The sequence below is a fragment of the Aulonocara stuartgranti genome (assembly GCF_965226115.1).
Source record: "Aulonocara stuartgranti genome assembly, chromosome: 14".
NCBI classification, from domain to species: Eukaryota; Metazoa; Chordata; class Actinopteri; order Cichliformes; family Cichlidae; genus Aulonocara; species Aulonocara stuartgranti.
Genome location: NC_138950.1, coordinates 24,969,450 through 25,546,165, shown reverse-complemented (window position 1 = coordinate 25,546,165; position 576,716 = coordinate 24,969,450). Strand labels below are relative to the sequence as shown.

Genomic DNA, 576,716 nt, shown 5'->3' with positions numbered 1-576,716 from the left:
AGGAAGCGAAAGAAGACAAAGATGAGGGATGACTTTCTAGATCTGTGCCGTCTAGGTGGATTTGTTGCGATCACGTCGGGGTACGGAAAAGAAAAAGCAAGGGGAGAAAGAGTGACAGAGACGGAAGCACGAGACAGCCAGAGAGAAAGCCAAAGAAAATTTCTGGAGAAACGTCTTCCTGACTCACAGACAAAGCAGTGTGGTCTGCAGCAGTGAGATAACAGAGAGAGAGAAAGAGAGAGGTAGAGGAGAGGAAGGCAAGGCCGAGCAGGTGGACATGAGCCAACTTGTCGCTTGGGGCACAAACTGTGGCTTCGGAGAGGAGAAGTGAGGAGAGGAGGAATTTTAATGACCCAGAAACCAGCCCAGCAGGTCTGGAGGGGTTGAATGCCACAGATAGTTCCCTTGTCTTCCTCTTCGACTTCTTCCTCGCACAGGAGAGAAGGACCCCTGCCTCTTCTTAAGTTAAATATCAGACACATTATTTGCAGCAACAGCATGTTTTTCAGAACGTGCGGTTACCCTTTATGATGGTGCTTGTCTTTTTTGTGGCTCTGCATGTTTTGAAACCCAGAGATGGGTAATGATTACTCTGAGTTTCTGTTTACGAGAGCTCGTGTTACCTTTCCCTTTTCACAGTTCAGTAAATATCCCAATCTTACCTTTAACCCCGTGTGTGATGTGTGAGTCACACCGTGGCAGAATGGTGTGACTCCCGTTTTCCTTTCTCTGCTAGACCCCACCTTCAGTTTCACAAGCCGAAGCCTCTGGACGCCGTCTCCCTCTAATCAGTCCCTGGGCCTGCTGTAGCGTTACTGGCTCTTGTGCACGTGACTGTTTCAGCGTGGGGCGGAGGGTTAGTTTTGCTTTTCATTCTCGGCCTCTGCTTTAGTCCTAAGCTTATCTGTAGTTTGTTTTGTATATTACTCACTGCCATACCACTTGAGTTGCGAATAGCGAATGATATCTGATCACCTTCGAGGCAGAATTATTCAAATTTATCACTTTATTTACTCAATTCTCAAATGCTTGTGCACAACTTCTTTCCTTCATTAAGCCTTTCCCCTATGTCTTTGTATATATTATCATTGCCAGCTCACAGGATCGCTATTAGCATTTGATTTTTCTACTTCCCTTAAATGTGATCATCGCCTGCACAGACTCATCTGCAGACTGGGTCAAACGCAGCTTAAGATAACAGCTTTGGACATTAATACCAACCTCTCTCTGAATCTGTCCTGATGTCTGCCTCACTGTCAGTAGTCTCCGCCATGTCTGTGCCTGAAACACTGCTGCACCTGTTAAACAAGGACTGTGCAGTGCCATTTTTTTGACACAGTGACCGCCTGGTGCCACCCCCGGCATATAGGATTCAAGCACTGAAACCCGAGGCTTCAGTCAACAGTCAGAAAATGAGAACATACACATCAAATTCTTTTTAGGAAGTGGCTACAACTGCTTTTCTTGCATTTTTTTCAACACTATGGTCGTAGTTGTTTTAACTGCGGTATTCGCCACATTCTACTTGTAGTAGTAACCACTAACTGTAAAATGAATATATTTGCTTATCTATATGACATGAAATCAGTTAGAAAAGAGGAAGCTTTTGGTCTTTTTTTCTCCCTCAGACATGTTTATGTTCCTCAGAATCTCAATGTTTATTTATGTGACCGTTAGACTCAGGGTTTCAGTATTAATCATTTGGTCCATCTGTCTATCCCTGCGCTCCCGAGAAATGTTGTTCCTGAGAAAGAAATGAAAAGCCTACTGCACAAACACCCCAAAGAGTCATTCCCAGTGATTTTCCTGACCTACTCATCTTCCTGCTCATGGTCTCATCTAAGAAATCTTCTACTTTGGACTCTTTTAGGTAATGCCATAACATCGGCTTTTCACAACAACATATCCCATAATCTATGATTAAATTACAGCGAACATGACTGGACACATTTGAGCTCCCAAGGTGGATCTATAAATCGATCCAAAGAGCCGATTGCGCATTCGCTTATGATGATATCATTATATAAGATGGGATAAGCATTGCAGGCTCTGAAATTTTTAGCATCCTTGATCTTTGTTCTACAACATCCCATTTAAATTCCCACTCACTGCCCAGTTACAGAGATTTTTTTTTTAAAAAAGAGAAGGATTTCTTTTCTCAGTTCTAACCTTTCTCCTGTTTCCTCACTCTCTTACTAATCTGCACTCCTACCTTCTGCTTTTACTGTCATATTATGTTTCCTTTTCCTCCTCCCTCACCGGCTCTTCATTACCCCAATGACAGCTACACAAAGACATCAGAGGAATAAAAAGAGAAGCAGTAGGGGGAAAACACATGAATAAGAGAGGTAGATAGCTCTCAGCTTGTGTTAAAATTCACCGGAGGGGTGGTGGAGGATGATAGAGGAATGACACTCCACCATTTCCTGAATGGAAAAACAGTTTGGCAGAATGGTCAGTTAGACGCTCATACACTGATGCACAGATACAGCAGTGTTGACAGGAAAACAGCTGTTGCCAAGGAGGGAGTATTCAGTTATTGCTTCCCCTCTGTCCCCGAGCGAGCTCCACAGCGTGCACACACACACACACAAACACGCATGCGCTATGTTCTGTACATTGTGTGTGTTCGAGCTTGCACGTTAACCACAGTTAACAGTTGTGCAACAAGTACCAGCAATAAGTGTAAGAGATGAGCTGTGGGTAATTGAGTAAAAGGTGAAAGGTTGGTGTGTGTCGTACGTGCATGTGTGTACATGTTTGGGTTGTTTGGGGGGGGGGGGGGGGCTTATTTTAAGGGAGCACTGTAATTGAAAGTCCACTGGTGGATGTGGGTGTTCGCTGGAGGACAACTGAGTCATACAGGGCCTGAACTTTATCCCCTGTGCATTTTACACAGGAAGCATATGTGCAGCAGTTGCCTTTGTTTTGCGGCAGGTTTTGAAACTGAATCAATCACCTCATTTCCTGGCAAGAGGGCAGTGTGGCACGAGAGGAGAGGAGAGGAGTAGTGAGAGGATGAGTTGAAAAGTACACAGGAAAAACACAGAAACAATTTTTTGTGTGAAAAAGTCCAGGAGGTGTTTGCAACAGGTGGTGTAATGAACAACAAGTTGTCCTCTGTCCACAGTTCATGACTTTCTGAGGATAAGCACACTCCCTGCTGAAGTGTCCTTGAGCAACAAGCTCAATCCCTACCAGGTCTCTAGAGGACGTGCTCTATGTCTAACCCTTTCCTTTAAAGGAAGCAGACCTTGTAACAGTCTCTTCACAGGGCGTCACTAACTACCAAATCCACTTTGTGAATAATATGACAAAACTAATTTGTCTCCTAATAAAAAAAACAAAACAAATAATAAAATATGAAGACTTTAGCTCCACCTCCTGGACTGCTGTTTTCATACACACACTGCATGCCAGGGCAGGAAGAAGGAAAATGAAAAAAACAAACAAACCTGATTTAGGTGACTCAGTTACTGTTAAGGAAGGATCAGCTTTTAAAAATGCCTTACAAACGTTTAGCTGAAACGTGGCTATGAGGCCGCTCAGTCCTCCCAGCCTGAAGGCCTCAGGGGTTGGCCCCATCTTCTACTTTTTTTTCCACACTGCCTGTTCAAAGTTTTCTGTGAAAGGTAGAGACAAAATGGGAGTGCATTTTCAGTCCAGATTTAAGGTAGCACATTTTTACGGAGCAAAATCACGGTCCCTGCGAGAACTAAAGCCAACATGGTGGAACAGGCGATAGACACAGATTCTTCTGTTTTAAACATTATGCCTTACACTGAAAAAGCAAAGAGGGCTTAAGAAAGGAGTCTTCTTAGTGACATTATGACTCGATCTCTGTGTGAACAATGTCTGTCGTAACAGGAAATCAAAGGTTGGAGTCTGTGCAAGCTGTTAACATTTTTAAAATGGACTAGATGGATTTTGCACATTGCTGTGATATAATTCTTCCTAGTCAGGTATCATCAGTCAAATGTTACCTGTTCACAGTTGAAATTATAGATATTCATAATGATATTCTGTCTGGAACAAATCCCATTTCCTATAACATTCATGTGCATGGGGTTTCTCATTACAGATATCTCACACTCATTTGCTGCAGCAGACTAAACACGAGCAAAACATTACACAGATGGCTCTTCTAATGTCTGATCTAAGAACACTATCCCATATCTGACACTTTCAAGATCAATACTACATATGCATGTTTATGCAATCTAATAACTTTATTAGATTTATTTTACATGTAAAATGTCCAAATACCAGACAAAAATCATATCAATGTCCAGACTTTTGCATCTAAACCCAGCTTTGCCATCAACAGTGCACATATCTGTGCAGGTATTGTGATGGCCTCTTTAATTCTCTTTGTTCACATAGAGACACATACACCTGTGCAGATGGTGTATGTGTCTTGTTTTGGAAACAAGTTTTGGAAAAAATGCCTATTCACTTTCTTTACACGAGTATGATAAAATCAAGGCAAGCTGATTTCTTACGCAATGCCCATTGAGTTTACATGTAATGAAATGTAGTATATAAACAAATGTGCAACAGTTTCTATACAGAATATCCTCCCAAGGCTAGAAGAATGATTCATTTAAATTACCTGGTTGATAAAGTAATTTTCTGTTGGATCACCAATGGGAATACTTCATACAGCTGGAAAATCCCGGTGGACATCAAGAACTGGTGGAATTTTGGTTTAAACATAGCTCACACAAAAGATGACACATCAGCGGCTGGCTGGAAAAGCAAAACTTTAAAGAAATCAAAACAAAAACGAGAAACAACAACAAAATGAGCATATAGAAAATTTCTACTAGGCAGTGTAAATATATATGGCAGAGCCTGACAGATACAGAGTTTTTAAAACCAGTACAGATTATTGTATGTATTACAAACATGCTGCTAACCATTTTATCAACTGCTATAAATGCCAATGCAAACAGCTAACATCGGCCAATAACTGGTCTCAAGTATGTAAGTTAACCTTGGTGTACTGTGTTACTGTTGTTGCCAGTCACTGCTATACTTCATTGAAAATTCAGATGATAAGGTCCAGATCCCTTCATAACTCCAGGGAGTTTACAACGGACATTGTAGCTTCTGTCTGTATATCACCAGATGCTACCCAACAGATGAACATCCTACCTGGAAGATGCTTTGTATTGGCGCTGGCAGACTTTGACCACTACAATATGAGGACTGTCTTTCTCAGTTGAGGAGAACATGTTGTGGCCTACAGAAGCTTCATTTTCCTGAGGGTAATAGACGATTTCTCATTCCATCAGCTCATGGAGGGTCATCAAGAAAGAACAAAAGGGCCTGTACTTTCTAAGAACACTAAGATCACAATCTGAGCACAAAAAGCTCATCTGTGCTCAGATTTTGGGACGACTAGGTTCTCCTTAAAAATGTCTTTTTGCAGATATTGAAAATTGCTCAGCTGTCCCGCATGAGATCTACTGAAAGAATGCTTGAGAGGGTTAAGGACATTTCCTGATCCGTCATGTAAAACAACAACCTTTGCATGCAAATAGGAATTAATGTGCTTATTACTGTTTCAAAAAAGTTACATTTAAACACACTAATACGTGCATTTTCTTCCCTTTTTGCACTAACAGGGTATATGTTTACTGATGCTCCCACACCTTGGCTCCAACTTCAGACAAGAGAAGGGGATTACAGTAAATGAAAATTGTCTTAACATCAGTGAGGGGGGAAAAGGACAAATTAGAAATAAAGTACCCAAAAGTTTTGGCTGTTGAAGTAAAAGGATGACACATCACTGGAAAGATAAACACAGCGCACAGTGGGATAGAAAAAAAACACTGAGGAGACTAATAGAAACCAGAGAAAGATAGGGAGGAAGACAAAGAAAGTATTAAACAGTCAGGCAGATAGAGGGGAGCAAACATTAGAGAGCAAAACTAAAACACAGATAGTGGTGGGAAGGAAAGAAGCAAAGGGGAGGAGGTGGTAATATGGAAAATGTGCTCCTTACTACTGTCTTTGTGCAATGGTTAAGTCATAGAGGTTGTATGATTCACTAGAGGAGTGCTGACCCATCTGGAACACAGATGCACGTATACTGCATATGTGTGTGCGTGTGTGTGTTTGTGTACACGTGCCTGCGCACATGTGAGCGTCTGTGCAGCTACGTGTGGAAAAAAAAGCCACCACATGCAAAAGGTTTTAAGCTTTCTTGAGAAAAAGGATTTATCTCAGACAACCATCTCACACCAGTCATCTACAGTAAATACACTAGATCAGTTCACAGGAAACCAACCTGACTAATATTTAAAGGCCTGACAGGAAATATAAATTATTATTACTGGGCTGCTGATTTTTCTAATATTCACGAACCAGCATTTGTGTTGTAAACTGAGAGATGACAAATCCGCACTCAGTTACTTGAATGGTTCACCAGGCTTTCTCTACTTGCACAGTATTGATATGCCTGAAGTTCTTAATAATTTCCAAGAACAAATTTCTTGCTAATGGCTATCGCTTTTGTCAGATAAAATTCAAACACTGCGTGTTGCAGCAGCAGGGTAAAGAATAAAAATACTAAAATCAATAATAAAAGCAACAATGTAAAAGTAAAGGTACGACAGGCCCATAACAAAAGACTTGTAATGTGAGACAATGGAGAAAAAACTAAACGCAACAGTGATAAAAACAAAGAAAATTATGTCAAGTTAAGCTAGCTAACTGAGCTAAAACATTAGCTAAAAATAACAGCAGTTGGCCTCCTCCAAGTTTCTGACTCAGGCAACTGTTGTGTCATCTGAGAGTCTTAGCATGATAGCTACTTACATAATATCGTGTTTAAAGGCTGTGACTAAAACTGGGTATTTTAAGAGAGATGGTCACACATGCTGCCACTTAGCATTACCCATCCATTTGCTAGCGCTTGTGTAATTGCAATGCTATCCCAGACTAATCCTGTTTACCTGCTCAGCATGCTAACTTTGACGAGAAAGGCACATTTTATTCATGCTTTATTACTGTAATTTAAAGTAGCATGTTCATACACAGCAGGGATGTCAGACATAAGGCCTGGGGCCCAGAATTGGCCTGGCAAAGACTGCAGTCCAGCCCACTGGAAGGCTTTGGAAAATGTATAGGGAGGCATAGATTTTGAACTTTTAAACATATTTTCATATGTTTTAAAGCTTTTCCTTCTGATCAAGACGTCCCCCATTCCCATTCATATAAAATCAAACTAGTTAAGTAATATATAAACAATTAATGACAGAGCAGTTCCTGTTTTTCAATATCTAATATAGAAATTTCTAGTTTTTATAGAGGGTTCACAGTGTTGGAAAGAAAGATAATCAATTAATCAAAATTATGTTTTATACATACACTCTGGTGAGTCTGGGTGATCAGCTGCCAGAACCATTTCTGTAAAGTTTGAAATAGAAAATATTGTTAATATTGCACTTCTTACTAAACATCTCACTAATCGTTGCTGTTGCCACTAGTCGGTATCAGACTTACTAGTCATCTAATCTAATTGTTAAAATGTTATTTCATGCCCAGTGCTGGTAAATTATTGTGTCCTAAATGTTATGCAGCCATCTGCCACCAGATGGCGCATCATTGTTGAGAAACGTCAAATTTGTTAATCTTGGTCTAATCATTATGTTAATACTATGAGAACGACTTAGCGATACAAGTGGCGGAAATCAGGTTTCTCTTAAAGGTTGATGGACTCTCCTTTAGCGATAGGGTGAGGAGTTCAGTCATGTGGGAAAAGAGACAGCTAAGGCTCCTTGGTAAAATGTTCTGGCAGGCCAGACTGGAGAGATTAAATCTATCGGCCGGCCTGGAAAAGACTTGATGTTTCCTGAGAAAAGCTGGAGGAGGTGGTGAGAGGGAGGTTTGGGCTTCCTTGCTGCTCTCCCTGCCTGACCTGACTTCAGAAATTTCAAACAGCGTGAATCATTTATAATGATGCATTTAGTCACATTTTTTTACACAGTGAATCGACTAAAAAATTAGTCATCAGGAACATCCATAGTTTAGATACACGTCTGTACACTGACAGAAAAATAAAAAATTGGTTGGTCCACAATTTAAAATGAATTGAAAATTTGGCATCCCTGATGTAAAGCATTAGAGTTGGACATATCTTCCATGTCTGAAACATGAAACCAACATGGCTACCAAAGACACTTATGATCCTATTAAAAAATGTCCCTCTGGTTTTAGCTCTGTAAACACTTGTCCTATGAGTTTATGGACTCAGTTGCTTTCAGTTCATACTAAACGAAACAGTAATTTGTTTTTTGTCAATTTTGCTCATTGGTGAGCCAAGGAAGTGTGGTTTCACATTCAGCTCTGCCACTAGCCTCCCACGTTCGTTTGAAAACACCAAGATGGTGAGAACATTCATCTGGACCAGATTATCCATCCATCCATCCATCCTCATCCGCTTTGTCCGGGGCCGGGTCGCGGGGGCAGCAGCCTAAGCAAAGAGGCCCAGACCTCCCTCTCCCCAGCCACCTCCTCCAGCTTATCCGGGGGAATACCAAGGCGTTCCCAGGCCAGCCGAGAGATATAATCTCTCCAGCGTGTCCTGGGTCTGCCCCGGGGCCTCCTCCCGGTGGGACATGCCTGGAACACCTCACCCAGGAGGCGCCCAGGGGGCACCCTTGTCAGATGCCCGAACCACCTCAGCTGGCTCCTTTCGATGTGGAGCAGCAGCTGCTCTACTCTGAGCCCCTCCCGGATGGCCGAGCTTCTCACCCTATCTCTAAGGGAGAGGCCAGCCACCCTTCGGAGGAAGCTCATTTCTGCCGCTTGTATCCGCGATCTCGTTCTTTCGGTCACTACCCACAGCTTGTGGCCATAGGTGAGGGTAGGGACGTAGACCGACCGGTAAATTGAGAGCTTCGCTTTTACACTCAGCTCCCTCTTCACCACGACGGACCGGTGCAGCGTCCGCATTACTGCAGCTGCAGCCCCAATCCGTCTGTCGATCTCCGGCTCCCTTCTCCCATCACTCGCGAACAAGACCCCGAGATACTTGAACTCCTCCACTTGGGGCAGGAACTCATCCCCGACCCGGAGTGGGCACTCCACCCTTTTCCGGCTGAGAACCATGGCCTCAGATTTGGAGGTGCTGATCCTCATTCCCGCTGCTTCACACTCGGCTGCGAACCGTTCCAGTGCGAGCTGGAGGCCCTCACCCGATGAAGCCAACAGAACCACATCATCTGCAAAAATCAGAGATGAGATTCTGAGGCCACCAAAGCGAAAGCCCTCCGCCACTTGGCTGCGCCTAGAAATCCTGTCCATAAAAATTATGAACAGAACCGGTGACAAAGGGCAGCCCTGGCGGAGCCCATCACCCACCGGGAACGAGTCCGACTTATTGCCGGCAATGCGAACCAAGCTCTTGCAATGGTTGTATAGGGATCGAATGGCCCGTAGCAATGGGCCAGACACCCCATATTCCCGCAACACCTCCCACAGGACACCCCGAGGGACACGGTCGAATGCCTTCTCCAAGTCCACAAAACACATGTAGACTGGTTGGGCAAACTCCCATGCACCCTCAAGTATCCTGGAGAGGATAAAGAGCTGGTCCAGTGTTCCGCGACCAGGACGGAAACCGCATTGTTCCTCCTGTATCCGAGGTTCGACTAACGGACGAACTCTCCTTTCCAGCACCCTGGCATAGACTTTCCCAGGGAGGCTGAGGAGTGTGATCCCCCTGTAGTTGGAACACACCCTCCGGTCCCCTTTCTTAAAGATGGGGACCACCACCCCGGTCTGCCAGTCCACAGGTACTGCCCCTGATCTCCACGCAACATTGCAGAGGCGTGTCAACCAGGACAGCCCTACAACGTCCAGAGCCTTCAGGAACTCGGGGCGGACCTCATCAACACCAGGGGCTCTGCCACCAAGGAGTTGTTTAACTGCCTCAGTGACCTCGCCCCTGGAAATTGGCGGGTCATTCCCCTCATCCCCAGACTCTGCTTCCTCCTCGGAAGACGTGTCAGTGGGATTAAGGAGGTCCTCGAAGTATTCCTTCCACCGCCTGACAATTTTCTCAGTCGACGTCAGCAGCGCTCCGCCAGCACTATACACAGTGCAGGTAGAGCACCGCTTTCCCCTCCTGAGACGTCTGACGGTTTGCCAGATTATTATATCATTTATTATATTATAGGTTTTCATTTATGTTTCACTTTTATCTTAATTTTCAGTTTTGTTTTTACATCTGAAAATGTTCAGTTTTAGTTAAATTTTTATTAGTTTTCAGACTTATTTTTAGTCTTTGTAATTATTATGTTACGGAAGGCAAATGTCAGATTGAGGAAAATCAAGTATAAAAACTGAGATATGTTTGAAAGCAGTTGACACAGAGGCAAGCTGTAATAACATTCTGACCACACTAGCAAATTTATATACCAATTTCTGTACAGAAATGAATAAATTATAATAACATATTCCATGTTCACAAAATTGTTTCAGTGAGTTTTGATTAATTCATTTAATTCTTAAGGTTTTTATTTTTACTTTAGTTACTGAAATGTTTTTCCACATGTAGTTTTTTGTTTAGTTTTAGCTAATAATAACCTTTGGATGCTTCCACATGGGACAAAGGAGTGAGTAATAGTATCAGTCTGCTAATTATAGCGTTACTCATGTTAGCCTAATAAGTGATGCCTTGCCATCCAGTGGTTGTATGTACTCATGTTCTGGGTATTTTTAGCATAATTTGTAGACCCACAAAATAATGTGTCTGCTCTCTTGGTCTCGATAGCCATATGAGCTAACAATGAAACTTGCTCTAGAACAGATTGCTTACAGTTTCTACCTTACTTTTTCACTCCAGTGTTTTTATTTTGATGAGAAAAATAAAATAGAGACTGTAGCTGTCACTGCTGCCCAATACTGCTGTGTTAACGTGAGCAATAATCTGCGGGTATACAGCTATGTCAAGCCTACGAGACAATTTCTCGGGATAGATTTGGCTAATGACCAATTATTAAAAAAATATACCTTCACATATGCACACTCTGGAACATGATACTGTCATATTATAGTGCCTAAACCTATCCACACAGACACTAATAGTAAAACAAGCCATTGTTATCCTGACAATGGTTCCCAGTGCATGTCAGCAAGGCTCCCTGCTTTTCTAATATCAGACGCTGGTGTCTGTCCTTCACGCCATCAGCTTCATGGCCTCCTGCTTAGCGTGCCTTTGTCTGCATGCATGCATGAATGCATGTGTGTGTCTGTATTTGTGTGTGCTTGGAGGCTCCCTGACTGCCAGCTGTATTATCAACATGCCCAGGGAGAGCCATTGCGTCACAGGATGGAGAAAACAAAAAGGAGACGTGACCGACCTCTTTCCACACTAACAGTCCCGTGTTAACACGGGACTGCAAGCATGTCTGTTAATGTGTGCGAAAGAGAGAGAGATGGGGCGGACTGGATTCAGTGCAGGAGGAGGAGGACAGAGGTGACTTGGAGGGATTTCAGATTTCATTAGCACTGCGGTTCACACACGTAAACACACGCTCACAAGTCCTCACACAACGTTCACCTCTTCCACTCCTCACTGAGCCTCTGATTCACTAGCTTGTTTATACGCTCTTCCTACACATCCACATGCACAGCGCTTTTCCTCACGAGACCTGGGCGCTGCCTCAAGTAGTCGCACACAAATACTCACGCATTTGTACGATCCTGTGCAAATATGTCAATGCTGAACATGTGATTACACCAGAAAAGTGCTTCCATATTTTTGCATGATAGATACACACATGCCGTATCATGCAAATGTGTTTTTTATTACCACGCCATTAGTAGCCTCGGCACACTCTTCCTTTTCGACACGGACGTTAGCTACCAGTGGTGTTTAATATGCAGACCTCACAAATGTGAATGCAAACGGTGCACGGCAGTTGCATGTAACAGGACCTGGATTTCATTTGGAGGGAATGTCTTTGATCTCGCGTGGACAGAAACGCAGACAGGCTGGATGGACAAACAGGCGGATGCGGAGCTAGCTGTGCAACCCTGGCAAAAGGTTTGAACCTGAGGGAAGAAGAAACAAATTACAAACATTTTAATGGGTTTATTTTACAAAATGCTTTAAAACAATTATGCTCAGATCCTTCATGTTATAGTCTAGCAAGTTTAACAAAGTGTCATGATCTAAAATATTATATAAAAAACAAGGTACGCCATTTTTTATGCTCCATGTACACTGGGAGTTTAAAAAAAACACCCCATGTTTCAATAGCTTGTAGAAACATTTTCAGCAGGAATAACTTGAAGTAATCATTTTCTGCATGACTTTATCAGCCTCTCACATTGTTGTGGAGGAGTTTTGTCCCACTCTTCTTTACAATGCTGCTTCAGTTCTTTGAGGTTTGCAGGCATTCGTTTATTCACAGCTCTCTTATGGTTCTGCATTTCAATTAGGTTGAGGTCTGGACTTTGGATCATTGTAAAACCTTAATTCTTTTCTTTTTCAGCGTTTCTGTTGTAGAGTTGCTGTGCTTGGCATCATTGCCAGTCATACAACCTCACATCTGACCCTAAAATACTTTGGTGTTTTGAGGAGTTCATGATTGACTCAGAGACTGCAGGGGTTGCAAAACAAACCCAAGTCATCACCCCTCCACCACCGTGCTTGACAGTTGGCATGAAGTGTTTGTGCTGATGAGTTGTTTGGTTTTCTCCAAACTTGGTGCTGTGCATTATGGTTAAATTCTGTACAATCCTGCAACACGTAATCTAAAGTTTTAAGACAAGAAATAAGATGGAAAATAAAAATGAAAAGACATAAAATTCCACTTTGGTCTCCTATGTCAAAAGGATTATTCAAGTCTTGTGGTTTGCTCAGATGCAACTTTGAAAACCTGAGCATGATAAGCTTTTCTTTTTATTAAGAAGCTGTCAGTCTGCCCCAGGGCAGCTGTGGCTACAACTGTGCTTTGCCTGCACCAATGTGAGAGTGTGTGAATGTGAGAGTGAATGAATAGTGGAATTGTAAAGCACTTTGGGTGCCTAGAAAAGCGCTATATAAATGCAATCCATTATTAAGCCGCTCCTTTATAAAAAGAAGATGCCATAAATTTTCAGTCTTTTTCGATTGTAGCTTTACGCACTTTAACATGGTAACTGAGTTCTGTAGCGTATGACATGCAGCTCTTGGCGTTTCTTGCAGTTTCTCTAAGCAACCATTTGGATGAATCTGCGGGAAAATTCACTCCTTGGAAGATCGTGACAGCATGTTTACATACACCTTATCGCTCTAGACAAGCACACTGCCAAGACCTGTGCTTTCATAGAGGTGCTCACACTTTCTGATGACCAGCTAATCAAATACAATTGATTAGTAGCACATCCTTGCTACTTACCCGGGATGCACTTAGTTGTTTTTTTTACAGGACTGCTGCCTGCTGCATAAACACAAAGCCAATATAGCCCAGTATAGAAAGCATGACAACTCTTTAAAGTCTGTCAGGCCAAAAAACATACAGCTTCCTATGTGCTAAAAACAATGTGGAGGCTTAGGTCAGATAAAAATGTCCACAAATTAGTGCTACTAAGGAATATTTGTTGTGTGAGACTGAAGCATTTACAAGTATGATGCTAAAAAATGCTTTTCTACTCTATGTTGAGCAGCGCTTTACACAACATGCCTTGTTCACCCATTCACTTTTTTTCTAAATGATTTCTATCGAACAGTGAGACTCCGATGAATGTACTGGGAACAGCCCAGGGTTCAATATATTGTACTTGTTCAAGGATATTGTGGCAGGCAGGCTGGAGGAGCCAGGGATTTAACCACCAGGCTTCTAGATTAGTAGATGGCCTGCTCTACCTCTTGAGCTACACCCACCTCAATAATTCATAATAGACATAAAACATACATAAAACAAGGGACAGGAAACCAAAAAATATTTACAAACAATTTCTAAGAAGTGACGGGCCGGGACACAAACTCGAGGTAAAAAATTGGGCCTTTAACAGATTTCGAAATGGTCGGTAACTGTAGTTGAATCAGACAGCCAGTCTGCAGCAGCGATCCTGCAGCTTTGATCCTGGCTTTTATATGAAGTCGTTTAGACACACAGTGTATCCAAGAAGAATTCCTGTTATCTCACATATGTTCTCCAGCCACGTCTGATCACTCGACATATGGTGCTTGTGCACACCATAGCCTGCAGTACACACACAAGTTAAATAAATCAAGGTTTACCCATTCCTGATTTAAGCCTTGATTCAAACATTTCTCATGTCTTTGGAAGTAGACAAGACCAACCAGCCGTCACTTAGTCGTAAGCTGATTTTAGTGATGAACTCAGGACCATATCAAGAGACTCTAGTCTGGGCCTTGTCTGAGGTTGCCCCTTTTTAATATGTTGCCCACAAAGGTGAACTCTCTGCTTGGTTAAAGTGTACAGTTCACCTTTTACAGGTCTAAACAGTTTTACAGGCCTTTTTTACTGTAGCCACCACTCCTTTGCTTTGGTTCCACACTCCAAACCTGATCGGGAACTTTGGAGACGAACCAATCGCTCCAGCTTATTTCACAGTCTTATGAGAATCATCTGCAAACAACAGACATACCGCTGTAATGACACCACGCTGCATACTTTCCACACTTTTCTGACATCTTGATATCTATTTCATGAGCATCGTAAACAACACATCTGACACCCGACTTGAAAGAGACTTAAAGCCAAGAGCACCAAGTGTGAGGCTTTTCACCCTCCACACACGCGTCTCTCGAGATATATTTTCTGTTTATGGATCTTAAAACTTGGCGCTAGCAGCTTTATTCACGTACTATCTCTAAGACTGCGAAAAGCCCTTTTGTTGTTAAATGATCAAGATGGAATCTGTGTTCGGTATAAATATGAAACTGCTTTCGGTGAAGTACTGCAGGCTGCAAAGTTATGAGCTGACTACATACCAGATCAGATTTTGGCCATCGCTCGTCGCAGCTGCTTTCACAGCAGTGCACTGACTGTCCAAACTTCTTGTCAGGTGACAGTTGAAATACTTTATTTCCAACATGGGCCTGAAGCATCCTTTATGCTTATAAGCCCCAACCCCTCTGGTCATTTGATACAGCTCCCCACCAGTTGCCCTCACAACTGTGTTACTTTTCCACAGACAGCACAAATGTCTTCAAGTGCGGAGAGCTAGGTTCTCTGGTCATTGTCAGCAGCTGTCCAAACGTGCTTCACATAGTTAGATGGCATCTATGTGTGGCAAATGACAAATTAAGAATATAATAGCTCAGGAAAACAAAATAATACCAGGTTAAAAATTGTAAAAATGGTTGTTGAGCGGCCTTTATAGAGTGCTTTAGGATCTTTAAGCACATTGTTTTGGTACAGCAGCATGCAGAGTTCATCCTCCCCGATCTCTTAAGTGTACTTAAACACAGAGTACACAATCTGCCCGTCACCAGAGGGCAGACAGGCAAATTAGCAGTTAGCTTTCAGGTGGTGAACATATTGAAACTTTTAAAAGCCAAAGACTGTCATTAATTACAAGAAGAATGAAAGAATCAATGAAAGGGAGCAGGTTTCAGCACATCTACGACTTGACTATAAATAATTTTATTTTATTCTTAGATTTCTGTTGTGCATTTACATGTGGAGGCATGTTTCGGCTGAACTTGAAGGGGCAGTTTAACCAAAATCAAATGTAAGATTTAAAAAACTCAAAAACGCAGCTCCTTCCACAAATCATGACAATCATGTGCCAAAGTCTCGAACCACCTCGAACCAGACTCGAATGGTCTTCCTGAGTTTTTCTTTGGACATTGGCTCCTTTCCCCTGCATTTGCACTCCGACCCTTATGTGTAACCACATGCAGAAAATGTTTCTTTTCCCTTTTTGTTTGTCTCTTTGTTAAGTCACCTAACACAGACCTATGAATCATTCAAGCATGAAAACATATCTAACTGGGATGAACCAGTGTTGTGTCTACACATAACAGACAGTGTATCAGAGAATCAAAAGTCCCTACAATTTTAAATTGTATCTTTAGGCACTTTGTTAAAAAAAATCATTTGTTCTGATTGCTTTTGTTAAATCTATAATAGGAATAAAATAGTATTTTTGCACCAACAAGGGTATTTACAAAGCTGTTAGCTGGAAACTTGGGATATCTCAGCATGGTGTGTTGTCTATCCTTTGAAACCAGATAAATGGAGGACAAAAGAAGAAGTGACATGATCTACAGCAGATGAGTAGTACCTAAAAGTCGTGTCCTTTAAACACAGGGAAAAATCCAGCCTGACAACCTGACAGGACCTGAGATGCCCATCTGAAGGCGAAAAAATACCATCAGCTTTTGATCTACCATGCAATCCCATCTGGAAAGCATCCCATAACAAGGTGTGTGGATCTCTTTAAAGTACAGCTTCTTGGCAAGGCAAGTCCCAATTAATTCCATTATTCTAGAAAAGGCAGACAGCTCTAGAGCCACGATCTAACCATACCGGATAAGCAGCGCCACAGTCCAGAGGAACTGTCTCTTTTACTCAGTTGTAAGAGAGTCTTTCTTTTTTTTTTTTTTACTGTAAAATGTCTAATTTTTGCTGCCAGCCTGTTCCCACATACTTCCTATAAACATCTTCAGAGCACGGGTGTGTGTGTGTGTGTGTGTGTGTGTGTGTGTGTGTGTGTGTGTGTGTGTGTGTGTGTGTGTGTGTCAGAGAGGTAGGGGGTTGGATTCCTACTATTCTGTTTGTACTATGCCCAACACTTCCAGCATCTTTGTTTATAGCTCTCCTCTGCTCTTTCACACAGAATTGATGAGAAAGACACACACATTAAACACATTGCTTTTGGCAGGCACACTGGCGCACACACACACGTGCACGCATCCACACACAAATCCTGCTCTAAAACCCACCGCAGTGACCTTTCAGATGCAGATGGAACAGCAGCTCCCCTCCACTGCCAGAATGTCAACATCTTCTGCTCTCTCTTTGCTTCTAAGAAAAACTGAGTTGGCAGCAGGTTAGCCTCCTTATCTCTGCACATTGGCAAAGTACTAACACGCACACACATACACACGCATGATGCACACAATGCCCTGTGCAAAGCGTCCTCTTTTGATTTGTTTAAGGATATAAATTCCCACGTAGTTCATTAACAGCAAACACTGCAAACAGACGACTGCCGGGCCACGCCGTTCTTTCTCTGTAGGCATCCACACATTGCAACACATCAATCTTATCTATCTGCTTTCTCTGTGAGTACGCTGTGAAATCTGGGGTTTGCTGGAGTGAAGGTTTGGAACTGTGCAAGCGTTTGTTTTGCGACTGAGCTCTACCTGGAGGGTCACCGTAACTCTGCCAGGGGAAGCTAAGCCTGTGTCATCGCAATCTGAATAGTTATGAATCGCAGCGCCTGGGTCTAGCTGACCTGATAAATAATGTCTGTCTGACCGAAGCTGCACTTCCACACCTACAACATGATTCACACAGCATCGCTGTCGTTATCATCTCGTAAACTTATAAACATAACGCAAGAAAAAGGATTTTGAAAAAATGGATACACCAATCAGCCTCAAGTTTCAATGGATTTCCCAGAACTGGGCCTCAGTAATGACAAATGGTACTTTATGCAGAAATGATTTTTAAAACAGGCCATAACTGTGTGGAAACAAATGAAAATCCTCACATAATTGGCAGATATCAAGAGATTTTTGAAGAAACTTATGTCATTTTTCCAGAGCGAGTGCTCGTTAATGTATAATCAACGGCATAAGAGACTCATTTTGAGAACCACCAATCAAAATCATGCAAGAAACAACAGATGCACACACGCACACACACACACACACACACACACACACACACATAAACACAGAGTCGTGCAGATTCACATGTGAGAGTGCAACCCTGAGTGTGAGGAAACTATTTATGGTGAAAGTGGGCAGAAAGTGTAAACACATGTCTGGCATCCTTTGAAAAGACAAGTATTTCACTCCTTTTCCTCCCTTAATCTCTCTCTGAGGAATCCCCACCCCACACCCGCAGCCTTTCCCCTTCACCTTCCCTACACCACCATATCACATTTTCCTCCGTGCCTTTGAGCCGAAGGGGAAACATAAATCACAGGACACGAAGGAGGGAGGAGAGGAGCAACACACGCAACCATCTGAGTAAATCTCTGTGAATGGGAGAGACATTACGGGTGGGGGAGTTGGGGTGAAAGGGCTGCTGGGTGTATCTGGGAGGAAGGGAGGGTGGGTGGATGCTGATGTTGCTGCCACTGTCTCCGTGCCTTAAGAAACAACTTAAAACCTCACCATTAAGGGCCTGTCACAGCGACGTGGCATGTTGAAGGAAATGCGGTGCCAGAGGCTTGGCGACGTCTCCACAACCTGCAGCTGGGGGACAACTGTGGGGATGGGGTGATGGGGGAGGGACAGCTGCCCCTGTTGTCTAACAGATGAAGCACATGCGTAGAGATCTTTGATAACTCTGTATTTCCAGTTCAGCTTGATCTAAATGGCACTTTGAGAAACCCAGTGATTCCTTTTGAGCCAGAAATTTCAACAAACGTCTCTACCCGAACTTAAATAAAGGAAAAAGTTCTAGTCATGGCAGCGTTTTGGAAGTTTTTTCTTGTATGTCTGCTCCTTTGAAATTTCATTGTCAGGGCTGCAAATAATTTTACTCAATAAAGATCCTGCCCAAGCAGCAACGTAGCCTGGAGGTTAAAAGACAAATAAAAGCAATGATGAAGCGCCCAAAACTGAGTTTTTCAGCTGGGTCGAGGCTGTCAGTCCCCCATAGACTCTGATGTTAAATTACCAACTTATCCCAGAAACAAACATGTTTACAGGCTGAGGAGGTCTACTGTGGGATTATTGGGTTAATGAGCTATGTCCAGCTTAAAGTCAGGGTTTTCTGTGGCTCTCTGTTTTTTTTACTGGGCTAAATCACCATGGTACATTACGTTGGGCAGCTTGGATTAAAATCAGCATGGATTGCGGTGTTTACACAAAGTCTTTTATTTACAGCAGGTTTTTAAGTGTATAACAGATTCTTTGCTGGTGGAATAATTTGTGTGCACAACTTGTTAAGCTGGGCCTTATTAACATCTAGCATGTAAAGTGACAGCAGCTCAAACAGTGCATCACATTGTCACTGGAATTTGCGTGCAATTCTCTGGTGGTGCAGAAAATGTGCACATGGTTTTAATGCTTGATTCTAATCTGCTCTTTTTAGTGTCTTTTACACTGCTGGAACTGCAGCTACTAGAGCACAGGGCACACAACGAGAATACGTATTTAATCAATAAAAGTAATTCACCTTACTCTGCTGACAAACTAAAGCGATTTCCACATTTTTTAATTAGGGAATGGGACAGTAAGCTGTAATGTTTAAATTTATCCAGCCTAAAGTTGTCAGAGCTCCAATAATCAGCTGTATTTAAGAAGTAACAGTTGCTGTTATGTTTTTGTGTTCTTTATAGATTTCTCTAATCGCAGTCGGTGTCACTCACGGGGATCATTTTGAGAAGAATAAAAGTGATGGATGTGTGAAATGCCCTCTTTTATGTGGATGCACAAAGCACCTGGAGCAGAAAGCCAGATCTTTCAAGCCAGCTAAGGCTAAGAGAGCATGGCTTTGTTGACCTTCCTTGGTAGTATAGAAGTTTTTTTGTCTGATGCCTCTCCTAGGGCGAATTGCCCAAGGTCCACCCTTGGGCAATTCCACTGTTTACAGCTATACCCTATGGACTGAGTTTGCTTTTTAATTCCATTGTTGGAAAACGCTTGTGGCCTTTTCCATTTGACTTTCAACTGGATTTCTTGTTTGTTTTTTGGCTTTTTCAATTCAGTATTTTCAGTTTATTGTTTGGCAAAGCACATTTGCTCAAATGTGGTAAATGACAGCGAATTAAAACTAAAATATATACTCACAAATTTCTGAGACACCGTAGAAGTAATGATGTACATAGAAACAGCTCCTTTTCAGCTGTAATCCACAGAATAAAAATGCTCTGTCGAGTTCTCTCTTTCTTTATTTAGAAACCAAACAGTTTGAGGGAAAGGAAAACAAAACCTAAAAGCCGCATCTCTCTAACTCCATCACTTCAGAGCCACATGTCTGTGATGAAACATTAATAAATGCTGGTCCTCTTTCATCCATTTGAAGTTATGTCGTCTGACAACACGGCAGCTCACTCACACTTTATACCATTTGGGCGATATTTCTTGCGGTGGCTGGGGACTTCCATAATGTGCAAAGCTGTGGAAAGCGACATAGTTCTGTGACCACTTTTGTTTTAAAATCCATTATTCATGTTCAGTGAGTATAGACTGTATTTTTGTGAAACTAACTGCATTCATGTCTGATAATCAAAAAGATATATGAAACCTGGTTTCATGGATAAAGTACACACTTAGACTATAATGCTGATCTAATTTCTTTGGAAAGCTGGTGACACAACGCTGGTATTTCCACACGGTATCATCACCTCATGCTTACATAAAGATTTTAGAAATGTAGATGCTCCTAGAGCTATAAGCTTCAGGCGAGTGAGAAAAGATAACTCAAGAAGAATTTGTCACTGCTGATAGCTGAGCTGTCATAAACTCTCCTTAAGGAAGAACAAGAAAGGAGCTACAACTGCAGCACTGCCAGGCCAGCTGCCTTGGAGGAGTCCTGCATGTGCCACTGTGCTGTAGCGGTTATGTCTATGGTGTCACCAAAGCCAGGGTAATCTAGCAGAAACATGTGCACTTACACAGGACAGGCAGAGAGAAAGAGAGAGAGATCAACAGCCTTGTCTGGCATTGTGTTGGCAGGGCTTTTGGCATCACTGCCTGCCTCCCGCTCCTCCTCTGTGCCTCTTTCCTGCACCCCTGAAGTGCACGGTTAATCTCTAAGCTCTATCCCCATTTAAAGACAGGGACATCACGCAAACCTGCCTGTCTGCATTGCGTCCAAGCACACACACACACGCAACAACCCCCGCTCAATGCACGCACTCAGTAAAGATGCGTGCTGTTTCCTCTGTCCAAACACATAGAAAGAAAGAAAATAGCTCAGCGGGGGGTTAAGCACTGTGCTGGCTGGAGCAGCAGACTATCTGTCCGGTTTTTTTCTGCAGTCCTAAAATGTCTGCAGGGGCTGGGAAGTGACAGGCTTGGATGATGAGATAAAGAGGAGAAGGGTTAAAGGCTCATGGTGTACTAATGTGCCGTGCATCTGTGACTGTATGGTCACACTCAAGTGAACAGCATGGACTATGGCCTCCTTGTCAGAAATATGTGTAGAGGATGAGTTGTAAATATGTCCAAGAGGTGAAGTAATGTGCCTGTAGAGTAAAGAGAAGGCCTATTTTACTAACCTATACATGGAAACTGAGAATTTATGTGATGTGGTGCTTTTAAAGGCATTATAATCCACTTATCCTCATTGCCTTCAGAAAGTGTCAGCTCCTACTTTTCCATAAAGTCTGAAATATCTGATTTTTAGCCAACTTTTAAGGGTGAGAAATACTCTGGTAACGCAGCGACTGTGAGCCACGGTCTTACTCTCTGTGGGTGTTTATAAAAACCCCAGTAATCTGAGACCTGCAGATCAACTGTTACACCAACGACTGGAGATTTGGCCACCTTAAATGACGCACACGGAGTATACAGCAATAGATATCGCCCTCTAGTGGGGAAATTTAGAAATATTCCAAGCAGCTGAACTCTTGACTGGAGCTTTAGAATGACATTGCTCAAGAATTATCTTTCATGTCATCACAAATAAGATTGGCGATGTGATAGCATCTCTTTCTAAATGACAGATGCTGCAAATGAGAAGTAGGACAAGCAGTTAAAGCAGCGGGTTGTTGACCTGTTTACTGTTAGAAAACAAACTGTTACTATATTAAAGTGTGCTGCACGGCATGCTGATGTGACTGCGCTGTGATGCGGTGTAACAGGGTAGAGAGCTTAATTCTTTTATTTTGTAATCAGCTATTTGCTGACTGATGATGCCTGTCATAGAATTGACACACATACCAAAAAATTCACAATCAGAATTACGTTTATTCGAAGTATAAACACAAAAAATTACAAATTTGTCTCGGTGTCATGAGGCAAAAAAAAAAAACAGTGGTACCGAAATGGATGTTTTGTTTATATATGTACACAAAACAAGAATTATATACTAACTGCTTACATCCAGATAGAAACAATAATTTCTTTTACTAGTGTCCGTTCGCCTCCAGGTAGCTGCCAGACCTCATGATAAATAGTCACTCAATCCTCAATCCACCCCTGGGTGTTGGGCCCATAGGAGGAGGGACCCATGTAGCTGCTTTGGGCTAAGCATCTGGCCACCAGCCACCAGACTCACACCCTCCACATCAGCGCTGGGCTCTGTTGTGGGCAAGATAAACTGGTCCCTTGATCTTTTGGTCATCATAGGAGTTTTCTTTATCTGGCCTCTCACCCACAACAATATAGCTGCTTGGAGCCCTGAAGCACACACACTTCCACCACAATATGGTAATGACTCTCAGAGGTCAGGAAATATCAGTATAGTAATACACTGTTATATTACTATGCTGTTATATATATAATGCTATGAAAAAGGTTTGTAACAGGACTTCATATACATTCAAATAAGGTAGAGACAGTCTCACTGTGTTCACTTTAGTATGACGTGAAATGTGTGCTAATCATTAGTTAATCATGAGCATACACTGCTCACTGCAACAGCAGATTAGGAAAACAAGAAAGAAGTACCTCTTGATCATGACAATTTGCATATTATTGATCAAGAAACTGACCTCACAGTCCATTGTTCATTCAGTGGGCTAAGGTACTGTTTATAAGGTTGGGGAAACGTACAGTCAGCTGAGAATGAAGAAGACACTTGGATGAGTGACAAAACGTTTCTCCCACTGAAAACGCTACGTCCAGATGAACAGAATCGGCTTTTGGGGATTTCATATATCCCTTTTCACCGTTTCACTCCGAGTCAGAGACTAAGTGAAGTGTTTGCAGACAAGTTGGCGTCTTCCATGCAGCTACTGGTGACCACAGCAACCCGCCAGTGACCAAAGCAATCACAGGGTGTCTATTGCAGCACTACATATCACTGTAGGTCTCTTTTTGACCTATTTCATGCTAGCAACTGCCAGCAGCCTACAGTAACAACTTACCAACTAGTAATAAAATACACACTTTTCCCATGAACCAATGGTTACCAGGGGCCTACTGACTGATCTCTAAGGATTTATCAAACAATTTTACAGCTATTTCTAAGCCACTTTCAGTTGCTCCCTTGTCAGAGGGTCACCGCAGCTGATAGCTCTATAACCCTGTTACCAGTCACTTTAGTTAGGCTTGTGGTCCTACATGAAACAGCCCTCATTAATGTGATCAGAAACAGACGTGTTTACCTAATTCTTCATGTCAAAATGCCCATTATATTAAGGTGCACAAAAATATCGTTAAAGTAGGCTATTGTGCAACGGCACAAGTGCTGTGTCCTTATCGTCCTGTGGAGGGCAGCAAAAAGCCACAGCGTCTCCGTCGTCATCCAAACAAAGAAGAAGAAGCCGGAGTGCTGACGCGTCTCTCTTCTCCTCTTCTTCTCCATTCACCGACGTGTCAGTCTTCTTCTACCCGGAGCTCAGCAGCAGGCAGAAGGTTCAGTGAGCACTCATGGCTCCCAAAAGCAGCAACAAGCAGCAGTCAGAAGAAGATCTTCTCCTTCAGGATTTCAGCAGAAACTTGTCGGCAAAGTCCACAGCTCTGTTTTACGGAAATGCACTCATCGTTTCTGCCATCCCCATCTGTGAGTACAGCATAGGCTGAGGAAGCTAGCTGGTGCTAACCGCTAATTTAGCTAACACTGAGTGAGTGGAGGATTAAAATTGAGAAACTGTCAATAAAAACGAGGTTTTCAGAGCCGCTACTTTACATATATAAGCTCACGTAATGTTCAGAGATATAACACATAAGCACAGTTAATAATATTGATCGGGAATGCTAACGTGACCTCGTAATAACGCTGTGATACGAAGTGCAGCAACAAATGAATCAAAACACAAAAAGCTTTGGGAGATTTTACTTGAAAAACTCCAGTTTCAGATAATTAGTTTGAGCAGCGTTTTGTGCTTGTTTTTCCTCTCTTTAGGGCTGTTTTGGAGGATCTGGCATATGGACCTGGTCCAGTCTGCAGTTCTGTATGCTGTGATGACTCTGGTCAGCACCTACTTGGTTGCTTTTGCCTACAAGAACGTCAAGTTTGTGCTCAAACACAAGTAAGAGGGACAAATCCACTAAACACCCGTTGCTGCTTGGTTAAATGGGCCTCATATTATACTTTATTCATACCTTTTAACTTCAGTTACATGGGGACAAGAACACAAACATACAAACATATAATCATCAGTCGTTTGAACACAAATAGGGAATCAAACTGTCTCTGTAGAGTTAGAGCTTTTTTAATTCGATCAACTTGATTGACAGATGTGATGTTATTCATTGGGGAAACTTTGAAACGGATTAAGAATCAACAGACTGAGTTCAGAAATGATTTTGTTACTTCTTATTGGAAACTGAATCTACTGGGAGTTGCTGTTGTGTTTTGAATTTGATTAAAGTCTTAATGCTTGTGATCTTCCGCTCATCACACTCCAGGGTCGCACAGAAACGTGAGGATGCTGTTTCAAAGGAGGTAACCAGGAAGTTGTCTGAGGCTGACAACCGCAAGATGTCCCGCAAGGAGAAAGACGAGAGGTAAAACGTAGTGCACACGTAAGCCCAATTCAAATTCAGCAACTACACGCTCTCTACACACTTGCGTTTGCTTATCTGTGTGGAGGGGCCACCAATTTAGGTGGTGTTTCAAACCAAGTGGAAGTAGGTTATATAGAAATCCGACTCTGAGCCTGTACTGATACAGTTTTACGTACCTCATTCAGTGGTGCGACACAGTTTTTTGTCTCTGGGAAAGCTGCAGACTGATGTGAGTATTTCTGGTTTGTGTCAGTAATCTTAAAAGTGAAATTATAAATTATAAACTTTACCAACTTTATCTTTAACTTTTATTTTTTCTGGCAAATGAATTACACAGGCAGAAAGTCTTTATAACTGTAATGAATGTGTGAAAGCAGCAGTCAGCCTTTGTGGTGAGAATGGGACAGATCACTAATACGTGAGCTTACAGGTTTACAGTATTTTAGTCTGTATTATATTCATAATAGTTACACCATAATCTCATGTCAACATACCACAGCAACACCCTCTTCTGCCAGCGTTAGGTGCTAAACTCAGGTGCAGTTTCTTCTGGTCGCGTTAATGACCCATTTATCTTCACTGGTCTCGCCCTTGTGAACGTCACCGTACATCAAAAGTCAAAAGTATGATGATAAATCAGTACTGAGGATCAGAGAGTCCGAGATTATATAGAGGGAGATGTTCCAACATTGTGAAAAGAAGACACTTTCTGGGAAAAGGTTTTGTCTGAGTGGCGACTCTTCAGGAGAATACAGCAGGGCGTTCTCACACCCTCAGCGCTGGTATAAATGCTGATGGAGCTGTGGCATTGTCGCTGTTTGCATTTAAGTGGACCAACCCAGTGAGCACAAATTGAGTATAAATCTATGTTTGACATCAACCACCTTGTTTCTGTTCACACACCGTCTCTAACAAAGTCTGCGTTAACCTGGTACACGTAGACAACAAGGACGACATTTGGTTTTTATCTCCTGTCCAGAATTCTGTGGAAGAAGAACGAGGTCGCCGACTACGAGGCCACCACCTTCTCCATCTTCTACAACAACACACTCTTCCTGGTTCTCGTCATCGTCGCCTCTTTCTTCCTGCTCAAGAACTTCAACCCCACCGTGTATCCTTTCACGTCTGTATGTGGCGGTATTTAGTTCACAAGTATATTTAAGTTGAAAATGTATGACAGGTTTTGTTGTAGCAGATTTATCCTTTTAACACATCTTAACAGATTAATAGAAAACCGATTATTTCAGGCTATGATAATCTTACAATATTTAGTTGACTAAAAGAAATTTGATGTTTAAATTATGACTAAAACTAAAGAAAACTCCCTGTCAAAAGTAACACTGTATGCTTCATATCTGCAAACTTTTCTTACCAGTGTTTACCTTAACCCACCTTTTCCCAGCAACTATATTCTGTCCATCAGTGCCTCTTCAGGACTCATTGCTTTGCTTTCCACTGGCTCAAAGTAAAGGAAGAAAGGGTGGGGGTTGGGTTGGAGGGTAGGAAATGGGCTAAAGAAGTGTACACTCATGTTAGGAACAGGGTTTACAAGCGGAATATGACATTTCATCTTCATGAAAGTCGTGATCAAATTATCTCCAGAGTTGTTTCTACAGATCTGTCTTCTGTTGTTTTTGTAACAAATAAAGCAAGTCTGTTTACTTGTCATCTGTGTCATTTGATTTGTGTGTTGTTCAGTCTGCTTTTTTTACAGCTTAGACACCATTTCCATTGGCAATGCTTTTATTTCTAATCACACTTTCACATAGAGTATTTACAGAGAAACTACTGATCAGGAGGGGAAACAATACAATGACACAACAAGAACCGAAGTCAATGTCTCTCAAGTGTTTTTCATCCACCCAACAACACGTAGAATCAGTGACCTCTGAGTTTTCAGATCTGATTATCAGATAGGACTCAAACCAAAACCAGAAACCTTGGGTAGCAGTTGATGTGGCACATTACAGTTTTTCAACAAGCTGAAAAACAGCCACAGATGACTTGCTTGTTGCATTTTAGAGTTGTTTCTAAGTCTGTAAGAAATTGAGAAAACCACGAAGACAAGTCACTGTTCTCTCGGACAACAAGAAGGTTAATGTCCTTCTTGCATTACTTTTCCTAATATCTGTAGGACCGTTGCACTGCTTGTTCCCGAAATTTGTGGAGCTGATAATATGTAGGTTTTGCATTCCTCTGAAAGCGAGTCCCATTTACAGAGAAGCTACCAGTTTAAAGAATCAGCTCCACTGTTCGGTGATATAACGCTCCCGGGAAATTAAGGAGCACGATGGAGCTCAGTAAGCGCATCATTCAATAGAGAATAATAACAATTTAAAGACAACATTTTCCTTTTTTGTAGCTACGCTGTCGGTGTGTGCTTGATGCTTACAACTTTCTATTAAAGTGACACAGGAGACAAATAATATCATCTGCATACATTTGTTTTAAAATCTTACATATCTTGTAGGCCAGAAGCCAAACGCCATTTACCAACTTGTAGTGAAAGACATCCCTGAATTTATTCCTGTCGAAGGAATTCAAGGCACTCTGCCAGGTGGCCACAGTCCAACAGTGACTGACTCAAACTGATGGGAAAGCTGTTGACTTGCACACAAACTTAAACGTTTACCTTTGTGTCTCAGTGGCACGTGTTTGCCACCAAAAGCTACAAATAAGTGAACAAAGAAAATATAGATTCTGCGTAGGAAAAGACGGTGCTGTGTCCACATAGAGAATAAGAAATAAGCAAAATATGATGTTTTTTCTTGATTTCATTTTGGATCCAACTCTAGTTTTCCTCCAAGGCCAGACTTCTTAAATAAGCTGTGAGCCAAAGAGATTTTAGTGTTTCATCCCAAAACAGGTAACAGCGTGCTCTGGATAACTGTAGGCGCTTGTAATCTAATGAGATTTCCCTTGATTGATCCATACATAGGTGGTATTTGTGGTGCAAGTCAACAGATGCACACCAAGGACAAGAAAGTGACTCAGTCGGAACCTGGCCAACATTTCTGCTGATCTCAGAGATGGCTTGTTTTCCACATGAAAGAGAACAAAAATAATGCGTCAAGGTGACAGCCATGAAATCCGAAGGGTCGATCCACGTTCAAGTCCTTTAAGAAACCTTTAATCACATTTGTCACGTCTCATTAGAGAAGCTCACTTTTAGAACGATTCTCTTATTGACGCAGAATCCAAAAGAGAAATACAAATTTAAACCTTAATCCTTATAAATAGTTCTGACTTTCTTTGTCTTTGAGGAGACAAAAGTACATTTTTGTCTGGTTGGAAGGAGCAGGACGGGCTGGAGAGCGGCCTAAACGTTGCAACTGATGCAGCGATACTGCAGAGGAGCAGAAAAGTGACTCTATTTACAGGTCTGCTATGTGTGAGCCATACACTGCGGTGAAGTCCTCGTCTGCACGAGAGGCTCCTCGATGTGTTTCTCCTTATGTTACACTGTATTTCTTAACATCGTATGTACATTTAGCATCGTCAAACAAAAGCAGTATTTCAAAATGTCAAAATAAAGTTCATATATATTAACTACTCTAGAATAAATACTGTAATCTTTGCCACATCCCAAACACCTTGAGTCTGTGCCCCATTGTGCCATTTAAACAAGCAGTCGCTCTAAACATGACAAGACCAGAGGCGAGTTTATCTTTTATTTCATAGATTCATCGTAAGCTTAAGTCCAAAATCCTCAAGGTTTGCTGGAGCGATCTAGCGATGCAGGTTCAGTTCACAGGCAGAAAAGCAGTCCGCTTTATTTCTCTTCTGTGGGATTCTTCAGCAGTTCCTCAGAGGGAACACACGGGGGCGACATGCTTCACTCTCTCCTCAAACAGAGTCCAATATGTACTAGTACTCAAAGTCCTGCAGTACTCTGTCACACCTGGGGGGCTGGGGGGACAAGCTTGCAGGATTTTTTGATCAAATCCTCTTCTAGTCTTTAATTATGTGCTTTGTCGAAAAGAAGAAAGAGGCACACTATAGCAGGGAAACATGCATCTGGTGGTAAATACGCTCACGATTTGCAGCCTTTATAATCCACTGAATACTTAACTATTCTAAATACGGGACAGAATATACTTGGTAGGTATTTGAAAGCTAATTCGGGCTAATAGGGATCGGGTCTGTTGAGGCTTCATTCATGTTAATAAAACTGTATTATGCGCAAGTCACCTGGTTGCTGCTTACCTCCAACACAGGAGGTTGGAGTTTTACACTCTTATGGTAATTCTGTGTGTTGCTCTGCATAGCGATTTAATGAAAGCACTGAGTGGGGTGGGGGCGGGTGGGGTTCAGAATACAACTGTCCACTTTCCTGAGATACCTCTGATTTCTTGCATTCATGTATTCAGCTGTGGTACAGTGGTACTCATAAATAAAATATGGGCTCAATATGAATTTTGTGCTCAAATTATGTTACTTGTGAGTGGAGGTCTTGGCTTTCAATGGGTGGGCTCGAGACCTGAAGGCCTGAGCCCAATAAATAAGTAACACAGGCGTCTCATTTAGCAGCTACTGTCAAGGTGCCCTTCGGGAAGGCACTTTAAATACGCCCGCTTTGCTTCTTTTGGTTTATCTGCTAACTGGATGTGAGTGTAAAGTTGAATATATTTTCAAAACGAGGCGCTGCAGTCGTAGTTTCATGCAATTTTAATCCAAATATCAGGTCAGTTGTATATCTATCCCTGGATGGAGCTGAGCTGGGATGTGGTGGGATCTCAAATATAAGCCTGAATCTAAACTTTTACATGTTCTACTCTAAGATCTGCATAGTTCTACCTGCACGTGGCAACACTTTGATTTGGGAGGAGCACAAAGTTTAGAACTACTGAAGTGGATCGTGTTTTGTGTTTCAGGCTGCAAAAAGCTGAGTTTCTCAAGCATGACGTGGCTGAGCTGGGCACCTGAGATGAGCCTGGTAGAGCTGATCTGATCAGGACAAGGCTCAAACAGACAAAGGTACAGTATGCAACGCTGGACTTAGCAAGGCCGTCTGTTCCAGGCTGAGGCGGGCTGGAGCTGAGTGGGGCCCGAGGAGAGAACCATGGACATGAACACTGAATGGAGGGTCCAAGGTAGCAGTATGGTTAGGTAGGTAGGTACAGCTGACCTCTTGGAAGTCCAACTGCCTGGTCTAAGAGCGGTAGTCCTTCTTACTGTACGGTCTGTTGCCTAGGATGTGGTCGATCTCTGACACCACATGGGAGGTCATCTTGGGAAGGACCTAAGAAAGAAAGAGATGTGCTGAGTAAGCCTGAGAGGAGCGAAGGAAGGAAGACATGCAGAATAATGTGAAGAAAGTCTGAAGTCATTATAGGTACAGACTTGGGACAACTTGATCTAGAAATCATTATAAGTGGAAGACAGCAGAGGATGCAGGTGAAGAAACAGAGGTAACAGCAATGTGTGTCTGCTTTTTCTGACCTGTATGGCCCCGAGGTTTTCAGTGAGCTGCTCAGGATTGGATGTTCCCAGAAGGACCGAACTCACCCCTTCATTTCTTAGACACCAAGCTGCAGAAAAGCAGAAGATACTCAGTCAGTGACTATTCAACGGCACACATCTTATTATGACTTTCTGATTATTGTCTTTAAACAAACCAGAGGTTCCAGCACTCTTGCATATAACCTGGACATCTACTTATCAAATGGGGAGTGCACAACACACCCAGCTATTTGAACATCCACAGGGATGCAGTGCAAGCACAAGTGCATCAGAAAAGTTTTGCGTTGGTGTGTAGACTGGAAGCTGGAGGAAATATCAAACACGAAAGACAACAAATACCCAACGAAGGTGATGAAAAATGTGCCCGTCTTACATAAACCAGCTCCTGTCTGACAGGTCTGTGCATTTATGGTTTAAAAGCTTTGCTTTAAGCTGCTTCTGCTGTATTTGCTATAAGACAGGGAAGTCTTACCCACAGCCAGCTGAGGCAGGGTACATCCCAGCTTCTCTGCGATGTGGTTGAGCTCCTTCAGCTTGGCTTGTTGCTTCCTTCCATCCTCACTTATTATTTTCTCCTTCAACCACTGATAGGACTGACAGCACAGAGAAGACACAGACTGAATGAGTGAAGAGATGCAGGGTGTAGCCGGAGAGCCTGGAGACTCCAGAGCTGATGTATTATTAATAATTTATTGACACACAGAGATGTAGTCACAGTGCTACAGACATGCCTTAATTTCATCATTTATTTAATTAATCAAAGTCAACTGGTATTGATCTGTTTGTTCAACTCAAGTCAGGGACACAGACACACTCAAAGATGCAAAACATGAGCTTGGAAAAATAAAGCATGACTATATTTAACTTTAGGGTGAAGATGCAAGCGGAAACAACTTTGTCTGGTTACATCTAAACCGAAAACATCACACATGCACGTCCTTAAGTTTCAGCATGTCCAAATCAAACCTCCATAAACCCTCCCCAGATCTCATCTCTCTCACGTCTTAGATATCGACACCACCTGAAGTGCGCAAGTCATGAATCACTGCTTTGAATCTGATTCTCACTGTCGCCTTGTTTTGACGAACCCTCACGCTTACCTTCATGGAGGCCCTGGATGACTCAGGAATGCCATTTTCATATTTTCCTGTGATGATGCCGCATGCCAGCGGTGACCACGTCATCGCGCCGACTCCTGTAACCATGGACACAGCAGGAGAGTTGAAGAGGAGTTTTAGTGAGATGAAATGTGTGAGAAGAGCGTCAGAAAAAGTGAAAATGTGAGAGGGTGATTAAAGCGCAGTGGAAATGAGCAACAGAGAAGGAGAGCAACTTGGTCAGAAAGGTTGTTGGATGGAGTGGATAGGGAAGTGACACAAGGATGCATGTGACTGATCAAGCTGTTGTCATACACTTGCCTATCTTATGGTAGAGTTCGGGCAGTTGCACTTCTACTTTCTCCCTCTGGAAAAGATGATACTCAGCCTGCTCGCACACTGGCGGGATCAGATTAAACTGTCTCGCCACAGAGTAAGCCTCCTAGAGATAAAGACAGAGAAAAGATGCTCATCACGATGTTTCATGTGGATTTACTTTTATATATTGTTCAAAAGATTGTTATTTTATAGCTATATAGTAGGGGTGCAACGATATTCGTATCGATATTGAACCGTTCGATACAGTGCTTTCGGTTCGGTACGCATATGTATCGAACAATACAACATTTGTAATTTATTTTATCAATTTTCCTTCTGACGATGCTGTCTGTGTTGAGCGCTCAGTGAATCTGCGTTCGACTACTCCGCCTAGGCTGCACTGTCGAGCGCAGATCCACTGAGCGCTCAACACAGACAGCATAGTCAGAAGGAAGAGCGCAGGGCACCTCCCCCACCCTCATTCAGTTCTGGCGTTTGGAATTATTTTGGTTTTCATGTGAAGTATGACCCTGAAGGTAAGCGAGTCATGGACTAAAGTAAAACAGTATGTTGGATGTGCCATGCAATGCTCAATTACATTGGTGTGAACTAGTGTGCTAGCGCAGTTAGCTCGTTAACGTGTTGGCCGTCTAGCCCCATGCACGGAGCAATCGGCGGTAGCTCGTTAACGGAGATTTGCCGTGTTGTGGCGTTAAGGTCATTTCAACGAGATTAACCTGAAAGCACTAGTGGGAACACAACGAATATGACTGCACATTTACGCCGACATCATCCTAGTGCAAAGACAAGTGGAAGCAGACAAAAAAAAGCAAGCATGCTACTAACTTTAGCCGAGTCATTTAGACAGCTGTTAGCACATGATTCTCCTTATGCTGCTGAGAATATAGCCCAGAAGAAGCGGATAGTATAGCTTTTATTTTGGAAAGAGACATTTCTCTGTAATAAACTCTCTTTTCCAAAGATGAGTGATTCCTCAATCAGATACAGGGCTCGCAATATCGCTAGCCCGACGTCCCGGAGCTAGCGATTTTTTCAGTCCGGCTACCAAAATCTATCTCTGCCCTGCCCGTCGGGCTATTGTAGGAAAAATATATGTCAATGCTTTTGCATTCTTTCAGAAATGTAGCTGGGTAATTATGTCATTGGCATCGGTGAGCCACTGTCAATATGTGACATATTGAAGTCGCGTTTGAATTTGCGCTTGTTTTTTTGCTTTCACTTTGCAATCGTGCGAACTGTGTATAGAGAGCGACAGCACTGATCTGTGAGTGATGATAATTTGTGCACCAATTCCTCTGACATCGTCTTATTAATCGTTAGCTTACTATGCAAACATGACAAGTGAAATCTCCCGCAGCTTACACATGTGAGAGGTTGATCGCGCAGAGAATCGCTGAGCTTATGTGAGTGCGTGTGTAAAAGCAGCAGGATTTATATTTGACTACGATGACCTGGATGACTGAGAACCTTCACAGACAGATATATATTTTAGTTCTGCTGAGCCAAATAAGACAGGTCAGGGTGAAGAAGTGACAGCCAAAGAAAAGCTTACCACAAAACGGAGAAGTTATGACAAATCAGACTATAAGGCAAAAAGAAAGTGCAGCTTTATGGTTTCATGGACAAAAGAATTTCTGTGGCTGCAATATGACGAGCTAAATAACCAGGGCTGCACATAAGTGGTCCGCAGGTGCGCATTCGCTGTCAAAATAAAAAACACGCACAAGGGTTAGGGTTAAATTTAAAAACTGTACTTTTGAGTTAAAATATATATTTATAATTTTAATAAATGACAAATTAAAAATGCATGAACATTTTTTTGTATCGAAAAAATATCGAACCGTGACACCAAAGTATCGAACCGAACCGAACCGTGAATTTTGTGTATCGTTGCACCCCTACTATATAGCTATTTGGTATGTAAGCACAGAGGTTTGGGATAAACTCGGGGAAGAAATGAGAGAGGGAGGGGTTGTTAATCAGCTTGTGGGAGCGTGGCACAAATTCAAATGCATGCCTCTCAGTAAGTCAGCAAATCAATATTTCATATCACAACTCGGAGGCACCATGTTCAAATTTCCTTATCTATTTTCTCCACGGATCCTTTAAAGGCAAATGCCAGAGGAGTCACACACACACACACACCTACTCGGAGAAAAACAGCGCCATTGTTGCTTCTTTAAATCTTTAAATACCCTTTAATTTAGTGGGTTTCCTGCTGTGCAACACATGTCAGGATGAGAGCACAGTCGAAGTGGGAGTGTATTCTGTGTGATGCACGGATAATATCACTGCCATCACTCAACTTACAAATTACCAGTTGCCCTTCTGCGCTGCAACCCATGACATGTGCCTCCAGACTGTGTGCGCGTCCATGCATGTAACTGCGTGCGCATGCTGTACTGCTGAGAATCAAAGCCACCTTCATTAGCGATGCTATCTAAATTACACAGTGTTCATCTGGGCCCGTTGTTCTGCTTCTTTTTCACAGCCAGAGAGGGAGAATGTCAACACATTGCAGTGTGCTTAGAGGGAGGAGGAGGGTGATAAAGAGACCAAGAGAGATAAGAGGGGATGGATGCTACGTCCTTGAGTGTCACTTCAGGCATGTGTTCACTTCATAACTCTCTGCCTCATGTATATATTCATTAATGCACCAGTGGTTGAAACAGGAAGTGGATTATCTCTGACAGGAAAACAAAACAAAAGCCAGAAGAAGCCGCTGTGCCTGTGCCACTTACTGAAAAAGCCTCTTTTCACTCTCAGTCTTTTACAGTCACTACTTTCTCCCCCCGACTTCCCTCCAATTATCAGCTCTGTAATTACTCATTCATTTTCAATACTGTGAATATGCTGGTCACTGGAAAGGCACATCTGCATTGGCTTGACTGTTCACGCCAGATACTATATCCACCATTTATATACAATCTGTAGTCGGTTACCAAATGTGTAAAGGAAACATTTATTTGGACGTTTTCATTCTTCTTCATTTCTTATACTCAAAGCTGTTTGCTGCTTACCATGATCTCCATGGCCGTCCACCGAGACGTCCCCCAGTACATGGCCATGCCTTGGTTTATCACATAGGTCATGGCTCGAACAATCTCTGCGGATAAATGCAGTTATGACAGGTATCAGTCAGCTGGATCGACAGTGAACAAATTGTGCGTGTTTACGTCACCGTTTGCATTTTGGTGTTGCTCGCTGAGAAGCATCATCAGTAATATTTATAGATGCTTGTGATTTCTAGTGAGAGACGAGTGCAAGAGTACAAAGACACTATTTTGTAATTTTGCCACTTTATTGCACTGCTAGTGGATTTTAAATAAAACAATCCAAGACTGCACTTCATAATTCATCCTGCTGCTTCTATCAGCAGTCATATCACCAGTAAATACTAAATAAATAAATAAATAAATAAATAAATAAATAAATAAATAAATAAATAAATAAATAAATAATCACCCGGTTCTACTGTAAGTCACACACGCCCTAGTTATAACATTTCCTCTACCATGTTTGACAGATGATGTGGTTTTCTTCAGTTTATTAACTTTTTCTTTTTCTTCCCATCCTTCTGGAAAAAGTTCATCTTGGTTTCATCTGCCCAAATACTTTTGTTATTTCCGGAGCTGTTCAGACTCTTTTAGATGTTTGCTGGCAAAGTCTAAACTGGCCTTCTTTTAAGTGATTGCATCCTCATGAAGGCCTATTGTGATTGTAGAATTGGAGACTAGCAAGTGATATCAAGCTACCAACACTTGCAAACAACTCCAGATCTTTACTCTACCTGATTTGTCATGAAATAAGAAGAGAACGGGCCACATCCGGCCATGTCCAATTACTTTTGAGCCTCTGGAAATGAAGGACAATGTATAAAAATGGCTGTAATTCCGAAAAGGTTAATTGGGATACTTTTGTCAAATCAGTTGATTTAAAGCTTAAAGTCTGCACTGGTTTAAACCCACTGTGGTGGTTTACATTACAAAAATCATTGTTCAGTTACATTAAGCCCTCGCTGCATATAGGTTGGAGATAATGTTGCAGATGAAAAGAGAGGAGGCGGAGCTGGAGGCAGATGGAAAGATGGATTATTAGGACTCAACGCATCACAGAGACGCAACTTGGATCAGAGAGTTCAGGGAAAAAGTAGAGAGGTGAGACTGTGCTGGCTTGGACTTATGCAGAGAAGAGGTTTGGTAAATATTAAAACAAGGACTAACACAGAGCTGCAGAACAAGCGGATCAAAGTAAAGACAAAGAAAACTATGATGTGGTCGTGGCTCGCAGGTGGGTGGTGTAAATGAGGAAGAAGCAGAGGACAGATCTAAACTATGGTGACCCCTAAGATTCAGCCACATACAGTGCAGTAAAACCAGAATAACACAGCAGATGGACAGGGACATGTCAAACATTTTCTCAACAGAATATGACGATAACATAGTCAGAACATTATCAGAGGATTGATGCGAAACACCTAGAGCTTGGCAAAAATATTTTTAGCCAGCAATAGCCGAGCTACATGAAAAGACAATGCCAGAAAAGTTGATGAATAAAAGATTGAAGACTAAAACCAGTCAAAAACTAAAAGACTAAGAAAATAAAAAGGCAACATTTGAGAGAAACGGCCTTGAAAGAAGCTTCTTCTTCACGTTGTTCCAGTTTCTGTCATGACCTAATCGAAAATAAATAAATAAATATATTAAACCCTCACAAGGCCGCCCGCCTCCTCAAGTCTTTCTTACCTGTTGACGGCTCATCACCCCTCCTTGACGACTCCGGGGACAAACTAACAAGCTCACATACTAAAGCCCTTCTGATCACATTCAAGCTACTGCATTTTTAATGGTGCAATTAGCTCCAACGCTGCTGACTGTGAGAGCCAACGGCAGTCGGGGCCAACAAAAACTGAGATTAGGACTGTCATTAAGGTTGTTCATCATCGCCCTGTGCTCACTCCAATTATAGTGCAATCGTTCACTGTGGCAGGACTCTTGTTTTTCACTCTGCACAACCGATACTTGGCAAGATAACTGATTATGCGGGGCGAGAAAGTTTAAGAACTCCCAGAGAGAAAAGAAAAAACGAGGCTAGTAAAGATGGCGCGTTAGTAGAAGTCAACATGCACCAAAAGTATATAAGCAAGACAAACCAAGAAGACTTGTAATGAAGGTTTTTGTTTTTCCCTGCACCGAGTAATAATTAACCTGAAGCACAGACGTCTTACTCAATAGTATGCTGCCAGGGGAAATAACACAGGATTAAGACAAGACAACAATTCGCTTTCTTTCCTTTCGTTTGTTATTGTTGTCTTCCTCTCTTCGCCCTTCCCTCCTGTCGTCCTTGCTCTGTATTTACGTAGCATCATGCTGCGTTCATATTTAAATGCAACCTGCATCTATTTCGGGGCGGCATAGCACAACAGAGAGCAAAACAAGTCTGGGGAAGCATGAAAAACAAGAAAGCGTGCATCAACAAGCATGAAAAACATCTAAAAGCTGAAGGAATTAAATAAGAAGAGAACAGTGAGGGCACCAGGCAAAAGAAAATAAATGTGTACAGGAGCAGATCCTAAACAGCTACAAGATAAAGGAATAGACAAGCTTAAGCACAAAAGAACCGTGTGTGTGTGTGTGTGTGTGTGTGCGTGTGTGTGTGTGTGTGTGTGTGTGTGTGTGTGCGTGTGTGTGCGTGTGTGTGCGTGTGTGTGTGTGTGTGTGTGTGTTCTAAAAGAAGAAGCCGAGCACAGTGAAGAAACATGCGCAGTGAAACAGAGAGCAGAGGAGAGAGGCAGACACCGCAACACAGAAATTAAATCAGATTAATTCAATATATATTTGATAATTACCTGAATAAAATACTTTGTTTTTTTAAGTGTGCAATGTCTTTTTTTTTTTCAAATTCATCTTTACACTTACTTCTACATAAATTCATTTATAGCCACTTATTAGCATTCACTGAGATATTTAGCGGGGCAGCTTGGGTTACTGCCTGCATAGGGATCGTTAATTTTGTGAGAAAGATGCCCTATAAGTTACTTTTGACCACTCCCCTTTCATAACAGGTTACCACACCGGGTAGCTCTGCATGTTTGATTTTGCAGTTCTTGAGCTGGACGTCCCTCCTGATCCAACCCCAAAGGGGATTTGTGTCTCCAGCAGGACCTGACTAGTGTAAACCACACTATTGCTATTACAAGCTCACTTATGCAATGTTTAAAGAGCATTTTGCTTTAATACTGTTAAATGAACTGTCATTCATGTCAGTGTCACACAGATTTGTACTGGAATATTAAAATGTAATATTAACCAGAGCACAGTTCATATAAAAGAAAGCAGCTCTACCGACTGCTTAGAAGCACTAATTAAAAAGCTACTGAAAGAAACCACTGTTAAGAGGCTCTACCTCAGTAAGCAATAGTACCCAATCAATTTATAATGATTAATGAGGAACCACTGGACTACTAATATGTATGTTAATAAGAAACTTCTTGATAATGAATTATGCAGAACTGCCTGCCTCACTTTAGCGATACTAAAGAACAGATTTTCCAAGAGTAAAACTAGTCTTACATTTCTAGTTCAATATAATAGAAATAATAAGTAGCTCTAACACCACTAGGTAAATATGTTCTTTATCAGAGACACTGTACAAACACTCGTGATAAATGAATACAGTGTTTCAGATTAGACAAGATATTCTGAGGTTTTCCTGAATTTGTCTTGCAAACAGAAAATAGCTTTCTGCACACTGGATTTCATCGACAGCTTCTCTATAGTCAAAAATCACAATTATTTTTGAAAAGACATAATTACTCACAAATACTTGATTATTTTTATATACAGTTCTCAGCTGTGATACTGGTAAGCTAACACATTTTTCTGCAAGTGTAAATACATGATTCTGTGGAGCAACTACGCAACTATTTCATGAATCTTACAAACGATCACAATAACAGCAAAAGTTCCATTTGCTGAAAGTCAGACACTGTGAACCAGCTGATTTGATTAGTTTCATAACTGGATGTTGTTGGAAATCTTGATACACTGACTCACCCTCCATGGGAGTATTGCTATCTGGGCGATTAGCAAAAACTACGTCCACATACTCCAGCTGCATCCTTTGTAGAGAGCCTTTCAGACCTGACACACACACACGAGGGCAAAGGACACTCAAAGGTTAATGAACTGAAAGACTTTTACCTTATAACATGTTACTGTGATGTCATTTTAAACAATTTCACTCTTTAAGAAAAAAGTTTGTCATCTTTGGAGATGTTAAATTTGCATGTCTCACCTTCAATAATGTGTTTCCTTGACAACCCTCTCTCTGTCTCTGCTCTGATCGAATAAAACACATACATATCACATCAATCATAAACTGCACTTAATTAAATTAACTTAATTAAAAAACAGCTTCACTTCTTTTTTATCTTAAAAAACTGAATAAGATATTTTTTCTAAAAGTTCCAGAAATTGTGGGAATTCAAACTGGTTTTACTTTGCAGACTTAAAGTCAATTTAAGTTACTTTTGAACCCCGCTGGGCGACCAAAAAACACGAGCTCCAAATGTACATTTCAGGCTCTTTAAAGTAAATAGGTCAGCGCACGCTCAGCTGTTCAGCATCATTATGCATCCAGACTCTGCAGGAGAGAGACGTAGCACAGACTCTGCATTTGGAGGAAATTCTTGAAAACTAGAGAATAACCTCTTCCTTATCACAAGACCCAGTTGGGCAGCCTCTGGCTTGGAGCTTGACAGACTTTCTCTTTCTTTTCTGTGTGTGTGTGTGTGTTTTGGATGTGTGTGCTATAAAGTAGATTTCTTTATCGCCTCTCCTCTCTCTCTCTGCAGTCTCAGAAGAAGGTTCTCCCATTGGTTGTTACTTTACGTGACATGTTGCCATTCAGGTTGTTAACGGAGATTAATGGACACACGAAAACACGAGGAAACTTTCTTTGGTGCAGAGAGGCAAAAGTTTGAATGCTTTGAAAGACATTAAGGATATAAAATGATAAATGTAGCAGAGACAAAAGGAGAAAATATTGTCTTTTGTATGATATTGAGTGACTTAACTAAAATACATGCTTTATTGTTATTTATCTGAACAAAGTTAGGTGGTTAGGTGGGTTTTTTGTATGAGTTTTGTGAATATTTTATTTCTGTGACCCAGAAAAAAATCGTTTCACGTTTGCAAATTTACCCCAAGATCCTCGAGGTATCTTCAAATACTGCTATCTTTCTGTCAGATGGTCCCTGTTTTGCTTGTATTGCAAGCGCAGATGCACAAGGACATATTTTTATTTTATTTGTATTTTATTTCTGTTGTAACACGGGAAAAGGAAGAAGAAGAAGACGGATACCAACCTTCGTGTAAACAATGCAGGATTTAAAAAGAGCTTTGCAAATGTTTCACATGAAAGAAGTGCAATGCAAGGGGTTTTTTTGCAAACAGATAATACATTACTGAGAATTTGTGAGCAACACAACCTAAAAAAATATTACAGTTCATATCATGGAAGTGAAGAGTTTGCAGGGTTTCTTACTTACTTTCCTCCCCAGTACAGTTTAGTTGTAATGACCAAGCTGGATCTCCTAGAAAGCAAAGACAAAGCGGGATAAGGCAAATTTAGTGCAATGTGCTGTATTGTAATAATGTGACGTTTCTTCCTGTTAAAAGGGAGTTTTTCCTTCCCATGTGACCAGTGCTTGTTCATAGGGGTCATCTGATTGTTGGGGTTTTCTCTGTATTATAAAAAAGACTAATTACATTGCAGCTTTCCTCATTACTATGTCTGTTACAGCTATTTTCCGATTTTTAATTCATCCCTCCTTGCTAAGTTGTTTATTCAAAAGCACAGTCTTGTTGTTCCTCAATGTTTAGTCACACTGTCGGACTAATGAGCTATCCACGCAACAGGTGGGAAAATGCTACGCCCGTCTTGCTTAAGAGTTTTGATGACATCCTTGTCATTTCACATCTGGCGCTGTGTGAAATCATTAAACTCTACAGCATCTCACATGGCAGCAAAAGCAAACACGATTTCTGGTTTCACTGCATTAGAGTTGCAAATTAAATGCAGGAGCTGTGAGAGTGTTTGCAGACTTTAGTCACATGGGACAAATCAATAAATGCCCTGCAGCTCTTTATAATTATTATTCAGTGCTACCGGCACTGAATTCTCAACATATGACCAAGAAGTGTAAAGTAGAGCGCTTGTTCTTTCCATTTGTCATGACAGCACTCACAGACTGGTGTAGGCAGCTCAGTGCATGACACTGATCTGCCTAATCCACCTAATGATTAGCAAATACATGTTTCCATAGCTTCATTTAATAGAGTGGCAAGCGTTATTGTTGCATGGAGACTCCATCACTTATCACATGCTGTTGTTCTAAAACAAATTCAGTTAAGGTTATGGCTTCATATCAAACACGTCAGGCGGTGATCCCACAGTATCGCATCACTATGATCTGAAAATGCGACTTTTTGTGCAGCTTCTTTTGCACTCAGACATATAAATGTGCAATATTTGAGCTTCCTTTGATGTTACTGTAACTCCTCTTCTCCCCGTCTCCTACAGAGCCGATCAATAATAAAAAAATGAGCATGTTTAAATAAGTCCATAAAAAGAATATTTAAATTTGTGGAAAAAATGCCTGCAGGCAGACTTTCATGTGGAAGCTATTTCGCGCTGCTGTATTGTGTCTGTATTGTCCATGAACTAGACATTTAACTTCATTTAATAAAAGAAAAACAAAACTATGATGATAAGGCAGGAATTAATACTAATAAAAGTTATTTTTTCCTTTTTTTCCTTTGAGACAAAACACAATTCCTCACTGTAAAAGAAAAAAGAAAAAACAAAACACAGTTTCATGCATCTTTCATCTGCAACACACACACACACACACACACACACACACACACACACACACAGATCATCCTTCTCCATGTTTCTCTCTCAGGCAGAAGTATTGGAGCAATCATACGTTTTAATGTCACCATTACCTCCAGCATTTCTTCTTGATGATGTTTCCTAGAATGATTTCGGCCCTGCGAGGCAATATAAACGAAGCGTTGTTATTAAATCGCACTTTGAAATCATAAACATTCCTTCCACAGTATCGGCCCACAGTACAGTGAGGAACAAAAGAGGCCCGCATGCAAACCGGTTGTTTATGAACCAGGCAGTTGGACGGCGTAATAAAAGGGTCTTCAAAAACTTATTATACTACTTCCTGCAAGTAGAAGTCTTTTTATTGGAACTGCAGTGCTTGCTGTTGCATTACGAGGTCTCTGACATACACTTTCATCTGTGAGGTCACAAATAAAAAGACCTCACAGATGAGACGGTAGCAGTGGTTGAGAAAAGCAAAGAACAGACACATGCAAGAAATTTCAAAACATTGCTACAATCCTGAACAGAAACCTACAATTTTGAATGAATAATGTCTGGACTTCTTTTAAGCTCATGAATAATCACACTAAACGTGACATAGTTTCTAACAGTTTAGAGAATATTATAGTAAGAGCACTTTGGTGACAGCGAGGCCGGACATCTGCAGCCCATTACACAAAAACACTGGTCTGCGTATCACCCACCTGCCGCCCGCGTACACCTCAGCTGTGTCAAACAAGTTGACTCCACTCTCGTAGGCAATCGTCATTAGCTGCTCTGCAACCTGGCAAGCGGTCAGATCGAGCACACACATGAAAAAAAAAGAGAGGATACAGAAAGGTTAGTTTGCAGTTTTTATTTTACCAAAAAGAAACAATTTTTTCCCTCTTCAGGCGCCTACTGATGAATCGGCCGCGAGGGAGCCGCATTATGTCTGCATATCAACATCTTCCTTTTAAATATTCATGTGTTTCCACGGATACAGTGTCCAAGATTTACCCAAATCTCTTTCATAGTAGGAAAACATGACACACATCATCAGCCCGTGCAGCTTCGCATTTCATCTAGGAATCACTGCTGAGGAATTACAGCCAGAGGGCTTCCTCGGAGTATTATTTAACTGCAAATGAGTTTTACGCAGCACGTTACAGGCAATGGCGTATTTCAATATATCAAATATAAAAGACCACGCCATCTCGAGAGCGATTTAATAACACATAATCTGGTTTAGAGAGCATACAAAATGGCTAGTATGATATTAACAAAAGAAAAGCTGAGCTGAAGTGAGGCACAGAGAGCGTCCAGAGGAGCAGAAATGGCAGTCAAATACCTTCAGAAGCCAGACTGCCTCTTGGCTGGTCAGTAAGCTTGGTGTTATCAGATTTACGTGAACCTCATGTGACAGTGAACCACCTCAGTGACGCTCACCTTTATATTCATGCTTCACCTGTTGGTTCAGAACGACTGTGAACGTTTCCATTTTGATCAAGCAGAACTGTACTCGTGTGTAGCTACGCTGGAAGTTTGTTCATATTCAGATTTTATTGAGTAAGTAGGGCCGCAGTGTAATTAGCTGTGAAAAATCATTCGACTTCACGGCCGTATCAGCTCTTTTCTCTTTAGTTAATTCATGCTTTGTGCCAGTGTGTGTGTGTTTGTGTGTGGCATTTTTTTTTTAAATTTGCAGGCATGGTGACCATAAATCATCTAACTGAGATCCAATTTCCCTGAGGTGACTTTTATTACATGGAGGACTTTAAGTGAATTTACTGTCATTTCCCTGTGGAGTTCTGTAGTGACACAAGGGTGTGCTGTGTTGTGTTTGTGTTCAGGTGTCTGCGTGAAGTGCGTGAGTTTGTGCGAATGCATGTACAGTATGTGTGGGTTTTTGTGTGTGTGTGATGGCAGACAGTGGAGGCGTTGCTTCTAGAAGAATGAGATAACGTCTCCTCTGAGAAATGTTTTCAGCCTTCCTCAACCATCACTTTGCAACTAGCATGAAGCGGGATAGCATTCCTAGCCTCTGTGTGATACAGTGATAGTAAATTTGATTTTATTAGTATCTATTAGTAACTAACATTCCTTTGATGAACATGCTGAAGGCACATCCCCTGTGTAACGTAATGCAATATAGAACGGCAATAAAATGAAGGACAACACACACAAAAAGAAACAAAAGTCGTAAAAAATGGAAAAGGACCAAAAGGAAGCAAAATAAAAGTCAATAAAAAGTGCGTTTGTAAACTGATTTAAGATGTTGTAGCTACAGCAGCTCCCACATGGGCTTTTTGCTCGGAGGCAAAGCTGAAAACAGTCATTTATACTTTAAAATCCATTTTTAAAGTTAACCGCAAGCCCCAGAAAGGATTCTTGGTGCGATAATGTAGCATCACCTGTTGAAACAGCAGCACCTGTTCTCAATGGAGAAATTGCCAGCTGTGGAAAGTCTTAAAATGGCATTTTTACTTGTAGCAGCAAAGCAGGAATCCAAGTGGTGTTCCTCTACAGCAGGAAAAGAGAGAGGCATCCTCCATCTCCTGCCAACATAATACTGAGTAGTTTTAGCTGCTAAAACTACAATGAATCAGAAGAATTGTGCAGCTGCTGCCTCTTTATTCTAGTCTTGCAGTGGCAAACACTTTCAGAACCACCTGGGCGAGTCATCTTTGGCCTTTATACCAGCAGAGAGGAAATCAAATCCTGTAATCTTTTCTCTCAGTTATCTGTCCAGTTATCCATACATGAATGATGTTATGCCATGACTGAAAAAAACGAATCCAGTGTTTCAGATTGGTGCACCCTACAGACTGTATTTAAAAGACACATGTACTACCATGACAACAGTCATTTAGTTTATTGATTCAAGATCAGCATTTTGGACGTCACCAGCTTTAGAGTGACAAGTGGACCTGACAGAGAAATCAAAAAAATTCAGGAGGCACTGAAGGCGCCCCGATCTACCTGCCGAGGTCTGAGACTGACTGATTGTTAATCGGCCCAGTTCACACTCACGGCTATATGCTAATATGTTGTTAGCACAAAAGCGCTTCACTCTGAGTTGAGATAAAAAAGTGTTAGCGTGAAAATGTTTATAATGACAAACCTAACCAGACACCTAATCCCCCCATCTCCGTAAATAGAGACATTTTAAAGACGCTAAAAGGGGAAAAAGTAGCTAAAGCTAAACCCAACAAGAGTTCAGAGACAACCAAAAGCCAGGAGCCTTGGTGTGAGCCTCGGTATAAGCACTGACAGGATCAAAGCATTTTTAGAAAACAAAGAAGGTCGTTGTCTCATTACTGGTCAAAACGAGTCTGAAATTTGTTCTGTTACATAAATGTGTTGCATTTGCTTCTGTTTGTTTAGGTAAAATATTCAGAACCACCATCGGGTAAAATTTATTTCCATTTATTTCTTATTTGCACCTCTTTCTAGTAGCAGAGCACTTTATTTTGAAAAATCCTGTGTAGCATTTTAAAGTTCAATTAATTTTTTTTTAATAAAATAATATTTTAAGAATATTAAGTTAAGAAAATCATCTCAGAAAGAGGAAAAGTTGGAATAACCACAACTGGAGCCATGCCCATCTTTTATATCCAGTCTTTAATGATTCTTTACAGCAAACAGCATTTTGTTCTGTTCCCTATCTGAAAAGTAATTTTATAAGTGTTTTTTTTCTCAGCCTAGTATAACCAACATCAATACAATATATTCATATATTTAATTTTTTTCTTGTTTTTGTTTTTCTTCTTTTATAGAAATGCATCAGATGCAAATCCAGTGCTTTCAGATAAGGTTCAGTGAACAGCTAGGAAAGGAAATAAAGGAAGGACATAACAGTGTCCACATTTCAAAATGGCTCATTCAGTCTCCGAGCCCTGGACTGCCATCAGACAAACAGAGCAGAATAAAAAGATGGAGCTGGATAATGGAGAGGTTAGAGAAAGGAGATGTCACTTAAGGAGAGAAAGATTTGGGGAAGAGGGATTACAAAGAATATGAAAAGCATGTTCTTTCCCTTATTGGTCTCTGCTGAGTGCAAACAGGGAAGCAACCTCATGCCAGAACTGTTGGCCACACCGGAGAGTCATTTTCAATAAAGTGAATGAATGGAGGTCTTAGGTAAGATAACAGCTACAGGATGAAGGATGAGGTAAGTAAGAAGCTAATAGATGGACTGCATAACTTAAAAGTGATGACAACTTAAAGCTGACATTTATTTGCTGGTAGAGTTTGAAACATGCAGAAGAGAGCGTTACAAGGACAGACTGAATTAAACCAGAACATGAGCGATAGTTTCAGGGTGACTGCTTATTCATGACGAGTCTCACAACATGCTAACAGGCCAGTCGCTGCCAAAGAGCTGAAAGTGACATTTGTGAAGTCAGAAAGTTTGCAGTGGTGTTGAAGCATCACTGCTTACTCACTTCTGCTTTGACTTCTGGGCATTTCAGATGAACTGAATATGAGTGAGGGCCTTCAAATGATGGGATGCTTTAAAAAAACAAACAGGCAGAAACTGCAGAAGCAGCACGTCTATAAAATAAAAACCTCCTCCTGTAGTCAAACACTGAGTCACTGTGAAGTTGCAGGAACACATGGGTGGCTTCAGGCTTCTCTCCTCCTTTTTACCCCTTTTTTTTTCTTCAGGCGCACAAAAGGTGGAAGACAATTGGATTTCCACAGACGGAGGGAATATAATAAGAAAAAAAATTGACTTATTTTTTTATTTCCACACAACCTCAGAATCAAGGCCGCAGCAGCTTCCCACATACAACCCACACAACCTTGAGCGAGGATTTTATGACTGCGCTGCCTCCTCCCCTTTCAAACTCACTGCATCGACGTTGACACGAACAAGAGACGTCGTCTTCAAATTCACTTTATGATTTATGGATCCACTTTTGCCCTTTTTGAATGAGTAAGCAATATCAGCGCCACGAACTTCCTGCCTGTCTGGGAATGTGTTATCGTTAAGACGAGGATGAGGCGCTTTGATAAGACGCGCTCTCCAAAAATTGCCCAGCGTTAGAAAATCTATACTAATATTTATGTCTTCCAATATCAATAATGTTATTACACGATTATTCTGAATACAAATAAAGGGAAAATATTAGTGTTTTATGCATTTTTATCTCCGTTTGTGTGCTACAGTTGTTGTGCATTTCTTAATGAGGACAGGGACGCTGAACCCTGCTGAGGACGTTTTAGCAATTTAGGGCAGACTTGATGACAATGACATTGAACAGGGCACTGGAGGACTGGTTAACCTACCAGCACTGCATGTAATGATAGTTCTCTTGCTTTTGCATGTCCATCGAGACCCTCTGTCTGCCCTACCAGCTTCTTTTTCTGGTTGTTCCTACCATAGATCACTTTACAGAGAAGATTTAAAAATTTAAAACCACGTTCACACGAGCCAGCCAGAATTTATCATAACGCTCCCAGCTGTCACAGCCTGAAGAGTCTGAGTGATGCTACTGACACTGAACTGCGGACGTTCAGGATAATGGAAGGGGGAAAGGGTGCTAAGCTTTGAGTGAGGGTACCAAGTAAGTCAACGCCAGCAACCCTAAGGAAAGAAAAATAATACTCTTACATAAGCTTGGTGCTTCTGCGTACCCCTGGGTGAGCACTGTTCTCTTCTGTGTCAATTTAAGTGTGTGCATATGTGCGTATGTGCGGTGACCAAGACCGGGACCCCAGGGGCAACATCAGAGCACGTTAGAGTTCATCAGCATAAGTGCAAAGGAGAATTCGGTGTGCACACGTAGCCATCATGCTGACCTTTTCTGTCCTGTGTGGACCAAAGTGTTGCGTTCCAAACAACGCGACTCATCGAACCTGAGGTATCGGTGAAGGCTGTGACTTTAAAGGAATAAAGCAATACAAAGTGAAACTGTGGAGTAATTGAGCCTGTGGGTGTTAGAGGGCTCTGTCAGTATGGTGTGCTGAAGGTTAACTGTGACACCACTCAGTCAGAAAAAAGCAGTCCTGACAGATGTCCCACAGTAACAGTTCTTTGGTGAACTTATGACTCTAACTGTTGTACAGAATGGAAAATCCCTTCACCAGATTATGTTTTTGCTCCTTTGTATTTTGTTTGATGGATTGTAGTTAGAAGAATTAACCTTCCTGGAGGACTACACAGCTGCACCTGCTTCAGGATCCTACAGACTTTCAAATAAATACGACACAGGAAAAAGAATAACTGGAAGTGTCAGTGGCGGGGCGTGGTCTGCAGGGGAGGCGGACGCACCTGAGCGGCATCCGCAATCACGCCTCGCCAACTTTAAGTCTGTACTGGGTCCTGCTGTAATGGTTGTTGTTAGTATGTGTCGGGTTGTGAGCTGCGGAGCTGCAGCCGACTGCGTTTGTACAGCAACCGTGTGTTAATAAAGTACGCTGCAAAACATGGACATGTCGTTTCCTCTGCCGTGGATCATTTACAGTGTCAATCTGTATTTACTCTGATTCAAACCCCCCCAAAAAAGATTGCATCTTTTTCTTTTTTAAACAAGAAATAAAACAGCGGAGAACAGAAATGGCTACGGATGACCACTCTACCTCGAATGCTGCCAACTTGTCTTGGCCTGCAGCCTTTTTTGACTTTGTTGGTAATTTTCAAAGGGAATTCAGTTTTGAATTCATTCCTTTTTTATGGCAAGTGGGCAGTGATGTGAGTGTAATTTTAAGCTACATTGTCTATTATGGCTCATCAGTTTCCTATATCAGTGCACTTGGACCCGTTTTTGCTGTTTCATCCATAAGTAAGGCAGCTTTCTCTATATAGCATATTTAATTGCATTTAAACATTTGACAGGCAAAAAAGTTGTGTCATTATTTAATAGGTAAAAAAAGAAGCCACACCAACCAGTCTAATGTGCCATACACTGTACATCAGTGTAATCAATGCGCAGACTGCACTGACATCAAGTAGACATGTAAAATAAAGGAAAGTGTTTCATACCTCGTCTGTTATCTGTCCTCCAAATGTCACCCATGTACCTGGAGGGAAGAGAGGCAGAGACATTTCATCGTTAGGGAACATTTCTTTACTGTCAGCCCTCTCTGTCTGTGTCAGTGTGTGTGTGTTTGTTTGATATCGTGAAGTAAACAGAACTAATCCCGGGGCTGTGACACCATTCGAGGGAGGCTGTCAAGTTCCCAAGAGAAAAATCTGTCCTGCTGCTCAGTACTGAAGTATCACCTAGTGTGAGCCCCTGTTAGCCCTCTCTGTCTTTACTGATGACTGTTCGTTTGCTACGGCCGTGCATATTTGGAAGACCTTGCATCCCCTGTCCTCATGTGCTTGTGAATGTGAGAATAATGACGCCACAGTCCCGATTGTCCCGCAGACAATACCGATAAGCCAGACAAAAGGCTGAGCCGCCACAACCAGAGGAGACACTAAATCCTCAGCACATTCCCTCAGGGAATTATGCACATAGCTTTCTATTCAGATTGAGTGAAAACAGTATTAGCTATCTGAAAGGGTCCCACTCTGCCAGACAGACAGAGAGACAGGAACACCTTTTTATATCAGTAAAGTGTCTGCTGCTCACCTGTTAATGCAGAAAGGCTTATGTGTATTTTGGTAGTTGCAAGAAAATCTGGGCTGCCTGACAAGATATGAGGCAGTTCACCTGTGAAGTTTGGCAGCAGGTCCATGGAAACTGTCATCACATATTTTTTCCTAAATTGAGCTAAAGGAAACTTCCAAAAATGGACCGTGTCGGATAAAATGGTGATTAGGCATTGCACAACTTTGCCAGTCTTCTGTTGCTTTTTCAAAATGTGTTGAATTCCATGCATGAATAAACATTGCAATTTCAGCCTAAACACCAGAAAACCCTGGTGGAACATTTCATAACTAATTATGTTTTTTCGTGGTCACCAAATCGTAAATTGACAGGTTCATAAATAGCACTTTTCTAGTCTACCTTAGCACTCAACGCACTATTAACAACCTGTCTCATTCACACATTCATACACTTTTTACTGCATCAGTGAGCTTTCTGTCTAGCTCTACTCCTGCGCCACAATCACCCTACAAGCAGAAATTCAAGAGAAATAATAATCCTGAACCCCATCCCCCACTCCCCAAACTTTTCCACTGGTAATACTTTTATTCATACACTATTTGAGTAAAAGTATGACAAATCCATGCCACGAAGCTCCTTGTGTACAGTTTTTGTACTGATGTTAATGCCAGAGGAGATTTAGAGCTCTGCAGTTCCTGAGCCAGCAGAACATTGGTCACTTTCATTCACTGTGCACCTCTCCACAACCTCACTCTCTACCTTTACAGGGTCTAGCACTCCATGGCTAAGTTACTGTAGTTCCTAAAGTTATTTATCCAACCAACCAACCAACCAACCATCCATCCATCCATCGGGCAGCAGCAGTCTAAGGAGAGAAACCCAGACCACTCTATCCCTAGCCACCTCATCCAGCTTCTCTGAAGGAGACCGAGACATTTCGTAAACTGATTTGCTGCAACAGTGGCATCCGATTACATCTCCACGCTTGAATTCAGTGAGATCTTTAGGAGGACTGATTCTTTCACAAAGCCTTGACTGCATGGCTACACGCTTGTCTTTATACACCTGTGACAATGGGACTGAAAACACCTGGACCTACACAGTCCAACTATGTACTTCAGTTTTACAATGGGCTTCACAGAGGACGATTTCAGTGCCAATACTGATCCAGAACATAACACATTTCACAAGCATCAGTTAGATTTTATTAATCTATTCATACTCACTGATCTCTTTTTGTAACACATATAAACATTTTATTTGGATCACGTGAATTTCATGTACTGACCTATACATTTTGATCATTTTTAGTACAAACATTGCTTTCAGTAAGTCACAGAGAACATGGTGTGTCCTTCTATCTTTCTCTCAGTATTCATTTCCAATAGTGATGAGGCTAATAAAGCAACCCCTCCAACCAACTAGCCAACCGATCACTCTCTTTCTTAGGATATTTGTTAATTACCTCCGGGCCATGCTAGTCTCCACCTATTTCTGCTCTCTTTTTTATTAAATGTATTATATCGTCATTCTCTTGCCCACTCCGTGCTCTAGTGGTCCCAATTTCACACCAAGTGAACACGCAGTCTTTCTTCTTCAGGCCTTGTTGACCTCAGCAGCTCGGCTGTCATGAAACAATTTATAAACCTCAGAGAAAGCGTCGGGAAATGAGAAGAAACTCTTCATTCCCAACAGGCAGGATGCTTTTGATATCCTACAGCTCATTATTTCATACATTGCAGCAGCATCAACTCCACTGAGGTTTAACTTACAGATGACCCCCGGAGGATGTATTGGATCTTTTTGGTGCATAATGAAACTGATTTAATAAGGAGCTAAAAAAAAGATGGGGTTTAAACATACATCATCATCAAAAGTTTTTTAAGCAGAGGTGGAGCCTGGGTGAAGTGACGCCAGCGGCGGGTGGGAAAAAGCTGCCTTTAGACTTCCTTAACACATGTTACCATGGCAGCTTCCGTACGCCTCGAGTGTACCTGCGGTGCAGTCATGAGGGCTAATCCTTATTATACAGTGTATGTACAGCGCGGGTCATTTCTTATCAACACGTGCGCATAAAGTTCGCCGCTGTGTGTTGTAATATCCGTGTCGACATTTGGACGTTGTGTGTGTCTGTGTGTGTGTGGGCTCAATCATCCCTTAAAGCTGTCTCCAGCATGGTGGAAATGTAATCACAGCTGACGATGTCCAGTGGCTGCTCTGGGCTCTGTGTCTGAGGCTCAGCGTGGGATGAAAACCCTGCGGAGCTCTAGTGTCAAGGCCACTGCTCTCCGAGATCCAGCTGACGTTTCTGTTTGATGGAAATTAAAGCCCTGAAAAAAGACAAGCTTTCTTTTTTTTTTCCTCTTTTTTTTTCCTTGCAGCTGCCAGTGGAAAGTGCTGGAAGAGTCACTTGATGTTGCTATGCAACAATAATAAACCTGATAACCTTGCAGAGCCTTTTTCTAAACCTAAAAACTGTTCACATCAAGAAACAAATCGGTAACATTTATAATAATGGAACAGACATAAGTCTAAATGCCTTTCTCATTTCGGCTTCCTCGACCTTTTCTATCAGATTAGAATTTGTTTTCAAAAAGCAGGTGAAGTAAAACCAAAATAAACCAATACGATCGCAAGAAGAAGTTAAAGGGGAGGAATATGATGAGAATATAAGCAGCTTTGTGGAAAGAGCTTTGTGTGAGTCCTTTTAACCTAAATTTCTCAGAAGTGGACCCAAGTCCGGTGCCTGGCAGTGTGATGGATGGCACAAATTTAGATGAAGCATTTCTCTGTCTCACTTAAACCGACCTCTTCACTCTTCTTTTCAGTATTTTGAACCTTTCTGGCTGCAAATGGAAAGGCTGAATCAGCAAAGGTACTGAAAGTTTGAAGTGAGTATATTAAACTAACAAAAATCCCCTGGTCCTTCCAACAACACACTGTGGGGCTATTTAAATGTCTAAAATCAGTTAATAACCATATTTATGTATGGATATGAACCTCCATACTGAGGCATATGCATATTTATGCATAGCTAGATATGCATGTTTTTTGGTATTTTGACCTGTATTTTATACCTTGTATGGTGCCTTTTATTTTTATAATACATACACACAAACACAAAGAAAAACTCATTCTCTCTCTCTCTCACACACACGCACACGCACACACACACACACACACACACACACACACACACACACACACACACACGCACATGCACACACACAGACTCCTTTGGACCTATTTTCATTCCAGTTTTATGCCTTTGTCTCCTGCACAAGTTTTATTGATTTTCATCCTTCGTCTCCTGTTAAATCCATATCTATTTCTACCTTGTCTACTCTTTTGGCTACAGTGTGGCTCACAGGTAGTGAACAAGCCAACAACATAAGAAAGTATATATATATAAATTCTAGAAATACAGGAACTTAAAAAAAGGCATTTGTCATAAACTGCCTCATCTCTTGTTCCTAAGATGATCAGCAAGAGCCAGCTCAGATCATCAGATGCAGTTTGTTGGCAGTGGTTATATCACTACCTGAAGACCAAGGTTACAGCCACAGAGGACTTGAGTGAAAAGTAGGAGGAAACTTTAAGTGTTGCATGGCGAAGTATGACTGATTACTGAGGCTGAACTAATAAAGGTGATCATTTTCATTGAATTGCATGAAAGTACGAGTCAAAGTTAATCTGTTAATCTCGGCGACACGGCGACACGCACACAGAGGTCCGACCTCTTCCTGTCTTAAACACTGCAGGATTTTCCAGGAGAGCCATTTTAAGAATTCATCAATCAATTGTGCCGCATCAGTGCAGCAGGCTTTAAAGGGGAAAAAAAGGTCCTGGATTGTGTGCTATGAGCGAGATGACAGATTACAAAGTTTTTGGGTTCACACAGAAGTGCTGAAGACTCAAATAATGCTGATCATGAATTCTGCATCGACTTTATTTTTGGTTTTGTCAGCAACTAAAAATAGGTTTCCACAAACACTCTGTTTTCCATGTTCCACAACCAATCAGCACTGCTGGAGCCAGTGTGTGTTGACAGCATAGTGAGGCCACTGCAGACCCCTATAGGCACTCTGTTAGCTTTCTCACTGACTGAAGAGATAATGGTTTATCTGCAGCAGCAGACAGCCAACACTGAGAGGACGCGATGAATTCACTAATCACCTATCAGTTAATCCACCCTCCAGGTCTCTCACTTGTGATAATCACCTTTTTAAAAAAATCTATTCATTTTCCATTAACTGGTGAGAGGTTTTTACATTTGCAGACAGTCGTTACACGGTCTGTGACTTTTTCAGTTTCATATGAAAATAAATTGAGCTAACATGACATTAGGCTTTGACTGAATGTGGAAGAGGTTGATTAATTGTTAGTGGGATGGAAATAACTGATTAAACTGAGCTTCAGATACTAATAAACAGATTATATTTAACTGTCAGCTTCAGTGAGAGTGTGTAAACAGTTTCTTATTGTGGAAGGCTGCCAGGAAAAATAGGAGGCAGAACTCGCTGAGTAGTGTTGGATTAATAAACAGTTTTTTCCCCACTTGTTTGCACGTCGTTAAAAGACAGATTAATCTGAAAACACTGCAAAGTGAGCTTTGTTTGGTGGTGTGATCATTGCACTGCCTGCTGTAACTGCACAGGCACAGAGCTTCTGCATACTCGTGCTGTGAAGGAGTTTCAATTCAGTTCTTTAGAACTTGAATAGGACTGCAACAGAAATGTCCCTGCACACTAGTGTGTGTCAGCTAGACTGAGCAAACTTAAACTGAGGACTGCAGAACAATTTCTAAATAACTGGAGTTTCCCGTCTTCATGAAAATCCAAATCATGAACCTTTATGCCTTTTATGAGTGTTCTGAGAGAATAATTATTTTTAATGATTAAGTATATCTAAGATCCAAATATATTTTATGATGACCAATACCGTGGAGTACTTTTAAGGCACTTTTAAATCTTGCACTTATCAGTAAAGTGCTGTGAAACAAACTTGTTCAAATCTTTGCACTTGCCAAAACAGCCCTGACCCGTCGAGTCGTGGACTCCATTCCTCTGAAGGTGTGCTGTGGTATCAGGATGATGTCAGCAGCAGGTCCTTTAAGCTGCGAGGTGGGGCCTCCATGGATTGGACTGAGCTCTGGGAAGAGGTAACACTCACCCAGCTATTCAAGTGATGTGAAAGAAAACATGGTTCATCAAACCAGGCCAACTTCTTCCACTGTTTCATGATCCAGTGCTGAACAGATGTCAGCATGGGCACTCTGAATGCTCTGTGGCTATGCAGCCGCATGCACAACAAACAGCGACAGACTGTGCATTCTGACACCTTTCCATCAGAATTAGCATAAACCTTTTTGGCAATGTGAGCTACAGCAGCTCGTCTGTTGGATCTGACCACACGGGCCAGCCTTTGCTCACCATGCAGATCAATTAACCTTGGCCACCCGTGACCCTGTTGCTGGTTCACCACGGTTCTTCCTTTGACCGCTTTTGATAGATGCTGACCACTGCAGACCAGTAATCCCCCACAAGAGCTGCAGTTTGGAGATGCGCTGACCCAGTCGACCCAGTCATCTAGCCATCACAATATGGCCTTTTGTCAAACTCGCTCAAATCCGTGCGCTCGTCCATTTTTACTGCTTCCAACACAACTTTGAGGACAAGATGTTCCCTTGCTCCATAATATAGCCCAGCCACTAACAGGTGCTATGATGGAGATACAATCAGTGTCATTCCCTTCACCTGTCTGTGGTCATAATGTTATAATGTTATGTAGTTATTTCTTGACAACTGTAGACAGAAATGTGGACACCTTACCATGCTCATTAGCTCATTGTCCGGATGAGCTAACATTTCATTTGTCACATTTTGGATTAAAAAGTGCCTAAAAGATTTGCACAGAAACATACGCACATGTCATTAAACGCTCTCACTGCACACTCCAGATTTCATCCTTCTACATCCTTCTAGTGTTAAAATAGAGTTTGGATGGAGAAAGGATTGGAGATGAGGAGGGAAGAAGCGCGGTCCACAGAGATAAAGACAGTGAGCGATGGAGACTGGCAGAGCAAGGGCAAAACTGCTAAACAAAGACAGTTAGCAGTTATGTTGTTTGTTTTCCTCTTTTTTTCTTGACTTTCCTCGTTCTTGTCTTCTCAGCTCTCCCTCCAAACTGCACTGTGTCCCTGGGAATTGGACTTGTTGGGAATGCTAATTCATCTGTGGTGCAGGTTATCTTTTACATTTTGAGTAAGCACAAGGAAACAGCTTGGAAACAAGCTATGCTAAGTGTTCTTAATCGAATCCCTCAGTTACAAAAAAAATCATGTTCTTAATCAAATATCTGCATTAAACGTTAACACAACCTGATTTTGGTGACAATGACACTTTTTCCAAATATTTGAATTAATTGTAAAGTTTATCTGAAAAAAATAACCTCAGCAAATTGAATATAATAGTGATCTATCCTAGTAATGGAAACTGAAATTGTTCTACTTTATTATTTATGTTTTATTTGCAGTACTGCAATTACACCTTAAATATATCGAAAATGTTGCTTTTCTCCTCTTTTGTTTAAGTGCACCTCAGCAGTGTTGCTCTGAATCTTAAACACAGCAGCAGTCATTATTTTTGCAGTAGCTGCAGTGTGAAGTCAGCCACTCCGTGTCAAGGTCAATTTGCTCCTTTATTGTTACATAACTCTTGGACGCTTTATCTAAAACACACTTCTTTTTGGCCAAGTTGAGCAGTTTCTAACTTTTAAAAGCAGCCCTGGGTCCTTGGTTAGAGTGCAGCAAAGATAAAATCACTGAATCACTGAAACTGACGTGATTAACTCATCTGTATGGATCTAATGTCTCAGTGTGAAAACCAGGATTATTTACAGTTTAAAACTGATGAGATCTCAGGATTTGCCAGTAAACAGGTGGGAAAACATTTTCAACTGCTTAAACCACATGTTTAAAAAGTCTGTGTATCCCCCATGGCATCGTCATAACTTTGCAAACTGACAGCCATGATTTAACATGACTGACTGAGTGTGTCATCATATTTTGTTCTGATGAACTTTGGTCTGACAGTACAGTAGAGCTATGAGAATAGCTACAGACAAGTCTCTCACAGCGTACACCCATTACATCCTCATCTATTTTCTCTACCATCAAGTGTGACAATGAAACACAATTTAGCATCCTGCCCTTTGCCGTCTCTCTTCCCCCCCCTCCCCTGCCAGCATCATGTCTGGCCTGCGCGCAGCGTGTGGCAGGTAGCTAGCATTATGCTGACCTTTTCTGCACTGTGGATTTCAGCCAGTTTGAATCAGACATCTCAATCTTCCATGAACCACCTGAGGCAGCAGCCCTCAGCATCGTCCTGAGGAGGAGCCAAACCTTACAGCCACACAAGTAAAAGTTCTGCATTGCACGCAAAGGCGTCCCTGGAAAATAATTTTGTGTCAGCTGCATATTTATTAAGAAATCCATTCAGCAAGCTGTGTCACCTTAAAATTAAAGGTGGTGCATGTTTGTATAGTATATACATAGTATACTACACATAAACACCTCTTAATATACAGTATGAATGGCATGAGATACTTTTTAATGATGCTTCAAAAACTTACACATCTGATTTAGCCTTTGCAGTAATTTTTGTCGCTCAACAAAAGGTTTGAGGTTTTGCAGAAACGTGACCACTAGCCACGTTAACTCAGCTGCCATTTTGAATGTACGACAACCATGGCGACAATGTAGGATCAAGTGAATGAGGCTCCAGTTCCACAAGCCTAGAGAGTCGTCTGTGACCATCTGGAAACCACTTGACACCAGGGGAAAAAAAGAGTATTCCCCAGCCGGCTGACAAAATCCTCCACGTGATTGCATTGGTAGCTAGCATGTCGCAGCCACCAAATTAATCACCCTCCAGCTACTTTGGGAGCTGTAGCAAAACTGTGAAACAGACAATGCAAAGTAGAAAAAGCAAAAAAATGTAACAGCTGTGCCTAAGCGCCGCATCCAACATGTTTCAAACGTGCAACTTTTACTCTGAAGGTGAACCTATCCCACTTCCACTTTGCAATGAACTTTCTCAAATTTTACTACCGCTGGGCTAAAAATTAGTGGGTATTTACAGATACATGAGAAACTACAGACAACTATGACAATTTCCTGCAACCAAAGCAAGATCTAAGAGGTTTTTGATGCAGCAACCTTCTTTGCAACAGATTTTATCCAGTGACAGACAAAAACCACCATATTGGCCACATTCTTGACTAATGGGCACGTGGCATCACATGATAAACCTCAGCAGCTAAACCTACAACAGTTGAATACCTAATGCTTGTTTTAAACATCAGATTCTGACTGATGAATTCTGCTTTGATGAATTTCTGCTATTGCATTAACTGTAATTCTTAAACAGTTAATGCAACACTTTTGTTAAAGCCCTTGAATTAAAACAGAAAGTCTTCAATTACATCTTGATTGCTTTAGTTAAAATCTAATGATCCCTTTAAGAAAGTGTTTGGGGGAAAAAAATGTAATAAGCAGAGACCTCACACTCTGGGTGGGTGGCAGTCTGCCTCAACCAGCTCGGGTGAAAGGAGAGAAAAAAGTCCATGAGAAAAATTAATGCCTTATGGATCTATATTAACCCGAGACACGAGCACAGAGAAACTTTCCTCCTGCGATCTCTATCGGGAAATATCCAAGTGAAGTAAAAATACCCACAGTACATTTTGAGTGGAATCGTCTCAAATAACCTAGAAACTGTTTCATTCAGTGTTGTTTCATGTCAATCAAGCATCACAAGTGGTGCATGTATCGTAAGGCTAAAATTAGCCAGTGTCTTGAACCAGACGTGCAGTTTAGGCTGTGAAGGTACAGCTGGAAAATGGAATCAAGAAAGCAAATTGGGTCGACTTGACGTCTCTGAGATCGGCAGCACTTTTTATGAACATGAGAAGTCGGGACAACTGACAAATAGTTAAGGAACAACATCAGTGTGTCAAAAACATAACGAACGCAGGTAAAGAAAACTCTCTACAAAGTGTGTTTAAAATGCTAAAAAAGCTGCTCACTCACAGATGAAGATGCAGCCTTCATCACCAGACATGAATGTCCAAGAGTAATTCAGGCCAGGTGTTTGCTCTCTGCTGAAGCTTTGAGTGCACAGCGGTGGTCAGAATGGGACAGGAAGCAATCTAACCGGAACATTAATGATGTAGGAGCTCATCTGGCCCTGAATCCACCACAATTCACAAATTATTGACTGCAAAATGAAAAATGTGACCTTGATCTGAGCACAGTTTAGATGAAAAACCATTAGAAGAACATTGTGTGCAAGTTTCAATAAAATCTGACCGGGACTAAAGGAGTAGCAACCCTTGAGGTCATCACTCCTTCAGCCAGATGAGCTGAAAATAGCAGCCCTGCTGAAAGCTAGGCTTGCTCGTGATTTACTGGGAGATCGGCCAAACTTAAATCAGGTACAGATCGATTTTGATGCACCTGATCCCAGAACTTTTCGATCACACCTTGTATCTACTACTACTCTAGAAAACACACTGTAAGTTTTGATATGATTTTGTTGATGATCGCTGCTTGACCACCTTAAGAGTAAGAGCCACCAGTACTCCTTAACTATTGTCAAACTGTTACAAACTATTTTCCTGTTGCACATGCCATCAATTTATATTCACCTCTGCAAAAATGTTTCTGATAGGTACACTAAAGACGATTAAGGCATTTCATCATTATATGTAGTTTTATTTGCACGGCCCTTAGCTTTAAACAAACCCAAGTTTCCCTTTCTAGGATGTTAGTGGTGGAGAAGGACTCATGAGAATATACATGACTTATTTATAAATGATGGTGCAGCGACTACGATTGGATCAGTGTGTGCAATATCAGAGGACTTCCACAAAAAAATTGGACAGGAAAAAATAATAAATATTTTAGCTTCTGTGAATCTGAGTTGGTAATGATCTCTAGTTTCTCTATAACTTCAAAAGCTGGACTGAAATTAAATATATTATGTGTTTAAATACGTGGGTTGGCATTCAAGCTGGACAAATGTTTAGCAAATAAACTAGAGTATATATTTTTCTTGTAAGAAATGAAAAAAAAACTCCACATTAACACTAATATTATATTAGATGATAGTTGAGTTGCTCTCTTCTTTTCCACAGCGAGCAGCTCCATGTGTGTGATCTGGAAGACCTTTACGCTGGATGCCTTTCCTCACATAACCCCCAAATGGATTTGTGTCTCTTCCCAGGATTGAACTGGAAATCTTCATTAGTTGAATGTGTAAACCACTACAGTATTTATCAAAGCATCAAAAATAAATTGGAAGAGTGGGCCACGAATCAAAATCCTTCCAATCAATGGAAGTCAAGCCATAAATCAAAGCAGCAAACTCACCGTTTTCTTACCAAGAGTTCAATTTTTAGGTTAATTCAGCTTCTGTATTTGTTCTCTTTTACAGTTATGCTTATGTCACTGTTGTGTCCATTTATCTTGCAGGCCTACATACAGTTTCTCTTCACTGGTAAAACTATAGCTATACTGTTTGTCTTATGATTTATGGGTTATATACTCCAGGCTGCTGTTGCTTTTTATTTAGCCAACTCTGTGTTTCAGCAACAGGAGTCCTCCTCGGAGTTCAACCGATACAAGATGTAGAAAACATTTTGTTATATTTTTGTGTATACCTAAAAAAAAAGGTTCTTCTGTTGTTTTAAGAGCTCTACATGGTGACAGAAATAGGAATGCAGGCCACTGGTTTTGTGTGGGACTACATTGAACCTAAGAGCAAAGTAAGGAAATTTTACCATCAGCCTACACAGAACAGCATCTCTATGACCTGATTAGACACTCAGTGATTTGGTCTAGTATGTGCATAGTTGCAACAGTAGTGTTTGTTAGTTTATGAGAAAAAAGGTCAAACCTAATCGCTCAATTCACTGATCATTCTGAGTTTGGGACGATGTGGAGAAGCGGGGCAGTGAAGCAGAGTGAAGTCTACTCACCCAGTCCTAAGCAAGATACTCTGAGTCCGGACTTTCCAAGGTTCCTGCATAAATAGGAAAAAAAAAATGTGTCAGGTCTCGATAAAATACAAACACCTCGGCGGAATGAACACATCACCAAACATGATCTGCATCATGTTTGGTGATGTGGATAATATTTTAAAGACGAGACTAAGTTGTTAATCTGACCGATTACAAACTTTACCTTCAACAGTGTCTGCTTACAGGCATTTTCACCTGTAGTTGATATTAACCTGTGTATGCAGCAAAACGTCAAGCAGACTGACAGTCTGGAGACTAACAAGCTGGTCTTTTTTTTTACAAGACTCTGAATTTGGCTTTGCTTGACATAATCACATGACAGTTTGACAGTACGCTTCTCTTCCTGATTTCTCTGTGAAAAGTTAAAATGAATTTCACTCATCCAGGTCTCCAGGTAATCCTCCTATACAACCTGCATGGATGTATAGGAGGTGGAGATGATGATGAAGCTGATTAAAATGGTTAGCTGCCCTTTGATATTATGTTTCCATCCGCAGGGAGGAGAAAATCACACGGTTATTAATAACAGTGTGATGAAGAGAGAGACACGGGTTAAAGCAGGTTGGCAGAGTAATAGAAAACTACACCGGTGCAAACAAGATGCATCTAGCAGTGAGGATTATTTGCACACATGAAAGGTTAAAGAAAGATCGTAAAGGTGTCAAAACTGTGTGTGTGTGTTTACTATTGATGAGCTCTAATAGCCTCATTAGTGATGTCATTAACATACATCTTGCAGAGTATGTTTTGCATCCCTTTAGTATAAAAGTAATAAGACCGTCCTCTTATGGCACAAATCAGCATGCTGCCTGCAACCTTATTAACCCACCAAATCAAAGACACGCTGATAACAGTGTGCAGAGTATCTCAAGACATTTGCTCTGTTTAGCATTAAAAAAACCACTGGACTGAATAAATACACATAAAAACTAAATATTAATAACAATAATCTCTGCATTAATTATTCTTTTAGGGACAGCACAAAGATGAGTAAATGTAAAAGTTGCACATTTCTAGGGCTGATATGGGAACTAATGATTCCACCCTAAACATCTAGTGGGCACCTACCAACATTATCTAAATTTTTTGAAGCTGTGTTTGTGCCCAGCTGACAAATCTGATTGGTAAAATATGTGAAGAAGATTAAAGTAAATTAGTTGCAGTGATGGTAGTCATGAACATAAGCTGCCCTCTGTTAAATTCCTTAATCAACCAAACTGTTGTCCTCCATATCCAGATATACAAGTTGAATATTCACCGGGGACCTAGATTTCTCACCCCACGGTGTCCCCATGGATTAGTGTGTGATCAAGATAAAGTCACCATTGGACATAATAATGCAAATGCACACCAACCAACACACATACTCATAGCACACTTTTAATACTGACTTCTGGGGTTTAAGCAGGTGCAGGGATAAAACAGCCGCTCCAATTCATCAGCCTGTAGGCAACACACACGTGAATGATTTTCCTGGGGGAAGCTGTTACAATATGTTGTGCTTGCACTTTTGTACTTGCTACAACACTGTAGTTTTAGAGGATAGTATATAATTGACCTGGAATTGTAATCTACGTCATCATTTTTATATAAAAACTTCTTATCGTTCGTTCTGCAGCCTGAAAAGTTGAAAGCCCAAAAAAGGAACCACTGTTCATCATGCTGCTGTACGCTCTGTATAAAAGTTGTGATGAAAGCATGCACAACTCTTTAAACCCCTAAAGCAGGACACACACACACACAGGACAATGAAAATATCGAAAACTTCCTTAATCCCTTTTATCTTTCCTACTGAAGTCTCTGACCACCTGTACTGCAAGTCCATACAGACAACATACAAGAACTTAAAAGTGCTGATAAAGTGGATTTTATCTAAATGTAACATTTTATCTATTTATTCATTGAAAGTTTATGTAAAAAAAAATAAAAACAAAAAATTTAATCCAACCAAGTTTACATTAAAACACATCATGGCCTCACTACAGCATCAGGTTTGCAGATTTTTATGGATTGGACAGTGCATTATTCACAGCTGTCAGCATCTTTCATTTTGGCCCACCTGTCAAAACTACTTAAGTTTTTCATTACCGATGAGACCTTTGTATCAGAATACTAAATCAGGCATAAAAATCTGTTTTAGATGATGCATCAAATCCTCTGACACCTGTAAAATATCCAGAAAGGACATTAAGAACAAGGTGCTCTTGAACAACACGTAACAGGAGCTACTTTTACTCTGTAAACAGCAACAAAAAGTTATTATAAATTATGTTTTTATTGTATTACTACACTTTTATTATCCTTTAATAGTGAAATATGGTTAGAATCTGCTTCTTCGCCTTTTACCTGTTTATGATTTCCATACAAAGCCAAAGTTCATCCACTGAAGTTTCTTAATACTATGGTCAGAAAACCGTATTTAAGTACGCGTCTGTACTGTAAATATGACCAGAACTTTTTCTGTAAATGACTGGAAGCTGCATTTTGCAGTCTTTCACCTGATCTTCACAGACTCAGGCTTTAGCCCTCCCAGTGACCCAGAACAGGAAAGCAATTTAGAAAATGTATAGAAATGTGTAGCTTCCAGTTATAGAAAAAATGAGGATATTTATAAAAAGCCCAAAGTTAAGGCCTTTATTCAGGGCAATATTTGAATTTAGATCATAGAAACTAGAGGTGCTGAGTCAGTCAGTGGATGCCCCTGCTGACGATTAATGATGATGCCTCTGTTTCCTGGCCACGACCATGAGCGATGATAATGCAGGTGCACTCTATTTAAGGTCTAAAGAGAAAAGCTTTGTTTGAGCCAAAACAGAGCATACATCTACCAACAAAGAACTAGCAAAGCAAAAAACTGCCCTCCATGATGACTAATAAAGAAGCCACCAATTCATTTAGACAGAGCATTTGTGCAGCAAATGTAATGATGATGGGCTATGTTTGTAATATGGAGCCATCCTAAAACACTGCAGTATATAATGTCTGATAGTCTGACCTGAAAAACTCTAAAGAAAACTCAAAACTACAAAACTCTGAACTACAAAACAAACCATATAAGTCACGCAATGACCGACAGCCAGACAGCCTTGTTTCCAGTTTTAATTGTGGAACAGTTGGGGTGACAGTCAACACCTCCAAGTCTGAGGCCATTGTTCTCGGTGAAATACTTCTGGATTCAAGAGCAGAGGCTGTCACAACAAGATTAACGGGAAGGTGTAGTGTGGGGTGGACCAGTTGGTGCAGTGTCAGCAGTATTGCGGGCAGTGTACCAGACTGTTGTGGTTAAGAGACAACTGAACTGAAGGGAAAGCTTCCGATGTACCAGTTCATCTATGTCCGAACGTTAATCTGGGCAATGACCAAAAGAATAAAGTCTACAGGATCCTGCAGGAGGATCTAGAAAATGTGGCTGAGGGAAAGGACATGTGGCTGCCACTGTGACTCGACTTGGGATAAGTGGAAAATAATGAATGGATAGATGATCCGTTTCTACTTGACTCTTAACAAATCTCTACTGTAACATTTACCATTATACCTGTGACAAAACTCCTGCCTCCAGTACATCCTATAGGTTGGTTCTGAGATATGAGATAAACACCCTACTGCATGTACACTAGCTATTGTGCAAAATGATTTGAACGTCCTAAAACAAAGAGTAGGTTTCCAGAATAAAACTTTGACTTTCCTAAATAACAGCAAAGCTGCAAACTTACTTGAATTTACCTCAGGGAATATAAAATAAGCACAAAAAAAATAATCTGCATGTTTTGTAGAATTTTTGTATTTCTCCAGTAAAACACATAACTTCTCAGATCAGGTCAGGCGGCCTGGTGAGCTGACACAATATGTCCTCTCATTCAGCTTTCTGAGGCTTTAATTACATGATGGATAAAGGAATGACGGTGATGATGATATCAGATGAGACAGAGAGGAGGTTTGAAAGAGGAAGAAAATACGATTGCTCTCTATGCTCCATAGATGAAGTAAGAAAGTGATTTCCCCCACGTCAAAAGCTTCTTTCAAATGGTTCTTCATAGTTATGAAACCATTTACAGCCAGACGTAAATAACCAAGCCACCACCACCAAACACGCACATGCTAATGCAAACCAATACAGCCATCCTTTCCCATCAAATATTTATTGCAATATGAAACCTGCCCCCCCCCCCCCCCCCCCCCCCCCCCCCACAGTCACTTTTCCCAACAGATCTATCAAGCCTTCCCAACAATGAGCCTATTCATCTCCGCTTAAACATGTCTTCATTTGCCTGATGATGGACAGTAATGACTTTCTCTAATACCCCCGGCACTATAGGCAATATTATCCTCTCTCTTCTTCTGCCAAAAACAGCCTCTCTCTGTTTCTCTCCTGCAAGCCAGCAGTCCTCATCACAGATCTGTCACTGATTACCTCTCCCAGTATAGTAGTGAAAGGATCTGCAATCGGGAAAAAAGAAAGAAAAAATAGGTTGTATTTCAACTCTGCATTTTTAACATTAGTTTGTTTTTACTAGACAGCGGAGTGTAATTGGCCCGGAAGCATTGGGAATGATCTAAATGTGACAAAAGACTTTAGTGTCAGTGTTGCTTGTGCTTTAATCCCGTCATGATAATAATGACAAAGATGTCTGTTGACTGAGGCAGTGTCTAAGTTTGTCACCAGTCAGTTGTATTTATTACTACGACTGGACTCATTTATTTTAGACGAAATAGCAGATAAAAGCTGGCAGACAGGAAATTTCCCTGAATTTGAAAGTAAACGACCGATAAATATGCCCTGCTGCAGCGGGTGGAGTAGGCAGTTATCATTTGTCATAATGACAAACAGAAAGCTGCCCAGATGATGTAGGAGACGTCTATGAGAAGAGGCGCATATAAAATCTCTATGCCAGTTAACTTCGCTTCCTAAACCTAACCAACTAGTTTTGGTGTTGAAATACACGGTGTGAAAATAACTGTGAACATCTGGCTCTTCAGTTCAACATATGCCTGCATATATGTGGACTTTTATTTACAGTGAAAACACCGATATCCTTCAGCAAAGGTGCAACTACTGCCTTTCTGAGCCGCTGGTACTTACAGGAAGATGCCCACTGGTGAAAAATATTGAAAACAGGTGGAAAGCACTTTAAAACGAATTCATACTTTCCTATCAAAACTTTACGAATTCATATTAGTTGAAATGTTTGCACCTTTTTCTCTTTATTTATTCATGTGCATGAAACACTTTTAAAACCCAAATCAATAAACACTGTACACTTTATTTTGAGGTACAACTGATTTTAAAAAGTGCATCACGAGGCAGCCTATCTGCTCTTGTTATTAGATGATGTCTAACAAAATAATTTCAGGTCTACCATTGGTTTGATGATATTGTGGATGGATCTTTTAAATAGATTAGTTTCACATTTGCAACCCTATTGCAAATTAAAATCAAATTGCTTCTCGTGATATGCAGAAACAGTAATGAGCCACAAGAGACTGGCTGACACACTTCTCCATCGAGTGTAAAACAGTCTGTGAGAAAGAGAGACAGAAAGAGAGTGTCAGAGAGAGAGGGGGGACGACGACGAGGCACTGGATGCATGCCTAAAGGCCACCTGAGCTCCGGATAAAGTAGGTTACAATGTTACAGTAATCACACTAATTCTGGCAGCATACGTTGTTTGTCTGTGGCATCGCTTAATGGAGACATCCCTGTTTAAGTGCTTTAGTTTCTTGTACTTGTATCTGTAGATATTGCAGCACTCAGATCAACTCCTTTGCATGTCATTTTTCCACATATTCTCACATATGCCCTGACCTTCACATTCATCTCCATTTGTACATTTTTTTTTACAGCTTGTCCAGTTCAGGGTTACGGAAAAAAGCTAGGCTATACCCTGGTCAAGACACCAGTCTCTCACAGGGATAAACACAGTGAGAGACAAACCAACTCACACCTACAGTATTGTGCAAATGTCTTGAGTCACTCTTCCTTATATATTTTTAGAAAAATGGGGGGAAAGGTGCAGTGATTTACTAAAATGTGAGAAACATATATGAAAATACAGTGTAATATTTGATATGACCACCTTTATTCTTTATTTATTCCATTATTCTTGTCTTCAGGAGTAGTTCTCCAAGCATTTGAAGGACATTCAAAGCTCGTCTTTGGTTGTTGGCTGCCTTTTGTTCCGCCCTCAGTCAAGATGATCCCACTCTGCTTCAATGACACTGAGGTCTGGACTCTGGGGAGGCCAATCCATGACTGATAGGGTTCCACTGTGTGTTTTTCTATCCAGGTATGCTTTCACATCATTAGCGGTGTGTTTGCGATAATTGTCATAGTGAAGAATGAAGCTGTTTCCAATCAGATGCTTTTTAGACAGTATGGGATGTGGATATCATACTGGTTTTCTGTGTCCAAATTACACAAAATTTGAAAAGATCTCCAACACCACTGGCTGATTAGCAGCCCCAGTCGATGACAGAGCCTCCACCAGGCTGTAGATGGCTCCTTCATACATACTTTCATTAATTTGAACAAAAATCTTCTGTAATTTGGTGTACATCAACTTTTTCTCCCTGTTTCCCTGATTAAGAATAGTTTCTTGGCAGCCACTGAGACCATTTCTGATGAGGCTTCAGTGAACAGTAGGTGGAGATCTTGAGGGCCTAATGTATTTCTCAGGTCCTGTGTCACGTCTTTGCCTGATTTTTTTCAAATTTCCATGGGAGACTAGGGTTGGGCGATATGTAAAAACTTTCCAACCAACAAACTTAAGTCCAATAAATGATGGGCAGAGCAATGTAATCATGCACGGACTGATCCAGATATGGATGAACTAATTGCCCCCAAAAAAATAATGTTGTCAATTTGGGATTTCTTTGGCTTTAAACTGGATGAAAGATGTAAACCCAAGGATGCAACCGAAGCGGTGTGCCACTTGTGCTCAAACATGACTACCTTGCATGGGCATGTATGTGTCCACTATCCGAACACTTTCTGAACATAGGCTACTTCCTTTCTTTCTTTCTGTTATGAGTTTGAGTAAATTAATCGCTGCATTTGGGCACACTCTGAGGAGGGTGCATTTGCTCGCAGATGGAAGAGGGTGCTGTTAAAACAGCGCCATAATTTTTTTTTCCTGTTGACTGCTTCTATTAGCTCCATCATTATTAGCAAACTTTCTCATGGGCAAATAAATAAATAGCCCTTGTAAAAAGAATCGATAGTCAATATATCCGCCAGACTATGGGAGAAATTGCATACTGTGCTGAGATATGCCAAGTTGTGTGCAAGTTGATTTGCTAAGTGTTAGGAAATCAAACTCTTAAACTGTGTTATCTTTGGCATTTGCTGTAAATTCAACAAAATGGAAATACATTGTGTTTTTGTCATAGAGCAAGTGCCTCAAGATGCAAGAATTATAATAGTTTATTTGCAAAGTTGGTTGTTTTGTGTAGACTGGTTCATCTCTCAGATCTCTCAGAGATCATCGAGAAGTGTCTTAACAAACAAAACAATAAACCTCTGAAAATGTCAGGTATAAAGAATGGACTGAAAATGAATGAAAAAGCAGCCAACGCCAAAAGGAAAAAACTATTGCTCAATACCACTTTTGAAAAGTCTTAAAACCCTGGAAAGAAAATATAATGAAACAAGGGGTACCTCAAGACTTTGTGCAGTACTGTAAAGTCAAGTTACAATCACCAGTTAACCTAAAATGCCTGTCTCTGAAGTCTGAGTACCAGAGAGAACACACCCCCATACAGACATACAGGGGTGCGGTGACACCGCTGTGTCCCATGTAGTAAATTGATCAGACCTTGTTTCCACCTCTCTGTTACTCAGTTATTTAATTCTAGATTAAATTAGAACAAAAAATAAGACATTTTATTTAAAACACATTTAGATGAAGCAAAGTAATTACAGAAACATGCATATATATAAATAAAGTGTTTTGCCAGTAGAGAAAAAGATCGGTTTGAACTATGTAAACTAAAAATATGCAGCGTTGTGAGTCATTTAAAAGCATACTGTATAATCACATTGTTGCCATGAGTCCTCCTCCTCTGACACAAACCAACATCGTTGCTGTCCTCTCACTTTCCTTTCACCTCCCACTTACGTGCCACCATCTTTTAAACATTAACTCGCTACACGTTTCTTCTGACTGCATGCGTCACTATCGATCACATGTTCAACGGTGAAGCCAAAGTAGAAAATGTAAAAAACAGAACATAGGGATAGATACTGTACTGTATGTGCTCCTTTGTTTTGTTTTTGTCACAGCTGGAACTGAATCGTTTTTTTCTTGCGTTCTCGCCATCTGTCCAACTCCTCGATTCATCTTTGCCGACTTAGCTTCACCATGAAGAGTAACTGGGCCAAGTCCTGTTAGTTATTTTTTTCTACACTGAAATATGAATAAATAAATACAAGTAGGAAGAGTAAATGAAAATGTATGATACTATATAAGCTTTGTGTGTGACATGCACATTTACAAGCAAGCAAAGTACTAATATGCGCTAATTATGTCAGTGGAGATTAAATAGAAACCGCTTTAAATAATTACCACGCAGTGTGGACTTACTGTGTTGCCTATTTTAACTGGTTCCTTGTCACAAAGAGAGCAATGATATATTAAAAGACTTCATTTTAAAGATGAAACTTTCCTGAACCAAATCAATAAATGAAGGAAAAAGTCACACTTTTATGGGACTAACTGAACACAAGTTTGTTCAGCTGTGTGCAGAAATCTTGAGCCAATCTCATTTCTTTAGATTAGAAAAATGGGACATTGAAACATGTGCAAACATACAGTACATATACAGTATAACAAGCTTAAAAGTCTTCATTTATCACCAGAGCTTGAGCTCTCTTACACAACCTCTCTTGTCTTAAACAGTCTTCAGGAATAGTTCTCCAGGCCTCTTGCAGGACATTCAAAGCTCGTCTTTGGATTTTTCTGCCTTTTTTTCTGATCTCTGACCAGATGACCCCACACTGGTTCAATATTGCTGAGGTTCTGAGGAGGTCAACCCATGACCGATCGTAATCCTTTGTGTGTTTTTCTATCCAAGTATGCTTTCACTGCAGGGCAGCGTGTTTGGGATCAATGTGCCTTCCAGGTGATACTTTTCTGCACTGTAAGTCCATCAATTTTGACAAGATCCCCAACACCACTGGCTGAAATGCAGCCCCAAACCACAGATGGTTCACCCCAAGAATTAGGTTCCCTTTTTATAGGTCAGTGTCGTGTTGTTTAACATTAAAAAAAAGGAAAATGGTCAGGTAGGAGGACGAGACTGAAAATGAGTGAAAAACTACTCCACTGGAGAACTAATATCTTAAACCACAGCCTTATTAAACCCTTTATGAAATAAACAGTAATATTTGTAACTTCTACTACTTTTGTCCCAGAAAAGGAACAAACCAACCAACATGTGTGACCACAGATCTCCATGTTACTGTTATGTAGTGTCCTTAAGGCTGCAGCTCTAACACAAATTAATAATTCATTTTTTCTTTCTAATATTGTCTACTACTGTGGAGCTCAATTGGAAAACGTACCGATGCCCGTTATTGCAGAAAAAAGAGGCTAATTCTGTTTTTATGTGGAAATATGCTCACGTGTGCCCTATACATACATGTGCGTGTGTCTATACATCCATTTGCATCAGCTCACATGTTGTGCCTGCTAGTGGGTCCATCTGAGCGAAAATGTTTCCGTGCACTATAGATCAGTGTCGTGTTGTTGGCATATGTTGGTGCATACACCAAGGAGCAGTCTCAGCAGTGGGGTTATTCAATGTCAGTTAAAGCTTGAGCATTGAGTGGGTGGGGTAAAAAGGTAATGGGAGGAGCTCTTAAAGCCTGCACACAGACAGAGTAATGCAGCAGCCTGTGTATGGGAGCAATATAAAAGCTTTCACCTAGCAATACGACTAATAGGAGCAGCAGGAGGTGAACGTTCAGCCAATCAGTCTTTGGACAACTTTACAGTTGTGTGAGTGTGAAGAAATTTAAGGTTTCACCTGTGTGTACATAAGTGCATGTCTGTGCATTATAATAACACTCCTTAAGTTCCAACTGTCCATCCAGTTAAGGGTTGCGGGGTGGGGGAGGGGCCTATCCCAGCTCCCCTTTTGGCCCATACATATATACCTACAGAGATGTATACAAATAGGATCCTGGATCGGGTGCCAGCCTGTCCCCAACACATTCACACCTATGCGAAGTTTAGATTGAGCAGTTAACCAAACCCCACTAACTGCATGTCTTTGGATTGTGGGAGAAAGTCAGAGTACCTACACAGTCACGGGGAGAACATGCCAACGACACACAGAAAAGCCCCAGGCAAATGGTGGATTCAAACCTCGGACCTTCTTGCTGTGAGTCAACAGCGCTAACATCCAGACCTCCATGCTTTCCACTCTTTAAGTTTACAAATACAAACTCTTTTTCTGGCATGATTTAATGGACGTCCTGACCCAGAAACATAAGATATCATGGTCCTGGGTCTGACCCTGCGTTTTTGACTTTGGACTATCAATTGTTTCTTTTATCATCTGTAGGACTCCTCCTCAAATATCTCCCAGTTTCCCTGGTTTGGCTTTATAAACATTGTTCCTATGTTCGCTGGTTATTGGAGAGTTGTTTTCTGTTAATCACTTCCATCATCTGAGTCTACTTTTGGGGTCCACTCTCTCCACTACAATATGACTTGAGGATATGATAAGCTCTTGGTATGCTGCATGCTCTGTAAGCTACTTCAAGGGGAAACTGATTGAGAACTGGAAGAAAATTTGACACAAGCGAAACATGGACACGAGGAATGAGTTCAGCTCGCTGTACAAGGAAATAATAAAAGGACCTACAGTGTACTGTAATTCAGCCCCCACAATAGGGGAATACCACCAGGAGCTATAATGGATCAGACACTCCCATCTATTCAGCTCTGTTGGAAAAGGATTGCAGTTGTAGTGATCCCCTTGTTATGAAAAAATACATACATGCTTAATTTTTCTCTTGAGGCAAATCTGCATTAAGTTAGATATTTAAAATGCAAATTACCAACAATTAGCTTCACGCTTACAGAAATGAGCCGGGAATATATATGCACAGATGTAATGGTGTTATTGTTGTACGTTTGCTCACGAGGGGCGAGAGAAATGAAAAGACGTGAAAATCAGTAGGCACCGTTAACTGTGCGTACACGTTACTGGCACAGCAGAACAGTTGCAGAAGGACACAACCGGGCACAGCGCTGTGTGTGTCTGCAGTGACTCAGACTGGCTGCGTAGGCAAGGATACTCATCACTCAGGCCTGAATCATTCTGCCAAAGTCTCTGATCTAGTTGTTGTCAAGTGGCCTTCTTGTTCAGCGTTAGTGGTTTCCAAAGTATCTCGGGGAAAGAAAGGCAATTTCCACAAAACATGATCCATACCGCTACAGAGCCTCTGTTGGTGAGTCAGGTAATTCTCTCATCTGTTGTTCTATAATTTTTCCCTTTGCCATATTGAACCAAGCTGATATCCATCATCCCAAAACAGCACCCCACTCATGCAGGCGCAAATCAATTTCCCTTCAATTTTCAGAGGTGCTGACTGCAGATATTTCACGCTACTATTCTTGAGGGGCTTTTTGCAGTAGATTATGATATTGTGGGGGGGGGGGGGATCTGCAGCAGCTTCAAGTAAAAACTAAGGACAGACTGTTGATGAAATCCTGAACTGAAATATATTTTCTTGTTAGTTTGCAATATTTTGATTTCTGGCAGCGCAGAAACAGAAATATTGTACAATTTTATGACAGACTGTATATAAAAACGTCATTTTGAAGCCTTGGATTTGGCATTTTAGATGTTCCCATCATTTTGAAACCAGACTTGACAAGCAAGAGTGGGCTCTAATGGAAAAACCAGGGACAAGGCAGGCTAACACCTTATGACTTATCAATTACAAGGCAGCCCTCCATCATAGCTTGCTTTATTGTCTATTTCCTGTAACAGGAACTGAAACTCCCAACTGAGACCATAAACTCGTGAGGGAAGTGTTCACTGAGGTCATAAACCAAGTTAGAAGGGGATGTTTTCCCTTCTTCTATACATTTCTATAAATCTGGACTTCTTTTTCAAAGCCAGGTGATTCACCCTCTCCTGGCCAATAGAGAAAGTGGATTTGCTTCACTTTTCAGGCATTCAGACAAGCAGATCAATATACACGTACTTACACATGTCCACTGTTTCAGAAAACTGCAAATTTGTTTGGATTTGTTATTTGAGAAGAACAAAATGAATCCATTTTTTTTTCAAAGTGTCTAACAACAGATCTTTCTGGTTTAATTTCCCCGAACCTCAACTGTGGTCCTACATGACTCAGAGCCTGGGGGCAAAACAAAGCAAACACTAAATGAGATTTTTCAGTGATCCCACATTTTCCTTCAGCAAACACTGTACCCACACAGAGAGGCACACATGCATACACACAGGCGTGCACAGACACAAACACACACACCTTAAAGGCTGTTTCGTTGTGATGCTTTTGTTAACTGTTCTGAGATTCTGCACTACGATCGTGACTATATTAAAAAGGTCTCTTTCCTGTTGTTGAACACGGATTTCCACACAGAGGGAGAGAAAATGAAGATGTGGATAATAAGAGCAGACAAAAAGAGTGACCGACCAACTGACCCAGAATTAGTAGCAGTGTATTTACTAGAGAAATTATGTCAGCAAGCTTCTTGTCTCGTTGTAATGTGCCACATTAATCAAATAACATTTTACTAAGTTTAAAAAATTTTTTTTTAAAAATCACAGATTTCAGCATCAGCCAGAAGACAGACAGACACACACACACACACACACACACACACACACACACACACACACACGTTTTGATTATGAGCTTTCAAACGTGGTAGTCTTTTCTTTTTTAATTTAGTTTCCAAATCACAACAAATTACACACAAACCTCTGAAGTATTGACAAAACAATGAAAAAGAAAGCGATTATTTAAAATCTGTAAACATGAGGTGGATGATCAGTGCAGCGCTGTGCCAGGTGAGGCTGATGCTTCATTGTGAGCATGGGGATAGAGGGGTACACTGCTGTAAGCGTCTGAAATTTATGTTTTAGTGTTTCAGACGACTTTTCTTTCACTTCTATAAACTTAACAACTTAAATCGAATCTCTGCGTACATGTCGCTCTGCTTTTGCTGCTATAAAATATCCATCTCACCGACTCGGAGTAACAACAAAATTGTGATCACACCACCGTTATGTATTTGCAGACCTTGTAATTTACTGATGATTTCTATCACTATGTGCTTGGAATAATGTTGTGAAAGGGTCTCTGATGTTTTTGGGGTTTTTTCCATATTAACTCCAAGAGAATCTGTTGCACAGGTTCAAGCTCCCGGCTTTGCACAGGAGTTTGTGCTTTAACATGAACAGCTGGTCCAGCATTATCTGCTGGATGATAAAAACATAATGCAAGATTAACATGTCAGACTAAATTATCATATATATTAAACATTATTTGTTGGCTAAACTCAAATAGGTTGTTGTGAATTTTGCATTTCACAGGCTTTTAAAAATGACAGCCACTGCAGATTCCCATTGGATCCAAATTAAGGATGCCACTTGCAACATTCCCATTATCAGACTTGGAGAAACACTAATCCTGTTTAAACAGGGATTAGCATGTATTTCTGCCTGAAGTTCTCTGCAACTAAATGAGGAATTAACAAGCTTCATACAAAATAACACATTTTCACACTGTAACAAATAACATTTGGGACATCTGGGGCACTAAAGTCCATTTTTACACCGAAATCTTGATTCAAACAGTCTGTCAGACACACCAGAGTGCACACATACAGATGAGCCTAAAAGCTGTAACGACTGCTGGCAGAGAGTCAAGACCTAGTTTTAACAGTTCACCCCCAAACCAAATTACCATTATTATTTTTATTTTATTTTTATGTTTCTCTGGCCTGCAGTGCTATTTATGCACTCCCATATGGAAAAGATATATATAAATCTTTGTTTTGTTTTTATCTGTCTTGTATGAAACTTGTATGAAAAGCATACAAGAGTGAAAACACATATAAGATCCCTTGAAAAATTATACAATGAAACTTGTATGTTTTGTATACTTAGTAAAAAAATACATGAAAGTAATGAGAAAGTGGCCACTTTCATGAGTAAATCATATATGTTTTTACTATTTCTTTTCCATATGGGCTGTCCAGGCACGAGTTGCCAAGTTTTGTGGTTATCAGCTGTAGAGATGTCTGCTTTCACTTGGATATAATGGAACCAGATGGCACTTGCCTTGTGGCAAGCATCAAAAAAATCATTTGAAAGCCTCGGCAGAATGTCTCTTTTCAGAAATCATAGATGGAATTTTTCTTCTGCAGAGTGATACAGTTTCTGTGAGCACCACAGCCCGGGGATTATTTGAATTATGTGGCGAACCCTTTAATACAGAGGAACAGTAATGAGTTTGCAGTGTGCATTATTAAGATGTACAAATTAGGAGAAGTGTACCACATCAGCAGCTGTTAAATAAAACTCAGCATATCTGTCTGATGTCTAGAAATATGGCAGCTATTGCCACCTGTACAGCATGTCTGTTGCTGTGACAAGGACCACAAGGCTGATCTGTTTCTCTGTATTGAGAATCATCCCCGAGCAGCAGAGGATCAGCCAGCGACATAAGGACAGGACAAACAGAGCCACCTCAGATATACTGTATCTAAGTGGTGTTGTCACTAGATGATTTGTAGATCGAGTCCCTGAAGCAATTTGGAAAACACAAGCGAAGAAGTGAAATGAGCATACACGATCACTGCCAGCTGTGCACATATGAAGTGGGTGCACGAGTAAAATTAAAAATTAAATATGTTTTCCTTCCAACTGTAGACACCCTATCTAAAATGTACAAATAACAAAAACTCACCATTTAGCAATAACAAGAGGCTCTTTGTTGTGTTTTCTTTTAAGCTGTTTGTTCAACTAATCCTTATTGGCTGCTTTATACATTAATTAGGACTTCAATCAATAAAGGAGATTAATACATGGGCACACACTCACACACTTTCAGACAAGCCAGAGAGTCTGAAACAAAACAATAATAGTAATAAATCAAGAAATTTTACAAACTTTACTTTACAACAAAATTAGGAGCCCAAATGGAAACATACATCCTTTATGAGATCTTTTAATCTATAAAGACAAAGAGGCAACATTGCTGTCAAGCAAAAAAAGTTGATGTAATCTCCTATTCAGGCAGTCTAATTCATGCAGCCTATAGCAGGGAAACAATGGTCGTCCGATGAATGCCAAACAATTAGTCTAGACCTTTATTAATTATTTAAACATAAGGATTTCTTTCATCTACTGGGTCACGGTCGGTACGTTAGAGATGCATGATATCAAATTGCTATGCTACAAGGGAGAAACCTCAATATGTCTTTAAAAAGCACGAAGAAAATTACAGTAAATGATAAGCTGCTAAGCGACCAAGAGAAACGCTATGGAGGCATATCACGCAAAATAGACTACTTAGGTGTCCTGATGACTCTGTGTTGCTGAAGTCCCAGTTATTACTTATCATTCCAGTTAAAAACCATTGCAATATAAATAGATGGTTTTTTTTAATTATTATTATTAGTTTTTATTATTGGTCTTAACTAGGAAACACAAGGACGTTGCTAAAGACATTGTCACTACTAATGGACCATATAGAATAACCAACTGCATGTATGCCTGTATTACTGTAACATCACTAATCAGGGTGGCACTGTGGTGTAGAGCTAAGCACTAACATGCATGTGTCTTTGTCTGATTCTAAAGTAGCTGTAGATGTCTGTCTGTTTGTGTTACGCCTGTGATGGACTGGCGACCTGCCAGGGTGTACCCCGCCTCTCACCCAACGACAACTGGGAGAGGCTCCAGCTACCCGACTACCCTGTGAGGAGTAAATCTGGTAAAGCTAAAGGTACGGTTTTCTGTGGTACTCCCAGCATAACTTAAAGAACACTTGACTCTTTGTAATAAAGACTACAGTCTGCAGTGCTTCGAGCACTTCTGCTACTTTTAGATCGCTCCCTGGAAGTCACATTTTCACTTGCGTTTCTGCATCTCTGATGTATGCTGGATCTTCTCCACTGTGTTTAAAATGTGACCTGAATTTCCGTCCGGGACGAAATTGCAAAAAGCCAAATCTGGCAAATCACACTAAACTTTTCAATGCACTTTGAACGAGTGCAATGGCATGCAACAACAGTTCTGCAGATTCTTCTCACTGAGGAGTTTTCAGTTGAAATTAGCACTGACAGTCCAACCCCAGGGAACTGAGGACCACCTGGCCCTGCACCTGACCTGATGTGCTGCTGGGGCCTGGCTCTTATTATCACTGATGATCCTAAACATGAAAGTTGGGTCAGCTTGACATGAACGTTCACTGCAATAGTCCAGATGTGCTTCTGCAAGTGGTTAGTATACAAGGAAGAACTCTAAAGACAACAGCAGGGCTGAAAAGTGGTTCAGAGGTGCACAAGGAAATGAGTTCAAAGAGAATAGAAGCAAAATTCAAACCAGGGGTGCTTTTTGCTTTTGATCTCATGAAGAAATCAGCTGAAGATCTCCAAATGATGTCTGATGCCAAAACAAAGTATCTAGTTGTTTATTTGCCTGACCCAGAACAGAGAGACCCATGAGAAAGAAAACAAAAAGCTTTATCTTGGGGTAAACACACATTGTAGATAATCAGTTCACCCACCCTCTACTTGGTAAAAAAAAAAAAAAAAGGAAAATAGAAGTAATAATTGTCTATAACCCTGTTTAAAACTCTCCCCAAAGAGACTGTCGCTGCTGAGTGGAACACATGCAAGCAAGGTTTCACTTCACCATGATTAAAGGAGGAGAATATATTCACTTTAATAGGCTGCGATGACCCTCGGGGGTTTCCATCATGGGTAAAGCTGTAAACTAAAGTGGAACAACTTACACAATGAAACACCATCAAAAATCACTGACGGCCAAAAAACTCGCATCTGCAAGACACAAAAGTAGACATGCAAACAATCTGCAAGCTGTTGAATAAACACACACAATCGCATATGCAAGCAATAACGAGACAAATTGCAGCGTGTCAAAAATCTCTTTCAAAACATCCACAACATAGTACTGACACAAGTTCAGAAACTGAATTGAATTTTACTCATGTGGAGAAAAGTCAAAGCCAGCACATTTTCTAGCGATCACAGTGCTTGTTGGGGGAACTGAAGTGTGTGGGCCACAATCAGTAAATCCTTCAGAACAGCCGACCAGAAATGCTCTGATGGGATTTTCTTTAAGTTATCGCTTTATAGACTTGATTGAACACATGTGCACACAGACTCTCACACCACTAACACGAGTACAGGCGCAGAGCCACATACAGACATACCATAAATTGGTGGACACAGGCGCATGCACTCCCACATACAACTGCATGCGCGCGCACACACACACACACACACACACACACACACACACACACACACACACACACACACACACACAGATAGTACTGCGAGTGCACACACTGTTAGAAGAGCATCTTAATAAATGTCATAAAGCTGCTGTGGAGCGTAAAAGTCATAATATACCAGCACAGGCTTTTCTAAGAAACAGTCAAGCCTGGCCGGTTCTACGTACAGCACATTATTATTACTCACTGCTGTTTCCACGCCGTTATCACTGCATATTTATAGTTCTAATAAAAAAGAAAACCGAAATGAGCTATGATTCTTAATCATACTTTTTCATAGATATAAAAAAGGTGGAAATGTCTTTTCACACAACAAAACTGAGGCTCTGTAAACTGACACTGCTCAGGGGGGAAACCCAATCAAATTGTATCAGATTATGGTTTTTGTTATTGTTCTAAATCTCTCTGATAACCTTTATACTGAACACACTTAGAGCTGCATAATGTTTCTTTTATTTATCTGTAATATATCTTTCGCTAGGTTGTCTAATTAATTGATAAGACCCTATACTGTATACTGTGCAGTGTACAAGGAGACCGGCTGACATTCAGACTGCTTCACTATTTAAATTCAGCCTCTGTGTCCCTTTGAAGGATCAACAATTGTCTTCAGCGCTTTGATTCAGTTCTTCACAAACTAAGTTAACCTTTGCTAAACTAAGGTTGACTTTACAAAAGGTTTACAGCTTAAACACCGTGAGAAAAGTCGAGCATTCACTAAACTGACATAGAAAACAAGATGCATCCAGTACCGTGTAACTGAAGCTGAAATCTGCACACCAGAATTATTCAATATATAGGAAAACTTGTGTTCCAGCACTTATGTCTCCTTGTAATACTTTCTAAACACTTCATGATTGATTTGGGCACAATAGAGTTTCTCAAATCTGCTAAAATAAATGTCAGTTAGTCGATATGTCGGTGAGTCTAGCATGGAAGTGAATTAGTTTATGTAAGTCCGGCAGCATAGTCACCAGAATAAAAAGGCTTGTGGTGCTTCCTTACCATGGGATCAAGCTTTCTTAACAAGCCTGCACCACTTGTACCTCACTTCATTAAGTACACCTTACTAGCACTGGATTAGTCCCTCTGTTGCCTTCAGAGGTCCTTGTATTCTTCATGACATAGATTCAACGAGGAGCTGGAAACATTCTTCAGATGACAGCATCACACAGTTTTGTCAGCTGCACATCCATGATGTGAATCTCCTGTTCCACCACATCCCAAAGGTGCTCTACTGGACTGAGATCTGGTGACCGTGGAGGCCATTTGAGTACAGTGAACGCATTGCCATGTTCAAGAAACCAGTTTGAGATGATTTGAGTTTTGTGACATGGTGTGTTATCCTGCTGAAAGCAGCCATCAGAAGATGGGTAGACTGTGGTTACAAAGGGATAGATATGGTGGGCAACAACACTCAGGTAGGCTGTGATCAAAGCTCAGCTGTTACTAAGTGGCGCAAAATGTGCAAAGTGAAAAAGCACCAGCCTTAAGCATTGATACAAGGAAGGAAGGATCCATGTTGTTTCTGACCCTACCATCTGAATGTTGCTGCAAACGGAGAGACTTATCCAACCTGGCAACCTTCACACAAAGCCTATGCTTCGTCAGTTTCATGTTCTTAGCTAACAGGAGTTAGCTACAGCAGCCCATCTGCTTCTAGGTCTGACGTGTTGCATGTTCAGAGATGCTCTTCTGCATACCTTGGTTGGAACAAGTGGTTATTTGAGTGACTGTTGCCTTCCTATCAGCTCAAAGCAGCCTGACCATTCTCCTCTGACCTCTAACAACAGCTTTCTGGATATTTTCTCTTTTTCAGATCATTCTCTGTAAACAATAGAGTTGGTTGTGCAGGGAAAATCCCAGTAGATCAGCAGTTTCTGAAATACTCTGGCCACCTGGCACCAACAACCATTCAAAGTCGCTTAAAAAAAAATCACCTTTCTTCTGATGCTCAGTTTCTTATCCTGCATAAAAAATAACTTTACTCCAACAAGCCTTTCTTTAAAATTATTTTGCATGTGTGTCTTGCTTGGCAACCACAATATGCCTGACAGTCAAGAACTTTTCATTATCCTTTATTCATCCAGGTACACGTCTCATTGAGATTAAAATCTCTTTTCCAAGAGAGACCTGGCCAAGAGGGCAGGTTTTTACACATCACAAACTCTTTATTTGATTACCTCCCTGCTTATTTCATAGAGGTATAAAACATCGGGGGAAAAAATGTGAAATTTTCACTTTTTATCCTTACAAATGGGTTGCCAGATTCGGTAATAAAATCTTGCATCCATCCACATTATTCATTGCTTCCTGAGCCAGCAGCACACTGCAGCAGACCTACTCTCAGGTTATACTACGCCTTTCCGTTCTAGTTTGTTTTCTGTTTTATTTGAGATTCGCAAGTTTAATTTGATGATATTTGTTAATGATCTTTGTTTTTACTCTTTAGCTCACTTAACTACAGCATGTGGAATAAAGAACATAAGGAATTAAGGAGATGACCTTTGGTGAGTTCATAAAAAGTACAGAACATGGTTTAAATTCTGTTTTGCCTCCAGTGCTATCCTTTAAACCAGTCGCCAAACAGAACAAAAAACAGAAGCTCCACAGCGTCCTGCCACATTATTCTGACACCTGCCTTTTGCAACACCACCCTACTTCCCACAGCTTTGGGCCAACTTCTGCACAAACCTGCTAACTACTAGCCAAACGGCAGGAAAATTTGAAAAATTGTGACACAAACCTTCAATTTCAGAATAAAAGCTGTGCCTCACTACTACAGCCATCATGTTTCAATTGCTGCAACTTTTACCTTGAGGCACAATGGTCCTCATTTCTGGTTTGTGTCATACTTACTAGTGTTTAGCTAGTAGTTAGCGAGCCACTCTGCTAGCAGTTGTGCAGCACTGCAAGCAATTTGACAGAGTGACTCCCAGTAACCATTCACCAATTATTTGGGGAAAACACGTTTTTCCCGAGCAACCTGTTGTTGCCAGATGGTCATTGACCATCTCTATACCTGCTTGAATGGGATTTAGCAATCAGTTTGATACTGATGGCTATCAACCTCAACCAACTATTTGCAAGAAGTCAAGGGATTGTGGAGCAGGGAAATTGTTTTACTGCTATTGTTAAATAATCATCATCATCACCATTGCATTAATAATATAATTTACAGTATTGATATTGTATTCAGAGGTTTAAACAGTGTGTGTGTCTTTCAGAAAGACTAAGTTGCAGTTGACAGGAAGTTGCAGGCTTTGCAGAACTGAAACCGAAAGTTATTCTGAGGAGCAGGTTAGACGAGGCTATTTGAATTACTAGGTTATTCAAATTGTCTGTTATACTTTTATATTCTTTTATTAAGCTTTTAGTAGAGGTTCTTGATTAAAACATTTATTCAACATAGTACATGTAGTTTCAGTTAGGTTATTACACATAAGGATGAGCCTCTGGTCTGGTAAAAGGTCAGAAGTACAACGGGTGAGATGAGAGAGCATTTGAGGACGACATAGACACACACACACTCAGTTAGAGAGAATCATTTATAGGTGGAAGTTTAATCATGTTTTGCTTGGGGTTGCAAAAGAGCAGTTTGTCGCAGAACTGCTGCTGATGTGTCAAGATGACAAGAGAGCATCCGGCAGTGACAGGATGTACCTGCCATGAAGACGAAGACAACGTTCTTTTAAACTGTGTTAAAAGTCATTGTGGTTTTGATTTGACGTATGTATATATTCTGTCTGTGACGTATGAAGGGGCGTCATTAATTCAAACCCTGATGCTATAAAAATCTGTGTATGCTTTGATTAAGTCGAAGATCAATCCCTGTCTGCATGCAGACTGGTCTTCCCATGCCTGTATTCATTAAAATCAATTGTTTGACCAAGATATTCTGGACCAATAGTTGTTTGTACTCTCCTTCCTCAATTATGTGAACCTTAACAGGATGCATATTTTTCCTTCACAACTGTTCGCTAGCTGGCCTGTATGACTTGGGCCTTAGCTGAACACCTAAAAAAAGGATTAATATTCAGATGTACCTTGTTATTATGCGTTGTATCCAAATATATTCTATTTTTTCATGTTTTTTGCTCATTGCAGCACAGTTATTCACCACCTCATGGTGGAAGTTCATTGTTTCAAGTTTTCCCACTGCATCAGTCTGCACCTGCTGATATCCAGTGAAGGGTATGGGGTTGATTACAGTCTCTTCAGATATATAAGGTATTAAGGTTCCCATCGTAAGGTTTGCCAGGTGTTCATACCACATCTTTATCTGAAGAAGTAAATGTGATAAATTAGGTTTCAGATAAAAAGTGCTTGCTAAGTGATATGAAAAGAATAATGCTGTGCTGGGTGATTAAACACTAATGAACCCTATAATCCATTTTTCACAAACAAAATTACATCATTAAAAATGCAATATCTGCTGGGATTCTGTTGACCTATTTGTAAGCAATTTAAAAAATTCTAATCTGGCTCAAAAACAGTGCAACATTTTTATTAAAGAAAGCTTATGGTGTATATCATACCATACCTTAAAGCACACACTCACTTATACAACATCAACCCTTTCCGACACCAGCAAACTATGGGAGAAATGGGGATAATTATAGAGGAATTATAGAACCAGGACAAAGGAAGGGGGTCATTTAGTAAAGCCACAATTAGTGTGCACAAATGTATCTCCATGCAGATGTCTGCAGAACTAATCACATGTTTCTTTAAAGGGAAACAAGCTGTGCTCACTGAATACTGTGGATTTGCACTAACATGTGGAACTGGAGCATGATAGAGAGGTGGACAGATGCAGGAAGAGATAAGGGAAAAGAGAAAACACACACACACTTCATCATTGCTCCTGTTAGTGGGTGGGATATATTAGGGAGCAACTGAACATTTTGTCCTGTATTGGAAGCAGAAGAATGCTATCTCTAAAGTATCTCCAAAGTATCTCCAAAGCTGAAGGTCATGTTGTGTATTCCTGATCTAAGGAAGAAACAGCTGTGATCCAACCACAGGGTCATTGGCAGACAAGGCTCATTGATACATGTAGGGAACAAAGGCTTTGATGCAACAGATGAGCAGTTCAAATTGTAGAAAAAGTTCTGATATAAAGGTGACAGAATACACAGTTCATTGCTGTTTGATATGCGGCTGAGTAGCCACAGACCGGTCAGGTTACCCAAGCTGACCCCTGTTCACTGCAGAAACTGCCAATAATAGACACTAACTGAAGTATGGAGTAATGGAAGAAGATTGCCTAGCCTGATGAATCATTTGTTTTGTTTCTTTTTTCTTTTTTTTTTACATTGGGCTCACGTGTGTCACTTACCTGGGGAACACCTGGCACCAGGATGCACTATAAGCAGCAGCAAGTGGAGCCAGTTGGATGCTTTGGGTGATGTTCTGCTCGAAAACTTTGGGTCCTGCCTACCCAAGCATTATTGCAGACCATCTACTCCCTTTCATAGAAACAGTATCCTCTGATGGGGGATAATGCCCCGTCACTCAGCAGAAATAGTTTGAGGGGCACAACACAACCTCAGATTTCCCCAGATCTCAATCGTGCATCTCTGGGATGTGTTGGACAAACAAGACCAGTCCATGGGGGCCTGGTCTGGAACTTACAGGAGGATGTGTTGCTAACAGCTTGTTGCCAGATACCACAGCTCACTTTCAGTGGAGTCCATGTCTCAAAAGGTTACGGCCGTTTTGACAGCAAAGGGGGGATTAAGAGTTTGCACGTGTAATCCACCAGCAGGCAATAAAGCCATGCCAAGAAATGTGACATGTGAGCAGTACTGATTCTTTTAATTTCAGTAATGAGTTTCTGAGTTCTTATCAGTCCAGTTTTTAATGTCAGTCTCAAATCCAAAGATGCAGTTTCCAGGTGTAAGTTTTCAAGGAGAAGAAGACTTTCTCTACATGAAGAGATAAATGTTAAAGCCTTCAGATGCTAAGAAGGGCTTTACAATGATGCTGTGGGTTTTAAACTACAGCTGCCTTTTGTGCATTGCTTGAGGATGAGTGCAGCGAACATAAGAGGTCAAGCCTCTCCACAGGAAGATCTTATTCTGTCAGCTTTGATGTCGACACATTAAAAACTGGATGTGAAACGAGAGACGGAAGAAACAAATCCATCTTCTTCGTATTAAAGAATTAACCGAGGGAGTTTTTCACTCAGTCTGTGATTGAATACCTGTCTTTATACCTTCCTCCGCTGCTCACTCATCACACCCACTCACACTGTCGGGTGGTCTTTTAACACCTTCCACCCCACTCGCACTTTCAGTCTCCCTTTAATTCATCCGTGCTCTCCTCAAGAATCACTGTTATTATTCTGGATGTTTGCTGTTGTCACAGTGCATGTGTTCTCACATGTTGTATGCGGTTTCCAGCGTGTGCAGTTGTAATGGGGAGATCCATGCTAACCCAGAAATTCAAATTTACACTTAGTGCCACATCTGTTCAAGCTGCAATCACTAAGTTTGTGATACGATCATGTGGGCTAATTCTCTGAGTATTAGGACCAGATTTTTCTTTAAGGTGAAAACAATACCATCTATGCTATTGCAGCTAAAAATCACAATACAGCATCCACACACACAATATGCATTATTGAATTCACACTCTGCAACTCAGCTTGCACAAACCAGTTGCCTCTTTCAAATACAGCCACAAAACATCCACCAAGTAAAAATCTTGCATGCATTAGACAAACCCACACAACAGAGGTTCCTGCAGTTATCCACATCTCCATGGAGACGGAAGTCAATTACTGTATATGGCCTTCATATAGAAACACACACACCCTCATACACACACAGTTCATCTCCCCCAACACTACATATGCAGATATGATCGGGAACATTTCTTACTCATTCATCAGCATGCATAAAGGACATTATTGTTTCTTGATTATTTCCTTGTACTATTTCTAGTTTCAAAGCTTCAGCTTGTAGATTACAATAGTCCTCATCCAAAACACATTGCAGGTTCACACTTTTCTCTTTTCTGGATGGACAGCAGGATTTGATAATGTGATAATCAGGACATGATCACTTTTTAATCTTCCTCTTACACAAACATTGGCGGCTGGATTGATTGGCTTGCTGAGCAGTAAACACTGCTGCCGGGAACTGAACCCAAATCTCTCAAATGTTTATGCCTCTGCTGAATTGCATGATACAGTCAGATAAAGATTTTACATCTGTATACCACCTTAATATTTTTTTAGATAAAAGTATCAATATATGATTGAAGTGCAGACTGACAGCATGGGCTTCACAGAGCAAAAGAAGAATAATCCAAACCTTCCTACAAAAGCAAAGAGTTTCTCAAAGCAAAGTAACGGGATGTTCTTTAAAGGTTAACACAGCTTGTGTTCCACATGGGCACACAGCCAATCAATCAATCAATTAACATCTCTTGATATCAAGTCATTATGTGTGTAGGGTAAGACCAAGGAGCTGCCAAATGGCACCAGGACAAGACCTGCTAGAAAGAGTCCTTCAGGAAGAAGCATGGTGAGAAGGTGAAAATTGCTGGTGCAATTATTCAGAAATGGAAGACATACAGAATGGCCATCAATCACCCTCGGTCTGGAGCAAGGACGATCATGAGAAAGGTGGTATATCAACCCAAAATTGCACAGGAGGAGCGTGTCAATAACCTGTAGGCATCTGGGAGAACAGTCACATAGAACACAATCGGTAACACATTACACTGTAATGGATTGAAATCTCGCAGCACCCTGCTCCAGCACCTGCTCAAAAAGGCACATGGACAGACCTGTCTTCAGTTTACCAGTGGACATCTAAATGAACAAAGGCTTGAGAGAAAGTGCTGTGGTCAGATGAAACCAACTGACCACCACCTAAAAGATTTAGAGAGTTTCTGCAAAGAAGAGTGGGACAAAATCCTTCCCAAGACGTGCAACTGCAAGAAGCATCTTAGCACTGTGTTTGCCAACAAGGGATTCTTCACCATGTCACGGTTTCCTTGAGGATAAAACACTTTCACTCAGTGACGTACAAATCCACTACCAACTTGGAGTTCTGAAAGTTGACACAGTACGCGGATTACATGCTTATGCTGCAGGGACTTGCCGATCACATTTTCGGCCCACTCTAAAGCATACCGTTCTTTTTGACTCCTATAGGAACCACGATTTATAAAATGAACATTCTGTTGTATTCATTAAGAGTTCAAAGCCCACAACTTATTAGGAAAGTGTTTGAGGTTGTTATGAAACGGCTGTGTGCAGGCAGGAGAAGGACCCAAAGTGCAGACTCTGGAGACAGAAAGTAACTCAAAACACAGGTTTAATGCTGAACTCAAAAGGGTAACAAAACTAGGAATACAAAATACACTTACACAGACAGAACACACAGCTAGATACGGGTAACAAAACTAAGCCTCCAAGGTAAACTTACGCAAACAGAACACACAGCAAGATAAGGGAAACACAAGGCTTAAGTACATAGAGGAGCAATCAGGGAATGGGCAACAGGAGGGAGACACAGCTGGGGCAAATCAGGCCTAATGAGACAAGGGGAAGAAAAACCAGACACATTAACATGAGACATGGACTTTCAAAGTAAAACAGGAAACATAACACAGACTCACAGGCAAGCACTAAAACAAAGGGAACAGAGACGTGGGACCAGGGCAGACACAGACACTGACTGGACGTGGGGATACTGCAGACAGGGGAGACAGCAACTAATGAACACAGACAGAAAAACAGAACACTAAAACTCTAACCAAACCCCACCCAGAGAACCTAAACTAAGAAAAATCCTAAAACCCATAAAGCAAAGCTAGAATATAATGAAATAACAAAATCAAAGAACCAAAAACACAAAACACTGGGTCGACGACCCAGGGACCCTAACAGAGGTCATATATCACAGAGCCCGAAGAGTTGCTTTCTAATAGAGATCTAAACATTAGACTTCTTTTGAATCCTCTGCTGCAGTAAAAATAAATAAATAAAATTGTAGTTTTAAAGCCTTTCCACATTGGCTTCATCTTTTAGACCCTGAAGCAACATCCATCTTTTATATGGAGTCTTTGGTGAGCTGACCTCTTCAATGCCCTTCTAGTTTTTACTCTAGTTTTTACTCTAGTTCTGAACTGTTCCCTTCACCAGCACAAAGCTATGCTAGAGGTGTGCTGTCAGTGCTGCTTGTTTGTCTGTTAAAAGATTATGCAACACCTTTCTGTCTGAAATCCATGAAATCTGGTGAAGAGGTGGAGCAATGACCAGGCAAGAAAACAACATCACCTTCTTTAAAACTGGAAAAACTGAGATTTTGCCTTGGCGGCAGTGTGCTTTTTTTAAAGTGGGGCATTTGTTGAGTTAAAGTTAAACACATTAATTCACTCGGTGTTTCACAGACAGTGTTCTAGGAACAGAGTTTGCTTATATTATAAATAATCTGTAATTATTAATTTTTAATACTGAACAACTGATAAAGTATTATAAACTGCCAAAGGAAAAATAATTTTAAAAAATGCACATCATGGTTTTCTCGCCTCCATTCATATTGTTCGTTTTGTCTGAATAATACTCTAAAATCTGACCACATTCAATTTACTACAGTGGTTCTGGAAGGTCAAATGTACACAACATAAGTTGAATAAAACACAGTAGAAACAGAAACAAATGCTGCAAAAGCTCAACAAAAAAACAAAAACAAAATCCCCTGAAACACAAAGGAAGTGTTTTTGGGGAGACAACAATGGGACGGAACAGCTGCAGAAGTGACAAGCTAACATCAAACGGCTAACGCTAAACATGTACCTGAAGTATTATATGAATCACGCAATTAAAAACACATTAGCTTGCATCTTTTTCCACTCACAACAATCAACACACATGAATCCTCTGATTCTTTTAAGTCTCACAGTTCAGTCCTTCACGTGTTTTAGTTTCTGTCACTTCCACAGCTGGTCCATCACATTATTGTCTCCCCAAAAACACTTCAGATGTGTTCTGCAAAATTTTGTTTAAACTGGAAAAAGGGCGACATAAATGGGTTAAATTTAAACTGTAAATGACCAAAAATCATGCAGATGTTTTAGGCTACAGCGACACATCAAAGTGAGATTTCTCCATGTAGAAAAGTATGTTAGTGTGTTCGTGCATAGAGACGATCCGAGAGCCTTTCCTGCTCAGTCATCAGCAAAATGTGTAAAGCACAAGTGTACTGAAGTTAACATGTCTGCATTTCACGAGTGACTTAATATCATACTGGGCATGTGGATTTGAGTCCACCATGCAGATAACATGACATCATTCACAGGCTACAGCAGAATTGAGTAGCATCCATTCACCGTGGTAATAAGTAACGCCACTGTTCTCTGTACAGGAAGTGAAACGAAAAGACAAAGTGAGAGAAAGGTAGAGCTGGGCGATAGAACGATAACGATATGTATCGCGATATAACTTTTACTCGATAGAGAAATTAAGCTATCGCGATAGACCTCGCCGCTCTTGTCCTCTTAAAATAAAAAAAAATAAAAAAAATAAAAGTTTAGCCAATCCAAACTAGCAGAGCCGAACCAATCACAGCCGCAGCGTCACGTCGCGTGACTTGTTACGTACAGCACAAGTGCCAAGCCGCACGTGTGTTTGTTTGGGAAGCAGCCAGCGGGTAATGGAGGAAATGAGTGCACCGACTAGAAAAATCAACCGAGCGTGACCTTAAGAGAAAACAGATGATGGTTTCAATGCCGGAGAGATTGTCGAACGGAAGAGCCAAAGAAGTTCCGTAGTGTGAAGGTATTTCGGCTATTTCAAGTCTGACAAAAAACAGAGTAGCGTGCACTGTAAATTGTGCCGAAAGCAAGTCTGGAAATACAATAAACTGGTGCATGCGTCACCAGTTTATTGTGACTGGTGAAATGAATTTCTACAACACTGTTACTGTTAATTCTACTCTCTGCAGTGTTTAAATGCTTACATATACACACAGTTACTGTCCCTCCACACATACGACTCGGTTCTGCTTCTATGCCCCAGCTTTGTTTACTTTTTCCCACCGAGGCTTCTAGACTTCTGATTGGCCAACATTTCGGTACGGTTAGGAATCTAGCGCCACCTGCTGCTTTGGCATGTTCATAACAGCGTTTTCCTTCATTTCTGCCTTTATGTGTGGACGGGATTATTTTTTAAAACGAAAACGGAAAATCTCCGTTTTCAAAAATACCCGTGTACGTGTGGACGTAGCCTCAGTCTCTGACTGGAAGCGCTAATTCGTCATTCGGCTTTTGTCAGACTAAAGTAACTGTTAAAACTGTTTGAAAAGCTAAGCTATACAACAAGGAGAGATTGAGAATTTCCTTTTAGTTCTCAGTTTATTTGATATTGACAAAAGTTAGTCAGTTTTGTCTGTTCTTCTGTAACACAAACTAAGATTTATTTTTACAATTAATATTTTGTTTCTAAGTGGAATTGACAATTTAGTCTGTTTCGTTTGTTCTATTTTGAAACTTAAACGCTTTAGCGGCTGCCTTTTGTGTAGTTTGCAATATTTGCCTTTATTTTTTTATTTCACATTTTACTTGTGAGCAACGGCACATTTAAATCTTACAAATATAGTTATTTGGCTTATATCGTGATAGATATCGTTATCGCCTGAAATGAAAAAAACATATCGTGATATGAAAAAATCTCATATCGCCCAGCTCTAGAGAAAGGTGATCAAAACAGAAAGATAGAGAACAGGAAACTCATCTGAAGTCAGGATAAAAAGAACATCTGCAAAGAAAATACTGCGAATGAATTAGTGTGCCCCACCTCTAATTCAAAAAGGAATCCATCCATCATTTGTGTAGTATTTCATACAGGAAAAAGAACAAGCGCCCTGACGCACGCTGCAAAATCAGGCGGGCTTACACATAGTAATGTGCGAGACATCATTGAAGCTGAGGATTTGCTCAGGCTCAGTAATAATCAGTGTAACACCTTCCCTCACTTTCGATCTCTCAGTCATGTTTTTACGTCTCTCTGCAATCACGATCTGATGGTAATTCGGCGCAGTTCCATTGTCATGTCAGCAAAATGTCGAACCTGATGTACGGGAGACAAAAAGAAGCCAACACTGTTTTCAAAAAGCTGAATGTTAATGTTGTCATTACAATACGCCAGAGATCAAAGCATGGCAGGCAGCAGTTGGTTGCAGAGTGATGTGCTCAGAGGTTTTTATCGCCTTTGATTTTTAAACTTCCACACTTATTTGAGCGCAAAGCTCTAAATCATTAACATTTTCCCAGGATCTGTGATTTGCAATAGAGAGAAAAAGAGGGGAAGTCATGCTGGAGAAATTACTAGAGCCCACAAAGAACTGCTTCTGACTGTTGTGTGAAATAAAGGTGCAGTTCAGCTCACATACCAATGATAGAAACATATTGCAATGCTGGGCTTAGCTGTACTCACAGCCAGCAGCAGTAAAAACACCAGCTATTCTTGTTATGTTTAAGGCAATAAAAGTAACAAATGTTTTGTAGAGTAAATACGGTTTTGCTTGCACTCCCTAAAGCTGTTAAAAGCACAATTACTTTGAAATAGCACACTTATAAGCTTACACCAGCTATTTAAGCAGTTGCCACATGCTTTTAGCAGTTAAATACTAACAAAAATTCTCTCTGTACTCACATAATGTCAAGTAAATTGTTTCAAAGCCAACACTGTAATATATCTAAAACCAAGCACATTGCAGATCATCTCAGTATGACCGCCTCCCATTTCATGCACTTTTCTTTTCTTGTTATTGTGGGATTATAATATTATTTTATGACACAATAACTCTTACAGACAGATCGGGGGGACAGTGCGATGCAGCCAGGAAGAGGCTTCGACAGCAGGCTTCTCACCCTGCATACTATCCTGGTTAATGCTCAACAGGAATGAACAATTCACAGCTGTTTTAAAGCAACCTTTAAATTAAAGATGTTTTTATTTAATATTTAATATGGCAGGTGGAACAAAGGTTAGGGTAGAGTAGTCTCAAGTTGTTGCAGATGGATGAGTGGGATTTTAAAGTTCAATTCGGGATCAAAATGCAAAGAATACTGCTGCATTAGGGAGCAATTAAGTGTTCGCATACCTGCATTTTGCACACATTTTTGTAAGTGTGCAGTTGTGAGAATACTTGAAATATGTCTTGTCATAAGACAAGATCAAGCTTATTTAAAAGTTAACTGGTGGCATAGTGGTCCAAGTTCTTACTGGGGTTGATCACAATTTCCACCATCATTGCTGTTTATTATTAAATCACATATTTTGTCTTTTTACACCTGGAACCATAATTTGAGCAAATCTGAGCTATTAGCCCATAAAATGGGCTAATAGCTTTACCTGTTCACCTGTTTAAGTCCACATTAAACAGGTAACCAGTAAATGCATGTTGAAAGTTAAAGCGCAAACAACAGAGGCTGCATATACAGTATTTTTTTAAGAACCCGTTTTTTATGGTGCCTTATAAAATACTGTTTTTCATCTCTCAAATACTGAATTATCAGAATCAGAATCAGAATACTTTATTGATCCCTGGGGGAAATTATTTTTTGTTACAGTGCTCCATTTTAAACCAACATTAAGACAAGACAGACAATACGCTAACTGAGAATAGTACAATATATACATATATATACATACATACATACATAAGTCACTTATAAATAAATAGTTGGAAAAGAAACGTGTGTAGCTGTAGCAGCAAACAGTGTGTTAAGTGGATGCGTTGTACAGGGAGATGGCCACAGGCAGGAATGATTTCCTGTGTCGTTCAGTGGTGCTTTTTGGTAATCTCAGTCTCTCACTGAACGAGCTCCTGTGACTGACCAACATGTCATGGAGTGGGTGGGAGGTGTTATCCAACATTGTCTTTATCTTGGACAGCATCCGCCTCTCCGACACCACCTTGAGGGAGTCCAGCTCCATCCCCACAACATTGCTGGCCTTACGGATCAGTTTATTAAGTCTGTTGGCATCTGCGACCCTCAGCCTGCTCCCCCAGCATGCAACAGCATAGAGGATCGCACTGGCCACAACAGACTCATAGAAAATCCTCAGCATTTTCTGGCAGATGTTGAAGGACCTCAGTCGCCTCAAAAAATAGAGACGACTCTGGCCCTTCCTGTAAAGTGCTGTGGTGTTTTTAGCCCAGTCCAGTTTATTGTCAATGTGTACTCCAAGGTATTTATAGTCCTCCACAATGTCAACACTGACCCCCTGGATTGAAACAGGGGTCAAGTGTTTCCTGGTCTTCCTGAAGTCCACGATCAGTTCCTTGGTCTTTGCCACGTTGAGCTGCAGATGATTCTGCTCACACCACGTGACAAAGGAGTCGACCACAGCCCGGTACTCTGTCTCATCATCCCTGCTGATGCATCCAACCACCGCAGAGTCATCAGAAAACTTCTGAAGATGGCAGGTCTCTGTGCAGTGGCTGAAGTCTGTGGTGTAGAGGGTGAAGAGGAAGGGGGAGAGGACAGTCCCCTGTGGTGCCCCTGTGTTGCTAATCACTTTGTCAGACACACACTGTGGGAGACGTACATATTGTGGTCTTCCTGTCAGGTAATCAACAATCCAGGACACCAGAGAAGCATCGATTTGACAAAGATCAAAGTGAACTATTTCATACTCCTGTTTTGTTGGTCAATATTTATGCTCCAAATTTTGACAACCCTGATTTTACAAACAATCTATTTAGCACTCTTCCTTTTCTTGACACCCATTGTTTAATTCTCGCTGGGGACTTGAACTGTGTAATGAACCCGACACTAGACCGCTCCTAACCTCGTGTCTTTACTCAGTCCTCTATGTCCAAATCAATCTCTGACTTCAGGTCTCAGACTGGGTTTGTAGATCCTTGGAGGACGCGAACAACACCAATCTTATTCCCGTATAGATTGTTTTTTTGTTGATGGTTCTCTGATGCATAAAGTCACATCTTCTGAATACCACCCAATCGTTATATCAGACCATGCTCCACTAAGCCTTGATATAAACTTCACTGGTAGACCTCGCTCCTGCCCCTCTTGGAGGTTCAACACTCTCCTACTATCAGCTGATTCATTCAACCAGTTCATTCTATCAGCAATCGATGACTTTCTTGCCTTTAATAAAAGCGATTCAGTCTCCTCCTTTTTATTATGGGAAACACTGAAAGCATATCTGCATGGCCAGATTATTTCTTATTCAGCTAATCTTAACAAAAACTCCAAGGTAGCAGAAATTTCAGCAAAAATTCAGGACGTTGACAACCAAAATGCCATTAATCCATCACAGATGTTATTGAAGCAACGACAGGATTTGCAGACTGAACTTGATCTTCTCACAACAGCTGACGCGGAACGTCTTTTGATTCGATCGTGTGCTACCTACTACGAGCATGGTGAAAAGCCGAGTAGACTTCTGGCACACCAACTGAAACGCAGAGCCAGCTCTCGCACAATTTCACAAGTTAAAGACCAGTCTGGCAATCTGGTTTCTGACCCTGTCTCTATCAGTGGGATTTTTAAGAGATTTTACTGCAATCTCTACAGCTCTGAATCACAGTCAGTTTCAGATGAGATGCCTTCCTCCAGAATTCTGACCTTTCCACAGTAAATAAATCAGTTTCTGATAAGCTCGATGCTCCTATTAAAATAGAGGAAAGTACAATTTTTTCTGCTCATTGTCCCTCGTCTCCTGAGGTGATCATTTCTCTAGATGCAGAGAAGGCCTTTGATCGGGTTGAATGGGATTATCTTTTTGCTGTACTGACTAGGTTTGGGTTTGGAGAAAGGTTTGTGTCTTGGATCAAACTTCTTTATACATCCCCTCAGGCTTGTGTCATCACCAACTCCAACTCAGCTCCATCTGATTATTTCCCACTATGCCGTGGCACTCGACAGGGGTGTCCTCTTTCTCCCCTACTCTTTGCTTTAGCCATAGAACCTCTTTCTGTTGCTCTGAAATCCCTCCCTTCCTTTCATGGAATTATCTGAACTTAAGGTATCCCTGTATGCAGATGACCTTCTTTTGTATGTAGCTGACCCCATATGTAGTCTTCCTCCAATTGTATCTGTCTTGGAAAAATCCAGCTCTTTTTCTGGCTATAAAACTAATTTGCTCAAGAGTGAATGTTACCCTGTAAACTCTTTGGCGTTAACACTTGAGCAGTCTGACATTCCTTTTAAGCTCAGCCCCTCGGGGTTTAGGTACTTGGGAATTAATATTACACGAACTTTGCCTTTACCGGTTTCTGAGAATTTTGCCCCCCTGGTCTCACAATTTGCATTAGATTTCCAGAGGTGGAACTCCCTCCCACTGTCACTAATTGGCAGGATTAATATTATCAAAATTAATGTGCTACCCAGATTTCTCTTTCTATAGCAGTGTATCCCCCTATTTCTGCCCAAACAGTTTTTTAAGTCCCTGGACCAAATGGTTTCTTCTTTTTGTGGAAAGGAAGAGCCCCTAGACTGAGGCTCTCTTTATTACAACAGTTTACCTCTAATGGGGGTCTTTCCCTACCAAATTTTTTAATGTACTACTGGTCTTCGCATATTCATAATCTGACCTACTGGCTAAATTCACCTAACCTGATTTGGTGTAAACTTGAAATTCAGTCAATTTTTCCATATTTTTCACTTGCCTCCCTCATCTATTCATCACTGCCTGTTAAAACATCTTCTGTTGCTTCAAATCCCGTAGTGCTCTCTACACTTAAGATATGGTTTCAGTTCAGGTCGCATTTTAAATTCATATCCCCCTCTACCAGATTACCATTGTGAAGGAATCATGCATTTTCCCCTGCCACTACCAACGCCGCCTATTTGATGTGGCACGAAAGAGGCATAAAAACCATGAGAGCCCTTTACAAAGATGATGTCTTTCTTAGTTTCTCAGAGCTATCCTCAAAATTTAACCTACCTCCTTCTCACTTGTTTCTCTATTTGCAAATTAGACACTGTGTCTCATCACTGTTTCCAAATTTCCCTATTCTCCCTGCTGATCCTCCATTGGGTTGACCTTCTGCTTTTTAGGCCTAATCAAAAATCACCTCTATCAAATATATATTGTATGCTTATGGCGACCGAATCTGACTCATCAGGTAAAATCAGAACCGCATGGGAGCGTGAATTAGGTGTTGAACTGTTTGAATCATGGTGGGATAAGGTGAATCTTATCATGTACATTGTGTGTTAGGCTACAGCTTATACAGTTTAAAGTAATAAACAGAGTCCATTTCTCAAAATCCCGTTTATCTAAAATTTTCCTTCAATTATAGACCAATGTGACAGATGTCACACCTCCCCTTGCAATCTAAGCCATATGTTTTTTTTTTCTGTTCGAGTTTGAACAAATTTTGGAGTGATTTCTTTTCTGTACTTTCGGAGGGTTTTGGAATTCAGATCTGAGAAGACCCTCTAATTGCTATTTTTGGAGTTCCAAAGACCCCTCTTAATTTAACTCCCCAGCAAAATGAGATCTCGCCCTTTTGTTCCCTTATTGCTAGATGCTGTATTTTACTTCTTTGGAAATCTCCCACGCCTCCATCTGCATTGCAATGGCCTAATACTGTCCGGACATTCTTGGAGAAGGGTGGAGAAGATCTCACTCACAGTGAAAGGTAGTTCTGCAAAATTTATCCACAAGTTGACACCCTTTGTGGAATATCTCAGATCTTTTCCTTAGTACAATGCAATTTACCCACCCTACGATTAGATTGAAAAGAATTTGAAATTTACTCCTTTTTTTAAGGTAGGCATAGGATTTAAGCACCCCCCTCCCCTTTTATTATTTTATTTTTATTTTATTATATTTTTAATTCTGTTTATATAGTGTTAAATTTTTATTTTTTATTTTTTTTTACTTTATTTTATTTATTTATTTAATATTTTTTTCTTTTCTCCTTTTTTTTCTTTCCTCAATTTTCTGTTCTTCTGTTGGTATGATGTTTTTTTGTATTTTAATTTCTCTTTTGTTTAACAAGAAAAAGTTAAAATGATTGGGAAAGAAATGTTTGAGAAAATATGTCATGTAAGATGCATACAATACAATGTATATAAGTTTCTATAATCTCTTGATTAAAAAAAAAAAAAGATCAAGGTGAAGTATTCACAGTTTGATTTATGGCTGCTGCTAGCAGGGACAAATGGTGCGATGCACAAATGTATATAACTTCACGTTTCCTGACCAGCGGGACCACAATCACAGTTAATCCTGGAAAATGCAGCAAAAGAGCTGTCAGGAGATGTAGTGTGAAAGAGACAGGCATCCTGAGGGGATCAGCTGTTACACATACACACACACATAGAGCATTTTGGCTGATGGACATGTGGTTTCAACACTGGCATGGCTGTCAGGACGCAGAGAGTTTTAGCTGGAGGCGAGAGAGAGAGCTGTGCAGCTTTGTTCTGCTTTTTGGCACAATTTTCAACTTGTGTGGTTTGAAACAATGTCAAAGGAAGCGTAGTAATTTTTGCTTTTTGTCATACATCCCACTACAGCTTACACAGTGACAGTGTGTGTCTCCTCTGAAACTTACAGCACTTTCCACACCTGTATCTTCTATAATTAAGAGGAGAAGAGGGTCAAGAAGAGTACCAGCATATAACTCAATCGATTATTGATCAATGACCCTTTGATTATTCATGGTTTATATTTAACAGGCAAACATTTGATCCATTATGCAGTACTCTTCAAAAGTCTCACGCTAGTCTTGATTTTTTTTATATTTTGCTGGGAAAATGTGAAATATGTGCAGCGATTTATTGAAACATGCACAAACATAGATGGGTGATTTTTTTTTTAAGAAGCAGCAATTCTAAAAAGTTTAAAAGTCAATATTTAGTATGAGCACCTTTATACCTTAATACTTTCTTAGGCATGCTAGCTGTAAGTAGTTTCTCCAGAGTGGAAAGTCTCTGAAAGTCTTCAGACTTCAGAAAGTTGGAGAACTATTGCTTAAGTCCATTTTAAAAGATTACAAAAGACTCTGGCTCCCTGGAAGCATGTCTGACTCAAAACCTTTGCACACAACTGTATCTCTTCCTGGTTTATGTGAACTTGATGCACGAACCTTTAAGAAATCAAGCAAACGTCCTGCTGCTGTTAGGATGGCAGAAACATCAAAATTAACTAAATGTTGCACTTTAACTTGAGAAACCAAAAACAGATTTAACAACTCGAAAGAGAACAACTTTGTGGTAATTGCTAAGAAGCTTGTTTCTGGGATGAAGGATTAATTACCAGCTTGTAGAGGGACTAATGAATCCTTGGAGGATCAACACGCTGATAACCACGAGCACTAATAACACGGGTAGTGCGAATAAAGTCTTTTTTTTTTGCTTACATGAGCTAAAACAGTTGGACACTAAACAGAATAAGAACCTTAGCAATCCAAAAACATCTGCAATACTGGGCTACTTTACTTACACCAAAACAATACACCAAAAACAATGACAAACCATCCGGGAACATCCCTTTTCTGAGTGGTTTCTGTCGTGTATCAGAACTGCTTACAGAACAAAATGACTTTGTATCCATCAGATGTTAGTGACAATGGTATCTGCCTGTGCAGCTTCCCTTTAAAAACATCTGGAAACTATTCTAATAATAGTCAAAAGATCTTTATCGATATATACCAAGGTGTCAAAACTTTTCATTAAATCTACAAGAGATGTCTCCAAATGTCATCTTTATGGGGGAAAAAGTTGACCATGCTATTCTCAACTCTGGTACATCTTGTTCTCTCTCCAAAGGTGTCAAATAGTGCTGCTTTATCACAGCAGTATGAAACACATACAAAAGTCGTCCTTTAGTCTGTCTGTGTCAGCACTGGATGCACAGACACTCCTATTTAACAGAACAACAGAATCTACCTATGGTTAGGTTTAGGTGGTTTGGTTTAAAATTCAACTTTTCATTGTTTTTTTACAAAAACAAAGAAAAAAGAAAAGGAAAAAAAGCCAAATTGTCAAATGCCCCGAACCAAATGCCCAAAAGTGACGAGCTGAGACTGGGCTCAGTATCTAGCATGCTACTGGGATCTAATTAAAGAACAACAATGAATGACAAAGTCAGCTGCCACTGACTGTGTGATATATTTTGCACGGCTACCCACAACGAGCTGTTATTCTTATCAATTTTTGTCACATATGAGATAAAAGGTTTGAAGTCAGCGCCAGTTTCAGCTGCGGACCTGTCGCTATAATTAATATTAGCTCCTATCAGCGCCTCACAGGACGCTCAAGGACAGAGAAACAGTTCACAGACAATCACACTTTGTTATTCCTCCCACAGTTCAATATGATAAGCACTCATAGGGATTTACTTGTATAATTTGTACATTTGACACACCTCTTTCTTCTCTTTTTCATTTTTGCCTCCCTTTTTGCTTTTCTATGCTCCTCTAATCATCCCAGCATCACTTGAGTGATTTAAATAGCGGCTTTTGCTACCTTTGAAAAGACCCACCCGTCAAACCCCCATGAAGGCTCCTTAGAAGAGATTTATTTTATTATTTAAATTATGCCATTTAGCAGTGATCTAGGGGAATATGAAAGTACAGTAGTTGTGAGGCTTGTTTAGCTTTTTTAGGAGACATGTAACAAAAAAAATAATAAATTATGAACCTCAGTTTTCTTTTAGATCACCAGTTATGCTGAAATCAGTACCAATTAGTACAACATCTTCACCACCTACTCTTACATCAGCAACTTTTTAAGTAATTACGACACCGAGCGCGCTTCCAGCCACATACTTTTAAGGAGCGCTGTCAGCATGTGCATAACACTGACTGATATGGACAATGCAAAGAGCAGCAACAAAAACAGCAACCACAAAACGCAGCCCACGTCTCCATAATTGGAGGTCTGACTGTGCTTCCTTAACTATGTCAAGTTTTCAAGCTGTATCCTTCTTCCTTTGCTTAATAGCACCCGACTGGAGATTTAGTGCCACCAGCTGTTTATCTCAGTCAGCTATTACTGATATTTGCATAATGGTTGTAAATGAGAACAGACATTAAACTGCATTGTTTTGGCAGTTTTGGGGAATTTGCTCAAACTTTGCACAATATTTGAATGGAAAACTCGCTGTTTATTCTGCTTTTATCGCATCACATCATATCCCCCTCCATGTTTCCACCCAGTTATGTCTGTTAGTCCTCAGCTGGCTTCAGTTGACTTTTACCCTCAGCTTGAAGTACTCGTTGTGTATCTGCGGGTTTTTTGGCGATCTTCTGGAGACAAGTAACTAGTCTGTTCGGACAGTTTACGGGCTGTGTTAGTTAAAGTCAGCTGTGACTGTGTTTCAGGTTAGAGTGAGTCTCAGGAAATGAGCGTTAGTCATGGCGACGTCCTCTAAAATGATGTTAAACAGGAGTGAGTGTGTGTGTGTGGATGTCTTTTAAAGTGTTCCAAATTGAATGATGGCACTATAGAGTCGAGGACACGATTACCATAGCAACAAGCATAGATAATGCATTGGTTAGGGCTGTTGAGTGTTTGTTGTTTGGTGGTTTTGGAGCGGGACCAGCAGGCAAAGAATTCCTTCCTTTATTCATTATCATCTTTCTCGTTTCACAGCTCCTCCGTAGAACGCCACAACACATGGGCACTCTTTTTTTCCTTTTACAGAAGTTGCTAATCCGGCCTTTCACAACACTGTGCAAGCTCTCAGCAGGCAATGTACAGTAACTGAGCTGACACCAACCCTCTTCTGCCAAATTAGCAGTGTGTGAATTAGCTCATGCAAAAGCTTGCCCAGTTTTCACAAAGCCTTCATGTCTTTTTCATTGCAACACATGTTGAAAGGTCATCGGGAATTAGCTTTTTTTCCTGCCAAGTTTTTCAAATTATTTTTCTTGTGCCACATATGGCCCAATCACATTTAAACCAGTGGCAGTTTTTTAGACGAACAGTCTCTTCTTCTTTCTACCAACATAAATGTGAATGTCGAACCCTTTTACTTCATACTATTAAGCAGAAACACTGATAAATAAGCAGCTTTCTGTGAGCGTGTAATTTTTCTTGTTACGAATATTTGCCAGTTTATCTGAATTTCCTGTTTCCACTCCACTGGTTTGCTGCGTGTCAGTTACTCATCCCTGGCATTGGCTATAACCCATTAAACTCCTTGTATGATGGACACATTAGACATTCAAACCCACACATTCATAGCAAAATAAAAAATACAATGAACAGTGAGCTAGGACAATTTGGTATTGTGACTGTCATACAGTCATGTGAAAAATTAAGCACACCTCGTGATTCAGTAACTCTAAGAACCGAATATAAACAGTAATAAGGTGAAGTAATTGTTTTCTGTGTGACTTAATCATACTCACATTGTTATGGAGGGATTTTGTCCCACTCTTCTTTACAGAGTTGAGGTTCACTGAGATATTCATGTATGCACAGCATTTCAGTCAGGCTGAGGTCGGAACTTTGAACTTTAGGCCGTTGCAATGCTGCGATTAGTTTTTCTGTTTTAGATTTGCTGCTGTGCTTGTTGCATGAAGCATTCTGGGCCTCACTCACATTTGACTCTAGAATACATTTGTATACAGTAGTAGTTGCAAAACAATCCTCAGACATGTGCTGTGCATTACTGCTAAAGATCTCCAGCCTGGTCTCATCCGTCCGAAGGACTTCGTTCTAGAAGTTGTGCAACCCTATTCGATTTTGGAGGGAAGTAGATTTTTCAGTGTACAGAGTATTTGTAGTTCCTCTGACCTTGGAGTGAATTTGCTGGGCCGTCCACTCCTGGGAAGATCGTAGCTCTGTTAACACACACCAAAATGCTCTAGACCAGCAAACTGCCATAACTTCTGCTTTTATAGAGGTGCTCACACTTGATGATGATCAGTTAATCAAGTGCATTTTATTAGCACTGCTAATAAAATATTAGCAGTTGCTGTGGAGGTTGTAAAGATGTACTCAGTTTTCACAGGACTGCAAAGAGTCCTGAGATAACTCTTTTTCACATGACTGTATGTGTGTGTGTGTGTGTGTGTGTGTGTGTGTGTGTGTGTGTGTGTGTGTGTGTGTGTGTGTGTGTGTGTGTGTGTGTGTGTCCTCAAATACATCTGTCAAAGCACAGGGTGGACATTGGTTCAGCACAGTGTTAACATGAAGCCCGGGCAACTCCTTCGACATCCTGAGAGCGATTGGTGCATTGAGGTGGTAGCACGCTTGGTAAAACACAGTGTAAAGTGGCATCCTGTTCCCTGTGTGTACTCAGTGACCTGAGAACGCAGGGACAGCTGCTGTTGAAAGACCACATAGAGCTAGAGTCACTTCAGGTAAATACTACCTCGCTTTTCATGATCCCACCTCTGTTACACGTGTTCTTTTAGGAGAATACAGAATACTCTTCAAAAAGTGAGGCCTAAGGACAGATAAGTCATAGAGATTCAAAGTGAATCCAAGGCTTCCAGGCTCTCTGTCAGAAGGAGGAAAACCTTGGAACTCAGCCTTTATCAACAGCATGTTGCTTTGATCACGTCACAAATTTAGATCTGTGCGGCATTTCCAAAAGAAAACAATCTAACACTGTTGTTTGTTCAGTATCTCTGTCCTCCCGCCACGCTGCCGCTCGTCAGAAGAGCTTCTCTGAGCAAAAGGCGGTAGCTTGTTTAGATTCTGCATTTCTGCAATAACAGCAGGGCAGAGAAGACTCAGCAGTGCAGAAGCTTTTTCAAAAGACAGGCAGATTACTTCACGATATCAGTTCTCTTCGGGAGAGGTGCTGATGTTCCATGCTCGTGATGTGACCATTCAACTTAGGGTGTTAAAGTCATGAATGTTTCTAATAGCAGCTTCTGCAGTGGAGGCTTATTTGCCAGATAGTGTTGACTTTGCCTCTCTATGCTCCTCTGAGCCAATCCGTAGCCCCACGGTAGCTTCACAAGTAAAAGTCACATATGTCTCTGAAATGACTGCACAAAGGAATAGGAGGGTGCCCAACAGATGCCGTGCACTGTGACAAAAGTAAAACTCAAAGCTGGTCCTCGCCTCCCTGGAGCCCTAAGCCAAATTCTGCTGAGGGAGCCTCCTACTAGACCCGTGAGTCCTGTAAACCATTTGCCATTACCTCACAGTCACACCTGACACCCCTGCTGTTCCCACAACAACGCCACCCCCCTCCTTTAAAACAGTTTTCTCCATCTGTTGGTGTAGAACAAAGTCGACCTAAACAGAATGAGATTTATATAAACAAACATTTAGAATCCTAAGATGATTGAATATCAGCATTAGCATGCAGTAATGGGAAATTAAAGCTTTGGCTGAGCTGCATGGCAATTGGCAAATACAAGTTAATCTGCTAGAGCTGAAGCTGTAATGGGTCTGTGTTAGTACTGATGCTGAAGCTGGATCTGTGCTTGTAATACAGAATTTCCTGTACTAATAAACTTAAGTATATACACAGCTAATTATTATTAATTTTAGCCAAATCAACCTGCCTCTTTTTTAACATCAAATTCATCTTATATGATTGCTTATCATACACTAATTAGGCATTACACTTTGACCCATCAAGGCATGGACTCCACTAGACTCCTGAAGGTGTGCTGTGATCTGGTACCAAGATGTTAGCTACAGATCCTTTAAGTCCTGTAAGTTGTGAGGTGGGGACTCCATGGATCAGCACATCCCACAGATGCCTGATTGGATGGAGATCTGGGAAATTGCCTCAAACTCATTGCTGTTCTCTTAAACCATTCCTGAACTATTTTTATGCATTCAGGTACCAGGTGTTCCCCAGGTAGGTGATGCACATTCACCCAGCTATCCACGTAAAAGAAAGCAGGATCAAACCAAGCCACCTCCTTCCATTGCTCTGTGGCTCAGTCCTGAAGCTCACATGCCCATTGTTGGTAATTCTGAATTGGACTGCACGGGCACCCCAACAGGTCTGAGGCTATGCAGCTCCTTATCTGCTCTCTGACAACTTTAAATGAGAACCAGCATCAACCATGCGAGCTACAGTAATTTGTCTGTTAGATCGGAGCACACGGGCCAGCCTTCACTCACCACATGCATCGATGAACCTTGGCTTCCTCTTACCCTGTTGCTGATTCACCTCTGTTTCTTCCTTGGACCACTTTTGATACTGACCATTGCAGATTGACCCAGTCTAACCATCATAATTTGGTCCTTGTCAAACTCAATCAAATCCTCACACTCACCCATTTTCACTGCTTTTAACACATCAACTTTGAGGATGAAATGTTCACCTGCACCCACCCACTAACAGGTGCCACGAAGAAGAGATATTCAGTGTTAGTCACGTCACCTGCCAGTGGACATAATGCTATACCTGACATTTCACAATATGTTTTAAACAAAAGCGTACCTTTCTTTTCACAACCACATACACATTTATTTCTTTTAAATCAAAAGTTACAAATCTCTCCTACTTTTTTATATTTATATTTATATGGTCCTGGGTCTGTGACTCTGTGTTTATGTATTTAGACTCTTTAGATTCTGATTTATTTTATATTTATTTTATATTCCTGGTTCTGGTTCTTTTAGTTGTGTTTCTGCTTTGTGTAATATTGTGTTTTCTCGTCTTCATTTTGTCATCTAATCATCTAATGTCATCCATGCCTGTGTCCCACATTTAGTCAGCCTTGTCTTTATGTTTATCTCTTGTCTCCATGTTTAGAGTTCCTTTTCTGTCTCCAAAGTCAGTCATGTTCCCGTGTCTGAAATCATTCAAAAATGATTCCAATGATTTCTACTCAGTCAGACTTGCATACGGCACGACGACAACATATTCCATCAGCTAATGAATTAATAAGGCAAGTATTGATGCACTTCTGTACAAGTCCTAACTGAATATGACAACAATTAAATTACTGCTATCACTACAAACCCTCTCTAAATTTTCACCTGTCCAAGATTCAACTTCAACCTTAAAAACAATGAGCCAAAAACTGAAGTTCCCCAAATACCAGCTTGAGGATAGCTATGAAAGCAAGTAAATCCCAACAGAATAGAAATAATTCTGTTCACAGTCTTGTAGGGGCAAAAAAAGTTTTGATCTCTATGACTAGTAATGACATATTTATTGGTGTACTTCCCTCAGTTCTTGTAATAAAAGTCAAACATTTTGCTTTTTGCAGTAAATTACTTCTAACAGTAAATTACAACCTTCCCATCACATCTTGGTTTAGCATCAGCGGATCACTCCCGAGCTCGAGCCTCTCATCCAAATATCATCGTATTTAGCTTCAAAATGAGCACAAAAGGCAGCGGCTTCAAAACAGTTGACATCACAGTGGTTACGTCGATCTTTTACAAAGGCGGACATGCCCAGTGGGTGCGCTGTACAAAACAAACAGAAGCCGCATTGTGCTAGTTTGATCGTTTTTTGACTTTTTTTTTTCACCACAATTCACAAAGACGTTTATGATTATTTATTTTGTGGTTCGAGGCACAAAACAAATAACTTTGTATTTAAAGGGAATAAACACTGCAGGCCTGTGCTGCAGCGGCAGCAGAGTGTGTGTGTATTATTGTGCTGTGAGGAGCACATACACACACGCACAGGTGCACGCAGAGAATGAAACACCTCTCCTGTTGTCATGCTTTCACCTACACTGCAGTGCCAGAGCAGATGGTGTGCGCAACCCCGGGTTCACTTCCTGAAACGAAAAGAAGCAGAGAGAGAGATGGGAAAGAGTGGTAGAGATGGACAGTGTGGGACTATCTCCTCCCATACTGTCCATCAGCATTACTGTCAGGAGAAGACAATGCTGCGTGGAACGATTAGCACTCGCGCTGGTATCGTCTCTCCGTCTCTTTTCGTTTCCATCTCTCTCCTCTTTTCTCTCCATCTTTCTGCTCATTGTTTCTGTGCAGCAGTGAGAAGAAACTCTAGCCTGTCCTCGTCTATTGTCACAAGTCATGTTTTCACCACCGTCTGTCAACTGAAAGCTTGAAGACAAACTGACAGGATGACTGTGCTGGCATATGGCTCACTCTCCTGTACAGGGAGCCATGTTTAAGGGAGTGTGTGCAGATGTGTACAGAGCTCCATTTAAAGTTGAACTGGAAAAACTAAATTGTTAAGCTGTTATATATATTATATATACACAGACACACTCTGCCTGAACTGTGGGCATATTTGTGCTGACATAAGCACGACTAAAGCTGTAACATCCTGGCACACACACAACACTACTCTCATGGCATCACTGTAGCCAACTGTCTGCTTGTTGCTTGTTTTCTTCCCACATCAGCAGCAGAAGAACGTTAACAGTAAACCCACAACAGTAAGCTCTCCACATCACCTCAACATGTTGGGATTTTCTTTTTTAGTTTACTTCATTTGATGATCAGTAAGGAATGACTGCAATTCATTTGCAGTGCTTGTAATTACTGACATCACAGTAATGTCAGCGCTATTGCCAACCACGTCTGTTTTCAAGGCGGCTCAATCAATACTCGTTTGACCCCCACTGTGAGGTGAATCGCTGATCTTCCCAAAGCTTACTGCGAGCGTCTAAATTCACATCATCAAAGCGCTGACGCGGCACTATGGTAAACAACGCTGGGATGATCTCTGTGGCGGTTTATGACTGTAAAGTTTAAGTGGGATAATGTTTTTAGACTCCTTTGGCTCTTCATGTTAATAACACAGTTTCCTTGCCAAGTGTAGCTCTGCAAATTTGACTTCAGGTGCGTCACAGGTGTTCATCACAGGGTGACGTATCACCTGTCTCTAGTTACTGGTCATGCAGTATCACGACCCACTTACATAACCCGGCGTCTAGACAAGTTCATATTCCAGTGAGTATGTAATGAAGCTCTTAGCCTGAAAAGTTTTACAATTTTCCAAGCCAACATATCCAGGATAAAGAATGACGATTAATAGACTAGAGGATAAATCATCACATCGTTATTCCGAACATCATTAAGCATTAGAGAATATTTAGTACAGCCACTATGTTTTGTTGATAATCAGTTTGTGTGTTCTCTGCAGCTCTGGCCAATAAAAAAGGAGTGAGGAAGACTTCAGTTACCTTTCAATGTGCAAAGCAAATGCACCCATGTCACAAGTAATCAACAAGGCATCCAGACGCCCTCACAGTAAACTGTAACTCTGAGCTGTCAACTGATGTTTGCTGAAGTTGAATAAAATCACTCATACTAACAATGGTTCAATACCTTCACACTTTCCATCCGAAAAAATGAAAAGAAATAAATGAAGAAGAAAAAAAAACTTGCACTTTTGCTCAAAGTTGGAAGTGGAAAAATGTTTTTCTCCATCGATTACCATTTTCATCACCATCAGAGCATGAAAAGTAGCCACATTTGCAGATTTTTGATTTGGCTTCAGCTGCCACACACTTACCAGCTGCAGCAAAATCGCTGCCAGATCGAGTTTCTGCTTTGGCACAGTGTTGACTTTTATAAAAACAGCTTTATTTAATAGAACGCAGTGCATCACCGTCTCATCGCTACGCGCACAGAAACCAGCAGTCATTTCAGACCCTCTGACACGTGCTTTTCAGCTCGATTTCGCCGTCATCCGCAGAGATTCGGAAATGAAGCGATGCCACCATATTTTACATAAGATTCGAAGCTCCGGGCGATGAGAGTCAAACACACAAGTCAGCTGAGCAGCAATACTGCTGAGGTCAAATCCAACTCAGACGCTCTGCCCACACTGCAGAGCTGTCTCTGCACACCACAGAGAGGCCGAGAGAAGAGGAGACAGAAAAGTGTTTAGGTGTGTGGGAGAGAGGCAGGAGCAAGAAGACTCTGCTTCCATTCATGGCTTTCTGAGACATGAGAATTTCAGCATTTGAGAGGAAGACGGAGAGGTTTAAAGATGTGTGCGTGACGATGTGTGAGACATAAAGAAAGTGTAAATGAACTGTAAGGAGCGAGGCAGTCAGAGCAACGGACAGAACAGGCAATGAACCCGAGGGAGCTGTCGGTAATCTCCCGGCACGTAGACGACGGCGTTTATATTTACGAGTCCCGTCAGGCTGAGCAGCTTCTGCACGACTTAATGATCAGTCTGGAGTCTGCAGATCACAATTTTTAAAAGTGTAGCGCAAGCTCACAGCAAATATAACACAGGTTTGGCAGAAGGTGCTTCCGATTAAAGGCAGAGAAAGTCACTACAGATATAGATAACAATCATTTTTGTTGTTGTTGTTTTTTAAATAAGAGCTGATGCATCTAAAGAGTCTTTATCTGAAAACTTTGGGTCCCTATTTTGGAGAAAAAAAACATTTGCTAAAAACACATGATCAAATGTCACGTCAACACTGAAACTGATTAAAGAATATAGACACATCTCCACTGATATGAGGGCATTTTTGTAGGTAAGTATAACAGAAAAATATTGGGATACAGTAAATGAGATGGACACACAAGAAAACAAAGTATTGGTGCCCCTCGCTTTAGTGCACTGCACATTATTCACACATACTCTAACACACCTGTACTTCATGCCAGTGTGTTTTCCCGTCGACTCCTTGAGTGAGATGTGGCGTGGCGTGAAGGAGCCGAAGCTTCGCGCGATGATGGCCACGGTACGGAACTTGGCCCTGGCCTGGTTGACCACATTGGGGCTGGTGGCGCTCTGCTTGCTGTGGTCCCCATTGCCCCTCTTCAGGTTGTGGTCCGTACAGGCGATGGACACCTGCATGGCTGGGCTTCAGTCGGGGGAGCGAAGAGGAAAACTACAGACGGGACAAGGAGTGAGGAGGGGAAAGGAGCCTCTGTTTGACTCTTCAGCTCAGTCTCTGTTCGGGTTCTCCTCGTCTCTCGCTTTTATTTTCCTCGTAAATGGACTTCAGTCTTCAGTCGCTCTCTCGCAAATGCTCCCTCTCCATGTGCACCACTTTGTTCTGTGAAGCAAGATAAACCGGCAAGAAGAAAAAAGGAAGAAAGAAAAGCTTTTCCTCTTTTTTTTTTCCTTCTGTGCTCAAATCAAGTGTCCCATTTTAAGTATTTCCTTTCAGAGGAGAGTCAGCAGAACAGGTCAGTCATCAAAAGCTAGAGAAGAACAAAGACTCCTCAGTTCTGTGAGGGATCCCCAATCTATTTCCCCCGCTGGTTTTTCCTTCTCCTGTGTCTTGCCTCTGATGCAGAGCCGGGGGATTTTTGTTTTTCCTAACAGGGTTTCAGCTGCAGAATGACAATAAGTGGAGGTGGAGAGGGTGCAGCAGGATGGCAGAGGAGCGAAAGAGAAACAAGAGAGATGGAGATGCGACCCAGGCGCTGCGCTCTCCCTGGTCTGACTGTGGGAAGAGAGAGCGAGCGATAGCATGTGCGAGAGAGCGCGAGGGAGGAGGAGGAGGAGGAGGGGACAGGGTCAGGAAAGGGATAAGGAGACAGGGCAGCAAGGACAGACAAAACAAAGCAGAGGAGTCACTCTCAGGTGCTGTCACTGTGCCCCATCGCACTTTTTTGCCATCAGCACCCCCCACCCCCCTGCGTCTCCTCACTTCTTCTCCTCGGTGGTCCTTTGTTAATGCGTGTTACTAATGTGCCCGTGCCCCAGTTTCCCCCTCTCTTTTCTCCCCCCACTCTTCCGACTCCCTCGTTAACTGATGTTTGTTCTCAGTTTTTGGACGCTCTGCTCGTTTTGAGCTCCTCCGGCTTCTCTTTATTTTTATTTTTTTGTTGTTTTTTCTCAGCAGGGAAGCCACATTTACCAAAAGCGCACCTTCAGGGGAACTGAAAGAGATGTGGTGCAGCAGACAGCCTCTCTCTCTCACTCACTCGCTCTCGATTGCGCTCTCTCTCTAGCTCCCACTCTACCTGTCTCACTCACCGTCTCTCACTGCTGCTCACCTGTCACACACTTCTAAGGTTCCTTCCTGCACCTTTAATGTCAGTGCAGCAAAGCTAAGCCACGATCCTCTCTGAGCCATTTCATTTTTTTTCTTTTCCTCTCTTTTTTGTCTTTTACTACATCCGTTTTTTTTAACTTATTTGTCTCAAAGGCTTTCAGTGTTGGGTACAACTAGCACTAGTTGTACCCAACACTGGGTAAAAGGGTGAGATATCCTATCACCAAGCCACATCCTGAAACCAGAATGAATGAGAAATTTTGGCTTATAAAGCTTGTAACTAGAAAATTAAATGGATGTTGCAGCATACATAAAAAATGTGCAAGTCAGGATTATACAGTATTTGCTGACATAAAGTAACAGTTTTCCGAAATCCCCTAGCACATGATCCATCGAACTGAAAAGGCAGCTACAAATCAAAGAGAATGAGAAGAGGATGGATGAATGAAATGAGGGAGGTGTGGAGAAACTGGGATCAGGAGAAAGAAAATGACCGCAAAGGAGCAGGCTGAGGCTAAACAAAGCTGAGAAGAGACAGAATTTATAAATCTTTGTGTGTTTGATCGCAGCACATCCAATTGTGTGTGTGTGACTGTGTGTGTGTGTGTGTGTGTGTGTGTGTGTTGTAAGGTGTTATTGTTGTGTGCTTGTCAGTAATTCGATGAGGGGTATCAAACAGAGGTAAATGGAGCATTCTGCTCCAGACTGTCTTTTGTGTGTGTGTGTGTGTGTGTGTGTGTGTGTGTGTGTGTGTGTGTGTGTGTGTGTGTGTGTGTGTGTGTGTAAATATCACATTGTTGTTTTTTACAAATACATACAGTGCATAAGTACATACATTTCAAATTTCAAGTATTTATTAGATTTTGCATTTTATAACAACAAATACAAAAATACAACAACCAAAAGCAAGAAGCAAACAAACAAAAAAGAACAAGAAAAACAAAACGAAACAAAAACAGTGAGGTTTCAACATCTGTTGCATTAAGTCAGGTAGACATGTTGGTTCAAAAACTGTCCCATTGTTTCACCGAAGCTTCTGTCAGATGATTTAACTTTCCCAACATCTAAGTACATACATTTTATACTGAAACCTGAATCCTGTTGTGTCATAAAACACCCAGCTCAAACAAATTGGCAGTTCACTTCGCAGAAAAATCAGAAAATACATTAAGTTTCGCATCCACACATCCACGCAAACAACACTGTCAGGATTTGAACATCAATTACAATTACAACACTCTGGGTTTGATTTAATGGTGAGTAATGACGGGTATTTTAAAACTTCAGGGGTAGTTAAACGACGTATCACTTCTGGCTCTCTCTTTGGGTCAAGGTAAACTGAAAATGCTCTAGCAGTCAGCCCACAGGAGTTTTTGCAGCTGTGTCCCATGAAGGCACATACATTACTGATCTATGTGAAATATTTAGGGCCGTCCAACTAACTTAAGAACTGCCAGATTACAATATCAGGACTGTGGACTAAAATATCTTGTGAGCTTAAAATGTGGCCCTGTTTCTATGATCCATTAATTAGTTTGCACATTTTTCTCTGTTTATTGTCTCTGCTTTGTTTTTGTTTTCCCTGCAGCTGCCCCATAAGCAGCAAGTGATGACACATCCATAACTCTGAGCGCAAGACGGTGTCCTACTTTTGCACGTGTGTGTGTGTGTGTGTGTGTGTGTGTGTGTGTGTGTGTGTGTGTGTGTGTGTGGGTGGGAGGGTGCACGCATGTTGTATTTATGCTGGGTCATAAGCTTTGTCAGCAAAAGCCCACTCATGAGATACCTCAAGCTACGAATGAGTGTTTATGTAGATTAGAAGTGGGAATCACTGGCAATCTCTCAGTTTTGTTATGTTGTATCTGTGGAGAACAGCATCCCTGCTATATTGTCTGTACTCTGGAAATTTGTCATTTCTCAAAATTGCGCAAATCTTTAGAAATTATACACCCGAGTTAGTTGAAGGTTTAGAAACTGCTACACTTTTTGTCTTTGCTAAAGATGGATTTCAGTGTTTTGCTCGGCAAAGACTGATGTGTTAGTAATGGCTGATGTTAGTAATCCAAACCACAAATCAACTTCTATCAATTCAAATTTATTGGTCAGTTTAGAGGAATTTTATATTCACTAACTCGTTTTAACCCGCACAAGTCAATTCTACTTTTCAAAAAATGATACATTTTTAGAATTTATCAAATGTAAATGAAAATGTATACAGCTAAGGACTCTCAGCATTTAGGGCTGGACTATGACAAAAAATCGGCACGGGCATTTTGACTAGAGACCGGCCCACCAAGTATTACAGGAAAAGCCATAAAGACGCTGTTGTGACAGTGATGTACAGTCTTGTTGGTATATGTATGATTTCTATAGATTTTACATCAGATAAAAACTTTGGTTATAAGATTCAGATAATTATTTATTAAAAGCTAGACATTTGAAATGAGAATAAGAAAGAAAAGTATTTCTTTGTGCCCCCGTTTCCCTGTTAATGCCCCACCTGGCCCCCCTGGCAAAACTTTGCTAGACCCGCCTCTGCACAGTTATCAGCTGTCAGCTACTTAGAAAAGCATCCTGGTGTTATTTGTCTCTCAGAAACAGTTTATAAATTCAACTCATTCATGTCACCTAAAAGGTGAACCTGTTTCTCCATCACCTGTCCAGCTCTGATGATTCAGTAAGGACATCTCCTCCTGTCACCAGATAACCAAACCGATATCATGACCAGCAGCTTTTACAGCTGTCTCAGGTCTCTCCTCCCCCTGCCTCCCCTTCCCTCATCCACCTGCTGGCCTCTGTGGAAGCTCTGCCATAGCCACCACCAGCATCTGGCCAATTCACCACCTTTCATTGTTTATACCATCACAAAAAATAAAAATCATCGGCCCATAAAAGCGAAAAATCACCATCGGCCCACCGGGCAAATTAAGAAATGTCCAAGTTGTTTTTACCGATGTGTCTTGTGTGCAAAATTATGCGGTGATGTGGAAAAATTGATTATTCATTAATATGATGCAGCATGTGTTTGGGTTATTTTGAAGCGCAGTATTACACACCGCTGTCACAGCCAACAATTCTGCGTGATGTATTTTCTACCTAGAGCATCTATTCATGTGATTTTTGGTTAAAAGTCGCTCACATATAATTTCTAATAGTAGATTACGAACAAATTATACTTCCAAAAAATCAGACTTGGCTTTTAATTTCTCGCAGCGTCAGCAGAAAATGTTTGATTTGCTTATTTCATTCTTTGTTGTGCATTAAATATGTTGTGTATAAAATCTTAGTATGACAAAATCAATTTCTTTCTCAGAAACAAGTAAAAAATGTTAGAGAGCTGTTAAAATTAATGAACTACAGCACATCGTTCTCTGTTTGTGTTGTACATACTGCATAATTACAGCTTTGTTTGCCGTTTTGCTCTGAGAGCGATGATGTAAGTCAACAGCATCAGGGACGTTTGTCCTTACGACAATAAAAGCTACTCGTTTCCTGTCAATCTGACGAGCTGCACTGATAAAAGCTATTTTGGAGAAAGGTATATATAATCTATGCAAATCATATAAAATTTACTCTATTATTGCACTCAGCCAAGGAATTATAAAGTAATGGGTTTATTATACCCTTTTCTTAAGAGTAACAACATTACATTAAAAAATGCAGTAAAATATACCCCCAAACCGTGAGTCTTATGTTGCGCATGTGCCAGACCGCGCTTTTTGACTGAGTGGGACTGCAAGAAAATTCTGGGTCTTTTTTTCGGCTTCCATCGAACCCGATCGAACCACAGAAGTGAAGGTAAGCTATTTACACAGGGTGAATAATATATAATAGCGCATGCAAATGGTAATTTTTGAAGTGATGAGCTATTACACTTTACTTGTATTGCTTAGGTCTGTGTAATGCACCATTACTTGAAATGAAACTTTGAATCTGTTGCTGTCTGTTAACCGTCTAGACAACTGCCGGTAAGTTGCAATGAAATGTGTTCGTGGTGCGCTTTTTATCAGTCAGCATGCATGACCAGTCCCGGACTGGTAATCGGAACACTGAGGTCGTGTCCAAATTCATGGGCTGAATCCTCCTGAGGACCCGGCCTTCGCGAGCTATGTGGGCCGGGTCCTCAGAAGGTCGGGTAGGCCGGATATAAACCTACGTTTAACCTGAGTAGCGAAAGACAGCGGTGATCTGAAAATGATGTGCCGGGAGTTGTGCCGTTCTCGAGCTCCCGGCTAGCTATCGAGCTGTTGGGTAACAGACGTCTCCGAAAACGTCGAAGCACTTTTGCGAATATGTGATATCTTGATAAACCGAGCAGATATTTGAAGTTTACACACCCACATTCTCGCCTGAAAATATGTTAAAAGTTTATTATATGACCCAGAAAGAATAATAAGAGTAATTTTAAAACTTAGTAGTGGCTGCCATTGCCGGAAACTGGAGTTTGGCTGGGCCGCGCTATGAATTCTGGGATATGGTGGGCCATGAAGGACACACCCGACCCATCCTTCAAATCCTTCGGGGAAAAGGAGGACGCATTGGTCAGCCTTCGGCGCGTCGCTGTGACGTAATCGGTCTACAAATGCGTCCCCGGGAGGATGCAGCCCATGAATTTGGACACCCCCAATAATTACAATCGCGGTCTTTGCAAACTACTTTCCTGCCTTGATGGAAAAGAAAATGGACGTCAGACGATTTTTAATTATTCTTTTTTTTGAGAAATGAGAGCGGCAATCCTTAAGTTGTGGTGGCTCTGTTTCTGGGTCAACACATAAAGCAGGTAAACAAACTTAAATCCGGTAGCCTATGTCTTTGAGATTCTATGAACACTGGTAAATGGACTGATTCTTATGTAGCGCTTTTCTACTCTCCCGGAGTACTCAAAGCGCTCTATACAACATGCCTCATTGCCATCAAACACGACTGTTGGGCAGATTATTCCCAACAGTCGTGTTTTAAAACTCTTAAAAAACAGCTGTTGCATCCGTCTGCTTCTCCCCATTGATCTTCACTTTAGCTCATCATCCCGGAGAGCTCACTGAAAGCTTTCTCCCAGCTGTAACTGGCGGCTTTGTTTTAGCAGCACCAGAACTTTCTGAAAAAGCTCTGAAGCATGTTTGCTTGAATTTAAAAATGTGCGCGGCAGTAGTCGCTTGTTCTGTCATGCAGATACCGCTTTGCTCCCGTATCTGCTTCATAATCCGCTCAGCTGTTCGCACTGCGGGGAAACACTGGGACACAGCAGCATCATGAACTCCAGCTGTAGGGAGATTTTTCAGCAGCAAAACAAATAAAGCCAACGCGAAACGTTCAGTAAAAAACAAAGACTGCTCTGAGAGTTTGAATTATTAACTGTATTTATTGATGTGTGCTTAAAGAGTATCTTACTCATCAGTAAGTAGGGGCAGGTCCCGCCTTCCTCACCTCTGATTGGATAGAAAGTCTCTCCTACTTACTGATGATTAAGATACTCGCTCACGGGGCGGGGCAAGTGTGTCTGAGAGAGGGAGGGTGTCTCATGAAACCATCAGTGTTGCCAACGGTCTCTGACAGAAAGTAGCTGAAGTTCCCCAGGGTGTCACACCAAAATAAAAGCCTGAAATGTTGTCCCAGTCCAGGCCTGTGCATGATTGTCTGACTGCTTGTTTTAAGTTTAAAAATTAGTCAATGCTAGCTTTTTCTAAAATATTGAAATGGCAGATGTTAAAAAATAAAACAAAGTACTGCTGTATCCCACTAGTATGTGTGAAAATACCCACTGTTGCTGCACCTAAGTTTTGGGGGTTTTTGGGGGGGTTTTTAATTGTGGGATCAAGTAAAATATTTTTGAATTGATTTAATATTGTATTGGGTAGTGTTAGAACATCAGTGCTTAATAATTGTTTTCATAATCATACGTCCCCAATTATTCAGCGGGCCACATATAGCAACCTGGTTCTTTTAAACACCTGGGGTCCAAATTAATTTTGAATATTATATGTCTGGGCTATAATTTGGAGAAATACGGCATGTTCTGTGAAGCATATTACATCTATGAATATGATCTATGAAGCTAATTCCATGAAGCATGAATATTAATCTATGCAATTGCAAATGCCTTTATTTTAGTGAGGTAAGTACACAATCTGTTATTTCTGCATAACAGACCCTTGTTAAAATCCAGTGGCACCAAGGTATCATACAATAAAATAATGTGATTAATGCATAAGTAAAAGAAATTCCTATACATGCCCCTTCCCGATTTCTTATGTTTTAACATGTTTGTTACACTTACATGTTTCCAATTTCAAATGTTAACACAGATGTTCAGAGTAAATACAGATTGTAGTTTTTCAAATGATGATTTCATTTAGTTTGGGGAAACAGCTCTCCAACTTTACCTCATGTAGAAAAAGTCATTTCCTTCTAAACCTAATAAGTGGTTTTGTCATCTAGCAAGAACTGCAGTCAAGCATTTGCAATAACTAATAAAAAAAAGCACTTGGGACAATTGTGTTGGTGACAGCTTTTGTTATAATATCAATAATATTTCTATGAATATGGGATACTGTTACATGTTTGCATAGACTTTTGTGGAATATGGAGACACTCCTGGCATTATATGAGCAAAGTGAGACTCATTTTTTAGGGTTTGTGGACATGAGTGTGAAGATCCAAACAATCCCTGTCAGTGATGGAGAAGCTTTGATGAAAATATTTGGTAAAAAGTTCACCAGCATGAAGGAAATGAAGTTTCAAGCTTTCCTTAGGAGGACCCCAGCACGCCTGCTTAAAGAATAGTAAGTGTGGCGATGTGGATGCTTGCAGCGACTGCTGTATAGAGGCCATCCTGCTACACATGAAACACATCAGAGTCATAATTGTTATTTTAGTCACGTGTTTGTTTATTATCCTTATTGTTTTATCTGGGACAGTTTGCAGACATCTCAGAGAGAGGAGACACCAGCATCTGAACAGAGACTCAAACCAGCAACCTGCAGCTCCCTGCTTGGCTGCTCCAGTTTTCTCCTCACTCATGTTGCCCACCAGTGATTTCTAGCTGCCCACCCACACAGCAGGCTAGAATATGCGCTGAGCCTCAGCACCCAATACTTGGACATGTTTTCTTTATTAAATAATGAACCAGACCCCAAAAAGTAAACAGCTGTTATTGCTAGGCAACGGGAGCAGCATTTGGAGATGCAGCACCTGACATTCCTGACCATGTGGGCGGAGCATGCATGAAATGGAATGTTTAGTAGAACTGTGCAACACAAGCACTTAGTTCCAGCATGTTTCATTGTATCCAGACACAGCTAGAGACACATCTACAGCAGCATCTCTGTGCAGGACAAACGACAGTTGACGAAGAAACATCGAAAACTTCACTTCACTCCTCTACAAAACGTTGGTTCCTTTGTTTAAAAGGCCAAAATGAATCAAGGGAGATCGAGAAGAGGATCGGCGAGTGCTTCACCTCACAATACAGTACAGCTGATTCATTTTAAATTTCAAATGATACAGGCTGAAAATGTCAAATTAAAAGAAGAGGCAGAAAAATCAAGAGGAGAAGCTAAAAATTCAAAGTTTGAAACTGAAGTAGTATTGCAGGAATTACTGGATGTGGGTCTCAAACTTAAAGGAGAGAAGATAAGAAAACAACAGGCAGAAAACGAGAATGAAAACATGAAGAAAGAACTGTTGCAAGCTCAAAAAGCATTGGAGGAAGAGAAAAGCACAGCACAAGAAGCCAAAAATAAATATCAAACTGCAAAGAAGGAGGCAGGAAATGTGATGCAGGAATTACAGGAGGTGCAGGAAGCTTTTGAAGAGGAAAAAAGCAAAATGCAGTTGGCAACACAAGACGCTGCAAATGTAATGGCTGAAGCTGAAACACTAAGGAAGGAATTACTGCATGTGAAGCAACAACTTGAAGAGGAGAAAAAATGTAAACATGAGACAGAAAATGAGATTGAAAATATGAAGAAAGAATTGTTGGAAGCTCAAAAAGTGTTGGAGGAAGAGAAAATTAAAATACAGGAAGCAAAGAAAGAAATGGAAGATACAAAGAGTTACACTCAAAACATGAAGGAGGAACTGATGAAAGTGCAAGAGGAACTTGCAGAAGGGAAAATTGAGTTGAAGGTATTCAAGAAAGAAACGACGGTGACCAAGAAAGGCTGCAAAGATGAACTTAAAGAAATACAAAAGCACAAAAAGGAAGCTAAAGAGCTCCTCAAACACAAAGGGAAACTGGCCAAACAGCAGCTGAAAGAAACATTTAAAGATGCCGAGGAGCAGCTCAACAAAACCTTAAAAGAGCTGAAGGCAAAAGAAAAGCAAGCCGAGGACAGGAGGGGATTCTGGAGCAGACTGCTGAGAAAGAACTGACCCAGCAGCATCTTCCTCCTTCCCCCTCTCTCAACCTTTCTTTCACAAAAATCCCCCCAAACTTTACTTGGGACGTTTGTTTGTTTTTTAAAAACTCTATTCTGAATGCATGTACTGACATACAAAAATAAAATTGCCATAACTTGACCTCATGTTGCCTGCTTCTTTTCTTGTGTGTCTGTGGATGTAAAACAGTAACACACTTTCTGCTCTGTGTGTTTTTCATTGCAAATAAATGCAATATGTTTTCATTTTAAAATGCAGTGCAAAAAACTTCTGCTTTAAATCTTCTTTTTTTTTTTAGCAAAAAGCTTTTTTTTTGCCTGTTGTGGAAGTTTTCCATTTAAATAAAGCCTGCAGACGAGCGGTGAGCGGTAGCTAACATTCTTTAATCAAAACACACAAAGAACAGACAAGCAAGCTTGATGAAGTCCCTGCATGACCGCGGGACAGACGGTCAGCAGAGTCTCCCTGAGCCTAGCATGGCTCTCAGTTAAATACCTTCTCCAGGAACAAAAGGCAGTACACAGCTGTTTCACACCTTAAGGTTCACACTCCCTTGCTTCCTACCAGAGTCCTCAAAGACACAAAAGACTCTTCCTGTGGAGTTGTCTGCTTCCCCCAACTTCCTTACTAGACCCCCAGCATTTGTCTTACTGTATGAGTGTGAGACATGTTAAAATCCAGTGGCACCAAGGTATCATACAATAAAATAATGTGATTAATGCATAAGTAAAAGAAATTCCTATACATGCCCCTTCCTGATTTCTTATGTTTTAACATGTTTGTTACACTTACATGTTTCCAATTTCAAATGTTAACACAGATGTTCAGAGTAAATACAGATTGTAGTTTTTCAAATGATGATTTCATTTAGTTTGGGGAAACAGCTCTCCAACTTTACCTCATGTAGAAAAAGTCATTTCCTTCTAAACCTAATAAGTGGTTTTGTCATCTAGCAAGAACTGCAGTCAAGCATTTGCAATAACTAATAAAAAAAGCACTTGGGACAATTGTGTTGGTGACAGCTTTTGTTATAATATCAATAATATTTCTATGAATATGGGATACTGTTACATGTTTGCATAGACTTTTGTGGAATATGGAGACACTCCTGCATTATATGAGCAAAGTGAGACTCATTTTTTAGGGTTGGTGGAGATGAGTGTGAAGATCCAAACAATCCCTGTCAGTGATGGAGAAGCTTTGATGAAAATATTTGGTAAAAAGTTCACCAGCATGAAGGAAATGAAGTTTCAAACTTTCCTTAGGAGGAGCCCAGCACGCCTGCTTAAAGAATAGTAAGTGTGGCGATGTGGATGCTTGCAGCGACTGCTGTATAGAGGCCATCCTGCTACACATGAAACACATCAGAGTCATAATTGTTATTTTAGTCACGTGTTTGTTTATTATCCTTATTGTTTTATCTGGGACAGTTTGCAGACATCTCAGAGAGAGGAGACACCAGCATCTGAACAGAGACTCAAACCAGCAACCTGCAGCTCCCTGCTTGGCTGCTCCAGTTTTCTCCTCACTCATGTTGCCCACCAGTGATTTCTAGCTGCCCACCCACACAGCAGGCTAGAATATGCGCTGAGCCTCAGCACCCAATACTTGGACATGTTTTCTTTATTAAACAATGAACCAGACCCCAAAAAGTAAACAGCTGTTATTGCTAGGCAACGGGAGCAGCATTTGGAGATGCAGCACCTGACATTCCTGACCATGTGGGCGGAGCATGCATGAAATGGAATGTTTAGTAGAACTGTGCAACACAAGCACTTAGTTCCAGCATGTTTCATTGTATCCAGACACAGCTAGAGACACATCTACAGCAGCATCTCTGTGCAGGACAAACGACAGTTGACGAAGAAACATCAAACACTTCACTTCACTCCTCTACAAAACGTTGGCTCCTTTGTTTAAAAGGCCAAAATGAATCAAGGGAGATCGAGAAGAGGATCGGCGAGTGCTTCACCTCACAATACAGTACAGCTGATTCATTTTAAATTTCAAATGATACAGGCTGAAAATGTCAAATTAAAAGAAGAGGCAGAAAAATCAAGAGGAGAAGCTAAAAATTCAAAGTTTGAAACTGAAGTAGTATTGCAGGAATTACAGGATGTGGGTCTCAAACTTAAAGGAGAGAAGATGAGAAAACAACAGGCAGAAAACGAGAATGAAAACATGAAGAAAGAACTGTTGCAAGCTCAAAAAGCATTGGAGGAAGAGAAAAGCACAGCACAAGAAGCCAAAAATAAATATCAAACTGCAAAGAAGGAGGCAGGAAATGTGATGCAGGAATTACAGGAGGTGCAGGAAGCTTTTGAAGAGGAAAAAAGCAAAATGCAGTTGGCAACACAAGACGCTGCAAATGTAATGGCTGAAGCTGAAACACTAAGGAAGGAATTACTGCATGTGAAGCAACAACTTGAAGAGGAGAAAAAATGTAAACACGAGACAGAAAATGAGATTGAAAATATGAAGAAAGAATTGTTGGAAGCTCAAAAAGTGTTGGAGGAAGAGAAAATTAAAATACAGGAAGCAAAGAAAGAAATGGAAGATACAAAGAGTTACACTCAAAACATGAAGGAGGAACTGATGAAAGTGCAAGAGGAACTTGCAGAAGGGAAAATTGAGTTGAAGGTATTCAAGAAAGAAACGACGGTGACCAAGAAAGGCTGCAAAGATGAACTTAAAGAAATACAAAAGCACAAAAAGGAAGCTAAAGAGCTCCTCAAACACAAAGGGAAACTGGCCAAACAGCAGCTGAAAGAAACATTTAAAGATGCCGAGGAGCAGCTCAACAAAACCTTAAAAGAGCTGAAGGCAAAAGAAAAGCAAGCCGAGGACAGGAGGGGATTCTGGAGCAGACTGCTGAGAAAGAACTGACCCAGCAGCATCTTCCTCCTTCCCCCTCTCTCAACCTTTCTTTCAAAAAAATCCCCCCAAACTTTACTTGGGACGTTTGTTTGTTTTTTAAAAACTCTATTCTGAATGCATGTACTGACATACAAAAATAAAATTGCCATAACTTGACCTCATGTTGCCTGCTTCTTTTCTTGTGTGTCTGTGGATGTAAAACAGTAACACACTTTCTGCTCTGTGTGTTTTTAATTGCAAATAAATGCAATATGTTTTCATTTTAAAATGCAGTGCAAAAAACTTCTGCTTTAAATCTTTTTTTTTTTTTTTAGCAAAAAGCTTTTTTTTTGCCTGTTGTGGAAGTTTTCCATTTAAATAAAGCCTGCAGACGAGCGGTGAGCGGTAGCTAACATTCTTTAATCAAAACACACAAAGAACAGACAAGCAAGCTTGATGAAGTCCCTGCATGACCGCGGGACAGACGGTCAGCAGAGTCTCCCTGAGCCTAGCATGGCTCTCAGTTAAATACCTTCTCCAGGAACAAAAGGCAGTACACAGCTGTTTCACACCTTAAGGTTCACACTCCCTTGCTTCCTACCAGAGTCCTCAAAGACACAAAAGACTCTTCCTGTGGAGTTGTCTGCTTCCCCCAACTTCCTTACTAGACCCCCAGCATTTGTCTTACTGTATGAGTGTGAGACATGTTAAAATCCAGTGGCACCAAGGTATCATACAATAAAATAATGTGATTAATGCATAAGTAAAAGAAATTCCTATACATGCCCCTTCCTGATTTCTTATGTTTTAACATGTTTGTTACACTTACATGTTTCCAATTTCAAATGTTAACACAGATGTTCAGAGTAAATACAGATTGTAGTTTTTCAAATGATGATTTCATTTAGTTTGGGGAAACAGCTCTCCAACTTTACCTCATGTAGAAAAAGTCATTTCCTTCTAAACCTAATAAGTGGTTTTGTCATCTAGCAAGAACTGCAGTCAAGCATTTGCAATAACTAATAAAAAAAGCACTTGGGACAATTGTGTTGGTGACAGCTTTTGTTATAATATCAATAATATTTCTATGAATATGGGATACTGTTACATGTTTGCATAGACTTTTGTGGAATATGGAGACACTCCTGCATTATATGAGCAAAGTGAGACTCATTTTTAGGGTTGGTGGAGATGAGTGTGAAGATCCAAACAATCCCTGTCAGTGATGGAGAAGCTTTGATGAAAATATTTGGTAAAAAGTTCACCAGCATGAAGGAAATGAAGTTTCAAACTTTCCTTAGGAGGACCCCAGCACGCCTGCTTAAAGAATAGTAAGTGTGGCGATGTGGATGCTTGCAGCGACTGCTGTATAGAGGCCATCCTGCTACACATGAAACACATCAGAGTCATAATTGTTATTTTAGTCACGTGTTTGTTTATTATCCTTATTGTTTTATCTGGGACAGTTTGCAGACATCTCAGAGAGAGGAGACACCAGCATCTGAACAGAGACTCAAACCAGCAACCTGCAGCTCCCTGCTTGGCTGCTCCAGTTTTCTCCTCACTCATGTTGCCCACCAGTGATTTCTAGCTGCCCACCCACACAGCAGGCTAGAATATGCGCTGAGCCTCAGCACCCAATACTTGGACATGTTTTCTTTATTAAACAATGAACCAGACCCCAAAAAGTAAACAGCTGTTATTGCTAGGCAACGGGAGCAGCATTTGGAGATGCAGCACCTGACATTCCTGACCATGTGGGCGGAGCATGCATGAAATGGAATGTTTAGTAGAACTGTGCAACACAAGCACTTAGTTCCAGCATGTTTCATTGTATCCAGACACAGCTAGAGACACATCTACAGCAGCATCTCTGTGCAGGACAAACGACAGTTGACGAAGAAACATCGAACACTTCACTTCACTCCTCTACAAAACGTTGGTTCCTTTGTTTAAAAGGCCAAAATGAATCAAGGGAGATCGAGAAGAGGATCGGCGAGTGCTTCACCTCACAATACAGTACAGCTGATTCATTTTAAATTTCAAATGATACAGGCTGAAAATGTCAAATTAAAAGAAGAGGCAGAAAAATCAAGAGGAGAAGCTAAAAATTCAAAGTTTGAAACTGAAGTAGTATTGCAGGAATTACTGGATGTGGGTCTCAAACTTAAAGGAGAGAAGATGAGAAAACAACAGGCAGAAAACGAGAATGAAAACATGAAGAAAGAACTGTTGCAAGCTCAAAAAGCATTGGAGGAAGAGAAAAGCACAGCACAAGAAGCCAAAAATAAATATCAAACTGCAAAGAAGGAGGCAGGAAATGTGATGCAGGAATTACAGGAGGTGCAGGAAGCTTTTGAAGAGGAAAAAAGCAAAATGCAGTTGGCAACACAAGACGCTGCAAATGTAATGGCTGAAGCTGAAACACTAAGGAAGGAATTACTGCATGTGAAGCAACAACTTGAAGAGGAGAAAAAATGTAAACACGAGACAGAAAATGAGATTGAAAATATGAAGAAAGAATTGTTGGAAGCTCAAAAAGTGTTGGAGGAAGAGAAAATTAAAATACAGGAAGCAAAGAAAGAAATGGAAGATACAAAGAGTTACACTCAAAACATGAAGGAGGAACTGATGAAAGTGCAAGAGGAACTTGCAGAAGGGAAAATTGAGTTGAAGGTATTCAAGAAAGAAACGACGGTGACCAAGAAAGGCTGCAAAGATGAACTTAAAGAAATACAAAAGCACAAAAAGGAAGCTAAAGAGCTCCTCAAACACAAAGGGAAACTGGCCAAACAGCAGCTGAAAGAAACATTTAAAGATGCCGAGGAGCAGCTCAACAAAACCTTAAAAGAGCTGAAGGCAAAAGAAAAGCAAGCCGAGGACAGGAGGGGATTCTGGAGCAGACTGCTGAGAAAGAACTGACCCAGCAGCATCTTCCTCCTTCCCCCTCTCTCAACCTTTCTTTCACAAAAATCCCCCCAAACTTTACTTGGGACGTTTGTTTGTTTTTTAAAAACTCTATTCTGAATGCATGTACTGACATACAAAAATAAAATTGCCATAACTTGACCTCATGTTGCCTGCTTCTTTTCTTGTGTGTCTGTGGATGTAAAACAGTAACACACTTTCTGCTCTGTGTGTTTTTCATTGCAAATAAATGCAATATGTTTTCATTTTAAAATGCAGTGCAAAAAACTTCTGCTTTAAATCTTTTTTTTTTTTTTTTAGCAAAAAGCTTTTTTTTTTTGCCTGTTGTGGAAGTTTTCCATTTAAATAAAGCCTGCAGACGAGCGGTGAGCGGTAGCTAACATTTTTTAATCAAACCACACAAAGAACAGACAAGCAAGCTTGATGAAGTCCCTGCATGATCGCAGGACAGACGGTCAGCAGAGTCTCCCTGAGCCTAGCATGGCTCTCAGTTAAATACCTTCTCCAGGAACAAAAGGCAGTACACAGCTGTTTCACACCTTAAGGTTCACACTCCCTTGCTTCCTACCAGAGTCCTCGAAGACACAAAAGACTCTTCCTGTGGAGTTGTCTGCTTCCCCCAACTTCCTTACAAGACCCCCACCATTTGTCTTACTGTATGAGTGTGAGACATGTTAAGTATAACAGACAGACAGACTTCTCAGATAAGAGGAGCAAAGAAAAACTGAAGAACAATATTCACCTTGTGTTTAATTTCTACCTTCATTAAAGAGACTCAGAGAAATTTTGAGGTTAGATAAATAACTTGTAAATCAAATCAAATCACTTTTTATTGTCACATCACATGTGCAGGCACACTGGCACAGCACATGCGAGTGAAATTCTTGTGTGCGAGCCCCACAAGCAACAGAGATGTGCAAACACAACAACACAAACGAGCAAAATACAAGAATGGCCAACCTGAAACTAATAAATATATGTACAATATATAATAGTGTATGCATTTCTGGATGTGTATACTAAATATTTTCCTACGTGTGTGTGTGTGTGTGTGTGTGTGTGTGTGTGTGTGTGTATACACATTTTTACAAATTAAATAGTAAAAAAATAAAATAAAATAATAATAATAATAATAATAATAATAAAATATATAAAATATACAGAGTTGAATATGTGCAAAACAAGTGGCATTTATATACAGTATGGAGTGCATAATGTTGAAGTTCCAGTAGTGAAGCTGAGGTGTCTATGAAGTGTTCAGCAGTCTGATGGCCTGATGGAAAAAGCTGTCTCTCAGTCTGCTGGTACGGGACCGGATGCTGCAGAACCTCCTTCCTGATGGAAGCAGTCTGAACAGTTTATGGCTGGGGTGACTGGAGTCCTTGATGATCCTCCCCGCTTTCCTCAGGCACCGCTTCCTGTAGATGTCTTGGAGGGAGGGAAGCTCACCTCCAATTATCCGTTCAGAGCACCGCACTACTCGCTGGAGAGCTTTGCAGTTGTAGGCGGTGCTGTTGCCATACCAGGTGGTGATGCATCCAGTGAGGATGCTCTCAATGGCACAGTGATAGAAGGTCCTGAGGATGCGGGGGCTCATGCCGAATCTTTTCAGTCTCCTGAGAAAGAAGAGGCGCTGCTGCGCCTTCTTCACTGTTTTGTTTGTGTGTACTGACCACGTAAGATCCTCAGCCAGATGTACTCCAAGGAACCGGAAGCTGCTCACTCTCTCCACAGCAGCGCCGTTGATGGTGATGGGGGTGTGTACTTCTCTGCACCTCCGGAAGTCCACTATCAACTCCTTTGTCTTTGCGACGTTGAGGGTGAGATGGTTGTCTTGACACCAGTGGGTCAGGGCGCTGACCTCCTCCCTGTAAGCCGTCTCATCACCGTTGGTGACAAGACCCACCACTGTAGTGTCGTCCGCAAACTTCACAATGATGTTGGAGCTGTTAGTGGCTGTGCAGTCGTAGGTGTAGAGTGAGTACAGGAGAGGGCTCAGTACACACCCCTGTGGAGCACCAGTGTTCAGTGTGATGGGGGATGAGGTGATGCTGCCCAGTCTGACCACCTGGCGTCTGTCAGACAGGAAGCTAAGGATCCAGCTGCAGAGGGAGCTGCTCAGTCCTAGATCCTGCAGTTTCCTGTCCAGCTTCGAGGGAACGATGGTATTGAATGCTGAGCTGTAATCTACAAACAGCATCCTCACATACGTGTCTCTCTTCTCCAGGTGTGACAGGGCAGTGTGTAGTGTCAGGGCTATGGCATCATCAGTGGACCTGTTGTGGCGGTATGCAAACTGTAGAGGGTCCAGTGAGTCGGGTAGTGCAGAGCAGATGAAGTCCCTGACCAGCTTCTCGAAGCATTTGCTTACGATGAGGGTCAGGGCTACAGGTCGCCAGTCGTTCAATGAGGAGATGGTGGAGGATTTGGGTACAGGGACGATGGTGGCCATTTTGAAGCAGGCTGGGACTACAGACAGAGAGAGGGAAAGGTTGAAGATGTGCGTGAACACTCCAGCCAGCTGAGCCGCGCATGACCTGAGGACGCGGCCGGGAATCCCGTCCGGACCAGTAGCTTTGCGTGCGTTCACCTTCCTGAAGCACTTCCGCACATCCTCCTCAGACACAGTGTGCGCACTGACGTCATCCGCGGTGCGCACACTGTCCGGTCTCATGGTGTTCGCTGTGTCGAATCTAGCGTAGAATACGTTTAGATCCTCACACAGAGAGGCCGTGGTCTGCGGTGTGCTGGTTTTCCCTCTAAAGTCTGTGATCGTGTTTAGTCCCTGCCACATACTCCGAGGGTTGTCAAACTGTTGCTCCACCCTGTCCCTGTACTCACGTTTGGCTGCTTTGATCGTCTTCCGGAGTTGGTAATGTGCGTGTTTGTAGTCCGATGTGTTCGCGGAGGCAAAGGCGGTGTTCCGTGCCGCCAGTGCCGCGCGAACATCTCCGTTAATCCAGGGTTTTTGATTTGGGAAGGATTTGACTGTTCTGGATGGGACGACATCTTCCACGCATTTCCTGATAAATCCACAGACTGAGTCTGTGTATTCATCAATGTCTCTGGCGGCCACGTGAAACATTTCCCAGTCCGCGTGATCAAAACAGTCCCGCAGCGCAGACTCCGATTGGTCCGTCCAACAGTGCACCGCCCTCCGGGTTGGAGCTTCCTGTTTCAGCTTCTGCCTGTAGGCGGGCAGGAGCAGGATGGAGCAGTGATCAGCAGGATGGAGCAGTGTAACCAGGTACATATCTGAAAATTTCCTTTGTGTAATGTATTTTCTTATTTTTGTTGCATGAAGAATCTGTGTATGTGGACACTCACTATTTGCCCTCTTTTTCAGGTCCTCACATGTGTCCTTTACAAGCAGAGACTCACTGATAGACGACTCTGTTACCAGTTCTAGGGCTGAAGCACCCACTCACATCCCCACCCCCGGTGTATCCTTTAAAGGTATGCAAGTTTCTAAATGAAATAAATCACATTGACCTTAAAAATGTGGTTAATCTTAACCAAAGTCCTCAGTTATGGGAAAATGAACTGGAAATGCAAGTTGTGCAACTTCACAACCACAAAAAGATTAGACCTGCTGAAACACGTCAGGCTAATACATGGGCATTTTGGTCGAGTCCACTCCATACCCTGCCTTCATGCAGATTGCCCTTGCACTGTCAAGACATGGGGTGCATTAAGGACACATTTGTCAACCCACCCACAGTCATCCCAGCCAGGCAACATCCTTTCATTCACGTGCATTGTCTGTAATTCATGCTCTTTTGACAGTGAGAGGCAGTTGTTTGAACATCTTGGTGGCCATCTAAAAAAGTTTGAAACTGTGCCATGTGTTTTTGAGGATTGTGATTATAAGGGGGTGGCTGTAGCTCAGGTGGCAGAGCAGGTCAGCCACTAATCGGTGGTTCGATCCCAGGCTGCCTCCTGGCTGCATGCCAAATATCCTTGGGCAAGATACTAACCCCATGTTTGCCTACTGGTGGTGGTCAGAGGGCCCGGTGGCGCCTGTGTCCGGCAGCCTCGCCTCTGTCAGTGCGCCCCAGGGCAGCTGTGGCTACAATGTAGCTTGCCATCGCCAGTGTGTGAATGTGTGTGTGAATGGGTGAATGACTGAATGTAGTGTAAAGCGCTATGGACTAGAAAAGCGCTATACAAATGCAGGCCATTTACCATAAGGTTAACAAACACACAACATTCCACAGCCACAAGAGTAGAAAACACAACCCACATTCCTTGGAAGATTTCAGGACTAATGTTCTTCATCAATACCAAAGATGCCCTCAACCTCGAATATCCGAAGGAGCTGAGGAACACATTTGACACTTTTCAAAAACTGTTTTTGGATCTTGACGGGGCCAAACTACTGAACAAGGTCCACGACCTCAAAAATAAGCTTATGCAATGCACACACATTTCCCCTCTTGTTCCCAGAGGACATAGCTTGATGGAGCTATAATTTTTCTTCTGACAGCAAGCACAGAAACTATTGCATGTTGGTGTTAGTGTTCTGTTCTATCTATCCATATGTTTGATAACATACATGCACAGAAACAACCTTGTAGAGTTTCTGTGCTTTTGGCTTTTAAAATGGACTGAGTGGCCTTTGAAAGTGTTGTCTGCATTAGCCGTTGTGTTGCACTTTATTCTGTGTTTTTATGGAATAAAACATTGAGATGAGGAATCATTTGAATATCTTTTTTGGGGGGGTACATTTTACCTTATATGAATAGGTAATGTTTATCAACTGATAATAATTAAATTTTATTACTAATTATCAGGTATTACCAACTAGCAAACAAGAGATAATTTTACCTAATTTCAATAAGTAAGTAGCTGTTGAATGTATACATAAATATGGGGTAAATTTTACCCAATTTAATTAAGTATTTCATAGCTTTTTATTGAAGTTATTTTATACACAATATATTGAACTAAATCTACCCCAAAAAAGTCAATGCAAATTGTTACCTCAGATTTATTGGGTAAATTCTATAGATGACTTCTTACAGTGTGTCCCCACCACGGACTGAACCATGGAGGGAGCTGGGGGGGAATCCGTTCGTGTCCTCATTTTTGTTCCTGAACTGCACGCTAAGCAAAACTTGAGGAGAACAAACTTTGTTATAGTCCGAAAGAAAAACAAGAAGAAGAAGAGTGATACTGCGGTTTAGGGTTCTTATGATGTCGTATTTTTAACACACCACAGTGTCACCTCTTGTAGACTGTTGTACTTTAAAGGGGTCCAGGTGTGCTGGTGGTATCTTCATATTAAATATAGCTTGTTCAAGAAGATGCAATTAATTAATTGATCTATTTGGCGATTAGACTCCATGATCCATCATGAGTTATTTTGTTACATACCAAGTGTTTAAACATTGCAGCAAATCTTCACAGCAGCTGTTTTTCTCTGATGGCAGGTGTCTCTTTGGCAGGATAATCACTCTTACTCCATTACAAAATTGTTGAGGAATGATTTGAGGAACACGGCAAAGAGCTCAAGTTGTTGACTCTGCCCTCGAATGATCCAGACATCAAATGTCTGTGGGCTGTGTTTGAAAACTAACTCCAATCCCAAGATCAGCCTTCCTCACAACTAACAGGACTTAAAGTCCATGCTGCTAAAGTTTTACCACTCGATATCACAGGACAATGCCCAAAGGTCTTGTGAAATCCATGTTGTGGCTTAGCATTTCAACCTTTTTACAGTACGGCCCACCACAAATATCATAAAATGAAACTTCTCCTTCTTTTTGTGCGTGTTATGTTACGAGAGATGAAGCATCAAGATATGAAAGCCATCCCAATCGCAACAGCTGCTTTCTTCGCTCACATTCAGAGCCCTTCTCTGCAAGCTACTTACATTTTCTGTATCGTTAGAATCTACATCACAAAAGCAAAACTGGTAAAATGTATTTTACAAATGCAAAGGTGGACGGACGGGCCTAGTTTGCCCCTCTGCCGTAACAAATGAGCCGAACATCCCCACTCAGCTTTGCATAAAAGGCAGAGGTTCCACTCTCCGGTGGCCGAGCACTGAGGTGTGTCACAGTGAAAAGAAGCCAGACCCTTTGCAGCTGCCACCTCCACTCACAGTATAAAGATTACCGCTGAAAATAAAACCACATCTACTCTACAACAGGAGGCTACTGTATGTGACAAAGTGCCAGTTAAGTAGTGTGGCAAGCTCTACTATTTAACGCTAAATTTAAAAGAAAAAAATAGAACAATACCTTTGAAAAATTTGTACTGGGAGAGCAGAACCCTCGTATTTAGGCAGAAACAATTACACTCTTTCCATATCATATCAAAAACTCATTACAGTAGCTGATAATAGGCAGCAGTATATATGAGTATTGCTTGTATTTCTTGTGTGTATTTGGTTCTCTTAGGAATCCAATATGTACTGAAAAAATACAATAAACACACGTTAGTATATTAATAAAACACTTAAAATAAAAGGATTCATTTCTCCTTTTTCTGTAATCTCTGGCTCATAACCCAGACACCAACACAGACAGGTCATTACTGGGTCATAATCCTGAGAGTATCCAGTCAGTGACTCATTGTTCTTGGGGGAGCATTCGATTACAACTAGTTATTTAGACGTCAAACTCTCCTGATCTTATATGCACCACACCAGCTTCTCAGTATTAGTGACAGTCAGTTCATATGTTTTGATTATTAATGGAAAAACTGTTCTCGTAAAAGACGGGCTGAAAATGGTGAACATGTTGTAACATGGGGACTCGGTATCCAGCGCTATGCATCTTCAGACATAATTACTCTTCATGCTATAATTAATGGATTTTTTTGTAATTAAACATTTCAGCAGGCCCAGCTCAAGAGTAAAATTACTGCAATTAGTGTGAGTGCACTGCGATTTGTTAAAGAGCTGATTGTCTAACTTGCGAAGCAACGGCATGCCCGTCAAATCAAAAATATTGTTATCTTCAAATTACTGTAGATTATGTATTGACAGCTAATCCCAATCACAAATAAATTGGTGTAAAGGAAACCGAGACAGATTTAAGTTGCTCTGTTAATTTGGCCCCCATAAGTTTACCTCTAAAAAGGTTTTAGCTTATCTCCATTCAGCCTGGTCTCTGGTTGTATCCCATCAACTATTATTCGATGGCATCTGTGAAAACAACCTGATTTTCATTGGTAGCGAAGAGCCGAGACTTCAGTAGGACAAAAATGCTTTTAAAAGGTAATAAAAGCAACAAAAGTAAACAGAAGATGTTTTGAGATTAAAGTCAAATCAATATTTTCCTCTTCTGCTCTACGAATGGATGGTTTACCTGCAATTATATTTATATAGCAAATTTCATTACATGGAAACTCAATGTGCTTAACACAGAAGATAAAATAATTGCTGTAATAAACAGACAAAATGTAATAAAAGGCTTTGAGTCTGTTTTTAAATGTATCGGCTGATCAGTATGTAACTGATCTCAGGTCAGTGGGCAGCTTGTTCCAAAGAACAGGACCACAGTAACTGAAAGCACCCTCAACACACTCAGATCCATTTCTGAGAACAGTAAAAAGATCTGAACCTGAAGACATGAGAGCTCTGACTGGCTTATAGACACTGAGCAACTTAGAGATGTACTGGCAGGGAGAGAGGGTATAAACATAAGGCCCATTTGCCAGAATCGGCCAGGCACAGAATCCAATCTGGCCCACTGGATAGCTTTTAAAAAATGACAGCGGGCGTCGATTTCTGACTTTTTACTGTGGCTTTCACAGTTTCTCCCAAATGATCAAGACCTCCCAGTCACACTCCACCAAAGTAATTAATTATTAGATAAACAATGCACTTTTCTTTCATTTACTGCAGCTGCAAATCTTCTTTTTCTTGTAGAAAAACTGAGACGTACTATTAAAAACGCATTTCTTTTTCTTATAATTGAAATTGGGACTAAATGTGGTGTTAAACATATTTACACTGAGTCTTAAGGGTTCGACACACTGGAGATAAACGTGGGCTATATACGGTAAAGTGAGTTGGACGTCCCTGATTTGGATCATCTGGCAAATAGAGTGTTACAATTACTCCAAACTGCTTGATTTAAATGCCTGGACCAAGTTCTCAGAGACAGTTTGAGACAGGAATTTTTTAACTGTTGAGGTTGTTGATGTGAATATAAAAACTAAGATCACTGGAATTTAGAAATAGTAGCTACAGCGGAAGCTGCAGCATGTGTGCAGTCGAATTTCACGTGTTCTGCCATCTGAGCTTTAAGTCTTTATTGGATGCCTTTATGCTAATACTAATCACTAAGTTGGTCACCATGGGAACATGAGATGTCTGGAGGGAAACACTGTGTACGCACAAATGGCAGAGGAGCTTATTATAAAGTGCCTGTGAGCAAGGCACTGGGCTCTCGTACTTCTGCAGGACTGCAACAGCAGTATAATTTTTGTACCGTCCTGCTGTGTGTGTGTGTGTGTGTGTGTGTGTGTGTGTGTGTGTGTGTGTGTGTGTGTGTGTGTGTTAACGCTTCCTTCCTACAGCACAACTCATAGCCAGAGTGTTTACTGCTGCAGTTTAACAGCTTGGTGAAGAAACACAGAAATAAAATTCTCATTTCACCAAGTTAAGAACTGAACAATAAGAATTCCTGGCACCAAACTTGCAAAGCACAACTTTTCTTTTGTAAAAGTTTTGTACCTTCATGCGTGACGTAACAGGGTTGTCCTCCAACTTGCACTTCATAATAAGCCTCTACGCCTACACCACCTGCATCACAATTAGCTATTTGTTGCAGGGAGCAGCATTCCTGACTGCTAGAGAGTCTCCAGATATGGACACTTGATAGTCAAGAGCTGTAACAACAAGAGATAACCGTCATCTCAGCAATAGCATTGCTATGGAAACAGTATGGAGGCGTTATATGTGTGGGAAAAAAGCAGCAATAAAATAACACCAGGCAAGAATAAAGATGCCAGATGGCAACCAGGAAGCATCTGTAGGAATGCAGGATACACTCTGGTTTCCTTGGAGATGAAACAATACGGCACTCATTGACACAGCACGTTGGAGATGCTTTGATCCATCTGAAGCGAGTCTTTAGTGGTGCAACAGAGAAAATAAATGAATGCTTTAAAAGTAAGAATTACTCTCATCAAGCAAATTCGGGCAAAAACTCCAGCAAGTTTTCTTTTCTCCACCCCAGCTCTATACTGCAATGATGACACCCACAGGAAGAGAAGATGACACCACCCTCCAGACACCATTACAACGAATATTATGCGTATGATGGGCCCAAGATCAGGTATCAGGAAGGCAAGAACCCGAAAAAAACAGTTGGATAAAAATAAAACATATAAACAGAACACGAGTCTTGATTGCTCTGTGTTTTGATGTTCTTTCAGCCCCTAAATTAAAGTTGGTGTATGCTGGAGTTGCACTGGAAAAAGACTGGCACCTTTAGCTGAACAGGTACATGCTCTGAGTACTGTAACATGGAGCCCAACAGTGAGGAGTATTTAAATCAATAAACAACCTTTAAATATAAACCTGGTGTGAAGCAGAAAATGCTTAGCTCATCTGTATGGAAATTATTCCTCACATAGCTTACTCACCGCCCCGCACTGCCCCGACTCTGGTGTTTGCATACCTTCATTTGCATGCACAATCATGTACGTGTGCTCTAACGCCGCATGGAAGACGGACTGCATTTGCAGCTGTTTGTTAATTAGATCACATCAAAAACAGTCGTTTCATTATGTGTCTGACATTACATGTGTGAAAATCTATTATCAGTTATTTTACCTGATTAAAACTGTGTCCATAGCCTGGTTTGACTGATCTCCCTCTCATTCCTTCTAATGACCTTTTACTTATTTAGATGTCAGTGTGTATTTACATTTACAGCCTCAGTGAGCCTAATTCACAAAGTGGCCTCAGTAGTTTTTTTGGAAGGAGAGTTTCAGATAACGATTACTGCAAACGCACTCGCTTGCCCCGCTTTAATAATCATTGAGGTGCTGAAATGAAACCACTTGAAGATAATGGGGGGGTGAAGCGGCCATACGAGGGAGAGCTTTCACCTCATCCCAAACCACTTGGCTCTTCTGATTAGTGCCTTATTCTGGCTTCATTAAATCGCTAAAATAACACAATGTTTTAAGTGCGTACCTCAAATAGAGGACTGGCCTTTAAAGTTGATTTACTGTTGAAGTTTGGACTTTTAATGAAATAGATTCTAATCATAAAATAAATTAGATGTGCTGCTCAAGTTACATTTTTTAACAGTTTCATGAGGAAGAGACAACTTTTAATGACACTTTCCTCTGAGACATGTTGGTATCAAATATCAAATCTCCAGACTTTGTGAAATATTTATGTAATTAAAGGGCAGAAAAATAAGTTGGCGATATTAATAAATGTGCCAGAGGACAATATTTGTGTACCTGCCAGAAGCTCTTAAAATAATAATCGAATTGAGACTTTACAGTTAGACAAGAACCCAAACTTTTGCACAAGACACATTTACTGTTGCTTTGAATTAACAATTGAAGGAAGAGTAACGATTAAATGATCATTTTCTACAGGTGCTGCTTTTTGTGTCCTTGTATATTGTATATGATCACTGAAATTTTGCATATTGTTACAGTGATGTGCATGGTACACAGCAGAAATGGCAAAAACATTGTGGTTAGCTTAAGAGAATGCTGCTTATTAAGGACAGAAGTTTAAACTTTCTTCACATGAGAAAAAATAAAACTAGACTGAGCCATTCACAGTTATTGTGTCACAGCACCCACACAGGCAACAATGCTCTGACTGAGATGCATTAATGGCGCACAATACTAGTCATGAAAATGCAAGTTTCTATCATTGTTAAAGGAAGTGAGAGTGAACATGTCTTGTATCAGTGCAACAATCTGAGAACAATGTGGAGTCCTCCTGCTAACTAAGCTGAGGAATCCTGGATGAACTGCAGTCTTCTCCAATGAGACCAGACCGTGATTGGGCTTCTCAAGTTATAGAAACACATGTGTTATCTACATAAAACTCTCCAAGATTGTTTTTTGAATGACAATTTTAATACATTTATAGAACTTTCTACAACATGCATGTTTTTTCTATGTTTAACCTTCCTGCCTTCTTGGGACCTTTTTGTGCCACTGCTATGTGTTAAATGGCTGCCATTTCCACTGTGTTCAGTGGAATATAACCAAACTTGCCACAGGATAGTTTTTACCTGTCAATGTTAATATTCCAGTGTGAATTCCTTAAATCAGCCTAAAATGGCTGAGCAGCAGAAATCCCCACACCCATCACCCTGGGGACCATTTTCTGCCCATTGACTTCCATTATAAACGCTATTTTTCATCCCCAAATTATCATCATATGATTTTATTTTTTCTTCTTTTCTTGGATGTCAATGAAGACTCAGGGCCTTGAAGTTTTAATTTTTAAATTGCAAAAAAAAATGCAAAAAAATAATGGCAGGTCAAAATGTATGTTGGTGCCAATCTTTGGTCCATCTAAAGGCCTACTTATAATGACAATCACATATTACTTCAACTGGTTTTTTGTGGAAACATTTAGTTTCGTTTTTTGGTTTTTGGGGCTTATAACACAGGGCGCTCATGTAATAACACTGGGATTTGAAGGGTTAAAACAACGAAAATATAATTAAAACTTTACATGAATATTTCAGGGAGAAGTAGTTTTACAAGGTTGGCTAATTTAAAGTGGAATAAGATATGGATATATGGTCTTTTTATGGCGTGGCTGAGAATGGTCCCTAGGGTGATGGGTGTGAGTTTTTTAAAGGATGGCAGGAGGGTTAAATGCTTTCAATCTAACATTCACAACCCGAGAAGTGCAGCCTTGGGTTGAGTATCTTGTTCATGGATATTTGGAGCGAACCACCAATCTGACATTAGTAGGTGAGCTCCTCTACCTCACACATCCACCCCGCTCTCACTCAGCACTCTGTCCAAGCCTCAGTCTTCATCTTCACCACTATCAAGACCCAGGGGGGTCCTGTCCTAAATCTTATCACCACTGGGATTTCGTTCTGTCATGATGGGTCACCAGAGTTTAACTGCCAAACACGTTAACTATTATTACTCTATCTTAATAAATCATGTTCAATTCTTCTCTATATTGAACCTATTGTAGTTTTGAAAAGCAAAATCTGCAAGTGAGCTAACAGTGTAGTAGGATGAGTGAAAATCAATGTAATTATACACTGAACACAGGAGAGGGAAACCAGTGTAAGAGTGAAGATGGGTGAATTTAAATGCCCGGGTGCACAAGAGAGGTGAAGAAGAGAGTGCCGGCAGGATGGAGTGGGTGGAGACGAGTGTCAGGGGTGATTTGTGACAGAAGGATAGGGTTACATGATGGTAGTGAGACCTGCTATGATGTGTGGTGTGGAGACGGTGGCTCTGACAAAAAGACAGGAGGCCGAGTTGGAGGCGGGAGAGCTGAAGATAGTATGGCAGATATGCTGGAAAAAAGGATGCTGAAGATGGAGCTGCCAGGATGGAGCAGATGTGGAGGGTTGATGTGACAGAGGAGGATGTTAGGGACAGGGTGAGGCTGCTGTGGCGACTTCTAAAGGGAGGAGCCAAAAGAACAAGAAGATATGCTAAAAGCAGGAGACTGCGGTCCCCAGATATGTGCTGCATTGCTGCAGTGAAGTCACTCTAAAACAGTAAACTTGTAAAGTTGTGTATCTGCCTTCATGAAGCTAATCGTGTGATACCTTCACACATTGTTGGGAATTGTGAGTCTCTTGCTGCAGCGGTTACCAGCTGTTCGTGAAATAGTGATAAATGCTGCAGCAAAGTCGTCAGGATCCGTGCACGTGTGCGTGCGTGTATACCCGATACAACCGAAATCTTTTATGTTGCACTTTTTGTCCCCTGTTCTCTTACCTCTCCTCTCTTAATGGGTCTTGAGGGAGTGCAATGTATTACCTTTTCTTATCACACTGTACCCATGAACACACATAAGCATTGCACACACACACACACACACAGAGTCTGGAAAAGGTTCAAGCTCCACTCCTCTGTATTACAATCTGTGGAGACAAACTGAGAACAGATGAGAAAAGTGCTGATCCAAGGAAGTGATTCTAAACTTTGCCTACACCACCGTATCAGCTTAGTGCTGCTGAGTGGAGATATATGGCTGGGCAGTGAAAAAGTTCTGTCTGTGCAATGAATGAATTTACCACAGTTCCATCCGCATGATAGTTTTACGAGTGTGTTTAGACAGAACAGCTTGTTTGATGTGGCCCTTTTAAGCTTTTCCACGCTATTACGAACTAGACGCAGCAAGCTTTTTTTCTTCACAGCACCTGAGCCAAAAAGGAAAAAGAACTACACTAAATTTTCTAAACCATGTACTGAGCTGCAGCTTCTCCTCCCTGTCAAACACACATAGATACACAGCAGGCAGCAGTGGAGACAGAACCCAGACGAAGTTGCCAAAAAACTACTCTTATTAATGTAATTGCAGTCAAAGCAGTAGAAGCCAGTAAGAATATCATATCACTCAACCTGTAGAAAAATACAATATTTTTTAACCGTTCCTACCCATATTTGATTGTTTTACATGACCACTGAGGTAATATTAGTTACAAATATGATCAAATGTGTCTGTATGCAGGTACTCTGATTGCCAAATGGTGTCAAAGTCTTGGTGCCATCTCTTTAGCACCATTATCTGCTTGCAGTGAATTCACTCCAGCAGCAAAATGAGGAGAACGAGGGCGATGACTGATGATAGTGCCTGTGTTTAATTTTATTTCTACGGATCTGCTTTATTGTGGAAAGCATGAGGCGCAAGCTGCATACATGTGAAGCTAGAGGTGAAAGGAGCAGAAGCTCTTTTCTCAGGAGGTGGGTTGCAAAACAGCTTGCAGGTGCGCAGCAACTCTGTATGAAATTTGCCATCTGGGTGTGTAGAAGGGTCAGCTGAGCTATCGGCTGAAAGTTTCCAAGATAACGCTGCAGCTGTAAACCTGTTTGTGTGTGAGATATTTGTGTAATACGTATATATAGTTAAAGAGAAATCTTTTAGAGACAATAACAGACATTATATACTCACTTAGTGGTGGTACAAGTATTTTTTCAAGTACACTAGCAATGTGACGAAAGCAGATAAAACTGATTATAAAGTAAGAGCAAGCTGAAAGAAATCAACGTGAAAAGTGAAAAATGGAAGATGAGAGCGTGAGCGATATGAGGAGAATAGGATTTGCTTCTCTGCTGAAGGAGCCAGGTTACTTTTCTCTCTTTTTTTTCCATTGACCCTTCTTGAGCCGTGGTTTTGAAAGGTCTCTGAAATCCTCAGTAGGCGACACTCCAACTGATTCCACGTCTGCATGAGCACTGCAGCACCCCTTAAAGCAACATTTCACTTTAGTCAGGCCCTTTTTTTCCCTCTCTTATGGCAAACAGTATTTCTGGTAACATCACTGGGAACAAGGAACTGTTAGTTACATTGATCTACAATCATCAGCTGTGCACAGTATTTTTTTTTTCATTTCACCTTGTAATGAAGAAAAGCAAAGAGAGGACAGAAGCATTGTGTTTTACAAATATGACACAATGCACAGACAATTAAATACTCAGACCTGCTGTGCTTAAAATCGATCAAGTGCAAATGAAGTGACTGCAGACAATCACTGGTCCTCAATCAGCTGAAAAGAGTGTAGAGGTTGATGCTTTTGTTGTCCAAAGGTAAAGGGATAGCAGATCTATGGCTCCCCCTAGTGTTAAAACTTGAAACCAACACTTAAATAACAGGACTCCTCTCAACCAACTTTATGCCTCTTTCTTTTGATCTCCTTACCAGAGTCCCAAGTGTCTCATTTCGGATCTTATTTCTCTAACCCACACCTCCTCACTCACACACCCACATCTAACTGTTAAACATGCTCCTTAACCCTCCAGGGGCTCATCTCACACCCACGCCATTACCCCTCCTGCGCACTGCACCATCGGTACAAATTAGGCATTTAACTGCTGCTCTTATCTCAAAGACTCATCTTAAAATAGTGGTTGAAGAGAAAGTGGTTCAGCTTCACATCCCAGCCTTGCTAGAAACACACACATATATATACACACCCATCAGCGACCTCCAGTGGGATTTTTAAAACTGAGTTAAACGGATGTGTGCTCGTAACTCAAAGATTATCTTTAGAACTTGTGATACTTTGGCTGTGGTCGGATTTGCCAAAGGCTACAGACTTACCTTGAAGATCGGCTAATAATTTTTAAGGGAAAGGATGAGCGTGCGTCCAAGAGACACAAAGTTAAACTTGGCAGGGTTCCCTTCCTTTGACGTAAAGCAGTGTGGGAGAGTAAGATGAAGCTCCACTGTGGCTTTATCCTCCAGTGACCTTAGTGAGACCCAAGGAGAGCTCTCCCTCCTAAATGACGCCTAGCACCCCTCATCAATAATGGACAAATATCAAGGAGCAAGACAGTCGTGCTTTTCTAATGTTCAAAGGCCGTAGCAAGGAGAAGAAAAAGTTCAAATTACTACACCTCAGAGAAAACATCGTGACTTTTTCTTTTTAACATACCAGTGCTCAGATCTGTGAGTCTGTGTTTGTCTTTCATGGATTTAATACCAAGTTGCAAATTCCTTTTAAAACCAAGAGAGTTTCAAAGAAAGGTCAGACAAGCATAGTGATCCATGATGAGGGTTTGGCCCGATCTGACAGAGTTAGGTCCTGTCTGCCACTCTCCCAAAGAGCAAGTCAATAGGACAAACTCATGTCCTATTGGTTTACGCAGTTGGCTAGTGCTGACACAAGTGGAACATCAGAGGGTGTGTGTGTGTGTGTGTGGCTGAGACACAGCACGAGGTAAAGAGGAGCCAGAAAAAACTCATAGCTGCACGTGTTCAGAGTCCAGCTGATTTTTCAAGCTGTGGAGTCAATTATTAATGAGAGTCATGTAAAGAACACACTTTAGCTCACTCAACAGACTAATGAAGCGGAGATGTGTGTGAAAGTGTTGCCCCCACTATTGGACCCGTATTGATTAATCATGAATCAGTGTAACAGAGTAACAGTAGAACTGATTCTGTGCTGGGAGTAAGTTAAGGGTTATGCCTTTGTTTAAGCATCTGATAGAACAGGATAAGCCACGGGGAATTAATAAGTCACTTTAAAAATAACAAAAGTGTGTCTAAGTGAGAACAAGAAGACTGCAAAAAAGCTTCAAGCAATTCTTCCTGAGCAATAATCTTTATTCCTCTTCTTTTAGTTTGTATCTGCTACATCTAACACTTTAATCTGCGTTTAAGTAAAAGGGCCTTCACAATAAAAACCTATTTAACCATCTGCCAAATCGCTCTTCATGAGCAAAATGTAACTTGTCTGAACATCTGCACAGGTGATTTCACTCATACTGTGTGATTGCAACTAACTGTGCGAGCGTGCTTGATTGATGGCACTCTCCATTTCCTTCTAATTATTCTGCACCTGTCAGAGCAGAAAAACCTACTAACTTTATCATTTTTTTAAGGACAGCATCAACATTCATTACTCTCAGGCTCAATCAAAGCAGATGTGCAATCAGCCAGAGCTGAAACACCTGTGTGAGTGGGCAGGGGCCATTTGTCTGAGTACACGTAAATCAAGACTGGAGCAAATATGGCTTTACATAAGAAGGGTTTATTTTTAGTAATAATAACTTTATTCGTATAGCACGTTTTGAAACACACAGCTACAAAGTGTTTCAGAGTTTGCCTTGTTGACATCAGAGGTCAGAGAAAAATTTAGAGACTGCTTCAAGCTGATAGAAAGGCAACAGTAATTGGAAATAACCACTCATTACAACCAGGGAATGCAGAAGAGCATCTTTGAGTGTACAACATGTCAAAGCTTGAAGCAGGTGAGCTGCAGCAGCAGAAGGGCACACCAGGTGTCCCTCCAGTCAGGAAATAAGAACAGGAAATTGAGGCTACAGTTCACACAGGCTCACCGAAACTGAACAATAGATTGGAAAAATGTTACCTGGCCTGATGAATCTCAATTTCTGCTACAAAATTCAGATGGTAGGGTCAGAATTTGAGCATAAACAACACGAAAGCACGGCTCCATCTTGCCTTGCATCAACAGTTCAGGCTTCAGTCTTCTTGGCACAATTCGAGTCCCTTAGTAACAACTGAGCATTGACCACCCGAGTATTGTTGCTGAGGACGTCTATCCCTTGTAACCACAGTCTACCTTCTTCTTATGGCTGCTTCCAGTAAGATAACACACCATGGCACAGAGTTCAAATCATCTCTAACTGGTTTTTCGAACATGACAGTGAGTTCACTGTACTCATATGGCCTCCACAGTCACCAGATCTCAATCCAACAGAGCACCTTTGGGATGTGGTAGATGTGGAGATCTGTGTGATACCGTCATATCAGCAGGGACCAACATTTCTGAGGAATGAGTTCAGCACCTTGTTGAATCTATGCCGTGAAGAATTAAGGCATTTCTAAAGGCAAAGAGTGCCCAACCTAATACTAGTAAGGTATACTTAATGAGTGTATATAGCTGTAGATGAGCACTTGGTTACAGTCAAGTGATCCAGTCCTTTACGAGCGTTGGCTTTAACAAAGACTAACAGTTATCAGTTTTTCCAGTCAGCAGGAGCGTTACCTTGTTTAATTTCTTTCCTGGAGTGAGACGTCTTGAGGATCCAGTTCACCTATACGTGTCAAAGCCTATAATATAGCTTTGTATGCTATAATAGTTATATTTAATAGGCAATAATGCTAAGATTACTAAAGCTGTGAGACAATTGTAAAAAATAAATAAAGTACTGCATCCTTCCTGTTGTCATATTAAACTGGCAGAATGAAGTGGTATGACACTCATACTAAGACTACCTCAAATTTGTACTTGAATAAAGTGCTTGAATAAAACTATACTGCAGCTTTAGCGTGTAACCTAACTGAACACGATGTACAATAAAATCCCTGATTAAACAGACCGCCCTATCTTGTAATTACAGTACAAAATGAGGCGCTCTCTTTCTCTCAGTCCAAAGTAATTTATTACATGACTGGTTCTAAGCCAAAGGTGTCACAGGATCTTGGCTGGTCTAATACCAAGTGTGTAAAGCTCTTCACAATTTAACACACCCTCTACATTCATAATAGAAAAGACTCTAAAGCAAGAACTAATGCAGGCACCTTAGATTCTTCTTCATTTCTTTTTATTTATTTGTGCAGAAATGTAGACTGTGATGCACAAACTGTAGACTTGTATGGTATTTATAAAGTTAGATAAATGACTGCACGCACGCACGCCACTTCTGTGACCGGCTGACCAATTAACTATTTAAAGAGGACACCAGCTCTTCTGTTAAATATTCACTTGTTTTCCAAGATGAATAAAGGATGAGCAATTGACGCATTTATCTGAGTGTTTGTGTGTCTGACTGTGGCGTATCTGTTTCTGTGAGTGTGTGCATTTACTCGCTCCTTAACTCACTGGTTAGGAGCGCAACTGTGCGTCTTGGTTACAAACTACAGCTTCCCATCTCTGACAAACGCGCACGCACACTGTTGCACACAGAGAAACAAATACATACAGAACACAAAGTGAGGAAGAACAGATTAGGCTCTAAACTCCGTGACGCACCGCAGAGGCTATAAATAATATAATATTATCAATGTGCTTGCTTAAAGATCATTTTTAAATCATTTGTATTTTTTTAACATCGTTCATTTCCGCTCACCCAATACTTTGCTTTTCCTTCTCTTTGTGTCTGTGAGTAATAAATGGAGTGCAGTGCCTGAACAGTTTCTCCTTACATAGGCAAAAGTTTGAGCATAAACACTGTGGGGGAACAGAAGGGCTCCGGTCCACAGAGCAGAGGCTTGTGACTGGTTTTAGTCAATAAATTGTCACTGCTGCTCTTTGGGTAGTCAAACACAGCTGTTATATTTTATTATTTAACATTTATTTATCTTTCTCGTGCTTTGAAGTGATGTGGAGTACAGAAACAGTTTCTGAGTTGGGTTTGCAGCTTAGGGTTCAAATCTCTTATTCCCGATTTAAAGTGGACACGAAACATTACGTGTATTGGGGCTGGTTTACACCATGCAGCACTACTCTGCAAAACTGTCAACTGGTGTAAAGCTGGATTTAAGGAATAAGTCTTTAGAGGTTTTTGGTTGTCTGTCCCTGTGTGTTGGCCCTGCAACAGACTGGCGACCTGTTGTAACAGCAGTCTGGCGAGGAAAGAGCGGCTAGCCGGTCCAGCGGGCATGTGGTGTGGAGGTTAGCCGGATAACACGGAGCCAGTCAGTTAAATTAAACAACAGACCTTTATTCCTTGTCAGCAACATAAGACCATACAAGCCAGGTCTCCACGGCTCTACACTGTCCGTACATACATGGGCGGGGATCGGTAGTCGCCGGTGCCAGGCCGTTACAACGGTGAGGTCTATCCTGAGAACAGAACACGAGCAGCATGTAATGGCTGCCACGCTATACTCACACACCCCCCTAGGAGACTCCCCCCCTAGTGGTGCTATAACCCAAAAGGTTTGTTACATCACCCCCCCCGGCAATTCGCAGGCTGTCCTCAGCCGGACCCAGGTGACCCTCCTCCCGCTACCCTTCTTCACTATACATAGTTACATTAAGTACTAAGCAGGTTGTGGAGGAATTGTTAGACATCCTTACCTTAAGCATTGGTACAGTCAATAAACAAAATTAGTGCTTGAAGCAAACAATACAGAACATGCAGTATTACTGCCAATCCATCTTCCAGAGATGGTCATAGACAAGGGAAACAGTCAGACATACAACACAACCGGTCACACAAATCAGTACAACCGAAAACCAAACAAAGGCTCTCACGGGCCACGACGACGAGGGCTCAGTGGAACAGAACAAGTAATCACCCCTTATGAACAGAACAATTACAGCATGTACATGTATGAAACCAACCCTCAGTCAACATTGAGTCTGTCCGTATGATGACGGTTAGTCCACCTGGTAGCAGTCCAACCCTCAGTGATTCTGGGGCACCGGCGGGGTCTCAAATGATAGTGTTCCCCCTCGGCCGGTGGCGACTCAGAGGCGCCCTCGGCGGGGTGCCCGCCTGCTTCGATATCCCCTGAACTCGGGAATGAGGGCTGTTCCCCCGTTTCAGTCTCATCCAGGCTCTCCTGGGCCGAAGTCCGGTGCCCTGAAGGAGATGTGGAGTCCCAGGAGTAAAATGGCTGAACGTTCACGACGTGGAAGACTCCTGCGTCTTCACCAGTGTCAATCTTGGCTAATCTGTAGTTGACCTCCCCAAGCTTCTGAGTAACCTGGAGGGGCCCTGTAAACAAGGGTGCCAGCTTGGCCGTGAAGCAAGATTGAGCGTCCGATCGATGATGAGCTTTGACTTTCACCAAGTCTCCGACTGCGTAGGTCATCGGCCGGCGTCTCAGGTCGTAGTAGCGTTTCTGCCTAGCATGGCTGCGAGCCAGTGTCTCCCTGGCCCGATCGTGGGCCTCCTGAAGCGACGCTTTAAGGGTCTCCGGATAGGGCATGGATGACTCCTCGCTCTCCCCGGACGGCTTAGTAAGCAAGTCAAGGGGTGTCTCCAGCTCCCTACCATACAACATCATAGCAGGGCTGAGTCCTGTACTCTCATGGGGGGCCGAGCGCAGCGCGAAACAGATTTGGGACATGAACTTATCCCACGACGCGTACTTATCGCCCACGTATGCGCGGATGGCTGTTTTGAGAGTTCTGTTCACTCTTTCGGTCGCATTAGTTTGCGGATGATACGCCGTCGTGAGGCGGTGGGTGGACCCAAGAGTGGAGAGAACAGAATCAAACAGCTCACTGACAAAAGGTGAGCCCCTGTCCGAAATAAGGTACCTAGGGGCCCCATGCCTAGCAAATACCTCGTTAATGAACTTACTGGCTGCCACTCGAGCCGTCGCATCCCGAACCGCACACACTTCGATCCACTTGGAGAAATAGTCTACGAAGACCAGTAGCGGTGCGAGGTAGTGGTCCGACAAAATCGACCCCTGCGTATTCCCAGGGTCGCTGGGGCGAAATGGGGACCATGAAGCCCGCTGGCTTTCTTTGACTGGGTTTTGTGAGTTGACATACTGGGCACGACAAGACGTAGCGTTTAACTTCCGATGCCATCTTGGGCCAGTAAAACCTAGACTGCATTCTCGCTAGTGTCTTAGCAATCCCCAGGTGACCTGCTGTAGGGTGGTCATGATAATAACCGCACAGGGTACCCCGGAGAGCCGTAGGAGCATACAGCTTCAGCTCCTCCTGGGGATGAAGATTGCGCTTATGTTTCGGGCCTCGGTAATAGAGTAGGCCGTCATTGACCACCAAGGACGGTGAAGGACTGGCGTCCGAACCCAGATTGGGGGAACACTCCAGGTCTCGGAGCTTTGGACCTGCACCTGGGTCATCTAGCTGCAGCTGCCTTAGTTGTGTTCGGTCCTCTAACAAAAGGGGAGGCTGGGCGCAAAGATCCATGCCCCACATGACAGCATGCTCCGGCAAGATTTCAATAGGAGGACCCTCTGGTGCAGGTAGTGGGTTGCGAGACAGAGCGTCTGGCACCCTGTTGTGCACCCCCGCCTTATGTACGATGGTAAAGTCAAAGTCCTGCAAGCGCAGGGACCACCGCGCCAACCGGCCAGTGGGGTTTGGGCGTGACATCAGCCACTTAAGGCTGTTGTGGTCAGTCAAGACCGTCACATGAAGCCCTTCCACATAGGGACGAAAGTGTTCTAAAGCCCAAATCACGGCCAGACACTCCTTTTCTGGCGTAGAGTATGGTTTCTCTGCCTTGTGAAGAGCTCGACTCGCGTAAGCGACCGCTACTTCCCTACCCTCTGCATCCTTCTGCATTAAGGCCGCCCCCAAGCCAAGGTCACATGCATCCGTATGGATGAAGAAAGGCCGGGAAAAGTCAGGGAGTGACAGGACAGGCACTGTCGCAATGCTCTGTTTCAGGAAGTCCATGGACTCCTGACACCTGTCATCCCACTGAAAGGTAACATCCTTCCTTGTCAGGGCGTGCAGAGGTTCTGCATGGCGAGCATATTCCTTTACGAATCTGCGGTAGTATCCCGTCAGACCGAGAAACTGCCGCACCTGTTTCATTGAGGACGGAGTTCTGAACTGCATCACAGCCTTGATTTTGTCATCGTCCGGTTTAATGGCATCCGGGGTAACCCGGTAGCCCAGAAAGGTGAGCTCCTTCAGGCAGAACTGGCATTTCTTAAGCTTCAACGAGAGACCCACAGACCTAAGTCTCTCAAGGACCTCCCGCAGGTCCAACAAATGCTGTTCGAAGGTAGGGGACACAACCACGATGTCGTCCAGATATACAGCACGTCTTGTAAACAAGGCCGCTGAGGACGTTGTGCATCAGCCTCTGAAAGGTGGCTGGTGCGTTGCAGAGGCCGAAAGGGAGCACGCGAAACTGAAACAGCCCACAATGGGAAACAAAGGCTGTTTTAGGACGTGAGTCCCCTGAAACCGGCACCTGCCAGTAACCCCTCGCTAGGTCCAATGTTGAAACGAATCGACCTCTCGCTAGGAAGTCGAGAGACTCATCGACCCGCGGTAAGGGGTATGAGTCCTTCCGAGTCACCTGGTTCAGCCCCCTAAAGTCCACACAGAACCGTGGGTCAGCGCCCAACCTGTTAACAATCATGACAGGTGCGGCCCAGGGGCTCATGGACGGTTCAATTATGCCATCCTCCAGCATTTTCTGGACCTGCTCTTCAATGAGTTGTTTCTTTGCAGGGGAGGTGCGGTATGGGGGGAGGTTAATAGGCCTTGCATCTCCCGTGTCGATCACATGTTCAGTTAAAGACGTGCGGCCCAAATGACCACCAAACATGCAGCTAAATTGTTCAAGGAGGACAACTAATAGTTCTCTCTGACTATCTGTTAGGTTTGCCTCCAGAGCTTTGGTCTCCAGCGAGGGCTCTACCATGTCAAGCGTCATAATGACATTATCATCGCTCAACAGATCAACTGAGCAACCCTCCTCTTCATCCGCGCCTGTGCATGGACTGTCGTCCATAACTACGGTTCTTGAGGGGATGTGGATTGTCAAAGAGGCCCTGCTCATAAAGTCCATCCCTAAGACAAAGGGGGATGACAAGTTGCGGATGACAGCAAACCGGTGATAAAACCTTTTGTTCAAGAACCCTATGGGCAGCCATGTAACACCCTCCGGGAGACAGCGAGCACCGTCTACTAGGCTCACCGGTGGACCCATCCACTGGTGGGTCCTGTTGGGAGACAAGTTGTTCTCCAAAATGAGTTCAGCCCGCACAGCAGACAGGGATGCCCCCGTATCTAGCGTAGCGTTCACTGCCACCGAGTTGAAGTTAATTTTGGTTTTCAATGGAGTGTTCCAGTGCGCTCCCGACTCTACATCTTCCATGTGCCCCACAATGCCTTGCACAATCTGGTGGGCATCATGCGGGCGAGGCATACTTTGCGAATGGGGGGAGGGCTGCCTCATTGAAATGTCCTCCCCCCCCCCCCCCCCCGGGGGTTTCCCGACTGCTGACTGGCCGCACGAGCCGCCGGCAGTGAATCCAGCCCCTCAGCATCGGCCAGTTCCAGGCCCGGTGGTGGGCCTGGGAGAGGTCGGTGGTAGGTTGCCCTGGGTCTGGCAGCACCTCGTTCTTTTGGGGCAACCCAGGTGCAACTTGGGCACGTGCGTGTGGTAAACCCCGGGCAGGAGCATTTAAAACAATGTGGTTCTCTCGCGCTTGCAACACTAGGGGATGAAGTAGGGGTTGAGCGGCCGACTGGACCTAAGGCTGTGTGGAGCTCGTGCGCGCGAAGTAGTAGGTCCATAACCAACGGGACCGGCGTACCGTACAACGCAACCCGATATTTCTCCAATGAATGTTTACATATAAGCTCGATCTGTTCATGCTCCGGCGGCGGGCACCTTAGCTTATTAAACTCACCGAGCATGTGAGCTACAAACGTTGGGAGGGGTTCCTCTAGTGATTGGACGCGATCGAGGATGCCCCGCCAAACGTGCTCTTGGTTATCAGCTGACACAAACACTGATTCAAAAAGTTGGTAAAAATGTGCCCATGTAGTAATGTGAGAGCTGAGGGCCCTAAACCATTTACTGGGCTCTCCCTTGAGGAAGTGAGGGAGCTCACTCAGAACCTGCGAGTCGGTTAGGCGCAGCGACGATCTGTAGCTATCCACTGATTGGAGCCACTCCTCCGGTGACACTCCACCGTCACCAGCGAACACTGGGGGCTCCAGCTTGGCCTGGTGCAGCGCTGCGGCGATCATCCTCGATGTATTGCAGAGTTCCGCCGACTGACGCTGGAGAAGCGGAGGGGGCTCTGTGTTAATCCCTTTCTGTGTGAATGGCGTGGAAAAAGCCACCGGGTTGGGGGTTCTCTGAGGAGATGTTTGCTCCCCCGGTTCCCCTCTCGCGCCACCATCCAAGTGCTTCAGAAGGCTCTTTTGTAGCTCCAGCGAATCGTGCAAGCAGACTCGCAGTTTCTCCACCTCTTCTTGCAAGCTTTCCACCTTAAGATTGAGGTCATGAGGGGTAGAGCGAGGGATGATGTACTTAGTCAGGCTGGGAGCTTCAGCATCTGAGTCGCAGCCGTCTCCCTCGCTGCCTGTGTCTGGGTGGGACGCCATTTCAAAAGTATGGCCGAAACCACTCTCTGTCTCACAAAAGTTATGGCAAAGTGAAAGAGCGTTCCCACAGAGTACCTAAGCGTTAATATCCATCAGACAGAGAGCGTCCGTGCACACTCTGATGCTTCACACAAAACGTCCCTCTGAATGAACACTGAGTCAAAGTCACTGTAGCGTTAGCCTTAGCTTTAGCACCGCCGATGTCGTAACGGTCCAATAGCACTGAGTTAGCGGTCCGACGGGCCGTACAGTTACTCACGGAGTACTCCCCCTCGCAGGCGAGCGTGTCAAGCGATGGGTCGGCGCTCTTCCATGCCTGCAAATACCGTTGAAATCCCGGGGGGTCGGCTCCTTCACGGGGTCCTATCGGCCCGGCCAATACAGCCAGACGAAGAGAAAAAAAAACACGCCACCTCAGCCGAAGTGTCGATCGTTGAAAAACACGGGAAAAACATCCGAGCCCACCGTCTGTCGGTCCGGATGACGATGAAGATCCAGAGAACAATGTTCGGGCGCCACTTTGTAACAGCAGTCTGGCGAGGAAAGAGCGGCTAGCCGGTCCAGCGGGCATGTGGTGTGGAGGTTAGCCGGATAACACGGAGCCAGTCAGTTAAATTAAACAACAGACCTTTATTCCTTGTCAGCAACATAAGACCATACAAGCCAGGTCTCCACGGCTCTACACTGTCCGTACATACATGGGCGGGGATCGGTAGTCGCCGGTGCCAGGCCGTTACAACGGTGAGGTCTATCCTGAGAACAGAACACGAGCAGCATGTAATGGCTGCCACGCTATACTCACACACCCCCCTAGGAGACTCCCCCCCTAGTGGTGCTATAACCCAAAAGGTTTGTTACACTGTCCAGGGTGTACCCCGCCTCTCACCCTATGACAGCTGAGATAGGCTCCAGCGCCCCCCGCGACCCTGAAAAGGATAAGCGGAAGAAAATGGATGGATGGACGGATGGAGGTTTTTGGAGAATGTGTAGCACCACCTTGTGAGAGCACAGAAAGTGATGTCACTGGGTTGGTTGGTTGTTGCTATTAGACTTACATTAGTTGGTAGATGTACGTAAGATGCAATCAGCACCATCTGTGTGCAATATTGAAGTGTAATTTAAGTTATCTCAGGGTTCAGTCTCTCTTTTCCCAAACATACGCAACCAGATTACAGGATAACAGCTGAAGCATGATCAGGAATACTGACGTCCATCCAGCACGTCCATAGAGAAAATAGATTGGTGTGTGACCAAAAACAACAGGAGCCTCCGAGGAAGACATGCCACGATTATAAAACCTTATTTCATGCTTTGGTTCAGAAATTCCAAGCCCAAGTGTAAATGAAGGAAATCTATGGAGATTTTTCTCTCCAGATGCATCCTGATAGATTCCCGACATTCTTTGGTAAGAAACTTAAGAAACTTAGTTAGTTAAAACTCATTGGTGCTGAAATCGCTTTCTGTATCCAGCTACACAGACAGTTTGTTAGAGCAGGGATTACAGTTGTAAATTAGTCCTATTACATGTATAACCCTTTTCCACAAGTACCTACTCGGCTCAACTCAACTCGGTTTTTAGGGTTTTCCATTAGGTGGTCGTACCTGGTACCGGGTACTTCTTTAGTACCTGCTCAGCCAGGTTCCCAAGCGAGCCAAGTCATTTCAAAAACATGATGCCAGCAGTCCGCATCTCACCAATTAGTTTGTAAGTGACTGTCACAGGGTGGAAAGGGACAAGTTATCTAAGTTTTTCTACTATGCATGTTTTGCTGCGTTTTACCTTTTTAATATTTTAATATTGTACACTGGTTTATTTTTATGAGTTTTACTGCATGTTTTAATGGTATTTATTTGGTGACTTGTCCTGGAAAGACTCCGCCCCTACCTGATAATAAACTGATCACACCTGCGAGAGATCCCAGAGAGGCCAATAAGAGGGCCTGACAGACCAAAGGAAGGGGTTCGACCGAGAGGCTAGAGAGACGGCCAGGAGTAAGTGGTGCCAGGCGGCAGCGCCTGCAAGCCGAAGGGGCTGGTGGAGCTGGGCGTTAGGAGACATGACCAGCGACTGGGGACGAGACACCACCAGCGACTAGGGACGCGCAGCGGGCAGTCGGACGGCAATAACGACAAGAGCCAGCTTGTGCACTGCGGGAGAGCAGAAGCAGTGAGACAGCTGGTGCCGATTTCCAGTTTTAAAGAAGCGGCGGGCGGAGTTCAGAGCTCTGCCCACCCGGGGTAAGTCTCTGACTTATCCCTTTTTATAAAGTAAAACTGTTGAAAGGAATAGTGACTGCCGCTCCCTCCCTTCCTTCAGTGCATCAAGACGCGAATGCGGAAAGGAAGGAGAGGACTCCGCTGGGTTTCCCTTTTACTTCGCTGGATTTCTTAACTCCCTGGGACTTTTAGGTCGTGGCGCAGGCCACTGGACTTTTAATGTTGTGTTTTATTGATTTTTATTGTGTTACCCCTTGGCCAAGGTTGTTTTAATTCATTTTACATTTTAACTATTTAAATATAACAAATTATATTTTAATTATACAGTCTTTTAATCGTGTACTTTCCCTTGGCGGCTTCACTGCTCTGTCCGTTTGGAGGAAGGTTTCCTTCCTTTTAAAAACACAAAACATCTTGGAAATAAAATCAGCCTTTCCGCTCCGTTACATGACGTCAATCAAGAGTCATGAAGGCGAAATCAAAACTGCCATTTTTGAAACCCGGCAACAAGGGAAACACCCATTAACAAAAACAAAAAAACTAATCCGTGGTCTCTGAGACAAAAAGTGAGTTTGACACCAAACTCACTGACACCCCTGACAGGCCATACATGGCAGGCCACATACAGCCCACTTCTTAAGTGGTCCAGACCAGTGAATCTCCCCTTCCTGTCAGTGTAAAGAAGTCCAATATTTAACTGTTTTTCTACAAAGTAAAAGCTGCTATGAATAAGAAAGAAATCTGTCAGCACGACTCTTAAATGTGTAAAATTACAGAAAAAGTTCTGGTGACTCTTTGCCCAGACAGTCCTTATTTTGTTTTGTTTTTTAATTTTTAACTGTACTTGTAAAAAACAAACAAACAGAAATTTAAAGTATATCGTTAAAAGTCCAACATTTCTGCTTGTACTTGTTTGAGGTGAGCAGCAGATCAAACAAATTAAAAATCATAAATGGCTTCAAGCGCACACGCTCTGTGCTACATCCAGACATTTCTGTATCTCTGCCATTCAAAGACACTTTTTTTAATAGTTAATTTTATGTAATATTGAATATTGATTTACTACTAATAGAGAGAAAACACATGAGGTTCAAGGCCTGGACAGTCAAGCAGAGTAGGTACAGGGCTCACGTCCACTTTGACGTGGCCTTCACTGGCCTTTATGGCCGGCACGGTCGAGCAGTGGTTAGTGGTGTTCTCCCCTGATTCAAACCTCAAGGTTGGCTGCAGCCTTCCTGTGGTCTCTCTGAAGTTTGCATGTTATCTCTGTGCCTGCATGGGCTTCCTCCACCAACCCAAATACAGTCTTGTTGGGTTAACTGGTTATTCTAAATGGACCATAGATGTGAAGTATATAATGTGCTGTATGGTTAAAATGTGATTTCTAGTTAAAAGCAGTAAGACTAGTACATTACATAGTACTGGAGTTCCTTTTTGATTTGACATACCAGTAGCAGAACCTGGGGGATCTGTTATCAAAGAGTAGCAGGACTGGTGGTGCTCTATAGTGTAATTCCAGCTAATAATCTGTTATTTTTATACATTTTAATACATGAAAAATGTCTCCAGGTCAAGGGAGGGATCATTACTGCCATTAGAAGCAACTATAATTGTAATGAACTGCAAACTTTTACTTTTATGTATCTTCTGCAAGCTCATACCACCTTAAGACACTTCTATTATATCTAAGTTTACATGCCCGTGGTGTCTTTCCATTACATACCAATTACTCTAACACTGGCAATCAGGATGAGGAGTTCACAGGTTCACGGGGGAAAAAAGTGGTGCTGGCCAATCATGAAACATAAAAAAGTGCAGCGGAGACAAAACCATAAAATTGGAAAATTATGGGGATGTTGAACACATAACACAGACTGAAAGCTGCTGTGTGAGTGTGTGAGAGAGGGAAAGCACTGTGCAGGAGTTCAGTATTAAAAGTCCTGTATGAATGCGGGCGAGCTTTGAGCACTTCGGTCAGCAGGATTGGAGGAAGATTTATTTCTATCCATAAAGTTTATCTGGTGGATTATATCGAGTATTTCATTAGATAAAAGTTTAAAAGGCAGTCTTGGTCTTATTGTTTCAGCTACAACCTCAGTGGTCTTTATTGGTCTGAGAGCAAGTAAAGAGTTCATATAAAAACGTCTTTCATACTCCCAGTTTCTCCTGAAAATGCAAGAAAATGTCAACGCTTGGGAGGAAGAGCAGAGTAGACCTAATGGACACATTTCTCATTTGATATCAAGAAAAATAAGATGCTTTTTTAAGTGTGTGGAGCAACTCCGACCAATAAAAACACAACACACTTTTTACACTTTATATTGTAATCAACTTCAGACTGAGTCTACTATAATCTTATGAAAGAATTTAATGCCTAAATTATGACTAAAACAAAATGAAATTTTAGTCATAAGACTATCAGACTCTCAGAATTAACATTGATTTTGCTGACTGGTGAGTATCCGCTGACTTCATACCTGTTGATGTGAACTACCTTTGCAGTACAGAAAACCCAGAGTTAACCCAATAAGTTATCCGGATAAGCTGAAATCTTACTTCGTGGTACAGACCTCGAAATACATTCCTAACACGATAAATCTAGGAAAGTCATTTCCAGTGTTTTACAATGTGGAGAATTTAATTCACATTCTGAAAACAGCAAAGGCAGAGTAGAAATGGCTGATGCACACAGACTATGAATTATGCACAGAACAAAATCAGCAAAGGCTGCAGGGACAGAGAAAGAAGTGAGTGACAGGGGAGGAGAGAAGCAACTGCAGGGACAATGTAACTCTGTCACCTTCACACCACAGTCGATCAGCAGGCAGAGCTCATTTAATCAGATGGACTGACAAACATCCAGACTGTCTGAAAACACACACAAACACACACACAAACACACACACACACACACACACACACACACAAACACACACACACACACACTGGCAGTTCAGTTTGTATCACTTCAAGGGAATTTTCATCGTCTTACAATCATTTTCTAGAAACTTAGCCTTGACTTAACCTGGAAACAAGTCTCTATACAATCATTACAGGGTCTTTTTGTCTCCATCCCCTTTTTAGGTCCCCATGATGTGACTGTGAAAACATGAGCAATACAAGTACACACACACGCGTACTCACAAACACACATTAGTACACCCAAGAGCACATGGCATATGCTTCATAATGTGACCTTCTGCCCCCTGGAGGTTTGAATTCCCCTTCACTGTTGTGCCCTTACCCAGCATTCCCCTGCTGTATCCAATAATATCATGGCCTTTAGATTAATCTTTTTCCCCACTTGGCTGATTGAATTGATGTCTGTTTTAATTCAGCATGAGTAATCAAACATCGTGTGCATTTGAGTGCGTAATAACTTGGAATCTAGGTTAAAAGGGGATGTACTTGATTCACGCTTTTTGTTCGTCGCTCTGGAGGCTGATTGAACACAAAACTTAGCTTTCAGCTTGATATTTATTCATTGTAGTGGAGCGTTCATGACTAACGCGCACTGAGTTGATGTCAAAATCCATTTCCGAGGCTACATTCTGGTACCGAGCGATCACCGTCTCTCTAAAATGCTACTTACAGTGTCACAGTGCATCAGTATCTCCCCGACTAGTGTTAACATTAGCCCAGAGAAAATGTTAAATGCATATGTTCTGAAATGAACATTATGTTGTCACCATAACCTACATAGTCAGGGCCATATTAACGACATAATGAACATGCACACACACTGAGGTAATTTGCTGTCTAACAAACACTCACTGATGCTCTTGCACAACTGAAAGGACTCACCCACGCCCCACAAACAGGCACACACACTCATGAATAATAAACTAAAGGGCATGTGAGGGCACTCTGTTGAGCTCATATCTACATGGAATTTGCCTCTTCTTCCTCTTTCCATCTGTGCACTTTGGATCATTTGAAAGAATGCCTGTGTGTCTGTGTGCATGTGTGTTCCTGTTTTAAACCCACCATACACTTTGCAAATATCAGGTTGAACCTTTTTGCTTGCAGAACTGAATTAATTCTTCGTTGCACTGATTCAATAAAGTGCTGGAAATAGTCCTCTGAGATTTTGGTCCATGCTGGCATGACAGCATCACACAGTCGCTGCAGATTTCTTGGCTATACATCCATGATGTGAATTTGTTGTTCCACCACATCCCAAAGGTGCTCTAATGAATTGAGATTTGCCTGTGGAGGATATTTTGGTACAGTGAAAGAAATCAGTTTTGAGCCCACAACACAAGCTTGTGTGAAACTGTAGCCTCAGTTTCCTGTTCGTTGCTTTCAGGGGTGGAAGAAGGTGTGGTCTTCTGCTGCTGGAGCCCATCTGCTTCACAATTGAGGGATGCTCTTCTGCATACCTTGGTTGTAACGTTAGCTCCTCTGACCTAAGACATTAACCAGGCACTTGTTCACGTGGATCCATATCATCTGTTCTCATGATATGGATCCAGTCCATCCATCCATAGAATCACTCATTAGCATCATCACAATAATGCTGATCCACGATCAACATTGCAGTTGACTGTCACATTGTTGTGATGTCATAGCTTTCCAAAGTAGGGGCGGGGAAGACAAAAAAAGAGGAAGCTGCTGTACCGAATGAGAGCCCTCACAGGCACAAGGACGCCCTCTTGCTATGACACAGATCTTTCAGATCTGTTAACCCTAAAGATGATTATTCAAGAAAATCCCTGTAGATCAGCCTGCCAACAACCACACCAACCTCAAAATCATCTTTCTTCCCATTCTGAGGCTCAACTTGAACTTCAGCAGGTCATTTTGACTACGTCTGCATGCCTAAATGCTTTAAGTTGCATATGCTGCCATGTGATTAAACTGATGTGCATAATAAAGTGGTAAGTGTACAGTTCGGTTGCGCCAGGTTTGGATCGTCCATACATAAAAGCCACTATACTTTACTTTTACTTCTTAAAATATAATATTTAGACACAGCACCAAAAAAGCTGGCCTTGAAATTGCTTTTAAGTGTTTAAACTTGTGGTCAGGCTTTTTCCTCTTATAAAATATTAAAGCATCATAAGAACAGATTCATTGTTTTAAGGGATCACGAGCCAAAAAGGTTAGAAAAGGCTCTTTATGTTTTGTCAAGTCACAACTCTCCTCGGCTCACCCCCACAGAGCTGGCAGGACTTTAAAGGGAAAACACATTTAAAGGTTACAGAGGGCACTTGACTGAATTGCATCTCTTCCTTTGGGGTGTTCATGTGCTAATAAAAGCATTTTTATTAATATCTTGTATGGGCCAGGGCCAGGATAAAGTTCCAGAGAGACATTCGGGACTGCAATCTCCTCTGCTTCACCGAGACATGGCTGAACCCAGCGGTGCCGGACCACGCCATCCAGCCGGCCGAGTTCTTCTCGGTTCACCGCATGGACAGGACACGGGACTCGGGGAAGTCAAGGGGAGGCGGCGTGTGTTTAATGGTGAACAACAACTGGTGCAACAGTGCGAACGTTGTTCCTCTCACACGCTCCTGCACACCAAATCTGGAACTACTGTCCATCATGTGTCGTCCTTTTTATCTACCTCGGGAATTTACATCGGTCATTGTAAGTGCCGTTTATATTCCACCACAAGCGGACACGGTCACCGCCTTATGCGAGCTGCATGAGGCACTCACACAGCACCAGACACAACACCGGGACGCTGCGCTTATTGTGACGGGGGACTTTAATAGCGCCAACCTCAAACGCGCAGCGCCGAACTTTTATCAACACATCACCTGCCCCACCAGGGGTGAAAGGACACTGGACCACTGCTACACTACGGTCAAGGACGGCTACAAGGCACAATCCCGCCCTCCGTTTGGCAAATCTGATCACGCCGCCATCTTCCTCATGCCAAAATACAAACAAAGGCTGAAACAGGAAGTTCCGGTTCAGAGGAAGGTCGCGCGCTGGACGGATCAATCGGTGGCCGCGTTACAGGACGCACTCGATGACGCAGACTGGGGCATGTTCAGAAACAGCTCCGACGATGACGTCAACGTGTTTACGGAAGCGGTTGTGGGATTCATCGGGAAACTAGCGGATGATACCGTGGAGACAAAGACTATCACAACGTTTCCCAACCAGAAGCCGTGGGTGGATAAAACCATCCGCGACGCTCTGAGATCCCGCACCGCTGCCTACAACACGGGACTCATGACGGGGGACATGGACCCGTACAAAGCCGCGTCATATAACGTGCGGAGGGCGGTGAAAGAGGCGAAGCAGCGCTACGGGAGGAAACTAGAGTCACAACTCCAACAGAGTGACTCTAGGAGCCTGTGGCGGGGACTAAGGACAATAACGGACTATAAAACACCAACAACCGGTATGACGAACGCGGCCGTGACTTTGGCAGACGAGCTGAACACTTTCTATGCTCGCTTCGAGGCTGCAACTAAGGTCTCCAACAATGCTAGTGTTAGCGGCGCTAACGGCTGCAGACAGGAAGATACTGCCAGCACCGGAAACGTGCTCGTCATCTCCGAGCATGAAGTAAGGAGAGCCTTCAAAAGAGTGAACACCAGGAAAGCAGCAGGACCAGACGGCATCCCAGGTCGTATCCTAAGAGACTGCGCATACCAGCTAGCTCCTGTGTTCACTGAGATATTCAACATCTCTTTATCTCAGTCGGTGATCCCCACATGCTTCAAAGAGTCCATCATTGTTCCTGTCCCGAAGAAACCCCACCCTGCTTCTCTCAATGACTATCGCCCTGTAGCCCTCACCTCAGTAGTGATGAAGTGCTTTGAACGCCTGGTCAGAGACTTCATCATTTCTTCACTACCAGACACACTGGACCCACTACAGTTCGCTTACCGTCCAAATCGTTCCACAGACGATGCCATCTCTCATCTCCTCCACACATCACTCACTCACTTGGACACTAGAAGGGGGAATTATGTTAAAATGCTCTTCATAGACTACAGCTCTGCATTTAATACCATAATTCCCTCCACACTCACCACCAAGCTGGAGCATCTGGGACTCAGCTCATCTATGTGTCAGTGGATCTCCAACTTCCTAACTGGCAGACCACAGGCAGTAAGGATGGGCGGACATGTCTCAGCCTCCACCACTCTCAGCACTGGAGCCCCCCAGGGGTGTGTTCTGAGCCCCCTGCTGTACTCTTTGTACACATATGACTGTGTGGCCACTACCAGCTCCACCACCATCATCAAGTTTGCTGACGACACCGTCGTGGTGGGCCTGATCTCTGATAACAACGAGACGGCCTACGTGAAGGAGATTAGGAATCTGGAGAACTGGTGCCAGAGGAACAACCTCCTTCTAAACGTCAGTAAGACAAAGGAGCTGATAGTGGACTTCAGCACTAAGCAGGAGAGGAACTACCAGACCCCCGTCATCAACGAGTGCCCAGTGGAGAGAGTGGACAGCTTCAAATACCTCGGAGTTCACATCACGCAGGACCTGTCATGGTCCTGTCACATCAACACCGTGGTGAAAAAGGCCCGACAGCGTCTCTACCACCTCAGACGCTTGAGAGACTTCCAACTGCCCTCCAAGGTGCTCAGGAACTTTTACTCATGCACCATAGAGAGCATCCTGGCGGGAAACATCTTAACCTGGTTCGGGAACAGCACCATGCAGGACAGACGAGCTCTACAGAGGGTTGTGCGGTCAGCTGAGCGCACCATCCGCTCCGAGCTCCCTGACCTGCACTCAATCTACAGCAGGCGGTGCCGGACCAAGGCCAGGAAGATCGTGAAGGACCTCAGCCATCCCAACAACAGACTGTTCTCTCTGTTGAGGTCAGGAAAGCGATTCCGCTCCCTGAAGACCAACACAGAGAGACTGAGGAGGAGCTTCTTCCCGCAGGCGATACGGTCTCTCAATCACACCACCACACAGTACTGACCCACACATATGGTTCTTACACACACACTGGACTTTCTGGACATTGTTTTTGCACAACACTGGTCACTATATTCTTCATTTCCAGTTAATACTTGTACAGCTGCTGTTATTGTGTATATATTTATTTATATTTATATTTCTTCATACATTCTTATATAGTTCTATATTGTGTATTTTGTTGTACAGTTATTTTATTTTCAACTTTAATTTATATATTTTATCTTATTCTTCCCAGTTAAATTTACCCTTCATTCTAATTTGTGTTGTACAGTTATTTCATTTTTAACCTTAATTTATATTTTATTCCTTCCTAGTTAAATTTACCCTTTTTAATTTTTCATATTTATTTCCTATCTTATTCATAGCCTTTTCCTTTTTTGTTTTCTTTAGGTCACGAGCAGTTGTCCAAGCATTTCACTACATATCGTACTGTGTATGACTGTGTACGTGACAAATAAAATTTGAATTTGAATTTGAATTTGAATTTATGTAACCCGTTTTTGGGAGGTTGAAGTCATGACTGGTTTGGTTTGTTTTATTTTTTCTCCACACAAAAAGACCCCCCACAAAAAAATTGCCTTTGTTAGAAAACACAGTTGTAGATAGTGGACAGAGAGCAGACGTAGCAAAGGGCCTCAGGTCAGACTCAAACCCAGGACCACCTCCTTTGATCACCTGCTCACCCCATGAGCTAAACTGACGCCCGGTTTTATCTCTTTTATGGTTAAAACTAAGTTCAAAGGTTTCATTGTTTTGCATGCTAATGCGGGGAAATGCTTTCTACTTAACAAAATTTCAAATTTCTTTCTTATTTGTGTGTGTCTGAGTGAACGGACTGCTCAACTTGACCACCAACAAGCACGCTGACCTGGAAAAGGTCGTGGGCAGCCAGCTGTTCTATTAGGTTACCATGGCAATAGCCACAAACTTTTAAACACACACACACAGTCCCTCGAACGCACATATGCCAATATGTCCCCAGGCAAATGCTAATAGCGAATGGCCATATGAGCTCCTTTAGCCAGGTTGATCCAACAGAGATACAGACTCCCATCACACTCCTCTCTACACCCCCTTTTCTCCATTGGTGGGCACAGAGGGGTGATGGAAACGGTCTGAGCTGCCAGATCTTCTAAACCAACACAACAACGGAATAAGTTTAGTCCGTGTTATTATTACACTGACTGTAATACAGTGAAATATGTTGGCAGGATTTTGCAAAGAACCACTGATGAGGAAGCCCCAGGGAACGAATGACAGAAATATAGTTCATGGAAATGCTAAGCCAGCAGTGTCTCCAAATATAAAACACACATGGACACTAATTTTTTAAAACCACACTATGCAGTCTTATTGATTTACTTTGTTGAATAAGAATATTTTATTTCCTCTGATTCCCAAGTTGTTTTTTTATTCTGTTTTGTCAGTGTGGACTCTCAGTTCACACTGGATGTTTTTTTAAGTTTCTAATTAAAAAAGAAACATTTTTAAACATTTAAACAAGTTCAGGTACAAATTAAGATTAATGAGCTCTAACAAGCTGAGGTAAACAACAGAGAAGGCTTTACTCAAGTTCATCCCCCTCTCGTCCTCTCCGGAGACGACCAGGCGATTCAGGCAAAGAAGCTACGTGTTACTTTTTTTGCCTGGGGGCTGAGCAGCGATCCACAATGTCCCGATCACACTCGCTCAAACCACTCGCCAACACGGCGCTTAGTCACAGATGACGAACTTGGAGAAAAACAACAAGCACATGACAGCAGTTTCTACCAGCGCACAAGGAGCATGAACCGGATTACCTTCAAAATGAAAGATCATTTAACAGGAGCTGTTTGAATGATGACGCTCATTTTCTACCTGCTGTGTGCACACTCTGATACATTGAAAAATATGCACTCGTATCAAATCCAAGGGGTGCTGACAACTCTTAAAGCACTGTAAAGCATTTGTGAACATGAATTTTGTACATATTTAAAGAAAAACACTCAAAGATCTCGGATTCACATAATTAAAAAGGGAATAAAAGAACCTAAGCACGTGTGCATTACAAACATATGCACTTGGGGTGATGCTTGTTGACATGTGACTTATTTATTTTTTTCTGCCACAGTTAGTCCTGTATGTGCCGGCTAGCTCAATACAGCATGCAGCTGAAACTATAGCTTATTATACTTAGCATTACTTACTTGAGGAATGCATCCATCAGAAACAGAGAGGACTCGGATTAAAATTATTTATAAAGCACTCAGAGCTAATGATCAATTAGCTTGGGAGTTTTAAAAGAGATCAATAGTTCCCATTATGCAATGGGCATTGCAAAGCAAGCATGACCTTAGAATCATGTAAACACAGAGCATGTGGGAGGAAAGCTTGAAAAACTGTTTGATTTTTATCCACGCTTCTCTTCAGATGTCACAGATGTAGAATCAAACAAAACACTAATTATAAAAAACTCTCTTCAACCCCCTCAGCCATTACTAACTCTTTAAAGAGAAATGATAAGTCTGTCAACATGACCGAACATGACTTCCTCTCACAGAGACACACAGGTAAGGTTACCTGTAGGCCATGCCTGTCTGACTCTTCACCGTGTCGTGCAGCGACAGCGAGTGGAAGTTGAGGAACTCCTCCAGCTGCTTGAGCTCCACCACACCGTTGGGTTTGTTTGCTGTCCACAGCATCAGAGGAGGGTAGGGTCGCGTTCCCGTCCCCATAGAAGTCTTTCCGACAAGCCTCCCCTGTCCTAGGCCGTGAGCCTTGACCCCATCCTGGCCTCCACCCTGAATCCTGGACCCCTTCTGTTTCGGGTTGGGGATCTCCGGGCACGTTGCCTTGTACAAGTACATCTTCCAGCTTTCTTCTTCACTTTATCCTCCCCTTCAATCGCTCCTTTCTGCTGTTCGCATGTCCCACAATCATGTGCGCTCAGATTAATCCAGGTAGGCCCCTCACCCACGCACAGCTACACGGAGCAGAGGAGCGTGTGCGTGAGAGCATCTGATTAAATCTTAGTGTGAAGTATTCCTCCAAAATAAAGCTGCACAAGTCCTCCTCTTATTAAAAACAAAAGAACATCCAGCCCTGAAAGGAGCCTTTTTTTCAAACTGAAATCTGGAGTCCAGTCTGTCAGCAGGCTGCTCGTCCACACTGGGAAAACAGGTTACTTCCTTACATGTACTTCTCCATGCACCAGGCCATATATGTTGTCTGCACATATACACACATGAAGACAGATTAACAGAGGGCCAAACACACAGTCCCTCTCCTCTCACACACACACACGTAACACACACACACCCACACACTGATGCTGTCACTTTGCCCCCTGCTCAGCCAGTCTACATTATAAGCTCAGTTTGGTTTTGCTCCCTATTAAATAGCATGGGAATCTGGGACATTTTTTTCTCCCTCCCTCCCTCTCACTCTCTCACTCTGTTTCTCTCTCACTCTCTCCTTCCTTTTACCCCTTTTTCCTCTCCACCCCCCACCCCCTTATCCTCTCTCCCACCCTGCCTTTCCTCATCATCCCTCTTTTGTCTCCCAGTATTCCCTCCGTCACAAGCCCTTTCACTTACTCCTGATTTTCTCTCTCGTCTCTCTTCCAGCATTCACGTCTCCTGCCATTTGCTTTTTGTCAGCCCGTCTCTCACACTCGTTGCACTTTTAAAGCAGTCACTTTTTTTCACTTTCAACAACCTTTAAATTCATTCTTTTTCATCTTTTTTGCCTCTGCCCTCTCTTTCTGCTCCTTCTTATTCTAAACAATGTGTACTCTGCAGTTCTGCCCATAACAAACACGTAATATAAACACGCAGACACGCATACTCGAGCAGACGCTTGCACGCGGCCGATGGCGTGTTATTCAGTCGTGCACAGTGTAAGGGCGGCGTTTTCATAATTAGGTAAACCAAAAAAATAAAGTGGAAAAGCCTCTGTTTTCTCGTCTTTCCTTCTTCTTGACTGCACAAACACACACACACACAGTATATAATCTCCCCTCTCTAGCCTTCTCATGGGAGCGTTCAATGACATCATGTCTGGTCCTCCAGTGAATTGTGGGAATCATGAGGAATGCCACTCTTCCATATCAGGAAATTTGAGTTAAGATACACACTGTCACTCTTTCCACAAGTAGACACATACACAGATGATGGAATTTCAGTCTTCCATCATCTGTGTGTGTGTCAGTATAGAGCAAATACTGCCTGACTGCTCCTCATTGTATCCTGCAGACATCCAGTGGCAACAGCCAAAAGCTGTATGCAGGAACTGTAGAAGCTACGTGATAAAAGAATTTGTTTGAACGTGGGATATTTCGTTTTGGGGTTTTTTGTTTGTTTGTTTTTGGGTTTTGGGGGTAAAAACCTCAAGGCTGACTCTTCTGTACCTGCAGGACGTGAAATTATGGCTATTAATGCAAAAGTGACACATGGAGGTTGGTAAAGAGGCAGCTGTGCTTGTTGTCCAGCAGGGTGGGTGGAAAACCTGATCATGCCTGGCAGCTGGAAGTCATCTGAGCTTATGCAACGCCTGAGTGTGTTTACAGTGTATTTATGGACCTGGAATATTCACGTCCATACTATGCATCGCACACACCTTCGACGCACATACATTCGAACAACAGATGCTCTCTGTCGTATCAAAAGCTCCAATTAATTTCACTCTTTTTCTCTCTGTCTCACTTGGATTTTTTTTCTGTTCTGTTTTATATTTTAACGTTTTTATTTTGGCCTCTGGTGTTCACGACAGTCACATTCTCCTTTGAGGAGCTCAACATTTAGGCAGGTGAGTCACTGATGAAGAAAAGAAAAAAAAACAGAGGGTGAATGATGGAAGAAAAGCAAAAGAGGACGGAGAAGCTGGGAGAGGACAGTTTGGGGGCATGTATGAGCAGCAAAATTAGGCATAAACAACTTTTTTGTCTGAGTCCTTGTTGTGACACAGTTCGAGTTCCTCCCCCCTCATTTATTCTCTTTTAACTCTTTAGTTCATATGTTTCGACTCTCATTTTAAAACCAGCTCATTGTTCCCTGAGATTAATTAGTCGTCTCTTTCATTTTGTCCCCACCACCCCCACATATCCTCCCTCCAGTGAGCGAATCCCCATATAAAGATTGCATATTACCGAGCGCCCACGGTATGTTAGGAACAAGTTTAGCAGCTTGCGGACGACGTTTAAAAAGACACACCGGCCATGTGTGTGGATGCTGTAACCTCGTATTATCTGCAGTGTAATAAAACAACATTTCTGTGTTGTTTACGTGCAGGAGAAGAAGAAAAAAGCCCCGTCTTTGCCATCTGACTCAATGGCAGCAATAATTATGTCAGCGATCAGTCTGCAGCCCTCAGGGACTGTCCTGCTCCTGTTTAACACCAGTGTGCTGGCCTAAATTCCCCCACTAAATCCCATTGTTATTATCAATGAATATCTAGATTAATGCTGAGAAGAGTGAGGCAGACAAAATGAACAACACACCGATACATGGCAAAGACGGCCGTTGTGTTTTCAAGTGCTCTTTTAATCATTGAAGAGGTGTGATCTAACAAGAAGAGAACATATTATGTGACTGATTAATATTTTTAATACTTATCTCAGTATTACAGTGTTTCCATATTATGGGATGGATACTTTAGCACACATGTGTGCAAAAGAATCCCAGCTGTGTGAATCAAACTGCCGATCTTGACACCATCCATCCATCCATCAAGCTCTACAGGAACATGTGTTTTTGTTGTGCAACAATAGTATCGTGTTGCCGCACCTTTGTCGCACCTGGTGCCGAAGGTATCAGGAAATATAATCTCAATACACGGTCAGACGAGGGCGACGATACTGTTGGCTGTAATTATTCGGGTCAGTCGAGTTTTATTCCTAGAACTGTTGCTCCCTGGCTTACTGTACGCTCTGAAAAAGCAGCAGGGTTTAATGAGATATTGATTCAGCCCAGCGTAAATGGAAACACAGCTACAGTACAAACTAATCGTAGCTTGTGAATAATTCTGCTGATCATCTCCAGCCCACAGGAGTTATGTGCTGCTTTTTATATGGTCCATTTCCATGAAAAGCATTTATCGACAGGGACGTGTTTATGTAGTTTTAAGTCAAAGAAGGAAAGACTTTGTTAACAGATTGGGTGCTAATAAATTATTTGACTCATCAATCTAGGTCACTCTGTGCAGACCACAAAGAAATACAGTATCTACAGAGGTCAGACTGCTTTAAGCTGACAGGAAGACAACAGAAAGTCAAATAAGCGCTTATTTCAACCAAGGTATGCAGAAGAGCATCTCTGCAAATTTTGAAGCAGATGGGCTACAACAGCAGACCACACCGGGTGGTCTAAGGACAGGAAACAATTCACGCAGGCTAACCAAAAATGGACTCTTAATTTCTGCTGCAACATTCACATAAACAACATGAAAGCACAGATCCATCCTGCCTTGTATCAGCAGTTCAGGCTGCTGATGTGTGGGGTATTTTCTTGGCACACTTTGGCCCCTTGTACAAACTAATCATCGTATGTCAAAGCCTACCTGAGTAAACTTACTGACCATCCCTCTGTAGCTTGCAGCAGAATAACGCTCAATGACACAAAACTCATTTAAAACTGGTTTCTTGGACATGACATGAGTTCAGTGTAGTCAAATGGCCTCCACGGGCACCAGATCTTAAGCCAGCAGAGTACCTTTGGGACAAATTTGCAGCAAGTGTGTGATGCTGTCACATCAACATGGACCAGAATCTCTGAGGAATGATTTCAGCACCTTGTTCAATCAAGAATTAATGCTGCTCTGGAGACAAAAGGGGGTCAAACCTGTTAGAAGCCAGGTGTACCTAATAAAACGTCGGGTGAGTTTAAGTATACTGTTGCCTCAATTTGGACATGAACAGAGTGTTTGCATTGTAACACCTAGGCTATATTTTCCAAAACTTGTCCCTGACAAATACTCTCCATGTTTTATTTAAAAACTAAAGTAATCCATAATATCTTTGCAATAAAGGGTAAACAAACAATGATGAAAGCAAGTTTACGAGGTTCTTTCTCACTATCTGGCTGCAAAAGAAAATGCAAATTCAACCGCATAATTAATTTGGCTAAGCAGAAAATGTTAATTAAATTTTCAATACCTGAACAAAAGCAATTAGTGAAAACATCGTATAAATACCCTGTTTTGTCAAATAATAAATAAATGAGCATTTAATGAATTTGTGGCACAGAAAGGAATACATTAGCACGGGGGTAGAAAAGGCAATTTATAAAGAAGTGGTTACAAAGCAGATTATTTCTTGTTATGGTCTGTCCCGAGTTTCAAGAAGAATCACCAGAGAGCTAAAATCTGCATCAATTGTTCTGATTTAAATTAAGGCAGAGCAGATAGCCAGTCATCGCATGATGTTTGGCATCACATCAGCGGTTCAAAGCGCAGCGCTGGCAGATGTGTGTGTGTGTGCGTGCGTGCGTGCGTGCGTGCGTGCGTGCGTGCGTGCGTGTGTGCGTGCGTGCGTGCGTGTGTGTGTGTGTGTGTCAGGCACGAGTTGGCTGACTGGCAAGACGGAGACTTGTAGAGGGGTTCATGCATTTCTAGGTCAGAGGAAACTGTTATCTGTTCTTTCAAGTAGAAGACTGCATCCACAACATAACAGTTGAGTCCAAGTGATCGGACAAAATGATCAGTACCGACTCTCTAAACGGAAACAATTACAAAGCTTTTTTTGTCTATGTTAGAGAGGGTAAGTGCACACGTGTGAAGGTCGTGCTAATCTTACAGTGATTCACACAGTGTTGGTTTTATTGGTGGCACATTGAGCTCACCACTTTGGAAACATGCCCATTAAATGCACTCACTCACACACTCACACTGTCCTCACGTTCCACACGCAGCAGTAGTGCTGTCAATCAAACCGCGAGAGGCTCTCATCACACTTTTATGAGCGCGTAAATAAAGAGCACATGAAGTGTGTAGCCCCAAGCATGTCATCGGAAAGACTGTTTAATACCATTTGAAGCCACATTTGAAAACAGCACTCCGATGCTTAATGTGCATTTTTCGTTAGACAAGTCGGGCTTACTTTTACTTAATTCTTTGTTATAATGTGCCTTTGTGCAATTTTCTGAAACAATTTGAAAGCAACACAAAAAAGGCAAAGAAATATTTTGTGAGTGCATTATTCCTGCAAATTTGCACCGGGGTGCTATGATGACAGCGTAACACCATCAATATTGGTAATGCAGTACAGTATATTTTTTTTGCAAACTATTCCAAGCTGCCTTTTTGTTCTTTTTTACCATTATTCCTAAATACTTCCAATAAGCCAGTGTAGGCAAAACACAATGTGCAACACTGGGGAAAATAATCTCCTTTGTAAGTTTACAACTGAGCCACACACACAGTGTGTGCACGTTTGTGTGTGGGTGTACAGTTTGATTCTTTGACCCTCTGCCAGTTAATTTTTATGAAGACTGAACAAATAAGTTTGGATTATAGCAATCCTTTCTGAATGGCTGCTCTGCAACATAAATGAATCCATCAATATTTGTGAGACCTCAACCTTATTTAATCACAGCGTGTCCCTTGCTGCTTTAACATTCTGGTCTCTTTCCCCTGCTCTGCTTTGTTTTTTCTCAATTAAAGGGAACAAAACCAAAAGCAGCAGAGAGGCCAGAGAATATAGAGAGGGAAGAAGAAGGAGGGAAAGGAAGAGGCAGGACTGCAGACTGATAAATGTGGAGCTTTAGGCTTGAATGATTGGAATGGGACACAGATGGATTAGGCATTTAGCAACAAGAGAGAGCAGTGGAGCAATGAGAGGGGGAGACATTGCAAGGGGGCTGGGGGAACCCGATACTAAAAATATCCATGTGTGAGGGGAAAAAGAAGAAGAAAAGAAAGACACTCGCTGCTAGTCTACGTCAAAAAATTGGGATTAGGAATCAACGCTATTGGTGCTTCCTGTCTGTCAATCACACATAAAAGAATGAAAACACTCCCTCCAGCCTCCATGTTTTGTCACCATGGTGGTGGAAGATGTCAACACCACCAGCGAGACAGATGCTTGCTATTAGCATTAAGGACAGATCCGGTGACACAACTTTAAGCCGAGGTCGTAATGACCGGCGTGACTGCTGTGACACACAAATGAAACGGTTGGACGGAGGGGGAACCGCTTGTCATCAGATAGCTCTGAGGATCCAGCACAGAAATACTTGAACAATCTAACAGTGTGCATGCACGCACTTTATGAATTTCCTGACAGTTGCACAAACAAACTTACAGGTGTTAACGATGTGTAGATAATCATAAAAAAGACGTTTTTGGGTCTTTGTGTGTGTTCCAAAGTACTTGTGAGGTGAGTGTACGATTCACCTCACAAATGATTTGTGCTCATCAACAAGCTGCTCTGTGTAACACGTTAGGCCATCAGTCTGTTTGCACTCTCAAGTATCTACAATCACTCACTGACAAGCATGCCCACACACACTTAGACAGGGTTTAACTGACCTGTACAGCATGCCAGTCTTTTGTGCAACTGTCTCGTCTTTGCCCAGGCCAAACATTTTCAGGTACCAGTTGGTCTCCATCTCTCTGATTACTGCTGCCTTGTTTCTATGCTGTGCCACCTGTTTCCCGGAGGAGGAATTGCGCTTGGCATCCTGGGAGTTGCTGCGCTGGGCTTTTAGCCCACTGAGAGAGGCCACTGAGTGTTTTCGGTGCACGTGGGGAGGCTGGTGCCCGCCGGGCCCTCCGATGCCCCCTCCGCTGCTTCGTGCAGCTAGCATGGCCCCAGAGCGTGGCCCCCTCCCCTCAAGAGCAAAGCTCCGGGATCAAGGTGAAAAGAGCACACTTAAGGTTTCCAAATGATTCTCGATCCTGCACCTTCGTTTGGAGATGACGGTTACTCCAGCCTCAATGAGTGATGCATATCTCACTGTCCTGTAATCACCCAGCAATGCTCTCAGTACTTTTTAGATACCTTCTACCAAACTATCTGAAACTGTCCTTAGATCTTCTTTCTCTTTGAACTTGGTTCTTTTTCTCTCCTTTGTGCCTGTCAGTGTGTCTGTCTGTGCAGAGTGCTCCCTGGTCTCTTATAGCCTCATCCAGCTTGAAACAGGATCCCAGTTTCCTTGTCTCGTCACAGCCTGCGCTGGCCTAAAAGGAGGGAGCCAAACATGACTGGGTGTCAACAATACATACACACTCGCACAGTCTCTCACACACACAGGAGTACACAACAAATCTGAGTTCTAAAACAGGTGAAAGAAATATAAAAAGACACGATAACACACACATTGCAAACACACAAGCCCGAGCTCATAACGCACAATTATAGAGAGAAGTTGTAAATTGGAAATACACACTGCACGTGATTGTTTGAAGCGCACACCCCTTTGCTTCTTTTTCATCTATAGCACTGACACCAATGCAGCAATTTAGATATTAAAATATAAACAGGGAAACCCAGTTTGTAAATATTCACAGTAGATTAGGTGACCAAAAAAGAGAGTCAGGGCATGGAACTGCTGTGTAGATCACTATGTTATTTCAACTTGTATTGCATGTGTAAATTCTGTGTGTGCATGCTTGCAGATTTGCATGTAAGGACATGTGATTTCATTTTTTCTAAGCAAAGTTTGATGCTCAAAATTGAACCCAACATTTCAATAACGTTTTTTTTAAACCATAGTCAGATGTAAATTATATTTCCTGCCAGAATGTGCCAGAAACCGGTGAATAAAACAGCAAAGCACAATGGTGCAAAGAAGGGGGGTAAGTGAAGGTGAATGGAAGGACCCGATCGGTGCACTCTTTCAAGCATTGTCTGCGGAGAGGAGAGGGATAGCATGCTGATGAGATGCAAATTAATGTCAGGAGAGCACAGGACCTACGGGGCTATTCTCCACCTGACTCAACATAACGCTAGTCAAATACAAGCAGTAAGGTAAAAGCAAAAGCAGGAAAGCAGAAAGAGGATTTGGGCTTATTGTGGAGTTCATTTAAAAGCAGGCTTAGTAAAGTGCTGTCACTTGAAGGACAAGAGTGAGCTTTGCGGGAAAGCTTGGCACATAATGCAGTCTCAGAACTTTTGCTAACTTTCTCAAGTGTCTTGACTTCTGACAGAGGTAGACAAAAATGCTTCTCTTTTATATTGATCCATTAGTGGTTTATTAACCAGCCAACAGACCTTAAAAAGCAAACGCATGCACCAGTTTAAATGCACAGTGGACACCCAAAGATTGGTGTCCTCAGAGGTCAAGTGAATAGATCAGTGATGGAGTGTCAGCCCTAAATTATTCAACCAAGTAATGGGAGCCTGATAGCTCACTGGACATGTGAGGGGCCCAGGGCAAAGGTTGGGGTCAGTGCTGGCTACAGGGTGAACCTCCGCCTGTGGTCAGCAGCTAATTTGGATTGGAAACTTGCTGGGACTTTGTACTTCGTTGTTTACGCAGTATCTTTTTAAAATGTCTGATATATTAAAAAACAACTTAAAATATCAGAAATATATATAAAATTACAGACATGTTTCTTCAGTTTTTACATCTGGTTCTATGAAACACTGCATCAGTTTTTTTTTTCTTTTTCCATTTAACCAAAGTTGTTAATCGGCTGGGGAATTTCTGCTTGTTGCGCCTGCTAGGTCACCTGTAGGGTCTTCAGCCGGACGCATTCAATATTCAAAATTTCACTCTTTCCTTCTTCTGTTGGCAGAGCAGAAAAGTCTCCCTGTTGTCTCCTGCAACTAGATCTCAGTTTAGGTTTTACATCCAATACTTACTTCTTACTTACTTCTTTCCACAGTAAGAGCCAAAAGCTACTTTTCTCTGACTTGTCAGCCAAGTCTTTCTGGCTTGTTCCAGTTAGTCCTCACGTACCAACATCAGTGGCATCCTGCTTCCACAGGTTAGGTGATGGTTCTTCAGCCAGATCACTGCACTAACAGCAAAGATCTGAGTATGTCAGTCATTTCGTATACTAACTTCTTCCTTGGGACAGTTAGCTCAAAGATAATTTTGTTCTTCGTCTTACTGGATGAAGAATTACTTACTTACTCACATTACTACACGAGAGAGGAGACACGAGTTGAACCTACATCCTTTTTTGGGTTCAAACACAAGGAGGTTGCTTGTTGCCCATCATTTTGTCAATAACAACTGGTTCCCAGAGGACATTCCAGGCTCCAGTTGTCCAGATAACTCAATGTATTTACACAGATCAGTGCAATTCTACACTTGGAGTCGCTTCAGTTGCTTGCCTAATCAAATCTAAAAATAGACATGAGGTGAAATGTACCAGAGTTAAAGTGAACCCTCTCCTTTAATCTCAAACATTGTTCTGCCATAAAGAGTGTCATGTTTGCAACCATCCTTCACATTACTGCCATCTTGTGGCTACAACTGGCTATTGCTACTGGAAACTGCTTGCCTTGGATGCTGTATGAAACTGTAGCATGTCTTCATTTTTCGACCCATAAACAATGACAAGAGCTTGTCAAACTGAGAGGCCCAGAGACTTTTCTAGTTATCTTTGTTTGTTCATTGTGGATAAACTTTCCATCTGTGATGGGAGACTAACAGGAGACTAGTGTGAGAATTAAGCTGCTGCTGAAACTACTTCCATTGTTCAGTTATGAAACAGCTGGGAATAGAAAAGAGATAAGCTTCTGTCATTTATCAATAGATAAGTTTTCTTACTGACGACAAGTGTTGGGTTCATTACACAAAAAAGTAATGTATAACATTTTACTTGTTGCTAATGCATTAACTATTTTATTTATTTAAGAAAGTAATTTGTTACACAACTCTCATAAAACTACTAAATCACACATTACCAGTTAACAATCTAAACCTGAGGCAACAGTTCCAGGCACCAACATAAAACCCTGTGCTAATTAAGATAGACATAAGGTCTTTGTTTTAGTGTGCAAGTATGAATACAAAGCAAAACATGAAAACCAGCCTAAGGAGACTTCAAAGCAATCATCACAATGATTCTACCTTAGAAACATGAACAGGTAGAAACGGAAGCTGTAAACCTGACTGAGCATCACTTTATTACTTGTTGAAATTCAGGCTCGGTCTGCTGGGCTGGGTTCTTAGCTTAGCTTAGCTTAGCTTAGTGTTAGCATGCTGTCTGTGCAGGTGCTTGCAAAGAGCTGAAGTTGTGTTCGAGCCTGGATGCTGTTTGCACATAACTGTCACGCTCTTGTCCTTCTGTGCAATAAAAATAAAAGTAATGTCTATATCTCCACTTCTCAAGAGCTTTATATAGAGCTTAATATTTTTGTGCAATATATTTATTTTTACTTTTGATAATTTATGCAAATTTGACAATGATAGTTTTCTATGTATTGGATATTTTCGTAGTGTTTTATTGCTTCTTTTGCTAAAGAAATGGTTCTAAAAACGACTCCTCATTGTCAGATAATAGTAGAGAATTGTTTTGATTGTATAGTAGATGTTTATTTGATTATACAAATAATAATAATTTACTAAGACATCCATGTAGAGTGCATGAAGCTACAGGAGGCTATCAGCATATTTAAAGAATCAAGGACAGCATAAAATGGTTATTATTTGTCTTGTTAATAGGTGGAGGGTGCTGTTTGTGTCTGCTTCCCTTTCTGCAAAAGTCACTGCAGCCCTCTGACATCAAATCAAGTTTCCTTCTTCTTACACTGGAGAGTAACATTCAGGCCGGTAGTAGTTAGAAGTGTTATGTGTTAGTTGGCCAGGATTTCACATGGCTCAGAGCTTTAGCATCTCCCAGTGTTGGGAGTTAATTTCCTCCTAGCTTAGTGCGTCCACTTTTGGTCTCTTGAGATAAACCAGCATATTTCCAAAGTTCACATGGACCTGCACACACCACCTCTACTTGGAGACCTGTTGTCCTTCGAGGTCATTTAGAAAATTTGTCACACAGTGTGTATCGAACCTGACCCGTGTGCAATGTTGGAGTCACTAGGGTGGAAATTCTAGCACGAACAAAATCCGTCATTCGTGTTGTTTTCATGAGGTCTCACGGAAAGGTAAACTGATAGTACTACTACTATTACTACAGCAAATACTACAGTATAGGTGGATATGCAGACTACATATATATATATAGAGAGAGAGGGGGGGGGGGGAAGGGTGAAATGCAGTAAAGGAATGGTGAGAGGGTGATAAAGAAAACGTGGTGACATTATAGAGTTTAAACAAAAAGACACACAAACACACACACACACATATGAACTACACTGGTGCAAAACTGTGTGGAACAAAACAGGACAGCTGCTCCTTCCACTATTAAATTAGAAGACGCATGTTGAGCCTTTGCACCTCCCAGGGGTCTCCATTTTCTCTCACAAAGTGTTTCTTTTATATGTAGCAGCTATTTAATTTTCTTTTAACAAAAGAAAATTAGTAGAATTGACAGGTTAATTCATTTTATCTTTAATATGAGATGCTGGAAAGAGATAATTGCAGCTTTGAAAACGTTATAATGATTTTTTATTGCAAGCATTTTTCTTCTCACTCCACAGGGGGGAAATAGACTGTATAAATACAGTTAGTGACAGGTGTCAGCTGCCAACACTGATCTTCTTAACATACGCCTGAAGTATCAATAGAAATAGAAATAGAAAAAGGAATATAGCTGTATAAACTAAATGAAATATGTCTGTGAATTACGCACATACAGATCACCAGGAGCTCAAGTGATCCTTTACACGCTTGGGTCCCTGAGTGCAAAGTATCATTTTGACATTAAGAATAACACAAATGTCATGGAAACTATTCAGAAGTGACTGGTTTCATGACGATGAAAGGTCCTTAATGGTGTTTACTGTTTACAGCCACCTGCCTGTGTAACCAGTGAGGGTAACTTAAGCTATGAGAAGAGGTGAAGGCAAGTTTTGATAAGCTTCATGTAAGGAAGTAGTATTTTGTTCTAAATTGCAATGACATGTTGTAAATTGTATGGAAAAGCAAGCAGAGACTTTCCCCATTACCCTCACATTTCTTTTTCTGCACAACTTCATTTTCTCTCCATCACACTTCTTGGCCAAGGTAGTTGTGTGATTCCCACACAAAGCAAGGATTAGAACTGATCTCTGGTCTCCCATCAGTTTAAAGTAAAAGATGCACTTAAAAAACCCTGTTTGTCCAGCTCCAGTCCAGTAGTTAACAGACATGTCTGTAAAACAGAGACAGCTATAGTTTCCTACGAGCAGGAAATCAGTGCAGCTTTCAGAGGCAATAGCAGACTGCAGCCGCAAGATGACAGTAATGTAAAGGATACATGCAAACACGCAAGCAGCTTCATGGCATTTCAACAACATTGTATATTTTAATTTATGTCTGTTTTTAGATTGAGAAATTAAGCACTGCCTTGCTTGGCTTGCTTATCATGATGGAATGCCACTGCTAAAATAACATACCAATGAAATGAACAACATTTTTAAATGAGTGGAAAGTCTTATAAATAATTCGTATGCTGTTATGGACCCAGCAACATAGAGTTTGGGTCTTCTTCCTCTTTTTCTCTCCACTTGTAACTCTTTACTCCGAAGCTTCAGGTGGAATTATCCGGTTGTTCAGTCTGACGTCACTAGCCGTGTCTGGGTCTAAACTCCGCTGCAGGTCCATATATCAAACGATCACTATGGCATTACTGAGAGTTGAAAAACTGTCTAAAGTATTTCATCTTTAATAAAATGATCAGCCTTCTCCTCTACCAGGTGTAACAATTGAGTTTAACATCCAGGCATCCATGAAAACGGAATTTATGACATTTAACGGAGTTAGAAGTTAGCAGGGAGTTAGCTCGCTAGCTTCTATCTAAATACAATATAGCATGTCCTGACTGCGGGGTTTTGGAAACAAATTAAAACGTACAGCTCTGCTATCACTTCCAGCATAAATGAAGACAGAAAACTAAACAGCAGTGACGTTTGTAGGGTTACTGAAGTTGGGCTAGCTGGTATATAATGATGTGCTACGTGACCGCTAGCGACACAGCTATGTTAGCATAATATAAACAAGCTAACTTTTTTTCCCACTCGATAAAAGTTAATGTGAGTGTTCTCGGTGGTCAGGAACAAATGTAATCGCATGGCAGGATGCTGTAAAAGGACCAAACTTCAGCCAGGAGAACAACTGAGATAATCCATCCACAATACGAGGTTAGTCATTCATATACTGCTGCATGGGCTGGGCTGTAGTTACATCGTAAGGTTTTAAAAACTGAGCTTAAATAAATGATTAGCGGTAATAAAAGCCGAGGGAGGTCAACAGTGGTCGCTGACTGTTTTAGGAGCTTTTTGAGATCAAATAGAAGAAAATACATAACATTAAACATGTTAACAACACAAAAGCCATATTAAACGCAGACTACTATAGACCCGGAAGTAGGATTCGTCGCGTCATCACTGAACAACCGGATTGGGCTGGTTCTGCTGTACTGGCCTATGCATGGGCTCCTGGTTCCTGGTATTTAAAGGCTGGACGGTGTAGCTGTCTCTGCTAGGCTGTTCTTGTCGTTACCATGGTAATCAGGCCTTCCTTTTTACCTGTGTTTTTGGCTTTTATTCTATGGTATCGTGTGTTGTTCTCCTTCCTAGTTGTCTGCTTGGACCCCAATCTGAAAATCGGTTTACCTGGATATCCATTTACCTGAGTCTGTCTACACCAATCTGTTTATCCTATTCCCAGCTAAGGAAATGACTTACCTGTTTTCCACCTGTCTGCCTACTCTCCAGCGCTCTCATATTCTCGCCTGCCAGTCATGTAGCCTTCGGCTGCCTCTGTTCAGGAAACAACAAGTAAGCCAAAAGAAAAAACATTTCAAATTCAGCAATATTCGGTTCTATTCATCTTGGCATTTGGTATTATGCCCTTTCCTCTCAGTTTCTGAGTTTCCAGTCCCTGCCCTGTGATATATCCTACCTTGCCATTTAGGTGCATCTACCAAAACTCTTGAATGAGTTTGAACTTTGGTGACCTTGACCTCAAGGCCAAAGGTCAGGTTCTGAAAATCCTCTAGGATTTTCCAATTGACACCATCATTTAAAAATCTCAGAAGAGTTTGAATTTCAGTGACCTCGACCTCAAGGTCAGAGAGCACGTTTACTGAGAACCTACACAGACAGCCTGTTAACAAAGATAACCAAGTAAGCAATTCTGGAAATCTTGTGTAAGTCTATCTCCGTGGTACATCACTGTAATCTAAGACACTTACCTCCACAAATTCCTGTTTCCATGTCATGTGCTGTTAAATTTTGAGTTCATGCTGGCAGTTTAAAAGGTGTAGACAGACTCTGGCAAGCCCTGATCTAAATTCCTCTCTTTGTCTTTATTAGCGCATACCCTTCCATAACTCTTGCATGAACATGATGGTAACTGATAACTAATCAGAGCCACAGAACAAAAAACAGTCCCACCTTCTCGATCAATCAGTCATTTTCATGCTTTTGCTGTTGCAACACAGGAATTTCCCAACTTCCACCATTATGAGTATCTAGATTTTTAACTTATTGAATTTCATATTAATTAGATTTTATACGGATGGAGACTAGCTAAACACTGGATTTTACATTTGGGAAGAAATACAAATGCTATAAGTCATCAGTTTGATGGCATTTAAACGCTTGTATTTATAGCAGACAGGTGTTGAAAATTAACATTTATTAAAACAACAGACTGTAATGATTTAAACTGTTCTGACAGCCTACAGATAACTGAAAACAAGCACGGACGCACGCTCAGAAGCAAAGTAAGATTAACACACATATATATGCAGTGATGCACGTGCACGCGTCTCAGTTTAGCACCAGTGTTTCTGTTCATTGTCGTCAGCTGACAATAACTTATAAACATTCCTTCCTTCACCCCTCTGTCACCAGGAGAATTTATTACCGTCCGCACCGATAGCTTTGATTGGACACAGTTCACCGTCCCCCTCCCCCCCCCCCCCCCCCCCCCACACACACACACACAGATCAGCACATAGGTTGACGTGCAGAAAAAAATAGCAGTGATGAGTGATGATGATGATGATGATGATGATGATGATGACGGTGAAAGAGGCATAAAGCAACACAAAATATAGCTTTTTCATCTTTTGTAACACAGACATTATCAAAGCATTATAGCAGCAAACACACACAGACACATGACATCATGGTGCGCTCTGCTGTCTCTGTGCTTCCTTTTGTCTCTTCAGCAGTAAGAGGCCATCACATGCAATCCATCATAATTAATATCTCTCCATCTCATAAAAGTAGTCTGAAAAATTCATCATATCTTTTTAATCTTTCATCACTCCATATATATTGATGCAGTATGTTTTTTTCCTATATTGATATCAAATTGGAGCCTTTCATCAAAGAAATGTAATGTCTTAAATCCAGTGTTGGGACTAACGCGTTATTAAGTAACGCGTTACAGTAACTACGTTATTATTGTGGTAACGAGCACGGTAACTAGTTATTATGCCAAAATCAGGAACGCGTTACTCGTTACTGGGATTTAGATAGGGTCGTTACTCGTTACTTCGTGTGGTGGCATCGCGGAGTTTCCACAGATTCAGTAACATTAGCAAGTGGTGGAGGCAGCAGGTGGATGAAGGAAAAGGGACGCAGAAGGAAAAGAGACCCGAGGCGGCCGCCGGTCCAAGTGTGAACTGAACTTCAGGTAAGAAGTTATGACCTGCAGTCTCTCTGGGTCAGATATGAACCAAGTTTAGGTGGAATTTATTTTCGTTATTCTGACTTTTTCCGTACTGCGTGCTAGCTAGCATGACGGAGTTTCTACACAGCTGGGTGGTGCTATGAAGTTAATGATGTTGAACCTTATTTTGTTCATAAGTTATTAGAGTTGCCAACCGTCCCGCCTGGTATTCAGAGAAAATATTACGCGTTTCTTATTGAGGTGAAAAGGAACAGTTTGTCCCGTAATTCAGCTACAATGAAAAAGGCACAAAGCTGGAGTTATTCTGTGTCTTTACGCTGCACAGCTGCCTCTTCTCCTCTCATTCTCCCCCCTCCCTCTCCCGTTTCTACTTCAATCATGAAACTGATCAATGATCAGCTGATCGGCTTTTCTCTCTTGTTTGTTTATCGCCCACTTTGCGCCGAAAGAGGAAACCAGCGGATGTCGCGCTAAACAACAGCAGCACGTTTAAGCTTGATCAGCTGTTGTTAGAATTTATTTAATATTAATTTCTAGTATCAGCTGATGTTTGCTGGAGCCACAGCTGTAAAAAAAAGCTGCTGGTCATGATATGGTTTGGTTATCTGGTGAGAGGGAAACATGAAGATGAAACCAGGAGATGTCCTTACTGGATCATCAGAGCTGAGCAGGTGATGGAGAAACAGGTTTACCTTTTAGGTGACATGAATGAGTTGAAGGGAAGTTATCAACTGTTTCTGAGAGACAAATAACCCCAGGATCCTTTTTTAGGTAGCTGACAGCTGGTAACTGTGCAGGTGCGGATCTAGCAAAGTGTGGCCAAGGGGGCATGTAGGGCATTAACAGGGAGAGGTGGGCACAAAGAAATACTTTTCTTTCTTATTCTCATTTAAAATGTCTAGCTTTTAAAAAATAATTATCTGAATCTTACAACAAACGATTGATAGATTGATGCATATATACCATCAAAACAGTGAACATCACTGTCACAACAGTGTTTGTTTTCATTCAAAGGCTTTATGATTTTTCCTATAATGGTGGGCCAGTTTCTAGTCAAAATGCCCGGGCCAATTTTCTTTCCCAGTCCAGCCCTGTATGCAGCTCATCTGCAGTCTGGTGTTACCTACATCTTCCTATTCAGAAGGCAGAATTTCTGAGTTCTGAGTACAATCGAAAGCACCACGACTGCAGTTTTTGTGTTGGATGTAAAAGGCGCAGATGACTCTGTGACGTAGGCTAGAATCATGGCAGCAGTCAATGACGGTCCAGGCGTGGGATTTCTCTCGTGGAAATATGCACATTATCATATCCTTTCTATTGGTAGGTGGCACAGTGCACTTGTGGCAAGTAAGCAAGCTAGAAGACTGGCAACGTTATGGAAGAAACACATTAACAAGAGAATTCTGAGTAAAACCAAAGTTACTTTCCCTAGTAACTAGTTACTTTGAAAGTAACGAGTAACTTGAAGTAACTGAGTTACTTTTGAGAGAAGTAACTAGTAATGTAACTAAGTTACTATTTTAAAGTAACTTACCCAACACTGCTTAAATCAGAGTGAGAGTTGTGGCCAATTTAGTGCATATCCAACCAACGTGCAGATTAAAAAGAAGAAGAAAAGAAAATCTTACATCAGCGCCCTCTGCTGGATTGTTCTAGCCAGCTAAGAGATTTGCAGTGGTGTGAAAAAGTGTTTCTTGACCTGTTTTCTCCTTTAGTCTACTAGTGCTTTGTGTATTTGTCACACTTACATGTTTCAGATCAAACAAATTTTAATATTAGACAAAGATAACCCGGGTAAATGTAAAATGCACTTTTGAAAAAAAATTTTTATCCAAACCTACTTTGTCCTGTATGAAAAGGGACTAAGAATTGCAGGTGTCACTCGTCTCAGTTAAGGTTTCATGATTCAACAATAAGAAAGACACTGGACAAAAATGGCATCCATGGGAGAGTTCAAGGAGAAAACCAATGCTGACCAAAAGGAACACAAAGGCTCATCTCACATGGAACAATGAATTCTACTGTGGAGTATATCATATTAGCATCATTGGTATAATACCCCCCCCCCCCCCCCCCCCATTTACATTTTAAAGGTGTGGTGTGTCCTAAGTGGAGGACAAAAGAAGAAGTGCAGTTAAACAGTGTGCGAAACTCTTGTCCTTAAAAGAATGGAGGAAAATCCAAAAAAAGACCTGATACAGATAGATCTTCTGTTGATCTGTTCACTGAAACCTGATCAGAAATGGTCTCAGTGGAAGGGCAGCTGCATTTTACCCAGTGGTGTTGGAGACCTTGGCAAAGCTCATGAAATTACACAGAAAAATACCATTAAATTTTGATCCACCATGCAAAACCATCTGGAAAGCATCTGACTGGCAAAAGCTTAATTTTTCGGCATGACACCAACACATGTCCGATGCAGCAAAGCATACATATATCAAAAAACACACAATTAAAAAAATTTAACACTATCAAACTTGGATCGACATCCCCAAATCCCAGATCTCAATATTATCAATGGAGTGTGGGATCATCTACGAAACAAAAGGCACCCAACACCCAAAGAAAAGCTTTGAATGTCCTTTAAGAAGCCTGGAGAACTTTTCCTGAAGAACAGCGGGGACAGTGCATCACTTTCGTATATTCTGCATTTGATGGTAACTTATGCTACTCCCTTGGATTTGGCCTACAGTGTTGTCTTTACTAATGGATCATGGCAGGCTCTGGTGCTGTCCAGCTCTTCATCCTGAAGACTTGTTATTTGACGTCTGTCTGCCTTTGAGATGTTGGCTGGCTCTCGCTCTGTGAGGTTGCTGTATCTACCAGCCACTTGGCCTTGGTGTTGTGTAATACCTCACTCTCACAGATGTGTGTGTATGGGTCTGTCCTTGTGCTATTATTCCCTTGTAGCTAAGCAAACACTCTGGATGAATCTTTGGAGAACAGGCCATTCATTCTCTTGGCTTCTCTGGTATATCTCTTCAGCCTAGTGGTCAGAGCCGTGAGGCTTTGTTTGGCAGTTTCTAGAGCCTCAGTTATAGCCTTTTTGTTGTACCTCTTTTTCATATAGGACCTGTCTCTAATAACAGCCTTCTGCACTTCAGTGAACAGACTGGCTGAAGGAAGAACAGGACTCCATGATTGCCTGGCAGCAAAAATAACAGGGCTGCTAACAGCAGGTACTAATCTAGACTGTCATAACAGATATGAACTGGTGGACTCATAATGGAGCTCAGGAGGTTAAGTTCAGTGCATTTATTTACTGTGAATGACAATGGATGAAGATGGATAAGCAGTCAGAGGGTTTCAGGGCTCCAGTTCAGGTAAATTAACAGAATATGTCTTCACAGGAAAAACTCTATCTCACTTGGGAAGGATCCCCGAGTCCTGCACAGAGGGGAACAGAACAGGTAAGGTGGAAATCTAAGAAAAGCACAGCACAGACTGAGGCAAGAGTAGCCAACAAGACTCCTAAGTAGTGACCAGGTGATCACAGGATTTTCAACAGGTGAGTTTATCAGCACAGGTGTGCTGGACACACACACGCACAGCTATACACAGAGATAGAAGATGAAGAGTGGAGGGATAGAGAGAGAATAGGGTGAGCCAGCACTGGAGGACCATGACACTGAATGGCAAAACAATCCTAATCATGAAGGAGCCCCACAAGGTCACAATGGCATCAAACTACCAGGCATTTACCTGCCTCTCCACAACACTGATGTCTTTATTTGAAATTTGCATGTGTAAAGTGTAAGAGCTAGTGTCTCGTGAGAATATCCTTAACGAGAGTACAAGAGACTTTTCATGGACTGCGAGAGCAGATGTCTTTCATGAAGCGTGTTGAGCTAAAAGTTTATTAAAAGTAAAAGCAACACAAGGACTTAAGGACCTCTTTTCAGGACAAGCAGTCAACGAGGTATTTGTCATTTGAGAAATGTTTTTATTTGTGTTTGGACTTGATATGTGTACTGTAAAGTTGCTAATTGGTTTGTAATGTTCACTCGTGACCAGTTCTCATGGCGTATTGGCGATGGTGAAGCTGAGGCGAGAAAGCCCAAGTAATAAACGCCCGTTTCAAAGAACCAACCTGTGTCTGTGCTGTCGTGAAGAGAGCTACAATGAGCACAACTCAGAAAGGCATTAGAAATAACGTGAGAGGGTTATTGCACCAGCTCCTGGTTGATAGAGCAGTACACCAGGGCTCTAAGACCAGGCAGACCAACCTAAGCACTGCTTGGATTGACTTCAACAAAGTGTATGACTCAGTGCCCCACACATGGATACTGAGGTACTTGGCACTATGCAAGGCTGATAGTGCGCCAGTAACATTCATCACAAACTCATTTGTACTGCGGAAGACAACACAGGAGGCCAACTCCAAGGCATCTGATCCACTTTTTATTAAAGTTATCTAGCATAATATATAAAAAAAAAAAATCTACAAAAATAATAATAATGTTTCTCTTTAAGGAGAAAAATGATAATGATAATGACATAATGATAATTGTAATGATAATAACATTTATTATATTATTGAGTAATAAAATTATCCAGCAGAGGTGCACTATACATGCATTTCTGTGTTTTTTTACACGAAGCTATTTGTATGCATTTCCTTTTTAAAAATTGCAAAGTGTTTGAAAATGGTATTCAAAGAGGTTTTACAGTAACAGCCTGAACTTGTTATTATATCTACAAAATAGCTGTTTTTGGTCTATCTAATATATCACTTATTGAAATGCATGTGAAGGTACACACATTCAGTCTATTTAGGTATTTAGACACGTACATAATTTTGCATGAATACTTGTGGATCCAAAAGAAATATATATATCTTTTTCAGAATAAAATATTTTGCCCATTAATTATAGAACAAGCATGATGATGTGATCAACATGACTAGAAAGCCTAATTAGCAGCAACAGCTGTTCATTGAGTCAGTGGCACAACTTCTGTCTACATTATTTTTACATTTGTGGCTAACTTTAGTTATTACTTCGCCACTAGTCATCGATAGCAGTGGTTGCAATTGTAGCCTCAGTTGCAGTCGTAGCGAGAGACGCTGACGTCCCAGTTGAGGTTCCATCTTTAGGTTTGGGTCGGGGCTTCATCAGCTCCTCCTTATTGCGATCAGGTTTGATCAAAAGGATGTAGCACTTAGGCAAGAAGATGCAGGTTAGCAGGCCAAAGCTGGAAGCCAGGATGGCAAAAATCTGAACGGCAACCATGAACTTGCCACGGGTGCTGAGGTAAGCCGGGACAAAAGAGATCCACACGATGAAGAAGACCAGCATGCTGAAGGTAAGACATTTTGCCTCACTGTGAAAGTGTTTAAAAAGAGAACACAATTAATGTGATGAATATATAAATGACATTGTGTGTTATGAAATATTTCCCCCACAAGAAAAATTAGGGTGTGCATTGCTAATGCTTAACTTTCCTTGTGTGACCTACCTGACATAGTCCTCCAGTTTGCGAGCTATGAAGGCAAAGATAAAGGCCAGCAGAGCCAGCAGGATGTCATAAGCAAAGATGCAACAGATGAAAACCACTGAGCCTTGATCGCACTCAAGAATGATCTTTATATTCTGACCAGAGGTGTTCTTGACGGGTTGTGGAGGTAGGACAATGAGCCACACTGTGCACGCTATAGCCTGGGAAGAAGGATGTTAATGTCCGCTATATTTCCACATGGTTTTATGTTACAAACATTTAGAGGTCAGGGACAGATGTCGTATTTTACAGCTGATTAAGGTTTACCCCCACTGATGAATTATTTATGTTTACCTGTATTAATGTAGCTACAGCAGCTATTGCCCTCTGGTGAGCACGGGTGAGACGGTCGACCTCAGGGATAGGAGGGGCACTGGTGTCATTGTGGAGAGTGTTGGTTACGATGACATCAGGACTGCCATCATTCGCCGCTGCTTCGGCAGCTGCTCTTGCAGCAGCTTTTGCAGCTTTGGCAGCAGCTCTTGCTCGGGCTCGGGCAGCTTTCAGCACCTGGGCTCTCAGCATCAATACTGCTGCCTTACCTGAAAGAAAAAAGTTTACTGTGAACACACAGATTGCCTTTTTGCCCCTTATAGAGAAAATCTCAGTGATTTTATTTTGTCTGGATCAAGGCACATAAAAAGGTTAAGTAAGCTATAAAAAAAAATGGAAAAAATGATTTCAATTGGTCACCAACCAATTATGGAGGAAAGGCAGAGGGCGAATCCTAGAGCCAAGGCTACTTGACTGGTCATGCAGCTCCAGTGTTGTGGCTCTCCGAGGAAGACGATGGAGCAGAGGAAGGTCACCACCAGAGAGAAGAGCAGTGAAAAACTCAACAGTGTATCGTTGGCTTTCACCAGAGGGGTGCCAATGTGCATAATAAACAATACCTGGGAGAAAAAAATAAGAAGTTTAACTTTTTTTTTTTTGCTTGTTTCCTCTCCACATCGGAGCTTCTCTCAGGTATAATTTTGTGTTTGGCTTTTCTCACCCCGACAGCGATGGTGACTAAAGCTCCAAAGGCAGAAATGGCAATAAGAGTAATTCCCAGTGGTTCTCCAAAGGCCAGGAACTCAATGAGTTTTGGTACACAGGCGTCATGAGCCGCATTGGACCAGAAATCGCCAGTGCAAAGGATGCATTCACGAGCATCTGTGATAAAGGGAGGCCAAGTGTAATACGAGGGCAGCAGGACCATGTTTACCATAATCTACATGTGCTAATGGTGTTGGGTCTATTTCAAAATTCTTGAGTTTTAAATTATCAACAGTGACTGTAACACGCAGTGTAATTCTGTGTATTTCTAAATGTGAATGTTAGATAGGAAGCACTTAAAGCATGAATGTGTGAATGAGGCAAGTTGTACAAAGTGCTTTGAGTACTCAAGTAGAGTAGAAGAAAGAGCCCATGTACCATTTAAGAAATGTGGTCCTGTTGTTTACTGACCAGTTGTGTTGCTGATCTCTCCGTCAGCACAGGGAATGCAGTCAAAGCAGCAGACCGGCTCTCCCTGTCGAATCCCCTTCCTGGTGCCCGGCTGACAGTTCTCACTGCACACTGACCGAGGAGGCTTTCACACATAGCAACAGAAATACATGAGCTACCGAATCATAATCTAAAAGGAGCATATGCTAACTTCTTCTTTATCGATATACCGCTGACCTCCAACATGTCATTGTTCCACACGATGGAGTCGTTCATTATGGTCATCCTGTTCTCTGGAGCTGCAGAGCCATTGTAGTTCCCCACAGTGACATAAGATATCTCCCCATTATTATTGACCTGCCAGTTGATGATGTCATAGAAGCCGTCCACATCTCCGTCGTTAAAGAAGATCTCCTCCCCTGTGTTTGGCATTTTGAAACGCACATTCTTCACGTAATACATCAGCTAAGGAGGAGAAAAATTGAGGTTTAAGTAGCAAAAGTACAATACGCACACACGTGACCTCATTATTGCACACGTTTACCTGCCACGGCTCAAAGTTGTTGATGTCAGCACATGTTTTCCCGACAAACGGCCCTTTTCCGGGTTCACAGTGCTCCAGGTTGTGCAGGGCGTTGGCTACAGCATACACAGCTTTGTACACGCTGCGTGAAACAGTTTCTTTATTATTATAAACATTACCACCCTGCTACAACGAGACAACAAAAGGACAAATGTGCCTTTTCAGAATTAGTACCTTGCTTACTTTGGAGCTATTTTCTGTGGTAGAAACAGTTCACAGGAAAGCTGCACACACTGCACTGAGTGAATGATTCACACAGGGCTCACTGCTACTGAGGCTTTACACACAGAACTAAAATAGATAACTATAAATTGCTTTCAGGAGCACTGTGCGACAACAGCAACAAAGTTTTCTCAGTGTATGCTGCAACAGTAGCACATTTAATTGTCTGGGTTATGGTTATATATCAGTTGCTGTTTTTGGTTGTTTGTTTTTTGAGCGGTGGCATTGTGAGCTGACCTGTAAGTGATTCGTAACTGAGAGATGTCAGAGTACGTGTTGTTGAGTTGTGCCACAGACTCCTGCCCGGTACACAGCCCATCAGGCAATCCTGTCACTGTCCTGGACAGTGTGCCGTTCACGTACGTGGCCCTCTGTTTTGCCATTCTCATAGCTTTGCTGTAGTCCAACGTGCAGTTAAACAGCTGCAAGGCAAAAGTAAAATCACAAAATTGTTATTTTGTGGGGGATCTGTTTAATTGTCAGTGTTTTCACTGAAGGTTCATCATTCACAGTTTAATTATCATTGCAATACTGATTCTACCATGTAGATGTTTGCAAGTTCCTAAGGTTAACAAACACACCGTCTCCCAGAATTCCTCAGTGAGCAAGTCTGCATAGGGGTCCAGATTCAGTAGATGATGCTGAAGACCGGGGATGTCAGCCCTCTTCACCCCAAAACCCAGGGTGCCGGCAAGGATTGAGCTCACCTGGATAGAAGCATTCAAATAATCAAGCTAAGCTCAAACATTAAAATTTGGTCCAGACTGGTTTAAACTTTCTGGATTTCTTTTGGTCATCAGTCAGCTGTTTGCTCACCCCAGGTGGCCGGCTGATGAGAGCGGAGGTAATCCAGGCCTCGCTGGCGATCCAGGTACGGTTGGTCACATTGTTGCGGAGCAGCTCACTGATGAGAGGACTGAGGTCCACGTCAGATGAAAAGACCACAATGATTTTGGCTGTGGAGTCAATTACAGTTTGAACAATGCGCTGGATGGCCTCTGGGGAATGCACCTAAAGTCCAAAGATCAGAGTACAAATTTTTTTAGCAGAAATGAAACCCCTGTGTGAACTAACAGTTGGTTTAGGGAAATAAAGATTGACTGGCAAAACTGACTGAAATCTGTCTACCTTGGGCAAGGTCTCAGAGAAGGAGATGCAGACGCCAGCTTGCTCAACCTGGTCCTTGAAGTCTTTGATGCCGTACTTGCCGTAATCATCATCAGCAGCTATGCTGCCCACCCAAGTCCAACCAAAGTGTAGCACCATCTTGGCCATAGCCGTAGACTGGTGCTCGTCATTGGGAATGGTCCTTAAGAAGGTGGGGAACTGGAACTTACTTTTCAGAGCAGAGCATGTCGAACAATAACTGACCTAAAGACAAGAGTACGAACACACTGTTGCTTTTTGCCTGAACTCTTTATCTTTGTTCATTTTCCTTAACTTTATCAAATTTTTTGACACGAGTGTCAGGCTTACCTGCGGAAAATGATAAAGTCCCAGGATCCTGGCAGTCGCGATGGACAGATCCGAGCCCCCGGCTCCCACTAGAGCAGCCAGCGGCGCTCCATCGCCGCAGCGGTAGTTGGGTACAGCTTCGTCTTGGCCTGTCAGGTAGGTCAGGGTGCCCTCCACAGCCTTGGAGATGGTGAAGCAGGAGTCGTAGATGACGTAACCCAGGTCAGTTTTGGGAAGCAGGTCGTCCCTTGCATTAATTTCCTTGATGGCAAACAACATGGTCTGTGCCCAGCGGAAGGTACGAAAGTTAAACCTACAGGATGATAAGTGACGAAGGAACAGCAGATTAATAAAGATCAGCCAGTACAAACAGTAGTGCAAGAAAGAACCTTTCTTTCAGTTAATACAGGTATTCAGTGTATGCAGAAAATGACAATACATGAAAACCAACTAATTGCAAACCATTTTAGTCTTGTGACATTATAATTTAAACTAGCCCTTAATAAATTTGTTGATTATTGTTGTGTGCTACACTTTGTAGGCCTGCCTCCATAATAATATGGCCTGCTGTAATTAATTGGCCCCAGAGGTGTTACACTACTCCGTCTTGATTCTGTTATAAAATTATGAAGCCAAGACTCCCAGGAGTAAACTGTCAGGTAGGAAAGTACTAAAATTAGGATACTTTAATAAAATTTCTTTATTCATTTAAGATCCTAAATAAGTTTTCAAGTTTAATTTTAGTTTGTTTAATACCAGCGCCCTAAGCTAGAAGACTAACCCAGCATAGCAACGATGATGAAAAAAGACATAAACATGCCCGACTCACCCCACACAGCCTGAGGAGAGAGGCACACTCGAAGTGTTGCCCTTGTTGGAAGCAACGCGCTTGTGAACAGGAAACATTCCCCCAACCACGACAGTCTTCTTTTCTACGTCCTTATAGCCGCCCAGGTTGAACTTGGCCTTCAGCTTGCATGTAGATTGTGCCGAGAGAGGTCTGAAGATGCAGAAAAGGGCACACAATCCAAGGAAAAAGAGTTTGATGTCCATGCTGTGTAGACGCAGACAGGGGTTGTGAGCTCTAGTAGCTGTAGACAGCAAATGGAAGCAGAAATGTTCGACAGGTGTCTTATCTGCTCTCTGGGGAAAAGTGCTGCACGAGGCAACCTTACAGATTCAGCAGAGCAAAAGAGAAGAGGAGGGCCCCGAGTTGAAATGAGCAGTATTTTCTCAATATGAAACACGGACAAGGCCTTTTAAATTTTGATTAAACACACAAGCTTTATGCCAATTTGTCATTAATAATGTAACAATAATAATAAAGTAGGCGTGCTTCAAATCCAAAGGCTGCAAACAGGTTTAAATCTCTTTTAAAGAAAAAAATCTGGACTTTGGGTCCACCAAAGATTCACAAAAAAACAAACACATCAACACATCTGCCTCAAACTCCTGGAAACATCCCATTATTTAATTTCGTTTATCTCTGCGCTCTCTGTATGAAAATACCAAGCAGTTCATTAGTCTGTGCTGCAGATAAACCGCCACCGGCCAGGAGTTAATTGGCAGCTGCATGTGATAACTTGTACAGTCTCTATGCAATACTACAACGCTGCGACTGTTTCTAAAGCGTCCCTTGTCCCCTGCGTACGGGTCTGGGTGTGTTGATGGGTGACTGTCTGCTTGTCTGCTCATGTTTCTCAGTCAGAGGGGAGCAGCAAACACCTGAACCCCTGGCACGCAGAGGGACGCGTGTTAGGGAACGATGGTTGACTGCGCACAATAGGTCCATAATAAAACTAAATTACACTGAAGCCCATTACAGTCTAAAGCTTTTATGTGTGTCTGTGTTAGTACATTAAGTAATATTAAAGTGAGGAAAGCAGCAATCTAAAAGCTCGTATATTTGGTTGTGTTGCATTTACAGTTGAATGATGAAACTTGGCCTCAGGGGTCTGTGCGTGGGAGCAGGAGTGTGTGATTAGGTCTTTGTGATTTGTTTCAGAATGATGCTGATGAGATCGGCAAGAAATCAATTGTGTGTAACTATTTACATTAAATGTTTCAAATGTGCTGTGTAGGTTTCAAAAGCACATTTGTTCATTTTGAAGAAACTTAGATGTGACGAAAGATAAGGTAGTCATGTGAAATGAACGCCTTTATAGGACTGTATGTACTCCTGTGAAAAGTTTGTACATCCCACCATGACTCAGCAGCTTTTAGATCAACCCTCAGTAGCAAGAAGTTGTACTGATCGTTTTCTATATCATCAGCATTGTGGAGGAATTTTGGGCCACTGTTCTGTAAAATGTTGCTTCAGTTCACTGAGCTTTACAGTCACCTTCTCTTTTTCAGATATTCTTTTGTAGATTTGATTTAAAGTTGATTAAAAGACTGAGGGGGGGGGGGTTCAGGTAGCTGCAAAACAAGCCCAAATCACTCCTCTACCGCCGTGCTGAGCAGCTGATATGCTGCGTCCACTGTTCTCAATTGATCACAAAGTCCTGTGATTTGGTCCTAAGGTTTGACCTTGGGGTGAATTTTCATGGATATTCACTCTTAAGATTGTGGGATCATGTTAACACAAACCTGATGCAGCCCAGCAATAACTTTGCAGCTCTTTTGTTGTAAATGAGCATGTTAACATTAAATAACCCACCTATTTACAAGACAGATCAAGAGCATCTCAAGTTGCCCTTAAGAGTAAAAAGTGCATTATAAAAACATGACTCGAGTTTTTGCCTGCTGTCATAAGCGACAGCAGGTCTTTTGCTGTCATAAAAGACCTGCTTTTGCTTGGATTCTTTGCAACTGCAAGAATCCAAACAGGTGCTTGGATTCTTGTTTTGGTTTGGCAGGCCAGAGTAATGTCTGAAAATACAAAGGCCTTGAAATTGTCAGCAAATTATCCTTTTGCCTGAGATTTATTTAGTTAGATGATTATTATGAAAAAAAACTTTTTAAAACTGCACTTCTTTTTTTTTTTTAGCAATTTTCACTTTGTGGACCAACTGGGCCTTTTGGCAGGTCATGTTTATTAAGCTTGATTTTAGGAATAAGATGGGTTAATATAAACTGCAGACTTCCACTTTAATTTTAAAATATTAACTAGAATTTTGTTTATTACAGTATTCTGTTGACTTTTATATCTCTGTGGGTTAACAATTAGTGTTTTACTGCATTTTTATTAGAAATGTATCAGTGCTTTTTTTGGGTGTGTACCCACTAAAGGTAATTGTGTAAATTAAAAATGAATACAGAAATCTGAAAGGCAAAACAGAAATTGTTACAAATAAGACGCTTTTCATAGAAGTGGTAAGTTTCAACATTGAGATCTTTATTAAAGCTCAGTTTTCCATTGTACAAATGTCATAGTTGAAACTGCATGCAGTGGCTTGGTTTGAGGCACGTTACTAAGGAGAATGAGCATTGTTGACTAAAAACACACAAACAGAAAAATAATAATCGGATGTAGAATTGCATAACTTAATCTCATGGATATTTCAATCAAATTGAACTACAAAGTCATATGTCCATTATTAGCTATTGTTTTTTGTTTTTCTCGTTTTAAATTGGAGACACGTAACATAAACACAGATGTATAAAAAGGCAGAACAGAGGGAAGGACACTGCAGTTAAGACAAGTTTGGGTTTTTTTTCTCCCCCTTTCATTTTGCATGAGGAGTACTTTGCCACTAAAGGTTAAGGGTATAAGAGGGATGAGAGGCACAAAAAAAAAAAAAAAAAAAACAAATTCTGGAGGCATGAGCACCACCACATCCGAGTGACACTTCTGACGTGATACCACACACTTTAAAAACTCAGTTAAACCTGAGCGCCGCATTCACTGAGGTCTAAACGACTGGAGACTAGAGACTATGATACGCCGAACGCTCTGACAGCACAGAACGCAGATAAACAAAAGCAGTAATGCCTTTCTGAAACACTGAACTTTAGTCAAAGATGGCAACAGAGGGCGAGGACCTTTGACACGACAAGGGTGACACGATGTACGGGGATGAAGTTTCCACTGGATGTGTGATTTGTTATGTTGATAAAGCACCCAGGCTTGAACGGGCGATCGACAACGAAATGTGCAAAAGTTTTTGCCCTCGCACAACAAGAGCAACAAAAATCATGATGAGGTGACACCAGCAACCGACAAAATGTGGCTATAAACTCTACCGTAGTTATAAGTTATTAGACCTCTTGCCTTTTTCTTCTTCATAAAAAGCATACATATTGCAGCATGAGGAGAAACTGTTATATCCTCAGAGTCCAGGTCAGGTCACACCAAAAAAAACAAAAACAAACAAACCCCAAAGTAAAACAACAGAACAGGCACGTACAAAGTTATCCGTCATATTGGCCTCCTCCACAGCTGCACATTAGTCCGTATACTGAAGCTATTCTTGGGTCGACTGCTGCCCACAGGGGCGACAGCAGCAGCTCGTCAACGATGTTAGCTTCGTCAAGAGCCCACAACATTACAGATCACTACAGCAAACTACTTATGTCAAAGCAAAACAAACAATTTTTCTTTTTTTTTTAATGTTGATTGGTCACATAGCTCATCTGTTCAGCTGTACTTCTGTTCACACCACCTTTGGTAGGAAGTGAAATGAACAAATCAGATCGTCTCAGGCCGAGAACATTCTCACCTACAAGAATTTAACAAAAACATCTGAAGAAGAAGAAAAAAAAAAAAAAAAAAAAGGGCTATAGATTTTTAACCCCCACCCCTTCTGTTTTCTTTTAATAACACTACCGTTTACTTGCTTTCATGTTTTATTCATCCTGAGGCACAACACCAAGTCCACTCACTGAACTTTCACAGCTTCTGGCCACCTGGAAGTAGCAATTTACCTTTTCACTGTAGCGAGGAAATACACTGTTGTACATGAAGGTTTTTAAAAAACAAAACAAAAACAGACAATATATTATCAATAACCAAGATTTATCAATGCCTATCGCCAAAAATATTAAGACCGGGGTAGAGTGGTGGGGAGAGCAGAGCAGTAGTGGCTTTGTGTGTGCGCCTGTCACAGTACAGTCTGCCTTCCGTGGGAATGTTAAAGATAAGGGAAGAGATGGGGGAGGTAGCAGAGGGAGATTGGGAGGGGATAAAGGTGGAAGGACAGAAAAGGAGAGCAGTTCACCAGCCCTCACTGATATCTATTGTGTTTGTGCACTGGGTGTGTGTGTGTGTGTGTGTGTGTGTTCTCTACACTGTGATGTCATGTTTGCATTTTATTCCCACTCTGTGGTGCCAGGTGGTTTGGAGGTCAGATCATACATGACTCTGGAGATACCTGGGATCTTCTTGATCTCATTTACCATCTTCAGCACCACCTGATGAATCAGACAAGACAAAAAAAAAAAAAAAAAAAAAACTCTTAAAAACACACAAATAAAGAGAATTTAAATAATTCCTGGATCACTCATTTCCAATCCTGAAAACCAGAATTAGGAGCCATGAAGGTAAGATATGCAGAAAAATATTAGCTGTAAAGGTTTAACGATGGTATACCTCCTCTGGGATATGGTTGCCTGGCATAGCAGGGATTCCTGTCATGAAGTCGCTGGTGATGAAGGTACGAATCACCACGGAGCGCCGGCATGATGGCTGCTTTTGCAGTGGGTCACGGTCAAAGTGCAGGGGGGTGAGGATGATCGGCATCTGGCTGATCTTCCCAGAATAGCCTGAAGGGAGAAACAGATGTTAAGCATAAAATAGCCAAAGGAAACAAAAACTTGGCAGAAAAGACAGAGCATTGTTGTTGACAAACTCCGTAAATCTGCTGATCTAGGCTTGATCGTTTTGATAACACCATTAAGGTTTTTGTTTTGTTTTTTTGTTTTTTTAAGGACAAAGAATGCTTTCATAGCAACAAGCAGCAGAAATAAGGTTCCTCTGAAGGGTGGATGGGCTCTCCCTGAGCGACACAGTGAAGAGTTTGGTGATTCAGGAGACGCTGAGAGTAGAGGTGCTACTCCTACTACTTCTCCACATCAAGAAGAGCCTATTGAGGTGGTCACCTCCTGTGTAAGGTGTTCCAGCTGGGAATATCCTATTCTGAGGAGGTCCCTGGAGAGATTATTTCAACTGGCTGGCCTGAGAACTACTTGACGTTTCCCCAGATAAGATGGAGGAGGCAACTGACAAGAGGGAGGTCTGGGCTTCCCTACTTGCTGCCCCCACGACCCAACTTCAGATAAGCGAAAGAAAATGGCTGGATAGTTTATTGTAATTTGTCATATTTTAATATTATGTGATGCTTTTATATATTTAGCATTGGTTTAATGCTAAATCATACTCTGGTTCAGACCAAAAACATCACACTGAGACCATTTGGAGGAGGTGGTCTTGGTGCAGTTCCAAACAGACTCCAGAGTGGTTTGTTCGTGTCGTGAACATGATCCGACCAAGATCTGAACCAACTACCAGCGGTGCGTTACATGTTTGAACTAAAAACTTGTAACTGTTACACCTTTGAACTAAAAACTTGTAACTGTTACACCTGTTCTGTATTCTCAATGTGGGAAGGAACTATAAACGTGCAAAGGTCTGTACAGGAGACCGTGAAATGAACGTAAATTCTCCGTTCTCTCACAGCATCTTCTTCCTGTTTCTACTTTTGTTGCTCCCGCCCCAGACACATCTGGCCAATGAGGGAACTCAACATTCTCTCTGTGACACATTTTGGTTTGCTTGGAGTCCACTTGCACTTTTCGCTGTGTGAAAACAACCAAACCACAGGAAAAAAATACAAGTTTACAAACTCATCACCTCTTTCTGTCCACAGGAAACCAACTACAGCTTTGAAAACACACCCTTAGACTAGACTCTTTTTTTGTTTTGTTTTTATCCCCCCTAGCAATTACTTTCTTAGTTGCTATGAACGTCCCCAATTTGAATAATAATTTGAATTATAAAGACTAAAACTAAAGTTATTTCCTGTATATTTTATTAACACACAATGTCATTTCATTTAGTTACAGGTTTTTCTGAAAATTGGTCTTAATTCTTATATCAGTTAACTAAAATGTAAACATGCCTAGTTTAACTTTTACTTTAACAGTAGAACTACACAGCAGATCTGATGATGGTCACATGGTATGCTGGTATGGCAGAAAGCATCACTGCAAATCAATGCAACACTGTTTTATCCTTAATGAAACATTTCTAGCCTGACAGGAGTAATCTCTTCCTGGAGAATGTGCTTCCTGTTTTAAATGAATAAATCTACCATCTCTACTACTTGTCTTGATTTGATTTGTTTTCTTCTTTGCGATAACAATGTTTGTTTGGGGTATTTTCCCCTTTTAAATCTTCATCTTCAGTCTTAAATATTCTAAAATAGATGAGGTTTTAAACATTTGAAAGCGTGCACTTACCAGACTCTCTAAGAATAGAATGAGCTACAAAGTCAGCCTGTCTGAGCGTGCTCAGAACACCCGTGGTCAGGAAAGTTGGAGTAATGTCTGTTGGCGGCTCCTTCATATGAGACCCAAATACATACACAACTCTGGAAAAAAAGAAGAGAGGCGTGAATGAATCTAAGTGTTTTGCCCGGTTGTCCACTGAGGGTGGACGAATGAAACCTGATTTTATGACTTACCTATTGATGTTATGGCACATGCGAGGGATGAGTCTGGCCAGGAACATGAGCGATTCCCAGTGTGGAGATTCTTTACTTGTGACACCGCACACATAACTGTAGGACCGGCAATCACCCTGAGACAGGAAATGTTCTTATTCTTACCATCTAGCCAAAAATCAACGTGTCATACATGTTATAAAGTATGAAAGGCATTTTGTTAAAATTTGTTTTCGTGTGACAAAACTAAAAGTTTCTAAATAACCTGTCAGCTTCCACTTTTAGAAAAGCCGCTAAAAGCTGCCAGTGTTTGCCCACAGTCTGTCCCATTTTGAGGTTGAGGGCAAATTTAAACCTCTGGCTTCAGACAGGAAGTACTAACAGACACCTACACACTGTCTGACTGCAGCGTTGTGGGTGAGGAAAGTAGTGGTGACTAATTCAACATTTTTGGCATATTTAACGGTAACTACAGGACACACCCTCCACAGACGACAGGGAGAAAGACTCTAAAACGGAGAATCTGACACTCTTTGTTTGGGTGTCTTGGTCCTGTGGCTGACCACTTAATTACAGTTATAACGCACAAACAGACAAACAGCTGGCAACATATACTTTGTCAAGTTTTCACTGGACCTGAGAACACTTGGATTCTCCACATTATCTTAATCTTGACTAAAGATAAATACATGAGATTTTTACAAAATCACATGGGAAAGATGTTTACATTAATATCCACAAATTGTCAATAAAACTTACATTTTCTTACTGACCAAAACATATGCCAGCAGTTTCTGTCCAATGTCTTTTCCTATTTCTTTAACGGTATGTAATTTGATCAGCTGTCTCACCTGGACACCAACAGTTTTGATGGGCAGCAGGAAGGCATTGAGTGAATGAAGGCTGGTGATCTGCATGAGCTTCTCCTCCTCTTCATCTGATATGCACGACTTGACTCTCTGCAGCAAGGCATGGGGCTGGAGAGGAGACGGGAATAAAAGCACCTTGTAAGTGTGGAACTGAAAGACAGCAGCCGGCAATATACAAACCGCTGAAGCTCTGACGATGTGACTAGTAGTTTTCAACAACACTTTATCAATTTCAAACTTTGCAAAATTTTTGCTTGCTCTTTCATCAAATGACATACCAATATCCTCCTTCACGAGCTTACAATATGTCCATCAGCCCTGTCAGGAGATTTTATTTACCCACAAGTGTAAATTCATGAGTATGAACTGACCTGTATCTAGCACAACATGGCTGGGAGTGAATTTGGGGGGGAAATGTATTTGTTGGAAGCCAAAATTGTAACTGAAAATAAAACTTTATCGATTGCCCAAAACAACTGAAGTGATAAAACTAGCTGAGGAGTGTTTCCAGTGATTATCAGTAAAATTAGCAGCAAGCTTCAGAGCAAACATAGAGCATACAATCTGCTGTGTTAGTTCAATCTCCTCAAAGCATGTTTGGAGGTTTGCCATCCAAGCTTATCACATCGCAACATTTGAGTTAGTGTGCGACATCTTGCAGTTATCTGTAACTTCACAAGTAAAAACAGTGACAAGATGCATTATGATAATAATACAGACAAATGATATCAGACTGCTGGGATTTCGCTGTACATCAGCATTTCCTTTACCTTTTTGACACTTGCAGAGAAGTCTGTAATGATTTTGAGAATGTTGTTTGTTTCAGCAAAATCCTTACAGATGTAAGGCTCCTCTGCACAAATCACTCTGATGGACAAACCAGGACCTAGAGAAAAAGTGGAATGACCGTCACTTTGAGCAAATGAAGGAAGTGAGTCTTTGAGTGTCTGACTCAGTAATTATATTTACACTTTTAGCAAATGAAGGCTGCAAAGCTTCTAGTGTGACTCAGTAATTATATTTACACTTTTGTAAAGTTCAGTCAGAACAGTCACATTATAGGCCTGTGAGTTTATGTACTTGCCAGGGAAAGGATGCCGAGACACAATCTCTTCTGGCAGGCCAAGCTCTCTCCCCAGTGCTCTCACCTCATCTTTATGGAAATCTTTCAGCGGTTCGATTACTTTTCCCTGGAGGATTACAACAGACAAGAATCAGCAATGCACAGTGAGCGGGCTAGCGTTACGGCTAGGTGTCAAACAGCTGTGCATTCACAAGAGGCTGCACATAACAACAAACAGCAAATAATCCATGACAATGAATACGCTAATAAGACAAAGACGCGTCAGTAGTGTTGTGAGCTGGAGCATAAGCGATGTAAATGTTTTGTGCTTCTTATTATGATTTCAACTCCAATAAAGCTCTCCTTGAACCATGCATCTACGTCATTGCAAATAATATGGCTATAAACTGAAGTAGCTAGCTAAGAAGGTTAGGGAAATTAGATTTACCTCATCTCTGAGTTTGCGGATGAGCTCAGTGTCGTTGTGGTGTGTTTTGATGACCTCTGCTTTACCACTGGCGAGGTGAGAGGCGCTCTCAATAAGATCAGGCCTCAAGGTACCCTGTGCCAGAAAAACCTCTTCTGGTTTCAGATTCATCTCTCCAATCACTTCATTTGCCACCTGTGATGTAGGACAATTCATACAGTCAGAACAGTACGGTGGCAGAGAAAAGAACTTAAATGTCACCATCAATAAATAACACTTTCCAATAAAGTACTCAAACTTATCCTCACTTTGACAAATGTGTCTCCAATAATTTTCCTTTTCTCCTCAGGGTTGGTGGTCATATTCAGTGTTTTACTGATGCGTTTCCGCGGCGTCCTGTCCTCCTCAGAGATGGGAAGAGTTGTTGTTCCATTATAGAAGGTGTGCGCTGCATTTACCACTGAAGGAAGACGAACCACAGGGTTAACAGCAAAACAAAAACTCAGTCCCAACTTTACTTTCACTCTCAGGTGTAAGCTTGTGGTTTTCTTACTCAACTACAAAGCTGAATAGGATAAAACTGGTGTGGTGGAGGAGGGTGACCAAAATAATAAAGCAACAAGGAGAAAGGGATCTGGCTTTGGCAGATAATGTTTTCCCAGAATGCACCTGTGTTTACTGATGTAAGCGGTTTTCAGACAGGTCACAACGATGGCACCATGGTTGTCTGAAAATTATTATTTGCAGTGGCTTATGCTGTGCAGCCAAGGTTTGTCACTCCAGTGAGCAAAGAAGGTCAAAGTTTAACCATCTTTTAACTTTGTAACCGCTGTGCACTGTAATGAATATCTGTGCATCTGTGCAGCTGGTGAAAACAGAGCCGTTCAGCCAGCAGCAGGTACAGAAGACTGCTGGCCTTTTTTTAATAAACAAATATGCGCTTTAGTCACAACATTTTGGAAAGGGTAACTCCATAAAGTGAAAACTATTCAAAATAAGAACCTGAACGTATTAAAAGAGTGCAATTAATTCAGAAAAATAAATAAATAACGTGTGATAAAATTGAATTTCAAATAAATACCTCATGTACACGCTTAAGAACTGCAGAATTTGGATCCCTACCTTTGAGTTTGATTCCCAGCTTGGTCAGGGCCTCCTCCACGCTCTGACTTTCTCTCTTCCTCATGAAGCCGTTGTCGATGTGAACTGCTATCACCTGGTCCTGGTTCAGAGCTTTGTTCAGGAGGGCTGTGCAGACTGTTGAGTCTACTCCACCACTCAGCAGCACCTGCGAGTATCATCAGAAAGAAACAGTGTCTCAGAGATAAAGCTGAGCAAAGATTAAATCTGATTCTTCACCACCTGGCCCCAATTTTCACAACTCAGAGTACCCACTAATTATCTGCAAACGTGTGGCTTATATTTATTTAGGCTTCTTGTTTTATTAGTCATACACACATCTGGTGTTTCATCTGTTGGCAGGCTGTTAAATATTAAGCCTAAGAAAGAGAAGATTAAACCTGCTCCTGGAAATGATCCAAAATGCTGTACTCACTGCAGGAACACGCTACAGCAGAATGAGAGTATTGTCACAGATATTACCAACTATCCCACACACTGTACAGCATAATATCAGTACTTTAAGCCCATTTTCCACACTCAATTATTGCCTTCACCCTCCCCTGAGATGAAACCCAGTTTGAAGCCACTCTGGGAGTGGGCTACCTTCTTTTCAGATGCAACAGGGTTTAATTTGAGAGTTTAATTGGTTCTACTTAACTTCCCACCATTGCTACTGTCATTGCCTCCTGAGCGACTACCACACTTCACTGTCAGCTTTTTAGCTTCAGCCTTTTAGTTAAATCATCTCCCACAGTAAATATTCAGTAGTTTTGGTCTCCCCCCCCCCCCAAATCATCACTCACCAGCACTTTCGACTTGTCTACTTTTTCTCTGATCTCACTGATGCAGGACTGTTGGCGGCTCTGAACGGTGAAGTTACTCGTGCAGCCCGCAATCTCAAACACGAAGTTACGCAACATCTCCATGCCTCGCTCCGTCAGGTCGACCTCAGGATGAAACTGCGTCCCATACAGCTTTTTCTGCTCGTTAGCGATCCCTAAAGAGAAAACAGAGATGTTTTAAGGGGCTCATTTAGTAAGCTTTAAGAAAAAACCAAGAGTTTAGATGTCGGGGAAAAGCACTTTTACCCAGAACACAAATTAGCATCATCTTCAAAGGCTATGTGAGATGTAAATATATATGATACAGCCTCAGGCTTACTTAACATAAAGTCCAAATAAAGCTGCTTTTGTAGTTTACCATAATATACTTGTGAATTATATTCAACAGGATTGACGCATTTCTTGTGTCCTGCTCACCAGCAATGATGTTCCCTGATTGGGCCACCACTTTAAAGCCATCTGCCACTTTATCCACACTGTCTCCATGGGTCAGCAAGACTACTTCTTCCTTCTGAAGACCTCTGATAGGTTTAACACACACACACACACACACACACACACACACAATTCATTAAATCTACTATGCATGTTACTGTTTTCAGCACTTTGTTTATATAAGGGAAATAAAGACTACACCCTACCTTAGACTCTTCATTATTTGTGTAATAGCCCCTTTACATCAGCATGACAACAACTATGTATGTGGTCTGTACGTAGAACATAACAAAGCACTACATATCCAAGTTACAAGAAATTACAATACCTAAAAAGGGAGCAAGTGTTGTCTAGTCCAATGCTGAAGACTCCATCCTCCCTTACACTCTTTTTGTGTACCGTTCCTCCAAAAACTTTATTCATCATCTGCAACACACACACACACACACCAGAGGTAAGTAATGGAAACAGATATGCTACAGGGAGTGTAAAACTGCCTGCAATGTAAAGTAATGTACTTGTTACTTTTTTGTCTCACTGGGAAAAGAGAGTAAGTATTACTCTTCTCTTCCACCAGTGTAAAAGTACTCTTGAAGAAGGTGGTGAAGTCCCAGCTGGTGTGGGAGAGCTGAGGAGCTGGTTCAAGCAGAGTGACAGTAACGTGTTGCTACTTAGAGGCAATCTGTGTAAAAAATGTTTTCTTGACAAGAGCCTTGTGGAAGTAGACTTGGTTTTCTTAAGAATACAATCACAGTTTATTTTATTGTGTGCATACCTGCATCCCATAGCAAATCCCAAGGACGGGCTTTCCTATAGTGAATATGGCAGGGTCGAACCAGGGGGCATCTTCCGCATACACAGACGCTGGACCTCCTGAAATAATTATTGCCCTGAGGCATGAAACACAAAGAAAACAATCATGTAAAACTGCATTATAAAGCACTTCAAAGCTTCTACATTGACACAGTAGTGTGATTAAACATGATGACAGGCATGAAATAAAACATCTCAAGTAGAGATGCGTTTATGTGCTCACCTGAAGCCCTGTTCTCTGATAGCAAAGGCCGGGGTCTCTAAAGGGAGGATTTCAGAGCGTACGCACAGCTCTCTGACTCTTCGGTCAATCACCTTCCCGTACTGCGCCCCGGCATCGAGGATCGCCACCGCCCCTTCACATGACCCATTCTGCTCTGCGCTGCTGATCTCCAGCTGTGGACACGCATTTAGAAAGATTAGTGAAGATTTGCATGTGAGGTGACTAGCTTTCTAGTGGTCTAACAGCAGAAGGTAACTCAATTCCTTCTTGAGTTTACTCTCCTCCAGCGCTGTGACTCAATAAAGCCTAACATAATTGTTGCCATGTGAGCTGAAACAGAGATGGACAGCAATTTTGTGAAATGTGCTGCAACCATTCAGCCCATCACATGAATCTCACAAGTTAGACATTATCAAGACTGAGATCTCAGTATTTGAAGCAGTTCAAACTCTGATCCTCAGCACTCATCTATATGCAAATGTTATTTATTTAAACGCATGCATGCTCTGTGGGAAGTGTGCCATCCAGTCTACAGTGAATTAAATTCAGTAATTTTTTCTTTATAAACAGCCGAAGTGGGTACACATTAGACAAACATTATCCCACGTGGTCAGTGGGAAACTTCCGCCGTAAATGTTTCTGAAAACAACTTGCTGGGTACCCCCCTCACCTCCAATTTTAACCTTTAAAGCACAACCGGTAATAACATGGGCTGAAGAAGAGTAATCACGAGAGAGAAAAAACACTATGGTTCCAGTGCAAACTTCACCATATCAGCTGATAAGGCAGCTGTAAGCCGCTGCAATTGTTAGACAGGTAAACCACAAGTTGGCTCACACACTAGCTTCGTGACGATGTTAGCAAACTGACAGTTAACGAACGTTAGCACGAAGAGTGTGACAGCTACCGCTTGAGGTAAATTAGTTCAGCACAAGCACAATTTCCGGTTACTTAAAGAACACGGACGCTATCGTAAAACAACATTCTTGCTCTGCGGTGCTGTCACTACGAACTGTGAGCGCCCGGCCACGGCTAGCTAACAGTTTATCAGTGTAGCGAGCTAGCGCACCGCTGGAATAAACAGTAGTAACGAGCGTTAGCCTGTTAGCAGTGCTGTGAGTAGCTGCTAGGTTAGCGGAGCTATGCTAAAACCCACGCGGTGCTTGGAGCTGAAGTATCTTGGGGGTTGGGGGGTCCACCATAAGAGAAGGGCAACCCCGTTTACTGGGAAAATTAGTGAAACCTTTTTTTCACGGTTTAACATCAATTAGTTATCACGTCCGGCTTGTTAGCAGCTATGAGCAACATGTTAATGTAACACTGCAACAGGCACACACTGCTCCTCCTCAGCAGCACTGTTGATAACGTTGCATGCTCTCTTAACTTTCCCCCCCCCGAGGTACACAGAGGCCGAAATTAACCGGGGGGAGGACTACAGCACTAACCTGGGTCCTAGCACTAAGTCACCAGGGCTACCTTATACTGGAGCCCCGGGTATCTCCCGCTCAACTGACCTTGCTGTCTCCGTTGCACAGAGCCATGGATGACTGCCGTGTTGTGGAATGAGCTCTCCCCTTCGCCTCGCTGTCCCAGGTCTCACAGAGAGAGGGCTGCTGGTTAGCTCCTGGCTCAGCACGCCGACTACTGTTGGAAAAGCAGATTGGGCTGTTGGTTTGAAGATGTCACAGTCTCTCCTCTGGCCGGGAAATAACTTTCATAGTGGGAACAGGCTAAGTAAATATGTAGCGCGAATATGTCATGGGTGGAGCGAAAAGTTAAATAACCAGAGTAAGGGAGAAGGGCCCCCGTGGGGGCTGGGCATCTAGCTAAATTTCGTTCCTCAGCCTATCATTACTATATGTTTGTTTGGGGACTTAAAATGAGTCTATCAGTCAAAACAGACAAAAGTGTGAATTTCAGGAATAGTTATATGGTATATGCTGAAATATAAGGTAGCTCCAGTGATAACACCTCAGTCTCTGTCAGGCAGGAGCATCAAATATGTGAGAGGAACTCGCTGTACTTTAACACATCTACTGTACTAGATGTTCCAGGTGTGGGTGACATTAAACTGTTTCCATGTATTTTTCAGGCAGCTTAAAGAAGAAACTAAGAGTTACATTCACTCATTCAGTTTCCATTCATATCGCCAATAATAATGTTGCAGTGGCCACAGTTTCTATACTTATAGATTATTGCATACTTCAAAGACCAGCACCCACCCAGGCCCAACTTGCTTGCAGAAATTGCTGCTATGTAGCCATCTCTCCGTCCCCAGTTTGGATTCTCAGTCATTTGGCAACAAGAAGAAGCAATGAATGCTTCAAGGTTGCCACACTTTAAAGTATTATTTCTGGAGGCTTGATGAAAAAAGAAAAATCCAGCTCTTGGAGATCACAAGGTCAGTCACGTGTTAAGTGAAAAACGAAATAGCCATTAAATATCCCTGAGAAGGGGAGTTGGACTATTTTAAGTTGCGTGAATCTGAGAATTACTACAGTATATTCAGATGTGCTGATTTTAGCACTATCCAGTGGAAAATGTGATGAACAACATAACGTGACCAGGGGAAAATACCAATCATAGATTTGTTGTAATGTGTTGTAATGTGTCCTTTAAGGCCAGTCAGATGATGTAAACCAACCAATAAGGTAACCACTGTAGCAGTCCTCATGTGACATAAATTAATCTGCTCAAATAATCCTAATCATTGGTATGGTTTGAATAATTCACCCCAGCATATAGTGTAAAAGTAGGCTCAAGATCCCTGTCTGCAGGTTTTTGGTGATTCATATATAGTTTGATACAAGAGCCCTCTACATGACATAATTTGTGCACATTGATAGTCAAACTTTATGGGGTTACAATAGAGTAATTCAGACATATCATAGCTGCTGGCAGTGTGGAGCCCCAGAGCAGTTCAGTGTAGATTTACACCGACACAGACATTCTCACATGAGTGCAACTGCAGCTTCACAGTCTCCATCACATGCTGATATTCTCAAATATGCCCGTGTGTGTTGTCACATGCCATCTGTGAGGATAAGCGGCTTCACGTGCACTCATGGCAACCACAAGGCCAAGCATGCTGTCATTCATTTTCTCTAAATTAAATGTGGGGTAATGCGTTTGTCATGACCCTCGCCAAAAGACCCTTTGATCGAGGAGAAAACATCAGTATGAGCCCTGTTTAAAACCCGTGGGGTGGTTGAAGAGTTTTCGATCCGTATCTTCTTCATTTTGATTTTACAGTATCGCTATCATGTGCTTTCATCTGGATTCTCAAAGTTCAGGAGTAGCTCAACTCACCCTACAGTCTAAAAGATGAATGAGAAGAAGCGTGATTGTTGGCTTTCAATAATGATGCATGAATAAAATTTCGTAATTGGTTAACATAATCCAGGGCTGCCATGCAGCATACAATAATACAGCAGCTTAATTAATATGCATTATGGATCATTACATTCATTGTTAGGCAAACTACTAATTACTGCACACTGAAAGAGGTTGAACTGCAGCAACACTATCCTAATGCTGCATGTGGAAAAGTCATCCAAACCACTGTGTATGATTAGAATCACAACACTGTGGAAAAACTGTGATTCAATTAAGTTTATTGCACAAAGCACTCGCCCATGTTCAAATTTTGTTTTTGGTTTGTTGGTGATTCTTTTAAACCAAATTTTCACTCTTACAAGTTTACAGCCAAAAGAGATTCAGGTAGAGACGAAATATTAAATTAAAATAAGATGGGTTTAAAATGAGATATGCTTTATCCAAAAAGTATTTATTGTTTATAGTCTCGGTAGTTTACTACTACTACTACACACACACACACACACACACACACACACACACACAAAAGAGAAAAAACAGGGTTGTGTGTAAACTGTGACTAAAAACAAAACAAATACAAAAAAACAAACCACAAACACACACACACACAAAAAAAACCCTGTAAAAAGTGTTAAAAGCTGGGGTTGAATGACAGAAAATTGACAGAAATGATATGATTATTATAATTATATGAATTATGCGATTTAATTTGACATTTGTACTCACTGCATTTATTTACAGCACTAAACTAGAACTTAACAGTTCATTATTTTTTGTAGGTCTGATTTTTATTTAAAGTTAATTTTACATTTTATGTAATATGCTTTATGTGAATGATACCAACTGTAGTTCCGCTTGAGTGTATTTTTTTTTTCACCAATATTTAGACGTTACGTACACTGAAGCGGAACTACATGCAGTCATATTTTGACACGTCAGCTGTAGGCGCCGGACACATTTGTAAGCTGTACTTGTCGCATTTCCTTGCTCGGCTGTGTTGATGTCCACCGATGTGAGAGTTATAAGTGAAACGCTTTTCATTTCCTTGTGTTTTCTCGTCTTTATGAAGATGTCTCTTACCTCTGAATGAAAAAACTGAATGAGCTGATTTTTCCGTTGATTAATTCTGTGATTCAACCGCCTGTGTTTTATGATCTGGCATGCTGCCATCACCAGGTATGTCTAAATTCACGTGTTTCACCTTTTCAACTTACATGTGCTTTGTATGTATTTGAAAACGTCTTATATTGATTTGATGTGTTTTATTTCTACTTTTCTGTAACACTTGATAGTTTTCAGATGAGAGCGGGACCCTGCGTGTTATTGTACTCTGAATATATTGAACCTTAGCATCTCCATTGGACTTATTTCTCTTTACTGTACCCTTATTTATCATAGATCAGGGTTTAACTTAGTTTGATTTTGATTTTTTGTGATTCCATGCAGTCGTCAGTTCTACCTTCAACCCCAACAATGAGTGACTGCCACAGTTTATGATTAATGCAAAGTATTTGCACAGGCGCACTGGTATGTGGTCATCTTTTTTCTGATGTGTTGCCATGTGCATGCAGCGTAATTTGAACGTTATTCACAAACTCACTTTCTCGTCTTCATCAGAATTGTTCAGTCCAAGGAATTCCCCATTTCATTGTTTGTTGCTCACTGCACCTTTTCACTGCTTCTCCATTGCATATTAAAATAATATAAACCTATCTGCTTTGATCAGCATGATTCTGCTTCCCATAATGCTGTCACTGTACAAACTAAATGATTGAAGGCATTTATAGCAGCTTCAACTAAAAATCGGTTTAGTTGTATCAGTTGTTTTCACTCATCTCCTTTTGAAGATTTGCTGATAGGACTGGAGGGTTGAGGCCCACTAATCCATTATGGAGTCCTCAAATTTAATCAGACACAAGAACGGGAGGCAGAGGAAGCAGGTGGGTGGCACCCTCCCACCTGAAAACATAAACGACATGGAGAGTGACTTCTCTGAGCCGGGGATAGAAGACGAAAGAGAGCAGGGTTCTCTTCTGCTGCGAGGGTCGCCTCGCAGGTCTGGGATACGCGGCGAGCTGGGGAATGTGTCGCTGCTTCTATTTCTCTATGTGCTGCAGGGGATTCCTCTTGGACTGGGTGGAAGCATCCCTCTGATTTTGCAGAGTAAGAATGTCAGCTACAAAGACCAAGCCTTCTTCAGCTTTGTCTTCTGGCCATTTAGTCTCAAGCTTTTGTGGGCACCCCTGGTGGACGCTCTGTACTTCAGTAGGTTTGGTAGGAGGTAAGAAATACATCTGGATGCTGATTACCCTGATGTTTTAATCTGTATCCATGTTATTACACTTCATATCTCTAGACTGCGCTTCCTTCTCCTAATTATGTCTTCCTCATGTTTCTGCAGAAAGTCATGGCTGGTGCCCACACAGTACCTCTTGGGCCTCTTCATGCTCTACCTTTCTGCAAAGGTTGAGTCACTGCTGCAGAGTAAGGGAGGACCAGATGTGGTTACGCTTACTGCTGTCTTCTTCATGCTTGCCTTCCTGGCAGCCACACAGGTAAGCTTCTTTAAACACCATGATACAGACAGATATTTAGATCGATAAATAAAAGGCGTTTCCTTTCTTTACCTCCTTGTTATTTAAGGATATAGCTGTGGATGGCTGGGCACTGACTATGTTATCCAGAGAAAATGTGGGCTATGCATCTACATGCAACTCTGTAGGCCAGACAGCTGGCTACTTCCTGGGAAATGTGCTCTTTCTGGCTCTGGAGTCTCCTGACTTCTGCAACAAATACCTCAGAATAGTGCCCAAAGACACCGGCATTGTTACCTTGTCAGGTACTTTCTATCCATAACCCCTAAAAAAAAAGTCAAATATATTTCTGTTGGTGAATAAACAGCAGTTTTGGTCTTTTGTTTCCTCCGGTGCAGATTTCTTGTTCTTTTGGGGTGTGGTATTCCTGATTTCCACCACTCTGGTTGCCATCTTTAAAAGGGAAAATGTACGTGGCAGAAGAACGACTACCACCCCGGAGGAAACACAGGGTGTCATGGAAACCTACAAGTTGCTATTATCCATCATCAAGATGCCAACAGTCTTTACCTTTTGTCTCCTGCTTCTCACTGCTAAGGTAATTGGTCACTATTGGATACATGAAGGTGTCACTTTTGGATATTTGCCAGGTGGAAATGTAATTTTTTCCACTCTCTTTGTGTTTCAGATGGGTTTCTCTGCAGCAGATGCGGTTACAGGTCTGAAGCTGATGGAGGCTGGAGTTCCCAAAGAGCAGCTAGCATTGCTAGCAGTGCCCATGGTACCTCTCCAGATCTTCCTGCCAGTGGTCATCAGTAGATACACAGCAGGGCCCAGACCTCTGGACATCTTCTACAAGGCCTTCCCATTTAGGTGGTAACGCATTCTGCACACACTACGCACACATTCAGTAAACAGAAAGCTAAAACGATCTTGTTCTGTGCTGCAGGCTGCTTATCGGATTGGAGTTTGCTCTGCTAGTGTGGTGGACTCCCAGCGTAAAACAAGAAGGAGCCTTCCCAGTTTACTACTATGCCGTAGTGCTGCTCAGCTATGCATTGCATCAGGTTTGCAATTTTTTTGCTGTTCTTATTTTCTAGTCCAGAGTGCTACAGTGTCTTCCAGCTTACTGCCTCTGTGAAAAGACTACTAGCCGCTGTAGTCAAAAGAAGACTCTTATTTCCATCTGCTGTAATTGATATCAGGCAGTGTGGCTCTGTTGTGGCAGAGCAGGAGCAAGAGCCCAGCACATAACAGAGCAGCCATCAATGCCAACAGGGACTGATTAGGTTATACAGAGCATGAAAACAGAAGCTGAGTGGAGATGGGTTGCAAAGCAGCATCAAGATATGCAGAAAATGTATGCAGGTTAACAGTAGAGTGGCTTAAACATTCACTTGGGGAGCAAAAGGCCGCTGGTCAAGTCCACCGACAGAGACACTCCCCTCTGCGGCTATCAGGAAGGGCATCCGACATGCAGAGCTTGCCCCCTTGTGACAAGGATGTGCTGGATGAGAAGTTCCAGGTGAATCATTAGCTGATTTGCCAGTTGAGGATTTGATGGCCTACCTGAACAAACACTATACAGGACTGCAGTCCTTTAGAAATTTGCCAACAAAACTGAATTAATAAGATAATTAAGCAAGAAAAATCAGGTTATAGTAGACTGAAAGAACTTTGTTAACCTTCTGTTTTTTGTTTATTATTCTCCAGGTGGCGTTGTATAGCATGTATGTGGCCTGCATGGCTTTCCATGCCAAAGTGAGTGACCCCCTTATCGGCGGGACCTACATGACCCTGCTGAACACGGTCACTAACCTCGGAGGAAACTGGCCTTCCACTGTGGCTCTGTGGCTGGTCGATCCGCTGACCTCTAAGGAATGCCAGGGGGCTGCTGGGCAGAGCTGCGGCTCTTCTGAAGAGGCTCTGGTAAGTGATCAGACGATGAGGATGGGGCAAGATGGTGTGTGTGTTCTCTTCTATAATGCTCTAAAAGTTCAAATAATTCTTTCTCCCATGTTCAAACCTCTAGCTGTGTGTGAAGGAAGGCGGCGTCTGTGTGACGACACTGGACGGTTACTACGTGGAGTCTGTGGTCTGTGTTGTGATGGGTTTAGCCTGGTGGGTGTGGTTAGGGAAGAAAATGAGGCGTCTGCAGGAGCAGAGCCCGGCTGCATGGAAGTGCAGAGTGAACTGAGGAGAACGCACGATCAGCTACACCGCAGGCACTCTTTGGTTCACTCGACCTTCATTTACTACACCAAAAACTGCTGAACTACTTCCATCCTCATACATCCCGTGTCTCCGGCCCTGCTCTAGCTGCTACATTCAGAAAGCATTTACCCCCACGCTTTGCTTCTGTCACGCTGAATTATACATACGTGAAGATATTCACTATTTTTATCTTTTGTCATTAATCTCACTAATAGTAAATGATATTGTACTCAAAACTGAAACAACCCTCAGACTATAGTTACAAAGTTATCTTGATTTGGCTCTCATATATATCCTGCTGCTTGAAATCGCTTAACCAAAAAGAGCTCAGTCAAAGATTAGGTCATGTTTTGGGTTCGTTTAAACGTGCTCGGATGGCCAGGCTATGCTGCTCTGCGCAGTTTTTCTTTTTTTTTTTTTTTTTTACCCCAAATGGCAGAAGCACATCATCCTTTCTAAACCTTTCACAGAAGAAATCTTGTAAAGGAAGAACTTTAGACAGACTCGTTCACCTGCCACACCTTTGTTTGGTCTACGTTAAAAGGATACTCGAGGGAAAGACAGTCAGGATACGCAGAAGCACTAAATCTGACCTAAGTATATGCAGTTTAACTCAGTCCGTGTAGTAATCCAGCTAAATTACCTCCCTCTCAATATTTTCTTAAAATTACTTTCTGAGTAGGTTTTTTTTCCAGTAAAGTAATTTGTGCCTTATTTAGCTTTTAAGTCTTTAAAAAAAACAAACCACCGCTTAGTCTGAGCTGCACTGTAGTTAAAAAATGAAGGCAGGGAATATTAGTTATTTGCAGATGAAGTTACAATGAAGAATACTCGTTTTCACAAATCTACTGTCATTTAGAAAGCTGCACTTAATGATATGGCTGCTTTCATACGCCAGTTATTTTTCTGATTGGGCAGCTAAGTGCATATTCCTTACGAAGACTCTAAATTGCATACTGCGAACCATCTGTGGTTACATGAAGTGAGATATGTGAGATCTAAACTGCTTTATAAATGTGTTTCTTAAATAAGGACCAATTAAAAATGGAATTGCATTGTTGGTCAGTGCCACTCTTCACTGTTGGACCATTTAGGTTTTTAGTAGTCTGCCAGGTAAAGGTGTTTTAAGCTTCCAAAGACAGCTGGTGTGATTTTTCACCGGACAGTATACTTGGCATGCTTCAGTATTCAGCTAGGCCCCAGATAATAATAGACTGCATTCCCCCGATTTATAGATTATTGATGCAGCACATATTAAACCTGATGTAGGCATTTAACTATATCGTCCGTCTGCATTTGCAGTGCATATCGAGGATCTCTTAGCTGAGTGCACCTGCTGGGACAGTACGGTCAGCTTTTGCTATAATAAATTTGTGGTCACTTAGAAAGGTCCTTGTTTTTGCAGGAAAAGCACTTTTTTTTCCATCTAACTTGAAAAGAAAAATAATTTTTAGACATCTTCACAGCATCCTTGTTTGTTTGAATAAGTTTTTGTGCTACAGTGTGTACTACTCCCTTCTCAAACAAGCACAGCCTAGCTCTCATGGCCCAGAAAAATGGCGTTGGTCATTGTTAGTCAATGGTGCTAGCTTCAGTTATCATGCAAATGTAGCCGAGATGGAAGAAGTCCCTTGGATGACCCCAAAAATACAGCTTCCAGATTAACGGAATCAACTTTCTGGGATTTACTTATCTGGATGATTGAGCATGGATCAAGACAGTGTAGCTCTGATGAGTACTTTCTAACTAAGCGGCCAATCAAGGACCAGTGAGACATCTGTTTTGTTCTTTTGAAAGCTAGACCCACTGATGTACTCGTACTCAGCTGTGCACAGAGGTCTCTCACTCCTCTTTCCATTACACTCAGCTCTTTGAAGGGAGTAGTACACATAGTTGCATTAAAACCATTTTGAGACTATAAGTAACACTAAACTAGCCAAGTGTTTTTCAGCTGTGACAGCATCACTGGAAAAAGTTTATTTTTTTTTATCATCAATCAGCTTTTTTGACACATTTGTGAACACTGGAATACAGCATTGATGGTTGGTAAAAATGTCCTCTATATGCCTGTGTAGATATTCCACTGAAAATTATGTTTATGAGAAATTATTATATAATGCTTCATTTGAAGAGCCATACACAGATATGCTTTCCTTAAAAAAATGTTTCAATGTGATCTCACAAGCCCAAGAGTGGAAGTGTATCTCTTTGGCAGGTGGTTCATTCCCAAGTTTTTATCATTACATATTTGTAGCAGGCAGATAAGGGTTTTACTTTCCGTTGCCTGTAAGGAAAAAGAATTTAATGGCCACCAAACAATTCAGATCTCAGACCAGCAGCCTTTGGAGTGCAACTTGACGAGCGTGTTTTTTCTGATGTTTTTCATACTGTACACACATTCATGAATGAATTTCTCTGAAACCAGCACTTGAAAGTCCGACTGTGTCAGATAGGAAAGCAGAAGTGCACAATCAGGGTTCGTGTGAGGGTACGGCTACCTTTGAACTCAAATGGTTTTGTAAACTGTATGTTTTTATGTTGTTGTTTTTTTTCCACGTCTTTGTTCAGTCCCTCATAGTTTACATTAAATGAACTACTTCAAATGACCGTGGGGCCTTTCATGTTCATTTGTGGCCACGTTTTTGTTTGTTTTTTTAAACAGCTGAGATTCAGCTTTTTCAGCATTATCAGGGCGCTGTGATTGTTTTGATTTTGTTTGGGAATCAGTGAAGTTTTTTAGTAGAGGTTTCAGATTATTTCCTGATAAGCTAGTCTTTGAGTGGTAAACTACTCCATCTTTAAAAGAATTATAATTTTTTTTTAATTACTTTAGTTTTTGTTTTTTTTCACTTTGCACCTTTTGTGTTTGTGATGAGTTCAAATCTCCAGTTACAAAAGAAAAGGAAACAGGACTGATCAGATGTCTGGTGATACATTCAAATGTGCTCGCAGCACAACTTTGTAATTAAACGATATGCAAACATACGAGGTCTCCCGGTGCTTTTCTTGAAATTAAAACACGACACGGCAGTTTGTATTTCTTTTACAGTTTATTTATAATTTTTCTTGCTTTCCAAGACTTCTAAAATGTTGCTCCTTAACAAGTTAATGCAGAGGCAAGGAGGCTGTAAATGCTGCTCCAGGCTTTTGGAGCATAAAAACGGCAGACAGTCCAGATCAACTGGTGCCGCAGTCTCCGATGTGAATCATTCCACGGGTCAGGTGAGGTCCGACGTCCTGAAAACAGCAGGGGCGCAGCATCTCCTGCTGGGTGTAAGACTGAGGAGGGAGGGTCAAAGAAAGCAGCACCGAAATCAGTTTGATGTTTTGTGTGACGGTAGGGGAAGAGACAGTGGTTCACGCTAATGCTGAATGAGGCTCGTGCACCTGGTGACGTGCCGGCTAACCCCACTGATGCAACCCATAGTGTGGTAGTGCCTGAAGAGTGGATAACTGAGGGAGGGATCCCACGCCAAATGAACCATGTCACACGTCATCCATAACACTGACGCTCAGATTGTAAAAGTCAACAGGGGTTTTACTCCTTTGAATCGAGGCTCTCTGGTTCATCGTTGATGTGTTTATTAAGACAAAGCTATATTCATCATCACCAGAGCCGCCTCTTATCTGCTACTCAAAGAAAATTTCCTTAATCCTTCTTTTTTTTAAAAATAAATTCATACCTTTTCACTCAGAGACAGGAAGCGTTTTATCTGAGAAGTCCTTTCCAAATTCTTCCAATAGAAGAAGCTCGCCTCCCCCCACTTTTAAACAGCGTAAAGCACTTTGGATATCTTCTAGCCGACTGCATTTCAGTTTGAGTTGCTTGCATACCGTGAGACACGTTACAGGCTGCAGCTCCTCCAAGCATCTCCTGTTGTAGTCCATTTGAGCGGGGGTGGGGTCGGGGTAGAAGACGAAGGTCAACAGACCTGAGGTGTCGGAAGTGGTGAGACGTGATATCGTTGGTAGCACTTAACCATAGCACGCCGGAGTCCCAAATGCACGCACAAACTGCAGGTTCTGACAGTATATGTAGTGTGTGGATGTGCAATTTTGGATTTTCATTGTCTCTAGCATCCATTTCTTTTTGCTTTGTTTCTTAAAAAAATAGTCAAGAAATATACTCTCCTAAACAGTGGCGGCGGGGTCATAGGTTCATACGTAGATGCTCGGGCCGTTTGGCCATGACAGGATAGGCTTGCTGCTTCATCTGAGCAAGGTTGATCCCAGCAGGCTGACGGATGGGGAGAGGGGCCGAGGCCTCGGCGCTGGTTGTGATGTCCATCTGCTCTGGGGTGGACAGTTCCATGGCCTGGTCTTGAGGAGACTGGAGGACACCGGGTCCACCGCTGGGAACGAGGGGGCTCCGATGCCAACAGTGCCCCCCTGAAAACTTGACCGGGCTGAAAGCACAGAGGAGAAACAGGTGAATGATGAAAAACGGCAGATTGATTATTTTCTGCATTTTAACAGCAGAAAAAGGGCAAAATTCAGACAGTGACAAGAACTTCAAGTGATTTTATCAGCTGAACTGACGAAATATTGTGATGGAGAACAAAAAAAAGATTATTGATCGCAACACCATGTACACAGTGATCTATAGAGACAGATGTTTCTTTACTGTCTGAGGGAGAATCTCAGGAGTGTGGAGTCGAGCAGATGAGATGGAGAACATCACTAAGTTTGCTCAGACATCCTGCCCTTCACTGGTTTAAATATGCAGACTGGTACAAGATCCAGCATCTTGCAGCACACACTGAAAGATCTGAGCTTCCTCAAAAACCAGAGAGATCTGAGAAAAAGTATTTGTACCCTGGAGAATCAGCAGGATTTCAGCACCGACTACTGTCAAAGTGTGGTGTGATCTTCATCTAAGTAACAGATGCAGTCTTAAAACCATCGGACTAAACTAACACACAGGAGGTCAGCTGGACCTTTCATGTCTTTATTGAACTCACTGAGTAAAAACTGACTCCAAGCTGGAAAAACACAGTAAGTTCTTGAATTTAGGAACTTATAGAAACTCCTTCGGGAGCAACAACCTGATGTTTCATGCAGCTCATGTCACAGTCACTTAGGTCAGGACTGACTTGTGTTCTCCTTCAGCCTCTCCTGAGCTTCAGGCCGACTCACCTTGGGACATGCAGGACTTATGATCTGCTGCCTCTTATCACAGGACATCATGCCACTAATTTTTGTAATAAAAGCACCACAACTTACAAAATAAAATGTTAACTATATTTATTTTAACTTATTTTTAAGCTAATTGCCAACTGAGAATCTGCACTATATCTAAAGACCATAAGTGATCATTTTATCCAAAAAACATACTTTTAGTGCGGTATGATATCTGGCAAATGTTACTTCTGTATGAAAAGCATTTGTACCAGAGGCATCAGCCTGAGGATCGTCCGTCGCAACACAAACATGCTCGTTTCTCACGCTGACATTACCTGAGCGGTGTCCTTGGGCTGTCCGTGATGCGTCGGGGTGAGCGGATTTTTGGCTCATACGAGAATTTTTCTTTGATGTTTTCCAGGACCGATGGAGCGATATACGTGAAACCCTAAATCGCAGGGAAAGAAACAGGTCAGGGGAGACGAAGTCGTGTTCAGGACAAAACTAATGAGAGGAATCCTCGTTTACTACCGAGCCAAGTGCAGCGACTGTCAGTCTCAGATTTATTTCTGCCCTGTGATAATTAATAATCTTTACAGTTTACCATTAAATCCTAAAACAACTGAGAAATCATTAAGATGACACCTTACTGTCCTCCTTTGAGCCTTAAGAGATGCTGCATATGGACTGAGTACTGAAAACTCTAACAGAGCCTGAGTCAGAAGTTACCAGGAAGGCTTGATTGGCGCTCTCACTGAGGGTCGAGTCATCCGGGCTATCGACGGGCGTCTGACTGGTGAACTTTGAGTCAAACTGACTCACGTCGTCAGCCGATTGCTGCGAAGACAGAAGAGAGGACACGCAGGTGAGGGAGTACAGCAACACGAGCACGTCTGAAACAGGAGAGGTTGCGATTCCCGAAACGTAGGACTTCTTGCAGTTTCCCGCTCGAGTACTCACCAGAAAAGGCTTGAAGGGAGGCTCCACTTTCCGAGCCAGCAACTCCTCCCAGTTGATGTGTCGGAAGAAGGTATGACCCTATGGCACAACCACGCACAAAGCGCAATGAACAGATGGAATATGTGTGCTCTGCATCTATAGATAAGCACTGAGTAGTTCATGGCAGAGCTGGTGCGACTCATCACCGACATCCAGCTGCATATTCTCACCTGCACCTCTGCAGCGTCTCCTGCTCCCGCTCCCAGGCGCGATGAAGCGTTTCTCTTTAGCAACTGCAAAAAAGGAAGAAATAAAAATAAGAAGACAATAACAAGACGAACTAACAGGAGGGGAAAAAAACAACCTCTTGATACCTTTTTTAGGAGGTCTCGAGCTTCATGTGTGAGGTACGGCGGGAGGCTGAGCTTACACTTCAGGATCTTGTCAATTGTCTTTTTTCGGTTTTCACCAGTGAAAGGCGGCTGCAGTAAAACATGGAGCTGAGGTTACTCTACCGTCGCTAATGCGGATTCATATTTATAACAGTCCATTAATAAGAGCCAATGAGAAAGCTTTTTTTCTTTCCAGGCTGTTAATGTTTAACTGACCGCTCCTGTGAGCATGTCGTACATCAGAGCGCCCAGACTCCACCAGTCCACCGCTCTGTTGTGCCCGCTTCTCATGAGGATCTCTGGAGCCCTGTGATAATGCGAGTGCTTATTACTGGTGCAGCAATATTACTTAGCAAAGATCATCAAGCGGCCACGAAGAGCGACTCTCATTGCTGGATAAGAGATTAATTAAAAACAAGAAGTGTACTCACATATATTCAATGGTGCCACAGAAAGTGTGCGTGACCGTGCCGTCGTGAATGGATTCTTTACACAGCCCGAAGTCTGTCAGCTTTACGTGACCTTTGAGGAAAACATTAGCCTCACATTAACATATACATTGAAAAAGAGCTGCCATTATAAATCTTAAGGTCATTTTTGATTTTTTTAGCCATTTCCCATCTCACCTTGGCTGTTAAGCATGATGTTCTCGGGCTTTAGGTCTCTGTAGATGATGCCCTTCTGGTGCAGGTGACCCAGAGCCATGGAGATCTCTGCCAGGTAAAAACTAAAGAAAGAGAAAAACTTTAAGCCGGTCTGAGGTCCACATTGCATCTGAGCCATCAGACAAGAAAAGACAAAGCATATATTTTGCTGCTTATGCTTATCTGCAGTGTAACAGAACTAATGAACTCATTCAGACTGTCGACATCTATAACAGAGGTCTCTGAGATATTACATCATCTTTAAACAATCCGAACATTTCATCCTGCAATCTGTGTTTCAGTGCGTCGTCATGCTCACCAGGCTGTGTCTTCCATGAAGATGCCCTCTCTCTCCAGCTGCATAAAGAGTTCTCCTCCTGCACAGGTGAACACATGTTCATGCTACTAACAGCCATATATGCACACTCCTAAATGTCTGACCCGTGTGGAACAGCCGAGTAGAAAGAAGAGGTGACAGTCAGGTTCTCGTGTCCGATAGATGCAAACGTTTCTGCTCGGGAATCTAAACCACAATTATGTGACTCACACTACTCGTATATTAACCTCCATAAACCTTTACGCCTCCATCGCACCGAGACGGGCGAGGGAAATTGCTGTGACCCCTCACACTAACCCCTGCACATTAACTGTTTGGGACACTCCTCTCTGGCCTCACGGCGAAATGAAATAGTATAACATTATCTAATATCAGACACATTAGAGATAAATCCATGATTAACCAGACAGCTACAGTGTAACGGATGTGTGCATTAGATCCTGTTACATACAGTTTGAAGACAGCGTGAGAGCACTCTGGAGAGATGAGAGAGTGAAGAAGGAAAAAGAAAAAGGGTGGAAAATAAAATGCAAAGAACTCTGATTTCAGTGTATTTACAATATTCAGATCTGATGTTTACACTGAACCTGGTTTCTTCCTGTTAAAAGGGAGTTTTTCCTTCCCACTGTCACCAAAACACTTGCTCATAGGGTTGAGGGGGTCATATGATTGTTGTAGTTATATTTCTGGTAATTTTATATTTTATCTGGTGCGAGGTTTCAGAGGGGTTTGAGGTTGCGACGTAAGGTAAATTGCGTAGATTTCCCATTGAAGCATAAATCCCCTGTAAGACGCATCTATGTGCCAATTTTGGTTGCTCAACTCGTGCTGGTTTTTAGGAGGAGCTCACAGGCAGACAGAGATTTCACGCATATAGTAAGATACAAGAAGAGTGCCTGCTAGGAGCCATGTTAATGCTCTGTATATGTGAGTGTACTGCTTCCACTGACCACTCAGATACTCCAGGATGAGGTATAGCTTCCCTCCCGTCTGAAAGGCGTAGATGAGATCGACAATGAAGGGATGCTTTACTTCCTCCAGGATGTTCCTCTCCGCCTTGGTGTGGGCTGTGTCCTTGGCGTTGCGCACAATCATAGCCTGCAAATGAACAAATCGACATTATTTAAGAAGCAGACACAGCAGCATTATATGCAGCATATTTTTGGTCACTGCCTGTTTGTCCCACGTGACTAATACAGAGAAAATAACAAGACTTCACTGTAAGACTCAGGGCTTCAGCTTAGTCATCAGCAGTACGGTGGGCAGAACAACTCAAAAGCTTGACCAACAACACGCCACCAATCCAGGCGACACAGAGACACTATATATGTATGTGAGTCACAGTGTAAGTAAAAGATAACATTTTACACAAGTGGCTAAATTTGTACCCCGAAAATAAACGACAGCGTGGATGTTCTTAGTTTGAAAAGCTGCTTCTGTGTCCATTAAACACTTAAGTTCCTCAAAATAAAATGCTGTAACATCGGATTTTGCAATATGAAAGTAAAATTAGCAAAGCGTGCCCATCATATTTGATATCTTGCACAGACAGAACTCAGTCAATTCACTGCTGTCGCCAGGAAGTGCGAAACCCTTTAAAGTAAAAACATTTTGCATTTGGCTGCCGAGTTGGATCACATGACACAACCAGCTGGATAGTGCAGTACTTAACAAATGTATTAGTGTAATGTTTGTGTCAGAGCTGGCCTAAAGTTAAAAGTATTTGTAATTACATTACTAATGTTGTAGTAATGTAATGGTTAATCCACTAGTACGTGCAAACCCTTTAACTGGAATTATATTTTTAATGTTTGAACATAATTATTGTTGTTAGGCATGAATTTTTAAGTTTACTATTTTACAATGAAGCAGAAAATATAGAAATAAAGAATAAACAATAAAGCACATTTCTATTATGTTTCATTGAGATGACAAATTACAGTTATTTCCTTGTATTCGTGGACAGAAACATTCGTTTTAGTGGTTGAATGTCATGTATCAAGTCCAGTGTGCTGTCTCTGTTCTTCTGTTTGTCAGATAAATAATACCAAGGTTTGGGGTTTTCTTAAAGAGATATTTGTGTTTTCTTGTTTTTAATCAGCACGTGCTGAGTGGTGTCTCACTATGGTCAAGCTTTTGAGTCTTTTGGTCGTCCATATGAAAGCAGCAGAATCACATTTCATTATTATTATTCTAAGTCTACTTTAATAAGTTTAGCAAGTCAGATAAATCACCTGGTAACTTATAAACTAAACCAAAAAACATGCATTAAAATACGCGCAGCCCTACCGGAGTACACCGGGAATCATTATGTGCACAGAGAGAAGAAAAGCACTCTTCCTTCACTCTTCTTTTTGTTTACTAAACACTTTTGTCAGAAGGCCAAAAAGCTGTTTCAGCAACTACACTGTCTCAGCACTGCGTGAAAGACCAATGAGAACTGGCTGATTTGTGCAATTTAATGTGAATTTCCAGCTCTTCTCACTTCTTCCAACTAGTCTACTAACACGTGCTTATGAAGCATCTCAGAAGTCCGCAGTCCAACCTCAGGACTTTGAGCCTTTTCCCTCTCTCACTCTCACACATGCAGCCCTGAATCAAAGTTCCAACTAGAGAGTAAATGAGAAATTATATGACGGTTTTATGGCAGTCGAGGCTGAAACATTAACACACAGGATGATGACGATGCGTTCAGCAGTTCAGCTATCACGTTCAAAACACTGACAGGCTGAAGCAAACGCGACTACTCTGGATTTTATACGGTGCTGTACTAAAGTCTTAAGCCAACTCTCTTTTCTTTACATCTTACTAAGAGAACAGGAAACAGATGCAGCAAGTTATTGAAACACGAAAAGCAGAGTTTGTACAATTCTAACAAGCTTTGAAGTCAACTACTTTTATCCTTTAACACAGGCTGAACTCAGTTAGGAAAGCTGTCGTGTCGTTTCTTTAAGTAGTCTTCAGGAATAGTTGTCCAAACTTCTTGAAGGACATTCAAAGCTCTTCTTTGGATGTTCTCTGTCAAGATGATCACACACAGCTTCAGTAATGTTGAGGTCCGGCATCTGGGGAGGCCAATCCATGACTGAGAGTATTGCTGGATATTTTCCTATTTCTCATGGACATGACTTTCAGATACTATTCATCTGCTTTGGATATTTTTTTAAGGCCTGTCGCATCTTCTTTTTTCCCCCATTTGCCAAGTTTCCTCAAATTTTTTGAAGGACACACTGAACACCATGCCAAGATATGCCAAGTTTTCAACCAAACCTATTTTATGCCTGTCAGCTTGATATATCTTTGTAGATTCACCTTAAGAGATGTGCTTTTGTGACAGGCTACTAGCAGCAAAGTGCCTAAAGATACTACTTGAATGATTCAGTTTAGTGTTAAAGAACGTGGTTTACCAGCCTCGAGAACTATTCCTCAAGCCCACTTTAAAAATAACAAGAAGGTCATTTAAAAGTCATCCCAGTGGAAGCAAGATATGAGGGGTTGCTCAGGACTTTTACACAGTACTCTACATACGCATATGTGTTTTCTAATGAAGCTATAGGTTCAAAGGGACACATTTGGCAAATGAGTGGATTGAACATTCTCACGTGTTTTGTATCGACGCATTTGGTTTGCTTTGATTTTTCTTTGAGAAAATACTGAAAACAAACCAAACCACAGGAAATAGCTCCAAGTTTAAAACTGATTCGAGTCAATGAACGACAGGTGTGAAAACGCCCCAAGTTGTGAATCACTGCTCAAACTTTATCGGATTGTTTTAAATTAAGAAGAATATCTAAGCTTTTCCTTCACTGGACATGAAATCTGAATGGAAGTTTTATGTAAGTGCGATCTCTGGAAAATTCTGGTATTTAACTCAAATTCTGCATTCATACAGTGATCTCTTTCCACATGGAGGGAACAACTGGCAGGTTAGGACAGACCAACGTGCGATGATAAACTGTAGTTTAAGAAAATAAATGTATGCAGCTGGGAATTTTGGGCAAGTCAGGACTGATTTCATACCTTGAGATGCTTCATAAAGATGAAACCTGGCCTCTATCGCCACCCTACAGCCCCGTATCGGAGCTGTGCCGCTGCCTTAAAGCCAAGGGGTTTAAACAAATAACTGAAACGTGGCAGTTCTTTAATGTGTCACTAGGGTCACGTAAGCCAATAAAGCAGAAGCAGTGTGAGAATCGAGCAGCGTCTAATGGGCTGAGGCAGAGTGTTTTAAGTGCCAAGGCTGCAGCAGAGCAGAGCTGATGGCAGTCTACCAACTAGCAGTGAAATCTTACCCGGCCACAGGCTTCAGAGGCAGCCAATGTTTGCAGACCAAAGCATCGTAATGTTTAATGGCAAACATGCAGCTGTGTTCATATAAAACATAATGAGAGGCGCTCTAATTGATGAACAGGATTGTGTGTTCCGGAATTGGTGAAGGATAACATAGCAAAGAAAAGGGGAAGAAATGTACCTTTTTTAAAACTTTCATGGCAAATATTTTGCCCGCTGCAGCGCCAACAACCTTTCGAACTTGAAAAACCTGCCCAGGGAGGAAAGGGATCAACATGTCAAAAAGATGCGCTTTAAGAAATGCGGGTCAAAGCAATAACAGACGCCACATCACAGACACCAAATAAAAGAGAGCGCTTTGTCAAGGCAATGATTACCTTTCCGTAGCCACCCTTCCCCAGGACGCGCAGCAGCTCGAAGCACTCCGGTCGGATGTTCTCTGTGCCCTGATTGACGTTGTCCTCGGATATCTCGATCTTCTCGCAGTCATCCATGTTGCTGCAGTGAGACATGTTCGACTTTCTATTATGCCCGTGCCTCTTTTTGACCTCTTTGGTTATAAAAATCTCACAAAAGTCAAGTTTTAAAAACTTACAACTCAATGCACTGCTCCATGAGATCAGCGATTTGACCCTGGGAGAAAAAGAGGAAAACAAAACAAAGTTGTGAAGGATTTTTCTTAGTTTTTGTCATGAACAGAATCCACAGCAGCCATGGTGTAAATGGTAAATGAACTGGTACTTATCAATAGCGCCTTCCTACTAAAGTTCTTCAAAGTGCTTCTTTCTACACGTCTTATTCATCCAATCACACACGGGACTATTCACTATCCCCAAGTGCTTTTTCTAACACTCACACTCTGATGGATGCACCCAGGGAAACTTTCAGTTGGCCCAAGGATACATTAATATGTGGACTGAAGGCGCTTGTGACAGAGCCATCGGTTTTTAAGGCTTTCTCTCAGCTTTTAACTTCATAAGGACATACCCAGTCCTCTACGTTTTTAAGTAACAACTACAATAAAGCATTTCTAACACTGAGCTTAGCAGCATGCAGGGCAACAGCTGTTTACATTTAGAGCTTACTTGTTTCATCAATAAATTCTTGTGAATTCAGTTACTCAGCAGCTCTTTTGAATATTGATTAATGCTTCCAATCAATCTTTAGCAAAAAATACCAAACATTTTCTTCTCACAGCTTCTCCACTTGCTGGTTTTCTTGCCTTGCAATCAGTAATAACTGATCTACAACTCACTTAAATAATCACTCACGAAAACAGTAAATATTTATAGCAGTACCTAAATTATAGCCTCTTGCACAATAGCCTTAATAAAAAAAATCTTCCTCTTTAAAGAGACTGATGTGACCTTTCAGCAAAGCTTTCTTGATAAAGTTTACACATATAGACAGTGTGTGCTGTTTATTGCACTCTCTTCTTTTCAGCAGCTGCACTTGGAAGTTTTTTTTCTTGTTTTTGTAATAAGAAGCCTAGACTCTGACAGCAGCTCTTCAAAGCCCCTCATTTTAAAAATGCAGTGTATTTCTGGAGTATTGCTGCCTTTTATATCTCAGCGAGAACAGAAACAAGCGGACACTCCGGTGCACATTCCGACTCTGGCTGTCAGTCCTGCCAAAATAAACTGTTGCGCTCGGAGCCACATTTATCACTGCAGCACCTTTGGCCAAGTAAGGACGTCTTGCTCAACTCCCAACATGACAGCGCTGGGCTTTGACACAGCGTCAACACCGTGCGCATGTCATCGCCGGATCACGTTAGCATTAAAGCCGGTGACAGCTCTGTCGCGATCCCGGTCATGCTAATTAGCACTAGCTTCGGCTATGTCCCTGTGTGAAAAGGGCCTGAGCTGTCCGGCTGCAGGAGAAGGCCTGCGGGCGGCTGTCAGGCAGGCTACCAGGCTAAGCAGCTAGCTTCCGTGCGTGGAGAGTTTCTGCTGTGACAGCTTTCGCGGTAAATCGTCAGCGTCTCCCGCTAAAGTATACCTCCTCGTTCTCATCGTCGGAGACATTTTCCTCCGGCTGGTCCAAATCAATGTCAAACACTCCAGCCATGGCAGCGCTTCGCTCAGATCGCTCTGTCACACACCGCAAGAATAGCAGGAGTCCCCCACCTCATGGACAAACACACACCGCCGCCATAACCGGCTACTACACTGAGCATGCGCACTGCGGCACTCACAAAGTGGGCGGTAACCTCGTTTCATTTTGTCACAGGGCTTTGGAGCGTTTTTAGGGGTCTAAACAAAGCGCAAGCGAAAAGGGAGCGAAGGCACACACAACAGCCACCGTTCATATTTGCTGTGTGGTCGGCTGCAATGTTCGATCGCACGACAGGTGTTGTGCCAAAAAGTGATTGTCTGCCAGAAACTGATTGCCGTCCGCGGGAGCGCGCGCAGCTGCTTAAAGCTGCAGCGCCCGGATTACTTGCGTTGCCAGCTACTTCCGTGCAACTGATATAACGTGGGGGGAAAAACCCAAACACATTTATGCCTTTGTTATTAGGCAAAGGTATGCATTTATGGAGCTTTAACGTTTCTTGTAACCGAATTATGACGCTATCAGAAGGTTGCTTTCAGTGTGTAGCGCAGTCACGAATGACTACACGCATCACGATGGAATAATTAATGCCTACAGGTTTAGTATGTCTACTCTCGTTGTTCATGTTTGTTATAAGACTGTCGAATAGTAGTTAAAACAATAAAGACCTATTGTGCCAGTATCACCATGACTCTTTCTTGTTTGTGCAGAATAACGACTGAGAACATGGCATTTTAGCGCTACCAAAAAGTGATTGTGGCCTATAACTTGTCACTGAAACAATATTTCTGCTTCAAACTTGTTGGATATATTCCAGAAGGGTTACATGTGATATATTGTATCCCAAAACCTCTCCAAGAACTGCTGAATAACTTGTACAGGAACAATAACACTGATAATATGCCATTTTCAAGCTGCCAAAAAGTGATTGTGGCCTATATCTTGTCACTGAAACAATATTTCTGCTTCAAACTTGCTGCATGTCATTCTGAAGGGTCCTATGTGACACATTATATCTCAAACAGTCCCTTAGAACTGCTGGATAACCTGTAAAGGAACATTAACTTTGATAATATGCCATTTTCAGCCTGCCAAAAAGTGATTGTGGCCTATATCTTGTTAATGAAATACTATTTCTGCTTCAAACTTGCTGCATGTCATTCTGAAGGGTCCTATGTGACACATTATATCCCAAACAGTCCCTTAGAACTGCTGAATAACCATTAAGGGAACGATAAAACTGATAATATGCAATTTCCAACCTGTCAAAAAGTGATTGCCGCCTATATCTTGTCACTGAAACAATATTTCTGCTTCAAAATTGTTGGATATCCTCCAGAAGGGTTACATGTGATATATTATATCCCAAACACTCTCCAAGAGCTGCTGAATAACTTTTAAAAGAACATTAATACCGATAATATGTCATTTTCAACCTGTGCATAAAACGTCAAATTTCAAAAATGTTGTAATTCAAAAATAATACAAAAAAAGGATAATGGCCAAATGGAAACAGGTGGGAGGAGATCTGCTTAAACACATTAGGAACACCAAGTAATAGGAAAGACAAAACAAACGGTAATAAAAATGTCATTCCAATACAGCACTTATTAATTGAAATGAAAACCAAAAACAAATAACAATTACATCCAATTAAAGAAGAAACCACCAGTTAAAATAAACTAACAAATAGACCAGAAACAGGGGGTATAGCGGAAGCTCAACACCAGTAAACCATGGAACAACATATATATTAATTCTTTGCATACAGTAACTATGCTAACATGTTAGGAAACACAAAATAATTGAATCATCCTACAAAAAAATTGCAATCAAAGCTGAACTTGTGAACAACACAGAAACACACACAGCAACACGAACATAAATTAATGAATTAATAAACAAATAAACAACCAATAAATATTATAGGAGACAACGATACAAAACAAGAAACATTTCAAAAACATTGAAAAATTGACAGCGACCCTCTGACCAGCATGCTTCACAAACAAATGGGGGTTTTTTTGGTCTTGCGGGGCTGAGATATAATATATCACATGTAACCCTTCTGGAATATATCCAACCAGTTTGAAGCAGAAATATTGTTTCAGTGACAAGTTATAGTCCACAATCACTTTTTGGCAGCTTGAAAATCGCATATTATCAGTGTTATTGTTCTTGTACAAGTTATTCAGCAGTTCTAAGGGACTCTTTGAGATATAATATTTGACATATGACCCATCTGAATGACATGCAGCAAGTTTGAAGCAGAAATAGTATTTCAGTGACAAGATATAGGCGGCAATCACTTTTTGGCAGGCTGAAAATGGCATATTATCAATGTTAATGTTCCTTTAAAAGTTATTCAGCAGTTCTTGGAGAGTGTTTGGGATATAATATGTCACATGTAACCCTTCTGGATAATATCCAAAAATTTTGAAGCAGAAACATTGTTTCAGTGACAAGATATAGGTGGCAATCACTTTTTGGCAGGTTGAAAATTGCATATTGTCAGTTTTATTGTTCCCTTAATGGTAATTTAGCAGTTCTGAGGGACTGTTTGAGATGTAATATTTGACATATGACCCTTCTGAATGACATCCACCAAGTTTGAAGCAGAAATAGTATCTCAGTGACAAGTTATAGTCCACAATCACTTTTTGGCAGGTCGAAAATGACATATTATCGGTATTAATGTTATTTGAAAAGTTATTCAGCAGTTCTTGGAGACTGTTTGGGATATAATATATCACATGTAACCCTTCTGGAGGATATCCAACAATTTTGAAGCAGAAATATTGTTTCAGTGACAAGATATAGGCGGCAATCACTTTTTGACAGGTTGGAAATTGCATATTATCAGTTTTATCGTTCCCTTAATGGTTATTCTGTCACGGCGGGGTGCGCCGGTGTGTAATGGAAACAGGACCCAAAAGCAGATGAGGACGAGGAGTTGAAGTTTGAACAGAAAAAGTGATCCTTTATTAGATGACGGCAGAAGTAAACCAGGAAACCAAAGTAAACTGACAAGACACTAAGAAACAAAATACTAAACGGTACTGAGACCAAAAACTGTAACTATAACTGAGGTGGAAATAAACAGGCTAAAACTATGACTAACGTGGAAATAACAGCCAAAAACTAGACCTATGACTGAGGTGAGGTAACCAGACGACCCGACAATGGAATGCAGAAAACAAAGGGCTTAAATACATACATGAGGTGATCAGGGGAAGTGGAGACACATGGGGGAACAGCTGACTGACATAAACCTAATGACAGGACCAGGAGAGGAAAGCTAAATACAATGAACAAAGAACACATGACACTGTCAGAATAAAACAGGAAACACTAAAACTAGACATGACAATACAAACTTAACAAACCTAATGCGTGGTGAATAATACAAGAACCCAAAACATAGAAAACCAGAGGAACAATAAACAATAACAGCCCAAACTAAAGACAGATAGGAAAAGACACAAAACTAATCACACAAAAAAACGAGACAAATACAAACATAAACTCAGAGCGCTGGGTCAGAGACCCAGCCTGTGACATATTCAGCAGTTCTAAGGGACTGTTTGGGATATAATGTGTCACATAGGACCCTTCAGAATGACATGCAGCAAGTTTGAAGCAGAAATAGTATTTCATTAACAAGATATAGGCCACAATCACTTTTTGGCAGGCTGAAAATGGCATATTATCAAAGTTAATGTTCCTTTACAGGTTATCCAGCAGTTCTAAGGGACTGTTTGAGATATAATGTGTCACATAGGACCCTTCAGAATGACATGCAGCAAGTTTGAAGCAGAAATATTGTTTCAGTGACAAGATATAGGCCACAATCACTTTTTGGCAGCTTGAAAATGGCATATTATCAGTGTTATTGTTCCTGTACAAGTTATTCAGCAGTTCTTGGAGAGGTTTTGGGATACAATATATCACATGTAACCCTTCTGGAATATATCCAACAAGTTTGAAGCAGAAATATTGTTTCAGTGACAAGTTATAGGCCACAATCACTTTTTGGTAGCGCTAAAATGCCATGTTCTCAGTCGTTATTCTGAACAAACAAGAAAGAGTCATGGTGATACTGGCACAATAGGTCTTTATTGTTTTAACTACTATTCGACAGTCTTATAACAAACATGAACAACGAGAGTAGACATACTAAACCTGTAGGCATTAATTATTCCATCGTGATGCGTGTAGTCATTCGTGACTGCGCTACACACTGAAAGCAACCTTCTGATAGCGTCATAATTCGGTTACAAGAAACGTTAAAGCTCCATAAATGCATACCTTTGCCTAATAACAAAGGCATAAATGTGTTTGGGTTTTCCCCCCCACATTATATCAGTTGCACAGAAGTAGCTGGCAACGCAAGTAATCCGGGCGCTGCAGCTTTAAGCAGCAGAGAAGTTTAATTAATTCTAGTTTTATTCCAGACCCCAATATACTGAGGCTATGTATTTGCATAATGATCTTAACTGCTTTCATAGAGAAACACCTTATAAAAAGCCTTATAATTTGACTTATAACTTTCTTACAAGTGTGATGTGTATTGTCAACATAAGAATGTACCGCATTAGGATTTAACGCCACATTTGACCTCCGACCTTTTGTTCTGACTTGTCATACAGACTATAGTGAGGGTCAAAAAGATGATAATGTTATTTAGAGCTATGTTCCTTACGGCCATTGGCAACATTTAGGAGATTATATACCAATATATGTGGATTCTAATATCACATATCCTGTCATCCTGTATCTCTGTGAGGTCAGAGGTCAAATTTACAAATAAATACCTCTTATCTGTGACCTACTCCTACATAAAGTTTGTGTAATCAGAGTAAAACATCTGCCATATTTTAATAAAGTAGTTGCTACTAAAATGTTTGATTTTGAATAGAAGACAAACACACATGTTCAGTCTAGGCTGAAAATGTACACATTTGTGTGACAATGAAAACATGCAATATTCACAATATACTCTTTTTAGGACTTTATTAATGAATTAAAAAAAATCCATTTGGAATGCCCAATAAGATCGCAGGGCTCGCAAAATTGCCCGTCGGGCTATATGATAACCCGACGGGCGGGGCTGAGATAGATTTTGGTCGCCCGACCGGAGATATCGCTAGCTCCGGGACGTCGGGCTAGAGATTTTGCGAGCCCCGAGTTGTGTATTAGTTGATAAAAAATAAATAAAACCCCAATAATCTGACAATTCCCTCTGAGCAAGCACTCGGCGACAGTGGGGAGGAAAAACTTTCTTTTAAAAGCAAGAAACCTCCGGCAGAACCAGGCTCAGTGAGGGACGGCCATCTGCCTCGACCGGTCGTGGGATTTTTAAAGTGACTCATTGGATGTGAAATAAATTAGCTTGTTTGAATCGTTTGTTGTTAGCCAATTTAAAGAGTCACTTTGATGTCAACTAATACACTTAAACTGTCCAAATAATTTAAAAGAAATATTTAGAGCAATCCTGTGGATTGCTCTAAATATTCATTTTGTTTTCTTGGAAATATAATATCTTTAAATTCGTTCAAAAGTGTCTGGGAGATATTGTCAGTTTCTGGTAGCTGGTCTTCATCGTCCTATGTTTTTCCACACCATGCGAAAAACCTTGCAAGTCGGTTTCGCTTTTTTCGGAACAGGTGGTCTTTGAATATCGAAATCACCACTTGTTGGTACGGCGAAGCAACAGCCAACGTAATGGTAACAAGGTTAGGTGTAATACCCAGTTCCTTTGTAATGTCTTTGAAAATTGCCTTTTCAAGACTTTTGATCCTCTTTTTTTTTATATTTAGAGTTTCTTCTTTAAGTTGCGCCCACAGAGCTATGAAGAGACCCTGCTGAATCTCATCGGATGGCGACACATTTGCCTCTCTTGAGGCATGTGTGATTACTGCCTTTATGAGCTCTTTAACAAGCAACTGTTCCTCTGACAGTGGAGCTTCCACTGTCACATCATTACAAGGTGCAGAGGGCTCAGCCTCGCACACGTCACACTCCTTTGTGGAGTCCTTGGTGGGCTCAGGCACTGGTGCATCTTTTGGCCCCTCATGATTCAGTTGCTGGGTGCATGAATTGGGGGAACATGCACAGTGCTCCGATTTCTCCCCCAAGTTGACACTAGGCCCTTGGCCGAAACCACCCAGTACGTGCTGTTCCTTGAGCATTTTCTTGTTTTTGGATTTTAAGTTGTTATGAAGTTCCTCAACCTCAGTGCTCTTTTTTAGGACTTCACTGTATTTGTAGTTTAAGTTCTTATTCTGTCCCTCGAGCTCTGAGTTCTTTCTCAGGATTTCATCATTTTTGTATTTTAAGATGTTATTAAGTTCCTCAAGCTCTGAGTTCTTGCTTAGCATTTCACTGCATTTGTATTTTAAGTTGTTATTAAGTTCCTCAACCTCAGTGCTCTTTTTTAGGATTTCACTGTATTTGTAGTTTAAGTTCTTATTCTGTCCCTCGAGCTCTGAGTTCTTTCTCAGGATTTCATCATTTTTGTATTTTAAGTTGTTATTAAGTTCCTCAACCTCAGTGCTCTTTTTTAGGATTTCACTGTATTTGTAGTTTAAGTTCTTATTCTGTCCCTCGAGCTCTGAGTTCTTTCTCAGGATTTCATCATTTTTGTATTTTAAGTTGTTATTAAGTTCCTCAACCTCAGTGCTCTTTTTTAGGATTTCACTGTATTTGTAGTTTAAGTTCTTATTCTGTCCCTCGAGCTCTGAGTTCTTTCTCAGGATTTCATCATTTTTGTATTTTAAGTTGTTATTACGTTCCTCAACCTCAGTGTTCTTTTTTAGGATTTCACTGTATTTGTAGTTTAAGTTCTTATTCTGTCCCTCGAGCTCTGAGTTCTTTCTCAGGATTTCATCATTTTTGTATTTTAAGTTGTTATTACGTTCCTCAACCTCAGTGTTCTTTTTTAGGATTTCACTGTATTTGTAGTTTAAGTTCTTATTCTGTCCCTCGAGCTCTGAGTTCTTTCTCAGGATTTCATCATTTTTGTATTTTAAGTTGTTATTAAGTTCCTCAACCTCAGTGCTCTTTTTTAGGATTTCACTGTATTTGTAGTTTAAGTTCTTATTCTGTCCCTCGAGCACTGTGTTCTTTCTCAGGATTTCATCATTTTTGTATTTTAAGTTGTTATTACGTTCCTCAACCTCAGTGTTCTTTTTTAGGACTTCACTGTATTTGTAGTTTAAGTTCTTATTCTGTCCGCTAAGCTTTGTGTTCTTTTTTAGGATTTCACTGTATTTGTAGTTTAAGTTCTTATTCTGTCCCCTGAGCTTTGTGTTCTTTTTTAGGATTTCACTGTATTTGTAGTTTAAGTCCTTATTCTGTCCCTCTAGCTCTGAGTTCTTGCTTAGCATTTCACTGCATTTGTATTTTAATTTATTAAGTTCCTCAGTCTCCAGGTTCTTAAGCTCGAGTTTCCCATAGAGCTCCTGGTTAATAGCTTCTTTTTCTTTAAGCAGGTGGGACATTTGTCTTAATTCAGCACATTTGCTTTTGTTTTGTGTCATCAGGTTTAAAATCTTCTCCTGTGCTTGATTAAACATTATTTTCCAGCCCTCATTTATAATATCCACATTGGGCTGCCTTTTTTCGCTGTGTTTTCTCTGAGACATGTTGGAATCTTAATAAAACAACTGTGTAAATGATCCAACTGTTTCAAAATGTTTCTCAGGTTTAGGTTTGAATGCTGCGAACACGAGTGCTGTGAATAAACTGACTAAGTTTGCAATTCTCACCCCTATTTATGCCTTTCGAATGGATCAGACGCCTTTGATCTGCATGCACGATATATGATGTCATAGGGCTTTGGAGCGTGATGTCACGGGGGTGGGCGTGGAAAGGATTTTGGCCCGATTCGCCATTTTGGGGGTCTAAACAAAGCGTAGTGACGTATACTGAACACAATAAATTATATAATGTAAACGACTACCTGAAAAACAGGTAGAACGATACTTTTGTATCGTTTATTGCATTTATGGAGGGAGTGATGTATGCTGGGTAATGGCACAGCTAGCGACTGGGTGACTTTATTCACCCGCTTCGGCTGTTATCAGTCCATACAATGGGCGTTATTAGCACAAATCAGTCCCATAGATATGGGCCATCTCCTGCTAGATTGTTCAGAAGGTTGTTCTCATCCATCCAGATGGAGGATCACTAACAGGAGCGTGGAAGACTCCAGAATCCACTCTGGCTGGAATCCGGTGGATATGCAGTGTGTACAGGTAAGACCATTTAAACGGACAGCATTTATAGAATGACTATTAAAAGTCAGTGTGTGTCAGTAATGTTAATGTGGTTATGTTAGTAATACACCGAGTGCTAATATAACAGCTTTAAGATGCATTTGTAGATATTATTACGTGTTTTACCATCTTTATGGTGCTAGCTTAAAGTTACGGTGTAAACGTTAGCTTATATTGTAGTAAGGCTGTTACTGTTTAAACGATGTTAGCACAGAAATATTAGCTTCTGTCATGACTGATGAAGTTACTAGTTAATAAAGTTTTCAGTAAAGTGTTTAATCGCAGCCACAGACTGACAGCAAATATGTCGATTAGCTTCAGTGCATCTATAATAAATATGTGCAAGTTTCAGTGCTTCGTTTAAACTGTATGATACTTATACTGACCCAGGGTCAGTTTAAAATACAATCCTAGCCGTGTGAACAAAGCCTGGCTCCTTTAAGCCTGCATGACAAACCTCAGAATGCAGGTTATTATTACGCTTTCCTGCTGGCACACCTGTCACACCTGAGAGTCAGCTAGAAACTTACAGTGACGTGGACGTCATGCAAGGACTGCCAGACTCTGTAATACTGCAAATGATCAGTGACTCAAGTTAACACTAAACTTTAAACGGTACCTCTGTGTCTCTGTGTGCTGAACATCTAGGATTGAGTCAGGCTGCATTGACTGTGGGACTTTAATGTGTTAAAAGCAGGTTGAAGACGGCTCAGAAACATTTGAAGATTACAATTTAGCATTATGGCTGCTGGTGGTTTGTAAAGCCTCTACTCAGCTGTATTTTTGTTACTAATTTATGTTCGTTGTTGTTTAACACAGATTTCAGAAGAGCAAATATGCTTAATAGTTTAACTAGATTTCATTTGTCAGTGTGGGACTGCTGAGTCACCTGAAGAACTCGTTTCATTCATTCTCCACATGATGTTCATTTACAGAAATGTTTCACAGGAACTGATTTCTCCCAAAGGGTGAACTAGTGTGTTTCCATAGATTACCTCTGTATGAATGTACTTCTTAAATGAAGGCAAGTGTTTGTCCTTTTTTGTTCCTCAGGTACAGTACGTGATATCAAGGGCAGGCGGTCAACACTGGGGGTAGACAAGAAGCAGACGTACTTCCAAGAGGGAGCTGCAGTGAGGTCAGAATCTGAAACAGCTCAGGTTTATATTTTAGGTGTTATAAAAAATCAAAATGTATTTATAAAGAAACCTTTAAATAATAGTCATAATTATGATTATTATAAGAAATATCAAACATTTAAGTGGATTTTCTGTTACACATATTGTGTTAGCCCTGCAATAAACTGGCAGCCTGTCTTTGTCCTGTATCAGCTGGGATAGGCTTCATCCTCCCGCAACCCTGAATTGGATACATTGTATTCCAATTATGTAATCTGATCATTTACAAACTCAAGGTATCTAATCAAAATGTAAGTAATAATTATAAAATGGGAAAGCAGAAATAAGTGTGACATAAATGTAAATGTGTTAGCTGACATAGAGGACAGCTACATGTAGTCTGAAAAACCTTTGTTGTCAAGTTTGCAGGTCTATCAGCACGAGACATTCTTACATAGAAGAGACTGTTAAAGTCTCTAACTCAGCGAAGCATTATTGGTCCCGTCTGTTTGGATAAATATAGTAAGTTGATGTATGTCCATTTATTGACACATTTTCTTAAGTGCTTATCCAGTTCAGGATCACAGTGGAGCTGCAGCTGGATATGTTCACTAAATAAACCTTACAAAAGTTAACAATACAGGGAGTGCAGAATTATTAGGCAAATGAGTATTTTGTCCACATCATCCTCTTCATGCATGTTGTCTTACTCCAAGCTGTATAGGCTCCAAAGCCTACTACCAATTAAGCATATTAGGTGATGTGCATCTCTGTAATGAGAAGGGGTGTGGTCTAATGACATCAACACCCTATATCAGGTGTGCATAATTATTAGGCAACGTCCTTTCCTTTGGCAAAATGGGTCAAAAGAAGGACTTGACAGGCTCAGAAAAGTCATAAATAGTGAGATATCTTGCAGAGGGATGCAGCAGTCTCAAAATTGCAAAGCTTCTGAAGCGTGATCATCGAACAATCAAGCGTTTCATTCAAAATAGTCAACAGGGTCGCAAGAAGCGTGTGGAAAAACCAAGGCGCAAAATAACTGCCCATGAACTGAGAAAAGTCAAGCGTGCAGCTGCCAAGATGCCACTTGCCACCAGTTTGGCCATATTTCAGAGCTGCAACATCACTGGAGTGCCCAAAAGCACAAGGTGTGCAATACTCAGAGACATGGCCAAGGTAAGAAAGGCTGAAAGACGACCACCACTGAACAAGACACACAAGCTGAAACGTCAAGACTGGGCCAAGAAATATCTCAAGACTGATTTTTCTAAGGTTTTATGGACTGATGAAATGAGAGTGAGTCTTGATGGGCCAGATGGATGGGCCCGTGGCTGGATTGGTAAAGGGCAGAGAGCTCCAGTCCGACTCAGACGCCAGCAAGGTGGAGGTGGAGTACTGGTTTGGGCTGGTATCATCAAAGATGAGCTTGTGGGGCCTTTTCGGGTTGAGGATGGAGTCAAGCTCAACTCCCAGTCCTACTGCCAGTTTCTGGAAGACACCTTCTTCAAGCAGTGGTACAGGAAGAAGTCTGCATCCTTCAAGAAAAACATGATTTTCATGCAGGACAATGCTCCATCACACGCGTCCAAGTACTCCACAGCGTGGCTGGCAAGAAAGGGTATAAAAGAAGAAAAACTAATGACATGGCCTCCTTGTTCACCTGATCTGAACCCCATTGAGAACCTGTGGTCCATCATCAAATGTGAGATTTACAAGGAGGGAAAACAGTACACCTCTCTGAACAGTGTCTGGGAGGCTGTGGTTGCTGCTGCACGCAATGTTGATGGTGAACAGATCAAAACACTGACAGAATCCATGGATGGCAGGCTTTTGAGTGTCCTTGCAAAGAAAGGTGGCTATATTGGTCGCTGATTTGTTTTTGTTTTGTTTTTGAATGTCAGAAATGTATATTTGTGAATGTGGAGATGTTATATTGGTTTCACTGGTAAAAATAAATAATTGAAATGGGTATATATTTGTTTTTTGTTAAGTTGCCTAATAATTATGCACAGTAATAGTCACCTGCACACACAGATATCCCCCTAAAATAGCTAAAACTAAAAACTACTTCCAAAAACATTGAGCTTTGATATTAATGGGTTTTTTGGGTTCATTGAAAACATGGTTGTTGTTCAATAATAAAATTATTCCTCAAAAATACAACTTGCCTAATAATTCTGCACTCCCTGTAAACTTGCATCCATGTACGTTGTTGTCCACAGGATGAGAAAATCAAACTGGAAGACTGTGGAACATGTTAATAAATGTTTGTGTGTTTATGCCTGTGTCTTTCACAGGAGGCGCTGGAAGGTTTCCCTAATAGTTCCTGGTGAATCAAAGCAGAACCATAAAGGTTGCTGGACTGCATGATGGCCTTACCCCTGAGCCGTCATCCTGTTAAAGGAGGAACCACTTAGAAACTGTTTTCAAAGTAGCTGAGCAGATTTCATCTCAAGTAAGCAATTAACTGTTTGTTCGTTTGTTCTGCCACTTAAAGAGCATTTAAGGACATCTTTTGATTGTCCAGTTGAATTAATTCTACTGGCTCTCATGGTCATTTGTTATTATAGACATATTTTTCATGTTCATCCAGCTATTTAGTAAATTCTATCTATTTAGTAATATCCGTCAGCTATAAAATGTAATATAAATATAAAAATATCTAAATATCTCCTGTCCTTTATATTTTAATGATGTAAGTCTGTTATCGTGTTACATTCGCATTCCTCACATATCAATGAGATGCTGTACAGTACAATCCTACTGACACAGCAGAGGGATAACGACGGCTATTCAACATCGTTACACGACACATTCGAGCTGCATGACGCAGACAAAGTGACTAAATCATCTTTTTGTGGTTTATGTCTTCAAACCAGCAGACAAAGCCGATTGCAGAAGATGTCAGAGAAGAACTTCAGGCCGTGTACTGAAAAGGTATTTTTTTCTTGTTATCAAAAGACATTTGGAGTGGCAGCTTCTACAACTGTTTGTGCTAAAGTAAAGCTTACAGTCTAAGAAATCACAGTGTTGATATTCAGCACAAAGAGAAAAGCACGCCAGAGACAGTGGTAATGTGGATGACTGTACAGTGTGTGATGTGCAGTATTTCTCCAATCCAGACAAACACACTGCTTTATTGTGTTTTTGAAGTGTGTCTAACACTGGTGACAACTCCTCAAACGTAGCAGAAGGAATCTTTCTTTTTGAAGGACGGCTTCTTCTGCCTTTCACCACAGACGGTCCGTTTATATTTTCATCAAGAGTCTTTTTTTGTGCTGCTGAAGATGTAAAGTCAATGTTATGGCCAACCACTGGCTGTATCTTGGTTGTGTTCCCCGGCAAAACCCAGTAGGCTGGTTCATCTGTGACTGTCTTTGTGCCACGGATCGTCACTGTTGCCTCCACTTTAAACAGAAGTGCAGCGACATGGGTGCAGATCTCAGCAACTCCGGCCATACAGGTGCAGTGTGCAGCTTCGACCTTCTTCGTGGTGCTTACAATTACCCATGGTCGTAATGCAGGTTCATTCAGTCTTTCGGAGTGCAGTACCTGAAACATACAAGGACAAGGTTGATGTAAAGACAATAAATGAAATGAGACAGGGAGGACACAAATTGGCGTTAATAATTTGCCCGATTATCAATGTGTTAATTTGCATCTACTTTACAATTATGGGCATATAATATGATAACGATATTTTAGCAGTTCAATGATAAATGTATAACATTAATTATGGTGGGGGTGGAAAATGGCTATTTCACTCGATGCAGTCCAGCTGACTTACCTTGGTATGAATGACGACGTACTCAGAGTTTGGCTTCTTGAAAATAGCCAAATCTTGCACCCAGCCATTTGTAAATTGGATGTGCGCCTCCAGTGACTTGTAATTACGAAACTGGTTCGCTGTGTAAGCGCTTACTCCACAAACAAGATACGTGAAGATATCGGGGTAGGACAGTGGCGGTCTGGGTCGTTACTCCACTGCCGTATTTCATATGGGTCCAGATTTGCGATTTTTTTCAAGTACCGAAACAAAAGGGATGTTTTAGCTGACTTTGTTTATAGCATTTTTTTTTTTTACATGTAATGTGTTTATTTGAATGTGTGTAATAAGTGTTTAATAACGTTCAAAAACAATCTTTTTGGCAAAAAATTAAAATGTATGTGGATATACATGGTAGATGCTGACAAAGTAAATGGCAATTAGAGGTGGGTGAATCATCCAAATGTCAGTAGTGTCGGTACTGAATCTATACTAGTGTGTCAGAATCGATACTTTGTTTCTATTCTCTTACGTTCAGTATGTACCCCACTGACTTGTGTTAAATAAATTATTTCTTTGGAAATAAAAATACACATACACTATGAGAAAGGTCTGAACCTTTTTGTGTTGACTTTACAGAACAAGCTTTAGTTTGATTAAGTTTTATTTTGAAACTTTTGCCGGTTTCGACCGGAAATGCCTGTTCAATTTTTTGTGGCGGCTTCGCGAGCGCTGTAACACCAACGTACCAGAGAAGGTATAGACAGCCCCGAAGTTATGAGTAGTGATGTGCGATACCACTGAGTTCCTTTCCGATCCGATACCAAGTAATATTCAGGGTGGTATCGACGATACTGATCCGATACCGATACTTTGTACAAAAACTTATTTTATTTATTGTATCTCAAATTATAGCGTCATAATGATTACAGGACATCAGATTACTTGTTCTTATCACTTAATAATGCAAGGGTCAAAAAGATGATAATGTTATTTAGAGCTATGTTCCTTACGGCCATTGGCAACATTTAGGAGATTATATACCAATATATGTGGATTCTAATATCACATATCCTGTCATCCTGTATCTCTGTGAGGTCAGAGGTCAAATTTACAAATAAATACCTCTTATCTGTGACCTACTCCTACATAAAGTTTGTGTAATCAGAGTAAAACATCTGCCATATTTTAATAAAGTAGTTGCTACTAAAATGTTTGATTTTGAATAGAAGACAAACACACATGTTCAGTCTAGGCTGAAAATGTACACATTTGTGTGACAATGAAAACATGCAATATTCACAATATACTCTTTTTAGGACTTTATTAATGAATTTAAAAAAATCAATTTGGAATGCCCAATAAGATCGCAGGGCTCGCAAAATCGCCCGTCGGGCTATATGATAACCCGACGGGCGGGGCTGAGATAGATTTTGGTCGCCCGACCGGAGATATCGCTAGCTCCGGGACGTCGGGCTAGAGATTTTGCGAGCCCCGTATTAGTTGATAAAAAATAAATAAAACCCCAATAATCTGACAATTCCCTCTGAGCAAGCACTCGGCGACAGTGGGGAGGAAAAACTTTCTTTTAAAAGCAAGAAACCTCCGGCAGAACCAGGCTCAGTGAGGGACGGCCATCTGCCTCGACCGGTCGTGGGATTTTTAAAGTGACTCATTGGATGTGAAATAAATTAGCTTGTTTGAATCGTTTGTTGTTAGCCAATTTAAAGAGTCACTTTGATGTCAACTAATACACTTAAACTGTCCAAATAATTTAAAAGAAATATTTAGAGCAATCCTGTGGATTGCTCTAAATATTCATTTTGTTTTCTTGGAAATATAATATCTTTAAATTCGTTCAAAAGTGTCTGGGAGATATTGTCAGTTTCTGGTAGCTGGTCTTCATCGTCCTATGTTTTTCCACACCATGCGAAAAACCTTGCAAGTCGGTTTCGCTTTTTTCGGAACAGGTGGTCTTTGAATATCGAAATCACCACTTGTTGGTACGGCGAAGCAACAGCCAACGTAATGGTAACAAGGTTAGGTGTAATACCCAGTTCCTTTGTAATGTCTTTGAAAATTGCCTTTTCAAGACTTTTGATCCTCTTTTTTTTTATATTTAGAGTTTCTTCTTTAAGTTGCGCCCACAGAGCTATGAAGAGACCCTGCTGAATCTCATCGGATGGCGACACATTTGCCTCTCTTGAGGCATGTGTGATTACTGCCTTTATGAGCTCTTTAACAAGCAACTGTTCCTCTGACAGTGGAGCTTCCACTGTCACATCATTACAAGGTGCAGAGGGCTCAGCCTCGCACACGTCACACTCCTTTGTGGAGTCCTTGGTGGGCTCAGGCACTGGTGCATCTTTTGGCCCCTCATGATTCAGTTGCTGGGTGCATGAATTGGGGCAACATGCACAGTGCTCCGATTTCTCCCCCAAGTTGACACTAGGCCCTTGGCCGAAACCACCCAGTACGTGCTGTTCCTTGAGCATTTTCTTGTTTTTGGATTTTAAGTTGTTATGAAGTTCCTCAAGCTCAGTGCTCTTTTTTAGGACTTCACTGTATTTGTAGTTTAAGTTCTTATTCTGTCCCTCGAGCTCTGAGTTCTTTCTCAGGATTTCATCATTTTTGGATTTTAAGTTGTTATTAAGTTCCTCAAGCTCAGTGCTCTTTTTTAGGACTTCACTGTATTTGTAGTTTAAGTTCTTATTCTGTCCCTCGAGCTCTGAGTTCTTTTTTAGGACTTCACCACTGTATTTGTAGTTTAAGTTCTTATTCTGTCCCTCGAGCTCTGAGTTCTTTCTCAGGATTTCATCATTTTTGGATTTTAAGTTGTTATTAAGTTCCTCAAGCTCAGTGCTCTTTTTTAGGACTTCACTGTATTTGTAGTTTAAGTTCTTATTCTGTCCGCTAAGCTTTGTGTTCTTTTTTAGGACTTCACTGTATTTGTAGTTTAAGTTCTTATTCTGTCCCTCGAGCTCTGTGTTCTTTTTTAGGATTTCACTGTATTTGTAGTTTACGTTCTTATTCTGTCCCCAGAGCTCTGTGTTCTTTTTTAAGATTTCACTGTATTTGTATTTTAATTTATTAAGTTCCTCAGTCTCCAGGTTCTTAAGCTCGAGTTTCCCATAGAGCTCCTGGTTAATAGCTTCTTTTTCTTTAAGCAGGTGGGACATTTTTCTTAATTCAGCACATTTGCTTTTGTTTTGTGTCATCAGGTTTAAAATCTTCTCCTGTGCTTGATTAAACATTATTTTCCAGCCCTCATTTATAATATCCACATTGGGCTCCCTTTTTTTGCTGTGTTTTCTCTGAGACATGTTGGAATCTTAATAAAACAACTGTGTAAATGATCCAACTGTTTCAAAATGTTTCTCAGGTTTAGGTTTGAATGCTGCGAACACGAGTGCTGTGAATAAACTGACTAAGTTTGCAATTCTCACCCCTATTTATGCCTTTCGAATGGATCAGACGCCTTTGATCTGCATGCACGATATATGATGTCATAGGGCTTTGGAGCGTGATGTCACGGGGGTGGGCGTGGAAAGGATTTTGGCCCGATTCGCCATTTTGGGGGTCTAAACAAAGCGTAGTGACGTATACTGAACACAGTAAATTATATAATGTAAACGACTACCTGAAAAACAGGTAGAACGATACTTTTGTATCGTTTATTGCATTTATGGAGGGAGTGATGTATGCTGGGTAATGGCACAGCTAGCGACTGGGTGACTTTATTCACCCGCTTCGGCTGTTATCAGTCCATACAATGGGCGTTATTAGCACAAATCAGTCCCATAGATATGGGCCATCTCCTGCTAGATTGTTCAGAAGGTTGTTCTCATCCATCCAGATGGAGGATCACTAACAGGAGCGTGGAAGACTCCAGAATCCACTCTGGCTGCAATCCGGTGGATATGCAGTGTGTACAGGTAAGACCATTTAAACGGACAGCATTTATAGAATGACTATTAAAAGTCAGTGTGTGTCAGTAATGTTAATGTGGTTATGTTAGTAATACACCGAGTGCTAATATAACAGCTTTAAGATGCATTTGTAGATGTTATTACGTGTTTTACCATCTTTATGGTGCTAGCTTAAAGTTACGGTGTAAACGTTAGCTTATATTGTAGTAAGGCTGTTACTGTTTAAACGATGTTAGCACAGAAATATTAGCTTCTGTCATGACTGATGAAGTTACTAGTTAATAAAGTTTTCAGTAAAGTGTTTAATCGCAGCCACAGACTGACAGCAAATATGTCGATTAGCTTCAGTGCATCTATAATAAATATGTGCAAGTTTCAGTGCTTCGTTTAAACTGTATGATACTTATACTGACCCAGGGTCAGTTTAAAATACAATCCTAGCCGTGTGAACAAAGCCTGGCTCCTTTAAGCCTGCATGACAAACCTCAGAATGCAGGTTATTATTACGCTTTCCTGCTGGCACACCTGTCACACCTGAGAGTCAGCTAGAAACTTACAGTGACGTGGACGTCATGCAAGGACTGCCAGACTCTGTAATACTGCAAATGATCAGTGACTCGTGTTAACACTAAACTTTAAACGGCACCTCTGTGTCTCTGTGTGCTGAACATCTAGGATTGAGTCAGGCTGCATTGACTGTGGGACTTTAATGTGTTAAAAGCAGGTTGAAGACGGCTCAGAAACATTTGAAGATTACAATTTAGCATTATGGCTGCTGGTGGTTTGTAAAGCCTCTACTCAGCTGTATTTTTGTTACTAATTTATGTTCGTTGTTGTTTAACACAGATTTCAGAAGAGCAAATATGCTTAATAGTTTAACTAGATTTCATTTGTCAGTGTGGGACTGCTGAGTCACCTGAAGAACTCGTTTCATTCATTCTCCACATGATGTTCATTTACAGAAATGTTTCACAGGAACTGATTTCTCCCAAAGGGTGAACTAGTGTGTTTCCATAGATTACCTCTGTATGAATGTACTTCTTAAATGAAGGCAAGTGTTTGTCCTTTTTTGTTCCTCAGGTACAGTACGTGATATCAAGGGCAGGCGGTCAACACTGGGGGTAGACAAGAAGCAGACGTACTTCCAAGAGGGAGCTGCAGTGAGGTCAGAGGTCAGAATCTGAAACAGCTCAGGTTTATATTTTAGGTGTTATAAAAAATCAAAATGTATTTATAAAGAAACCTTTAAATAATAGTCATAATTATGATTATTATAAGAAATATCAAACATTTAAGTGGATTTTCTGTTACACATATTGTGTTAGCCCTGCAATAAACTGGCAGCCTGTCTTTGTCCTGTATCAGCTGGGATAGGCTTCATCCTCCCGCAACCCTGAATTGGATACATTGTATTCCAATTATGTAATCTGATCATTTACAAACTCAAGGTATCTAATCAAAATGTAAGTAATAATTATAAAATGGGAAAGCAGAAATAAGTGTGACGTAAATGTGTGAGCTGACATAGAGGACAGCTACATGTAGTCTGAAAAACCTTTGTTGTCAAGTTTGCAGGTCTATCAGCACGAGACATTCTTACATAGAAGAGACTGTTAAAGTCTCTAACTCAGCGAAGCATTATTGGTCCCGTCTGTTTGGATAAATATAGTAAGTTGATGTATGTCCATTTATTGACACATTTTCTTAAGTGCTTATCCAGTTCAGGATCACAGTGGAGCTGCAGCTGGATATGTTCACTAAATAAACCTTACAAAAGTTAACAATACAGGGAGTGCAGAATTATTAGGCAAATGAGTATTTTGTCCACATCATCCTCTTCATGCATGTTGTCTTACTCCAAGCTGTATAGGCTCCAAAGCCTACTACCAATTAAGCATATTAGGTGATGTGCATCTCTGTAATGAGAAGGGGTGTGGTCTAATGACATCAACACCCTATATCAGGTGTGCATAATTATTAGGCAACGTCCTTTCCTTTGGCAAAATGGGTCAAAAGAAGGACTTGACAGGCTCAGAAAAGTCATAAATAGTGAGATATCTTGCAGAGGGATGCAGCAGTCTCAAAATTGCAAAGCTTCTGAAGCGTGATCATCGAACAATCAAGCGTTTCATTCAAAATAGTCAACAGGGTCGCAAGAAGCGTGTGGAAAAACCAAGGCGCAAAATAACTGCCCATGAACTGAGAAAAGTCAAGCGTGCAGCTGCCAAGATGCCACTTGCCACCAGTTTGGCCATATTTCAGAGCTGCAACATCACTGGAGTGCCCAAAAGCACAAGGTGTGCAATACTCAGAGACATGGCCAAGGTAAGAAAGGCTGAAAGACGACCACCACTGAACAAGACACACAAGCTGAAACGTCAAGACTGGGCCAAGAAATATCTCAAGACTGATTTTTCTAAGGTTTTATGGACTGATGAAATGAGAGTGAGTCTTGATGGGCCCGTGGCTGGATTGGTAAAGGGCAGAGAGCTCCAGTCCGACTCAGACGCCAGCAAGGTGGAGGTGGAGTACTGGTTTGGGCTGGTATCATCAAAGATGAGCTTGTGGGGCCTTTTCGGGTTGAGGATGGAGTCAAGCTCAACTCCCAGTCCTACTGCCAGTTTCTGGAAGACACCTTCTTCAAGCAGTGGTACAGGAAGAAGTCTGCATCCTTCAAGAAAAACATGATTTTCATGCAGGACAATGCTCCATCACACGCGTCCAAGTACTCCACAGCGTGGCTGGCAAGAAAGGGTATAAAAGAAGAAAAACTAATGACATGGCCTCCTTGTTCACCTGATCTGAACCCCATTGAGAACCTGTGGTCCATCATCAAATGTGAGATTTACAAGGAGGGAAAACAGTACACCTCTCTGAACAGTGTCTGGGAGGCTGTGGTTGCTGCTGCACGCAATGTTGATGGTGAACAGATCAAAACACTGACAGAATCCATGGATGGCAGGCTTTTGAGTGTCCTTGCAAAGAAAGGTGGCTATATTGGTCGCTGATTTGTTTTTGTTTTGTTTTTGAATGTCAGAAATGTATATTTGTGAATGTGGAGATGTTATATTGGTTTCACTGGTAAAAATAAATAATTGAAATGGGTATATATTTGTTTTTTGTTAAGTTGCCTAATAATTATGCACAGTAATAGTCACCTGCACACACAGATATCCCCCTAAAATAGCTAAAACTAAAAACTACTTCCAAAAACATTGAGCTTTGATATTAATGGGTTTTTTGGGTTCATTGAAAACATGGTTGTTGTTCAATAATAAAATTATTCCTCAAAAATACAACTTGCCTAATAATTCTGCACTCCCTGTAAACTTGCATCCATGTACGTTGTTGTCCACAGGATGAGAAAATCAAACTGGAAGACTGTGGAACATGTTAATAAATGTTTGTGTGTTTATGCCTGTGTCTTTCACAGGAGGCGCTGGAAGGTTTCCCTAATAGTTCCTGGTGAATCAAAGCAGAACCATAAAGGTTGCTGGACTGCATGATGGCCTTACCCCTGAGCCGTCATCCTGTTAAAGGAGGAACCACTTAGAAACTGTTTTCAAAGTAGCTGAGCAGATTTCATCTCAAGTAAGCAATTAACTGTTTGTTCGTTTGTTCTGCCACTTAAAGAGCATTTAAGGACATCTTTTGATTGTCCAGTTGAATTAATTCTACTGGCTCTCATGGTCATTTGTTATTATAGACATATTTTTCATGTTCATCCAGCTATTTAGTAAATTCTATCTATTTAGTAATATCCGTCAGCTATAAAATGTAATATAAATATAAAAATATCTAAATATCTCCTGTCCTTTATATTTTAATGATGTAAGTCTGTTATCGTGTTACATTCGCATTCCTCACATATCAATGAGATGCTGTACAGTACAATCCTACTGACACAGCAGAGGGATAACGACGGCTATTCAACATCGTTACACGACACATTCGAGCTGCATGACGCAGACAAAGTGACTAAATCATCTTTTTGTGGTTTATGTCTTCAAACCAGCAGACAAAGCCGATTGCAGAAGATGTCAGAGAAGAACTTCAGGCCGTGTACTGAAAAGGTATTTTTTTCTTGTTATCAAAAGACATTTGGAGTGGCAGCTTCTACAACTGTTTGTGCTAAAGTAAAGCTTACAGTCTAAGAAATCACAGTGTTGATATTCAGCACAAAGAGAAAAGCACGCCAGAGACAGTGGTAATGTGGATGACTGTACAGTGTGTGATGTGCAGTATTTCTCCAATCCAGACAAACACACTGCTTTATTGTGTTTTTGAAGTGTGTCTAACACTGGTGACAACTCCTCAAACGTAGCAGAAGGAATCTTTCTTTTTGAAGGACGGCTTCTTCTGCCTTTCACCACAGACGGTCCGTTTATATTTTCATCAAGAGTCTTTTTTTGTGCTGCTGAAGATGTAAAGTCAATGTTATGGCCAACCACTGGCTGTATCTTGGTTGTGTTCCCCGGCAAAACCCAGTAGGCTGGTTCATCTGTGACTGTCTTTGTGCCACGGATCGTCACTGTTGCCTCCACTTTAAACAGAAGTGCAGCGACATGGGTGCAGATCTCAGCAACTCCGGCCATACAGGTGCAGTGTGCAGCTTCGACCTTCTTCGTGGTGCTTACAATTACCCATGGTCGTAATGCAGGTTCATTCAGTCTTTCGGAGTGCAGTACCTGAAACATACAAGGACAAGGTTGATGTAAAGACAATAAATGAAATGAGACAGGGAGGACACAAATTGGCGTTAATAATTTGCCCGATTATCAATGTGTTAATTTGCATCTACTTTACAATTATGGGCATATAATATGATAACGATATTTTAGCAGTTCAATGATAAATGTATAACATTAATTATGGTGGGGGTGGAAAATGGCTATTTCACTCGATGCACTCCAGCTGACTTACCTTGGTATGAATGACGACGTACTCAGAGTTTGGCTTCTTGAAAATAGCCAAATCTTGCACCCAGCCATTTGTAAATTGGATGTGCGCCTCCAGTGACTTGTAATTACGAAACTGGTTCGCTGTGTAAGCGCTTACTCCACAAACAAGATACGTGAAGATATCGGGGTAGGACAGTGGCGGTCTGGGTCGTTACTCCACTGCCGTATTTCATATGGGTCCAGATTTGCGATTTTTTTCAAGTACCGAAACAAAAGGGATGTTTTAGCTGACTTTGTTTATAGCATTTTTTTTTTTTACATGTAATGTGTTTATTTGAATGTGTGTAATAAGTGTTTAATAACGTTCAAAAACAATCTTTTTGGCAAAAAATTAAAATGTATGTGGATATACATGGTAGATGCTGACAAAGTAAATGGCAATTAGAGGTGGGTGAATCATCCAAATGTCAGTAGTGTCGGTACTGAATCTATACTAGTGCGTTAGAATCGATAGAATAGAATCGTTAGAATCGATACTTGGTATTGTTTCTATTCTCTTACGTTCAGTATGTACCCCACTGACTTGTGTTAAATAAATTATTTCTTTGGAAATAAAAATACACATGCACAAACCTTACACATGCACTATGAGAAAGGTCTGAACCTTTTTGTGTTGACTTTACAGAACAAGCTTTAGTTTGATTAAGTTTTATTTTGAAACTTTTGCCGGTTTCGACCGGAAATGCCCGTTCAACTTTTTCTGGCGGCTTCGCGAGCGCTGTAACACCAACGTACCAGAGAAGGTATAGATAGCCCCGAAGTTATGAAGCGTTGCTCCATCAGCTCGAGGTCGCGGGTGTGTCACAGCGTGGGTGCCATCGCTCTGTGACCGGTACTGAGTCATCTGGGTGGAACATGTCTGTAGTAACAGTTCAGCTCGGTCAGTGCGGTAACCAGGTGGGTCAGGAGCTGTTTGACATCATTTGTAGCGATGCTCAGGAGGGACAGAGGAAGACGTACAGCGCTGCCAGCTGCGAGCGGTTCTTTCACCAGACCGCACAGGGAGGTACGACGCCTCTCTAATAGTACTAAACAAAGTCCGAGTCCCGTCAACTCATGTTTCCTGCCGTGTTTTTTCCTACACCAGACCTCGTTGCCAGGGCGCTGTTGGTAGATATGGAGCCTAAAGTAATCAACCGGAGTATGAGCATGGCTGCAAAGTCTGGCAGGTGGAGCTATGGAGCGAGTTCTCACTTCAGCCAGAAGCAGGGCTCCGGAAACAACTGGGCTAATGGGTAAGGATGGGACAGTATGAGCCCACCTATTCTGGAATGCTGTCATTTGATAGCATTCACGCTGATCACCTGTTTCTTTTACTGATCTAGGTATTGTGTCCATGGTCCTTGTCACAGAGACGCAGTGGAGGAGCTGGTGAGGCGGGAGGTGGAGCGCTGTGACAGACTGGCTGGGCTTATAGCAATGATGAGTGTGGCAGGGGGGACGGGGTCAGGTGTCGGCACCTACGTTACTCAGTGTCTCCGTGATATTTATCCATCATCCTTTATCCTCAACCACCTTACCTGGCCGTACGGGACTGGAGAGGTGTGGACGCTGAACTATCTTTAACATGGTGTAAGAGAGAATCGTGCTACCTTCTGACTGTTTACTTTCAGGTGATCGTCCAGAACTATAACTCTGTGCTGACGCTGGCTCATCTCTACCAATTGTCAGACGCCATACTGGTGCACGAGAACGACACGGTGCACAGGATCTGCAGTCGGCTTCTTAATATCAAACACATCTCTTTCAGTGACGTCAACAGGGTCATCGCCCACCAGCTGGGCAGTATCCTGCAGCCCGCGCTCACCGCTGACTCCCATGGAGCATACAGTAGAAATCCTCTGGGTGAGAAAGGACAAACACTACTCACACCTGCAGTCGTGGACAGAAGTTTACACACTCATGGTGGGCTTGAATGTCATGGTAATTTTTTGAGCTGCTGTTTTTCCAGATGGAACCTTTGTACAGCATACATCTTTAATGATATTAAAAGACAAGAGTTTGGTGCACAAGTTTGAATTTATTTTGGATTTTCCGTATTCCACACAGGGTCAGAAGTATACATACAGGTTCAAATGTATACATACATTCATTTAAATATTTTAATAAGTGTCGCAGAAGGATCTGCAATGTCTTTTAACTTGCCGAGACCAATTCACTTCTTGTTAGTGGTCATGATTGAGTACATCTGGTAGTTTCTCTTTGGCAGCATGACAAGGATGTGTTTCATAGCCCTCAGTGGATTGACCAATACTCAGAACACTGGGAAAGTCCAATGAACTCAGCGAAGATCTAAGAACATCTGTAGATTTGCACAAGTTGGGAAAGTCTCTGAGAGCCATTTCTAAACAACTGCAAGTTCCAGGATCATAAGTTCAAACAATTGTTGGGTCATTAAAAATGTATAATCATATTCTCTGGGGAAAAAAAGCAGTTGAAACAAATGACTAAAGGTTCCCACAGAGTTTGCCTTTCTCACAATACAGCCTTTTTTTGTCAGGTGAATTGGTGAGTGCTCTTGCCTGTCATCCAGAGTACAAGCTACTGAGCTTGTGCACCATCCCACAGATGGCCAGTTCCTCCATAGCCTACAGTACGTTTAGCTGGCCGGGGCTGCTCAAACACCTGCGACAGATGCTCATCTCCAACACAAAGATGGAAGAAGGCAAGTGCACACTAACATAACCGTGTAGCCTGTTATGTCAATGAGATATTGTTGGAAGTGATAGTGAGAGGATCTTTGTTTGTCGTGTGACAGGTATAGACTGGCAGGTGCATCCTCCTGCTGACTCTGGGCGGAGCAGGAGTCTCACAGGGGGCAGCTTTAACACCTCTCTGGCCAACCTTCTCATCCTGAGAGGGAAAGATGTCTACAGTGCAGAGACAGGTCAGATGGGTGGATGAAACATTGATTTAATTTAATTAAAAGGGGAAAAAGGCAGGTGATTGTGTGAGTTTACCAGATAAATTTATGACAGTCATGTAGGGGATGATGTTTCCAAAAGATTGATTAGAGCAATTCTTTTGTAATAATGTAAGTCTGCAGATTGTACAGAGCAGGGGATGTGAATCATGTGCTTATGTGCTTAGGTGGCATTGATGATCCAGCCCTGTACACCTCCTGGCTCTCATCCAAAGAAGCTTTCAGCTTGTGGAAATCCCCTGTACCCTTTAATAAGTATGAGAAATCTGCCACGCTGGTCAGTAACAGCCAGGCTCTGCTCAGACCTTTGGATGACATGGTGGGAAAAGCCTGGAATATGTTTGCCTCCAGGTGGGTCAGTCCCTGTACATGCACAGTAAGGAAAAGCTGGTCCCAGAAGTATAACTGAGCAGACAGTTTCTCTTTTTAAAAATTATTTTCTTTCACTTTTCCTGTGTTACAGGGCGTACATCCATCAGTACATTAAATTTGGCATCTCAGAGGAGGACTTCCTAGACAGCTTCACATCTCTTGAACAGGTGATCTCCAGCTACAGTCAGCTGTGCTAGCACTGGGGACTACTGTGGCTTTCATGTAGATAAGAAAATAACACCTTATGTGTTTTGTATACATTTTTTATATTGCTGCTTTGATTTCACATAATTCTTTGAATTCCTGGACTCTGACATCTGCACTGGCGAGAACTGAGACACTGGATGTCTCTATTCAAGATATAATGCTGGAGCTACTTTATAATACTTGCATCTCAAGTAGTATAGTGTCAAGTTATAAGATGGGTAATAAAATGCTACATTAGTAAAAACTGTGTAGATCTATGCCAGACACTTGTTACCCCAAATTTGCAATCGCACCACCAGACCTACCTATCAGCTTCCTAGTAGATGCACCAATGGTATCAATTTGAAAATCCCAGTTTTGAGAAAATTTGACCTGTGACCTTAAGGTCAAGGTCACTGCGATTCAAACTGGTTTGACATTTTTAATAGATACACCAATGGTATCAATGTTTGTCACCTTGTTCTTGAGTTATTGCATTCACAAACCTGGGCGTCCACGCCACCTGTCTGACTGGGTGGCTACAAAGGCTGACGGGTAAAAAGTATATCAAAAGATCACCTTGTGAAATCCTCGCTGAGGGATTTGCACAGATCCTGGAGATCTGCCAGTCATTCAGTCAGCAGCAATGTAAATGGCACGTTGCTGGTGTTTGGTCGGGTCAGGAATCCACAAGGGTGGAAACCTCAATGGCTAGAATCTGGAAGCATTTGAGTCAGTGAGGGGCAGGTCACTGAACAAACTGCTCTCCATCAGGGACAATCCATGTTACCTGCTCCACTCCACACTACTGAGCTCATTCTGCTGCAGCCTCATTCAACCACGCTGCCATAAAGAACGCCTCAGGAACCAATTTCTCTTGTTCTCTAAGAAACTCTACCGTAGCTCTTCTTTTTATGACCGCTGAACACACCTGTCAGTTTCTTACATTTAATCTACATACTTTTTTTTTTTAAATTAATGCTATTCCCACTATTCTTTTGCAGAATGTCTTATGTTTCTTTAACTCCAATTTTTTCCATTTAATCAGTTGTACATTAACTTTTTGCACTACCTCACCTTATTAGGCTTTCACCTGGGCCTGCAGTACTTGTGCAGTTTTTATTGTAGATTTTACTCTTTTTATTCATAATCCTGCTGCTGTAACAAAGACATTTCCCTTGCAACAAAATAAAGTCATGTGTTACTTAATCAACCATAGCTACTGAAAACATAAGCGAGTGTGTATATTTCTTCTTCCCTTTTTAAGAATGCATCATGTTAAGTTTTTCTATGTTAATAAACTGTATTGGCTACAGCAGCTTAAATATGCATTAAGCAGTAAAATGTCCCAAGCTGAGATCAGCTTAAACGTTTACAGTTGAAATGCAATCGGTGATCATTTTGAAAGGCAGCACCGCACAAAGAAAAGTAGCAAAAGAATCACTTTTCATCTCTTTATTGTTTATGAGTTTTACACAGTAGAAGTGGAGTGACATAAAAGCAAAGAGTCTCTTTAGATAACAGCGTTGTCCGCACGCAGACCCACTAACGTGTAGCTGCAGTGCTCGAGACGAACCCAGAAATGCTGAAGACCAACAACTTCAGCCAGCTTACAGACCGCTGTTGCCAAGCACATCCAACAGCCAACACCAGTCTGATAAGCTAGCTGATGGTGTGGAAGAGTGGTGTGAAGGAATGCCAAACCACATGGTTGGAGAGTCTCAACCATGAGCTGAAGTCGGCCAGGATCTACAGAGTATGTTTAAGAGTCGGGAAGGCAGGCAAGCTGAGAAATAATCAACATCAAAAACCAAATTCTGGTCCTACCATGAAGGATGTCATGCGTCTGGTACTAAAAGCAGTCAAAATAAGTGTGTTAGGGCTGACGTGACACTTACCTTAAAGATGATCGTTTCAAAGAGACAATTACAAATCAAATCTTTTGTGTTGGGTCTTAAACCTAACAGTATTACACGGGGGGAGCCTCCATGGATGAACATTTCAGGAGAATCCAAACAAATGAGAGACTCAGTCTGGAGAAGAAGTGCCACGATTTCCATGTTTTATGTATGATCTGATCCCAGGTTCAAGTCAAATGTACAGAATAGAAATGGTACTAGTTAGCTGAGGGTACATCGTCACTTTACAAATGATATCGCCTTTTCTTGTGGGTTTTGGTTCAAATTGACTCATGTTCACACAGACCATAGAATAGAAATACATCTGAACATACCGTCAAAAAGATAGTAAGATATTTACACAATGTGCAAAACATCAATACCACATCATCTGACGTTGATATTGCTTTTTTCTCCCTCCTCCTCCTGCCATTTTTAAATGGACAATTCCAGAAACAAAAGACAAAATTGGTCTTACAGGACAAAAACCATGAAGTCAATGAAACCCTGAAAAGAAACACCATCCACAGCAGTTATCTTGGCAGCACACTGTACAGACAAATCAAGATCCATCCATACACAAAGGTTACAAAATTAAATAAAAATCAAGTCTATAAGTCAAGAGCTATATTCAAGGGAGGTCACGCCTTCCCGTCTTGCATAAGGCATAGCATCTGATGGGCACTGCCCTTACACAGCAGCAACCACCAAACCGCTGCTTTACTTCTGAGGTCAATGAATGGGTTAATTTAAAGTAACTTGTTAAGATCAGCAGTAGAACCAATCGCGCTAGACACACCTAAAGAGTGAGATGAAGAAGAACTACAAAAACCTGAACGAGGAGACAGTAAACGGCACATACATCCTCAAAAAAAGAAGAAGAAAAAAAGCGCGCGTACGCACACACCGACAAATTATGCCTGGTTTCTTGATCGTTCAGCCTCTTTGAGAATGGATGAGGGTGAGGTTAAGTTGTGAGTGGCTGTGGCCGAAAGTGGAGCTCTCAGCGGCAGCACAAACACAGTCGCTTGGATGTTTGTACCGCTTTATTTCGCCATCACTTGGTTTTCTCCTCCGAGTGCCTCAGCTGCTGCAGCCTCTTGGCGTAGCTCTGAGCCATGGAGTTCACGATGGAAATGACAAAGTAGCAGACCATGACCAGCACCACCTTCTCAAACACCCACGACAGCCAGTTCTCATCCTGAAAAACCCCAAATTAGGGTGGATATGCTTTATTTATTTTTTACCCTCGTACAAGCAAACAGTGAATATCAGCTAGACTGATAAAACCAGCCATTTACAACTGAAGGATATGCTAATAATTAAGAGACTGCTATGCACAGTTTGTCCACCAGAGGGCACTGACACATTTTATACAGTTATTAATTAATTACACTTATTGAGATCTATATATATCTATATCTCAATATCTGAATTTGCATCAACACTGCTTCCGAGTCTTTGGTGCATTGATTTAAAGGTAGTTAGGTAGATACTACAGCTTTTAATTTTACAGATTATATTAAACCTTGCCAAAAAAAAAAAAAAAAAAAACCATAAAAAAAATCTCATTCACTTAGTGGCTGCCCTTTAATAAATATACATATAAAGCTAATAGACCAAAAATAATGCATGGTAAAGTCTAAATCTTCTTACCGCTGGTGCACTTCCTCCAGCATGGTGCAGCTTGTTCCTTTGTGCTTCCAGGTACTGCCTGAAGGGCTTCTGGAGAGATGGCCCTAGTTTGGGCACCGACCTGACATGGCATACCCACAAAGCAGCAACAGATAAAAAGAACAAAGAAGAGAGAGAGAGAGAGAGGAGGAGGTGAAACATTTAGTTACTTACCCTTTAAGCAGCCTTCTTAGACATGGAAACCAAAACTTCAGATCCTGCACACTAAGCTATTCAAGTCTTCCCTTTCCCTGAACAATACTTTAGAGAAAAAAGAAAAAGAAAGAAGGTGGTCCTCGCTGATCCAGTCAAACAGCATTCAGGCCAGGCAACAACTGCTGAAGGCCCCATCCTACATGTGGGCCCTATCTTGGAGCTGCCACCTCCTCTAATTGTTACTGTGAGCAGGAGCAGGCAGCAGAGAGGAATGAAGCAGAAACTCCTCAACCCTCCTTTTATACCCTTTAGCTCTCTATAGGAGTCTGTGTCAGCCCCTTCACTGAGGAAGTGAGTCGACATGATGTCATCACCTTTACCAACATTGCTGCCTTCTGGATGGAAAGACATCTAATGAGGGCGTGCTAATGCCCTTATTAGGTAGTGAATTAGCTCACTGGGGGGGTGGTGGTGGTAGTCATTATTAATACAATTTTAACAATTCATGTCATAGACAGGTACTGGTACTGTAGTTTTACCACTGGGTCAGCAGCAGTACAGTTTGAAGAAGAATCGCTACATGACCTCAAACTTATCATTACCATGAAAAGAAAAATATACTGCAGGCTGTACTCACAGCCTTCCCACCGCATGAATTCAATTCTGGCCCTGGACAGGACATAAACATGTTGTCTAGACCTGACTAGACTAAGCAAAAACATGAGCGATAACACACACACACACACACACACACAAAAATGGGGACTGGGTAATTGCTGATGTCACTTAAACCTAACTAGTTTTGTGTGATTCATTCTTGTTATCGCTTTGACTTTACATGTAAGCACACATGAATTCACACAAACTGGAAAAGAAACATCCTGTATCAGCAAGGAAAAACTATCTGCACACATCATAGCGAGTCACCGAGAGTCATCTGTACAGCAGCAGCAACGTGGGAAAGAACCTTGAATTTCATTTTAAATCAGATAGTGTTTTTGGTAAAGTCAAAAAGAAGTTCCTATGAAGGAGGATACCGATTTTAAAACTAGCTAAAGGTGTGGGCCGCCTGCAGCCAACTTTGACCTTAGGTGGGCTGGAGCAGCGGGAAATCTTCTCTGTCAGTGTGAAAAAGTTAAATCACACATTTAATCGCTGAGATATCGTAATATAAGAAAAGTATGTCTCAGTTTTTGTCTTTTTTTTTTTTAATTGAATGGGTCTGGCCACGAAGCATACACCCGACCCATCTTTCAAATCTGGGGAAAAGGAGGACGCATTTGTTGGCTGCATTTGTCGGAGTCTTGTAATTTGGACAGCCTTCATCGCATCGCTGTGACATAATCGACCTACAAATGCGGCCTCCGAAGGATGCGGCCCCTGAATCTGGACACAGCTACGATACCGGAGACTGCTTCTTCTTCTTCGGCATTTAACAGCAGCTGGCATCCTTGTAGATGCATTGCTACCATCCTCCATTTCAGTCCGTTATTACATTCTTAAATCCTACAACTTATTCCTGCATCTTTCAGGATCTTACAAAGCTTCAAACAAAAATTGTTAATTAGTTGTCGATGATTTTGATAGTCGACATAATCGTGACTAGTTGACTAATCATAGCAGCCCTATAATACATATGTACACACACGTATATAAATGTACTTCAATAGAACAAGCATTGGGGGCTTTCATAGGTACTTTCAGCAGCTCCCCTATTTCCCGAGGGGATCGACACAGTTGGATCCACATGTTGATTTAGTGCAGGTTTTATGCTTGATGCCGTTTCCTGACTGAGCTCTCCTCATTTTTAGGGACCAGCACTTTGAATGTGACCCATGAGACTGAATTCCTGTTTCCTCCTTATCTCAAACCGGATGCATTTTATTTGCAAGTGTTAACCACTACACCACAGACAGACTATTAGGGGGATTTTTTTTCTTTATTTCTTTGAATTTGCTTAAGATTTGAGACGTTTACAAGGACTGTGAATAAATTGCCTTAAAAAAAAAAAAAAAAAGTGCTGAGTTTGTCTCTTCTGACATCCCGTGCCTGACAAATTCCCTCCACATTATTAAAAAACAAAACGAAATTAAATTTAAAACTCAGCATCTTCAAAGAAAACTGAAACAGATGAATCCAGAGCCATGACCTACCTACATACATACATACATACATACATTTATTAAAGTCTTATTACTTTCAAAAAAGCTTCTTCTACAACCTCTAACCGCCTCTTCTCTCAGTCACAGCTCAACTCAGTGAGTCAGATGAGCATGTTTGGATGGGACCTCACACGCCTGACCACCAATGCTCTAGCAGAGATGGATTGCACGTGTGGGGGGGAAGAAATACCTTGGTGTGTGTGTGTGGTGGTGGGGGTGAATCAAAAAGAAAAGAAGGAAAATGCGTGCACATACGATACGCCCCCGCAGCGAGAGCATTTATTCATACAGGATCCCCAATCAGTGTTCATAACGCATCTGAAAAAGTTTACAAATGTGCTGCCAACCACAAAACCAACGAAAGACAATGACTCCACCAAGTTTCTAATTAAAGCAGGCTTTCTCACACACACGCACATCAGTACAGGACAAAAAAAAAAAACAATTGAAAAAAACTTACCCGATGAGTGACACCATTTGCTCCACTATGTGCTTGCTAAAGGTGATGATAACGAAAAGTTTCTGAGGAACAAAAAAAAGAAATAAAAACATTGATGACTTTGCTTTGAAATTCAGGACAGCTGATAAAACAGAATTTTTTTTTTTTAATTCTCAACTTTATTCATAAAGTCTCCTAAAATGTGTAGCATTTTCAAAAAACATTTGTTCCTTAACACCTTTTTTTATAAAAAAAAAAAAAAAAAAACTCTTGGCAGAAAGATGCGTTTAGATTCTTAATTTTAATGACACAACTCTGAGAAATTGAGGCCACATCTGACATTGTTCACAGACACCCTAATTATGAAACTCAAACCTGGCGGTAACCTAAATTTTGGTCTGTGTGAGGGGTTTTGTGTGGTTTTCAAAGCACCCAAGTGGAGGGGTGGGGGTTCTAAAAAAACAACAAAAAACTCACTTTTTTTCCCTTCTCCCCCTGGTCCTGAAACTGATCAGCTCTAAAACGGCATGACACATGGCCCCCTGGACAAAATCAGACAGGATATGGCATCCAACGTCCATGAGGTTCAAGGTACAGAATTGGGGGGAGGAAAAAAAAGAAAAGACAAAAGACTCTCCCCCCTGTAGCCTCTTACAGTCTGCTCAATTTCCTTCTCTTCCCTCACATCCACTCTACATCCTTCATTACCCCCACTGCCTCAAGTCCTCTTTGTCTGAAAGGTCTCATAGTGAGATCATTGGCTGGTACCACCAAGAGATTGATAGGCTTTAGTTTGTTGAAACACTCAACAGTGTGCCTCAGACGCAGACAGCCCCTTGCAGTCTGAGCTTACATTAGTCACTAGTATGGTAGACTCAACAATACCCTCCGTAATTAAGTTGTGTTTTTTGTTTTTTTTTGGATCTAGTGCATTTTTAAAAATCCAAACTCTTGTTAAATGCTGCTTAAAAGCTTCCCTCCTTTCATCTGGAGTAAGTTTATGTGGCGTGGCATGCATCTGAAAGCTCAAACCAGAATAAGGAATCCCCGAAGGAAAAAAAAAAAAAAAGAGCGCCATCAGAAACAGTTAACCAGAAGTGTCCAATTAGGACTTTCTCATAGTCGCCACCTCATGATTTAAACACTGAGGCTTGATCTTTCCCACACGTTTTAGGCTTGTGGGGATTGTTCAAAGGGTATCACTCAGCAGTGGATAACCGTTTTTTTCCTATGAGAGGATTTCTGAGATGCATTATTACACTGCGGACAGAGAAGCGCGACGACATGAAACAAAAGATGAATCATATTTGAAGGCAAGATGCTGCAAGTACGTGGGCCTGTGGGGCTTATGTTAAAAAAAGGAAAAAACATGCTGTTGTTTGAGGTAAACCGTCTCTGCAAGGTTTAAACCACCTCTGATCAATGCTTCCACTGTGCTGCTGACCTGTATGTGCATCTTGATGATGGCTTTCCCAATCAGAGTTGCTCCAAAGAAGGTCCAGAAAGGAACCAGGAAATGGCCGCAGGTTATTCCAGCCAGGTCGAAGAGAGGATTAGGAATCTGAAAATGGGCACATTAGATCGTAGTGATTCGTCGTCTGGGCACGAACATTAATTTGTTCGTAACAAACTCAGTTTAAAAGTTAAAAAAAGATAATAAAATAATTTTAAAAAGGCCTGAAAACTTCCTACTCACTGAGGCACAAGCCAAGATGCCAAAGAATCCCACTTTCTGCACCATGTGCTGCACTCCCAGTTTTGCTCTTGTAACAAAATCCTGCAAAACAACAACAACAACAACAAGTGAATAAAGTGATTGTAAGTGCATCAATGGCTGCCAGGCAGGGATTGTTATTTTAAGCTGCCGGGTTTTTAATTCTTGTTACACTTCCCTGCATCAAAGATTTCACATGTACACATACACATCTCTGAACACACAACCACTCTTGTTTTCTTAAAATAACCACTCTGTACTTTTTGCAAATGTGTGTACTTTTTTTTTTTTTAAACCAAACCAAATGTTTTAACAGTGCCGCCGTCTCCAGTGTTATTACAAGGAGCAATAGAGTACTGATACCTGCTATTTTAGAGCAATTTAAGACTTTCTCTGAGGTTTGGTGAATTTGGTACAAAAGTGCAGAGGACCTTTTGGTTTTTTTCTGAGAGGCTGAAACATCTGTGGCTATATTGTGAAGATCTGAGATAGAGGAAAAACATCAAAGGCACAGGAAGCCAGTGTAAAAAAAACAAAAAAAAAAAAAAAAAACTGGCACCATGTGTGTTTATTTTCAACAAAAAGTCAAATTTAAGTTTAGTTTTTAATCTTCTATAACTAAGAAAGCACCAAAGTACCGAGGTTGATAAAAACTAAGTCCTTTTTTCATGTTCGTTTCAGTGCAACCGTTCATAAAAACTGCATCCTGAGTCTTCAATGCTGTTACCCTTTATAAGGCTTATAATGCACCCACCGAAACAATTACCGTATTTTTCACACTTAAACTCGTAACTTTTCTGAAAAAAAATCGACAGTGCATGCATTATGTATGAATTCTGGTTGTGCTTACTGACCTCAAACCGGTTTTACTTGGTACACGGCGCTCAAAAATCTGTCATAAAATGTTTTAGTATGATTTTGGTAAGCTATGAAGCCGCACTGCTTGATGGATTGTTGGAGCATTAGGGCTACCGTAGTCAGGAGCCTCACGGAGTAATCTGGGTCCAAAACTCCATCCGCTTCAGGTCCCAAAGTCACTACGACATCACTGAGAGTTAAAAACTGTCTAAATTCTTTCATCTTTAATAAAATGATCAGTGTTGCTGCTTTACCAGGTGTAACAATTAAGTTTAACATGCAGGCATCCATGAAAACAGGATTTATTAAATTTAATTGAGTTAGAAGTTAGCAGGAAGTTAGCTCGCTAGTTTCCACCTAAACATGATATAGCATGTTCTGACTGAGAGATTTCTGAAAAAATTAAAACGTACAGCTCTGCTATCACTTCCAACATAAATGAAGACAGAAACCTAACAGCAGTGACTTTTGTAGGGTTACTGAAATTGGACTAGTTAGTATATAATGATGTGCTACGTGATCGCTAGCGACACAGCTATGTTAGCATAATATAAACACAGTAAAGCTGGAGGATGAACGCCAACTTTTTCCCACTCGATAAAAGTTAACGTGAGGGTTCCCGATGGTTAGGGACAAATGCAATCGCATGGCAGGATGCTGTAAACGGACCAAACTTCAGTCAGGAGAACAACTGAGATAATCCATCCACAATACGAGGTTAGTCATTAATATACTGCAGCAACATGGGAATAGAGCAGCTGCGTGAGAATTCAACATTAATGAATTAATGGTACAGAAGTGGAGGAAGCAAGAAGAATGAGTTGAGTAAAGTTTAATGCGCCTTATAATCCGGTGCACCTTATGGTCAAAAATACGGTACTGGTGATATAATAAGACTTTTGGTAAAAACTTTTGTGTTCAGAACATCAGAAAAAAGGAAGCACCATGTTTCTCTAAAGGCTTAAACAGGTGCTCATCAGTAGGGTGAACACAAGCCTTATATAAATAAATAACGATGTAGATTTCCTGCTAATTCAGGCATAACGTGTATTGACTCCAAGTCTTCCTCAGTGTTTTGGTCATTTTTATGTAAATCAATTCATCATATATGGTTCTTCTCCTGATATTGGATGAGCAACTCTAAAGCACTGCCTCCTGCGGTATGCACAGATCTGTAAACAAGCAAATTCTTCTCATCTTCAACTAACCTTTCACCACTTGCCTGGATGCAGCTCGAACATGTCTGCTCAGATTCAATTTGCTCACTGCAATACTACAACACTGCACACAAAGGCAGGTTTTACCACATTTAGGGACATGCGTTTCCATTTTTGTCACACTCAGTCTTTTTTCTTCTTCTTTGGTATCCATTCCAATTACTGTTTTATGTTAATGGGTCTTTGCAGTGCTTCTCAGAATGCCCCTGACACACACCTAAGTGTATATGTCCTGAACAAAACAACACCCTGTGAAGATGACCTTGTCAGCTGAGAGCCACTGAAGTGGGACTAGGTGATGGAGACAATGGACACCATTTCTCTAATTTCTGTTCTGCTTACTCAGCCTCTGATCTCAGCAGTCTCCAGTCATGTGAACTCAGTTCCTGACAGCGCTGCCTGTCATTCAAATTAGAGGCCGGTGAAAGAGAGACGGAGGGAGGCAGCGAGAGAGCAAAGCCCGAGGGATGATTAAAGAGGGAGCTGTGCTCAGGGTGACTCACCCACGAACACACAGATTTACTGGAAGTGCAAGAAGGGCGGGGCTTCACTGAAGTCACGTGCCACTTTGAGACCAATCACTGGACAGTGGCTTTGTGGTCAGTTGCACATTATGAAATTAAACCATATTAAATAAGATCATATCGTATTGAGTCTGTGGGCACCGTGTAAGCAGCTACATTAAAATAAATCCGAACAGATGTATAGATAGATAGTCCAATATTGAGTGTAACTGCTTTGCTCTTGCAGTACAAGGCAGGCTGGATGACTTTGGGCCCCTGTTCAAACCAAATATAACTTATTTGGAAAGAATTATAACTTTATTTGTACAGTGCTTTTTAAAACACACTGTTACAAAGTGCTTCACAGTTTGAATAAAACCGCACATTAAAAATAAGAATACATGTTCCAGCACGCAGACCTTCATGCCAACATGCACACTTCCATAAACACATTAGAAGTGAACAAAAGCCAAAAATAATGGGAGAAAGATTAAGAAAAAGCTAACCTACAAAACGGCAGTCATTTAAAACAAACCGCAGATTTAGCCGGCCTTAAGAGCTGCAACCTTAAAAGCGTGATCGCCTCTGGTTTTAAAAAAAGGAACATGGAACAGCTAAGCGAGCCCGATCAGATGATCTGAGAGGCCAGCTGCTGTTGTAAGGTCTCAGATGCCAGAGCCCGGCCATGTAGGGCTTGACCTGTCAATTTTTAAATGGATTCTGAATTTTACTGGAAGCCCGTGAAATGAAGCAAGAATAGGGGTGATAAGGGAGCGCTGGCTAATTTTTGTGAGCGGGAAAGAAGCATTAAAAAAACAAAAACAAAAATGGAAGCCATACTCAATTAAATAATAAGTGATATAACTTAAATGTCGCCTTTTTAGGTTTCTCGAAATCACATTTATCGAAATGCATATCTGAGCATAATCCTTCTTTAATCTTTAAATATTCTTGATGTTCACACCAGTGCACATCCTAGGACCTAACACTTTACGAAAACAAGTGCTTCTGACCTGAGCACCCTCGGCCTGCTCCAACATCTCCTCAAATTCCTCGTAGTCCTCATCGTCTGGATCAGCTCCCGACTGACGAGCCGCTCTGGCCATGAAATAAGGAGGCAGCTCTCCGATGGCGGTGCCGGCACCCTAAACATAAACAGAACATTTTATGTTTGCGATAACTCAGTTATGCATCAAACTACTTGGTGAAAGATTAGATATACTTTGGATTTATGCACAAACGAGACCAACACAGCCCTGAAAAAGCATCTTTGGTGTGCGTCAGGGTGGATAACTCTAGTGTATCTTTATTCAAGCTAACACTCACCCACATACAGGCCTCCAGTCGGACCTTTGACATGATTGAGAAGAGGGAGATTGTGTCCTCCACTCCTCCATCTTCGGGACAAACAATCTGGTCTGGGTAGGGAGGCTCTGGGAAGTCTGTGGACCCACACTCGTATGCTGCCAGGGTTACTGAAGCTATATGAGGGCCCTGAGAGGAGCGAGACAGATGGAAAATAAGCCAAGTTACATCAACCCTTTACATCTTTGAAACCCTTGAAGCTCCTTTCTGAACTGAGTGGTTTCTGTCATATTGCAGCCATGCTTACAGAACAAAATGACTGAGTGTGTATCAGACGTTAGTGAGGGTGGTCTCTGTCCATGTGGCAACCCTTGGAAAAATCCATGATAGAGATCTTCACTGACTCATAACTCATTAAAAAGGACAGGGGAGGTCATCAACTGTCTTTATGATGAAAAATGCTCAAAAGAACATGAACGTAAGGTCATAGTGTGAGCAAAAGGCTACTCAAAAGACTCTCGAACAGCAAAGTTAAGGGCTAAAGATTGATTTTCTTTATATTTTAATTATTAGTCTGTGTCAACTTCAGCCTTTCAAACAGGAGCAGATATTTCATATTGCAGTCGTGCAATATATCTCTCTTCAACTAAAGTTGTCGTTGTTGTTCAAAGTCCTTCCAAAAGGTGTTGATTGTGATCTTTTTGTGGCCTGCAGTTTGCAGTAATGTTTGCAGTAATTTAAGCTGCTGTTGTATTGTTAAACACAGCTTGCGAGTGCTACATTGTAAGCAACAAACACAAAGCACCAGCAGCTGAGTCATGCCGCCAATCTGGCAGGTAGCTATGTCATCACTTATCACTGTCGAGGCGGTTAGGTTGAGCCACCTGGCCTCAGTAACAGTTGGGCAACCTGCAACCACAACATAGCTACTTCATTATGCTTCTTTGAGGTGAAACAGGCAACAGTGACAGTAGATGGACAGCGCACAATTAGTCTGTGCTGACTGCAAATGCTTCATCATGGTAACTCTCCACCCACTCAGAGTATGAGCACACAGGAGGCTTCTTTAGTTTACACAAGACACTCCCTTTTCATCCAAGCAGGACTTCATTTAACATTAGCCCTTTGTGAGACAACAAGACACTGTTACCAAGGAGGAAAACACACCTAAGCTCTTAACATTCAGACACGCTTGTTTGATAGGCGCTGTAGCAGCACCGGCACTGCTCTCTTTGTTCATTCGCATCAACAGAAGTCATTCAGGATCTATCAAACAGTTCTTTGCTTCATCACTGGTCTGCAGTGATGAAGGTCTCTGTTCCATGCACAGAGACCCTCTGTGCATGGAACAAACATACATGACATTATTTTCTGTTTAAACCACTAGTGGTATTCAGTGTGTAAAAGGTGGTTAGGAATATGATGCAGCAGGAAGGGCCATAGGTTACTTTTAACTCTGGCCTAGTAAACGAGTTCAACAAATTTCATTAAAAAGCAAAAAGTCCTACAGTGAAATGTTGACCTGATGGTAGCGGGTGTGGTCATGTTTAATCCTGAGGGATGATGAGCAACCACAATAACTTAAGGGGAAAGCCAAACATTCAAATATCCCTGTGTTTGGGTTCAATTATGTGAGATTCTGGTTGAAAGTGGAATGAATTCACCCAAAAATTGGGAAACAATCTCAGTTAATCATGAAAAATTCCTGAGAAGATTGCCAAAGGGGTGAACTGACAAAGCAGTGCATTGACGTAAATGAAAACCTTTTTCATTTAAATTATTGGTCTCCTAAAATTTAAATTCTCAATTCAGACATGTATAAGTACAGGCATCATGAGGATGAGTCATTTAAGCACAACATAAAGACTAGAACCCAGTGTTTGCTTGGCAACACATCCAAAAACATCATGATGAAGAGTAAGCTCATACTGGTGAGTTACTCCCCTCACCCGGTGGATCAGTGACCTCATGCTCTCTATGTGGCCATGTGTTAATGCTTCAGGCTTGAAGTAAATTCCGTGTAATTCTTCTGGTGGGAAATGTGGTTTTTCTTCAAAAACAATATTACACATTTTCCGTCTATGGTTGGTATTAACGTTGAACAGAGACGTGTGACAGAAGTTACTGCAATGTGAATGACTGAAATTAGTCAGATCTATCAACACGGCACACTCCGTTTCCATCTCGGGTCTAACATCGCAGCTACTTAAACCTATTTTGTGGTGCAGGGGTATTCCCTCGATCACCCACACTTCTTAAGAGCTTTACAACTGTGTCAGTCCCACACTCGGTGCTTGCTGACTGGCCAATTTTAAGTCTACTGCAGCGCTCACTGGAGTGAAACGGTTTCATGCCATGATGCCAGACAAATCAAACTGAACAGAGTGGACAGATTCAAAAGGTACAAGCACTCAGAGCATGAGCTAAACTTTAGCAAACTAAGAGACAGGAAATAATCTCCATATGAGCAGTGGGCTCACGTCAAGTGACAACAATGTAAAGAATGCTTCACCATTTCTGTGAAAAATTACAAAATATCAGAGGAATTTGGAGAATTAGGCACTCTCAATGAAGCCAATCAGGACAAACAATGAAAGCAACAAGGGGAGCGTGACAGTCAACAATAATTCCATGTGTCAATGGACAAGAATCCTTTCCAACCAAACAACCTGAACAAACAGACTTGATATAAGATATTACAAAGATGGCAGAGGACGAAAGCTCCAATAAGAGAGAATGATTCAATATATGAAGTGAAATAAGCTAAATAGATGCCTGGGCTGGAACGTGAGACACTGCTGACAGATTGCAGGAGATTCATACCAGCGTTTGATGGGTTACTCATTAGGATTGCCCCACAGCTATGGGGCAATTCTGTTGCAATTAACTTTATCTTGCATATTTGTATCATGCTTTCACAATACACTGTGTCATGCTCTGCAGAACAGAGTACTAGAACAGAGTTCATAAACAATCCATATGCAGCAGTTTCATACCTATGCAGAGAAAAAGACCAATACCCAGTCTGATGATGTGTTTAGTATATTATGAACAGGTACAGAAATAAAAATTACACGTGTAACCCAATAAAGGGATCTGGTACGCAGCAAATTTCATTAATCACCGGTGTGCTCTGGTGGTGATAGAGAATTCACAGAATCTTAGATTCCCAGCTCTTGTTTTGCTTCCATTATTCCTGACCGCAAGAGATGGTATTCGATTACTTATCAACTTCATTGGTATGACTTCAATAAAACAAGGTCATGATGAATTTGCATTCACCACAGTGCAGTTGCGGAGTGAAGGACCAGAAGAAACTGTTGTACCCACAATGTGAATGGCAACATTAACTTTACAGAAGTGGGCGAAGGTACAACAGGAAGTCCAAGCAGCTGTGGTACAGATGTCAGTCAGTGGAACATCTTTCAAGGTAATGTAAAATGTCATGGGTAGAAGAGACATTTTACATTATGCCCCATTATGCTTGCCGCTTTAGTCGTATCAGACATAAACAGGGAAGTCCCCATTTATACTAGTGCTGATGGCATCAGTGCAGTATTCTCCTAAACAACAGGCGTCACCATTCAGGTAAAACCTCCACAGCAGCAATGGTAAATGTGTTGAATCAGTCAAAACCGGGAGCAAAGAAACGGCAGAGGTTTTGGCAAAGTTGTCTCCAAAAGTCTCATCTTTTCAAGAAAAACTCACGAGGTGAGGCTCATATCAGGAGTCCTTGAGCTTCCATGCAGGACAGGCTGGATCTGGTGCTTAGATAGTTGATACAATACATGGTCAACGTGTTATTGGACTGAGCACGGAAATGCCTGAGGGCCAAGTATACAACCCATAGCTCCAGCACACCGATGCGAAGCAGCCTCTGCTCCTACACACTGTCCTGTGCTTCCATACTGCCTTTGCTAACTAAGAGGAAGGCATCTGTAAACATCACCTCTTGGCCTGGAGGGAAGGTGATCCCAAAAGAATACTACAACAGTGGAAAGCCCAGACTGCCACTGACCTGCTTTGGTACCTCTTTGGAATCGAAGTCCAAGGTGTTGATGAAATGAGGTGTAGTGGGATGACTGCAGCTGCCGCTGTAAGTTTCCCCAGCAACCAAAGGAAAACACTGAATTTGAGCCTTGAACTTCTTTGAAAACAAGAAAAAGGCTGAGAATGTAATCCACCCTCTGGAGGAAACAAAATGAGGGCATTTGCCTCAGTACAAATGTGGGCAATTCCTTGAAAACAATCCGACACCGATGACAATCTGCTGACATGGTATCAAATAACACAAAGTTTACCGTGAGCCCTAACTGGGACATATGGACGAGAGAAGAGTTCTGTCCGAGACAGTGTTCATTTTGTTTACTGATATTTTTCTTTAACTGTTTTTTCCTGATAAAAACAAGACAATACTACATAAAAACAAATGCATGAGGACAAAAAACTGTGATGAAATATACCGACACTGTCATCGATAAATAAAAACCAGATGAAAATGTTCTGGAGAAAAGAGATGCAATCACAATTGATTAATTTGTTTAGCGAGGCAGGTCGAGTTTGGAGGTTATCCAACCAAAAGAAATCTCCTTGTGCAGCAAGGTTAGCGGGCACAATTTGATCTACCACCGAATAACAGGATGTGGTGGGGCCCTCCCATGTCCTCCGTTTCATATGAAAACGCGGCAAAACATGAAACGTCAACGGAAGAGAAAAGAAGATATCTGGACATATTTCACATTTGATATCAAAGAAAAGAAGATGCTTTGTTAACAAACTTCTCACACCCTACAAATTAGTAAACCAAATCAACTTCAGATTTGTTCTATGATAATCTTATGATATTTAGTTGCCTAAAACTTCAAAAAATAAAGAATTTAGATGCCTAAATTATAACTAAAACTAAATTTTATTTTTGTCAAAATAAAAAAAACTATGACTAAGACCACCTGCTCCCAAGTTAAGGTGCATATATCAACCCACCATCCACAGATGGAAAAAATGCACGTGGCTTTGGCCTGCAGAGGGAAAGTGCACCTGGTTGTAAAGACACTGCATCTTTGTCATGTCGGCTTGCAAAAGAAGGCAAATCAGACAAGTGACTTCTCTCATCAGCTGTTTGGAGTCGTGGTTCTGAAGGAGTGGTGACAACAGCAGCAGAGAGTCTGCTGGACAGCAAGTTAAGGAGAAAAAGCCCTTAATCTAATAACCTATGGCAAACTATAAGGCCAGTGTTATAGAAGAGCTTAAGTGCAAACAGTTCCCAAACATAAAGGGATAAGGCCCCCTAATGAGTGAGTATGGATTGATGAGGAGTTCATGCTTCTCCCATTTCTAGTTAACGCCGCTGTCAATCATACTCGACTAATGTAAAGCATCATCCACGTTGAGCAACACACAGTTGGGATTTTGGAGGTTGAATTGGATGAAAGCCCCTCTCTGTAGGCAAATACCTCCACAAATAGACACAATCATAAACTATAAAATAAGCAGGAGAGCCTACAGAACCTCTTCGGCTGAAGGATCAGCAAACTTCTTGGTAGAGATAGGCTGTAGGTATGAAACCTCTGGAGGATGGAGAGTAGCTCCAAATGAGAGGATGGAAAGCTACCAGCAAAGACCGTAAGCAACCTATGCTATACTTAAAGACAAGAAAATTAAATTGCTGGGTGCCAGACCCTAATATCAGTTTGCTTGGATCACTGAGGGTCACACAGGTGACACATGTGACTGCATATGTAATCAACAGATATCCAGGTATTACATAGCATCTCTGGCGACCAGGAAGAAGGAAATAAAACCTGAAGTATGCCTTCTTTATAAAAGTGTCCTATATATACAAGCAGACATGAGGTCCTGTGCTGCTGCCAGTGCCATGCAGGTAAATAATTTAGTGCCCAACAGTTTATGAAAATGAATGCAAGATGTTGAAGGAAATAAGGGTGAACAATTATCCAAACAAAACAAATCCCTACTGTAATGTGATTAAAGAAAAAAGAAGTCAATCTCTTGAGGAACAAGTCAAACTCCTCTGCGGTGGAGTAATCTGAATTCCTTTTTTTTGGTCTAGACACAATGTTTCATGACTTGACTTTTGGTACATAAGGACAAGTTATTATGAAAACCAGAGCTGTTTAATATTCTCACTGCAAAAGAAAAGCACAATACACAACCCCACACAGAGTATATGGCACGAGCCACTGCTGCTACGTCATTATTGTTGCACACAGTATGTAAAGAAGCAGAGCACTAGACAGCTGTAAAGAATTAATGGAGGGAGTGTACACCATTTCTTTAAAAAAAAAGAAGAAGAAGAAAAAGGGGAAGGTCACAGTTACATCTTTTCCCATTATTTCATTATAATGGAAATGGCTGACTCAGCTGAACCACATCGGCACATGTTCTGCAGCACAGAAGCCACATCATCAGCCTGAAGCGGACTTTGGTGGAGAATTTCTTCCTCTCTTTCATTTTGCTAAATTCTCCTTTTAGCCACAACCAAAGACCAATGACGCATGTTCATGGTGACTCAGTGTGACAGTCACTCTGTGACTGCCTGTCAGGGGAAAATTACACTTCACTCACACAAAGCCTTCGACAGACGTGTGACAAACGTGTGACGTTAGAAGAAACACAGGGCTCATGGCTCGGTGTGGACTATGACGCCATCCTCTGGTGAGTACAGGAACAAACGGACAGCGATTTTGCAGAATTCTGCAAATGTAGCATTTTTGTAAGAAAATCGCTAACTGTTAAGGTAAATTATATTCTGACCCATGCTGAGCATAACCAACCAGATAATGTCGGTAATCAATTTCTCTTTACATTTTGTAGCCTTTAGTCAGGCCAATATTCAGTAAAACTCAGCTAACTCAATCTAGACCAGAAATGATTAACACAAGTGGAATTAAATTACATTTCTTCAAATTTGGAATATGGTTACATCTTTTCCCACAGTTTGGTGGTTTACACATTCACTTAGGTCACTGGTTCAATTCCAGCATGAAGAAGGGCATCTGGTGTAAAACTCAAATCAAACACGTAGCGCTACCTGCCATAGTGTGACAAAGGAGAAGCAGCTTTATTCTGAACTGTAAAATAACGACAGGGAGTAGGATCTGTACAGACAGGTAAAGCTGAATGACTCTCGCTTACAGGTATTCCCTGCTCCTTTTGCAAATGTTAAATTTATATTTTTCAATATATGTTTTTAAGCTTTTGCCAGTTTGCAAGTTACTCACAACTATCCCTGCTCTCAAAATTCCTACTATGACTACACTTTGTTCTTAATGGTGCGTAGCCACGCTTTGTTTCATATCAGTGAGTACTGTTTCACGCCTAAAACGGTCTGTTGTCTATGCATATAAAACCTGTTCAGTCTAAATATAAACCATGTCATTGTTATTGCCTCTGTTATCTACCTTTACTTCAGTAAAGGTATTTTGCATCTGCATTTCCATACGGCTGATGCTATCTTACCAGGTAGAGAAGGAAGGTGTGCAGACCAGTTCCAAGGCCCACTGAAGACAGGATCCCAAGGCCTACCCAGTAGGCACACCATAGGAACTTCTTTTCCAGATACTGAACATACTGCAAAGGAAAAAAAATTGAAGAAAATTAACTATATACATAAATCAGACAAGGGGAAGGGCAGGGTAGTCACCAGCGTCTAAAAGATCAGATGATGATCTTTCAAGGTAAAATCTAAAAAGTTGAGTGAAAATCTTCCCTTCAGGATTAGCTGAATATCTGTTATCACATAAGGTCTGCATGTGTTGTCTGGACACACAGGAAGTCACTGTTACTTAAGTGTAAAAGGCCTGAATCACAACTTCCTGTTTTCGCTTCCACTGAATTCTGAAAATTTGGACCATAACTGATGATTTATACGTCAGCTTTAAAAATAATCGAGTGAAGTTTATAAAGAGTGAAAACAAAAGTCAGTCACCATCAGTCATATCGCCGCTTCTCCTGATGCTGATGTGGAATGACTGATGGACAGAGTGGGTGGCTACTGTCTAAGGCCTGATTTTCAGAGTAGTTGCAGAGTGGTTTGAGGTTACATTGTGCGTATGCCATAAATGTCCGACTGATGCATAAACTCCCAGTAAGATGGTAAGGTTTACTTAAATGTGCCAAAGAGAAAGGCTCCACAATCATAAATGAGGCAAACATAAGGAAGAGAATCTTCATTTGGCTCTTGCAAAACATATACCTTGTATTTTGTATGAAGTGCCCAAATCAGATTGTCCACAATTAAAAAGTGTCACATTGCTCACCTCTACAATAAATGATACAAAAAGTTAATCTTTTTTAGGCGTTTAATAACTACATTGGTTTATTTATTTAAAAAAGCATTAGACCAATATTCATTACACTCCGTTTACAGGGAAATTCTGTCTTAACAGTTATTGCTGCACAGTTACAATGAAAACAATATGTTTTTCGATCCCATTACCTTATTTTACATTAATATTTGTGATTTTGACATATTTAAATTTGCTTTATTCTTGGGTTATTTTTTCCCCCTGCTCATTTCCTATGTTTGACCTGCTGTTCTAGGTAAATGATTACGCCATTCTCAGTTGGTTCTAGGAAGCCCTGAAGGACTGTAGTGTTTTAACTGAACCGTGACAGACCGTTGCACAGATGAATTTGTAAACAGAACATTCAGACAGATGACTACATGATCAAGGGTTACCTGACAACAGTGCACACTGCATTATCTCACAATGCAAAGTTTATTCTTGGAAAAGTCTCGAGCAGGATAAAAAGTGACTCATCGTTAACCTTTAAACTTGCCGATGACAAAATAACTGATTAGCTGATTCTTAACGTCTCTAAGAAAGCAAAACAAGTCGAGGCTTACTTGCTGGTGTTCTCCCTCAGTTGAGTATGCGATGGAAAAGAGAGAGCATAACACCAAACACAGGAAAACTATGCCTCTCCGCTGCCAAAGCCTGAATCGGGAAGCAAGAAAACACAATCATATCCCCTTCCATTCTTTCCCCCCTTAAATTTAAGTGTCTCTGGTCTCAATAAAATGCACAAATCCACCTTCTGGGGCATAAGTACTTTTTTTTTGATACAGCAGCTTAAATCACAGGGTATGTCCAACCAGGAGACAGCTTCATTTTAAGAAAAGAATCCAGGAAAAACCTTTAATGTCTTACTTAAACGTCCACTCCTTTAGCTTAAGGAGCGTCTCCAGGAGAAAGTAATGCAAAGTGGTAACAGGTCTCCTCCATAGCACCAGAGACAGGCGCTCTTCCTTATCCTTCTGTCTCCTCTCTCTTAATGACAAGTCTGGAGAATAAAACGAAAGAAAATCACTTTGACACTCTGTAATACTTACAGACACAACACTTATTGCCACTTCTTGAATTGGTAATGCTAAATGCATAATACATGTACTCTGTAATGTACTTGTTTGCACCTATGGAAAGTGAAAATAACCCATAGTGAATCAGTGTGAGTGTTTATAAAGCGTGAATGCCATAAGGTGATAGGTGCAGTTCTGTGTCAAAGGTTACACAACAGATACAACTGATAGAGTTTACCTGCGGATTTCCCATTCAGTTTGTCTTTAGCTCCTGCGCGTTTCTGAGGCTGCTCACAGCTTGCTCCATTAGCTGCCATGTCAATCACCGTCTGGCAGGTCAGGCAGTCTAGGACGAGAGAGGAGCACGACAAGTAGGAGTTGGAGTTTCCCGTGTCCCCGTTTCTGAACGGCTAAGAGATTACAGCAGGGATTGTGTAGAAACTGGAACTCCTTATCAGCAGCTGTCAACCAATAAACTATCAGTTAGTGCGAACCTTTCGTTCACACGCCGGTTAGCTGACATTCAAATTCAAAGACAGAGATATAGCACAGAAAGCAACGAGGCGACTGTGAAACTATTACAGACTGCTTTACGAGAGCGAAGGCTACAGCTGACGTGAGCTGTCGTCTTTCCGTAGGTCAGTCTGTAAGTAGATATGGTGCTAAATACGTGCATAACCCTCCACATGCTAACCGGCTAGCCAAAATACTAACGACCGAGCTAGTGACGTCTGTACCTCAAAATCAGGCGTTTAAACTCAATAACGAGTTCCCTTACTCACCGAGAAACGTCTAAAACAACTTGTTGCCGCTATACTGTTGTAGTAATGAGAAAAGACACACGTTACACAGGAGAGAAACAGGGGAATGTTTGTTAAAATTACATGACATCTGTACCTTGTTCCTGTCCTCTTTACCCGGAAACAAACGCAGGCACTGTCAAAGTAAAACCAGCACTACTGTGCACCACTGGGGGGAAAAGGCTGTAGAAAAAGTTTTTGTTTACATTATGTTGTAATTAATTAACTGAGTAAATGTGGGAGCGATTCATGGTGTAATGACAGTATTATAATAACTTACGATGAAATCACATGCTTCACTTCATAAGCGAATACTTTTATTGTGAAATAGATGTAAAAGTCCATTTCCGTTCCTTGTGAGGAGCGGTCCAATGGGAGGTTGCCAGATTTGCCGAAACAGGGGTTGGAGGTGGTAACTGTTATACTATCACTATAAACCTGCAGGTCTATATTAATGTTATCGCATATATGTGACACTTCTATGGTCTTGGAAAGTTTTAAGCACTGACAAAGCCTGAAAGGTCAATAGGTTAGCATGTACCTTGAGTCACGCGGTACACCTAAACGTCACTGGCACCAGTAGAATCTACAAATCAGTCTGGCTGCCTGAGGTTATGAACATCAGAGTTCAAATGTGACACAAGCATCCTTGAAGGATTTCCTCAACATTTTCAGCCATCAAAGGACAACACTGACAAACCTTATACTTTCTAGAGCTCCAGATTTCCTTATCATCCTGTGGTGTTGTCCCAGCCTTCACACAACATTCACACTGAACAAAAAAAACCACGTGTTCTTTTAGTCTTTATAGGGACTTAGTAAGAATGGCTTTAAATGTAGACAAAAGAACAAGCATGATTTTCTTTGTTTTATTAAAATGAAGCCAAGTATACAAATGTGAACAGCTTCAACAAAGCATCTGATTCTGAAAAAAGGTAATATACATGTTTATGCTACTAAAACGTACATTTACACTAGTTTTTTTATTTTTCAAATAACAAAATGTTTCTCAACTCAAAAACAGGAGCTATAATTCAGTGTTTTTAAAAATGTCTGCTAGAAACATATTCCAAAGTGTAATTTTAGATACAGACCTGTCAGGTGTCAAATAGGCCAGTATTTATCAAAGGAGTCAAATATTGACCAAGGCAATTCTTTGAGTCGACCATTAACAACACACACCCACTCTGCCAAAGTGCCCAAAATCAAAACTGTTCCACAACATAAGTCAGAGTGTAAATCAATGTCCTCATGTTCATTACTGAGTAAAAAGTGTAAAAAATCGAAAGTGCAATGGTTGCTTTGCTACTGTTGCAACATGATCATGAGATATGTCACCTTCACTGGAGGGAAGGGGGTTTGCCAAAATTCCCACACTTTTTGAAAAATCCATTTCAACTTTAATGTCTCAGGCAAAGTTATTAACAGGAACCAGATGTACTGTGTTATCAGAGGGCTTGTTCTATTTCTGGATTGTAACACAAGTTACGACAGTCCTTTCCTGCTGGCGTGTCCGGTTTCATTCATCATAGTGAAGTGAAGACAGGAACTTATCCACATCCAAGTCTTCAGGGAAATAATCTATAATTTTCTTTCTTTCCTGCAAATAAAATGAAAGCAATAAATAAGAGTTTTATGACAGAACTAGGTATCAAACATCTGCCTTCGTGTGTATGTGTTTGTCTTTACTTGCTTTGCTTTTCTTAACAACTCAACATCTACTTTACACTTGGCAAGTTTAAGGCTGGATGATCCAAAGATGTGCAGTGTCAAGATTCTTTGAGTGGTCCTCATATTTGGCAAGAAACTTGTCACGCTTTCAAAACAGTCACATAGCTTACCAACAAGCAAGACCGGCAATCGCACAGGATGCCAGGGTGTTAGGACCCAGTTAACTGGCTGTGTATTTGCCCAAGCACCTCATTCCACCTTCATCATACTGCAAGTGTATATTGTACCAAATATGCATATTTTGAAGAGACTATGAAGTACTTGGGCATAATAACAAAGTGTACTTTATTTAGTAAATTAGATTAGGTTCCATAAATAAATAATAAACACGTAAAAAGGACTGATACGCAATGGAAGTTCATCTGGTGTCCACACACCTTTGATAATCACTACACAACAAAACACAAAAGAGTTGAATACAAAATAAAGAGGAAAAAAAGACTGGACAAAAACCATGCTGCTGTACTTACTCGGTCTTTCTTTTTGGTGGGAGATCGTTTTGATTCTTTCTTTGGAGGGGGGCTTGATGCTGAAATAGGTTGCTTGCGTTTCTTTGAGTTCTTCGAGCTAGTAGGCGAGTTTTCTCCTATCCCCTCCTGACGCAAACTGTCCTTCAGTGGACTGCCTGTCCTGGCGATGGCAGCACGTGAAAGAATCATAAGTGTGTGAGCAGCCATGTTAATGCTGCTTTCACTGCCGGCTTCACTGGCAGGGCTGCAGCCAGGTACATCTGGGGTGTTGGGAGGCATTAGATGCTTTGGAGTACCCTCTCCGTCTTTAACCTTTCCCTTCTGTCGAGGAGTCCTGGGACAATCAGCAGGTGCTTCCTGCTTACTGCCACTTCCAGGAAGGTCTGAACTGCTTGCACCAAGCCCTTTGACTGGATTCGCGGGAGATTTGAGCCCTTGAATGTCCTGAAGCATCTCAGCTGCCTGTTTAGCCAGAGAACTGGTTTTAGATGGTGTTTTTGTAACTTTGGACTGACTCTGAGATGCTGGCTGAGGGACAGCTGGAGGGCTCAAGTCTCTTGATGCTGAGGATGAAGGTTGTTGGTCTTGCATGCTACCCTTCATTTCATTCTCTTTGTTAGCTGTGACATTTGGCATTTCCTGAGAGGAAGTCTTCTTTTCTGTACGTCCCTCACGTGGTTTCAAAGGCACCTTCTCTGCAGATTCTTTCCTGCTGCTTTCCTCTTTGTCCTTCCTACTTCCTGATTTTAGTGCAGAATCAGACTCTGACTTGGAGTTATACGAATCCTTAGGTTTTGAGTTATCTTTATGTGCATCCTGACTGCATTTCCTCACAACAGATTTTGATCTTTTTTCTGATTCTGACTTTTTTCCAGCCTCAACCTTTGAAGCATCAGCACTGCTGGTACTGGCACTTTGAGACTCCTGCTTGTGGGTGTTATGATCCTGCTTGCGAGAGCTCTTTTTAGCAGAATCTTTCTGGTACTGTTGTAAAGAAAAGGGCTCCTTCACTAAGCTTACTCCAGCCTGCGGACTTGCTAAACATCTGACAGTTTCTACCCTCCTCTTGGGTTTGTTGCCACCCAGGATAGTAGGTCTTATTCGAACAACCGACTCTGTATTAGTTTTCTCAGTCTGCTGGATAGATGGTGATGGGGATGTAGTTGCAGTCATGGCTGTGCTGGTTGTAGTTGTTTTAGCAGTTTGTGGTTGAATGTCTGCAGAAGAGTCAAAACATAAAATTCTCCTGTGACTGGCACCTTTTTCTGCATCCTGCTGGTCTGTGTTTCCAGCTGATACAGGTTGAACCTCTTTACTGCCCAGATTTTTCTCAGTGCCTGGAATTTAGAAATGAGGCCGTGAAATTAAAACATTATGCTGAGCAAAGATGCATTCAAAAAAGGATACCATATAATTTTTAGCCAGTATACATCTTCACCATGGAGAAGCAGGTTAACCTTTAACTTACCAGCAGCTACAGGTTGTTTGCTTGCGACGGTGGGAGTTTTGGACGGGACAGTTTCTGTCTGCTCTACTGATACAGGATTCTGTATGGCAACAAGCTGTAAATGTAACAATGAATGGGTTAATGTGGTTTACATGTGAAGTGAACTGGGACTCCTTGTAGAAGCAGAATGTCTTACTTACAGAAAGTCTTGGATAAACAATAATCAAACAGATCTTCAATTCAAAATTGAACAGAAACTTGACTGGGTCAAAACTGACCCAAGCCATACTAGCATAGAATATGAACAGTATGTAAAGGTTAAAGAGTATGTTTATCCTTTGAAATACAATGTATAATACATTTTATTTACCAGTTTGCATTGCACACAAGATAAAGTTAACACATTGACCTGAGAGTGGCAAAGTTTGGACAGTTGGACAGTTTTGTTTACTTAGCAGCCAATTTGGTCTGAAAGTGTCTCATTTAATAAAGAAATAAAGCTTTTCTCACTCCATCATTCTGGTTAAAATGGTAAGAAAGGAAATGCTTTTAACTGCAAACCACATGCTCCGACTAACAATAAAATGATCTTACTTGATTGGACACCATCTGTACTTTCCCCACAGGATTCGGTCCTACAACAGAAACAGGAAGCATCATGGGCTTCACGGGTGATGGCAGGACGAGTGCTGACCCTTCAAACAGGAGCACAGATGTCATAGTTTGATAATTATGATACTGAGAAAGTTATTGAAAGTGAAGGAAAAAGATTAAACATGGGGACATTCCTTGTTGCCATTGATAACTCAAAAATAAATAAATAAATTGCTTAACGACAGTGTCCCTACAATCTTTTGCCAAAAGAACTTTACTTTCAATATTTTGGACTGTAATCAGTGCAATAATGTGGAAAAGTATGTTGTTATACACACTGCACATTGCTTACTACCTTACATTCACTTATAGATGTAATGTTTGTGGGATGACTCAGTTTTGCAGCCTTCTGTCTCTTACCAGTGGAGTAACTTGTAGAGCGAGTTGGTGTTGTCACCGCATATTGATTTGTGGGTAAAGACTGTCCGTTTGAGACACCAGCAGGCAGCACCACCTGTCTGCCTTCAGCTTCGGTAGATGGGGGCTCTGTTACAAGGAAATAGCTGGCTCCTTGGAGGGCAGGGTTAGTTGCATCTAGGGGTAGTTGAATTATATAGCTCTGCTGGGCCTGTGACGTTCCAGTTAGTGGAGATGCAGTTACTGCTCCAGCCTTGCTGCTCAGAGGACTAGCAAATGCCTCAGAACTTTGTAATCCACTAACTGCCTGCGCCACCTCATCCATGTTGGCCTTTGGAGTTTCAGGGCATCCCACCGGCTTAGCTGGGGAGGAAACGTAAATGGTGGGAATCTTGTCTCCAGAAATGCTGGAAATTGCCTGGTTTAAGGCTGTGTCGCTGGAAGAACCTTCATCCTGGTTATCACTTATGATTATTTTCAAAGACATGACATTACTAGAGTCTGTTGCAGCCGTGTTTGGGATGCTTGTGGTTAACAGATCAGCTGTTGTTGCAACTGAAGCTGCAGGAGGAGGGGCAACGGGGGCACAGGAGGAGGACGAGGATGCGGGTGAGGCATGTGCAGCTCTTGGACTTGCAGAGGTAGAAGCAGACGTTGGTGCGGCAGGTGTTGCCGTAGATGGGGCAGCAATAAAAGCAGATGAGGGTGAGGCTGCTGAAGCTGTAGTATCTGTAGAAGAGGATGTTTTTAAGACAGATTTTGATATTACTGAGAAAGTAGACACTGGTAGAGTATCTCCTCCACTGTTTGAGAGTAATATTTGAGGTAGGTCAGCGGCGGGCGCTGGAGTGATGTTCAGCTGAGCTTGTTCGGGAGGCAAAGATGATGCTCCGGGTGCACCAGGTTGATCTTTAAACTCTTGTGATTGTTTAGGTTCTTTTTGGTTGTTCATATTTGAGGCCGATGTTTCCTCTGGCTCAGGAAAAGCACAAGAGTCCACTGGCGAGGGATCTGTGGAAGATTCACCAAAGACAGGCGCGATAGAAGTGCTGTCCTTTGCGGGAGGCTCCTGAGTGGCCAAACTGTCCAAAGGAGGAGGGGGAGGTGTATTCAGTGGTTCATCAATATCCATTGGTGTTTCATTGACAGTGTTAGTGAAAAGTGCATCTTTTTCTTTTCTGTTTGAGTTTCTTGGAGCACTTGAGACACCTCGGGGATCCCCTTGACTCACTATCAGTCTGGCTGAACTGTTTTCAATCCTGGATGATCTGCCACTGGGACCAAGAACTGTTTTCTTTAACAGTGTTGGAGGAGCGGACTTTCTTGTCTTTCGCTCTTGCCCAGGTTTCGTCTTCACCGTCATTGGTGTTGTATCTGAAGCAGCTGAATCACTGTGTGTGGCACCTGAAAATAGAAACAGAGTTCAATTATTCATTTGTCTCTATTGTTAGCAGAAATGATAACCTGCTTGACCTCTCATAGAAAGTTATTTAAACTTGGAAAAATGTTTGGATTTTTATTATAATTTCACAACTGATGCTTCCAGGTTTTATGAAGTCCAAGTGGCAGGGATGTTCCTGTAACCAGCTGTCAACCACTCTCTTTTCCCCCACAGTTCTCAACACTACTGTGAACAACACCATGAATGTCTTGCAGGAGAGACTGTCTGAAAGTGCACTCCACCTCTTCGTCATGGCTAGTATTTTCCTGCAGTTCATTTCAGTTCTTAAATTAGGAATAATTATAGGTACTTTTCAATTTTTGACTTTGTTTACAAAGTTTACCAACTGTTAGAAGCTCAAGAAGCTACAGCCTTACACCTCTAAGCCCCTTCCAGACTTTCTGTAGACATTTATGCTGCCTTTTCGACGTTTAGATTATGACAGACTACCTGTATCAATATTTTGAAGGAGTCTGATTGCAGATGTAGTTCCAGCAGTGTCGGTCTCTTCTGGACTACTGCTCGTATCGCCATCTCCTGCTTCTCCATCTGCAAATTTAGTTTTATCTGCAAACATCAATTTATAAAAAGTCTTACAAAAAGTTCTTTAGTTAAACTGTTACAGACATTTGCGAACCATTATTTAAAGGAAAACACATTAAAGTAAATGAGGTCATAGTTACTGCAGTCAAAGAGGTCAAAGAGAGCCTGAAAAGCTGGGTCGGACTCAGTTTGCTCCAAAATGTCATGGATGGCGTCGTCACTCATATGAATTTCCCCCTGTATACGTGAGTAAATAATAATAAATTACACAGAAAAAGTGAAAACATTACAAGCAAAATGTTAAGAAAAAAAAATCACCTGTAATCCTAGTATTTCATCTATAGACTGGTCTGTTTCCACTGTACTTGAAGAACCCTTTGATGTTTGGGGCATTGGCTCACTGATAGTAGTGATGAAACAGAGTAGGAAACAGCACAATCATTATCAAAAACTATGCACAATACATCCAAGTGCAAACAAAATGAAGAGTCCTATCGTGTTACTTACTTTGCAAGGATTTTGTTGATGTTTTCAGCAAGTTTCTCTTGTAAGGACCTGTCACCCAGTATCTTGTCACGTGCGTTTTGTATCACAAGCTGCTGTAAAGAGTGAGATGAAACAGAGAGTATGTCATTTCTGATGCAATAAAGTAATTTTTCTTTGTATCTAGAGACACAGACTGATATATGACCATTCAGCAGATCAACAAGGTTTTAAACAACAATGTCAGTGGATTTGTTAATATGTGATTGAAGTGTAGTCTTTAACTTTTCTCTGCGATTAGGAAACCTAGCATTACTGACATACTGGTGGTGGTCAGAGGGCCCGGTGGCGCCAGTGTCCGGCAGCCTCGCCTCTGTCAGTGCGCCCCAGGGCAGCTGTGGCTACAACATAGCTTGCCATCGCCAGTGTGTGAATGTGTGTGTGAATGGGTGGATGACTGAATGTAGTGTAAAGCGCTTTGGGGTCCTTAGGGACTGAGTAAAGCGCTGTACAAATACAGGCCAGGCCATTTACTTACAGGGAAGTTTTCATCAACAGCCTCTTCAGGTTGGGGTTCTGCACTGCTGCTGCCAGCAGCTGTAGCAGATCTGCTAGGGGCACTGGAGCCACTCGGAGCACCACTTCTCTTCCTGGGGGTGTCCCTGAAGACAACAGAAAAACATTTTAAACAAACCATGGGAATAACAATAACAGCACAATAAAGTCAAACAAAAATATCACATGCTGAAGATCAAATTAATCAATGAAGTTGGGGTGACCCAGCACAGACAATATTCCAGGCTGACTTTGCGTCACCAGCATGTTCTTTTCGTCGAAGTCCCTTGAAGTCGCCAAATATCACTTTCTATGGTTTCTGATTATGGCTATATCACTGAGGATTGCTTTCGGTGTGTGCGCAGATTAAGGAACAACATACTGATATTGAGTCATTTAGAATAAGCAGTGACACAGCCTTGTGACTGATTAATGTCATGTGAAATTAACTACAATCAGCATTTTATTTTTTTTAGCTCAACCAGCCAAAGGACCAATTAGCTTATGACATGGCATCTGATGTCCTCTCCATCCACAGTTCAGAAGGATCACTACTCCTAGATTGGTCAGAAATGAATCAAACTTGCTCACAATCCCTACCTGATGCATTTTTTTCGTGCTCAAGATCACAACTGTCATTTTACAGTAAACACCCTGTGAAGTTTGACAAACCCTTAGCAAGAAAAGCTACTGAATCACTAACATTCTGGATTATGCAACACACCAAATACATGTTTGTTGTTTCTGCAATCATTAGTCACATTTTCTGCAATGCGAAAGGTTTATTCAGTGATACTGTAAAGTCATTGTAACAGCAATGTCCATGCACAATTTATGTACAACGAAAGCTAATTTTTCCATCCACTTTAGATTAGTCTGTCTTTAGCACTCTGGACAGATGTTTATGTAATAACACCTATAGTAAAGCATTAACAACTATTCATACCATTTCCTTCGACCAGGAGACATTGGGCCTGGATTTAGCCGATGCTCTGAAACAATGATCTGCATGGGTGAATCCCCTGTAACGAATAAGTTTGAATATTTATTATTAAAAAAGCTGTGATCTTAGCATTACTTTACTTTAGCATTTGTACTCAGTTGTGTGTTATATTACTGACTGGGTGTAGTCATTAATCGGCTGCTGTCATGAATATGCTGGATTGTGCCACTGCCAGAAGCTGGTCTGCTGTTCGGACCACTGTAGCACACTGGGGTGGAGTGGGCAAGCATGCTGTGGGAGGTGTGCGCTGGGCTGATGATGGTGCTTGTCTCAGAAACCGATGAACAGACAACAGCACCCGCAGAAGCCACGGCAAGGACCTGCTGTCTAGCCATGTTTGCCAATCCAACACGTGAACGTGCTGCAACACACAGAGGCTGATAAGTAAATAGGTTACATATAAAACCTGAATGCTGAGGCACTGTTTGACAACTGTAAGTAATCATGGTGCCAATTTCCCAATTTGATGTATAGACAATGTTTTTATTCAGAAGTTATTTGGGTAACATGCCAATTCCCGGGGTTTTAGGAACAGGCAACTATAATCACAATAAGCTCATGATTAGGGAAGTCCCTTTTCAAACAGTTTCTGTTCCTACGTTATAGGTATATTTCTACATAAATGCATCAATGCATTAAACCTGATGCTTTCAGCTACATCACCATGTATTAGCCCATTACATCAAAACAAACAACCTGACAAACTTACTTCTCTGACATGCTGATATAGCAGGGGAATTCTGCAATGACCTAAGGAAAGATGCAGAAAAATATTCACATATTGATTCACTTCACCAAGTTTTAGCATTCAGAAACACAGCAGCAGATGTTTATCTTTCGTCTCACAACAACATACCAATCAACAATAGAAAACAATAAGAAATCATTTTTCAAAATCAGCCCCATGCATCCTATGCTATCACACAATTATTAGTGAAGCTCATTACTTAATCTGGTTGAGTGTGAAATCCAGCTTTTTCCACAATGAAGTCATCATGACGGGAACCTCATGACAAGACTCTGTTGAAAATATGACTAATCATCAGCAACAAACCATGACATATGAACAATAATCGGTCATAAAACACTAAAGAGATCCTCTGAATGGCTTACCTTTTGTTTTAGCAGCTACATACTCATTTAAAATGGTTGTCAGGCTCTTCCCAAAGATGGACTGTGTGAGGAAAGATTAAACATAAATGCAGTCAGCTGTAATCATGACAGGCTGTGGAGGCGGCTTACAAGAGGGAGGAAGGCACACTTACAAAAACGCAAGCAGGAATAGTCCCATCTCCTGTGGTGTGCTCGGCATACTCTTTCAGGTTGGGGCTCTCGTGAATGAAAGCTTGGCTTGTAGCTGACAGTCCCTCTTCTTGGAGGTACCCTAGCGGAAGGACATTAGTAGCACCTCAGTCAGCAGTAACAGTTACCCTCCAACTGCAGCCCAATCAACCGTTAAGGCTGTGAGGCTAAAGCCACCCATTTACACTCGACTGTCATTGCTGGCTAACCCCACAGCTACTCGTCTGCTATGGACGACCAGACTTACCCAAAACAAGCCGAGCGACGTCAGACGGTAGCAACATGACCGACTAATTGTTGGTGAAAGCGGCCTCAAATGTGAACAGGTAACTCCATGTTCAGAAAAAGTCTCCGAGAAGCTCAAAAACTGACTGAAATGAAACCACGTCAGTGATATTATTGTGAAGGCGACGTCTTCACAATACTGCTTCTATACTCAAAAGGCGGGGAACTCAAGCACGTATAACCCGGAAGTACCAAGATCAAGCTATTGATTAGAATTGTGGTAGTTGTAGTCCAAATAGAAAAAAATCAATCTGGATAACATTCTATAGTTTTTTACATATATATACTTCAATTTATAGGTTGAACGTGACTTCAGCAGATCGTATACCACTTCAATAACACCATACCTATTAAAAACATTAGGTTTATTTTCATGCTGATAGAAAAGTGAATGGACTCACTCAATACCTGGCATGAGAAGGAAGTGATGTGAGGGGCTGAGCCTTGCTGCTGGGGCGGGAATATTTTATGCGTGGGTTACGTGTGCGTGCGTGTGGCTCTACAAGATGGCAAAGTTGTTATGGCAGGTACAGTAGCGGTGTGCCTTACCTCAGCTAACATCTGCACCTGCGCGTGTGACAACTCCGTAACTGCAATCGCTGCAGTCATCTGAGGTCAGTGAACAGTGCAGGTGTTTGAATGGACGTTTGTGAATGAAGTTAAAAGCTTAATCTGCCAGTGTCGTGTTGCTAAAGTAGTTTGCATGAGCAGTGAAGCAGTGAATAAAGTGTGGGTCGAATAGTAGAAATCTACACTGTCTACTAAGTAATAATAGTGTAGGCATAAAGCAGATGAATAACTTTTGTCAACATCCTGTCCCTCCAGTGTGTACATACGGTGAGGCACAATGAGCCTGGCTCTTCATGATCTCCTGGCCTGCTGCAGAGCACTCGAGAATGACAAAGCTACAGAGAGGAAGGTGAAAAAGACGAACTACTGCCTATCAGTTGTCCAAATAAATGAATTCATAGGCGATTCAATGCACTTTAAATAGGTTAAACAACTCCCTATTTAGCATATTTTAAAATAACAGGATGCTAACTAACACTGTTGTCCAGTTATCATGGCAAAGCAGCCCAACACCAGTAACTACCACAGTTATCCTTTAATTCACTTCTTTTAGTTACTACCTTCAAATCACGGCTCTTCTTACCCTACAGTATTGAACTCAGTCAGAAGCTCAGATTGCACTGCGTATACATCTGCTGAGCATCAGCATCTGTCCTGCCCACTTGCAAATAAGATGCAATTTGCCTGTGGCTTGCACGACATCAATTTTGCACTTTATAAGTGTACAAAGGCAGTGCGATGAATAGCTGAAAGACTCTAAAATCAGTTATTTTTTAAAATAAAGGTTTATTTACTTTCCTGGCACAAGTAGCAACAAAAACAAAATAAGATCTGCCAGTCATCTTGGTATGTTGATAGTCTGTATAGCCCCTCAAGTTCTCAGTTGTGACACATTATATGTATTTATTGAACAGAATTTCAAATCCTGGTTCTTCCTGTTAAAATGGGGGGTTTTCTTATCGCTAAGTGCCTGCTCGTATTGGGTCGCTTGATTGTTGGGGTTTTCTCCAATACCGTTGGGTCTTTAACTTACAGTATAAAGAGCTTTGAAGTGAATTTTGTGGGGAATTATCCATAATTAACTAAACCTGAAATAGTTTTAATCAGTGCGGTGTAAATGCTTTTTATTTCATCTCGTTTTTATTATCAGAAAGAAGCTGAGCGCTTCAGACGGCTCCTCCGGTCTCCAGAGATTGTGCAGGAACTGGATCGTAACTCATCAGCTAAAGCAAAAGCCTCCAAGCAACTCACATGGGATGCTGTTTTCAGGTAACCTGCCTCAGAGTATTTGCAACCATATAAATACCAAATGTATATATCTATAAGGTGTTTCCAGAGAAGGTACTATTTTCTACCTTTTTGCATCTTTTGAAAAGTTCTTAAATAAGTATTTGTTCTTATTTCATATTCTGCAACATGCTCGTAACTCATAAATGATTTTAGCTAACATGTACCGGAACAAGTGGCTTCTATAAATGAACGCTCTTTATTCTGCTTGGCATTTTATTGCATCAGGTTTCTGCAGCGCTATGTCCAAAAGGAGACGGAAAGCATGCAATCAAGCAAATCCAACGTCACAGCAACCACGCTGGCCACGCGGCAGAAGAAGATGGCTGAAATATGCAGCCTGATCAAATACTTCATTCGCTGCGCTAACAAACGTAAGAGCAGGAGCAGGTTGCAATATGTTTCAGTTTTGGGTGAATGTATGTCGTAATAAATTAGGGAACATTCATATATCTTTATATTTATAAGTATCTTTCATTAATTCATCAGACACAGTAGAAAACATATTGAATGAACTGTGGGGACTGCAGTTAAGAGTGTCCTCTTCTTCCTCCAGGCGGGCCTCGTCTGAAGTGCAGTGAGCTGCTGAAACATGTGCTGGAGGTTCTGCAGAGTTCGTACTGCTGTTCAGCCTATGGAGAAGATTACAGCAGCCTCCTTGTAAAGGACATCCTCTCTGTCCGCAAGTACTGGTGTGACATCGCTCCACAGCAGTGGCAAAGTCAGTGGGCTATTTGGAGTTTTATTTTCTAAACATCAGGAAGCAGACAAGAGTAAGAACTGATGGATCTGTGTTTATTCTTGATCCTTAGATCTTTTGGACTTGTACTGTGGTTTGTTCAACTCCTCGTCCAGACCCATCAACCACGTTTTGGTGAGCAGAGTGATCCACACGGTGGTGCAGGGCTGCTGCATGCAGACCGATGGATTCAATGACACGCTGTTCAGCTTTTTCTCCAAAGCACTGCTTAATGTCAGGTGAAGACTTTTAACACTGTTTTAGATTTACGTTGAATAAATGTTCCGGTATTAGTCGCTAAATTTAAACACTATGCATTCTTTGTATCAATCGTATCAGGCAGGAGAAACACTTGGCTGTTTTGGAGCACCTCGTCTCAGCTCTGAACATCTTCTTGAGATCTGCAGCCATGAATTGTAGGATGAGGCTGTGTCGACTGGGAGAGGAGCTTCTGCCTTCCATACTGTACGTCTGGGCAGACATGAGGCCCAGTCCAGCTCTCAAAGAGGAGATTGTGGAGTTCTTCAAACTACAGATTTGTGTTCACCACCCCAAAGGAGCCAAGACACAGGATACAGGTTCTTCTTTTTAAAACTTCATTTTAAATGTTGGTTTCCAGCGTTTGTGGTTAATAGTGGTCGGAGGCCAGGCTTTATCGTGGGATCTACACTCACCAAACACTTTGTTAGGTACACCTTCCTTTCTGGTTCGTCTTCTGCTGCCGTAGCCCATCTGCTTTAAGGTTTGATGTCTTGCACATTTTGAGATGCTCTTCTTCACCTTGATTAAGACCATCCAACTACTTTGTTTTAAGAAGGGCATATTTGAGTTTCCTATCTCTTACAGCAATATAACCTTTCTCCTCTAATCTCTGACATCACAAAAGCATTTTCGCTTAGACCACTGTCACTCGCTGGACATTTCCTCTTTTTTGGATCATTTTCTGTAAACTGCAGACATGGTTATGTAGGAAAATCCCAGCAGATCAGCAGTTTCTGAAACACTCAGACCAGCATGTCTTGCAACAACAAGCATGGTACATTCAAAGTAATTAAATCAGCTTTCTTCCTCATTCTGATGCTCAGTTTGCATTTGGGGGGTTAAGGAGGTAGAGCGGACTGGAAGGTTGGTTGTTGGATCCCTGTCTGCTCCCACTTCCAACCTTCTTTCTGGGCAAGATACTGAATCTCAGGTTGTTCCCGATGCATTCCAGGCTGATGCATTCATTGGTGTGTGAGTGTGTGTGTGTGAATGTTAGATAGAAACCAGTAGGTAAGTAAAAAAGTTTAATTTAATTTGATCGCAGTGCATCTTTCAAATTTCACTGGTGAAAACATCAAAAATCTAAACTTTTGCAAAGCTGTGGCTGAACTCAAGGTTTGCATTCATTTGTTGGCAGTAATTATTTAAACGTCATGAACATAAATATTTGAATATCCTTAAATAAATAACCAATAACTGGTGGCTGCTCTCACTCATACTGCAGGTGCACATGCTGAGGACTGGTCCAAGTGGCGGAGTCTGCTGTACAACCTCTACAACGCGTTGGTCGGGGAGATTGGTCACATAGGCAGCAGAGGGAAGTACGTCACGGGGACCAGACACATAGCCGTCAAAGACAATCTCATTGAGCTTACGGCTGACATCTGTCACCAGGTAAGAAAGCTCGAACGTCATGTATGCACCAAGCGCATCAAGGTTCAGCTTCGCTCAAAAGTGCGGTGAGGAAGCTCATTAGAGGAGGGTGTCTGGACACATTTAATCCTTTAAACGCTCTTACGTTTCTTTGCTGTAGCTGTTTAATGATGACAGTGACACCCACATCGTGGATGTCACCCAGGCCTCCATCAGAGCCACACAGATGGGCAGTCCCACCCACGGAGCTGCCAGCAAGCGCCGGCGTATCGAAATGGGCTGGGAGGTCCTCCGTGAGCATCTGCAGCCTCAGCACAGTGACTTTGATGTCATACCGTGGTATGATAATCACAGCACAAATAATATAAACACATTTTCAATTTAAATAAAGATGATTACTGGGTAGAGTGACTTTTAAATCAGTGTTATTGCTTTTTATTTTATGGGGCATCAACTCTGCCTTGAGACACGGAGGACTGCTGTGCTATCAGCGTCACATAAAGACATTCCCGTCTTTTATTTCCTCTCTCAGGCTGCAAATCACCACAGCGCTCACCTCTAAGTACCCATACATGGTGCCTGGACGGGAGCTGGTCTCACTGCTGTCAGTGTTGCACCAGCTCCTGGCAGAGCAGCGGAGGGGAGAGAGGGGTGTGTATGTGCTGCGCTGTCTGAGGGAGGTGGCCCGGTGCCAGGCTCGCTACCCAGAGAGAGCCCAGGTCTACAGGACGGAGCTGGGAAGGCTCTGGGTTAAGGTATGGGGCCTGGCAGTGCGTGGGGTCAGCTCGTCCCCGACAGAGTCCCTCAGCCTGGACCTGCTGGCCTCCATCATCCAGGGAGGACTGATTAATGTGGACAGAGACTTTTGGAAGCTTTTATCTGGATCTGTATGCAAACCGTCCAAGTGAGTTTCTCTCTTTTTTCATTGCAACAGTAGTTTTCTTTAATTACACAAAAGATACTAATCTGATTCGATTCCTCGTACGCAGGAGTGCTGCACTCTGTCTTGCCCAGGCCCTGCTAAAGTGTCCGGTCCCAAAAAGTCTCATCTCAGCATCAGGCTGGGACTTTGCGGGGGCCACAGAAGGAGGCACATCACCTAATCTGAAGGAGAGCTTCATAGCTTGGATGCTGATGAGCGACCAGAGTGATGAGTTGGAGGACAGCTCCAGACCTCACCCCATCATTTGCAGGTTGGCAGGTTATACACTGATGTTAATATTTGTAGAAGGTGCTTTTATATTCAAAAGATAAGATGTTCCAGTTAAAAAAGTGTTGTTTATGGGATTCTTTTTTCCTGTTTGCACAAACTCCAAAACTCAGAAAATTGAACCTTACTTCATATTTTTCCTTTGTTTCTGGATTTTTTCCTAGAATAAAGTTTATCTTGTATTATTGCATTTGTATTTAAGATAAAACCTAAACTTTTCTTTTAATTGCAGAGACTTTCCTCACAATCTTATAGCAAACATCTTGGTCTCTCTTACTCTGAAGGACGCCAGAGTCGGCCTAAAGTTTCTGCTGGGTACTCATGGCATAGAAAGGTGAGGGGAATTCTTTTATTTTTCAACCTCTTTTATTACTATATACAATTTCTAGCCATAACCTGTAATATACAGCCAGCTTCTGCACTGCATCTCTCTCTGCCCTCTCTGTAGGTATTGCTTTGAGATTTGGGAATTAAACTAACCCTCTTTGCAACTCTTTTCTCTTCAAAGTGCCTTTTCTCAAGAGCAAATACCCTCTGATGCCAAAGACAACCTGGAACAGATCGAGAGGCTGTACCAGCAGTTCAGCTTCAACACGTCGCCGTCAGAAGTCCGCAGATTTGACCAGTCGGCGAGGACGGCGTCGGCCGACAGCCGGTTTGCTGCTGTCCCCGGCCTCAGAAACAAGTTGGAGCAGTCCCTGCTCTGCGTGGCTGACAATTTACTCAACTGCTTCTCTCCTGAAGTGAGTCGAAGTCGGATGTGTGTGCGCGTATGAATGTTGTTTTGCATGGTAAACAATGACATCTATTGTTTTGGACCCTCGACAGTCTCAGTCCACTCCTCCAGAGTGTCTGGTGCGTTGTTTCAGTCAGCTGACCGCTGTTTTGGCAGCTTACGTCTCCACTGGGTTTCTGACTGAGGAGGAGGCCTGCCGATCGCAGCTCTTCGGTAAAGCAAAGGTAATCAGTTATCTAAAGTCATAAAATCTGATTCCAGCCTGGCTGAGAACCCTTGTTTGTCATATTGAAAGTTGAAATGAAATATGAGCCCCAGCTTTAAAGTTTTCGGGCTGTTCTTGCTCATAGGCCCTCGCCCAGGACTTCAGCGGGTTTGTTTCAGGGGTGAAAGTAAAAATGACAGAGGAAGGGACCATGGGCACCCTGAGGTCTGTTATGAAGCTTTGCACACAGTCTGCCAGCAGAAAAAACAAGGTGACAAAGCTTTTCTTCTAGAAAAACAATCATTACTCTTAAAGTCAAAGTCAGGCATTGACAGTGGATTTTAACTACTTTTGTGATCATTCTGCAGGAAAATATTTGTCCCACCTCCTCTGGTTTCTTTATAATGATTCTGCCAGCCAGCCTCCTCAGCGAGCTGGCGGAAATCTGCAAAATGTTGGTAAGCGACAGAAAGAGCATGTCACAGATTTAAAAGACACAAAAGGAAAAACCTTAATGTGAAAAGCAGGCTTGTGAAATCAAGCTCTCTTCTTTTTCCCTTTAGATAAGCACTGCTGCCAGGAGAGTCGCTGTCATGGATGAGGATGACCCCATGGATGATGAGTGGGAAATGACCAGAACTCAGCAAGGCCATGATGTTGACTTGTTTGATGATGGTGAAGAGCCCCAGAGCAGCACCAACGGGAACCACAGGCCCAAAGGAGACAACACCGACACTTCCTGCGGCCCAGGTATGTCGGGTCCTTTCCTGGTTTGTTCCTTTCTTAAAAACACAGACAGCTAAATAAAAAATTAGCACGTTTCATAGACATTGCTCGCTACCTTGCAGGTGCGAAAAGCCTTCTATCAGAAGATCATCTGGCACAGCAGGACCTGGCTCTCCTCGCAGTGTTGGAGTTCCTGTGCGAGTGCGGCTCGGTCCAGCCCGTCCACGGCATGCTTTTCAAACCCCAGGAAGTGCGGCGCAAGCTGCTGCTGCTGGTGGAGCAGATGGACTTCAGTAAAGCCCTGCACCTCAACATGGTAGGCAGCAGCAAATTTGGAGGATCACCATGGCAACCCTTTAGCCAGAAACACTCATCTTATCTGGTTTTCTTGCAGTATCTCATCCTGCTGAAGAAGCTTCCTGCTGAGGACTCGCTCTCCCCGGAGGAATTTGACTCGCTGCTCCGTCCTCTGGCGTATGAGAACCTTTCTCTTACTCGTATTTGTTAGACACATTCAATCTGCACAATGTGAATTAATGTGTCTGTGGTAATAAATAGATGTATTTGTTGTTGTCTTCACAGGGACCTGTGCTCTCTGTATCGTCAGGACCAGGAGATCTGTGCTGCTGTACTGATGAGTTTGTTACCCTCCATAAAGAGCCTGGGGAAAACCCATCACATGCCAGAGGAGATGAGACATGTGCAGGGATCCTTGCTGAAAGTGGTGTCCGGATTCTGGTTAGAAGCATGTTTTTACACCATTAATAGATGAACTGGCGGCTCTTTAAAAAAGATTACATTTACATACACGATTTCAATTGTTGATAGAGAAGTCAAGTGTAAAATTACCTTATTTTGAAATTTGAAATTCTCTTAGAAATTCTATTGTAGTCAGAACTGTTACTAATGCTCCTATTGTACTGCGTTTCAGTTTCCTGAGCCATACAGGTAAATGCGTGGCATCTGTGCGAGCTGCTTTAGTGCAATGTCTGGTTGCTCTCCTGGAGGTAAAATCTACGATTAAGCAACAGTGTTGCTGTTTTTACTGCCTGTAAAAGTGTCCCATTACTGCAGCAGCTCTCGTTGTCACTGCTTTTGACTTTTCTTGTTCTTTTGCGTTTGCTGTCATTTCGGCTTGGTTAGGCCGACCCATGCTGTAAGTGGGCCGTCCTGAGCATCAGAACCTCTGACGGAGAGGAAGACCATCCCGTGTCTGCTGTCCTTCCATCTCACCTCGCAGACGCACACCACCAAGTCCGCATGCTGGTAGCCGTTTCAGTGGAGAGGTACGCTTCCTCCGTCTTTTACCACTAATAAACATAAAGCAAGACCAAGATCAGACAGATAAATATGTGCTCGCTGGTATTGTGTCTCCAGGCTGTTTCTGGACATGAGCTCAGAGCAACCAGATAAGAAGAAGATGCTGCCACTAAAACACCAGCAGAAAGCCTTTGAGAATGTTTACTTGAAGGCTCAGGAGGGGATGAAGCTTCCGGTAAGACCGAGCAGCATTACCACATGTCAGCAACTCTTTGCGATTGTACACACACACACACACACACACCGACTAACGTATTGTTTGTGCAATCGCACACAGAGAGGCTGCTCTTCTGAGGACCGGGAGGACGAGATGTTCAACCGCAAGGCCACCCTGCTCAAGAGCTTGTCAGTCGTACTGTGCTGTAGCCCCGTGTGTGAAAAACAGTCCCTGTTTGCACTCTTTCAGTCTTATAAAGAAAACGATATTGAAGAGCAGCTCATTAAAAAGGTAACAAGCTACTTGAATGCAATTTTGCTTTTACAAGGTCTTGATGCATTGTAAAAGTGAGGTAACACGTGCTTTGGATAACTACTCTGACGCAGATTAATACTGCACCGTATGTCACTATGGGCCATTTTACTGCCAGTAAGAGGTGGGATTTTTCCGACTGACTCTATTGCATGTGGACTTATGGGAGTTCCTTTTTCAAGGCGCAGAATATAGGGAGGAGAATATTTTAAGCATGCAAACTGATTTACTGTGGTTTAGTAATCGTCTAGGGTGACATGATTTGTCCTGTCCTCTTTTTCACCTCAGATGTTGTGCAGTGTCTCCAGAGCGCTGGGCTACAGGAGCGTAAAAACATTCGTCAGCTCTCACCTGAACTACCTGGTGGCCGAGTGGCTCGCACAGAGACAGTCTGACGACCGCTACACTCTTGGATCTTTCCCCTACAGTCTACTGGATCATGACACAATCCAAGAGTTCTATAAGTGAGAAAACAAGCTCATCTTTGCGTCACTGAGTCACATTTCCTTCTGCTATAGTTACATTAAGCTGGTGTTTTTTGAAATCAAGTGTATTAGGACTGAGCATCCTTTTCCAATACCCTTAAAGCTCTTCCTACCCAGTGCTGATCCCCCGCCTGGTCTTCCTGGATGACTTTGAGCAGGTGAAGTCTATCGGCAGGTCTCTTGACAAAGACTGGAGGCACTTACTGGCAGACTGTTTCCCAAAGATCATGGTCAACATTTTGCCATACTTTGCACTGCCGGGCCAGGACTCGCAGGTTGCACAGCAGAGAGAGAAGGCTAACATGGTGTATGACCTGCTCAAAGATGCCAGCTGTCTGGGTAAACAGGTAACACCAGCTTGTATCGACAGTACTCAAGACTTTTGCTTGTCAGTCCTAAGATCTGAGAAAATGTTATTAAGGTCAAACGCTTGGCTGAACAAGCCATAGTCAAATGATTTTATATACTCTAAAATTCACCTTCTCACATGTGTCCACAGCAAATCGACAGCCTGATCCACAGTAACCTGGCTGACATTGTAGTGGAACTGCTCATGACTCTGTATGAAGGAAGTGGAGCTGAAGAAGACAGAGGAGACCTGAAACGCTTTATTGGGTATTGGGATATTTGTCCTCTAGTAGTTGTTTTTTTTATTTCCTTTTACTGTTCATTCATCTAAATACTCAGTATGGTAACAAATGGACATCAAAATCAGTGTTTAATATCTCTCAGAGAGCTAGACCCGGTACCAAATCCACCATACTTCAGCTCATATGTCATCAAAGCTACACTGGACTACCTCAGCAAGTGCCACGGTGCCAACCACAAGTCACTGGTAGCCATTCTGTCAAAAACCCCGGTATGATGTCTCATATATCGTCACCCAGTCAAACTTTTTTTGTTTTGATAATAGTCACAGTGTTCCGTTTTCTGTTCTATGTGCAATGATGTTACATCTGTCTGTAGATTTCTATCCAGAGGATTCTGCTGGCCGTGTGCGAAAGAACAGCGGAGACGACCAACAGCTACGAACGGCACCGCATCCTCCTCATGTACCATTTGTTCGTCAGCCTGCTGCTCAGGGAGGTGAAGGACGGTCTGGGTGGAGCCTGGGCCTTTGTTCTCAGAGATATAATCTACACGCTCATTCACCATATTAACAGCAGGTTGGTGCACTCGCAGGCAGACTTACACACTGGTGTGAATCCTGAGTAAGTCAATCAGATGATATTATATGAAATTAAAGTTAAAGGCCCACAGATGTGGAACACGTTACCACTAGAAATAAAAAACAATAAGTGATTTTAAAATTTGTAACGCCAAGATAAAATCATAACTTAAACCAAAGCAAGTCTGATCACTTGTAATCACTGAAATTGGTCCTTTCCCATTCTTAATGGCTGTTTTTAAGTGTTTATATGTATATATAGAAGTTGTTGTTATCCTTTTTCATATATATATATATATATATATATATATATATATATATATATATATATAATATATATATATATATATATAATATATATATATATATATATATATATATATATATATATATATATATATATATATATATATATATATATATATATATATATATATATATATATATATATATTATAAAAAAGCAAAAAATCAGTCATTTTTTATACTATTCCTGTTCTGCTATTATCATTATTATGATTGTTGTTGTTTTCTAGCATTACCCGGTATCTCGATACCGCTAAAAATTGAGCTAACTTAGCTACATTAGTAGCGCGGTTTTAGGCTAGGTTACAGAACAGTTTTTCTACATTTCACACATATTGTGCTGTACATACATAAACACTGTTTTCCTGCTGTTCACAGACCAGTTCCGTGTGATGAGGTTTCTACCCGCAGCCTCGCTCTGTGCTGTGACCTGCTGGCCTCCGTGTGTCACGTGTCCCTGCAGGTCTGTGATGATGCTCTGGGCTGCCACCTACAGGTCATCATTGGAACTCTAACTGCTCAGGTGACCAGCCGACCCTCCATCTCAGAGCAGGTAAGTGATTGCATGCCAAAGCGTGGTGTTCGTTGAATGTATTTAGTACACAGCATACAGTTCAAAACTTTTGGGCCGCCCATAATTTCTTAATATTTTGATAGGAAAATGGGAAAGACAGTTTTTAGGAATACCACTTCTTGTTTTTCAATTTGGTTTCAATTCAGTTTTATTTACACAAATCACAACAACGGTCGTTTTAAGGTGGTTTATATTGTAAGGTAGACCCTACAATAGTATATACAGAGAACAACCCAACAATTTTATGAACCCCTTTGAGTAAGCACTTTGGCAACAGTGGGAAGGAAAAACTCCTCTTTAACAGGAAGAAATCTCCGGCAGAACCAGGCTTGGGGAGGGGCTTCATCTGCCGAGAGCGGTTGGGGTTAGGGGAGGAAGACAATCTGGGTCTTTTTGTGCACAGACAGAAGGATGGACTGTTTGCTGATAACAAACTCTTCTTTATTTCATATCTTTGTCTTAGAATAACTGTGGCTCCTTTTCAGTGTGCATGATTTTGATTTTGAATCCTCTTTTTGCCCTGAAGGTGCTGAGTCTGCTGCAGTTTCTTGTCATAGAAAATCAGCAGACGTTAAAGGAAGCAATCAGAGGGTTGGAGCCTTTCCCTAATATCCCTGAATTCAGAGAGCTGCGGGCTGTACAGCACAAACTCAAATATAACGCCGGGGCCTTCAGTCTGAGACAGGTAAAAGCAGCAAATACATGTGTAAATATAATGTCCTCGCTTTAAAAGTCTATTTAGATCTTCTCTCATCATATTGATACGGAGAGTAATGAATTTTTAATTATCCCCCCTGCAGGAGATCGCCCACTTCCTGTCAGTGACGTCCTGTGACTCCTTACCTCTGACTAGACTCGAGGGGTTAAAGGAGCTCACCAGACAGCTGCATGACAACAAAGGACAGATCAGAGAGCTTCTTAAAGAGTGCCACGGTATGATGCTAAAGGAGGAAGAGTGGTTTCTGCGTGAGAACGATTGCATGTAAATGTTTTCCATCCGTGTCGTCCTTTTTAGCCGACGCGAGCGACAGTGTGCTGGTGAAGTTGGTCCTCAATCTGCTGCAGCTCTGTAAACTAGCAGCCGGCCACCCTGGAGGAGCTGACATTCAGGGTAAAACAAATCAAAGCTGTGTTGTCTTCCATGTCAACAGTTTGATAAGATTCCGTTTGGCAGTGCTCTCATAGCTCAGTCCTTGTGCTGCAGAGGCGGCAGGCAGCTGTTTAGGAGAACTGGGCCCAGTAGACTTGTCCAACATCGCCCTTCTCCATGGCAGAGACCCCCTGTATGAAAAAGCCGTCTCCCTCTTCGAATCCACCGAGTCTCAGTGTCTGTACATCGTCCTCAACTGCACGAACGACGCGCTCACTCAACAGCAGTACGCTGACTCCTCAGATTCTGTAGCTATCAGGTTTTAACTCATGATGATGGAAAAGCTGATGTGCTCTGTGCTGTGGTTGTCTGCCAGAATCGAGGTGAGACAGGCAGCAGCTCAGTGCCTGAAGAACATCCTCGCAACTCAGTCAGGAGTCGACTTCTGGGAGCAACACAAAGGGAACAGAGACCCCATGCTGACTTACCTTAACCCATTCAGAACAGCCAAGAATAAGGTGGGTTTTAGATATTTGTGCGTGTGTCTGCAAGTTACCTCACGGGAGCTCACAGCAAGCTCATGCATCTGATTACTGGCTGCCATCCATGGTCAGGCGGTTGCTGTGGCTGCCAAGGAGAGCACAGAGGCCAGAGGAAACCTGAAGAGCCAGGAGTTCTGGATTCCCCAGGCGGGCAGCCATAAGAGCTGGCTGAAGGCTCTGTGCACAGCGCTGCTGGACAGCGGAGGGGTCAAGTGTGAGGCTCTGCTTTTGTCCCGACCACTCTGCCTGGTGAGTTATCCTAAGAGCTGTGTAGAAGTCGAATGGCTACATTACTTAATTTGTGTTTAATTAGTTAACATTTGTAGTCATATACTGAATGTCAGTGCAGCCTACTCCACCTTATTCCTTCTGTGTCGCTCCATTATTCTCTCCATATTTAGGTGTGGGTGGACTGCTGTCAGAGGTTACTGCCTCTCATCATTCACTCCATTCTTCTGGATGACTCCGATGGGTCGTTTAGGGACTTGCTCTCCTCCCACATTCAGGACTTTTTCAGCTTTTGTTGCAGAAGCGCTCAGGCCTCGAGTCGCTCCGCCACTCCTCTCACGTCTGACTCTGGTCAGTTTGAATCTGTGACAAATATTATTGATCCTGTTCCTTATATTTTGACAGTGGACGATAGATCATATTTAGTGTTTGTTTGCTTTGAGATGAGGGTCTATGTTATTCTCTGCAGAGTCCGACACTGCGAGCCAGGGCGTGCATGATAAGACCTCTCTGCGTACCATGCTTGCAGTTATTGACTACCTCAGACACCAGCAGAGGCCACTGGAAGCTGACGGGTTTGTAGTCAGATATTATTCGATTGGACCTGCTCTTATCTCTGCCCCAGTAAACCTGCTGTAGTATGAATGTAGAGCTTTGCCTTCTTGCAGTAAATCCTTTGGCACAGTGTGCGACTCAAACTTCTGGCTGGATCTGAACTACCTGGAGGTGGCCAAAGCCGCTCAGTCCTGCTCAGCTCACTTCACCGCCCTGCTGTACACCGAGATCTACGTGGACAAGATCAAAGCTAACATGGAAGAAAGTCGCAAGTATGCAGCGGCTTCATTTAAACAGTAACAGGAAAAATAACTTTATCCAGCTTTTCATTTTTGATCCATTCATTTCCTGTAACTGCAGAACCAACTCCAGAGCAACGCGGAAAATAAATTTCGAAGAGAACAGCCAGACCTTCACGATCTCCAGCCTGACCGAGAAGAGCATAGAAGACACCAATATCAGTCTGCAGGTTGGTTCTTCGTGCTGCACACATAGTTACACAGGCTGCTTTGTTTTCTAAATGACAACATCAGGTCAAAAAAATGGGAGGAAAAAAAAGACAGCCACTTTTGGCAACCAGGAAATGCATTGCCATCGAAGCTGATCTTGCATTTTGTTGTATCATCATTATCACGCATGAGCTATTTTATCTGTTTTTAAAAGACTTTCTTGTTCTCCTCTCATTTTTGCATATTTATAGGAGCTGCTGATCGAGGTGTATCGCAGCATCGGGGAGCCGGATAGTCTGTATGGCTGTGGTGGCGAAACCATGACCAGCCCCCTGACAAGGTAGAAAATTTCAGTTAGATCTTTCACACGGTCACTTATTCCTCATTAGGCTTCAGTCATTATCAGATCTGCTGATGCCGTTTTGCCGCGTGAATTCACAGGATTCGCACCTACGAACATGAAGCTATGTGGGGAAGGGCCCTGACCTCATACGACCTTCACTGTACCCTTCCCGAGGTCACTCGGCAAGTGGGCATCGTGGAGGTATGATTGAAATGATACTATGACGAACCACTTCCTCCAAAGAATGTTTTAGATTGAAATCTTTTAGCTTTTAGCACAGTTTCTTTAATCTTATGCCGACAGGGTTTGCAGAACTTCGGTCTAAGCAGCATCCTGGCCACCTACATGAGGGGTCTCGAGAGCGAAGGGGTCGAGTGGGGAGCTGAGCTGCGAGATCTTCGCTTTCAAGCAGCCTGGAGGAACACCCAGTGGGATTTTGAGCTGTCAGAAAGGTGAGGGAAGCATCTGCTGCATGAAACGCAACTAGAATCTCACAGTTAGAAGCTAATTATTTTTTTCTCCAATGTCTTGCTGTTGCAGGAGTGAGAAATCCAATCCTGGCTTTCACGAATCTGTGTTTTGTGCCCTGCAAGCACTCAGGAATAAGGAGTTCTCCATATTTGATGAAACTCTGAAACAGGCCAGGTGCGGTGGACAAAATATGGAGTTTTACCCTCTGGTACGACACCTTTATTTCTGCTTTATAACGCGTATGCATTTCTTCAGGGGTGCCGAGGTGGAAGAGCTACGCAAAGGCAGTCTGGAGGCCGTGTCATCTCTGTATCCAGCCCTCAGGAACCTGCAGAGCGTCAGAGAGCTGGAGAGTGTTAAAGAGCTGTTCTCCAGGTGACTCAGGCAGAAGCATACCACACAGTCAGTAACACACGGGACGCCTCCTCTGGACTTATTCATGTTTAAACTCTTTTTTTTCTTTTTTACATCAGACCCTTCTCAGACCTCATCCTGAGAGAAGTTTACAGCCAGTGGCGGCACCACTCTCAGCTCCTCGTTGACAGTGACTTTGCTTTAGTGGAACCCATCCTAGCCGTCCGCTCTGTGGCCCAGCACACCCTGTTGTCCAGGGTGGGAGAGCCCGACAGCAGCCAGTACCTCAGCTCTGTTCTCACTGACCATCTCATGGACTTGTGCCGGTTAGCTCGCAAGGCCGGAAACACACAGGTAACATCCACAGATCCACAGGTGAAGGTTTGAAGCACTGTTTTCCTTTCATTTACCACGTGAATATCATATGAAGGTTGCCTCTAACCTCTATCCAGCTGGCAGAGCGTGCAGTCTACCAGATGAAGCAGCATGCCGGCGGTGGAAGGACATTGGCGTCGCTACCTGTGTCGTCGTGGCAACTGGAGGAGGCCCAGGTTTTCTGGGCAAAGGGAGAGCAGGGTCTGGCTCTGGGCCTGCTGAGACAGATGATACACAGCCTAGAGAAAAAGGTCAGACGGGCACATAACGCTGTGTTGTAACTAATGCAAAACAGTAAGATTAGCTAAGTTCAATCCAAATACCAAGATGGGTTATTGAGCTGGTTTGATGTGTGTTGCACAGGTGGATTTAAATCCTGCGTTAACACCAGTCTACACCGAGTGCCTCAGGCTGTGTGGTAACTGGCTGGCAGAAACCTGCCTGGAAAGTCCTGGAGTCATACTGGAGAAGTACCTGGAGAGGGTAGGAAGAAGCTTTTGGCATGAGCAGTCGAAGCTTTATTAAAAGATTAAAAGGGCAGAATTGTGGCTTGTTATCACCCATCTGAAGCGTTTTCACACATGTGGAGTGTCCATAGTTCCTGGAATTAACAAAGTGGCTCCGGTTAAGAGTTATTTTCTGGTATTTTCTTTTCGTGTGAAGAAGAGCGACCAAAACAGGAATCTTAAAGGTCTCAAACGCCCTAAAATCTACACACACAGCTGGGATCGCCTAGAGAAATGAATGGTTTATTACCCGTCGGCCTGGCAGCATGCGGGCCTTCATACGCACACACCCTCACATGAATAATTTATTTATGTCCAGACAAATTAGGAGCAGGCGAAGACATAAATATTAAACGTCTGCAAGTTTACACTTTGTCCTTTGGCTACGCCAGATTCATATAGACAAAATTAAATAATTCATGTGTGTGTCTGTGTGTGTTTTATACGTCTGAATCGGGTCACAGTTTTGTAGTGACATTTTTTTGTGCATCTGGTTAAATCTTGTTTTACTTTTTTTTAATGTTTGTGTTGATACCTGTAAATTTTGCCTGATTTTTGTTTCCTCACGTGAGAACAGCCCTGTACTGTTGAATTAATAAAGGTCTCATCTCTGCTCAGGCAGTGGAGGTGATAGAGGGGGAATCGGGACTTCAGGACTCCAGGCTCCAGAACCAGCGGACTGAGGCGTTTTTATCTCTGGCCCGCTTCTCTGACGCTCAGTACCAGAGCATCGACAAATACATGAACTCGTCTGAGTTTGAGAACAAACAGGCCCTGCTGGAAAAGGCCAAGGAGGAAGTGGGCTTGATAAAGGAGCATAAAGTGACCTCCAACAGGTTGATTTGCACATTTACAGCTCGATGTATTGCATTTAAGCTGAGGTCCAGTTACAACCAAAGAAAAAGTGAAGGCCTGTTTCCAGCCTGTCTTTGTCCAACTTCACAGGTACACAATAAAAGTGCAAAGAGAGCTGGAGCTGGATGAAAAAGCCCTGTCCAACCTGCGGACGGACAGAAAGCGCTTTCTGTGTAAGGCTGTGGAGAATTACATCCAGTGTCTGGAGCAGGGTGAGGAGCACGACACCTGGGTCTTCCGGCTGGCTTCCCTCTGGCTGGAAAATGCTGACATTAAAGATGTGAATGAGATGATGAAGGTCAGTAAAATGTTCACATATCTGCACTGAATCTTACAAATATAATCATCTGACAAAGCTTTTTGTTTCTGTGTTAACAGAAAGGGGTGAAACAGATCCCGTCCTACAAGTTTCTGCCTCTCATGTATCAGCTGGCCGCCCGCATGGGAACCAAGATGGCAACTGGCGTCGCAGAGGATACGGGATTCCACGATGTCCTCAATGAGGTAACGCGGCTCTTTTATTCATTATTGTGAGCAGAAACCGCATTATATAAAAGGTTTGCTGCAGCCACGTCCAGTTTATTATTTGTACTCCTCCCTCCTCATAGCTGATATGCCGAGCATCTCTGCAGCACCCTCACCACACGCTCTTTATCATCTTCGCCCTGGTCAATGCCAACAAAGACGAAAACTTTTGCAGGTCCCGGCAGTCTAAGAGTGCTACGCGACAGCTCTCGCAGTTTGATCTGGTGAGTGTGATGTTTCCATCCGTTTTACACGATTCTCTCCATCATGCGGAGCTTAAATATGACACGTCGATTGTCACGGTGAAAAAAACTCATGTTTAACACATTTGCATTAAACGAGGACAGTGCCGTTGCGTTTTGAAACTTTGGGTGTGTTAAATTTTCTAACATGAGAAACAAAAGAAGCACCTGGTGTGTTTGTTTGTTTGTTTGTTTTTTTTAAACTGCTTACATGTTCTCCCTCATTCAGGAGCGTTCGGATGTCGCTCGGAAGATCATCGCCACCATCAGGAAGAAGCGAGCCGAGATGATCCGAGGGATCGAGCGCCTGTGCGATGCCTACATCACCCTGGCTTACATGGATGCCAGCAGACACAAAACAGAGAAGAGTGAGTTATGCTTTATTCACTCGCTGGCCACTTTATTAGGTGCACCATGTTAGGAGTGGGTTGAATCATCTTTTTGGATTAGAGCTGCTTTAATTCTTCGTGGCACAGATTCAGCAAGGCGCTGGAAAGATTTTGCTCCATGATGTGAATCTTTGGTTTCACCAAATGCCAAAGGTGTGAGTACAGTGAACTCATTGTCATGTTTAAGAAACCAGTTTGAGATGATTTGAGCTTTGTGCCATGGTGCCTTATCCTGCTGGGAGCAGCCGTTAGAGGATCAGTACACTGTGGTCATGAAGGGATGAAGACTTTTCTGCTCATAGTTGCTCAGGTCCACTCAGCTGTTTATTTGCTAGTAGACCTAACATTCTACAGTTATACACACTCAGAGGTCGTGAGTATATGTTATGGTTGTGTGCATTAAATGTCCGCTGCTTAGACATCCTTTGTGTCCTTGTTTGGTTTCAGAGGCCATCCCCATCCCCGCTGATCAGCCCATCATGCAAATTAGAGACCTTGAGGAGGTCACCATCCCCACAATGGAAATTAAGGTAAAATACAACTTAAAAACATACAGAGAGAGAGAACTTTGCTGCTTTCAGACTTTATATAAAGTTTTGTTATTTAAGTGTTACTGGGGTGATCCATGTTTAGTGTATAGTGTCATTTTTTGATTGGTTTGATTGAATTATTTGTCTCATATTTATCGTGTAAACAGGTGGATCCGTCCGGTGGTTATGAAAACCTGGTGACTGTCAGGTCCTTCATGCCACACTATCACCTGGCCGGAGGAGTCAACCTGCCCAAGATCATCGACTGCGTCGGCTCTGACGGCAAAAGCAGGAGACAGCTGGTCAAAGTAAGCGTGCGTGCGTTTGTGCGTGTCTTACGTGTGCTTTTGACGTCGGGGTTTTTTTTGTCTTTCAACAAATCTCTTCTCGTGTGCCATTATAGTCTGGCCAGCCCTGACGGGAAGGTGCTCACAATTTAAACTTGAGTTTTTTTCCATTTAGCTTTGGCCATTGCTAATGATTAATCCTGTTTTTGTACCAGGACAAACAGGCTTTCACTCCTTTATAATGAAAACAATCGTTAGCAGGCTGTGTGTTTGTGTGTGAGAGCATGCTTGTGTTTGCTGACACGTTTGACAGTCAATTGAAGGCTAATGATTTACCACTTGGGAGAGTCGTGGTGAAACTTGAGTTTTGTATCTGTGTGCTTGTTTTGCATTAATATTAAACTCACAACAGTCAGCAGCATTATACGGCCTGGGAGTTTGACTTAGCAGCTGACAAAATAAGATGAAAGTGAAAAAAAACAGGAGAGTTGAAACTGTGTGTTTGATTTGGTGGTGAAAAAAAAGCTCTACAGCGCAGCATCGCTATGTTTTGCATGGTAGTGTTATATCGATTCAGGGCAAGCAAACACCTCAGTCACACGAGTAAAAATAGGTCAGCAGCCACTCGCCTAGCTTGGGAGTCAATGCACCTACTGCTCCGATTACCACGGGGACCACTGTTACCTTCACCCTCCACAACTTCTTGAGCTCTTCTCTGAGCCCTTGGTATTTCTCCAGCTTCTCGTGTTCCTTCTTCCTGATGTTGCTGTCATTCACTATACCTCCATCGATCACTACGGACGTCTTCCTCTGCTTGTCCACCACCACTATGTCCGGTTGGTTAGCCACCACCATTTTTGTCCGTCTGTGTCTGGAAGTCTGACAGGATCTTAGCTCGGTCATTCTCCACCACCCTTGGGGGCATCTCCCATTTTGACCTCAGGACTTCCAGGTTATACTCGGCACAGATGTTCCTGTACACTATGCCGGCCACTTGGTTATGGCGTTCCATGTATGCCTTGCCTGCTAGCATCTTGCACCCTGCTGTTATGTGCTGGATTGTCTCTGGGGCATCTTTACACAGCCTGCACCTGGGGTCTTGCCTGGTGTGATAGACCCCAGCCTCTATGGATCTTGTGGTCAGAGCTTGTTCTTGTGCTGCCATGATTAGTGCCTCTGTGCTGTCTTTCAGTTCAGCTTTGTCCACTGGTAGGATTTCTGGATGCTCTCCACTTCCTCTATCTGCTGGTGGTACATAGCATGCAGGGGCCTGTCCTTCCATGAGTGCTCCTCCTCTTGCTCGTGTTTCTGCTGCCTGAGGCATTCAGTAGAGGTATTCACAGGTGTTGATAGCTTGGATCTTGTTCTTCCCACTCAGCTGACTCCTCAGCTGACTTGCCTTACTCTCTGGTTGCTGTTCCTGTTTGTTTCTGTTTGCCTTTAGGATTCCCAGGTACTTGTAGCTGTCCTCAATGTCAGCGATGTTGCCTTTTGGCAGTTCTGACTACTTTCCCTCTCTTCGTTACCATCCGACTACGCTTCTCCAATCCGAATGACATTCCAATGTCGTTGCTGTAAATCCTGGTTGTGTGGATCAGTAAATCAATGTCTCGTTCACTCCTAGCATACAGCTTGATGTCATCCATGTAGAGGAGGTGGCTCACAATTCCTCCATTCCAGTTTCATTCGGTATCTATAGCCAGTCTATCTACATATACATATATAGAGAGGATATTGGATTGACTGCAGTCACTCTCAGAGAGCTCTTTGAAGGTTTGTAAATAGCTGCTGTCTAATATATAAATGCAGACAGATTGCCAACATGTTGCCATCAGTCTGAATGAGTCTTTGTCAATGACATCAACTCGAGGAGACGCGACCCAACTTGGCCACCAGCTGGTTGTATTGTGGTTATTTTCCTATAGGTTGCACATTTCTCGTAAATGTGAATTCTCTCTGTTTTCGATGGTTTTTCACAGTTATTTACTGTATTACCAAAAACAGATTGCATGTAATTGCCAACTTGACCCAATTCAGTCACAGACAGCAGCAGACTCTGACAGCAGGTTTCATTGGCAGGTTCCATATGTGTGAAAGTCTCATTTTGCAGCAAAAAAATAACTTTATCTTATTGAATTAAAGTTTTACTCTGAGGACATAATTTGTGGTTGAAAAGAGGTGATAACTTTCATATATCATGTGATATCATTGTGTTGTGGGTTGTGTGGTGATTCCCACTCAAAGAGATTTACAAAAATTCTCCTCCCCATGTACATTTCAGTACAATATTGTGTTTCCTTTAAAAACTCTTGAATTAGCTTACAGTACTTCTACACCTTTTCCCCATCATTCAGAAAATTCAAAATGCACAAATATTTTCTACTACTTTTTACCAGATATTTCCCACCTCACTAGATTCATGTCACATGTAGTCATTAAAGCACGGGTGTCGAACTCCAGGCCTCGAGTGTCGGTGTCCTGCATGTTTTAGATGTGTCCTTGATTCATCACGGCTGATTCAAATGGCTAAATGACCTCCTCAGCATGTCTTGAAGTTCTCCAGAGGCCTGGTAATGAACTGATCATTTGATTCAGGTGTGTTGACCCAGAGTGAGCTCTAAAACCTGCAGGACACCGGCCCTGGAGGCCTGGAGTTTGACACCCCTGCATTAAATTGCATTCAACTTCAAAGTAGTTCCTCCAAAGTTGTCTTGCCTGAAACTCAGAGGAACTATCAACTGAAGAATTCAGCCATTAACAAATGAATGACTGCAAACGTCATAAAACTCCCAATGTCCTACAGAACTCAGTCTGTCTGTTCTTGTCTTGTTTCTATGGCTGTGAAGCAGTTTGAGCCCTCACACGTGATACTGGGCTGTACAAATACACTGAACTGCACTAAAATAAAGAATCGTTGTGATGATTTTGGTCACCTCACCTGTGAGTGATTTTAGTGTTTTAATGCAAACAGGGTCAGGACGACCTGCGACAGGACGCAGTGATGCAGCAGGTCTTCGGCATGTGCTCCATGCTGCTGCAGCGCAATACAGACACACGCAAGAGGAAGCTCAACATCAGACGATACAAGGTTCCCCGATAGACGCACATCTGTGGCACTGCTTCACATTTGCTTTCATCTCTTTTTCCCTTCGTTGCTTAAAAAAAATCTGTCATATACTTGATTCCAGGTGGTGCCTTTCTCACAGCGCAGTGGCGTGTTAGAGTGGTGCTCTGGGACGGTGCCCATCGGGGAGTTTCTGGTGGAGCCCAATAAAGGAGCTCACAAACGCTTCCGACCCCAAGATTGGGCCAGCCTAGCCTGCCGGAGGAAGATGTTGGTATGGCAGTGCTGACAGGAAAACACTTGCAACATGGCAACACATGCTTGCTATGGGTTCAGAACTCACAGCTGTAGTTTTTGTTGGGCTGTCACTGCAGGACGCTCAGAGACTTGCATTCGACGAGAAGCTGCAGGCCTACAATGAGGTGTGCACGAAGTTCAGGCCGGTCTTTAGGTATTTCTGCATGGAACGGTTCCTGGATCCCGCAGTGTGGATGGAGAAGCGGCTGGCTTACACTCGCAGTGTGGCCACCTCCTCTATAGGTACACCGTCTCACAGAGTAAAGCTCATTATGTACTGTAAATACAAGATGCCACAAACTGAAGGGCGACATATAATTGATGTGACTTGAAACTAAAGTGTTGGTGTTGATTATTATTAAGGTGATTGATGGATCCCGGTTTGCTTTGTACATAAAACACCACCTTTCACCTCAGCGTGTCAACATTTTGTTCTCAGTTGAAGTCCAGAGTTGAAAGAAAACATTTATCAGTCATGACACAGAATTAAAAAATATACATTTGCAGCAACGAGATTTCATATTATCTCCAAACGACGATCCAGTAATTGTAAAAACAAACCTTCTGTTTTCTGTTTTGTGTCCACAGTCGGCTACATCGTGGGTCTGGGTGACAGACACATCCAGAACATACTGATCGACGAACAGACTGCAGAACTGGTGCACATCGATTTAGGTATTCTTACACCAAGAAGGTCACTCTTTGTTTCAGAAAATGTTTTTATTCCTCCAGTGTGGATGCCCCTTTTTCTTCACTGTGTGTGTTTTTGTTGTTGATGTTTTAAAGGTGTGGCCTTTGAGCAAGGCAAGATCCTCCCCACCCCTGAGACTGTCCCCTTCAGACTCTCCAGAGACATTGTGGACGGTATGGGCATCACTGGAGTGGAGGGAGTTTTCAGGAGGTTAGCTCACGATTATGCTCAGATGTTGCTCTTATTTGTCAGCAGTGGTCTGGGACCTTCAGACCCTTTTATACTCATACATGGAAAACTGGAAGTAAAGACTCTGTGACAGAGCACGGCAGGCAACATGACAAATTTGAATCAGACATGAAAATATAAACTGAAGTGGAGGTGGGTTGCAAAGTGGCTTGCAGTAAAAATCGACCCCCTGTCAATTCTGAGGTTTTACAGGACATAATAAAAAAATGATCTGATCCTTTTATTGCATGAGTAGCTAATCACCATTGATTGATGAGTTTCCTTCACGATTAATAAAGTTTTATAATTTGAAATAGCATATTACATTGTGTCATTAAACAAACTTCCTCATTAATCTTTTCTCAGACCACAGATTAAGATTCATGTTGGGAAATCTGTTGCTATTTAGACATTTTAAACATTTAGCACTATAAATAATCTGAACCCTGCTTTCCCTTTCAGATGCTGTGAGAAGACGATGGAGGTGATGAGAAGTTCTCAAGAAGCTCTGTTGACTATTGTGGAGGTAAAATCATGCTCTAAATATTATGTTTTATTCCATAACTTCATATTAAGGAGTGCTTTTGTAAGTTTCTGTGTCTTTGTGCGTTTTAAATAGGTGCTGCTGTATGACCCTTTGTTTGACTGGACCATGAACCCCCTGAAAGCTTTTTACCTGCAGCATGACGAGCAGCAGGAGCTCAACGCAACGCTAAGCTCCACTATGGGGGGAGATGACATAGACAACAGCCGTAAATCCAGGTAATCAAGGAGAGAAGTGTCAGAATCGGAGCTGGCGAGGTTTTGTGTGTGTGTGTTCAGGCTCTTCCCCTCATATTCTTTCCAGCAGTGACAGTCAGAGCTTCAACAAGGTGGCGGAGCGGGTGCTGCTGCGGCTGCAGGAGAAGCTCAAGGGAGTGGAAGAGGGAACGGTGCTCAGCGTGGGAGGACAGGTCAACCTGCTCATCCAGCAAGCCATGGACCCCAAAAACCTTAGCAGACTTTTCCCAGGATGGCAGGCCTGGGTGTAGACTGGAAAAAAGTGATATCAGGGAAAAAGTGCAAAAAAAAAAAAAAGAAGTTTATTTTGGTTGAAAAAAAGAGAGATGGGAATTTTCATTCCTTTTTGTACGACTCTACTAAGACTGACTCAACAGATCAACATTAGGAATCAAGCCAAATCACAAAAATTATTAAAAAAGACCAAATAAATGTGTGTGTGTGTGTGTGTGTGTGTGTGTGTGTGTGTGTGTGTGTGTGTGTGTGTGTTGGAAGGCTGACATGTTTGCTGTGCATGTTTTATGTTTCACCCAGATGAATGTGAATGTTGCTAAGTGACTGTATGAATGTGAAGTACCATTTAAAGCCTTCTCCAGGCGTCATTTCATGTCTGTTCGTTATTATCAGGTAAAATGTTTTTGTTCTTTTCCTGTGCATTGAATATAAGGCTGCTTTGTCAAATGAGTACTGTATCATTAAATAAATAAAAAAGCAGTCAATCCAAAAGCATGCTGGCCTGATTAATGCATTTCATTTTCACTTTAAAATATCCTCTCCATATTTTCTTGTCGCTCAGCCACTGCATCACTGAAACACGCTGTGTCTACCTGCCTATACGTCATGTTTTCAGTACCTTTCCACTGCACACTCGGCGTTACAGTACTCACTCACTGCTCTGACACTTAAGCAGATAACACCTGTGTCATGTTTAGACTCGCCAACTCGTCATTGTCTTTGCTGTGTGCTCAGGAGGGAAACAAACTGATGCTGTGTGAAGTGTAGGCGTGACAGTTTTCATACAAACTCTTTATTTGATCGCATCCATGTGAGAATGAGCAGAGCGGAGCCTGGGAGGAGATGCCGGAGGTGCTGGCAGTGATGTGGATGAGATTATCTGAGTGAAAGATTGCTGCTGGAGTTATCACAGGGGGATTTTATTTCAATTTTTTCAAAATACAGATGATTAAACAGAAAATGACCACCAATCCGGTGAGTCTGCATTTAATCAGCCTTGAGAAGAAGACCTGCTTTCAATTTATTTTAAGTATTGTAACTTTACAAAAACACTGTTGCTCTGCCAAAAGTATCTGGACGCTTGTCCTCACTTCATCCGTGAATATGAGAAGATGAAACTTCCTGCGCTCGCCGAATCAGATGTTCAACCCCAGTATGTTCACAATGTGGCGCTGAAGCCTCCACCTGAGAGCAGTCCCTCCATCCCCAAGCACAAAGGTATTTGAGTGTCTTTTAATACAGTTTGAATACTTTACACGACTGTACAGATACTAGGCACGTCATTTGGACACTGCTTGTAACAAAAAGTCTCATTAGAAACTGTTCTGTGTATAAAATGTAATCGTGAAGCTGGGTGTGAGTGGGTTTCCAGTCACGGTGAGTGCTCTTCTGTCAGATTTCAAACACAGGTGCATCAAGTTCACTGTTGCTGCTGTCATCTCCTTGCTGCTGCTGCTGCTGCTGGTGGCTGGAGTCCTCCTTGCCTATTACTGTAAGTGAAGGATTTATTTAGTGAACTGAGTCAACATTAGTGAGATTGGAAGACTGATTTTTTTTTTCTGGTTCCTGTCTTCAATTCCAGTTTCTTCATCCTGTATTCATGGGATTAAATGTGGAGATGGGAACCGCAAGTGGGAGTCCCAGTGGTGTGATGGGGTTACAGACTGTCCCGCAGGGCAGGACGAAGCTAACTGTGGTAAGCAGCTTCATGGTGGGAAGAAAAAGCTTCTCTGTCCTCCACCTTTAGATTTGTTCAATAAAGCTGAATGAAACACACTGATAAGAACCTGGTTTACAAAAAAGAAAAACTTGGAAAACAACAAATGAAATGTGGACTTTTTGGGGGGGAAATTTAATGCTTTCCCATTCTCGCACTGACAAGATTTCATTTCGGAGCCTCTTTTGTTGCATTTTTTTGTTTCATAGCGCACAAAATATTTGCAAAGGGGGACAGGTCTGGACTGCAAGTTTTTCATTTTTCATCTGGACTACTGGCACCTTGCATTGTCTTGCAGAAATGAACAAAACTAAGGACATCTCTGGAAAAGACATCTTCTCCATGGAAGTGTTATGCTGCCCTAAAAGCTGAATATATTATTAAGCCCTAATGAGACCTTCACATATGTGTAAATTACCCACACTGTGTGCTCTAGTGCCCCATGCAATCATCCATTCTGTTTATTAGGCAGCAGATGAAGTTTCTCTGGGATTTCCAAAAAAATGGAAATTCCCCCCCAAAATCCTCTAAAACCATACTTCTTCACAGAGTTGTGAAGCTCTGTTTACACCCAATGGTGCTGCTGACCTGTTCCCAGGTAGCCTCATTAGTTGTTATCTTGATGCACGCTCAATAAAAGAAGGTGAGAGAATCCCAGAAAGTTAACTCTGTTCATCTGGATTTCCAATCTTTGAAAACAAGGTCAGCGTTTATACAACAGAACAGTTTGATGCTTTTATAGGTTTGTTTTTTCTGGAATCATCCATATTCCTCATGATGAGATAATGAGATAATATGTAGACTGAAGCATTTATCTTTCCTTGTTAACTGCCAGTCCTTTGTGTGCTTCACTCTCAACTGGCTGCCTCTTCACCCACTTTCCACTTGTGACAAAATGCCAAGTCATCGCTTGTGTTTGCTGTTTGTGCTCAGTGAGGCTGCACGGCTCCAGTTTCCTGCTTCAGATCTACTCGACTCAGAGTAAAGCCTGAAAATCTGTTGGTTCTCATGGCTGGACCGAGGAGAAGGGCAGAGCGAGCTGCCAGAGCATCGGATACATCAGGTGAGATGCTCAGCTAGTTCAGCCCGAGATGAAACAAAAGCTGCTCTGTGAACGATTTTCAAGCGATGCTCATTTTTTTTTTACAATTTGTGCTTTGACAGGGGCACGTATTTTAAATCAGGCCAGCAAAGGGCTGATGCTAATGATGGATTCTTACTAGTGAAGTCTAACTTCAACCCTCAGGCATCCATACTGCAACAACTTGCCCTACAGTGAGTGAGCTGGTAATGATAAACCTGTGTCAAAATGCTAATATTGATATGATATTAACCTGATCTCATTCCAAATGTCTTTTTTCCTCCCATCCTTAGAAGTACATGTCCTAACAACATGGTGTTGACATTGCACTGTACTAGTATGTCTTTATACTTTCTTAGAAATGAACCAAATCACAACAACAATTACCTCACGGTGCTTTATATTATAAGGTAAACCCCCTGGAAACAAACCACCAACCTTTCACCTGGCAAGTGAATTACAAGCACATAAAGGTTTATTCCTGTTAAAAGGGAGGTTTTCCTTCCCACTGTCACCATGTGCTGGATCACAGAAAGCGGTGTGTTAGCTGAGGTTTCTTTCTAATAGTGTAGGGTCTCTACAATATCAAACCTCAGTGAGAGCGACAGAACAAGGCTCAGTTTGGGGATAAGGCGAAAGAGAAGAGAGCAGAGAGAGACAAGACAGGCAAAGTATAGTGAGAACCAAAAGTTGCTAATTACTAATGATTTAATGTAATAGTGGAGTGCATCCAGCATATCAAAAAGAACATTTCAAGCCTAAGCAGGAGGTTGTCTGTCTCCTGAATCCAATCTGGGAGTTGTTTCCATAGTTGAGGATAGCTGAAGGCTCTTCCTTGCAATCACACTGGTTTTTTTCAGTGTGTTGTTGAGTTTTGTCTCTCTGAAAGCCTGTAGCTGTAGAATGCTCTAACAGCAGCCTCCTTTTTCAGATTGTGGAAGCAGGGTGAACTCCAGCAAGGCTTCTGCAGGACAGCTGGCCTCCCTTGGGGCTGTGCCCTGGCAAGTCAGCCTCCAGGTTGCCGGCTCTCACCACTGTGGAGGAGCCATCGTCTCCCCCTACTGGATAGTCACCGCCGCTCAGTGTGTGACCTGGTGAGTCCTCCACCTTCACCTTCACCACCCTTCAGTAACCGTGGTTTGATCCAGCTTTAATCAAATCTCTGCTGGTCACCCCCCACCTTTGCAGGGCCACCAGTCCTGCAGACTGGGCAGTATGCTGGGATAGTGGACCCATTAGGCCCTCTGTTTAACCCTGCTTACTCGGTGCGTCGCATTATAACTCATGAGAGCTACAACAGCCAGACATTATTTCTCAGTTTTTCTTACATGGTGAAGAAATGCTGCTTTAGTAAACTAAAACAATCTGTCAGCATGGGTTTAAATTGTAAGAATAAATGTATAAAGTTACAGAAATCAATTAGTTAATTACTTTGGTGTACTGTTTTTTATTAAAGCTGTAGAACTTGTGAAAATACAGTTAAAATTCCCACATTTATGTCCTCCTTTTCCCAACGCCATCCAGCAGGCCGGATTGAGGTCAATGCTGGACCAAATCTGGTCCCTGGGCCTCATGTTTAATACCCCTGGTTTAAAGGAAAATATCTGAACCTGCTATTTGAATGTTGGCTCACATCAGACCATGCAACATTTCTACTGCCTGATTTTGTTGAGCAGGTGCAAACTGTAGCCTCAGTTTCCTGTCAATAGCTGACCGTGTGACCCTCTGCTGCTGTAGCCCGTCTGCTTCAAGGTTCGATGTGCTGCACATTCAGAGATGCTCTTCTGCATAATTTGATTGTAACGAGTAATATGAGTTAACTCTCGTGTGCAAAGTCCCTTAAATCACCTATTAAATCCCCATTCTCCATTCAGTTCAAACTTCAGCACCCTGTCACGTTTGCATGCCTAAATGCATTGGGTTGCTGTCATATGACCCATATACATCACATGATTCAGATATTTGCTTTAAGAAGCAGCTGAAATGTGTACCTAATAAAGTGGCCAATGAGTCTGTTTAGCTTCTTTATAGTAGTTTTATCTTGATATCTCTGTTTTGCCAGATTGTATATTATGTTATTGTGCTTGTGTTTATATTCATTCTACTTTTAGGCTGTTTCTAATCTTGAGTTGCTGCATTCCCACTTTGGGATAAGTAAAGTATATCTTATCTTGTCTTATACAGATTTACAGCCACAGATTTACTGCATAAATCTAAGCTGGACTCAGCAAAGTTAATCCCATATTAACATGTTTTAATCAGTTGTCTTTCCCCCCCAGTTCCTTAATCTCAACCAGAAGTCTTAATAACCAGGCATTGTTAGCCAGTCATGGCACCATATATTTTAGGATAAGGCGTTTTTGTTAAAAGTGCATCCATAGAAGTTTTAAATAACTTTTGTTGAGACCTGTTGACATTTTGGAAGATGCACATCCTCAGTGGATGCATTTGGCACTGTTACTTCAGTAAGCGTTACATTTAGCAAACTAGCAAGCTGTCAGCTGAGTATAACCCTCTGTGTGAATAAGCTGTTCACACAGTGGCAGTCTGTGTACAGAGAGGCTGTAAGAGTGCACACATTGACACTAGGGGTGGGTTTTTATAATCGATTCATCGATTAAAATCGATTCTGGCTTGGATAACGTAAAATCGATTCATTAAAATCCTGAATCGATTTTTTAATATAAATTTATTTTGTCCGAAATGCCAGAATCTCTGGTGACATCTCACAAAATTTCAAGAACCACCAAACAGTAAATGAGAGCAGGTACAGGGATTCTGCACATAGACTTAAACACACAGCGCGACCCGCGGATCAGAATCAGTTAGATGTCGCCTTTCTCACAGTCGGGGCTGAAAGCCGACAGCTCGCTGATCCGGGTCCGCGCTTTGTGTTCACGCCCTTTATGCGCTGATTCTAAAGCTGTTAGTTTGATCTCTCTCCAAACAATATTGACCGAATCAGCAGCAAAAGAAGATCCAAACGCTTCACATAAACATCGTCATGAATTCACTCTTTTACTGTTTTGCTTCCCTCCCCCTCCCCCCCCTCTCTCGAACAGTTTCGCTTTCTTCATTATTCGCTTGCTTGTTACACAAGTCTACTGTTGCTTACAGCGCTGTCGGCCGCTGTTTTTTCCCCTTTTACATTCTTCCGAAAAGAAAACCTCATTTCTGCTGTTCAATACTGAACAAATTGAAACTTTTTAAAATTATTCAAAATGCAAAATGCTTAGCCATGTCTCTAATAAAACCGCTGTAACGTCAGAGGTAATGTTGATTAATTAATGGTTTTCTTTCGTTTTTGATGTACTGCAGAATATTTTTATAAAATCCCAGGCCAGGAAAATCACCTACATGTTTTTCTGTGTTTTATCTTCAGCTACTTTGACACAAAGGCATCTGCTGTGATGCTCACACCTTGGATAAAGTCTTGAGAGTGTCAGCTTCCTTTTTATAGATACAAAAATATGGAAATGTCCTGATCTGAATTATATCTCTGACTGTCAAAATTTCCCAGATTTAAATCGAATCGAATCGAATTAAATCGAATCGTGGATCGAATCGATTCGGGACCTTGTGAATCGGAATTGAATCGATTCTAGAAATCAGTGACGATACCCAGCCCTAATTGACACCATTGTTAACAGCAGCAGCTCGTCCTGTGTTAAACACGTTACAGCAGAGATGTTTACTCCTTGGTAGGCTTCAGGAACATCGGACCTGTGCCTCCCAAACGTGGGCCTGAAAGTCACTGCTCATCACAAGTGCTGGATAACACGATTTGGTCACAGAGCAAATGGTGAGGCAGCTGTAGTTAGTGAATCAGTATTGGTGCTCATTGCCGCCTACTACCACTAGATGGCATCAAAGTCCTGCACTCATTGTCAAGTGATTGAACGTAGAGGAGAGTGTGTGAGCGTTATTTTATATATTAATTTATGTTTTGTTTTTTTTGACAGACTCTGTCTTTCCATACCTGATGGAGGCTCAGGCTCTCATAGATGCTGCAGAGTGCAACAGTTTCATCGCCTACACGAACAGGATATCCCAGGATATGATAATCAGTTTAGCTGTGTAGTGTCCTTGAGTGTCAGAGGTCCACAGTGTGACCCACCTCGAGGTTACAATGCTTCAGTTTTAGTGGGAATGGAGTCTCTGAATGCAGACTCAGAACAATGCGCTCCAATAGTGTTTGCAGTTCAGCCAGTCCAAACAGACCGTCGCATAAAAGCAGTTTTTGTTCATCAAAGAATCCAAAACATTTTCATGCTCTTATGTAACTGCTTTTGCGGCGCTCTCAAACAAGTCCAGCACTATGTTCTGTGTGCAGCAACCGTTTTAAATAAACTGTTCGTTTTTGTGCCTGGTAACAATCCACTTATACAGTCAGCAGTGAATGTACAGTTAGAGCCCAGAGGAGGCAGCTGACTATTATATCCCCTTTTATTTGGATGATTTAGAGCTTTTTCACTGACCTCAGAAATCCATGAAAGACCTAAAACTGTCCTCAAAAGTCCTCATGTAGCCTCTCAAAGTCACTGTAAGTTAGTATTGCCCTTTGTTTGTTCCTGAACTGTGTCTCAGGCTGACGGCGGCGGCCCTCTGGTGTCCCTGATGGATGGAGTATGGTGGCTCATAGGTGACAGCATTTGGGGTGAACAGCACGCTGGGCAGGATGCACCGGGTGTTTACGGCAACGTCGCATACTTCCCGGACTGGATCCACCGTCAGATGAAGGTTCATTCGTTCTGAGATTTTGTAATGGCACTCATGAACAGGCAAAGTGTAAAATATAAAGAAAGATTAGACTTTGATTAAAAGTCAAATTTAACTTCGCTCTGTGTGATTTCATGCACTTTATGTACCTTTTGATTTAATCTCTTTGGAGGACCAGATGTTATAAGAAGGTTTACCCATCTGGTGCTCTGAGTTGTACAGCTTGACCTGGAGGCTGGATGTAATGATAAACACCGTATGTCTGAATCACAGCAGGGCCTTGACGCCAAGTTAGGATATTAATATGAGTGTTGTGTGTGATTAATCGTATTTGTTCGAGTGTTTGACAAGCCAAAAGGTTAATCCGTGCCCTGACATTATTATGTTTCATTGTCTTTGGTATCCTTCGCCTTTATCATCCGCAGAGGATTACAAAGCTTTTTTTTTCTTGTAAAGAAGGAACAAAAATGCAAACAAAGTACTGTGCAAAAGTCTTGATCCTCTCCTCATTTCTTCATATTTTGCTTCCAAAGTGTGAGCATACTTTCTTGTCTTTCCTACTTTTTATAAAGTGGTCTTGATCAATAGTTCTCCAGGTCTTCTGAAGGTTTTTAAAGGTTTTTCTTTGGACATTGGCTGCTTTTTCACTCATTTAGACTCCATTACTTGTACTTGATCATTTTCAGAGCAATGCTTTTATTTTGTTAAGCCACTGAAGACTGAGTTGTGAATCATATAAGCTTAAAAACAGCACCTAGCTAAAAGAGACAAAAGAGTGGGGTGGTCGGACGGGTCACCCTGGGCGTCGGTGGTGCTGCAGCCATGGGCTGTATGGGCCTGCGCCTCCCTGCCCTTGGTGGTCAGCGAGGAAGCTGGCTCCTCCCCCCTCCACACACGCAGGGGCTTGGGATGCAGGTGTGTCACTGAGGTGCAGGGGAGGCCCTCCTTCTCTCCCCCCTCATGGCTGCCTGTACCTTAGTTTTCCTCCACAGTTTAGACTCTCTCATTACTTTCATTCTCATGACACATACATATAGGGCCTTCGGGGTGGGCACACTGAACAGCGTCCAGAGTCTGTTCATTCAGCCTCACCTCTGGTGTCGGTGCCCACTTCTCAATTTTAAATTGCATGTAGACACCGAAGGTCTTGGGGAGGGTTACACAGTAAATATCTATGTTTCAGGTCAGGTCTTAGACTCCACCTCTGTCTCTCAGAACATGTCAGGCTCCCCCAGGTGTGGGGCCTATTTCCCAGCCAGTGGCTGGTGCCCCCACCCAATGGTGTATTGATGGTTCTCAGTATCTGGGGCTGGGTTCTTGGGTGTGTACTGGCTCATTTATCTGAATTTCACAGCCCTCAGTCTATAAACAACCCCACACACTTCCTTTTTTTCCACTTCATTCACCTCTCATTAGCACATCGGGATATGCCCAACCTGGTAGTCCCCTCTGAGGCCTTCCCCCAAACAGCAGCCTCAATTCATGCTCGTGCAATCTGCAATTATCTACTAGAAATACCAAACCTACATGAGGATGTGGTCTCAGCTAGTGAATGGGCTGGAGTAAAGCAACTAAATGACTGAACTTTAATCACCAAAAATCGCAAAGGCTCTTTAAAGCCACTTTCCGCCCCACAACCGTTTCAATAGCTATCAAAAGTACCAAGCACACCTTGAGTCGTGAAACTTGTGTACTTTACTCTCAGAAACAGTCAGAGAGACTAAACTAGCAACAGGTCCCTCTGCAAATGATGAGCTCGTATAGTGGCAACTAAAAGTTGTTCTAATCAATCATTTGTATCAGTGTACGTTTCAGCCGTATGCTTAGCAACACTGACATCAAGTAGCATTAAGCTGTATTGAACATTTGACTCGTAGTGCTCAACATTTGTGTCATGAATTGAGCAAGGTACTTTGAGGAAGCCAGAGCATGAGTCTGATGACACAGCTTTTTAAAATACCACAATGACACTGCTTCTTATTTTTTTCTTAAATAAAGGTAAAACAGCTGTAAGCAATCACAGCTTTTTAGAAAATATAGTACAGCCTTTTGTTAAAGGTTTTATGCAGCAAGACATCCAAAAAAAAAGACCTAGTCTTCACTCGGTGTTAAAACCGGGTAAAGGTGGTGACATACATCATCTTTCAAGCTTGTTAGAATTGTACAAACTCTGTTTTTGCCTTATCTACTGTATTTCTACTTATGTTTACACGTGTTTTGGCAAATTAAGCAGAAATGAAGAGCGGCTCAAGACTACACTGAGAGACATTTAACCATTAATCAAGATAATAACTGTTACAGCTCTAATATTGTGATGATTATGAAGTAATTATATTCATCTTGACCTTTTGTGTTAGCATAAAAATATTTGCTATTAGCAACTTACATGCAGATAATGTTCAAACACAACCAGATGAATTGTACTTCTGTTTACAGAGGTATCAACCCGACACGTATACAGAGAAAAACTTACATTGAATTATTGCCACTTTCTTTTTCATAATTTGTTACTTTTTGAAATTACTTTATCTATTATAAGCTACATTTAAGTACGTTTTATTTTGTTGTATTTCTCATCCAAAAAGAAATAAAAATGATTTAAAAACGATTATGTCTTTGATTTGTCACAAGTTGTTTTATTTACAACACAGTTTACAATTTTTGGCACAGAAAAAATACACTCATAAATAAGCGAGCAGTTTTAGATTCAAGTGTGCTTTCAGTGAAACAGTCTCACAAATTGACATTTTTTCAGACATGTTAGTGCAGCTTGGGTCAGATTACAGGAAGCTGAATGAGGCTGAACTGTGGCGCAGCATCTTCTGTGGACTGTGTTTGGACCTTATTTCACTGGTGCGAACAGACTGCAAAATGACATTCAATAAGTTGATTCTTTATCTCTTTTTTACTGCTAACAGGAATGTCTGCTTTGCTAGAACGTTAACTGAAGCTCACAAGTAACAAAGGAAATCAATGCTGAAGTGTTTCTGTATATGATTTGTATAAAATGTGCAGTATAAACACCCTTTGAATTCTAGTCTCAGAAAGCAAAGATCTGGAATAATTATAATTACAATAATAATAATAATAATAATAATAATAATAATGATGATGATGATACAATCACATTCAAAGAGACTTAAATATAAAGCTGAGGGTATACAGAATGGGTATAGCTACATTAAAATAATAAACTACATTACAGAAGGAGAAATATTGATCTTTCGTTTTATATAACACTTTGATCGACTTTGGAAGTGCAATTCAGCAGAGTAAGTCCCAAACTGCTGATACTGTTCTAGCAGAGAGCCGAGACCACAGAGGCACTACAGGCGCTGTAAACACAAGTCTAACTTTTCATATTCTTCCTATTACCAGTGAGCAGCTTTACTTTAATTAGTTTATTTTTTATGTAATATCTCTGGGTAATCATTTGACTCCACAGACGAGTGGAAAACTTCAAAATAGATCCAAGAAATAGATCCCGTTGTTGGCATTAGATTGAACCCCCCCCCCCCCAAAAAAAAACAAACAAACAAACAAACAAACAAAAAAACCAAAAACAAAGGCACTTTTGGTTTATAAGGCTTAGAAACCTAGAAAACACCTTTTGCATGGAGATGATATCAGTGTTATTATCCTTCCTTCTGGATGTGCTGTGATTGTCTGCACTGCTGAGCTGTTCTTTGCTGTGATGGTTAGTGTGTGTATACTTATTAACTGCTTTAAAAATTTTAATTTTAATCTTCTAGTGTTATTGAAGTTCTAGATTTCTCAGAATACCTTTAGCAGTTTTAATTAGAACAAGCCCAGTTATGATTTGAGTGCCTCCACCAGCCTCTGTAGGTGGATTAAGGCAACATAAGCATAACATTAGCAAACTATCATCGTCAAAGAGAGGCCACGACCACAAAAAAACCAACAAGAAAATACAAATTCACCACCAACAGCTGTTTTTTTAAAGAATTGTTTTGGGGATTTTTCCCCTTCAGAGGCAGTTGATCTGTCTGTGCGACTGCCTCTGTGGGCCAAGCTGATGAGTCCAGTCTAAAAATCCTAAGTCAAGTGTCATTGGTCGGTGCAGCCTCTCGTGGAGGCGCTCTGCTCACTGTCCGACTGTCCCTTCCCCGGGTTTGCTCTACTTTGCCCTCTCAGTCATTTGATGCGGTGTCGTACCAGCGAGGACTCGTCCGTGATCTCACCGTTCCGGTTTCCGCATCTGCAGGGCAGGATGAGCATGAGCAGCAGGATGAGGAGGGCCAACGCGCAGACTGCCATCAGGGCGTAAGATATCATCCACACAAGAGGCTCCTTCAGTGGGCCGCCAGAGCAGTCGGCCGCCACGTCCGCTGCAGAGAAGGGTCCCTCGATCTCTGACAGAGCCACCCCATCGCTCACTGCAGTGACGTATGAGAGAGGTCTTATAACATGATCTCATAAAACCAAAAAAGCAGCATTAAGTTAGCATCACTCATACGCCCTCATTCAATACAAATTTAACAAGTGCCAAATAAAAAGAGTTAACCTGTGACTGTGAGCTAATGTTTGAGAAAAGCTGGAAAGACAGGTAAAGAGAACTTTTGCTGGACTGAGAGCTAGCTGAGGCTATCTTGACAATGAGCAAATGAACGTTTTAAACATTTAAACATTTAACTGAACAACTGTTGCTTTTAAAAGTGTGCAAAATCTATTTTTCATTCCTGTTTTTCCTCGTTTAAGGAACATTTAGAAATTGCTAAATATGGTCTCTTTGGCCGACCGGTCATGGCCGATGGCTGCCCTCCTGGTTCTGCTTGACGTTTACGTCCTGTTAAAGGGGAGTTTTTCCTTGCCACTGTCACCAAGAGCTTGCTCAAATGGGGTCATCTGATTGCTGAGATTTTCGGTGTATTATTGTAGTCTTTACCTTACAATATAAAACGTTTTGAGGGTTCCTGTTGTTGTGATTTAGCCCATAAAAATAAAATTAAATTGAATTTGGTGGAACTGGAAGAAATTATTCATGCACAATTATTGCCTTGTTTACCTGCTTAGATAAATGATCTCTTTCATGCCTCCAAATGACACAGACCATTAACACATTGCAGCAAGTGAGCTCACGTCACTCCTATTTTATAATCTTTACATTGGCTTCAGGATGTCTTGAAATTCTTGTTCTCACATACAGAGCATTAAACAGCCAGGCTCCAGACTTTATCCCAGCTTTTTAATCAAGCACACTGCTGCTCGTAGTCTTCGATGACGGGCTCAGGCATCATTTTCTTTAAACAATGGCATTTAACTTTCTTATTTATTTTACCTGCCCTGCTTAGACATTAAATGCTGTCACAAGCCTCCAACCTGAGCAAAAAGTGTTTGCTCAGTACACAACAAAAATGAACTTTGTACTTTAGTATTAGGGAGGGAGGCTTGGCCAAAGTTCATTTTTCCACAGAACTATGAGGAAGTGCCACTGAAGGCTTAACCTTTGACGTTTAGATCTCAGTGAACAGGACACTGTGTTGAGCTCTTGGTCAGGGAGCCTGAAAGTGGCTGACTTTAGGACTTTGCCTGTCAGTAAGTTATCATTAGCTGATGTCTGGTTTACTCTGTACTTTAGGATTTCTGCTGTAGTTTCTCATAAAAAGCGAAATATTTACAGACATGTAACTGCAGTAAGTGGCACCAGTATGAACCCTGACCTGCACAGCTGCTGAGTGCGAAGCCCAGTCTCCGCTGAGTGCGATCAAACACTACGTAGAAGCCTTCCATAACAGTGGCGCCGATCACCATGCCATTTGTTGACGACGACACCCCGAAACGGAAGCAGTCCAGCGTGCCGTCAACGTCCGTGATTGGCTGGATGTAAAGCTGTGAGATGACAAGAAATGAGGATGAGATGAGTTTGTCTTTGTTTGATGGAAGCTCTAGAGAAGGAATGATTATATGATTATATATGTGCCTGGCACCTGAGGCAGAATGGTGACGCGGAACGACTCGCTGGTGTTCGTGGCCCTCAGGTAGATGGACAGCTTAGGGAAAAACCTCCAGGGGTTCTCTCCCTTCATCCAACATGCTAACTTGGTGCCTTCCCAGAACCCTGAAGAAAACTCCTCGATCTGAATTAAAAACAAAAACAAAAACAAAAAAACACAGGAGGAAAGAGAAAAAGAAAATAAGACAGTCACAGTAAGAAATTGACAGAGACAGAAAAGAGACAGTGCGAAGGATAAAAAGGATAAAGACAGAAAAAGAAGGTCAACATAGCACCAAAACAAGTTTTGATGTTCTGCTTTCATTTTCCTACTTTGTATTCATCTGGACGAAAACCGCATTGTTCCTCCTGTATCCGAGGTTCGACTAACGGACGAACTCTCCTTTCCAGCACCCTGGCATAGACTTTCCCAGGGAGGCTGAGGAGTGTGATCCCCCTGTAGTTGGAACACACCCTCCGGTCCCCCTTCTTAAAGATGGGGACCACCACCCCGGTCTGCCAGTCCACAGGTACTGCCCCTGATCTCCACGCAACATTGCAGAGGCGTGTCAACCAGGACAGCCCTACAACGTCCAGAGCCTTCAGGAACTCGGGGCGGACCTCATCAACACCAGGGGCTCTGCCACCAAGGAGTTGTTTAACTGCCTCATGCACTTTATGTACCTTTATGTACCGGCTGACACACACAAACAAAAAAACAAAGAAAGAAACAAAAAAAGCAACATTTTACAACTTCAACCTAAAGCGCTCCATCTATGCACGATAGCATGGGAGGTGTTGCGGGAATATGGGGTGTCTGGCCCATTGCTACGGGCCATTCGATCCCTATACAACCGTTGCAAGAGCTTGGTTCGCATTGCCGGCAATAAGTCGGACTCGTTCCTGGTGGGTGATGGGCTCCGCCAGGGCTGCCCTTTGTCTCCGGTTCTGTTCATAATTTTTATGGACAGGATTTCTAGGCGCAGCCAAGTGGCGGAGGGCTTTCGCTTTGGTGGCCTCAGAATCTCATCTCTGATTTTTGCAGATGATGTGGTTCTGTTGGCTTCATCGGGTGAGGGCCTCCAGCTCGCACTGGAACGGTTCGCAGCCGAGTGTGAAGCAGCGGGAATGAGGATCAGCACCTCCAAATCTGAGGCCATGGTTCTCAGCCAGAAAAGGGTGCAGACCCAGGACACGCTGGAGAGATTATATCTCTCAGCTGGCCTGGGAGCGCCTTGGTATTCCCCCGGATAAGCTGGAGGAGGTGGCTGGGGAGAGGGAGGTCTGGGCCTCTTTGCTTAGGCTGCTGCCCCCGCGACCCGGCCCCGGATAAAGCGGATGAAGATGGATGGATGGATGGATGGATGGATGGATGGATGGATGTATTCATCTGCAAGGATGTGGCTGCTTTAATTGAAAATGTTGCCTCCAAGTTCAAATTAACCTTGGGAACTGTTTGTGTGCAGTTCCAAAAAGGTGAGAAATGTGCAAAGCCTAATGGTAAATAAACAAAGGCATGGAGCGCGCGCGCGCGCGCACGCACACACACACACACACACACACACACACACACACACACACACACACACACACACACACACACACACACACACACACACACACACACACACACACACACACACACACACACACACACACACTTATAACAGGAAAAAAAACCCTCGATCCCTCCACTTAAAGCTACTACGTCCTTGAACAGTGAGTGTGTGCTATTCTCCCCTGCATATCTTTGCTCTGATAACATGTTTCATCATTGTCTGTGGAGCGGAGGCAGCATACCAGAGAGCTGCGTATGATGGCTTCTACCAATGCATTGAAGACGTTGACAGGAAGTCGCAGCAGAGTCGTCCCACTGTCGACTATAGCTTTATCCATGTTATACTGAAAGAAAGAGAGAAAGAGTGACGTGCGGTAGGGTTTGTTCTCGCTGCAACGGACTCCTATGGAAGACCTTGAGCAAACAAAAGAATATAAAATGAGGAAGTTCTTTCACAAGCAGACAAACTGGATTACACTGCTCTGCAGCACTCCTACTCAGCTTCTCTTACATTTCAGTGTTTTAACCTTGACACAGCAAGTTAATCAAGTGCTGTGAGTCAACTTCCAAGTCAAAGTTACAGTTCACTTTGAAATAGTGCAGTGTGGAGTTAGGATCAGACAGTGAGAGAAGCGATTCAGACCGTGAAGTTTTACCTCTCTGCAGTCCAGATTCAGATTCTGGTCTCCCACCTCCAGCTTCAACACCTCCACCTGGTAGTACCACTCTTCTATTATAGGGGTGTACCACACTGAGCCTCGATACAGACTTGGTTCAGCCCCACCCATTATCTAAGAGAAGAAGATAACCAGAATTACTGCCTTTTATTTTTTTTGCCTCAGTAAATCAGCTAAGTTGCAGTTTACATATCTGTTTAGCTTCACCACTTCAGTATCTAACTAAACTTAAAATTAGAGCCTGATAGGAATAGGATTCTTAAGACAGATAAATACCGATACTTAGTGATCTAATTCTGACATATCGGCCAATTGTTTTTTTTCCCAAACACTCAAAACACAAACAACAGATTTCCATAACATTTGTTATGTGTACTTATTTGTGCATTATGATAGTTATTATGTACTCATTCACGCTCTGCTCGGCTTTTGTTTGTGGCATTCCAAACATGTTGCTAACAGAGGGAGTGGCAGAGAGCCATGTGGTGGAAAAACTATGGTGTTTCCACCGTCTCCCTTTTTACCTTTTTTAAATCAGCTGTTACAAATATTGATACAGTTAGATCTACTTAATATCCTAATCAATATTAGTCAGAAGTGCTTCACAGAACGTTGTGATATCCCTGTGACCTTTGACCTCTTTGATATATAATGTTGTTGCTTCATCGTTGTATCTGACTTGTGTGAGAATCTCTAATTTTTAGCATATGACTTGTGGCCTAAAACATTCTTAGTGGATGTTCGGGCAGAAACTTTCACCACTGTGAAGGAATAAAACCACACAATCATCACCAGGTCAAGTGTGCCACATTAAATATCCAACAAGAATACACTCTAGCAAATGTTTATCCCCGTGCCCACACTCTGACAGACCACAGTCAATAAACACACATACACGCACAAGCACCCTGCCATCTTATCCATCTGTCTGCACCAGCGGGTCACATGATGGAGATGCGGTGAGCGAGGCACCAAGGTCGAAAGTATTACGGCGACAGACTTGCTCTCAGCAGGATGCTATCTTAGCTTAATTAGCTCCAGTCAAAGTAGAAAGGCCTTCCAATGTGGAAACACAGTGACATGAAGGACATCAGCTATGACGTTTATAAAAAGGTGCTGGTCACACACACAAGCTATCAAAATCTCAGACAGAGATCCAAAATATAAAGACTGTTTAAAACCAATGTTTTTATCTAATCAAACTCCTCCTTGGGGTGTTACTTCTGACTACTCACAAGACTGCCGCCCGTAGTGTCTGTTTCGCTGCCGGCTGACAGTCCAGCACCACACATCTGGAGGGAAAAGACGTCAGGAATTCCCAGCTGTCTCACCACGGAGTTGAAGAAGGGCTCCACGGACGAGTCAGGCTGGTGGAGACACACGAGACGGTGTTAAATAATGTTGATCGAGTGAAACCTTTACACTTGCGTTTCATACCTTTAGCTTGTGTAACTACACAGATTGTAAAAGCTTCACACACAACATCGTAGAAAATCAATCACCTCAAACATCAGCTCTATTGAATGGAAATGCTGAAATGTGTTTTTATGTGACAGCGGTGTATCATCAGTTTGGACTGTGATATGTTCACTCCTGTTTTCCTCCACAGTGTCACCATGTCATGCATGACAAACAGCCTGGAAGAAAGTTCAACCTCAGCACTCAGGAGTCGCCAATAGCACAAAGTGGTCAGTGTAAGCGTATCGGCTCCACAATCACTGACATTTGATCCCAAAGGTTGTTGCAGTCAGCGCAGAATGAAGGTACGTATTGTGCAGTTTGCACTGACGTCTTTAACGCTCCATTAAGACGAGATTAATCTGTTAAAAAAAGCTGACACTGGGTAAAGCACCTTGATTTAGCTCTTCTTTTGAAAAAAGAAAACTGATTAATTCACATCTATGGTATAAGGGGAGATGGAAGTAAGAGATGACAAAATACAGCAACAACATAACCTCACCCCATCATTTTATAAGAAAAACACACACTCCTGTAATTATATCACAAACAAGTTTTCTTCTTTCATGTGAAAAGTGGATGACGACATTCAGATAAGATTAGACCGCAAAGTTATTCAGTGGTTTAACAGAAATGGAGGCGAGCAGGAAGCCATGCAATGCTGTCACATTCCCTTTGTGAAACCTGCATGTTCACATTTTCTCAGGTTTTGCTTCCTCCTTCTGCTCTCATCCTTAGGTTTGTGTTTAATTCCACATACATGGAAAACAGCACTTTAATTAGCCAAATCATTTTGCAACGATTCATACAGAAACAGAATTCAACCAGAGTATGGTGTTTGTGCTCCAAAAATGACATTCTGCAAATATGACACACCAAGAAATTGACGAGTAAGGAGCAAATATCCCACGGAGAACACAGGTGGATGCTGGGGCTGTTCCAGGGGTTAAAACAGCAGTGACTCAGGGCAGCAGTCAGAGGATTTGCAGCTTAAGTAGACTGCTAAATTGGAAGGGTGTTTGATATGTGATGTGAGGAGTGGGAGGCATGTAAGTGAGAATGACGTTGCTTGTCCGGACAAGCTCTGAGGATTCACTCAATATAATTAGTTTATGTTATTTTAGTAATCAATGCTTTTATAGTCACTTCGGTGGTGCTTTTGGTAGCACTGTTGCCTCACAGCAAGAAGGTCCTGGGTTCAAATCCACCAGCTGGTACTTTGTTTTGTTTTCCCCACTGTCCAAAGATATACATGTTAGGTTAGCTGGCGATTTTTATACGGCTGTAGACCTGAATGTGTCTCTCTGTTAATCCTGTGATAGACTGGCAATCTGTCTAGTATACCACGCCTTTCACCCTATGACAGTGGCTCCAGGCCCCCACAACCCTGAATTGGACAAGTGTAAGAAAACGGTTGAACAGAACACAAATGAAATAAATCAAATCCCCATTTTTTTCACAATTCACATATGAGTGCGCCAAAACGTCTGTCCTTTGAGTGTCGTCTTTGTTTTCATTAGAGTGTAAAACAGCTTCTTACTAGTTAATGTCACACTGGGCAGAAATCAATGACTTTGCTTAATAACTTTACGCAAACTTGTAAATGAGTATCTCCCGTACCCGTGCCAGCACAGGATAGGCCAATCCCAGGATGCCTTGCCAGTTGATCCCAGGGAGGAAGAAGCCATCAGAAGACAGGATGGCGGCGAGGTTGATGTTGATGGTCCCGTTTGGGCCTCTGGGAATAGAGACGCTGTCTATTCCCAGCTCACCTTCCCAGTTGCCTTGGGTGTACCTTACAGCTACAGTGCGACCGGTTGAACGGTAGGTACTGGAACTAAAAGCAGGAGAAAAGAAAACAGAATATGTAAACAGTTACAAAGCTATATATAACAAAAACTGAATGTATTTATTATGTTATACTACAGTTATTACAAAATGCAAGCAGGCAGTATTCCAGCCACTCACAGTGCAGTGTTGAAGTAATGAGTAATAAATTGGTGTGGAGCTGCAGCCACGGCAAAGTTACTGCTACCCGTATCCACCAGGATGTTCAGCTGGAAAACAGAAGGCACAGTTTGTTTTAACAATCACTCCAGCTATCTGTTACCCCCCCTCCCCCCACTTACATGGCCCCAGAATCACATGGTAAAAAAGAAAAAAAGAAAAGAATGACAGCTAAGCACAGTGGGATGCATTCACAAGCCTTTAAGCTTTAAAAAGACATTAAAGTTTGTTTGCAGATATGATTAGAGGAGAAGGGAGAAAGATAGATGTGAGAAATTTCCCCACAGCATGAAAACACAAAAGGTAAATTACACGACAGTTCTCAAGGAAACAATGAAAGGGAAATGGGCCATAAAAATAGCCGAACATAAAGAAGGTTATATCTCTTTTAGGGGCGTTTCGTGCCCATCTGAAAGATTCATATAGAACCGTAAATGGACATTTTCTCTGGAGGAAGAAAACGCAGCTTGGTTGCAGCTAAAATTAATTACACATTTTTAATAACGTCTGTAAACATTATTTTAGCAGCACACACGAGAGGAAATGATACACATGAAGTTGCAACGGCACTACTTTTGGTTCAGTTCTAGTGTTGGACAAACTGGTGTGAAAGGTCTTCGTCATTAACAATGCACCTCGGACGTAAGTGTTCACTGAATGTGTGATCTGAGAGTCAAACACGACAGCCTCAAGCTGCTTTCATGACTGTATGACCTAACCAGTTGTTTGGTATGTGTCATGTGAACAGTGGGGACGAGTTAACAGCACTTGAGATCAAGTTGTCTTCCAGGCATCGAGTCAATGAACAGGAACAAATAAACAGCAGACTTCTGTCACCTTCATGTTTCAGCTGTGGCCATGTTAACACTCGCTGGCAAGCATTCGCCACCGAGGCGGGGGTCATAAACCTAATGCCCCGACGCCACCTGATGAATCAGCAACAAAGACTCGTGGCAATCTATGAAAACTGAGCAGCTCATTAGACATGTTCAAATGTAAACAGCGGTTTCAACAACTGATCGACTGTCGCCTCATTGCGTTTGCCTTTACATTAAGGCGCACCACAACAGCGGGCAATAGTTTACTTAAATTACATTTCAGATAAACGCTTGTTGACCATTGTTGACCATTACGCTACACTGTTTGCTTATGAGCGCAAACTTTCTTACTCATTTCCTTGTAGCTGACATCCCACCGGCATGCTCAGGTTCATTTGGCCTTTATGAAAGCAGGTCTGTAATTATCAACCACATGTTATCGACTGGTTCACTCAGCCATGGGAAACCCCTGTTGAGCCGGGCTTATCAGTTCCTCCTCATTGCGCTGGCTCCTGTCCCACCACTGTCACTGTGCCATCCAAAACTCCTCTGCCACCTTAGCAGATGGCAGCAGGCCACTCACACAAGGCCTGAACCAGTCAAACAGGCCTGACTGGAAAATTCTGATATCCTGTGGTGAAGGAGAATAGCGAGAAGGGAAAGCAAGGGCAGCTCCTTATCCCCACACCACCTATCTTTTTACTAGTCACACTATCCTCCCTTTGTCAAGCTTCAGAGCTTCAGGCAAGTCTCTTCCCCTGCTGAGGCAGTCTGCAGTTGAGCGTTCGCTGTCTAATTGGCGGTAGCTCCATGGAGGCAGCGTGCATCTGCTACCTGTTTGTACCAATTAGCAGATGTGAGGCTCTCCAGCCAACACTCAGCCTGTGTGTGCCACATGCACGCCGCAATTAGTGGCTGATTTGAATAGTGCCTCATTGAACACCGCGGCCCTGTAATCACATCATCATCTAGTTAGAATAATATTGAGAGTATAACTCAATAGTATCGAGTTACACGACATTTTGCCACCGCATAAACAATCTGAACCAAAGCAGATGGCTCTCTGCTGGCAAGGTTTCACTAAAAGACTAGAAGATCAAGAGGTGAAGCTTCCTCTATCTTTACTGTGCATCATAAACCAATTAAAGAAGTCTGAGCCTACAATTATGTTCACACATCCGTAATATTAACATCCTGGAAATTGTGCAAGAACGACTTTAAACGCGAACAAATAATAAAAATGGCTGTTTAGCAGGTATCTGTATCAAGTTCAGCTTTCAGGTGGTTTTAATGCTTGATGCAGCAATATGGATCCACTCTGCTAAACAAGCGAGCTAGCCTTAAAAAAAACACTCCATAATCTCACACAAATGTGAACAATTCAACAAAAAACAAAGAAACAAAAAACTAAATGGCAATAGCCAAACCCCTAAACATGTCATTAACTTTCTGTGAATGTTCTCTGCACAGAAAGTTTTCTGACAAAGTAGGAAACACACAGCTGTAATAAAAAAACACCATAAAGACTGCGCCCTTTCTGATTTAATGTTTTCTAAAGGTGAGCCACCACTGACACATACATACTCCTCCCAATAGAGAAACATATTTAAAATACCAATATGCTGAATATAACTGAATAGTAATCTTAGTTCCAGTGCTAATGCATTGATGACATTTGCTTAACTGACTGACTTTTATGATTGATAATCTGTTGTTATACATTTACCTGTTGAATAATGATAAGTAATAAGGGTAAAGGGGAATTTTCTTCTTTGGGGAACACTATAAAGTGTTCTTTTCTATTAGGACAAAAGTCATTAAGCATACAACGCTGTGACTTGATAATAAGGAAGTGTGGGAAGTGTACTCTGGCAAGTGCTGCAATGTTATCCTCAGCGACATGGCAGGTAGCGCAGATAAGCCTCTGTGAGCCTGAGAAACTGAGATGTGCTGCCCAAGAGTCTTAAAAGCTCTGATCTGTTTAACTCGAGATGCCCCGGGGCAACAGGTCAACTTACTAATGAGATAATTCACCTTTGCTTTAAGCTCCAATTCAAAGACAACTACTTTACAACACAAAGGCAAATCGCTGCCACCCTTAAAGCCTCATGTATTTTTAATAGTGACGGGAGCTCCAGCTCACCCAGATTTAGTCCTCCTCAATTATTAATATGATCTTGTTAGGCGCTTTACATAACAAGCAGTATAAAAATGACGTTCTAACAAATTACACGTACGCATTTCCAAGTTCTGCAACCAAAAGAACCCATATGGAAAAGATATATATAAATATTATAAAGTTTGTATCTGTCTTGTGTGAAACTTGTATGAAAAGCATATAAGTGTGAAAACAGATATAAGATCCCTTGAAAAATTATATAATGAAACTTGTATGTTTTGGATACTTACTAAAACAATGTATGAAAGTAATGCGAAAGTGGCCACTTTCATGAGTAAATCATGTAAGCCTTATATGATTTACTCATGAAAGTGGCCACTTTCATGAGTAATCACATATAAGTTTTTACTATTTCTTTTCCGTATGGGAATAGCAGCCAACGAATATCCCTGCTGTAGAGCAAGTGCTATTTTGTACAACTCTCGGGGTGCTCTCTGCTGCCTGGGATCCTGGTAATCCCTGTCAGCTGCCTGCTAAGAAACACTGGTCCTCGCAGGCAGCATCATGTGAGTGCATGTGAGCCAGAGAAAGAGTGTTGGTGTTGGTGGTGGGGGTTTAGTCTACAGACCCCTAGGCTATAATGAGGCTGAAGCACCCTCACAGCTATATTATCCTTCCTCCGTGGTCCCAGGCGAGCCTAAAAGTAAGAATGTACTAGACATACTTATCTTCCCATGACCCTCTGCTGCAGGGGTAAATTTAAACCTCATATTTTGAATTATAGACTTAATAGCTTGAAAAAAAAAATATGGCTGTTAAACGAGTCAGTGATTGAACATTGGTGGTGGCTTACGACACCAGCTATCGTCCACCTACGATGAAGGCTTCATCTCCACTCACACCTTGCATCAGGTGACCTCAACAGGTCACAAGATGTGGTGGGGTGAAGTCTCACAGTAGTTTCACCCTTCCCACCTTGGCTCATGTGACGACTCGCATGACCAAGTGGATCAGGGACCCTGAGGACCACTTCCAAAGGGGGCAACCCTCCACTGGGGATTAGATACCTGACTTCTTTCTTTCTTTTTTTTTTTTTTTTTTAAGAAATGAAGGAGCCTCTTGGGTAATAGAGATCTAGTCTGTTGCCTTATTTTTTCAAACGTTCAAGATTACCTACACAGACATTTAAAAGCATATTTAAATACACAGTGCTGTATAGATGGGTATCCATGGCCCTGAGTCAAAACAAACACACCCAGCCCACCTTCTGACCACTGGATCACATGGTGGTTGTACCAGCCCCTATTCACACATACACAGTAAACACACTACAAATGCATCCAGGAAAAACTAATAAACACAAAAACACACAACACAGCGCAAATACAGTGATTAAAGTGGAAAGCTGACACAAGTGGTGCGTTTAAGTCTAAATGAGAAACGTAAAAAATATTTCAGAGAGTTAAAACAGACAGGAGCTCAGGAGCTACATTACCTTTTGACCAGGAGTACCGATTGACATTTCTATGTAGTAGCCTCTCCCAGAGTCTCCTTGCAAATTATTCACCATGTCCAGAAAGTTCACGGTACCGGTGGGATCAGAGGCCAGAGAGAGACCGCTTCCATCAGACGCTACTCTCCGAAGAGACGTCAAATTCACATCCGATGAGACGTTGTACTTCCCTGGGTATATTTTCAGCGGTATGGAAAAGTAACAATAGGACACTCCGAAGTACAAACTCAAAGCAAATGCCACAAACGAAACGAAAGTTGAGTATGCCATGTTAGTTTTTTGTTGTTTTGTTTTTTATCACGCCAGTAACAACAGAGAAAGTCTCAGAAAAAGACTCCTGTTCCGTGCTCAAACTTTTCTCCTCAAGTTTTCACACTGGCCCGTACTGCGGTCGCCATCATGGAAACGATCCCGCTTCACCGTCAAAAAGACACCGTACATGGTGACATGCTTCCGCGGTGTGAGTGACACTGAACTGTCCGCTGTCGATCGATTTCCAGCGAGAAATTTCACCTCCATCTACTCTTACGACGGCGCCAAGCTAGCCCAAACAGAAGACTCAACTTCCGGCAGTTGCTTTCAAGTTAAAGCACACGTAACTGTTGTAACGGCCACACAAAACAGGCGTTTAACACGCTAGGTAAAGTTAGATAAATTATGAATGGGATTTATGCAATTTTTGCATTTCTAAAAGCTACTTTCAGTCGCTCCCTTATTCGCAGTGTTTGGTTTGCCAGATTTGTATTTTACACCAGATAAGACAACTCCAAAAGGTTTTCTGTCTCTCTTAATTCATAGCGACTCTAATAGGGGTTTATTATTAGACAGATGTAAAGACATTTGTGTCTCATCTAATTCAAAGCCAGTCGAATAGTGGTTTATTTTGAAGGCGCAGTTGCCGAGCTGTAGGTTTTTACCACATCCTTTACTCCTGGTATCAGGCTGAGTGATGTGATTCCACGATGCATGACTTCCTTCCACAACTTGGACTGCTGTAAACCGGACTGATAGCACTGGGGGGCATGTGCCCATTTTTAAAAGACTGTAATTAGATTTCCCCACACTGCTCCACAGATTTTGCTTCACTTATGTGATCAGAACAAATTGTTTTTTCTGTCATCTACCCGAAACCTTTTGTTGTCTTTTTGTGGTAATCTATCTATCTATCTATCTATCTATCTATCTATCTATCTATCTATCTATCTATCTATCTATCTATCTATCTATCTATCTATCTATCTATCTATCTATCTATCTATCTATCTATCTACTTTTAAAATGTTATTGTGGTGTCTTTTTTCCAATTTTAAACACCCTTTAAATCCTGTTATTGGGATTGCTGTGCAGCTCCACATTTATGTAGTGACTAGTATTAGTTAACACAGCCTCAGTTCTGATTCCTCCCCTAACCAACTTCCTCATCATGGCCAGAGTATAAAACACCTGTGCCCTGTATCTTGGCTCCTGGTGTCCAGTTATGTAATTAAATGTGTCTTAACAAAGGTTAACTTTACATATTAGTTCAACGTAGTGTATGTGGGTTAGCTTCTTGTTATGTGTTTGTCCCTGTCACCTGGGGCCTGTACTACAACCTGGTTCACTTACCCTAATGTTACACCATTGTGGTTATCACCTGGATGAGAAACTGTAAGCTTTCCCAAGCATGAATACGAGCCATTCAGCCGTGTAATACAGCAGTGTAATACAGTATTTAAGCTTTCCTTTGGTAATCAACACTTTATGAATGTGTTTAACTGGAACAGTGCTCTAAGTATTAGTCCATTTAAACCCAACTATTTGCTAAAGCATAGTACTCGCCTTAGTCTGGTGAGTAAGACTAAGGCCTAAGAAGAATTACAGGTTTATGTTCTTTTAAATTGTGTTTTTTTTTCTCATGACATGCAAGCTACATAGTTTCAGCTGCAACATCAGCTGTGTTAAACTGTTTAGTGGTGAGTAAGGAGGTGGCTTATAAGGATATTGCTTTCAAAGGAGGAGAAAAATGCAAGAAATAAAAATCTCCTTTCCTTACCGCGCTCCATCAGGGACACACTAACTTTAGATTCTAACAACTGGACCCTTATGGTGTCTGCACACTGATATCTGAGGGATCTCCCAGGAGGTATAATACCGTTCTCTGAAAAACTGGCCTGTAGGTGGTTTCATGCATGTTTCTCGTGACTCAAACATGACCTACATGAAGCAGCTGGATCTGCAGAATAAGTCATTATGGTAATGAAACAATAAAGTGTAACCCTCATAACACTGGGAATCAGGGCTAAAATAAATCCTTTGTGTTACAGACCTCTGAGAAGGTGTGAAGGGTCACAAGATGTTTACAATTTTCAGTAATCTTTGTGGTGAATCCTAATGCATGTTTGTATTAGACTCCACTGCTTTCCTGGATTTCAAAACAAACTCTCGTCTCTCTCCCCCCATGCAGATACTGCTATGTTATGAGTTGGTGCCTGAGTAACCCATGGAGTTACAAAGGTAACTTCCCCTTGGTAGGGTCTCCCAAGGTAAATGGGTTATAGGTAGGGAGCAACAGAGACCCAGTTACCTTACCAGGGATGGGATACTGGAGCACCACCCTGGAGCCAGGCCTAGTGGAGGTGATGTCGGTGAGTTCCTGGTGGTCGGACCTTCACCCATTAGACACAACTGTGGCTCACTGCCTGCTCGGGGAGCAATAGGCGCATTTAGGCCAAAGACTGAAGCCTTGTTTTTGAATATGGATTGAGTTTTTGATATGTTGGTCATTGCGAGTTTTAAGGTCTTATGTGTTCAAATTAATTGTGTAAGACACTATTCTTGTTTCCTCCCAGCAGCTTGAGCCTCTGCCTAGTTATGGAAAGGTTTATTATAAAATGTCTTGTCGGTAATGTCTGAATTTACAGCATCATTTTTATATCTTCGTTTATTGCTCCACCCATGTTTGTAAGGGCTTTGTGAAGATATTCTACAAAGATGACTCGGTTCAAGTTATACCAGTATTTAGGACGCTGAAACTAGGCTTTCACTAGAAGTCTTAATTCCATTGTTCAACTTATGTGTATATCTGAAAGTCTACAATAAAAATACCTGTAAGTACTCAGCCTTGTGCATTGGAAAACCCATGATGTCTAGTTATTTTTGTATTTTTAACACCACACTTGAGAAAATGGTCAAAATGATTTGTGGTTATAAGCCTCTGAATAAATGGTAACATGTCCAGTATCTTTTATTAGCACACCACACTCCAAGTATGCTATGTGTATAATCTTGTTCTGAGTGTAACCAGTGGTTTGCACCATGCAAACTCTCTGTATTTACGTTCACGAGGGCATCTCTTGGTTGGTTGAGACGCCTGCCTCTTCAAGTCCTATTGGTTAGATGTTTTCTTAAGCATTGAAATAATCCTATCATTCACTTTATTTTTCTTCTGTGGTCTTTCAGGCCTTGTAGTGTTGCTGAGCTACTCAATGCATTCGTTCTTTTTAAGAATGAACCTTACTGTTGATTTGGCCAATCCTGAAGTTCTTCCTATCTCTCTTAGGTTTTAGGGTTTGTTTGTTTTTTTGCAGACTAATGATGGCTTCCCATATTTTAAATTACAATTAAAAGCTATGAAACACAAATCCAACACTTGAATCATGTTCAGATGCACTATATTACAAAAGTGTTTCATCTTCTACCTTCACACATATATGAAATTGAGCCACATCCCATTCTTCATCCATAGCGTTTAATATAATGTCAGCCTACCATTTGCAGCTATAATGGCTTTGAAACTCTTCCACAACAAGCTCTCTCATCCATGTTAGATGACTACCGTTCTCCTGGCAATGGCTAAACCCATGCTTGTCCGTCAGATTGCCAGTGTCTACTGATCTGAGTCCAGTGGTGGGGTGCTCTACACTGTTGCATTCCACACTTTGCATTGGACTTAATGATGTAAGACTCGAATGCAGCTCCTTGACCATGAAAATCCATTCCATCAAGCTCTCTATGCACTGTTCTTGATTTATTCTAAAGAACACAAGTTTAAATGTCTGTAGTGATTGACTCTGCAGAAACGTCTGTGTACTATGCACCTCAGCATCTGCTGACCCCACCCTCTGATTTTATGTGGCCTATTACTTTTGCTTTTAGTGGTTAAAATACCACCAATAGTTGACTGTGGAATATTTAGTACTGAGGAAATTTCACAACTGGACTTGATGCACAGGTGGCATCCAATCACGGTACCGCGCTGGAAGCTGTCTGCATGCCTAAGTGCTCGATTTTGCACACCTGTGGCCATGGAAGTGATTGGAACACCTGAACTGAATGATTTGGATGGGTGAGTGAATACTTTGGGTAAACGTGGAGCATTATGTCTACTTCATTTGTCATGAAATAACGAGGGAACAGGCCTCAATTGGCAATGAAACTGCCCGTCGATCAAATGTCCAATTGTGTTTGTCCCCATTACAATGGGGGAAAGTGTATAAAAACTGCTGAAAAAAAAACAACAACTTTTAAATAAAGCTGAAAGTCTGCCCTCGCAAAGACTTAATATTGGTTTAAAACCCATGATGGTGGCGTACACATGGAAAACTACAGAAACTGTCTTTGTCAAACAAGTTATAATTTGATATATATCCACCCACCAACTTGTGAACTGTTCACTACAGTATTAGGGAACAAAACTTTTGTGTATGCATTTCAACTTTGCATGACTTCATTCCCCAAGTTAGAAAGCTTTACGTGCATGTTTCAGCTGAGACGGCTTCGGTTCAGCACTGACAGCGTATGGGGAGAAAGAGTAAGAAAGGAAGGCAAGATCGCTGTCACAGGTCTTCTCCATGCTGCCTGTTTCCACACACAGACAACCAGTGTCTCACACTGAATACCTCATGAGTGCACAGTAGTGTCACATGTTCGGCTCTTTTCCCTGTCCCCCACCCATGCTTGTCTCACACCCTCATTGAAGTTAATCGCTATAGTTATATTAGCCTTAATAATGTGGGAAACTACTGTGACCACAAAAATTTATCTTTCCGGTGGACTGCTTGTCATGCACTGGGTCTTGTGAATGACCCATTTAAGCACAATTCCTATTTCTTCTTCCCTGGACCTTGGGGTATTTCCTTACCCTGAGAGTTTTAAAAACAGGACGAAGCTTTAATGCATCATTTGTCTGGTAGCCTACTAACCCCTTAATGCAGAAAATCAGGAGGTATGTTATATATCCTTTGACTGAAGAGTTTAACAACTTTTTAGGGCTCTCTACCTGGTTTTGTTTATGAAGTCTTCTAATGAGAAGTGGAGCTTTATGTCATTTAAAGCCACAATATACTTGTAAATTTGTAAACACGTTAAAAAGTGTACCAATTACAAATTAAAAGTTTTAGCTAAAGAGTTGTAATGATGATCAGATCAAACAGATCTAATGGAAAAGACTCCTTTTATTTAATCTTCGGTTTCGTAGAGATCAGGTTCCATCAGATAAAGACTCATTGGTAAAAAAGACCAAAAGTGATTCATCAAAGAATGTAAATTATGACAAAATACCCATTCATGACTTTTATAAAGTGTATTTTTAATAATGTGCCCGTCTTATATCCAATTCAATGTTTCTAATCTGGTCCTAAAGCCTCTCCCTGCAGTTCCACCTTTGCCCACAGCAAGGCGCTCAACACCCTTTTTGTGCCTTTAATCCAATCTAAGAGAGCTGTAGCATCTGGTGGATGAGCAAATTAGACAGCTTAGGGGAGCCAGTGGTCCTACATTTGGCATTGCAAAGCTCCTTTACTGGGACATCGGTACTTAATCCTCACAGCTCTGATCATTACAGCTGATGAGAGGAGGAGACTGCTCCACATTGTCTCAAATGCAAGCCCTCCTCCTCAGCCTCAACAACAAACATCGACGTCTAAGCACAGATGCACATCTAAATGTAACATTATGCCAACTAATTACCACGATGAATTTAATATATATTTATTAAATTCTCATATTTTTGTTCTCTAAAGTAAATTATATTGTAGCAAATTATGTTTTTCTTATTGATTAATCTGCTTTAAACTCACTGGTTTTTTTTTTCTTTTCTTTTTTTACAGCCAGTCAAACTTTCCTCGAGCCTGACATCAGATATGTAAATGTCTGATTTTACCTGACCAGCAGGTGAAAATATATTTAGTGCACAGTCATCTAAAAAGAAAGTAAGTAGATGGTAACCATGTGGAATTAAAAAAGTGCTTTCTGTTTTTACAGGGTTTCAAAATTGTACATGTTTGATTTAATAATTAACTTGGGATTTTGGCAATTTTGACATAAGTGAGTGTGAATGAGTGAGTTCTCCTTTTGTTAAGAAATCAATGCAGCATAAAACGTGTTTAGAAGCTTAAATGAAACTATTTGAAGATCAAATAAATGACTATTTCCAAAGATTACTGGCTATCGGCTGCCACAGTGTAAGAAAGTATAGGATGTTGTAAAAATATTAACACTGCACAAAATATCATCTGAACACTTGTTCTTACTCTTACCAGTCTAATTCGACGTAGTGCATTATTTTAAAGCATAAGCAGGTCTATCAAACAGGTTGATCATAGAAATAAATATTGTGCTGTGAAGTCCCGAATTAGCTCTGCTGCTTTCTCGGTGACCCCAGCTCTCATCCTTTTTATTTTTTTTAAAGCATCACGCAGGGCTATAATAATCAGGCCTGCAGACAGCCCAATCACTGTAAGTGTATAATGCTGCTCAGAGGTTTGCTGAATCTGCTAGCATTTTGAATGCAGTGTAATTACAGCACAGATATGATTGAGCTGGATGAGCGGTAAATGGGGATCACAGTGGGGCAGATCATCATAATCAGGCTGTCCACATGTTTCTCAGGCAAATCTCATTTTTTGGTATCTAATCAGCAGTGCAGTGTATTAGCAAAAAAAAATGGCTGGGGTCAATTAGCTTTTAGTTTAGTGGACTCAAATATTTAAATAAATACAACGTAGCTTGCTTTAAGAATGAATTTAGGCTGAGATTAAAAGGATTTTTTTGCACATCTTTGTTTTTGTTTCTTCTCTGCACGGCAGAGATTGACATATAGTTAGCCTGTTCTTCATAACAAGCTACTTCCCCGTCTCTCCTTCTGCCAGAACTGTCAACCGCCTAACAAGGTGCACATATTCACAGCTGCTGCTGCAGGAGATGAGCCCAAATGAGGAGAGTCTACATAAGATGAGAGGGACGTGCCAGACAACAGGTGCATGGATACATCACGGCTCATCCACTGGCACCACACTGTATGATTCCAGCCATATAAAAGACAGCTGGTTTTGATCTGTTTCATTTTTTTTTAGATCGATTACTTGTAACTGTACAGCAACTCTAGCTCCTCAGACAGGCGGGAGTATGACTAAGGGTGTCTCATCCTAGTCTCACAGGCTACTCACACTTACTCTTCCCCCTGTGGTGATAGCGATGCCTCTCCACAGTGTATCTGTTTGTTCATTCATAGGAAAAGCATTAGTGACACGTAGATGAGTCATAGAGGCTTGCGTCTAAACAGTCCACGGCGTGTCAGAAACCCTGCCACCCTTCTGCTCCTCGCCTCAAGGCACTACTCATACCCTCACCAGTCTCCCTAGTTACTCTAACTCGTACATATGCATACATATGCCTCCTGTGTTTGTTCAAACAGAGCGGATCCCACCTGATGTGTTGGGTGCCACAGAGCAGATGTTGCTGTAGTTGTGGGCTGGACTGCAGTGGGAGGCTGTGGACATCCTCATTACTGAGATGCTGTTGGGGTTCTCCTCTCTAGTGGGATCTCTTTAATGAAGTGGTTCTTCTTATAATCATTCACTCTATTCACCACACACTGTAAATACAGGAAATTCTGCGCAGTAGTGAGCAGTCTTGGTGAATACAGCTGAATCCCATAAATACTGATACCTCAGAGAAACAAGAAAGGTAGTGTGCAATCTGAACTATGTAGATTTTTCAGCTCAAATCAGAAATGAGAGGCCTGCCAGCACTCGCAGGAATGTGGATGTTTACAACGTTAATTGTGTTGTGGTGGTTGTTTCAGTTATGAGAGCACAAATGATTGGTCACATCCATCCACATACCCAGAGTTCATCTTCAGGGTGGCTGTCAAAATGTTGTATAAAGCAGGATTATGACTGTGCAGTTAAAGACAATGGGAATTGCTCACCTTATGTCATAATTTAGAAAGGGAATACAATAATTCAGTGTGAACGAGGACACACAGGGAACCTCAGCGGTTGTTACCATGTTTTTAATGTTGCAGTTATTCAATGCTTCACTATATTTTACAGTCATATACTGTTTATGGAGATTAGAGGAAGAACACTAAATTAAAAAAAAGAAATGGCACTCGCACAGCTGACAGTATCATACTGCACAGCTTATATATTGTATACAGTTTCATGCTAGCAGATCTAGCTCCAGCACTTCACTGTAATTTAACAGGGAATTTTATCATAGTGCATGAAATCTGTAACCATCCATTCCAATCTGCCCATAGATGCCATCGCTTTCAGGTGAGACATGAGCATAAAGGTTTGCTTGTGCCCCCCCCCGGAAAAAAAATAATAAATAAAAACAAAGAACAATTACTTCGATGGTCTGCCTCCATAGCCGAATAAAAAAGACTTTCCCCTTGTCCGTTTTAAGTTTGCTGCGGGAATTTCGACATATTCCGGCCTGGCTGCGTTAATTGTAAAGCCAGCAGATGGAGCAGATGTGTGTGTTTATACAGTATGTGTCACACTCCCTCTGTGACTTTCAGAGGTGATGTCAGGTGCAACACCTGGAGTTTGTCTCCTAATTAGGATGGGCGTCTCCAAGGCGATACCCAATTAGAAAAGCTGAACCCGGCTCTCGGGGCTCACGAGCGGATAGAGATCAGATGCATCTCATCTCTCACTGGCAAATTGCTTTCATCAATAAACTATATTTGTGGTGCTGATACTGTATTTCTGTTCCCACTAAACACATTTTCTCACACTCTTCCACACTTATATCACACTCTTGTTTCCCCCCCACTGCAGGCTGAAGAGAAAATCGGGCAGCACGGTGGTTAGCACTGTTGCCGCACAGCAAGAAGGTCCTGAGTTCAATTCCAACATCAGGCCGGGGTCTTTCTGTGTGGAGTTTGCATGTTCTCCCCGTGCTTGCGTGGGTTCTCTCCGGGTACTCCGGCTTCTTCCCACCGTCCAAAGACATGCAGCTTGTGGGGATAGGTTAATTGGATAATCCAAATTGTCACTAGGTGTGAATGTGCGAATGAATGTGAGTGCGAATGGTTGTCTGTCCCTGTGTGTTGGCCCTGCGACAGACTGGCGACCTGTCCAGGGTGTACCCCGCCTCTCCCCCTATGACAGCTGGGATAGGCTCCAGCTGTCATAGGGCGAGGGGCGACCCTGAAAAGGACAAGCGGAAGCGAATGGATGGATGGATGGATTGTGGTGCTGATACTGTATTTCTGTTCCCACTAAACACATTTTCTCACACTCTTCCACACTTATATCACACTCTTGTTTCCCCCCCACTGCAGGCTGAAGAGAAAATCCACTCTGAAAGAATATTATTATGAAGGCTGGTGCACCGACTCACCTTGCAGTGCGGTATTCAGTCTCCTTTGCGCTTGACTGTGTCCCTCTGTTCTTACAGCTATCTATCAGTTTCATAGCATGCAATCTGCATCCTTCCAGCCTCCCACTTCACGCCCACCAGCGTTGTATCTGTTGTGTTCTGCATGCATGTAGTGTGCACAGAAACAAGAGCATTGTGTTTTTGTGAAGGCTCAAGTGTTTTCATGTTCCTCACCCCCCCTTTCTGTATAAAAAGAGACAGGAGCTCCTGGGCAGAGAATACCCACCGCAGAGCTGCCCGGCAGGGTTAGGGGGAGTGTAGAGGATGCTCGGCCCCTGGCTACTTGCTACTCGTAAAAGAGGGGCGATAAGAGCTCTGAGGTTGTTGTGTGGTTGTAGGAAGGACTGAGTGAAGGCTGGCGGGGAGGAGGTTGAAGGCGTGAGGGGGGGGGGGGCTTCTTCATACATTTTTATGACCACGTAGATAAGGTCAGTAGTGTGCCATCGTTACTAGGCAACACTGCGACCCTGAGTTGGATTGAGTTGTGAATGTGAGAAGTCAGATATTCTTATTACAACAGCCCAGCTTCGGTTCTGCTGTGTGCATTTGTTAACAAGCAGCCTGTCTCCGTGTGCCATTCTCTGCGCGAGTCGAGGCTGAAGGACTGCTTTAACTGGACAATTAACTGTGGCACTGAAATAATTAGAAGGCCATTGATTGGGTTATTAAATTGTTACAACCATGTTGGTGATATACTGGTATCTGTGCGCTCTTCAGATACGTGATGATGGTAATGGTGATGAAAAATGACGAGCGGGCGTTTGATTATATATTTTTAATGATCCAGTTCATGTGGGGATACACTAGACTGTGGGCGTATTGATTTTTCCAGTTTTGAAGCAGAGAATGGAGAAGATGGAGACCAGGCACATATGCAGCCGGAGTACAAATCACCAAAATAAATAAATAAATCCACCCTATTCTCTCCCTCCCTTTACTCACACTCTCCACCTTCACTCCCTTCCCTCTCCACTGCTCCTTTCTCCGTCCCCCTCTTTGCCATAACCCTCTCAGCTCTCCATCCTCACTTCCTTATTTCTGCCACTCCTCCAGCAGGTTTTCATTAGGTTCCCCCTTCCACTCCTCTCCCCTCCCCTCCCCTCGCTTACTCTCCTGCTCTCTCCTCCCATTTCTGTCCCCTTCAGCGTCCTAGTTTAGCACGTCAAGGTTGGCTACAGATATGCTCCTCTGTGTCTTGGGGCTAACCAATGGAAAACTGTCTGGGGTTGCTGTAGCAGGCTGGGGTGTTTGTATTACGAATTGAGGAGGAGACGGGAAAAGGTTGCTGTGTGTGCTGTGGTCCGTTTTGCAGAGTCGAAGCGAAGTCTTAAGCACGTGACCCTGAAACGCTTGCAGGGTTAACAGTCGATATCTGAAAAATGTGGTCTGAAAAAAAAGCAGCTCATTTTCTCACAGCACAGTTGAACAGACGACTTCATTAACTTTATTATTCACCACAGCAACAACAAACGCTTCCAAGCGTGTACGTCACTTTTTAGTGTCCCCTGGAAACATGTCTGTCTGAATTTCATTGTGTTTTCTCACATTGAAGCATGTTTTTTCCCTAATTGCTCTGTGTGTATTATCAAATTAGTAAAGGTGTTTTCTCACTTTGCGTGTGTTTTGTCGACTTGTCTGTGCTTTCATACGCTGCAGCGCACTCAGCTGTCAGTTGCAGCACACTTAGGTTAAAACGCATAATTTGGGGAATTTGGCTCATTATTACTGCCTCTGAAATCCTGTAACATCTGCTACGTGTGACTGAAGTTAGGGCCTAAATCTGAATTAGCAATTAAGAAAAACGAATAAAAGAATAGTCAGGATTTTGAGAGTTTGCAGTAGGAAGGGAACAAAGGCATCGAGCAAGCAGACGCTGAGTGGAAATATGGGCCAAGGAATAGCCTCTGCTCTCAGATAACAAACTACACTTAAAGCACATGTAGAGTTCACAGGTGAATACATACAATCATACAATCCAATCCACAGTTTGAGTAATCTGTTTAAAGACTGCGCTTTAAAAGTGCTGATAAAATTATTTTGTAAATTAACAGTAGTAGGTTAGCTATATCCCCTGTTTCATGGTTTCATATGGTATTTATAGATCTTGTCCTACTTTAGAAGAAAATTAATCCTCCAAAAAAGAAATATCTGTCAATCAAATTCATAAACTAAATACTTGGCTATAAATTGGTATAGCAATAGGTTATTGGTAGTAATAGGGGGTTAAAAATGCTCAGGTTAGCATGTGAAGGACCACTAAGATCTGCTGTAGCGGTGTAGAATTCATTAGAAATAAATTGTCGAAAATAACTTGTTTTGTCAGCTCCAGTAGATTTTTTTGATGCTCTTCTGGATTTAACAACTGAAGTGTGCTACATGGCTGATTTCCAGCCAGAGATACTATAACACTAGTATTATTCATTCACTAAATGAAACTAATCAGTATCCTCACCTTAAATGTAAAACGGTGCCTGCTACTCTTGATCTAATGATGACGCTGAACACAACAACAGCTCAGCACCAGGACAACACAGTGCACTGCTGCAAACTTCGTCACAACACTGCAAAATATCCAGCACAGCACGCACTAAACTGTCTGGCATTTTCATGCAATTCCTAAATAACAGAACATTAGCATTCTTCACATTTCTTTGCAAGATGTTTTGCAAAAATGTAACTCAGAAACACACAATATATATATACCTCCACTACCTGATTTCAAAACTCATAAAAAGAAAAAGTTTAAAAATGCATTACAACATCACATATACAATTTAAATGTCCAGTTTTCAACATTTTTAAAAACTATGTCTATGTTAAAAATGATCAAATGCCACCAAACACTCTCACCTTTCTCTCTTTTCTTTTCTTTCCTTTCGTACTTTGTTCTCCATCTCTCAGTGTTGCGCATTAACCTCACTCCGGAAAAATACAAAAAGCTGTAAATCACCCAGAAATATTATATGTGTTGAGGTATTTGCAAGTTGCATTTAAAATTCACCGATACGCAAACAGTATGACTGATTATCTGACCTCTACCGCAGCACTAGCTAAATGCTACAGCTGCAACTTTATTTATATCTGTACCATGAATGGACTGCACGGATGAGAACGAATAAAATGACTTATCTTCTTCATAGTGAGCAAGTATCTCAGCACACAAAAAAAATAACTCATTTGACAGTAGAATGCATGAATCTGCCTTCACAATTTCATTTCTCATTAACGAAAGGTGCTAGAACACCATTCTGGATCATTCTAGCTCACCTGGAACACCTGGTGATAATTGCTTACTTAGTTAGCAAGCTACATCCATAAACTGTATGGATGCGTCACACGGACACAGATAGCTGCTGATTAGAGCTGAGTAACATCCCAAATAAAATACTAGAATTTCACCCACACATCTTAAAACGAACCACGCAGCTGATAATAACATAGCATAGCGATGCTTCAAGATTGTCTTTTGGAGATAGGTTCATATATCAGTAACAATACATAAAAACAGAAAATTTAAATAATTACGTATTACGTGCGATTTACATAATTTAAGTATCCAGTTTTAAAAAGCTTCTGTATCATATAAACTCATAGTTCCTTTGACATGTTGACTTCCAAACCCTGATGCCTTTCATGCAGCTGGCACATTCCCAGGTTATAGCAGTTCTGCCCTAATTTAAAGAGTGTGCATGTGTCCTAATGCTGATTGACCCGCAGGTATCGTGTTCATCCCAAGGGGAACTACTAGATTGTAAACATATAGCAGCTTGAACTACTCTGGCCACTCTGTAACCTTATACACAGTTGTATAAGGAGCCACGAGCATGGCTTGTCTCTTATCAATGTCATTGTCTTAGCAAACAAAAGGGATCATTATACCGGTGCTGAGAATGTTTCTATTCTGAGTTAATGGGTCACATAGTGTAAAGGCAACCTGATCCTCCTTTGGGTGGCGAAAGGAGTGAGCTGAAGGCTGACATTTTGCTGATGATAGGCCAGTCTGTGTTTTGTTGTAAGAGACGCTGGGCTTCACAGGCGTTGTCAAAACAAGAGACCCCATCCTGAGGGATTACCCGGCCTGTCTGCACACACGCCAGGGACAGGGTTGACCAGAGGGACAGCCGGGGTTGTGTGTGTGTGTGTTTGCACGTGTGTGGAAGGTGCTGAATGGAGGAAACGTAGCTAAAGGAGAATATGCCACTTCCTGTCAGTGTTGATATTTTGGTGTGAGAATTTTTAACACCATTGGAGTATGTTTCAGTTAATCACAGAAAGAGCTTGACTGGATGTAGATTATGGGGAAATTACACTGGCTACAGAAGCATACTGCGTATTGTTACCTACAGTGTTGGGAAGGTTACTTTTAAAATGTATTCCACTACAGATTACAGAATACATGCCCCAAAATGTATTTTGTAACATATTCCGTTAAGTTACTCAATGTTAGTAACGTATTCTGAATACTTTGGATTACTTAATATATTGTCATAGTTTTACAACTACATAATGTACTATTGTGTGATTTATTACTATATTACTATTACTGAAGGCTACTCGCCACGCTAGCTAACATTGTTAGCTAGCTTTAGTCTAACATTCTGCAGTCTATAAACTAACCTCAGCTAACGGCAGCTAACAATATTAGCTCGATGGCGAGTGGCCTTCAGTAATAGTAATAAATCACACAGCAATAGTACATTGAAGATACTGAAATGGGACATAACCCAGGTAGCTACCACAACTAAAACAAGCTAGTTGCAGTAGGCTAACGTTAGTTTTTTTTTTAAAAAGAACTTACTTCCAGATGTTTCTTAAGGGTTGGAGTTGGAGTCTTTTGAGCTGAGAGCATCTTGGTTGCTGGCATTGAACGGTCACAGTAGTTCCAAGTAAGAAATGCATTCCTGCCCGTGCACTGCTGTTGTGCTGGCTCCAGGACATTGTGTAACTGACGCCACCAACATTAACAGGATGCTTACATTAGAGCCTCTTATTTCGTGTTTTGTTTGGAGTTACCAAAAGTAGAGAGGGGATAGCCTAACATATAAAACAGGAAAAGACAGCCGTGTAGTCCATTTATTTTATCAAACTGTATTCTAATTATCACCTTTTTTAACAGTAACTGTAACGAAATACAGTTACTCATATTTTGTATTTTAAATACGTAACGTTGGCACATGTATTCCGTTACTTCCCAGCACTGGTTACCTACATCACATTATAGACACTTACACTTACTCACTATTACAACATTATGGAGTTAATATTTCACTTCATTAAGAGCTTCAGGTTCTTTTATTATGTCCCACTTTGTCTGATTTCCTTCTTTAACTTGTTTTACATTTTTCTTTTTGTCTTACCGTCAAATAAATAAATTACACATTCACGCCTTATTATTTGTGATTTATTTTTATTAATATTTGTAATTTTAATTTTATACTGCATACGGTGCCGTGGAAAACTATTTTATCCCCTTCTTGATTTTCTTAGTTTTTGCATATTTGTCACACTCACATGTTTCATCAAACAAATTTTAATTTCAGACAAAAATAAATATCAAATGCAGTTTTTAAATTATGATTTCATTTATTAAGTGAAAAAAGCTATCTAAACCCAAGTGACTGTATCAGAAAAAGTAATTGCTGTCTAAACCTAATAACTGGTTTCGCCACTCTAGGCAGCAAGAACTGCAATCAAGTTTTTGATAACTGGCAATGAGTCTTTCACATCCCTGTGGACGAACTTTGGCTCACTCTTCTTTGCAAAATTATTTTAATTCAGGCACATTAGAGAGTTTTAGTCCATAAACAGCCCATTTAAGGCCGTGCCAAAGAATCTCAATCTGATTTAAGTCCAGATTTTGACTATGCCACTCCAAAACCTTTTTTTTTTTGCAAGGCCACCATTGCTGTTATGTTTTATAGGACATGTTTGTCCTGCTACAGAACCCGAGTGTGCTTCAGCTTTAGGGCACAAACTAATGCTTGGACATCTGGAAGAAGTTAAGCAGCCCCAGACCTTTTCATGGCACTGTATATTGTATACATTATATGAAAAAACAGAGGAAAAAAAAGAGTGCATTCCTGAACTGCATCATACATTTACTCCATTACGCTGTAGTTTGGACCAATGCTTAACAGAGAATAAATGAATTTGAGGTGTCATGTGGGTCCTCTAAGTGCTGTGAAGTACTCAAGGAAGCTTAGGAAGGGAACCTATTTGCTTTCTCTAAAATCTAATTTCTCACTGTCTCCATTAAACTACTATACAACTCCATTAGCCATTTAACCCAAGATGATATCATTTTGTTTGAGACCTTAATTATAGTTTTCTTTGCAATTACTGACTGACTTGATCAACAAGGTTGTCCAATAAAAGCTTCCAGTTTTAGTGACCAACACATAGGATAGAATAACATAGGAGCCCGTGTCCTATAGGACTGTTTATGGTGAATACAAAGTGCTGATGGGTGTTGCAACTGTATGTTAAAGCACAAATAATGGAGCCAGATGGGACAGTTCGACATGCACATACATTTGCATACAATCCATTTATAAGAAGCAGAGTTCATCAGAAGCTTTAACTTCCAAAATTTAAAATGCTTGCTCTTCTGTAGTTCCTGATTCATCTGTTCTTGGAGAAATGGGATGAGTGCAGTGCAAATGGGATAAATCACAACAATACAACTTCCACTGGTTTAACAGTGGCTGCCACCACTCTGATTAATATCTTTGATCTAATTTTATCATCCCCGCTGAAGCTGGCAGTAAAATAAAAAGCGCCAACAGATCCCATGCCAGTGTGAGTATCACAGTCAGAGGAGTCACGACCTTGACTGTGCAGTGCCATGAATTGTCTCACATGTGCTCCATTTCCTTCCTTATATGCACGCACCGATACATTGGCACATGCGAACACCCCCGCACAAAGACATGCACTGCAAGGCCAAGACTGCCTGCAGCAGCCCGGGGGCTTCATTGTCACATTTACTTACTGCTGTTTAGGCATCATGCTGGGGGGCTAAAACGAACTCTCTTCTCCTCCCCCAACCCACGCAGTGAACTCAAACCCCACTGAAATCCACTCTGCTCATGTCCAAAACATGGCTGTGGAGCCACTGAATGCTGTTATATAGTTATTGGATTTGTCATATGGATTTCTTTCCCTTGTGGCTGAAAAGGGCCCTTTTTCTCCTTATAATTTTGGTTTGGGAGATTTTGTCAAATGAACTAAAATCAAATAAAGTTACACGATGGATGAACCAAAAAAGCCTGATTGGTGTTTCTAAAAGTGCAAACACATGCATATAATACAGTTTTATAGAGTGACTGTAGGTTACCACTTTAGTATCAGCTTGCAATGGGAGCACATCAGTCTTTGTGCCAATAAAGCTTTGGACCACAGCTTCATCTTCACTTGTCTTCATACGACTGGTACATTTGTGCATGTTCTGTGGAAGGTGCCTCGCAGTGCCCCCCAAAAAGGCTTGCGAGCTGATGTTAAAGTGGACTGGTTCATCTCTGAAAGCATTTTTTGAAAAATACCAAAATCAAGACAAATAACATCAAACTGCTGCTCAGACATCAGCTTCAACAACTAAACAGTTTTCCTCTAGTAGAAAAACAGCAGCCATCTTGGTTTTCTCCAATATTTTTCTTTTGGCTTGTTCAGAATTGAAATTTTTGGTGGAAGCTGTTGCAAAATGTTTCCATCCATGTGAGTCCTGTAGATGCGACACTGCAGCTGATGCGGAAAAGCAGACTCTGATTAGTAGGTTGGTCCTGCAGTGCAAAAACAGCTAATTACTCCTGTGATAACAAAGTCCTTTCTAGACACATGTTTCTACTCTGGGGACATCTTCGTGTAGGTGCTTTTAAACATTTGCTAAATTGTAGTTGCCTATTAATAAAATATATTATTACTATTATTATATTTCAATCTCTTTTTACTTCAATGGTTAAAAAGTTTGATCATCCTTCAATTATCTCTTAAAAAACAGCGGGGACAGAGTCCATTTCAGCAGTTTACACCCTGGACAGGTCGCACCCTATTACAGGGTAACACAGAGAGACAGACAATCATTCATGCTCACATTCATGCTATCTATCTATCTATCTATCTATCTATCTATCTATCTATCTATCTATCTATCTATCTATCTATCTATCTATCTATCTATCTATCTATTGTTAAGGTTCAAAGTTGAGGAAGGAGAGTACACACCACCCATGGTCCAGAAGGTCTTGGTCAAACAATGATTTTAATGAACACACGTGTGGGAAGACACTCTGTACGCAGACAGCCAGTAGTCCTCGACTTAATCAAAGCATGAACAGATATTTTATAGCATCAGGGTTTGTTTACTGACGCCCCTTCATGCGTCACCGGTACATTTTATACATAGATCAGATCAACATCATCATGACTTTTCACCTAGAAAATCATCTTCTATTTTCATGGCGTGGTACTTTCCGTTCTTATCTTAAAGTGAATTGTTCCTCTTTCTTGTCTAGACAACAAGGACGGTTCCTCTAAATAAATTTAACTAATGTGTGTGTATGTGTTGACCTCACATGCTCTTTGTGTCACCTCTTCACCTACTGTCTGTGTCTCGTCCTCAAATGCTCTTTCTCAATTCACCTGTTGCACTTCTGACCTTTTACCAGACCAGAGGCTCACTGAGACTATGTGTATGTCTTCTACTAAATAAATGTTTTAATCAAGAACCTCTACTTAAACCTTAATATAAAATGACCTGATATAAGTGTTTTGTAAGCATGTATTGCGATTCCTTCTATGGCTCCAAGTCACTTGCACAATAGATTGTCCGAACATCGCGCCGAACAAAGCTTCCGACCCCCAATTAATTGACCGAGCTCCAACTCTTTAATAAGCACAGATATGCATTGTGTATGAAATAGTCATAACTGCTTAAGGCCTTCTTAAAGCTATCTGTTACATTGTTAAAGCCTCGTCTTAGCCTGCGGCTCAAAATAACTTCCACTTCTGCATACAACTTCCTGTCAGCCTGCAACTCAGTCTTTCTGAAAGAGACACTGTTTAAACCTCTGAATGCAATATCCATGCTGCAGATTATATTCTTAATGCCATGGTACTGATGACAATTATTTAACAATAGCAGTAAAATAATTTCCCTGCTCCACACTATCTATCTATCTATCTATCTATCTATCTATCTATCTATCTATCTATCTATCTATCTATCTATCTATCTATCTATCTATCTATCTATCTATCTCTGAATATAATCTGTTAGCGTTACCACTGAATACCTCAGCCTACTGGTGACAAGGTTGTGGCTCTTGTGTTCAGAGTGAAAATCAAGGTATTGTCTTTCACATCACAAGTAGCCTGTTCAGTTGTACAGCTGCTGTAAGTGATAAACAGCAGCACCTGTTTTCCATAAGTGTAAATAAAGGCTGTGCCAACAGCAACATTTGATCTATATGTATGTCCAGTTCTGACCTTTGTGTTTTCAACATATCATTGATTTTTATTTCTCTGTACAGTGATGCTAAAATTTTGACTTTTTTAAAAAAAATGTTGTTTTCTTGTGGTAATAAAAGCTTCTCTCACGGCATCCATGTTTTTTATTAAATAGAAGGGAGAGAGGTAATTATTTTATAATTATGGTTTTTAATGTAAAAGGGAATTTAACCCATGCTAACCAGATATTACATACTCATATAGAGATCAAACATGGCTCATAGACAAAGTACTGTAATTACTGGGAGCAATATTGATTAAAAGGATTATATATAAATACTAGGGGTGCAACGATACACAAAATTCACGGTTCGGTTTGGTTCGATACTTTGGTGTCACGGTTCGATATTTTTTCGATACAAAAAAATGTTCATGCATTTTTAATTTGTCATTTATTAAAATTATAAATATATATTTTAACTCAAAAGTACAGTTTTTAAATTTAACCCTAACCCTTGTGCGTGTTTTTTATTTTGACAGCGAATGCGCACCTGCGGACCACTTATGTGCAGCCCTGGTTATTTAGCTCGTCATATTGCAGCCACAGAAATTCTTTTGTCCATGAAACCATAAAGCTGCACTTTCTTTTTGCCTTATAGTCTGATTTGTCATAACTTCTCCGTTTTGTGGTAAGCTTTTCTTTGGCTGTCACTTCTTCACCCTGACCTGTCTTATTTGGCTCAGCAGAACTGAAATGCTTTTACACACTCACTCACATAAGCTCAGCGATTCTCTGCGCGATCAACCTCTCACATGTTTAAGCTGCGGGAGATTTCACTTGTCATGTTTGCATAGTAAGCTAACGATTAATAAGACGATGTCAGAGGAATTGGTGCACAAATTATCATCACTCACAGATCAGTGCTGTCGCTCTCTATACACAGTTCGCACGATTGCAAAGTGAAAGCAAAAAAACAAGCGCAAATTCAAACGCGATTTCAATATGTCACATATTGACAGTGGCTCACCGATGCCAATGACATAATTACCCAGCTACATTTCTGAAAGAATGCAAAAGCATTGACATATATTTTTCCTACAATAGCCCGACGGGCAGGGAAGAGATAGATTTTGGTAGCCCGACTGAAAAAATCGCTAGCTCCAGGACGTCGGGCTAGCGATATTGCAAGCCCTGTATCTGATTGAGGAATCACTCATCTTTGGAAAAGAGAGTTTATTACAGAGAAATGGCTCTTTCCAAAATAAAAGCTATACTATCCGCTTCTTCTGGGCTATATTCTCAGCAACATAAGGAGAATCATGTGCTAACAGCTGTCTAAATGACTCGGCTAAAGTTAGTAGCATGCTTGCTTTTTTTTGTCTGCTTCCACTTGTCTTTGCACTAGGATGATGTCGGCGTAAATGTGCAGTCATATTCGTTGTGTTCCCACTAGTGCTTTCAGGTTAATCTCGTTGAAATGACCTTAACGCCACAACACGGCAAATCTCCGTTAACGAGCTACCGCCGATCACTCCGTGCATGGGGCTAGACGGCCAACACGTTAACGAGCTAACTGCGCTAACACACTAGTTCACACCAATGTAATTGAGCATTGCATGGCACATTCAACATACTGTTTTACTTTAGTCCATGACTCGCTTACCTTCAGGGTCATACGTCACATGAAAACCAAAATAATTCCAAACGCCAGATCTGAATGACGTTCAATTTGCCTGTTGCAAGGAGAGCTTAACTTCTGTCTCGCTAGCTTGCCCTGCGCTCTTCCTTCTGACTATGCTGTCTGTGTTGAGCGCTCAGTGGATCTGCGCTCGACAGTGCAGCCTAGGCGGAGTAGTCGAACGCAGATTCACTGAGCGCTCAACACAGACAGCATCGTCAGAAGGAAAATTGATAAAATAAATTACAAATGTTGTATTGTTCGATACATATGCGTACCGAACCGAAAGCACTGTATCGAACGGTTCAATATCGATACGAATATCGTTGCACCCCTAATAAATACAGGTTAGAGCCATTTTTCCTCAATCGCAGTCCAGCAATGTGAGCGTTCTTTGCTGAAATGAATATGAGTTGAGTCATCAAACACACCGGCTGTAATTTGGTTGTTGTGAGGTCATGTTGTCAGTGTTGATGTTACATTGTGCTTGTTTGCTGTCAAACACACTTTGTGAAATTGTGCTTTTACTGGAAGCGCCCTCATTCGGGGCGTGTGTACAGCGGTGTGACGGTGTATATAGTGTACACACACAGTACATATGCCCCTGACCTATGTGCTGAGGTGAGGCTGTGTCATTGCCTCTATTCCATGCTTTGTGACACCAAACGTTAGTTTTCAAAGGCAAACAAATATCACCTTTTGATTAGCTTTGCTTTATCTATTTCACTGCCAAAGTTTTAATTTCAGCTTCTCATAAAATCCTGTTTGCTGAGCGAGATTACACCAGAGACGTTATAAGGACTTTGATTACACCAATGCTTCATTTCCCCCTAAAATGTCAGATTGCAGTCTCTAATGCCATGGATCCCTCCCTCAATCCCTTGAACCCACAGTCAAAGCCTTTTTTTCCTCCCTCTCTAAGAACTGTTTGTCTTGACAGGCTGCGGATGTCACCTTTAGTTGTGGAAAAGCTTTCTTTTAACATTACTAAAAAGGCTGAACCGAGGAAAACTACGGGCAGTTCTGCTCCATTTGATTACCTGTAGGGCATGAATGGGCTTTGCCTTCGGCATCACTAACACGTAGTCCTTGAACTTTACAGAGATGCCCTTGAGCAAGGTGTTTTACTTTCATTTTAAAATAGCTTATTGGAAACAGATGATGAAACCTTGTTTCTGTATTACAGTATTTAAGTGTGACTGCTGTGAATGAGTATGGGCAGCAAGCGAGGCGAAAACAAAGCTTGGATAAAAATATGGCACGGCAAATGATCATATCTCACATTCTGCAGCAGCTAATCAACTCAGCTGTTCTTCCATGCCAAGAATTTAGAGCCAAAAAACCAGCACAGTGCTCCTAATCAGCTCTAAATGACAGCCCGGATCTTTAACCATTTGCCCTGAAACACTAGCACTTTCTCCTTTCCTCCAGTCTTAAACTTGTTTGGATTTATCTTGCACGTATAGGCAAAAAGTAAAACAGCATCACTCATTCAAACAGACATTCTGGAGTAGCATTAGTAGTAAAAAAAAAAAATCCAGACAATATCTGACCAATCAAACATGAGTAAATACAAATATCTGAGTACTACTTGAACAGTTTTGAGGCAAACAACGCTCCTGTTTGTCTGCTGGAGTGTGGAGAGAAACAGGAAGAACGCTGTGACAGATTAGACACAGGGACAAACCAGACTGGACAGCAGCAAAATGCAAAGATCAAAATAGCTGAACCGAGAACTCTCAGCTCAGCATCTTTACCAACTTAAAAGGCAGCTATTAGCGCTACAAATGTAGTCAGTATAGCCTTTCACCATGAAACCTTCTATTTATTTATCTTCGTACACATTCAGACTTGTAAGGATATGAGCATACAAAATGAGTGTCTTGGGGTATATAGCTGGAATCTCACTTGCAATGTATTCTGTCATGTGGGACAGAGCATGAGCTGGCGGTTATATCACACTGAGTGTAACCCGGCGCTGTGGACAGGCCCACAGGCTTCCACAGCTATACCCTTGACTTCAAGGCAGGCATTAAAATGGAGGGGTGGTGGTAGTGGGGGTTGGTGGTGGTGGTGAGTGGTGGATTATTGGGTTGAGGGAGGCGATATAAACTGTGTGAGTATGTGCGTCTTCGGGGTGGGGGGGCTCTTCATCTTAACCCCTTTTCTTCCCCCTGACAGAGTGGCTGCCTTCCCCTCCTATCTTCTGTTCAATGCGATTATTAAATCTCATCAATCAAGTTCACGTTGTTATTCAGTTTAAAAGAAAAAAACAACTACATTTTCTACTTAAACAACAGAAAATACGCGTCACTGGGTGTCCTTGCAGATTTCCATTATTACGGGGGAGCTCGCTTCTGTTTTCACACACGAAAGAAAAACATTAGGAACTAAATTCAAGCCAGATCTGGGGCACAGCGGCGTGTTCCGCGTACACCTGCACGCCAGCAGACAGCGCTTTCTGTTTGAGCTGATACAACCCCGTGCGTAAAAATCTTTGGTACCTTGGTGCGTCAGGTGCAGCTCATTTCCTTAATGCAAATGCCCCACTCGCTGCGTGCTCTCACACTCTTCCACCTCCACAACAGTATCCTGCCCCGAGGAGCGACCGGCTGCCGCCTCTGCTCCTTTAAGGCAATGAGGAATTAAAGCGTCTGCAGGGGCAGGGGAGAGGGTTATTCTGTGTAATGCTCAGAGAGTCAGTGTGGTGCGATTAGAGAGCGGCAGCGGAGAAGATGCGCTTGCTCGCCTCTTGCTGGACGCACAGAGGCGATGAAGATGATCTGACTTTGGAGTCTGAGCAAAAAACCTGCTTTTCATTCTTCTGCCACCGCCCTCTCTCTTCTCTTTGCTTCTTTTCTCTTTTAGTTGTTTTAATTTTGTAACATTTTATTTATTCATTTATTTTTACCTCCGTCTTCCAGTGTTTTATTCAGGAAACCTGAAACCGGACATTTTTCTTTTAAAGATTTAGTTTAACCATTTTTTCTAAATTTTAATTTTTGTTTGTTTCTTTCTTGTTTTCGGATTTAATTTCTTTTCCCAGGATCCGCTCTAACCCGGCTCTGACTCAGCATCACACACACACCTGGGCTTCACCCCTTCAGCATCCTTTTGAATAACAGGGACAAGCAGCAAGACGCGGAGCACAGGAAGGAGAGTCTGAGCAGAGCTCTCCCCAAGAAAATCACAGAGGCGCATTTATGCTCCGAGACATCCCAGAAACCAAATCAGTGTAACAAAAAAGTACGAAGGAGATATTAAAAGTAGAGACTTGGACCGGTTTGCTTCAAGACAGTGGCAAATGTTTAACCTTAGCCCAAGCGCACAGAAGAGAAACCCAGGGAGGCACCGGTCAGAGGAAGAAGAGAAAGCATAGCTTGGGGGGATTGAACGGAGCAGGGCATGTGGATATTGGCTTTTATCTTTTCCCAGAGCATCTTGAATGGTAAGTTGCACCTGCTCATATTTTTATTATTATTATTATTATTGCTCATCACATACTGCAGAAGGCAAATCACTGGTAGACAGCTAAGTGACTGAGGAGGGAGGATGGAGGTCACCTGTGACCCACATGAAATGGATTTTATATGCTTGTCAAAAGGCTGACACCCCTGATAGAGGGGGAGAGACGGGCGAGGCATGAATTGCGTTTTAAATCCTTCAAGCTCTCCTACAAACCATTAGACCCATATCTGGCCTTCAGATATACACCCTGAACCAGGAGAAATAAAACGGCTATACCATGTTGTTAGTGTGCCTGTAGTCAGTCTGTTTAATTGCAATAGTTAGATATTATGTCAAGTTTGAATAGTTTTTCATTTGAATCATATTAATAATATTTGTTTTTATTTTATACCAAATGATACTTATTTTTTTCTGTCACAACCTTGTTCCACTGTGGCCCTTAGTAATAAGTGACGTCTTTGATATAATGGACATTTGGTTTAACCCTTTCCCCATCCCCCACAGAGAGCATATTTTTCAAGTTCAAATGGCCTAAATTGACACTAAAGCATAAAAAAAAAGGCCAGTTTATACAAAGATCTTTAAAGGCAGTCATTCGTATTTGCATTTTAACGTTTTGGGGTTTGTTTGTTTTTTAATTAAAAAAATTAAATTATATTTCTGGCTTGAGCAGGGTGTTTGCAGCACCTGCAAAACCAGTTTTGTTACAAATGTGAGCTCAGCTTTTTGTTTATTTACCTTAAAATGTAGTTAGCAGAGAGAAAGCGTGCACCATTAGTACAAAATGTTCATGCAACGAATGTAATGAACAGTACAGGTGTAATGTTTTTGGATGAAACACAGTCCTCAGGGGTCATTTTTGTATTTTATTTGTCTGCAAATGCAAAAGTACTTCACAAATTTACTCGTGAAAAGAGTGTGAAATGCATTTTTTCCATTCAAATGCTGGAATTGAGACGTTCAGACCTGGTCGTGCATCTTGTCGCTGTTTTTCGTGTACACAAGTGCAGTTGCATGCATTTGTGCCATTGCACACATGCGAGACACCATGCAGGTATATTTGCACACTCTCACAGTGCGTATATATGCATATATATAAAATCAATGGTGGAAAATTGATACAGTTTATTGCGTTCACTTATTGGCCAGAGTCCCTTCTACAGGGAGGGATTATGGCCGACTGGGTGTGTACGAAAACAGGGGGAGAAAAAGGGAGAGTTGAAGAAGGAGAAGGAAAGAAAATGGAAACATGTCTGGGAGACATCAGGGTGACAAGATGGGGATTGAAAAAAAAAATCAGTGGTCGGTTGCTTTTGTATGGAAAAAAAAGAGATTTCACAAAAGAAAAATTAGGGAAGTGGGGATTTACAGGTATGAATACATTCAACCGCATCAAGGGGCTGTGATATATTATAGTATGCCCCCAAAATGGATTTTCCCCCCTCTGGCCGGAATGATAAAATAAAGCTTCGAAATGGATTTTTGTTTCTGTGCCAACGCGTTTTCGGTGCTGAGGCAACCCTCCGTCGGTGCCGTTTATTGACATTGACTCCATATAAAATGGTATCTCCCTCAGCCCAGCTTGTGCTGAAACTCATAAAGGAACAATAAGGAATCCTCATTAATCATAATCATCTGACTCTGACATTAGATCAACTGCCATGCAAGATTGTGTCCGTTTATTGCTTAAGGGATTATTGAGGAGGCCTGAGGCAACTGATAGGGATTAAGCAATAGACAGCCTTGAGTGCAGACGTTACACTTTTTGTGCTTGTTATTTGCACTGCAATCATTACACACACACACACACATACATACATACATATATATATATATATATATATATATATATATATATATATATATATATACACACACATATATATACACATATATACACACACATATATACATATATATATATATATATGTATATATGTGTGTGTATATATGTGTATATATATGTGTGTGTATATATATATATATATATATATATATATATATATATATATATATATATATATATATATATATATATATATATGTATGTGTGTGTATAAGTGAATTTTAAAGTATCTTTACCTTTTTCTATCATTTATATTTGATTTTCCCATTATGTACAGGACCCTGGCTATATATATATATGGTTGATTATCATGAAAATGAGGTGTTCATCGGCTGAGTAGTCATTGTCAGAATGAATGAATGACCTTGTAGATGGAAGCCAGCACGGAGATTGGATTCCAGACAGTTCTTGCTGTTTCAGAGTTAGGCCTATCATGTGCACACTGGCCTGTCTCTATGGTAACCTCCTTAATGGGTGTTAGGGGCTGCGTCCTAAAACGTTCACCCATTCACTCTTCACCGTATGGGGGGAAAGAAAGCCATATGATGTGGTGTTGTGCAAAGAAAATACCATGCAGTTCAGAATTCCCGTTCATAACATTGGATAACCGGATGATTTCATTCACTAGGTTGGGCTTAATAATTCTTCACAAACTGGAAACCTTTTTAAAAAATAAAAAAATGGCACACCTGTGGAAATATTAGACTATTCCTGATGGGAACTGTGAGTTTGTCTGCAAACCGTGCTGACCTGGAAGCTCCCGACCCAAAGCTAATCACATCTCGTTACATCGTTGTGTCCACAGGTGTTATAAGCAACCATATTATAACCGAGCACCTCACAGCGCTTCTGGGTTCTCTGTGTTCTTTGCGTACATTCACTGGATATCAGCTTAATGAACTCAATTAAAGAAAGGGAAACGGATTCGCAACCACACAATGCTCAAAAATGTCACATTTTAATTGCTTTCCTTATCTTTGCAATTGATTGTTTATTATCAAAAGGAAGCAAAAGACAACCCCGGTCCTTATTACTCTTTTTATGAAAATTAAAATGTTAAATCTGACACATTCACCAGCCAAGAGGCACAATTACTTTTTGTATTCCGTTTAAGACTTTATGCTCTTGCTATTTCCTGCACCTATCAAAGTAGCATCTATAAATTCAGTCATCAGTACAGGAGAGGAACCATTAAATATCTCTGCCTGAAAGTTGCCTCTGGGCAAAACTACAGCAAGCTAAACCGGCCTATTCAAATTCTCGTTGCAAAGATATAATGAGACAAGGCTTCTCACAGAGTCCCCACCAAGACTGCGATGATTTGTAGACATGCACGTGGCTTAACCCGACGCTCGTGACTTAAAAAGGACTTATCTCGTATTTCTTCAATAAACGAACTATTATGTAGAGGTCAGGAAATCATGCAATCAAATTTTGATCTCAATTAGCTGTGACCTTTCGCGGACTACACACACACACACACACACACACACACACACACACACACACACCAAAATAAGGAAGCTCTTCCAGAGCATCCATCCCAGTGTAGCTTACAGTACAGTAAATAGCTGCCAACATCAGTTAGCCTGCCAATTTTACATGACCCCACATTATTAGCAACCTGCAACACTAGATGGAAATGCTGCGGAGACTGGGGTGGATGGATAGATTGAACTTGGCTGCAAATAGAAGGTGGGACGAGTGTTTGTGTGGTAATAAATCTACATGAAGGCGATAAAGCCAGTGCAGTGATGAGAGCCTCCTTTTGTCGGAGATGCCTCTGTAAAAATGTCTAAAGATCAGCGGCCTCCCAGCGGCCGGGTCTGTAAAGCAAATGGAGAGAAACCTGACCACCCTTATTGTTGCACTCACGACTAGTAGTCTGTTTACTAATTACCAATTAGGATTTGGTTGCACAAGCAGTATCATAGCTCTTGAAATCAAATTACCCCATGAAAGCACCCAGCGTACAGTCAAGTGATAGATCATCTTGTGCAGTCTCACTCTGATCTGAATATCTAATGGGCTAAATTAAGTTTACAAACCCACTTAACTCTTCCTCACTTGTCTGAGTTGTGTGAAGGTTTGTTGGGTTACGTTTTGAACTCTGCGCGCGATTCCAGTTGAAAGAGGTGCTAATGTTGGGTAATGGATACCCTGATGTGCGATCATAATAGATATCCCCTAGTTCATACATCCCAGCTGTATAATGAGGGCTACTCTACTGTACCATACCTCCTCGAGCCTGTCTAGCTCCCTAATTAGGAGCAAGCTTTGGTGACTCGTGCATGTGCGCGCATGCTTATGTGTGTGTGCTGCATTTCACCCAATGTAAAATCTAATTACCGATCACACTGTGTCTGACAGGATTCCACTGAATCGGAGGTGTAATTGCGCAAGCCCGCGTGTAAATGTCTCTTGCATTAAAATGTTAACGATATCATTTAGCATCTGCGGGGAAGAGCAGAAAAGCCCTCAGCACCCAGATGTAGGTGTTTGATCATGTGTGCAAAGTGAGGCTGTAGTACATCTGGCGGGGGTTTCCCTCTCAGAGAGGGTTCTCAGTAGAGAGGATGTTTTTAATTCACTCAGCACCTGTCAAAGTGACATGTTATATTACTGGGCTACACTGCACAGGTACTGTAGTGGGGGAACTGGTGTAGAAGCTTTATTTGACAGTTTAAAAAAGACCAGTGAACCACTTCTGCTCTCCTCTGCAGAAGTGGTTTTCTGTTGATTTTAGTTTCAAAGTAGTTTGGAACACGCCCACTTATGACAAAAGACCCAGTGAGTGTCTCAATAACAGACCCGCAGACCTACAGACCGCTCTTCTTGATGCAAAACCTGAAACGTGAAGATCTACTGCAAGGTGCTAATTCTGATTTAATAAAACTTTTTCAAGGTCAAAAGTTTGTTTCCAAAACGATTGACCTGAGCTGTCCCTCTGATGTACTCATTTGTAATTCTGTCTATCCTGGTTAAGTCTAAACATCTTCAACTCTGCCACCTCCAGCTTGGCCTTTTGTCTTTTCGTTAGTGTCACTGTCTCCAAACCATACACCATAACAGGGGGTCTCGAGCCAGTGTACTCCCAGTTTCAGTTCCAAACCTGGATATATCTGCAGGGTTGCATCAGGAGAGGTATAAAGTGTAAAATCTTTCCCAAATCAAACATGTGGATCATCAAGAATGAAACAAGGTCCTATACGCAACTTATAACAGCATTCAATCAAAAATTTGTATATTAACTGGAGTTTGGTTAATCCCAGTTACAAACACGCCTACAAAACCTGTTACATAGTCAACTTTATCATTTTATTAGTACTCTGTATCGTACTGTACTGTACATTATCAGTCTGGATATGACAAGTTAACCAACTGTGACATGATCAGCACAGGCAGAAGATACTGAATGAATAAATATGTGTTGATACAACAGTACACTGTGGCCCGCTCTCTTTGCCCAAATAAGTTAAAAGCACTCAAACATTTGAGGAAGCTGATTGCCTTTTTTTAAATTATGTAACAGTGACGTCAGACCAACGATATTGTAAAATAGCTTGCCATATCATTACCTTTGAGCAGGTTTGTGTGCACTCGCAGTCAGCTGCTGTCTTCAGAGTGATTTTGGTGGGATAAAATGGCATATTACAGAGTCAGTCTGCTCTCAGTTTGACTGAATGGGGTTAAGCTGGCAAGTTTGTGAGATCTGTCTGAGATAATGTGGCGATTAATGATGAAAACTTGCAGATCTGTTGCAAGTGAGTTTCCGTCTGATTTGAAATTCAGAAATTCCTCCATAAATAGTGACATAGTTTCTGCAAGATGACAATTTAAGTGCAAAATGACACAGGCACTCAGCAACCTCACTTTTATAAAGGACTATAACCAGAATAAAATCAGTTAGCGACCAGATAAGTTAAGTAGAAAGCCAATTAGAAAGAGACGGGTCCTGACTCAGATTGCCAACACGTTGCAGTCAATCTGACAGAAGTTATCTGAAAACCTTCGTCAATCTGTCTGGGAGTGGTTGCAGTCACACTGCGATTGTTTGCAGACAGGTTGGCTCCCACCAGGTGACCTCTGCAATAACCTTACAATCCAAAATAGTTAGAAGGTTGTTGCACAATCAACCTCTGGGTGACAAGTTGGTTGCACACCTAATTGCAATTGGTCAAAAATGAAGGTGTGTAAAACAAAAAACAAATTTCAACACACTCACCAGGCAACTACATATATAAAAAAAAATATGTTATTTCATTTATTTCTTTTTCATAGTTGCAGTGAGGTCTCCAAATGTTAGTCAGGAACTGGTTTAGAAAAAAATTTCTCAAAAAGCTTCAAGTTATTGAAGTATAGTTTATTCAAAAATGAACAAAATGTGTCTCATCAAACCCAAAGTGTTAGTAGCACAATTTAATTAAACTACTCAATCTTCTCAATGACTTTTGTATCTTTTTTGGGTTTAAAGTGTTCTAAGTTAGCTTTGCTAACTTGCTTTAGTTTGTGATCTGCTTCCAATCAGATGTTTGCTTTAAATAGCAATTATTCTAAACATGAGATTATATTGTTACAAGGTTGCATGAGCCTTTGTGACAATATCCCCCCCAAAACAAGTTCATTAGAAGTAAAACCTTGTTTCTCTATTTGCAGTTTTTATGTGCTGCTGTTTTGCCAGAAGAAACTTGGTTTTGTGAAATTCAATCCAGTTTTGATTCCCTTTTTCCAAACAGGACAGAGAAATGTTATTTAATACTTGTGTCAAATATAAAAACATGCATGACCTTTTCATAAAATATAGATTATATGTGCACGCACACCAGTAGTCCTTTTTGGGTCTCATTGGTGTGTGTGTGTGTGTGTCTGCAGGCTCACTTGTGGTGAGTATCCCACCACAGTTTTTGCCCATCGTGGAAGACAGGTGTTGAAGGTGCGACAAGTTTGCTATCCATCACCCCTAGAGACAAACAATCACACTGCACCTCATAAATACTGGCTGTTAATCCAGCCATCCACATACCAGGTCCAGGAATTGAACTCGACTCACTTGGTAGCCCAAGGCTGAATTGATTCGCGTGACTTTGTCCTTAGCATGATGCATGCCTGATGTATTGTGGCTCACCAACTGTCTGCCAGCCTGTCTCTTTCTTTCCAGTGATACCTCTGAGCTTGGCTTTTCATGGACCCTCCTTGTATATTCAAATCTGCATCTCAGTCAGTTTATTCAAAAATGCATTTCCTGGAGATATTTCATCATCAAGTCTGTCCCAGTGTCTCATGCTCCGTTGTCCGAATATTAAAGTAGGCTACGGGATAACGGAGGAGGCAAAGCTGGATAGACAGAGTGACAGAAAGACAAATGGGTCCAGCTTGGTTTCTTGACATTGCTCCTTATTTTTAAACCTGGCACAGATGCTAAGATTTAAGACCAAGTTAGTGGCGGTTATTTTTAGCTGGCCATTTTTAAAGCGCTGTCATCTTGTTTGTAAGGTGTGTGAGAATATGCCTGTGTGTGTGTGTGTGTGTGTGTGTATGAGATGTGGAAGGTAGTGCTGTATTTCCTGGTGTTCATGTGAAGTATATATATAATGTGTCGGGAGGCTTTACGGAGTGTGTGTTCCTGTGTGCATGCAAACCAGTGCGTACGTGAGTTTAATTGGGAAGTGGGGTGGGTGGGCTAGTGTGTGACATGGAGTGGAGCCACAGGAGTCTGATTTATGTCCTTCTGGCCACTCATCGATCCCTCGGCCCGGTGTGAGACTGAGTGCATTGTCAATAATCTTAGCACTTTGTGGTATTCCTAGAATTCCCAGACCTCCTTTGCTCAGGCCAAGGTGTGATGCTGCAGTAAGCCATCTTGTCCAAGATCAAATAAGAGGACGCGGGGCCTGGCTTCAGTGCATTTGATTGTAGGGTAGTGTAGCAGTGAATATATCACTTTGCTGGGGCTGTGCTGTTGAAGAAGACTTCCCTCTATTGTTCATGCAAGAGGAGGTAATTTGGGCAAAGCCCCACACGGGTCCCTAGAAGCTTGTAACATTTATATACTGTATGTGTTTTTAAGTGTCCCGCAGACATTTAGCAACACATAGACGGGGTCTATTATGTATTGCTCTGTGTCTCTATCTAGACCATCCATCCCCACAAGTGATTATGCTAATTAGTGTTTGATCAGATGATTAAATTAAAACTCGATTCATTCAAAGAACTAAATGCTCAGAATACATTTGTGTCTGCTTGGCTGCTCGGCTTCGCACAGCACAATTCCCCTTGTGTCCTAGCCACTGGAGGAAAGGATGACCGGAAAGGAAAAGGGAAGAAACTGTACAAAACTGCCTCTCATTTTATTCAGGCAGGCGTACAGAGGGAAACGAGGACTGTAATAAAGCAAGCCAGGGGGGCTGAGGGAGAGTAGAGGAGGAACGGAGAGAAACAAGGAAAAGGAGAAAATAAAGATGTGTGTGTGTGTGAAATGTGTGAGTGTGCCGGGGGTGGGGGTGCTGAAAGGATCCCGGCTGTGGTCCCCTAAGTGTTGAATAAACATGCTTGATTTAGGGAAATGGCTGTGATAAATGTTTAATATGATAAGTCCATAAAGACGGTCAAATGAGTCTGGAGTATTAAAATGAGTACGGCACGCAGCAGCAATCACAGCAGCTTTGGAGGGGGAGTAGGTGGTGGCGGTTGGAGGGCCTGATAATGGCAGGCAGAGCTAACAGGATGAGAGCAGCCAGCTGCTGTGACATCCACATTAACACACTCTACCAGCTGCTGGTCACAGACATCTCTTGGACAAAACAGGGACAGGGGTATGTATCTTAAAAGGGTAACCGAGGCAATAATTGTATTATTACCTGTGCAGTATTGGTAGCAATAAAATCACAAGTGTAAAGCACTTCTCAAAATCGAGTTCAGGAGGGTCGCAAAAAAGCTAATAAGGACGCTGCAATCAGCTGGAAGAACAAGGCGGGCTTCAAATGATAGTGCAATTCAAACCAACGGCTCATTTAAAAACACAGAAAAAGGCTGACAGAACAGGAAGAAACCAAAAAAAGCATATGTGATACTGAGCATGGGCGTCGCGTTAGCAAACAAACATCCAAATGCTGATGGTGAAGATATCTGTAAATCGTGTTCGCTGGCAACAAGTTTAATTTGTTTTTCCTTTCAGTGTCAACTCCTGCAGAAGTTTGCTCATTGTAGCTGCTTCCTTCTGGCTATGTTTAGACACCCAGAACCTGCATTATTTCCTCAGAGCTAATATCGACAATCAGTTTTCTGTGGTCTGGATTTAACTATCTCTGTTGCACCTCCTCTGTACGTAAATCGAGTTGGTTATGTGAGTTTGCCGATGCTTGTGTTGTGAAATCAGGTGTTTGCTTTGACTTCTAAGTAAACAGAAAAAGTTTCCTCTGCATATTTTGCACAGGTGTGCCATGGCTACCTAACAGATTTAGCTGGCACAGATAAAATAACAAAGCCTGAGGGCCAAAGGCTATCTGTGTCAGGTCAGCCTCTTCAGAAGCTTCTCATATACCCCTATGAAACCACCATGGAGCTCCCTAGGTACCATCTAGGTGGACAGCAGTTATGATAAATCCAACAGCAGCAACTTTTCTGAAGGCCCTTAGACTTAATGCTGGGTGACATAATAAGGTTGCTTGTCCAGTATGTGTGATATCTGCTTGTCTAACTGAGGTTGGGCCTCTGGTAGACTGAAAAAGCATCTGTTCAGTGAGAATGTTGCTGCTTAATCATGTTATCAAGAAAGGCAGTGTATGTTGACCATTAGATTATTTTGGAGGTGATTTGATTATATCCAGTGAAGGCTCAATCAAACCTGTTGAATACATACAGACAGTCTTAAAGGATAGAAGATTATGATGTCTATTTCTGACAAACCTGGGCCTGACTGTTCTATAAAGTCATCATTATAAATATAGAGCCATAGCAACGCAGACTCTTCGATGAAGCTGGACTTACTTCTTTAAAGGATGTATTTGCATATGTTTCTTAAGAGAATGGGTTACTGATTTAGCGATGTATTTTTTGAATAAAAACTGTGGCAGAAAATATACAGTTATGGTAAAAAAAAAGCACATCCTCTTTAAATTCTAAATTTTTATGTATTAAACATAATAATCTTGGCCACAGCCGATCTTGCAATTAGGAAAATACAACCTCAGAACCTCAGACCTTACACTGCGTCATTATTTATTTAACAAAAATTAAGCCAAAATGTAGACAAAGTGTGTGAAAAACTAAGTACAACCTTGTGGCATCCACAAGAATTAAGAGGGTAAGTAGAAGCCAGGTCCTGCTAGTCAAATGGACTTGATTAACTGATCATCAGAGCATGGGAGGCCCTCTATGAGACAGAAGGTTTGGCAGTTTGATGGTCCGGAGCATTCAGGTGTGTGTTAACATGATGCCACAGAGGAAAGACATCAGTAACTATTTTAGACGAAGCAACCGCTGCCGTCTATTAATCTGGGAAGGGCTATAAGGCCATTTCCAAACAGTCTGAAGTCCATCATTCTACAGTGAACATTCAAGACAGTTACCGGTCTTCTCAGGAGTCAATTTCCTAGCAAATTCACCACAAGGTCAGACTGAGCAATGAGAAGCTGAGAAACTGCAACAAATCCTTCAGTGCTACATGTCAGACTTTACAGCCCTCAGTTAGCATGTTAAATGTTAAAAGTTCATGACAGTACAATTAAAAAAAGAATGAACAGGTTTGGAAGGGTGAAGGCAGGAGAAGACACTGTCACTGAAAAGGACATGACGGCACAGCTAAGAAAGTTGCAACAAGCTCACAAGACCTGTGTAACAATGTCCTTTAGACAAATGAGACCAAAGTGGAGATTTCTGACTGTAATGCACAGTGTTGTGTTTATAGAAAAGCTCCACAGAGCTGCTGGAGATGACTGCGGCTTATTCTGCAGCCACAGGGCCTGGGCGCCTTGCAGCCTTTGAATTGATCACAAACTCCTTTGTATACCAAACTGTTCTACAATATAAACCTTAATATTGACAGATGGTCTACTTTCTTTATACCATGACTTTAGGCAAGCAGAACAATGCTACCGGTATCTTATAAGTGAGCACATTACATGTGTGTAGTAGCACGAGTGAGAAGTTATTGTATTTAGATGAAAGGATGGAGTTATTATTCAAATTAGCAAGTTGGGTTAGCAAGCTACATCCATAAACATCACAAAAACAGATACCTGCTAACTGGTGCTAAGTGCCAGACTAACAAAGTAGAATAATTTCACTCACCAATACTGGAGTTAAAACTTTTTAAACTTCTACCAAAAATGCTCCAAAAAAGCAGCAACAGCTGTGCTGACTTGAATTAGCCTAGCTAATCCTAGCAGAGCGCTACGTAGCACCAATTAATCAAAGTTTTCTAGCTAGCTAAAATAGATGAACTACTATTAAAAATTAAACAAAAATTGATTCATTGATAAATTTTCTTTTATATTTAAAAAGGTAACATCGTTTTAAATGTAAAAGGCATCCAGCATGCCTGTGTTTGTGGTGAGTCTGCAGAGATAATAAATCAGTGATTAAATGAGACCCTCGCTAGATTATGTGCTGCTTTGATTGTTACTTGGTTCCTTCCATTTGATGTTTCCTTCACACAAATAAAAGCATTTACATTATTAATCGGTGTATAAATATAAAGTATCTTCGCTCCTCTCAATCAACTTTCACCTGGCAAACTTATTAAAATTAAAAGATAACAACTCAACCCCCACTGTGGAGTTCACGGGATAGTCCTCTGATTATTTTATGTAACATACAAAAAAATTATTGGTTTATACAGTAAATACATTACTAAATGCTTCTTTTTAGCAGTGCTGGATTACTTTATACAGCACACCATCAATGTTGCACCCTGTGGGAATAAATCACCCCTAAAATATATTTATAACAAACAATCCTGTGCATGTTTGTCAAAAGGATTAGCATTAGCTTTCTATAAATACACAGGTTTTATTCATGTTAATTGGGTTGAGGAGAGGCAACAGCGCAGTGCTGCTCTCCTCAGGTCTTAGTAAAATTAGAAAATTATTTTAATTAATAGGTAAAACTGCAGGTGTTGAAATCTTAAATCATCTGTAATAAGTTTGGTCTAATTGGAGAAGCTGCTGCGGTTCAGTAGCAGCGTTTTCCAGGTTCACATAGTAAAATCCAACTCCTTGTAAATCTGCAGTGGATATATGCAACAATTTCAAAGCAGTGCTTTTTTGTTTACTTTATTACAGACCTTGGTTTCCCTCCACCTTCTAGTGCGCTTGTTATATTACATAGCAATATTAGATTTCTACTAGTGGAGGTTTTTATTCATCAGCAGCAGCAGCAGAGGGAGCTGCTATAGTTTGCTACGGTATAATCCCTCATCAGATTCACTTGCACTCATCATCATCAGCAGTAGCAGCAGCATAATTTAGACATCAACGTCTTTATTGCTTAGTTATACTAACTGAGAACCAGTCCAGGGTCTCTGGCTTTCCCTTGATGAGACAGCCAGCCACTCTGGCCCATTTAAGACATGAAAATAGACCAGGGAGGAGGAGGAGGCTCATCTGCTGTGGGGGCCTCGTTTTTAGAGTTGCCCGCCCCTCCTAGACATCAGAGGACTGATCTGTCGGTGTGGATCAGCAGCTTGCGTACAGCCAGCCCTTTCTGTCACAGCCCTGCTTAATATTCATGAGAGCAAATTGGAATACAGTCATTTAACTTCCATGCATGGTGTATTGCCTCTGGCCAGATCAGATCAGTGGGAATGCTTACTCACAGTGGACTCCCTGGCCCTGGCTGGTTATCATCTCCCTGTATCAGAGCTCCTAGCTCTATACATAGCTCTACACATATTGCTTTCAAGTTCATAGACTGATATAAAGAAAAAATAACTTACTTTGGTGAAATATGATTTTCATCCATGGTAATCAGATTAAATGAAATGCAGTGTACCTGTACAGTGTATTTCAAATTTGGGTCACCCACAGGTCAAGGCCCTATTTTTAGCTGCTGGGAATAAAGCTTGATCACATGCTCGAGCGCTGCCTACATCACACTAATGCTACTATCCATAAATGCACAGAGCAGGAATTTGTTAAGGTTGAAAATTGCTTCAGCTGTTAGTGTTGAATGTGAGTGAGCCAGGTATGATCTCCACATCCCAGGCAGACATGCCCTGAGGGCACAGAGCACAGAGCTGCTTTAATTACCCAAGGTTCCTGCTGTCACATTGTCACTATGAGGTACCCGGTGCCACGCTACCATGCAGTGCAGAGTCCCCATGCTGCGGTGGCGTTGACAACTCAGACAATGGATCTGCTCGCTCAACAGATGCAACACAAGTGCCCCCTGAAATATGGGAAGCTGAATCAATCCCACTATCTCTCTGATTCTCTTTTTGCCCCTTCTTGTTTGCTTTCTGCTGTTCTCTCTTCTTCACATGTCACAGAGAGTTCATGACAAAAAAACTAGCAGCTGCATAAAAGATGGAATATGTTGGTGTGGGATGAGAAGTCCCATGTGGCACCGGGACCATTCATCTTAACTTGCAAGGACACATGAGAGAGGAAAACATCACACAAAAAGTGACTGTAGCATGTTTTGAGCATGTGTCAGGCTGAAAAATAATTAAGCGGCGAGTCAAGGACTTCAGGACCTGTGGAATCAACCATGTATACTAATCTTTATTACCTTGCATTAACACTGATTCACTGTTTACGTGGCTCTGCTGTGGATGGTAACAGCCTGTCAGCCGATCAGTTATGCTGTGGAAAGGAGCACAGCTATGGCTCATAATAGGTGTTGTTTGCTGTATATACAGTAATTCTGTAGGAATGTTACAGCTTCTCTGAAACAGATCATCAGAAGGTCAAACACTCAATAAACAGATTTTTCTAATAGTTTTTCAGTTATAACATTAAACAGACAATAGATTACAACAGCTCTGCAAGAAATAACTGTATAGTTATGTTTAAATATCTGTGTGGCAGTCTAACAACAGACACACTACCAACCTTTGTCGTCCCATTAAAGCAGATGGCAATAAACAAAGAGCTAATTTTCCCATATCTTACATTCCCAATAAAAACCTTTAAACTTTTACGTGATGTTTTTACGTGTATAATGCACTTAAAAAACACTATAGAATGAGGACACAGTATAACACAATACAAAATGGTGCTCTAAGGAATATTTTTATATGGTCAATGGGTTTTTTTTAGTAATAAACTCTCCAAAAATGATCACCTGTCGCTACACACCACTGTTGTGTCTTGCATCTTATTGTTTTATGATGGATAACTTCTGTTCACTCTTCACGCCTCTTTAGTTTGACAAGAAAGCTCTTCTAAGGGGAAAAAATATGTATGCATATTGGTTCATAACCAAACAAAAGATGGAGACAGCTGGCATCTAGCTGGTGAACTTAGTGTAGCATTTAGCACGAGTGGGTGGAGACCAAAGCAAAGCTAAAAGGAGAGCCTCTATTGGGCTTTTATGACTCAGAATCACAAACACATCTCCAGATGTAATAAAATGAATGATAATATTATTCCATGTAAGTCAACCGTTTTTGCGCCATGGACCGGTTTATGTCCAACAATATTTTCACTGGCCGGCCTTTAAGGGTTTGTGGATAAATACAAAAAAAGAAAACCAGCACTGCTACCAAAAAAAAAGATTTATTCATAACACTCGGGAAAAGACCCAGGGAAACCGAGTTAATGATAAAAATGATTAAAAAAAACCCCCCTGATTAAAAACCGATAAAACCCCAGAAAACCATAAATTTTACACCCAAGCCTCAACTCTCGTGGCCTGGTACCAAACGACTCACGGACCATTACCGGTCCGTGGCCTGGGGGTTGGGGACCGCTGATGTAAGTAATAGTGTGATTTTATATGTATTTATTTATTTTTGGTGATATAGTCGCGTTTGATGTGTTTATATACGTTCTTATATATTCTTACATGCTTATAACGCAATCCAAACACAAACACTTCATACACATACACTTCAGCCCTGTAGAGATTTCTTTATAGCTTTGAAAGTCTTAAAAAATAGTAAATAATGATAGTTTTTAACATTATTGCTCCAATATCTGTCTCATTGCTTTCTAAACCAGTTGCATAAACAGTGGGAATTACAGAAGTGCAACGTGCAAACAAAATACAATTGAGCTAGCTATAGGAAACTGCAAGAATAGCACTCAAAACTATGACAGTAAGCACCAGATTAGTGAATAAAAAGCTTACATTTAAAAGAGGGTAAATATTAAAAAAGTTCTTGTGATAGTTAAGGTTTACATAAAACAGCTTTCCTCATTCCTCCTGTCCCTCTGAAGATCCCGAAAAAAAAAAATCATAGTCAATTATAGATGCATATAATGCATTATTGAACAGTGTCATTTATTTCACCTTTTACAGTTGAGTTCATGAAAAATTATGCCAATTACTGATTTCCTCCAGGGCAATGTAGTAAGTGGTTGGACCCTGAGGCCATTTGTTGGGGAATGACTTGCTGCTCTTTGTGAGGTCGAGGGGAGTGATGTACATGCGTCATCACACCATTTTGCGGTCTGGCTCCTGAGTTTAGTCAATTAGGAAAACGAGCAGTGCAGCGATATGCGCACTTTCACCAGAGTCCATTTCTTTGTTAAATTAAATCAATCTCACTCAGCCAGTCTAAATTGAATAGCTCTCACCTACTTTTAAATGTGAAATAGGCGAATATCAAAACAGCCGTGGCATAAATCCTAATCCAATTTCTCTGATGCTCGCGAAGAATAGAAGCTTTTCAAGCAACTGCACACTTCTTTAATCTATCTTCTCTCGAGACATTTTCTATTGTAACATCTTCAAGAGTCAATTAACTTCACTTGAATAATTTGATTGGAAAACTTTGAAGTGTGCTAGCTGTTTGTAACTGGATTTTTTTTTAAATTAAAAAAAAATATTATGTGTATTTTTTAATTTCGTTTAAATAAAATTGACAAACTTTCTTAACTTACTTCCCCAAATCCAATCAATTGAAGTTTACAAAATATGACGTTTTACTACATGCATACACACACACCTCATTCACAACACAAACTGTCTTTAGCATAATCAGCTGTGTATTTTGGATTTCACATGAGGGAAATTCTCTGCTGGATGAAAACGAATCAAAGCAGTATGTTTAAAATATCTTGACACGAGTGATTTTAAAGTGTCCTCTCCTTCTCACTAACCTTGAGCACCATCAGGTGAGGCTGAACCCCCCTAAAAAAAAAACTACTACCACCACCATCACCTCCGATCTGTATTATCAACAGAGCACTGAGAAGATTGATACTCCCAGTGCCAGCTGGAAAAAGAGAATGAATCAGAATTTAATATGACTTTGATGTATTATTTTCATCTTAGCCGGTGCCACAGACCCATCGAGAACCCGGCGCACAATCCCACAGCGTCTTAAAATATTTAAATTGGCTAAAACTTTTTGATGTTAGAGACTGTACAGGTATATGAAAGTTTCTCTGCTGGGAGCATATATAGTGCACATTGCAGAAATTTTATTTGGACCACCCACTCTTAAAAAGTCAGTCTTTCTATAAACGCATATGTGACATTTACACAATCTGCTTTATATATTGTTGAAGAAACTGTATATGCAATATATATTATAAGATATAAACTATATAATACACTATATTTAACAAATACCTATTTTTTCCACATATCTGAGAAACATAATGAGTTGTGTAAACATCTTATCACCCCTTTAAACAAATGAATCTGCAGAAAATATTTTGCATGTATGCATATGGGCATGTTCTAGGACAGGCAGATAACATATTGCAGACAGGCAGCAAGCAGAGTCACGTATTGTATAAAAAAAGGGACGCAGACATTGATTGATTGGTACTTGCTACTTGTGGGCTGTACTACAGTCTGAGTCACAGCTGACATGTTAAAAACCATAATTACAGCATCAAAAATGTGTTTTCTATAAATATATTATTTTATTGTGTCTTACATTTTTCCTCACAAAGGTGATTAGAGCCCCCTAAAAGCTATAATGCAAGCCATATAAAGCACTTTGCTCCTTTTTGGTAATAAAATTTAGGCTGCATTCTTGCCAACCAGGGAGACCAGGCAGGCATGGTGAGATATTGCAGTGATACCTGTGATATTACAGTCTCAGTAGAAAAAACAGCATTGTTTAATTTGACATAACAATTGATATGATTCTGACCAGTGTGTTTTAATACAGGAAGAATAAACAGCTACCATCCCATTTGTGGGTTTCTAGCTAGCTAAAAAAACAACAAAAAACAACTAACTTTGTTAGCCTAAACATTTTAATCTAGAAGTTTCAAGTACATCTAAAATGAGTGCACTTTTTTGACATAGTTTTTCGCGGGTTTGAATGCTACTAATATCAGTGTTAGCTCGTTTATTTTGTATTTTATTTTAAATTAGCATTAGCCTTTATAGCGCTAATTTAAGCTAACATAAAAGATAAGGTTATTTTCGCCATTTATTCATATTCCTGGGGGAAAAAAACTCTTTCACTTGCTGTCTATTTGCAGAAGCACAGTTTACCCCTTATAATATAATATTATTTAAATTATTTTGTAAGAAAAAAATACATTTATAAGAAAATACTGTAGGGGGGGGGAGCAATATACAGAACACTGTTTTATCTAAGCTTAATGTAGCAAATATATAGCTTTATAATCTCACAGAAAAATATACTGTCTGTTTTTATTTTGATAAATAGTTATCCTGCCCTGAACTACAGTCAAAACATTTAAATGAAATGTCTGTATAGTTTTTTTTAGTGTAGTGGTGTAGTGTACTTTATATAACATTGAAAATATAGGTCTCTGCCCAACTTTTCAATATATCTGCATATTCCTTTCTCAGGAGAAAGGCTCCAGCAGTGATCCTTACCTCCATAATAATTTTTGTGTGTTGAATTCCTAATCTTCAAATGAGTGTTTTGCATGTGTACATGTGCAGGTCAGTGGAGTGTCTCATTGCTAGTTCAGAGCTACTGGAGCAGAGAAAAGGATGGAAATGTCTGCAATTTGAAACCTTGTTAGGAATTTATGAAGTGCTAAAATGTTTTCTCCCCAGAGAGGGTCCAAGCCAGCTGCCAGTGCCACTGTAAGCCATTTACTGCAGAGCTTTGCCACCAGGCTGAGGCGACAAGGCATACACACACAAATGCTGTATTTTTGCCTGAAATACAAACAAACTGTCTTTTCACAGAACCTCAGATCGTAGACTTCTGCTGCCTTGGCTTCTTCACTCTGAAATCAAACAGCTGTAGATTTATATGCAGCTAATTGAGCCAACATTGACATTTATTACCCTCCTATCCTCTTGAGAATGCTCCTGCACTAACTACATTTAATGCCATTCTCTTTACAGTGATGCCAGTTTAAACCGAAGCATGAACATAATCACGGCCGTGGACCTTATTTCATAATTGATGGGAGTTTATGTTAATTTAATGTTCCCAAAATCCCAGGGATGGGAATACACTGATGAATCTATAACTGCTGATCATGAGCAATGAATAAGCAACACTTGGAGTCAGAGATTTTTAACAAATACTGATTCAATCTTCTTCATCTTAACTAATTTAAATTGATACTTAAATATCAAGAGCTTAATATCAAGAGCTTATTTATCAACTTATGTTAAGGTGGTGCTTTCAGCAATAATTACTGCAAAATTTAAAAATGAAAGACTGATAAATAAAATCAAAACCACAGATTGTGATGTTCTCCTATTTTTTTTCTTTTCCAGTTTTCAGTGAAGACCTACATTCCAGCTTATACTTTGTCAATGCATCTCTGCAAGAGGTAGTATTTGCCAGCACCACAGGGACCTCTGTGCCCTGTCCTGCTGGGGGTGCGCCGCCTGCCTCGCTGCGATGGTATCTGGCTACCGGCGAGGAGATCTACGATGTCCCCGGCATCCGTCACGTTCACCCCAATGGAACCCTCCAGATCTTTAACTTCCTGCCATCCAGCTTTAGCAAGCTGATCCATGACAACACGTACTACTGCACTGCCGAGAACCCTTCTGGCAAGATTAGGAGTCAGGATGTCCACATCAAAGCCGGTGAGTCTCCAGATAAGGGTTTGAAGGACTTGTTGTTATTGTGATGATGGGGGAACTTGCATGAGTATGAATTTAACAGACTGAGTGTACAACACTTGTAGTACTGATAGTGTGTTATTTTTTTGTAGTTTAGTGGTTAAGTCCAGCAAAGGTCCAAAATCTTACAATAATGCTGCTTAAAGGCTTAGAGCAACTAATGATTGATCTGTAGGTATAGATCAGACAGTTGCCAGGCAGAACCCTTGATGGTCCAATCCCAAGTTGTTCTCAGGACATGCAAGGTCACTTCTCTCTTTGGGAAGAAACCTAAGGTAGCGCTTTAGATTAGGAGAAACTGGCCTGATAATGTTGGACTTCAATGCACAGCTTTTGGAACTAGTCTACTGGAGAAGGCTGGACTTTAGTGCAATCTGCTATTGCCCTCAGTGATTGGACAGGGCAGTGTCGGACAGAGGTGGGCATACTTGTATCATCGAAGCGTGCTTGAAAACTGGGGTTCTCCCTAGTGTCAAAAAAAGAGATCCTGACTGTAAAGCACAAAATAACAGCTCTGAGTTTCTGGTAGTTTCTTGGAGTCCCTGAGTAGGGTGATGGAAGTGGCCCAAGTTGGAGACACCATTGTCCTACTGGGGGACTTCAGTGCTCATCTGGGCAATGACAGTTAATCTGAATGATCTGAATCCAGGCACTGTTCTGGCATTGGAATATTTGTCCATAAATAACACCACGTTCACGCATAAGAATGTTAACCAGGACACCCTAGGGCATAGGTCAATGATCAGTTTTGTAACTGTATCAGTAGACTTTTGGCCAAATGTGTTGAACAATCAGGGGAAGAGAGGAGCTCAGCAATAACTAATGGTGAGTGGAGGATGCCAATTAGCCCAGCCATGCCTAAATGTATACTGAGGAGGTGCGTCCCACCTCTAGTAGAACTTCAGCAGCATTCTGACGGAGGCTGGGGGTCTGAATAGCCCATGTTATGCACCTCCGTTGATCTGTTCCTACATAGCTACAAGGAGTTGTGTAAGGTGGTTGATACCTGCTGTGGACTGTGTTCTCTGAAACACAGATAAGATTAGAAGTTCATGCTATAACATGCACCAGTTTTGTAGTTAAATTTTTTTAGGTGAAACTTGTGTCTCTACTTTAAGCTACACTTTCCACTACCCTGGAAAGTGTCCCTTTCTTTGCAATTTTATACCATAGATCTGAACTCTGATGCTTTCTTTGATGGCAGACCCAGTTTGCTTCACCCTAGATGTCTTTAAAAAAATGCATAATAATGTCATTATTTTGCCCTGTAAATGAGACGTGCCTTTTAATTCTGTTTTTTAATTGTTCAATAGTATCACGGGAACCCTACACAGTCAGAGTGGCTGACCAGAAGGCTATGAGAGGGAGTGTAGCCGTGTTCAAGTGCATTATTCCTGCTTCTGTGGAGGCCTACGTCACTGTCGTATCATGGGAGAAAGACACCGTGTCGCTCAGCTCAGGTAGGAGAAAAACTTCAAATATAGAGCTTTTAGCACTCAAAGCCTCCATGTTCACAACATGGTAATAACTGAACTTAATGTGTATATCTGAATGTAAAAAGCAAACATTGATGCTAAAATGACCGACCACATTTGTAACTTTGTGCAAGGTATGTACTAAAAAAGACTTTTAGTGGCCATGCCGGTAATTTCTGAGAGTTGTGTCCTTTTTTTTTTTTTTTTGCTGTTTATGCCCAGTTGCCTTCCACTTTGCTCTGTGCTCTTTGGACGCTGTGTTCTGTTTAGCTGTGAGTCATCTTCTTACCTGTTTACTGGCTGAGTCTGCCATTACTGGGGCTCTGCAGCTCTATACAGCTATGTCCTCTCACTAGCCAGAGGATGTTGATAACTGTCACATTGAATCACTGGGCTTCTCTTTCTTGTACACACTCCACCTCAGCCAACGCCATTTTGAGTCCAGCAAGGGGTAAAGTGGGACAGTTTACATAGCATTACATACCAATGACCTAGTTTACCCTCCTTATTTGAATCCAGTGGCACAGCGGGATAGCGCAACACACCAGAACGTTCTGTAGCTTGAATTTTTACTCAGGTTAAATGGGATGCTTATCTCTTTGATTGCTCCATGTACTGCCCGCTGGCTGATTTTGCTTCATACTGTGGCGTTCAGGGACCTGTAAGTGAGCACTTGATGTCATTTGACTGAAGGCAGAATCTGGGACGGTGTTTTGGTGGCATTTTAAATGTGTGTGCTCAAGCATGAAGATGTGTCTTCTGATCCATGCCAGCGACTTATTTACTCGAGGTTACTCGAGTTACTCGCTGCAAGCTGCTGGTTGAAGACATTGCCTAATGTCACGGAGAGCGAGCAAATACGCAGCATGCAGATATGATTAGGTTCCGCAAATGAAATGAATCATGTAGACAAGACCCAGAGATGATGTTTATCTTAAGTGTGACTGAAAAAACAAAAGCGTCCATGCAAATGAAATACTTTTACGTGTGTTCTCTAGATCAAAAACAAAAGTTTGTTGTCCTGAATTAGAAAATACATGAAGAACGCCTCTCCGTGTATAGACCAGGAGTAGTATTTGTGCCATTTCTGCAAATTAAAATGCAATGTCTGCCAATTATTTTTTCCAAATCAGCTCTGATACAGTCCACAGTGATGTCTGTGCTTTTTACCGCAGGCCAGACGGCCTATAGAATATGCAGTGAAGTTTTGATGGATTATATTGTACACTTGGTGTTCTTTTGAGTTCTTTCACGAGTGTTCAAAAGAACAACGATATCGGATTGTCTGTGTTTACTCCAATAAGTATTGCAGCAGGCGAGTGCTGTCAAAAGCATGAGCACACGGTCAAAATCACTGCTGCTCGGTGATAAATATTTGATGGTAGATTCTGATGCATGAGCGGATTCACCGCGCACTGTTATGGAGAGGGTATGTTTACTCTAGGAGGGTTAGGAGGTGTGTGTGTGTGTTGTGTGCTCGTGTTTGTGCGTGAGCAAAGAACAAGAGAGTGAGTGAGAGACACCATAAGGATACCAACCGGGCTTGACAATGGCAGGGGGATGCAGTCTGGCCCAGCCTAGTTTTCCGACTTTTTTTTTTTCCACAGCCCTTTCCTTTCTTTTATTCAGTTTTACATAAAAGACGATTTAGTCTCGGAGGACACAAAATAAAGCTATCCCACCGCCTCACTGAATTATTAATCTCAGGTTTTTGTTGGGAGCGGTAACATCAAGTGCACTTCTCTACCTTTGCACGGTGCATCAGAATTAGAAGAAAGACACATCTTTTATAAGATATTTCTCTGAATAGAGGCTGAAATAATCAAAATGGTTAAAACATTGTGGCAGATCATGGTGATAAAGACCTGCGGCTCTGAAACATCTAAGCTGATACCAACAATGTGCTCACTGCTTAAATGTTCAGGTGTGAGTTTTTGCCTTTTGAGATCTCTAAGTCGCAGAGAGGAAACTGGCTCAAATCGCAGCTGCTGACATCTGTGGAATATCCAGTGATTCACATTAGGGTCAAAAATAGATGCATAATTACAGACTAGAGCTTGTCTTAATTAATCAGCTGTGATTGAAAAGTTAATTACAATATGAATTACCTTTCAGAACGAGGACTGCTTAGTAGTCATTTGAAGCGGCCTGTTTTCAATGTGAATGAGCATGATGCAAGCTCACCGGGTCCTAATGTTGCCACTAACATACCATTAACCCGTCATGAATTTTAAAATGGATCTCGCAGCACGAGCTTTCAAATGGCCGGCTCCGATCGCCTCCTCGCCACTTTTGATAAACAATTGACAGAGCTAATACAGAGATGAAAGGGGTAAAAAAATATGAAAGGAAGGAAGGTAGAGTAGGGAGGGGAGGAGTTGAGCTGTGTCCTACTGTGGTCCTGCCAGGATTTTATATGATGGACCTTTATTTGAATGCACGTGTGCGCTCCTGTTGTCTTACTACCTGTGTGCACACATTCATGTAAATGCAGAGCTTTTCTTTTTTTTTTACACACCCCGGTGTGTTTGCATGTCAAGTGCCCGTGCTTTTTGAAAAGGGTTAGTGTGTGTCTCTGTGTTTTCTATCTACCTGCCTTTTGTCTCCTATCATTCATGATATGAGGCAGCTTAATGAGCTGGGCGGCCTTGGTTTCAGACAAGAGCTTCTGCAAAACCAGTGCTTAAACGCCGAATGAGCTGCAGAGAACATGTTGTCTCAGAGACCTTGTGCTCATCTCTAGGATGTTCATAGTTACGTATGTTGTGCAATTTGAGCACAAATTCGCCCTGTGCTTGCATCGTCAGTCGTGAGCTGAAATCTGTCAAGTCGTAGATTAGTTCCTCTTGTGCCTACCGTGTACAGACCAACTTCTTATTGACTGTTCTTGCGCACTATAGATGAAGAGGGAACATTAGCCCAAAGTTATCATGCTGTTGGTAAGAAAGGATGCACACAAGATAGCTCTCAGGGTTTAACTTTTGTTTTGCAAGTAGAGGCATCAAACTTTGAAACTGAAAGAGCGGAATTTTCGGCGTAGTGCCTAGATGTGAGTGTTTAGATTATGTAATTGGATCCTTTCTCTAGGTTAATAAATTATAATTTGACTTGTATTTCTCAATAATGTCAGATTGCTGCCTATCTTGGTCTAGGATGTTGTCCCAAAAAGCATCAGAATCTTTCTTTTTAAAGATTGTGCCAAATCAAGTTTAATCTATAGCACATTAAAAAAACAGCTGTTGGTGAAAGTGCTATGCATCTAAAATAAAAATAACATGAAAATACAGGACAAAATGACAAAATGAGTTTAAGAAGGGAAATGTTTGATCAAGCACTTGGCAACAGTGGGAAGAAAAACTCTCTTTTAACAGGATGAAACTTCTGGAAGAACTAGGCTCAGCTGTCACTGACCACTGACAACACTTATCAACCATCTCATCATTTGTAATAGTTAGCCTCATATCGTTGTCTTTTAAATTGCTGGGGATTTGTAGCTTTGGTTTCTAACTATTAAAATCAAAATGAATGATATGATTCATTTGACAAGACCTATCAGGCCCAGTGCTGTAATGTACTTAGGCTAAGAGAAACTAAACCTGTACACCTATCACAAACTAATCCGGGAGGAAACCTGACACAGCCTATGATAATGACGTGTAAGCCAGACCGATGACCTGCAGAAACTCCCTGGGGGACAGCTGGTAAAGAGGGGAAAGGTGAGGAGGGGTCAGGTAGGATGGGGAGAGGACAGGAAAAGAAGAAGGAGGCCATATCTCCCTGTCACAAGGAGATACGGCCTCCTTCAGGGAAAGAAAACGCATGCCTCTCGTCTTTTCGGGCAGGAGATTAGGTTAGAGATGAAAGACAGGAAGCTTTATTGTGCAATACAGTAAGACACAGGCTTAGAGTGCGAAGGAAGGAAGAGACTCCACAGGTCCTGCCTACTTCCAGGGTGTGCTGCCATCTTGGCTGTCCACCCTCTTAATTTCACACAACATTGCATAACTTTTCTTCTCCGATGTTTGAATAAAATTTGGAAAGTGCATACATTCTATAAGAGTACAGCACTTGTCTGTCGTCTAGATTTGGCCAAATCTTTATATAAATATATTTTTACTATTCAGTAATTTTTTTTTAACCAAAAACATGTCCTCATACTTCATTTATTAACAAATATCACATTTTTTGTTTGTTTTGATTTTGTTCGCAAATTATATTGTGATAAACTAAATATTTCTAATATTTATTAACTGTTTATTAATTGCAAAATAGAACTACAAACATATCCTGTATCACTGGATCATACCGCGCACGTTTTAAAGAGAGAGAGTTTTTTTGGTTTGTATACACTATATATAATATATTGTAATATAGTGTTTATCCATAATGATAAAATCAGATGTTGACATTTTTTATGTTTATGTTTGACTGAGGAAAATACTTCTCTTCTCTTCCATCCTCCTCCGCCGGCCTTGACTGTCGGACTTTTTTCTTTTCCTCTCATTTCGTTGCATAACCTGCTTGGCACAGTGCCCCAGTCAATTTCCTCCTGCATGGAAAATGCTATTTTTTTTATTTGCTTTATGCAAATAACTCCATCCAATACTCAGAGCATCGGCGAAGGGGACAAAAAAAAAAATCTGGCTACATTTTTCAGTCACATGCGTGTTGGCTTCTTGCATTCTGCTCACTCGTCTCTCTTCCTTGTGAGTGCTTATAGGGGCTAATTAAACAGTTTGCTTCCTAATAGAATCACAGCCTTAACCAGCCAGCGGCCCAGTCGCGGGAATGTAAAGGATGTCTTCAAAGGGGCTACTGTAGGTGTTTGGTTTACGTGATCACTGTTGCAGGATTTTTATCATGCCAGTGATGTGCCACCGTCTCCATTTTTCACTGAGATTGACAGTGAGGGCACTGAGAAGGCAGGCAGAGATGGGGCTGTAAATTCAACACGCCCAAAGTCAGGCCAACCTTGAAAGGAGGGCACAGTGCTAGGAATGAGCTTGCGAGGGAATAAGATGCAATGAAATGTCGAGAAGGAGAGGACAGATTAGAAGAAAGGAAGTGAGGGGAGAGTTGAGGAAACAAAAGAGTGAGAAGGAAGGGCTAGAGAGACGTGTGGGTGAGGCTTTTTCTTTGGTAAACAAGAGACTGCATCACATTCGCCACATGATCTCGTCCCTCTGTCTTCCTCTTTAAAGCTTTCTTCACTCGTTCTCACTTTCAGTCTCTTTCAAATTTCTGTTTCTTCCTCCCCACACGAGCAGGGTTTGTTGATCTTGTTGTTGGGGGGCTTGAAAATGGGTCAAGCACAAGAGTGCGATGACTGGAATTCAGAGAAAGCTCAAGATATTATTATGAGCATGTGCGCATATCAGCACATATATGTGCCTGTGTGTATGTGTGTGTTTGCACCAAACTCCACCCATTCTGCAGTGAAACCCTATGAAAACAACACCGCCTATCATTTTGCTCCCCCCCTCCTCCCACACAGATCAGCAGTTAGTGAAATGCTGACCCTTGTCTTTCACTGCACCCCTTTTCCCAGTCCCCACACACACACACACACACACACACACACACACACACACACACACACACACACACACACACACACACACGCGCTTGTTTTCATATCTTAGTGAAGACATCTAATTGACATAATGCTTTCCCTAGCCGCTTACCATAACCATTAAAAATGGTTATGGTTCTCAGCCTAAACCTAATGATAACCTAATTGTAACCCTGACACTAAAACCACATTTTGAGCCTTAAAAATGCCTTTAAACTTGTGGGGACGGGCATTTGTCCCCATAAGTGACTGTTGGTCCCCACAAGTATAGTGCCAAGCCAATTTTCTGTCCTCAACAAGGACGTCTAAACATGTACACACACACACACACACACACACACACACACACACACACACACACACTGACTCTAAAGGAGATGGGGTGCTTTTTGTGATGTTGTCACATAAGGAGTGTTTTGGGTTGGTGGGCTAAGGCCACTCTCTCGTAATAAAAAAAGCAAAAAGCAAAATCAATAGTTGTGCGCATTAATCACTCTGCTGCCACAGAGAATTATGGGAACGCAAGCTGAAGGATGCATTTTGTGCATTTGCGACTTATGAGTGCTGCGTGAAGGGGAGTTTGGGGAATTGGAACAGGACGAGACAAGACCCTTTTAGCAAGAAGTGAGGTTAGCGCGGAGATGTTTTCTTGTGTACACGCATTGTGCGCGCAGTCATCTCACTGTTGCCTTGTCTTAGCTCGCTGTTGGGTGGCATTCACACCGTGTTATTTTGAAAGCTTTGATGTTTGAGGCTTTAAAATAGCTGGGATCACATTTTCATCTTGAAGGTTCTTTAATAAGCAGCAGTTTTTGGATGGTTCAGGAACATTTTTACGCTTTGTACATTATTATTTGGATTCAGATCTTCCTTCAGCACAGAGGAGAGATAAAGAAAACCTCGCTCCCCTCTGACTTTCTCTTTGAGCTTCCACTGTTTGAAGTCTCCATCTTAGTTGTGGTGAGGGCTTGAGGACGTGATACATATTTGATAAGGATCGATAGAAGGGTTACTGAGACTGAGATGGAGGGAAATCAATCTTGGACTGGGCTTCCCAAAAGCATCTTAAACCTAAGGTGATCTTTGAAGAATCCAGCTCTGGAGCTGATGCACAGACTCGTACATTCTCACAGAAACACAATGCAATTTTTAAAAAAGTTCCTTTCATGTCCTCTCTTTTCCTTTTTCTTTTTTTTTTAGTTCATCTGTTGAACAACTGTTTCACTGATGTTCATGTTTTATATTAAACCGTCTACTGACATAATCGCTATGCACATAAAACAATAAAGCAATCTGTTTAGTGATGGGGGACTGAACAGCAGGCAGCGTTCTGGCACAGTGGCTGTGATTCCCAGCTGATACTCCATACGGATAGACAAAATCAACAACTGTTGAGGCGGGCATTCTTCCATCAGTGTTTACTAATAAACAGTAGCAATATGGCAGCCATTAGGCTGTTTAGGCTGAGAATGATTAGGGTGGTGATGGCTAGGCGCAATGGGAGACTGAACATGCTCTCATCTTTAATAGGCAATTTGGCTATGGGGGATGCCGCTTTGTTTTTGACTTGGCCTGAAGACAGAAGCTTAGATAAGCGCTGATTTGGAAGAGTGTGCTGCGAGTGCAGTGATCTCATTTTAGGAAATTTGTGTTACGGAGGCCAGTGCGATCTGCTGAAAGAAAGTGTAGACTATCGAGATGACATGCAATTTGAAGTTACTGTTGATCTTATACGCATTGTCTTATTACCTTAACAAATAAGACAGAAATAGAAAGATGTAAATAACTTAGCTTTTTTTCCAGAGAAAAGTTAGAAATTTAAGTTTTGTGGTTGAAAGAAGCTCATCTAGAGGAAAAGGTCCATCCTGCCTGAGCTTTTGGATTACTGTAGAGCAACGCTCGGCTGAAAATGGACTGGATCCGGGCCAGAACTAGCCTGGCGTCGGGCCAAAACACAGATTAGTAATAAGCATGGTGTGAGCTAATTACAGCCGGAACAAGCAATTAATTTCTGTTTATAAACTCTCCTGTATGTGGGCTGCTGAATGAAATGGCTGCGTAGGTGCAAGCACCCTGTGCTCATGCATGTGTCTGCATGTGTCATGCATGACAGGTGGTGGGGTTCACGGAGGAATGTGTCCATATGTTCCCAGCTCAAGCACTGGGATAAATTGAGACAAACTGGTGTGCTCAGTCACATCCCATAATGCAGCAGTGTCTGATCCCATCTTAAGTGACTGATTAGAGTAAAAAAGGCACTTAATAACTCAAATTACTCTGCTGACCTAATAGGGATTTTTCACTCCATTTTTTTCTCTCTCTCTCATCTTCCATCCAATCAAGGATTAATACGTGCTCTTATTCTTCTCCCAGGGTGGTAAATCTGTAAAAATACAGTGAATCACATTGAGCCTCTTTAAACTTTCACACAGTGCCTGGGAGCCCGTGGGCCCCATGCTGGGCATCTGTAACACTGATTAGACATGATCATGGTTTCAGAACACCTGCAGTGGACACCAATCAGAGAGTCAGAGAGAGGGATCTAATTTTACAACCAAACACTGTGTGGATGTATAAGTTCGTCTTAACATCCAGCTATAGCTTGTGAAAACACTACTGCATCTTCCCGAGTTACGAAGCTCTGGGAGCTCTCCGTGTTATCTCAGCTCAGGTTTAGTTGCTACAAATGTTACCGGACAGCCTCTGTAAAATGCTTGGGACTTGAAAGACACGTGCTCTGACCAGGCAGGATTGCCATTGAGTTGCATTATGGAAAATAAGAATCAGTGTCTGGGAGGCAGAATTTCCCTCTCGGGTCGATCAAATTTGACTAGACTTTGTTTCTTTTTCTTTTCTTTGCTGTGTCTCCTCAAGCGTTGACCTGTTCACGTTCATCTGGGCTAGCGTTAGGATGCATTTTTGCCACGCGCTAAACAAACATAGTTTTAGAAACTATTACATGTTGTTGCATGCATTTTAGCCCCAGACTTTTTCTGTTATAGGATTTCCATTTTCCCCAATAAAGGTGAAGATGTGAAACTAATCCTACCCCAAACCCTTAATACAGTGACCTGGTGAAGCCTGCTAATATCATCAGAATATTATAAAAGCGCAAACTTTAAACTCTTTTGCCAAATAATAAAAGAAAATGAACCGGATTGAGCTGATTGGTGGCTTGAACATTAATCAGTGTTTGGGACTAGTGCAACAAATATACTATCGTAATTTTTATCACTGTTAGTCGCTGTACTGTTCTTTTTTTAATGTTCTTTTTGGTGCCAAGCAGCTATAACTGGTCACTTTTCTTCTGATACAGCTTTGTTTTAGCCATTCCCCGAACACCTGAGATGTCCAATTACTGCACAGTTTTAGCGCATCGTGCAAGTTTGAGTTGACTTCACCGGTGACAAATGGACAAATCGCTCTCCAGATTGAATCCATCACAAGTAAATGACCAGCTGACTTCACAGCAAGGTGACCCTCCATCTTTTCCTTGATGTATGAGGCATCAAGCATCATTATTTTTCTTCAAGGCTCGTTTTCTTTCCTCTTGCCTCTTCTTTGGCATGAGCCTTGAGAACAACACTTAGACACACACAGACAATCACACACTCGGTATACTCGTGGCCCGTCTTTGACCTCACCTTGTCATTGTGCAGCCAGTGACTAAGATCCAAACACCCAAACTCCCGGTGGACTGCTGCTAAGTGGCTGTGGTGAAAACAGTGGGTCTGCTATGTCCTCACTGTGTGCTAGCTGTGTGTCTGTGTGCAATTAAAAGCAGACAAAAACATTTATAATTAAGCTTCCTGTGATATTACCGCACTGAATTAATGATTTCGAGATATGTGGGGGACTTCTTGTACAAGAGGTTCTTAAACCTGAGAGGACGCGTCGTACTGAAGCATTAATGGCGCTGTGCGTGTACGTGGCCAGTCAAACTGTCATTTGCAGCAGTGACGTCACGAGGTGACAACCACGGGCAGAGTGGCCTTTTGACAGACGCAGCCTGTAATCTGCACATCAGCGTAGGAGTTGAGCCAGCCTATCACAGCCGAGCGCCCATCGCCGCACACGCTTATCACCTGCGTACAGCTGCTGTTGCCCCTTTGAGGGAGCGAGTGAAGAGGATGGAGAGAAAGGAAAGAAAGCACAAGAATGAGCGCCTGAGACAGAGGCTGATTTGTGTTGTGTCGCAGCACATTCTCGCCTGCATCTTTCTTTCATACAGTTTCTAAGGTGTGCGTTTGAAGAAGCATTTTTCTGGATCCTATAATCCACATTTTTTCCCCTCCCATTTAAGGGTCGAATGGAAGGAAAGTCTTTGTGTTTGTTCTGATTAGTGCTGCATCAGCCCAGCAATAGTTAAAAATGTGATTCAGAGTGGAAGCATGCTTTGTAGCCCTTGCGAAATGAGAAAGGAAAGAGAGAGAGGAGAGATAAGCTCAATCTGAATTGATTTTCGTGTTACTTTCTGCTGTACTTGAGTTTCCATAGCAACGTGGTCAGGTTCCCTCGGCCTCCTAGGGCAAGTGTAATTGTTGTCTATTTCTTCCAGCAAACTTTCCTTTCCTTTCCTTTGCTTTCCTTTCCTTTGTCTTTTGTCTCTGAAAAATGGAAACATACTGTAGATAAAATGGTTCTTGGGTTTCTTTTTTGCAGCTGGCTGAGACAGAATATTTGTATTAATAGTAGCACAGTACCGCCATCCAGCCAAAAAAATTCCATGTTCTCTGAAAGGGAGCTTTGGAAATTGCTTAACAATGTAACATTTAAGTTTATCCAACTACTCTGACTGAAATCTCATATATATTGAGAGGCAGTAGCTATGTTTCCCCATATAAGGCCAGTGCATAAATTATTATAATGCCCCTAAGACCAAAGTCCCAAACACCGGTCTATTCAAATATTGTTTTTATCCATCCAACTGTCTAAAACTCAAAGATGTGCACTTTACTTTAAGGTTTAATTTAAGAAGCAATAAAGAATCTGCACAACCGAGAAAGTCTAAGTGTCAAGATCGTTTGCAGTCGCTTGTCATGCGTTTTGATAAATGATGCATCGGTTATCAAAACAGATGAATTTCTCTTAATTCACGGTTAATGAATTTCAGCTTTAAATGGGTTCAAAAGGTAAGTGTTTTATTATTTCCTTTGCTTTATGATTTATTGCTGTATCTATAAGGCTTGTCAGTGATTTACAGCTCTTTGCTCCTGTTGTCCCCTGACTGATTACCATAATATAAGAGCTTTATTTTCAAAAGAAGCTCAGATATAATCAGTGAAAATGGCCGTGACTGAACCTTTGCAGAGTTTAGATTAAAAGAACAAAATGTGTTCACGCACAAATTTTGAAGACGGAGACAGACAAAGGAAGCGAGGAGGAAAAGGAAAAAAAAGAGTAGCATAATCCTAAACTGAGTTTGCTGCACATCATCTGATAGATGCATCTTTAAAAAATAAATTAGATATCAGAGCTCTCTGTGAGAGTCCAGTGATACACTGCTGTGCACATAACGAGGCCTTCACAGCTGTTTGGAGTCTAATGGCTCAAAGAGGCCTTGCCTCCTCAGCAAGAAGATATGGAATGCATCTCGGGGCATTTGATTGCTGCTGATCGAGAAACATTTACATTATGGCTTTTAGGACATTATCGAAGAAAAATGGTCCAAAAGCTGATGGAGCTGAGGTCAGCACTCTGACTGTATTTACAGTATATTAGAAAGTGCCTGAGGGAGGCACAAAAAGTCTGGATGTCTCCGCAAAACATGCTCAGCGATATCTAGGTTAAAAAAGGTGTATATTGTTGATTGAGTTAATTTAGCACACAATAACATTAATGTTTCACTTATTGTGTTCTGCTTTGGGTGGGGATGACAGCTAGCTGCTTAAAATGTACAATGCCTTATTTCGAGTAAGCCTCTGCATCTGTGATGGCCTTGGACCTGCCCCAATCTGCTCTGTGTTTTCTTCCTCCAGATCGATGCTAATTAATACACATTTCCCCCAGGGACGGTGGGGAGGCCATGCAGACAATCAGAAATTGCCGTCATAGGCTAGAGTTGAGCCGAGAGCTTTATGGGGAAATAAACCTTCCAAATATTTGCATACAGCAAATAGCTGGAGCCTCGTGTCGTATGTTTCCAACAGCGCTGCTGCTACGAGGCATCAGTCATGAGCTGGGGCTCAGTCTGAGAAGCTAAGTGGACAATCAGTGTTTATCCAGTGGCATATGTTAATTGGCTTGTTAGGCGGAGGCAGCGCCTTGTCTAATCATGTGCTTTAATGCAAATCCAGTTCGCGCAAAGTTCAGCCTTCTATTGTTTTAGCAGCCATATTCCATTAAATCCAAAGGTGTGCACGCCTGTGGTTTACGGTACAGCCAGCCGTACAATACAAAATGGCTGTGCCTATACGCGAACAGCCTTCTGGTTCAATGCTCGTTTTGTTTACTTTCCCATTCCTGCTCTTCTCTCCTCCCTCCATCTCCCTCTGTTAAAACAAGTGGAAAAAAATGAAAAAGGGGAGACATGTTTTTGTGCATGCCTGGCGGACAGATAGGCGCTGCATAACTAGCAGTTTCCTCTGAAGTAGAGAGAAATCTATTTGCTTGTAGAAGCTGCTTGCATAATCCTTTAGTTACACTTGCCAGCTGTGAGCAAAGATATGGCGCTGTGGGATTTGGCATGAATATCATTGGGAGGACAAAGAAATGAAACTGATAAGTGTTTGTGCATAGGGTCCTTTGCATAATCCAGGATAACCCACAATCTGAGTTTCCCAAATAGATGTAGCGAGAAACCATTAATGAGAGCATATTGTTTGAAAAGAGAGCACATTTAAAGATAATGTGCACATTTCAAAAACTCTGAAATCAGAGATTAGGTTTAATTTGCTTTTGATTATTGGAAATTTTCTTAAACCAATACATTTTGAATATTCTACTCAAGAAAAAAAATTAAAATAAAAGAAAGAAGGTGTTGTCAAAGCCATAATCTGTGAGCCACGTATACAGTGCAGTCTGGTCTTTTTCTGGGTAACACCCTCATGAACACATTGTGGCCAAGCTAAAACACCTCGTCTCCCTTTTTCTCTCTTTGCTCCGTATCCTTGTTTCCTTCTGTCTCGGTCAACAGTGTGCACTGCAATAAAGAAAAAACACATCACTCAACAGCTTTCAATACATCTGTCCAACCTCTTAGGGTATTTGTTTGCTCAGACTCCGCTGCCCCGGCACCTGCATTTTATACTTCTCTCTGCGTTATCGGACTCTAATAGACAGCTGCTGAAAGCTGGTGTGAAATATCTGTATGCTACAGTGTGCAGACCCTGATTCGCAGAGGCCTATAATATCTAAATAATGGGATGAAACACTCTCGGGTATGAAATGTTTACATATTTTTCCCCTTTACTGGCATAATTTGTGAAAATCACTTGATGTACCGCCTAAAATTTAGAGCCACCATATCTGTAGCGGCTCAATCTGACGATGAATAAGCAACAAGTAACAGGATGTAAATAATATTTTGCCTCCAAGTTAATAATTGCTCAATTTAACAGGGAGAGTCCTTTGGTGCAATATGGTGTAGCTTTGTTTCTTCACAGCATCAGCACTGTAGACGCCTAAAATGAATCAAAAATGATCACTAATGTGCTTTAAGCCGTCTCTAAACCACAGCGCAGCTTAAAGTTATAAAGATGAAACTGGTTTAGCTTTTTTCATGATATCTGTTGATTTCAAAAAATGTATTATTGTCAAATTAGTTAATAACGTTAGCAGCATTTGTCTTACTGCATACAATAAAGTGTACATTTAAATAGAAAGAATCCACCTATGAAGATGGCCTCAGTTTTCACAGTTTCTGCAACATGGCTCCCACTGTTTTGTCTTCGCTGTGTGTTTATAGTCTGTCTCTCATTCCCATGTAACATTAACATTTCATTATCCAGAGGAAACAATAGAAATATACAAAAGGAAAAAATAATGGAAGTCTCCGCATCCAGAAAGGTTAAAATATTGATGCGGTTGCAGGTAAATGACTCAAAATCTGAGCGAGAGGATGAAAATGTGGGCTATAAGGAGAGCGAGCAAGGCGAAGAGGGGAAGACATCACTTGTAAAGCTGGGCTCTGAGGGGGCTTGGGCGCATAATCAATGAAGTGAAGTGTGTGTGTGTTGTATCTGTGGCGTCGAGTCGGCTTCACAGAAGCCAATCCTATTTTTACAGGGTAGACAGGTCTGTTGCTATGCTCTTTGAGAAGGTCTCCCGCAGCTTGGAAAAAGACACAGAACATCCACTCAGGGTTTGTATCACACCTCCAGAGTGGACAGAAGAAAAATGGGCAGTTAGAGCGAGGGGGGCTCCCTCCGCTAGGTGACAGATTCAATTGATTATTGATGATTTGATCCATTATACACTCAAAGGAACGTGTTGACACCAGCAGAAATAGACTCTGTACTTATTCATTTCTTTTTAGGGAGAGGTGTGAATGCAGGGAAGACACATGCTGTCTAGAAAAAGGTGAGCATGACGAGCTCGTTTTAACTATTTATTAGGCATTTCATTATTTACTTCTAAAACTCTCAGCTAAAGCGCGTAACCGGTTCAGTTATCGGTTTAAAATGTTTCGATAAAAGTGAAATAAAATCATGTGATTGGATTTTGGTTGAAAGCACAACATTAAAAGGTCGATATCAGAGTGTCATTGTAAGCTTTGACTCAAAGAAAAGATGTTTGTCTGTCTCTCTTTGTGGTAAACATGTAGCTAAACTGATGCTTAAGTGATTAAACATACTGTACAGGCGGGATTATTGTTCACAAACAAGTCACTCAGATTGCCTCCTGTGTGTTTTTTTTTTTCTATTTTATGTCATCTTGTCCAGATGTCATCTATTAGACATCAGATTAGGAAGAGTGGTGTTGGATTAGCCAATCCGGAGCCAGAATCATCTTAGATTAGATTATAGTATATGGACATTTGGGTCGCTGCAGTGTCTCTGCTCAGCCAAAATAACATTAAGTCAGTGTTACACTGCTAGACACTACACAGACTGTAATCAGCAGACGAGCAGAAGGAGGATGACGGCATTACACAGAAGGATATAAAAAACAAAAAAATCCTGCTTTTTTACAACTCAATTACAGTTTGCCAAAAGCTGCCCAACTTCACCAGAAAAAAAAATCAACACTGTTCTTTTCATAAGGGGGTTAAAACGGCAGATGCCCACGTAGCCTCTTGTGGTTGCGTGAACAATTGCATGTAAAATCTTAGAATTTTCCAGATGGTTAGTTGTGTGGCCACCGCCACGCCTTATCAGGAAACCCATACAAATGTTAGACAAGCTTCTGGTGTGTGATTTAGTTTGTGGAAGGTGCTTAAATGTAATAATAATATTGATAATACTAAATAAAACTGCCTTTAAATAACAGCTACAAACAGGACGTGAACCCAAGACTTGTGTGCTTCTACATCCAGTAAATGTGAACTCTTTGTATTACCTCACCTGACTCCTAAAGGCTTCCTGGCACAGAGTCTTTTTCACCATCTGTCTCACAGAGGCACTAGACCAACAAATCGGCCCACCCTCACGTCCCGTATGTCATTTTAAGATTCATCAGCACTAGTGGCATTTTGTTGTTGAGGGATATGAGGATGTATTATGGAAAAGTCTACAACAATAGCTTTCCTAACAGGAGGTATGTGTGTGTCCTCAGACTGCAGAAAGCCCAGAAATCTGAGCGTGTGCAAAGAAGGTGATCAGGCCTTCAGTACAGACAGCCCTGCTAATAATAATGGTTATTTTCTCCTCCTCCTCCTCTCCCGCTTTCTCTTTTCTCAGTGTTTGTGCCCAGGCCTCCTGGCAGATAGATGTGCAGAGATTACACCTTCTAATTGGTGCTAGCGGCTGTGGGACAGTGTGGTTCACTGTAGTTTAGTGCTGTGTAGACTGGTTTTTATGTAGTGTGGATTTGTAGTAATGATGATAATGACTTCAGAATGGCAAATTTGCTGTTTAACAGAAAACTGCACTAAAGCATGTAAAGTAATGAGATCACAATAGGCTAAACAAAAGTGTGCATTTTTTCCATTAGCAGATTTTTGTTCTTTATTATTATTATTGTTAACTTTCGTAAGTGCTGGTAATGACTGAGTAGATCATGGCCTTTATTATTGATTAAATCATGGTTCAAAATATTAGTAGAAGTGGACTGACATTCCAGTCTTATTTAACATGAACAATGTTAGCTTGTATTTTATAGCCATCTTTTGGTTTCTGCAAACACATATTGAGGTTTGACACTTTGTCTATACTTTGGAAGTGAATCAGGCTGCACAAATTACCTGACACAACTCACATGATGAATGATAAAGTTGTTAATTTGTGATATAATTGGAGATGACACTGACCTGGCTATGGGACGGCAATGCTATCTCACTCCTTTGAATCTGAGGCTCTTTGTGTCACTCACAAAGTGCGGAGAAGTGATAGATAACGATCTCACAATGAAACAGGAAGTGTTGCTTTTCTATTAGCTGCACATTTCGCAGTGTATTCATCTGCAGGAACACGACATCCACACGCACATACATATGCATGCTCTATGTCTGCCATATGCCATTTATGAACACAGGCTCTGTGTGACGCCTCTCCCTGTGCAAGTGTATCTGTGTAAGTATGTGATTCTGGTTGCATTTGTCACTCTTTTTTCCTGGGGTGTGTGTGTGTCAGGTCTGATTAAAGTTAACCCCTGTGAGGCGGCTGGTGCACCCCTCCTCTGTCTCTCCTTCTGCTCTCCCTCCACTCTTCCGTCCCTCTATCACTCCATCCCTGGTCTCCTTCCTCCTGGCAGTCTGACAGCACAGGAGAATATGCTCCCTCAAGGTCTCACCCTCCCTTTCTGGCTCCCGCGGGTGGCGTTTCCGTGGAAACAGTGTCAGAGTTGACTGGGTGGGTGCAGATAGATGGCTGCCCTTTATCGGACTACACCACTGGTCCATTAAATGCTACCAGGCAGGACCTGTGCACACACACGCACCCCTCTGTTCTCACCCTGAATGGACCGTTCCACCTGACACGCGTGAATATTAGTCGGCCCAGGCAGAGTGTGTGTGTGTGTGTTTGTGTGTGTGTTTGTGCTTTCTTTGTCAGTGTGGATATTGAATGTCTGTGCTTATTACTGCCTATGTGCAGCGTGTGCATGTATGTGTGTGACTGACTGGCAAAATCTCTCATTGAACTGGACGTATTTGGGGAGAATTTCTGTGCAAGTGTCTTCCTTCCTCTCTGTCCTTGGGAAAGAAACAAAATGGAGACTGTTTTTTTTTCCCTTGCTTTGTCTCCCTCCGCTCGAAATGATGTAGCAAAGACAGCCAGATCCCTCCACAGCTAGCTTTAGTGAGAGTGAATGCGACCGCTCCGTTTAAACAACTGTATTATTGCACTCTCATAAACATGACTGGAGTAATTGACTGTTAAATTATTTAAATGCAGACAGTTGCAGTTTGTGTTGAGACCACACATCAGCAGGGAGCAACGTGGACAAACCAACACAGATGCAAAATTTCTTAATTTAAAAAGGAGTTGATGGAAAACACCTGGCTCTTTGGATCTGGCTGGAACATCAAAATATACATATTACATGAATTAAAACCTATCATGTATCATTCAATCTCCTTTTGTTCCCACATTGGTGTTTTTACTCTTCTACAGTTGATACTCTACACCTTATACAGCTACGATAAACCAGCCTCGAACCAAATGCAGCTGTAGGCTCATGAGTAAAAACCTCCAAATGAAAATATGTCTCAGTTTGCACATGCTTAAAGCCAATGAGCCCTTACTGGAAAGAAACATTTGCAACAACCTTAAATGATCTGAAAACGTTTAATATCGAAAACATGTCATTTGTAGAAAATTATTTTACTATTTTGCACACCCGTTGGAAATGGGGTTCCCAGGCACTAATCTGAGAACCACTGACCTGACCAGTTGCATTGCACCAACTGCATATGAAGTCTTGACTCAACCATGTTTTTGCCATATTTGAGTGGCAACATATTAGAAAACTTTAACAGGGACGCAGCTTATCAGTACATAACATCCCCCACCGCACCCCTCCCGACACAGTATTAAAGTAATTACCTCATGCCAGATCCCGACTGAGTTTAGTAGCATGTGATAATCCATGTAGGCGGCATATGGGAGGAGGGGAATTAGAAGTCCAGAAGAAAATAAAGAAATTAAAGCATCCTGGTGGCTTTCTGCAGACCTGTAGGAGGGAACATTCAGCTTCTGCATGTCACTCCAAGGGTGGGTTTGTGCATGCATGTTTAGGAACGTTTGAGAAGGAGTGACATGATTTGTAACTGTGTTAAGATATTTTTACATCTGAAGAGGGGTGTTGCATGCCAAGTAATTGCGTACCAGACAGATGGTGTAATTAATTACATTATTGGAGACCGAGTGCGTGGCTGTATGCCGTGAAAAGGGTCATCATAATATCACAGAAAACCTCAGCGGTTTGATGATGAGATGATGAAAAAAATCAGCTCCATATTGTCAGAATCACATTCTAATTTGGATGACCTCCCCCACAGAGACTTTGTAAATTGATTGAACTGCCACAGAGCCCGTACTTTCGACAAATTCTCATCCAATTTCACCTCCTGTTTTTTTGGCACCGGGGTATCTTTTCCTGGTTGATTTGCATCAATAAACCTCAGTAAGCAAGGCATTGTAATGCCTAATTGGGCGGTAATGAGCTGTCGCATTATGCATAGTGCTGAGGTTCAAGCTTATTAGTTGCTTGGTTGCCCATAACATTTTCCTGTCTTCTCCGCGCTACTTCAGTGTTGCATGATTGTCAATGCAATCTCCCTTTTCTCTCTCACCTCCTTTTCTCCCTCTCTATTTCAGCCCTATATGTTCTCTCCCACTTCCCTCTCTCCGCTGTTCTAAAAATAGTCTCCTATTATCCAGGAGGCTTGGGCCATGTACAGTTAGGCAGCAATCAGCATGGCGGCCATGCACATAACGGTTCACAATAGCTGTCATTCCACTAATGCTAGCTAATATAATTCTCTGTGCATTACAGAACCCTGCTGGACCGAACAGAGGGTTATAGTCCGTGCTAATTAAAGGTCCTGTATTTTTCTAACGAGTTAATAGACAACCCCGCGGTTGAATAAAATCTCTAAACCGTTTTCCACAAAATACCTCACAAACATAGCTTTTTTCAGAGCTATCCTTTTGTCTCTTTACTTTAAATGCAGATGTGCTGCTGCTCACCATCATTTGTGTCCACAGGAGAATGCAGTCAGTATTTAGGGTCCAGCTGCAGTGCTAGGAAGTTACTGCCACTTTTTAACACTTAACACACAGGAAACCTTGAAAAGTTTGACTATAGACCACCTTTAAAGCCAAGATGGTTCCCTTAATCTACAGTTGCTGTGTTGCAGCGAAAGCTGAGCCAGGTTTAAAGATTATAGTTTTTGCCAACCTCAGTGCAGTTAAATGAAATGAAATTTTATTTATATAGCACCAAATCCCTATAACAGTTGCCTCAGGGTGGTTTATGTTGTGGGATAAAAAAAAAAAACTACAATGCAAAGTAAACCTCAACAATCAGATGATCCCCTTTAAGCAAGCACTTGGTGACAGTGGGAAGGAAAAACTACTGTTTAGCAGGAAGAGATATTTGGTAGAACTGGGCTCAGAGAGGGGCAGCCATCTGCTCTGACTGGTACAGGGTAAGGTGAGGAAGACGGGATAAAAAAACACACTGTGGATGAGACCCAGAGAAGAATAATGAGCCTGATGCAGGAGTTCATAGCAAATACTGAGAAACTTTTAGCGTTTCTGCTAGAAGCACATTTTAACACATTTATGTTTCCCGGCAATTAAAGAGTTAATAGTATTATCAGCATTATCAAAATAAAATCTCACCTGTCCAACTTTTAAAGAAAATCCTTTTTTGGTCCATTTTTTTAAGCTGACGTTGACATGTGCTACATTAAATATGGCGGCCCAGCTGTCCGAGTAGACTAGCTGGACTGCAAGGTTGGACGCTCTTATTTGCAATGGGGGTGGGGGCTGATGCAAAACAGAGCCTCTTGTAGCATTAGACTGGGGAATTCACCTTGTTGAATCACACCATAAGACACCCAGGTGTAAGACAAATCCGTGATTGTCACCTTTTGCATTTTCACGCTTGGTAGAAACCCAAATTTATATTTGCGTCTGTTCCAGGATTTGCTGGAGACAATTCAAATCTTAATTAGACACAAATGACAAACGGTAACTAACAGGGTGAATTGGCTCGATGAGGAGCATGGTGCTCGTTAGTCAATCATTTCCTAACCCAGAAGACACCAGCCAACAAATTGGACAAATCTCCCAGGGCCCCTCCCGCACATTGCGTCCTTATGGGACCCACAATTAGCACCGTAGGAAGGAGGGTGTTTGCGTGTTAGGGTGGCAGTGGAAGATGGAGAGGGTGAGGGGTTGTGAGCCTGTGTGAAAGATTTTCATCTTGCGATCTGAACGCAGTAAGGAAGAAAAACGTGCCCTGAGGCAACTGTTGACATTGCGTTGAGAGCCGCTCTGTGCTGAGCTCCTGCTCAGTATTGTTATAATGTATTTATATAACACTGTTAAATGGCGAGACCTGTTCCACATTCATCTACATAAAGGAGCACTGTATTGCCTAGGGCTAAGCACAGACACGCACACACAGACACACTCGAGTACACAAACGCAGATGAGATCATTAAGCAAGGCCCTCCCATTGCTACCCGCAACCCCTCGGCACACCCGGCATTGACTGTTGATTCCCCTCCTCACTTGTCACTCGTGATTGCCAAAAAGCAAGGCACCATATGCCATTCTGTTTGTAAATGCGACCACCCCCTGTGTCATCTTAAACACACACACACACCTACATGAACAACCATACGCATGCACGCAAACACACAGGCGCACGCACGAATGCGACAGACACAATTTCCCAGTCGTAGTCAAAGACAACGACAAACTGCAATTCCCCTCAGCAAACGGTTCTCAGATGATGAAAGTGAGCGTTTTCTTCCTCTGATTTTTGATGTGCAGCGTGGATGTGATCAGAGAGGCCTCCCTCGCATTGCCACTCTCCTCTCTCTTTCTCAGCATTATGCAGTCTGTCCCTGCACCTTCCCTCCTCCCCCCGCTGTAACAGAAAACACTCACACTAGACAAGAGCAAACTGTTTCCATCTGCTTGCTAATTCTTGATCTGTTAGTCTGGCTTGCAGGGGGAATGGTGACTTTTAGCTCCTGTGTTAACAGGGTCAACCCAGATTTCTTCCTCTATCCTTTCAGTGTAAATATTTTTTTGTTTTGTTTTGTTTTTATAGGTGAAACGGGATTATTTATCTGTCAGCCTTTCTAGCTTTATTCCCAGTTGACAGTTTCAGTGGGCTGGATCTGTTCACATGTTATCACATTAAAACAAGCTATAAAGAAACATCTGGCTGAGTGAGACTGGCTGTCATTATCCTTCATGAGCTGGTGGTTCATCATTATCACGCCGACTGGCTGACTGACAGCAGTCACTGATTAACATATTGACTCTAATTGACTGTCTGGCTGGCCATCTAAATGACTGACTTAAGCAGAGACTTACTGACTGGCTGGCCGGCTGGCTCACTAACTAATACAGCCACATGGCTGGTCTACTGACTCACTAATTAACTGACTGACCCACTCTACTGACTGACTGATTGACTTGCATCCGCAGACTGACCAGCTGACAGTTGCTTTGTCTCATCATGTGTTTTTATCAGTGCGGTAAGGGAAGCCTCGCTCTTGATATCAGCACGACGGCTCTCTGACTGACAGGCACATTTCCATTTTTTCCCATTAACTCAGATATGGGAAGAAATTTGAAGAAGTGATGAGATAAAAGAGCCTGGGAAGAAATAGACTGGTGGCTCTGCTTCTGAGTGTGTGTGCCTGTTTATTCAAATAGAAGAGACCAGCCCTGCAGTCTGTTTCATCCTTATTGACAAAGTTCTGCTGCATTTTCCTATAAAGTGCAATCAGTATAGAAAGGATTTGGAACAAGTCGCTGATCACATTTCATTTTTTATTTTTTCTCTGCTTTAGTTATTCTTAGTTATTCTTGTGCAGCTTTGTTAGTTTTCAGTTTGTCTGACCTGCAGTTACCATCTACATGCTTTATTTCAGTAACTTGCATTCAGTGGAAGATCTGAGTAACAAACTATTTCCATTTGATGCCTTAAATGCCGTCTATTGTTTTACTCTGTCTTGAATTTGGTTGTCTTAACTCTGTAATCAAAGGCATCAGAACTGTTGATACGTGTGGTCCTGTAGCTACTGTAAATTTTAAGAGAGCAGTTGTATTTGTCCATGTGGGTGTACAGTATTTATTTGGACACATGCTTATATGCTTGCACTGTACGTGGGTCCTACCGGCGTAACTGTGTGTAGTGAAGCGTGCATGTGTGCTACAGTGTTCACATTGAACACAGAAATCATGGCACTCTGCGACAGCTGCTACATAATCAGATTACTACTGCTTCAATTTGGGTTGCTTTATGTGTGTCTGGTCATTTGGGCCAGACCCATCTCTTGAGGCAACAGCGGTAGGTCTGACAGCATGTGTGGCCAGGATACATTCATTCAATTTGAGTCTGTTACCTTCTCTGGACTTCAGAGAGTCTAGAGACAAGGTCAGTGCTCGCACGTGTGTGTTAAAGTGTTCACATATGTGCTACATTTTTGGGTGCACCTGGTTCAGAAGGTATCTAAACCAGAAGAGCTTAAAAGGAAGCGTAGCATGTCAGTGTGTCACACAAGCTGTGCTTTTACATATTCTGCTCCATTTATTGCAGACACACCAGCCTTCTCATCTTTCCCTTTCATCTTTCATTTTCCACATTCCTCCTCTCATTCTCTCTGACTCTTGTTGGATTCTCTAAAGCTAATTAATGTTGAAAAGGACATTTCTTTTAGCAAAGTCCTCCAGATGCTTTTTGGCTTTTACTTGGGGCCATCTTATCACACCAGATTCTCATTTCTCAGGAATTAATTAAAAATTTTCTGCCCTTTTAATTTTTACTGCTGAGTTCAGTGTGTGTGTATTCACCAACACAGTGCTGTGAAAAAGTATTTGCCCCCTTCCTGATTTCTTAAATGTTTGCACATTTGTCACACTTGGATGTTTCAGGTCGTCAAACGAATTTAAATATTAGACAAAGATAAACCGAGTAATTGCTCAATGCAGTTTATAAATGATGATTTTGATCATTAATGGGAAAAAAGCTATCCAAACCTACCTGGCCCTATGTGAAAAAGCTATTGCCTCCTAAACCTAATAACTGGTTGCACAACCCTTGGCAACAAGAACTGTAATCAAGCGTTTGATAACCGGCAATGAGTCTTTCACCTCACTGGATGAATTTTGGCCCACTGTTCTTCACAGAATTGTTTTAATTCAGCAATATTCAAGGGTTTTAGTCCGTAAACAGTCCATTTAAGGTCATGCCAAAGAATCTGAATCTGATTTAAGTCTAGAATTTAACTCTCCCACTCCAAAACCTAAAATATCTGTTTTGTGAGCAATTCAGGGGCAGACTTGCTGGTGTGTTTTGGATCGTTGTCCTGCTGCTCAACTCAAGTGTGCTACAGGGGATGAACTGATTGTGGGACATTTCTGGTCCTAAAGCAGCAAAATCAGCTCCCAGACCATCATACTACAACCACCATATCTGACTGCTGGTATGATGTTCTTTTTATGAAATGCTGTGTTAGTTTTATGCAAAACCGGACTCAAACCATCTAAAAAGTTCAGCTTTTGTCTCATCAGTCCACAAATATTTTCTTGGACATCTTAGGGATCATCAAAATGTTTTTTGTTAAATGTGAGACAAGCCTTTGTACTGTTTTTGGTCAGCAGTGGTTTTCTCCTTGGAACTCTCCCATTTTTGTCTCTTTCTTATTGTTGAATCATCAACTCTGATCATAACTGGCCTAACCTCTTGGACGGGTCATCCATCTGCTTTTGGAGTAATTTTGGTAGGTCGGCCACTTTTGGGAAGGCGGTTCATTGAATCCCAAAGCCTTTAAAATGGCTTTACAGACTGACAGAGGTCAATGGCTTTGTTGCTCAGCTGTTTCTTTACATCAGGGCATGATGTGTTGCTTTTTGAGATCTTTTAGCCTCGGCCTAGGTGTGGCTCATGAAATTGAATTCATCTGTCCAAAAATAAAATGTGGTTAATCACAGATAATTTATGATTAATTTACTGGGAGGTTTTTTTTTTTTTTTTTACACAGGACCAGGTAGGTTTGGATAGCTTATTCCGCTTAATGAATGAAATGATGATTTCTAAACTGCATTTTGGATTTACTCAGCTTATCTTTGTCTACTATTAAAATTTGTTTGTCATATATAAGTGTGAGAAATATTAAAAAAGAACAGAAAGACATCAGGAGAGGGACAAATACCTTTTCACTGTATTATACACAGTTTAATGGCAGAAATTATACATTGTGTCTTGGAGCAGATGATATTTATTTGGACAAAGTGAACATCTTGATTGATGACTGCGCATGCTTTCTGTTTTTATTTGTGGAGACCTTAAACCCAGGTTTCAGCAATTAGTAATGCATCGTTATGAGAGGAAAGGAGTCAGTACCTGTCTGCATAGCATCTTAGCATTGTTTTAAGACATAAAGTATCCAGTGGCAGCTCTATCTCCGCTGCCATGTTTGACCTTAAACAGACTCTGCAGAAAAGGAAAGAGAACCGGTGACCTCAGTCAAACTATACTTCTGGGACAGCTGGTTGCCCCTGTGTGTGTTTTACCCTGGTGTTCGTGGGTATTGTTTCTACCACAAGGGCATTTTGTCACCTCCCAGCTGGTCTTATCAGAGTCTTGCAGAGCTATGTGGTCTCGGAAAGGTCACCCACACCACAGGAGGCAGCAGACATGGATACACTTCGCACCCCCCACTGTGTTGTTTTCTCTGTCTCTTCAACTTCTGAAGATGGCGAAGACCATCTTTCTTTGGTTTTATTGGGTTTTTTTCTTTCTGTGTGTCGCGTGTTCATTTTTCCACACAAGCGAAGAGACTCGAGGCTGAGGTCAGAGGTCGACATCACAGTCTCGAGGCTCCAATGACATTCCTCTTGTTTATTGCAATTCCTGCGACCTAGACCAAGTGAGACAGACATAAGATTGAAGGATTGCACAAAATGTCCTCAACTTCCTCATTATCTCCTTGGCTGCTTATGCCCTCATGTTGAGCTGGCTCACTCTGCTTCATTACTGTAAGGAGACTATCTTAAAGGTGGAATGGCAGGCTTCCAGTTGGCTCTATCAACCTGTCAATCACTCCAGTCTAATCTTAGCTCTGCCCCTCAGTGCTGCCCATCATTTCCTGGCACTGTGGAGCAGTGAGCAGATTCTAATTCCCCTGAAATAGATAAGGATTTTAATGGATGGCCTACTCAATTATGCAATGGTGTTTTGTTGTTTACTTTTGGTGGCAATACCGCACCCTTCTCTTTTCTTCTTTCTTTTTCTCCTAGGCCAAATAAATAACTTTCACCACTGAGCTAGACCAGCTTGCAAGGCATATGCTGCACAATGCACGTATTAAAATGGTAATGGATACTGTTGAAAGGCTTCTTGTAAACACACACATACACGTCTGCACACACGCGCGGTGCTCTCTGCCACTCTGTCTGTCATTCTCTGCTGTTGTCACAGTAACCATCTCACCTTCCCTTCACAGTCCCGCCCTAATGAGACCACTGGAGGACACGGAGAGGGAGAGAGCAGCAAGTGGGTGGCAGAGAGATGCAGACACAGAGAAAAACAGACATGTATCACAGGAAGATGGGCAGCATGGAGGCAGGGTTGCCATTGTCTTGTATCTGCTCGCTGCACACGAGAAACCCTCTCTGTCAGCTACCGTTCCAGAAACAAAAGCCACTGCCCAGCCAGCAGCATCTGCTGATTACACTGTCTGCTCATGACCACACCACAAGTTCAGTTTGCTGGCTTGGCATTTCCATGTAAATCCAATAACATTATCGTTAATAGATAATTACCCCGCGCTGCATGATTTGTGACCGCAAACACAGATTAAAATTCAATTAAAGGTACAAGTGTGCGTGGGTGCTGCCTGCTCTGCTTTGCTGAGTGGCTCCATTGAAGCTCAATGAATCACATTCAGCGATTATATCTAATGTACATGTGTATAATGCACTTGAATTCATTTGAAAGAGGCAGTATTAAAATAAATGTGTGAGGGTTTTTTTTTTTTTTTTTTGAATCTCCGGAAAACATCGCTGTACACAAATGCGATCGACGTCACATGAAGGTTGATAAACAAATAGATACAGCCAGAAAGGCAGAACGTGGTGGAGCAGACCAGCAACGCTCATATTAACATCTGTTCTTTTATGTACTTTTAAAGTCTCTCCATCTGCTGCAGCATCATAAAAGCTCTAAATGAAGTGAACGAGGCCTCTGGGCTCTGCACAGATTGGCCCAAGAATTTCATCTGGGAAAACACATCTGCCAAATGTTACAGTAATAAGCAGGCCGCTCGTACGGGCATATGAGTGTGTGCAACAGGTTCAGAGGCTCTCATTTAAAGGCATACAGTGTGCTCATATGAGACCAAATGTAAGGCATGCAAAAGTACAACGCATGCTTATTCTTGTCAATGAGATATACATGCGCTTTGATTACACGTGTGCATGTGTGACGTTTGAGGATCCTCTAACGCGGGGTGTGTCAAACATAAGGCCAGAGGGCCTGAATGGGCCGGCAAAGACACCAATCCAGCCCACTGGATGGCTTTAGAAAATGTGAACAGAATTCTCACATTATAAAACATTTCAAGTTTTATAGCTTGATAAAGACCTTCACCGTGACCCTTCATACTACACCATAGTTATTAACCAAGAGATACCATTAAATGATATAAAAGTCCTGTCCTGTGTTTTTTTTTTCTAAATAAAAGGAGATTTTCAGAGAAATTAACAAAAACATTCTGTCTTATAATTACAGGACAGTCTGGCCAATGTGCTAGCAGAACATTTTCTGTAACTTTACACATTTATTTCATACAATTTAAGCCCAGAGAGTCGTGTTGATAGATTTATTTTATTTACTACAGAGATGTGTTATTGAAATTGCACTTATTATCCTTTATTAAAATCTCTCAGGGACTAAATGTCTAGTTAAACTTCTTTAAACTGACAGAAAGGAGAATTTCACTGGTCTGGCCCACTTTAAATCAAAATGGCCTATATGTGGCCTGTGGTGTAAAATGAATATGACGTCCCTGCTCTAGCAGGTTCAATCAGTGACATCAATCAGAATGTGTCACATTTAACCATGGTATGGAGCTGTTCCCATCTTATTTCTGTGCTGCACTTGTTAGGGGGAGATAACTGCAACCCTAAACTAACAAACTGCCCAGCCAGGAGCCTTTCAGTCAGTCATAACAGCATCTTCGAGCTACATGCATGTCCTAGTGTGATTTAGCAGATTCGGCCTCGCGGTGAGCCCTCGTTCTTTGTTGGAGCCGTTTACATAATAGCAGATTTGGGTTTTATGAGGTGAATGTTAGATAACACACAATCATAGTGTAGTGTGATTTCCAGTCTTTACTGTGGCTTCATATGTCAGGACTTACAAAATGCTGTTGATCAGCACTGCAAATTTGCCTATACTTGCTCCAAAGATTTGCATAGATTTCCTCAGCTTCACTGCCAGTCTCACATATCCAATGATTGTTGAATATGTGATGTGATATGTGATTCCCTCTTCTTTTAGAGGCAGTCCATAAACATCTGGGAACTGAGGAGACCAGCTGTTAGATTTTGGGGAGAGGAATGTTGTCTCACTCTTGTCTGATACAGGATTTTAAATGGTGAAAGGTCTGGACCGCAGGCAAGCCAATTCAGCATCCGAACTCTTCTCCTATGAAGTCATGCTTTTGTAAATATGCAAGGCCTTCCCTGAAAATTGTAATTTGGATCGGAGCACATGTTGCTCTAATACCTGTATATAAACCTGTATTTACCTTTCTACAGCGATGGTGCCTTTCCACATGTTCAAGCTGCCAATTTCAGAACTTTAACCTGTATTTATGGATTTCATTTTGAACTGTGTTCAGACAGCGAATTCTGGAAGCGTTCCTGAAACCATGCAATGATTTCCATCACATAATCATCAGCATCTGGTATTGATTTTCAGCCTTGTCCTTTGCACACAGAGATTTCTCCAGATTATCTGAATCTTTTGATGATATGATGCACTGCAGCTGATGAGATATTTAAAGTTTTTACTCTGTGGTGAACCTCTGCTCATCTTTACCTCTGTGAAGCTCTGCCTCTCTAAGATGTTCTTTATACCCATCATGTTACAGATCTGTAGTCTTTTAACCTAATTAGTTGCATTATGCATCTCCAGCTGTTTCTTTTAGTACCATTTACTTTTCCAGCCTTTCGCTGCTCAGTCTCAACTTTTTTTGAGACCTGCTGCTGTCATCAAATTCAAAATGAGTTTTTATGGGTTTATGAGATTTGCAAATCATCGCATTCTGTTTTTAGTAATAATTTGCTCACGCACGCGGCATTTACACAAACGTGGACGGTGCACAACACGACATTCACATTATCTGTGTGTATGATGACTATCCTGACATCCTGACATTGCTACAGTCCTCACCCAGTAATACTGTTCGCTCCCAATCAACGTCCCTTGTCAATATTTACTATCGTCTGCCGGTACATCAGCCGCCTTTGCCGTGTTCTCGTTTCTCACCGTCAACTTAATTAGTCACATCTCTTGGTTTAATTACATCAAGTGGAAGGAGGTTGCAATCTCAAGTAGATCAAATTAAGCTCTATGCAAATGCTGGAGTGTCTCGTTCCAGGTTTCTGTGGCAACAATGTCTCTATCTTCCTTATTTCTGTTGGGAGGAGTAATGCAAAGCTTGTCATCAGTTGCTAAATGAAATCTTACACTGGAAATCACTCCTATTAGGCAGGTTAAGTGGTTGACTGTCTGTTTAAGTTTCCACTGAGAAGTGACTAATCCCCGCTGTGTGTGTGTGTGTGTGAGAGAGACCGAGAATGAGAGAGGGGGACGATATGAGAATGAACCAGCTTAGATTTGGGAGAAAACATCAGAGTTACATCATATTTGACTAATCAGCACTGACAGCCTGTACAGAGATGATCAACTTCAGCAACTTTTCAGCATCACTGGCAAGTAAACTAACCATGTATCGTTTTCTATCTTGTTCTATCTCTCAAGATACTGTAAGTAAATGTTTCAGGATAGTATAATGTCATCAATACAAATTAACACTGTGCTATCAAAACACAGCCGAATCAAGCTTCAGCCTGTGGTTATACATTTCCTACTAATGTACTTGTGTGCTGCACTTCCTCTTAAACTGCATGGTCATATTGACACTTTAATCAATGCATTCCTTAAAGGGATTCTTAAAGCAGTAATCTAGTGCTGCTCAATGCTGCACTTCACCTGCTTAATGCTTCAAAAGTTGCTAACTTTGTTGTTGTGTACGTGTGGCAGCACGCTTGCACCGAACAAGATTTCTGCAGAAAATGGCAAAAAAAGGTCGAAATGTTCCATGAATCTAAACAGACATCCAGAGCTGAGTGATAATTCTTATAGATTATTGTTAGGTTTGTGTTAAATCCCAAAATAAAACTTAAATGTAATTCTGATTTATTGTTTGCAATAGAAAAATATTAATCTGATTTGATTTCAGTACAAATTAATTGTAGGAATAATTGACTGTAACTGTGTTTTCTTTTTTATTTCATCTTATTTTCTCGCACAGCCCCCATTAAAATGTAAAATTTTTCCGTCGTGGTTACTGGGAGCTGCTGGCCAGTCTGTAGGTCTGTGCGTCTGAGGCAGTTTTATTCCTTAATATGAAAGAAAAGCAAATAAACTGGACCTTCTGTGATGCTGCTGATCACAAATTTGATTTTGTTTTATAATGTAGCTGAAATGTTTTTCTGCTGCGCTGAACTTTTGTCCTTAGGCTGGAAGTTGTGGCAATAGAAACACAGTGCAACTGTGCTTTCAGCTACTTTAGAAACCAATCTTTAAGTAATGCAATGTTTCTTAAATACAATAAAAAAAAAAGCTGTGAGCTTGCATAGAACTGGATTTCTCTAATCATTCCCATCCACTGTGTCGACTCCATCACTGAAATTCAAGCCAAGATTTTTGTAGTGTGATTTGGAGTCTTTACTGTGCACCAAGATTTCTGTCTTGCTTGTGAGCCACAACTCTTACTTCATCAGCCCCCTTCCCATTCCTCTGTCCACTCTGCACTCATGTGGGAAATGCATAAACTATGTGATATTGACAGACACGGTGCACAGGCCTGCCGGACAGTTATGCAAGGATAATGTGAACTGAAAGGTCTTCTGTGTACATTTTCTTTTATATTATAGCCCTGTGACTTATCTGACTATGTGTTAAATTATTGAAATTATTATATATATGTGAAAGTTAAGAAATCTGAAAGAAAGAAATATAGAAGACACCAAGGTAATTATTCCAGATTACATTTTGCTCATCCTGTTTACATGGAACTAAAGTATGCCATGTAAAGGGCTTTAATGTGCAACACATGCTGTGCACTATTGGAGAGATTTTCATGATCATTTGTTGAGGTTATTGTTTTGGTGGACATGTGGTCCCCTGTAATCCCTTCCCATGAAACAACTGTCCATTGTTCACTCATAACCCAGATGATCCCAAACATTAAATGAAGCATTATGAAGCCAGTACAAAACACTTTAGGGGGTCAGCAGTTTTTGCACCAGAGACACAGAGAAAGCTGACTAACCTCATTTTACCCAAATCTCAGTAAAGACAGTGATGGGAATATTCAAATCAAAACAGAAATAACAGTTACGACAGTGACTGTATCTCTATGTTATTTAAAAGGCCTGCTGTATGCATTTCTAAACACATAACTCGAGGTGTTGCACATTGATTTAACTCTTCACAAAAGGTAAACTGACCAAACAAACAAACAAAGAAAAAAAGAAGAAGAAGAAAAAAGCAAAACTGCGGCATAAAGCAAATCAGCCAACAGCAGAAACCAGTCAGCCTTTACTTTGCTATAAAATTTCTCAGTTGGCCCAAACCAGGAAGTGCAGCATGGTGGTTGGAAGAGTAAACATGAACATGACTGAATATCGTTCCTGCAGTGTGACTTCATTATTGATTAAAACAATGAAAACACACTGACTGAAAAACACTCACTGTGCATGTTAATGTTGTGAAAACGGTCCTATGTATTACCAAAGCCTGCATTGGTATCGGATCGATCCTTTGTTTCTGTCCTCTAAGTTCAGTATGTAGTCCAGTTAATTATGTCAAATAAATTACTTTTTAGAAATAAAAAAATACACCTCAAACATGCACTATGCAAAATGTCTGAACCTTTTTGTGTTGACTGTCATGTCTGTTTCATTTATAGTTCATTTAAACAACAGAAGTTGACCCTTTAGAGACAGGCATATTTAAATGGATCCAAGCAAACCCAGGTTCCAAATTCATGAAAAGCTGAAAGGTGTGTTTTGTTGTGTTAACTAATTATTGTGGAAAGTAAAAATCAGTGATCAAGTGGTTATTAAACCCCAGTCCCACAGCCTGCTGCTATCTGGGAAGCGGCTCACTGCTCTACCACCAGATTTTGGAGCACCGTCTTTCCTTTTTACCAGATTCATCCTTTGGTGGCACAAAGTGCTACAGCTCTTATTTCATTGTGCAGTCTCCAAATCCATAAATATAGTAACATGATCCTGAATCTTGAAAACCTAATGGAAAATCACCAAACATATTTCTTTGAACTTTTTTTGTTTTCCTTTTTGGCGGTGGGAGTTCACATAGTCAGTCATGTAATACACTTTTTTAAATTTATGAAATGAGTTGAAATAACAATAGAAATGCATACTCCTCTGTACAGTAACACAGAGTCCATCGTCGATTGCCATCAGGCCAATCACGTTCAGTGTAGTGTGTAGCCACCATCCGAAGGCCCATTTTGAGACAGGAAAAGTTTTGAATAATAGCTGTACTGTAAATATAATGATCTGATAATGTAATACAGTTTAGTAGTTCTGTTATATGTTCTTCCCACATATTTAAATTAGAGTTGAATGAAAGGTGTGGACCTGTACATAAAACATAAACATAAAACACAAAATGTACAGTTTAGTCTGCAGCCAAGATGATAAATTATGAATGTGTTACTTGTGATGAGGTTTTTATGTAGTTGCTAACTAATACAATTGTGGTTAGTGTTTGCCTACAATCCTGTCATATACCTGTAAAATAAAGCTTTAGCTCATGTTGTTACAACCTGATGATACACTCTCTTGGACCTGCTGTCCTCCATACATTACCAATTCCATTTATGCATTAAAAAATATTCTGAATGCCATATAATGTATATTAAATCACATATTTTCTCTCTACGAGATGATAGTTTAGACTGAAGTAAAATCCTCCTCTTCATGTGTAGTACTGAAGCATTCGTTGACACTAAATGGCTTCCATTACCGATCAAATAGAGGTAATTTGTGTCACAATCTGACATCGGTGACGGGCTGCATCTGGCCGTGCCCAATCTGTACACTCAGATGAGCCAGGAGAGGCAGAGGGGGGGCAGGCAAGGAAGGAGGAAGAGAAGCAGACAGAGGAAGAGGAGAGAGAGAGAGAGAGAGAGCGCGGGTGCAGCTTTCTCAGACAGCTGGTGATGTGCAGCTGTCTGGGAGGCTGGATTACTCCCTAAAGTCTGCTCTCTGAGGGAGAGGCGAGAGGGTGACGAAAAGAGTGAGAGAAATAAATAGAAATGGAGACTGAAATGGGGACAGAGAAGCAGAGTGATGGGGCCTGGAACAAAGGGGATTTGGGCGGGCAAAGACGAAGAAAGCAGTACAAAGCAAAAGAAAACAGATTTAAGTTACTGAGATGGAGGAAGAGAGCGACGTGAGAGAGATCATCAGAGATAAACAGCAGACAGGGGAGGGATCAAACTCATTAAATCAATCCCGAATGTGTTTCACCGTCTTCATTTGAAAGGTTTCGAAAATGTGTTTCAGTGAAGTTACGCTTTACTACAGGAAACAGTCAATTTTTTACTTATTTAAACCATACAGCTAAATTCTGTGTTAACGTGAGTACCCCTGTTATTAAGGTGTAACCTAAAGAGGTACAGTTTATTTACACATATCTCTGATAATACACCAACACATTAAACCATCATTATAGGAACAATTAACCTTTAAAAATCCTTATTTAAACAGCTTCTTGCACTGAGATTACAGACACATACACGTGACCTTTAAATGCTCTGACAAAATATGGATTTTATTTTTAATACAGTTTGAATGGCCCAGCATTTAACCCCATTTTCCCCAGTTCAGCGTGAATTTGGTGATATGACATACTCCATGTGCATTTGAGTCTGAAAGGTCATTCCTGACTTCTTGAATGCAGCAGCTGAGAAAAACAAGGTCAATTAAACGGTCCACAGGAAATTTGATTGCATCATGTGATTTACCTGATGAATGGTTCCTTCTTCGACAAAAAAATACAGTTAATTCACTTCATATAACAAAGACGAAAGGCTTTAAAATGCTTTTGAATGACTCTTTTTTTTTTTTGGATTTATATTAAATGTGTATACTGAATATATACTGTAGCTTACTGACCGCTGAACATAAATGTTAAGTCTAATTGTTGAATGTTTGTCATTATGCTTCTTAAATTTGTAAGGTCTTAGTTCAATCTATAGGATCAAGACATTCCTTTGTCCCTGACCACCTCTCCAGCCACTCTGTGCTGGGGGAGGATTATTACACATCCCTTGTGAAGATTCTGTTTGATGTTTGGTAAGCTTCCTGCCCTTTGTATGGCTTCATTGTGTTATGCATGGTGAACCATACATTGGGTGTGGGGGAGGTTACCCTCTTTATGACCAGGATGTTGTTAGAAACAGCAGATGCATACAGATGTTTACACATACACACACATAGTGCCTTGTCTTAGAACCATTTGGGGGGTTTTATGGTGGGCGTTGCTTCGCTGTGATGTGTATTGTGTGAACTGTTTTCCCAAAAAAAGGCAGCAAGCGGAGGCCGTTGTTGGGGTCATTGCGGTAGGATTCAGAGTGCTTTCTGAGACACCGGCTGGGGCCTTGCTATCAAGTAAAAGATGTTCGTCTTGTTTTTGTCGTTAACGAGAATAAGTTTCACAGACCCAGCAACAAATATGTGCATATATCCCTTTTTTGACATTTACAGATTCACATAAACAGTAATTTTAGCTCTGTAATTCATAACATATGCTGGCTTTAAATAAACCAAATAAATATAGACCCTATGGTTTTATTATCTTGTCCAGTCTGGTTTTATGTCTGCAAATTATATCACTTATCTCACTCTTCATCGTGTTGTCCCCACGCACTGTGGCATGTATAACTGTCGAAAAGAAAGAGAAAGTTAAGGAGGTGAGATGAGCAAGTGTCTCTGCAAGTGCATCGTCACGTTAAGCTCTAATTTAAAAATTCCAACCAACAGTGAGAAATATCCTCCTTCAGTTTTTGATGGATCAGTGTGGCCACCACATGCGCACACACATTTGTTTGAAAGCATGCAAAAGTCCAAGCATGAACTTTTGCGAGGACGCTTCAATTAATTATCCATCTCATAATAGCGTTAAAGCAGCAGCAGGAAAATTAGCTAAAAAAAAATTGCCTTGACTGATTAGCTATCACCGATCACTTTGTCCATCGGCCCAACCCGAGCATACAGTGTCGAGACATCAGCAGCTCCACTGACAGAAATGCCAGTTCGCATTAAGTCTATTTCTGAATACTACTGTCGCGCTTTTGTGGTCAATTGAAGTAATTTTTGATTGTGATCAAAGTGAGCATGGTATCCTGTCTAGCTCAGAAGAGAACAGAGGAGTGAGCAAGGCCAGTACGGCTGGAGATCAGTAGCAGAGGCTGCCAAAGAACAGACACAGTAGCTGGCTGGCTGGCAGGCTGGTATAATAATCAGGCTGTCTACTGCCCATGTGTTCCCCTCAGACTGAACTAATATAGTTTTTGCTGGGTAATGATACCGAGACGCAAGCTCACATTCCCTCATAATTGATCCTGCCGGCTACCGCCACACACTAACGAGCTAAACGAGGAGGAAAACCCTACTAGCAACTGGAGGGTAAGAGAGGCAGAGAGACACAGAGGGAGAAAGAGAGAAAAGAGGGATGGTTTAGACAAGTAAATAAATGCATGCGAGTCAAGCTAAGGCAAAAGAGGGAGAAAAGCTTCTAATACAAAGACACTGAGATTTTGATCTGTTACTATGACAGCGGCATGCTGTAAGGAGATCAAAGTGTAGTGTAAAATGGTTGAAGAGTGCAGGAGCTACTTGAGTATTCACTTTCTTTTTTCTCTCTCTATTCCAGAGAGAATGAGCAGAGAGAGAAAGCGAGAGCAGTGCGGACAGAGCACCAGTGCACGCTAGCTCTTTCATCTTTGACAACATCCATGGGGGGATTGGGCTATTGTGAATTTGGAGTGAAATATTTCAAAGGGGTGTTGGAGTGGGGCTGGGCTCCTCGGCTGAGTTCAGTCTGTGTTTCAGAGAGATGAAGCACACCTGGTTCCCAGCCTTTCCTCTGATTAGATGAGGGTTTGTACCCAATGCCACGGGGCCCTCCCTGATTAATCTGCTCTTTATTTAATGACTGACCGATAGCAAGAGATAATATTCTTTGAGCGCGCTTGTTTCTGGCAAAGCCACCACAGGCAGACCTTTGTGTGTCCTTTTTTTAAAATGAATTTGTCATTGTTAATCTTTCAGTTCATATTCTGATTCCATTATTTGTTTTCAGATGCGCTGAAGAACAAATTGTTTTGTGATCTCCCTGCCAAGGGTTGAATTCTTTGGAATTAGCTTAATTAGTGCTGATAGGTGTTGATCACATGATTACTGTCCTGTTCAGCAGAAAATTATATAACTGATTTGCCAATATATAGCATAAAAATGCTTGAAACTATATGGTCATGCTGCATTTTGATACTGCAGAGCACAGATCTAAACCTTTCTCTCTCTTACCCTCTCTGTCTGTCTATCTTCCTGCCATGCTTTCCTTCCCTGGAAGCAGGTAAGTCTTATACAAACTCTAAAGTAAAAAATGTTGATTTGGTGTCCACACAAAGGGCTAATATCTGCATTGGAGGTTCTCCTTTGGCTTCTAATCAATATCCCCCAGATATGCAGTGTTCACACTGTAGCAAATGAGGGGAAAGAGACAAACGAGCTAAACTCAGCAAAGCGTAAACAATGCCCATTTTGAAATACTGTGTGCAGGACAAAGACCCTGTCTATGTGTATGTATATATGTGTTTGTGTGTTTTTTCCCTGCTTTAGTGTGTGTGTCTGTGTGTTGAAACGGAGATGGAAGCTGCTGAATATTCATGGCGTCTGTGCTCGGTTGGGACCGAGAGATAAGACGTTTATGTTCTGGCAGCCTAAGAGGGAAAGAGTGTGTGTGTGCTTGTGCGTGCATGTGTGTGTGTGTGAATGGGGCTACGGGGTGGGGGCAAATGGGCGCGGCGAAGATGTGTCGACATCAGTGGTTTAATGGTTTGAATCTAACTTGGGCCAATTAAAAGGCATGCCGCGTGCACCGGGGTGGGCTCCCATTCATTTCGGGGGAAATTGAGGTTGAAATGAGCCATTGTCGGGCCACGTGGCCACTGTGCATACTGAGTGGCAAGCCTGCAGTGACTCTCCAAAACGGTGGTTAGAGGACAGAGGAGTCTTTGACCGCGGACAAGGAAAGGCAGTGTTTGCTTTCAAAACGGGAGGAAGGAAAGAGGAAGGGGTGCTTGGAGAGGGAGAGAGAGAGGAGTAAGGGATGTAGACAGATGAGGAGAGATGGAGTGAAAGAGGAAGAAGTAGGGGGAGAATGACAAGAGAACCGAGAGGATGGCGCACCGAGAATGACAAGTGCATATAATGTAGGAAAATAAGACACAACTGATTTTTGCAACAAAGAAGTGGAGGTAGGAATGAGCAGCGAGGCAGAGGTGATGAAAGAGTAGGAAAAGATAAGATGGAAGGAGAAGAGGAAAGCAGCTAATATCAGAATATAGGAAAACAAGGCAGTGAGCAGAAAGAGAGATCTATGTGGGTGCATAGGTCGAAAGCTCTCAGAGGGCAGTGCATGGGGGTTGCCTGGCTGGTTGGCTCAGTAGCTCTTGCCCTCCTGACGTCAGCTGGACAGCACGATGTGGAATTGCTGACTGAGCCTTAAGCATGCAAACAAACACACACAACCACACACACATGGAAAATGCCTGCCAAGACAATGCCTAAATATTGTACATCACAGCATATCAAGCAAATGTGCTCGTACATTTGTGTGTGCCATAAATGAGAAGCACTAAATTAACAGACACCCTATCAGATCTCATATGCAGATGACGCATATGAGATCAGATAAAGACACGTTTCTGACTGCTAACAAGCCTCTTGTCAAATAAAACAACTTTTTTCATCAACACGAGTCCTGGTACCCAAAATCCAGATTTGAGCTGCCAGAGGCGATTATGTCATAACACTGTCCAATCGAGAAGGCGAGCCACACAGCTCAGAGTGTATCACTTCCTGTTTGGCTTACCCGTGTCCACACGATTGGATGATAACACATATCCCTTTGAGGCTCTGAGTCATTCTGACTGTGGAAGAAGTCTACATGTGACCTTTGGTTAATGTCACACGTCACTTTTATGTCTTTTATGTCACCCTCGAATGACAACGTGACTTGACAGGAATCTTTAGTGACCAGAGTCAGTCTCCTTCACAGAGGGATGCAGGACCACATCAATGATATTTCAGAGCAGCAGGGCAAACCGAGGTTAATTATCCCTTGAAGTGGTATGGAGGAAAAGAGGAGGTGTACATGAGTCAGTAATTATCCCTGTTTTTATATGAGTATGTACATTATTTGAGACCCTGGGTTCCAGAACAGCAAAGAGAACAGGGGAGGTTTCTGGTGTGAGTTCAGTCCTTTGACAGATGCACACACATCCACACATCACTCTGAAATCTCATCTCAACACAGTCTCAGAATTTGAACCTTATTTTGGCACCTTAATTGCTTTGCTGTAAAACATTCGAAACTAATGCTAGTCTTGCTAGACCTAGTAACATTTATGTATTATGTTTAACACAGAAAAAGCCCAATTTCACATTATAATATGTTAATTGATAGACATACACAGGACTAAGACTTGGTGTGTCTTCTATGAGTTACTCAGATCACTAAAGACGGGATATTTTCAGCAAATTTTGTATATAATAATAATGCAAAGGGAACATTTTTGTAGTTTGTAGACAATTCCTACTAACTACAGCAAACCCTATTCTCTTTGCATTGAGAGTGTTTGAGTCTACCCCAGGTGAGGTCTGGATAAAGGCATGTCTCAGGTGGACTTTGGGAGACATCACTTCTTGCCCTAATGCTCACTGGGTTGCAACTGTTAAATAAACATGTTAAATAAATCCCATGCTTCTTAAAACTCTGGTGTCAGTCTTCACATCTGTGTTGCAACTTTGGGTAACATAAATGGGGGCTTGTCCGGGACATTGTGGATTATTTAAATATTTCTGTGGAGACTAAACATCAGAGGGGTTTTTTGGTGTTTGAGTAATGGTTAAGGTGTTCACTGTGACTGAGCTAACCCTCGTTAGTGTGTGGCAGCCGGGTGGCCTTCCATTGAAGCACAAAGCGAATAGGGGTTGCAGAGGAGCAGAACAGTGGTCTCAAACACTGGCTTTCAGTCTTTATCCGCAGCATGATTGCAGATTCTTTGTATAGCATAAATCTGAAGCTATGTAAGTCAACTGGGAACTGTATTTAATGCCTGCAACACATACACTACAAAAGCACACATAATCTTTCATTTCAAGTGTTTCAATCACATTTCCATTGCTGTGTAAAATTAAGCACCCATGAAGTGAAAAAAATAAGTCGTTCTAAAAAACTGACTGAATTTGGGAGTTGTGCTATAAGAGGTCACCACTGTTTTGATATTCCACCATCAACTGTAATTGGTATTATTGCAAAGTAGAGGCATTTGCGAAGTCAGCAGTCTGTTCCTATGCACCAAAAGTTCCTGGGTTTGAATCCAACTTCTGGGCCTTTCTGGCTGCGTTGGCTCTCTCTGGTTACTCCAACTTAATTTCACAGACCTCCAGAAAGTTCCTCTCACATTTTTTCACTCACTTTGAAATAGTTTTTACTATGATGAAAACTAAGTCTGTCACTGTAGCTTCCAGCTACTTCTTCTGAGTTTATTACATACCTCAGCCTTTATATACCTGCTTAAACTTCCCCAGAATAAAAGTTGTGTGCATTTGCATTTGCTGCTGCTATTTGGCACAATAGCAGCAGCTTCATTAAGTACTTCCAATTTATCATTCTTTACACTGAGAGCAACTACAAATGACAATGTGTACTTCAATTCAGACAGATGACCTCTCATGCGCAGACAGTTCATGAGCTAAACTTTCATAATAGTATAATCGTATAGTATAGTATAATCATTTTACTCAAGTTTCCCAAAGTGCATATGAATGTGTTTGAGTCACTTCGTGTAGTACGTGTTTTCTCTAATTGTCAATCTATCAAAACAGAGCCCGTAGGAAAGCTCTGACTCATCACTTGATGACATATTTTGCACAAAGTAAATAATATCCTGTGTGTAATTTGGTGCGCTCCATCAGTGTTGTGGGAATCACTGAACAAAGCAATGAAGAATAATATATGTATGCAAAAGTAAAACATGTCTGAATGACAGATTGATGAAGTCCGCAGTGTTACTTATGCCACATCTGAAAAGGGCTTCAGAGGTTTCTGTTTTTCTTCATTTTGACATGCATCTCTTTGGCAAAAGCCTGAGTCTACCAGATACAAAGCACTTTACTCAAAGCACAAAGAAAGGCCCTATGCTATCTCAGAAGCGCAGCCTTTCAGTGTGTTTGGTGAACAAAATGGACAGAGTGAAGTCTCTGCTGAAGTTCACAGAAAAACTGCATTAAAATTTCAAAGCTGAAAACTTTTGAATAAAGAGACCGAGGGCATGAGGAAGAGATGAGACACAAGAGAGAGTGAAAAAGGTGGATGTGATATTAAAACTGAACCTTGCCTTCTTTATGTAATTGTAAGAGTTGTCACTTAGACAGATGGATGACAAAGCTAACCAAAAAATTATTACCTTTTATATAATGGAAAATGTTCTTTTTCAAACTTTAAAGTCAGCGTTAATACAGATAGATCTTTAACAAAAGCTTTTCCAGTATCTGTGCTAATTTCCTTGAAAAGACAATGGGAAAATTAAGCTTGTTTTTTAGTTACGTAATAACATTTCTCAGGTGATCTCATCAGATTTAAACCCTTAGCTGGCCCTAAATAGCAGGCCTCCACGACTTTCAGTGTAAAGCATACGGTGCAGTCAGAACAGAAAAATATGATCATCAGTTATAACTAAAAAGCTGTGTGTGCCTTTAAGTTTAACAGTTTGGTTTAGTTTACCACCTGGTATTTTATAGTCAGTTAACAGCAGAGACATCAAATAGAGGTTAGAAACAGGCAGCTTCATTAGATGCTCATATCAAAGGCCCTGCACACCTTTGGTCCACCCACACAGGTGTCTTCATCTATTGTGGCTGATTACAACTTGTCTGAGGACTGTGTGGGTGTGCGCAGAGTGCCTGACTGACAAGTATGTGACCCTCCTCTTAGTTTTGTTTTTGCACCTGTTAGGATCGAAGAGGTTATCGTTCCTGAGAGCCTTTTTTTTCTCTCACAGCAGACAGATGGTGTTTTGATAACATCAACAATGGCTTGGTTCTACTCAAGAAGAATCACAGTGAGCCGGTTAAGAGCAACCATTAATTTCACTGCTCTCTTGATTTGAAAAAATAATATGTGTTTATATAGTTAATAAATGTAATTTAATAACACTGTCTGGCCACAGAACAGGCACACCTGCTCGACTGTTCTTAAACACCATATATACTCAGCCAATCACATGGCAGCAACTCAAGTCATTTACGCATGAAGACATGGTCAAGAAGACCCTCTGAAGTTCAAAATGAGCATCAGAATTAGGAAGTCCTGCCCTGTCTTCCTCCCCTCACCCCAAGTGGTCACGGCAGATTAATACCCATCCCTGAGCCTTAATCTGCTGGATTTCTCTTCCTGTTAAGTTTTTCCTTCCCACTGTTCCCAAGTGCTTTCTCATAGGGGGTCATTAGATTATTGGGTTTCTCTCTCTATTTATTAGTGTAGGGTCTACCTTACAATATAAAGCATAACTGTAGTTGTGATTCGGCGCTATATAAATAAAGTTGAGTTGAGCTGAATTGGAAGAAAGGTGAGTTAAGCGACTTTGAATGTTGCATGGGCTAACAGAAAATAGTCTGAAAAAGAGAAAATATCCAGTTAGCAACAGTTCTCTGGGAAAAAATACCTTGTTAATGTCTGAGATCAGACGAAAATGGCCAGACTGCATCAAAGACAGTAACTCAATTAAGCACTGGTTACAACCAAGATACGCAGAAGAGCATGTCTGAACACATAGCACATCAAACCATGAAACAGATGGGCTACAGCAGCAGGACATCCCATCAGTTCCCCCTCCTATCAGCTAAGAACAGGAAACCGAGGCTACAATTCACACAGGTTCACCAGAATTGGATAATAAAAGATTGAAACAAATGTTGCCTGGTCTGATGAGTCTAAACTCCTGCTGCTACACTGAGATGGTAGGGCTACACTTTGGCATAAACTACATGAAAGCATGGATCCATCCTGCATGTCATATTTTATAGCACCAAATAACAACAACAGTTTCCTCAAGGTACATTATATTATAAGTAAAGCCCCTTCAATAACACAGAGAAAACAAAGAAAAACGCCAGCAATTACATGGCCCCCTCATGAGCATGTGCTTTGGTGACAGTGGAAAGGAAAACTCCCTTTTAAGAGGAAGAAACCCTCAGTAGAGCCAGACTCAGGGAGGAACACATGTGCTGTGAATGGCTGAGGGATGAGGGAAGATGAAGACACGCTGTGGAAGAGAGTCAGAGATTAATAAAAACTAATGGTGTATTAACACATATTGAGAAAAAAAAAATCTCAAACTTGTTTCTTGAAGATTCACTTTACTCAAATAGCCTCCACAGTCACCAGATCCCAATAGAGCACCTCTGGGATGTGATGGAACGAGAGATTGTCATCATGGATGTGCAGCTGACATATCTGCAGGAACTGCGCGATGCCATCTTTAGTACGGACCTAAATGTCTGGGAAATGTTTCCAGCACCTTGTTGAATCTGTACCATTGAGAATTATGGGAGTTAGCTTGGTACTAGCAAGGTGTTCCTAATAAAGTGGCAAGTGAGTGTATGTATAAATAGAAGAAATACACTTTATACATTGAAATTAAATTGCTTATTTTTGCAGCTGGAAACACACAGAAGGTGCTCGTCTGTGAAAGGGGTCTGAATTTTGGTCAGACTACAATAACACACCTCGGACTACACGACGTGAAGCTGGATTGAAATCCTGTGTGTCGTGCACCATCATTTTCTTGGCTCTCTAATACACCTGCTGTTCTCTGTTCTTCAGATACTTTAAAAAAATGTCTATACTGGCATCCCTTATCTGCACACACTGACTTTTATTAGTGCTTGCATGTAATATAACAGGCACACGTGTACTCGTTCCTACGCCACTCTTCCCTCTTCCGAACATGACTGCGACCTGCTCGCTCAGGTAAATTGGGGCCTGAGGCAAGAATGTAATCCAGGGCATGTTTCTGACCCTTTTACATGCTTCATTGAGCCATTTCTCATAAAGAACAACAGCGCTGAATTGTGAAATGTATTCTGTGGTTGCTCCTGTTGCTTAATATCAAAGCTCCGGCATTATAATTTTGCTAAGGGCCATATCTGTCAAAGGGTGAGACGTAGTTATGCGGGTTTATTTCCACTTGCCATGTTCTTTAGGCCAGACTTAGCCTAAATTTTTATTTATATTGCTTCATTGTGTTACTGCTCTGTATGGTTTGTCCAGGTATTCATGTAAATGGGTTTTTTTGTGTGAATGAAATCGCGTTTAGCAGCTTTATGTGTTTTTATTAACAAGGTTTACCTATGGAGTGGGTCATCATGCTAAAATGGCACACCGCAAAACAGTGCAACATCAGTTTATATCACAGCTATTATGGACCTTACACTGCATATGTGCTGACCTTTTCAGAAAGCTCTTAAAAGGATAGCCATTGATAATGATATATTTTCCAGTCTTCGCCTAATTTATGACAAATGTTGTCAATACTTTTTGATAGCAAGTCTTTTCTTAGTGAAACAGTGAATATAGAGATTTATATGCTGTTCTTGCGGGCACTTCATGGTACAGAAGACGTAACAGAGGCTAAACCAATGGCACAACTTAATATTTGTGCCGGTAGGATCAGGTGACTTGTCATATTGCCCTAATGTTTCTCCAGGGTACACGCTAAAGTCTGAAAGTCTCTGAGCACACATTTTATTTTAAAAGTTGAGCTGCTCTTGAGGGAAGTCAACTCACAGCTGAAGCTCCAACTGAACTGGGATGTCAGGTATGCTGAAATAGCTATTAATGTCATCATAGTACAATAAGCTGCAGTCTGTGCAGCACCGCAGCCCCGGCAGCTCCGCTCATGTGGCATTAACCGCCTTAGTGAGTGCTCTAAATGAGCAAAGTAGAAATTGCGATCACATTTCGTAATGTCAGTGAAGTGTTTTGATATAGAAAATGAGCAGTTGTGTGTGGATTGCGTCATAGTAAGCTAACATAACCACATACCATACATGCATGTGGGTGCTGCTGCTGCAGCCTCTACAGTCTTCCACAGATTCTTGTTAGAGGACCTGTTGATATGTATCGCAGATCTTGAAACTGACATCAATGGATCTACTACAGCTTTTATTTTTATCACTGGGACTAAACCTCAAATACTGTGAATTAGTTCCAATGCTAGTTCCAGTTTGTCTATTGCCTGCTGTTTGCGTTTCACAGCTCGCTGAACTCAGATGACTGGTCACCAGCAGAGGCTTAGACCTCATTAAAGCACTTTAGCTTTCTCTGTGTAAGTACATTTTGAACAAATTGCTAATGTGTGCTCCTTTAAAAAAAAAAAAAAAAAAGCTCAGTGAGATGGATTAGAGGGTCATGACCTTGGCTTTGCTTCTCTCCCCTGCAAGTAGCCAGGGTTGAACCCTGTGCCATTAGTACATTTCTTCCTCTTCCTACCCAGCAGACCCGATGTAAGAACAGTGAGTCTTTCAGTTGTGTCTTTGTTATGATCAGGTTTGTATGTTTTCACCATCTAATCGCTGGACTGGCGTGACATTAATGTACTGCAGCTAATAAGCATAATGCATATTTTTCTTGTGGTTTTCTTGCAAATATTTTAGCTTGTGCTACTTATCTGTTCATCGAGTTAATGCCATATTGAAACACTCCATCACATCCAGGTGCACTATGTCTATTTATTATATGCATACGCGCTGTATATATGGCATAGTTGCATGCTTTTGCCTGTGCAAAGCAACCCCAGAAATCGATTACTGAGGAGGCCTGACAGCTCTGCTCGCCGGATGCAGCAGAATACATACTGTAGCAAGGGAGCACCATCAGTTGCCCTGACAACACCAGTGCCTGTCAACACCTCTGTCTTAATAGTGACAAATTGTACTTATTACATCAGCGTTAATTCCCCCCGATCTCCCTCAGATGAAGATACTTAGCCCCGCGCTGATCAAATTGTGTCAGCATAATTACTGGGAACAGAACCCTATTAAAAACCAGGGCCTCAGACGCACTGTCCAGACTCATCCACAGGCCTATCACTCAACATGCATCTCTGCGTAGGATGTAAGGGAGGAGGGGGGGCAGAGGGTGGAGAAAGACAGGGAGATGGGGGATTCAGGGGGATGTGGAGGAAGGGTGGGGGATTGTTATTCTGAGGCAGTTGTATGCACAAAGACTGCTGGAGCTGTTCACCTCGAAATATTTTTTGACTGATGGTTGTGCATCCTTAAAAGAAAGCTCTGACTTAAAAGAAAACTGAGAAACATTCAGTTTCTTTAACCATTAAGTATAGCTGCAGCTACATGTAGAGGTGTGTTATCAAGAAAACAAAATAATTCACTATCAGATGTTGATTTTTAATGTTGCCAAAATGATTGTTAGTCGTGATGAATATCAGTTGTCGGTAGATCCCCTCAACTCTGCAAAGTATTTAAGGGTCGTTCACCGTTTTGCTTTATAATTTACAGTCGCTGCTGTTTTCTCCTCCATCAAGCACCTTGTTGGAGTTGGAGGAAGCCAAAAATTGAGCTAAAACAACTTTTACATTTGTGGGTTTAGTGTTAATTTTAAATAATCATGGTCTATGTACATTTCCTAGTATGTGGCATTGGAAATCTGTTTTTAGATAAAACAATATTCTTTATCTTAGGAAGCTCTTGGGAAGAGGCATTTTATTGGGAAGTCAGATGAGGAAACATGGGTTTCCCTGGGGTGAGAAGACGTTCAATGTGGACTACACAGAAAATAACTGATTAAAATTAGAAATGTCATTAAAGTGTTAGCCTAGTTTTAAAATAACTGCAATTACCATAAGCAATTTTCACAGCTCTATAGATATGGATTTCGCATCGCTAGTAGCTCAACAGTGAATTAAGTCTCTCTCTCAGCCAGTCCTGAATGGCGCTGGAATGGAATTCACAAATTAGTGTCGTCTGATGGAAATGTGCTAATTGCTGTTGTTAAGCTGCTGCAATAATTAGGTTATGATGGCAGACTGCTACACATGTTGCATGCGCGTACACACACGCACCCAAGCAGCCCCCAAGCCAACATCCCCTCTCCAGCATGGTGGAAATAGAAGGCTAGATTTAATTACTCATTTTACAATCCATCTGTGAGTATAATTTTACAGACATGGAGCCCAACACAAAGAGCAACAGTTGACAACAGTTCCTCTTGCTGTGGTTTAAAGAAATCTTCTTTTTAACTACAATGCTCTGTGGTGTTGTAAGAGTACACTAGAGGTAAATGATGAGATTAGGCCGCAGGCCATTTGGCTGTGGCATCTACTAAGATGAAGCAGACAAAGCACAGAGGTAGAAAGATAAACATGGTGTAATATGAGCTAGGATCTTTTCCACAAATGAACATGAGCTTCATAGGAAAGGTTGTTTTTCAGATGAGGTCACTCTGTCCAACGTTGTGTCACCACAACTTTTCACCGTTTATTGCTGCCTGGCTTAGAGCAATGCTCAACGTGATACAGCAAGATTAATACAACGCACTATATGCAATGGGCCAATTTTCTCTAAAATGAAATGATCCATTATCCTAAACTATCATGCAGAAAAACTTTGAGTGAGGGATAGTGATCTCACAGGTTAACAGAGCACCGCCCTGGGAAAACAGACTAACGTCTGACATGTGGAACTCAAATGTTTGTCCAGAAAAATTTATTATAACAGATTTGATGTTTATAAGTTTGTAATTAAGTCTTTCTGAAACCAACACTTGGTCGTGCAGCAGGGTATAAGGAGGCGTTGATTACTGTGTAATTTTTTTTTACTTTAATTTGATTACTGTCTGTCTTATTAGCTTATTCCTTCTTTTTTGCTTTCTCATGAAACTGTTTGAGTTAGATACAGATATAGAGGTCAATTTTCAGAGTTCTTAGCCATAACTGGGGACCAGCTGGGGAATGTTTGATCATGTATGTTTGATTATAAGTCAGTCCATTTCATGTCTGCACAGCATGCACGCAGCAGTGCAGGTAAATAGTCATGTGGACATGTACTATTAGCTACATGCTAACATGTTATTAGCATGGAAGATCTTTACTCTGAAGTAAAGAGCTCCCATGTAGAACGAGGGGAGACCAGCAGGAAAAAATTTAAACAAAACACCTAATCAGACACTTTAAATCACCCTCACCCTGCTAAACGTGGAAAATTTAAAGAAGCTAGCAAAGTGGCTAAAGCTAATCACAGCAAGCCAAAAGCTAGCTGCCTCAGTTATAATGGTATAAAGATGATATTTCTTTTGTTATACAAATGTGTTACACGTGCTTTTGTTTGGTAAGGTGAAGTTGGGTGTATAAGTAATTTATTTTCAGTTAATTATTTGTACCTCTTTCTAATAATATAACACTTTATTTTCACTTATTTAAGTTAAAGAACATCCTGTAACTTACCTGTAACTACAGTTTGGGAAGAAATTTTAAAGTTTAATTAAATTTAATGTAAAGATAAAACTTTGTTTTGAAGAGAAGTTCATTTTTGATTGTATATGCTGTCAGAGAAAAACTCGAATCGTCATTTCTCATTAGCACGTCACACTTACGAAATATCAGGAATCCAAATCAGCCAAGAAAATTGCAATTGATGCATCTCTAGCTAGAAATATTTATTTGATACCTGGTTTAAAGATCAGTAATATTAAATGAAAATTCCATCACATATTACAGTACAGCATAATGAAGCAGGCGAACTGAAAAACACGACTCATTTTGTACTTGTGGTTATTGTCTCTGGAAAACACTGGTAAATATGTCTATTCTCCTTCATTGCTGAAATATCTCCTTAAACCTGCTGCTGTCCAGACTTTCTTCAATACACTTGCTTATCAACCTGCTGTTTAATAGCTCTGGGCTTCAACAGCGATTACTGGATCGCTAACATCATCAAAGACATCAGCACCCACCAGACTCTTTAACCTTGGAGACCTGACTCTCTTTTTCAGCAGTTTCTGTGATATGTGTCTGCCTAAGTGTATGCTGGTAGCCTAGCTCAGCAAGGTGCTATACATTAATGTAGAATTAATTCTACACCATGCATTCTTGTACAAAGGTGCCCACCTGTCACAAACCAGTTCTTGCGCCATCACTGTAATATGATACTATACTGTATGTGGCTTTGGACTTTAGATAAGTACATTTCCTGTAGTAATACTGAAACAGTAACAGTTTTCTTTGTGACTGAATGTGTTTAAATAATCACACAGTCCTTCAGCCAGTCGACACAAATTAGTGCCCTATTTGGTTTATGTTGGGTTTTATTTTGTTTTTGTACTGATTTTACATTCATTTTCCCATTTTGTTAAGTTTAAGAGAATACTTTTTGGGGGGTTTAAATGCAAATTTTTCATAATGGAAAGCACATGTTAAAAGGCAAACTTTTCACATCTGCAACAAGTTTCTTAAATGTGTCCTGCTCCAGCAACATTTCCAGCAGAGCACTTTTGCCTACAGTTTGCATTTCAGATATTGAGGTACTCAAGTTAAACTCTTTGTCTAATCTGTACTTTGTAAAATGACACTAAAAGGGTACCCACGGTGTGAAGCTTGGTCCTGAATAAGTATCTGCATCTTAGGGGTTAAGAATAAGAATGTGACTTTTTACAAACCAAAAAATTGAGTAGGATAGTAGGAACGTCTGTGGTCACTGATGATTACTAGTTGTGGTAGTTAGTGCCCAGTAAAGCACACTAGTCTCGTGACTGTTGTAGTCTTTAAAGAGCAGTGTTGGGCAAGTTACTTTGAAAAAGTAATTAGTTATAGTTACTAGTAACTTATTTGAAAAAGTAACTGAGTTAGTAACTGAGTTACAATATTCTGAAAGTAATTAATTACTTGAAAAGTAACTATTGCGTTACATTAAAAAAATGTTTAACCCTCTGGGGTCCAGGGTATAATTGGCCATTTTTAACTACTTTTGATTTCCCCTCCACATTTCACCTTTAAAAACACCTAAATACCTTGTTTGGTATCATCCTTTTCAGCACAACCTCACGTGTCTGAATTTACAGTTATGTTTTCATTTTGACATACTGTATTAACACAATTGATCTAAAATCAGACAAAAACATAAAATAAGAGTAGAATTTTTTACTGTAACAACCACAAACATGTTTAATGAATCATATTGCATAACTTTAAATGCAAATATAAATTGTCATATGCACAAGTTTTGCAAACAACAAAATTATTTGCATTCATTTACCTTTTACCTTGATTTTTTTAAATAACCATTCAAACTATTTACAGAACAATCAGCTGTTCTGCATTCAATAAGATGCCACACAAATTATTTGTGCCACTCCAAAAAAAAAAACTCCACTAAAAAGGAGAACATCACAGCCTGATACCTGCAGGTCTGACAGCAGCAGGTGTGTCACTCCTTTTTCTACCTGGAGACAGCAGTCGCCTCATTGTTCTGTCACACAACACAAAACTATCCACAACACTACACACTAACTACACAAGACAACACATTAACTACACACTCCAAACACGCTAAACATCACAAATCTCTCACATCTCAAAACTCGCTCTCTCTCTTTTTCTACAGTTTCTCTCTCTCTCGCAGTCACTCATTTTTCCTTTTTTTGCTCATAAGCAGAGAGTGCTTGCTAGCGCTGTCCTTAGGCAGTAAACGTGACAAAACTAGGAAAACGCCACGTATATATTGTTTATCATGACTCTGGTTTTACGTGGCCTATCAACACAATTTAAAAACTGGTATATATCACCTTGTTGCTTTGTCTTTAAGTGGTCTTACCACAACTGCTTTATTCTTCCTCAGTCAAACAGCAGCACTCATTTTTTGCCCCCTTAGCTCCAGGTGTGCCAAAAAGTGATCGTCTGCCAGAAAGTGATTACCGTCCAGCTGCTTAAAGCTGTAGTGCCCAGATTACTTACAGCTACTTCCGTGCAACTGATATAAGATGCGGTAAGCTGAACACAGTTTCAACCGTCTGTTTGTTGAAAAATAGTAACGGACCGTTAGTAACTGTAACGGCGTTGCAGTAATTAGTTAGATTAATCGTTACTGAAAAAAAGTAACGCCGTTATTCCCATCACTGTTAAAAAGTAAACTGGAAATACATCACAGTGATGGATTTCATTACTTTTTAGTTCATGATCCACTTACCATTAAGTTACTCTCTCAGACCCCCACCCCCAAACATTGAAAACAGAAAGAAAACCTTGAAATTGGAGAATTGTTACCCCATAATGATTGGTGTGAAAAAAAGATGCTGAGTCACAAAGGCTGAGTCATACAGATTACAGCATCTGTGATACACAATAGCCTTATGAAATATCTCCAGCATAAAAGAAAAACCCGGTTGTGATTCCGTGGTAGAAATCTCAAGAACTCTTCAGTCTAAAGGTAAAGTTTGTTGGTGCGTTAAGAGATGCAAGTTAAAATAAATAAAAGCTGTATAAAATGCAACACAGTAAACTTCCCCATCTTTTCTTTGAAAGTGTTACTACCATCAAATTCAAACTGAGCATCTATTCCAGAAAAAGACCTGATTAGTCTGTTTTTATTTTTATTTTTATAATTAAACATAGACTTTAAATGATTTGCAAGTCACAGCCTTCTGTTTTCATTCATTTTTTATAAAGTGTCCTAACTCTTCTGGAAACAGGCTACAGCTTCTGCTCACTAGATATTCTGTCTACTAGCTGATACTGTACCTCACACTACAAAAGCAGTCTGACCAGTACCGAGACCTGAGCACCACGCTGAAACGGGGTGCACAAGAGTACATGATTTATTAAAGTGACATCCTTCACTCGTTCGGTTGTTTATTAAATATGAATTGTTCGTCTTGTGACAGTTGGACATTTTTTGCATGAATTATGATGCGTAAATTATTCATGATAAATGAAAAGCCATCTTTAATTCACAACAATGTTGGTATGACACTAAAAGTCACTGCATCTCACTCTGTAAATGTCTTCAATTTGGAAATATTTTTTTTCAAAAACTAAAGAAAAATGATAACATATAGTATTTTAGTGTTATTGCACCCACATTAGCTTTTAATGATGTTAATGGTGTTTTGTTGTAGCTGCAACACTAGATGCAGAAAATATACATTGTGACACTTTGACACATTTCTTGTTAATGTTTCGGTGTATGAGTTATTCTTTTGGCACACATGATTGATATAATTATTAGTATTTATTCTATGAATGGTCTGATAAAAAATACATGATTTTATTCTCAAATATTATTCCAAACCTGCAAAACAAATGTTCACCTCTTAATGGATGTTTATCAATTTAAATATGTAAAAGCTTTTGTAGGTCAGTGTCTTGGTAAAGGTAGGTGTTTTCTTGATGTGGGCGTTTGAGACTGCAGGTTTCATTGCAGTGTTCTGACACAGCCAGCCACTGTTTTAGCATTCAGCACACAGAGGGAGAGCCAGGAGAGGAGGAGAAAGAGAGAGACCAAGCGCTAGAGAGTGAAGAAGCAGGAGAGGAAGTAGAATGAGCCAAACAGGAACACAGAGGTTTTTGAGGCTGAATAAGAGACAGAGAGTCTCTTAGTATTCCAGCTCTGATGCCAAAACTTTTGACTGAATCAAGGATGCTTTCTTCACTAGGGCTTCAATGGCAGCTCTGTCATTTACTTGTATTCCTTGAATCTTTTCACACTGCAGGTGCATCGAGAGAAAGACATTTTTATAGGTGACTTTTACAGGTGCTGAAGATTTGTCCTGATTTTAGTGTTAGCTTCAGTATTTGCATTTGCTTTTCATCCACTGAAAGTCTCCATTCTTGCTTTTACCCCCCCTCCAAACAATTGTTTTGAGCTTTTTGAGCAATTTTCTTCTGCCATGGAAAAAAACACCCCACACTGATTGGCCAGGTGATAGCACTATAAAAACAGCTTTATATTTTAACTGCTACCTCATAAGAAATATGATGTAGAATTGATTTTTGTCTTCAGTTTTCCAGCCTTGAGACAAATCCACTGCACATCGTGTATTTTATAACTGTTTTCTCACCTCTTAGACTTTTATTCAAAAACCCATTTTCTTTGTTTTCCCCCACCATTACACGCTGCCTACTTAACCGCAAGTTTTAAGGTTGGACTTTTGTTTTGCTGTGACTCATAAGACATTCAAACTAGCCATACGTACATGTTTGCATGAGATTAAGTGCCTTAAATCATTGCATATTTAGATGTAAAATATACACGGAAGTTACAGATACAACTGGATGGAGTCTTTTCCACAACATATGTGATGGAATGTTGTGGTATTCCTGTGTCCACACAGGAACTGATTTAAAGTGATGAGTGCCATAGAAAGTCAATGACATTTGGTGACTTTGAGCAACTGCAGGCATGAAAAACATGAACAAAAAGTCTGGCAATGCAAAGTAGTCCCAAAAGTCAAACTCTTCTTAACTTTTGTGCAATTAAAGAAAGTACCAATAATACAAAATAATACTGTTTATTGAGATATGCCATTCGGACGCTCGAATGTCCACTAGTGGCCAGCTGTCAGCAAACCATTTCCTCTGTGTGGCCTTCGGTTTGTATGACATAATGTTAGAAATATAGCCTAGACGATACCAAAAACTTGGTGAGATGAATATGAGGTAAATGCGAGTGACCACAACTGGAGACTAGTAGGTCTGCGGGCGGCCAACCATCAGCTTCAACGCGACCCATGACAAGCAAGACTCTACAGGTGTGGAGGTGGCTTTATTCATGTATCTATCCCCATGGTTACCATGACTTACAAAGATTGACTGTTATCTGAACAGTTCAGAAATGGCACACAGACTTGGTAGTAGTTATGTTGTTTTAGTTGCTCTCAAAACTAGTGTTGAAAATTTTGGTATGGCTCTGAATTAGTTAACACAACAAAACACACCATTCATTTTTTCAGTATTTTTAAACTGGATTTTTTGGAGACCTGGAATGTAAATGTGCAGGGATCAGTTGGAACTCAACATATTTTCCATATTGACCATAATAGACTGGTAATTTAGTCAGCAGCAGGATTTGAAGGTCAGCTTTGTCACCCAACCCACACAAAGCAGCAACCGGACAAATGCATCACAGTTTGTTTTAACTGAATGTACGGTTAAGGTAGTTTGGGGTTGTTGTTTTTTTTATACTTCAATTTTTGGTTGAGCTCAGTGAATTACGCCTCACTACACACTATACCTCCAGAGGACTAATTCACTTAATTCCTTTCACTTCCACCAGATTATGCAGCCTGTAGTAACCCACATAGCTCATGCTGTAATGTACTTACTGCTACTCCTCACAGTAGAGGAGCCTATTTGGTGTCATATGCACAATATATGAATCATGATTACTGTTTGTCCCTTTCCAGGTAACATACATTTATTCTTATTCTCATATTCAGTTTCATTTGAGGGTTTCAGTTTAGTTTAGTGAATCTGTAACAGTTTCAAAGCACGGCTGTTATACAGTTCATTAGTAGCCAGATAGTCCGAGAAGCAGATTAACAACAAATATTTTCCTGGTTTCCTGCAGGATGGTCACAGCACTGATTTCAGTTTCTCTTTGCGTAGCCGTGCTACCCCGAGGAGTGGTGGAAAGTTCAGTCCTGCGGTCTGACCTCAATCAGCTTAGATTAAAGCTCTGATCCAACGTCTGGTCCCCCTGCGACTTGTTTTCCGATGCAGCATAACCCCGACTCTGAAATTAGTCTCAGAATGCAACTCTCGCTTCTCACCACCGCTGGGTGGTCAATGCATTATATTCCCCGTAATGTTTTTCTGTTGCAGTGGCACAAGATTGTACCACAGTAACTGCTCTAAGAAACAAAGTAAACCGTGTTAGAGGAGAGAGGAGCGTTTGACTGCATCTTTTCGAACACGTGTGGCGCACTGTAAGGCTTTGATGAGACAGATGTTTTAATTTTAATTTAATGTCTGAAAAGTGACACAGGAGAGTTGAAGTGGGCCATGAAGGTACCACACAAAGCCAGAACATTCATAAGCTCATTTATCATCTCTGCGTCTCTGCTGACCCGACTAGAACTGGGTCCCTCCTCGCTGTGTCTGACTCACAGTTTACTCAGAGCCGGTCCCACCTTCCTCTTTAAACAATAACAACACTGACTCACCGGCGCAACCTTTATGGAAGCGAACACCCTTTACTAAACAGTTTTAACCTTTCGCACTCAAGCAGCGTCATATACATAATGTAGTATCAACGTCAGTGCGACATTAGCAGGGTTTTATTGGCAACATGTCGGTTATCTCAGCCACTTCCGTTCACACTGGTCCGCTGATGTTGATTGGTGCATAAAAACGCTGGTGGCTTGTCACCGAAATGCAGATTGTCAGCTAAGATCTGACCGACTTGGCTCTCATTTAAATCGCAGCAACTTCAGAGCGTCTGTTGGCAGCGAGGATGCTGTGACACTAGTTCATCTGTACGTCGAGGCTTATTTAGCCTGCTGAGAGTGAGAGCCCGCTGTTCCTATTAGATTCTGTCTCTGGCAAAGTGGGGATGATTAGATAAAGTGTGTCTGGTGGAGTGGAGCTCTTTTTACTTTACAGTAGCAGTGCCTGCAAATGAATGGAGAGAAAGACTCCACTCTCTGACAATAACACCCAAATCTCCACCGAATGTTTTTTAATGCATCTTGCAGCCGAGGCCTCGGTCGCTCTCGCTCAATTAACCCATAGCAGTTTATGTGCTATACACTACGTCTTCACCAGTTTCCAATTTTTACATTTAACTTTTAAACGGCCGTAATTTCTTGCTGACGTTGAACAGAAATTACTCCTAAAAGCCAACGCTGCAAGCGAATTAAAGAGGAGCGGGTTGTGGAGAAGAAATACAATACAGTGCAGTACAATTCAATACAATAGCTCTCATTCTGAATCCCCTCCCTACTGTAGTGTCCCCTTCATTCTGTCATAACACAATAACTGAGCTCTGACGTCTTAAAAGGCATTGCAGGAGCATAGAGGTGCTTGAAGAGAAAATTGCAGCAGCTCACAGCGGCTGGAGTGAAATACCATTTTGCCTCACTCAAGATGGATTCCACAGTGAGATTTCAGACGACCAGTACAGAATCAAAATGGAGAAGCCAGAAGGGAGGAGAGGGAAAAAGGGAAGGAGGCAGTGTGTGTGTGTGTAGTGGACAGCTTTGGAGGAGATGTTTGAATTGAGTTTTTGCTGCTGCATTGTTGTAATATGGTTTCTAGGATTTTACAAGTACACTCTTACATATATTTTTATTAAAACCAGCCAGCGAAAAGTGATCGGTATGTGAAGTAAAGGTACACACATCAGATAAATGAGAACTGCCGCTACAGCTGCGTACAAAACCAGTGAAAATGGAGCTGAAAAGAGAAGGCGTTGATGAAAAACAGCGTTGTTTTTCTCGCATCTGGCCTCCTCGACCTCTGAGAAGATTTCCTTTTACCAATTGTCTTGCTCGCTGGCGTGCATGCATGGCTGCCGGCATACACACACACAGTCACACCCTCTCTCGCTCTCTTTATAGATTCCACTTGCTGGTTGCCCATCTAACAGCCCTGTATGTAAAACCCGCGAAACCCCTTCAGGACATCAAATCCGTGGAATCTGTTGTCGGTTCTATCTAGGTCAATGCTTACAATAGCTGAGCAGTTTTGTTTTGCTTCTCTCGCCTCTCTCTGTATTCCTCCTGTTTGCTTTTACCCCACAAGGTTGATTTTCCTCTGCCTGTGCAAACATCTAAAATGCATATAAGATGTAAGCATATTAAGCACGCTTTGCTTCCTTCATACATATTAGTCTCCGGTGGAATATTAAAACATGTAGCGGTTTGATGTTAGCATTAGTGTATAATCTAAGATTAGGTTAAATTCGCTCACCACCTCCCCACTCACTGTTTTTGTAGCTAATTGGTTCTGTCTGGTAACACTGTAGCTCATCGTGGCGCTGCGGCCAACCACTGCACCAAATGTAGGAGAGAGATCGGGATTACATTGTGACATACATTTTTTTCTATAATTTTCTCTGATTTTCTGGGGGATGTTGTTAGACGAGGGACGTCACATCTAATTTACAAACCTACATAGGAAAAAGAAACCTTTGCACCTACTTGGATTTTGAAATCTGTTTGGACATTTTGACCTAAACACAATAATAAATATTAAAATTCTTCACTCAAGAACTATTTTTTTAAAAAAGAAAAAAACATTACAGTCCTTAGTTTTTTGGTTTGTTTGTTCTTTTTATTGATTTTTTTTTAAAGGACGTTAATAGATATAGTTAATAGGATGTTAAGTCTCTGTTTAACAATAGACCCACAGCTCCTACCTTTCAGTTTATATGAGTTAACCACTGCTGGTCTCCTTTAGATATCATATGTAATGCAAATTAAATATGCAGAGAAATGTTTCGCTAATAAAAACAGTCAAATGCATTCAGGAAATAATGCAAAACATATATTAAAAATGAAAAAAACTACAGTATGCCTTAAGAAAATAGGAGGGTGTACAGATCTTACTGTAAGTTGTTATATTTTTCTGTCTTCTAATTTGTTTTTACTTTTATCTCATTCATTTGTTAAGTTGTTTAAATGTTTAGTTTTCCTAGGTTTTTATTAGTTTCAGTGTTAGTTTGTCTTTTCAATCATCATTGTATGGGCATACCATTTTTAAAGGTCTTGTTTTTATTTTAGTTAACAACATATTTTTTAATGTCTAATTTTAGTTTTTAGTTTAGTTTCAGTTGACACTACTCAGCTTGAATCAGAGTAATCCAGACTTAAACCACTTGGTGTAATTGGAGGTTTCTCTTCCTTTTGATAATGATGGAAGAATGTACTATGGCCTGTACATTCATATCCAAGCCACTGACTTTCTTTTTTTTTTTATACAGTTTATCTGTCAATCTATGTTTTTCTTGTGAGGGATGTTGCTTACGTTGTGCTTATTTTCAACCAAACTAAACATACAGGGGAAACAAGAAACTTCCTTGAGGAAAAAATCCCTCATGAAACATGTCACTCTTAAAAATAGCTGCACATTAACATATTATAACCTTGTTATTGTCGAAATCTTGCTTCACAAGCAGATAGCCAAATATTTGCACAGTAAGGTGATGACACAGAGTACACACTCCAGGCCATAAACGCTTCGGCACATTCAGTGACAAATAAATTCCAGTGCACAACCATGTTTTTGAGTATGCACTGTTGGTTATCTTGTCCACAATGTCCTCTTAGCATGATTTTTTTTTTCAATTCGTTTACCACCACTCTACATGTGTCAACTTTTAGCTTTTTTCTGTTGTTTTATTGGTTTAGCAGGGGTTTACATCTAGTGCAGAATCCTCTGAGTTTCTTGTCATGAAGTTGTTATTTGATCTTTAACTAGGAAACATGTGCTTACATCTGCGTCCTGGAGAGAATGCTTTACCTGCTGTGCGGTGGTGGAGGGACTTCTCTTTACCATGCAAATGATTTAGCTGTCAGAAGACTTCTGCTGAGCCCATTATCTGTTTTTATCTGTGCAAAGTTCCTTTTGTGTTTTTGAATGAAATGTTGATGTTAGCTAACCAAGTGCCTTTGGTATTTAATCCCACTGTTTTAATTAATTTTTAAAAATCTTTTTACTAGTCATACACACAGCGTCATTACAGTCAGCAGTAACTGACAGCTCTCAATGAAACAGTTGGCTTTGAGGTTGGTGTGAGCTTTTTTGTGGTACAACTAACAGGCAAACAAACAGCAGCTGACCAGAAACCTTTGCTCTTTGAATATCTTCTATCATCTGCAGTATATAATTTGATTAAAAGTTTTAAAGAATCTGGAGAAAACCCAAAAGTCAAGTCTTCAATGCCGCATTGCATTAAAACAGTCATGAGTCTTCCAGAAAGTTCACGGTGCCATTCAGAACTGCAGGTTAGAAGTCTGTCTGAAAATGAGCTGTAAGTGAACAGAAACGCTGGCCTCCTCTTTGGGCCACAGTTCATTTAAAATGGACTGAGCCAATGGGGAGCACTGTTACTGGTCAGAAAAATCTAAATTATGGGATTTTGATTTTTGGGAAACATAGATGTCATGTCACCCAGACAGAGGAGTGGGACGATTCTGCTTGTTATCAGCATTCAGTCCAGAAGCCTGCATCTCTAATGGTGTTAGTGTGACTTAGTTCTTTTTAAATTGGCAGCTTGAACATCTGGAAAAGGCAGCATCAATTTTGAAATATACATACAGGTTTTAGAGCAACAAATGCTCCTATCCAGATGACGTCTTCTTCAGAGAAGGCCTTGCATATTTCAGTAAGACAATGCTAAATCACAGCTGAACTGCACTGTCTGCAGTCCAGGCGGTCACCATTTGAAACTGTCTGGAGCATCATGAAATTAAAAATACAACAAAGAAGACCCAGGACTGTTCAGCAGCTAGAATCCTCTATCAAACAACATTCCCATCTCCCATTGGTCCAGCAGGTGGACTCCTCATTTGCCAGAAGTTTATGAACTGTTGATGCCGCACAGTCGTAAACACGGCTCTGTCCCAACTTTCTACACATGTGGCTGCCATCAAATTTAAAATGAGCACATCATTTTCCCTAAAATTGTGCACTGACTCCATTTAAAGATTTGATATATTTTATATGCTCTACTGTGAATAAAATGTGGGTTTGTAAGATTTTCAAAGAATTGCATTTTGTTTAGTTTTTTTATTTTATTTCTTCTTATATACACAGCGTTCCTACTTTTTAAGAATTGAGATTTTACTTTTAAATGGTGCTACAATTTGTGCACCATGGGGAATTTCATAAATTCATTTTTTGTGCAGTAATATCAAGTATATGTTCAAATTAAAGCTTGATCTGGCTAACAAACAAAAATGCCAAATACTTTTTTTTGGACTCTTAGCTTATAGTTCTATTTGGGTTCACTTTATATCTTATATTTATGTGGAGGAAAAAAAAGTAGACTAGAGTGCCAAAAAGGATTTAAAAAAATCGAACGGGTACCGCTGCAGCTTTGCAACCCCGTGATGGCACAGTACGATATTTTTCTTCTCGACCCGGTCGTCGTCACCTATTGCTGTTGTAGGACTCTCCCTAGCCCGAAAGGCTTCCTGTGCTATCTCTGTCGTAGCATGCCCACCACTGCACAGAGAAGACAATATCCTGTAAATTGCTTTTTCAATCAGTTTTGACGTCAATCTGCTCCCATGGGACTGTGGGCATCCACGTGATGGCTGTGAGGAAGGTTTCTTTCCTTATGGATGGTGACAACCCCACTCAACCTCGTTTGATCTGCAGAATTAACATAATATTACCGTACTTACAGAACTGCCTGTGACAGCATAAGAGGGATTGGTTTTCTGTAACAGACTATGGCGCCAGTGAGGCTACTGCAACAGCACAAAGACAAGACAATAAAAGCTGTTAAAGGTTAAGGACTCGTATAATAAACACAATATGTGGACTGAGTTTTTAATTTGTATATTTTGTACATGATTAATTCAATATTTATAGCAGTTACAGCATCATTTAAGATGATATTTCTTGTGGTGTGTATTTATATGTGACATCTGTGACATTAGAAATTCATTAGCACCCTATGGAGGAAGAGAGAAAATCTCTCAGTGGTGCTGGAGTGAATGCATTTTCTTTATATTGTAAAAGCTGTTGTGATGCTATAAGACAACCACACAACTGCTTTCTTTCTTATCTTCTCCAGGACAAAGATATCTCATCACATCCACGGGAGCCTTGTATATTTTGGACGTCCTGCCTGAGGATGGCCTGAATAACTATCGCTGCACCACGCGTCACCGCTACACCGGTGAAACTCGCCAGAGCAACAGTGCACGTCTCATTGTGTCGGGTCAGTACTGCATTTAAAGATAACACTTAGTCAGAAGTTACAAATATATATGCGCTTTTCATATTTGATACTGGGATCATCCCTACAGGGAGTGCAGAATTATTAGGCAAGTTGTATTTTTGAGGAATAATGTTATTATTGAACAACAACCATGTTCTCAATGAACCCAAAAACTCATTAATATCAAAGCTGAATGTTCTTGGAAGTAGTTTTTAGTTTGTTTTTAGTTTTAGCTATTTTAGGGGGGTATGTGTGTGCAGGTGACTATTACTGTGCATAATTATTAGGCAACTTAACAAAAACAAATATATACCCATTTCAATTATTTATTTTTACCAGTGAAACCAATATAACATCTCCACATTCACAAATATACATTTCTGACATTCAAAAACAGAACAAAAACAAATCAGCGACCAATATAGCCACCTTTCTTTGCAAGGACACTCAAAAGCCTGCCATCCATGGATTCTGTCAGTGTTTTGATCTGTTCACCATCAGCATTGCGTGCAGCAGCAACCACAGCCTCCCAGACACTGTTCAGAGAGGTGTACTGTTTTCCCTCCTTGTAAATCTCACATTTGATGATGGACCACAGGTTCTCAATGGGGTTCAGATCAGGTGAACAAGGAGGCCATGTCATTAGTTTTTCTTCTTTTATACCCTTTCTTGCCAGCCACACTGTGGAGTACTTGGACGCGTGTCATGGAGCATTGTCCTGCATGAAAATCATGTTTTTCTTGAAGGATGCAGACTTCTTCCTGTACCACTGCTTGAAGAAGGTGTCTTCCAGAAACTGGCAGTAGGACTGGGAGTTGAGCTTGACTCCATCCTCAACCCGAAAAGGCCCCACAAGCTCATCTTTGATGATTCCAGCCCAAACCAGTACTCCACCTCCACCTTGCTGGCGTCTGAGTCGGACTGGAGCTCTCTGCCCTTTACCAATCCAGCCACGGGCCCATCCATCTGGCCCATCAAGACTCACTCTCATTTCATCAGTCCATAAAACCTTAGAAAAACCAGTCTTGAGATATTTCTTGGCCCAGTCTTGACGTTTCAGCTTGTGTGTCTTGTTCAGTGGTGGTCGTCTTTCAGCCTTTCTTACCTTGGCCATGTCTCTGAGTATTGCACATCTTGTGCTTTTGGGCACTCCAGTGATGTTGCAGCTCTGAAATATGGCCAAACTGGTGGCAAGTGGCATCTTGGCAGCTGCACGCTTGACTTTTCTCAGTTCATGGGCAGTTATTTTGCACCTTGGTTTTTCCACACGTTTCTTGCGACCCTGTTGACTATTTTGAATGAAACGCTTGATTGTTCGATGATCACGCTTCAGAAGCTTTGCAATTTTGAGACTGCTGCATCCCTCTGCAAGATATCTCACTATTTTTGACTTTTCTGAGCCTGTCAAGTCCTTCTTTTGACCCATTTTGCCAAAGGAAAGGACGTTGCCTAATAATTATGCACACCTGATATAGGGTGTTGATGTCATTAGACCACACCCCTTCTCATTACAGAGATGCACATCACCTAATATGCTTAATTGGTAGTAGGCTTTCGAGCCTATACAGCTTGGAGTAAGACAACATGCATGAAGAGGATGATGTGGACAAAATACTCATTTGCCTAATAATTCTGCACTCCCTGTACATTGAAAATTTAGAGTTGGGTTGGGCATTTTAAAATGTCATAAGATAAAGAAGCTGCATCTCCACATATGGTGTGTTGCAGACAAAACTGAGTTATGCAGTGACCTATTCTGTCTTTTTCATCGTCATTGTGTCAGATGTTAGATAAAAGTAAACAAACCAGGAGGTATCAGCAAAGAGCTTCTTATAAAATTGCAGTAGATTCTGATAAAAATAAGTCATTTAGCATGAAATGCACATTTATATTCTTCATTTATTTAGTATGTCTGAATTCGGTTGTAGGAGACAGTAAAACTGCGGTAAATTACAGAAGCAAGTCTCTTTCTCTCTTTTCCACCACGTAACAAAATATACAGTATGTAGAACTGAATGTTGACCCGAAGAATCAATATTGGATTAGACTGTCGAGCGGCTGGCAACGCTCACCACTAATTAACACTAAATTCTCTGCTCCTTCCAGACCCCACCAATGCTGAGCCAGTCATCTTGGATGGCTTTGACCACCGAGAGGTGATGATTAATCATCGGGTGGAGCTGCCCTGCAAGGCTTCAGGCTACCCAATGCCCAAATACCGCTGGCTGAAGGACAACAGCCCCTTGGAGCTCGACAGTCGCATACACCAGACAACCTCGGGGTTGCTGATAGAGAGCACACAGCCCAGTGACTCGGGAACATATGTCTGTGAGGTGTGGAACAGCTATGGCACCGCGGAGGTCATGGGTCGCCTGTATGTCAAACGTAAGTGCTTTATAAAATTCAGGGGTTCTTCTATGTTGTGGGTAGCTGAAACTGCTGTATTAGAGTAATGAAGTGAAATGAGTGGAAAAAAAAACAGCCTTGGCACGTGTTAGAGAGTGGATGGTTAGTTTGGTTCATGTGAGTAAAATGAACATATAAACTAAACAAGAAGTACTCAGAGAGCACATACCTCCACCGAGGCGGCTCACTCTCTGGGCACTTGTAAGAATATACCATTATATTTTGTATATATTAATTTTCTTTTCTTTGCTCTTTTTAAATGTACTTTGTAGACTAGAATCCACATATGTGATTCCCTGTATGCTTATATGTTGTCAATACAAGCAATGTCAGTAAGAAACATAGATTTAAATAGCGCTACATAGCCTTCAGAGGAATCTGCTGACCTTGAAGGAGGTCAGAGGTCAAATGCGACATGATTTTAAATCGTTCTTTCTTTATAGAACTTTCTATATGCTGACAACACACACCACATTTGTAATATTTGTAGTTTCTAAGGTATGAGGCTTTTTGTCAGTTTTCAATAATAAATCATTTAGTTGACCTTGAAGACATCGGTGGATGTAAGCTGAATTTTAAAGGATTGTTAACATGACCCCACTCTACACTCTACACATCAGAATTCATTTGAAACTTTTACACATTGGTGTTTACAGACAGAACGAATGACACACACACAGGCAAACGCTACCAAAAACATAACTTCCTTGTTGGAGGTAATTAAGGATTATGAAGCTACAACAGTAAATACTAGGGGTGCAACGATATTCGTATCGATATTGAACCGTTCGATACAGTGCTTTCGGTTCGGTACGCATATGTATCGAACAATACAACATTTGTAATTTATTTTATCAATTTTCCTTCTGACGATGCTGTCTGTGTTGAGCGCTCAGTGAATCTGCGTTCGACTACTCCGCCTAGGCTGCACTGTCCAGCGCAGATCCACTGAGCGCTCAACACAGACAGCATAGTCAGAAGGAAGAGCGCAGGGCAAGCTAGCGAGACAGAAGTTAAGCTCTACTTGCAACAGGCAAATTGAACCTCATTCAGATCTGGCGTTTGGAATTATTTTGGTTTTCATGTAAGCGAGTCGTGGACTAAAGTAAAACAGTATGTTGGATGTGCCATGCAATGCTCAATTACATTGGTGTGAACTAGTGTGTTAGCGCAGTTAGCTCGTTAAGGTGTTGGCCGTCTAGCCCCATGCACGGAGCGATCGGCGGTAGCTCGTTAACGGAGATTTGCCGTGTTGTGGCGTTAAGGTCATTTCAACGAGATTAACCTGAAAGCACTAGCGGGAACACAACGAATATGACTGCACATTTACGCCGACATCATCGTAGTGCAAAGACAAGTGGAAGCAGACAAAAAAAAAGCAAGCATGCTACTAACTTTAGCCGAGTCATTTAGACAGCTGTTAGCACATGATTCTCCTTATGCTGCTGAGAATATAGCCCAGAAGAAGCGGATAGTATAGCTTTTATTTTGGAAAGAGCCATTTCTCTGTAATAAACTCTCTTTTCCAAAGATGAGTGATTCCTCAATCAGATACAGGGCTCGCAATATCGCTAGCCCGACGTCCCGGAGCTAGCGATTTTTTCAGTCCGGCTACCAAAATCTTTCTCTTCCCTGCCCGTCGGGCTATTGTAGGAAAAATATATGTCAATGCTTTTGCATTCTTTCAGAAATGTAGCTGGGTAATTATGTCATTGGCATCGGTGAGCCACTGTCAATATGTGACATATTGAAGTCGCGTTTGAATTTGCGCTCGTTTTTTTGCTTTCACTTTGCAATCGTGCGAACTGTGTATAGAGAGCGACAGCACTGATCTGTGAGTGATGATAATTTGTGCACCAATTCCTCTGACATCGTCTTATTAATCGTTAGCTTACTATGCAAACATGACAAGTGAAATCTCCCGCAGCTTAAACATGTGAGAGGTTGATCGCACAGAGAATCGCTGAGCTTATGTGAGTGAGCGTGTAAAAGCATTTCAGTTCTGCTGAGCCAAATAAGACAGGTCAGGGTGAAGAAGTGACAGCCAAAGAAAAGCTTACCACAAAACGGAGAAGTTATGACAAATCAGACTATAAGGCAAAAAGAAAGTGCAGCTTTATGGTTTCATGGACAAAAGAATTTCTGTGGCTGCGATATGATGAGCTAAATAACCAGGGCTGCACATAAGTGGTCCGCAGGTGCGCATTCGCTGTCAAAATAAAAAACACGCACAAGGGTTAGGGTTAAATTTAAAAACTGTACTTTTGAGTTAAAATATATATTTATAATTTTAATAAATGACAAATTAAAAATGCATGAACATTTTTTTGTATCGAAAAAATATCGAACCGTGACACCAAAGTATCGAACCGAACCGAACCGTGAATTTTGTGTATCGTTGCACCCCTAGTAAATACGTGTGTGTGAGATTGAAATGATTTGCCAGTAACTGACTCCTGCACCAGCAGCACCACTGGGGGCTGTGTTTAGTGATAGCAAGTGACACCCTGCTTGTTTTGTTTGATACAGTGATGTACTGCATTGATGAGAATCAAATGTTAGCGCTAGCATTCTTAATGATTAAGAATAAACATTGAACTTGGACAAATATAATGATAATCATACTGTACCTCATTATTATATTTACTACCCAATTTTTTTTCTTAAACATCTCTTTGATTTCTGTGTCCACAGAACCCTTGAAAGTAGTGGTCAGCCCTCGAAAGGTGAAGGGCAGCGTGGGTAGCAAGGTGTCTCTGTCCTGTAGCGTGAGCGGCTCAGATGAATACGAGCTGTCATGGTATCGCAACGGAGAGATCATCTACCCTGGCAACAATGTTCGCTTCATTGGGCTAAACCGGGAGAACCTCATGATGGAAGGAATGTCGAAAAGTGATGGCGGGGCTTACCAGTGCTTCGCCAGGAAGGGCAAGATGTCTGCACAGGACTTTGTTCAGGTTATCCTTGAAGGTAAAATGGCATCACTGCTGCAAAGGTATCCAAACACACAAATACTGACCAAAACGCTACACAGTAGCAGCTGTCCTATACATATTCAGTGAGTTAGCACAAACAGATTCAGGCCTTGAAGATCAATAGGAGATCTTGCGTGGAGATCAGGGGCAGTACCTGTGGACTGGCAGACCGGGGTGGTGGTCCCCATCTTCAAGAAGGGGGACCGGAGGGTGTGTTCCAACTACAGGGGGATCACACTCCTCAGCCTCCCCGGGAAAGTCTATGCCAGGGTGCTGGAGAGGAGGGTTCGTCCGCTAGTCGAACCTCGGATACAGGAGGAACAATGCGGTTTTCGTCCTGGTCGCGGAACACTGGACCAGCTCTTTGTCCTCTCGAGGATACTTGAGGGTGCATGGGAGTTTGCCCAACCAGTCTACATGTGTTTTGTGGACCTGGAGAAGGCATTCGACCGTGTCCCTCGGGGCGTCCTGTGGGAGGTGTTGCGCGAGTATGGGGTGTCTGGCCCATTGCTACGGGCCATTCAATCCCTATACAACCGTTGCAAGAGCTTGGTTCGCATTGCCGGCAATAAGTCGGACTCGTTCCCGGTGGGTGATGGGCTCCGCCAGGGCTGCCCTTTGTCTCCGGTTCTGTTCATAATTTTTATGGACAGGATTTCTAGGCGCAGCCAAGTGGCGGAGGGCTTTCGCTTTGGTGGCCTCAGAATCTCATCTCTGATTTTTGCGGATGATGTGGTTCTGTTGGCTTCATCGGGTGAGGGCCTCCAGCTCGCACTGGAGCGGTTCGCAGCCGAGTGTAACGCAGCGGGAATGAGGATCAGCACCTCCAAATCTGAGGCCATGGTTCTCAGCCGGAAAAGGGTGGAGTGCCCACTCCGGGTCGGGGATGAGTTCCTGCCCCAAGTGGAGGAGTTCAAGTATCTCGGGGTCTTGTTCGCGAGTGATGGGAGAAGGGAGCTGGAGATCGACAGACGGATTGGGGCTGCGGCTGCAGTAATGCGGACGCTGCACCGGTCAGTCGTGGTGAAGAGGGAGCTGAGTGTAAAAGCGAAGCTCTCAATTTACCGGTCGATCTACGTCCCTACCCTCACCTATGGCCACGAGCTGTGGGTAGTGACCGAAAGAACGAGATCGCGGATACAAGCGGCGGAAATGAGCTTCCTCCGAAGGGTGGCTGGCCTCTCCCTTAGAGATAGGGTGAGAAGTTCGGCCATCCGGGAGGGGCTTAGAGTAGAGCAGCTGCTGCTCCACATCGAAAGGAGCCAGCTGAGGTGGTTCGGGCATCTGGCAAGGATGCCCCCTGGGCGCCTCCTGGGCGAGGTGTTCCAGGCATGTCCCACCGGGAGGAGGCCCCGGGGCAGACCCAGGACACGCTGGAGAGATTATATCTCTCGGCTGGCCTGGGAACGCCTTGGTATTCCCCCGGACAAGCTGGAGGAGGTGGCTGGGGAGAGGGAGGTCTGGACCTCTTTGCTTAGGCTGCTACCCCCGCGACCCGATCTCGGATAAGCGGATGAAGATGGATGGATGGATGGAAGATCAATAGGGTTTATGTGTTAATGGCATGCTGCTGCGATTCTCTGCCACCACTAGAATGATTGCCCCACACTTCACAAACACATACAAAAATACATCCACACACTCTTTAATCCATTAACTTACCTTGGAAGCGTTGCTTAGGCAACTGTCTCCTGTGGCCAGGGAGCTGTAAAAAGAAGATATTGATAATCTATAATCATGTGGAATACACCTAGATTATCAGAGAGCAGCAGCAGCAGCAGCAGCAGGCAGACACAGACATTTGAAAAGCCGACAACTCTCTGTGTCTGGTAGAAAAGCTCATGGATCTATGTTCTTAATGAAAAAATGGCAAAGTCTTCTCAGAAAGACATGATTTTTTTCCTTTCCTTTTGCTGCTTTCTATCACTGTTTTATTAACAAAAATGTTTTCTTCTAAAGAAAAAAAAGATTTGTCTCCAACAACAAATGTATACTGCGTCTGGATATTACAAAGAGTAGTATGTAGACAATACAGGATATAAATGTTTTTTTTTGAATAATGAGTAAATGACTGAAAAAAATTTACCTGGTTTTTATGCAGGATTTCAGTAGAAGCTGTATCAGATGAACAAAGATTTTACATCACTTGCCCAAAAGTGGAAAAATGTGTAATTACCGACTGGTTAGTGAGTGGCACCTGGAGGTTGCTGGCAGTCACTTGGTGAAATTGATCACAAAGTGTGCTGTGCCACAAAGCCATCTTTATGATTGCCTTGATTTTTAGAAGATTGCTGCAGTTACCAGGAGTTTGCAAGAAAGATGTGGATTGCCAGCTACCAGCCAAGTGCTAACAAAATTTGCATCCAGATTTCCAAAGCCGTAACTTTTGCACGGAAGACAAACTATTTATGTTTTTTTTTTATCTCACTTTCCAGTTTTGCCACCACTCAGAGAGTAGCTTGTAGACATGCTGGCATGGTCAACACCTGAGAGGGGTGCTAGCTACCAAACCATTTTGGCTTTGCTAGCCAGTGGGGAGCACACAACTGTGTCACTGGGGCTTTATTTGCTCGGGCCTACATTGTCACCATCATTATTGTTATAGGTGGACAGGTTAACACCATGTGGTTAGCAATCACATGTCTGAAAAACCCCAATAGGCACATTAGCTTAGTTTGCAAAGCTTAAAAAATATACATATTGGATTCATCACACAGCTGGTGCAACAGCGTTCAGTGATATTTAGGAGCTTCCCTTTGTGTCTCAAAGCACTAGTTGAAAATCAAAGCTATATATATGTATTTCTCACGGCCATTTTAGTGAGTAGTGAGAAAGGAATCAAACTGGCTCACTGTGATTTGTGCCCAACACAAACTCACTGGCTCGGCTAATTAGTCAGCACAAATGTTTAATTTGAGTGGTATGTGAGAAAAGATCAGTAATCATCCCGTTTCTGCCTGGGAATTGTTTAAAGTCTAGCATTTCTTCCCCACTCTCCCACACTTGGAGTCAGCCTTTTTACATATGCCTTATTGCCGTTGTTTGATGAACTATGAAACACATAAGTAAAGCTGTTATTGTGTCCAAAACTACCGAGATTATAAAATGAGATATCAGCAGGTATATTCAGTTTTTAAACGGTTGCCCTTTAAAATACAAAAATCTATTGAAGACAGGTGTGTTACAGTGACCTAACATGCACGATTTCATCTGTGACTGGTTTGAATCCTGTCAGGGATCGACATTATAACGCATTTCCTTTTCCCTTTTTCCACATGTGCACGTTTCAGCTTTGTTTGTCAATCCTATAAAGCCTGATTCATGAGTTTTTAAAAAACTAAATAGCAATTTACATACATGAATCTCAATTTGTTCAGTCATTTTTGCTACATCTGGCGTTTTTGTTATTTTATTACTCACAGTAGTATTGCGTGTGTCTGATTGTAGACATTAGGTTTTTCACACCGATGATGTTGAGGTCTCAAAATCTCATATTTCAAATATGATACACTTGGCGTTACAGGGTTAAAACAACAAACTACCCCCAAAATACATAATTTATGATGACATTATTCACTAAACTGCTCTCACTTTTAAACTTAGTACTTCTGTGTGACTTAGCCTCTCTTTTATTCACCACCACGTTCCACTTTTGTCTTCTGTCACAGATGGTACTCCGAAAATCTTGTCCTCCTTCAGCGAAAAGGTGGTGAACCCGAACGAGCCCGTCTTCCTGGTCTGCAACGTCAAGGGCACCCCGCCTCCGAGGTGCACCTGGTCGCTGGACGACGACCCCGTCATCAAAGACAGCCACCACCACCTGGGCCACTACGAGACCCACGAGGGCCACGTGGTCAGCCAGCTCAATGTCACGCACACCCAGGTGCAAGACGGCGGGGTGTATCGGTGCACGTGCAGCAACTCGGCCGGGGTCGTGTACCACCAGGCTCGAATAAACGTAAGAGGTGCTTGTCAAATCAGCTCCTCCAAGAACAAATACACATACCTGTCTGTCTCTCTATGTGTCTGTCTCTGTGTCGTATATGAGAGCTGCTTGTTGTTTGGATCTGGAATTTATCTGCGAAAAACTTGTTCTTAAAATTTGGTGTTTGTTTTTTTCTTTGCTATTATTTTATTTTTAATTTGAAATCTTTATTCACACTTACATCTCCTTTTAAGTTGCTCTCCAGCGACTGATTTTGCCTCAGTTTTGTTTTCCTGTTACTGTCTCTTAATCCTAAACCACGTATACTTTTCTAAAATTGTTGCTTTGTAATTTTCTCTCCAAATTGTTACTGTGCTTTTCCAACACGCTTGCATTTTAGGTCAAATGAATTATGCTGGTTTGCTGCTCGTACGCCTATCTGGATATGGTTTGTAAATAGCCAGAAGAAAAATGCATTTCTTCTGTTTGAATACATTTATCCCCCGGTGTGCTTGTGTGTGCGAGTCATGTGTGTCTGTGTGTATTTACTCAAGCAGCCAATTCGACTCTTCTCGATCAGATGCTAAAGCAATTACTCTGTTTCCATTTTATGAGACACAGAATGAGGCTCGGCATGTATAACATTTGATGGGAAACAGAATGTATTACAGCCAAGTTATAAGCACGCGTAGTACAGTGTTATTTTAATGCTCTCTTTTCCTTCATATAGTTAGCACACTTTAATCTGCTTGTCATTTCACCGCCTTCTACTTAGAGTTCTGTCTTATTTCTTGTAGTTAAACAAAAGCTTTAAACAGCAGCTTCCTTTCACTTCTCCTGTGAGTACTTGGTGCCTGGTAGGACTTGTGGAGCTGTGAGGGGAAACACTTTCATGTTGAAATCCTGAATACGTTTAACGAGTCACGAGTCTGTTTGTAAAAACACCATAATAAAGCAAACCACACTCATTCACACTGTTGTTGTGATTTTCTGTGAATACCGCTGTCCTTAAAATCTTACATTTTTAATCTCTGTGCCTTTTTAGGCCGAGCCAGCATTCGTCCAATGAAAAACATCACCGCAATCGCTGGACGGGATGCCTTCGTTCACTGTCGCGTCATTGGCTACCCTTACTATTCCATAAAGTGGTACAAGAACTCTGCGCTGCTACCTTTCAACCACAGGCAGCGAGCGTTCGAGAACAACGGCACGCTGAAGCTTAGTAACGTGCAGCAGGTGGACGCCGGCGAGTATAACTGCAAGGTGATGGTTCAGCCCAACAAGATGGACTCCCAGAGCGTCCACGTCCGAGTGAGAGGTAAGTCCAATGAAACTGCAGCTCACCAAGTTGCCATTGGCAACCTTGATGTGTTATTCTTACTCTGATTACTCTTTGACATAAAGTCATTAGAAAGGTGCAGTACATCCGGAAAGTATTTACAGCACTTCACCTGTTTCACATTTTTTCATTATTCATTTTTGTTTTATTTTTAACAAAATTGCAAGAATTTCAAGGATGCAAGGATTGTTTTATAGTCATTCGCATCACATGTTTACATGAGGTGGAACGAAATTACGTGCACACAGTCCCAGAGCGAAAGAAACAGAATAAAAAGAAAATAGAATAACAAGTAATAAGTTATACAGATAAATAGAGTGCAACAACCTGAGTACCAGTATGGAGTAGATATAGAAACGTAGGTATATTTAAGCAAACTCTTTTTAAATTCTGTCTTTTTGGGGTATTGTGTGTTGAATTTTGAGGTGAATAATGAATTTAACCCATTTTATATTAAGGCTGTAACATGAACAAAGTTAAGTGAATCGCTGCGACTACTATCAGGATGCCCTGCATAAGAAATGAGAACGTTGATGCCGCTAAAAATACGTTGCATGTGCTTTATAATTTGTTATTGGTGACATACTGTTATTAAATCTATTTGGTAAACCAGTTCTGTGATTATTAGTGCATAGACTGTATATAAAGGGTGGTCATTAATTAGCAAACTGACATTTTATAGCATTTAGTGTTTAACTTCAAATGATCTTGTTTTTTCTTGGAACAAAAGATAGCCATGTTTATCAAGTTATCAGCAAATACTAGCAAGATTGTTACTATGTTGTGATATGTTAATCTGGTTTCTATGTGGATTTGAAAACCATGTATGTGCCAACTGCAAATCATATCTAAATGCTCCAAAACACACCACACAGATCATTACTGGAATTAGCTAATGTTACAGTCACATTGAGGAAAAAAAAGTGCTTGGAGACAAATAAAGTTAATGCTACAGAAATAAAGCATCACTTTGCCCTTCGAGCTCCCTTCTCTTTAAGTCTGTGTTCTTGGTTTTTGATCGAATGGTTAACACATGCTTTAGAAATTTGCATTTCTAAAACATAAAAAGGTCACTAAGTACTCATGCATTTACACTTATTTTCTGCAATAATCCAAAAGCATATGGGAAAAAACAACTACTGACCTTCTGTCAAGGGTACCAGGATGATGATAACGTCCTATAAACATAGATATTTCTCTACCACTTCATGGTAAAATGGACCGCTACCTATGTAGCGCTTTTTCACTCAAAGCACTTTCTTACTACAATTCATCAATTCACAAATTAACAAACATTTACAAGCAAGTCCGGCATAAATATTGGAAAAACTAGCCTAAGTAATAAACTCTACCTACCGACACTTCCCTCTGCAGCTCAACAATTAATATGTAGTATTACATCTATTTAATATTAACAATCTGAGCTAAAAAAAAATGTGCCATTACCCTGTATAGTATTGCATGTGTGGTATTGATCTTCACACGTCACATTTAGCCAAAAGGCATAGGCATATTCCTCCATAGGTTTTGTGGGAAACTGTCACAGTTCCAACTTTGTGGGATACAGTGGTGAAAAAAGGTTTCGGCTCACTCTTCTCCTCCCATCCAGACGCCACAATATAAATAGATCTCTCCGGACTAAATTAATTAATCTACCTGATATTCCTGGGTACATTAGTCTGGCTTATGAAGAAGAAGTGAAGATGGCAGCTGATATTACAGGGCTGACTGACTGATCTCCACTGAGATCTTACAACTGTAATAGATTATACTAAAAAAACGGGCTTCCCCATTATGTCTCATTTCCTTCCCTCTGCACAGTATGTAATGTTGTTTTCACTATAATACACTTTCCCACAGAGCGAGGGAAACGGAGGAAGAAAGAGAGTGAGAAAGAGAGAGTGATGATATAAAGCAACCCTTCCCAGCGGTGCTATAGTGAGGGAGTGCATTTGTTAATTTACTCTGCTCATGCTTAAAATGCCGAAGTGTCTTTGGGGATCCCTGGAGTCCATTATCTCCACTTTGTTGTGAATTAAATAAGCGGCTAAAGTGCTGCTTATTTCAGTGTTATTTGAACTGAATGGACGCTCGCGCAGATGACTTGTGTGATGGCTGGAGATTTCCCAGAGAATATAGCGCAGTCAATTTGAATAGATCATATTGTAACTGTGATTATATCGTGCAGATAGATTGACTTTGTTTCTGAATTTCAGTTATTCAAGACAGGTGCATTGAAGACTGAGGTGGTGCAAGGGATGTAGCCTCTGTTTAGTTTAAAGTTGTTAATTCTTTATATTGTAATATAAATGCAAGTATAAATATTTCCTGTAATCATGATTTTTGTGCTATAATTTGATAGTGTTGTTGCAGCTAGATGTTAATGCACATAGGTGTAGGTTAGTGGCTTGATATATGATCATTTATAGATAAAGGGAAAAGGCTCAGGTTCGTTAAGGTTTCTTTTTCTAAAGCATCACAACAAGTCACCTTGAAAGTTATTATTATTTATTTTCTTTCTCTCTTTCTATGCACTCTGAGGACAAAATGTTCCAGCCTGGGAATGACAACGAATTATTGCAGCATGTTTTGCTATTCAAGTCTTTTATGTTCTTTCAGTGACCTCTTGTTTTCTTAACAGAGAGAGAGAGTGATGCTTATAGGGTTAGTCTCAATAAGGGACACAGCAACTTTAACAGAATCCAGGGAGTTCAGATGATTTTTGAAGACTTGTAATCATTTAGATTTTTATCCCTCCACCTGCAGTCCCTCCCTACATCCAGCCCTTCGAGTTTCAGCGTTTCACCATCGGCCAACGCGTCTTCATCCCCTGCGTGGTCATGTCTGGTGACCGACCGCTGGACATCACGTGGCAGAAGGACGGGCGGCCGATCCCCGCCAGCTTGGGCGTAACTGTGGACAACATAGACTTTACCAGCTCGCTGAGGATCTCCAACCTAACACCCGACCACAACGGCAACTACACCTGCATCGCCCGCAATGAAGCTGCTGTTGTGGAGCACCAGAGCCAGCTGATCGTTAGGGGTAAGACAGCATCCACCTTCCATCTATCAGTAAAATCAGCTGGGAAACACCATGAAGTGTTGCTGTTTGTTGTGTTTGTTGCTGTGTACAGTCCCTCCTCAGTTTGTGGTTCAGCCTGAGGATCAAGATGGGATCTATGGCAAAACTGTGACTCTTAACTGCTCCGCTGAAGGTTATCCACCACCTACCATCGTTTGGGAACACTCCAAAGGTACATTAAATGAACTGAATGTAAAGGGAAGATGGTTGAACATGTGAGAAGAGGTGCAAACATCAGTCAAAACAGGGAGAAATCACTCTGCTTGCTGCTTTCTTTACCTGCGGCTGGCATACATGTCTATGAATGCGCAGGACATACAAACGCACACACCACTTCAATTTAGGGCTGTTAGTTTTCACAGTTCCCACCTGCATCGTTAGAAAATCATCAGAGAGAAAAAGACGAGAACAGACTGAAGCAGACAGACAGGCAGCAAGGCAGCAGGTGATTTTAGTCACTTGAGCAGGGCAGATGAAGAAAGGGGCCCCAGATGTTTGCTCCATCATCCATATAACCTGGGATGAAAGCTTCACCAAGAGAAACACAACAGCCAACGAGGAGCAGAGCGTGCACATGTGTGTGTCTGCGTGCTCGGTGCCATGATCAAAGGAGTGAAAGAATCAGATGGGATTTATGTGTGCTCGTGTGCATGTCTGTGCCTGATTAGCAGTGTCTGACCCGGCCTGATCAGTATGTACGGAGGGATCGGCCTGAGCTCAGCATGTGTCTACTCACTTGTAGTGTTTGAAGCTAGCTTATTGGTCAGGTTTGCTTAAGCCAGACTACCAGTCAGTCCTATTTTTTGGTTTCTGGGACCTTTTTACCTCAGCATTTCACACACTTCCTGTTTCTCTACAGGATAGCTGTCAGAGCAAAGGGACAATGAAAATCAACTTATCCAGGGCAGGCAGTTTAGCTCGCTAATGCCTAATTTGTTGTTAGCCAGACTGCAGTTTGTCCAGAGAATAGCTGCCTGGCATGCTTTTACTGCAACAGTAATAGCTAAGAGCCAGATGAGTGTCTCCGAGAGATATGGAACAGTAAGTAAAGGTCAACTGCTATTAACATAACGACTAGCACTATTTGGATATGCAGAATCCATAATTCAAGGAAGAACACCTCTACCTCCCTCTGCCTCTCTAAGAGCCAGGGGAGCAGGAACAAAGTCACCACTTGACCCTTCTCTAGCCACGGCCACTTGACTGCATTTTAATTAAACAGCAAATACCCACAGCTCCCTAAATGGTCTAATCTGTACACGCTAACTTTAACACGAGCTTATGCAACGTCTGGCTCACTTTGCATGCGTTTAATGCTACATGAGCAAGACTAGTTAAAGATATGAGCCTTATAATTCAGTGTTGGTGACATTTCTTAGAGACTTAAGGGCTGCCAGTTCAGGAAGAGATACTGTAATGTATAACAGTAAAAAGAGACTGATTATATAATTTTCTATTTAAAAGACAGAGACAGTTTCCTACCCATCTGTTAGCAGACTTCAGACAGGTACCGGACAGATTTTGTTAGTTATTTTGAAAAATTTTAAGAATGAATTTCAAATGTCAGTCATATTTGACTTTTACAGATAAAGAACGGCGCAAAGCATCGAACCCACTGCTTCAGGATTAGTGTGTCCTTGTCTTTCAGACTGGCCAGAAATGTGTTTCTAAGGACATTTCTGTGTTATTCTTTTGGTGAATTCAGCAAACACAAGAGCAAAGACTAAATCCAGAGTTGGAAACACAAGAACAAAAAGAAAAAAGGAGAAAATCCTCTTCTAACTTCAGCGGAGAAATCTGCCTGACTCTGCATCGAAGGCTAGTTCCAATATAAGGCCTCCCTGCTCTCCCCGTTGTTCCTCTGCACCAATCTGCCTTCTTGTTAAACATGAGCATTATGTCTGTTCTGATTGCATCACACCAGGAGCTCAGCCTGTTTCGCTCTGCTCAGCAGCTGTTTGGCGATTTAAGGATTTAGGCCTGGTGTTAAGAAACATGTTTACAATCCTTGCTGAATCTGACAGGCTTTGTCGTCAAATCTGTAAACACAGATGCATGGTCAAGTGAATGCACATGGACACACACATTCTAGGTCCTCTTACTGTTAAGTACTGTAATGCTATTTATCTTCATATATGTGTATTTTTCTCTGTGTCGTGGTGCACTGAATGAGCCGTATAAATAAATCTGAATGCCTCTTTTCTGATTTAAAACAGCTCCTGATTTTGTCTTTTTTTGGCCCGTCTCTACCTGCTCGCACTAGGCGCCGGCGTCCCCCAGTTTCAGCCCATCCCTCTGAACACCGGCTCTCGTATCCAGCTGCTGAGCAACGGTTCGCTGCTTATCAAACACGTGCTGGAGGACGACAGCGGCTTCTACCTGTGTAAAGTCAGCAACGACGTGGGAGCGGATGTCAGCAAGTCCATGTACCTCACAGTCAAAAGTAAGAATCCACATCTGATGCAGCTGTAATCAATTTCTGCTTCGCTGTCTGGGCTGAAGGAGCAGTAGGCTGAATTGGCTTCCATTATTTTCAGGAGTTAAGCTGTGCAGCTTATGAACGAACAGATCATGACGAGAACATTTTTCTATATACATCAGTTATACCTCACACCTCCACGTGAACGTGTCTTAGTTTAATGTCCATGACTGCTGGTGTCCTGCTTCCACGAGCATTAGCATGTAGCTCCCCTAACGTGCTAGGAGTGGTACTTAGATGCAAGTGGGGATTATTTTCCCTCTGCTACTGTTATCAAACTCGAGCATGAGGTTCCCTGCTGACAGGCAGCACTCTTTCTTTCTCCGTCTCATCCTCTGTTTTCTTCTTGGGTGTACATAAACAAGACTGTGACTCCAGCTCAATTTAATATTTAAGTTAGTCTGACAGGATAAAGGTCAGGTGTTCAAAATGTTCTCTATCATACTGTGACCTCTGACCTCTCTGTGAAAAATAATTTGTGCAGAACCCGCCTTCTGGGTGAATCTGTATGTTCTATCATTAATATCAGCGGGCACATCGTGGATATTCATGTGTCACTGTAATTAAGCCTCGCAGTGTACAAGGCTGAGAAGCTGTCAGCACTGAAACAGCAAGCTCAGAGAGGAACAAACTCTGTGTTTTCATAGGTCAGTTTGCTGACTGTGGCACCCAGTTGCTATGCAGCAAGTTGACCTATGGCTGTGCCAACCTTTTTTCTTCTATTTTCTACCACGCAGAGAGCAAACACTGCAGCTGCAGCTACTGCAGGCTCAACTCTCAGTAGCATATCAAACTCCAAACATTGATTTTCATGTATTTCAACTGAAGAAAATGATAAGTGAACAAGTTCTTACGGCACACAGTATGCTTTAACCATTAACTAAAAAAATACATAAAATAAATCGGGCCTGCATTTTCTTTATATTATGCTTTCAGTGTATCTGTTAAAATCCACCCATATGTGCTCCTCAGGGTCACAGAGAATGCTAAAGATGTTAGAATAAGATAATATAGCTCAATAATTTAATCTTTGCTGTTGTTGAATGCAACAGCAATGCAGATCTTCTCTTTTTCTCTCATCTCTGACCTTTTTCGTTTTAGTCAACTTTTAGTCCCTTTGTGAGGTCTTCTCGCAGGAGTTCACTGAGATAATGTGCAGCAGCAGAGAAGATATTGGTGTGCTTTTCTGGGTGACTCCTCAATGATCATTCTCATCAATCCCCACCCTAAGTCAGAGCTCCTAGGTGTATGTGAGGTGTGCAGAAGGGAGCATAGAGTTTATTGGCCGAATCAAACATGCTGGTGTGCACACATGCAGCTTATTTACATGCTAGAACATGTAAAGTGCATTTTCCACACACTGCCACATTGCTTTAGTATCAGTTACTGTGCAGTCCACCCTTTGGGCTTCCTTATTAGGGGTGGGTTTTGATTATCAATTTATCGATTAAAATCGATTCTCGCTTGGATAACGTGATATCGATTCATTAAAATCCTGAATCGATTTTTTAATATAATTTTTTTTTTGCCCGAAACGCCAGAATCTCAGGTTAAACCAAACAAAATTTCAACAACCACCAAACAGCTAAAACAATAAATGAGAGCAGGTACACGGATTCTGCACAAAGATGTAAACACACAGCTCGGACCCGCCGACGGATCAGAATCAGTGAGATGTCGCCTTTCTCACCCGACGGCACGGACACAAGCTGAAAGCCGACAGCTCGCTGATTCTGATGTTTCGGCGTGTCCGCGCTTTGTGTTTGCGCCATTTTTGCCCTGATTCTGAAGCTGCAGGTTTTATCTCTCTCCAAACATTATTGACTGAACCAGCAGCAAAAGAAGCAGCAAACTCGATTCACATAAACATCGTCATGAATTCCCTCTTATTGTTTTGCTGCCACCTCGATAAAATCACACTACATGCACAGCTGTCTCTCTCTCTCTCTCTCTCTCTCTCTCTCTCCGACAGCGCTGTCGGACGCTGTTTTTTTTTTCCTTTCACTTACTTCCGAAAAGAAAGCCTCATTTCTGCCGTTCAATACTGAACAAATCTAAACTTTTTAAAATTATGCAAAATTGCAAAACGCTCAGCTGTGTCTCTAATAAAACCTCTGTAACTTTGCTCTGCTTCACGTCAGCAGCATCAGGTAATGTTCATATGTTCATTAACGGTTTTGTTGCGTTTTTGATCTACTGCAGAATATTTTTATTAAATCCCAGGCCAGGAAAATCACCTTCATGTTTTTCTGTGTTTTATCCTCAGCTACTTTGACACAAAGGCATCTGCTGTGACGCTCATGCCCTTGATTATGTCTTGCAAGTGTCAGATTTCTTTTTATAGATATAAAAATATAGAAATGTACTGATGCATGATCTGAATTATAATATTTCTGACTGTCTGAGGCAAAATTTCCCGATTCAAATTGAATCGAATCGTGGATCGAATCGATTCGGGACCTTGTGACTCGGAATCGAATCGATTCTAGAAATGAGTGACGATACCCTGCACATCCATGATGTTCCACCACATCACAACACAGTGAACTCATCGTCATGCACAAGAAACCAGTTCGAGATGATTTGAGCTTTGTGACATGGCTCGTTATAATACCAGAAGAAGGCATCAGAAGATGGGTACACTGTGGTCATAAAGAGACAGACATGCTCAGCAGCAATACTCTGGTAGGCTGCTCTGTTTCAACAATGCTCAGTTGGTGGTAATGGGACCAAAGTGTGCCAAGGAAATATACCCCACACTATTATATCAGCAGCCTAAACCACTCATATAAAGCAGGATAAGCCCATGCTTTCATGTTGTTTACTCCAAAGTTTGACCCTACAGTCCAAATGTTGCAGCAGAAAACAAGAGTCATCAGATTCTGATGCTCAGTTTGAACTTCAGCAGGTCGTCTTGACCACGTCTACATGACTAAATGCACTGAGTTTACCCCATGAGACTGGCTGGTTAAATATTTGTGTTAACAAGCAGCTGAAGAGGTGTATGTAACAAAATGTCCAGTGAGTGTATGTGTGTTATTTGTGGAGGACATGAACAATCAATAACCCATACCTCTACTCGACAGGAAACAGCAGTGGACTGTTTATGCTGTGTTATTGGTGTGCATTTTGTATTCTAGTAGGAAATGGAATCGTGTGAGGAGTGAACAGAAACTGCTTGCATAGTTTCACTTTCATTGATCCTAATATTCAGCTGCACTAGCTGCCACAGCAGTGTGAGAGAGTTGTGTATATGTGTGTGCGTGAGAGAGGCTTGACCTATTGAATGCACTCTGCTGTTGCTGCAGGCTTCAGTTTCACGTTGCACTGGGCTCTATCAAAGGGAATTCTAATAACTTCACTACTGAATAATGTACGCTTGCTTCTCACAACTAGTAGTTTCATTAACATGAACTGTAACCGTAACATGATTTACAGCTTTTATTATTTATATGAAAACATGTTCTTCTGCTTTAAATGAACAGAAACATGTTCTATTCCTTTAAAGCGCGAGTTATATATTCCCAACATAGTTGGGTGAATTTTTGAAGCCACATACACACACGATAGGCCTGTGGTGCTGATAAAATCATTTTTCTCCCTAAAGCACCAAGTGCACTGCACCTGCACATCTTTAGTTGGAAAGATGTTCAGGGATTTGTGCTCTAAAGATGCTTCTTTCCACCCAAAGTAACCAAAATGAGTCTTCCTCACTCCTCATGCGACAACATATGCAACTTATTAGAAAATATCAAACATTCGAGCAGCTGTAAAAGCGACAAAGATGACTCGTTTATAAATAACTTGGCTGAGATTACTAGAATACCTTCTCCTCCCCTCGCTCTGTCACGCTCTCCAGCAAACACAAACACTCCGGTCCTCTTGAGGCCGTGCTGTCGATAATCTGCATTACCGAACTATAAAGTCACCTGCATCTATCACAGTTCTTTCTGCTATTAGGCTAAGATACAATCAGCCACTGCAATCAATGGCCTGCCTTGCTGTGTCTGCAGTCCATGTCGCTGTCCGTAGTGCTGAACTAGCAATGCTGGCTGTACTCTATTCCTAAAATATCCCTTTAATATTTCTCAGGTCATTCAGAAACATCTGTGCTACAAAAAACAAAAAAACATATACACCGGCTCTGACGATAACGCTTGCGGGGTTTTACATGAGAAATGACTAAACATCCAGTTTTTACTGCCTTGCTGTTTTGTGCAACTTGCAGGTAAAGTGACTGAGTTAATTAACCTGCACTTGTATAATTCATATAATGTAATACGATATCTATATAAAATACCCCAGCTTGGATTGTACAGTGTAAAACATGGGAAAATCCTGCCCCCCCCCCCAAAAAGGAAAAAAAAAATTCTTAGGTGCTTGTAAAGTAATTTTTTAAAACTTTGCTATAAAATTACAAAGAGACAGTTGTAGTATGGAGAGAAAGAAGGCGATTCGATAAAACTGAATTGGAGATTTATGGTTAAGGCAGCCTACAATGGAGGCTGCAGGCATGTAATAGTATTTCTTACACTCAATGTAGTAAAATGGCCTTGAAATATCATTTTTATATTCTCTATAGCTGCCTGCGGGCTCCGCATGATTTTGTACAGAGCAAGCAACTTTATTTCAGTCAATAACGATTGCTAGTTAATGGACCCCCCCCCCCCCTCCCTCCCCCCTTTGTATTAGATGCCATTGATTCTCACGTTCATGAACTTTAGTAATATTTGAGAACATTGAGAACTTTTCATTTGTTCTGTAGGTGTTCAGCAGATCTTCCGAGCTTACACTTCTCTTCAGGAAATGTGCAGGCAAACATAAAGAAAGATCAGTGCTACCAATCGTCATAGTCCAACATTTTCTATCATAGTCGAGATTTGAAAAAAGAAAATTAAGTATAAAACGTTTAAGATCACGGTCATATTTTGTTTAATCCAGGATCAGTTCATGTTATATACAAGATGGTATATTCTGTATATAAGTGAGTGATACACTTTTCACTCCAGACATTTTTTTCTAAATGATCTTAGAGGTGACGGGGCTTTCTCCATTGCCGCCCCGAGGCTCTGGAACAGTCCTTGGAAGTCTTCAAATGGAATCTAAAGACCTACCTATTTTCCAAGGCTTTCCAATCTCTCTGACACCTCTTTTATTCTGTTTTAGCTATTCAGGTCTTTTACCTCATTGAATGATGTTTGCATGCGCATACATGTATTTAATGTTCACGTATGTGTGCTTGTGTGTGAATGTGTGCATTTTTGTATATGTATGTGCATATTTGCATGTACACATATTTTTTACAAACATATATGGATGTCTTGCAATGTTTTCTATAATGTTTTCATCTTATCTATTTTAATTCTTTTTATTATATTATCCCTCAGTTTAGCACTTTGGCCGACACTTGATGTCTTTTAAATGTGCTATATGATTAAAGATGACTTGACTTGGCTGGACATTTCTGTACCACAGTTACTATATTGATGCCACGTCTGTATGGGATCATCAAAGTAGATCAAATGTGAACACACTTCTTTCTTTTTCTTTTATAGAGTTATTCCAAACCTTCTTAGTCATTTGTGATTCAGTTAGCACTGACGTGTCATCTTCACAGTTAGAATACTTCACATTAGAGGAAAATGTGATATGTTCTTTTGGGCCTCTGATCATACTTAGCTTCCCCTGCTACCATTGGCTCAGCCCCATGCCGAACACTCATCAAGAGATCAGATTTCACATTTTAAACCCCAGCTTGTACTTGTTGTACTCGAGATGCTTTCTGTAAAGCTGAACTAAAGTCGCCTGAGTGGTGTATAATTTTTTTTCTTGGCATACATTGTATATGTTTTTGTACACGCTGCAGGAATATTTTAGAGTTTGTGTATTCATGTAAAACACATCGTTTGCATTGTGCTTGTATGGAGAGGATACAGTTGTGTGTGTGGGGGTGTATGTGTGCCTTTTATGAGAGGTTAGAACTCTTGAGTGCATTTCTGCTTCATTTAAATCCATCAATACCTCAATTAGTAGCTGACGTGGGCTCAAGGGAAGTGCAGTCTGCATGTTTCTCTGCTTTATTTGCACTCTCAGCCCATTGTTTCGTCTTACACATTCAGCAGTGAGAGACTGAATAACACACCAAATAGTGTTAATCTAATGAATATACGAGTTATATAGCAAAAGATCTATTTTACATATTTTTGCTGTTCGTTGTAATTGGTTATTTAAATTTTTACGCTATTTTATGAGTCTAATTATGTCCGTATTATGTTATATGTCCAAGTGTTATCAGTTGGTCTGTGTAATTGAATTTTGTGTTAAGTCTATGAGTGTAAGTACAAGCAAAAAAGAAACATTTAAAATTTACTGGTTATTTTTAACCTGCTCCTCAAACTTGTTTGTTCTTTTGGTGCTGTATATACACAGGGCTGCAGTGACACTGAAAAAGTTGAAAAAGTAGTGTTTATTCTTTTTAGTAATCCTTTTTAAAAACCAAATTAGTAAAAATAAAAATGAAAGCACAGGGTTAAATATTAAGCAGGTGTTTTTGTGATTTCCAGCTACTAAAGGTCAGCATGACTGGCTCTCTAAATAGCATATAGCATTAACATAAAATTTTAATACGATGGATACTACCAACTTTTTGATTAAACAAACTAAGTTAAATTTTAAAAAAAAATTAACTAAATAAAAAAACAGAAAATCCCATTGAGCTTACCTTTTAATATTCACCCTAATCCCCAAAATACAAGAGAAAGCAAGGTGTCTCCTAAGAACACAGGCTGCGGGCTACGAATTGCTAATGCCATCTAATCATGTGCAAAGTGTTAAGACCAATGTGTGACCCACCTGCCACTGGGACATGACCAGTAAATTAAGGTCAGAGTAATGAATATCATCACAAACTAAATTTATATCATTTATATCGATAGTATGATATGTTACCCTACATGATGATTAATTTTAAACTGAATTTCTTCTATTACTGCGGCCCACCTGTAGTTCCGTTGCAGCCCAGCAGGGGACCCCAGCACACACTTTGGGACTCCATCCATCCATCCATCCATCTATCCGCTTCCGCTTATCCTTTTCAGGGTCGCGGGGGGCGCTGGAGCCTATCCCAGCTGTCATAGGGCGAGAGGCGGGGTACACCCTGGACAGGTCGCCAGTCTGTCACAGGGCCAACACACAGGGACAGACAACCATTCACACTCACATTCATTCGCACATTCACACCTAGTGACAATTTGGATTATCCGATTAACCTATCCCCACAAGCTGCATGTCTTTGGACGGTGGGAGGAAGCCGGAGTACCCGGAGGGAACCCACGCAAACACGGGGAGAACATGCAAACTCCACACAGAAAGACCCCGGCCTGATGTTGGAATTGAACTCAGGACCTTCTTGCTGTGCGGCAACAGTGCTAACCACCGTGCCACCGTGCTGCCACTTTGGGACTCACTAGCATAAATAGCAGAGGTGCACATAAGTGGTCCGCAGTCCCGCATTCGCTGTCAAAATAAAAGACGCACACCAGATAAGAAGTTGCAACGCTGTTTGCGAAGCCAGCTCACCTCCTGCAACCACTTTTCCGAGAATATGCGTTTCTTTTGCGGTTCGGACTCCTTCTGACATTTCTTTGGAGGTGGAGGAACACCAAAGTGTAATTGCTTAAAGTTGTTTAAGTTGAGTTTGCTTCTTCGACATCTTTATAAGTTCTAAACAAATGTCTGTCCTCCTCCAGAAAATCTTATGTACACAAATGCGCGTTGCAACTGACTATAATTACAAATTACAAAAGGAGGCAGAACTGAAACTGAGAATAAATAAACAGGAGGAATAACTTAGAATACAAAACTGAAAATGACCAGGACAAAGCACACATTACAAAAAATGTGAGGATAAACAGAACCAAAATGTCAAAACTCAAAACACAGGGGCAAAGACACGAGACCGTGGCATTTTAGTTTCGGACACATGGTTATTGTTTATTAAGTAAATAGTGTTCACCTTTTTTACACCTCTTCTAATGTAAGGGAATTTGACCATGTGGCAAAAAGCTTTGAAAGGGTATAAATCTTTGCATTCCTCTGTTAAGTCCTCCTCTTCCTTTCTGTTGTCTTTGTTCCCTCTCTTTCACTCCCTTCTCGACCACCTCAGCTTTCTCCTCCTCTCCTGTCTCCCCCTCTTCGCACTCACGCTTTCTCCTCTACCCGTCCGTGTTTTATTACCAGGCCCCTGTAATATTGCTGGATATTAAAAAATATACATCAACTGAGCAATTACAGGCCATCAAAAAGAATAGGTTTAGCCCGGGGCTGTGCAAGTGCTGCACGGTAGATGCATAGAGATCAGATGAGGAGAAGGCCTTACCTCTGCTCGGGCCACTGAAGCACAGCCGAGAAGATGTAGAACATTTTAGGTACTGCATTGTACTTCGCATGTTTCATTCACACGTGTTTGTATACAAGGTCAAAAACAGCTTGAATACCTCAATGTGCACAGAGAGGTATTCATATGTGCAGTCAGGGGCACAGGAACACTTCAGCAGTCAAGCATGCGCTCGTAGGTACAACCGTAAATGATGAATACAGTCGTGCACACGTGATTTCACAGTCATTGTGCGCCCTTTCTAGAGTTCTTTTCATGAGCAAACATGATCCCTGTTGATGTTAACTCGCCGAGGCCTCCGATTTAGATGGAGAAAATAGCCCCTGTTAAGGAGCAATAACATTTAGAGATGGGGCTGAGGAGACTCTGTTTATAGGACTCACTTAAAATTCATAGTTGCTATGCAAAATAAATCAGCAGTTTCCTGCGCGGGGGCAGTGGGTACGGGAATGATGGCGCTGGGAGCGAGGGAGAGGGAGGGGCTCCAAGTGAATAAGGGATGAGGTTTAAACGTCGGCAGTCCCAAGTCTGACACGCACAATAGCGCACAGACCCGAGCGTGCACATCCGCGCAGGCACACACAAACGCGCACGAGTATCAACCCCCTTTTGATTTTTGCTGGCTGCTTCAAAGATGAAAATGTGCTGTGAGGGAGGGAAAAAAGACAGAGAAACATGTTGAAAGAGTCTGTGTGTAAGTGTTTGTTTGTTTGTATGTGGGGGGAGGTTACTGTACGCGGGATCCGTGCTTGTGTGCGGACGTGCTTGTCGACTCTCTTGATTTGAATGTAGAGCATCAAAAACAAAAGACTGAGAGATATAAGTCTGATGTTTTTGGCAGATGGCAAATGATCACAGATATACAGATGTTTCAAAGACATGTTTGAGCTAATTAAAAGATAAGGCACACAATTTAGTTTTCCCTCTAGAGGGAATTTACAGGTTGTTTTAGCCACACTAGAAGCAGAGATCCTGAGCAGGATGGCAGTGTTATTATTCTGCTCCTTTCATTTTAAAAGGAAAAATTGTATTGTAAACTTGATAACACCCTTTGCCATCATCAGGCCAAGGTTTTTATTCATCCAATACTATTATAACATTGTTATTTTGACACATTAGTGTGCTGTTGTTATCATTTAACTCATCAAACATCCTCACAGAGCTTATGGCATGTGTGTAAGCCTGAACTCACCTTAAAAATCCAACGCTGGTGAGGCCTTGATACGTGTGGTATCCGGTATAGCGACACCTTCACGCATGCCACCGAAATGATGAATAACAGCTGAGCAAAAAATAATCTGCAGCATTTTTCAGCCTGCGTGACGTTTCAACACATCAGAGTAATTCAAACGCCATCATGCAAATAGCCATTCACACAAGTGTGGGATAATAAATGATTAATTATGTTTTCAAGTACTTTAAATGGCTTGTGATTGTCTAACCTTCCTGGCACTCCAAGTATAATCAAAGCGTACTGTGTGCAGCCAAAATAAATTATTACAAAGTTAGCTACAAATGCTGGTTCAACCACAGGAATGCTTTGTGTTTGTGTGCGCGTGTGTGTTTGTGGATGACGGTGGGTAACAGGTCTGTTTCTACAGTGCTCTCTGTGTTTTACTTTGGATTTGTTTGTGTACATGCATGCCTATTGTGTGTAGATGCACTGTGCATGTGTGCAAGGCCAACGTTGCTGTATTTATGCATTTCTGAGTGTGAGTATGTGTGTGCGCCTGTGCATATCTGAGGTTCGTGTACGCCTGTGTGAGACAACAGCACGGCCAGCGGACTTGTCTGCTGTGTATGAATAATCAAAGTGGTCTCTCTCATCATTAAATCATCACTGTCCTGGTGGGAGCCTGAGGAGGGAGATGGAGCGAGAGAGCGAGGGAGAGAGCGAGGGATCATAGTTAGCGCTGCAGGGGTACATGCTCGCTCTCTCTTCTCCATCGTGTACTGTGGCTGAGATGTGTCATGAGCACAAGTCTTTTCTGCTCTCTGCGCTCGCCCACTTAGCTCCCCCAGACACATCCGCTCTCGTGCGCACACATATTCATACATACGTGCACGTTGTTCAGGAGTGTACAGACACTCGCGCACTGAGTCAAACACACGTATCGCTTCCTTTCTTGGAAGCGAAGGCCTCGGAGCGCTGCTACAAAAGCATCTGCCACATGTAGCTGCTGTTACTGTCCTATTCAGTCACACAGTCCTCACCACTGCGTGCAAACACCTCAAAATGCATAGCGCATATATACCGGTAGTACAAATGTGTTTTCCTAATAAAAACAAGACTTGGAGATTTGTCTTTTTGACAGAATCCTTTGTAGCTGATTAACCGACGAAAGCTGCTCCACTAATTAATCTTAAAATGACAAGGAGTCTAAAGCGTCTCTCAGTTTTGCATCATTTTGTAACCTCTTTCAGCCTATTACAACCCCAAACCTGCCCATTATTAAAAAGCAGATACGATATCATGCAAAAGTCTTGAGTCGGCCCTCATTTCTTTATATTTTGCTTTCAGGGAGCCAGACTTTCTTGTCTTGAGCAATAGCTCTCAAGGCTGTCTGAAGGTCTTTCAAAGCTTTACTTTGGACATTTGCTGTTTTTCCCGCTCTGTCCAGTCCAGTCCTTGTACCTGACCAGTTTCAGAGGAATGTTTTTGTTTTGTTTGCTTTCTTAGCCACTTAAGACTGACATATAAATCATTCAAGCATAAAAAAAAGCAAGGCTGTTGTTTCTACACACACCAGCAAAAAAATCTATTTTTAATTGTATCTTTAGGCACTTTGTTACTAGTGGTCTGTCACAAAAAAATTTTTTTTTGTTCAATTGATGAAAAATACCAAAGATAACAGTTTGATAGCCATAAAATCTTTGCACCGCTAATTCCCCAAGAGCTATGAACTGTGAAAACTTGGCAGCATGGTTGCAGGCCTAAAAAACAGCAGTACCTGAGAGAGTCATCGTACTCCTCAGTCGATCCATCTACAGTTCACTTAAGCTTCATCAGAAATGGTCTCAGGAATATGGGAAGGAAAGGTTAAGGTATGCCCAGTTAAACAAAAAACTCAAGTGAAAATCAGTGGCAACTAGTCTTATGAAGAGACGAATCCATTTTTTGGCTCTAATCATCATCAGTATGTAGGGAGAAGGTCAGGAGAGACGTACAGCTGTCTGTAAAACACGGTGGAGGCTCTGTCAGGGTTTGGGGCTGCGTTTTAGCCAGTGGTGTTGGAGATTTGATCAGAATTGATGGCATGGCAATGACACATGGCCAATGCAGTAAAAGGATATTGGATAGGAAAAACACACACTGCAACACTGTCAGTCATGGACTGGCCTCCCCAGAGCCTGGACCTCAACATTATTGAAGCAGTGTGGGACCATATTGAGTGAGGATGGGGGGAAAAGGCAGACAACATCCGAAGAAGAACTTTGAATGTCCTTCAAGAAGCCTGGAGAACTATTCCTGAAGACTACTTGAAGAAATGACAAGAAAGGTTAGTTAAGAGAGCTCAGGTTGTGTTGAAGAATAAAGGCGGACATAACAAATATTGAGTTGGAATCTGGTTAGAATCGTACAAACTCTTTCTTATGTATGGTTGCACATTTCAGTTGCTGAACCCATGTCCCATTTTCCATGTCCCTAGTAAAATATAAGGAAATGAGGGATGGCTCAAGACTTTTGCACAGCACTGTAGACTAGAGAAAGCTAGGGTGACAATTGGCAGGTAAGGACATGCATAATCCCAAGTGGAAATCAAGATTTAAATGAATGTCCTTAATATGCTTTTACAATTTATTCAAATGCTCTTGTGAATACAATTTTAATATAAAACTTAAAAAAAACTTCATAAAACATTATTTACATGTGGCAAACATTATTTGATGTATTATTTATTGTCATTTGTTGAAATCTGTGGCTCATATTTGTCTGCTTAGATACCTTTTAAGATTCAGTATCGTCTGTAATTACAGCTTTTCTAATAGGAGTGATTCCCATAACCATATTCTGCTGCTGATTTCGATGTGCTGTCTAACACTACTGACAGCAGTCGGATCCTCTGAATTGTTTTACTTGAATTGCAAAGTGTATAATAATAATTGAGATAATGCTCTCTTCGATGGAGATTAACATATTCATTCAGTCTGCTCAGACTGCAGGAGCTAATATGGTGTAATCCAATTCAGGAGCTTCACACCTTAGAGATCATTATGGTGTGAATAGCACCTGAAAGTCTCTGCGAGTGTTACGATCAGGAGACAGCTTCGTGTAAGAAGGGAGAAAAAGATGGAATAAAAGAGAGTGTGAGTACGAGAATAGTGTGAGTAGAGATTGTGGGTGAGAGACGTTCACAACAGATACTCATTCTGCTGAACGACACACTCGCACATGGGCTAGATGTGCTGCTAATGAGCCTGGTGTGCGGTTACGGTGTAGAGCCAGACCGACTCCACTCTCAGACCGAAGGGAGTTCAGTCAGGAGTCACTGCTTTTTTCTCCTTCCTCCATTCCTCTACCTCATCTTCAGAAAGGAGCACGTTACCCTTCACTGTCTTTATCAAAGCAGGCGCTGGCTTACCTGAAAGGCTCCTTTTCAGTCTTCTAAGTACTGGGAGAGACAGGCAGACTCAAACAGGAGTTCGTGGCGGTCCCTGGAGTGTTTAAGTGGTTGTCATAATTGTCACAAAAAAGCAGAAATAGAGTTTTCTCAGCATTAGACAAGAAACACAGTAGAGTGTGCCATGTTCTGGGAAATACATATTGATATATTTTAATTTGATGTAAAACTCTATGCTAAAACGTGAAGGTAGTGATTCCAAAGTGGCACATACACATTAAGCATTATGTCACATCCACATATAGAGAAACCTAGCACTAACAGTCAGGAAATTAATAAATCTTCTACTTTATTTCCCCTCAAATGGTGCCATATTTGTGGGTTGAGCAGCAGAGTTGAGCAGTTGGGTTGCGCCCATGAAGAACTATTGACTCTGGTTTGGTCTTGTTCATTGGATCGGATGATTGAAATCTGAGGAAACACTGCTGTGAGATGGAACTCAGAAGTGTTCACAGTTGTTGGGGTTAGACTCCAGGCAATCCCAAATCTCCACCGTCTGAGACCAAACTCTATCCTCTGAGATGACAGTGCTCAACCCCCACAGAGCCGGGTTTATCAGAGACTACCTCCAATATTTGGGAATTGAGAAGATGTTCCAGGTTGCTGTGGCTGTGTATCTAAATAAATAAATGACCCCAAACAAGAGTCAATAGCAAAATAAGCTGTTTGGCATTGACAGAGAATATTTGGCAAATTTTTCATGGGCCCAACCCTCCTACTCAACTCTGCTGCTCAACCCACAAATGCATTTTCCTTACATAGGCGATATTTAAAGGGAAATAAAGAGGCTTTCCAACAATATAGGATTTATTTGCAACAAAGAAATAGTCACCCTTCACACCCCAAAACAAATTTCCTTCCTTTTTCTGTATATAGGTAGATACATTTGTGTGTCAGCTTTGTGTATGTAGTGGAGTTTTTTCTACTCTTCGCTCGATATGATGACAAAGAGAGGGGATATCCCTAATATGGTCATCTCAATTATGTGGGTGTGGCTGTGAGCAGGGTAATCCTGTCTACTTGAAGTTTAACTCTTGCTCTGAAAGTTTGCTCAAAGGGAGGTTGGCCTTAAAAGGAGAGGCGCTAAAACAGCTTGTTTCAGAGAATCATGCAAAGCTACTGTAGTGGAGTTCAAGAACAAATAAATACAGTAAACCATATTGTTTTCTTTTCACTTTTACTCATTACCCACCCAACTCTCCGTTCAGTACCAGCCATGATCACCTCCTACCCGAACACCACTCTTGCCACGCAGGGTGAGGAGAAGAGGATGAGCTGCATAGCTCACGGAGAGAAACCCATCATGGTGCGCTGGGAGAAAGAAGAGCGCATTATCAACCCCGAGACCAGCAGATATGTGGTCACTGTCAAAGAGGTGGCCGACGAAGTCATCTCAACGCTCGTGGTAAGTGCTCGGTTTCACTGTAAATTGAAACGCATTTCAAATCTTCGGGGAGCACGCCAACCTTCAGTCATTTTATCTGTACAGACAGATGGAAAGCAGAAAGGGAGGAGTAGAGGAGGCAGGGCAGAGGAAAACTCAGGCTAAAAGACATTCTCATTGTATTAATCTTTGAGTATGAATTATTAATTATTAAGGAGGTATTTTCCAATTAAATTTAATGGTTAATACACATTATGAACAAGTACAAATGTAATGCAGTAAATTGAAGCAATGTACGCCAAGAGATAATCGAGTGGAGGTCCAGCCTCTCTCTAGTTTATCGCAAATTAAAAGATGAAAGTGCTGGAGATGAGTTCAGTGCCCTGCTGTCTTTTAAACTCACTCAGGATGAAACAGTGTTTTAGATTCCTACCTGATAGCAAAGCTCTGCACACTTGAAAGCCTCGAGTTTGGTGTGTTTCTCTGTAGATTATGCCTACTCTTCGCGAGGACTCTGGGTTTTTCTCCTGTCATGCCATCAACTCCTTCGGCGAGGACCGAGGCATCATACAGCTGACAGTGCAAGGTGAGCTTCAACTCACCTCAGCTTTTTTTTTTGTGTCAGTGGATTGGTTTCAGGAAAAAGTTTTGAGTGATTTATTGGTGTTTGAGATATTTCGTATCTCTTTCTCTCTCAAACTTACTGTTCCACAGAACCTCCTGACCCTCCCGAGGTGGAGATTAGGGATGTCAAAGATCGAACCATAGCGCTCCGCTGGACTATGGGCTTCGATGGAAATAGCCCGATCACAGGATACGATATTGAGTGCAAGAACAAATCAGGTAGACGCGAGGAGAGGGGAGCGATGTAACTATCACGAGTCAAACTAAAAAAAACAACAACAATCCAGAATTAATAAAAGAGCAAAACCTTTATCGATTGTTTGACAGTGTGTGTTCACCCGCTTGTGTTTTGTTTCTTCTAGCGTCATGGCTATCAGCCCAGGTAACCAAAGATGTCTCGCCACAGCTCAACCAGGCCACTATTATCGACCTCCACCCTTCCTCCACTTACAACATCCGCATGGTTGCCAAGAACGTTATCGGCAACAGCAACCCCAGCAATGAGCTCACCATCACTACTGATGAAGCAGGTCAGTGAGCTTCAGTTTGGGGGAGTGATATTCTGTTTAACGTAGAGCCTGTTTCCTCCGGCCTCGCAAACCTGTTGAGTCGTCATGCACGTAATTATTTTGCAGTTGCTTTAAATGCAGGTCATCATCATTTTTTATATCTTGAGAAACAGCTCAGTCCACCGTTGCTTTTAGTCATCTCTATCAGTGTTCACTTACCCTCTATTGCCTATAATGATCCTCCCTCAGGCATTCCAGTACATTAAAATGGCACATTTTATCAGATTCATTGCTAAAATAAAGTGCTAAAATTCATATATCATTCCTCACATTATTTAAGGTTAAAGTTGATGATGTTACAAGTTTTTTTTTCTTTTTTAAATTATTATTAAGTTAAGGTGAAACCTGCTGGGGTCATGAATCAGCAAGCGCATCGAGGAACATGCAATCTTAGCTCAACAGCACCATCTAGTGTAGCTGAACGCGATTGAAAACAAATGAAATTTCACAGTGAATCATCTTTCCCCGCATTATACCCAGCGGTGTTTAATAACGTTAAATGATGTGCTTCATTTGCAGCTCCTGATGGCCCTCCACAAGATGTCACTCTAGAGCCCACCTCCCCACAGAGCATCAAAGTTTCCTGGAAGGTGCTGTTTGAAAGTTTTTAAGTGCCACTTTATGAGCTGAGCCATTCATACACAGGGACTATTCTCATGCATCTCATTAGTCATCGAGAATAAACACTAGACAGTCTTTTAATTTACAGCCGAATTTTTCCAAATACAGACCAAATACTGATTTGCATTTGCCATTCTATTTATTTATTTATTTATTTTTTGTGTGTTTTTCAGGAATTTAAACAAACTGCAATAAAGTAAAAATTATATCTTGAATTTAACAATGAAATGAACACAGTAATTAAGTGTATTCAGCTGCATTGATTAAAATCTGTGGTATGTATGGACTGACATAAGACAAAGTATTAATGTAATTATTTCAAATATAAAACACAATTAGCCATAAAGTATTTCAGAATTACCCAATAGGAAGAATCTGAGTAAGTCTGAGCTTCCTGATTCTCCTCACAGCCTCCACAGAAACACCTGCAGAACGGTGTGATCCGTGGCTACCAGGTGGGCTACAGGGAGTACAGCCCCGGTGGGAGCCACCAGTTTACCATTATCAGTGTGGACAGCACGGGCGATACCACAGAGAGCATCGTGCTGGACAACCTGAAGAAATTCACCCAGTACAGTGTGGTGGTGCAGGCTGCAAACAGAGCAGGCACCGGGCCGTCTTCACAGCAAGTGGTCACTAAGACACTGGAGGATGGTAAGCAGGGGATGTGGGCGCCTCTTACCTGGTGCATTTCCATGCAGCCATACTGAAAATGTTGCACTTTAGCAGTTAGAGTAGTTTGTAGCATAATAATGCATTTTAGTTATTCTGTATTTGTAACTGAAGCAGTTTTAGATATTTTGAACTGGATCAGCATATTCTCAGATTCCTCTCACATCAAGCCTTAAATGAGCAGGGGCTCAAAACCTTAAAGCTATTCTCGTGAAAAGGTTTCCATCTACTGGGCATATTTTGAACTGCATTACATCAAACAGTAAGCTTCTCTTCTGTCTGGGGCTCTAACATAGAAGGATATACAAACTTAAAAAGAAAAATAAAGTGTTTGTTCTTATTTAAAACCTTTTATTTTGTCTCTCAAAACACATCTCTTTTCCAAAATTAAAGAATGCATTCAGTATTTAATGTTAGAATATGACTTAGTCAACATAATAATACATTTAACATATCAGAATCACTGCAGGATGCAAATATATATCATAAACTTCCCTCATTTTAAAATAATCATAGTTGTAAAATAAAATGATTTATAAATGGAGGTTTTGACTTAATATTTGGTGGCAGGAGGTATTTGTGTGATTTATTTTTGGATACTTGTTCAATATCCTAGATGAGGGTACTTTTCCTTAAAAAGACTCCATTATGCTTCCACTTCAATACTTTTTTTTGTCTCCCTTGTCTCTGATAGTGCCGTCTCGGCCTCCTGAAAATGTTCTGGCAGTGGCCAAGTCTCCAGAGGTCATTTCACTCTCCTGGATACCTCTACCCAGGGAGGCTCTGAACGGGAACCTGCAGGGCTACAGAGTCATCTACTGGGCCAACCTGCCTGACGGAGGTACTAGCACACACACACACACACACACACACACACACACACACACACACACACACACACACACACACCTTTTAGTTGCCACTTAGGCCAATCCTTTGGTCCCTGTCTTTATTTCATTGCTGTTGCTTGCTTACCCAGGCACTAGGTGGCGCTGTGGTTTTGTCAAGGTGCAACAATATGATGTAAAATGGTGTTTTTAAGCTGCTTCAGTGTGTGTGTGTGTGTGTGTGTGTGTGTGTATAGGACAGTTATCACTTATTCAACACTCATGGTGCTTTGTCTCTGACTCATCCTGTTTGTGGTTAGCAGCAGAACGATGAGCTCATTTTTACCCATTTTTAAAGGTTTAAATATAATTTCCAGCCACCTTGTTGCATTAATAATAATGTTTTGTTTTTTTTTACGTCTCATGCAGTTTTATCTCCTTGGGATTATAAACGTACTTGCATGTTTTATATTTTTCATATTTTGTGACCAGCATGTGACTTTTGGACAATCAGCGGTGCGTTACACTACATCCTGATTGCTCACAAATGCTAATCAGCAGTAGAAACGCGAAGCCTGCAGTTCACAGAGGGAAGATTTGTGGTTGTATTTCCTGTGAATATATAGCAGTATAGCAGTGAGCGAACCTGCAGTCTGGCTGGGCGCCATCAATAATTCACAGTGCAATAATTCCAGCGAGCCTCATTGCTTCAGCTCTGAGTGACAGGACATAAGAAGAGAGGGAAGAGAAGATGAGAGTAGAGTAAAAATCCGAGTAATAATATAATAAAGTTTTGTCGGGTTAAAATACTTTATCTAAGTTTTATCACATTTGAAGGGGGATAGTTTTGTAACTTTTCAGAGCTGAATTAACTGCTCTTGCTCTACTCTGCCGCAGTTTATACATTCAGACTTATTAACATGTTTCTTTTTTTGTGTCAGAACTGGGAGAAATCAGAAATATGACCACCAGTCAGCCTTCTCTGGAGCTCGATGGTTTGGAGAAGTACACCAACTACAGCATCCAGGTGTTAGCCTTCACAAATGCTGGAGATGGTGTCCGCAGTGAACAGATCTACGTCCGCACCAAAGAGGATGGTATAAGAAATACCAGATAACTCCCCGTTGACTATAGTTTAGTTGCTCCTGGAAAATGCTTCAGTGTAAATGGCACTGTGTTGTTCCTCTGCAGTTCCTGGGCCTCCAGCAGGAGTGAAGGCCGCGGCCTCCAGTGGCTCAGAAGTCTACGTGTCCTGGCTGCCTCCGCTCAAACTCAATGGCATCATCAGGAAATACATCGTCTTCTGCTCCAACCTGCATCCGATGGTAATAGCATTTGTATACCACAAGATTTTCATGGTCTTCTTCAGTCTTCCTCACAAGCCTCTCTGCACTTTCTCATGCTGATGCTGCCCAGTGATACATTAATCCTTTCCGTCCCTTCGCTTCACAGGTGATGAGTGAGTTTGAAGCTTCTCCAGATGCATACATCTACAGGATCCCAAACTTGGTTCTGACCAGACAGTACAGTATCTGGGTGGTGGCTGTGACTGCTGCAGGTCACGGCAACAACAGTGAGAAAATCACAGTGCAGCCTCTGGCCAAAGGTACAAAATCCTAACTAAACTGGCCTTTTTTGTGTCATGTAGGAATTTTCCCACGGATTATTTCTTTAAGTGGAATTGCATGGTTCCTTTAATAGTGGTGCTTTAATCACACAGAGCATAAACTTATAAGAAGACAGGAACAGTAACTTATTTTTGTGCTGCTTTTAGCTCCAGCGAGGATCCTGACGTTTAATGGGACAGTGACCACTCCTTGGATGAAGGACATTGTTTTACCATGCAGGGCGGTTGGAGACCCTCCTCCCACCATCAAGTGGCTCAAGGGAAAGTAGGTCTCACACAGACGCACAAACAAGCATGTAGTACTGGTCAGCAGGATACAGATAGATTATTTTCATGCCTTTTTCCAGCACCAATGGGACACCTACACCCGTCCTGGTGGATGGTCGTCGTATTGTCTACGGCAATGGCAGCTTCCTCATCCGTACAGTGAAAGCAGAGGATTCTGGGAACTACAGCTGTGTGGCCAGCAACAACTGGGGGTCAGATGAGATCACACTCAATTTGCAGGTGCAAGGTAAGAAATATTTATTTTCTACTAAGCTTTTATATACACACTCACTGGCATTTGGGTGAGGTACACCTGTTCAGCTGCTCATTAACACAAATGTCTAATCAGCCAATCACACGGCACAAACTCAGTGCTCAGGGTTTAGGCGTATAGACATGGTCAAGACCAAACCAAGGATCAGAACGGGGAAGCACCTTTGGGATCTGGTGAAACAGGAGATTCATGGACTCATGGAAGTGCAGCCAGTAAATCTGCAGCAACTGTTTAACGCTGTCATACCAATGTAAACCAAAATCTGTGAATCTGTGTCACGAAGAATTACTGCAGTTCTAAAGACAGCAAGGTGCCCAACCCAATTCCTAATTACAGTGAACACCATATAGAGTAAACTGACTTTTTACTTGCATCAAGTGAACCATGAGACACTTTAATCCAAGCGACTAACCGAGCATTGACCTTTGTTTGTCCTCATATCCACAGTACCACCTGATCAGCCACGCCTCACAGTGACCAAGACCACCACCACATCGATCACATTGTCATGGATACCAGGAGACAACGGAGGGAGTTCAATCAGAGGTGAGGGTGTCCAACATCCACAGAACATAACATGTGCACATACAACAGACAGTACAAGGAAGTGGATGGTCAACAACATACACCTTTATATAACAACAATTACCCCCACCACCACCACCACACACAAACTGTGGCCTGACCCCCATTTCTGCTGCTCGTGTCTCATTATCTGCTGGTGCAGCACAATACTGGAGTCCTAAAAGCCAGATTAAAAAGCAGCAGGGAAGATTAGGTCCTTTTAAGTGAAGATTAAAGCGCTCCATCTTAAAGAAAGTGTAATCACACTGAGACTAGTTGTAGTGATTTATCATTGCACATAATCGAGGGGCTCCTGTGCTCAGAGCTGGAGCCGTTAAAGAAGCTGTCTATGATACCTTCTCTGTGATATTTGTTTTGCTTTCCTGCACAAAGCAACAGCCATCACCAAAATACACACATCTACTGCAAGTTTACTGATGTCTGTTTGCAGGCTAGCATGCAGCCTTTTCTCGGGATCCTGTGATGAGCGGTTGGTCTATTTTTCCTCATCCTTTGACCACAAAACCTATAAACAAACTGTGATTAAATTTTTCAGCTTCCTAGCCGATACGTGCCAAATTTATCTGAAATAGTTGGACCTGTTTGCCTTGATTCACAGTTGAGATCCTTTTTAGATGTTTAAGTTCTTCCGTGTCATAACATTTTTCGAAATTGTTCCAGGAATTTCCAGAATAAGCCTCTGTCTAAGCATTATTGAGAGTTTTCCTTTGATGATAAATGCAGGACCAGAAAACATTCTGGTGAATTAAAGGCTACAAATGTTTGTCTCTATAAACAAAATACTTTCTTACATCCAATAATTAACTGTGGAGCCATAAATATATTAAAAAGGTAGGAACACAAGCTTACTATGTATTACTGGAAAAATATCAAATTTATTCGGACTCAGCTCACTCCAGATATACTGTGTCATGTCTTCATTCATACCTCTTTCTCCTCCTCGCAGGTTACATTCTGCAGTACTCAGAAGATAACAGTGAGCAGTGGGGCAGTTTTCCCATCAGCCCCAGCGAGCGTTCATACCGCCTGGAGAACCTGAAGTGTGGCACGTGGTACAAATTCACTCTGACGGCCCAGAATGCAGTGGGACCAGGGCGCATCAGTGAGATCATTGAAGCTAAGACTCATGGGAAAGGTGTGGAGTACTTTTTTAAAAAAAATATTATTTTTATTATTATTATTATTATACTAACAAGTATTAATATGCGAACAGCAGTGCTACAACATTGGGTATAGTTGACCAGGAAAGGGTGCTTTTAAAATAAATAATATACCCTAACCCTATACAACAAACTTTATGCCACACCTACCCCAAATTAGCAGTACTGGTAATTAATAACATATTTTTTAATGTTACTGCAATGATTAATGCACCAGTTAGGTGCAAGCTCTTTAATGAAAACTTTTTTAATGCTAAAATATAATTATTGTTGTTTTCTGTGATTTTTTTTTTTCTATTTTACAAAAATGCAGAAGATCATATGACCAAATGAAAGTTATTTGCTTATAATTTTTAGTTTTAAAACAAGTTTTTGATATTTGTGTTTATTGTTTTATTTGTGTTTAATAAATTTGTTATGTGCTCTGCAGTCAAAGCAAAAATAGTTGTTACAGTTTTCCCACAGAGAGAGGATTCATGAGCTTAGATGAGGGAATCCATATTTGGACAAGATGGTGACATTTAGCAGCTAATGCTAGCTAGCTTCAGTGGCGAGCTTGGTGCACCCACACAGTCATGTGTGGGTGCACCAAGCGGGCAGACATAGATATCTGCTAAATAGTGGTGAACTATATCTAAAATAATACTTAAGCTACTTTGATTTCAATCACTGATACTGACTTTGTTTTTCAAGGTCAGTTGGTATTTACTTGCAAAAGTTGTAACTTTCTTTCTGTATTCTCTTCAGAACCTCAATTTGCCAAAGAACATGAACTCTTCACCAGCATCAACTCCACGAGGGCCAGGCTCAACCTGGCTGGCTGGAATAACGGAGGCTGTCCAATCACCTCCTTTATACTGGAGTACCGAGCAGTGGACTTGGGCACCTGGACCACAGCCCAGCGCACATCGCTGACCAAGAGCTACATCCTGTACGAATTGCAGGAGGCGACGTGGTACGAACTGCAGATGAAGGTCACCAACAGCGCCGGCTCAGCAGAGAAGAGGATCACCTTTGCTACTTTGAATGCTGATGGAAGTGAGTTTGGATTTTAACAGTTTGCATGTTACGGATCTTTGGATGAATCATGGATGACTCAAGAAATCATAAAAATGTTTAAAGAAATACTAAAAATGTGAAAAGTAGATGGAAGAAATGTTATTAGCAAAATTGGGCTCTTACTAAAACGAAAGTCTGTTGGGAAATGTTTAACCCTGTCATTCTATTGCAAGAAACCAGTCTGAGCCCAAGACTACAGTAAATGGTCAAACATACTTAGATGTTGATGCCAGATTTGGAACTTGTCAGCAGAGCGCTGGGGAGTCTTAAACACCATCAACACTACAGGGTTGAGTTGATCTGGTTGCTGAACACTTCCATGTTGCAATAAAACCATTTTTAATTGATCATGTAATATCTAGGAATGAAGAAATTCCAGAAACTAACTTGTTGCAATGGTGGCATCCTGTTACAGTACCTCACTCGATTCCAGTGAGCTCTTTAGAACGACCTATTCTTTCACAAATGTTTGTAAAGGCAGGCCATATGGCAGGGTGGGCAACTCCAGGCCTCGAGGGCTGGTGTGTCCTTGATCCAACACAGTTGATGGCTAAATGACCTCGTCAACATGTCCTAAAGTTTTCCAGAGGCTTGGTAATGAAGTAATCATGTGATTCAGGTGTTTTGACCCAGGGTGATATCTAAAACCTGCAGGACACCAGCCCTCGAGGCCTGGAGTTGCCCACCCCTGCCGTATGGCTTGGTGGTTGATTTTATACAGCTGTGGCAATAAAAACATTAAAATTAAAAGATTTAGAGGTGTGGTCCCGTACCTTTGTCCGTATAGTGTATTTACAATGATTGCAATTAACAGTAATAATAATAGTAATTGTTTATTTATACAGAAAACTGTAGAGTGTTCCAGAGTTTGAAGAATATTTCCAATGAGCAGAAAAATTTGAAACGAATAACAAGGTATCCTACATGAAAAATACACAAAAATAGCTCATAATAAGAATCAAAATATATTAGCTGTTAAGAAGGGTCAAACTGTTAAAGGAAGACTTGAATCGAAGGCTGTTCTGAGCCGAGGAAACACTACAGCAAAAGTGTGATCCTTTCATTGCTTCTCAGACTTGAGAGGTCTGTTCAGTAAAGCTTCTGTTAAATACTCTGGTGCTGTTTGCTGCTCGCAGAGTCGGCGTTACACCATAAAGTGCCATTCTGCACTTCTGCCTACAGTCGAGAATGTATTTTTTATTTAGATTGTCTGTCCCACTGTTTTATCAGCCTTTGAACAAGGCTCTGTAAGAGAATGGGGATGGTCTTCTGATTCTCCATGGGCTGTGGCGTCGCTCTATTTGCCTTGGGCTACAGATTGTGTCAGTCATGCACAAAGGATCTGTGAAGAAGGATAGGAACTTGTAAGCACTGTGCTCTCCAGACGGTTAACTTATTTCCTTTGAAGAGCTTTGCTGAGATGTGTAAGCTGCCTGTAAGGGTGTTATGTGTGCGTGCATGCATGTATGTGAGTGAGTGTGTGTGGGACACAAGTGTGTGTGGATGCTATTGTGAGTGTGAGAGTGGGTCTACAGCTTAATGCAGCTGCTGAGAAGCAGTCCTGCGGACTTAACACCACATATTCAGTCTGCTACAAACCTGGTTCCCCATCATCCCCCCACCAGCTATGGCAGATGGCTGCCCCTCCCTGAGGCTGGTTTCGCCAGAGATTTTTTCCTGTTGAAAGGGAGTTTTTCCTTCCCACTGTTGCTAAGTGCTTAATCAAAGCAGTCATTTGATTGTTGGGGTTTTCTGTATTGTTGTAAGGTCTCTACCTTACAATATAAAGCACCGGGAAGGGACTGTTGTTGTGATTTGGTGCTATATAAATAAAAATAAATTGAATTGAACTGAAAAGGTTTTGAGACCAGGAAGAAAATAGTTTAACTAATAAATTAAGACCAGATGAAAACAGCTACTTCACAAACATAGACAGGAAATGGACAAGCTGATCCAATGTTGCCAATGTGCATGCCGTTTAAAACAGCACCAAAATGTCACAAATACATATATTTTTGCAAGTTAAAAAGTGTGCAAAGGTTTGCAACCATGTTAACCAGGTTTAAATCCACCGACTGGTCATGTGTACTCGAGTCTTCTCTTGGGGTTCGGCTGAATCCTTTGTGACATCCCAATAAAGAACACGCATGTGGAAAAGCAGCATCCTAAGAGAGAATCAGCATCTTATCATCCCTGTATTCTTTAACTGTGTTGCATAAAAGCTTATCTTCAGTGTTTGTCTTGCAGGAAACCATCAACAGCACTTTGTTGTTGTAGAATATTAAATGTTTTTGAAGATTCAAAAGCAAAGTATTTGAAAATGTTAACAAATGTTGTTTTTTCACCCTCCTTTCAAGGCACCATCCCTCCTCTGCTGAAAACAGGAGATCCCATCTCAGACAACATGTCAGGCAGTGGAGGTCTGAAGATGGTGGTGACCATCACCTCTATTCTTGTGGTGGCTGTGCTGGTTTTTATTATGCTCATGGTGCTAAAGAGGAGAAGGCGGGAGCAGAGGCTCAAAAGACTCAGAGGTGGGTTGTAGATTAAGTTGTGTTGCTTTTATAATTTGTATGAATTTGCATTCTGTTTACAGTGTGAAGTGTAAATCTGGTCCATAAACCCAACATGTCTGTGTGCAAACCTGATCTCCATTACACAGATAAGCACTCGGACAAAAATGTGTTGTGTAATTAATCTTAAATGTAAAACTTTAGGCTTAGTTTGCCTTTAAAATGAAGAAATTGCCTCTGTGAGTATTTTGCACCTGGCGCCTTTCTGTAAGAGTTGTTGTCAGTGATTGTAGACTCTTAGCGCTGCTGTGGATTATCAACTAGGACAGTGCTATTATAGTATATTAACTGCCTCTTTGCTGACTTCACAGATGCCAAAAGCCTGGCAGAAATGCTGATGAGGTATGTGTTCCTAATTTTAATTTATGCACACAGCTTTCCTTTGAGCGGGGAACATAAATCACTGTGTAGCCCGGAGTTACAGTGCCCATCAGTAAGAATCAAATATATCGCATGCACACTGTCCCTCCTGCTTTCTTACAGCTACTTATCAGCTTAAATTAAATTGAATTAGCATTTCTGCAATATAGTGCAAAATCACAGCTGAAAAGTAAGGATTTTTTTCCTATTAATCTCCTCAGTAAGAACACCCGGACCCCTGACACAGTGAACAAGCAGCAGCAAACGCTAAGAATGCACATCGACATCCCCAGAGCACAGCTCCTCATCGAGGAGAGAGACACCATGGAGACAATCGGTAAGGCCCTCAAAGTCAGACTTGTGCGTCTAAGTGTAAAATATGGACGATACTTAAAGTCTTTTCCTCCGTTTTGCAGATGACAGGTCTACCGTGCTGCTGACAGACAATGACTTTGGGGAGACCAATAAACAGAAGTCCTCCACAGTGACCCACACAGTCCACTACCAGTCTCTGTCACAGGCCACTGGACCGCTGGTGGATGTGTCCGATGCTAGGCCTGGAACCAGTGAGTCCCACCACCGTCAGTGCTCAACATTTATTTCCTCTACTACTAATAATACTAATACTACTGCAAGTGCTGTGCTGTGCTTCTAGCATACTGTTGAATACTGTCTTGTGGATAAAGCAGTAATATTGTTTTATTTGGTTGTTCTGCAGCTTCATCTTACACCATAAAACACAAACAGTAAAAGCTTTTCAGTGCAAATCGCGCTGAAGTACAGTACATGCAAAGCAAATGGGTTTTCTAGCCGGTCTGAGTTTAACAGTAGGCAGCTCACGTGGAGTATTGTACCACCTTTCAGCAGTGAGATGACAAAGCACAACAGCTGGGCTTCTGGTGTTTGAGTCCCACTGAAGCAGAAGTGATGAAGAGCTGTTATCTCCCTGCCTTTTCTTGACATATTCCCATCTGACTGCCGTGCTCCAACTGGCCAGCTGGACCCGAGTACAGACGCAGACCTCAATGCACACACTTAGTGATGTACCAAAGTGATTTTGTGCAGAAAGTTAGCTGCAGATGGATTCACCTAACAATATATTGTGGTATTTGTAACACCGAGTCACGCGGTTCATTTTGTCCTAATTAAATGGCTTAAACTTTAAATTATTCATTTTACAACAGGCTGTTTGAAATGTAAATCAAAACTAAATGGAATGATTATATTCTACTTTATAGTAGAAGACTCAAGGTGCTGAACTGACAGGGTGAGATAACCTCCCTCTCCAAAAGTACAGCAGCAGGGTTCTTGACTGTAAAAAATATGACTGTAATTCATCAGAAAAGTTCTTAATTTTCATTAACATGTGCTTTTTAGCTTTACTTGATATCTGCCAACACATAAACAAGACATAAACAGAACAACAGCATATCTGTGCTCACATAAAATTGAAAACATGGGCACGAGTCCAATATTCATCACAGTCAAACACACGCATTTGCAGTCATTTTTAATCAAACAGCCACACGATTGGGTCGTTTAATTTGTCCGGTGGGGCATGAACCCAGATGCTGACTCTGCTTTTTTTTCCTCCTCCCTGCTGCTGGCCAAACACCTCCATCATTTATCCCCCCATCCGCACAGATAAAATTACAGCCTGACCTACTACAATTACCAGCACTATTCTTCTCTGCACAGATCCAATCCAGGCCTTTTTTAAAGACTGAATCTGCCCAGCAGTGAATAGACCAGTAGTCTGTCTGGGTCAGGGTGATAGGTGACGGTTTGTGTGTCTGTCTGCAATGAGACAATTGGATTGAGTGTAATGTTCAGTTCTCTTAGAGAGAATAATTGTAGCTTTACATGAAAGCCCAGCAGGAAACGCACATATTCACTTTTTAAATCCCTGCACAGTTACGGAAAAAATGTGTTTTTTTGTTCGCATCCATTTGTCTCGTGCCTGTCATGTGTGGTGGACTCTGCAATGGTTGCTAGGACTAAATAGATCTATCCATGTCATTTAACAATTATTTATTAGATAACTAATAGTTAAACTAAAAAATATGCCTTTTGTTGTGTCAGAGGACTTTGGTGGTTTGAAAATTATTACCTGTGTTCATTAACAGTGCGACCTCCTCTGTCCTTACTTAGATCCCACTGCCAGACGCACTGCCAAAGCTGGTCCTGCCGCAGCACGGAGCCGATACGCCAGCCAGTGGACTCTGAACCGGCCACACCCCACCAGCTCCTCACACACCCTGACCACTGACTGGAGACTCCCCACTCCGCGTGCCACTGGATCTGTGGACAAAGAGAGCGACAGCTACAGTGTCAGCCCCTCACAGGATACAGGTAGAGCAGTGCTGTCCAGAAACAACATGGACTCATATGTAGCCCTTGGTAGAATTCAGGGTTTAAAGTTGGAGGAGGTGACGGAAATCGTGTTGCTGTTGGGAGATGTTCAAGTGTGAAGAGTCAGCATGAATATCACGTTGGCTTTTCTCTGCAATCCAAATCATTTGGGCTGCAGTTTTTTATTCCAAACTGCAGTTTTGGGGCGTACTCTTGGCTGAAGATTGCAGGGTACAAGTCCAACTTGAACCCACGCATTTTTTATATTTAAAACACATTAAATAATAAATAAACCTGAAAAGCACAGGAAATACGGCAATAATCCACATATATGATAAACCGTAGCTTTTCATAATACACCATTCTTTACAATAACTAAGCACGTGCTATACGATGTGTGACTTGTGACCCTCAGATCGCGCACGGAGCAGCATGGTATCAACAGAGAGTGCCTCCTCCACCTACGAGGAGCTGGCCAGAGCCTATGAGCATGCCAAGATGGAGGAACAGCTCCGCCATGCCAAGTTCACCATCACCGAGTGCTTCATCTCTGACACCTCATCTGAACAGATGACAGCAGGGACCAACGACTACACCGACAGCCTGACCTCTAGCACACCGTCCGAGTCGGGCATCTGCCGCTTTACCGCTTCTCCGCCCAAACCTCAGGATGTCAGCAGGGTCATGAACATGGCCGTGCCCAAAGCGCACAGACCTGGTGAGGATGTGGTGTTTGTCACGCCCAGCGTACACACAGTTCGTAGCTGAACCACCCTTTCTGACAGTAAACTGCATTTAGATGTACAGAAAAGCTTCTATATTCGTCTTCTTCATTAGGAAAACTAGTTGAGAGAATTTAACCAGAAATCTAAGACAAAAAATGTGGGCAGCTGCAATCATTTATGCCACATGCTTGAGACTGACTGGGTTGCTCATCTGAACATAGCTTAACAGATGTTGCAGAGATCCATTTGCTTTCATGTGCACCTCTCTCACCTGTGTGGTTCGCACAGGAAAATTTGAGCTACTTCTTCACCAACAATGTGAGCAAACATGTCCTGGAAAGATTTTTGTTCTCCTGTAGCAGCCAACACGAGCTACAACAACACGAGCTACAACAACACGAGCTACAACAACACGAGCTACAACAACACGAGCTACAAGCCGACAGGCAGGTATAGTTTTGTGTAATGGGCAGAACAGCTAAATCACATTACATTAAAGATTTTCTCTAACCTCTCTAGTCTTTCAACAAAACCAGTGACTTTGGTCTCTTTGGTTTTTAAGCTGTTTTGTAAATGACCACATATTATTCTGCAGAAGCCGGTCAGTTCACTTTATGGCCACCCTCTGCTTTAATTCAGCTGCCATCAGCTTCCCATCCTAAGGATGCATCCCCTTAGTCTTCACCCAGCTGGTGCTAAGGTATTGTCTCATTAAACCAGTACAGAGCTCTTTACAGGCCTCCTGGGAGAGTAGCTCCTTGTTTTGGCAACTTTTAGGCCCTTAACAAAGCAACAAGAAGAATTCCAATATGCAGTTTTCCCTGCTGAACCCCGGGGAAGCTCGTCATTGTTAGAAAACAAAAAAAGTTTTACTAGTAATTGATACGTATGTTTTGTTGTTTTTTTTTAAACTGTGACTCCAAAGTTTTTCATTACTTCTGCAATTTGAGGTAGACCTGCTGTGCTGTGCTCTCTCCTCTCGGTTTGTAGTCTTACCTTACGTGACCCTCTGCTCCTCCTGGGAGATTTGCAGCTCAGTTACAAGATCTGGCAGTCCCGCTGCAAAGCTGCTGGCCACACACAGAAGCGCAGACATTCAAAAACACACACACGTATTCACAGCTCTTTTGTCATCCCCTCTGATCTCTGGGGCCGCAGATAATTAGCAGAGTCGAAGGTGTTTGGAAATTTAGGTCTGTGTTGTTGTTATTTTGTTTCTCAACAATAAGCATCCCAGAATCTTCAGTTTGACCTGACTGGGTTGAGGCCTCTTAGGCTTCATTATGTTTGTAACATTTATGCACAGGACGGCGGACTCGTATCACCAGTTTAGCGGAGAGAGAGGTCGGCTAAAGGCTATCAGTCAACCTAATCTCTATTGCCTATTGTCACTCGGCACAAAACGGCTCTTTACCGCCACACTGGAGACCTGTCAGTGTGATACCAGACTCTTTTCAGGCTGGTGTGGGAGCGCGGAGTGTTGAGACCCTGGTGTCATTTACATTAGTAATTGACACCAGGTCTGGTAGGTACGGCTTTTCTTAGCTGTATAAGCATTGTGTATTTTGCTGCCTTTGCAGTTAATGGACTATAAAATGACTACATGGTTTTCTGGAAGTTTACAGTTAACAAAGATTTATCAAAGCTCTATTTATTAGTAAGTTGTCTTGTAGAGTACAGAGAGAGAGAGATGCAAAACATTAACCAATCTGGCCAAAATTATTTAGAAACATTGTATGCATATTACTGTTGAATATGTGGATGCAGGATCTCTGTCACCCAGGTCACGGTAGTCCTGAGAGCTTGAAAAAAGAAGGGAATGGGCCTTCTTTTATTTGTGATGACGTGTCCCCCTCAGGATCATCTCCAAAAGGAGAAAGTCCCCAGAAGACCTTCCTGGCCAGTTACCTGGGACTGAAAAAGCCTCTTGAATGAGAGTTTAAATGTTTTCAAAGACCAACAGAAGTCCAATTACAGGGAAATAGTGCTATCCAAAGCACAGGTGAGCATGGAAACTGGATGATAGGCGTAGTTCATCACTTATGGTGTGCACTTGCCCAGGACCGCTGCCGTATTAAACTTCTTAAAAGACATTTTTAATGCCATGTCATGCTTGCTTCTGCAGGTGTAGCCATACAGACGTGAAAGCAGTATCGATCTTTCCAACAAGCTCTTAGAAGAGAGTGACTTTCCCAAAATGCCAGACAGCTCATTTAAAACATCTCCACACTTGTAAATTCTAAAAAATACAGACCCAGTGTGGAGGTTGTTTTGCTTGACTGTGGGTAAATGACCTGACTTCAACCCTATATTTGTCTCTATTACACCTGAGTGACATGAGCTCACCTAACCTGTCCATGCAGGGGTCAAAGGTGCTGCTTTCCACTGGGCCTTTGCAACAAATCCTCTGGATTTACGGGGCCATGAGCAGCAATCGTCGCACAATCAGCTTGTAAATATTTTGCGCGTAGCTCTTCCTTAACGACACACATAATATCCTTTGCAGAAGACTACAGCGATAAGGCAACAGACACTTGCACAGATTAATGTGTTTGGCAGAGAGCTGCGGTTGTATCGTGGCTACCAGAGGTGGGACCAAGTCATTGTTTTGCAAGTCTCAAGTAAGTCTCAAGTCTTTATCCTCAAGTCTCAAGTCAAGTCTCAAGTAATGTCAGGCAAGTCAGAGTCGAGTCTCAAGTCACTGGTGTAAAAGTCCGAGTCAAGTCACAAGTCTGAAACTTTGAATTTCAAGTCCTTTCGAGTCTTTAAAAAAAAAAATGAAAAAATAATGTTGCAGTTATATGCTAAATGTAAATATTAGACCATGTAATTTTAAAATCTGTGTTTTTCTCAACACATGACAAAATAGTGAACTTAGAAAATATACACAAATTGTGAAATTGCACCTCTTTAAAATGCAGCTCAATTAAACCTAGCTCCAAGAATAATTTTCACCGACAGTTCTGAGATAAGCTGCATGTTATTCTTGGATGCGGTTGTAGGACCGGCTTTAAAATCGCATGACAAAAATATCATACACATTAAAAAAAAACTGCATCACCAACGTAGCCTGGACAACATTTGCTAGTTAGATGAAGTCAGCTATCTCATCGTAGCATATTTATATGCATATTTATAATTATACGCTTCTTGGAGTGAGCGCATACACTCATGAAGTTTAGTAACTTCAGGTCACTGCAACAAGCCCAGGTACAGTTTACCGACGGATGGGTACAGGACCTTGAAATGCACCGTGTAGAAAGTAAAGACCATCGTAAGTATCATAAGTTTACCAGTCTCACAAATCGTCGTCATAAATACACATTCGTTAACCGTTTATTAATAGGACCTTTGAGCTCAATGGTAATTAATTAGCAGTGGAAATCATTTCTGGTAGCATCACAGAAATGTAGCAGTGACAATAATACTGTATGCTGTAATCGTACTGGGCAATTAGTGATACAAAACAACTGTTTTATCCTGTGAATAAAAGTATGTGTTTTTGTCAGTGTACCATAATAACAGAAGCGAAACGCAATATTGTGTCAGGACAATTCACTATTTATGCACAATAAATAAAGGAGCATAGCGCGACAATTTCTGTTCAGCGCCAGACTTGCTTGTAACCTATCACTAATTATGTTATGAAAATGACGTATTAACTACTAAAAAACACTGACCTTCGTGTAAATGCTTGGAGCAGACTAACCTGTGAGCTGGAGTGTTCTGGGACGTTATAATTGGTCTTTGAATGGCTGCAATCCAGGCCATCCGTCGCCTCTTTGTTACTTCGGAAACATGGCTCGAACAATTTCTCTTCAACGACGTAATCCGATAACAACCGATCTCTTTACCCGTCGGCTTCCCGTGGCTGTCATGCGACCGGCTATTGCAGTTAATAATACAACAGCTTCTTGACATTTTTGTGTTTCTTTTTATCGCTGTATAACTGATTTTAATTGAAAGCCTGCGTGCGCTAGTACCGCTTGACTGCTTGCCACGAGTTCCCAGAATCCTTTGCGGTTCTACCCGTGAATGACGTCACATTTTCAATCTCTATATAATATGCATGTTAAATTTTATATTTGGGGTAAAATATCAAGTCTTTTCAAGTAAACCGGTTCAAGTCCAATTCAAGTCCCAGGTCATTGGTGTAAAAGTCCAAGTCAAGTCACAAGTCTTAGAACATTTTTTCAAGTCAAGTCTAAAGTCATAAAATTAATGACTCGAGTCTGACTCGAGTCCAAGTCATGTGACTCGAGTCCACACCTCTGGTGGCTACACATAACGCCCCATTACTGAACGATCGGAAATTTACTGGCTGATGAATTTTCAAACCACATTTCTAATGAGCCCCCACGGAATCACTTAAATCTATATTTAATTCAATCAACACTCCTCCTCATTCATCATCTTTGGTGGCACTAATAGGGCTTGTTATGAAACACAGTAAATTATTCATTCTCCCCGTGAACCCAGAAATCCATTCTCCAAGGTCATGTTGGGCTGAAAGTGCAAACATGACCTCGGCTAATGCTGTGCAGGCAGGAAGTGTGGGTCTACATATAGCGTATACTTCTGTGCATGTGTGGGCCGAGTACATGTGAGTGTGTCAGTGTGCGTGGGAGAGAGAGTGCATGCGTTGAAAATGTTATTTTAGCGTTAAATTGTACACGTGTTGAAATGTTGATCCCTGCTCCCGTGAAACATAAACGCTCCATGACTAATGAAACAGTGCAGGTGCTGCTCAGCTCATCAAGTGTTCAATCTCGCCGCAGAGCACCCAATCTGGTAACCTGACGCTCTTTTGAGATTGGCTTGTTTGCTGTGTTAAACATGTAATCCACTCAGTAGAATGGATACAATAGCAGTAAACTCGCTGAACCCAAAGCGCCTCTCCTAATCCAACACCTCACAGGATTATTTAACAATTGACAGGACAGCATTTAGTCAAAGTTTATCACTTGGTCAAGATATTAAATCTGACCTGCTTTATGTGTCCACAGGCCTTTGAAGGTTTTTCTCATTCCTGCAGTGAAACACTGAGAGAAAAGTGCAAATTGACAAATGAATGAATGTCATACATATATGCCGGTGGCAGAGACAAAGGCCATAACTCAGTTTCATCGCTTTAAGAGGAGAGAGCCACTGCATCACTGCATCCGTCCCTGACAGTGATAGCAAAGTTAACACTGTAATATTCATTTTCCTATTACATTATCTCCTGCACACTTTTCCCAATACCAACTCTTAAATTAAATAGATTCACAAATAGCGAAGATTGGTATTACATTAAAATAATAGTCGTGAATCATAATCCCGAGAGGGGCCCAAGGTGAGAAAATGTACCGGCGTGAATGTGAATTAAATATAGATTTCTTTTCCGGCTCTGTGCAATTAATTTAAACTGAGGGGAAGGAAGAACAAGCAGGGAGCCCAGAAAGTAGCTTCACTGTTTCAGGGCAAGCAGAGGCATCTCTTAAAATCAGCTTATGTTAAATGATATCTCAAAGATTTCTTTATTTCCTCCTCACTGAAGCAGTGCCTTAGATTGATTTAAATACCCCTGATAGCTGACAATAAATAACGCTTCCCAAATCGATGTCTTCAGCAAATCAGCAAATGACCGCGTGTAATCTTGTGATGAAGAAGCCAAGGAGAATTATCACCCGACTCTATTGCCAGTAGCTCTGCAGAGCATTTTAATGGCTTTCACCTCATTGCTTTGGTTTATGGTGCATAACATAACTACTCATTAGTCCCACTGGTCTTAGCATTTCCTCCAGACACAGAAGCTAAATGATTTAAAAAAAACATCCTGACACCCATTATAAACTGTCTCGCCCCCCAAAACCGTTAGAATCTATGTAATTGAGCATTTAGCAGCTAGAGATAGAAAAGACAGATATTTCCATCATGGGCAGAGAAAAAGAAAGCTACCCAAGGTTGGTAACCCCACTGGCAACCTCCGGTCTCTAGAGAAGAATATGCATTCCCCAAAACAGATGGTGAGTAGTTGCTGAAGTTTTCTGGGTGAAATTGGTCACAGGAACCCTGGGTGCTGCACCTTGGTCTCTACCAGATTATTTGCATGGAAAACACAGATTTGTCTGCAAACACTCTCTAACTAACCACCTAGCACCAGCCAGACTAGGAGAACAATTCACCTTCACAGCCTCAGCACTGAGACCAACATGATTCAAAAGGTGCAACTCCATTGCAGTCCTCACTTCTTCATTACTGCTTTGTGAGTAAGTGACGAAGGTGTTTTCCAGACATGTCAGTGTCTTCAGTACAAACTGTGGGCAACTGCAGCAATCTGCAAGCAACCAAGCAACCTCAAGGAGGTTTGGGTGTAGCGCTGCATACTTCTTTGTGACCACTTTATAGTATTAGCAAGCATCCTCCTGCTGTGGTTTCTCATTAACCAGTGGTTGCCATGCAGTCTCCAACTGGTCTTTAGGCCTCTGTGAGTGGGACATTAGTTAGTTTCACAAACACCTTAGAAGCTGACAGCATTTTTAGTCTTTTTGCTTGTCTCCTGTGTGTCACCTCCCAGGAGGAGAGCTGGTCCACTTGCCGCCTTACCTCCGTATGGACTTCCTGTTGAACCGCGGCGTGCCTCTTCCAGCCCGAGGTGGGGGCGTCAGCAGCAGTAGTGGCAGCAGCAGCAGTGGAGGTGGTGCTGGAGCAAGTGGAAGTGGTGCCGGTGCTACAGGGGAAACAAGAGGAGGCGGAGGAGCCATGGGTCAGACCTGCCTGGAGCCCCAGAGGAGCCGTACCCTGAAGAGGCCACCTCCCATGGAACCCACCCCTATGGAAGTGCCCTCACCCAGGGAGGTTCAGCAGTGGCAGCCAGGAACTGCTTCCACCCTCCCACACAGGGATGTCCGGGAGAGGGGAGAGGCCCGTGGTGAGGTCCGGGGAGAGGTCCCTTCCTCAGGAGATCTAGCCCAAGCACAGGCTGCCAAGCTTAGCACCTCCCAGGAGTCACTGCTGGACTCCAGAGGACACCTGAAACAGAGCAACAACCCCTATGCCAAGTCTTACACTCTGGTATAACACTGGGACACAGAGGACTACTGCAGACACACTGGAGGAGGAAGGACAAGAGGCAGACGAAAGGCACAGGACGGACAGTTTTCCACAACAGAAATTGTTGTATATAGAGCTGTTTCTGACATGCGTCTGAAGTGGATGCTTTTCTTTGAGTCTGTCTTTCTTTCTTTCACTCTTTTCTTTGTTTCCTCTCTCGCTCTTCTCTGTTGCTTTCACACCTTTCATTCTCTCACGCCTCGCTCCTCTTCTGATGAAATTTTCTCTCACAGTTTTTATTTTCTACTTGAATATTCTTTTATTCTAAAGTGACAAAATATGAGGATTGCCAAAATGATTTATTTAAAATTTGAGAAAGAGAAAAAAATACTATTGAATTTATATCAAGGACAATTATAGTCATTATTAATATTACTATTATTATATAAAACAGAAAATATTTAAAAAAGAAGAAGGGACAGGGAGGAGGACTCTGCAGGAGAACGTTGCTTTCTTAATTTATTTTTGTTTTATTGTCGCAGTGTGATGAAATCTGTGGTTGGGAAACTGAGGGGGTTTTTAGCACTACAAGGAGCCAACAGAGGAGAAGAGGAGAGACCCCAGACGTGACCGCCAATGCTGACCAATCGTAATGTTTTTCAACCTTTCTGACGACTGCATGGCGACTGATCCAATGACAATTAATAGGAATGGCTGGACATCCCAAAAAAAAAAGAAGAGACAGAGAAAGAGAATTTTTGTCACACTATGAAATTATACAATGTGAATATATATAAAGAGATCACTTTTATTTGTGGATATTATGGGGAAAATGATTTGGTTAATAAAGTCCTTAGTCATGTTTGCACACATCTGAGTTTGATTTATATTTCCAAAGATCAATATCCCTCCTTTTTCTTTAACCTGGTTGTTCTTATACTTTCCACCTACTTTCCTAATTTACCAAAAAAGGGCAGCCATATCTGGTAATATCTAAAAGAGGTTTGATCAATGACCTCCTGATGGCTGCAGCCTGATTTTCTGCATATTTAACATCATTTTGACAATCTTCAAAGTTTTTTACTTTGAAGATTGTTCCTGGAAATGCATTAGTGTGCAAAATCCAAACACTAGTGCATCCAAAATAGATTAATAATTAAAAAAGTAAGCTTTCCTTTACCTTTTGTTTTTTGTTTTAACTTTGGTAATAACAGCTTACAGTTAATGAAAATCTGAAATCCTGTATCTTAAATTATTAAAATGTTTAATTTCCAGTGTGAGTAAATTACTATTCAGACAGTGCAAATACCTTGTATCACTATAGTTCAGTACACACAGCTGTCATTGGGGAACAATGCATCGAAGCCACAGAAGTTGACTGCTGAAAATATTAATGGAAAGTTGACTAGAAGTGAAACGTGTGGTAGGGAAAGGTCCACCGGGTGCAGGGGTGTTTGCAGCCGTGACAAGATTGTCAAAAAGAACAAAACTGTTCCACTTGGGAGAGCTGGAAACTGAACACAACGCACACAAAAGAAGAGACTATCACAACTAACCAGGAAGTAACAGAGCAGAAATGCAGACTTTACACAGAGACAAAAGGTAAACAGACAGAGACGGTGACAGGACTGAGAGAGGCAGGAAATACACAAACTAACAACTAAAACTGTCAAAGAACTAAAGGCACAGATAACTGAGGTAAGGAAAGCAAACCGCAATATAAAGAGAACAGAAAACAACATTACAGAATAAGATTGATGAAAAATACAAAACTAGAGAAACTAAACATCTCAAAACTCAAAACCACAGTCCAAGACCCACAGAGGTTGCATTCGAGGTGTATGATCTGTCAGACATGGTCTAGGCTTCTGGCTGGAAGCTGTGCAATATCAAACCCGCAACTCCTCCCAGAGTTAATTTATTTCGTTTGGGGATAGTTGTAGTTTGGGAGTTTGTAAGATATTTATATAGCCATCGCCATTTGAGGAAAAGACCTTCATCTAAAAAGCTGCTGGCAGTACAAAATATAATTAAACTGTAAAGGAAAAAGTTGAAAAACCATTAACAAGTAAGTAGGAGATGAAAGGTTTAATGATATCTGGAAAACAAATCCATAAGTTGCTTCATTTGTATACTCATACAGCAGAAAAAAAACCTGAATTAACGTTTACCTTTTGCATTGATCGGCTGACTGTCCGACGTCACAGTGGAACCATAACACCGATCATCTGACAGCACTTGATGTCCATTGTTAACCTGAACTATTCCCAATTTTGTGTGAATTACCAGTTACTGTGAAATCCATACATACATCATATCATGGCAATATGCAATTTAGAGATATCTGCCTGTAGAAAGGTAGGCTTAGTACACTAAACTAAAAGTAACACAAAACCACTTTAAAGAAATCTTAAATTTTTAAAGATCATTTTTTATTATTATTCTCTTATTTTTCTTATTTTGTCGAAACATTTCTCACCAACATAAGCATCCACAAAAACTGAGCTGAAGCACAAAAATACACACATCATTACAAAACAAACACGTCACGTTTTACAGAGGATTACTGGTGTGTAGAAGTTGTTTGAATGCAATGAATCGGTCTCTTGAGTGTGTCCACACGTCAGCGGGGAGCATGTAACAGCGAAGAACAACCTTGGCATGGCACAAGCATTAATTAAAACAGGCTTGTGTGGATGCTCGGCGTTGGTTTTGATCAACAGATGGCACTGTGCAGTCACTGAATCGAGTCCTTTTGCTGATAACAAGCAGTGAGCGTGTGGACTTGGAGGAGGTGGAAAAGGATGGTTCAGCACCAAAACTATTTGTGACAACCTGGAGAGAAACATCAAGGGCAACCCAGCATCCATTCCAGCGTGTGTCTGCCATTTGCAGGAGCACGCCACCCCGAACACTGTGAATTATTCATGCCAGCGCTGACACTGGGGGCTAGATCAGGTTTACACTGTCACAGTGATCCCCACGGTGCCCCAAATGTGGATGAGACAGCAGAAGCTGGGAAAAGATTGCTTGCACCCCAATGAATAACCACACACACACACACACACACACACACACACACACACACACACACACACACACACACACACACACACATTATGCTAATCCTTGGTGGTAAATCGATGCAGCTGAAGTTGCTTTAAGTTGTTCTGTTGCTGTTTTATTCTTCCCTTTATGGTGCGTACATTTGTCCATTCAGTGCAACACAAAAATGATCTGCTGCAGGCTCTGAAATTGGCTACCAGGAAAACTTCATGCAGTTGCTATAAATGTTTGCAAGGAAACGGTCACACTGGAAATCAAATTTAGCACCGTGGGCGAATGACAATAATTGCAGTTTCTTTTTTAAACCTGTGGACTCCCTTCGCTGGTGTGTGGTATTATAATAAAGATAGATTGCCCACCTGCACACCAAGAATACTTCATGCCTGTTCACTTGCCCTCATACATTAGGAAGAAGTAGGACTGGGGTGTTAGTGTGTGACTTGCCTCCTGGCTGTGGGCCATTATCGCGCCTCCAACCACGCTCAGCAGCCACAGAGGGAAACTCTGAGATAGTGGAACGGGATGAGGAGGTTTTAAAGCTAAAAGTGTAGTGCAGTGGTTTGTAACCGTTCTTTCTTTTGCTATATGAATTCAAGTAACCTTTAAGCAACACTATGCATACACTTTTAGTTTAGTTAGCTGTTCTATCCATTTATCTCTTACTTGTCTCTGACTTTTCTGCTAGCTTGCTTGCGGAATAATTTCAGATTCAATATGTGGGTATACTTTGTGGGGAAAAATATTGTTTATTTTGAGCAGCAGAATTTGCCGTACCGAGTAGACCTCTCCCACGGGAATGAGGCTGTACTGTATGACTGCTAATTTTCAGAAGGAGCCCTTGTGTGCTGTGGTGCAGATTTTTAGTAGATTTCTTCTAACTCTCCTAGGAGGATACCATAGCATGATGTGCACTGTCAGTGAACATACGAGGTTAGGAACAGTCAAGAGAGCTCCCAGGTGGTTTTCATAATGAGGTGCCTTAAGGGTTGGTAGGAGACAGGGGTGCAATTTAGAGAGCATGAAACGGAAGGAAATTCCCCCGGAGTTCTCAGATTGTTCCCACTGTGTTTATCTCTCCGAGGCCCATTATTTTTCTTCTCAGTCTTGACCTCCATCTCGCTGCTCTGCCTCTGTATTGATCCTGCAGCGTCTGTCCTTGTCTTCAGTGAAGGACTTGAAGAGCACAGTATTTTTCTGACAAGAAGATTATTTCACATGGGTTCCCTTTGTCATCTCAAGCAAACCAGTGGACTTTCAGTACTTAACGAGTTAGCTGTGGAATTGTAGGCCAACAAATACACTTCAGATGTTTACACACTCTCATCGTGGACATGAAGTTCATGGTAATTTTGGGCTTTTAATCATTTTTTTGAACTCTTCTTCTTCCGAGGTAGAATGATTGTAGAGCATACACCTTTAAGGTCTAAAAAATAATAATAATTGAGTGCATAAGTTTAAATTTATTCTCTAATCCACACTGATTAAAAAAAAAGAATAAAATATACATACACCAGCAATAATGAGACATTGCTAAATGTCCCTTAGCAAGTTGCACCACGACCAGACACTATTGGTAGCAATCAACAAGTTTGGGTTAAATATTATATATATGGTTGATTTAATTTAGACTGGTTAGTTTCCTGCTAAAGACATGGTTAATAATAATGCAAATTTTCTTTTTCTTTTTTTTTTTGCCTGTCCCGTTTGGCAGAATTGTTGTCTAAAGGCAAAGAAAGATGCCCAACGGATTTACTTTACCAAATTGACCATCCCAGCCTTGCCATAATGGTCCATTTGATTCACCTTTTATTGTTTATTTTATTTTCACTTACTGAATACGGGACAGACTTGAATGGGGGAAAGAAGGGGAGAAAGAAAGAGGGAAAGAGAAACAGCTGAGAAGAGGGACGGGGGAGAAGGGCAAAAAACAAAAACCAACAGAATGAGCAGAAAAAGAAAAAAAGAAGAAAAAAAGAAAAAAAAAGCATATATCAATCACCTGGGTCACCTGCTGAGAAAGAAAAAAGAAAACAAGCAGAAGAGAACAAGAGTAATAGAATAAACAACATCACAATGATATATGGGAATATGACAGTAAATACTAAATATTAAACATTATTGTGCAGCACATAAGATCAACAGAACACAGTGTGCTTTGAGGTAGGAGCCAAAAAGGGTGTAGTTTGTGGGTGTGATCACCCGTGTGTACACCTGTGAGCATGGACGCGCTTGTTTTTTGTTTTTTAAAAGGTTCCTTCATGTAATGATCTGCTAGATGGTGTGGGGGGGCCACAGCCCCGTCCTCCAGGGCATGAAGCAGGTATGGAGGAGATCAAAACTCCAGACATCCTGAGGCCCCCAGAACACAAGAGACCAAGGAAGACCAACAGAGGGGCAGCCGCGCCACTGTCCCGGAAAGAGCTGAGGAGAGTCCCAGATGAGGGCTCACTCAGCAGCCGCGGAGCAGAAGCCAGGGGGAGTTGCAGTGACGCGCCCGTGAGCTCCGCCGGCAGCCAGCCGTGCCTGAGTGACCGAGCCCCAGGCCGAGAGGCCGGGGGCACCCCACCTCCGAAGTGGCCCGAGCAAGCCCCAGGCTCCAGGCCCCGATAAGCGGCCGCCAAGGAGTGATAATAATGCAAATTTTCAATAGAGTTGAGGTCAGGGCTTTGGGAAAGCTTAACGCTAGCATGCTTTATCCATTCCAAAACCAGTTCTGATGTGTGTTTGAGATCATTGACCTGGTTGAACAACCAGTTGTATCTAAGTTTCAACTGTCTAGCTGTTGATTTGAGGGGAAGTTGAAGAATTTGGAGGTAACGTTTTCATTATTCTATCCATACCTCTGGCAATTAAACAGCCCAGTGCATGATGCTACCGCCACCATGCTCGACAGCTGGTACACTGGTCTTAGGTTTGAAAGCCTCACCTTCACTCCTCCAAACATAACTCTGGGCATAAAATGTTTCTCCAGTATGCATTTGTCTTGACCATGTGGGCAGCTGCAAATTTCACTCACTTAAAGGTGCCAGTTTTGGTGCTACTTTTTTGCTCATCAGTTTCCTGTTCATGGCGGACTTAAGCCTTGCAACTAGTAGTTAGTCATGAGCTGTAATTCGAAGTTTGTAGACCTTGCTCATGTCATGTAGAACCATAAGAACCATTTTTAAGTGATTTAAGTGGTACAGTGTACAATCATTCGACTCTGGAAAAAGAATAGTTCAAAGAAAAGAAGTGAGTGCTCAGGAAGTCACTGTAGTCAAGGACGCAAGCTGTTTGTTAGGTGGTTTGATAGCTATGATCCCTGTCAAATATCTGTTATTATAATGAAAAACTTAATACTGTCATGTAAAACATTACAGATTGCAAATGTTTGAACAATATTGATCTGTCTAAAGGAAGAGATCCTGTGTTATGGACTACTAAGTGATGGATGGTCTGATTAAGCCAAGTCGATGTTGTAAAAAGCTGTTGTAATTGCTCACAGTTAATTAGAAACTGGCAAAGAGTCATGCAATAAGGAGTTAGAGCTTTATAAACTTAAGGTTTGTTTCTCATTGAAGCAGCTATATCATTATATATATCATGAAATGAGCTTCAGATCAAGGTATCAATGTGTCAGTGTAGCTGGTGTCTGAAAGCATAATCCAGATGCTCCTCAGCAACACCAGCAACCCAAAGAACTGCAAATCTTTCAGAGAATTGCATCATACTTCATAATTTAATCATGGTGGTCTGCGAGAGAGGCATGTTGTCAATAATGTGTGCTTACTATGTCTCATGACTTTACACAGACTCACATCTGGAGTGATGTTTAACACAAATTTACTTTACTGTCCCCTCAAGTCAAAGGCTACTTGAAGTGCCCATAAAACTTCAGTGGAAGATAAGTGAATATGGAAAAAAACACAAATCAATAAAACCTCATAGATCTGTCACACTTATACAATACATACATGGGTATTTTTAGAAAACTGAGATTTCTGCTTTTATTTTGAAAACTATTTTCATTCAGATGAAAATGCCAAAAATTCTATCAAGCCAGAGCAAAAGGTGGTGATATAATCCTAACTGTACAGAAATGTTAGCCAATCAAAAGATGAAATACAACAACAAAGTCTGCTGTCGATACAAGGAGGAACAGGTGCGCACATGCAGCAGGGCCAGGCAAACATCTTTGTTTTCCTCAGTTTAAAAGCAGAGATGGACTTTCTAAAAATCTTCAACCTTAGAGGAGTTTTACAAAAATCTTTGTTCTCACTGATGTGTGGCTGAAAGGCCAGGATGCAGAGAAAAAGCTGTTTCCCGAAACACACACGCACGTGTGGACAGGGGCCTTAATCAGCAGAGCCTTTCATGAACAGCACTTTTTAGCTTTAACTGTAAAGCTAACTGAGCCAGACACTGTATTAGATAAAAGCATCTCTATTGATTTCTACGGTTTTATTTCCATATGTAAGAGTTTAACAACTGATTTATGTTTTATAGTTATTAATGCAGTCTTTTCCTTTCAAGTGCAGACAGATGTAAACTGTTGTAATTTTATGAGCTTCTGAGGCATATGCAGAAGCCAATAACACTCTGTAGGAGCAACATATGCAGCACAGAAACTCAAAGCTTCACACTGCTGATGTTTTTTTCCCTTAGCATCTATGAGATGTGACATCTAACTATTGATATAAACTGCAGTCTTCTCCAGGAGCTATCCTGAAAGATCACAAGTGGTATTCTGGGGGCATTAAAAGAATTAAAATTAAAATTATTTATAAAATGAAGAACTTTAAGCATTTTGATTTAAATTGGATTATTATGGCTTATAGTCCATGGAAATCAGAAATCTGGTATCTAGTAAAACATTATAAACACTGTATTTCTCACAGTATAGTTCAATACCCCCAACCTCAGTCATGGTGAAGACCATCCAACACTTGTCCAGATAACGGTCATCAGTGAGGAGAGTGAGGGAAGGTGATTCCTGAAAAGCTGGCTTTTTGCAAAATGCTGTATCAAATAATATTAATGGAAAGTTGCCTGCAAGGGAAACGTGTGGAAGAAAAAGTTGCACAAGCAACAGTGATGATGGCAGCCTTGAGAGGAACTGACCTGTTTTTCTGTTTTCCAAAGTCCTCTCTACAGATGACAGTGAAATTTCAATTTCATATTGAAATCAAGGCTGTAGAGTCTGGAGGAATATGAGGTGCTTGAAGTCCAGTGTGAAGTTTGTGCAGTCTGTGGTTATTCGGGCTGTTGTATCATCTGTTGTTGTCAGTGGTTCTTGGTAATGTGTGTTTAATCAAGTCCAAAGTCAACGCAGCCACACACTGGGAGATTTTAGAGCGCTTCATGCTTCCATCTGCTGACGAGCCTTATGGAGATGCTGGTTTCCTTCTTTGGCAGGACTTCACACCTGCCCGCAGTGCCAAAACTACTACCAAATGGTTTGCTGATCGTGTTATTATGTAGAGAGAAATTACTTCACATAACCACGATATGATCTACAAACATAAAATAAGATTTACAAATGTGTATAATCGCTTTAGTGTAACTTTGCATAATCGCAAATGTGTGTTGCAACAACCTCCTGTCAGCGAGTGAAACATCACAACCCTTAATTGAACTGAATTGAATTGCACAGTTTTCCATGTTGTTTAACATGTATTTACCCACTCTCACATGCAATGATGTGTGACCATATGCACAAACACACACCACCTAGCTCTCTCTGGAAAAAATACCTGCTCTCACACGTACGTCCTATTAAAACAATTACTCGCTTACAAATTCAAGATCACTGAAAGGAAACTAACTACTGCATCTTTATGACTGATTCACAAACTGCTGTGAGAGCAGGCAGGCTCTAATTCACACACGGAGCGATTTCAGTGCAAGTAAGCTGTGTGTATGAAAGGCCGACTACACAGTGAGCATTTACATAATTTCCTTAGTGATTAATAAAGTGTTCGGATTCTGATATGCACAAAAAATTTTAAAGTCACTTTACTAATCTGAAAAGGCTTGTTTTTAAAACCTCCGCCTGTGCACACAAAGGTCCAATCGTATTTGTGATGTTCTTTCCCTTCAATTAAAAATTGTTAAAGATAGAAAAGTGCACAAGTTATTTGTTTCCCACTTACGCACTTATTTTGTACTTAGAGTACAGTATATAGTGAATTTGCCATCATTGAAAAATTCCTTTGAGGTGGAATTCGTAGCTGCAAAGGTGAAGTCTCATTAATGAGAAAGAAAAGCGGGTATAAATAGCAGCTGGTTTCTGGGGTTCATTCACAATCACAGGGTCAGTGGAGCAGCAACACTGCCGGGGGATAAAGTTTCTAGGACGGTTTTCAAATATGAAGATGGGAAATTATAGTTCACTACAGCGAGTGTGAGGTGTCACTTTTTGCTTTTCAGAAATTGGTTCACAGCGTTTTTTTTCCTCTTTTAAATTTTCCTTTAAAATACCAAATGTGACAGCTTACTTTATTTACCTCTGCTGTACCTTTACCACTAGCAAACTAGCATGATGCTAAATATGGAAAGACAACCTTAATATTGCCAATCCTGCATATAATGCAAATGCAAAGTAAATGTTCTAATTATTTAATAAAAGCTTACTGTTTGTTCCAGAAACCACATCGTGATTGACAAAGTCCTAAAGCTGTGGCATCACAGCAACGTGAACAACACTGATTATGGTGAGGCAGGAATCACACCAACAGATGGATATCAGACACACGTCTGGAATGGCTTGGCCACATTCAACACACAACCCCAAAACCCAATTTTATTATTTCATAAAACATATTAGTTCATTTTGAATCTGATGCCAGCAACAAATCACAAAGAAAGGTTGGTTCTTGGGCAGAATTTGAATTTGTAATAAACAAAAACAGATGGGAGAACATTTTGCAGTTAATTAGGCTAACTGATAACAGGTCAGTAATATGACTGGGCATGAAAAGAGCGTCTCAGTGATTTGGAGTAAAGTAAAGATGTACGCAAGTCGATTATTTCATTATTTGTCTGCCTTGGTTGCTCTTCCAGGGGTTTCACCTCCTGTATGTATGTGAAAAGGCCTCTTCCTTCTGGTAGTTGTTATTCAAGAAAAGAACTGCTTCCAGCAGCGTAGTCAATGTTTGGCACTTCTCTTTGAAAGAGGGTACAAGCTTGCTCAGCTTGTCTGTTTTCAGTCTGCAGTCCTGCAAGTTGTGCCACACTGTTGGTCTTTCAGCCTGCTCAATGGTACGCTCATTGACTCTGTGTGCACTTGATTTTAATTGTTCATTTTCAGCCGGGGTGGCTTTAAAGACCTTTCACACTTCTATTTGCATAGAGGGCCACGTCCTGGACCAAGCTACCTTGGAAAAATTAAAACAGTCAATTGATGTGTATAGAGTCAGAGCAAAGCTACTGCAGACAGCGAGTATCACGGCTGCGCCTGCTGCAGTTGTGGCCATGGTCTGGCATGTGCACCTGTACATACGGATGTCTGAAATATAAAAAATTGCCAAAAATGAAAGAAAAATAAATAAATTTGACAACAAAATCAAAAATGTGTGGATCAGCTGAGGCTCTCAACTACAGGGAGTGCAGAATTATTAGGCAAATGAGTATTTTGTCCACATCATCCTCTTCATGCATGTTGTCTTACTCCAAGCTGTATAGGCTCGAAAGCCTACTACCAATTAAGCATATTAGGTGATGTGCATCTCTGTAATGAGAAGGGGTGTGGTCTAATGACATCAACACCCTATATCAGGTGTGCATAATTATTAGGCAACTTCCTTTCCTTTGGCAAAATGGGTCAAAAGAAGGACTTGACAGGCTCAGAAAAGTCAAAAATAGCGAGATATCTTGCAGAGGGATGCAGCAGTCTCAAAATTGCAAAGCTTCTGAAGCGTGATCATCAAACAATCAAGCGTTTCATTCAAAATAGTCAACAGGGTCGCAAGAAGCGTGTGGAAAAACCAAGGCGCAAAATAACTGCCCATGAACTGAGAAAAGTCAAGCGTGCAGCTGCCAAGATGCCACTTGCCACCAGTTTGGCCATATTTCAGAGCTGCAACATCACTGGAGTGCCCAAAAGCACAAGGTGTGCAATACTCAGAGACATGGCCAAGGTAAGAAAGGCTGAAAGACGACCACCACTGAACAAGACACACAAGCTGAAACGTCAAGACTGGGCCAAGAAATATCTCAAGACTGATTTTTCTAAGGTTTTATGGACTGATGAAATGAGAGTGAGTCCTGATGGGCCAGATGGATGGGCCCTTGGCTGGATTGGTAAAGGGCAGAGAGCTCCAGTCCGACTCAGACGCCAGCAAGGTGGAGGTGGAGTACTGGTTTGGGCTGGTATCATCAAAGATGAGCTTGTGGGGCCTTTCCGGGTTGAGGATGGAGTCGAGCTCAACTCCCAGTCCTACTGCCAGTTTCTGGAAGACACCTTCTTCAAGCAGTGGTACAGGAAGAAGTCTGCATCCTTCAAGCAAAACATGATTTTCATGCAGGACAATGCTCCATCACACGCATCCAAGTACTCCACAGCGTGGCTGGCAAGAAAGGGTAAAAAAGAAGAAAAACTAATGACATGGCCACCTTGTTCACCTGATCTGAACCCCATTGAGAACCTGTGGTCCATCATCAAATGTGAGATTTACAAGGAGGGAAAACAGTACACCTCTCTGAACAGTGTCTGGGAGGCTGTGGTTGCTGCTGCACGCAATGTTGATGGTGAACAGATCAAAACACTGACAGAATCCATGGATGGCAGGCTTTTGAGTGTCCTTGCAAATAAAGGTGGCTATATTGGTCGCTGATTTGTTTTTGTTTTGTTTTTGAATGTCAGAAATGTATATTTGTGAATGTGGAGATGTTATATTGGTTTCACTGGTAAAAATAAATAATTGAAATGGGTATATATTTTGTTTTTTGTTAAGTTGCCTAATAATTATGCACAGTAATAGTCACCTGCACACACAGATATCCCCCTAAAATAGCTAAAACTAAAAACAAACCAAAAACTACTTCCAAAAACATTCAGCTTTGATATTAATGAGTTTTTTGGGTTCATTGAGAACATGGTTGTTGTTCAATAATAACATTATTCCTCAAAAATACAACTTGCCTAATAATTCTGCACTCCCTGTATATTTGAATCAGGTTTGGAAGGAAAAAGAGAATCGTTGAATGAGGAGTGGCAAACAAAAACAAAAACTCACAAAATGCTTCCCAGTTATAGCAAAGGTACTCTGTGGTGCTCATATTGCTACGACATTTACTGCAGTGGCCCACATTCGAATCTGTGACAGCTGGAGCTTTTCTATTGAATGTTTTTACCAAAGTGTATAAAGTGGCAACAGATGCATCCATCAGTCATGTTTGTTTTTCTGTAAATATAGTGTTCTAGTCCCTTCATGGTTCAATGTCTTAGGGAGCACTTAGCTCGATATACTGTTTTTGCATTTTGTTGTAAGAGTGTATCGAGATCGAATATAGGAAGGAATGTATATAGTATCGATATGCACAAACTTTACACTTGTGATATTCTATAGATCCAAATCATGTATAGACTGCCAAATAGATGTTTATAGTAAATTAAATTAATACAAGTAGTTTATTTTGTTTTGTTTTTAGAGGCAGATGTTTTTATTAGTCTTATCTTGTCAGGGCTCTGTGTGCAGGCGGATGGAGAGGAGGATCCAAATGCGAGACTCTGAGACTCTGGAATTGAATTGAGACTGAATTGAAACTGAGAACCTTAGCTTTATTGCTGGCGACAAACGAAAACGTGAACAGAACAATGACACCGAGAACTGAACACACAGGCATAATTCTGAGGGTACGACGCGACACTGACACAGAGAATCACAGGGCTTAAATACACAGATGGCAGTAATCAAGGGATGAGAGACAGGAGGGGAACACACCTGGGAGAAATCACAGCTGACGAGACGTAAACTGAGCACACTCACATACGATACACAATAAAACAGGAAACTCAGACACATGGAACCAGACAAGATATTGAACTAAACAGACAGCTTCACAAACAGACGGGGTGACACCATAGACAGACAGAGATACAGACGCAGACTCAGACCGAATGTAACACGTAGAACTCAAACAATAATAATAATCATGATAATAAATTGGAAAATGATAATAATAAACTTGGACCATGACATATCTAATTAGCAGCACACACGTTTGATCTGTTTTGACAGCCAGTTTTGCCTAATTGGATGACTGAATACTGCCTGTTGGATGGGAGCGATTGCGTGCACGATGTTCTTTTGTACCGGATGAAGGTCTGTTGGACTGAAATATTGTGTTTTAATAAAATAATGGTAAGTGAGACAGTGCGGACAGTGAGGTTATTATTTAATTGTCTAATAAAGGAGCAAATGCCCAAAAGAAAACATCTTTAAAAAAGACCACTGGGTGGTCCGATCACCGCAATACTGAACTTTAACCTCCTAGGACCTGGCGTCCACATATGTGGACATCACATTTTGGGTTGTCTAGACCAAAATACCAAATTTTGCTCTACAAGGGTCTGATATCCACTTACGAGGACATTATATATATACTGTTCTATCGAAATTTAAAGCGAATGTCCTAATTTGTGGATCTCATTTCTGTCAGAAACAAAAATCATGTAAAAAAAACAAAAAAACAAAACAAATCACGTAAATCTTTGTTTTTACTTTTTTTTTTTACAGGTCACAATCAGCTCAAATAGCAAAGAGAAATTAAAAATGCATGCCATGAAAGAGTTCAGGTCTTAGGAGGTTAAAGATAAACTGTATGAACTTGAAGTTCCTCACACTGTCAGGTGGACTTTAAAATAAACTGCGTATAACTTTTGTGTTGTTTTACGCCTAAAACCAAAACCCAAACTGAAAGCTGCTGCCTAGAACTTCTGTAGCTTTATGAAGAGCTTCATATCTACAACCATCAATAGGTAGACCAAGAAAGACAGAACAGCAGAGAGGTGTGTGTTATATGAAACCATTAACTAAAACTCCTCAGGCACCTGTCTCTGTTTCTGACATCAAGTTTTAATCAGATTTTAGAGAGACGGAAAATTTTTTGTTTTGTTCTGAAGCGTGAGAAGCAAGTTTAGCTTTAATCCATCAGCGCTCAATTTCCTGTCGTCTCGCTCCGAGATTTGCCAGCGGAAGAACGTTGACGTGCAAAAGAAATCAACTTTGGATGGAAAATACCTTATTAGGTATTTACTGGTCCTTTGTGCTGGAAAACTGGCTGGTGGAGTGTTAGAAGTGAAAATGATAATTGTGCTAATTCCAGAGGAAGCATCAGTCTTTGGTACAGACAGAGGGCTCGTTGTATTTGACAGCGAAATTCCTCACATCATGCTCACAGGCACACACGCTCACTCGATTAGATCAGATTCATGTTACTGTTGGTGTGACAGGATACTAATGACTAATGCAATTTTAATGAATCAAACTGAGTGGAATCATTCATCTCCACATCTCCGGGGAGCATAAGACTACCGTGCAGAAATATCCTTATCTCTGAACAACTAACCACATCTCACTACAACAATGTGTGAGATTTTATGTTTCTATAATGTTGTTAAAACACACATTTACGAGAAAAAAAGCAGATCGGTTGATTTATGGGGTGATCGTGGCTCAAGAGTTGGGAGGTCGCCTTGTAATCAGAAGCTTGCTGGTTCGAGCCCCGGCTTGGACAGTCTAGGTCGTTGTGTCCTTGGGCAAGACACTTCACCCGTTGTCAGAGGGCCCATGTCCGGCAGCCTCACCTCTGTCAGTGCGCCCCAGAGGGGGGTGTGGCTACAATGTAGCTGTCATCACCATTGTGTGAATGGGTGGATGACTGGATGTGTAAAGCCCTTTGAGGTCCTTTGGGACTAGTAAAGCGCTATATAAATACAGGCCATTTACCATTTCCAAGGTAATACATTGGCATGCTAAGTGCACAGCAGTGCGTAAACCAATCATGAAAATGTCAGTTTTCATAAGATCATGGCTGATAAATTATTATCAGTAACATTGTAGTGTGAAGGTGATGTCTGTGGCTGTTGGGACATAAGCACAGAAACCAGTTTATTTAGATGCCTCTACATTTACAGGCTGCTTTTACAGACTCTGAGGGCTACGAAAAATGCTCCAAGATTTATTCTGGTTTCTGTAGGAGTGATATTTGTCTCTATAGGAGGAACAGGAGGCACACAGTGAGTTTCACTGTTCTATTCTCAGTACACGTGGAAAATTTCATCCTTATTTCAGTGCATGCATTACCATAGTGTTCACGCTGAACTTAGTGTCTTGGTAATTAATCTAATTTGAGAGGATTTGAGCTTTGTGACATGGTGTGTTGTCCTGCTGGATTGGCAGCCATGGTTATAAAGAGACACGGCAGCAACAATAGTCAGGTAGGCTACAGCATGTAAACAATGGTGGGCAATCCCTTACACCATTACAAGAGAGTTTACAAAAAATACAGACATCCTCGTCTCCATATCTTGGTTGGATTTAGTGGTTATTTGAGTTGCCTTCCGCTCTAGGTCGTCTTGAACATAAGAAGATAAAGATTGATTCATCTCCTACGGGATATTCATGTGTCCAGTTGCTTACACACAGAGATCAACTCAATAAATTAACAGTTTAAAGAGTATAAATGTTCAACTGTTGTTACTGCTGGAAGGTAGTGTGGGGATCAGGTCATGAATCTTTTGTCCTGACAAATCATTATAAAAATCTCTTGGTAGTAGAAACAAAAGATCTTCTAAAGCATTCTGTCCTAAAGCACTTATCATCTGATAAGGTGACCGCTTAATCTACTTTTATGGTCAACCAAACTCCTGTGGAAAGGATGACTGTGGTTTTCAAATATGGCATTCCTTCTTCTCTGTACACCTTTCCATCACAATTCCCAATGAGTGCACAGTTCTACCAATCCCCACGCCAGCCTTCTTCACCAACTTGTCTATTCTCCTAGCGTCCTTGTGCGTCACACTGCCTCCCCAACACACGTCAGTAAAAAAGAAGACCTTGGCAACACCAGCAGGCCATGTTGAAATGCACTGATTTGCTGCCAAGTCATTGGCTGATCAGATATTTGCATTAATGAGCAGGTGAACAGGTATGCTAATGAAGAGGCTGGTGAGTACATATCCCTGCTGTACTATTTTTAATCTTTTTTGTGCGTAAAGTACAAAAAAGGGTGACTGTTGACTTTAAAACCAAAACTACTAACATTTATTGTATTGTACAACCCTGCTTGGAGAACACAGAGCTGTTTCTACTGTAGGTGAGAGTAGCACACCTTCGAGGCAAATGTCAGGGGACGAAGAACCCACAACGGATGACACAGCCGTCATCCTCTTGTTCTTACTGTCAGAGGAGAAGAGAGGGACTTATCATAATGCAAGACGAGAACACAATCTCCATATGATAATGCCATATTTTAATTCTATTAGGAGAGACAAACACAAACAAGAGTCTGGCCCTTGGGAGGACTGCTGTTCTCTGTGGGCCTTTGGATGACTTGGCAGGGAGCTTTTTAATAGGTATCAGGTGGAAAATAAAACAAACAGGGTGCTGCAGCGAGTCCTTCCAGAACACAGTGACCTTTTGTGAAAACACAAAGATCATCCGCACTGCTGCTTTTAAGTAAGCCTGGCGATGTCACCAAACATGCTTTGTATTGATTTGTTAGCAGGTATATGGGACATAAGCAAGGCACAAAAATGTAATTAATATACTACACAGGTTTTCTAGACAGCTAAATATAAAAATACAATGGTTGCCCTTTCTTTTAGTGTTTGTTCTGTTAATAATAATAAGAAAATAGTAGCTGTTGTCTCAGCACTTTAATCCTCCTAGGCTTACAAAGCCGATCCGCAGTGAGGATCAATTCCCTGGGGTGCAAAGGTTACCACTGACCTTCATAAGCTTTGCAGGTTTAAACCCCCGACAAGCTTATTCTCTTCAGCATCTTCTAAAGAATAAGAAGATTTAGTGCATAAGGGCAGTCGTGAATTTGTTATTTAACTGGTAAGTTGTCGCAGCAGCACAATGCGGACAGCAGAAAGAGTCAGATCACAGATAAACCTGTTTAATGATGACTCACCTTATACGACACACTGCCATTATACAAACTTTGATAACTCTGCTACCATATTACAGGTTCGGCAGGCGCTAATGTGCATTTAAGCTAAGTGCTAACATCAGTATGCTAAAACGGAAACAATGGTAAACTAGCAGATTTATATTCATCATTACTTTTCTGTTAGTACAATTTATTTAACTTACTTGTTTAGTGCTGAACTTCGACAGGGTCAAATACAGCTATTTACGCATGTACCACGCATGTACCACTATTGCTGTGCTAGCTGTTGCATTTTACGAACATTTGCTAATTGTTGAGCCTCTGACTGCCCGTACTAGAATCTACTAGATATGGCCATTTAACAGTTTAAACAAAATGGAATATCACATTTTTCTGATTGAACTAAAGTAGTTGATTAACCAGTCAAAATTTTGGCATCACTGTTCGTATTGTGATGACGCTAGCATGGGAACAAAATTAAATCTTCTTTTAGAAAAGCATCAGTGATTGACAACTTGCTTGTTAGAGTTGTGTGTTTTGTGTGATGTGCTTTGGTCTTCATTCTTTTGAAACCAGACATCAGGGTTTAACTTTTACAGTGTCTTTGCCAGAGTTGGTTTGTTTATTTATACAGACTAAAGAGGGAAGGGCTAACCACATAATGTGCCGGTGTCGTATACTGTACTGCATAATGATGCGAGGCTTTGTGTCTTTTCTGTAATCAGTTTCAAAAGGAGTAAGGCTTGTTTGTGACAGCTCTGCAGCTGAAATCCTGGCCACTGGAATAATTTACACAGAACTATAAAAAAAATCAAATAATGAAGCAGCAGCCGGGCAGTTCAGACAGAAATCAGATGTCAGTTCCCCTACAAATGCAGTTTTTACACAAATCGCTACTGAAAACTCAATAAAAGCCAATTTTAAAATTGTATTATTATTATTTTTTACAATCCTTCACTTCACAACAAAATATCACTGTTGGAGTTTGACCTAAAATATATGACATTTAATGAGGTGTATGCTGTTGGGTGGTTGTAGGTTAGCAAATGCCTAAAGCTGAGAGCAGCTCAGTGGGAATCAGTCACTCAGTTAGCCTGGCTTTACACAGAGAAGGTCATCAAGCTGAGAAGGGAATACATTAGGCCAAGCTTATTCAGAACAGTTTCTATTCGCAGACAGAGTAAAAGTCCCTACGCATACTGCAACAATTCAGCAGCCACATTTCAGCACAGTTTCCACACAGAGTTTTTATTTATTCAATTTACATTGATACACATTTTGATAGTACCATGCAGGTAAGAAATAAAAATGCCTCTGGATGAAATATTATGCTCGGAATGAAAAAGCTCCAGGCAGGGTTTCCTTAAAACAGCCTTCACTCTAACATTAGCTTTTAGTCCACCCACACTAAGAATACAGGTGCTTTTAGGGAAACACGGTCTAAAGCAGTACAGAAAGGGATGGTGAGGGGAAATATAAGTACAAAAACATATTCTAACACAAACACCAGCTAGACTTTATGATATACGGGACATATATGGCAGGACAGAAACCATATCGTTATTACTCTATTACTTAGTTATTGATACAGTAGTCGAATATTAAATAATAGCATTTATAATTATAGGGTAAGGAAACTTCACAGACATGTTATATGATTAACAGGCTATTGCATTCCACCCCCCACCCCACCCCCAGCCCCATCGCAACCCTTTGAGTTCCAACTGGTATGAATTTGTTTTACATGCAAATGTCACACCGTCGTCGCTGTGCCGTCACTTCCGCCCGCCGTCCCTGCACACAGTGACAGAGCAACATGGTGCTCACTAGGACTTTTCATCGCACTTCTTCTTCTTCTGGAACTTTCTGAACTGGGACTGGATGGTGACGGCTGCCTTTTCAGTCTCTGGGTCGTCCAAGTCGATGTCAAAGTCCTCTGGCACATCCGTTTTGGATGCATCTGGAAAGGAAAATGAAAAGGTGTTTGAACCTTTCATCAGTGCGGACAAAGTTGGAGTTTATCCCACGGTCAGGTAAGGCCTCTGCTCTGAAAAGCGATTTTAGATTAGCAACCTTAAGGACAGAGGTCAAGTTGTATTTTTCCACTTATTGACATCTCCGCGGGACCGTTTTTGGATCAACATTTAGAATTTAAAAAGTTGTTTTTTGAAGCCTCATCAGCATATCCCGATAACAAGGCAGTGCTTACTGTAGAGAGATCACTGCTTCTGTTAGTTTGCATGACTTAATGGTCATATAAGGTCTTTCAAGACATCTGCTATATATGATCAGCACTGTGTGGACATGAGTAAAGTTTAGGCTTTTGTTAGCAGTTCGGCCTTCATTTGGGCTCATAGGTACAGATCAACAGAGCATTACCAAGGTGAAAAGGCATGCACACAGGTGCTGATTTCCAAAGCTGTGGTCTTTTCCGTAACCTGAAGTAGTAATGTGTAGACAACTAGTCTAGTGTGAACGTTGGCAGGACATAGCTGGCTTGATCTCATAATCTCTCAACATCAGCTTATGTAATACTGCTGTAACTAACTACTACATTATTACCTGAGTACTCAGTAGTTACAGATCAGACCACATCTTTTGGCACAGCCGAAAAGTTTGACTGAAAACATTTGACAGTGTAGCTGTTACAGATACTTAAAGATGCTTTTTTTGGTATTTCCTGCTACTGTTAAAAGACTTTTGCAATGATGACACTCACATGCACAGATAATATGTAGCATACACAGAAACACACAGAGTTCTGTCACAACATCATATGATATGGGTAAATAATAGTGGAGCAGGGCTTCTGTGAGGGAATCGTGCAAGAAATAAATTGACGACCAGTTCTTAATCCTATCTGGAGCTCAACCAACACTGGCAAAAAGGCCACGACTGTAATCCCAGTGAAAGCAGATCATATATATGCACACTACCAGTCAAAAGTTTGGGCACACCTTCTCATTTAATGTTTTTTCTTTATTTTTGCTACATTGTAGGTACATACTGAAGACATCAAATATATGAAGCTAGATATATGGAATTATGTAGCAAAGAAAACAATAATTCTAAATATGTCTTATATTATATAAATCTCAGAAGAGATGAGCCAAGAAACACAAGGAATGGACATTAGACCAGTAGAAATCTGTGCGTTGGTCTGATTAGTCCAAATTTGAGATCTTTGGTTCCACCCACCGTTTGTTTGTGCGACGCAGAAAAGGTGAACAGATGATCTCTACATGCATGGAAGCTCAATGAGAGAAAGGCAAGAGTGTGCAAAACAGTAATCAAAGAAAAAGGCTGGCTGCTTCGAAGAATCTAAAATATAAACATGTTGTGAGTTATTCCACGCTTTTTTTGCTTACTACAGAATTCATGTATTCATTCATCTACAATGTAAATAGTCATGAAAATAAAGAAAAACTATTAAAGAAAATGTGTGACAAACCTTTGACTGGTAGAGTATATATATACCAAAATCAAATCAGTGTTAGGTTATCATTTTAAATTTCTACACAGTGGAAAATACAAAGCATTTGAATGTCATTCCAAAAAACGTTTAGTTATATCTAACTGCATAATTTTAGGGTAATATGTAGTATGTATTTTAACTAGGTTTTAAAAACCTGGTTGTTATTGTTATTATTGTCCTTAATATGGTCAACAAGCATTTGTGCATTTTTATTACCTGACAAACGGTTAGAAACATGAATAAATAGCCGATCGAGGAGTAAATGAGCAGATGAAAATAGCTGTGGTGTTACAGAGAAGAGTTTTGGTGATTAAAATGATTTCCTCCCTGTAGGTTATATGAAGGGAGGCTATCAGAAGATTTTTCTCAAGCAGCATTCACTGTGGCTCCAACATATATCAACAACAACAACTTTTGCCACCAAGAATAACAGTCTAGAAGAAAGTAAAAGTCTCTCAGGCCTCCTGAAAATAATAAACATAGCATTGTTTTTGCCATGTAAAGAATAACTGTATACAATTTTTACCATTTTGCATCTGTGATGATTAACGATCCTCAAACACAACCACAAGTTAGGTGGTTTTAGCCATTTTATTTTTCTGAGCAACTAATGAGTCACCAGCAGAGCTCCACATGAAGTCTAATGCATTTTGCTGCCTTACAAAACTTCTGCAAAACATTGATTGTCTCCAGTTTGATCAGCAGAGAAACACACGACAGAAGAGCAGAGGAGCGACTCGTGTATTGACCGTGCAGCTAATCCTTGGGTTCCCTTGAGGTTGAACTTGAGTACCTCTCTCTTGCTGCTCAAGGAGAAAACACTAACCTCTATATCAAGTCGCACTTTGAATCCAGCATTAATTGATATTGAATTTTCCAACGCTCTGATGCCTGCTGTTTTCATCCCAGCGGCATTACCTATTGAGCTGTGCCCTCTGCCGTGTCAACATGTTCGTAATCTTTGCAGTACGACTGGATGAGATCTGTACTGTCTGTCTAAAGAGGAAGGTGAAAGGATGGATCTGATCTGATGCTGCCTTCAAGTGCTTGAAGGGATCATGTCAAGCTCAGCTAAATCATAAAAAAATCAAGTCCAGCTTGTTTGAGTCAGAAATGCATCCATCAAAGAGCTGACCTTTTTATAATACATTAAAATCTCTTTGTCCTGGTTGAATGCGGTCAGTTTATGTTGCAAAAACTGCTAAAAGATTTGATTAAGAATCCAAGTGGCATCGAAGGTTCTACTCCTTTAAAGCTACAGACAAACATAGAATCGTATTCATACATATCACATTAAGACCTCTGTAAACTGAACCCAGAAAAACAATTTCACTAGTGACAGGTGATTTGCAAGGGGCTCACTGAGTGATCTGTAGGCCTGCATGACCGTGGCTTTAGCAATCATTTTTTTTCAGCGACTGGCATCAACCACATTTCAGGGAATATTCATTTTAACCTCACAGCAGTTGTCGTTGGATGGCCGTGTATTAGGCTACGTTCACACACAACACGTTCTGTTTACGGAAGTAAAAATGGCGGCTACAGAGCTAGTGGGTGTTGTTGCAATTTCTGCACAATCGTAACCGACAGAATTTTGACAAATTAATTAGAGAAAGAAGGACACTGAGAAAAAAGAGAGCCCGTGCTTTAACAATGGCCACCATGCTTTCTCGTTTGTCTTCTCCGGCGCTGATAATTGGCTTCTGTCTTGCGTCAGTGAAGTAAAAGAGGGATTTAAACAGCAGTCGCTTTCTACAACATCAGATATGTATCGGATTTAGTATCAGAAGTGACCAAGGTCGGATTGGAAAATATCTGATTTGTGCTGTTCAAACTGTCATACCATGATCGGATATGGGTCACATAGGGTCACAAAAGTCAGATTTGATGCGCTTTCGCCTGCGGTGTGAACGTAGGAAAACGTGTATTTTGGACAAAAATGGGCAAAATTAACGCTGTAACCAAAACTGGCTTTTCTCACTATACAGTGAATTATACTGTATATCGTACATGGACCAAGGAGGCTGCACCAGTGAGAGTAATTGGGACAGTTTCAATACTAGTGCATAAGCACAGTAGACATAAAGTCAAACCTGTTTAGAAATGGATAAGTTACTATTCTAGTTTTCAATATCATGTCTCAAAAGATGCTATTTTGGTCAATTTAATCAACATTTGTCCAAGTATGTAGAAACTATACCACTCCTATCATTGTGAGTTGAGAACTGCAGAGCAAGGAAACGTGAATGAAACAGTTGATGCCCATTGGCTAATGCAAGCACGATTTACAGTACTTTACTAACACTGTGCTACTTCGATCCTGCATGGATGTAGCTTCAATTTTAAAGGTCTGAAAAAAGAAGCGTGTTTGAAGGCCACCAGATGGTGACAGATGTGGTTGCATAAAAATGGCTTTCTGCCCCGACCTCTGTAAACACTGTTGAGTTTATGGTCTCAGTCATTCATTTTGGGCCATGTTGAATAAAAACTTCAGCCTATTTTTTAAAGTCTTGGTCATAACATGTTTCAAAATGGAGGATTTTCTGTGGTATGCTCATCGGCTAACGACTTATGCTTACTTTCATAGTGGGAAGTCAAAACAGGACTTCGGAAACTAATGGGTGACATAATGGTAGCGACATTTATCCTTTGTGCTCTCTGTGGGCCTGAGGGGAAACTGCTATAGTGAATTAAGAGCAGTAATGAAAAAGTATTTAAAATAAGATTTATGAACATTATTAACAAGGGAGGAAAAAAAACACGTATTCCAAATTACTGAAAGCAAATGGGCTCACCTCTGTGTTCGCCGCTAGTCATGTCAGTCAGAGCCACATGTCAGCTATGTTACCTAAGCACCTTCATTAGCAATGCCCTGACTCGCTTTTTTTGTTTTGTCGATCAGCCGTCACGCACGCTGCATGACTGACCCACTCATTCGCCCACTTTGTTTGGATGATTATAAAAAAAAATTCATTTAAAAAAAGAAAGAAAAGGTTAATTAATCTAAAAATAAACTAATAAATACATACAGTAAATAAGAGAATTAATACAAGGATAAATCAATACAGTACAGATAAAAATATAAACATGTCTTGTAATATCTACATTTAATACTTTGTGTGCTTTTATTGGGAACATTTCCTTCCTTCGTCCTCATATTGAGCTTCAGCCTGTTAGAATTTGTGATTTTCTCAGACACATTCCCATGTTTCTAGTTTCCTCTGTCAACATGAGCAGCTGAATTCTTTGGTTTGTTCACCCTCAGACTTTCTTATCTTTTTCAAATCACTCGACTCTCATCCACCCATCCCACCCATTCATGAGCTCTGCCTGTCTGCCATGCATATGTCCCCCAGTTTGTCCACTGTCATTGTGTTTCATTTGCTTCTTGTACACCACTGCTTCAATCTCTGTTATTCTCACTTCTAAAACTAAATAGAGAATAAAACCCACTAAAAATGGCATTACCATGGCAACATTTAGTTTCTCTCTGCAATCAACAACTGCAAACTGGAGTTTTGCACAGACCCAACACGTCGTCGTCATCCCGATGAATGCTTGGAGTCTTTAGGATGGATTTTCTTCTGTTTTATGAGACAGGAAGCCACGGCTGAATGTGACAGTGACAGATCATTCTCCTCACTTTGTGGATTCATCTCCTGCTCACGACACAAATTACAGATCATCAAACCCATTACCCCTGTAATATCTGCTGTCGGGGTGCCGCACCCGCTCGTCTGGTTTTGTACTTTCAGCAAGTAAAAGAATAAATAAACAAGTCCATGGTGCTGTTGTGTGGTATCTGCTGAAATTTAGGCCTAATTGCTATGAGGTCTGAAGCTAAGGTGATTTAGTTTAAATGGAATAGATTCATAAGAGTCATGATAAGACCCTCCTTGGTTGGCTTTCTTTCAGAATGCCTTTTAAAAGCCGCTTTGAAGCCCACTGAAAGTTGGGACATCTTATTGATTTCACTGCTTAAAACCAGTTGAGCCATGAGAGGGATTTGTGTGAGCCGGGGACGAGAGACATGAAAGAAGGCTTACAGACCTTGAGACAAAAGAAAGTGATTGTTGAAAGTAAAGTAGAACTTATTAAGTTTTCGCACAGCATGTAGACGGCTATTTTAGCCCACGTTACTGCAGCAAGTTATTACATCTGTGAGTAAAATGGTCTGTGCTGCATATTTTTGCTGTTGTTGCTAGCAGCATGCCACAAAGACACATAATTTGCTCCTATTTCTTTAATTGAACCTACAACCTGCAGTGTGTTCTTACAAAGTCTGAGTAACTAGACAAAAAGGATAAAAGAGGAACTGGCTTAAAATAGACTACAGCGGAAGACCAGTATCTGCAAGTAATGTCCTTAAGAAATAGGAAAAATAATAATAATCCAATACAGGACCCGAGAGACGCATCTTTCCCTTCAGTTGATTTAACTCCTTCTCACTAAACCCCCATCTGAAATCTTCTCAGTGAACAGGTGGCTGCAAAGAAGCCATTCTTAAGGAGGTGAAACAAGGAGAAAAAAAGATGAGCTATGCTAAATTACACAAGAGCTGGACTGAAAGACACTGTCAGGTCTGATGGAGTGATGGTTCCAAAATCGAATGTTCTGGATAAAATCATCTTCAGTATGTATGGAGGAGGTCAGGAGACAGGTGAGTATCTACAGCCATCTGCACAACACTGTGGCTGTTCTGTCATGGGGATCAATTTCAACCAGTGGTGTTGGAGATCCCTTTAAATCTGATGGAAATATGAACACAGAAAAGTACCTCAACATTACTGGAGCAGTGTGGGATCGTCTTGACAGCGAACAGAATAAAAGGCAGCCAGCATCCAATAAAGAGCTTTGAATGTCCTTCAAGAAGCCAGAGAACCATTCCTGAAGACGACTTAGAGGAATGACAAGAAAGCTTGACTCGGGCTTGATTCAGGCTGTGTTGCTGAAAGTGAAGGTTTTTGTGTCAAACATTGACTTTCAATCTCATTAGAATTGTAGAAATTTTATTTCCATGTGTTACAAAATCACTGCATCTATTTCTCAAATGCCACAAAATAGAAAAATGCAACACATTTTTCCACGAACTTAGTGAAGATAAACAATCTAGATCTTTTGCTTCTAAATTCTTCACTTTGGGTCTTATTCTCAGAAAGCAGTGTGCAACACACCAGGAATTATAACTGGCAGGAATATGCAGTGAATACCAGGGGTGACAATGAAACACCCGACAGCCCCTGCACAGGTGTTACACAGCTGTAAAAAAAGGGTTACAAAATAGTAAAATGCTGCTTCTGGTGCTGAAAGGATGAGATTTGTATTTACTTTTTGTTTGCGTTCTTGTTAACTATTGTGGGTCTGTAGCTTACAATATAAAGCATTGTTGGGATTCTGCTATGTTGGCATCATCAACAGTAGATGTCACAGTGAATGGAGGTTTATTTGTCAAGTATGTAACTTGAATCAGTGACACTTACAGCATATAAGATCATAAATTGAGCTTAAGAGTCTAAAGTGTGGCCTGGACTGTATCATTATACAATGCTATCAGTAATATTGATCAGGTGACACAAGGGGAGGCATACTCTGGCGTCTGATTTGCATAGCAAGAGATAAGACGCAGTAAAGAGACACCTTATCCAAATGGACCCAGTAGTGCAATTGCCACATATACACCTGTGAAGCTTAAAGTAGACTGGGAATCCTTGAGATAGACAAGAAGCAAGAAATGTCCTCCAGCTATCAGAACAAGCCAGTCAGAATTTTTAAACGTTTTTGGCATTTTTTACCATGGCACCTCTAAATTTTACACAAAACGAATAACAGAGTTGCTGAAAGATCTGGACTTGAAAGAATTTTGTTTAACTATGACATATGGTGCACACAAACAGAACCTCCCAAGAGGTTTTAGCCTCCCAAAGAACAAAGCGCAATAGAAATAATATAACCATTTTTTTAAGTCAATTTTCATTTGTGTGAACATACAAAATATTTTTCACATTTTTTGTCTATTAAATTTCAAAAGATAACTAAAAAAAGACTCCTTAAGAAAGGAAAATGCATCTTAAGTAAGGTAACACACGCTGTTCCCAGATCAGTTGTGCTCAATTGCAGTCACCCTACAAAGACTCATTTGGAGCCATGAAAAATCCTCATATGTACTGTGTGCATATATATTTATGTGGGTAGAAATGTGTGTGTACAGTTTAAAGCCAGCGTGAAAGTCAAGGAAACATCGTCAACCCCTGAGGCCATGAGACACTAGAGAGGCGCAGAAAACCGCGAGAGAGACGATCGATATGCGCATAAACGTGGAGGACCATGTCAGCATCGATTGGTACGGTTTTCCCCTTTATGTCTACTTTTTATTTTAATGTTTTTTCTCTTTCTTTGGCAAGGAAGCATCTGTGTAATCTACTTGCACATGGCATCAGATTTGAAAGAGGAAGCCAGAAAACATGGTGCATTCAAAGGCCTGAAGAAGAAATACTGTTTGTGTTTTCAGCTCCTGAAACAGAAATACAGTGTGCATTCAATAACATTATCCCACAGAATAGGAAGAATTCGTTATGGTTATAATTTAGTACAGTAAAGCTAATTAAAAAGTATGTAGAAAATGGGTCATCTTCACTTTGAGGGCTTGTCACAAGCTAATTATACAAGGATGACTTTGATCTCTAAGGTGAGCCCGCTTGAAATTACGCCTGTGCCTGTTTGAAACGAGGGGGAGGGGCCGTTGGTGGAGCAGTTCCACATTGTTCTTTAACATTACTTTGCAAGCTTAACATTTACATGAGGTAACTGAGCTGTTTTCATGTGTCATGTCCCACATGAATAAGCAGATAACAGGGGGCACTTCCCATATGACAGCATCACTGTGCCCCATCCTTAACTGCTACTGTCAGTGTGGTTTGTTCATGAAGTATCATGTAAAGCTGTGGTACTAACAGCTGTTTCAGTGGCAGGGACAGTCTGTGTCGTACTTGGGCTCATAAGGTCACTGAAGAAATGAAACATATGGTACAAACACATGACATCTGGACTCCAACCACGTCTGCCAATGTCACAGAAGCCCACTAAAAGGTTCTGAATAGTACACTGACTTCAATATACACCGTCACCTGTTCAACTACTCATTAATACAGATATTGAATCAGCCAATCACATGGCAGCAGCTCAATAAATTTAGATATGTAGACATCGTCAAAACGACCATCTGTAGGGTTTATAGAGATCGGACCAAAAAAACTGTTAATTTCCTTGAAGAATAATTTTCAACAAGAATTTTTTTTCTGATTACAACAAGACTGTAACTAAATAAAAAGGACAAAAAATATGATAAAAATGTATTGATACATTTGTCAACCAGTAGAAGTGAGATGAAATTCAAGGGAGACGAGATCCAATCAGAACTAACTAAGTTGCGTAGATGCGAGTTGAGTTGGGAAGTGATTTTTTTCTCCCTGTTTGCCATGAAAACATAAAAAAATGTCAACGCTAGGATAGATTTCTGAAATCTGAAAGACTTAAATAACTATTTAAAATGCAAGTCACTACAGTCAACCTGTTGTGGACGAAGCATAAATGAGTTGGATGAAAGAATGAAAACAGAGGCCTTTCACCTAGGACAATGAGGTTTGTGCGTAGTGAAAAAAACAATAGTAATATTAATTTTTACTGTTAATAGTTTAATGTTTTCAGTTTAACTGCCTGGTTGTGTTCAGGTATTGTATAGCTGAATAAAGGCTGGGGTTAAAATACGCCCTTTCAAAAACATTAACCGTGTATTCAAGCCCTGAAAGCACAACTCTCCTACATGTGACATTATAAAAATGTGCCTGGCTGTGCTCTTCACCTAGCTGCTATTACAATTTGAGCATAATGCACACCAATCTCATGTTTCTTTTGTAAGGTTTTCATTGTCTGAATCATTCAATCGCACACATTCACAGTTGCTTTGACTCTACTCTCTTTCAAGCACTGTTAATGTCAATATAATACATGAATTTCTCAAATTAAATGGCTACAGGGAAGCTAACTGAAAAACTTTAAAGTGAAAAGTTTTGTATTTTACACGTTTAAGTTTAGTCATTTTAGCTAAACAGGCTGAATTATTCTGTAAATGAGGTGAACCTTGAAAAGAAATATAATTACAGATTAGTTTACACATCAAACTCTAAAAGCCTCAAATGAAGGTCCAGGTTCCTCTGCGGTTAGATAAACAAACCTTACGATGGTTTTGCACTAAAGTAGTAAAATTAGCAAAATTTCATCATGTTGCATCATGAAAATAAATAATATTCCAGCTATATATTTAACAAATAGCAGATAGGACACCCTGCAAATGACCTCTTCTGATCAACATCATTTGCAGTTACTTCTGTTTTATCTATGTCAGGTTTTGCACATTATTATCACTCTGCAGACTTTTTTTGTACGTTTAAAACAATAAGAGCCTGTTGTGTCACTTTCTGAATCACTTTCTTTTAATAAGAGTGAAATATATGAGCACCAGCAGCCAGCACTCTCTAGCTCTTTATGCAGAAAAGCAGAAAAAAGATTCATTTGTATCCACTTGATAAACATTCAATCTGGCGTCCTTATCTTTGCAGTAAACACTTGCATCCTCCACCCGCTGGTATCAGGGAAACAGCCCCTTCTGCATCTCTGAGGTGCATCACAGCTGCATGTACTTAAATGTACCCAGTTCAAAATGAGTTCCAGTGCATATGAATACATCTGCTTGTGGCTGTCCTTGAGCCCGTGAGAGGTTGCCTCTAAAGACTGTGCTGTGGGCGAGTCAATAGCAGCGTTACTCCCCCTCCCCACCCCCTTCGCCCACTCTCTCTCTCTCCCCCCACATCTCTGTGTATTAAGAAACACACTTCAGACACGCTGGGAAAGCAGTTTTTACAGGCTTCAAATTAATTTTCAAGGTCAGACAACAAAGGCGCATTCTGTGTTTGTGTATGTGTACTGCGGGCCGTGTAGTTTCCTTCACTTTCTCTTTTCATTAAGTGAGTGAAATGCTAGAGCTGAATTTTAAAGGCAGTGAAAAATTAGTCTCCTGCATCACAGTGTTTACCCTGCTCGAGATAATCCCGTTAATTGCTGTTGGTGAATAATGTAGCTGAAACAGCAGCTCGGTTTAATTGGAGCGACTTTTTGTTTTATTTTAGACGGGGTCAGCTGCTGCGTGAACTTGGTTCCAAGCTTCTCTCAATCGCAAATGAGGATGCACTTTTCAAACGCACTTTCCAGGCAGATTACTCCCTTAAGTATTTCTAACTCTTTCAGGTGGATAATATAAGAAATTGAAACATTGGAACAAAAGATTTGCTTTGATTCTATTGAAGTTGTATTACCTTACAATATAAAGTGCCTTGAGGCGACTGCTGTTGTGATTTGATCCAATAGAAATAAAACTGAATTGAAGTTGCTTTATGTAACTTTATCTATACAATACATCATTATCTTTGCAAAAAAAAAAAACCTCACCATCACACTCATCAACTAATTGCACATAAACTGTAATATTTTCTGACAATACTGCCTGTGTGTAATGCAACAAACGTCGGTGTGTGTTTGCATCTTAGGTTTTTGGGCCATTCCTTTGAGTTTTAGAGGTTTGGGAATTATTTTTGGTCTAATGAAATGTTTTCGGTTTTAGTCCTATGGTATTCTGTGTTTCGAGTTTAAGGTTATTTCCATTGTATTATATTCTTATTTCTGGAACTGTATCTGTCCCCTCTTTTGTCACCTGCCCCTTGTCTTGTCTCTTTGAGTAGTCAGCCTTTGTCACTGTATTTGGTTAACTTTGGTCCGTCTAGTTCATAGGTTCTTGTCTAGGTCATAGTGTGCATGTGTTTATCTTCTTATTCTATTCTGTGATCCCTGTTATGTCTCGCTCTCTGGTCTCTCTGTTAGTTGTCTCAGGTGAGTCATCTTTCAGTCACGTTTGTGTTCTGTTCCTGTTTCTAGTGTCTGTTTCTGAGTTTGTTATGTTTCCTGTTTTATTTTGATAGTCCTTTGTCTCATGTGCATTGAGTTCCTGTCTTCCGTGATTCCCTCCTGTGTATTTATTGTCCGAGTCTCCCTCTGGTCTTTGTCGTTGTCATACTTTCCCCCATGTGTGCGTGTTCAGTTTTGTAACTTGCAAGTGCTTGATTCCTGGTTAGTCTGAGTTTCTGCATAGAGTATTTCGCTCCCCAAGCTCTGGCAATAAATGCTGTTCAAAGTTCGGTCGTGTCTCCAGATCTTCAATTGGGTCTGCACTCTGCCAGCCACATATTGGCCACTTTTTTGGCACCTTTGGGTTTTGTGTTTCTGAATTTTGTTGTTTGAATTTCTGTGATTTTGGAGTCTGATTCCTGTATGATTGTGAGTCTTAGTTTGAGTCTACAATTCATTTTTATCCATTCAGTTCAGTTCAGTTTGTAATCCCAACAAACATTTCATGGTTGTATAATGGTCAACTGGCCGTCTGTTTGGTTTGTTTTTTTACATGTATGAACAATGGCTCCAAATTTAACCACTGCAGTGACGTCGGTTTCAGGTACTTCTTCAGGTTGCTTGGACATCCTTATTAGACTTTCTACCAACAGAAAGCTTAAGAATTGTTTCCTACTTACTATAGATTAGAATGAAAAAACAAAACATTTTCTAGTTTGCGTCAGTGGTGACGCAAACTCATTATCGCACGCTTCCAGCCCTGTTTTCTTTCCTATTGAGGTGTTTATACACACAAGGAGCTGCACCCCTGGGTTTATGATGCTGACATCAGGGACAGAGCGGTGATGCTTCTAACAGTCGAATGTGTTACCATCTTCATTCAACAAATGAGGCCCAATTTACATGTGCACAAATGTAAATGACTTAAAAGTAGAGAAGGTGTGTGGCCATCTATTAGCAACTAACCAGATTGGTTCTCTAGGAAAGACAAAGAAAGTGTAGAAATACATGGAACCATCAACAGTCATCTCTCTTTTGTTCGAGTTTTCAGACATACCACGACTGCTTTGTCTGCTTTGCTTTGTTTGGCATCAGGTTTTTAACTATGTTTCCTGTGATGTTTTGATTTTTATGAGTTGCAGTTTTAGCTCCACAAGTGTTTTCTCTCTGTCATCATCTTTCTCTCTCTCTCTCATAATCTTTCTGATGATGCCTGTTCTCCTCTCTCTGTCATGGCTACTGTTTAGCATTCGTCTATTTCCTGTTTTACTTTGAACTTTCTTTAATGCCTTGTGTTTGTTGTACTTCGTGCTTTGTGATTACATACAAAACTGCTCCACTGTGTACTAGTTACACATTCGCCTAACAAGCAAAAGATCCCCGGGTGGAGATACAAATCCCCTGGGGGTTGCACCAGGAAATGCATCTAGTGTTAAAAATCTGGGAGCAACCGACAGTATCCTTTTACAGAGCAGCTGTTGCTGCACAGAACACGTCACGTCTTCACAAATTTCTATGGTTTGAAAATATAGCTCCAAGTGATTTATTTTTTGTGAGTTCAGGACTTCTGAGTGTGGCATGCCTAATTAAAGCAGTCTCTACTTCATTTAAAAAAAAAAAGAAGTTTTTACATGACTAATATATCTGATTTGTGACATACAGGTGTCAGTGTAACAGCGGTGCTGTTGAGTTTTAATGCAGTTTCCCACAAATAAAGTGAATAAGATCCGAGATTCACTGTTTTATCTCATAAAAATAGCGCAGCCTACTTGGTCCCATCTCAATCCGTGATGCGCTGCTGAGTCAGGGCATCAAATCAGCGCCATGATTTAGAGAAGGTGAAAGCTGGGAGGATATTAGTTCTCTCGTTGAAGCCTTTATTTGCTCTGCTGTGATGGGTTTAATGACAGAAAGCTCAACAATAAACATGATTTGTAACGTGCTCGGTGCACAGAGCTGTGCTTTATTTCCCCCAGGACTGAACTCATACAGGCCGTCTGTCTCTGCTCAGGGAGGCAATCATCAGAGAAGTGTGTTTACAGACACTGGTGGTCATCTCACTTTTGTCTCCTGGTTTTTAGGGTGTTTTTTTCCAGCTGAATCAGGATATCAAAGTTGCAAACAAACCTCTTTGTCAAATAATGTATATAAATATAAGTATAAGCAATATAAACAAGGTGATCTTCTGTCAAGCAGGGGAAGAGATTATTATATTGTTCTGAATAATAAGGAATAATTTGATAAAAATCACATAATCTCTGACATTTATCAAATGTTCTCCATGTTATATATGATGACATCATTCCCTGAACTCTTGTAAGAACAGATCTGATGGAAAGCCTGAGGTGAATTTGTGTCTTTGTGCATGTCCTTCTCTCCTTGTTGCTGTCCATCTACTGTCATCTGTCTTCTAAAACCATCCTATACTGTAAACTCCAATCTCCTCTCCCCTAAACCAACAGTTTGTTTCCCCTAAAATAAATGTCCAAGTATATTCCAAAGGAAATAACAAACAAACATATCGTTTTGTGACTTTTTTACCTTGTCCTCCAGAAGTCTTATTGTTGCCAGCAGCAGCTCCAGATGTTTGTCTCTGCAATACAAAAAACAAAATGTAAGAGTCAGTGGAGCGCAGATTTCTTCTCATTTTAATCCACCAGACTTTACTCTGACAGCATCCTGTCTTTGTATCCAAAGGGCCTGAGTACGTGCCACTGGTCTGTGCTCTTATTGGTTATTAAGACCCAGTCTCATGATTGCTTCTGACATACTGGAGGCTGCGCTGGCACGCCTTCCCCATGACAGCCAGAGGGGGTCTTAAATGTGGCCACGTGGGCTGGGCAGTGCAGGCCCTGTGGACCAAGGAGCCCGTGACAGTAGAGACAGTTTACAGTAAGACAGGGACTGACACAGTACCCGAGGGGTTGCTCTTTACTATGACTTGTCACTGTGACACTACAGAGGTCACAATAGTAGCAACATGTTTTCTTTTCTCACTATTTATGAGATAATATAAGTATATCTTATACAGCCTCATGCAGCTGGATAAGTACTTAAACCTTAGTTTTAAATAAGGGCTTAAACGACAACTAAATGAGGATGTGTACATTGTAGGTATAGTTTTATTGTATAATAAAGTCCAATTACATTATGTACCTTCATTCTAATACCACATTTCACATCAGTTTATAGTATTAACAAGTCAATAGTATTTTGCACAGGTCCAAAACAACCTGTTTGCTAAATACACTTTAAATAAATAAAATCTAGATGTTACATAATACAGATAGCCACGCTTAGCTGATATAGCATTATCATTATGCCCTTAAACACTAAAGCAGCGACATTTATCTAAATGCCATGTCTCATTATCCAACAGCCATTTATTTGCCACATCATATTAACTCTGTATTCCAAACACACTCGCTTTCCCCCATCAAACTGCAAATAAGCACTAATCTCTAGAGAAATAACACACACACACTCGCACACGCTCAGTTAATGTATGTAATACCCATTTCTGCCAACACAACATGTGATTTTCTCAGCGTGTACATAAAGTGAGCCCAAACACCGGGGAGTTTGAAAAGTTTTGCCTCGTAATGAGATATCAGTCTGCTGGGAAAATAAATGTTCATCTTTTTTTTTAAATATCGGTCATAAAAACAAGTTTATGTAAGAAAAAAACAACTATATAGCTCTTGGTAGTAAAATGCCTTCATTTGTATGTTAAAGTGTTTGGGATCCAGACAGGTACTCTCAGCATTAGAGGCATGAAAAGGGTAAAACATTATAGAAGAGTATAAGAGTGACACTTCATCACAGTGAGCAGATTAGGCAAAGCTATTCTTAGAACCATATTATAGCTTTTAATATGCAGCACAGCAAGGAAGAGAAGGCACATCATCATCATCATAAAGGAACCAAATAAAAGAAGTAAAGACGGATTAAGGAAAGGAAGGGAGGAGGATGGGCTGCAGCGAGGAGCAACATCTCAAGCCTTTTGCTTTTTCCTCTTTTTTTTTGGTGAGTAGCTGAGTGTCAAAAGCCAGCACACATTTTGATCAGTCGTTGTCCAATGAAAAAAACTGTGACATCCTTGTAAAGCTGTGTGCGTTCATATTATTAAAAAAAAAACATCACAAATCTTTTTGTGTCTTTATTTTGAAAAAAAAAAAAAGCATTTAGTTGATACTTTAATGTTGGTGATTAGTCAAGCAAGCAAGATAATTCACTTCCACAGCCTATCAGCAGATGTCTATTTTTAAAAAATATATTTATATAATTTCTTAAGCTTCAGCTGGTCCAGAATTCAGTTGCTTGTATTGTCACTACAGTCCACTCACCACATCACTCCTGTTCTGCAACAGCTTCAATGGCTCCCACTTAAATTCCACATTAATTTCAAAATGTTTCTTTGGCCATTCAAGCCATCCACAGCCTCGCCCCTCCATGTCTGTCTGACCTTCTCCAGGTTGCCACTTCCCCTCGCACTCTTAGATCTTCTTCCTCCCTCCACCCGTCTCACAAGAATAGGGTTCAGAGCTTTCAGCTGGTCTCCTCCCTGGCTTTTGAACTCATAATCTTTAAATATTAAATATTATAAGATATAAAATATCATTTTGTATTTTTTTTAAATAGCAGGTTAGCTTAACTTCGCTTAAACCCTGGGCACTAAGCCTGTCAGAGAAATAAAGTTTTTCTCTGGAAGCATGAATATGATGTCACTGCACTTTTATTTACTTGTTTAAAAATATATTTTTGTCATTCAATTATTGACACGAAGAGCATTCCCTACAGTGTTCAAAATTAATGGAGCTAAAAGCAGATAGCATCAAATGATCCTCTTGTTTGCTGCTCCACCATATCAGCCCATGCTAATTAATTCAGTATTAGCTATCCCTATCCCCAGGCCTGTGTTTGGGCCCGCCTTGGTGGCCCATTTATCTTCAGAGCCACAACCGAAGGGTTCTGTGGAGAGAGAGCGTGCAAACACTCCTAACTCACTGTCACTTTAATAAAAATCATTATGCACAGAAAGTAGACACCCTGGAGGAAATGCTCACTAGCAAACTTTTAGTTTAAATTTCTGCTGCTAATAACTTTTTTTTGCAGTGCGATTTCCATCTGAAGCCACACACATGGTGCAAGGCTCGAAAGTCCCCCGTGCAATCACTGTGAGTCGATTTGAGCTCAGACATGTGCAGTCGAGTAAGTTTCTTGCAGGAAATCACTGCAGAAATTACAATGTCACTTTAACATCAACAATATGCATTTTCATATTCATAACCAGGGTGTGAGCTGTGATCGTTTCTCCCTTATGTATCGAGGAGGAGGGGATAAAGAGAGGAGAGCAGGATCAATACCTCCCTTTGCAGTTAAGATGTAGTCTACAAACATTGGCACTGGGAAGATAAATGACCTCAATCCACTCTCTGACTGCCTCCTGTGGTCCGGGGGGGGGGGGGGGGGGGGGGGGGGGACTGAGACTTTCAGCCTTTGCAGTCAAATGTGTTCCTGGAGCCTGAAGTGGGAGTGACCAGAAACCAGATCATCCAACATGCATTATAACTGGTAATAGTTCAGAGGAAGAGTCTGTCCTGTGATTGGTTAGCCGGTTGTTAGCTAAAGGAAGACTTTTTTAAAAAACCTCAAAAACCATCAACATGCAGACAGTTTGGGCTCTTTCACTCAGTGCAACTCTTATTACTAATACAAGTCAATAAATGCCTCAGAGATCAATGCAGTGATTATATCTTCAGAATGTGTTACAGATTAAATTTTACTTTTACATTACTTCATAGTTCCAGCTTTTTAAATATGCCAGCTTGCTACAATTCCTTTTACCAATTCTGATCATTTAAAAGCTTTGGCTGTATTCCCCAACTGGTTGGGTGAGGTTGCTGGCAGTCGCTGTGACATTGCTAGCAACCCCAATGCGAGCAGGTATGGTGATTGGTTGATGATCAACTGGTAACCTCTGGTTGCTAGGGAAAAGTGTGAATTCCATGACCGGTTGGCAAGTGGTTGCTGGAGGTTGCTGACAGTCCCTAGCTTTGAAAATGTTGTAAACAATGCTGCACAGTAAACCTCCTTGTGACTACTTTTATCACTAGCAGGTTTCCATGGTCACCAGTAGTTTCTGTGTTGTGTGCAACTGTGCAAACATGCAACGTAAAGTGAGGAACATATATTTTTACATTAAAACTTGGTTCTTTGGAAATGTGTTAGTTACAATAAGATACAAAATTTACCCTGAAGATAAAAAAATCTGTTTCCTACTTGCAACATGCTTTTTACAGTCTCACTTTGCAGCCAAGTCGGTATCTTCCATTAAACTATCTGCTAGCCAAAGCAGGTTTTGATGATCTCTTGTGTCACCCAAGAATGCCCCTCTAACAGTGTTTGCGCAAATTAATTGTATTTCTATTTAAATATTAAAGGTAGCCATTTAATATAAACCATCACCAACTACTGGCTGCAGCCACAGAAAACAAAATAAAACATTTATAAATTGACTCCAAACGTTCTGCTTGTACAATGAACCAAAGAGCAGGTCATGTTATATATCAGATAAATGTGTCAAATTAGTGAAGATGAGTAGAAAGCTACTGTCTGTAACAAAGTGGTCGTGCCACTAAAGTAATGTTTCTTTATCCCAATGCAGTTTAAACAGGCAAGTTATGAAAAGAAACTGCTTCACATATAGACATTCAATGAGAGGAAACTACTACAGCTACGAGGCGTTAGCTAGTTTTGGGCAGTTTTCATGGTGGATTTGGACCATTTTAACACATCTTTCTATGGTACTCACCTGCTTTGGAGCAAATTTAATGTACTCGTTCAAAGGACCTCAGCTTTTGCCTCTTTTAGTACTGGGATAACTTTTTATCACTGGAGCTAGCATCTTGGCTGTCTCCAGAGTTTAAGCTAAATACAGCTTGGTAGCAAGTTAGTCGCAAGACTAGCATAAAAGAGGACTGAAGATAAAGTAAAGTACAGAAAATGAAACGGGGCCTTCACTTGCATAGTGCTTATCATCAGGGCTTGACATTATTTACCCATGCTTAGCAGAGTTATTGATATGATATTGAATCGCACTGATTCAATATCATATCGCATCACATCCGCATCCACATTCAATCGCATCCACTCACACACTGAGCACCGGCTCCCCACAGGGCTGTGTGCTGAGCCCCCTCCTGTATTCTCTCTACACCCACGACTGCAGTTCGACCCACAACAACACTCTCATCATAAAGTTTGCTGATGACACCACAGTAGTCGGACTCATCTCAAAGGGAGACGAGGCAGACTACAGCGAAGATGTTCTGAAGCTGGCAGCCTGGTGTTCAGAAAACAACCTGGCACTGAACACTAAGAAAACCAAAGAGCTCATTGTTGACTTCAGGAGACACAGCGCTGACTTGGCCCCCCTTTACATCAACGGGGAGTGTGTGGAGAGGGTCCACACCTTCCGGTTCCTTGGTGTCCTCATCTCTGCTGACATCTCCTGGACAGACAACATCTCAGCGGTCGTCAAGAAGGCCCAACAGCGGCTGCACTTCCTGAGAGTCCTCAGGAAGTACAAGCTGAACTCCAACCTGCTGCTGACCTTCTACTGCTCGTCCATTGAGAGCCTGCTAACCTACTGCATCACGGTATGGTACGCAGCTGCACCAAGTCGGATAGAGTGAGGCTTCAGAGTGTAGTCAAGGCAGCACAAAAGATCATCGGCTGCCCTCTCCCCTCCCTGATGGACATTTATTCCTCCCGCTGCCTCAGCAGAGCAGCAAACATTATCAAGGACAGCTCCCACCCTGGTTTCAATATGTTCAGCCTGCTTCCCTCAGGGAAGCGCTACAGGTGCATCAGCACAAAAACCCACAGACTCAAAAACTGTTTCTTCCCCAAAGCCATAACCACCCTGAACTCACACATGCACCAATAACACAGCACCCCCCCCCCAATTTTTTTTTCTTCCTACTTCCTCTATGGACCACCGCTGTGCAATACCAATTCTATGTGCAATAACTCAACTGTATATACACAACACTATTTATTAAATATTACTTTTTTTTTAAACGGCTTGTAAATATGTAAAATGTACAAATATACAAGCCGTTTAAAAAAAAAATAAAAAAAAAAAGATATATATATATATATATATATATATATATATATATATATATATATATATATATATATATATATATATATATATATATATATATATATATATATCTTTTTCCCTATGTTAATACTGTCCATATGTATATAGCGCTGCAGAACTGTACCCCCCAGCATGTTTACACTGAGCAGGAGATGCTCTGTATCTCATTGTACAACTGTATAGTGACAATAAAAGCATTCTATTCTATTCTAATTTTACTCATCTCTTTTCTATACATTCTTTATTATTTTTATTTTAACCTCCTGTAAATTCAGTGGGAAACAATGAGGTGAAGCCACGGTAGCAAAACAGAGAAAGAAAATGGTTTCATTTAGGGAGCATGTATCTGACTGCCTCCTGGGGGATTTAGCTCCTGCTATTTTCACTGCAAGCTTTTAAAAGCTATCCACCTGCTCGGTCAAAGATTTCCCATTCGGTCATGTCAGATGGGTTTCCATGGTTTAATAGCTGAGGAGTCAAGAAAACATCACGTTACGTATCCTCTTTTCTCAGCTTCTCTCCCTGCATTATTAATCCAATGCTTTCAATGAATTTCAAACGGCGTGCGCTGTGCTTTGATGCTGAGGAGAAGCATGAGCGGTGCGAGGGTATGAAATATCCACGCTAACTCAAAACACAACACAGCTGTGCCTTTTGGGAAGAAAAGTCTAATTTAGGGCTGGTCTTTGATGCAGTTCAAACCACAACAAACACGTATTACTTCAAGTGTGTAAAAAAAAGTGCATACAACACTGCAGGTGATGCTTACCTGTCAACATGTGTTCCTGATTTGTTCTCACTTTTGCATTTGTCTGTCAGGAGAAAGCTGAAGGGAAGTGACTTTTAAAATTCACATTAGAATAAAACAGCTGAGCTCTCTTCCAGTCACCCCTGCAGCGCCAAACAAATATCAGGACCAGATAAGAGCACTGTTTTGTTCTTCCTCGTTACTAATCCCAGTTCAAAGAGAGTAACTGAGTCTCTGCTGCAGCCTTTAGTAATAGCCATGAAATTAGCTGCTTCCTGCATTGGAGCTATTGGAGCTGATATTTCACAATACATTCATGTGGCTCCCAGAAGCTATTGTGGCACCAGTTGACTAGGAGAAAAGAGGACAGTCAGACTGCGTTGCACTCCATCAGTACTCACTGCACACAAAACTAGCCTCAAGCTCATGGGCCTGAGTCTTTCGTGTTTGCTTTTGGAGCTATAATGTTGATGTAAAGTCACAGCTTTATTACAACACGACCATTCGCAGATATTTTTTTTAATTTATTTGTATCACTAAAGCTGTCCAGCAGGCCTATTAGTAGATAGTAGCATATGAGTCCATTCCATTTATTATAAACTAAGCAAGTCAGTCATTTTTACCTCATTTAGGGTTGTTAAATGGTTACAAATTACATATAACCATTCATATCCTTCACAAAGGGTTTGTTGTTCATGGTCCTTTAAAGCCAGCCGATAGTGCCAACATTTCAAATGACAGCATTTACCATTCATGGCCGTGCTCCAGCAAGAATTTATAGAGCAGTTAATCTGTGTTTTCCAACAATTATACAGACAGTTAAATTCAATACAATGTAAGGAAGCAGTGTTAATAAATGTACTAGTCCAGCAACCACCGTGGTGGTGTTTGCAATCTGTCTCTAAGCACACTGGAGATTAAAGCTGAGATGGTAAATTCAAGTTTCAGTGAGAGGTTGTTGCGTCATTTAGTCATCAGCATTAATATTTCACTTTTTCCACAGTTACTGCTGAAATATACGCTGTGTGTTAAAAAATTACTTGTTTATCTTCTAAATTGCTGCAGAGTATGTCTGAGGGTGGTTTTCATAAATCTGGTAGCCACAGTTACAGCACGAAATAACAACTGTGAGGTTTTAAAGGCATCAGTAGAAATCACTGACTCTCTTCTCTTAGATAACACCAGTGCATATGTAAGCGTTGCTTGACTTGAGGAGTTGGAAGCAAAAACTGTGAAGAAGACCTTCTGGCTAATAGTTGCTGATTTATTCTCCCTGTGGAATCATGGACCAACTATTTACCGTTTAGGAAGTGCAGAAATAGTCTGATCTGTGTTTTTTGGGGGTTCTTGGAAGTTTATACTTAAACTGTCCGGTCTATTAGGAGAGTCCCAACAGAGGGCTGTTGTTACATGCCATCCAGTCTTTGTTTAACCTAAACCTGAACTCTGTCAGTGCCCTATTTGCTAACACAAACCTGCCTAACCTATACAGACATGCTTGCGTGCACAGAGTGGTTGTATGTGACAGTGCACCCTGGTAACAGCAAACAGCTACTACATTGGGGCGCGCAATAAATCGAATTTTAATCTCGATCATCATTTTAACTTCTCACAATTAAATGAATGCGATCAAGCGATATTGAAAATGTGCGTCTGCCAACAGAACTTAATGTAAAGGCAAATTAAGTGCAACCACGTGTCAAGAAAAACTCAGTTGTCCGCAAGAGCAACGGTGAGCTATCCATCCAGTATTTCATTGGACCAAATGTTTTATCCAAATTTCTCCAGTACACATGCTGAGTGCAAAGACTTCACAAAAATGTTGCACATACGTGACAAAAGCCGTTTTCATCTGACACAATTATTTGTCTTTTCTAAAGTGGCCACTGTACGTAAAAGCACATAGGAGAAATAGAGAGTAATCTCACAACCGTGGAGTGTTTTTTTTATGAGTTTTATTTGCAAATGTCATGCAGATACAACGAATGAAGGGAAAGACTTTAATTTGCTTTTCAGAGATGCACTTCGGTCAAGTGACTGAATATCACATTTGTCTGCAATAATGCTTTAATTTTGATTTCTGATTTAATTTTTATTGATGCTGTCTAGCACCAATAGAAACATTTGAATCTCTCCTCTGACACAACCAAATAATTGCAATGAATGTAAACGTCGCCATAATAATGGTGTAATACTAAAGTTACAACAGGTTCTGCGGGGTTTAACAGGTTACAGTTTGGCTACAGTTCAAGAAGCGTCTTGAGGTCATTGTGTTTATAGCAAGAGTTCTTAGCTCAGCACTGAGGTGATGATGAGAAGCTATAACACTCGAGTGCAACGGAGAGAGGAGGAGCCATTAAGGCCGAGCTGCTCTGGAGCTGAGCCAAGTGTAAATTGCAATAACAGCAGCGCTCGATGAGTGAGATTACTGAGGGGGAAAAGGGGGTTATCCTCACGTTGCAGATTACCCTGCACTCGAAAAAAAATCAGTGCACCTGTATTTTGCTCGTTTGTGTTGTTGTGTTTGCACATCTCTGTTGCTTGTGGGGCTCGCACACAAGAATTTCACTCGCATGTGCTGTGCCAGTGTGCCTGCACATGTGATGTGACAATAAAAAGTGATTTGATTTGATTTGATTTGAAAGGATGGAGGAGAACAACAAGAAACTGAATTTCCTGCACTGAGAAACAAACAAGTAGATGAGAAACCAATCAAGCAGAAGAAAACAGTAATTATATGATGATGAGGGAGCTAGAGAGTAAAGAGATACATATTGTGTGTCTCATTAATCATTTACAGACTCAAAGGGACACAAGGTCAGCAAACAATGCTTTGATATGTGTGTGTATGTGTGCCTTTAGGTGAAGTTGACAAACACAAACTATGATTGCAGCGCACCGCATGCAAAGCTGCTGTTTCTGCATTGCAATTTTGTGCCTCCGGGCTTTCAATTACAGTACTGCAAGGAGAAAACATATACGCGTACAGTGCAAACAAGAGTCCCTGCATGCACACGTGCCCCTAAACAGAATAGCAGAAAATCCAGTGCGCGCATACCATAAGCGCATTGCACATCAGAGAAATGTAAATATGTTTTATCTCTGATTGGGCATTCATCTGGGGATGGAGCGGGAAGAGAGCGAGGAGGTTTTTCAGAGAGAATCCTTTAAATCATCCCCCTCCTTTCATTCTGCCGAGAGCGAGCCTTTATTTTCCTCACTCCAAGTCAAAGTCGGTTATCTGCCCTGCAGAATAGGATGCTGGAGGCAAACCGACACTTTGAACCTGACTTTTGTGTGATTTATCATCAAGTCGTCAAACTCCAAGTTTTCAAAGCATTTCTTGTTCAGTGAATGTCAGGATTGCGTCTAAGCAAAAAATACCAAGTCAGTGCTTATGTAGTTAGGTCTACATAAAACAGGTCCACATGAATGGAGTCTTAAAGGAGTGCTTCTACTGCCATCCTGCAGTTAGACACGATCTGAGGAACTAGTGGTTATCTGATGATTAACCTCTATGGGCCAATGTTTCAGCACCTCCAGGGTTGCCAGCAGCGAAGACCTCTAATGTCAAAGTCAGCGGATGGTAGCCAGTGGTTTCGAGACTACATGTTGGCCAATGAGTTCCAATATTATATTAAATATGATGTTATTATTCTGTTATTTTATTGTATTTCTTTTGAAAATTAAACGTGATATAGATAGGAAAGTATAGAGGTGCTTCTCTAATGTCTGAATAAGAAACAGTCAACAAACAGAATAAAACATGGCAGGTCTGAGGGACTGTCCAAGAATAGCAACTTTATTTTACATGAGTGGGCGGTGATTTCATACCTGTTGATCCCTAAACTGGGCAACATCACAACCATCCTGGTTATTGTATTGAATTTTTTCCTCATTTATGGCGTTTTTTGCCCACAGATTCAGCATAAATCTCTGGATGACCAGTTTCAATTGCAAGGTGACTACATGGGTCACCTGCAGGAAGCAACGATCGCAGTTCAGCTCAGAGCGACTGCAGTCACATTCAGACAGACTGGAAGTTTGTTAATAATTGCCGTCTAATTTATAAGCACGGACATTTTTTCAGCTTGTTGCAGAATCCGTCTGCACTGATGAGCACAAGTTGTCTGCAACACGGGTCTTTGCAATAGCCGACTCGACTCACCTGGTTGCTACCTGGTTTTCTATATAAAAGCAAAGTTGCAGAGCACCAATGTCATTCTGCAGTTAGACTGTCATTCTTCGTCATTAATTGTGGAAGAGTTTCTGTCTCAGATCTTTGATGTTCCGTCTGTAATGTAAGTAGTGGAGGTGACTTCTGTTCAATGGGAATTTCTATGTATGTAGATGGCAACACATTTGTAATTATCAACAATTTATCACAGATAGCTGAGGTATTATGACAAACAGATTGCAGGTAATTGCAAATTTGATCACCTAACTGAAAGCCGACTGAAGAGGTTTACACACCAAATGCACTGCAGAAAAAATTCAGAAAAATTCCGCATTTATCAGATTCATACTTGTAACATGTAATGCATATCCGCAATGAAACCATTGTGTTTGCAAACAATTCAATGAAAAAGATGAAGTTGAAATGAAGAGATGGTCCTGATCTTTCTAAACAAGAAAAAGAAGAAACTGAGGTTCTGGGTTCATCCGATTCTCAGGGAAAGGCAGCAACAGGAGGAATTTCATGGTTTCCTACAAATGTCAGTGTGGCAGTTTGGCGGAGGTGGGAGCACATCTGAGGAGGGGGAGAAGAAGCTGATTGACCCGGAGCAGATTCTAGCTGTGTCTGAGGTGAGACAGTGATAAATTACTACTCCCATATCATTGTACTGATCAGAGCTGTTCATTCACGTTTGAAAAACTGAGATCGACCCAGAAAAATAATTCCTAAATTAAGTGGTCAGTGTAAACAGCTAAAATATTTTTAAAACAAGAATTTGAAGGCAGTGAGCTAAACCCTCAACTCTCTTACTGCTGTTTTACTGCTGCAAAAGTCATGTTGAAGACAACAACTATGAATGGTCACAAACCTGGTCCCTTTTTTTGAAGCAACTGTTTTAAAGCCTACAGTCACAATCATTTTGATCCTGCCGCGATCTCCAACTACTGTTTTCCTACTGTAGCTTTAGAAATAAAAAGCAGATTTAAGCCCTGTCCCCACAAATGAGGGCCAGATACTTCATTGCCCCTCATTTCCTCCACAGTGTGCGAGCACAAGTCTTTATCACTTCCATCTGTTAGCCTGCACAACCGAGCCTTTAAGGAAACAAAAGCGGCAACAAGGATGTGAGGCATCAGCAGGAAGAACGGAAGTGTTAGCGCTGCACTAAAAATAACAAACTCACCATGTCGGTTACATATCTTTTCCACAGGCTTCCCACAGTAACATACAGAGATACGTGCGGGGCTGTAGACGCCTTGTTTCCATGACAGTGACATGTTAATAAAGGCGTAGCGATCTGCATCTGCAGCCTTTACGGCCATGTTCTGTGCTTTTCAGGATGCTGCTGTGCTGTTTCCCTCTCAGTGCTCTAACTTTACTCTCCACCTGCCTCTTCAGCTCTTCAGAAATCAGCGTGTTCATCCTCACTGTGCAGGCAGTGGGAGTGGGTGTCTGCTTGTGCTCTTTACTACAAGTGTTCTGTGTGTGTCTGCGTTTGCGTGCGCTGGATTGTGTGTTACAGACCACTCATCTGTATGAGCTCCATTGGCAGTTACATAAACCATACTGTCATAAGGGCCACAGGGCGTCCTGAAGCATCGCCAAATCAGTGCTGGGTCAATAACTCCTCACTGCAGATTTTTTGGATTTTCTTTCCTTTGTTGGGCGGCCAGTGCACGTCTGGTTGAGAGTGTGGAGGAAGTGGGTGGGTTCTTACTCCTGCAGTGCAGCACCATGAAACATGATTACTGAGTTTCCCTGGATGTTTTTTTTCACTTTCTCTAGAAAGACGGGCAGTAGTTTGACCACAGTAATTAGAACATAAAGAGAGGCTTTTATGAGTCAAAGAGAGACATTAAGTGAGCATTAAGGTTGAAATGTGTCTGAGCTGCTACTCTGCATGTGAATGTGGCATTCATGCCAAAGGAAAATGGTATTAATCACTAGTGACAACACAATTACTAGTATAGTTTTCTCTTTTAACTCCGTAAGCTTTCACCGAAATAATGTTTTAAATGGAAGTTTGGCTCAAAACGGGTACATTTTCATTCTTTTGTGCCAGGAAAACAACTCTTATTTTATAAAATTATAAAAATTGCTTTTTTAAAACCTTTCACCGCTGCCAACACATCACTGTTGTGATACAGCTGCCACCAATAAACACTGGCAGATATTAACCAACGCTGTTGCTCAGCTCATATTTGGGCGCATTCGCAATACTGTTAAGCTAAAATGCTCTCAGGGAATACACCTACCTTCAGCCAAAAAAAGGGCTCCTGTTAAATTGCTGAGTGTCGGTGCGGGAACGGCACTGCGATGAAGGAAGGTGCTACTTTTACAAATAACGAGTGGAGTTGGCTTTCCTCCTCAGTGGAGAATTAGTGATACTGTAGGGGGAATCAGCAGGGGAGGAGTACGTGTCACAAACATCAGCTGTTTGAAGGTGACTTGAGATGCCTGGACGTTTGCACAGTCAGCCCGGGGAACCTCAACACGTAGAAACTCAGTCGCACACATATCGTTTCATTAGGCGAGGAGATGATGTCAAACTCCTCGTTCCCCTCTTTTCTCTTCCTCACTACTCCTGACACCGTCTAGCCACCTTTACTTGTGCCTGTCAGTGTGAGAGACACACTTTTAGTTGTTTTGCTTCCTTTGCATTCCTCCGAATTTCGGGCTGAGGAGGGCTTTCGGTAAAATTACGAGCCTAAGCAAAAAAGCAGGCCGGCTGTCACGCAACCAAGGAGCCCTCCCTGGAAAAGCTCAAATCAAACCTCTCACACTGACTCACAAAAGTCTTTTTCTTTTGTTTTGCTTTGCAGCAGTGAAAGTCTGAGCTCTCATAATGCGGTCAACACTAAACAAAGAAGTGCTAATGCCTTTGGGGCGCAGAAAAAAAAATAAACTACAAATATCCCTGGAATAAAAATCATTTGTTTTCATGGTGTGCTAGTAAAGGGGGAAAAGCTGTTTCCACTGAGAGAAGCAATGAGGGAAGGAACAAGAGGAAAGGAGGGGGAAACGCATTAGAACCCCCTTCAAATTATTTTTTCAAGCTTCCGTCTGTTACACAAATTAATGAGCCTTGAAATTGGCGAGATTACATCTTTCTGTGTTTCTGTCATTAATGTGGGTGTCGCAAGTGTCTGGGGATTGGTTTTCCTCGCATTGGCATTGTACATTGTGCTGCCACAGACTGCACTGACCAAAAGAGCCACAGACTAACCAGCAAGCCAGGAAATAAACGTGAGCGGCTTGAGGGTTCATTCAGTGAGCCTGCTGATTTGACAAAGCTTTGCAGCAAGAGCGAAAACTTGTTTCTATTTTAATGTTTTTAACACAAAACCATCTTTTCACAGAAAGGTCAAGTTGTTCACAGAGCTTAATGAAGCCAGTGGCTGAATATTTCAGTTAATTTACAGGTGTTGCTTCACACTGACTTACACTTTCATGTCTAAATAGTGGCTGTTTTGCTGACCTCCTCTGGTTAGCTAAGCTTAAAGACAGGAAATCTTAACCTCCAATGATCACTCGGAAAACCCGCCCACAAAAACGTTCATTCGTACACCGACCGGTGTTGGCCAAGTTACCTGAAAAAAGTAATTAATAACTAATTATTGATTACTTCTCCAAAAAAAAGTAATTCCATTACTTTACTGATTACTTATTTTCAAAAGTAATTAGTTACTTAGTTACTTTTTAAAAACATGATACACAACCTAAATACGTAATAAAGCAATAGACCTTTCAGCCCAATTCTATTTTTTCTGCATGATCCATCATATAAGATAGAATTTTAAGTTAATTTGTGTTTACACTCATTCTTTCAAATTGATGCAAGTAAAACACAGCAATAAATAAATAAGATCAAAGACTCAGCGGTACTACGTCCTGTCGCACTTAGATCTATTTTCACCTGTTTAATAGGAGTGGGGCGGGTGGAGGTTTGCCCGGTGCTACAGCGGTCATGTCAGCGGGGAGATCCGGGAGTTTCTCTGTGAATTTCACATTCCCATGGCGGCTTGCTAGGTACATGCTCAGATTTGTAGTTTAATTTTTCACTGTAGAAAGAAGTTTTCTTCCCACGCAGAGTGTACAGCGGATGCTAATGTTTCTTTCACTTTTTGCGGGCTAAAACTCAAAGTAATGTAAATACGTCCACGCTTTAAACGCTGCATGGTCGTATCTCTCCCACACTCCAGATTATCTTTTGTTGTTCTACACACGTCTGTTGCTGCAAGGGGCGTCACACGCTCGTACGTCATTGTCACGAGACACTCTCACAACCAAAATCACAGTTTAGCAACACAAAAAGATGATAGCTCTGTTTATTTTTATTTATTTTTATTATTATTTCATGAAATCTGAAATCACACTGTAAGATCTTTGTAAACATACTTGCAAACAGACTTTCTTGCCTCATCTATTGTTTTATTAACCAAAATTATATTTACACCTGGAAAGCTTCTGTAGCTTCTTGCATTAACTCAGTTGTGTGGCTCACAGGAATGGTTATTTGTATTTTGAAGCAGATGAGATGAGAATGAGGGAAAAATGAATATTTTGCATCCCGGAAGCTTCTTAGTTAGTTGACCTGTATAGCTGATTCATTAGCATAGCTGGCATAATGTGATAATTGAGGTTTTGGCTTCAGCTTCTTTGTCTGGCTCAGGATCACTGACCATTTTGATCTGATGAGCTAACATCGAAGTAGACCGGCTTGTTTAGAAGCGGGCCAACCAGCTGGCAGGAGCTCTGTTTTTCAGATACAAGGCAAGCGGCCATCATTTGACGGGGGGAGTAACATAAAGAAAGCATGCTACCTAACCAGGCGACCCAGATAGCACCCCAGTCTGCCTTTGTGGGCCAGGCAGCAGGAGAGTATCTTTGCAAATGAAGTGAAAAGAGCAAGGTGTTCAAATTAAGGCTCTAATTATGTGGAATGACGATCTGTCCTCTGCTTGTGCCGTCCCGTCGGACATCGTCAGATAGAGACGGCCCACAGAACAACTTCCTGAAGAAGAACTGGTATTTGATGTGTTAATAATCAGGAATCAACTCATAACCTGGAAACGATTCCACAAACTTCCTTTGTCCTTGTTCAGTGGGTTCCCTAATGTGTATTTCTTAGCAGTAATAACCAAATCAGAACTGTGGATAAAAACAACAAGTGAGGAATTGGAAATAAATTAAATCACTCTTAAATTAATTTTATTTAAAATAATTAAATCATTTTTCTACAGTTATTTTAAGGCTTGTGTCCCACAGTTTTCTGCCACACATGATGCCCATTGAGAATTTGAAAAAAAGAAAAAGTAGGTCAAGGACAGTTGAGGGTGAAACAACGTAAACGGCAAAAGTTTCTTTTCATTCTTTTAGTTCTTGAAGTTTACGTCAGAGAAAGATTAGTCTACTGTCCTACCACGAGAGGCGAAAGTATAGAAACCACCAGCCTACCTACTACCAACCTAAGATCTTGATCAGATAGTAGAGAGTTCAGTCTAAGAAATCTAAAGGTGAGAGGGGTGGATGTGGATTTGATTTTTGAAAGTAGCGGTGTTAAGGGGAGTGTGTCTGTACTCAAAAGGAGCATGGACTGTGTATAAAAGACAGACGTAGCTGCTTTGACATCCGTCATTGGTTACTGAGGTCTTGTTTTAAAGCATGTGGTCATCATCAGCCTGATGCTTTGGAAGCAAATGATGAACAAAGGATGGATCTACTAAGATTGCCCACAGAAGTCTAATTCAGGCTTTAGTCTCTCCTCCTCCAGCTGATCCTTGTTCTGCTCTGCAGCCTTGGTGAGTTCAGTAAAGAAGCACATGAAGCAGAAAATGCAGAAGGTTCTTGTTCAGGTGATCCTACAACTTGCAGCGAAACTCCAGAGCAGAATTAAGATTACTGTCATGAGGTACAATCCAACACAGATGGAGGAGAAGCTCAAGCAGCTGATAAATCTCAAACACTGGCAGTAAGAAAACACAATATAGGAAGGGCCAGAGTTAGCTGGTTAGCAGCAACTGAACTTTCAAAGTAACGCCAAGGGGATTGTCTACTAGTTTATTGATTGTAAACAGCATTGTTGTCTCCGTTTTTATTATTCCCGGTGGGAAAGTGCAGAGGCCAGGAGTTGAACTGTGTCTGCTCAGATGAAAAGTGTTTCAGGCAGATTCGCTCTGAGCAAAGACGGTGACCTGAGGGCCATGAGGAAAAAACAACTTTACTTCTTGCATCCGAGTGATTGTGTGCTATTTGTTTTACCATTTCTGGCTAATGCGAAGAAGGAATGCAGAACCTGCTTTTATATTTTGGCATTGCTATCCAATCACATGAATTTATGCCACCTGATCTGTGTTTCCCCTCAGCTCTGATCACCGCAGACATCCAGTTACTTGTAACGCCAAAGACCCACAATGTAGAAATGAGAACACAAGTCAGGCTCCATATTTGTCCATAATTGAAAGAAAAGAGAATACTGCGATTAGACTTACAGCTTTGTTAAATTAACCACTCCAACTGGAAAGTGTCACCGCCACTGTGTTCATTATAAAACATAGCCCAATGCTTCTGCAGGAAAACATTCAGATCAATTCTGTGGTTTATTAAAGAAACAAATAAGACGTCACACTGATTATTGTTACAAATACATGTGCTCAAAAACATCCCTAGAAAATGAAACCAATAATAATCAGTGTGACATTTAAGCATGGCAAACACACTATTATTATACCAGTGAAGACAGGACACGATCTACAAAGAGGGATTAAAAGAAAAGCCAGCAGAGTATGAACACAGTTCTGTTGCAGCAACTTGTAATTTTATGCACTGCGGCTCGTAATAATTACCGAGAACACAGACACAGGACATTAAGTAGCAAATGCTGATATGAGGACAGTTCAGAGTTTGCTGGATTCATGCATCAAGACTTAGTGTAGCCTTTATTCTTCCTGACAGAGACATTTAATAACAAAACACAAATAACATGACCTCCGTTTAAGAACTAAATGACCCGAATGAAAGAGCTCAACTTGGAACTGCTGAACAAAACAGCAGTTGTTGTAGCAAACTGTAAGTTGTAAGTGCAAACTGAAGAACGTTGAGGGCTACAGTTGTTGCAAAAACATCTAACAGCGTGCACAATCTTATTAAAGAAGTCTTATATGGCTTTACCACCCTGTGGTCCCTGAGGTTTTCCTGCTCTCAAATCTGCAGAGTGTGACGCTTTAATGATTTTGTGGGAGGGAAATTTGCAGCTCTGCTAATTCAGCCCTTCCCAATCCTCACCACTCGTAAGGTGAATGACTAAAATATAGGTGCCCGCACCGTTGCTGATGTTGCTGAAATGTGTGATTTATACGACTGCGGTTAGCACAGAGAGCAGCCATGACTCTGGCCCCTTTTACCCAGCAACGGTGTCTATTAAACCTGCACTTACGTATTTTACGGTTGGCAACCTGTGCTTTCATCTTTCAGTCTGTAGTGTTACCGTATTGAGAGTTAGTTTATTGTTCAGTCATAACGTACAGTGCTTGAACGTTTTTCTGTTTTTCCTCATTTTTATGTGTCATATTTTTCCATCAGTGTCAAAAAGTGGCAATGATGAGTGTTTTTTGTGCGTTTTATGTTTGATCTGACGGCATCTCATGCATCAACCAGGACAGGACAAAACAACTTCTGTAAACCACAGATTTAATAAAGATGTCATTTTAGGTTATTGGTTCCCTTCACATTGTAGCTATTGGCTGTGCAAGATGCAGGGGCCCATCAGTGGTGCATGCACGCAGCTGGTGAATTTATGGCTGCATACTAATCAGACAACAGTCGCACATGCATTACAAAAACTGTTTTCATCCCAGTCGCTTAAGCACCCAGTGTGTAATAGTTTCGCTGCGCATTCGACACCAACCCAAGTGATTAATGACGCTGCAGCTGAGTAAATTGCCATTCATGTCTTCTGTGCTGTTGATAAAGATTGTGCTGGTGATGAAGTGTCTGTTAATAAGACACATGAAGGAAACTAAACCTGATATGAATCAACAAACAGATAATAAATGGGCTGATAGCATTATCTGGCTGATGTGACATGATTTCTAAGTCATTTTAAAAAGAAAGAAGCACTCTTTTATAGTGAACAGAACCCATACTTAGGATACCTTTTGATACCAAATTCTGGAAACGTGATGGTACTTCATGTTGTTTGTTTGTTTTCTTTTCTTTTCTGTTCTTTTCTTTTTATTACCGTAGGCAGTGCATTGCTGAGGCTGCAGTACTTCCTGAACTGACAAGCTCAGCATACACATACAAATGTTTTTGTCTTATCCTTACATGTTGAAGAAGAAGAAGAGGAAAATGCCCAAAAGCACAGAAAAAAACTACACATGGACAAATGCAACTAGTGCAACTGCCACAATAGTCGTCTCCCAAACATTTATAGAAAAGGTGTGGAAGCAATTTGTTTTGTTATCCTACACTTTAACTTTTTTTTCCCTTTGAGACAGTTGCTATAGCCGTTGTGAGATTAGCTATGTCACATAACTTTAGCCTATTATATAAATACACTTATATCAATCCATCCATTCTCTTCCACTTATTCTTATCAGGGGCTGGATGAGCTGGATGATGAGCTGGATGATGAGCTGGATGAGCATTAGGGCTGCAACCCTCAACAGGTTGCAGCCCTAATGCCGAGAAACAGACAACCATTCGCACTCACATTCATTACCAATGGGAAATTTGCTAATTAACCTAACCCCACAAACTGCATGTCTCTGGGCTGTGGGAGGAAGACGGAGTACCCATGCAGACACAGGGAGAACATGCAAACTTCACACCCCAGCCTTGTTGCTGTGAGGCAACAGTGCTAACCATCGTGCCACTGTGCTACCCAAAATATGCATATAAATATTTACATAAATGCTTAAGCTAATATAATAATTACCTACTTTATACCCCATATTAAAGTCAGCAAACTGTTATATTTAAGTGAAATGATGTGATAATTGCCTTACCATTATATTTTATTAGTAGCCATAGCTGCTAGCTACTAGCTTAGTTAGCTAGCTTAGATAAACTAGTATCTAAGGGGGTGTCCAAATTCATGGGCTGCATCCTCCTGAGGACCCGGCCCACGTAGACCGCGAAGGCTGGGTCCTCAGGAGGATGCAGCCTATGAATTTGGACACCCCTAAAAGCTACCTAGCTTAGCTTTACAGACTGTTAATACGGCTATTGGGTAAATGCTGATAGTTAAATTAATAACATCAACATGTGGTCTGGCCAGGTTAACATTTATGATAACTATTTACTATTTCACTGCTGTTGAAATGGGAGCTTTACTGAACTCTTAAAATTCAGAGCAACTGGTCATGTGATCAGCTGCGAGTGAGGGGAGGGGCTGTGTTTCTGTCTGCAGCACTGCTGGCATTGATACTGTTGCAAGTGAGTATCTAATCCAGTATTAATTTCTAGTATCAGAGCTTTGATTTTCTGGCAACCTTAATCCCTAATGACTGATACACTGGTGGCCTAAAATGGTTACATTACATTTTTTTGTTTAAATCGGGATTTATATTTGAATACTAACAAATAGAAATTTTGACCAGTGAATGAGGAACTGTTACAGGTTATATATTTAGCCAGGTCAATTCAGAAATTTCACTCAAAACCAGAAACAACAATCTAATGAAGATAAACAGATACTTGTTTCAATTGCATTAAAGTGGTGAATCAGCTGACCAGCACCCTAATTCTCTTTAAAGGTGCCATCAGAGTGCTTTGATTGTTGGTACAGATCATCTGTTAAAACTATGACAGGCTAACAGCAATAAATGGCAAATAGGAGACGATTTATTTAATGTCAACACATTTTAGTCCATTTACAACGCCAAGCCAATTTATCTGTCTGTTTCACTGGGGTGAAAAACACTTTTTTACACGGGTCCATCTGTCCATTGGACAGTGTATAAAAATATGGCCAACAGCCTTGCAAATCAGACTGAAGCAGATCTATGCAATCCCCAAAAGTCCTCTAATCCAGCAGTACATGCTTCAAAGCTGCTTAATCTCTGATTGTAGGGGCAGACCAGTCCATGTTATAGGTTTACAATCTGGAGAGACTAGGACAGATGTATTTGAATTCTGCTAAGCATCAATGCAGATTTGTACCCGTAGATGCAGCCTGCATTTCAAACACAAAGTACATCATGCTACTTATGGACAAATCAAACAAATGGGCTGGAGAACAAATGCTTGAACTTTGAGTTGGCAAAGTGTTGAGAGCAACAAAAGCGAGACGGAAAAACCATCATCTGAAGCAATTCCTCACATCCACCCCAGATAATGACCAAAAATGAAAATTGATACCATTACTGTCACCGCATTAATAAAAATGACACATAAAGCCACAGCAGCAAATACATTTAAGCGTCTGGAGTCATTAACACGCTGAATTTATTACAACTCCTGTTACAGTTCCTACCCAAAGCTCATGGATAACACCAAACAATCCAATCGGAGGCGTGCGACGATGATGATGTGTGAAGATGTCAGTCCAGCATTACTGGAGACTAATGGAAGTCGGAGAGCTGCTGCCACAAAACACACAGCAGAAAATTATCTGGGTGTCAGACTCAATTACAGTCGCCTTCCCTCGTGAAAAATAGACTAAGTTAGGAGAAAATAATTTGATCAAGAGCAGCAAAGCTAAAGATGGGTGGTTAAGTAAGCACATCTGAAGTCTCGCAAAAACTGCAAAGCTATGGAGAGACGCCCGATTTATGCTGGCTATTAATATGATGGCATCATTGTTACACTGGCCTGGGTTATTTCAGTCTAAGCACTTAGAGGAATCCAATCTCTGCTTAAAGTGGATTAAACAGCTTTTTCTGTCATGTTTATGCTTCCTGCCTGCACCAAAAGTAAGGCGAGGCTAATTCTGAGCAGCCTGAAAACTCTGATTTCTTACTGAGATCACATGAAACTGTTCTTATCATTGAAAACTCAAGTAATTTAAAGTAAAAACATTGTTGGCAAGGTCATTTAGATATTCTAATATAACCTTTTTTATTTTGAAATCAGTGAAAGGTCTGAATGTCCAAGGAAGCTGGAAGTTGTATTTCTAATCAAGCTAATTAGCATTTCCATTCTCAGATGGGCCAACTTGTTCAAAAAATTGCTGCACATCGCAAAAAACTACGGGTTAGGATGAGAAAAACACACACACATGAATGCAACTTTTCTCAAATGACCCTGTGCACACACCCACCACATCTGTGCTGCTACTTTATAATCCAGCCAGTTTGTGAGAGCACTCCTTTGACGTTAATTAGTGCAGCAGAGTATGGATGGGAGGTGACAGTAACAACCAAGAAGACCCTTGACTCAAATTATGATGGAGCTTATTTGGCGGTGATGGAAACAAGCCATTCCTGAAGCTGCGGACACCGGAGACTGCTGTTTGGGCTTGACGAGAGCTTAGTTATGAGTCAGTGTCTGCAGGAATGTAACAGCATAACAGTGCCATTGTGTAGTTTGCAAATGCCTGCAAGTCAACGGGAGTTCAAGTACCCTTCAAACAACTATTTCGTGAACTGTGCATTAACCCTTCGTCATCCCTTTCTTAGTTTAGAGTCACGCTGTTGCCACTTCACACACATTTGTGAAGTGTCCAGTGATGATGTGTGGATTTTCTGTGTGCTAGAATTTCTAATCCTGGTTACTGTATGTTTATTTTATTAGTTTAACTAAATAGAGTCCCAAGGTTCTTTTGTTCTTGCTTGTTTGAATTGTTTTTTTAGTGCAGGGAGTCTTCATAATAGCAGTTCTGCGGGGCACACACAGTCACCATGGAAACTGATGTGATCCTGTTAAAAGGGTGTCTGTAACCATGATAGGAAAAGGAAAAAAAATGTGTTTTTGCTTTTTGCAGCTCCCTCCAGTGGCCAGTAATTTTTTTCATCTTTTTTTTGGGGGGGTATGGGGGCGAAAGTAACAACCCAGGGCAGGGTGTTACATCAATACATGAAGTTTGAGCTTGTTAAATCAAACTGCTGCTGAGATAAAAGCTCACTTCCTCTTCAATGGATGTCACAGACTGTTTTGAGAAATAACTTTCATGAGGTTTTATCTAAAGGTCATTTGTTTTCTGCAAAAGATTTTTTTTAAAGGAAAAACCAACTTCTCATTCTGTGGAAACATTTTTAACCCTTGAAAGCCAGAACCATGAACTAATTCCCCCCAAATTATATATATATGTTTTGTTAAGAAAGTAAAAGTGTTTATTGAACCATTTGACAAATATTTTACAAGTTATAATGAGCATTTATGAGTTTTAAACATATTTAGGAATGCATTTCTGCCGATTTCTGGTAACTACGCAAACACTTCAAGGTCACGGTAATGAGACACAGCTGCAGCAATCATGTGAAAAACTGCTTCTGCTTCATATTTCTTATTAGAATATCCGGATGTTGTCAAACAGGTGAAGACAAAACCACTTTGATAGAGACCACAGAAGTAGAAAAGTCTCTAAATCAGCCACTTCCCTCCATGTTGACTGCCTCACAGTTTTCAGGCTCTCTAGTCAGCTTGTTCTCTCCTCCATGTCATGAACACACTGACAGATGTAAGCAGCTTTAGGGACTTTCAGTAGATTATACCACTAGATTTCTTTTAAGTTTCCTTTAAGTCATAGATTTGGTTTATTTGCCAAGTGGTAAAGAAGAAGAAGAAGAAGAAGAAGAAGAAGAAGAAGAAGAAGAAGAAGAAGAAGAAGAAGAAGAAGGGGAAAATTCAGAGTAGGTGTGTGCAGATGAGGGAGAGAAAGAGGAAGGTGGAGAGAGCAAGGGCAGAGTGTGAGGCGGGGGTGAGGGAGGATGCACTGCAGTGCTGACCGCTGCGAGACTCATCCATCCAGAACATGCTGAGCTGCTCTGCTTTGCTCACTGGCTTCAAGTCAACTTCAGAGTCTGAATACGTTCATGACTTTGATTGAGGACTTCTTCGCTCTGCGCAGCACTCGCCCAAACGCTCCAAAGTTATTTAGCATCCCCCACCACTGCCCATTCTCCTTCCTCTTCCTCACATTTGCAGCAGAGCCACATAGTCAATAAATTTATACCTCTTTTAACCAACAGGCTGGCTTCTCTTCACTTTTCACAGCATTACCAGACCAAAGGCTCAGGTTATTCAGGGGATTCAATTATTTAGAAGCTGTTAATGCTTTCATTGTGTGTGTGTGCCTGGAATGAATCAATTACTGAGGCAGCCAGCGAGTGGCTTGCTGTAAACAGCTTGAAGAGACGCAAAGGTGACGTCTGCCACCGATCCATTTAAACGAGTGACAAACTGCATACCCACTACCCTGCAGGACCGAGCTCTGACAGAATTGCTGCCATTGTTACCTGAAGGCTGTTGCTGCTGTGAACACGTGGAAGCGGCTCGCTCTGAAGCCAAACAGACTCAGAACTTATCCTTTGTGCAAACATTTGTGCCTACTCCATGTTTTTTAACCTTAACGTATGCACGATGAAACGCAAACAAAAAAATTCTATATAAGCTTCTGAAAAGCAAACACACCTGCCTGTACAAACAAGGAAACTCCCACAACTCCAAGCACACTTGTCCCTGGTAAGCACTTCAGTTCAACTTATTTTCTCATAAGATGCAGCAGAAAACCGTAGCGCACTATGAATTCATTCATGCTCGCTGTCCGAATTTAAGCCATCACAACAACAGCAGTTTGGTAACAAGATTAAAAATGTCAATTTATTAATTAAAAAAAATGGTTGTTGTTTGTCAGGTTTGCCAGCTTCTGTTTTAGTTAGCAGGATTATGCAAACACCACCATGCTGAATATCATTAAACTTGGTGCAAAGGTGGAGCCTGGGAAAAGGAGAAACCAGTAAAGATACAGATCCCTCCATCTATAGCATTGTGGACACTGGGAGTAACTTTATTTCTAATTCACATTTATGCATGATTTTTTTTTTTCTTTTATTCTCTGTATATCGATGGGAGTTGATACTTCTATTTTGAAAGGAGAAGAGCGGGGAGGAGGAGAGAAGGAGAAAGACGACAAATGGGGAAAGTGGGAAGCATCAACTGGTATGTTTTTGAGAGGCTGTGTGGGTAATTCATCCAGTATAATCCATCCAGTATCCATGGCCTTAGACACAGGCGGGCTAGTGCAGTTTGTACTAGCCAGTAGTGTCTGCTTAATAAGCAAGAATTATTAACAGACTCTTCAGACTGAGGGCCTCACACTAACCAGATTGAGCACATCACCAATTATATTGCATCTCCATGGGAGCATGTTTGTTGCTTCTATGAGACAGTTCAGGGCGACTCCTCTTGAACGTGGCTGGTGCGCAGGAGCAGCCACAACCAAAAAACAGTCCAGTCCTTTAACAATGGGACTTGTTGATTCAGGGTTGGTTCTGAGGTCTGTGTGAGTGTGTTCATGGGGCCAATACAATATTCATTTGAATAAGAATGACCTTGCATCTCGCAAGAGACCATTTATTTTTCATAATTCCTGTTAGTAAAGAGTTCTGTTCAATTTGCCAACCTTCCTATACATTAATGCTTTGCATGTATATATATGCAAAGCATTGCATATAGATAGATAGATAGATAGATAGATAGATAGATAGATAGATAGATAGATAGATAGATAGATAGATAGATAGATAGATAGATAGATAGATAGATAGATTAAAAAAAATTCTGTGAAAGGTATTGTTTTTGCGAGCACAACTTTGACTGACTGAACTGATTGCAAGGCGTCTGCACCTCTGCTTGCAGCTGTGTGCTGATGTCCCATCAGCAGATGAGTCCAGACATCTCAAGTACTGACCAGGATGGAGGTGTCACTTGGATCCACCTCCGTCTTCTGACAGTGTCAATCAAACGAACAAAGAAAAAAGAGCTTTGAAGATATTATTGTCAGAACAGCAGCTCTTTTTAAATGATTTTGTAAACCAGGTGTGATAGTTGCTGAAAATATCAGCTATCCATACCTAAAGAAAAGAAAAACTGTGGTGACTCTGGGTGTAATACGAAAAAATTTATTCATTAAATTGAGCTATTTATAACCTCCTCCCTCCAATTTCATGGAGCTGAAACATCTGTGACTGTGTGGCGTTTTGGCGGAGTTAGGAAACAGCAGTTTTCCACTGAAAGCTGAACCCCTGTGATGTTACACGTTTTTAGCCAGAACTGCTGGGAGTTTGTGAAGCACAATAAACCTACAGTAGAGTTGGCACAATCGCCATGTACTACCAGTCACACAAGCTATATGATAAAAAGCAAAACACTTCAGCAGCCTCTTCGTATCCCTGCAATAAAAAGTGTTTTAAAATGACAGCGAAGAGCACAAAGGGAAAAAAAGAAAAAACAAACACACACTGCGCTCAAATTCACCACCTTTTGTTCCCTGTAACTGCTGTCAAACCACGCTGTGTAGTTCAAAAATATAAATCACAGCAACTGTACTGAAAAATACAGTTATTTATCGTAAATCCACTGTCACTTCACGGGGAGTAGCCCACGGTGCAATAATGCGCCCCGGTGTTTCCTACATCGCTCATTGTTCGGCACACTTTGATAGTGTCTGACGCTCAGTACTGAATCATATCCGAGCTGCAACAGAAGATGTGAAGAAATCCCATCAATTAACAGAAATCCGGCGTACACGGCAGCTCGCGTGGGGCGTTAAACGTCTCATTAATACAGTTTCCCTTTGCGCAAGGACCGTGCGTAAAAGGGTTCATCCCGACGCTTCTTTGGTTTAAATCATAAAATAGTCCTACCTCGCTCATGATGGACAGTAATGCCGACGTTTCCCTCCCTGCTTCCACTGCGTGTCTTGTTGGAAAGTGAAGTTTCGGGCACGGTGATCTTTAGAAGAGTGGCTCGCCGCGGACAGAGCAGCTTTATAAAGCGTTAAGCCCAACTCCTCCGTGTCATCACATCACTAATAAACCAATAGGAACGCCGTGGGCAAATGTGTGTCCCAAGTCACCACCCAACTTCTTCAAGCTTTCATACGCTGTGTAAGCCCTTTTCACGGTGATCAGCCAAACGGAGCCGCTGTCTCCTGTTGATGAACACCCACTCACAAAATGTGAGCACCGGGAGGCATTTCATGCGCCAGTCATCATGTCATCAATAAACAGCAACATGTACCACTGTCATTTTCACCTCAGCGTGTGCGCCAGTGCGAGCTTCGTGGCAAAAACTCAGTAGTAAAATTAGCAGCTTCTTTAATTTCCCTTAAAAAGGGCAATATTCACTGCTGGAAATCGGCTTTATAATGTTTGTGGGAGTTCTCTGTTGTACAATTCCTCTTATATTGCTTTGCATTACATTACACTCGGATACAGGATTAGTTATGCCTGAATAAATGTTTACGCTGGCTTTTTCTTTCATGGAATCTCAAACAATGCTGAATTTATTGCATCAGAGAGTTTAAGATTTGGGGTTTAAGTTTATTAAATTTCTTGAAAATGAAGGTGCTTGTCTCCATTAAGAATATAAAGTATTTCTAGTAATCCTTTTACTGCAATCTACAGTAACTGTATCCAGCCCTGTCCATTTCCCTTTTCATCCCATTCAGCATCTATTTAAAATTGTAGTAGGTAATCATCATTTGTCCTCAATCCCTTGATCCATTTTAAAAATTGCATGCAATGTTTCTCAAACTGAACATTTTAAATAGCAAGCAGCTTCAATCCGGTATCCAGAAGGTAACTTCCATCTGCATCATGTACATGTACATGGAAATTGCCTCAGATAAAGAGGAACAGGTCCAGTATTCACAAAGCTTTGATGTGGATGCTATTTGAAGGTTGTTCGGCTTTCTTGTGGACTATCACTGGAGTGCCTTGAAGTCCCAGTGGAGTTCAGATAGATGGAAGAAGAGGAAAGCACTTACAAATGAAGCCTAACGGCGCTGCTGCGCTGACCTGTGTGAGTCTCAGAGTTAATGTCAAACGCTGACGAGCTGAGGCGGATTTGTAGTGAAAATGGCTTTGGGTGTCTTTGTTCTGCAGAAACAGACCTCGTCAGCTTGAGGTAGTTGGAGGAAAAAGAAGTTGCTATGCCAAATGTAGCAGCTAGTAATGCAGCTGGTAGAGGGTTACAAAGTTAGTGCAAAGCAATGTACTGCTGCATTACAGCTACTTGTATTAAAAACAGTTTACTCCTTGTACAAAATGACTGTTTGTATCACTCAGTATGTCTTCCTTCCTTACCCTGAAAGGAGAACATACTCGATGTGTTACATCACTGTGTTATAGACAAACTCAGTGTCATTAATGAGTTACTGTGTCCTACAGTGCCCAGTTGCTCTGCAAACCTAAAAAAGAACAATAGGGTTACAAAAAATGAATGTTACAGAATATAAATTCTTAATCTAAGAGCGTTATTGAGCACTTTAAAATGCAACTTGAAAGTTATCTTGCTCTACAGTATTCAATTCAAGCATTTGCTCATGCAAGGTCTTTTTAAAACTCCACTCAGTCTTTAGCTCACAGAACTCCAGCTGCTAAATCTCTCTTTTATAGTTGTTCATACATATAGATTATTAGCATTTGTATCCACATTTCAGAGCTATAAAAAGTTTTCTATGGACATAGTTGCATGTTTTTTTCCAGCATGAAGTTGTGGCCTAGTGCAGCCAAGCTGGAAGTTCCGTAAACCTGCATTATTTCTAATGGCCAGCAGAGGGAGACTGCTGTGGCCTCATATCTCACTGGATTTCCTGTTTATGGTGACAATGGCTAGTTTTAAGTAGAGCGGAACCGATATATTGGCTATTGGCTGTTAGCTAGTAGCCAATAAACTATGTTATGATGTTGATGTTGAATAGTTTGTCCACTAGAGGGCACTTTGCAATTTACCTGTTAGCAACACAAATGTTTGGAATACCACAAACCCGACAACCAGAATCAGGTGGAAACGAGTAATCCACAACTTGCTTTGTCAATAAAGCAATATTTTTTTAAACTGCTTTGTTACAATATCTTAGAAAGAACTCACAAATAACTGGTTATTTTTTATGTTTTTTAAATCACCAAATATCGGTATTGGTATTAATCTTAAAAGTTCCCATATCAGTTTGACTCTAGTTTTAAGTCACTGATACTTGTTCACATATGATGTTCATTTCCTCAGTGGAAAATCAACAGTTTAGCAGAGTGTGGTTATCAGATCCAGTCTTTGCATGTGCTTTGTGGCTCCAAAATCCTGGAATCCTATTCATTAAAATTTTATTTATAGTGCCAAACAGTTCCCCCAAGGCACTTTATATTGTAAGGTAAATACGCTACAAAAAATACGAAAAGAAATAGAGAAAACCCCAATAATCAGATGACCCCCAATGAGCAAGCACTTTGGTGACAGTGGGAAGGGAAAACTCTCTTTTAACAGGAAGATACATCTAGCAGAACCAGGCTCAGGGAGGGGCGGTCATCTACTGTGACCAGTTGAGGGTGAAGGGGGGAAGACAGGACAATGGCATGCTGTGGAAGAGAGCCAGAGATTATTAATTACTAATGATTAACTGCAGAGTGGCATGTCAACACACAGTGTTTAAAGAAAAGATCATGACAAACCAACAGCAGTCTAAAAAACAAAGACATTTACCCACAAAAGGGGGGCTGCCCGAGACTTTTGCTCTAATTATCGAGATAACAAAGGTGAAGGAAGTCATATATACATGTAAGTCTGATGACTTACATGGTGTTCAGTCTAGCAGGACACAACAACTCTTTGAACTGCTGTGAAACACAAGTACCCAAAAACTCTCCTCTGTATAGGATTGCATAAATGTTCAAACTGTGTGATTTCAGCAAGAGTTCTGGCATGCAGAGACTATAATACAATCATTACACGTTACTGAACCCTTCTTTTTTTAACCTTTGAAATGTGAAAATTTCTACAATTTTCCGAGAAGAAATAACCATAATGAAGACATACTGGGGTAAAAAGTGGAGTAAGAACCTTTTTACTGTGCACTTCCTCACCTTCATCTTCACATACAGTATATCCTCAGGATAAAAGACAAAGCCTGTCTTGAAAACAGTGCACCTAACAGAATAACCTAATGTTTAAATGTTTAACTGCTGCAATTAAAAGGCAAAAGAAGAAAACAGCTGATTTTGTCCACAGGGAAGACAGCAGTGAAACATTTACAATCAGGAACAGATTGCCAGTCAGCTAGTGGCGCGGAGACGTCAGAGCAACATTTTGAGAAACATATGGCTGTCCTTGAGGAGAAACTGAGCATCACCTTAAAGTGAGAGAAGGTGTTTTCATCTAAGGATGCATAACATGCAAAATGAGCATGAAGTTACGAACTGACCGTCATGTTTTGTACTGTTTCACATTTGCTCTGCGTGTGTGTGTGTGTGTGCATGTGTTTGTGTGTGTGTGTGTGTTCATTAATTAAGGGGAAAAAGTTTTCCAGACCTCATTGGCCCTGTGTGAAAAACTCACTGCCCAGACATCCTGTAATAACAAAACTGAAAGTTTGTGTTAATTCACAGTTCCTTTAGTGTAATATAAATGGCCATGTGGGTCGGTCTGTGTTAAATGAAAAAGCTGTAAAAAGTCCAAAATTTACGCTCTCTGTCACAGTTACCACAGCTCTCCAGTGGGCCAATTCTGGGCCCCAGGACTTATGTTTGTCACCTCTGCATTAGACTAAAAATAGGATGCCACCAGTAAAAATCAGTGGTTACTCTTGCAGCACCAACGACGTCTGATCCTGAGGCAATAGCAGTGGTTGCCTGGTTGGAGGAAACCTACAAGGTTCTGAGTGAACTCCCTAGTTATTGTGAATTCCTGTGCATGCAGACAGCACCAGATTTGGGAACTTTACTTGCAAACTGATAGCAGACTGACATCTTATTGCTGTAATTGTCTGCGACTGGTCATAAACTTGTTGCCATCTCCCAAGCAGCCATTTCAAAGTTCATTGCATGCAGTCACAGTACGTTTGGTCTCCAATCACAGTTTTCTTTGTGTGACAGTAGAATAATGAAATGTCCATTAAACTACAACCAAGCTGGATTTGAATTACACTGTATTCCGATGTGGGATTGGTTATTGTTTGCTATTATTAAACACTGCACCTTAAAACTTCCCATTAACAGTGTTAATGCTGTTATATCTTCTGTAAGGTTTGGATTCATGAATTAAAAACCTCTGTTTTGTTTTCCTGCAGATACTCTTCCCTCAGAGAGTTTCACTGAACCTATTTTTATTCTCTACGTTGTGTGTCTGGATGATGCAGTGTGCACATTTATGTAAATATATGTTAACTAGGCCTTTTGTAGACATTTGAGTTCTCCAAAACTAAAATTATTTTTGCTGTTTTGTTAGGAAGCTCTATATACACACAGCAAGTCCACGCTGTCTTTGACCTGAAAATAAATAAAATGTGGTTAAAATATTTTTCATAATCTAAAACGTAATCACTGTCATTTATTTAAATTCAAAAAGCATCATTTGCAGTTTTCCAGAGTACGGCAAAGAAGTGACACAAACACATGAAATTCTGTGTTTGATCACGTTGTTCTTCCATGGCTCCTCCATAAAGCATGCACTAGCTCTCACACAATCAATCCCATCTTTATTAAAGAGACACAGAGAAGCATTTCGACCACGGGCAGTTTTTCCTTTCATCTGCTTCTATCTGAGGAAGCCAATCTCAGCCCAGCAGGTTGGTACACAGGAACAAAGAGAGTGGCCGCAGTGCCCTTTTTGCTACAGGGTGATGCTGTGGATAAAAATAAACACCTTCACATATCCATTTGAAACAATATGAGCATGAGTGTTGCGATATAAATCACTTTTGTCATGACCCATAACAACACAAGTTATTGATTACAGCAGTAAGACCTCAGTCAAGTGGCGTGCTAAGGGAAAGTGTCGTAATCCATCATTTGCTTATCAAACGTGACAAGTCGAAGGATTCACTACTGTCACAGTAACTGTAACATAATCACACTTCCTCACATGGACAGTTTCATTATATTTACAATGTAATAATATGAAAATTGTGTTTAACATCTGAAGAGAAATGCATAAATCGTGTAATTTGCAGCTGAAGTAGTCACCAAATAATAGTTTATGGAGGATTTTTCGTGACTTTGACATTTGTGACCTGCTTGTTTAAAGTTACAGCGCCAAGCATCACACATGCTGAATACTGTTTCTGTTGTTTAAATAGGGTTTGCTGAAAATATGCCCACACCTGTCCACCACCAGGCCCTACTGACTCTACCATCTGAACGTGGCAGCAGAAGTTGAGACCCTTCAGACCAGGCAACTCAACCCTTACATTCTTTTGGTGAATATATGTGAGCTCTAGTCACAATTTCCTGTTCTTAGTTTTCAGGAGTGGCACCCAGTGTGATCTTTTGCTGCTGTAGCTCATGTTATGGGATGCTTTTCTGCATGGTTAATTTGTAAAGTCATTGGTTAGTGTAGAAAACAAGTTTCAGCACTATTAGAGAGCAGACTGTTCATTACTGTATGGCTCTGCTTTTTATATATCAATTGCACAAAAGCAGAGAGTGCAGAGAGCTGTAGGTCTATGTTTTTAACAGTAAAATAATTTTCATGTGCATGATCACTACTAATGTGAGTCCTTTGCTAAACTACAGTGGGGTTCAGTTCCTCTCGACATAAGCACTTTAAAGCACAGTCGCTTAAGGCGTTACTACATGCTTAAACTCTGAGTTGGGAACTTGTGATTGAACTTACTGACAGAAACATCGACACTTTCCACTACAGAGACACACTGTGAAGATCTAGTGAGCAATAATTGCTTACTGTAGATCAGAACAGTCTCTTATGCTATTCTGCCTCATTACTTGCAAAATAATAAGGTGCAATTTAGAAATGATTTTTTTTTAAATTGATTCCCTCCTGTTCAGAGCCCATTTGTATAATAAACTGCTGCATTCAAAGTGCCCTGAATCACGAGTACAATAGATGCACACAGATTGGTCTTGGTGTCACTGTTGTGGACTCGGTGACAGCTCACAGAGTTTCACAGCACACATAGTCTGAACAACAGGAGCTAAGTGTAAAGAATAATTCACAGTCACTCTGCACTGCGGGCGACGTTACCAGATATATGATACACAGCTGAGTGCACAGTACAAATCTGTCCTCACAAGCAGCCACCCTGCAGGATTACAGTATACTATAGTCCTATGAATCCTCTATGCCACAGACTATATCTGCACAGGAAGTCCTTATCGTTATGTGATCAGACTCTACAGAAGGAAGCTGGACTTCATCTGTAGCTTGCTGCCTGCAGTTACCCAGACTATAGATGTGTATCGGTGGCACCACAATGAAGAACATGCCTGTGACTTTCAATTATAAGAGGAAAACGGATGTCAAATACAACACATCTTCTTTCCCCAGTATCATAAATGTTTCTGCTGGCTTTAGATATTAAGAGAGTTTGTGCTGCTACCTGCTATCTGCTATCTGCAAATCATTTGTAAGACAGGAGACTCTCAGCTCAGTCTTGAGAAAATAAGACTGATATTAATTGCGGATGAAACAGTAAGGAGTAGGAAAGCAAAGAGTAACGGCATAATATGCAAACAAGATGACACTGAATGTATTAGAAGACAGAAAATCTTAAATAAAGGAAAGAAAATCAGCTCCCGTGAGGAGAGCTCAGAAGGAGGAGAACAACCAGATCAGAGATGCCTAGAAGGAGAAAAGTGAACAGATCAAAGGTTGCTTTTTTAAAAAAAGAAAAGAAACAAGAAACAAGCAAAAGTAGATTGGGACAGCTTGTGAAGGAAATAAGAATATGCTTAGCGGCAGATTAAACAAAAATGAACATGAGTATATGAAGAAATGGCAGCCTTAATATGAGAGGAATGACTGGCCTGATTTAGAGCGAGCAGTGGAAACAGAAAAGTGATGCTCTTGAGAAGAAGAGCTTCGGGAAAGAGCTGACTGATGATGGGCATAAATCGAAAAGAAACGTGGAAACAGTGGAGAAAAACAAGTGCAAACTGCAGTTGTGTATCTTCTGAAGGAAGATGAAACGAGCACAGCTGAGCTAAATGAAGGAACTCAAACACCCAAGGTTTCAGGAGATCCAGCTTCAGATACGTTGTCTCAGCTCGTACTTCTCGCAAATGAAACATCAGATCAGTTCAGAACTAACACTTAAAGGTGAAATAAGACTGCATATGGATTCTCTCTGGCTTTTAAAATAGACCATACTTATCCGTGTGAATATTTGAATACTTATAATCCTATCCTTCCTACTGCTAACTGTGGTGGCGAGGTGTGGTTTGTGGATCAACTGCAGCAGTGGGGCCGTGCCAGTGTAGGCTGTCAGCCATCAGCTAATCAAGATTCTCCTATTTGTCACAGCAGGACACCAGACCCAGAAGTGTATGGCAGAGAGAAATCAAGCTGTGGCCGGCAGTGACAGAGCAGCAGCGAGACCTACTCAAGGAGAGCTGCAAACACAGTGCATTTGTGAAGAACAGAGTGTATAAAAAAGTCTATGTGAAAGGCTGATCAGAGTGTCTGGGGTCATGTGTGGGGTCTCCCCATAAAAGTCTGTGTTACACCAGGGTTTACTGGCAAGCCAGGAAATACTGGGGATTATAGCGACTGTGCATCGATCTGGAAGTTGTTTGGCTTTGCATCTGGTTTTATTCTGTTGCTTCCATAAGAATTAAGAAGTTAGCAGCCATGTGTTGCCAATCAAATGCACTCAATTAACCGATCATCAGCATGTGCAAGCACCTCTGTGAAAGCCGAAGATTAGGTAGTTCGTTAGACTGGAGTGTTCAGGTGTGTGTTAACATGATGCCACAGTCTTTTAAGCAGTGTTGCCAACTTAGCGACTTTGTCGCTATATTTAGCGCGTTTTCAGACCCCCTCAGCGACTTTTTTTTCTAAAAAGCGACTAGCGACAAATCTGGCGACTTTTTCTGGTGTTATTGGAGACTTATTTATGACGACTTTTTGACGTGAAAGCGGGTATCGCTTTTACTCTCAACAAGCAGCGGGTGCTGCCGTGGGTACCTCGCCCGTTCCAAAGCGCTCACGGGCGGAGAATAGTCCTCCCCCAGCTGCTATCAGGGCAGGAGACGTTCACACCTGTGCGTCCGAATTGCAAATGAATCGCGCATGAGCGAAGCCGCTGCTCCCGCACTGACTATAACGCAGTCAGTTCTTCTTTTACTGTTATGCTGTTTTGTGGATCACGAGGTTTAAAACTACTTATACACGCGCGCGCGCGCACACACACACACACACACAGTAACTCCACCAGAGCGCCTATTTCGGGTCACTTTTGCCGGTCCAAGCCCGGGTAAAGGAGCAGGGTTGGAATTGTGACATTAAAAAAAAACAATAATTGCTAAAATAAATTTAATTTGTAGTTATAAATAAATTCTAAATGCATTTAGGACGTTCTTTACTCACTTTATGTCTCTTCCATGATGTTATTTCTCTCTCCAACAACATAGGTTACAATTATATTAGCTTGACCAATTGTGCAAATTAGGCGATGACGTCATTTAGCGACTTCTAGCGACTTTTAGGACAACCAATAGCGATTTTCCTTACTGAGGAGTTGGCAACACTGCTTTTAAGGAGTGGATGTCTGAAAGCGTGCAGTGCTCTTACAACTCAGACTCTACAGGCCTCAGTTAGCATGTTAAATGTTAGAGTTCATGACAGTACAATTACAAAAATACTGAATAAGCATGGCTTGTTTGGAAAGGTTCCCAGGACAAAGCCTCTTCTCTCTAAAAAGAACATGGCAGCATGGCTTAGGTTTACAAAGCTGCATCTGAATGAATCACAAGACTTGAAATGTTTGGCCTAATGCACAGCGCCATGTTTGGAGAAACCCAAGCACAGTATATCAGCGCAAACACCTCCTACCAACTGCCAAGCCGGTGCTAAAGACAGAGGGAAGATTTAGGCTTGTTTTGCAGACCTGGACACAAAATATTGAGGACATAAATATGAGGCCATCTCCCCACATAGCAGACAGGTCTGGCCCGTATCTGGTGTCAAGCCGGCACTGCTAGCTGACTTCTGGCATGGTAAGTGGTATGTCAACCAGATATGGGCCAGGCCTGGTGTAGATGGCACTGTCTCTGTGATGGCATGCCATATCTGGCCCGATTATGGTTTGGTTTATGTGGCCCAGGCCCATAGAAAACATGTCTTCCCCGGATCCGGCATCAAGTTGGCACTTCTGACTGACTGGTGTCATGCCAGGGTGTAAGTCAACCAGATGTGGGCCAGGTCTGGCAATGATGGCACCATTTATGTTCCTATTTTAGTTAGAAGACCCAAATGCCAAGTTGCAATACTGCTATGGTAGCCAACGTTTCAAATGCAGGTTTGACAGGTTTGTGAGTGTACACTTTATCCAAAACCTAGTGAGGATTTACTCATGTTCGATCCCTGTCTCATCCAGTCAAGAGTGTGAATGTGCATGAATGTAGTTAGGAAGCACTCAGTTTAGAGAAATTGTGTGATTTGGTGAATGTGGCATGTTGTATAGAGCACTTTGATTAATCTGGGAGAAAAGCTCTATATAAGAATCAGTCCATTCACTGTCTGAACAGAGTTTCGTTATGTTCCGGCACATGTTGTTATTACATGGCTTGATTAAGGTACACATTAGGCTGACATCTGGGGCCAGAGCTGAAACTGTTCTGGGCCAGCACAGGGCGCACAGTGCGTCTGCAACTGGCCTTGTGATGGCCCATGTGTGGGCCACCAAAGGGCCGTCATTCTTTGCGGTGTGTGGGCCATGTGTAAGCACATTGTGTGGGCCAAATCGGGGCCATACCAGTTTTGCTATGTGGGTCTGTGACAGCTAAAGCTTGGCTAAAATTGGTACATGCAACAAGACAATGATCCTGAAGCAGAGCAACACAATGGCTCAAAAAGAAAAGAGTCAAGATGCTGCAAAGGTCCCATCAAAGTCCAGACCCCAAACTGATTGAAACTATGTGTAGAACCTTAAGAGAGTTGTGGATAAAATGAGTGCTTACAAAACTCAATGAACTGAAGCTAGGATGTAAGGAGCGGTACAAAATTCCTCCACATCAATGTGAGAGACTGATGAAGTCATACAGAAAAGAACTGCTTTAACTTATTGCTGCTAAAAGTGGTACTTAGTGTTTCACAGGACTGCAGAGAGTGCTCCGAAAGTGTTCTTTTTCACGTAATTGTGCAGTAACATTAAAGTCAATGTCCGATTTCGGAACCGATGCACTCGGGGCTGGATTGATATGAAAAGAGTTTTTTAATGTTAGTTTGCCTTTGGGGAAATACATATTTATAGAGAGCATGTCTCTTTCTTCTTGTGTAAGGTTGTACTATTTGCACAGGCTTAGGCCATTATATCAGCAGTCATGTCTCTTGTCTCGATATGTTTGAATAAGATACAACCGCACGGTGCTCAGCGCTGACACGTTACAAGTGCAGCTCTTATAATTTTAGTCACGGTGCAGGGCGGTGTGGGGAGCAATAGGGCGGTGTGGAATAGCATAGACAGCTTTTTGGCACATGCATATAGTCATTGTCTATGTTAGCATGAATATATTTTATTTAAAGTACACTGCAGTCAAAGCAGAATGTCTTTGCTATCATTAAGGAACCTGTCGCGCGTTCCTCCCCCTGCTTTTATCATTTAAATTAAAGTTCAGCGACTGTATGAAACAGTGGCATTTCAGTACAGTAATTGAGTGAGGAAGCCAGTGTTCTGTGGCACAGTGATTTTGTGACAGAAGCTGGTATTTTATAACAGTAAAACCAGCATAAAGAAAAGGCATATGACCTTTTGCCCTTTAGACATTACTGCGTCTCATCAAAATACAATCTTTCCCATATTCTGCAGCTCTTATATGTTGCCCACCATCCCAGTTTTGCGTGCGTGCGTATGTGCTCCCCATCCCACACACACACACTCTAAACAAACATTGTGTCAAAAGAGCCTGGAGACATTCTCTTTGTTTTTATGACTGTAGTTGGCAATTTAATCCAATCCTGTGAGAACAGCCCGTAGCTACCAGAGACAGCTGCATAATGAAATCTCACACAGAGGAAACCTGACAGCTCTGTCTGCCTGGAATCCTCCTCCTCCTCCTCATGATGTACAGCGATTGTCCCTCTCCTCTTTCACACTTTTCATTTGTCTTCTTCTTTATGTCCACTCCTTATTGTTGTCTCTCCTACGCCTTGTTGCGTGATGTCCCGCGTCTCTTTGACTGTCATCTGCTGTGGTCAGATCCTGGGTGGTGAAATGCTCTCCCTCATCTGTGGATGCTGAACCATTTTTTTAATAAGCGCTCCTGCTGGGCATTAAAAGCCGCACAGCCAATCAGCTTTCATTAGCACGCAGATCACTGAAGACAAAGTAGGGTGTAGCTAATGACATGTATACTTTGGGTTTGTGAGAGGGGAAAGTAGAATACAGCTCTGGTTTCTCAGTGCCCGAAGAAGAGAGTAACCAAAGGATGTCCAGACATAGGATATCACAGTTTCAGCATTTTTTTTTATTTTGTAAATTGAAAAAGTAAAATAAAATTCCAACCAGCTTATTGAGTCTTGTTGAGCTCATTGAACTCATTAAACTCTCCCAAGATTTACAAATACAGTGTAAAAATCTTAAATTACATCCATTTCTTCATATTTTCTCAGGATAATTGCAAATATTGCCAAAAGTATTCACTCGTCTGCCTTCACACGAACTTAAGTGACATTCCATTTTTAATCCACAGGGTTTATTTATGGTGTCGGCCCACCATTTGTAGTTATAACAGCTTTAACTCTTCTGGGAAGGTTTTCCAAAAGATTTAGGAGTGTGTTTGTGGGAGTTTTTGACCACTCTTCCAGAAGCACATTTGTGAGGTCAGACTGATGTTTGGCAAGAAACCCTGGCTCAGAGTCTCCGCTCTACTTCCTCTCAAAGATGTTCTATTGGGTTGAGGTCAGGACTCTGTGCAGGCCAGTCAAGTTCTTCTACACCAAACTCACTCATCCATCTCTTTAAGGACCTTGCTTTGTGTACTAGTGTGCAGTTAGGCTGGAACAGGAAAGAGCCATCCCCAAACTGTTCCCACAATGTTGGAAGAATAAAATTGTCCAAAATTTATAAAATTTCACTAACACTAAGGGCCGACTCCTGACACACAACCCCACACCCTTCCACCAAACTTTACATTTGCCATAATGCAGTCAGAGAAGTTCAGTTCTCCTGACAAGCGCCAAACCCAGTCCATCGGATTGCCACACGGAGAAGCGTGAATCATCACTTCAGAGAACATGTCTCCACTGCTCTAGAGTCCAGTGCCGGTATGCTTTACACTGTTGCATCCCACACTTTGCATTGCACTAAGTGATGTAAGCCTCAAATGCAGCTGCTCGGCCATGAAAACCCATTCCATGAAGCCCTCTACCCACTGTTCCTGAGTTAATCCGTAGGCCATATGGAGTCTATAGCAATTAACTCTGCAGAAAGTGCAGAAAGTGACCTCTGCACACTTTGTACCTCAGCATCTGCTGACTGCGCTCTGGGAACCACTTTGTTTCTGAGTTGCTGTCATTCCCAACAACACCTAATTGTGGAATATTTAGTAGAGTGGAAATGTCACAACTGGACTTGTTGCACAGGTGGCATCCTATCATTGTACCACACATGAACTCACTGAGCTCCTGAGAGGGAGTCATTCTTCCTCGTATGTTAGTAGATGCAGTCTGCATGTTTAGATGCTTCATTTTGCCAGTCGGTTGCTGATCACCTGTGGCCATGTAAGTGATTGGAACACCTGAATTCAATGATTTAAATAAAGTGAATACTTTTGTCAATGTAGGATATGAACACTCATACATAAATCATATGTAACAATATAAATCATAAATAAATCAATATACATGCTGTTTTTCTGCCCATCTCCTTTTCTCTCTTTCACAGACACACAGGGGAACTGTGTGTCTGTGAAAGACAGTGCATCTCTACAGCTGTCATGCCTAGTGAGGTTCTCCAGCAGAGCACGGACACTTCATTTCATGTCTCAGCTCTACACACTACAGTTATTAGTGGCTAATTACTGTGAATATTGCCAGTCAGAGGAAAGTTATGACAGACTTTCTACATGCTGAGAGTCAGCCTGACAAGAGAGAGATGTAGCAACAGATGAAGTGGAACCCACAGACGCTCTGGAGAAGTCTGAACTCAATTTGTCTTGCCTTGTCTCGATTGCTGATCAATACCAATTGTATTACAAGTGGAGCAGAGTCACGTCAATGAGCACAGTCAGCACCTGCACATAGATGGATTGGTGTGGGAATATTGGCAATGCTGCTGTTTTTTCATATCAGGGAGAAACACATAGTAACTGAATCCATCCCTCGCGTCATGTATTTAAATAGTAAATTAACGATGATCATATTGTCAGTTATTTGATCACAAAGTCAATTTGAGGTCTGAAGCATGAGCAGCTGCATGTCAAGAAAATAGAAGGAAGAAAGCACTGAAGCCAAAATATTGCAAAAGAGACTTTAGGAGTTTTTTGTTGTTTGTTTTGTTGTTGTCTTTCAAAAGGACAGTACAGCACATGGAATCACAGTATAGAAGCCAAATCAGAGTTTGAACGATTCTAACCAGCTTGAAAGTCAGTATTTGTAATGACCACATTTATCCTTCAACACAGCCTGCGCTCTCTTAGTCAAGCTTTTCTGTCATTTCTTTAAATAGAAGAAGGATTAGGCTAGTAGGCTTCTTGGAGGACACTCAGAGCTCTGCTTTGGATGGTAGCTGCCTTTTTGTTCAGCTCTCAGGTACATCACAAATTCACTTTAGAATGGGTTCTTTGGGAAGTTGCTATGAGTGCACAAAACACTGGTTTATCCCTTGAGTAAGGTGCCTTTAATAAATACTGATCAGTGTGGCTTCTTGGATGCATATATTTTCTATTTTCCTGCCAAGAGATTTGCACTTCATTCTTACTCTCACTGATCTGGCTCTTTACTTTCATTTTGTATTATGTCATAGTTTATTTGCCTCCTGGGTGAGGTGTTCTGGGCATGTCCCAACGGGAGGAGGCCCTGGGGCAGACCCAAGACACGGTGGAGAGATTATGTCTCTCTCGGCTGTCCTGGGAACGCCTTGGTGTTCCCCCTAACAAGAAACAGAAGGTGGCTGGGGAGGTATGGTCTCTGCTTAGGCTTGTCCCTGCATCCTGGTCCTGGATAAATTCAATGTCTTAACCAGTGTCTTGAACAAAATGCTACTATAACAAGTGTTAGGTCTTAAAAGTGTACAGAAATAATAAAAAACACACACACACAAATTTGTCATAGAATATTACAAACAGTTTTAGCTTTAGTGGTTGTTGTTTTGGGAGGTTGTCTCAAACAAAGATGAGAGGAGAGCTCTGTGGCTTTTAGCAGAGACAGGAGAAATGAGGGACATTTTTACATAATTGTACCATCATCTTGTCCAATAACTGCATGAAAAAAAATCTGATAGATTTGAACTGTTTTAAGTACAGAAATGTCAAATATTACTAAATTCAAAAGTTAATTCCATATATACAAAGAATATTAAGAGCTTTTACATTACTGGGACCACATTTACAGAAGTGTTAAAAGCAGCTCTTTCATTATGTGTGTTATTATTACATCGTAATGCTGAAAGGCAGAACAGTACCAGCATGAACAGAAGTAACAGAGAGCAGACAATCGTTCCGCTGAAACAGTTACATAAGTCTGAAAATGTCAGGTAAAAGCAGGCAGTGCAGTGAAACATCAGAGAGTTTGATTTGAAGGTAAACAAACATTGCATTTAAGTGCAGCTTTTATGCAGCTTGAGGACAGAAAGAAAAAAACCCAAGGAAGACTCTGGGCTCAGTTTCTTGGAAAAAGAGTGATTCTTTGTTGACTTTCAATTTCTCACAAGAAAGGGGCGAAAATCAAGTCCATGCACAAAGAAATCCACATCCGCAGGAGGTGTGCAATTATATTGCTTCATACGGTCTTTGGCTCAGCTGGGAAAGAGAGGCGCTGTAGATCCTGTCATTAGCTGAATAAAAATGCATTTCAGCCTGCAAGAAAGTCCTGAAAGAGAGAACCAGTCAAGTCAGCAGCAAACGAGGGTGCAGCCGTGGTGAGTCAGTGCTTAATTATTACACAACCTTGGTCCTCAATGACATTATTGGAAACTGATTCTGATGATTACTTCATGGTGTATTTTATGAGACATGAAATTGCTGAACGAAGCACAAGTCGTCTTGAACCGGGGCACAAAAGGCTCTGGCAGAGCTTGTGGGTACATTGCTGATAGCCTATCGATACCCTTTAGCTTGGCAAGTTATTAATTGCTTCCATTTCACCCAAAAGCCCAGGACAAAAGCCTGTGACAGAGACTGGCTAATGGGTTAGTTCATTTGGGGTGCAGGAACATCAATTAGATATCAACTGGTGGTAAAACAAAGTATAAAAACAGACATTCGAGCGTCTGGAGAACCAACTTCCATAAAGTGCCAGTACTGGACACTATATTATTAGTAGAATAACTCTTACTTTGACATAAATTCTTTTTCTGTGAGGTTCTGCAGCTCACTGCATTAAGTCAGTCAATCTATGAAACTGCAGCAGAAGGTTAAAGCCACCTCTATCTCAGTACCCATCACACTTCTATTATTTGTCCAATATTATTCCAGATTGCCATCTCTCCTTAGAAACATTTTATTTAATCAAAAGCTGCTCGCTCTGCAAGGCTGCCAGCAATCACAGTTTTAACAGACTCAGAATCAGGACTCATCTAAAAATTAATAATTAAAAATTAATAACTATTTAAACCCAAATTGCTGACTTTAAGTAATTTGACTACATGTAAAAAAAAAAAATTACAATTGCATAAGTAATATGTAATGTAAAATGTTAAACTTATGGAATCTGGTTAAATTAAATTTACTTGATTGGTTTACAGTTAATACTAAGTATATTTTCCATAATGACTATTAATTTCAAAGAAACCTTTGAATTTATATATTTCAGCAAAAGTACTTTCATCCCAGCACTAGCAAGGTGTACCTAATCAAGTGCCCATTGAATGTATGTATGTCTGTACACACACAAGCTTTAAATTATCAGGTTAAATATTTTGAGGTTGATTTCAATTGTAGCTTTAATGCATTCTGATTTAAATGATTTTGGAGTTATTTGGCAGAGTTGATCACATCGATGTTAGCCCAACTCTGCAGAGATCTAATTAAACTCCATCCAGGCATTTAATTACTTTGAATGGAGATGAGGTGCCAAGTTGGCACCATTTTTATCCTCACAGTTCTACATGGTAAGTGCAATTAAATCAACCTTACTTGCAGAATGTTCAAGGTGCACTGATGCACCTACAGAGAATGTTTTACACAACGTTGTTTGTTGCCAGGACTGAATAAGAAGGTGACTGATTAACTAACTATATGTAGTAATTTAAAGTAAATAGCTAACTGAGCATCTTCAGTTCTACCAGTGACTGTCTATGACAGTTTGCATCCAAGTTCAACTCAAAAGCAAAGACAAAGGTTTGCTGATATAAAAATCTGATTTGAGGCTGAGTTTAAATTTGTGGCTTCTCTAAATTTTAAATGAAAACCATGTTCGTAGAACCCGGCATACCTCTTTTATTAGTTTAGGGCACTGGTGTTATGTCAGAAAGACAGAGCGGTCATAAAGGTCCTCGCCTGTTTGCATCCATCCTTCACATTACTGCCCTGTTGTGGCCACAGTCTGCTATTGTCGGTGAACTCTGCGCTTATTTTGTGTTCAGAGGAAACTGTAGCTGTCTCCATTTTATGGGAGTGTCTGTCGCCTTTTAGCAGTGACTGGAGCTAGGCAAGCTGAGAGTTGGTAGTGGTGGCGGATGCACATTGTGGATAAACCTCTAGTCTTTCACAGTAAACTGATGGGAGACCACCGTGCACGGCAAGCTGCCGCTGGCTCAGCTTTTGCTGCTCTGAGCTCTTTTGTGATTTGCACTTTGTGTGGAAACAAGCTTCTGAGATATGTTGTCCTCACAGGACAACCAATAAAAACATATGATTTATAGAATTTGATGCTAGACATAATATAAAGAATTTAAAATGAGCTCAGCCTTATGTAGGAGAAATCCATCCATTTGACGCTGATGGGGAACATTTTTCTGTACAGGGAGGTGATTTCATAGTGTTTTATTGCTTTTTTTTTTTCCCCTAAAGGAAAGTTTAAAACATTCCTCTGCTGCTTGTCATTGTCAGCTAACAGTAGATTAATTTCAGTAATTTATTAGGTATTTATTTAGCTATAGAAGTAACATTTTACAATTCCTCAGCCAGGAAGGAGTGCAGAGAGGTGAAGACACGTGGTATGTTTTAACCTGATCCATTTGATTTTAAATAGTGGAGGAGGAAGATGGTTTTGTTTGTTTGCTTGTGTGTTGGGACAACATAGTTTTCTCTGACTGCCTTTCTGTAAAAGTCATCGCACAACACTGGCTTAGGGCTGCACCTGGCGTTTTGTCTATTCATTTTTTTTTTTAATGTTGGTTCAAATGGGGAATTTACATTGTGTGTTGCAAGTGTGAGAAACTGCAGTCAGCAGCTGATTGTATTTTTTTGTTTTAATGTACTATTATTTAAAATAGTTTATCTACTTGCTGGGTTAAAGCCAGTGCATTGTATAAAGTTGGACTTATTTCTTGCAGTGCAGTGGATAAAAACATTCCAGCATTTTTGTCTGATAGGTGATCGTTTTTCAGTTGACAATCAGATAAAATACAATTTTAATGAGCATCTTCTTGCAGTGAATTCCATGAAGCAAAGAATGCTGGACAATAAAGTCTGAGCTAAATAAACTCTTCATGTTTATTAAATGAGATTTCAGCTATCAGCTCTCCCTCAGTTATATTTGTTACTGCTGGAGGAAGATGTTAAAAATAGATGTTATTTTGCAATGTATTTTCTTTCTTGCCATTATTTCTCCTAACTTTAACATTTTCTATAATAAATTCCTTGACACTTTAGGGAGTAAAACTAAATATAAACTAAATATAAATTGCAACTCAAAGCCATGTTATTGTCACGGCGGGGCGAGCTACGCACAGTAGCTCGGCGTGCCGGTGTAGCGTGCTGACTAGACCCAAGCGCGGCTACGGCTAGCGGTGGGTTTGGAGCAGACACGCAGTTATTCTAGTAACGATCAGTGCACGAAGCGTGGCTTCGGAACTGTCGTTACAGACAGAGAGCGAGCGGAGCCGGGAAGAGAAAAAGGATTGAAGGGAAAGACACTCACGGTTGCTGAATCAGGCGGAGACTGACGTCGGCAGAGTTTCGGAGCTCCTGACACGAAGAGAATGATGTCTGAGCGGGGAACAGGTGGATGGCGTCTCTCTTTTAACCCCGGCCCCGTGATCAGCTGGTCACAGCTGATCACCGGCTGACAGGACCCCCCCCCCCCCCCCCCGAGGACCGGCACCCGACGGGCCAGGACGGCGGCGACGGAAATCCGAGATGAGGGAAGGATCCAAGATGAAGCGGGACGGCACCCAGGAGCGCTCCTCAGGGCCGTAGCCAGCCCAGTCTACCAAATACTGGACCCCCCGGCCCCGGGGACGGGAGTCCAAGATCCGTCGGACAGTGTAGACAGGACCCCCATTGATGATCCTGGGCGGGGCCCGGGAGGGGGGCGCCAGCGAGGAAGTGACGCGCCGCTTAAGCTGCGAGACGTGGGTAACCGGATGGACCTTCATGGCGGGCGGAAGCCGGAGACGGTAAGCCACGGGGTTGAGCCGGGCAGTGACTTCGTACAGGCCGACGAACCGGGGAGTGAGCTTCTTGGACTCACCGCGCAACCGCAGGTGCTTTGTGGAGAGCCAGACGCGGTCCCCTGGCTGGAAGGGGTGACCCGGGCGGTGGCGGCGACGATGCTGCCGGGTGTACAGAGCGTTGGCCCGGGTAATGGCAGCCCGCGCCTTGATCCAGGCCTGACGACAGCGGCGGACCATCCGTTCAGCAGCAGGCACGTCGACCCCCGCTTCCTGATGGCTGAAGATAGGAGGATGAAAACCATGACAGACCTCAAAGGGCGAGAGACCGGTGGCGGAAGAGACGTGAAGGTTATGAGACAACTCAGTCCACACCAGGTAACGAGGCCAAAGCGACGGTTGGGCGGAGACGAAGCACCGTAAGAAGCGCCCCAACTGTTGATTGGTCCGTTCAACCTGCCCATTGGTCTGAGGGTGATAGCCGGACGAGAGGCTCGGAGACGCTCCAATTGGGCGGCAAAAGGCTTTCCAGAACCTGGCGGTGAACTGGGGCCCCCGATCGGAGACTATGTCCTTGGGGAATCCGTGAAGCCGGACGACATGGTCCAGGAGGAGCTCGGCCGTCCGTTTGGCGGAGGGGAGGCCGGCCAGAGCGACCAGGTGCACCGCCTTAGAAAACCGGTCCACAAAGGTGAGGATGGTGTCAAGACCGTCCACAGATGGGAGGCCGGTAACAAAGTCAAGACCGACATGGGACCAGGGACGTCTCGGCACAGGGAGAGGGCGAAGGTCGCCAGCGGGCGGCTGGGTGGAGGACTTGGCCCGAGCACAGCTGTCACAGGCGGAAATGAAGTCATGGACGTCCCGAGTCATGGAGGGCCACCAGAAGGCACGACGGAGGAGCTGGAGGGTCCTGTCGGGCCCTGGGTGACCAGAGAGCGGGGAGGAGTGAGCCCAGAGCAAGGCCTCCTGACGGCACCGGGATGGTACATAGAGCCTCCCAGCCGGGGTGTCAGGCGGAGGCGTTTCGGCGGTCAGGGCATCCCGGATAGAGTCCTCCAAGGGCCACCGAAGGGGGGCAGCGAAACAATGAGACGGTAGGATAGGTCCAGGGTCTAACGTGAGGCCGTCCTGGGCGAACTGCCTGGAGAGAGCGTCTGCCTTGGTGTTCTTGGAGCCAGAGCGGTAGGCGAGGTGGAAGTTGTAAGGTTCGAAGAATAAGGCCCAACGGGCCTGCCTTGGGTTGAGCTGCTTGGCAGAACGAATATGGATCAGGTTCTGGTGATCAGTCCAGATCAGAAACGGTTCTTTCGCTCCCAGGAGCCAAAGCCGCCACTCTTCCAAGGCCCACTTAATGGCCAGGAGTTCCCGGTCGCCGACACCGTACCGTCGCTGCGTGTCAGAGAATTTCCTCGAGAAATAGCAGCACGGGTGAAGTTTCCCATCCGGGCCGTGTTGAAAGAGGACGGCGCCAGCGCCAACATCGGAGGCATCCACCTCCACCACAAAATCTCCGGCAGGATCAGGGTGGAGCAGGACGGGAGCCGTAGCAAACCGGCGGATAAGGTCTCGGAATGCCTGTTTCGCACCAGGGGGGAGGCAGAAGGGCTTGGGCGGGTTAGCTGGTTTGGTGAGGGATGTCAGTGGGGCGACAATGGTGCTGAAATTGCGGATAAAGCGCCGATAGAAATTGGCAAAGCCCAGGAAGCTCTGTAGCTGCTTAAGGCTGGCGGGCTGAGGCCACTGGGTCATGGCTTGGACCTTTTGCGGGTCCATGGTCAGGCCATTGGAGGAGATGGTGAAGCCCAGGAAGGTGGTGGACCGCTGATGGAAGGCACACTTCTCCAGTTTGCAGAACAGCTGGTACTCGAGCAGCCTGCTCAGCACGGCCCGCACATGGCGAATATGGTCCACTTCGGTGCGGGAGTAGATCAAGATGTCATCCAGATAGGCAAACACCCACCGGCCCAGCATGTCCCGCAAGACATCGTTGATCAGATGTTGAAAGACAGCAGGGCTGTTGCAGAGGCCGAAGGGCATCACCAGATACTCCCAGTGTCCGTTAGGGGTGATGAAGGCCGTCTTCCATTCGTCCCCTTCCCTAATCCGCACCAAATTGTAGGCGCTGCGTAGGTCTAGGAAGATGCAGGCCTGGGAGAGGGAATCGAGTGTGGTGGATAGCAGAGGAAGAGGATGGCGGTTCTTAACAGTGATTTTATTCAAGCCCCGGTAGTCTATACAGGGGCGAAGCCCGCCGTCTTTCTTCTTGACAAAGAAGAATCCCGCAGCTGCAGGGGAGGTAGAAGGGCGAATGAAGCCCTGTTGGAGAGCCTCAGCGACGTACTCCTCCATGGCTTTGTTCTCTGCGGGTGACAGCGAGAACAGGCGACCACGAGGAGGGACCGCTCCCGGGAGGAGCTCGATGGCCATGTCGTAGGAGCGATGAGGAGGGAGAGCAGAGGCTCGCCTCTTACTGAAGACCTCAGATAGGTCATGGTAAGCCGGAGGGATCTTATCCAGATCAATGGGCTCCGGGGGTGACGCCTCTTCTGACTTTGAGTCCTTTCCAGTCCGGAAGAGAAGGCAGCGGCGTGAACACTGGGGACCCCAGTCCAGGATCTGGCAGGAAGACCAGGAGACGTGGGGGTCATGTTGACGGAACCAGGGGTATCCGAGGATGAGAGGAGAGGAAGTGGCCGAGACTACTAAAAACCGGATCTCCTCCTGATGATCCCCGACAGACATGCGGACTGGCTGGGTCTGGAACTGGATCGGGTAGGGTTGGAGTGGTCGCCCGTCTACTGAGGTCACCGGGAGGAATCGGTCGACGGAAGTCAATGGAATGCGAAGCCGAGAGGCCAGTTTTTGATCGATGAAGTTCTCAGCGGCTCCGGTGTCCAGGAGGGCTTCAGATGAGAGCCGTTGGTGTTTCAGGTGAAAAGTTACCGGTAACAAAAAACGAGAGGGGTCAGAGGAGTGGGAAGGGCCAGGTTGGACACCCCCGCAGTCTACCTGGCGTCGTCGTTTCCCAGCCGTAGCGGGCACTGGGGACGACGGTGTCGAGCTGATCCACAGTAGGCGCAGAGGCCCTCACGCCAGCGTCTCTCTTTCTCCTCTTTGGGGAGTCCACCCAGCTGCATGGGCTCCTCGCTGGATGTGCTGCTTGGGCTAGCCGTGGCTCCATCAGAGGGGGGAGGAGGTCGCGAAGACGTGGTCCTCTGAGGCTGGAAGGGTTTGAAGGCCCGAGGGGTATGGCGAGGCCGCGACATCACACGTTGGTCAATCTTCAGCGCAAGGTCCACGGCCTCATCCAGGGTTTTAGGGGCCTCACGGCCGGTCATCTCGTCTAGGATGTAGTCAGCCAGTCCCTCCAGAAAAATAGAGCGCAGAGAAGCGTCTCCCCACTGTAGCTTAACGGCCAGGGTGCGGAATTGAGAGGCAAAGTGACAGACGGGTCGGCTGCCCTGGCGTAGATGAAGCAGCTGTGACTCCACTTCCACTTCGCTGCTCGGGGGAACAAACGTCTTCTTTAATTCCTCCACAAACAGGGCATAGTCATTGCAAGCTGCCGATTTATTGTAGTAGAGAGCCGCGGCCCATTCCTGAGCCTGGCCAGACAAGAGAGAGGTTAGCAGTGCAACCTTTGCACGGGCGGTGGTGTATTTAGTGGGCTGACACTCGAACAGCATGTCTAAAGTGGCAAGCAACCCATCAGGCCGGCCATCAACTCCGTTCCACTTGTCTGGTAGTCCGATCCGGGGTTCCGCGCTCACCGGCGCTGGCTGACGTTGCAGCGAGGTGACGGAAGTGGAAAGTTGGAGGACAGTTTCGGTGAGGGACTCCACTTTTGTGCACATCCGATCTACCACACCACGAAGATATAGAACTTCGGCTTTCAGCCGTTCGAATTCCGCTGGGTCTATAGCGGGCTCAGACATCCTGTCACGGCGGGGCGAGCTACGCACAGTAGCTCGGCGTGCCGGTGTAGCGTGCTGACTAGACCCAAGCGCGGCTACGGCTAGCGGTGGGTTTGGAGCAGACACGCAGTTATTCTAGTAACGATCAGTGCACGAAGCGTGGCTTCGGAACTGTCGTTACAGACAGAGAGCGAGCGGAGCCGGGAAGAGAAAAAGGATTGAAGGGAAAAACACTCACGGTTGCTGAATCAGGCGGAGACTGACGTCGGCAGAGTTTCGGAGCTCCTGACACGAAGAGAATGATGTCTGAGCGGCGAACAGGTGGGTGGCGTCTCTCTTTTAACCCCGGCCCCGTGATCAGCTGGTCACAGCTGATCACCGGCTGACAGTTATTTGTTTCTTTAATCACTCAGGCTGTTCAACATTTAATCTCAAAGTGTTCATTAACTCTGAAAATTGGTGGGTTGTAAAATCCTGACTTTATGCTGTGCACATTCATGACTTTATTCATTCATTCACGAACTGATCAGCCACAGTGTCTCTGGTTTTAGGGTAATAAACTGTTTAATAGCCTTAAAGCGACTTTGGGCTAACACATGTCCACATTATCTAATTGGAAAACATATCACACTCAAATAAAGGAAACAAAATTATGACATTTTACAAATGATTGATTAGATTAGATTAGATTAGATTAGATTAGATTAGATTAGATTAGATAGAACTTTATTAATCCCTCGGGTGGGTTCCTCTGGGAAATTCGATTTCCAAAAAAGCACAGCACCGACAGAAGTTACAGAGTTACAGAATATTATATATATATATACACACACACACACACATATATATAAATACAGAGACAATATAAATAAAATATACAAAGGGGATAAATAGAATAAATAGGAATAAAAAATAAAAATAAAAATACAAGTGAATTGCACATTTCAAGTATTGAGTCTATTGCACTGTTGACTATTTACAAAAGTATTGCACAAAAGTGTTGCACAGTGAGGTGAAGAGGCACTACAGCTTAGTTGTTCCCCCCTCCTTTGTCCTCCTGTTTCCCCTCCCTCTCCCCTCCAGAGAGGAGTTAAACAGTTTGATGGCGTGTGGGACAAAGGAGTTTTTAAGTCTGTTAGTTCTTGTCTTTGGGAGAAGCAACCTGTCACTGAACAGACTCTCCTGGTTGTTAATGGCCGTGTGCAGAGGATGCCTGGCATTGTCCATAATGTCCATCAGTTTCTTTAATGTCCTTTTCTCTGCCACTGTCACCAGAGTGTCCAGCTTCATGCCGACCACAGAGCTAGCCCTCCTGATCAGTTTCTCCAGCCTGGATGAGTCCTTCTTTGCTGTGCTGCTCCCCCAGCACACCACAGCATAGAAAAGTACTCCAGCAACCACCGACTGGTAAAACATCCTCAGGAGCTTCCTGCAGATGTTAAAAGACCTCAGCCTCCTGAGGAAGTACAGTCGGCTTTGGGCTTTTTTATACAGGTGCTCTGTGTTGCATGACCAGTCCAGTTTATTGTCCACCCACAGCCCGAGGTACTTGTACTTGTTGACCACCTCCACCTCCTCCCCCTCTATCTGAACCGGCAGTGGACCTGCTCTAGACCTCCCGAAGTCCACAACCAGTTCCTTAGTCTTTGAGGTGTTGAGTTGCAGGTGGTTTGTGTGACTCCATGCGACAAAGTTCCTCACCAGACTTCTGTACTCCTCTTCCTGATCATCCCAGATACACCCCATGATGGCTGTGTCGTCTGTAGGAATTGTAGGATTGTAGGAATTATACAAATAAAAGGACACAAATAATGATCAAATCATGTCCGAAACATATTTATCGTCCATGTCTTTAATGTATTTTCAGTCGCCACTGAGAGTGAAAAATGTCGTGTTTTCATGAATGATGTTATGGATTCATTTATTCTCTGCCTGTCATTCCATAACAAAACCATTCCCACCTACCAGGCTCCCCCTCAGATCACATGATTGTCAAAATACATCTTCTCGCTGTTCCTACATATCTCATTAGTGTTGTACTAGGGCTGCAAAGCCTTTCTTTAAGCAAAAACTGTGGTGCACTGAACACCGTTATTTTACCCAAATATTATTATACCTCCAAGCCAGCTGCACCTAATTCATACATGTAAGCATCACTGGATCACTCCAGATGTGACTAGCAACACCAGATTGTCCTTGTGTGGTGACCTCAGTGTTCTTACCTTATTTTTTGCCTTTTGTCTTTTCTATCTTATATTCTATTTTTTTTTTTTCTTCTATAATGATAGTGCTGAATTAAGCTATACAGTGCAGTCTTCTAATAGGTTTGAGCTGTGATTAGAGCTGCAAAAACCTGAACTGATGTAAATTTCTTCTGCACAAGGTCATTTGTTTGGGCATGTCCAGATGGCTTCCAGCGGGGCTGCTTATTTTAGATCACTCTCATTCTGACAACTTTGACTGTGCGCTCTGCAATTTCACCACTGACCTAAAACTCACTCAGACAGCAGGCATCAATGTCTGTTTTAAACTGACTCGAATTTAATGTGGAGCATCATGATGAACGCCGAGTCTCCATCAAAAAACTGAGCTGTTTTCAGGTGAAGACACTTTCCAAGCCCGAAAGTGGAAGGAGAGATGAGAACCGAGACAAAGAGCATCATTTTTCCAACATTTATGAGGTTCAATTCAATTAATTTCCGCTCAGGTTTTTATTTTGTTTTTATAAACAACATAACAGTTACCTGAAGGTGCTTAATATTGTAAGGTAAAGAGCCTAGGCATCTGAAGGTGAATGTTCAATATGAGCAACCCGAGTAGTGGTATATGTTGCCATCTCATGCCAACTCCTAATACACTGGAAAAACAGAGGCTTTATGGCCACACTACCATCAGCAATACCACATGGACCGCTAACCAAATTTGACCACCCATGACGTCATTCACTTCTGCATCCCAGTTCAGTTCTTATCCCAGTTCAGTTCATAAGCAGAAAAGCCCAGACTTCCACCGCCATAGTCACCTCTTCCAGCTCATCTAGGGAGGCATCAAGTTGTTCCCAAGCCAGATAAGAGATATAATCTCTCAGTGAGTCCTGGGTCTCCTTCCTGTAAGCCATGCACTCCACCGTATCTGTACCTCCAAGTCTGAGGTCGATTCTTATTCCCACCACTTCACACTCAGCCACAATGCCATCTACAAATAGCACTCACACTGAAAACAGTCCACATAAAGGTTTTTTCATTGACCTAATCAATAAGCATTAATCTTTCTATCTTATATGGCTTCACCATATGCCAGAAAACGTCCAAGTAAACAAAAACTAATCATTGTCAGCAACGTAGAATTCATACACCTCTTTCTAAAAAATGACATCTTAAAAGTAGTTCATCTTACTTCTTGCCTGCATCACACCTTGGAGCCACTTTTCTTAAAGACTGAAATGAAAAGCCTCTTAAATCAAAGCTGCTTCCAGAGCGCCATCGGATAAATCTGTCTTCTCATATCGAGGCATCCGACATACCTTCCCCTCACCATTTACCCTTTTTGCTTAGCTTTCATTTTATCTTTACATAGGGGGCTCATTCTTTGATCATTGGTAAGGATCTTGGGGGAATGAAGAGTTCAAGCTCAGAGCGTAAAGACACCCACATATCATCTGCCTAACACCTCCGAATACTAGGAAAGAAATCAATAGCGTGCTTTTTACACTCAAGAATTTGAGGAAGTTACTTTTTCTGCCAGCATGGTTTGAAGGGCAACATTACGATAGATGTCACTGATCAGAGGTCACTGAATCTGTTCTGGCTAAGGACTAGTGAGAGGAATGCGCACCATTTGTGTCTGTGTGTGTGCAGTGATTTTTAGAACAAATGCCCATTTTTAAGCAACAAAAATCGCTGTTTGACTGTCAGTGAGCTGCTGGAGGAGGACATTTGTGGTAAGAATTGGTTGCATGTTGCACTCCTGAACTGCAGTGTCAGGTGAAAGAGTGCATGTCAAGAATCTAGCTGCTCCTGTAAGAGGCTTTAACGTCAACTCAACAGCCTGCACAGCTTAGTCCCCTGCAGCATATTATCACACTGTGCAGCAGCCAGAAACTGCAACACAGAAAACCAAACATTCTGAGATGCCAGAAATCAAACGAGTCATCCAAAAGTCAGGTCAACTATTCGTGCAACCATCAAGGTGTTTGTTCCAGTGTCATCGCTGGTTGGTAACGCCACAAAAAAAGGGTTTGGCAGTTTAAAAAAGTAGTTTATTATGTAGACTTAATAAATAACTTAAATGCAAAGCTAATGAGGTGTGCAAATCTGATCTGTGGAATAGGGTGTTCATGAGTGTGAAGATGTGAGTGGGTGTTGCAAATGTGAAATATAAGATGAAGTAAAGAAAGGCTATTTGATGCGTGGCATGGTGACAAGCAGGAAGGTGAGTGAGAGACAGAATGAAGTGCCAGCCAGTTTTATAGTCTGGGAACACATGGCCAAAGTATTCCTAGTTGGCACTAATGAGTCCTGCTTGGTCCACAATGGAACTGGAACGCGTGAGGAAAAAAAGGTTGAGAGCATAGGGCAGAGGTCGTCACACTAGAATTAAAAATGTAACCATCTGTCAAGGTCTGGACACAGGTTGGACTCAGTTTAAATAGAGCTGGAGAGTCAAGTGACAGTCCCAGGCTCCACTCTAGTTCTCTACAGTTTCCAGTTTCTGTGTCAATCTAAACAAACACTGCTCACCAATCTCCAGGCAAACCTGAGCACAAGGAAGATGGAGATAAGTATCTTTCCCACAGGTAAGTAGAAACAAACTCAAGGCTTTGAGTTGGGTTGCACTGTTGCGAGACAACAATCCTGTGAGTACTGAAGACTTGCCACTCCCTTAAGGAGTGGCACAAGTGGGCACAACAAGATCATCAGGAATATGTGTGATTAGACCAGGTGTGTGGAGGTTGGAGCAGGTTGGTCATTAATATACTGTTGCGTGGTTTGGATTAATCACTATGAGAAATTCCTGATTCTTAACTTTATGTACCCATTGAAATCTTTGTCAGCCTCAGAGTGATTATTTTCTGACCCATTCAAATATTTTGTTACATCGTAAGGTTTTAAAAACTGAGCTTTAAAACATGCTGCAGATGAATAGTACAGGGTGGGCCATTTATATGGATACACCGTAATAAAATGGGAATGGTTGGTGATATTAAAGTCCTGTTTGTGGCACATTAGTATATGTGAAGGGGCAAACTCCTCAAGATGGGTGGTGACCATGGTGGCCATTTAGAAGTCGGCCATCTTGGATACAACTTTTGTTTTTTCAATAGGAAGAGGGCCATGTGACACATCAAACTTATTGGTAATGTCACAAGAAAAACAATGGTGTGCTTGGTTTCAACGTAACTTTATTCTTTCATGAGTTATTTACAAGTTTCTCTTTGTTCACAACCATTGACATGTCGAAGAGGTTAACACGTGAGGAGCGGATCGAAATTGTGTTGATATCTGGTGAATGCAGTAACTGGGTTATTGCAGCAGATTTCAATGCAAGACACCCTACGAGACCACCCATCTCCCATGCTACAGTTAGCAAACTGCTTGCTAAGTTTTGTGAAACTGGTTCAGGGTTGCATTTGCCAAAATGTGGACGCAAGAAAACTGTCACTAATGAAGAAACATCAGTGGCTGTCCTAGCTTCATTCAGCAAGAGCCCACAGCGTAGCACTCGCCGCATGTCACTGGAGAGTGGCATTAGTCGAACATCCCTTCGGCGGATATTAGCTACTCACAAATGGCACCCTTACAAACTCCAGCTACTGCAGCATCTCAACAAGGATGAGACAGATCGGCGCACAGAATTTGTAGAATGGGCAAAACAAAAATTGAAACAGGACCCTCAGTTCACGCAGAAGATTTTGTTCAGTGATGAGGCAAACTTTTATGTGAATGGTGAAGTTAACAAACAAAACCACCGCCATTGGTCTGACACTAACCCACATTGGATGGATCCCTCCAAGACTGTTGGAACAACAAAAGTGATGGTTTGGTGTGGTATATAGGGTACAACGATAGTGGGTCCATTCTTCATCAATGGAAACCTCAAGGCCACTGTATATTTGAAATTGCTACATGATGATGTGTTTCCCTCTTTATGCACTGAAGCTGGCACGTTCCCTGAGTTTTCCCAGCAAGATGGTGCACCACCACATTATGGGTGCCAGGTCCAAGCATTCCTAGATGAACAGTTTCCTGGAAAGTGGATTGGTCGTCGTGGACCAGTTGAATGGGCCCCAAGGTCTCCCGATCTGACCCCCTTAGACTTTTATCTTTGGGGTCATCTGAAGGCAATTGTCTATGGTGTGAAGATACGAGATGTGCAGCACCTGAAACTACGGATACTGGATGCCTGTGCTGGAATTTCTCCTGCGGTGTTGCTATCAGTGTGTGAAGAGTGGGAGAAGAGGGTTGCATTGACAATCCAACACAATGGGCAGCACATTGAACACATTTTATAAGTAGTCAGAAACTTGTAAATAACTCATGAAAGAATAAAGTTACGTTGAAACCAAGCACACCATTGTTTTTCTTGTGACATTACCAATAAGTGTGATGTGTCACATGGTCCTCTTCCTATTGAAAAAACAAAAGTTGTATCCAAGATGGCCGACTTCTAAATGGCCACCATGGTCACCACCCATCTTGAGGAGTTTGCCCCCTCACATATACTAATGTGCCACAAACAGGACTTTAATATCACCAACCATTCCCAAGGTATTACGATGTATCCATATAAATGGCCCACCCTGTAGTAATTAAAACCCAGAGAGGCCGAGAGTTATCACTGACTATTTTTAGGTACTTGCTTAGATTTAATAGAACAAGACACAAAGCATTAAAACATGTTAAAAAGACAACAGCCTTAATGAACCCAGTGTAGTTTGGGCCCGGAAGAGAGGGTTCAGACGTCATCACTTAACAACTGGATAGGAACTGCTTTACCCAGCGACTGTGCAGGTTGTCAGATTGAGCGAAGAGTTAGCGCTGGATTTTACGACAAGTGCTTTCTACTGCAACAGAGTTGGTGTGTAAGTCTTTCTGGGTCCCCATTCAATGACAGTTGAATATCATTTATCAGGACAGCACCATCAAGAGACACGGTCTGCAGAAGCGCTGATGTGCTTAAATGCTACCACTTCACTGCCAGAGCTGTTGCCATCTGAGCCTGGGCGTGATAGATAGATGGCCTGGACACATAAAGAACTGGACGAAGAGTTTGGACAGAGTTTCAGCTATCCCTGCTCCTTTGGGAAACACACAAGGACTCTGTGTCTGGTAGGAGAGCAAGCTTGAGATCTGCTTACTTTCAGTAAAGTTTGGGCAAAAAGAAATAAATAATAATTTAATTAGTACAGCTCAGAGGAATGAATTTAATCACAGCCTTAAATTACTGTACAATGTAAATGAAACAGTGTTTCTGTAACTGCAACACCAGTAAGAGATCATTCTTCTAAGATGAAGGGTTTTCTTACTTTAGTTTTGAACTAAACTAACCAAATTCACATAAAGACAAATTCATTCAGTGTGTCAGAGCATCATAGAACTTAAACTTTCCCACAAAAAGTAACATGGTTGCTGCAGGCTGGGAATTCAACTGTAAATTAGCCAGGGCTCTTATCATCCTTGTATTTTTATAGGAATACAACCAGAATGCAACCAGTTGACAACCACATTAAACAAGTCATCTGCTGCAAAGAGACGTCTCAGAAAAGTTACCCTCATAATGCAGACTGACTCCGTTTGATTGCAGTGGGTTGCAATCTGCGTTTATGAATTAGACAGCAATCATTTGCTAACTTCAGAGTGATTATAGTCGGTCCAAGTCACACTGCAGTTATTGCCTCCTAACAGACAACCTTTTTGCAGTTGCTTTGTGAGTTTGAGGGTTTTGCATGCTTAAGCTCTGCTTGACCAGTTGGTCGCTGCAACTATTTGCACTCAGTCTCCAAACAGCAAAAATATTTAGTGTAGTAGTTGCAAAGAGGTTGCTGTCCTTTTTTTTTACTTTAGTGTGACTAAGCTATTAAAAATTGTACCCTGTATAAAAATAGTCTTTTTCCTCTCTGTTTTTAGTCATCTGTTTAGTCAGAAATTATGTGCTCTGAATTTGTTTGTTTGTTTTTGTATTTGGGTGCATTTGTGACCTATGCAAACGTGAGTTAGCTTTATGCTAACATTTCCTTCTGCCAGGGCAGAGAACAGAGCAGAACAGAGCTGGGCTGCCAAATATAAACTACTATGGATAAAAATACACACTGCATCTGCCGTGTTTTACAGATGATGTGGTGTGCCTTCTACATGCTTATTTTTTGCAATCATTCTGGTAGAGGGTGATCTTGGTGTCAGCAAAGTATTGTCAAACTTAATCTTTCTATTCTTGAGGCTTATGAGTGACTTGTGCCTTGCAGTGAACCCTCTGTATTTACTTTCATTCAGTCTTCTCTTTATGGTAGACTTGGATATCAATAAGCCTACCTCCTGGAGAGTGTTTTTCACTTGGCTGGCTGTTGTGAAAGGGTTTTTCTTCACCATAGAAATAATTCTGTGATCATTCAACACTTTTGTCTTCTGTGGACATCCAGATCTTTTTGCCTTGCTGAGTTCACCAGTGCTTTATTTCTGTATCAGGATGTTCAAAACTGTAGATTTTGTCACTCCTAATACTACTACAAGGAGCTAAAACTCCTAAACCCTTCATCCAGTTTGAATGTGGACACCCTCAAATGAAACCTGAGAGTCTAAACATTATGTCCTTTTCCGTTATATAAGTATAATTGGAAAATGTTTCAGTAAACAGGTAAAAGAAAAATGTGTCAGTGTCCAAATATATATGGACATAACTGTAGATAATGTTTAGAAATCTTTAACTTTGTTTGGTGCAATAATAAATCATGGTAATTAAATATATTAATTGTTTATAGTTTTCATTATTGGCCAGCCAGGAAAATCAACCTGCAGGTCACAAACAAACCTTTTCATATCCTCTATTAATATGATATATAACAGTCAGTTAAGAGAAGAAATTAAAGTGTATAAGTGTCATATTTATTCATTTTTTCATGATTTTTCTCTTTTTTAAAAATACCATCTGCTCTGCATGATCACTGAGATCATCCCTCTGCACAATGATTTGCTGGATTGCATTGAACAGTTAATAAAGTCTATCCTCCCTGTGCTAACAAGGTTGCGGGAGGATTTTATCCTCACTTGCTTTTTGTCTCTGGACACATTATTCGGTGGCACTAAGTAACTTTTAAAAGCCTTTAATTTAGTAGAAGCCTCATGCCATGATGCTTTTAAAAGCATTGGATTTCAATAATGAGTGGACGTGTTAAGTTATTCATCAATGGCGCTCTATCCATGCTGGCCCTGAAGAACCCAAACAAAACATCAGTCGCTTAATTTGCCCTTACAGTGTGTCCATTTAATTCACGTCAGTCAGCACAGTAGCACTTAGGGTGGCAGTGTTTTTATGTGTCACTGCAGACTGCTGTGCATGAATAAATATTTATCAAGCTCACGATAAAGTGCTCTCTGGGTTCGTGTTTTATTATCACAGTCATATTGAAGGAACGCGTTAGCGTGGTTAGCTCATTAACGCGTTAGCACCGTGCAGCCCCATCCACAGGGTGATCCGCGCTAACTCGCTAACAGAGATTTGACACGTTAATGCAGTTATGGCGTTAACGTCATTTAAACAAGATTAACGCTGACAGCACTAATAAATACTAAACACATAGAGCACAGCTGTTTATGAAATTGCCTTTTCATACATAACACAAAATGCATTGTTGGTCTGTTTTTGTGAGCCACACACAGGTGGGCAGTCCTTGGTCTTGTCGTTCTTAGAACTTATAATGGCAACAAACAGACTGTCTTTTCTTGAGTTTAGCCTTTAGAAAACTCTTAACAGTGCATTTGTATATAGTGGTTTCCATGCACTCCCCTCAGTGAATTCTCTTCCAGCAGCAGATCAGTGACTGGACTGCTAATGGACCCTGACGAACAGGAAGTGGAAAGTAGTATATAACAAGCCACTGGAGACAAGACGTTGTACTCTGGAGGGCCATTAACCAAAGTTTCCATTTATTTATCTACACACCAAAAATAGGAGGGTGTAGTGGCTTCTTGCTAACTGCCAAACAGAAAACCATTGAGGTAGCTGGGGAGCAGCACCATAGCAGCAGACTCCTCTCTGGTAGTTCCCGATGGTTGTGTTCCACTCAGTAATTTTCTCTGATGCACGCTGGCAGGACGGAGATACCTGCTGCACTGACTGACGTAACAACCTGGTTTCCAAAGTGGCACCAGGAACCGAGCATGTGCAGTGGAACTGTAGTGTCACGCAGAAGGAGAAGCAGGACAGATGTCAAATGAGTTGACAAGCACTGCAGAAAAAGGCTCCGGATATGAGTGCAGGTACCTTGTCAGAGCTTTTCTCCAGGAAAGGCAAGCAGCGGCTGGCTCTGTGAGCTTTCGATACCCACAAATGATACCCGCCAGACCATTTTACAAACCGTAACTGACACCCATGAAGTGCTCTAAGTAAGCCCCAGGGAAGGGTAAGGTTAAGCTTGAAAACAAAACACTAAAGCGGGTCATGTAATAGGCCTCTCATTTTGCCGCTGCCTTTGTCAAGCCTGCTGAAGGAAACCTAATTTATTTAATAGCCTGTCGCTTCAATTCCGGGCGATCGGTGCGAGAAAACAGAAGGCAGAAATGATGAAAGCATAGCAGGAGAGAGGGAGGACAAACACTTTCTTCACATTCACTAGCGAGATGTGATTTCGAAAGTGAGGATCTGTGTCAGCCATCTGGTGATAACGAATAGCAGAGAACTATGTCAGCATGCTTCTTTCAATAATGCAAGCATGCATGCTGTCACTACATAACTGACATTTCAAGGCGAGACTTCCGCGAAATGCCAACTTCTGTGCGTCTGTTACAGATATACTGTACATGCATAGCCCCCATTTTCTTCTGACAGAATGAATCTGTTGAAAAAATAAAACACATTCTCCTTTGTGCCACTGTACGTTCTTTATTATTACAGGAAGCGATTCAAGCGTGTTGCAAATGACTGTATTTGTTTTCAGCGGCATTTGCATTTGCAGGGATTTAGCCGGCATCCCATTCTCTCTCTCCGTTTCTTTGCACTAGCACTCATATTCAGCTAATCAAGGTTGCCAGCAGAGATAAATCAAATCTAAAGCTTAGAGGTCTTGACAGAACGTATTGGCCTTCGGTGTAATGAAAAAGCATTTCTCATTCGACAAAACATAAGCTGCTGATTTCATGCTTCCGTGTTCCTTTCAAGGCCTTTGCAATTGTGAGAGGTGACAAATGGTGCATAAATACTTTAGAAAAGCCTTACTTTTGATTGGGGCAGATTTTATGTCATATATAATAACATTATTTTATATGATCACGGCTTCATATGGTGAATGATTGAATCAAGACCATTTTATTTACTGTATATATGGTTTCTGA

At 41.5% G+C, this 576,716-nt stretch overlaps 12 protein-coding genes, 2 long non-coding RNA genes and 1 pseudogene across 40 annotated transcripts; 7 read left to right on the top strand and 8 right to left on the bottom strand.

Moving 5' to 3' along the window:
- Nucleotides 1-3,413: 3,413 nt before the first annotated feature.
- Nucleotides 3,414-7,554, bottom strand: LOC309688054. Its single transcript, XR_014270947.1, has 5 exons — nt 7,513-7,554; nt 7,378-7,416; nt 5,158-5,264; nt 4,613-4,763; nt 3,414-3,623 (listed from the first exon to the last, which is right to left on the bottom strand). It is a non-coding gene; the product is annotated as an uncharacterized lncRNA (long non-coding RNA).
- Nucleotides 7,555-23,588: 16,034 nt separating this feature from the next.
- ssr3 (signal sequence receptor, gamma) lies at nt 23,589-26,446 on the top strand. The gene is made up of 5 exons (XM_082501809.1): nt 23,589-23,831; nt 24,174-24,300; nt 24,680-24,778; nt 25,758-25,889; nt 26,181-26,446. Exons 1-5 carry the CDS (start codon nt 23,699-23,701, stop codon nt 26,245-26,247), a joined length of 558 nt encoding a protein of 185 aa, XP_082357935.1. The 5' UTR covers nt 23,589-23,698; the 3' UTR covers nt 26,248-26,446.
- Nucleotides 26,447-28,435: 1,989 nt separating this feature from the next.
- Nucleotides 28,436-174,329, bottom strand: kcnab1a (potassium voltage-gated channel subfamily A regulatory beta subunit 1a). 6 transcript variants are annotated; one of them, XM_082501786.1, is made up of 15 exons: nt 174,258-174,329; nt 167,048-167,698; nt 60,165-60,208; nt 48,551-48,588; nt 42,285-42,364; nt 41,691-41,735; nt 40,229-40,273; nt 38,974-39,017; nt 38,733-38,819; nt 34,698-34,783; nt 31,660-31,780; nt 31,342-31,436; nt 30,714-30,834; nt 30,221-30,309; nt 28,436-30,020 (listed from the first exon to the last, which is right to left on the bottom strand). In XM_082501786.1, the coding sequence occupies exons 2-15, from the start codon at nt 167,323-167,325 to the stop codon at nt 29,931-29,933; spliced, it is 1,263 nt and encodes a 420-aa protein (XP_082357912.1). In that variant the 5' UTR covers nt 167,326-167,698; nt 174,258-174,329; the 3' UTR covers nt 28,436-29,930. The 6 variants fall into 6 exon arrangements, with proteins under 6 accessions (XP_082357912.1, XP_082357914.1, XP_082357911.1 ...); XM_082501788.1 differs by lacking the exon at nt 167,048-167,698 and having other exon boundaries at nt 174,258-174,267; XM_082501785.1 differs by lacking the exons at nt 167,048-167,698; nt 174,258-174,329 and adding an exon at nt 160,106-160,944.
- A 6,401-nt stretch (nt 174,330-180,730) lies between these two features.
- On the bottom strand, nt 180,731-186,454 carry vmn2r1 (vomeronasal 2, receptor 1; the record flags this gene model as incomplete). The annotated part of the gene is made up of 14 exons (XM_082503494.1): nt 180,731-181,539; nt 181,675-181,874; nt 182,008-182,255; nt 182,411-182,606; nt 182,708-182,868; nt 183,163-183,286; nt 183,379-183,606; nt 183,686-183,806; nt 184,184-184,368; nt 184,528-184,653; nt 184,763-184,957; nt 185,075-185,317; nt 185,423-185,714; nt 186,231-186,454. 14 exons carry the CDS (start codon nt 186,452-186,454, stop codon nt 181,224-181,226), a joined length of 2,859 nt encoding a protein of 952 aa, XP_082359620.1. The 3' UTR covers nt 180,731-181,223.
- A 2,263-nt stretch (nt 186,455-188,717) lies between these two features.
- Nucleotides 188,718-200,529, bottom strand: gmps (guanine monophosphate synthase). Its single transcript, XM_082504079.1, has 16 exons — nt 200,311-200,529; nt 198,797-198,969; nt 198,536-198,650; nt 198,089-198,186; nt 197,743-197,846; nt 197,287-197,480; nt 196,484-196,649; nt 195,670-195,821; nt 195,383-195,556; nt 194,956-195,061; nt 194,642-194,757; nt 193,854-193,979; nt 193,024-193,139; nt 192,800-192,930; nt 190,932-191,104; nt 188,718-190,753 (listed from the first exon to the last, which is right to left on the bottom strand). Exons 1-16 carry the CDS (start codon nt 200,335-200,337, stop codon nt 190,652-190,654), a joined length of 2,073 nt encoding a protein of 690 aa, XP_082360205.1. The 5' UTR covers nt 200,338-200,529; the 3' UTR covers nt 188,718-190,651.
- A 370-nt stretch (nt 200,530-200,899) lies between these two features.
- Nucleotides 200,900-209,865, top strand: slc33a1 (solute carrier family 33 member 1). Of its 2 annotated transcripts, XM_082504082.1 has the most exons (10): nt 200,900-203,308; nt 203,579-203,659; nt 203,980-204,413; nt 204,534-204,687; nt 204,776-204,971; nt 205,065-205,264; nt 205,355-205,539; nt 205,616-205,733; nt 206,380-206,595; nt 206,699-209,865. In XM_082504082.1, exons 3-10 carry the CDS (start codon nt 204,022-204,024, stop codon nt 206,861-206,863), a joined length of 1,626 nt encoding a protein of 541 aa, XP_082360208.1. In that variant the 5' UTR covers nt 200,900-203,308; nt 203,579-203,659; nt 203,980-204,021; the 3' UTR covers nt 206,864-209,865. The 2 variants fall into 2 exon arrangements, with proteins under 2 accessions (XP_082360208.1, XP_082360209.1); XM_082504083.1 differs by lacking the exon at nt 203,579-203,659.
- A 1,124-nt stretch (nt 209,866-210,989) lies between these two features.
- rps6kb1b (ribosomal protein S6 kinase b, polypeptide 1b) lies at nt 210,990-220,823 on the bottom strand. Of its 2 annotated transcripts, XM_082504081.1 has the most exons (15): nt 220,605-220,815; nt 219,199-219,236; nt 218,981-219,101; nt 218,785-218,853; nt 215,264-215,411; nt 214,296-214,353; nt 213,959-214,059; nt 213,764-213,854; nt 213,549-213,639; nt 213,315-213,422; nt 213,171-213,233; nt 212,962-213,039; nt 212,731-212,838; nt 212,337-212,449; nt 210,990-211,286 (listed from the first exon to the last, which is right to left on the bottom strand). In XM_082504081.1, the coding sequence occupies exons 1-15, from the start codon at nt 220,671-220,673 to the stop codon at nt 211,031-211,033; spliced, it is 1,512 nt and encodes a 503-aa protein (XP_082360207.1). In that variant the 5' UTR covers nt 220,674-220,815; the 3' UTR covers nt 210,990-211,030. The 2 variants fall into 2 exon arrangements, with proteins under 2 accessions (XP_082360207.1, XP_082360206.1); XM_082504080.1 differs by having other exon boundaries at nt 212,731-213,039; nt 220,605-220,823.
- A 7,690-nt stretch (nt 220,824-228,513) lies between these two features.
- tubd1 (tubulin, delta 1) lies at nt 228,514-248,968 on the top strand. 10 transcript variants are annotated; one of them, XM_082501803.1, is made up of 15 exons: nt 228,514-228,916; nt 229,991-230,075; nt 232,356-232,513; nt 232,941-232,995; nt 237,681-237,759; nt 238,834-238,925; nt 241,187-241,344; nt 241,769-241,826; nt 243,802-243,949; nt 244,040-244,256; nt 244,328-244,559; nt 245,215-245,379; nt 245,473-245,601; nt 245,805-245,988; nt 246,101-248,968. In XM_082501803.1, exons 9-15 carry the CDS (start codon nt 243,831-243,833, stop codon nt 246,204-246,206), a joined length of 1,152 nt encoding a protein of 383 aa, XP_082357929.1. In that variant the 5' UTR covers nt 228,514-228,916; nt 229,991-230,075; nt 232,356-232,513; nt 232,941-232,995; nt 237,681-237,759; nt 238,834-238,925; nt 241,187-241,344; nt 241,769-241,826; nt 243,802-243,830; the 3' UTR covers nt 246,207-248,968. The 10 variants fall into 10 exon arrangements, with proteins under 10 accessions (XP_082357929.1, XP_082357927.1, XP_082357922.1 ...); XM_082501801.1 differs by having other exon boundaries at nt 232,938-232,995; XM_082501796.1 differs by lacking the exon at nt 229,991-230,075 and having other exon boundaries at nt 232,938-232,995.
- On the bottom strand, nt 248,241-268,426 carry vmp1 (vacuole membrane protein 1). Of its 4 annotated transcripts, none has more exons than XM_082501808.1 (12): nt 268,341-268,426; nt 267,682-267,789; nt 267,295-267,427; nt 266,991-267,081; nt 265,601-265,711; nt 258,143-258,310; nt 257,830-257,961; nt 254,221-254,301; nt 253,969-254,085; nt 252,546-252,607; nt 249,750-249,849; nt 248,241-249,294 (listed from the first exon to the last, which is right to left on the bottom strand). In XM_082501808.1, the coding sequence occupies exons 2-12, from the start codon at nt 267,758-267,760 to the stop codon at nt 249,151-249,153; spliced, it is 1,218 nt and encodes a 405-aa protein (XP_082357934.1). In that variant the 5' UTR covers nt 267,761-267,789; nt 268,341-268,426; the 3' UTR covers nt 248,241-249,150. The 4 variants fall into 4 exon arrangements, with proteins under 4 accessions (XP_082357934.1, XP_082357933.1, XP_082357931.1 ...); XM_082501807.1 differs by having other exon boundaries at nt 267,682-267,904; nt 268,341-268,359; XM_082501805.1 differs by lacking the exon at nt 268,341-268,426 and adding an exon at nt 268,226-268,339.
- Nucleotides 268,427-269,098: 672 nt separating this feature from the next.
- npat (nuclear protein, ataxia-telangiectasia locus) lies at nt 269,099-278,695 on the bottom strand. 3 transcript variants are annotated; one of them, XM_082501775.1, is made up of 17 exons: nt 278,477-278,695; nt 278,193-278,311; nt 278,041-278,101; nt 277,875-277,947; nt 277,637-277,677; nt 277,046-277,288; nt 276,871-276,946; nt 275,908-276,031; nt 275,394-275,485; nt 275,205-275,286; nt 275,027-275,123; nt 274,794-274,910; nt 272,906-274,306; nt 272,486-272,586; nt 271,913-272,006; nt 270,445-271,781; nt 269,099-269,843 (listed from the first exon to the last, which is right to left on the bottom strand). In XM_082501775.1, exons 1-17 carry the CDS (start codon nt 278,511-278,513, stop codon nt 269,763-269,765), a joined length of 4,176 nt encoding a protein of 1,391 aa, XP_082357901.1. In that variant the 5' UTR covers nt 278,514-278,695; the 3' UTR covers nt 269,099-269,762. The 3 variants fall into 3 exon arrangements, with proteins under 3 accessions (XP_082357901.1, XP_082357903.1, XP_082357902.1); XM_082501777.1 differs by having other exon boundaries at nt 274,794-274,892; XM_082501776.1 differs by having other exon boundaries at nt 275,394-275,482.
- A 272-nt stretch (nt 278,696-278,967) lies between these two features.
- On the top strand, nt 278,968-303,470 carry atm (ATM serine/threonine kinase). The gene is made up of 63 exons (XM_082501773.1): nt 278,968-279,128; nt 279,340-279,433; nt 280,235-280,353; nt 280,600-280,745; nt 280,928-281,092; nt 281,184-281,349; nt 281,450-281,688; nt 282,597-282,766; nt 282,906-283,084; nt 283,278-283,649; nt 283,735-283,938; nt 284,188-284,289; nt 284,464-284,698; nt 284,784-284,915; nt 285,042-285,167; nt 285,265-285,354; nt 285,460-285,646; nt 285,745-285,938; nt 286,017-286,096; nt 286,205-286,360; nt 286,554-286,629; nt 286,766-286,908; nt 287,000-287,117; nt 287,220-287,390; nt 287,700-287,875; nt 288,000-288,243; nt 288,396-288,511; nt 288,629-288,755; nt 288,863-289,062; nt 289,748-289,922; nt 290,470-290,628; nt 290,744-290,876; nt 290,959-291,054; nt 291,148-291,319; nt 291,410-291,551; nt 291,648-291,824; nt 291,977-292,154; nt 292,273-292,378; nt 292,472-292,630; nt 292,719-292,827; nt 293,059-293,147; nt 293,249-293,351; nt 293,454-293,602; nt 293,691-293,795; nt 293,877-293,996; nt 294,095-294,329; nt 294,428-294,601; nt 294,714-294,833; nt 295,475-295,692; nt 295,802-296,009; nt 296,090-296,215; nt 296,320-296,460; nt 296,708-296,846; nt 297,315-297,397; nt 297,565-297,705; nt 300,656-300,772; nt 300,873-301,022; nt 301,123-301,288; nt 301,634-301,720; nt 301,832-301,946; nt 302,427-302,490; nt 302,584-302,726; nt 302,812-303,470. Exons 2-63 carry the CDS (start codon nt 279,362-279,364, stop codon nt 302,993-302,995), a joined length of 9,288 nt encoding a protein of 3,095 aa, XP_082357899.1. The 5' UTR covers nt 278,968-279,128; nt 279,340-279,361; the 3' UTR covers nt 302,996-303,470.
- Nucleotides 303,471-303,706: 236 nt separating this feature from the next.
- Nucleotides 303,707-313,023, top strand: LOC309687631 (transmembrane protease serine 2-like; annotated as a pseudogene). Its single transcript, XR_014280742.1, has 12 exons — nt 303,707-303,953; nt 304,049-304,196; nt 304,375-304,470; nt 304,561-304,674; nt 305,629-305,758; nt 305,860-305,970; nt 306,070-306,113; nt 306,708-306,870; nt 306,965-307,162; nt 309,482-309,578; nt 309,739-309,851; nt 310,364-313,023. The product of XR_014280742.1 is annotated as a transmembrane protease serine 2-like (transcript).
- An 87-nt stretch (nt 313,024-313,110) lies between these two features.
- Nucleotides 313,111-341,204, bottom strand: bace2 (beta-secretase 2). Of its 2 annotated transcripts, none has more exons than XM_082501861.1 (9): nt 341,048-341,204; nt 322,110-322,198; nt 321,762-321,978; nt 319,919-320,050; nt 318,663-318,797; nt 318,249-318,350; nt 316,444-316,593; nt 316,177-316,345; nt 313,111-314,892 (listed from the first exon to the last, which is right to left on the bottom strand). In XM_082501861.1, exons 1-9 carry the CDS (start codon nt 341,111-341,113, stop codon nt 314,651-314,653), a joined length of 1,302 nt encoding a protein of 433 aa, XP_082357987.1. In that variant the 5' UTR covers nt 341,114-341,204; the 3' UTR covers nt 313,111-314,650. The 2 variants fall into 2 exon arrangements, with proteins under 2 accessions (XP_082357987.1, XP_082357986.1); XM_082501860.1 differs by lacking the exon at nt 341,048-341,204 and adding an exon at nt 326,581-327,204.
- LOC309687135 lies at nt 332,187-334,439 on the top strand. The gene is made up of 3 exons (XR_014270640.1): nt 332,187-332,521; nt 332,685-332,786; nt 333,726-334,439. It is a non-coding gene; the product is annotated as an uncharacterized lncRNA (long non-coding RNA).
- Nucleotides 341,205-349,548: 8,344 nt separating the features above from the next.
- Nucleotides 349,549-483,632, top strand: dscamb (Down syndrome cell adhesion molecule b). Of its 4 annotated transcripts, none has more exons than XM_082501857.1 (33): nt 349,549-350,820; nt 369,523-369,840; nt 371,190-371,336; nt 430,650-430,796; nt 432,903-433,181; nt 435,897-436,172; nt 439,846-440,142; nt 441,148-441,420; nt 444,208-444,486; nt 444,578-444,697; nt 446,789-446,968; nt 461,230-461,426; nt 461,895-461,991; nt 462,120-462,248; nt 462,392-462,559; nt 463,118-463,188; nt 463,630-463,873; nt 464,586-464,732; nt 465,660-465,815; nt 465,910-466,043; nt 466,171-466,324; nt 466,493-466,610; nt 466,693-466,859; nt 467,334-467,432; nt 468,418-468,606; nt 469,379-469,669; nt 472,048-472,224; nt 472,575-472,605; nt 472,845-472,960; nt 473,040-473,204; nt 474,775-474,975; nt 475,391-475,693; nt 482,260-483,632. In XM_082501857.1, the coding sequence occupies exons 1-33, from the start codon at nt 350,778-350,780 to the stop codon at nt 482,760-482,762; spliced, it is 6,216 nt and encodes a 2,071-aa protein (XP_082357983.1). In that variant the 5' UTR covers nt 349,549-350,777; the 3' UTR covers nt 482,763-483,632. The 4 variants fall into 4 exon arrangements, with proteins under 4 accessions (XP_082357983.1, XP_082357982.1, XP_082357985.1 ...); XM_082501856.1 differs by having other exon boundaries at nt 465,910-466,049; XM_082501859.1 differs by having other exon boundaries at nt 349,550-350,820; nt 473,040-473,189.
- The last annotated feature ends 93,084 nt before the right edge of the window (nt 483,633-576,716 follow it).

Excerpts from the sequence above, each read along its gene's own strand:
- rps6kb1b (XM_082504080.1), bottom strand. The coding sequence starts at position 220,673 with ATGGCTGGAGTGTTTGACATTGATTTGGACCAGCCGGAGGAAAATGTC. Across the intron at positions 214,354-215,263 it reads CATCCTGGAGTATCTGAGTG|GAGGAGAACTCTTTATGCAG; the intron begins GTCAGTGGAAGC and ends TCACCTGTGCAG. Across the intron at positions 213,234-213,314 it reads CTCGAGACCTCCTAAAAAAG|TTGCTAAAGAGAAACGCTTC; the intron begins GTATCAAGAGGT and ends CCTTTTTTGCAG.
- slc33a1 (XM_082504083.1), top strand. The coding sequence starts at position 204,022 with ATGGAGTCCTCAAATTTAATCAGACACAAGAACGGGAGGCAGAGGAAG. Across the intron at positions 204,972-205,064 it reads CGGCATTGTTACCTTGTCAG|ATTTCTTGTTCTTTTGGGGT; the intron begins GTACTTTCTATC and ends CCTCCGGTGCAG. Across the intron at positions 206,596-206,698 it reads GCTCTTCTGAAGAGGCTCTG|CTGTGTGTGAAGGAAGGCGG; the intron begins GTAAGTGATCAG and ends TCAAACCTCTAG.
- kcnab1a (XM_082501783.1), bottom strand. The coding sequence starts at position 167,325 with ATGCTAGCTGCACGAAGCAGCGGAGGGGGCATCGGAGGGCCCGGCGGG. Across the intron at positions 125,924-167,047 it reads AAGACTGGCATGCTGTACAG|GCAGAAGCTGAAACAGGAAG; the intron begins GTCAGTTAAACC and ends GCCCGCCTACAG.
- bace2 (XM_082501860.1), bottom strand. The coding sequence starts at position 326,868 with ATGGCATACTCAACTTTCGTTTCGTTTGTGGCATTTGCTTTGAGTTTG. Across the intron at positions 321,979-322,109 it reads CATTACTTCAACACTGCACT|TTCCAGTACCTACCGTTCAA; the intron begins GTGAGTGGCTGG and ends TCCTGCTTTTAG. Across the intron at positions 318,351-318,662 it reads TGAATCTGGACTGCAGAGAG|TATAACATGGATAAAGCTAT; the intron begins GTAAAACTTCAC and ends TCTTTCTTTCAG.
- dscamb (XM_082501856.1), top strand. The coding sequence starts at position 350,778 with ATGTGGATATTGGCTTTTATCTTTTCCCAGAGCATCTTGAATG. Across the intron at positions 467,433-468,417 it reads CGGAGGGAGTTCAATCAGAG|GTTACATTCTGCAGTACTCA; the intron begins GTGAGGGTGTCC and ends TCCTCCTCGCAG. Across the intron at positions 468,607-469,378 it reads AGCTAAGACTCATGGGAAAG|AACCTCAATTTGCCAAAGAA; the intron begins GTGTGGAGTACT and ends TATTCTCTTCAG.
- vmp1 (XM_082501808.1), bottom strand. The coding sequence starts at position 267,760 with ATGGCAGCTAATGGAGCAAGCTGTGAGCAGCCTCAGAAACGCGCAGGA. Across the intron at positions 258,311-265,600 it reads ACACCTTCCTTCTCTACCTG|GGCCCTCATATAGCTTCAGT; the intron begins GTAAGATAGCAT and ends CGCTCCTCTCAG. Across the intron at positions 254,302-257,829 it reads AGCAGGCCGAGGGTGCTCAG|GATTTTGTTACAAGAGCAAA; the intron begins GTCAGAAGCACT and ends GTTGTTTTGCAG.
- tubd1 (XM_082501795.1), top strand. The coding sequence starts at position 243,570 with ATGTCTGTAGTAACAGTTCAGCTCGGTCAGTGCGGTAACCAGGTGGGT. Across the intron at positions 243,950-244,039 it reads GGAAACAACTGGGCTAATGG|GTATTGTGTCCATGGTCCTT; the intron begins GTAAGGATGGGA and ends TTACTGATCTAG. Across the intron at positions 245,989-246,100 it reads TGGAATATGTTTGCCTCCAG|GGCGTACATCCATCAGTACA; the intron begins GTGGGTCAGTCC and ends CCTGTGTTACAG.
- gmps (XM_082504079.1), bottom strand. The coding sequence starts at position 200,337 with ATGGCTCTGTGCAACGGAGACAGCAAG. Across the intron at positions 196,650-197,286 it reads TAGACAAGTCGAAAGTGCTG|GTGCTGCTGAGTGGTGGAGT; the intron begins GTGAGTGATGAT and ends TGATACTCGCAG. Across the intron at positions 192,931-193,023 it reads ATGTGCCATAACATCAATAG|AGTTGTGTATGTATTTGGGT; the intron begins GTAAGTCATAAA and ends CTTTTTTTCCAG.
- atm (XM_082501773.1), top strand. The coding sequence starts at position 279,362 with ATGAGCCTGGCTCTTCATGATCTCCTGGCCTGCTGCAGAGCACTCGAG. Across the intron at positions 288,244-288,395 it reads CCAGCTGTCTGGGTAAACAG|CAAATCGACAGCCTGATCCA; the intron begins GTAACACCAGCT and ends ATGTGTCCACAG. Across the intron at positions 294,602-294,713 it reads TACACAGCCTAGAGAAAAAG|GTGGATTTAAATCCTGCGTT; the intron begins GTCAGACGGGCA and ends TGTGTTGCACAG.
- ssr3 (XM_082501809.1), top strand. The coding sequence starts at position 23,699 with ATGGCTCCCAAAAGCAGCAACAAGCAGCAGTCAGAAGAAGATCTTCTC. Across the intron at positions 24,779-25,757 it reads CGCAAGGAGAAAGACGAGAG|AATTCTGTGGAAGAAGAACG; the intron begins GTAAAACGTAGT and ends TCTCCTGTCCAG. Across the intron at positions 25,890-26,180 it reads AAGAACTTCAACCCCACCGT|CAACTATATTCTGTCCATCA; the intron begins GTATCCTTTCAC and ends ACCTTTTCCCAG.
- npat (XM_082501775.1), bottom strand. The coding sequence starts at position 278,513 with ATGTTGCTACCGTCTGACGTCGCTCGGCTTGTTTTGG. Across the intron at positions 276,032-276,870 it reads TCTCCTGGTCGAAGGAAATG|GGACACCCCCAGGAAGAGAA; the intron begins GTATGAATAGTT and ends TGTTGTCTTCAG. Across the intron at positions 274,307-274,793 it reads CCTTCAAAATATTGATACAG|GTGCCACACACAGTGATTCA; the intron begins GTAGTCTGTCAT and ends TTCTATTTTCAG.